The sequence below is a fragment of the Buteo buteo genome, chromosome 20 (genome assembly GCF_964188355.1).
Source record: "Buteo buteo chromosome 20, bButBut1.hap1.1, whole genome shotgun sequence".
NCBI classification, from domain to species: domain Eukaryota; kingdom Metazoa; phylum Chordata; class Aves; order Accipitriformes; family Accipitridae; genus Buteo; species Buteo buteo.
The window spans coordinates 5,414,782-5,957,205 of record NC_134190.1 but is presented as its reverse complement, the minus strand read 5'-3'; the positions used below and the strand labels follow the sequence as shown (position 1 = coordinate 5,957,205).

General features: G+C 41.2%; 2 protein-coding genes and 3 long non-coding RNA genes across 6 annotated transcripts; 4 read left to right on the top strand and 1 right to left on the bottom strand.

The window, feature by feature from the left end:
* The first annotated feature begins 3,658 nt into the window (after positions 1 to 3,658).
* On the top strand, positions 3,659 to 13,402 carry LOC142042361 (uncharacterized). Its single transcript, XR_012653725.1, has 3 exons — positions 3,659 to 4,089; positions 4,192 to 4,280; positions 13,020 to 13,402. It is a non-coding gene; the product is annotated as an uncharacterized LOC142042361 (long non-coding RNA).
* Positions 13,403 to 69,461: 56,059 nt separating this feature from the next.
* SOX4 (SRY-box transcription factor 4) lies at positions 69,462 to 73,735 on the top strand. The gene has a single exon (XM_075052094.1). It carries the CDS (start codon positions 69,597 to 69,599, stop codon positions 70,947 to 70,949), a length of 1,353 nt encoding a protein of 450 aa, XP_074908195.1. The 5' UTR covers positions 69,462 to 69,596; the 3' UTR covers positions 70,950 to 73,735.
* Positions 73,736 to 97,958: 24,223 nt separating this feature from the next.
* LOC142042374 (uncharacterized) lies at positions 97,959 to 367,843 on the top strand. Its single transcript, XR_012653734.1, has 7 exons — positions 97,959 to 98,214; positions 100,396 to 100,701; positions 178,491 to 178,570; positions 232,655 to 232,770; positions 259,397 to 259,466; positions 303,120 to 303,298; positions 355,543 to 367,843. It is a non-coding gene; the product is annotated as an uncharacterized LOC142042374 (long non-coding RNA).
* Positions 367,844 to 398,355: 30,512 nt separating this feature from the next.
* On the bottom strand, positions 398,356 to 404,414 carry PRL (prolactin). Its single transcript, XM_075052152.1, has 5 exons — positions 404,378 to 404,414; positions 402,663 to 402,844; positions 402,143 to 402,250; positions 400,497 to 400,676; positions 398,356 to 398,547 (listed from the first exon to the last, which is right to left on the bottom strand). Exons 1-5 carry the CDS (start codon positions 404,412 to 404,414, stop codon positions 398,356 to 398,358), a joined length of 699 nt encoding a protein of 232 aa, XP_074908253.1.
* A 73,098-nt stretch (positions 404,415 to 477,512) lies between these two features.
* LOC142042346 (uncharacterized) lies at positions 477,513 to 513,243 on the top strand. 2 transcript variants are annotated; one of them, XR_012653713.1, is made up of 7 exons: positions 477,513 to 477,639; positions 477,721 to 477,793; positions 479,507 to 479,645; positions 494,461 to 494,692; positions 499,644 to 499,775; positions 500,614 to 500,757; positions 512,322 to 513,243. It is a non-coding gene; the product is annotated as an uncharacterized LOC142042346 (long non-coding RNA). The 2 variants fall into 2 exon arrangements; XR_012653714.1 differs by having other exon boundaries at positions 499,644 to 500,516.
* Positions 513,244 to 542,424: the final 29,181 nt, after the last annotated feature.

Below are 542,424 nucleotides of genomic sequence, written 5' to 3'. Positions count from 1 at the left end.
ATATTACTACTTCTGCTTCATATTCCCTAGTGATTGAGTCACTAGATATTGATGATTGAATTCCTAGTGATTGATGTGGTAGAAAAAAAAAGCCCCCAACAAAATCCCACCAGCTGCCTGGAGATAGTGTGTTTTATTTCTATATGGAAAGTATCCCATGCTTTTAACTCACCTTGTAAATCCAGTTGTAACTTCTTGGGCACCCCAGTACACTATGGTAGCTGATGCTTTTGCTATTTTGCCATGCTGGCTCGGCATCATGCTGTGACCAAAACAGGTTCTTCAACAGCCATTTAAGAAAAATATTTTTACTGCTTACAGCTTCAAAGCAGAGGTAGTTAAATAAAATATTTTACTTGGGCATGTTAAGTTACTGTCAAAATGTGTGACTAACTCTCATGACATGGCTGATGTTTAATGAAGAATCTTCTCAATTTTTTGCTCTTATAAGAAATTTGTTCACTGAACATGCTCATGTTTAAGAGTTGAAGTATAAATAATGTCTTAGGCAGGGTCCAAACCTGCCCAGTAATGGTTGTACAATCTGGATTTCTCTTAGAGTCCTTGATTTCCAGTTTGGTCCAATAGAAACATAAATTATTCCTGGATTAGCATGTATGGACAACTACAACTAATAAGTGCATGCATGCATGTGTCAGATATATATCTTTTAGAGACATATATCAGAGACAAGCATGAGTTTGGATTTTTGGTGCTGGTAAGAGAAATGAGACTTCCCTAGTGAATCAGTTCCTTGGTGAAAGAAGTCTTTTTGTAGAAGGCATTTTAAGTGGGATTATTGCTGTCCTTTGTAAGGCTGATGAAATCCTCCCAGGAATTAGGTGACAATGTTTGTCAGTAAGAACACCCAAGTTGTGTCCAAGAGCTAAAGTGACTTTTGATCTCTCAGAATTATCTTCTGAGAGCCTTTCTTGATTACCTCTGCAAAACCAGATTTAACTTTATGTTCTGCCTCCAAAGTCCTCCCTACCTTCTGCTATATGAGTAAATAAAATGATTTTAGGTAGGCAAGTATCACTCTTTCATAAGAACAAAAAAAAAGTAGGCTGTTGTGTCTGACCCTCCTTTTAGTCTTTTTTCCATTTCTAAGTGAAGCAAACAAAACCATGTGAATCTCAAATACTCATGGGAGGTGAGAAAGAGGGAGAGGCTGTTGCTTCTTTTTTTTGGATCGAGTAGTGCCCAGAGACACTGAATAGAAAGAGGCTCCCATTGTGCACAAGCTGCACAGACGTGAAAGCAGCAGTCTGCTGTTTTAATACTACTGTAATAAATATGTGTATATATTTGGTAAGTCTGTAGTATGCTGCTGCAAAATTGTTTGTCTCCAAGTAGCCTTCCAGGAAATGGGTTAGTACATTTGCATCTCTTGTTCACATCGCTCAAGCTTAGAGCTGTTGCCTTATTAAGTAGAGGAGCATGAGGGTGAGTTTAGATTGTTTGGGAAGCTGGCTCCAATGTGTCTTCCTCCCGTTTCTCTGGTATCGGTTCTTGCTGACAGTGTTCTGCAAGGGAATTTCCCTTAGGAAGTAAGGTTTTTATTGGACTAGTGCTTCTCTAAAGTATGCATAGAGGAAAATAACACTGGTAACATCAGGCAGGAAAAAGTAACCCCTTCAGAGCTCCAGCAGGCCTCCCTAAATATTATCACATGCTGTATAATACAGGGAATAATAAAAATAAGTAGCGATTATAGAGAAACACATTTTATATATGTTTTTGTTATCCACAAAGCCAGTATTATATTTGAACAAAAGGCCCTCACATACAATGTCAATTTTACATTTGTAACTTTTATATGAGAGCACCAAATCTCATAGTTGTGTAATGCAGAAATATGGAAATCAGCTGATTAAATAATGAAAAGCTGTTGATAAAATGGTGAGCAGCGTTCAAATACTATATGGAAAGTAGCAGAAAATCTGCAGGAAATGTATAATTACACAATTTGTTAAGCCTTTGTATTTTGCATTGACAAGACATCATCTTGTGTATATATATGTTTGCAAACGAAATCAGATGTTCATCATTTGGTGCTTCATTTGCTAATTATAATGTGGGATCCAATACAGCAATAAGCATCTACAGTGAATAGAGGCTGACTGTAGCTCAAGAGTAAGCTTTTTCCGTGTTTGAATCTCACTTCTAGGTGGACATGATCCCGTTTTTCTTTATTCTCTCTCCAAAATTTTTGACTCCCTGTTACAGTTCCAGCTGTCTGCCCAGCAGTCATTCTTAACTCATGTTTGAAACTTACCCCATTAGGAGTGTCAGGCTCTGTCATAGCTGTTAAGCCACAGTCTATTTTAGTGAGATGTTGAGGGTCGATGTTGGAAGGGTACATCAGATCTCCTGCTTCAGATTTTGACTGATAGGGACAGGCAATAAGGAGAGAAATCTCCCTCTCACCTTCTATCTCTGCTCATATATTAGCTCTGTTTAAAACCTTTGGACTCCATGTACTTCCTTGGGCTGTCCATGACTTTTCCCTGTATTTCCTCTGAGGGGCTGTTCCCTCGGCCATCCTTAATGATGTATTTCAGTCCCTGAATTTAGAAAGGTCAGCAACCCGGATTGTTGTTTATCCTGTTAGCAGGGATGCATTTTTTCATTCTCTTACCTCCTTGAAAGTCCATTTAAAACTACATTTGTAATGTGGGAGTGCTATACTTTTTTTCTTCTTTCCCCAAGCAGCCTGTCATTTCCTCAGTAGCCTTTTAATGTAACAAGCCAGGAGATTTTTCTTCTTGTTTTCAGTGGGGAGGCTGCAGTACTCCAGGAAATGGAGGTACCCATGTTACTCAGAATGTGACTTTGAACAATTACCAGCACATCCAGATTTCTGGACTGCTGTGGAGGATTTGGTTCAACTTGTGCCTTCGTAAGCAAAAGTGCAGTTACTTTAGCTGGACAATCCAATGCAGGGGGGAGACTAGAGTGAGCTTTCTGTTATTTTATTAGCATGCTCTCAGTTTAGGTCATCAGGAAACCTCCGACCAGTATTTATTTGAAGATGTCTCTGTCCAAGACAATATTATGATTAGACTCAAAGGAAGCAGAAAAAAATAGGTTTTCTTGCTGAAACAAAGTGAAGGACACTTTTTATTTCCCCAGCCTAAAGAATCTCTGGAAGAGTAACCCAAGATAGGACTTGGCAAGTACACATTATGCCCTCTGCCAAATAATGGCTAGAGATCTAGCAAATCTAGTTATTAAATGAGCTGAGCAGGAAGAGCCTGTTTGAAACTGCTTAGAAATACTCACACTCTGCTCAGCAGAGGACAAAAGACGCGGGGATTGTGAACAGCAATCGCAGAGGCCTCATGTCAACTAAGAAAGGTCAGAGTCAACAGTGGACGGAGCGGTGCGGGAGAAGCAGGAGAGGGGAGACGAGTGTTGTTGAGGCTCATATGCTGCTCTTGGCACTCGACCTACTCTTGTTATTGTTACTCTGCTTGGCTTTTAGCTGATAAATAAAATATGGAGTAGTGTCTAGAAACACAGACAGAAGAGACTTCAACTACTGCCTAACTGCTGTGTGGTGCAGTTGCCGCGTAAGAGCTACCTTTTTGGGATTAAAATGGGAACCTGTGGCATTTTATGGACTGGGACTAGCAGTAATGCCTTACAGTAATAGGCTATGAATCTGGTGGTTGAGGGAAGTATAAAGGCTTTATTCCTAGACAAATCTAGGAATGGCATTTAGACAGTCCAGGGAGTCTGGTCTGTAGCTGAACTGAACTGGCACCAGTTGCTAGAGCAGATTGCATAAGTGACCCAAAAGGGATGGCAGAGAATAGCTTTCCAACTCCCAAGAGCAGAGGGATCCTATTCAGGGAAGCTGTCTCAGCTGTCAGGGCAGTTCTTCTTCCATGTCAGTGGACTGAAAAATATCTCTATTTTTCCCTTTGCAACAAAAAGCAAAAGCCAGCTTTTGAAAGACTATCTTAAAAGTAGAAAAGCTTCAGGCTTCTGAGGGCTTCGTCTTCCAAAATTTTAATGATGGCTCATAAAAGCTAGTATTCTGCAGAGAAACAGTACAATTTCTGTCTTGCATTCTTCTAAAAGGTGAGTGCTGTCTCAGGATGGAGGATAATTCACTCGCTGTTTTAAAGCTGGGGAAGGTGCAGCTTTGCTCAGTTCTGTAACTGTGTGATCTCTCTGTTTCAGTACTGGGGAGGAAGCGCTGCTGCTTCATACTGAAATCCTGACGAGTGGACAGAAAGTTTTCCAGGAGCAGCGTGGCTGTGTTTCTCCGGGTAGGTGTTCAGCAGCTTCTCCAGCAGGTCTTCCCAGGAGGACGTTCACTTTTTGGGAGCCTGTTTGCAAAGGGGGTGAGCCCTGAGTGACTGGGCTGTGCTGTGGCTCGAAGAAAACTGGGGAGAGCAGCAGCTTGTGTTCTTTAGGGTTTCTGGGGCAGTAGACCAGGAGGGGTCTCCCGTATCTTTTTGCAGCCTGCCTTCGCTTCCCTTTCTTGCCCGGTGAAGGAAGGCCTCCACATGCTTGGGGCTTGAATCCCAGCTCGGAGGCTGGGTTTGCGAATGGCTTGCAAACGTTAGCCAAAAATATTAGTCTGTGCATGTGTCTGTGGAGGCGTGGGGGAGGGAGCGTTGCTCCCTTGTGCAGTCGCACAGAACAAGCCACAATCTGGCGTGCTTTTGGTTATTAATAGCTAGAATATGGAAGTAGGGCAAATATCCATCCTGATTTATCCTGACCTGAATAATCCATATAGTCTTCAGGCCACAGACTAGCGATTCTGTCTCTAGCTGTCACATTCCTGAATTTTAGGAAGTGATATCTGTGACCATTTTGTGTCACGATGATCAGTGTCACATTAAAGGGAGATGCCTGCAGGCAGGCGTGCGAGCTGCGTGAGCGCCGCTTGATGAGGGGAGCGCTGGGCTGGGGATCCTGCTCGCTGTCACTCCGCGCTCTCAGGGACCACAAGACAAAAGATCCCGAGGGAAAGGTCGCCCTGGCCTGGGGCTGCTCTGCTGGGGAGGGGGGAGCATGAAAGATGCTCTGAGAGGCAGGCCACAGGCGGAGGAGAGGAGTCAGAGAGCCGTAGAGCAGCACTGAAGGAGGCAGGAGACACTTGATTCGGGAATGGGGAGGGAGGAGAGAAAGAGGGAGAGATGTGCAAAACCCCGTATCCCTATGGTTAACCACTCCTAGGCAGGATCGGGGTGTTCTGCGGGAGCGCAAACCGATCCAGTAATAATGGGGTGTTGAGATTCCAGGAATTAAAATTAAAATAAAGGAAGAGTGATGAGACTCAGGAAAGGCTCCGTGGTGTTACTGGAAGTTGGGCTTTTTTTCTCCTTTTTGTTTCTAAAAATGATGAATAAATCGAATCCCATATTTTTATTTTCCTCCCAGCTTGCAACATGGTGTTTTTCACACCTGTTTTTGAAATCACAGCAACTTTTTTGACCAAATGTGCAGATTCGCCATTGTGGCCTACTTACATTCCTAGCATGTGAAGAGAGACAAACAAAAGGACATTAACTGTGATAAATCCAGCAAAAAGATGCCTGGAACACAAATCAGAAGTCCTCATTTGGTCAGGTTTCCCGCTGACTTCCACGTGAACTGGCATGATTCTGGAGTAAAGCATGCAAGCTGGAAGAATAGGGTGCACATTTGCATCCTGTTATTGTTCTGAGTGTTATTCTGGTAACAATTTCTTTTTCTGGATAGGCATACAAAAAAGCAATAAATATTATTGCTGGTTGCGTTTTAGAAACTGCAGGCGTTAGTTGGAACGTAGGCCTATTTACTGGGGGTAGAATGAGTATGCAGGGAAACAAATCCTTGCCCAGAAGTTTTTAAAGCCTAATATTAAATCAAGATACAACGTAAGAAACAAGAGTAGCATGAAATGAAGACGGCTGTGCTAACAGTCTGCAGTTATTTAAGCCAGCTAATGAACAATTCGATAGCTTCAAATCATCTAGCATTTTGTGTGCGTTGTGATAAGTTTCTGTTCTGCTTTAATTCAGATGAGTAAATACAAGAATATTTTCTACTGGGCTAATTTCTGGAGTTGCAGTGTTTGAGTTATACCCAGGGCAGGTTAGCCCATTTGTAAATACTGCGTTTCAGTGTGTCAGTGCTTTTTGGGGGGACTTTAAAGGTCGGTATGGAACCTCGCAGGTAGCCCCCCCGTGCTGCAGAGTAGCCACGGTTGCCCTCCTCCTCCTCGTGCCTCCCTTCCCGAGCCACAGCAGCCGCGGCATCTCCCAACGCCAGCCACCGCCTCGGTCCTGCGGAAGGGGCTGGGACGGCACCTCGCGTTCCAAGAGAGCCGAAGCTGGGCAGGAGAGGCTGCCGGCAGGCGGGCGGGCCTTTTTTTGGGTATTCGTGATGGGAAGCGTGCACCAGCACTCTGGGCTGTCTGGCTTTTGGGCTTGTGGCGTTCGCGAGCCGAGTTTGTTAGCGGCAAGTTACTCCTGTCAGATTTCCAAGTAAACGGCAGACAGAGACTTACCCCTTTGAGCTGTTACAGTTTGCCAAGCAAACGGTCTGAACTTTGAAATTTCTCCTTTTATTTTCTGCCTTCCTGACCCTGCCTCCCCCAACGGCGGGTCCCTCTTCTCAGGGGAATGTCCTCCAGGCGCAACGCAGGGAAACGGAGGAGGGAAATTTTCACCTCCAGAAATCCTGTTTGGCAAGCCAAGGATGTCTGGGCCTGCGAGAGGGACCGCAGAGCAGGCGGCTCCGTGCAGCTACGACTCCTCGATGAGGCTTTCCCCGAGACCGAACAAGACCATTTCCCTGGAGAGAGGAGGCAGGGTAGGAGCGCGCACACAGTAACTCGGCTGACGGGTGATAGCTCATTAAGCTGTCCCAGCTCTATGGTAACAGCGTGTACGGCATCCGCATCGAAAGCAAACGCGCAAGGCTTTGATCAAGTTTGCTCTTATTCTACTAGTGGAGCTCAGCCCAGCCTGGGCTCCTCGGGAGCTGGGGACTTTGCAGCTTGCAGAATAAGCCCTGTCTCTTACGGAGACACCTTCATTAGGTTTCTCCTTGCTGTGCCCAGTCCCTATCCAGGGCTAATGCAGAGGGTCAGCGTCGCCGTCCTCTGAAACTCTGTGCAGGCAGCAGCCTGGGCTTTAGGTCGCCTTCTCTACCACGACCCCCTTGGTGAGGTTCTCGGAAGCCCTGCTCTACCACTGGGTGCACCTGAATGCGCAGGGCGGATTCTATGGTCTGTGGAAGGAGCGGGGTTTGAACAGCTTCTGTTGAGTTATTTTTGCGTGATTCATACATGCCTTGGGCATACATGGAGTCTGTTTATGACTGGGATGAAACATTAAAAATGCTAAAGTAGCTGGTACCTCTGCTTGTTTTCCTCTTCAAGATACAAAATAAATTGCATCAAGCTAATAGTCTGAATTCTGGAATAAAGAGCATTAGTCACACTCCAGAACATATCACCTTTTTGCTTTGTGAAATGAACAAGTCTGGAAATGGTGTTTGAAGACAGTTTTGTATCATGTGCTCAAGATGCCACAAGCAAAGTTTTTATTAATTACAAAATATAGTTGTTCAGTTTTGGTCTTTGGAAGGGGAGAGGACTTCAGGCCTTTAGGCATTTCTTTGGGGAAGCAATGACCCAGCTCTGCTGAATCAATGGGGTTCCTTCCATTGACTTTATACATTTTGGCTCATTTCCAATCTGACCTCCCTCAGCTGCTGTCTGGATGTTTGAACAGTTAGATCATCTTTGGCAGCTAGTAATATATTTTTGAATTTTTTTATACCAAAATGAATATCGATGTTCAGCAGGTTATCAAAACACAAGCTTACATTACTGCAAAGAAAGCATTGCTGTTTAGTTTTCAAAGCCCAGTCTTGAATTTCTTCTCGTCTTGGGGAAGAGCACAGTAAACGATGCAAGGGAACAGAGGCACGGTTCAAATACATCCTTACAGTGAGCAGGTCTGTAAATACCGATATTTTAGGAAAGAATCTTTGTGAAGGATCTGTTTCACATAGGCTTCCCAAATGTTGCAGGGGGTTGCATCTTTTGTACGCCACACAGGTCAAATCCTTAATAAAAGTGCCATTTTTCTTGTAACTTGTAAAACTTACAACTTTTTCCCCGAGCAAAGGCTTTCCCTTTTTCCTGCAACCCCCTTCGTCCAGGTGTGCGAGGTCTCCGTGGCGCAGAGGTCTTCTGCTCGTGGAGCTGTTCCTCCTGGCTCCGGGTTAGACGTCAGTTCTGGTGCTGTCCACCTCCTTCCCTTGTCCTTTTCCTTTGAAGATGACCATGCGAGGATGCCAGTCTGCAACTGCAGGTCCGTAAACGGTTCTTAGAGCTGCAGTTGCGGGCTTTGGTGTGGTTCATCGAAGTGGGACTCAACCAGCCTAAAGGGTGTGCTGAGCTGAGCACATCCCAGTTCCCTGTCATAACATATAGTGTCTACCATGCCGACGATCGTGTTTTTAGCATAGGTAATCACTGGTATGTTCTTTTAAGTGAGATTCATAGATGCTGATTACATTTACTGCATAAATTACTTCATTATTAAAATCAGGTCATTTGAGCCCCAAAACCATTAACATGCAAACTATTAGCATAATTTCATAAGCTAATAAATCAAGCACAGGAAAAGAATTAAGCGGTTCCTAGTGATAAGTGTTTCTTCAGAGATTAAGAAACACAATTTTCTTATGCATATATTAACATTTTAAAAGTGAATTCATGCAAAAGCAATTTTTCTGCATATATAAAACTTATGTTTAATAATCTTTATACTCAGCCTCCAGAGCTGTTTCAAAATTAATGTTTTTTTCTCAAATCACTGTACAGGAATTTGACGTTGAACCAGCTAGCCTGTTTTGATATACTCTACCTGTAAAATTCTTTATGCCTTTATTAAACAGTCCAAGTTAAGAAATAAAACAAGCCAAGATATGATTTAGAAGAAAAATAGCTTGGGTTCATCTTAAATAATGAACTGTTCATCCAAGGTAAATTTTGTATTCTTAGTCTTCAGCAGTACCAATGAAATTGTAATTATCTCCATAATTGCAATCTAGAACTGTGGTTGTCGTCTTATTAAAGTGGTGCATTAAAATTGATTTATTTCCTATTTCTGATGTAATAGAATGTAATATTGGCCAGAATAATGCAGAGATAGGCTTTTCTATTCACTTTACTGACTAGATTTAAAATAATACAGTAATACAACTGTAATTATTTGGATACACAAAAGTTGCAGGGAAACAAAGAAAATTCCAATGGAAATGAAACTGTAATAAGCAGCAGATGACAATGCCCAAGAATTTTACTATGTTAGGAGACGTCCATGATTTATTTATGTTTAGCTGGTTTTGTTTTCCAGCTCCTACCCTACTGTGTTGGTTTGTTTAGTATATTTCTTTTTCAATGTGAGGCACCCAACGACTTGCTCCAAGGAATAAGAGAATATACTGTTTTCAGAACGGCGCTCACCATACTGAGTATTTTGGGTCTTTTGCAATACCACAGCCTCTTTCTTTCCTAGCCCACATGTGAAAAAAACACTCAGCTAGGTTTCAGCAGTTGCTCGTGCTTGCTGCTGGTTCATGACCGACTTGGCTAAGACACCACCACGCTGAGAACCTCTTTGGGGAGGGTTGGCTTTTTACTGTCCATCTCCCTTGAAGAAGTTCACCCTGGGGCCAGCCGAGGACCACCGCTGGCCCCAGGGAGGTGGCGACGACACGCAAGAGGGGAATTGCGGGGACAGCCTTTATCACGGCGGCTGGTTGCTGCGTCAGCTTTGCTGCAACTTGGAGCCGCGGCCGCAGCCGCAGGAGAGCCGGCGCGTTGATCCGAGCGCGGCGGCAGCGCTCACCCAACTGCAACCGGGGTAGCACCGTCGGTGTGCAGCTTTCCGTGTCTGTTGTCCAAACCCTTCTTGTTCTGTGTTCCTTCCTCGCCTTTTTGCCCATCGGGAAGTACAGGGATGTTGTAAATCCCCCAAATGATTAGTGTTCTCCTTACCTTTCCCCCATTGGAGGATTCTCTGCCTCATTCCTCAGTTATGGTCTCTTTTACGTTCTTCGTTTCAAAGCAGATATTGAATTACTGCTGCTCCTGGCAGGTCTTTAGCTTGTTTGGAGGCTGTCTGCGCTATTGTATATGCGTAAATCATTTGTATCTGTTGAGGATTCTCCTGGGCTGTGTTTCAGGTATGTCTTCAGAAGAGTCTGTCAAAACTCCATTCCAGGTGATAAATTCATTTTTCAATGTTTGCTAATTAATTGCACAGAGGAGATGGTGTATCTAGCACAGGGCAGGTGACAACACCCATGTGAAATGGTATTTATGAGAATTTTCTAATCAAAATGTGAGTAATCACAGTTGAATGGTTATGGAGCATTTGGCAGTGTTGCTTTCTGTTTTGCTGAAGCTGAATATTAAAAAGGAGATTTGAAATCTCTTCTGGACAAATTGGCATGATTTGGGAGTTTTTACAACATAACAGTCCCACTTGAAGACAAATGGAGGCTACTGCGTAAATGCAAAACCTGACTTGATTGCTTTGCTCATATATAGTAGAATCCCATTGAAGTCAAAGGCAGATTACTCACCTGAATAAAAATTCCGTGTCAGGTTCCACATTTGCATGAATGAATATGTGTAAAAACAAGATTTTGAATTTCCAGGATTCTGTAATAATTATTCTCAGGTAATACTGCTATCTTCCCTTTTAAAACGCTAACGAATCTTTCTAATGTGGGACACCCAACCTGAAGTACTTTACTTAGCTAGGCAGCATCCTAATTTTCAGCAGTGGATGAAGAGGAAGGTTCCTCCAGGCAGTGTTCAGCACACCTACCCCAGGCTTCTGCTCTCACTGCCTCTCGCAGGACTCCGTTCCTCTCCACGTGCTGGAGGGGGAACCTCAGCAGACATTTAGCAGGTAAAATGAAGGCATCTCTGCCCAGGTTCAGTGAATATTCTCCCAAGAGAACAACAGAAAAACTCATTTGAACAACGGAATTTATGTTTCACTGTTGGCTTTTTTCACTGTTGTTGTTCATACTGGCATCTTTTCTCTTTCAGCTTATTTATCTGCTTTCTCTGTAAACTGTGACCGCCTGATGAAGTGGCAAATTCAGCTTGGAAGTAATTTCTAGTATAAACCAGTTTCTGGCATACCTGTTTATCAAGGCCCACTGAGCAATGGAAAAGGATATTTAAAAAGTCAGTCTTTGAATGATGGCTTATTACATTAAAGCTTATTCATTCACTAATCTGACCACTTCTAAACTACTACTAGCACATTATATGCACTTTTCAATTCATGAAGGAAGAAAATGGAGACAAAAGTGGACTATGTTGTCTGTGCTTGGCAACGACAGTGCACATCGGTGGCAGGAGGATGAGCAAAAGTTCAAATCCATCTCTAATGGATTCCCTTAATATGAAAAACTGCTTTATATGAAAGTACATATAGGGCTGCACTTTGCACACACAGTTCAGAGCCAGGAAGGCCAGGAAGAGCCCGGCTGAGGCATTCAGTTGTAATATACTCAGTTTTCCTCCTGCAGGTCTGCAGTGGCTGCCCTGCTCCTTCCTATCATGCCTGCAAGTGTATGGGAGGGAATATTCTCTGGTGTTTGGGGAAGAGTGCTAGGAAATCAGCATTCCTGCTCTGGGGTACTTATAACCATAATAAACCCAACAGCGTTCCTCCTTCTTTCCCAGGAATCCAAAATACTTATGGAAATCCTGAGCTACTGCAGATTTTTCTTCTAGGAAAATGATGTTGTCACCAAGATCTTTCTCATGGCAAGAATGGCTGCTGTTTGGGGTTTTTTGTTAGGTTTTTTTCTTTTTTTTTTAAAGGTCTCTGTCTACAATACAAAATGAATGCTGCTTTATTTTCCTCCAGCACAGAAAATTCTGGTGAGGAGGGAATGCTGTGTAAGAAGCAGTGCTATACTGCTCCCCTGAGATGTTCAAAAGTAGGCTTGTTCTTCAGAACTAGAATTGCAGTTTGCCTCTTTTTAAGATTATTATTCTCCCAGGTAACCACCACATACAGCATTTTGGTTGGAAGTAAGTAACTATATATGATTGAGGTGGAAACTGGACCATCCACCAGAGGTTCTTCCAGGAGAGGAGGCACTTCCAAAGTCCACTGGGACCTCCACGAAAATCCCTGTGGCCATTTCAGTGACTTGCTTTGTTACCAAATCCACTCATTTATTAAACTAGCTACCCAGCTGAACCATTGCTCCATTTCTGAATTAGCAAATATTTCTGTAGGAACAAAACAGATGTATAGAACCTGCTGCTTTAAAAAAAAATTATCCACAAATACCAAGATATGTGAAAGTGTTTGCTGAGGACCACAGCTTTTGTGTCAGAAAAGAGTTCAAGAAAACTAGGATACACAGAGTACTCTGGCTTTGCTATAGGGTCTCTGCTGCAAATTTGAAATTACAGTATTGAAGGTGACTGTGGAGTTTGCGTAGGTGCCTGCTGAACATCTCTGATGTGATGTAAATGGCCTTGGATTATTAAAATCTGATCCTCATGCATTGCGTTGACTCCATTTTCATTACTGGGAGTGTATGAACTGTGAACTGTTGAAGAATAAGAACCAGTAATGGTTCACACAAATGGTTCTCCCTTAGTTACACATCAGGAGTCATTTATCTTCTTCATTTTCTTATATAACCTTAAATGGGACAATAAACTTTAAATTTTTATAAATGTATTTGAACTTTTCAGTGGGGCGGCGTCTTAAATCTCAAGGTATCCAAAAAATTATGAGACTAAGAACACAGTTGGGTTTTTGAAGCTTAATTTTATTTAAATGGCATTCAGATGCTTACTTGAGACCTTAAGAATTTCTGTAAAAATTTATGCAAAACAATGTGATTCAGTATTTTTAAGGTATCATGATAATCTGCTTGTGCTTGATTTGCTGTTCTGTGAACCACTCACTGTGGCAGGTGGAAACCCTTTTTCCTTTTTATTGCAGATGACCTGTGGTTCCAGGTTCTTCCTCAAGAAAAATTCTAAGAAGTTATTAATCAGATTGGAAGATTTTATGGTAAACTGCAAAGGACAAAGAGAATTGCTCCACCAAGGCCAGAAATTGAGCCCGCAGGAATTAGCTGAATGGCTGTGATATATGTCCCATAGAAAACTGGCAGTGTTGGTTATTCTTCATTTTTATGTAATGTATGTTAGTTCACCTTTGTTTATCCATCCATCATGAACACTGTAGAGGAGAATTATGCATAATAATTTATATTTAGGATGTTCTGGAAGTATGATTTGCTTTCAGAAATGAGCCTCCAAAACTTATATGAAAATCTATCTGTGGCTTGTATTTCAAATAAACAGATCCTTTGAAATTAGTTGAACACTGCGGAGTGTTTATAAACTGACTGATGCTTACAATTAACTCATTTGTTAGCATGCCATCCTCTTGTTTCTGAGGATGCTCAGAATGCTCTCCAGGCATTTGGGACGCATTTTTGAAGCAAGGCACGTCCTGCTCGCTTTCCCAATACCCCTGGAATATTCCAGGAGTGTCACCCAGAGTAGAGAGACGGTCAGGTCTTGACACTGGCTCAGCTTGGGGCTGGCTGACCCTGGTCAGGGAACTGTTTCGGTGTGCTAAACCAGCAGGAATCTGACCCAGAAGAGAGAGACCTGGTGGTTTTCTGGTAGGCGACCGTGCCGAAATGTCTCGACAGCGGGTGTCGAAGGTGGTGCAAAGATGAAGGTGGGACAACTCTACCTGCGGGGAGAAGGGAGCTGGCTCGTCACTGAGCAGTTAAGTCACCTGAAGGGAGAGATGGAACTGCAACCTTGTAGGGGTAGCTGCTGTGTGGTTTTCCACACCCAGCTTAGATATGTAGTGCTGGTGACGTGAACTTCATGCTGTCTGTTGAGAAACCTGTTTATCAGCATGGGGTATCAGCTTTGAAAGATTTAATGCTTACATGAAAATATGTCTGTGCATATCATGACAGAGAAAGTCTTATCATGCACTATAGACAAATATTATGGCAACATAGAACTACGTTTTAGAAAATCTGAAGGGAAGGTAGGGTGACAAGCTTATTATAACTGACGTGTATTACATAGATTTTGTTAAAGTGGACCAGTATTGGCTAAGTTTGTTTACCAGTATGACATGTCCTTTCCTTCTCTTTAAGTCTTGCACATGGAGAACTGCAGCACTGAACATGAAATCTTTAATTCCAGGCACTTCTAAATAAGGACAGCCAAGAAGGTTAAGGCAAATCAAGTTAGGGATGTGAATCCAACTTCCATAAATTACAGTGCATTAAAAGGCTTCTCTGTGGTTTAGTTCCTTCAGGTGTAGTGCAGCTTTAGACTTGCTCAAGGACTGAGCTTTCTTCTTGTTATTGATTGCTCTTAAATTTAATGAACTTTAGAAAAACCCCAAGAGTGAGATAAAAAAGGTTGAAATGTGTGTCTATTCTAATTAAACACTTAAGGGAAGAGGAGAATGTCTTACCAAATGACTTACCTACATATAGTTTGAAAGTATACAACATTGCTGAAGTAGGGTCTCCTGCTGCAGTAGATGAAACTCCTAACAACAGTGACACATGCCTAAAAAGGATCTTGGGAGCTGTATTCAATGTGAAAACCGTGGACAAATCAGCCAAGATTCTTCTGAAATGCTTCCAAAGTAAGTAAACATATATTTTTAAAATATGTTATTAATGTTTTACTAATATTTATTAATATATTATCCTTGAGAAGAGAAGGCTTAGGGAGGATCTCATCCATGTGTATAAATACCTGATAGGAGGGAGCAAAGAAGACAGGGCCAGGCTCTTCTCACTGGTATCCAGGGAAGGGATAAGAGGCAATGGGCACAAACGGAAACAAAGGAAATGCCATTTAAACAGAAGAAGAAACTTTCTTCCCATGAGGTTGGTCAAACAGTGGAACAGGTTGCCCAGAGAGGTTGTGGAGTCTATGTCTTTGGAGAGAATTTGAAACGCAACTGCACGTGGCCCTGAGCAACCTTCTGCCTTGCGGACCCTGCTTTGAGCAGGGCGTTGGACCTGACGATCTCCAGAGGTCCCCTCCCACCTTAGCCTGCTGTGATTCTGTGTAGACAAGATGTTGTTAGCAATCTGCTAGTGAAGAGACATGAGCAAAATTTCAATCTCTAAAATTTCCTCTCACATCATCTTATTTACAGAACTGAATACGCTAAAATGGGGTTTTAATTGTTGAATTATTTTTTTCCGTAACATAGCGAAAAGGGATAATGCAAATGTAAGTGATCATTTTGAATAGCAATGGGAAATTAAAATGTTATGCCAGAAATTCCTTTGTGGAATTCAGGTTCAGTTGTCAGTGATGCAGGCATTGATTTTATCTTTGGTCTGCAAGAAACATTCTCTCCAGATCTTCACTGATTTTTCATTTTGCATATTTGTGACATATTCCTCTTGACAATACTTACTTATCTTCTTTTTTTCCCCTTGCTAGTTCCAGTATACTGCAATATGTTAAAAATAGAATATAACCGTAAATTACTTCAGCATTTTCAGTAGTCTTAGCATTTTGCCCAAACTGACTTGTCTGACATCTCTGTTCAAATGTTCTGAATTTGCTGTCTTGCTAAATAATCCAGATGTTCAAACACCAGTTGAAGAAGAACTGTATCCACTTAATGGAAGCATGCAAAGATCCAGAAGACTGTAAAGCAGCGGAACTTCTGCTAATTTTGTCTACTGTCCATATTTATCGCTGTCCATTCATCTCTGTGCCCTCCCTCCTACCCCAGCTGCCACCACGCAGATGGCATTCCCAGCAAAATAAACAGTTCGGATTCAGTACACTTTGTTGTCTGTCAGCAGATGACAGGGAGAGAGGAGGAAGAGGATGGCCAGCTCCACATTTTTTCAGGTCAAGTTTTGCCCTGCATTCTACTCAGTCACGACAGAGAGGTCCTGGGGATTACCGGGGGGAAAGGAGCAAGAAAGAGTTTGGATCTGTGCGTATAGTGACCTTTGACGCTTTCTGAGGCTTGCTGGATTTAAGTTTCCATACTATGCAGTTATTTACTTCTAACTCTATAACAGCTTTAATTTATTAAAGGGCTGAAAAAAATGGTTTTGTTTGCCCTAGAAACCAAGTGAAAACAATGAGGAAGAAGAAGGCATCCCTGCAAAGTTGTTACTATTAAACCCAGACACAAAGTGGAACATTTGCAGTGTCTATGAACAGATGTCTAGTGACAAGCAAACAAAACAGTTATTCTTAAGTCATGATTTATTTCTGGTTTATTTTTTAAATGCCTTTTATTCAGCCCTTTCATATTAGTCATTTCTATATGCTTTTAGTGTTGTAGGCTGGCCCGAGTGCTACTGAGAAAAAAATGATGGTCTGGGATTTGATACAAGAAAAGAGGAAGGGAGAGCAGGGTAACTTTTTAGACTGAAGGATAATGTAGCCACAGGTGTCCAGCATTTGCCTTCAGGAATTCAAATTTCAGATGCCATTAACTGCGCTCAACTTTCATTCTGGGGCCTGAAATCTCCAAAACTATTGTGTGCCTCAGAGTGAAAAGTTTCAGATAAAATCATTTTGCTGAACAAGGGTAAGGGAAAAGGTTGCTGGGTTTGGCATCTTAAAAATATTTTTGCAACTGTTTTGCTGAGGAGCTGTAGTACCTCCGTGTGTTGCAACAAGGACTTGATATTCGGCCCATCTGACAGCAGGAGATTTTTTGGCTGCCTTGTGAAAATTCATTCAAAATACCACTCAGAGTACAGGCTTCTGAAAAACACCCGTTCATAAACACACAGAAGAGTTCTTGATGCCCAGCTGCGGCAGGGTCACTAAGGCACCCAGTCTGAGAGCAGAGACAGATGTCCTTTTCAGCGACTCGAGCTGGAGCACTTTAAGCAGGTATTGGCCCATCTGCTCGGTACCGCTCCCATATCTCAGATGTCACGGCTCATTATCTGAACGCTCAAGCTCTATGTTTCTGTAAAAATTCAGGGAAGCGGTGCCATTCACTGACAATGCCATCTTAGCAGCCCCCAGCTGCTCATTCCCAGCCTGTGACCTCCTTCGGTTGTTCTTGTAAAATTGTTTATGGGGCCTTGCGACAACCCGGATCCAAACCCTGCCCCTCCACACCCCCAAAAAAAGCTCTGATTATTTTTAACCCGAACCCACTCTCACAACGACGCAGGGATAACCGCGGCTGGATTTGCTAGAGGACAGCTAACCGTCTGTGCCCTGCGATCAGGGAGATGGTCTTTTCCAGGCACTGGATTTTCCTCTTGCTTTTTTATGTGCGGGTGTCACAAGGACACCCAGCTGAGTTTGTACACGCTCTGCAGTCAGCAGAGCAGTGGGAGCAGCTGGGGGCTGGCATTGCCCCCCTGCAGAAGGCAGGCAGCTGCGGCTGGTAATCCCCTGAACTGCCACCGTAGGGTTTGATAAAGCTGCTCTGGCAGAGCGCTTCATGCTCTGTGCTTGCTTCCCTACCACCTTAAAAGGTAACTAAGTCTTAATAAGCCTTACGTATAAAGTCAAAGTCTCTGCTGATGCCGCAAGCACTTCATTACGCCCAAGAAATGTAGGAACATTTCTATTTTGTACCACCAAGCACAATTCTTTACTGAGCAGGAGGGAAATTTTCTCAAACTGGTTGGGTGAAATCCCCTCAACTAGAACCAGAAAACACAGGACTATGGGACTATATAATCAATCAGCTCTCTAATGATAGATGATACAAACACATGTCTGTGTGTGTAACTAGAAATTAGCTGAACTTGAAAAAGGTGGGTCTTTTGAAAGTGGTGTAAAGGTACTTCACAGTCTTTGTGCACTATAAAGAGTTTCTACGTGGAACAAGTTTGGAGCACCGGTGCTGGCGGTGCTTTCCACACGTAGTCCACGGATCGTGGAGGTCTGTGAGCTTTTTATAAGAGGTCTGTGAAAATTTACCTATGAAGAGTCAGGGAGCTTTGATTCACTACATAAAGCTCTGTGCTTCCACTGGGAAGAAAAAGAAAAGTAAGAGCCTGCAGACTGATAAAGACTGAAAGACGCTGATTTGGCAAAGTATACATTTGTGCTGTAAATGACTGCATGCTAATTTCCCATGCAGGCAAGCGTGTGTGTTTGTCCATGATGGTTTTACTCATCTCCTGGGTTCTCAGGTTGGTTTCTCTGTGACCTGAATTCTTGGGATGCCAACAAAACAAAATTCTAGATGAATTTAGGTAGTACATGACAAAGCTTGTAAGCAGTTGCAGAGCAATCGGTGGATTAGGTGAATATATGGGGTTTAAATAGACAAAGTGAAAAAAAATGGAATGACTATTAAAAAAAAAAAGCAAGCTCTGTTTCTTTCTCCTGTCTAATTAAATTTTAAGACCTCCCTTTTTAAACAGCATATGGGACACAGATTTCCTAGTCATCTGGTGATCAGATAGATACGTGTCTGTGTGTTACTCAAGTTCCATCTGATTAAGCTATTGCATATACCAGAAGTTTGTTGTGATATTTGTATGGACTACCATGGACAGCAAAGCTAGCTTGGAGCTTTTTGACAAAATTAATTTCATCCAAAAATGCCTTTATTTGTGTAAGCCAAAACTTTGTAGGAAATAGGTCAAATCAGATTTCAAGGCCCTGAAAAACTGAATTTGATAAAACAGGATTTTGACACTTCAAAGATTTTGGTTTTCTGTAAAATGGCTTTCAGTTACAAAACATAAGCAGATTATAGTGCAGTTGAAATGTTTTCAAAATCACCTAAATAAAATATTTCTATTGACATTGTTGACATTATTAGTACTTTTAGTTCATAAACTTTGACAAGGTTTTGAATTTTTTGTCATGGTTCAGGAAAGAAGCTTTCCACAAGATGGGAAAGAGTCCAAATCCAGTCCTAGTTCAGTCCATTATATTGTAGAGATCTGAAAGCAAAACTCAGTAGAAGAAAATTAAGGACAACCACATAAGCGTCCCCAGAAAAAAACAAATGAGGTATTGTTGTTCTACTTTCCCTTCGCATCTGCTCCCTATCCTTTAATCATTCATTAGCAGCTATAGTTCTGGTACGATTCTTATCAGGTATCTATTCCAACAAGTAAAGCATAATGGTAATGAATAATCAGGATCCATTATTTTAGCAACTGTTCCTGATTCTGTTTAATGACTAAATGAATACAAAATGTTTTCTCTTCCTTCTAGCAGGGCTATTTAATTTAGATGTACTATAGATAAATGCTTACAGAAGTCATTCCTTAAAACTTATAACAACAGGAAACATTTGCATGTTTACATATTGCTTTCATACAATAATGAAATACCTTTTGTATTTTTTTCAAGGTTACACAGAAAGCAACCTAGTATGTTAACTATGGTTCATTAGGGAATTGCATTACAATGGAAAAATTCTCTCTAGCTATATGTCCTGAAAAAAACATACTGGTTAACTACAAGTTATGATGTCTGCTAAATGACTACAATTCTGCTTCAGTGGTTGAAAACGCAAAAAATATTTGCATTTTATTTCAAAGCAAAACTTTTCCTATAAATTACAAAGTTTAAATAATTTTCTGCAGTTAGTTGACCTAGAAATTAGAGTAAGGGAAAATTTAGGTGGGCAACTGGAAGTGAGCTATTTAGGTCTCAAGGGTTTCACTGGGAAGAAATGTAGAAGCAGCATGTTTGTTCAGGGATATTTTGTTGAGTGTATGGGAAAAAGGGAACAGAAGGTTTCTGTCCTTCTTGGGAAGGAGCACTGTGAGAATTTTTGCTAGCCGAAGTTGAAAGAAACAGAAATATGGGGGCTGAGATTAACAAGATTACCGAATTTGGCCAAGGAGTTCATACAGAAGTTGCAAATTCTTGGATAAACTGAGAACGACAATTAGAGGATTAATTTCTTAGAGGGCTCTAAAATTGCGACGGGCCTGAGGTCTGGTGACTTCGAAGCAAGTGATGACTCTCATGAGAGCATCTCATGCATCTCCAGAGCATCACTGGAGCAGTTTGGCAGGTAGAAGAACCTCTGAAGGTACTTGAGAGGGAAAGTCACTGGACAGCAGCTCAGTCCTACCTTTGCTGTTGGCCGAGATAATTTTATGAGGACAGTCAGTTTAGAAAACATCCGGGTTTAACTGTGAATAAATCTCCCAGCATTTAAGGAGGGGGTTGGCAACTGGGCTTTACAATGTTCATTCACAGGTGCTGGTGGTGCGAGAGACTCCTCCTTTCCTAGCTTGGGTTCAGAGAGGCTTTGGGTTACTTCAGCCCCACGAACACCATACCGCTATCCACGAAGACGAAAGCTGCAGATCCCACATCTGCATTGGCTTACTTTATTGCTTTATTGTGGAGGTCTTAGGCAGCCCCCTCGGAGCAAGGGGCTGCAGGAAAGGGACACTGCAGGCTCTGTACCACTGCTTCTCTCTTCTTCCCTTCGGCCTGTAGAGGTTGGTTTACGAGAATCTCAGTAAATGGTCAGTTAACAGTCTCGCATGCAATGAGCTTGTTGAAAACTGCAATTTCCTCAAGGCTGGATTTATGACGTTGCTGTGTCAGCCAACATGGTACACGCTGGGCAGGTCCTCAGCTGTGTGACTTGTCATAGTTCTGTGGAAGTCAGTGAACCTTAGGCAATTCATATTATGTGAGGATTTCACTTATAGAACTTATATGAAATAATATTTTATATTCAATCATTTTTCATGACGGAGGACTGACATGACCAAGACCACTTTTATATGGCTTGTGTAGCTATGGGATTACATCAGTTAGTTAAAAAAAGAAGAAGGGTAATGGTAAGTTTCTATGATTTTTGCACTTCCGTATATTAATATATTCTTCATTTTCTATGCATACTTATTCACCCACTTGCAGAGCTCTTTTTAAAATTGTGTTGATACAGATTTGATCTGAGAATTAAGCTTCTTTCAGTTTAAGGACACATTGCAATTTTCTTGTCATTTCACCTGCTGGGAAGAAGAGAGTATTTTTTTCTTTTACAGGGATGAAGAATTATTTGCTGTCATCTCATGTGTGGTGCCACTTTTTACTTCAAGAGTTAAAGACTATAGGCAAGTGTACTTCTGCTTTATCTTTTCTTTACATTAGTTGCTGATCCTGCTCAATTAGTTACCTCCTCCTAGTATTTTCAGTCCTAATTCTGTTTGGAGTCCTTTATCTGACTCTTGTTGTTCAAGTTGACTCAAATGAATCCACAGAAGGCTTTCCACAAACTGCATGAGCTACTTAAAAGCAGGATGTAAGAAGGGCTGTCCCAGCTCAGACTAAAAAAGATCCATCTAGCCCAGTATCCTGGGCCATCACATCCAAAAGTGATGAAAAGTGGTGAAAAGTGGAGGATGTTTACTAAAGATTATTATAAAATGACAAGCATGTAGTGATAGCTACCTGCCTTATATTCCCAGCTTCTAGTGATATGACTTCCAAAGTCAGAGGCAGAGTCTTTCTATTTAATAGGTCCTGATGGATGAGTTTGTCCAAGAGATCTTTAACTCATGTCAAGTTCTGTAAACCACAACATTCTGTGGCAAGGAAATTCAAATTTACCAACATGCTATATGAGGAAACACTTCTGGTCTTATTTGTTTTGAATCACCTAATGATTTGATATATCCTTGTTCAGTGCCTTCATGATACAAAAACTTCCATTCCCTATTTGATCTGTCTTTGCAACTCATGATTTTAGAGAGCTTTCTTCTTTATCTTCCCTTTTCCATGCACACTAATCCTAGATTTGGTTGTTCTTTGAAATTGTTACTGCTTAGTTTCTCTATTTCTTAGAAACCTACTGAGATATATAATTTTCACTGAGCTCTCCAATTTATGCTATATAAAGAAGACTTCCAACAAGGGAACCTCCTTGAGTTTATAGCAAACAGGGATGCAAAGAATTCATGCAGTTCACTGCCATGGCCTTATCTCACCTGTGTGCTCCTTTTATATCTTAGCAATCTACTGCTCCTGCTAACTCTTTCACAGGTGTCCTGCTTGCTACAGAAAAGAATTAACTACAAGTTTCTGATGGCCATCAGTGTCTTTTTCGGCATATGATGTGTTTATATTTTACGTCCTATTTTCACCTTCAACTTCTCGAGGGATTTAATTGTTTTTTTAATAAACTTCCTCTGTTTAACCCTGGCAGCTTTTTCTGAAGTATTTACCCTGAGACTTCAAGCTGCTGGGAAGTATCTTCCTCTTGGGGTTGTCACTTTTGATGTGTCTTTTACAAGCTTCCACTTTCTTTTCCTTAAACTCGATCACTACCATAGTGGATTTCTTGTATGTTTGACTTTTTATTGCTCATGTATGCATAATAAGTCTAATTTAATTACAGTTACTGTTAACGTGGCTGTTTGATACAGAAAGACTCAAATGACAGGTCAGATGGCTTTCCTGCCCTGCTTCAAACACTATGGCTGTGGATGGTTTTTTGCCCAATTATTTTTCCTTTCATTTAAGATGATGTGATTGTCTATGTTTTTCAAGTTGTTCTGAACAAAGTTTAAAAATTGACTTTTTCTCTTCATGCGTTACCTTTGTTTATTGGTATAGTTCTTACAATTTACAATGTTTGTCTTTTTAAGGTAAGAGGAAGGTGTTCAAGTTCTTCCACACAGCTAGCAGCTGGCGAGTGTCAGTAACTGTCCCGGTTTCGGCTGGCATAGAGTTAATTTTCTTCCTAGTAGATGGTATCATGTGTTTTGTATTTAGTGTGAGAATAATGTTGGTAACACACCGATGTCGTAGTTGTCGCTAAGTAGCGCTTACCTTAAATTAAGGATTTTTCAGTTTCCCATGCTCTGCCAGCAAGCAGGTGTACAAGAAGCTGGGAGGAAGCATGGCCAGGACAGCTGACCCGAACTAGCCAAAGGGATATTCCATACCATAGAACGTCATGCTTGGTATATAAACTGGGGGGAGTTGGCCAGGAGGGACCGATTGCTGCTCAGGCATCAGTCAGCAGCTGGTGAGCAATTGCACTGTGCATCACTTGGCTTTTCTTGGGTCTAATTTCTCTCTTTTTGTTATATTACTTTCCGTTATAATTATTGTTATTATATTTGTTGTATTATTATTGTTATTATTTTATTTTATTTTAGTTATTAATCTGTTCTTACCTAAACCCACCAGGTTTACTTTTTTTTCCAATTCTCCTCCCCACCCCACCGGGAGGGGGGACGAGTAAGCGAGCGGCTGCATGGTGCTTAGTTGCTGGCTGGGATTAAATCACGACAATAATTTAACCCGCAGGGCAGGTCCTAGTGCATCACCTGGCGATGCCCCAGCAGTGGGACTACATTGCATGGGGTGCTCAGCCACCCACTGCGGGATCTTGGAGCAGGATTGTAGGAACACCAGCCTTCCAGGGAAGCCAAGGTTTACATTTTCCCTCTGACCAAGCTCTCTGGGACAAGTACCACCCAGAATTCCTTTGTGAAACTCTAATAATGACACAGAGGCATATGGGAACTGGGCAGGCTGTTGCGTGAGGCATGCTAACTGCAAAAAGCCAAATTCAGGGAAGTAATTTGTAAGAGTGCTGCCAAGCTGTATTTTTCATTTTAAAATATATTTCCCTAGTGCTTTTGCCCTTGATTAATGGATTTACCTTACCTGAAATGTACCCTGAAAGGCTCTGGCAGTTCGGCAGGCAAGCAAACTTCAGCCAAAAGATACGTACTTCTAGCTGTATCTGCGGTGATGAGAGCTAACCTGAAGGAGAGGAAAAGGCAGTGAATTATTATATGCTTCTGGAGGAAATTAAAACTTGAAAAAATACTTTTTTTTTTTTTCTAAATTCACATATTGCAGATGCCAGGTGAAATCTATTTAAAAGCAAGCTTGCATCCCTGATATAATCACAATATCACTAGTGTGGTTTTTGGGCTGGGCCCTGCTAACAAAATGCACCATCTATTTTGTCATCAGCTTTTACATCAAGCTGCTACAACAGCAGTAAGTAGGCAAAACACGGGAACTATCCCCATCTTCCTTGGAATGTGCCCTATACTATCAAATACAAGTAGAGGCCTATAAAGGAGCCGTTACGGTGTTCGCTGAATTGCCTAAGACAGGTTTAATAGATGGAAGGGCTCAGTTCTGTTTTGGGGCAGTGCAAGGTTATACTGTCCCCCTTACGAAACATACTGGGAAGGTCACAAGCACCATCAACCTCAGAGCATTTAAGACAGTAGCGTCATTACGGTAATGCACAAATGAATGAAACTCTTGTTTTAAAAGACTTCCTTGTCTTCCCCCATGCTCCGTTTTAGTGAAAGAGGCTTTACGTCTAGACAAGCAAAGACTTGAAACCTAGCTTTATCCTGATCAATTTGCTTGTCTTGCCCCTTGAGGACTTTAAGAAATCCTTGAAACCTTGAAGGAATCTAAACAAACTGTTGCAGAATCAAGATTTTTTTTTTTCCCTTGTAAGTCTTTAGTGCTGAGCTGTCCCAGAACATATGCAGAAATAATCCTCTGCCAAGGTGTGGGATCCAATACGCCTGTAACCACTCAGGCTTCAGGTTACCTGGAAATTGAGAAAGACATTCTTAAATGTTCTTAAGCATGATGAGAACACTCCTCCTGTTTCAGCAGAAATTAAAGCTTGCAGTCAGAGAGAGAGAGATGAAGAGAGAAGGTTCCCTGTAGACGTTTTGAATGGGATATTCTCGGTGTGGGAAGAGTATCTGGCTAAGCCTGGCGCTTTAGGTGACTGCTTTTTGTCTCTTAGAAATGCCAGTGCTCCTGTCTCCTGCCAGAGGCCATCCCTCCTCATTTGCTAAGGACTGGACCTAAGTCACCATCTGCTGATCCTTGTCCCATCTGCCTCATGAGATGAGGACCAAAGGCACGTGAGCGAGAGGCCAGTCTTTTGAGGTATTTTGTGTCTTTAACTTGCATCAGATGCAAATGCACCTATATATCTGCTTCGGTGTCTTCTTTAGGCCTTTAAAAGCAGTTCTTCAGCAGCACAGTCCAGAGCACCTGCAATAGTTCGTGTCAGTAAGTGACTTAAGTTGTATTTAATAGCCTAAACCAGCTTTATTGCAACATCGCAGTGATACCATCCAAACTGAGGTCTTTACAAAGTGCGGTATTGTTTGCCAGACTGATGTTAACATGCATGATTTAAATGATGACACAAGCAAAACTTCTGCTTTAAAATGGAAAAATTAAAGATACCAAAATATTGTCTTTCCTCTTGCCAATGAGAACAGCTGGCAGGATGGGTTTACCGAACAAAAACTTTGGCCAGCAGACATAGGTTATCATTTTCACAGGCTTTCCCTCTGAAATACAGGATTAACAAAACACGCTATTTTTTTATTTCAAAATTGGAGGGTTTGTGTCTTTCATCTGGTCAAATTTAGCGTAAAAGTGAAAATAATATCAAAGTTACAGGCACCATAGGGAGACTGTTAATGTGGTAACAAAGGGCATTTGGCCAGTTAAAATAATAAAAGACTATACAGCTTTCCCAGTGATGGCGGAAGCCCAATTAGTACTTTCCAAGTAGAGCCACAATATTCCTTTCCAGATTTTGCGGTTTGGCATGATTCAGAATGAGTAAACTTACTTTCCTACAAGGGGAAAATATAATTAACAGAAAAAACAAGGTCATGCTTTAAGTAAGCAATAATACACCATGGGGTGTACATTAAACAGTCAATATTCATACACCTTGGACAGGCTTAGGCAGAGGCAAAGCAATGGCTCAGCACACAAAAAGATACATATATTATCTTAATAAACCTATGTGCAAGAGTAAAATGCAAATGGATATTTTATTTCCTTACTAGATGATTTTAAGGGAATATATATTCAACGTTCATGTGTATAGCACTCACATGTACTACTTTAAAGTACCCTTTCTGTAAACTTTTTATACTTTTAAGAAATAAGTGGATTTGCTATTTTCTTTTTGTTTGAGCACCTGTTTTTTTGTGCTGCTACTAAAGGCAGAATGGTTTGGAAGATTCTTTTTTTTTTAACTAAACTGATTAAATTTGTTAAAAGGACTTTCAACCTGGATACTCACACTGAAAGCCTCTAAGACTCTATTCTTATTTATAGTAATCCACTTTCCAGGACTCTGGAAGTGACACAAAGCCTGCAAAGGCTCAACAAAGCTGAAAATAAAGTCACAGGATTGGAAAAAAAGAAAGACCAACTTCCAGTTTGGAGGTGAACTTGCAAGTGATTCGTAAGGGTAAGTTTTTTCTTCTCTCTTGTTTTTGCTAGTGTTTTTAAAATGAACAGACTGTTCAGCTGAAGCTCAGATAGAGAGGAAAACATGTAATGCAAAAGAAAGCGTGGTGACCCAGGGTAAGTATATACTATGGTAGCAAAATGAAAACAGCCCTGCTGAGACATCTGGTTAGTGCTCTACTAGTGACACCGTTCGTGAGAAAGCAAAGCAATATGCCAGGAGGAAGATGAAAAAAGAAGAAAAAGTAAAACTTCAAAACCCGGGGAACCACTCCCATCACCTGAAGCTTAGACCACCCACCTGAAAGGGAGTAACCCACATCCAGCTCGAGCGCAGAGTGCGAACAGCCTTATCTCCCTTTCAACTCCACCATTTCGCAGATGTCTCATATAAAGTGCTTGGAAGGGAGGAATTGATTATTTCTTTCCTGTTTCTGTAATAATTACAGTAACCTATGATATTATAGACCTTTATGAGCTGCAGCACCTCCCCGCAGTTCCTGCATTACTGCTGTTTGGCTCCCAGCTGGTACAGCCTCCTTCACTTCCCAGCTCCACCTGGGACTGCTTGCTCCGTGAAGATCCCAAACAGCCTCCTAAATCAGCCCTGCCCGTCGTGGTTCTGTGTGTGGAGAAGCAGGAGACGCGTGGGCAGGGGATACGGGAGCATGTTTGTGACCTGCTGTGTCCCTTCAATAGTCACGTACGTGCTCTGTGCGCAATATGCATACAGCCTTCTCTTAACCCACAAGTCAACAACTCATCACATACAACACTCTAGTCGCCTACACAAGTTAAGAAATGCCCTGAAACACCCAATTTTAAGGAGTTACTTGCAAGACAGAAAAAATCCTCACCAGCTATAGAGTCATGCTAAGTGTTAAACTCCTTGGAAGCAGAAAGAAGTTGCCAAAAGCCTTATGGTGTAAACTCTTATTATTATAAACCACTCCCTGAAGGGGAAGCCGAAGCCAGCGGTGGAACAAGGTGCCGGGGGGGGGTTGTCCCACCGCCTGCCGTGTGCCTGCGTTAGCCTGCGTGGCATGGCAGCATCCGTGCTGATGCGCGGCCCCGAATTCCCAGAGTGGAATTTTTACCGCTTTCACTCTTGAATCAACATGGCGCTCCTTGCAGCGTGATATCGATACTTGTCATATCCTTCTGCTCTTCTCCCACTGATGTTACGGTACTGAGGTATCTAATTAGGTCATCTAACAGATTTATGGGACTTGAGTCTATAAAGAAAAGGAAATAGTCTAAAAATATGGAGAAGACAACCCCAAATTTGTATGCCTAAACACAACTTTTTTCTCTATGTCTCTGTACTAATAAATCTTTGTGTAGGAAACAACAGATCTATTTCACCCTGAGTCAGAGCTCCAAGAAATCTATTGGAAAGGAACCCAACACAAGAAATGGAGAGAAAATAACTGAGAAAAAAAATTCTCTCCATTTTACATACAAAAGAATTTCTGAATGCTTCTTCATGTAGATGCCAAACAGTATTTTATATTAACTTATTGATGAGGACAGCTTCTCATAGAAACATAAATTTTCTTAGCTTGGAAAAAAAGTTGTTGATTTTAATTCTAAAATGGCACCAGAAGGTACTACACAAAAGGAAAAATAATGATTTTATATTAAGAGAATAATGCAAACATTTCCTATATAAATAACTGCTGAAGGGTGATTGCTTGCTCTTCACTGCCCCCCCAAACTATTTTAAAAAACTTAACAAATATTTTCTATCTAGAATCTGTATTAATGGCAAAATTATACTGTGTAAAAGAACATCTTGTCAAACAAGTATACCCTGTTTACCTGTAAAACCCACTATACTTGCATGCAGCAATTGTATTTTATTTCTCTTCTATATATGCTCTTGCAATGCTTTCATCACCTCTGCGGTTCTGTTTCCTCCAGCAGTATATTAAGCAACGCGACTGGTATCCATTATGTGTAGTTTAATTCTTTCTTAATTAGCCTCACACCTCTACCAGATTAAACTTGGTGGGATAGTATTACCATCCCCTACATGTTTTACTTTCTGTGACATGTTTCTTTCTGTAAGGTACTTTGCAAATCCCTTTCCTTTAGCAACACCGTAAGTCTATCATTGTCTAAAGAGAAGAAGCTAATGACTAGCTTTGTACTGGTTTGCCAAATACTTTTACTAACTACAACTAGCAAAAAAAAGAAAGAGGCGAGTTAGGGGAAAGAACTGCTTTAAAGTTAATCTTGTAATGTCGGAACGATCGTGTGGTTGCATCCTGCCGCAGCGGAGGCCTGCAAGTTTCTGATGTCTGAACATGTCTCAAGTATTTCTAAAAAGACAGTGAATTATGGGTCAAGAGAAATAAACTCTTCTGACAGAAATATCAGTTCATTTACTTTTTGAAGCCACTATTTGCATATGCTAAGTTTACTTAAGTCATAGATCCTGGGATTTATAAAATCAAAGCCTTCCAAGCTCAGCTTAACAAAATGAAAAATATCAAGACTTCTTCCTCCTTTGGTGAAAGTCAGTGTGTTAGCACTGAAAGGCGTTCAAAGCTTGCCTGCTTAGTATACCGGGCATTAGTCCACAGCTATCAGCTCCACAGGGATGCCCTAAACAGAATACAACATATTAAACATTACTAATAATGCACCAAAAAGTTAATTTGTTCACCACTTCAACATCAAAGAAGGTATTATATAGCAATAGTCAAAGGAGGGCACATTAAGTAAAACTACCTTTTAATAACTTAATAAAATAATCCTGAATAGATACAGATTGCCCTCCCAATAAGCAGATTCCCATCAAATTTGAAAGTGGCAAAAAGATTTTTCAAGAATTCTGTAAAGCTGCATGCCGTAGCAGATAACTCTTTTGAATAAATTTGCTCATTCCAGTGCTTTTATGCAAAACAAAAATAAAAAAAATCTATCACATGATTTTTATATAATCTTTCTCCCTCTAAAAACAATCCCTCAAAAACATAGTTCATCTTTCTAATAAATGATGAAGCTCTTGCTAGTAAGTGTGGGATTACACTAGTCTTCTGCTCTCTATGATTGTACAACTAAAGGTGTTTTATAAATTACTGGCTTCCACAACAAAGTAAGAACATTTCAGTCCTTTTCTGAAGGACTGAAGGTTTCCCAACTCCTAGCTAGTTGAGCTTGCAGTCCAAAATCATTAACATGCTTCTGAAAATGTCAATGTCTTCTAAAACCTAAAAGTTATATATTCTTCATTCCAACATGTATGGCTCTTAAATGGAACCTTTACAACCAGGTAGTATCAAAGCTTTTTTACTGTGAACAGCTCTAGAAGTACTGATGTAATAATCCTAATTATTTTGAAACACTCATGTAAAGAAATATTGCATTGCTACTTCAAACATACAGACTCTGTAAAGTCTCGAGTCTTTAATTGTTACGCCAACTTTAAAAAATAAGCAAAACCAAGTAAAAAGACAGATCTACAGTGGTGTGACTTCTAGGAAATGGCTTGTGAATACTACTACCACTACAGAGCACTCTAATACAGAGATTCTCCAACTTAATTTGCTTTAGATACCACCATCATCTTCTTTTCTATTACTGTGGTAGACGCCGTAGCTGCCAGCTGCGTGCTGAGCTTCAGGCACACACCAGAAAAGACATTTGGCTGCTTGGGCGGCAAATGCAACCCAGAAGCCTTTTCCCCCTGCTCCCTGGGAGGAGGTGGTGGGCTCCACGCTCCTTTCATGCCGTCTTGAAAGATTCCATAGGAGCCTTTGGGAGCTCCTGCTCTAATGCAGCCAACAAACTTTTTCCCCAACTAGAATGCAATATTCAAGCAGCTGTGAGTATACAAGACCAAAAAAGAATTTCCTAAGGAACTGCACACACCATAGCACACTCAAACTTTTATGTTCTACCATATTACTCTGAAGAACTTGTGAAAATTTCTTATTCCTGGTGCCGTCAGTGCCTGGTGCCTGGTGCTGTCAGTGTGGTGAGTACCTCCCTTTGTGTCCCAACATTATTCTTTTTCTATTATCTATTATCAATTTATCCAAAACGTGTTACCCTTGGAAAAAGCACATTAAAAACACACACTGCTAAATGCGCTCTTAAACGTGTAGTGTTGGCAGTGGATACACATAGCTGAGGATTAATAAGAAAATTTGCTATAAACTAGGAGTGTACCAACTGTAAACAACATAGGAGAAGGATCTAGGTATACATCTTAGCTGTCTGCAGGGTTATTAAGTTACCAGTGGGATATGACCATGAAAAAGCAAATGCCATCCAAGGATGAACCAGTTAAACTATCTCTTAGCAGAAAAAAGAAAAATCTCTGTGCCACTGTTTAAGGCACCTGAGAGATCTCACAGAGGTTTTTTACATCATGTTCATGGAAGATGAAACAGGTAAAGAAAAAATCTGCAGAGATTACCAGAGAGAAGTAATTTTAAGAGCAAGGCTGCAAAATTTTTGCTTGTTTAGTCTAGCAGAAACAAAAGCTGATACAGGAAATAATTATTCTCTAAAAACACAATAGGGTGGTAAACAGTAGGCAAGGAAAAGAACTATTTACTCTAGCAGACAATGTTGGCACAAGAACAAATGGGTGTAATTTGGCCATGAATAAATTTAGGCTGGAAATTAGAAGGTTTCTGACCATAAAAGTGGTGAGGTTCTAGAGTAGTTTTTTTAATACAAATAGTGGGGACAAAAAAATAACAACTCGAGCTATTTAATGATGAGGATTGTTAAGTTCATGGAAAATGCTACAGGCATAGTTCCCTGAGTAAGTAAAGGACTCCATTTTGATCATCCAGGAGCTTGTTTCCAGCATTATGTTTGCCTATTTTCTGGAAGCATGGGGTTAAAAAAAATTGAAATTAAATCATACTTATGCATACAGTGTTAGAAATATTGCTTAAGCAAATGCCATCCATATGTAAATGATCTCTGTAATTAAGTTTGTGCTTTGCAACAAGAAAACAATTTAACTTGATAAATAGGTATCACATTGTACTTCAGTGGTTGGAAGCTCATTCTTTTTAACAGAAAGATGCAATTTGTCACATGCTAATTTTCTTGTGTTTTATAATGTAACTTTCTACTACTTTTATTTTGCCTTGTTGTCTTCTTTTAGTCTTTAAAGTTCTAGACAACAGTTTTATCAGCGTGTGTGGACAGCAATGGGAGACAGCTGGAAAATAATGTCTGCCTATTTATTTATACCAATCTGGCCAAATTTGGCTCCTCAGAGTTCCTCAGATGAGCATTTGCTGTTAGTCTAAACAGTATTAGGAAAAAGAAAAAAAACCTGATGATTACCACAGAAAGATGGAATCTGAATATCAGAAAGAAAGAAGCAAACATAAACCAAACATATCTGAGTTAGAAGAATAACTTAAAATACAGGAAGGGTGTCCAAAGAAAATAAGGAAAATGTTATGAAACTAATTTCCACAAACACAGAAGGAATTTGCTGAGATTGCAGTCAGGAGTTTAGCCTAGAGACCCAACATTAAAGCACTTCTTAAGGTTTTCTTGTGCAGCCTCTGATGCCTGTAATAGTTTTACTATTAATAGCTAATAAATATGGTTCATCCAACACTGTAGTGGCTCTTGAAATTCAGATCTGTGGTATACCACTATGCCATCTGAAGAATTACAGTTATTTAAAAACTAATCTACATTCTTGCATCAGCAAACGCAAGCAGCAGAAAGAAAAACAAAACATTGCAAAGCCAAAGTAGAGGTATTCCCCTATCAGTGTCAAAATATAAACAAGGGACAGAACCCTGTTGAAAACAAAGTTAAATGGTTCCATATGCATAAAGTCATGTTAAAAATTATTGTTTGCGAGTGCATGGGTACACATATGTATATAATTATAAATGTATTTTTAATCATAAATTATTTATCACTTATATTGTCTCTAAGTGCACTTACAAAGGATTTATTATGGAAGAAACTGTATTAGTAACTGCAGTATGCATAACTATTAGCTTACAGTTGGTATTTGCTCATCAAATATTATGAAAGTATGTCAAAACATAACAATATATGGGAAATCACATAGATAAGTGTACTTGACCAGATACTGGAGGAGTCTGGCTGTACCACATAGAGGAAAAGGGCACATACAACCTCCCACCTTGCTCCTCAAGGAGAAGCACCATATGTGGGCTGGCTGTAACAGACCTCACTCCATTTGCTGAAAAAATAAAATAGTCCTAATGGCCACAGAAGCAAATTAGAGAAATTTAGATAAAGGGAGCCATTTCCATATTTTGCCAGTTTTGTTGCTGACCAAAATCAAGTTATGCAAAGATGTAGTAAAAATAATGCAAAATAATTAAAAGTATGAAACTCTATTTCTGGTTCACTTGAATTCACCTTTGCATGAACCTGGTTTTGTTCTTCTTCCTTTTTAACCCCTTCTTACTTATAGTTACTAGCTACTGTATTCAGTAGCTTTTGCAACTAACAGCTAACTGAAACTCCAAGCCTGAAGGCCTCAGTAAGTTTTTAAGAATAAAAGGAGCTCACATCATTAAGAAAGCAATTTCAAATTCTTTATGTCTGAAGTTGCCACTCAGCTACTAGCCGTGATGCTCATGAGACAGCTGCCAATTTTCACGGTTTTTTTTCTTTACATTTTCACTTCTGGTTAGGGAGTACAAATGAGTTTTTTGATAGTGTTATGGTCTGGATTAGAAGGACACATTTCTGATGAGGAAATGTTATTTCTCCTCATCAGTAGCTCCTAGGAGGACACCATGACTCGTCTGTTGAACAAGTGACACGGGACTGCTGAGGAACGCGTTCCCCCTCTGTGAAATTCCGTCTGCCCATCCCAGTAGCACCCAGTCAGCAGGTGGGACTTGGTAAAGTTTTACTATCGCTTGTAAATGAATAGCTCTTGATTTAGCTTTTGAAAGTGAAACTACAATTTCCAGAGCGGAGAAACAAAGAAAAAAGCACCAGGTTATTGTGTGTTTCTGAAGGTTGTGCACAATGAAAATGCAGCTGCAATATGGGAGGAAATTTAACACCTTGGGTACGATCAGCGCTCAGTAGAGCTCAGGTAAACGAAAGCAAAGGTGTCTCTCAGTTAAGTTTTACACCTTTGCTGATGGTGGAGAGGTCATGAGCAGAAACTAGAAGATCGGCAGGGATTCAAAGAGATGATTTGGCTTATACTAGGTAGAGTACCCTGCCAAGGATTATTCTTAAGAAGCAATGAAGATCAGATTTTAGTCCCATCCCTTCTAACTTCTGCCTCATGTCTCAATCCTGCACCCCATGCTCCATTCCTGGCGTTCTCTTTGCTGTAGTTAGATTTTATCTAAATTTTTAATCTCCAGGTTTTACTTTTGGCCTTTTCATGTCTCTGCTGTGATGCAAAGGGGCAGGCAAGATCCAAAGTTATGCTTCAAGAAGTTTTCCAGCCCTGAAAGGATTAATGATTTAACTAGCAAACTGAGCTTCAAAGAATGAAATGAGTAGCAAGGCTCTAGTGGTCATCAATGTTGAAAATATCATGAATAAGAGGCAATAACCCATGATTTCTGATTTATCTTTGTGTCAGAATAGTTTGAATTCCTACAGGTCCTTCTTCTGTCTCTGCCATTTGGATGTGCTGATTTTTGAAGTAAGTTTTCCCAATGGACTATGTTTTAATCCAACAGGAAAATTTAATATTTGGGAAGCTATTAAATACAGTTTCAATAGCCTCCATATTGTCTATATAGATTAATTGTCAGAAAACTGAATAAACCTATTTGGGAGTAGGGAAGAATATTAAATAAAAGTACTTGGCAAATGGCAGTATATCTTTAAAGATGAGGAAAAGCGTAAATGTATCATACTATTAAGAAACTTGGTGAAAGGCACTTCTAAAATAACTAGATATTTGTCCATCATCAATGAAAATTGCATTCCTAATTGTGCAAAAGCCACCATGTTCCTTCATCTAACTTCAGTTTCAGCCCACTCATTTAAATAGTTTTCTCATGCAGGTACAGCAATATTGACTAAACCAGCCCTGATGCAGTTCATAATCACCTTTTTCAAAAAACAAAACAAGAAAACAGCCCAGCTTTTACTGTTACAATCATTTATAATCCCAAGCACACATAACAGGAATATCCATGGATTCTTATGGTGTAAACTGTATGTCTGTCTAAACCAACAAGTTTCTCTACTTCTGATATTCCAGGATACATTAGTTTCTTTTCTAGATTCTCTTACTTTGAATCTGTCTCTTAAAAAGTGCAGAGTTCTGTCTGTAGGTAATGAAAATAAGCAACTTAGTGTGAGCTATTTAAATAAAAATCCAGAAACTTTTCTGTCAACATGGTAGGTTGTTACATGAATATGAAAGATCTGTTTGCATTATACTTAAGTGACCACTGACAATACAGAATATTGGCTACCTTATTTCTAGAAGTCACTCCAGCCCAGGCCTGATAAGTTCTTAAATCTTTGTAGAAGACACAAGGAGCTTTAAAAACTGGCACTGGCAGATGGGAGTCTGTTCAAGACTTATATGCAAATTAAATTACATTCTGCTACATATAAATTTATGAATGCTCCAAGAGTGATTGGTGGTGGTGGTGGTGGTGGTGGTTGTTGTTGTTATTATTATTATTATTAAAATCTTTACTTTTTCTAACACCTAATCAGTGCCTGAAACCACAGTTATTTTGGGGGGAAGGAGGGGGAGTCACCCTTTCTTTTAAATGCAATCATCAATTCATCACTACAAGTACATTTGCATTTTTGATAAAAATAGATAAGAGAATTGCAATGAGGTTGTTCAAAAACTGGATTGCATATATAATGTGAATCTTGCAGCTTATAGTTTATAGCTTTATTTTTTCTGTGTTTTCTAAAAATTATCTTCTCTGAATATCTCAAAATGGCACATTGCTTTCTCAAATGGTTAGTGACTGTTCTTCAGTCAGATAAAAATCAACTCCAAAGTGTAGATCTTTCGTTTTCCCTTCATACAGTGCTTTGCACAATGACATTGTTTTTTTCTTGATAGGTATTGTGGCTAAATATATAGCAATGCGAATATTTTCCAGGCAATTGTTAGGAATGCGCAGAAATTGTGGAAGTAAGTGGAGTACTCATCTACAAATAAGAGAAACTATCTGTTCAGAAGTATGTACCTGCCGAGAGTCCCTGGGCCACTGCTGTAGTGGAAGACGAGAGGAACTCTCCAAATCCAAGACAGTATGAAAGTTGGGAATTTTTCAGTCCCAAATTAAGACAGCATTTTCATGCTTTATAAATATACAAAAAGTTTTATTATGGTTAGGTATCCAGTCTTTTTCACACATTTATGATGCCCCTTGACATCTATATTTTATTTTTGCCCCGGCATCCCTAAAGTACCACTGAAACTTAAAATTCTTTGGGGTAGTCAATTTTATAACCTTTGTGCATTAGCTAGTGATCAAAATTCCCCCATGTTATGTATATATATTTCCCAAATACAGAATTAGGATGTTCTTATTGCTCTTAAAGAAAAGATACGCGTAATAAAGTCATTCTTTTCCCAGTTATATGAAAGTATACACATACAAATCTGTATGTGGCATAGGCATAGGAAGTATACGCAGTATACTCTGACTATGTTAAAGCTTCTCAGCACTTTTCATTTGCATCACCTTGTTCTCTGATGCTTACAGTCCTGCCAGATTTTAACCACTCAGCTGGTATTTTCCACACAGGGCATTTGCATCAGGAGATTTTTTTTTTCCCCTCCTTGTTTCTATTGTTGTCGTTGCTAATTATTGTTATTATTCAATTATTTGTAAGCTCTCGGCCTTACTCCTGTTTAAAAATACAGGAAATGTTCTTGTGCCTGTGTGCCTTGAAGAAGTCAGTAGAGATGGAGAACAAGGCAGGAGGCGTTCTCCCTGGGAGACGCACCTATTGCTCTCTCCCCAAAAATCAACCCACATTTGGGTGCTTGGTGCTGCCTATACTTTGAAGGCTAGACCAGAACAATAAAGAACCAGCCTGATGCCAAGCAACTGGAAACAAAAGCTCAACTGGAGGGCAGGAAGGGGTGTGAAAAGTGGGACGGCAAAAAAAAAAAAAGTCTATTTGAAGAGGATTAGGATTGAGGAGCCAAAGACTGGGACCTGGGGTGGGAAGTGGTGGGGATGCAGAGCTGTTAGGAAAGGAGTGGGAAGCCCCAGGAACGGTGCCTTAAGTGGGCAGAGAGATCGTGACAAGAAGGTTGCTTTCCAAAATGGGAAAATGCTGAGATAGACGGAAGAACCAACAGCAAGGGGCACAAAACTGACTCTGTGCTCAAGACAGACTCTCAGTGAGCAGCCATTCAGTCTTTTTGTCCTCATTTCCTGAAGAGCCTGCTGCTAATTTACCACAGACAGCACTGATGATGGGAGTGCTAATTTCCAGCAGGATTTTCCCCTAACACTTAACCTATTTGTCATCTGACTCACATTTGTTAATGAAATTGCTTTCATAAAGTGCCCTATACAGTGAAAGAATTGTGTTTAGAGAGACTTATTTACAAAAATAAAGACCCAGAGATTAAGGTCACAAGTATTGTCTAAATTAGGGCAAACAATCTGAAACACCTGAAAGCTACATTTTTTATTCCTTTACAGAGAATCCATCCTACGCATACCCCCATGGACTCCAGATACTGTTGTAAGAGCTCAGGAATTCAGCAAGTCACACACAACTGTTGGGCATTCGGAAGATGAAGCGCATATCATTAAAAAGTTTGGTTTAAGTAATTACCTAGCATCAAGTTCTGTGGCAGAGGAAAGGATGCAGTCCAACTCCTAAATATAATAAAACAAACACAGAACACCACAAAAGCAGAAACTGCAAGCAATTCATAACCAGATCAAGCCCATCAGCTTGCCAAGGACGGAGACTGGCCTTCATGAAAAGGTAGGGGATAAGTTTAGTACAGACAAGCTTTGAAGAAAATAATTCCTTTTTAGAAAAGGAATTGCAATAATCCATGCTAATTCTCTGCATCGTACAGGCCATGCTGTATCACTCAAAGGAAAGGCAAAAATGCCATTACCAAAACTGCCAATTTAAATGGGATATAGCTGCTTAAGCTAATATGAAATATATGGTCAACTCATAGATATTACAGGTGCAGTGGCATAGTTAGCTATATTAACATGCAAATAAAAAGGCCTTAAAGCTGTTTTTGAAGAGTAGCACTGGGCCTGTGTATATGTATGTAAGGAAACATTATTGTAGTGTATTGGGTTATGGAAACTTTTCCCTCAGTCACAATATTGATTGGCAAGTTAAATTTTCTGGGTGATCTGGAGTTTCAATACATGCTGCTCATGCTAGGTATAAATATGACAAGTTTACAGAAGAGCTGCCTGTGAAAACATAGAAACTTAAGATGTTCCTACTCCTCTTTAATTACTTAATAATGACATTTTTCCACTTGTGCTAGACTATAGGGTTCAGAAGTATGTAGCATATAGAGAGTCTCCCATCCTCAAGGCCCCTCTGCATACCTCCTCTCCCCCAGCCCCGCCAACCCGGGCATTGCCGTTAGGAGCAGAGGCTGCGGGATCTCCTCCGTTCCCCACCTTGGTGAAGCTTCTTACCATCACTTGCTGCCTGCGGGTCAGAGGGGCGGCCAGGTGCTGTGACTGCTGTGCCACTGGAAACGGTTTTTGAACGAACATAGGAGGCAGAAGAAACAGAAACGGGTGAGTATGAGAAAAGGCTTTTTTCTGTTGAACGTTTCACTTTGCATAATTTAACTGTACGTTCACTTATGCACAATCTCTGTGAAATACTGAGTATAAGTGAACAGTACAATGGCAATTCTACAGTCTATCAAATTTTTTTCCCCATTTTAACAGCATTTCCCAATTTAGCATTTTCCACAGGTGCTAATTCATTGTGTGTGCTTGGCTATGCATGACTAGCTACGAATGAGGTATATTATTGCAAATATGGTTTTGGATACAATTCCCTGGTAAACTTTGAGACAAGACCTGTGGCAGAAGGAGTATCAGATGTAGTTAGAGAAAAAAGCACAAGTTTTCAGGCACAAATGGGGACATATTTTGAATTCCCACTCATTTTTAACTTTGTGTTCATTAGGACAAATTCTAACACAATGAGGAGTTTAACCTAATCTAGAAAACCCACTACAAGAAGCTCTGTTGGCATGAGACCTGGGAAACCCACTGCCTCCGCTGCAATTCCCGTTTCAGAATTGATTTCCCCCTTTTGGTCAGTCAGAAATCTTTCAATTTTCAGAACTTTTGGTTACGTTACAGTTACGTAGCTAAAAGCATAGAGCAAGTATATGTTTATAGTTCATAAAGAAACTGAACTGATACTGTGAAACATGATGCAAATACTTTAAAAGCCAAATGTGGTTTTTGATTGTATCTATATAATATAAACTGAAATGGCAAAATTATTTACCTCTATCAAATCCTGCAGTTATCACATGGCAGCAAAAAGAGAGTAAGCTGCTTAGGTATTTTAATTGTATCTATGAACCCATTTGGATTTTCTTCTGTTTAACTCTGAATTTCCTGCGTCGAAATGGTTGGTTTGGAAATGCTGCTGTTATCCTTTCAAGTTCCTTCAGTCTTACTTTCCTCCTAACACTTTTGACTGGGAATAATGGTGTGAAATTCATAGCAGCCAGGGTGCGGAGGAATCTAGAGATATTTTATACATACTTATCAATAATGCATTTCTCTACATTCTTAGGGGATCGTATTTCCACAGGCAGTTGCAATTAATTCAAAGCAACTGTAAGGTGAAAAAACCCCAAACCCACAACAGACCCTCCTATCCTCAGGGCTCTTGTCCAAACAGATACAAGCATTACGGATCAGAACTTGTGTGTTTTATAGCAGCTGATAAGAATGCAGAATTGACAAGTGAGCAAGCACAAATATTATCAACAAAACTACAGGCAAGCAGGCCCCTTCAATTTGCAACTAAACCAATCCTGAGTTGCTGGTTTCAGTGTGTGTTTAGCTCAGGTCAGGTCATGTGTCCTGGTGAACAGAAAGCATCTTCTCTTCAACGTTGTGTCAACTATACCGGACTCTTACTATCAAGACAGAAAAAAACAGCAACAACTTTCACAGGAAGGCTGTAATGGAAGGCAATTAATTAATCCATCTTTTATGATGATGGCGCAGGGAGTCTTGCTATTAAATTCAGTGGTAGCAGGATGGGCTCCAGTAGGTTTTTCACATGTGCCACTGCATCATGGTCACTGCCTAGCTGCAGAGGAGGGCATGGGTCCACCAAACGCATAGAGGGAATTTTACTCAAGTGACTATTTGCATTTAGTTGGGAACTCATGTAAAGCAAGTGTTTTGGCCCTTACTTTGCCATGCAGATTCATTTATAGGCAAGTGTAGCGCAGTGAAAAACATAAGCACAAAACCAGACTGATACATCTTGTGATGTAATGAAGATTTACTGTTGAATCAATATTGCTAAAGTTAGTGGCTTTATGTTAGAAGTTTAGTATTGCACAGTCTGCCATTTATTTCGACACATACAATTATACATCTTAAACACTTCAGCTGTAGCTGTACCTGATTAGCTATAGCCATATCAGAAAATACATGGATGATACAGTTGACTATATTTTAATGCTTTTTATGAGGTAATATTGCTAATATTATTTCATGATCCTGTGGCTGAAAAGGTTTTAATGCTTTTTTCCCATTTGCATATGCAATCTATCCTCCTGGCAGACTGCAGTCCTGCCGCCTTTGAAACACACACCAGCCTAAAAGGCAGAGTTTACTTGCTGAGGCTTTCAAACTTTTTCGGAGTACTTCATGACAGTCTCACAGATAACCTCACCTCCTGAGGGCACTGTCATAGCATCCTCTGGCAACTTCTGCAGTGACTTACACTGAGAAACAGCGTTAGGCCTGACCTGCACTGCATATTTTGAAAGGTGAGGCCAGTATGGAGCAGTGGGAGAAAGCCAGTGGCACATTAAAAATTCAATAATACAAACACAGAGTAAGTTAGAGGACTCCAGCGTGGATCCCCAGAACGATTTAGATCAGGCCCTTAAATGAAGCCATCAACAGCATGTAAACTCTGTATTAGCTCTGCCCTGCAGTTGTTAATGAGGACACCTAGCACCCCATGACCAGCCACTCTCTACAGACTGTCACAGCAGATAAGACTGATAACAAAAAGCTGATTGCAAATACTCCATAGAATCAAAATGGTTAACAGACCACCATTTCAAAAGAGTATATGATACTAGTAGATTGTGGCAGTAATAACAATAATGTAAATGCCAGCAGGTGTTTGTATGGTGTTTTGCAAAACATTCACATTCCTGTTTGCATGATCCTTGCAGTATGGTAGTTATATCAGTATATGTTATTTTTGCATACACAAAAACATGAAATGCTCATCATAAAACAGTTAAACCAAAACACCTAGTTCTTTTCAGCAAAGTTGGGTCTGAATCTCTTGATTTTATTACCCCAGTAACACAATGTAGGTTTTACACTTTCACCAGAGTTTCAGTCTTTGCTCTGCACAAGGATTTTTCTTTGTTAAGTTTTGAATACTGTGTGAAAATGAAGAATATAAATATAGCAGTGAATGGACTAATTAAATCCAGATAGTGTAGTAACTTGAGAGTATGTTGTCTAAGAAAACCAGTTTGCTAAATCACATTACTGAATAATTTAAAATTCAAGATTTTTCTATAATCATATTTTGTGCCCTTTCAAATTCCTTTGTTATCACAGCTCAAGCTGTAAAACCTTCTGGCTCTTCTACCTCTAGAGAACAGGCTCCACTCCTATACAGAAAATTCAGAGGTACAGTAAATTGTGTTTTAAGAAGACAAAATATCTAAAATCCAAAGGTTTCAAGAACATTATTATTGAGTTAGAATAGGCTCTTATTTAATGACATTAGAGTCAAATCTGAATACAAACCCAGTCGTTAAATTCTTTTCAGCGTAGCATTTCTGCAACTGTATTTTGAATAAAAAGCCATATTTTAAATCTGCTTTCCTGTCCAGTTTTAACATGAACAAATACTGAAACCTTTAATTAGATGTCATGAGATCATGCTGTATTATGTAACTATGTGCTACAAACATGCATTTTCCCCCAAAGAAATACAACACAGTCATATGAATAAGAAGAAATACTGCTTACCTTCCTTCCTTAGAAAATATTCCCTGAAGGCTGAGTAAATCTGGTTATAAACCGAAAAACAAGCCTGAAGTGTACAACTCACACACATACAGGCAGCAGATACAGTTGTCTCCATGAAGAATGCCTGTTTCTAGCCTTCTGTACGTGTTTCTCACTTCTCCCCATTGTGGTTATGCTACAAGGACTCGAACTATGCTTAAAATACTAGTCTGTAGCGTAGCTATAGGCACCAACATATTGCATAAATGGTACTTACTGTTCCAGAAGTCATGCATCATCCTATAGGAAATTTACACCTCCAAACCAGGGATTTGTTACAACCCAGCAGATTGTGGCAAAACACTGCGCCTGGCTTGTCAGAAAAAGTTGTTACTTTCAGTGATCGGCACATATTCACAAAGCACAGTGTCTTTACATTTATGAATGTGCACGCGTACCTACAGACACACATCTACAGAAGGAGCCGCAGCCTGTCTCTCACGACCACATGCTAATTGCTGAATGGGGGGAAAAAAATCTTGTTAGTATTACACGCGATCGTTTTTCTTGACCATGGCTTTTGCATACATTTTTCACGTAGTACGACCAAGAGCGGTGATGCTAGAAAGCCTTTCTAACTCAGACCCGAGTAATTATTCACATAAGGCACCGAAGTCGGTTTGGCTTCCCCTGCGAGAGCGCTGCTACTGCAGCAGCAGTGCAGGGTCTCTCTGCTGGTACTCGTTTGCTGCAGCCTTTGTGCATGAGTATACGTTATAAACAAATTAGTAACACAATGGCATCCGATACCCAAGGACTAAAGAAAATCATGGAGAATCAATCAGATCCTACAGCAGGCATGTAGATTGGCTGTAAAAACATTTAACAGTAGATAGATTTTTCCTGTGCTGTCAAAGTTAAAGGTACCAGAAGGAAGCACACACTAAGGCATTTTTGTTCCACTGTGATATTGATCCAATGCCAGACGTAGTGAAACACAATGGGCACACAGTCAGCCTTGGTAAATTAGGTAAATTAGAGATCATTTGATGGTATTCTATTGTTGCTATTGTAATCACAGTAATTTTCACTGGTAATGGTGCTTCGTGATGAAGTGCGGTTCTCACAGGATAATTGTGAAAGGTATCGAAAGATTCAGGGTGTAGCATCTGGTTTTAAAAGCTCTTCAGATTCAAATTGGCATTTTACTTTATCTTGAAAATTTATTAGAGATTCAGATCATGCCGGTTTAAATGGAAAGGTGAAAGCAGGGTAATTTCAATCTATGAATTATTCAGATTCAGACTGGTGAAATTGCCATCCATGAACTGATTCTCTGACAGTCTCTTTTGCAGAGCCTCCATTACGCTTGTCATTTTTATTTCTTTATCTACCATCTCTTTCTCAGTTACTGAGCTCGTCCCTTAGGGCTGTGCTTCACAAACCAAGTATTTCAAATTGGCAATAACCTAAATGTGTTGCTGTCTCAAATCGCAGTCTCCACAGGCTGTCTTTTCCAAATCATTAAAAACCACATCCACGATGGTGTCTGCTAGGCTCTTCAATTAGATGAATTTTTAAAAAAAAAAAAAAAAAACAACAAACCAGCAAAGAGAAGAGACCAGGGCGTCATATCGAAGAGGAGTTATGTTCCTGTAACAGTCCAGCAAAGAAAGTGGTGCTTTGTGCTTGTTCCTTTGTTGTCAGTGTAACCCATTCTAGTTGCATAGCATCACGCAGAAAGAAACAACTGTTAAAGCAGGCTGACTTCGTGCCCTGATTTCCAGCAGGAGCAGATAAGGACTGCATTATAGGCAGACTAATCCACGCAAATGTACACTCAGAGACCAAGCACAATTAATAGCTTCTTACAGGCAAGAAAAACAGAAGTAGTAGTAGTTGTAGTAATTGTTGTATTAGAAGAAGGAGAAGCGACTGGATAACCGAAAGGGTTTCATTCTCTCAGACTCCAACCGATACAGATTGCAATCCCAGAGACTCTCCACTTGATGGCTGGTTGTGTCATTGCTAGTCGACTGCTGCCCTGTATCCAGAAGGACTGGGACTGATTTAGGTCAGAGAGTCTGGTTTCTTGTTTGAGCTTTGCTCTAACTGATGTAAGAAATTGCGGCAATCTGGATTACCAATCTATATGACCCTGGGACGCTGGCACGGCTTCGGCAGTGGAGTGCCTGCAAAGGCCCCAGTCAGACAAACAGTGACAAGTGCCATCTCCTTTGTCCTATTGCTGCAGGTATATCAGCGTGGCATAAAAAAACCCCCTCTTAGTACACCAAGTGGGAAACCAGGTGTTCTTCCTCAGAGGCAGTTTGGGTACAGAGCTCCGAGCAGTCCCTGCTCAGCTGAAAACGCTGCCAGGCTGAAGCCAACACATCCAGGCTGCGTGTCTGTTCCTATGCTAACACCAGGAAAATTTCCCTCGTATGAAAAAGGCAAGAATAAAAAAAACCTATGCTGCTTTGTGCCTGGTTCTATGCGTCTGCTTTGCCGCACTGCGACTAGAAAACTGCAGCAGTAAGAGCTCTGGCAGTTGCGATAATGTAGAAAGCAGCAGCTCTGTGACACAGCAGTCAGCTGACTCGCAGTGTTATCATTCAATGTCCTCTATAGAATAAGGCCAGTTTCTAAGGTAGCACCAGGAGGATGACCTTGCATACAAAAATTGGGCTAGAAGGAGCGGCGAGACTTGCGTACACCTGCAAGTGATTTTGGGGTGATGTATAGCGTTATCGTCGGGGGCGTGCGGGTCTTTAACGGTCTCTTTTCCCTTCCTTCTTTCCAAAACAGAACTTGTCATTTTTTGAGCAGTTTTCCTTTTATCATGAAATAGTCAATACGGTCATCTATAGCTGATGACAACAGTTACCGTTAATAACAGTGGTTAGGTAAACTATTTTAAAAGTATTGCTTGCAAGCCACATTTCTACAAGAAAACCTGGTGGGATTTGATTAACGTCCCCCCTCTCCGTGACTACGGACATGCTCCAGGAGAGAGCAAGTAATCGGGTGAAGACCCCTGAAAGGCAAGTCCTAATTGGCAAGAGCACGTTTCTGAGTTCTCGTTGAGGCATCTAACTACCTAGACTGATTTTCACGGCTCTCTGTAGCTCCCAGCTAAATTCACTGGGAACGTTTGGTCGCTCCTGCCTCTGGGAAATTGGAGGGGAGAACTTTAAAGTTACAGCTGGCAAATATGGGAACTGGTGAAAGTTTGGAGCCAAAAGGAGTCAAGTGCCCCACCGCTACCTGGGACTTTGAAAGTTCCCTTGGAGAACAGCAGGCATGCTCTTGAAAAACTTCATCATGTGTCTACCTGCTTAAATTCTACCTAAAGCTAGAGCAGCTCCATCAGAAATTGCCATAAATCAACTTGCCGATCACTTACTGAATTTATATTATATTGCGTTACCCTTGGCCTAGGACAGATCAGCTTCCTCAGTGGACAGGCTGTACTTGCTCAGGCCAGAACTAAATTGGCTCTCACAGTTACTACTGTAGACTGTGCATTTCAGTAAGACACATTATAAGTTCGTTGTAAAGTATTCAGAAAGTCTTAGCATGAAATTTAGCAACAGTCAAGTAAGGAAGCAAGCACTATACACCAAGGTGCTATTCCCTGCAGTAACTCCACTCACGCTAAATTACATCAGCATTAAAGCGGACATAATACAGAATTCTGTTATAACACAACAATTTGCACCAAAACCCAAACAAACTGTAATAAAGCCATAAAAGCAGTAAAAGCGGTGCTGTATCTTTAAGGTGCAGTTCTCTGAGACAACACAAAGAGCAGAGCACCCATGCAAAGACTGCATGTCCATCGCTATATTGCTTCAGGGGGAGAAATGTCTGTTCTCATGCGTAGCTAGTTAATGGACGAGTAATACAGTCACAGTCCTGTCTCTTCCTTAATCATTTTTTATTAAATGCCCCAAAGGCCACTATTTCTGCAATCGGCAAAATCAGCGCCGACGTCTAGTGGGGAGACGCCCGTGCTGTCCTCTTCCCCCTCACGACAAACCGGCCACACTCCTCGATGACAGGCTGTGCCTCCACAGCCCCATATGCTTGATATTCAAGAATATCTTTGTATTTGCTATTCTGGGATCTCTGATAGAAGCCAGGAAGAAGCACAAACTCTAGGCAAACTCCAGGAAGCCAAGGATGCCAGTTTTCCTGCCTTGCAGGATTTGCTGGATGGCCAGCGTTGTCCTGCCTGTGCTAACGAAGTCTCTTTTTTTGCTGAGCTCCTCTCCGTGGCCTCACTTTCTGGCCTCGAGATAACCCTGAATGGCTGTTCCCCCAACAGGGCTCTTTCAAGCAGCAGCTCTCCCTAAGCGAAAGACGCTCTGTAAATGGCAGAAGACGTGGTTCCACCAACCGTGGGAGAGGAGAGGGCAGGAGGAAGCACTCCCCTCCTCTTCCTCAGCCACCAACTCTTTGGGGCCAACTACAGCTGCAACAATCGCAAACCGCAAGTTTTTCCCAAGTTTTTTTTTCCCTGTAAGCCCGTTGTGTCTTTGGGGGTAGGCAGAGGCGGTTTATTCCCCCCAAGCCCTGCAAGGCTGGAGCACGTATCTTGCAACCTTTGCTGAGGAAAGGGTGAGGGAAGCCAGCTGGCTCTGACGGGGGTGCCCCGGGGGGGTCAACGATGTGTGAAATGCAGGATGGGGCATATTCACTGACAACAGTTCGGGAGCTCTCCTAAACCCCGCAGTAGGGTTCGGTTCCAAGATTGACTTTTCACTTGAGTTTTCTGGTGTTGATGAAGGCTAATGCAATTTCCTGAAACGTGCGCAGAGCTCCTTTTCTAGTCATTAACACAGACATCTCTCCCCACGAACAAGATCCTAATTTGGTTTTCTTAAAGTCTGTTGCAGAAGGTTCAACGTTGAGTGTTTTGATTAGTTCTTGGCTATGTATCCATGCGTGTACTATATTACACTGCATTATGTTATGTTATGTTTAGGGTAAGAAATCACACTTGGACAAATTTGGGAAAAGTGGCTAAAACATTGAAACTTTTACCTCATTTACCACTTAATAACTCCAGGAACAGAACAGGTTAAAATTTTGCCTCTTTTCTCCCCTTTTCTTTTATACTGAAACGAAAATTGCATCCAAGTCCATAAACTGGATGCCAAGTTTTAGCTGAACACAATTAGAAACAGCTTAAATATTAAACTGAAAGCTGAAGGGCCAATGACATTAAAGGGACGCTCTCTCACAGGCTCTTAACTGTAGTGCTGCTGACAGGATGCTGTATTAGAGCTGCATTTTTAAGGCATCGCCAAATATATCCCACGTATTATGTTAAATTACAAACTCAAAACGTTTTACAAGTCCTTTGGATGTTGTGTTCCCCCTTCCTAAACATGTGCAACACCATGTTCATTCAGCTGATGTTATTTTATAATCTGAGAGCATCGCTGCAAATTAATAAGGCTGGTTTATGTTCTATGCTTTTTCTCTGTTTCTTATGTTGGTTATAGTTTTTAGTCAACACATATACTTAAATGCTAGTTTTTTAATTGACTGATATTTATTTCAAATGCACCTTTTCAGTTTTTTCTTTTTACTTGTCAGATTTTAGTAAATCCAATTGCTTTGATTTTAATGATACTATCGTGTAACCAAGTAACAGGGAATACTTTGATATACAGGTTTTTCCTGTCCATTATTATCTGACCTAGCTTTTTATTCCTTCCCAATTTACAAACCTTGGGCCTTCAGGTATTTAGAATAATATATACATGTTGTATAAGATATTCCCAACAGCTGGTTCTCTTAAGATTTCAGTGAAGTAGCGTATTGACCACCACCCCCTGCTCCCTATACCTTCAATAAGCTTCATGTAAGTCAAGTCTACTGGGAGAAAAGAAAACCCCAAACTCTTGCATTTCTTCAACACAATATGCCAAGGAACTGACTTTTCCAAAAACCTGAAAACGCTTTCAGAATTGGTCCCTAAATACACATAAAAAATGGCCTTATCAAGTGGCACTCAGACTTGAGATAGAGAATTAAACTTTTACAAGCTGCCCTCAGAAGACTAACAGAGGCTAATTAAAAATATAACTCTTGTCACAGAAGTGAAAGAGAATCCTGTGTATTTCCCAATCCTGCTTCTGCAAATCCTTCCTGCTGAAACAGCTGAATCAGAACAAATTGCTTGTGTGCAAGTTACTTCAGCCATATGGTGAAAGAAAAAAGAGCTGTGTGCCTCCTCAGCTATGTAGTAAATAGGAACTACCTCCATGTGGTTTTACACATTTATAGCTAATGTGGAGACCTAAATGTGAAATCAGGGAAATGAAGTGAATTTGTGAGTCTCCCTCTGGGACTTAGGGCTTATAACCTATTAAAAAGATTATATTCAACCAGCTACAGATAAATATATATATATCTATATATTGCAATGCTGATTGATTATTCTGCTATGAACAACCTTTTTCATTCAAGTGATTAAAATACAAACAAAACTAACCGTGAAAAACAGAACAAAATGGCGGTATGCATAAACCACTAACAAGAACATGGAAATTTTTTGATCCAAAGCACGAGAGGATCACTGCACGAGGTTGGTGAATAGGATGCGACAGGAATGTCAGTAAAGGACAGGCACAAAAGAGACATCTTGTTGTCTGTGGCACATCATTGGTGTCAGTCACTAATGATCTCCTTGACATGTTGAGTACATAGCTCAGAATGTATCAACATTACTTCTTTTTTCTATCCTTATTAATGGAAGTCAGTTTAAACTTTCTGTGATAGAAACCAAGGCTTGTGCAAAGGGGTGGTTGCGTGTCTTGAGGAGATTACAATTACATGTTTGACCTTATTTGGATGTGGCATTTGATAAATCTGGGATAATTAATCATGGAATAATCTATGAGATTATCCATTTGGGGCCTCTTTTTTCAGCTTTTGTTTGTGCTTCAGTTGGTATTTCTGTTTGCTGAGAAAGACTGCAGTAGTGCCAGGGATGAATGAGGAAACAATCCTGGAGAGAAATAAAAAGCAAAAAATATGGCATAAAGTAGGGGAACCTCTATAAAAGGACAAAACTGAGTGAGTGAACTGAATGTATTGGCCAAATGCAGCAGTCTGCAGATAAAAAGCCATCAATCTGCTACAGCCCACCCAGAAACCTGAAATTCTCCCCAAACTTTCAGGACCCTAATCCTCTAATAAAAACAATTCACACCTACATCCAGAAGCCCAAGCTTTCATCAGTGTTTACATGGTTGTGTATTTTTATGTGTTTGATATATCATGATTTTATTTAAAATTGCCATGCTCCTAATAGATGCAGTTTTAACCATCACTATTGCTTGCAATTAGAAAAGAAATCAATTTGTTTATTTAAACCATTAAAATATGCCCAGCTAAAAATAAAAACTGAAATTAAAAATTGCAAATAGAAAAAAAAAAAACGTGCAGGGAAGTGCTAAAGTGAATGCAATCAGTTCCAGATTTAAAACAGCCTCCCCACACTCACATCCCCCCTTTCCACTACTGGGTGGTCACGGACTCATGGCTGTTACTAGTGGTTTTCTTTAGAGTCATTCCAGACTTCTATTTTCACTCACTTAAAAATGGGAAGAAACAGAGGTATTGACTTAATTTTCCACACTCTCTGCGCTGAGTTTCAAAATCTATCCCTAAGGAAGCAGGCTCCTGAAATGGTGGTGGAGTGTTCCTAATCAGTGGAACAGTGGGAGTCTGGAAGAGCCTTGCAGTCAGGAGAACTTGGGCTAAAAAAAAAAAACAAAAAACCCCTATTATCCCTCAGGATGGAACTTGCTAGGTTTCTGGAGGGCGGCATATGACATACAGGCTGTGACAGGCAAAGACTGGGCTCCAGGGCATTAACGAGGGATGCAGCCCACTAGCAGCTGAGTGATAGAGCAAAGCAGCCCAGCACCCGGTATTGGTCCTGAGTACATTTCTGGGGTTTACTCGGTACTAGCACCAGTCTGGCCCCACGGGAGCAGAGGGATGTTGGATGCGCTGTGGAGCACGTCTGCCAGGTCAGGGTAATCCAGAAGGAAGCCAGCGGGCGTGCGGCAAAGGGGCTCCGGTGTGAACATCAGCAGCGTAAATGGAAACAACTGAAAGGTGTGCTGCAAAAGTACCCTCTTGATCCAAGCTGAAGTGATGGTAGAGCCACAGACAAAGACTCCCTTCCCATCTTACGGCCAGCAGTAAAACTGAACTATTTCAGTGAAACAGTCGCTGGGGATCTGCCGTTCTGAACTCTACTTCCACGCCAGCCCTCATCCACAGTGTGGCCTCAGTCAGGCCCCGTGTGATACAAAACTGCTTAATGCTGTATCTAAGACCCAAAAGAATATCAGCATCTGGGGGTTCATGTAAAATAAAATTAAAAAAAAAACTGGGTAGGAATATTTGGGTAATATTACATGGGCTGGTGTAACATAACTAAATAATCAATTAACAGAGTTATTTAATTTTTTTCTGTTCCATTCAGTTACTAAATCAGCACTTAAAAAGCTGTTGTATTTCTTCTCATTGTAACTTGCATATTTCTTACCTTTCTCTTTCTCGTGCCACAACTCTGGCAGCCACATGGCCCGTTTCACTTTCCCGTTCTCAGGTGCAACTGCAACTTGGTGGGACCTCTCCTACCTAGAGGGGCAAGAGCTCAGCCCAGTGTCCCACTCATCCAGGTGCATTGATTTGGCAAGTCCCAGCTTGAACTTCTCCATGCATGCAGTGCGAGGTTCAGGGTCTAAATAGCCTCCCCTGCAGAGCATCCAAAGAAGCACCTAGCTGCAAGGCAGCAAGGAGCTAATCCGCATCTCCTCTGAGGAAGAGACCAAAGGGTCAAAGAAAAAAGTCCTGAGAGCCTGGCTTGGCTGCAGGCAAATCTGTTAGAGCCTCCTGCACAATCCTCCTCTCTGGATGCAGGGCTTCCCATACCCTGGATCTCAGCTTAGCTTTCCAAACACTAAAATACATATTTTTAATGAGTTTTAGCAAGCTTTCTCTGCAAATAATCTTTCTGACATTCTAGAACAAGTAGGGCAATAAATCACAATGTAATGCAGGTTTCATGTTTGGTCTGCTGGGATCTATGAAGCTGTGGCAATGCAGCCGCTTCGTTAGAATTAACCAAATCATCAGTTCATTCGCTAGCTTAATGGAAAACATTTCACATGCAGATTTGTAACTTGTTCTACTGTTGAACTGTAAGAGTACTTGCACTTGTACACCACTTTTATACTACATACAGCATAGTCCACTCTATTGAAGCGGTGAAGTTACCTGTAGAATAAAGTATTATTACTCAGAATTAATAAGATGATTAAAACTGGTTTCAATACAGCCGCTGAAGGCAACCGCTATGATTTAGTTCTAAATTGCATAAGCCTAAGAGAAGATGGTGTGCGTAAGCTCCTGTATAAAGGAATAAGCATTTCTTTTGTGCAGGCGCACCAGAAGGTGACATCCCGAGGACCATCTCCCATACACGTAGGTGGGTTTTTGATAGGCCCACCCCACGCGCGGTTCACGGGTAAGAGCTCACACCCGCAAACACGCTCAGACTTGAGCGCCCCGAGCGCCGGAGGCTGCTGTGCAAATAAGGACCCGATGGCCTTCGCTCTCTATTTCATCCTTCACCCAGGAGCTTTCCGCCTTTTTTGGTGGGGGTAAACCATGTTTACATTTCATATTAAGACATGGATGCAAGCAGGCAACTCGCCACTCTCCACGAAGACCAAGCAAACTGCCCATTGCTAGGTCTAGGGGGATGTATCTGGAAATACCACCCTAGACTTACCCGGTTTCCCGTGCTTTGATTTTTCATCGGCATCTGCTGTTGGGAAGCAGGAAAGCGTGCCTGACGGACTCTCACCCGCTCAGAGGAACTCTTAACACAATTATGTTAAGTACATAGCAAGCACACATCGCTCAGCAGATGTGCGTTTAATTCCACGGCTCTTTCACGAGCCGCGTGAAAGTGCTTCGCAGCCACACACAGCTTACAGACTTCTTTGCTTTGAATTTTCAATATCGTTCTATTTAATGATGTCTGTAGTTTTATATGGTTCTTGAAAATGACTTGTTTCTCCTTCTATCTGTAAATCAAATATAGCTCAATCAAAAAGAAAACAGAATTTAAATCTCTTTTTGGGGGAAATAAAAATGTGCAGTTCTCTCTTGAAACCTAAAAAGAATGATGGTGGTTATCTTTTCCCATTGACTTAACAGGGCCAGGATTTTATGTGCAGTAGTGCCTTTTCTCTGCAGTCTGAGGATGGGAATCGTGTTTCTGTGTGTCTTTGACACAGCACAAAATGCAGTGTATCTCTGATCTTATCTGAAACTATAAAGAGCTGTTATGCTAAACAACAATATAATGAATGATTTTTTTAAAAAATCAGCAAATGAAGCTCAACCTGTTCTTCTAGTTGAGCTATTAGATGCAATTAACATTCATCTTGAATTTATCCCCTTTTCCTTTCCAGAATAGCTTAAGAACTGAACTAAATGGCTTCAAAAGTAACAGAAGCCTTAATTCATAAATTAAAAAAAAAAATAATCATTGTAACATGTTTAAACATAGGCTTAAAATATATATCTTAAAACTCTTTTCTGGAAAGACGTTTCTCCGATCTCTGTTAACCCTTTTCCTGAAAGTTCATTCACATTTCTGCATCTTATTATTCATAAACCACACGATCTTGTTTCTGCTCTCAATGGACTAATTCCCCAATGACTGAAACACGACGGTTACAAGGGCGGCACCAGTCCCACGGGGGCTGCCCCGTCCGCATGGCCCCGGGGGTCCCGGAGAGGCAGGAGTTGCTGATGGAATACTTTGAACATCTGAAAATGGAATGGGCTTTTTGTTTTCCAGTTTGATCTTCTTAGCTCCATGGGCCTTGAGCAAGTTTTTGGTCGGTGAGTTTGCTGTCTAGTTATTATTTGTGTGGTAATAAGTTTAAGCAATTGAATATGCTGGATTAGAGACCGAAATTCTAGGTTTGAAATATAATGTGCATCTATGAAAGTGTAAACAAAATTGTGTATATTTACCATATTATGAAATTAATCATAATCCATATAAAAATGTGATACCAATGCTTCTGAATGGTATTATGAAATGAATCTTAATCTGCGTAAAAGTGATTCCAATACGTACAAAAGAACAACTCTTTTCTTACTGTGAGATACAGTTTTTCTTCATTTTATTGTTGCAAAACTGAAAACTACTTAGGCTGAAATGTTTCGTGGCACACATCTAGCCAAGGCTGGCATTTTATTGAAAAGTTTTGGTTAAGTCTGTTTTGATACTGTGACCAACGAAGAATATATCTTGTCCACATTAGCAGCACCACCACATTTTACAAGCAGCTCTGTTGGGAAGCTGCTTTGTTGAACTGAAAATCTGATAGCCCAAAGAACTTCATCGCCCTGAAAATTTGCCATAATGGGACCAAGTTATGAGTTTCTGAAATACTGAAGTTCACATGTGTTTGGGGTTTAGGGTCTGGCATTCAATGTTTTGGAAAATTAGGAGCTGCCCACCAGGCTCTGCTTGTTCCACCTCCGGAGTGACTGATGGTGTTTCATCCTCTTGCAGCTTTGGGTACGTGCATGACATGCCCAGGAAGCACAACCCATCCTGGGGCTACAGCATTTCCGTGTACTTGCACTTCTTGACCATTGAAGGCTGCTGCAATACCAAGAACACTGTCATACTGTCTGGCAAGAGAAAAATCTTTTTTCTTATACGTTAAAAATGTATATTTAAAGTAAATATGTGCAAAAAGAATTTTAAAGAATGCCAAGCTTAAGGTTAAAATAAAAGAAATGCTTTACTAATATAAAGACTTCTGGGCCAACATTTTAAATTGTGTTTCAAATAGCCCTGCTCTCTCCACATAATTCCATCACATGGAACTTTGGTTTTAATAATTACTTCTCAATTTGCTCATAGCTGTTTTATAGCCATTTAATCTTTAGATAACCCCATTCTTAGCTTAGCTGTTTTAAAGCCGTTTTCCCTATTTGCTGTTTATTTTAATTAGGCAGAAGTCCAAGCCCTTCTCCACCCTTAGTCTGCCAAAATAAAGAAGCCAATCTTTTTCAGCCTCCATACATACATCAGATTTCTCCACTCCCTTGGAGAGTGACTGTTCTCTAAACCTATACAAGTCTGAATTCATCTTTCCTGAAAATGGATGACAAGTATCCAAGGTTTTTCGCTAGAATCTTACCAGGGCCTTGTAGAACAGTATTAATGGTTTCCACAACCTCTGTTGAAAAAAACTTAAATTGATCTTAGAATCATTATGATTTATGAAATGATTAAATTTACAGCTTTCAGTGGCTGCTGCAGAACCTTGATAGATGATAATCTTGCTGTGACAGACTTGTATATCCAGACTGATCCATCTGCCATTGTCATTTATAACCACTGCTCACTTATCCCACGGTAACAGTGATTCCTGGTAATCTGTACCAGCTTGGATTTGCACTTTGTACTTCCTTATCCCGTTTCTCCTGCCCCATTCATACGGTAGTCCAGTTCTCCTTTTATGTTACCCCAATCCTCCTATTAGCAGTGCCTCTGTGTTATGAGCATATTTCCCTAATGTGCTCCCAAATCATTACTGAAAATACTAAATAAAAACAACTCCAAGACCAATCCTTGAATGACTTCACTACGAGCTTCCCTCCAGCCCAAACCTCCCATTTTCAGAGCTGATCGCCCTGACCCCATGCCTCACTAACCTCACAAATACTATGAAGTTCCCCATCTTCTCCAGTTTAATTAATAATTTCCTATGTGGCACCATATCAAATACTTTATCTGACATCTAAATACTTTTTTGTTTTCCTAGAGAATTTTTTATCTTACCTAGTGCAGCTTTTGAGTTACTCAGCCACAATACACCTTTTGTAAAGCCAAGAGTGTATTTGTCCCATCTAACCATTTACTTCCATCTGTGCATTATACTGCCTGAACTGATGAGGATCAAAGACATTTCTTTTTACCACTCTGATCTAATTTTGTTCAGAAAACTCTGTTATTATTAATAGTACCAAAGGTACCAAAGTTTTGATCGGTCCCTTCAGCGTGTCACAGGTTTAGACCTGTAAGGGCCAAAACCGAAGGTCATTTTCTGGCTCCAGTGGCTCATCTTGTCTTTCCCTGCCTATTTCCAGCAGAGGACTTTTGCTGACAGTATGAAGCGTGGAGCACAAAGGGAAGAGTCCCTGCTGTGGGATACCTGTGGGATTTGTTGTATTTTATGGACCAGCGAGAGCCAGCTTTTCTCTTAGACGCTACCTTGGGCAACAAACGGTGCGGAGTCAGGAGGAGCAGATTCTCTCGAACAGGTTTTGCCGTGAATGCGAAGTGAAGTTCCTGCATCCTTCAAGGGACAGCGCTCGCTTCCCTCAGCTGAGGCTAATGCTTAAGTTCATGCCCATTTACTTCAGAGGCAGCATCTGAGACTGGTAACGTTCTTTTTAAGGCTCAAAATCTAGGTGTCTCTTAATTAAGGAGGGAAAGATCTTCTCTTACCCCTCCTCATAAACCTCCCCGCCAAGCCAAGAGGCAGAAGGTTGCTTCTCAAATCTAGGTGCTGTACTTCAATGGAATAGTCCTTAATAGAAAATCATACTCCGTGAGGGTAAAAAAAAGGCAGTTGCGTTTACTTGCTCTGAAGTCTGTCAGAACACAGGTTTAGTAACGTATTCTGAGCTGGATATGCTCACCTGTAGACTGTCAGGAATAATTACTACTTGGGTGCCTGAACTGTCATTATTAAAATAATGGTGTGCTTAGTCGTTAAAAAGCAAAATTAATCCAATTCCATTTCAAGTTCTAAACTGGCAAATTTGCAGAAAGCCCTCAGACTGACTCGAGAAGATTACCAAATATAAGTAATGTAAGTTCTGAACTGATGAACTCCCAGGGCCAAAACACCCCTGTGTCCCTACAGTAAAAGGGCAAAAGTCAAAAGACTCATGGCACAGGAAAGCCAGGTGAGTTCAAGGTCACCACTGCTGCTACAATGGAGTATGGGCTTTGAGGACTGACTACACAATATTAGGAGTCAAACCATGCTCTGCACTACAAAAGGTAAAAACAAAATAGAACACTCCCTAGAGAATACATCAGGTAGGTTTCCTTATTATTTACCAAAAGAAAAAAATAACACACCCCACCTATGAAGTATTGTCTCACATAAGAAAGTTGCCCACATTTGAGCAGTAAAAGAGTAGACAGACATGAAGGGGATGATAAGCACTTTAGTACCTGGTGGTTTGTCCTGCAAGCAGCACGTCTCTCCAACGTTGCACCCATTTCAGCCGTGCGCTCACCTACGTTTCTGAAGAAAACTGTATGAAGCCTGCACTTCCTAAGACTACCTCTTCCTTCAGTGGATTACTTTCTACTAAGTCTTCAGACCGCTGCAGCCATAAATAATAATATAATAAGCAAATGCGTAGAATCCTGATGCGGAGAGAACTGTGATGGTGCCTGAAGCTCAGTGTTTGCTTGGCAAAAAACCAGAAGGTTCTCACCCTCCTTGCTTTGGGAGAAAAAGAAAAAAAAATTAGTGAAAACATGACCCGAGTGTTAAAAATGCTGAGATGCATGCCTCGGTCAGCAAGCAGATGTCACGAGAACCAGGAGACTCCAACTTCTTGCCCCGTCCCCCCGAGAAACGGTGAGTCTCCAGCGGGGAACAGCCTGGCTGGGAGCCATGGTGCTCCTGCACTCTTGCAGTTGGTTTTCCTTTGGTTCACGGCTGATGGAAACCTCCGGCGCCCCGAGCTTCTCCCTGGGGTCGGCCGCTCCACGGGCTGACCTGGGCAGGGAACAGCAGCGTTTGCCTAAACGTCCCCCTGCCACGGCACCGAAATGGGACACTGCTCCTCTGCTTCTCTCTGCTTTGCTTTGCTCAGCAGTAAAACCGTTTTTAGTATCAACACCGAAATCGCATCGATGGGCACTGCAGATAGAGCCGGAGAGAAGAAAAGCGCGTTCTAGCCCTCGCTGCTGATAAGAGCAGGATTCGCTAAAGAGAAGATTCAGGCTTTTTCCCCCAGCCTTTGAGAGTTTTCTTTAAAACCATCAGGACTAAACCCATTTTTCCCCCTTTGAATGAATAATACAGCCCCGTCCCCACTCCGCGGTGCAGACAGCGAGTGAACTCACTTAGTACGAAGTACGAAACGTTACAACAGGTAGACGTGCATACATGCATTAGGGACTTCTGCTTTAGGCTGGAATTAGCATGTGTAACCAAGCGTAAGCAGTCAACTATTCAAATATTCAGTCTCTGAAAGTTAAGTTCAGATTTAGCAAGTAAATCAGGTAAGGCAGAAGCTTCACCTTCCAACAACAAAAGCTCCCTAAGCTGGAAGCTTAAAAAATTCCTATTGTGGCCTCATTTGCCTAACTGTAAATTCATACGTTTTTACAATGTATTACTCAATCTGGATAATCCTGTCTCCCACTCCAGTGACAGAGTAACTGATGTAGATATATCTGGAAAGATTTTAGCCTTACCTGGAGGAGTCTTCCCACCTACGATAATATGATGAGCAATAAGAAGGGGCGTGAACACCAGAGCCTTCCAAGTCAGGCCAGTGGAGAAAAAAGGCCAGTTTGAGCAAAATCTTGGCATGCGTCCAGTCATTATTTATATCAAATTACAAAATGTTTTAAAGCCTTCCTCTTAGATTCTCAGTCTATGAAGAACTACTAACAGGCTTTTTAAACAAAGATCTTATTCTCAGTGTTTTATACAGCAGTGCAAATATAACGCTAGGATTAAGTATCAGACCAACAAAAATGTGTTAAAAAGTGACAACATAATTCAGAAGAAAAAGTCAGAGAGAATTGCAATCCACCTCAAAACAATGTGTGCAGAGAAGGGGGCTAATCTGAATAGGCAAATTATTCCCTGCAATTATTTGTTCAGGTCCATTAAATTCATACATTTAACAGTTGCCAATTACTATGCATATATGCTGCTCTGTGCCAATGATAAGACACTGCTGGTCATGCATTTTAAAACCATAACCAGGATCAAAATCTGAGATTCTTTTCTCTTTATTTCTCTTTTTTTGTCACTAACATGTGCAACTCCATTACTTTCAAGAATACCTGACTGACATGTGCTAATAGCTGTACTCTTTACTATTAAAAGTCCTTTTGTTGGGACGGAGATTTGAAGATACATGTAAGCAAAATATATATAAGCATGTGAGTTACAGAGGAATTATTACTGCATCACTCTTTATCTAACATAGAGTGGTCTTAATGTAAGTGAAAGCAAAAAAATGACATGACTGAGACTGTCACTTCATTACAAAAACTGGAAAAGACTCATTGGTAAGGACTAACTAAATACATTTATTTTAAACAGGCTCTTTAATTTTGTACTGGAATATGGAGAGCTTTGGAAGTTATGTGGTTGGTTTACTGCTCTCTCTCTATCTATCTATCATATCCAGAGTGTGAGCTATAAAGCTAAGAAGAAAATGTAATACTTTTTATGACCACTGTTTAAAATTCAGCTTATACAGATTGTGTTTGATTATTTGATTTGGAAGGGCTCATAGTGAATCCACCACATGACTTGATGGAACTAAAAAGGTAAAACTGAGCCCTCATCAATGATAAATCATTCTTTAAAAAAAAAAAAAAAACCAACCCAAATTTATACCTGACAAATAACTTGTGTTCTACTTTAGATTAGAAACCCATAGAGCAAACACATGGTTATAAAGTTTCTAAATCCCTAGAAAAAGAAGTGGATCAAATGAAAACAAAATGGAGTCTCTGAAAGACGTTTTCATTTTCTTCCTAAGTGACACAAACTAAATAACAAAAAAGCCACGCACACAAAAATTAAATGTAAATTCAACAGCTAGGACAGTTTACAAATCACTCTGTAGCCCCGAAGCAGGATAAAAGGAAATAAATATACTTCATGGTTGGTAACCTATTAACTGACACCAACTGTTGCAGCTGCGAATAAAACAAATGCATGATAAGATTAGATATGTTGATTGCACCTGGCCATCTGTAAATTGCTGCTTACCATAAGAATCACATGCTTTCTACTAGTCACTGTGATAAATGCAGAGTAACTGCTGGTGGTGGGGTGGGGTTTTTTTCCTTTGGTAAATAGTAGAGGAAATAATAAGGAAAAACTTGTATGCAGCAGATTTGTTTTTTGCGTTTGTGCAAAGTTTGCTCCGGTGTTTTCCTGCTTTAAAAGAGAGAAGGAGTAAGTTGAATAAATGAAACTGTATCTCACCAGCGTGGACAGAACAAGTCATCTGAACGTGTTCCTTTCCGATGGAGAGAGAGAAAGGAAAAGCACTCTCTAATGAAATTGCCTTCAGGACTGCAAAGGCCTTGCGAGACTTTCTATGGTTTTGAACAAAAATATAATATAAATATAAGTTAACATACCCTCATAAGTTGAGGGAGTCACCAACAGCTCCTGAGTAACAGCTCCCTTTATTTTTAGGCTAGAAAAACCACACACAAAAGAGGAGGCTCATTGCACGCGTGGCGTTCAGATGCCGCTTTGCCTAGTCAGGAGCGGGCGTCAAAACGCCGGGAAGCAGAGGGCGGCTGCGAAGAGCAGCGTGGGGCTGTCACACAGACCGAGGCGCGCAAAATTTCTGGCACCCCCCCAAAAAAAAAGCAGCCCCCCCCCTCCTCGAGCTGCTTTCCTGCTCCCCACATCGCTGCTGGGGTTGATGTCTCCCCAGGGAGGGCAGCTGAGCATCTTGCCGGGTAGCAAACCTGGTTTTTGCAGCTGAGCATCTTGCCGGGCAGCAAACCTGATTTTTGGGCGAGGGGTGGGCAGCACCCGGTTAGTTCCCCTCTGCTCTGCGGCAAGGCAGTGCCGTGAGCTGGTGGGCGACTGTCCCGGAGCGGGACAGCGGGGTACCGCTCCCCAAACCAGCGGGAACCTTTCCTGCTTTGTCGGGGGACGATGCTACTGAGCAGTGCTGGCGGAGAGGCGTCTGGAGGATCACCAGCCCTGGGCAGACTTTCCAAGTGTGCAACCGGACCGCATGCTCACAAGTCGATTTGAAGAATTGAAAACCAGAATGGTAAATAAGGAGCACTCTGAATATGCGGGTTTGGTTTTTTTTTACACCAGCTAGGTACTATCCTTTACTGTATTAACTAAACCTGAAAGGCTGCTCTACCATCTTGCTGAAAACGTACCTGTGCTGTAATTTGTCCTTGTTACAAATGACAGTAGGTGTCAGCTACGCAAGCCTCTCGTTTGAATAATGCCGTATCACAGGCAGCCAGTTTATGTACGCATGCAATATTACAGCCCTCGTTAAACGACAGATTCCACTGCTCCTGTCAGTGTGCGCTTAATATAGTGCTGTTGCCCTGCATTCCGAAAGAAGAACAATTGCAGGCAAAAAATTGTAAATACAGTCAAATGTCTGAGTTGAAGGCTCAGCATGGCTGTGAGATAGTCGGGTGTCAGATATCCTTTCATGGCTGGATTTGCTTAGAAATCTGTGAACAATCCAAAGAGCGGTCAGACACCACTTCTGCTCCCCTAGTTTGCAATAATTCTGGCATTACATGTTGAGCTTTTCTGAGAAGCAGCTTCAAGCCCGTTTAACACCAGGATGTACAGCAGCAAGCATCTTGAAATCTCAGTTACTGAATATAGATATGAAGTATATAAGATTACAAAATACATCAGCGTATATCTATGTAAGAACAGCAGAGCTTCTTCCATTTATAGCAGTAAAGATGGTATTATATTTCTAGGAGAAGAAAATGGAAAAACAAAAATAGATTACTTGAGATAGTTTAAATGAGGGATGATTTTTATCTTCATCAGTAGGTGGGCAATTTATCTGCTCACTTGCTCCATGTGATTCTGAAGATGAAATCAATAAACTTCCCATGGGGAAATTTTTGCAAGGTTGGACTGAATGTGAGTTATGTGCTGGGTGAACGCTGTTTAAATTGCCTTTACGTGATTAAAAGCAAATTAGCGCAGAAGTTGTATTACAGCAACGCCGAGGCTGAGAGCAGGGAAGCAGAAAGCTCGAGGCATGAAAAGCTGTGGGCTGGTGAAACTATGCAAAGGAGCCAAAAGGCTGCTGGCGCCTGCCTCGCAGAGCCTTCGTCCCCAAAAGGAGCTGGGAGCGGAGCTGCGCATGGGGGAGCAGCGGGACGAGAGCAGGGCAAGGCGTACCTGCACCACAGCCCATGCCCGGCCGCTGCAGAAATACCTTGGAGAACTGGAGCCACCCTTGAGTCACAGCTGGTGGGACACGTAAATCAAGGGTGAAAGCCGGAAAGCACCTGCAATTGTTTCTGGTACCTAAGACGGCTCATTGACAGCTAGCTCAGGTATTTTTACACTACGCCACAGTCTGCGGTGTACATCTATCCTGAAAAAGCAAGCGTCTCCAGTGTCTGTTTCTGTAGGAACTTGATATTCTTCTGTCTTTTTTAGCTCTGTAGTCTAAACACTGGCTTTTTCCCCAGTGGTCTGACTATTTGTTTCTCCCAGTGATTTTTTTTTTTCCCCCTTTTATATATACAGGGAGAAAAGATCATACACAGAAGTCTTCAGCACAATGCTTGTGCATATGCTTGTGCTCGTATCAGCAACATGCAGCGGTGCCTCAGAGACGTTCCCTGACAGTCACACCCCTCCGGAATGAACATTACTTAGCAGGTACAAGACACACAAGATGCAGTCTTGTATCCTGGTTACTTCCACCCCGCGCAAAACATCTACGCGGGGAACCCCAGAACTGCCGTCCCACGCCGGCGGAGGCACGAGGAGGCACTTTGTGTCACAGGGGTGAGAGCACGAGGAAAACCATAAGATCTGCATTGAGACAAAGTGCGTGCCTCAGCCCCCACCACCACCTCCTTGGGGCACACGTGTTTTTTCGAGCCCCGAGGTTAAAACAGTCGGTCTGTGGGTATGTTGCAGCAACCACCCACCCCCCCGGTACCGTTACCTTCCACCTCGGAGTCTCCACAAAGACCAGTTAGAGGACGAGTGCACGGAGGAGTGGGTCATCTCAGGCTCCTGGGGGAAACAGGTGCGATGAAGACTGGGCAAATTTGGTCTAAATGCCAACTTTCTGTGTTACCCGGGAGATACTTGGGTTGTAAGGCCATCTTAAAGCATCCTCTTTGGTATCTAATAGCATTGCTTATTAATACTTCTGAGCAGACTAGTAACTTGGGGAAATCATCCTGCAGCCAGGCGTTAAAATAAAGATTTTTTTTTTTCTTCAAATGAAATGGGAGTAAGAATAGACTAATTGGATGTGTATAGTCTTTCCTGAATACAGGGATGTTTTCTGATACATCAACAAGATTTAAGCCTCAAATTTCAAAGGTGGTCCTGATAAACCAAACTGAGGGCCGTTTAGCAGATAATCTTTCTACAGAAGAGCTTTGATTAGCGGGAGTGTGATATTTTTCAACTACTATATTTATAATCCACAAAATTACTGTACACTAGCATCCCCTTATACAATATTCGATAAATCAGTAGTTTTATAAGGCACAATTCAACAGTTCAGGTTTTTTAAATTCATTTCTGATACTTAGATAAGACACCAGACTTTGTGTATTGGTGAAACACGAACTGAGGATTAAAATTTTGGAATAGTGCATGGAAAATGCCTGATTCTTGTCCTATGAAACAGTGTATAATATTCTAGCTTCCTGAGGTTCCATACAGACAGTTTGTTACTTCTGAGAGCAACTAATCAAGCTTCAATATAGACTTTATAAAGCAATGCAAATTCAGACATCCTGCCTCACTTGAGCACACCTGCACATTGAGATTACTCATATATACGCTTCTTGAGTGTGACAGCTAGATCAGGATTACATGGCCTAGTGTAGAACTCTACCACCCTTTTCTGACATTCTGTTAAAAAAAGCTATAATTCTTAGAGAAAACAAGCTTTTGAAAATATACTTTTTTTTAAAAAATAAATATTCATATTTAATATTAAACCAGTAACCTTATTCTGCACAAGCAGCATAAGCAAGGTAGGTGACAGAGATTGTAGAACAGACCCTGGAAAGTACAGATTGGTATCACTTGAGCAATCTATTCAGAAAAGGATTCAAAAAACCCAACCAAACAAAAAAAACTTACTAATTGTCACACCACTACCATCATTAAGAACAATTATATGGAAGGAAACCAGGAAGAAAGCCAGACTTGTATTTGTCCTGAGCACAAAAGGAAAAAAAAAAAAAGGTAAGAAAACTACCTTTTTTTCTCATTTGATTTAGATTAAAATGTATTTTGCCTCTTCCCACCAGAACCTGCTTTTTTGACCTGTGCATCAGAAACACAAAATCAGAAAAATTAAGTTAGGTAAAAGTTTTTTGACAGAAATTTATCCGTTAAGTCTGAACACTACAGGGCTGAATGAAGGGTGTGAATTTTTGAGTACAAAGGCAATTTTATGATAAAAAACACTAAACGTTGTCTGAAGTTGAAATATCAGAAAATGATAGGCCACTCTTAAGACCAATCTTAATGGCTTGACATTGCTGGTGTTAGCCGCAGTAATTTCCATGCCTCAGGAGATCCTAAAATGAAAGACATTTAAAATAATCACAGTTATTACCTCCACCGTTCTGTTCTGAACAGTAAACAGCATTATTTGATGACGGGCTTTTCTGGAGTCTCTGCAGAAAGCCTCCAGAAAGCTTACACGCCAACCCTGGGTCTGCCTGAGTGACAGTTTTCTGGTGAGTCAAAAGCCAGATACTGCTCCAGGGTTTGTCTACCTCTGCCAGAACCACCTTAGAGCACGTGGATAACCCCAACTGGACGCGGGTTGCCGAAGGAATTTTCTTTACTTAGAGTTGGATCCTGCGGATAAATGTCCATGACTAACCCAGAGTTTACAAAAAAAACCAACAAAACCAACAGTTGTGATGAATCCTGTGCAAGATCTTTTTTATTGTTATTATTTAGTTACCTTGAATATATCGCTCAAGAAATGGTCTCGCAAGAAACAAGTTAAACGCTAAGACTTAAATTTTAGAAGAATTCTTTTTCCTATGTGCACAGGGATTACTCTTTCCCAGGAGTACTAGGTATGAGCAACATTTTGCTTCACACAAGAAGTCATTGGTACACTGAATTAAATAGCATGCACTAAATGATCTTTAAAAACAACCCGAATTCAATTCAATGCAGAGTGGTTTTGTAGCTCCGTCTTATCAACGATGCTGAAGCCTGGGTGACATCATGATGTTGTGGAAGCGGGCGGAAATATTACTTCATTCTCGGTACTATGTGGGCTTCTGCCGAACTGCCTTCTTGCAGCTGTGTGCTCGTTCGTGGCGATGGCAGGAAAAGATGAGCTGAACGTTAGGAGGGCGGTAACGACGAACTTGTAGGAGAAGGCAGGGGAAGGTGAGAGCAAGCAGGAAGGACCAGTACAGATGGCTGGGAGGGAGGGCGAGGGGCAGAACGGGGGAGCACGGTCAAAAAGCGCGGTGGTCCGAAGGAGCGGGGCGCTCCTTCCCTAATCCTCTTGCAGGGAGGAAGGCTCAGCCCTGCCAGCAGCGGCTGCTCCCCTCGGCTGGCTCTCCTCTTGGGCGACCCTTCGTGGGGTGGCCTTCAAGGCAGCTGCAGCTCATGAATATGCAATCTGCTGCTACATATGCAGCAGAGCGGTAATTCCTCTTCAACCTTGTGGCTACGGTGCTTTTCACTTTGCAGAAAAGGCTTGCCAAAAGAGCTTCTAAAACGAAGGAAAAGCTTTTCTCGTATGAAGCTGTAAAAAAAAAAGTTTACAAAATCTTACAGGATTGGGTAGGGGTTGCAATTCTCCTTTTAAGTAAATGCAAACAATGTGTTTTCCAAGTTTCTTTTTTATTTTTTTTTAAAACAGAGCTTTTTGAAGTTGTGTTATTCTTAGAGAACAAGTTTGAACTTAAAAAGTCACCAAAGTGGATAAAGCATAGAAGGCATTATCATATTTTCTTATTAAAAATCTCTGGAGAGGTGCTTCTGCCTTCCCAAACCAAACATTTCCATATAAGTGATTAGTATCTGAATTAATATACATATGTATACGCCAATGGCTTCTTACCTACTTATTGTAGTAAACGAGCTAGAAATGTCTCGGCGTTCTCGTAACGAGCACTAGGTATCTATGCGAAGGTTTGTATTCAAGTAAAATGTAAGGGAATATATTGTTTTGAAGGAAACACTACCATGCAACTTCAGGCAACAGATTTTCACTCCTAAGTAAACAATATCCTCTATAAAACACTTCCCAGTAATAAAAGTTCTTTTCCACAAAGCTATCGGGGAGAGTTCAAAGCATTCTTGAATCACGGCGAATAAAGGTACTCTGTGAATCAGAGTGATGCAATTGTACAGCGGAGTTTTCTTCTTGCGAACAGGACGAAGGAGGAGGGCCCACTTCCACGTCTCAGTTTACACCTCTGATCCTGAGGCACGCTCTTCTTTGATCGTGCGTGTTTGCTATCGTCGTGTTATTTCAAAAGCCAGGGCTTTTTTCCCTGTAACGGCAAGTATCTCATCAACTTCGTTCTCCTCAGATCAAAACAGGCAAGAGAAAGATGGTGGGGAAGGTGTTCTTCAGCAGCATCCCTCTGCTGTGGCCTTGCCGTTTGCAATTCAAGAAGGCTAAAATCACCCCAACATGCCTATTTAAAATGGGGCGCAGAATGTCAAGGCAAAATGTATGTTCCGGAGGTGAAGTTCGGTCGCAGGCAGAAAAACACTCTACAGTAATACAGGTTTGGGGGGGGGTATTTTTAAGGAAAAGTAAGATGTCCCAGGAATCACCTTAATTAGCCACACCAGTTCCTCACGGGTCACTAAATGACCCGCTGGCATCACTGCTCAGGACGTGCCCCGGGGCGGGGGGGGGGGGGGGGGGGCGTTTTTTTACCTGCAAGCAAACACGCCCCACGCGTGTTCAGTCCCGCGGGGACCCCGCAGCGGGTTTTCCGCGGAGGGGGGCGGCTCGGAGAGGCTCCCCCTGCTGCCAGGCACCCCCCCCCATCACCCCCCCGGCTGCGGGCGGTGCGGGTATCCCCTGCAAGGGGGGCTTGAGGGGGGGGAGCTGGCCAGAGCAGGGGTAAAAGGCGGCCGGTGGAGGTTCCCGGAGCTGGGGGTGCCGAGCCGGGCGTGCGGGGACACGCTGGGCGGGAGGGAGGGGTTCGCCTCCCGCAAAACTCAAGCCGGAGCCGGCTCCGAAGCAAGAGCTGGGGGGGGGGGGAGTGGAAAAAGATCGACCGCGAGGGCTGCAGCTGAATAAGACCGAGCGGTTGTAATCCTCGGCTTAAGGGGGAGAAGGGAGGGGGGAAGGAAAAACCAAAAAAAAAAAAAATAAAAAAAATAATCCGGTGCGGTGCTAAATCTGCGGGTTCTTAAGACTTTTTAACCGGACTGCGGTCTGATGGACACAGAAAAGCCTGAATGGGCGCTCGTAGCGCCCAGCGCTGCTGCAGGCTTGGGCAGGGGGTTTGTCTCGGAACGAGGTCTCCTGCCCCACGTGCGAGGGGAACTGGAGGTCCCAGTTCGCACCCAGTAAGTGTGAGCAGGGTGTTAGTAATGACCGTGCCCTTAAATCCCCCCGGGGAGGTTGGTGGCCAGTGGCAAAGTGTTTCGGCGGCGTACAGGGGAGTGTGTCTTTTACACAAACCTGCTGACTTTCGGTCCGAAACTTGCAGCGCTTTACTGCTCAGTAAAACCATGGGGGGGGAAAAAATAAGAATAGTAATTAAAAAAAAAAATCCCGGGTTCGAGAGCTCCGCGTTTTCCCACGTCTGGCAGACGAGGCTCAGCGCTGCCACCTCGCGTCCCTCTCCGCACCCCCGGCCTCACAAAGCCTGCAGGAGGGAGACTGAAGTTTCGAGGCTTTTTAAGTAGTAAAACGTGGAGAACCCTTGCCAAGGCTCTTAAAACTGCGCTTGAGATGGAAGCTGAACGCTCACGCTTTACACCTAGGCTTAAAAATTTGGGGAGCTGGAAAGCACTTTCAGTCCAGCACTGGAGGATTAGGGGTGGAAGCAATTAACTTCGAGGAAACAGCCAAGAAATTGTAGTAAAATGCTTTTATAGAGTTTCACATCGTGTTCTTACAATTGCTTTATTAAGCAGTTCTAAATTGCGCTTTTGTGAAGTTTTCATTCAGGAAATAATACTCTTCTGTCCATCCCACACACATGCTTTTTGAACCAAGATTAAATCGACGTGACTGCTTTCATCAAGATAACAACTCACCTGGAGTTAATTTTTATTCATGGCGGTCAAGACCTCGCGCACCGTAACACAACTGAGTGAAAAGCTTCCCTAAAGCTTTTTCTTCCTATGTCTCTGCCTATCGGTTTAGCTTTTATTTGTTCTGCTTTAACCTGCGTCTAGAAACGTGAGAATCTTTTACTTGCTTTGTAGTTTAAACAAACTGATATTTGTATGTAAAATATGGTAGTCGGGGGGGTGAAATCCTTTTGGATCCCGTGCTAACAGGTGGAGCAGCCAGAAGCTACTGGCTGCTCCCAGTCCCGGTTTTTCACACTGCAGCACATGAATACCGAGAGTGTAAATAAACCCCATACTTACTCCTGACACCAAAACCGCTGCCAGCCTCCGTTTCCATCCGTGCTGGTGGTATACGGTGGAACAGATTTGATGTTAGCTTTGGGGTTGCGGGGGGAAAAACAGCGAGTGATTTACTTCTCACAAAGTGTGAAAGGTGAGAAACTCCACTGATGTCACCGGGTGTCGTCAACCCAGCAGAAAGCAGTATTTTATCCCAAAGCTTACCGGAGGAAACAATCTATTATTTTTGCAAGCAGAGCAATAATTTACGTTGTATCTTGGTAAACACTCTCAGTAACGGAGGTGCCCTGCCTAGGGAGATACTGGGAATTCAGGGGTTTTTTTTCTCAGTACTTGAGTGTAATAGTTTGAGCCCAGTGTGGGATCTTAATATTCAAAGCTTGTTCTGAAACCCTGCTAAAGGATCCGACCATAAGTTTTCTTGCAAAAACGTGTAACTTATTTTTAGACCTCTTTCTTAGACACTTCAGCTGTTTCCAACCTTTTTTTTTTTCTTCCTGATTTAAAAAGTGTTTTGAACTGGTGGTGTGTGGAGCAAAAATTTTTACAGCTGTTTTGTCCAACAGCCTTTTCGGTCCCTGGCCTGATTGAATGAGGTGAGGAATCTTCGGGCAGTAACACTGGTTTTTTTCTCTCTCTCTCTTTTTTTTTTTTTTATGGCCTTACCATCCCCTTTTACCTGAGTATTATGGGCTTGGGCGGGGGGGGGGGAGGTTTGATGCCGCGGAGGCCTTCAGCGGCCGCCCCGTTTTTCTTCACTATCGCTCACGGCAGGGCGGAGGGGGTTGGAAAATGAGATGAAACACCAAATCCCCGCATTTTCTCTCGGGGTGCCCCCCCCCCCGGCGCCGCTCACCTCCAACTGCCTGGGGGAGGCGGGTCGTGCGTGACGGCAAAACCCTTCGCGGCCGCTTCTCGAGTGCTGACGCCCCCCTTCCGTCACACTCCGTCCCTTTTGTGCGGGCAGGTGTGTGTGTGTGTGTGTCCCCCCTTTTTTTTTTTTTTTTTTTTAATGATTTGTGTGACGATGATTTTTGCCGATTTCCTAATTTTTCCCCGGCAGGGAGGGAGGAGCGCGGTGAGGGGGTGGGTGAGGTGGGGTGGGGGGATGGGGGGGGGGGGTGCCTGCGCGGGCACGTGCGCGGCGGGGCGCGGGGCGGCGCGCGGGGCCTGCCCCTCGCTGCCCCTTTTAAAAAAAAAAGTTCGCCCCGCCGCCGGGAATGAGGTCAGCGCGGGCGCTTCTCATTGCACGCGGCCATTATTACCGGCGCCGAGGCGGCCGCCAATCGGGGCGCGGTGGGAGGGGCTTGGCACGGCGGAGGCGTTGGATACAGCGTCCCATTGGCCGCCGGGCGGGTTGGCGAAAGGATAAAAGGGGCGCGGGGCGGGCGCGGGGTCCGCTCTCAGCTGCAGCCGGCGGAGCGCGGCGGGCGGGGGGCAGCGCCCGGCGCCGGGGCGGCCGGGGGGGGGGGCGGCGGCGGCGGCGGCGGCGCGCGCTCCGCGGGGCTCCGCGGGCGCGGAGCAGCGGCAGCGGCACGACCGGCGGCCGAGGAGGAGGAGGAGAAGGAGGACGGGGCTGGGCGGCCGGCTCGCCGCTCTTCCTGCCGGGGACGTACACACTCGTTCATGCACGAGCGCTTTTCTTTTTTTTTTTTTTTTTTTTTCCCGGGGATTTTTTCCATCATTATTATTATTTTTTTCCTTCTTTTTCCTTTTTCCCTTTTTTTTTCCCCCACTCCGAGGGGTTTTCTTTTCGCTCGGTACCTCGCAACTGCCAAATCCTACCTGCACAAACTCCTGGCCGCCGACCCCGCCACCACGAGTCCTGGAGCCGGGGTTTTCGGGGTTTGGGGGGCGCGCCGCCTGCCCCCCCCCCCCCCACCCCTCGTCCCCCCGGTCCCTCCGCGGCCGTGCCCAGCGCTGAGAGACTCTCCTGAAACGCCGGAGGCAGGCGGAAAGCACTTGTGAACTGGACCAGCTGCTTCGGGGAGGGGGGAGACCCGAGGTGGTGGTGAGGAAAAAAAGCAGACCGACACCCCCCCGCCCCTCCAAAAAAAAAAAAAGAAAAAAAAAAAAAAAAGAAAGACAACCAACCAAACCAGCCCAAAACGCCCCGAGAGGAAAACAAAAAAAAAAAAACCACAAAAAAACCCCAAAAAGCCAAACTTGGACGGGCGGCTCGCGGCGCTGCTTTTGCAGAAACTCCGTCTGACCGCCGGCGGCCCCGCCGCCGCCGCCGCCTGGAGGGGGAGAGGACCGCGCCGCCGGGGACGAGGCGCCGGTGTGGAAGTACGAGCGGTGCGGGGAGCGGGGGCGCGGCCGCGGGGGGCTGCGCGACCCCGGTGCCGCTGTGAGAAGAAGAAGAAGAAGAGGAAGAAGTTGCGCTCCCTGCCCCGCGCCGGAGCGGCGCTGAGCCCCGGCGAGCCGCCCCCCCCCGCCGCGATGGTGCAGCAGACCAACACGGCGGAGAACACGGAGGCGCTGCTGGCCGCCGAGACCTCCGACTCCGGGGCCGGCATCGAGCTGGGCATCGCCTCCTCCCCGACGCCGGGTTCCACCGCCTCGACGGGGGGTAAGGCGGACGACCCCAGCTGGTGCAAGACGCCCAGCGGGCACATCAAGCGGCCCATGAACGCCTTCATGGTGTGGTCGCAGATCGAGCGGCGGAAGATCATGGAGCAGTCCCCCGACATGCACAACGCCGAGATCTCCAAGCGCCTGGGCAAGCGCTGGAAGCTGCTCAAGGACAGCGACAAGATCCCCTTCATCCGGGAGGCGGAGCGGCTGCGCCTCAAGCACATGGCGGACTACCCCGACTACAAGTACCGGCCCAGGAAGAAGGTGAAGTCGGGCAACAACAGCTCCGCCAAACCCGCCGACAAGGCGGACAAGGGCGCCGGGGGCGGGGGCGGCCCCGCCGGCTCCGCGGCCCCCGCCAAGCCCGCCCCGAAGAAGGGCGGCGGCGGCGGCGGCGGTTCCTCCAAGCCCTCCCCCGCGGCCGGCGGCGGCGGCGGTGCGGGCGGCAAACCCCACGGCAAGGCGGCGGCGGGGGCGGCGGCGGGGGGCGGCAAGGCCGCCCCCTTCCCCGGGGAACCGCCGGCCGCGCTGCTGCCGCCCGAGCACCAGGCGCTGTACAAGCCCCGGGGGGCGGCGGGCGCTCCCTCGGGGCCCGGCAAGGCGCTGGCCGAGAAGAAGCTGAAGCGGGTTTACATCTTCGGGAGCGGGCAGGCGGCCGCCGCCGCCGCCGCCTCCTCCTCCTCCGCTTCCCCCGGCGGCGGGGGCGCGGTGCCCGGCAGCCCCACGCTGAGCAGCTCGGCGGAGGCCGGCGACCCCTTGAGCCTGTACGAGGAAGGGGGCAGCGGCGGGGCGGGCCGGCCCGACGGGGACTGCGGCGGCGGGGCCGCCTGCCCTTCGCCCTCCGGCTCCGGCTCGGGTTCGCCCTCGGACCACCGCAGTTACACCAGCCTGCGCGCCTCCTCGCCGGCCCCCTCGACGGCGCATTCCTCCTCCGCGTCCTCCCACTCCTCCTCCTCCTCCTCTTCCTCCTCCGGCTCCTCTTCGTCGGACGACGAGTTCGAGGACGACCTCTTGGACCTCAACCCCAGCCCCGGCTTTGAGAGCATGTCCCTGGGTAGCTTCAGCTCCTCGGTTCTCGACCGGGACCTGGATTTTAACTTCGAGCCCGGCTCGGGCTCGCACTTTGAGTTCCCGGACTACTGCACGCCGGAGGTAAGTGAGATGATCTCGGGGGACTGGCTGGAGTCCAGCATCTCCAACCTGGTCTTCACTTACTGAGGCGAGAGCCGGGCCCCGCTGGAGGAGGCACAGAGACGCGGCAGGACTCGTCCCCCCCCCCCCGGGCGCTTTTCTTTCTGGGTTTGGGTTGGGGTTTTGGCGAGGAGGGGGGGGGGGGTGTTCTTTTTTTTTTTGTTCTTTGCTGGGAAGGGGCCGGTGAGACTGCTTCTTGCGCTCGGGGAGAGCGGCGGTGGGAGCGGGATCGCTCTCTCCTCGCAGAGGGGCCATCAGCCCCCCCACCTTCCTCCGGCTGGAGACGGACCCGCACCCCCCCCCCAGCCCAGAGACGAGCCTGAACGTTTGCTTTTTCAGAGACTGGCGGGAGCGAAACGCTGGCTTTTTCCTTTTCCCTTTTTCTTTTCCCGAAAAGAGAGACAGGAGGGGGGAAGGAGCGGGGGGGGGGGGCAACCGCACACACACACACCTCTGGGTTCTTTGTTGTTGCCCACTTTGTACGACTCGAGGAGGGGGAGCGATGCCTTGTGCTGAGCGCGCACTGGATGTCTTGAGCATTCGCCCTTTTCGTGTGAAAGAGCGATCAGAACTGCTTGGAGGAAAAAAAAAAAAAAAAGGAGAAAAAAACCAACCAAACAGGAAAAAAAAAAAATACCCACCCAAGCCCTTGCAAGGTTCACGTTTTGGGGGGAGGAATCCCGTCCCGGTTTCTTCTGCGGTGAGAGGAGGCGACGATGATGGGAGGAGGAGGAGGAGGCGGATGGAGCTGGACTGAGATCCTAGTTAAGAGGAGAAGAGCCAGACTTACACTTGGGAGCTGTCTTGGAAATACGGTGGGGGGAAGATAATAATAAACTGAAACGGATTTGCACGTACAGATGAGGTGGCGGCAGCGCTTTTCTCAGTCACCTTATGTCATATGTAGAGAAAAAAAAAATAAGGCCGAAACTTCAAGAACGCTGAAAACTTCTTTTTGCAACAGAGACGGAATGGGAACAGTTTCTGTCATGATGTGGTACAGGGGAAATGGAGGGCGATGGCTTTTGCAAAAAAAAACCCGAAAATACTAAAAAAAAAAAAAAAAAAAAAAAAAGTAGTTTTTTTCTTCTTACTCAGAATCGTGATGGTGTTGGATTATTTCACTGGTGGGGTTTAATATAGCATGTTATCCTGTCTATCTTTTTAAGATTTCTGTAAGACTGTTGAACAGTTTAAAAAAAATAGTGTTAGGATAATATAAAAGCAGATAGATGGCGCTATGTTTGATTCCTACAAAAAATATCACCAGCTTTTTTTCATTCTTAACTCTTTAAAGGATTCAAACGCAACTCAAATCTGTGCTGGACTTTAAAAAAAGAAAATTCAGGACCAAATTTTTTCTCAGAGTATGTATGTGTTTGTTCCTTATAGCTGTAAATGAAAAGACTGTTTTTTCTCACCGATGCTCCATCCTCGTATTGGGTTTTTTTGGTTTTTTTTCCTTGTAAATGTAATCGGATGCCATTTTATAAGTGGACGTATTTATACTGGCCAAACATTTTTGACTTGTATTCCTTTGTCCTTTTTTGGTAGTTCTCGTTGTTACCCGCACCATTTTTATGTCTCCTTCACTGAAGGGCTAGAGTTTTAACTTTTAATTTTTTATATTTAAATGTAGACTTTTGACACTTTTAAAAACAAAAAGAGAAGAGAGATGAAAACGTTTGATTATTTTCTCAGTGTATTTTTGTAAAAAATATATAAAGGGGGTGTAAATCGGTGTAAATCGCTGTTTGGATTTCCTGATTTTAACAGCAGGGCCGCTGGTTAGTATCTCCCACGCGTGTGCGCGCTCTCACGCTCACTCACACTCTCACCCACCCACGAATCAGCCCCTATTTTGTCCATGTTTACACTCCAATCTGCAGGCATCTTAAAGTGACAGCATCCCTCGCCGCCAGCGCCCGCTCCGCACCCCCCGCCTCGCCGGGGGAGGGGGCGGCAGGGGACGGGGGGACGGGGGGGGGCCCGAGGGGAAGGGGAAAGACTGAGGCGTATACACTGTATGCTACCGTTTTGGGGAGAAACCTGTCCCGAAATGAAGTAAAGCGACTGGTGCATTTACACAGAAGGGATCCTGTACCTTTAACTTGTAAACCACATCTTTTTGCACTTTTTTTAGAAGCAAAAACGTGCCGTTTAAACCACTGGATCTATCTAAATGCCGGTTTGAGTTCGCGACACTATGTACTGCGTTTTTCATTCTTGTATTTGACTATTTAATCCTTTCTACTTGTCGCTAAATATAATTGTTTTAGTCTCTTATGGCATGATGATAGCATATGTATTCAGGTTTATAGCTGTTGTGTTTAAGATGAAGAAAGTGAAAACATCTTTGTACATTTAAGTCTGTATTATAATAAGCAAAAAAGAAGATTGTGTGTTTATGTATGTTAATATAACATGACAGGCACTAGGACGTCTGCCTAATGAGGTGGTTCCGTTAAGGGTTTAACTTTTTTTGTTCTTTTTTGTTCTTTTTTTGGTCATCCATCCTGTGCAATATGCTGTGTAGAATTTTTTTTTTTTTTTTTTTTTTTTTTTTGTCTAACGATCACCCACAACGCAACGTTGGGAAAGGAGGGAAAAAAAAAAAAAAAAAAGATCATGCCAGCTAACCATGTCAAGTTCACTGCCTGTCAGATTGTTGATATACCTTCTGTAAATAACCTCTCTTTTTTTTTGTTTTGTTTTTTTGTTTTGTTTTGGTTTGGTTTTTTCTTTTTTTTTGGTTTTGTTTTGGTTTTTTTTTCTTCGGGAAGGAAATAAAATCAGCTGGAACTGAACCCTAACACTGGGCTGCTCTTGTCATCATTGCTTCGTCCCCGGTCCCCTCCGGGTGGGTTTTTGTCGCCCCCCCGGCAGCGCTGCCTTCAGCCCCCCCCCCGCGCCGGGAGGGGCGGCCGAACCGCCCCCCAGCCAAAATAAGTTTCTCCGGACACTGTAATGAATTCTTTCTAATGCAGAGCGTTTACATTAGCGGCCACTGGAGTCCGAGGGGGGGAGATCAAGGCCGGTGACCCCCCCCCCAGCCCCCCCGGGTTTTCGATTTCCCGGTTCCCCTCCTGCCTACGGATACGCATCCTCCCTTCGACGGTGGGGTTTTTTTGTTGGTTTTTTTTTTTTTTTGTAAACCGATTAAAGCAGCCCACCGACATAATGGTTTCACTTAGCTGTTAATTTACAGCTGGCTGCCGGCCAGAAACTCTTTTTCCGTGAAAAAAAAAAAAAGGAGCTGCAAACGAAAAGAGGCGTCGCACCGGCTCTTTTCCCAAAGCCACCCCCCCGGGAGGTTAATGTTCGCCCTCGCCTCGTCCCCACGAATTCCTCCCCTTTTATTTACCATGCCAAAAAAATCCCCCGGCGCCAGCTCCGCGCCCCCAAACCACCCCCCCCCCCCCCCTTGGCCCCGGGAGGTTTCGCCGTCCCTCTCCTTGTTTTTCCAAGGCCATTTACAAAGCAGATGGATGGGGACTCGGGGTATACCCCCCCACCGTGAAACACCCTGGGTGGTGTGGGGGGACCCCCCTATGCACCCAAATCCTCCCTCCTCGCCGTGCCCAGGTGCTGTACTTATCCATAAATGTGCTGTGGGGAGCGAGCACTGGTCAAACTGGGAGAGGGGGGGGTGATGGGGATGGGTGACACCATCAGACTGCAGCCGCTGGCTTTGGGGGCTGCCGGGCTCTTTTTGCCCGTTGGCTACAGTTAACTCGAGGGGTTTTATGGTTTCCTGCGCGCGTTGGGTTTGGTCTCGGTTATAATAAAGTCCTGGGTTGCCAAACGGGTTGTTTCTCTGGGGGGGGGGGGGCTCTTTGGGTGACGCGCAGGTTGTTTGCCTCCAGATAGCTAAGTGGAAGTCAGGCGAAAATAGAGAGATATTGGCACAACGTTACGTATGGGCGTAGGGACATAAATGGGAAATACTCGTGGGTTCCTTGCTGCCCGCGATATGGAGCAAGGCAAAGTGTCTTGCTAGAGGAAGTACCCAGAACTAAGCCACACAAGTCTATATCACCAAATGTACTTTTTTTTTTAATAGACCATATTGCTAATATGACTGTTTGGGCAGGAAAAGTAGTAGTCCTTTTTAGCAAACCTGAAAACTAACAAATATATTGCAAAGATTCTCTAATGAAGATCTATGTAAAAGAAAACTAGATTTTAGGAATCGCAACCGGTGTCTGGCCGTAGGTTTGCCTAACACCGGATCCTCTCCTGGAGGTGGGCCAGCGTGGCGGGTGCCTATAAAGAAGTGGATTTCCACAGCACGGTGAAATCTCTGACTCAGGAGTGCCGTAGCTCTCATTTTCTCCCGCTGCCCCAGCTGGCGTGAGAGGCCCCAACCCCGCTCCTGGAAGCTGTGACCATGCTGGAGCAAACAAGGCAAAGCAAAATTGCTCCTCTCCTGCTGTGCCTTCACTCCGGTAATCAGCATTTTAGAGACTTTCACAGCCACGCGTGGTCATTGTCACCAGTGAATCCCGCTCCACTCGTTTATTCTATCCTCCACCGCATCCCCTTCTTGCTTGTGGCCTCTGCAACATCTTGAGGTAATGCTGAGTGAATTCGTTTGTGTGCCGTGTGAAAAAATCAAGTTTCTATTTTCTATTTTAACTTTGGTGGAGATAATTTTGTCCATTCTTGCACTGTGACAATTTTGTCTCTTCTTTATCTTTTGCTAAACCTCTCATTTTTATAGCTCTTTGCCATTTCTCCATCAGTGCATCTCATAGTGCACAGAGGTACAGAAAAGACTTGAACTAGATTTAAATGAAAAATCACCGTAACAGACCACATATGTCTGTCGCTAAAATTTATTTTTAATAGACTGTGCTTCTTTGTAAATCATTAATTTACCTGCAAATTAGATGAAGACTGTTCACCTCAAGAGTGTATATATAATTTTCAGTAATCAGGTCTGCCTCCCCTGTGTATCATTTCATTTCCTTCCCTTCCTTGTAAAGCAGCGTGCGATGTGAGCGCCTGCACAGACCGTATTGTATTTTCTTTCTTTCCTGACACCAAAGTAGGGCTCCCCGGGAGTCCGCAACGCTGAGCACATTTGCAAGCCTTGTAGTCCCGGGTTACACTTCCAGCAGGATCGGCTTGACTGAGCAGAAAGGAGAAGATTGAGCTAGAGGCCTCCCCAGCCTCCCCGTTAGCTGTCGTGACATACGCTGACACGATACACGACGCAGTAGCAGCCATACGGGTCAGATTCTTCACGCTGGCCGGCCTCTCCTCTGCCACCTCTGCTTCCACAAGAAAGTGGAAAAAAGTAGCAGATTAGAGCTTAACCCTCTTCCCAAGGGTTCTTTGTTCTGTGTGTTGGATCTAGTTTTTGATTGTATGTATTAGGGTTAATTTTTCGTGTAGAATAACGCCATAAAGGTCTCTGAAAAGCTTTGAAGACATTAACAAGGTATAATAATGTGACCTCCTGCGTCTACACATGTTGTGATTGTCTTGATACGCCAGAGTTCAAAAATTATTATCCACCTCCCGCCATTTCAACCTCTCCTCTCCAGGTCCTCGAACAAGCTCTAAAATCAGCTATGATTTTTGTCACCAACATGAGGAAGATAAATGTGGTTGTCTCCAAGATGGGTATGCCGTGGCACAAAAGGTGACTTATTCAGGACTTAGTAATTAGCCGGTCAGTGACTGCTCCATTTTGTGCGTTGTACATAAACATCTCAAGGCAAGGAGTAACATTTACTGAACCTATAGTAACCGATGTATAGACCACCAACAGAATTAAATGCCGTGGAATGTGATTTAGGCATAACTCACAGGCACGGCTATGCAACATTTCCTAATACTACATCTCTGGCTAGATTATACTATCCTGAGTCACTTCCTATGCCTTTTTTCCTACCGATACACTAACTCCTAGTAGCCTTTCTCCCCCTGTACTAGCTCCTCGGTGTTTTTTTGCAAGCAAAGCTTAATTCTCCCACATGGCAGGAGAGCATCCCCAAACTCCACGTGGCTCCTGTTACATCTTCCCTTTTAAGTGAGTTTATCTGAAGCAAAGGACAACGTAACGGTGGCTGCTGGTGGGATGATGTTTGTGGGTTTGTGACAGAGGAGGTTAGCTCTCCGTAACCTGGCCTTGATGCCATTTGTTGACATCTAACAAATGCTGACCAGTCTCTTCGCGCACCCCTGTGTGTCCCGTCCTTATCCTAAGCAGCATGAGCTTGCTCGACCAGGAGGAGGAATAGGGCTTGCAGAACTAGGAGCAAGACTGGCAGGTCGGTTGCAAGGGGCCCATACGGGTCTTTCAAAATGATGAGGATTAGGTAGAAGTAGAAACTCAGACCTGGCAGAGGTATGAGCTTTGAGTCCTGCTTGGCACTGTTATGCCAGCAAAATACTAGATAAGATGTGTGTTATACTGGCAAAGCTGTGCTTTGTTGTGTTGGCAGTGGTCTTGTAACGTAGACCTGGAAGCAAAGGGAAAACATTTGCCTTGCCCTTCTTATCTTTCCTCTTTTGCTCTCCCAGTAATTCACTCGGTTTCTTCCCGGGCTTCCCTCCCCACTCTCCAGTTTACATTCCTTTCTCTGACCTCACTTCTTCCCGAATGTCTTCCTAATCTTCTTCAGGATGAGCTTTGCTTATACTATGTTAGAGATGTACATGCCCATTCAGTGGACCCAGAACATTATGTCTTTCCTGCTTCCCAGACCCCCTTTTTCTTCTGTTTCAGCGTTCATCGCCTTCCCTTGCAAAAGGCACATTGCCTAATGCGTGGCAGTAGAATGAAAAGAAATCTAATTTAAAATGTATCCAAGATGTACCCGTGCTATGTTATCATCCTGAGCTTAGTCCAAGGCTCTCAGATGAAGGTATATCTCTGCACATTGTCTGCCTCAAAAATAGCACCAAGCTGGGTTCATACTGTGACTGAGTGTCTGAAAGCTAAATGAAAACAGCTGGTATCTAACTGAATCATTTAAAAGGCTGTTGCTCAGGTTGACTGTTTTGAACGAGTGGGATTGCTATGAAGCCAGACAAGATCTCTCTGCGTGATCTCAGCACAGCGCACCGAAACCTGTACCCTCGGGTTAAAGCCCACCCACCTCTTCCAAATGGACCAACTCTTCGTGTGCCAGGGAAAACATCACAGAGGAGTGACTTTTTGCCTTAGCAGCCTGCCTGAAGTTTGCGACCGCATGCAGCTCACGGTTTGCCCCTCTCAAGAAAGTGAAGCAATAATCCGAATTTTTCCGGGCCCCCGGACCTGCTGAAGTTGTAATTGCTGTCGCAGTGGGATGGTTGCTAACGAGGGTATACGGACCCGACGCGAAGTGACCCGTGTGCTGACGACAGCGGGTTACGCAGGATGGTGGGGGACCTGGTGAGTGGCAAAGGGAATGGCAGTTTAAAGGAGAATCTGGGCATTTCTCCAGAGTCGAACACCTGGAACTTACTTCTCTAGAAACAAATTCCGATGTCTTCAGACTAGTCAGAATTTATGCTAGGGACTGGTATGATTCGGAAATCCTCCTGTGATGTTGTTGATTCAGATTTACTCAGGGTACCGAGAAAGGCAAAACAATTTAACGTTATGTGAGGCAGGTCGTGTTCGCATATAAGTACTTGTGTGCCCTAATTGTACATAACTTTAGGGCTTAATTTCCAGGGAGGGACATATTTTCTGTAAACATTCAGTTGTTCCAGAAAATAATTTTTTTCTATAATAAGGAAGCAACATTACTATTTTCTAATGAAAGAACATGTATAGTTCTAGCTCTAGCTGTAGGGAAGTGAGTGGTACAGTGGATAAAACAGGAGATCAGAAATGGGCATCATCAGATTAATTCCTGGTCTTCCTGCAAACTTTGACCAAGACTCAACATAATTTGGAAAATCTTGTTATGCTGCTTTCCTTTGGATCAGCTTCTCATGCTGTGAAAGATGAGCTATGGGTAAAAGCAGACATATGAAAAGTAGTTGTTTCACCATGTGTGAGGGATTTTTAATAAATAAATATGTATGATGTTTCTAGAAAGGAGAGCCATGGAACAGAATAAGAACAAACATTTACGTTCTCCTTCAGAAAAAGGAGGAAACCTGGGTATTTTAGAAATCTTTGCTTTTGTTCTCTTGGATCAGCTTTAGGGGTGAGGGGGGGAAAGTGTGAAAATATTCTTTGCTTGAGCTCTCTCCTCACTTTTAAGAACTTGGACATGAAGCCTTATAAACAGTCCTTTGATTCCCTATCTTGAACTGAAAATGCACACTAGTCCTCTGGACCTGGTTGCAAATGGAGGGTCATACATTCCAGCTCAGCTTATCTAAATGGTGTATTTCATGTAGTTCTAAAATACTGTATTATCACAGTGAAAGATATGCACTGTGAGTTAGACTTGGCTGACGTACTCACTGATAATTACATAGAAGAGGCTTCCTAATTCCATTAACAAATTGTTCCAGGCTTAGACAGAAATGAAATCATAGTGTCTTCTCCTCTTCTATTATATTATTATTGTTGTTATGTAGTTGTTGATGCCCTTAATCATAGATCAGCAGCTCATGTCCTTGGTGCACTGTAAGTACAGGACAAAAAAAGAAGACCCACTTCAGGTTGTTTATAGTTTGAATGTAGGACAGAAAAGCAGCCACGGACATGAGCAGAAAACAAAGTATTATTGCCATTTGGTTTGGCCGCACTGATCCAGCCCGAGCTAGCTCTTTGCAGGTATTGCAGATGAAGGCAGGCATTAACAAGGGATTTGGAAGAGAACACACATATATTTGCACCAGTGAACAGGGACCTCTTCCAAAGTATTTCGCACGATGAGAGAAAACACAAAACACAACAAGCAAACAGTTAAGAAGCTGGGATCACGAGGTGATCGTAGCCGACTCATTGCTGCTGCGTGGGAATAATAAGATACTTGATAAGTGTGTGGTGGTGCTGGAAAGGAACCCTGACATGGGCTTGCTTGTGAAAGAGGGCCAGGGGACAAGAGCACAGATCACGTTATCGTGGTCAAGCCCATGGGCCGCAAAAATGGTCATTGGATCACAAAGTCTGGATGTGTGGGAAGAAGGGGGGAAAAAACTACCGCAGCGGTTGGGAGCCAAGGTGATGTGAACTTCAGGAAGAGAAATTTAGGAAAAAGCAGTACTATTAAAGCATAGGCTGGAGAGTAAAGCAGAATTATTGCTGGTTACTGACAAGAAACTGGAGTCTTCTGGCAATAATTGAGAAAGAGGTAGGAGGAAGGCTTTAACAGCCTAGTGGAGATGGAGAATTGTATCTTTGTTTAATTTGGGCAGAGTACGCAATCTGGGTGGCTCGTTATCCACAGGCAGCATTAGAGACAAAGGCTGAGGTTTTAATGAGGTGAGGATGTCAGCAAATCATTGTGTGAGCCAACAGAACCTGGTTTCTACAGATCCCCATCTCAGGAGAGATCCATTGGGTGGATTCTGATGTCTAATTGGTACATTACTCCCTGCTGCAACCTATTTGGCAGGGTCTGGAGAGCACTAACTGTGTTCCCCCACCCAGCCCCATCTGGGACGCCCCCCAACCCCTCAGGAGCTCATTTAAGGTGATGCCTGGGCTTCCATCCTTTCTCCTGTGTATCTCCCTTTAGCAAAGTCCGTAGGAATCTAGTGTTTTGGGGATGTGAGCTTCCCTTCTTACAAATTTTGGACGGATGGATGAATAAATGAAGACACCTGTATGACACATCTTCAGGAAGGCAGGTTAAAAAGGCAAGTCCAAAGAGCCCTTTGCCTGCAGCCATCTGCAGGTGGTGAAATGGGCTGTGGAGGTGTTTGGGAGTTGTGCTTGTGCTGCTCTGGGTGACCTGAGCACTCGACGTAGGACCTGGTGTCCTGGGGCCTTGCAGATCAGATGTGATTTTTGAAGTCTTCTCTGAAGGATGCTGCATGCCAAGTGGCAGGTCTAAAGCTTTTGTGGCTCCGTTTGTGACTGGCAGGTCTGTTGACGATCTGAAACTTGGTTAATTCTACGTTGTCCTGTAATGATACTAATATTATGGAAGAATTGGAAATATTATCACTTGCAAAATAAAATTCACATTTAATAATATTTCTTGGTAAATAGAGTTGTGTCATAGGTATGCTAAGGTGTAGTTAGTGCTCTTCATGTCATAAATGAATTACAAACATGTAGAACAAAGTGTATTCATACAGAAATATCCACATGTGCACATTTACAAATAATTTTTTGATCAGGGTGCTCTGAGAACAATAGGGATGACAAACAAAACGGGCTGGTTTCACATCAGGGGGATTGATTTAGATCAAAGCCGTTTAAATTGCCAATTTTAATCATGATTTAAATTGTCAAGTTGGAAACCTTGATTTAAATAATTGATTTTCATCTTGTTTTGCATTTGTGCTTCCTAAGTATTTTTCTTAATAAAGGTTGATTCTCATTGGCTGGTGTAATTCAGTATTTCCTTTTGCTAACCATGAGGATTATGTACGTACTATGTCTGTATATATTTAAGTAATTTAACATATATTTACACAGATTCTTAATTTATACACTTCTATCTTGCCAGAAAAATAATTAACTAATATTTTCTGAATTTCTAAATTATGTTTATTTTTCCTTATGCATTGCTTCAAACTGTATTTGGATGGTAATTAGACTTTCATTAAAAATACATAAAATCTGGAGGGAAAGGAGGTGTTAGCTAAAATACGCTGGGTAGCTAAAATGTAGTTTTGTTAGAATGCATTTCTTTTAAAAAGCAAGGTCTAGATCTGCCATGGACTTGGTAAGTTATTTCAGTGGGGCACTAGGTGCCTGTGTTGCCCAGCCAGGTAGGGCTACATTGCTAAAACCTTCACAGACCTCTTTCGGAGTCCGAGGACCGCGTGATGAAGCTGAGGTCTGGGCCGGGAGAAAGAAGAAGAAGCCGCCAAGGACAGGAGCTCCTGCAAGGTCAATGGTGGCTTCTCTGTCCAAGCTGGTGTCACTGGAAAGTATGGGAAAGAAGAAAAGCCACTGGCCATGCTGACCCTCCAGGACAAGGACAAGGTTCAGAGCTTGCTGGAGGCAGCTCGTATCGGCGGTTTTGAGCGACGTGGGTTATTGCTACCCCTGCACCATCATGGGGTTTAGTGCCAAAGTGCTTCTGCAGAGTGTGTCCTAACTGACTGTTAGATTACCTGGCTGGTCTGTGGTTGGTAAGCTGTACTGTCGCTGTGTCTTCTGATACTTTAGAAACAGATTTCAGTGTCCCATAATGCATTTTAGCCTAATTGAACTGGAAAAAAATGGACCGTCCTACTTTTAATACCTGTTGTTTGCTTTGTGTGTCTGGTCACTACCGTGATGGTCTCCTGGAAGACCTAGTCCTTGGAGAAAGTTCTTGATTTGCTGTACCAGGAAGTATAATTTATTTCATTTTTGACACTGAAGAAGGCATTTATACTTATTAATCAGCAAAAGTGCAGCAAAGATTTGTGGTGCTTTCTTTTTCAGATTTAAATGCATTTCCAGGGTCTTTAACAGTCTTTTGGGTATGGAGTAATGGGGAACATGTAGTTCTTCCTTTGCTAACTGGGATATCCTGAACATATTGATTTAATCAACTAGACAATCAAGAAACTTAATTTTTTAACCTTTCACCTTGATGACAAAAGATTATCTGTGACTGTAGACTGTTTCACCATTGAGTGATCCTTTAGTGAAGTGAAGCTACTGTGACTGGAGGGAGTTTTGAATGAAAATATTTGGAAGGTCTGTGTGACCTTCAGTGTTACGCATAGATCTCTGTGTGATAAAACTAAACACAGCAACGGTGCCCTAAATATATTCCAAAACATGTAAAATGTATGTGGAGTAGATAGCTTGAATTCTGTAAGGACAAGCTTAAATAATAGATGTTTGAAGCTTTCCCTAAATTGTTGTTTCTAAAATCTCTTGGTCCTCTTATTCTGCTTGGCTAAGGTAGTTCTAGGTATGAAGAAGGTAACAAATTGCCAAAAAAACCTTTTTTTGTTGGTTTTTGTTGTTGTTGTTGTTGTTTGGGTTTTGGGGATTTGGGGGGGTGGGTTTTGGTTTTTTGGGTTTGTTTTTTTTTTGGTAAAAGACTCTTAACTCTACCTCTTGATTTCTGCTTAAGTAAGTCTGCTCTTTTTTTTTTATTAAAAATTTCATATGACAGTAAAACCTAGAAAAAGCAACAAAGTACTAATTAAGTCCTATCTAATCTCACTCTTATCTGGCCGTCCATGCTCATAATTAGTTTCTCAGGTTTAAAGGCACTAATCATTTAACAAAGCCAACTGTGTAAATTGAAATTAAGGAACTATTAATTCAGCACTTGCAGAACAAGCTACTAATTTCACATATTTATGTTAGCATTTCTGTCACTGTGGTTCCAAGCGTCTGGTCCTTATCTCTGTAAAGGCAGGGACACCTCATGCCTGACCCTTCAAACTCAAATATCATAGAATCATAGAATGGTTTGGGTTGGAAGGGACATTAAAGATCATCTAGTTCCAACCCCCCTGCCATGGGCAGGGACACCTTCCACTAGACCAGGTTGCTCCAAGCCCCATCCAACCTGGCCTTGAACGCGGCCAGGGGTGGGACATCCACAACCTCTCTGGGCAACCTCTTCCAGTGCCTCACCGCCCTCACAGTAAAGAACTTCTGCCTTCCATCTAATCTAAATCTACCCTATTTCAGTTTAAAACCATTGCCCCTTGTCCTGTCACTACAGGCCCTAGTGAAAAGTCTCCCTCTTTCTTGTAAGCCCCCTTTAGGTACTGGAAGGCTGCTATAAGGTCTCCCTGGAGCCTTCTCTTCTCCAGGCTGAACAACCCCAACTCTCTCAGCCTGTCTTCATAGGAGAGGTGCTCCAGCCCTCTGATCATCTTCGTGGCCCTCCTCTGGACCCGCTCCAACAGGTCCATGTCCTTCTGATGTTGGGGGCCCCAGAGCTGAAGGCAATACCCCAGGTGGGGTCTCACCAGAGGGGAGCAGAGGGGCAGAATCCCCTCCCTCGACCTGCTGGTTATGCCTTTTTTGATGCAGCCCAGGATACGGTTGGTGTTCTGGGCTGTGAGCGCACATTGCCGGGTCATGTTGAGCTTCTCATCAACCAACACCACCAAGTCCTTCTCCACAGGGCTGCTCTCAATCCACTCATCACCCAGCCTGTATTTGTGCTTGGGATTGCCCCCACCTATGTGCAGGATACAGTAGTGTGCAAATGTAGAAAGAAACACATGGAAAACAACCCAAGAAAACAAGTCAAAATTCCGCTTGATATTTATATGGTGGTGAAAATGATGTTAATGAGACTGTCTTGATGCGTCATAGCCATGACTAAGTCTCTCAAATTTGAGGATGGTGATTCTGTGCTTTTGATGTTTGGTGGCCTTAATACCAAATTTAAACTGGTTAGTTTTTTAAAAGATTTCTTAGTGTATGGGGGGTGGGGGGTGGGTGGTTGTTCTAATAAAGACATTGCATTATGTATCCATCACGCCTTACAAAGCTGGAAAATTACCTCCCTTCCTCCAGCAAAGCCCATTATTTTTATACTTCATAGAGGAATAAACATAGTCCTGTTTTACTTCAAAACATCCCTTTCCTCTGATCCTCAAATAGCTACTCTCAGAGAATTTCTTGCCTTTTTGCTCGAGATCTTGATTTATCTCCAGTCCTGCGTATCTTTGAGTGACACCTCAGAGCTCTCGCACTAACAGTGTTTCTTTTCCTCTCACTCTCTCTAGTTCAAAGTTGGCCCCAAATATTTTTCTGTAACAAATTAATGTACCCAGTGTTTATGAGTTGTAAGGATAGGATTTCATAAGAGCTTCTGTATAGGTGGAATATAAATTCCTCTAATATGTGCACAAATAGAAGATAGGAAATGTTTAAAATTCTGAAAGCGCCATGCTTGTAGGGTGAGTTCTGATTAACAACTGATAAACTGTACTCTAAGGTTTCCTGCCGTATGTAATATTATAGGAGATGAAAGAGGATATAAGTTGCTTTAGGCTTTGTCCATTTTACTGAATGTCATGTATTAGATTTAATTTGATCCTTTGTGCAAAGAATTTTTTTTAATAAAGTAGCCATTCAGATTAAAGGATAAATTAATATATTATTCTATAGTAATAAGTGTTAAATTGGATAATATGTTGTCTCTGATGGTATCACAGAAATTACTTACTGTGATAAAATGTTGCTTGTCATAGTTCAGTGGAATGTAAGTACGTCCTAGAAACTGCATTCCCAAAATAAAGGGGTTTTAGCTATTCAGATTGCTTATCACGGAAAGTAAACAAAATCATGCTGCCCTTAATTAAGAAGGAAAAGAGACTACTTTTGGTTCTGTTATAGAAGTCTTGTTGAATAAGTGAAACAAGGCAAATTTCTCAAATGCACACAAACCCAATCCAAACCTTTTGGATTTGATAGCAAAGGCAGCAGTGGAAAGAAAGACAACAAAAACCTCACAAGGCAGTGAAGTTTTGTATTCCAGCCCTGTCGTCTTATGCTGGGTTTGAGTTGACAGCGGCTTTTCGAAATGGCATAATTTATGAATAAAAAACCCTAATCCCCTGCTCCTGGCGGGGAGAGCGGCTTTGCCTCAAGAAGGCTGTGCAGGCTCAGGAGGAGCGAGGAGTGATCCCCGTCTCAGCTCTACCTTGTCCTTCCTGCAGACCTAAAGGGCTTTTTTTTTTTTTTTTTAATTTTCTCTCTGTTTGTTATATTCCGCACTTTAGCTGAGGCACCACGAGACCCTGAAATTACTTATATAGCACCAGCAGAGATGAGAAAATGAAGACTGGCTCACATGTTAATTAACCAGCTTTACCTTAGTATCCACAATGCACCCTAAGACTGTAAAAATATGCCTTGGTGTTTCAGCTTGGTTTTTAATCTTCCATACTTTTCTAATGAGAACACCTGAAGTAATGTTTTACAAAATTTGATGCAAAGTGCACTGAATCCAAATGGAAAAGGCACCAGCGATTTAAATCTGCTTTGGAATATGTCTGTAGCGGGAGCCAGAGTAACAACTTCTGCTCAGGTATTCCGTTTCTGAAATAATTCTCTTCCATTTCTGAACTTCACTACTTTTTTCAGTAGGCCTTGTTGATACGTGCATGTTCTGATTTTAAAGGTAATTTTTTTGTCAGTGAAAGCTGAGACAATTCTCTCCACAAATGATTGGAAAACTGAGGAATAATTTAATACAAGAAGAGCCTCCCAGAGGGCTTGCAGGATGTAATGTAAGCCACCTGACAGTTCCAGCTAGGGCTGCATGAGTCACTAGGGCAGAGGGTGATGTACATGCTAAAGCTTGGAAGTGCAGGAGTGTTCAGAAACGGCAATCTTTTTTTTTTTTTTTTTTTTTCTTTTTAATAGATCCTATTGCATAATTTAAGCCAGTGCTGTAGGTGGTTGTACCTCTGCCAGACCGGAGCAGGTCACAGTCCCATGACTCCAAGAATCCTAGTCGTTCCCTTTTAAAATCAAATACAATGAAGCATTATAGCAATCTGCAATAATACCCGGCTTCTGCCAGCCGATCGGTTCTGTGCACCCACGCACCGAATTACCGCGAACGCCGACCACGACGGTAGGCAGCGGTGCTGGGACCAGCCTGCAGGCTGGGGACATCCTACAGCATCAGCTGCAGGCTGTGACCGGCCACCGTCGTTCCTCCTTCTCCTCCTCGGTCATCTCTTCTCCTCGTGAGCGAAGAAGTCGTGTGAGCTCGGGGTGCCCATATGCTTGGCTGCCAAAAAGGATGGGCACGACGGGTTTCAGATGTTTGCCAATACATCCCATTTCTCTCACCTGTTGTCCTCAGAATGCTTCTCGCAGCGGGGAACCCTCCTCGAGGCCCCTAAAAGTAACAGCAGCTTTTCAAAAAAAAAAAAAAAATTTGGTTAAGGCAAATTAATCACAGCATCACTTCATGCTACTCTTTTGTCCCCTCTTAGTAGTTCTGTTTCTGAATTTGGAGATAATTTGAGAAGTTTGAGTTGTTTGGGTTACAGTTATGTCTAAATGCTTCTCTGCCTTGTAAGTTCTGATAACTCTTTATACAAAACTATGTCTATGTTTTGTGACTATCTGGTGTGCGTGCATGTAATGGTTTATATGCGGAGATCGGCACAGGCCTGGCTAAGGTTCTACTTTGTCTACAGCTTATTCGCTGTCTGTCATCTAACTGGGTGTTTAGTCTTATGCTGTTAAAAGTCTCCTGTTTCTGCTGTCTAGAAAGCCCTGTTGTCTGTGGCCACTTCAAAGGACATTTTCCTCATCAGATATTTTTATTATTAGTTTAAACCAACAATATTTTTTACTCTTGAATATTTAAAAATGTTATGACATTAGAACATTTGTTATTCTTTCCTTCATGATAAAGCAAGGAAAGTATCTCTTTCTGCACTGATTTTAACTTCAGATTTTAAATTTTTCTTAGATTTCTTTATTAGGACAATAACTTGATTTGTACTGGGTATATAAAACAGGTTGTTTGTGTGATTTTCAGAAAGAAATGTAGGAAGCAAACAATGTAACTAGGCATGTTTTGTAACTAAAATAGGTTAAAAAAAATAGTCTGGTGATCCTATGGTGGCTGGAAGCTCAGCAACAGTAGGGTAATAATTGCTCTGAAGCCTCTGATTGTGGTTAGCTATGGACATGATTTCTGAGAATTTCAGTTTTTTACAGCTAATTTTTAATTTTATGTGATTAAATATGAAGACCTAAACTTTTCATGTGCAGTTGTCTGTGAGCTTTTTTTTTTTTTTAAATGCCTTGGTTTCCCTGCAATTAATATTCTGAATTAGCAGAAACTTTTCTTCTGGAGTGGAACTTTCAATTTCTGTTTCTCAATGAAGATGGGAGAAATTGGGTTACATTGCCTTTTTTTTTTTTTTTTTAATCTGTGGCAACAGAAGTGCAAACCTCATGGACTGTGTTATTGATGTAACGGTAGATGATTTAAGAGCAAAGGAAATTTCCCAGAAGTCTGTCCCGTGCTTTTAAACTGACCTTTTCAGTACAGTATGCCTACTTGAAACAAACCACCACAAGAAATATTCTAAGTGGTTTTGGTATCTGTATCCAGGTGTTTCTGATATATGTATTAGAATATAAAATCTGCATATTCAGCCGTCACTAAAGCTGATAAGTAGCTGAAACAGCTCTCACATGCATATTGCTTACATAGGTGCCTTAGTGAATGAATAATGCAAACCAGAGGTTTCTAGAGTTTTCACTAAAGAAAAGAGGAATGAGGCTTCCTATCAATGTTTAGGGCCTGACTGTTCTTCAACTGAGATCTTCTGTGAACTTTTATATCTGTGTGAAGTAAGCTTAAGAATTAAAAAAAAAAAAAAAAAGCTTCGCTGGAATTTACATGGCTCAGGAGGCTGGTAATAGGATGAGTGTCTTTACTTCAGGTCACTGATTTAAATCCCAGTTAGAAATAGCCAGAAGTCATTACAATCTGATGGCGGGTTGGTGACCTATGAAATGAACTGGTGGCAGGAGCCACCAGTTGCCACCAGGACGTGGCTACGTATCGCACCAGTGAAGGAAATTTAGTAGCCTGCAATTAGAGAAAACAGAGTTTTTTCTTTTCCTTAAGGAATATCTTGTTTCTCACTGCCCAGCCTGCACTGAACAGTGCACAGTTGAGTTTTATCCATTAATAGGAGATTTTCTTAGAATTACAGTCTCGGTAGCTGATCCTTTAAATCTGCAGAGACAACCAGCTGCAGCCTTTAGGTAGTAATTTCTCCTCTGCCTGGCTTTTATCTAGTAAATATTTGCCTTTTTTAATGCATATGGTGATTTCTCCAGGCTTTTCCTGTCATCACTGAGGAAGCAGCCTCTCTTTACCCTCTCCCATGCTTTATTTCACTCTGTAAAAAAAAATTAAAAAAAAAAAAGGATCGCCGTCCCTGTGAATGTGTTATTGAAAATATTTATGTACGTATAGTTGGAGTCTAATATAAAATAGCTGTTGACTGATGGACCCCATAATTTACCCAGTGCCTGTGGAGGCAGAATCTGGAAACATAGTGTATTTATGTGTAATAAATACAGAACTTGTAATTTGACCTTACAGGCAGAGGTTACTGACAGATTATGGGTCTCTCTAATCTGATTCCAAAGTCACATATTATGGATGACATTTTCCTTTCATGACACCTCTGGCATTGTGTGAAGCACCAAATTTGAAGAGAATAAGCTTATTTGAGCTTTATTATTTTTTAATTTGACGCATTTTCTTAAAAATAACATCAGGCAGAGAAAAGATGGGGAAAAGAAAAAGAGGCTGTAGATAAGTTTTAATGTTTCAAGTTGTTGCCTTTGGAACTTGCCATGGCCTTGACTGGGACTCTCAAAATACAGCGTTCATGCAGTAGTCGGACACACATGCATAAAGTTGCTTCCATGGGAGATTGCAAAAGTGGGGCTGGAGAAAGCATGCTTTTCTTGATATACTAATTGCATATTATGTTTGGGTTTGCATGGGGGAGGGCATTATCAATATTGGTGTCAATGACATTTTTTCAGTCATTCTACTGACAGCTGGATTGAATCCCTACTTAGGAAACACGGGTTTAAGGAAAATGATCTACTGTTTTACCAATATTGACCAATATACACCTCAACATTCTTGAGGGAGCACAAGCAATATCTCACTGAGACCCTGTATGTATTCTATCTTCTTGCTCATTAAATACAGAGATAAATTCAACTTTTATCAGACTGACATCATTGTTACATGTATTTCATCCGTGCCACGTAACCTTATTCAAGACTGAGACCCCTTCGGATGCTGGTTTTCAGTGTGCAGTTTGTGTTTTAAGAAGTGCTTATCAAAACAAGGGTATGCTTTGAAAAATGTTAGCAGGGTGGGTTAATCATTTTGTGTAAACAGTGACAAAGGGAAAATAAATTGGTAAGACTGAGTAGCTACCCTTTTATGAATATGGATCTATTACAGAGAGAAAGCATTCTGTATTAGTCAAAGGTGTGATTTTTTTAATAAGTTGCAAACAGAATAGGCTTGTAATGTTCCAGACGAGGTTTCATTTGAAAAATTTGAGAGCAGTGGCAGCATTGAGACTGATAATCATATTGACCCAAAGGACCAAAAAGGCAATTATAGAGGTTATAGGCAAAGGAACAAAGAACAGTAATAGAGGTCACAGGCAAATGGAAAACCAGACAGTTAGTTTATCTCATGTCTTTATTTACTATGCTGGTTTTACCAGAGCTGGTATAGTATTTCTGTGCTTAGGGTGACCTTGATATTTCTTGCAAAACCAAATTATATTCCATCGCCCTTCACAATGGCAGGTATATGTCCGCATTTTTGCCATCCCTATTTCCATGCGAAAAGGGTCAAACTCATAAAACCTAAAGGTACAGGAGGTCAATACTCACAGAGTCCAAAATCAAAGCGAGGAGGCTGGGCTGGCTTGCTGGCTCTGTGGCCAGGTGAACGTGTTATTGCTCGGAGTGAAAAAACCACCCCGTTGTGCCGGCGGGGGCTGAATTTGCAGGGCAGCCCCGTGGTGGCCCTGGCAGCCTGGTGCTCGGAGGAGGCTTTGCCTGCTTGCGTGGCCTCTGACAGGACGGTGGAAAAAAGTCTGTCCTTCCTCCTCCTCCCTTTCCTCGGCTGTTCGCTCGCTCCCTCCTTCATCCAGTGCTTCCCAGCTGTCCCAGTAACAGCCGAGCCTCCCGTGCCCGGGTCCTTGCTGGCTCCTGGGGATGCCCAGAGCCAGGACAAGAGGAGCAGCTTTGCTCTCGCTGCGTTGGTTCTTTCGCCCGTCCCTTCGCGCATGCAGGGGAAGCGTGTGCCGTGTCGTAGACTGATTTTTTTTTCTTTTCTTTTTTTTTTTTTTTTTTTTTTTTTTTGAGGGCTGCAGACTGTGTAACCGCACCCATGCCACATGAAGCAGAAGTGCATGTTTTCGGAGGACTGCCTATGGCTGCGGAGGTGGGGAAGTCCCAGATTAGATTTTGGGCCAGCCGCAAAACCCCTGTCTATTATCTGTCCGTCTATCTATCCGGTCATATTCTGAAGGCACAAACATATATTATTAAGGTACAAACAGGTGTTTCATATGATAACAAGGTGCACAAAGCCCTGTTAAACCAGACCAAGGTTGTAAGTAGGACTCAAATCCTTTTCCTGGCGTTGTCCTGTATATTCTCTATATCAGGGAATTTAAGACAAGGATTTTACAGTCTTCGTGTTTCATGAGTATTCAGCTGACTGCTCAAACAGGTTTATGAACCAAAGAGATCATATTGACTATGATTCTAGTCCAGCGCCTTTGTCAGTACTGTGGGGTGATTTCTCAAAAGAAGTGATAAACTAGATAAGCTGTTGTTTTCAATATAAGCCAGAGAGGAGGATAATTAATTAAATCAGTTGGAAAGCAACTAGAAATAACTTGAACGTTGTCTGAAGGTGAGAAGAATGGATATTACCAAACAATATAGTCAGAACATTAGTCTTAAATGTTCAAGACAAACTGCCATATTTTTCTAACAATTTTGAAGGTATACATACGTTAGGTAATCTTTATACAGTATCTCGTTTTTGTAGCTATATTTAGAATTAATATGTCTCAAATAGGTCAAAATTTTGAGGAAGGAAGAAGCCCAAGTTAATGTTTCAACACTTTAAGGAAGAAGAAAGTAAGGCTGAAACCAGAACTCCCCAAACTTAGTCTTATTTTGACTATAATAATCTTCTATTTGAGTAGTACTCATAATTGTATATAGAGTAAATGGGAACAAGAATATGGAAACATAATCTGTATTGCCCCTGTCTATTAAGAATAATATAAAACGGGCCTGCTTGTTTGTTCAGCTTGCAATGGAGCTTTCATTCTTCATAATAAAAATACTCATTGAGAGGAATAGCAACTGCAATAGCAACCATCATATACGAACATAGCGCTGAACTAAACCCTTCTTTGGATTTGTTTGGGAAGTATCTATTTCTCTAGGGTTTCTTGTCCAAGATCTGTTAGAAGAACTATGGGCTCTGGAGGGAAAAGTGGCAGAAACAGTTAAAATAGAACCAGGTCTGTGTCGAGTTACTGATTTGCCAAATAAAAAGGGTGGGTTAAATAAGACCAAAAAAAAAAAAAAAGATATAAAGGGAGGTGATAAAGAGGCTCTGGTGTACATATCTAAAAAAAAAGAAGTTATGTTAATGGGGTCTCTGGGCTAAGACTTTCCTTGGCTTGATCAAGATGGACACTTGGTAGAAAAGAAGATCAGAGAGGATTTCACTACCCTTTTTCTGGCTTAGGGAAGAAGATAAGGAAAATGCACATAGTTGAGAATCCATTACAAATTGTGTCTTCTTTCTCTAGAGTACGGATGTTGTGAACAACCTTCAGGTGGTTCAAAAGAATGCAGTGCTGGAAAGCTCATGTTTTCCTACCCTTTTGGAATAATACCGGGTTTTGGTTTGGTTTGTTTTTTTGGTAAGCAAACTTTTCCAATATATGCATTTCTAAAATAATCTTCCTATAAGTTTGCTGAGTATGTGTCTCTAGAGAAGAATATATCCATGTCAAAACAATTCTTTCATTTGCAAGCTTGTCTGTCTTGGTCTTTAAGTTTACGGGAGTGGACTGACCTAATGATTTGATTCACACTTCTACAAAAGAGAGTAGTGGTGAAATCAGCCTCTGCGTATAGAAGAATAAAACAGAAGGAGAAGCAAAAACCTGCTAGGACAGCAAAACCCAGAAGGTGCCCTGAATTCTCTGCTAAAAGACCACCTTTTGCCGACCTGCTGCTGTATTGCCCATCTTCCTGTACATGGCAACATCCAAAAGCTCATAATCAAGTCAAAACCTTCAGGTGCTCTTGGAAGGTGAGTGGTAGTTCACTTCTCAGGGAAGCGGCGTCAAACGGCACCAAATAACGTTTTGTGCAGTCTTGTCTCACAGTAAAAGCAAAGACAGTTACTGTAGCTGGTGTGTGCTAACTTTTCTGTGAGTTCCCTCCTGAAGTTTGTCATCTCCTCTGGCATCTGTTAAAATAGAAAGAACTGAAACCAGTCCTCCTCTTCTGGGGCGCTCTGTGGTAGTTGGTTTAGTGGATCTTTGCATAGTCTGAATTTGTTCTACACAGCCAGGAACAAAGGTCAGAAGGGATCATGTGGGTCTTCAAATCCAGCCTCTTGAAAACTGCAGGTAATTGGCCACCGGCTCTTTAGTCTGGAGAAGTCCGCTGGTGATGTGCTTTTGGACCTCCCCAATTTCCAGCATAACAAACCTTATAGAGGAAGTCAAAAAGGCACATGTAGGGTGCAGAATGGGAGCGAGGCATAATCAGCACCCCAGCTCTCCGCTGCAGGCTGGGCTGCCCTTCGCGTTGATCTGCACAGTAGGTGCTTCCAGCATCCGCGCGGAATTCCGGGCTTTGGGGGTGCCGGTCTTCGCATCGCCGCAACGTCAGTGCTTCAAAATGACCGTTGCCATTAGTGTGGCAACCAAATGGTAAATGAGTGTCACAACCTCCAAAACCCGCCCAGCTGGTCAACTTCAAGCAATTGTGTGTTTTCTTAGTAAATGTAATGGAACCTAAACAAGTTAATGTAAGTAATCCCTCAAAGAGATTAAAACAATCCTGTAAGTGCATTATCTCTGCAGGAAGGTTTCCTGTCCTGTGCAGCCAGTCTTGCTTTCAGGCCCCCATTTATAAAATTAGCCGTATGCTAATTTAATATGGTGGCGAGACATAAAATAAATTAAAAGAAGTAACTAGAAGCTAAAGCCAAACGAATTTTGATTTAAAGTGAAGTACGGCTTTTGTTGTTCTTTTTAACAGCAAGGGTGATAGTTGACTTAGTTCTTAAGGGAAGTGGTTGACTGTGTATCACACAATGTTTCAGCAAAATGGCAAAACCTTTCTGGAAGTTAGACTTCAGAAGAATACGGGCAACTGGGATAAATGCAGGAGAAACTAAATTACATTCTCTGTCCAGTTTGACGTTTTAGATAATGTTTTAATGACTTTTCTGAGCTTAAAAGTCCTGAATTTATGTCTAGAGTGAATTTCACCAAAGCCTTTCCTCAAGGAGACTTGGGAAGCAGAATAAAAGTCATATGGAGACAGAAAGAGATCGGGTATTTGAGACTGAAAGAGTTAAGAAGAATGTGGTTGTGCAGCGGGGGAATCAAGGATTTAAAAACTAAACACAGGTAGTTTAGGCTACTTGTCCCCGTTATTTGGGAGCCAGAAGAGAGTAGGTCACTGCCATTTGGAAATGTTTAAATGTTGGTACTGTATGGGCAATTTCTTTGCTGTTGTGGCTTTCTTCAAACTAGGTGTCAGCTCATGGAGCTGCCGGTAGATCCGCACTTGGACCCCTCCTACAGCCACAGCGAAACCTGAATACAAAAGCAAAAAAAAGAATTAAAGACGAACGAAGGCTGCGTTAGAATCATTATTCTCATCCTCAGTTCTCCTTGAGTTTAATCCTGTGCGAGGCTTTCCACTATTTTTAAGGGATGAATGTCAGGCAAAATGGAGTATTGTAATCTGGGTCATTCTGTTTGCCCTTTTTTCATATTGGCACGACATTGGCAATAGATTCCCATAATTTTGATGACATTCCAGGATTTATTAGACTGAACATCACTGTGACATAAAGGGCCAAGTACTTCCTGTTGCTGGGGTGCAAGGCATCTGGGGCTAAGGATTTAATGTTTATTGGAGGTAGGTGTTGCCCAAGGACCAAAAAGCAGGTCATGATCTGTGTGCAATATTTATCTCTCCACTTACAGAACACAGGTATTGTTATTAGTATGTTTTGTATCACTAAAAATGTTACTGTGTCTCCTGACAGGCCTATGAGCATCGTTAGGAGATGCTTCATTCCCCACTTACTGTAAAATTACGTGAATTCCATCCGTTTTAGATGTGAATTTTTCTCTAATGTTTTTGACTTTTCCAAATAATTTTCTACACTATATGATTTCTATTTCATGTTAATTGTCATCAATTGCTCCCTTTTTCTTGCTTCTCATGTATTCCTTTTTACTGTTTCATGCTTGCCTTTACCTGGCCAATGAACCACAAAGGGATTTTAACCTAATTTTATTGTCTTGACTGCAGATGGCCTTTAATCCATCAAATAAACTCTTCTATAAGACACAGTAACTTTTGTTGAACTGTTTCTGATATTTGTGCCCTTTTGATCAATTTTTCTAATTTTTCTCATCCTCGCTCACCTCTTCAGCTACATATTATCAGCTGTGTCTTCTGTTTGTGTATGTTGAATGTAATCAGGTCACGATTATGGGACCCTAGGCAACTGGTGGCCTCTCGTCCAACAATTAGTTAATCTTTATCATTCATAATGAAGTAATAAGGTAGAGGCATACCTTGTTTAAATACAGTTTGTACTAGAGAATTACAACATATGATTTTTTTCTTTTTAGACACTTTTGGCCTCACACTTCCAAGGGCAGGAGGAGAAGTGGATGTGGGTGATCCTATTTACCTGCCCCACAAACTCCAACTCAGCCAGCAGGCCATGGGGCAAGTCACCATCCTCACAAATTCTCAGCAAGTGATACCTTTAGGCAACGTCTTGAATGTCCCCCAAAACCAAAATCCCATAAAAACAGGAGCTACTTGTACAATTTGTGCTTTTCCAGAAAATGCTGCCAAGAGTAATACTTTATAAGATGTTTGCTGGTTGTGCCACAATGCACGGCCTTCCACCAGATTTGGGGCCATCAGGGAATGAGACCTGGTGAAAAACTGCATATACATCAGCAGAAGAGTGCATTTTGGTTGGAAATCAATGTGCATTACTAAAAGACCGCATGTGGAAAGCAGAGAAAATAAGGGTGGCAGTAATGCAAGGGCTACGGTGCAGTCAATGTTCCTCTTCCCCCCCTGCAACTGAAGGATTAAGAAAACAGAAGTGGGGAGGTGGAAGAAGAAAGATGGATAAAACAACCATGGAAATAGTGTGGATGGAGAGAATAGAAATCTAGGATTGGTGAAAAAGTCAGAAATGGAGGGAGAGGAGGAACAGTCTGTAGGAAAGAAGTTAGGAGGAAATTGTAAGTGTTACAACAGCTGCTCCAGAGCACACAGTGCAGAAGGGCAGAAGAAGGTGAAAGGAATGGTAAAGAAGAAGGACCATAAGGAGGCATTTCACATACCTGGTGTTACACTATGTTACGTATTAGCATTTCACCTCAGAAACCTAAAATGAAAAAACAGCAGCAAAGTACTTCACAGCAGAACGTAGCAAGGCAACGTTTGAGAGCATCATCCATCACGTGCAGCGATGGAAGAGCTGGGGGCAGTTTCTCTGGGGCAGGAGGATAAAAAAAGGTTGATCCTGGGTGGGGAGTTATAAAACGTTTTGAAGAAGACAACTTGGAGGCTGATGGCCTTGGGTAGGAGGGAATAGTTTGAATGAGCCTCAAAACTAGGGGAGATGGGCAGGGGGGAAAGGAGCTGGAAGAAGGACAAGTTGGGTTGCTAGCCCGAAATCAGCACGAACTGAAGGGAAATAGGAAGGGACGGAGGTGAGCAGGGGCTGTAGGAGGTGTCGACAGGACACCGAAGGCGAAACAGCGTGCCCTTCCCATCCTGTTTTTCCTTCTGCTAAAAACCCCTGTACATCCCAGGATCACGCTCTGGTTTCTGACTTTGAAAACCAGCACAGACACACACAAAGGGCGGCAGAGCCGTGTCCTGTGTGTCCCCCCCCGACGTGAGGGTCCCTTTCCGGGCAGATCACCCCTTTTCCCACTGCCTTTCCCAAAACGCGGGGCCGTCCACGCTGGGTGGGCACCAAAAAGTCAGGACCCCCGGATTTTTTTTGGGGGGGCCGCTCTCCCCTCGCCTTTGTTCGGCGCCGGGGAGGGGACCCTCGGCGGGGCCCAGCCGGGTTCTCCCCCCACCCGCGTCCCGGCCCGTGGGGTGGGGGGGGCGAGGGGGTGGGAAGGAGGAGGAGGAGGGTTGAGGCGGAAGGTGTCTCTCCAGCCTCCCCTTCCCTCCCTCCCTTCCAAGGTGAGTCGCAGCTCAGCTCCGCGCTTCTTTTGTCTCGGGGCGAGAGACAAAAAGGGGGGGGGGGAGGCAAAAGGGGAGACCCCCCCCTCCTCCTCCTCGCCAAACTTTCGGGGGGGACCCCGGGGGGGGACGGGGGACACGGGTGCGGGGGCAGCCGCCGTTTCCACCCGGGGCCGCGCCGTGGTTCCCTGTGGGGGGGGGTGGCCGGAGGGCAGGTGAAGGGGCCGTGGGTGCCCCCCCCCCCCATGGTCCTCTTTCCCTTTTGGTTTCTTTGGGACCGATGCGGTCGGCCCCATCTTTGCGCTTTACGCAACAGGTAGGGATGGCAGGAGCTGGACGCAGCGGGGGTGGCAGGGAGCTTTTTTTTTTGGGGGGGGGGGCTTTTTTGTTGTTGTTACGGTCTCTGGAAAAGTGCGAAGGGGAGGAGAAGCAACAGTCTTCCCAAATTCCCCTTCAGTTGTTTATTTATGTACTTCCCGTGTCCATGCAAAAAGGGTTCGTTTCGCAACTCCGGAGGTTTTTCTTTTTTTTTTTCCCTTCTTTTTTTTTCTCTCCTTTTCTTTCTTTTAAACTTATTTTTCTTTACGTCCTGCGTTTGCCCGTTTCGTTCCGGGAGATCAAACTAACCGAAACCAGCTACCCAGAGCCTTGTCCTCACTGACAGTCGGGGGAATCCAAACAAAGAGGTGCATCTACCGGAAATAATGATTTGAGAGATGTTTCTCTCCCTTTCCACCCCCCCCCCCTTGCCTTGAATTAATTCCCCCCCCCCCCCTTTTTTTTTTTTTTTTTTTTTTTTTTTTTTCCCTGGGACGTTCCGTTCGAGGGAAGTTTTGCTCCGGAGCCGGGGTCCAGAAGGGATGGAGCAGACGGAAAGTTGCGGTGGGAGGAGGCGGAGGGGGGGGGGGGGGGTTGTGCGGGACCCCGGCTGCGCCCGGGCCGCGGGGGGAGCGGGGGAGCGGGGGACCTGCCGCCGCTGCCGGTTCTTTGTCTGCTCGGGCAAGTTGAACAAAAGGAAAAAAACTCGGATGAACTCTCCATCTCTCCTCTCCCGGGGTTAGCTCATCTTCGGCAACTTTATCCGGAGAGATTTATACAACTTTCTCCGAGCTCTCCGGCCGCTTAAAAGCGAACGGCCCCCGCTGGATGGAGGCTGGGGAGGAAATTCGGGTTTCGCAGTTTTAAAGAAAGGAGAAGGTACGTTTGGATTTGGGGTTTATTGTTCTTTCTCGGCTCCCTGCTCCCCCCCCCCCCCCCCCCCCCGCGCTCTGGGCTGGGAGCGGGCCGGGCCAGCTTTTTCTTTGTACTTTTGGGAGCACATGCAGGTATTTTTTGGGGAGGGTGAGGCAGTCATTCCGCCCTCGGTACGGTAATGCAGGCTTGGGGGGGGGCACTACTGGGTGTGGGGGGGGTGTCTTGCCTCCTCCTTGTGCCTGCTTTGTGTTTTGTTTGAGCGGTTTAATTTATTTCTTTGGTGGGGGGGGACACGAAGTGGGCTCGGAGAGCTCGCTGGGTCGGGCTGTGTTTTTAAAGAGTTGGGACAGAGGAAAGCTGAAGACGGGGGAAAAACTTTTTGGGACTCTAGGGAGTCCTGGGGGCCCTGGCTAAGGGGGGGGGGGGGGGGGCTGTGGGGCTGGGCAAGGGCCCAGCAAGGGCAGAGTGGGGGGGACACACACCACCGAGGGTGACACTTTGCTGCTGCGGGACCATCCCAGGGGAGCAAGGTGCGCAGAAGTGCCCGAGGGACAATTTTAGGAGGCGAAGGACCAGAGGGAGGACTTTGTTCTTCCAAATGCGTCGATCGTAGCGGAGGGGGCGAGCGGGAAGGGTCAGTCCAGGCTGGCCCTGCCTCGGCTGGTCTTCGCCCGCGCAGCGCAGTCCGCTTCGTCCCTTTGAGAAAGCCAGAGTCGCCTTGGGTTTTGTTCCATTCTTTCTGGTAGTCGCGCTTTCTAGAGCAAGCACTGCAACTTCAGAAAACTTACTCGTGTGCTTTTTGTACTTTTCTTAATTATCTTGCCTAATTTAGTGTCTTGTTATTTCCCCTTCCATTTTCCTACGCTATGTAACAACCACCGCTTTTCCTCTTTTTTCGTCCCAGTCCACTACTTTACCTTTCCCATGTTATTTTCTTCTCCTAATCTGCCAATTGTCCCTCTCCCTCCTTAGAGCTATCCGTTTCAGAATTTCTGAACTCTCTACTTTTCCACTTTGTATTGTCACTCATTCCCCTTCTTCCTGGTCCCTTTCCACCTATTATTCTACCTATATGCTTGCTTGCAATCCCCATGAAAAGCTTCTTTCACTAGGATCTTTCTTTTTATGCATGCATAGACACACTCAGGTTTCTCCTGATGTGAAGCAAACAAAAACTTCTTCTCGTTCCCTCTTCTAAAATTATTCTTCTGTGGGCCTGCCCTACATGCACGTTGCTCAGGTATGCAGACAGAGCTTCTAGTGAAAATTCTCGTGTGTCCACCAATATTCACCTTCTCCTTTCTTCTAGTCTTAATCTCTGTGCATATGTATCTTCCAGCCTCTAAAAGCTGCTCCTAGTTCCTCTCCCTTGTCCTTGGTGTGGAAGTTCGTTCTTTCCCCTTTCCCCCACTCCAGCTTGGCAGACCCGACGCTGTTCTTCACGTCATTATTCCCTCCTGTGCAGAGTACTCAAACTTTTCTCTCCATTCCTCATATTCCCCTTCCCAAACTAAGCAAAAATTTGCTGTTGGTACTTCTGAAGGAATGGCACAGCAGGACTCCCGGTGTAGACAGGCACGGGTTTGGCTGCTTTGGCTTGCTCCTTGCTGGCCCAAGAGTCAACGCTGGTGCTCGTTGGCCAAGCCCCGGCTGCAGTAGCACATCTGCTGGTGGAGGTGCCGTGGGGGGACACTGAGCTGTGGCTAAGGTGGGAGAAAACATCACCATTAAGTGCTCTCCTCTGCCATCCTGCTGTGTTTCCTTCAAAAGGGTTGATGAGTTTTATTTTTGCTACTTGGGGCTTTTTTATTGACGTACTCTTTTCATGAGTTTTGAAATACCTGCCGGGGCAGTTGAAGAGCCTTCATATTACCTTCTTTTCCTGTCACTTTGGTGCTTTCTGTAATGTAAGACTGTACAACATGTAGAGAAATATGAAAGCCTTTTTCGTAACGCATTGAAAGTACAAGGGTGACAGCATCCTGCTGTTACACTCCAGCCTGGTGATGTTTTTAAAGTGAAATGCCGTCACCAGGCTTTGGGTTTAGGATGTGTCTAAAACTGTGAAGAAATATGGGTTTGAAATTATTGAGAAGAATGTAAGTTTATATTTATATGTTAGTCCCTGAGTGGTGCGGCAGTGTCACTGTGCTGAACTAACACTTCTTCCTCTTATTTGAACAGGTCAAAACGTGCTCGTCGGGAAGATGGGATGGTTGCCAAAATGCCGGTCTGTGATGGGTGCCATATTGCATTATTCTTTGAGTGGTGGAATACAGCTTGGGATTCTTCAAGGGTGGTTAATGTGGTACAAACTGTACCGTACAGCTGCTGAAGGTCTTAACCGTTTGGATTCATATATAACTTAATGGCCTCCTGGAAGAAGTGGAAGAGCCTCTTGACGAAACTTGAGGATATTGTGGAAGATGCTGCTGAGACCCGTTTGGATTATGTCAGCATCTGACATCAAGGTCCTGCAGCTGGTGAAAGGTATGCTTCTCCCCCGTTGCAAAAATACGGTGTCTCATACATCAAAATACTAAGCACATCGTCTTTGTTTTAAACAAACTTGCTTTGTAACCTTTTATTGTTTTTGTCTTTGCCTTGCTGCTGACGCCTACCAATAGTTTTGAATGGTGTAATCTGACAGAAATGCCTTACTAATGGTTTGGCAATGTTTATATCTTAAATGTAGAAGGAAAAACTGAACTTGAAAATATTTTTCTTTTCAGAGTTAACTGATATTTTCAAGGTAATGACTTCATTGGGTCTAGGAGTGCTTACCAGCTCTAGAAAATCAGACTAGTTAACTTTACAAAAAATAAGTTAAAAACAATTTAAAGAAAGCATTTTCCACAATTACGATCTTCCAAATAGCCAACTTTGTTTAAAGACGTGTTACTATTTTGAGTTGAGCTCAAGAAAACAACCCTCTATTTTTTAACCTCTCTTCTTCCACATAGCAACAAAGATCTTATGGATGGCTTGTATCAGGGAGAGAGCAAATAGAAGTATTTCACTTAAAAATTCAAGGGATTCTTTTGTTTCACATGTTTTTAAAGTTTTGATTTAAGGCTTCTTGTGGAGCGTGTTTGCATCCTGAATGTCAAAGTACTGTGAAAGTCTATTGAATGCAGATGATGTTCAGTTTTCTTGTTACTGTGTGAGATAACCGATGTACAAAAATGAAATGAGAACTAGTGGAGAGAACAAGCTGTTCAAGAGTTATTAATGAATAACAAATTATTCTTGAATCGAGATTAAGTGTTAATCCAATGGTGGGGAAATCATTGAGCTCCTTAGTGAACTATGAAAATTGCAAAGCACATTTTACAACTATTTAAAATCTGATCCTTTTATAACTGTTTTGTGCACTTCTTATTTGTAGCTGAAAATGAATGACATGAAAATAGTTGGTTTTGCTGCATATTTCAGCTCATCTGATTGGTTCCAGCCTATACCATATGTAGGGCAGGCAAGTATTCATAATCTTAAGAAAAGTGCTGAGCTGGCTGCCCTACTTTAGAGCAAAGTAGAAATCTGAAAGAATAATCGCTTGTTATCCTTTCCAGTTGTAAACAGAGATACAAGAAGCAATACGGTCCTAATTTCCTGGCTCTTACTCTTTTTTTAATAAAGAACTACTCTTAGTTTTCTTGATTATTGAGGATAAGCTTTTTGTTACGTACTGAACGCAATTAATGTACGTTTAATTTCCATTGTTAGTATTGTTCTGCACTTATACTTTTTTGAACTTTGCATGACTTAAGTTAGCTATATGAAAGTCTTTATTTTGAAGTCTCAGAAAAGGAAAGTCTTAGGCTGTTTGTGGAAAGAGGAAAAAAAGAATAATAAATGGATTGTGCTGGATAAAAATATTTAGAGCTGCTATCTAGTGTCATCTTGGAAAAGAAGCCCAGTCATTACGTTTCTGCGTTTAAAGGAAACCAAAACTGCAATCCTTTTTCCTTTCTGTGCAGATTTTCTTCTTGTTCGGTTTCTTCTCAGGCACTTGCCACTCTTTAGGAAAACTAAACTGGGCAGAAAAGTCACACTTCATTTATTTGCCTGAAAGCCATTCATTTTCATCAACACTGAAAACTGAAGTGAATTTTTACTTAATGTAAATAGAAGCAACTCCTTATCTTGTCTTAATCTGAGAGTTTGTGTCATCATTGCCGTAGGAGTCAGGATATATTACGTAAATTATAGATATATATTTGTGTCTGTTTATACCTGGAACATTTCAACCCTTACTAACTTGGTGACAAAACCGTTAAGCTTTAAAGAGGGGGGAACGCGATTCATCTGTCTTCCAATTTATTTGGACTATTTCCAATAAAATGCAAAAAAGCATTCTCATGTTTGGAGATCAGATCTGCAGCGAGAGGAGAAGTCGGGCCAGCTAGGAAAAGTTTAGCGCAGCAGTTCCCAGCTGGTGGGCGTGCTGCGCCGTCGGAGGCGAGACCCTCGCGGGGTTCGCACGGAGACGGGCAAAACGCTTTTTTTCGGGCCCTGGCTGGGATGTCCCCGTACCTTTCTCCTGCCAGCAATCCCAGCAAAAAGGGGCAGGAACAGCAGGGGACGGAGGGAGGTTGTGGGGAAGGAGCAGCACTTGGGCACTGGGAGGGGTGATGGGGAACACCTGCCTTAACTGGGGCTGGAAGCAGCCCTGGTGCTTTCCGTGGGGGCTGGCTGGGAGGAATTTGGGAGCTGCTGCTCGAGAGGGAGGTTTCAGGTACGTGAGCCCTGACGCTGTGGCTCTAAAGCGTGCGAAAATGGTTGTTCCTGTGGTTTGGCTCTGGTTACGGTTGGGGCTATGGCTTGCTTTGCTTGTGACTGTCCTGGAAGGTGGTAGAAGTCCTCGTGGGTGTCCTGGGCAGTACGGGCTTGGGGGTGAGCTCTGAGCCCCCCCTCGCAAGCCTACCCTGGGGTGTGGGGTTGTTCAGCTGGCAGAACTTACGCCTAAACCAAATCCAGGCAGTCTGAGCAGCGGTTCCTCCTTTGAACTGTGCTCGCGGTGAAGAAGGTCTTCTAGCCAGCGTATTTTGTCGCATGAGAAAGCGTCTTGCTCCGCGTAACTGAGGTGAGAGTAACCCTGGGCTGGGCACGTCTCAGGGCAACGGAGCACAAGTGCAGAAGGGATTTAACAGGCTGCAAGAAGTGCTTTTACAGCAAGTTGGGGGTAAGTGAATTGTGGTGTTGGAGCGGTACGTTGTGAGGAACGGGCAGAGGAGAAAAGGGCAGGTTTGGCAACTTGTGGATTTTGAGGTAGCAGAGGGAAGGAGTGGTATATGGAGTAACTTCCTATCAACAAACTTCTAGGAAGCCAGAAAGGAAAATGCCATAAGGACTTTATTTCTTTTGTTGTTCCTTCCCTTTAGTCAAAGTGTTTTTTTTGGGGGAGGCATGAATTCCAGAATTCCCAAGTGAGGTAGATATTTCTGTAGACCTGCGTGTGCCCCGCCGGTTCCTGATACCAAGTGGAGCCGTGGTGCTCTCCTGAGGGTCTGCTGCCGTTCACCCCTCCGGTGGGACGCCCCGCTCCTGGCCGTGCAGGACAAAGGAGCTCTCTTCCGAGGCTTTACCAGAGCATCCTCCTTTGGGATGCAGAAATACAGTTTGGCTCTTGAGTAGAATTTTGGGAGAAAGCTTTTGGAAATACGATTGTTAATCCCTGAAAGGGCTCCCAAACAGTCCAAAGAGTATTGTGCAATTATGAGGAGTTTGGCGTGGAAAGTAGTGACTTTGCGCTCCTCGCTGGGAAGGTGAGGTAGAAGCTGTAGGACAGGGCATATTTCCAGAATGGAGCTGGCTTTGTAGCTTTGGTTCCATAGAAAATGGTATTGATACATGTCTGTGGGGGGTTTTTTTTGTTTGTTTTGGTTTTTTTTCCACTTTATTTTGCTCAATGCTGGTTGAATCTCATGTGCTTAATCATATAGCTTCATATAGTAGAAATCATAATAGCAAATAAGACATTGTCTTTTTTTTTTTATTTCTCTGCTTTCACTTATTTGTCACCTTATCAGGTAACTTGAGGTACAATACTCTCACAGAATCAGTATAAGCATTGGAGTGTGGTTTGTTTCTTTTTGGCTTGTGTGAGCAAATTTTGTGAGAGAGGTAAAAGCAAGTTGACCAAGGCTGGAAGGAAAGGAGCTGCCGCTTGAAATCTGGGAGTGGTGGTGGTGGGGCTTACACCCTCCCCATTCTATTACAGTTATGATTGAGAAATACTTGCATGAAAACTTATAATGAAAAGGAAGCTTCCAACATGTGAGCTGCTTTCTGTAGAATGCTATCAGTTATGTCAGGACAGAGGCATATGGTGTCTGGAACAGTGTTCTTTCTCTTGATTGGATTTATTTTATGTAGCAAGAAGCTTTCCAGCTCACTAATGAATTCAATTTTGAATTTTATTTTTCTTACTTGCATTGTCATAACATGAATTTTATCACAAACTATTTGTGAAGCCTGACGTAGGATGCTATTGTGCTCAATACCTTGACCTTTCCTTGATTAAAATGCATAGACGTATTTGGGTTTGGTAGGGGGAAATGGATAAGTTGGGGGGATTAGGAATATTTTAACACAAAATTAATTGTGTTCTTTGTGTGAGGACAGGGGCAGTACTTCCCCTGAAAGGTTATTAGACTGCTGCAAGTGTGGATTCTGTATTTGTATCTATGAATATTGTAGATTAGTAAGAACATAGTGCTTTTAGTTCTGTACAAAGAAGAAAAAAAGAGAAAAATGCTGGTACCTAATCGGAATGGGCATGCTCCTGCTAAAGCATTTTGTACATGAAATGAGTTGCCTTAAGTCCTGCACGGGGAGATGAGTGTGGTGTTGCTCTGGATGTCGGCATTACTTCTTCGGAGATAAGAGAGCAGTGAATTAGAACCACGAATGTTTGCATGGGATTCCTCGCAGGCAGGGTGGGCGTGCAGGGGGAAGGCATGGGGTTGTCGTAAAGCCTAGTAAGTGGGCAACGGGAGCGGGTATTCTGGGCTGATAAGGATGGAGTCTGGCGTGATTGTGAGCTGTGATGATGGGTGAGGAAAGGAAGTGGTGAGCTGTCTTGAAAATGAGGGCTAGTTGCTAGTGATTGATGCGATAGGGAAAGGAGAGGTGGATTTTGTGGGAACGGATGAGCAGCTGTTTGTCATAATTTATGTGTCTGGAGGCCTGTGCCATCAGAGCATTTCTAATGGGAAAATGCAGTGAAATCTTTAAATGGCCCTAGCGTAGGTTATAAATATCTCGGGGATCGGCAGTATTGGCTTCTCTTTGGTATATGACAATATTGTTTCTGTTTAATGCTGTACAAGGAAACAGTTAACTTTAGCTTTGCATGTTTTGAATTAAACTTGCTGCCAACATAACTGCAGCCTTCAGTGGAGGATACAAGTTAGCTGCTTCTGTTTGGCTTTGCAGTACTGCAAGGCAAAAATTCATTTAGGTAAGTGGTTCAGGAATTGCATATGTTGTTTTGAGATTATCTCGGAGGTGAGACTTTGTGTGGCTGCTTGTTTAAGTTATCTTTCAGAATTTGCAAATGGGGTTTTTGGTTGGTATCAATGTTGCTCTGTGCATATGTTCTGAAAATAATAAAGGTTGTGATGGCTCCAGAATACCTAAGAAGGTACCCTAGATTACGTAGCAAACACTGAGGTGTATCTAAGCAACTCGCTGCTTTTGTGCACGTTGGTGTAGTGCCACACAGGGCGTTAATTTAGACCTGTAAGCTACTTTAACTGTGTAATGGTGCTACTGGACTTGATCTGTTAATTGTTGCTGCTGAGCTTGCGTACGATGTGGCTTCAGCTCTGCTGGTGCTGGAGCTCGCCTGGGCTGGTGGGGCTCAGTTGTGCTTCGTAGAGAGGCTGTTTTTAAAGGCTTTAGGATTCAAGTGTTGGAAATTGTGAGGGTGTTGGAAGAGACGCTCTTCCCCTTACAGAAGGTGCGTAGCCTTGGTAAAAACCAGAAGATAAGGTGGATGATGAAAGGTGTGCTATCTCTGGGGCTTAAGTTTGCCATATTCAGAGTTTTATGATGCAATATAGGCTGTAGCTGTATTCATTTGAGCTCCTGGACTGGACCTGTGGAGCATGTTTAGGCATGGGTCCCTGCTGGAAAACAGACATGGTTTTGGTTCACAACTTCATGTTTTTGGTGCCTTGCTTTTTTTGCTTATTGAAATTCATTGCACTTGCAAAAGAATGAATGAAAGAAACATAATTCTAAACCCAGGAGCTTGTTCTTCATCATGTAGGTATCCTTCAGCTTCAGGATTTGTATACAGTATTTTTTATAGTCTTAAATCTATGCACTATGTAGCTTTATCTGTTTAAAGCTTTCCTTCTGTGTATGGTTAAAATCTGTGTCCTAGATCATGGCTTGGTTTATCAGATTTGGATTAACTGCGATTTCTTCCTTTCAAATAGCTTCTTTTCCCATGGTATCAACACCTGGTACTTGCATATTCATCACCCATCTTCAGGAGACTTTGATGTATGAGCATTTCTAGCCTAATTTAGTTGACTATTTCAATGCGTTGTGAAAAACTTTGTTTAAATTGAGAGAAAAGTTGAGCGATTATTGCTTTTAGAGCATAAATGGGAGCACAGCTTGCAAAAACAAATTAGCCGTCCCTGTAAAAAATCTATATTGTCAACTTAGTTACTCTCCATACATCAGCTATGGGAGTTAGCTAGAGAGGGTTTGATGTATATCTCCTGTGGGAATTCCAGCACTTGGGCAGTGGAGGAAGGGGGCTATTAACCTGGTATATGTTCATGACAGCAGTTCATCTAGTAATAGGACTGAAAAGGAAGTTTTAAAGGCACAATAAGACAAAGTTGCTCCCTCTCCCCAAAGAAATGAACAATTTGCTTAATGTCTGTTGAGATTGGTTTTGGACCATAGGATGCCTCTAGATGTGAGATTAATTAGGTGCTAGTTTATTTTAAATCTTTTCTTTAAACTCATACCTTCCTTGTATGCATTTTAGTGCATAGTAGCTTAAAACTAATACCTGAAATGTTTTCATCAGCCAATTTGAGTCACCCAGTGCACTTTTTTCCTGTTTAGCCACCAACATTTGAGCTGCTGTGTCTAAATCCAGTCATCCAGGTCAATTTTCAGCAGAGTGAAATAATAGTTGCTATTGACTTCAGTCATGATATGGACCACTGGGTTTTTTGGGAAAGCGAGTCAGACACCAGAGCCTCTGTGTGTGTGTGTGTATACAGGTACATTACATGCTTATGTTTTAGACACAAATATATACATACAGACATGTACACATGCACACGATACAGTCCAAAACCAAAGGTGTGGTACCTGAGGCAGCTTCATGAAGGGGACAAGTGGTTTTTCTCGTTTGAAACAGTGTCTAGTGCATTCCCAAACCTTGCTTCTCTTGCCTTATGTCGGTGGTCTTCTATGCTGTGTTCCCTTTTTGTTTTGTTTTTTAGCTACTCAAAATGAAAGACACTCCCTGTTCCAATTTACCAGTTTGTTTCTTAAAATACATCCTGCATGTAAATTGTGATCGGTCAAAAAATGTATAATTGAAAAGTGTCTATTGAATTAGTAGTGACCAGGCATATACTGAAAGAATTCACTGTAATCGGTTGTAAAACACTTTACCTCAATCTCGGGCATACTGCTCACTCCTCTTCCCCCCAAAAAGACACCACTGAAAAGCAGCAGGGCATATCTGAAGTGGAGCTACGACAAGCGCTAAAAAAAATATGATTTTTTTCAACTGGTAATCGACCTGGCTTACCTTTTTAATGTGTGTGTGTATATTGTATATATGTATGTACACACCCATGTTTGTTGGTTTGATGGAATTCATTGCTTTAATTTATGCACAGTGTAATAGTTGTAATACTTTTTTTTTTATATCTGGTTTTAACATCATCAGTAAGAATTGTTGTGAGTACCACTAAAACTATGTGTGGAATGTTACTTGTTGTGGACTTCATGCAGGGTAGATGTATTAATGGCTCTCTTTTGAGACAAGTGAAAGGATGTTTGCAAAGGAAGACCAGAACCATTTCCAGATTGATTTCTTTGCATTTGCAAATGCAAAGAAATCAATCAACTGCTTTGACCTTGGGTTGTGTGTTGCAGTTGAAATAGTTTTTGCCCTGAACGCTGTTGCAAAAGGCAGTAAGTTAAGATATGATGGATCAGAGCAAGAGTAGGACAGAAAAGAGGCAGAATAAGAATTCTTGTGTGTTTGAGATTTGTCACCCAGGGTTACGTATCTTGAGCCTTTTCTTAAAGTCTCGGTGCAGTCCTGTGACGCATAGTTGGGCTGTCCAATATCTGTGTAGGAGAGCATATTCTAGACATTGAAAAATGTCTACAGCATTATTAAAAATAAGCATTTGCAGACACACTATAGTCTGGTAGATAGTTTCTGAACATGAAGGGCAGGGGAGCTCTCTGGTTTGTTGCTCTGCTAGATCAGAAATGGTGTATCCGAGTGATTGTTGCTAAATTAAAGCAGTGTGTATTCTAGGCTTTTCATTGCTTAGTGTGACTAGTGCTGTGCAAACACCCCAGGAATTGCCAGGAGCCATTTTGCATGAAACATTTTCCCTTGTTTTCTACCGTAGGCAGTGGTTTATGGCCACGTATTTGTGTAAGAGGAGTAGAGTGTCTTTATTCTTATTTTTTTTTTATTTCGAATGCTTCTAGGCTGAAGAGAGCTATGAAGTAGTTGTTCTTTCAGGCCAGTGCCTGGATTAACTTCTTGGCAAAAACTTGTTATGGATCGTATACTGCCATCACCACAAACCACTGTAAGTGAAAGAGGGTATCTCTAGTTCTGCTTAGGTAAGATCAGTTTCATCTACAAAAAAACAAAAAGAGAATCTCTCTGGAGAGGCAGGGGTTGAATGTGGTATAATAACCACTTGCTAGAAAGATATGTGGTAGTAGTTAGCTTTTGAGGGAGATGCAGCCGCTTAGCCTGTCTCTATAAAGAGAACCAGGGTGCCCTCATTGGAAGAATATTGGTGTTATCTGTTGGACAACAAATGTTGTTGTATGTATTCTTAATGAATTTTGACTTAATCTACCTCTTGTCTTGGTGTTCAAAGATGAGAAACGCAGAGTCTGAGGAAGATTGCCATGAACAGTTGATGCCTGCATTTGGGTGTAGGGCAATACCTGCTGTATAACAGAGCTGGCAAAATCTATGGGCATTACTGGCTGTCTTATTTTTGTTTTTCCAAGTGGGAAGGGGAACAAACAATTCATTAAGCCTAATAGAATATTTAATTTTTCTTACAATTTTTGTATGGTTCTTGTCCTGTCTTGATTCTCTAATTCTTGGATTTAGAGTTGCTATGCTAGCTGCACATAGCTTATTAATTATGCTGAAATTGTAATAAGTAGAAATTGTATTTGAAAAAGTTCAGCATAAGAATTCTGAATAGGTTAATATTAATTTTAAAATGAAATCTCATACTTCAAGGGTCAGAGTCTTTTGTCTGAGGAGAATTATCAGTATAGAAGCTCTCTGTATCTTTAACTGAAATGGTCTCTAATTTATGCTTGATTCTTCTGCTAGGTTAATGTTAATTAGTTTAACATATCACTCCTAAAAAATGTCATAGTTGAGTCATTGTGTAGGTAACAAATCTTGCGCTGGCTAGCAATGAAGAAATATTACCTCTATTAAAATCCACACTTAAACCGTGGGAGTCAGTAAGGACTCATGACATTTTGCAGTCATCCAGCTTAATGCATTTTAATGCCTTCAGTGGTGTGAGGTTTTTTCTTGGGGGGCTGTGTGGGGGATAAGCAAGTGAGGCAGAGCTTTCAGATTATGCAGTGCAGTAGATAGTGTAACCCGTGCCAAGGGAGAAACCTGGTAGAAATGCTGGCTCAGGAGGAGGTTAGGGCTGGGTACTGTAACACTGATTTAACCTTAAAAAAAAAAATATAGATAGATATCTGTCTGGTGTTGGTTTACCTAAAGAAAGCATACATAAGCAGTAGTAAAAAAAGTTCAAATCTGCTTAGATTCAGAACCCAAGTAATTTGTTATTAACACTACAGCTAAACATTTACAAATATGCGTGCTTCTAATTAGCTTAGTAGTTTTGTCCATCTCTGCCCTGAGAGAAGCATTAGAACTGGGCCTGTACTGGAAGGCAAATTTCAGTCATAACTGTGGAGTGGTTAGTGTGACTCCTTAATCCTTTTTTTTTTTTTTTTTTTTTTCCCCCAAAATAATCCCCCAGCCTCCCAGAGGAGGTGATGGTGAGGTGCTGCCAAAACAGCTGTGAGCCTGTGCTGATTCCTGGCGTCCTGTTCTGCTGTTACGGGAATTCCAGGGTATGGGACTGGCAAGGCAAGTTAGTCTGATCAAACCTTTAACCAAAAGATGCTGCCCACATTTATTTATTTATTTAAACCATCAACATCTGAATGGTAACAAGCGATTAAATTGGTGTTTGAGAGTGCTGCTGCTTTCTCTGCCTGAGGAAGCCCGAGTGAGTGGAAGGTCTTGAGTCAGTGGAGTTTCACTTGAACAGCACAGCAGGCATGGTCAAGAGACAAGGACTTTGCATCAGAAATGTTAATTTGAAAATGTTTAAACCTCCTCTGTTGCTAAAGGCCGTAAGCACTTCCATGGCACAGGAGCAAGGCAGTCCCTCCAGTATGTGGCAGAGAATGTCTGAACCTCTGGAGGGCACCTACTAGTGCATCTCAGACATCATAAACTAACCAAACAGATGTATTTGCTTGCAAAGTGTGTGTTTGTTTCCCTGGGAAGCAGAAAACCATAGCTTTGTGGCCAGGTAAATGTGATGAGGTTGATCTGGAAAAAGAAGGGTTACCACGTTGTAATAAAATGCAAGCAAGCAGCCAACGTGTTCTATCATCTCACAGTCTGAACGTTGGAAGAAAGTAGGTTACCTCTCTAATCTTTGTAAGTATCCTGCTAAATTCAGTGTTTCGGATCAGAGAAATGGCTGCTTTGCAGCAGGTGGAGCTGGCAGAAGAACAGGAGAGTTCTTCTGCTTCCTTTCCAATTGTGGGAGCATTTAAGCTCCTTTGGACTATTTTTACTTCTGTCTCCCAGTAAAAAGCGGAGCTGGTGATTATTTGTTGTGGTATGACGATTCAGTGAAGTTTTGTTCATAAAAATGTACCTTTCTTGGACATCCTGCCTTACTGCTCATAGCGCTGGTGTATTTTTTGAGTGTCTCGGTGTAGTTAGGTGTGATATAAGACAACTCTCCCTTTGAAGTGGTTACAATCTTCCATGTGTCACACTGACCTGATAATGAGATACAAACACAATAGTGGGTAACTATGAACATTAGGTTTTCCTTTAACTGAAGGAGACCTCTTTCTATGAACAGGGTGCTCTTAAGGTGCCATTCTCCTGAGATGGTTTTACTTTTAGCTCCCTTAGCCATTTGCTCATTCATTTGCAATTATAAATTCTGGTTACCACAAGAGTTGAAAAATTGTAGCAAATGAGTGACTTCTTTCTGAATTTGCTTCTCACCTCGGATTTGCATTAAGCTTTCAGACTTCCTTTAATTTTAAGCATGAAAGCTGAATATATTACAGTAATTTTATTAACATCAAAAGGCTTCAAATTGTTCACGTGTAGCTCTTAAAATTTATAAAGCAGCAGTTTAAGACTTTGAAATTCTTAACAGATGCTCAGCTATGTTCTCAGTATTTGAGCTTAAAGCAGAAAGAATTTAACTCAATTATAGTAATGTAAACCTTTCCCCTTTGCTTTGCATAATTAAATATTTTAATTTACATAGCACAGAAGTTTAACATTCCAAACAGGGTAGATAAGCAGAAGAAAAAGGCATACAAAGATGCATCTTTGATGCATGCAGAGTAGTAATGCACTTGCTGGTAATCTTACTGCACTTATTATTAACAACTTTAACTAGAAATCCGTATGCAAATTCCTGTGAATATGGATTGTATTTAATGTGTGATTATTTTATTTTTTTTTTAATTGGGTCCATCTCCTGAAATAGTAAAGTACATTAGAACTGGGGCAGGAATACAGTAACCTTGATATCTTCTTTTACTCCTTGTTTTAACATATTAATTAGTGGAACAGGTCTGGGGAAAATTAATGTTTCCCTTTACTTGTTTGGCCAACTTATGTGGATGCAGGTGATGGCTTGAGTGTGCCTGTGTGGAAATCTGTGATCCTGTATGTCTCTGACTTACAACTGTTGTTGGAAAAACTATACTAGAGGAGGTTATTACGATCACCTTGAGTAATGCTGTGTATCAGATTCACCAGCCTGCTGTCGGAGTATTATCTCTGTGGTATAATGTGAAGCACCAGGTGTTTTGAGGGCTACAGAATAGACCCCAATTCTGCAAATAAACAGCTGCACTTCTTTAAACTACTGCTGTTTGTCATGTCCATATCAGCAAAATGTATCGGGCTGAAGTGAATCTTTGCTATGTTTCTGAAGAAATTTAGTGTGACTTTTGTTGGCTAGTTTAATGTCACACTTGAATCTTCTTGGAAGTGGGAGGATCAGTGATGTTCTCCTGTAATAAAATGGAACACTTCTGATTCTTATGTTTCTGAGTTCTTAAATTATGTAATACATCACAGATTACACCAAACATGTGATTAAATATAAGTGTGTAAAATAAGAGAAAAAAGCTTTTTTTTTTTTTTTGTAGTGCCTTTTTGTTTGCTTACCTGGTGAGGTTTGAGGGTATATGTCTTGGTTTGCTTGACTGTCATACATTGAAGCAGATTGGAGGTATTTTTTCTTTACATTTATTACATGCTTCAAATCTCAAATTCTTAGTGCCAGTATGTAGAATACATACAAAAATGCTATGCATTGGAATTAAGAGAGGATGGATTTTTAGACAAAACTAAGATTACTAGCACTATTTTCAGCATATGGATTTTATGGCATATATCAAAATACAAAATAAAGTGGAAATCCAAGCAAAAAGGAGAGCAACTGTATGCATTTATATGCGTATGCATGTGTTGCGGAAAGGAGGAACTTAAAGGAAGTCAGTGTGTTTATCTTTCACCTTTTATTCACATTTCCTGCAGGCATCCTTAATTGGTAAGCTTTGGGAAATTGTTTCAGTGGCACTTACCTTTCTGGGGTTTTCTGTCAATTGTCTGGGTTTCTTCCATTTGCACATAGATTTTTCTAGTGCACTATAGAAAGTTTTGTCATCTTTTTTAGCTTTTTTGATGGGAGTGAAGATAAGAGAGCAGGATGTAGGTGGAAAAGAATGAGAATTTAATTTCCAGTGTAGCAAAATTTCATGTCCTAAAGCTTCTTCTGATAGACAACCTTTTAATATAATGAGAGTGGCTGTTTGCTAAATACAATCCAAGAGTGTAGGTTACTTAAAGAACAATTGAAGTTACAAGGTTCTCATTAACTTTGATGTTCATATAATCCCAGAAGCCTGTAACAATGCCGCTACTCTTGTTTTCTTTTCTCTTGCCTCTAACATTGGTCATTGGGGAGCGCTTACATGTTCTCAAGAAGTCTTTGGGACCTCTGAGCACCTTAAAGATAACTTCTATTGGTAGAAATGCAACTGGAGACGGTGTGGTGTTCTCTTAGTTTTCATTATTGTTCTTTTTGCTTTAGCTGTTAGGTATTTTGCCAGTTCTCTGTTGCATTCTTGCTTTATTACACTTGCTTCACATATCTGAAGGGTCATGAGAAGTTTGCGTTATGAAGTAGCTACTTAGCTCAGGAAATTGTAGTATTCTCTAGATTTTTGAGATGTTTTGATGCTTAGGAGATAAATGGTGGTTTTTTGGTTCATAGCAAGTTAAGTGTAGCGAATGTATTGGAGAAGTGTCAGTATTGTAGTTAGATAAGTTACTTTTGTATATGAGGAGTAAACATGGTTCTGTGGGTTTGGTTTCCTAACTGGATGTCTTAGGCGTGTTTCCCTCCAGTTGGTTTTCTGTGTTATCATATTCTCTCTGGCTCTGTTTCTGTTCATTTACAACTGGATTTTACTATACTGAGGCCTCTGAGGTGAGATAGGGGATTGTTTCAGCATAGAGTTAGGCATTTATCTAACTCTCTATGTGTATGAGGTAGGATTTGGTTTCTTTTGGTGGTAAGAATCCAGTGCAGAGAACTGTATGTAGAAGATGGGGAAATACCTTCCTTGCTTACTGGATTTTGCTCACAATTAGCTTATGCTATGTGGCTTAACTTACTATAAAAGTAGTGTGTTGCTGCTTTACTAAGCCTTTCTCGCTCCCTTTTCCTATTCTTGACCTTGTCAAAGACTCTTGAAGTAATTGTGTGCCCGTTTCTCATTTAAAAACTAAACGAAAACCCCCATACCTGACATTCTGAAAATAATATTGGAATATTAGGCCTGGGAGTCCCTGGAGTACAAGCATTTATTTCTGTGGTATGTGCACTTTTTCTCAGGTTTGTTTTTGTCCAAAGGTTTGGGGAGCGTCTATGCACTTTCCACTTCCTGAGTCATTAATGATTTGTGGATGATTGGGTCCAAGTTTAACTATTTGCCTGTAATCTCTGGGGATTAGGATTCCTAGATGTTTTAATACCGGGGACTGCCGTTAGAAACTGCAGTGAATAAGCAGGTCCTGATTTATGTGCATTTAATTAATCCTAATGCCTGGGACTTGTTCCAGTACATTCACACATCTGGGCGAGTGCCGAGGGTTTTCAATGAATTCTTACAATTTGGGTATTGACCTTTGAGGGCTGGAGACTAGAATCAGGGTATCATCCACATAAAACATAGTTCTTCTGTGGGACCTATTTTAGTATTTGTTAACATCTCTCAGCCCATGGCTCTGATTATGTTGAAGAGGGGCAGGGCGAGTAGGCATTCTTGCTCTGATCTTGGTTGAGAAGTATGATTTTTCTTAATGCAGTTTGAAAACCAGACCCCTCCACAGCAGTTTAATCCAATTGAGAGACGGTCAGTGTATCTCATTTTCCTAAGGACTCTGATGGGATAATCCCAGGTAACCCCATCATAAGCTCTTTTCAGCATCTGGCGATACCACTTCTGAGTGCTGTGATACTGCAGGTGACTTGATTAGTTGCTTGAGGTTGCCTTGTCCAGGCCTGCATGTGATAAATCTAACCCAAAATATTTTAATAATTTTGAGTGCAAACTTATTCAACTTAAAAAGGGAGCAGCGGGGGGGAAAGCTTTGGCATGGAATCTCTCTGCCATGGGACTTCGGCTGCACGCTGGAGGAGTGAAGTATTACTGCAGCAGAGGAAGACCGTGTTAGGAAATAGTTAAACTGGACACACCAGTCCATGGGACTGTGACCCTTGTGATAATTAAAGTTGCAAATTATTTGAAACATGCTCAACTGATGGCACCTATCCCTGGCTAGGTTATAGTGCACATAGCTGGTTTTTTTTTCATGGCTGTAGGACATAGGCATCCTTTCCCTGAGCACATTGTGGGGGTGGTAAGAACGTTTGCTTTGCTTTCAGCACTGCCTAGGTTTTCCTGTGTTGCTTCTGTAGTTGGATCCTTTTTCCTCTGGGCTAAGAGATGTTTCTGAAATGCAGGGAGGACTCTCCCTCCCTCCACACCAGTTGTGTGAATTGGAATGTTAATGTCATTTGGGGCTCTGTCTCTGTGGAGTATTTGGGCAGAGTGTTACATCCCTCTTTGAGGTTTTTCTTTCCTATCTGTGTGGTGGGAATTTGATTTCTTCCTTCAGTTCTGATCATTTTTCTGTAAGAGGTTATAGACAGTCCTCTCTTGTATATAATTTCTGTGTGGGAGCTGTTTAATCATTATACCAGGAGTTTTAGTTTCAGGTTGGGTACTTTGGCAGGGTCTAGATCTCAACTTGTGTGCTCTTTGGTCAGGATTTCTGAGTGTTGTGTGTGGTGTGTTGTTTAGGGTTTTGTTTGTTTGTTTGTTAGGTTTTGATGTGTTGGGGGTTTGTGTGTGTGTGTGTGTGTGTTTGTTTGTTTTTCCTGTTTTGTAATATCATTGTTGGAACCGGAATCCTTGAAGGTCTCTGGTTTGCTGTGAATGAAATCCACAAAGTCAGTGCTTGGGAGGAATGAGGTATCAATTCTCCCTACCTTTCCCTGTCCTCTGGGAGAGGAAGTCTCAGTGAACATCTGCATTGGCTGGGGATTGCATTGTCTACTCTACAGTAACCTTTACATGTTTATTTGTACCTACAACTGCTCCGATGGTGTGAATATAAAAATGATATTTTTGCCTACCTGTAAAAGGAAGGATATACAGCATTGGTAAGGAGGGGGAAGAGCTCAGGGGCAGGAATGGTGATACTTGGTCAAACAAAGTTTTGTCTTTTGGGGGAAAAAAGGAATAACAAATGCATTAGAACTTTTTTTTTTAGTGGCATATCCGAGTGCAAGAGTATGCACAAAGACAATGACAATGTAATTGGTAGCTCAGGAGCTCTATTGTAGGGGGTATAAGTGGTTTGATTAAAGGCTGATATGCTCGAGATCCTCACTGAGCTGTTGTGGGTGCTTCAGGAAGAGCGTGAGAACGGGGCAAGTTTGTATTTATGCTTTCATGGTTTCCAGTGATTTATTGCTTGTGAGCCTTGGACTTGTCTGAGTGAAAGTGTCTTTGTAGTTAATGATCATCTGAGGATTTTTATTCCCATCACTTCCTGAACCAGTGGGGACTGGTAGTATTCACCGTACCCAGTGGCACTGAATCCCACAATGGACTTCACATGAAGAAATCTGCTTTCGTTTGGTTTGAACCTGCTACGAGCCGGGTTCCTCCAATGCCCCTCTGCCGTTGTAACAGAAGATGAAATTATTTCCTGCGTGCCTTCCCCTGCCAGCTAGAATCTTGCAGAACTCTGCATTGTCTCCCTCCGTGGCCTCTTTAAAGAGGTTATAAGGCTAAAGGAGCCACACATAGGAGCTGTCTCTTACCTTTGATTATTTCATCCTTTGTTCTGTGTTTTCTAGTTCTATTGTGTCCTGTTGAAAGAAGAAACCAGGTTTATGTAGTGATACAGCTTTTTTTGTTTTCTTCCTTATGTATGCCATAATAATAATAATCGATAGCTTTCTGTTTCCTTTTTTTCCTTCCTTTTGGACTGCTACAAAGAATTACACTATCTATTAAAGCAATCTATTGTTGCCCCAAAACTTTGTTCCTTACTGGTAGGACTCATGGCTGTCTATGTAAAGGAAATACTAGGTGTTCCCTGTCGTCCTCCCACTCCACATATGTTTTATTGGTTTTTATTCAATTTCATGTATAACTTGAATGCTGTAGTCACTGAAGATGTTGAAAACTTTTTTTTCTTCAGATGTTAAAGAAACACTCATCAGAGTAACGCTGAGAAGCTGTAACCCTTCCAGAGATGTCCCAGCTGACGGTGCAGGCCAAAGAAGAGCTAGAAGGGCTTGTTCCTCTGGGAGTCAGAGAGCAAGTACGAGAATCAGCAGAGTAGGGATAGTCTGTCCTCGCTGTAGGCTAAAAATACAGAAACTCCTTTTTATTTTTGTATCTAGTAGAACTAAATAAAAAGGAGTATTGTTTACTGCTTACAAAGAGATATTGGCGGAACAGAGGATCTTAAAGTAAATCTTCTGATTATTGAGTTGTTAATATTTTGACAAGTATTTGTACCAGCAACTTAGCACGTGGCTTTTTGCATGTTTGCTGTTACTTTTTTTTTTTTTAAGTTATTTCTCTGTCAGCCGTAGATTTACTTTTGGCTCCTGATAGTTTCACAAAAAAAAAAAAGGCAAAATAACTCTCATGATACAATCAACCTAATTCTTTCATATAGATTATATATCCTGAGGATGAGAAATAAAGCAAGCAACTAGGTGCTTCAAGTGCATTTTGGAAAAAGCTAGCGGTGCTGTCCTAAAACTGTGCCAAAGTCAATGAAAATACCTTATTCTTCTCTGTTAGCTGAGCAAGATATATAGGTACAGCACCATAAGATGGAGGCTGCTGTCACCGTGCCTGGATACAGACTCGACAGACAAGGAAGGGTTCAGGGATTAACGGGAACTGTGCTGTAGCAGCTGAGAGCATTCAGAACAGGGAACATCCCCTTGTGTAGTACAGATATTGGAAGTGTTTTTATTGTCAGCTTTCAGTGTATGATTTGCAAATTGCATACAGACCCAGGTGATATCTAGTGTTTTCTATGATTCATGACCAAATTTAAAAAACAAAAAAATGCCCCCAAACCTCATCAAGTTGTATGTTCTACTTTGTTTAAAAGAAAAACTAAAAATTGCACCTCGGGTTTGGTTAAATGTGGAATTCAATCACTAGAGCTACTTCAAAGAGTTACGCAGAGGACAGCCAGACAGTGTACTCCTATCCTGTATTACCAATTTAACTGTTTCCGTTCTAGGCAGGATTTTGATTAAAGGCATTTGAATTGTGATTCTTAAGATGTAAAACTTTTTGAAGAAGGTATATCACTTGGGATCAAAGAGGTAAGAGGAAAATCAGAGCTCTTCTAAACCGGTCCCAGAGGAATAGTGTGGCTGAAGAAGCTATTCAATCTTCTTGCGTATCCCAGAACTAAAACACAAATCATGCCAAAGAGCCCATCTTGGTGGTATAGGGAAAAACTGAACCTTTGAGCAAGGTAGGCATGAATTAGTTAAATTGGTCTTGTAAATTCAGTGAACTTGAGTTTCAGGCACTCTGGATTTAAAGACGTAATGACTAGCCTTCAGTAGCCACATCTAATGGGTTGGTGTATCAGTGTCAAAATTAGAAAGTACCTATTAAAAATGATGTGGAATCAAATTGATCTGTATTAGCCATGTCTTAGGTGTTTCCACTGCATGATGAAAATGATACTTTGGCTGTAAGTGGAAACTTGCAGACTATTTTGTTAGACACATGTATCAATTTAGGAAAACAAATCTAAATCCTGAAACAGAAGGAGAGAAAGAGCACTTGCTTGATTCAGCTATTTTGCCCAAGAAGGCCTTGGGGAATAATTACCAAATTGGGAAGGGAAATAGAGAGAACAAGTGGACGCCTGTTGTGTAGTACCAGTGATGCTGATCTCTTGTAGGAGATGCAGGGGTCTGCTTGCTGCACAGGGCACCTCAAAACTAAACACTGGTTATCCAGATAGAAGTACTGGAAGCTGCCTGCGAGTGATGATGGTTGAGTATTTGTGTTTGGCTTAAGAAGACTGACGTGGGGAACTATACCGACTCTGGCACGAACTTCTCAGACTTAGTTGTGTTTAATAGAGTACTGTGCCTGGTATTTCTTTTCTGTAAGCAGGTTCTTGAACGGCAAGCCCTTTGTCCTCTGTAGAACACCCTTGAGTTTGGGTGAGTGAGGTTGGAATGCCCCCCCAGGCATCATCCTCCAGCAGCTGCTTTGCTAATTCCACATGTGCAGTTTATTTGGCGTGAGCTGAAAAACTGGGCTTATTTGTAAAGAAATGTGTGGAGTACCAGGAATCATTCACACAGGTATTTAGTTTCTACGTTTTCTATTCACTGTTCTGTAGCCAGTAGCCTCAAATAAAAAGGGGCAGGACTCGGCAGGGGGAGAAAAATCTCTCTGCCACATGTTACACCGGGGTTTGGGTTGCTAGAAAAATGCCTCTGTTTTAAGTTGATGGATTTTGGAAGAACAACTCACCTATGCTTGTTGGGCTGCCTTTTTTTTTTTTTTTTTTTTTTTTTTAACTACTCTTCATTTTTTCCTCTCTGATGTCAAAATGGAAGAGCAAGTCACAAGCTCAGGGCCCTTTTGCCATAGCACTTGGCTCCGAGTGTAAATGGCATACTCCAGGCTATCTGTGTTGGGGGTCTGCCTGAGAGAACTGGCTGCATTCAGAATTCTCACTGGGGAGGTGATGGATGGCTTTGCTGCAAGCTGCCCTTTGCCCTTCAGAGTGAGCCTGGGAAGGAGAGGGCTTCTGAGGAGTTGTCAGCATTTGATAGCTGTACAGAAACCTCTGTGTGCTGGATCGCTGGAGCAATGCTGAGAGGAGAAAATGAAAATAATCTAGAGCCCTGCCTGTTCAGACAGTACCTACTAAACTTGCTGAAATGCAGGTAGTACCAAACACGTCTGATGAATAGAGTCTTGTTCATGGTATCAGACGGGAGTTGAATATTGCATAAATATCAGATTTATTAAAAGCTCTTTTCTTGTTCAGTAAATATTAAAGAATGATTCCTCTTCTGTTGAATAAAGGATAATCTGTTGATAACAGTCTTTTTGAATTCAAAGGTATTGGGACTGCATTTTGAAAGGTGGTGTTTCCTAAGAAACAGATCAGTTGAGAGAAGAATATTTTTTCTGATTTCTCTTCTGTGAAGAAATGCAGAGATATTAGTTGAGCATTTCTTAAGACGATATTTCTTGAGAGAGTCATAGTTCATTTCTCTGTCCAGTTAAAAGTACCTAGTGGAGATTTATGTAGGTGTTTAAAAAAAAAAAATTACGTACTTTTAAAGGAGTCCAAATCAGAAGTTTGTTTTTGATAGTCGTGACATACTGGCTAACTGGTGTGTTCTAGTCCAGTGCTTTAACACATGCATCACTGAGCTATCCCAGTAAGTGATCATACTTTCAAAACTAGCTCTGTTTTTTTTGTATTTGTACAATGCTTTATTCCTCAACTTTGTGGTTACCCTGCTAGATAATTTAAGCATTATTTCTACTTGTCATTCCTTTCCCTTGTCTGAGAAGAACAATATACTTTGCAAGCAACCCCATTTAAATTGAAATGAAGTCTGTCCGCTGTTTCCAGCACTAATCTATATCTAGGAGCCTTTACATATTGACATGTGTCTGAGATGAGAAATTATGATATGGTGTTATTAAGTTTACATCACTCCAGCTAGATCTCTGCACTTAAAGCAGAGATCTTTCTTCTTTGCCAGGTATGAAGAATAAAATAAATCCTCTGGTATATGGTAACCCTTAGGCAAAAAAAAAGTATTTCCGGGGGATTTAGAAATGCATTGATTTACTTGAGCTAATAAGAATGTAATTGCAAATAGGGGTCATTTAAGCTATTTAGAAGATGAGTCAGACCTCTGGTTCCAAGCGTTGTCTAACAAAATTACCTAGCTCAAACTGAGAAACTTCTTCTAAATTTAGCTGTCTTTATTGTATGTTCTTCTTGCATGATGGGAAAAATTCCTCAGTAGAAGGTGAAGAAATGTTTTAGCTCAGAGTTTGAAGGAGGAGTTAGTTCTTTTCTTAAAAACAGCTGTTCTTTTATGTGGTTTCCACATGCCACAGTAATCCTGCTGTCACCTACTGCTCTGCCATAAAAGGAGGAGGCTTATTTTTTTGAAAATCATGGTGTGATGACTTCAATATTGGTACAACTGGAAGATCTAACTGCTTTTTAATCAGGTTAGGTGTTTAAATCGGCACTGAGGGAGCTGGCTGGTGGTGGAGAGGAGGCCCCGTGCGGTGCAGGTGGGCCCTGTCCTGGGCACCATGGGGCCTTGTGGGTCGGTGCCGCCCCTGAGGCCGGCCCGTGCCAAGGCCCTACTCCTCTGCTCCGCGGTCGCCGTTTCGGACGCTCCCTAGTCTGTCCCTGAAGGCTTTCGTGCTGCTCTGCTCGCCTTTTGGGTACCACGGACCGCGCTCTACCGCGGGGTGCAGTACAAGGTCCGCCCGAGGCTGGTTTGGGGGACGTTAAAGATGGGCAACTGCCTCTGCCTGTACCGGCCGGAGAAGAACGGACCCCGCTCCACACCATCCGTTTCCTCACTGAAACATGAGCTGGGGGACCTGGAAAACAAACGCCCTTCTCATTCTTTCCATTTGGTGACTTTTATTTGTGCAGACCTTGAGATGAAAATCCTGCAGAGCAGCACGTGAAGCCTTTCCTTCTTCCCTTCCAGGCTGTTGTCCATGGCCCTTTGTGTGTTTGGTTTTTTTGGGGGGTTTGTCGTTTGTTTTCTTTTTATTTTTTTTTGTGTGATGGAATAACTGAAAGCCTGGTCTTACCATGTCTACAGACAAATAAGGATACATACACAATATACAATATCTGTAGTGAAAATGGTCCCAGTGGAGAATTTCAGTGTTAGAAGTGAAGTCAAGATATTATGTGTGTGTGTGCTGACATGGAGATAGGGTGGGATGGCATTACCTACCATGGGTTCACCTTCTGTAGTATATAAATGCAGCCAGTCTGCAGTTTTGTTACTTCCATTAGTTTTGTGTTTGGCTAGGTTTTTGTTTGCCGGTATAAAAACAGTGACATGACAGTTTTGTTTCAATTGCTGTCACTTTAGGAAAAAATTTCTGCATTTAAAAAAATGGGCTAAATTGGTGTAGGAGTAGGAAGAAATGTCAAGTAGGGAAGCAGGATGAGGGATTGTTGGTAACTCGGTTCCGAGGTTTGGGTGATTTTTGTGCAAAATGGTTGGGTAGGCTTCACTTCTTACTGTTTCCTTTCAAAATCCAAATGCACTAATAAAATCACAACAGTTGATTGTATGAACAGGGAGAGAAAAGCTGTAAAATATATACTTACACTTTTATTTGGAGATAAAAATAAAATCTACTCCTTACAAAGGCCCCTTTCTGGAAGACTGAGTTGATGAAAACATTTTTATTTTGAGAAAACATGTAATAGTTCAATATTTTCTTGAAATAACATTGAGTTTAAAACTGACTGGAGAGTGAGGCATGAGCTTATTTAGGCTTGAGGAAATTACAGTAAGTTAAAAAAAAACAACCAAATTGTAAATTTACTGTTGAACTTATAGAGAAATATCAACTTGCTGAGTGGTTGAAGGCTGCTGGGTTTATGCCTGAGGTGTAAGCATTTGACAAAGGCAGTCTGCTCATACAGGGGGAATATTTTCTTTCCATTTACTTCAATATAGTAGCTATTCCATTCAAAATTAACAGCAAATTGGAAGAGAAGACAGGAGAGCCTGTTTTTCATCTTCTGGCATAAGACAGAAGTGGGAGTAGTAGGTAAAGATCTTCTAAACACTGCGGGGCATGGTCGCCAACAGAGTCAGTCACATTCACTAAATGTAAATAGAATTTCTGGTGAAGTGCTGGAGTTATTGTGGGGATAATAATTAATTTCAAATGAAAATGTCTTCAAAGTCACTAATATGAGAATTATTTTTTTTTCCTGAGGAAAATAACTAAGCATAAAGCAAGCTGTTTTTTTTAGGTTGATACAAATGGTGATTAAAACCTGTTGTTTTTTTAAGTCTCTTGGTTTAAATAATCTTAATGCGATTAAGGTAAAAGTCTATGAAAGGTGTTTCCTTTTTATTTATTTTTATAAGTATGGAAAAAAAGACATAAGGCTATAGGTAAGCACTATTTCTTTCATTGTCTTTAGCTGCCTTTTATCCTCTCCCCCTTGAAGTTAGAGACCCATTTCAATAGGTTCAGAGATTACAAAATGTGTATTTTAAAGTCTGTATTTGGTAATTGCTCGTGGAAGCTTGTGAACTTAGTGGCATCAATAAAAGGGTAGGAGTTGAGGATCTGTACAAATATTTGAAAGATATGAACAAAACTTCTTTCTCTTTGCTTAGAAAGGAATTTTTCTTTGGGCAACACAGTGACGAGTCTGGCGTTCAAGTTTTCATCTGAAGAACGAACGCTTTCTCTGTGTGGGTTTTTTTCCCCTTCACTTCCACTTTACCAATAAAGAACTTTTTTTTGTTTAGCAGCATTTTATCCATGACTTTCAATTAATGGGGTGTTTTCTTTTGAGTGGCTGTTTTAATTTTCTGTGGTTCAAGAACAGAAACAGTAAATAGAAGACAACAGATTATAAGAAAACTTTTCTTTAAAAACAGAGCATTAAAACCTGGATTCTTCCAAGAAAACCCCTAGATGGTCTCTTTTTCTGTCTTCTACCTCGCTCTCTTTTCCTTCCCTTCACAACCTAAAAGGTCAAACAAAATCCCCCCCCCCAACAAGAAGAGGAAACCTATATGCCTTAATTTCTCAATCTATTGCCTTGCTGCATGCTGGTAGACCCATCCATGCAGTGGGGATAAGTATCAAGACCCTAATTTTAGCAAAGTATTTAAATCTATGGTTACATTAATTCCTACTAAGGCCAATACCGAGGTCTAGATCGTGTTCTGAATAAAAAGCACTTTCCCGAATTGGAGTATGGGATGCAAAGTATTTGGCGTTCGTCGTAGCTGGTAGATGAATGTGTACTCTGTCCGGAGATTGTATTTCTGATACTCTACTGACTGCAAGTGTGATTCTAACAGTTTGATGTATATTTAGGTATTCTGCACACCCCAAAGGAGGGAGCAAGGTAGCATTCAAAAGAAAAAGTACTGAAAATAATTTTGTTTTGAACAGAGAGACAGCAGCAAGTTTGAAGGCTGGTAAACCTAATGTTGTTAGTAATTAAACATATTCTTGTGTGAGTTTAGATACTGTTAAAAAGTTTCAATGCTGTTGAAATGATAAAAATATTTGTTGTTGGCAAGTTAAACTGAAAACATCAGGTTGCTTTGTAGGTGTCAAATTGTTTCTTGGTAGATTTCTCGTATCACAAAGAAGAAGTGAGAACCAGAGTAGGTTTAATGAAGCACATGATAATCCACCAGGCAATTCTGCTTCTTGCGCCTCTATTATATGGGTATGGCCTGTGATGAATATGGATTTAAAATGCAGTGCGGTGTCATACCCAGGGCCTGTGCTTTCTGTGTGGAAGGGTTTCCCCTCTGTATTAGCAAGGAAGATGACTGTATTTCGTAGTTACTAGTTATTGCTTTGGGCTCTTGGCAAAGTATCAGGATAGCTTCTGGTCGGGTGACGTTTGGATGTGTCTGTTTTGCAAGAAAATATTTTGGCACGTATTATGTGTGGTTCGGTCCAGCGGAAGAGTATGTGGGATGTGTAGTCTTCAAATGGAAATGTTGTAGGAGTATTTATTTTAATCAATTTTTAAACATGCATCATGGCATGGCTAAAAATACCTGCCTACTTCAGCAGAGTGAAGAAAAGTGCTGTAAATACAAACGTAGGTGGTGTGAATGGCTGAGAACTGGGTAACGTTTGCTGTAGGCTTCTAGGGGTTGTTTTTCTGAGAATAAAAGTCATGTGTGAACAACAGGCCGTAGAACTTATTTTTTATTGATATGTTTATGAACAGCTAGATTTGGAATGTAAAAAGATAACGAACCAACATTGTGTTTTATTCATTATCTTGGATAAGGTCAGGAGCAGTAACTGCACCATTCAGATCTGACTCACTCTGGCTGCCCTGAATGTGATGAAACTACAAAGGCAGTTTTAAAACACGTGGCTACAAATAACTTGTCAGTGTTTGGTGATGCAGAGTCCACATAAATCTCTACATCTGGAATGTGTGAACCCACGAGTATCTCCTGTTAATTATGCTGTTTGACATTTCCAAAGCTAAATAAGAATGATGGTTAGTTATGAATCATACCTTGCCATGCTGAAATGCTGAGCTTCATTTTATTGTGATAGAGATTAAGGCCGGCAGAGTAGTAGTTATTCTCAGCATCAGAATTTTTGCTACTGTCAAACTGCTGATGCAGCATTTGCTTAATATAAATGAACCTTTGCACCTTTATAAAGTGCTTTAAATCTAGAAAAAGTCATGCCTTATCAAAAGGTTAATCCTGATAAATTATTGTAAGTTATCTCCTGTCTGTGCAGTGCAGGTGCAGTGAAACTGATTCTCTGCCGTACAGTCCAGTGCCTATTTTGGAAGATTGGAGAGCATCGTCATAGGTGTTAGTGGCACTGGGGTGGTTGGCAGGAATAGCTGGGGGTTGATCTCGCAGTACTCTCGCTGGGTCAAGTCTTTGAGTACCAGTTATACAGGGGGTAACAAGCTTCATTTCTGCTGCTCGGCATTTTGGGTGGACTGCATACCAGCCTTTTTTCCAGTGATGTATGAAAAATATGTATTTAAATAACATCAAACTTCAGTGGTGTGGAAATGCTTCAGTGAATCAGGGCCTCAGGTTGTGGTGTGTGTGTGGTGGTTTTTTTTTGTTTTGTTTGTTTGGGTTTTTTTGTAGGATAGCATCCACTTTCTGTCTGGGGTGCTGCATTCTTAGTCCTACTGTTAATGCAGTGCATGTGGGGGGAAAAATACCTTCTCTGAAGTGGTGACTGCTGGGTAACCTTCCACCACCACAAAAAAATCCACTTCCAGGAATTTGAGCACTGTCTGCTTAATCAACCTCATAGCTCAGATGTAAGGAAGTTCATAAGCTCCAATACCTGTCACTTCCTTTTATTTCTGTTTTGACCGAGAAAAGTGAAGAAGCCTAACTGAAAACTACATTTTTAATCACAGTGTAAAGTCATGCAAAGCTGCAGGCTTGTACCTGTATATCTACTGCATCTGCACTAACATTTTGTAATTTCTATTCCAACATATAAAGTATTTGTGTAAGAACACGATGGGGTACATCACATTGAGGCAAACTTCTGAGAATTGTTGATTTTATGGTAGGTCCCACGCAGCCATAGGAGCATGCAAGCCTTCTGTGCAGGGTGCTGCGCTTCCTCCCTGTCGTGTAAGCAGCTGCTGGGCTCCTGGGCAATGAAATGGGTTAATAAGAGAATCACCTTCCACCTGGGCACTGTCCTGCCTCTGATGTTGATAAGCTTTAAATAACCCTTAAACAACGATACTCACTCAAGAGCATTGCAACAGAGGATTTTTGGTGTTATTCGTTAATAACATCCTTTGCAAGTGTGAGACCTGCTTGTTGTATCGCTCAGAAATGCAGGTATTCGCTGTCTGAGGACCGTCTTTCTCTCCTTTTTTCCTTCCTCTTTTTGAGGCAAGAAAGACGCATGTAAGAGGCAAGTGTGATGTGTTTTGCCAAAAGGTTTTTTTAAACATCTTTCAGTCAATAGGACCCAGAACGTGGCCAGCACAGGTCTGCAATACTGGACCACATAAACTGAGCCGTGGCCTCCGTTTTCCTCTAAAATAGGCCCTTTTGAAGTGAATGCTGGGTTCACTGCTCCCATTCACTACAGGAACAGTCAAGCTCCTATTTCCCACCTTCCTGGAGAGTGCCTTACCCATCCACACACGCGGTTTGGTCTTTTTTGGGGGGGTTGCTTTGCTGAGGTGGCGTCAGCCTGCAGGAGGGAGAACGAAGGGCAGCCCCTGCCATGGCACGGGTCTGGGTGTGCGGGGCCAAGGCTGTTGTGAATTCCTCCTCTCCTTACTCCAGCAACTGTTTATATATTTTTATTGAACAACTGTTTCAGCTCTTTGCTCTCTGCTGGTCTGACTGGTGATGTTTCCCTTCTCTTTTGCAGTACCTTTTCCTTCCCCCCTTCCTCTTGATTGAAGTCCTCTCTTTAACCTCCTATTGTATCTTCCCAATTCCATAAATTCTTCTTCTGAATTCCTATTCCTTCCCTACAAAAAGACCCTTATTCTCAGAGGGGGAGTGCGTTTTTGCCTGGCCTCTGGACAGCTGTTCTATTCAAAACCTCTCCCCCGGAGTAAGAGGCATCCCACAATTCATCGCTTTTTTCTTTGCCATGGTAAAAGCTAAAAGAATGTTTGACAAAGACCTACAACTTGTGAGGGGGGTGGGAAATGTGAGTGTAACTTAATAGTTTCAGAAAACTGCTGAATAATATAACTGCTGAATAATATGACCCTTTAAAAAACCTTTTTTGAAAGCTTTATCCTTGTTCATAACCAGCTGATAAAGCAATAAACTTGCAGAATTTGATACAAACATCTTGTACGGACCCCAGCGGTAAGTCATGTATTTTAATTATGTAATATTTCAAAGAATCCTTTTTTTTTTTTTTTTTTTTTGGCCAATGCAAGGTGGTGTGAAATTAAAGCACATATTACATGTTGAGGGTTGATAATGGGTAGGTGATTAATGGATTGTACTGTGTTTTGAAGATTTTGGAGTCAGTAATGTTATGCAAATGCAAATTGAGGGCAATTCCTTTGTAAAAAGTCCTTTTTTTTTTTTTTTTTTTAGTTGCATTTATCCCTTAAAGCCATTACTTTTTCTTTTAAGGATTTGTGCATGTTTGATAAACACTGTTTTGATCATGGGAAGCATTTGTGGTACGGATTTAGATCATAATCTGAACAAGTTTGTTACAGAATGGTGTGCTGAAATTGGCATTTTAAAGGAACACAATCAAGTGAAAATTACAGTTTTGCCTCTGTTTACATAACAAAACATTTTAACCTCCTCTTGCTTGCAGTGTAGCTCTTATCCCAAAGCAAGATGAAGAATAAAATACTTTGCTCTAATTTTTTTGCTAGCTTAATGGGTGCCTTTGACAGCTTTTCCTGCACGTTACGTCCTGCTGTGTTCTCACAGTGGTCACTTGCTTTGTCTTTTGTCCCAGAGGCCTTTTCATGGCGGCTGGGAGCCCGGTGGAAAAATGCTCCTGGTTTTGAACGTATTTAATTTCCAGCGCAAACTTTCCTTATTGCTGCTTTCGGGGTCACAAACATACGGGGGATGAGGCTGCCATTTTGAAATGTTAGTGTCGCTCAGCTCACGGTGGCGGCGTTTCCATCCCTTGCGTCGTGGCACACGCGTGTACAAATGCGTTTTAGTTGACGTGAAGGTGTTGGAGTGCTGCAGCTGCCCGGTCCCTTGCTCCCTGCCTTAGGCATCCGAAAAACCTGCTCCCTGCTTGACCAGATACGTCTCGCCCTCGCACGTGTACCCAGCCTCTTTGGGTCTTGCACAGATGCCTGGCCCGAACCTTATGGATGGTTTTAATATGATAGATGGCATCTCCAAAGGAGCGTTGAGCTGCGTTGCTTCAACCCTTGGACAAAAGATCTCCCCAGCTGGCCTGGGACTGGGCTGGCCCCAGTGGCCCCACTGTGAGCGCGGTCATATACATATGAAAGGGCCTTTAAATATGCATTTGCACTAACCGTTACTCTATTGTCACTGATTCGTGTAATGAAGAGTCCCTAGGTATTCATTAATGTGCGTCGTTTCATAAATATTTCTTGTGCAGAATTCTTAGCCGCCGCTACTTCCATGGAATAAACGATATACAGAGAATCATCCCTTTTTTAAAAAAAACAAACCAACCAGTTAACATATAGAAAAGCCTTAAGTCAGGGCAGGTGGAATCATGCAAAATATTCATTGAGAAGTTATGTGTACTTAAAACTGTCCTCTGGTGTTGTGGCAGTGATTATTTTTCCACTGGTGATGAAGCAAGCATTTCAATGAAAGCCAGACTTTTCTGGTCACGAGTCCTATTTGTTTTGCTGATCTCTGGTGTATTTGCAGGTACGTGGCTCACATCACATAATTTCTTTGAGTAAGCTTCTTCAGCGATTTTGCAAATCCAGTCCAAGGTATCTTGTTTTCTTATTGCAAGGTAGTATGAGAAACCACGTTTTAACATTTGCTACGGTTTTAAGTGCGTTACAGCTCTGTTCTGCGATGGTTACGCGGAGGCTGGCTTTGTGTCGGTTGTAGCTGGAGGAGCCACACCAGCAGCCCCTGTCTAGAGACTGAGAAGGAGCTTTGTGAAAGATGACATTTGACTACCAGATGCATTCAAAACCAGGGCTGCCGAGCATTACCCCATCTGCTTTGAGCAGAGCAGCAGGGGTTCTTAATGCCTACGTATTCATTGTACAAAGGGAGTGGCTACATGTTTAATACAGGTCCTCATTAATTTTGTGTAGTCCACTAGAGTTCTCTAGTGCAAGTATGAAGAAATAAAACTCATAATGATCTCTTCTGTTCCCTCAGCTTGCATCTCTTCCACAGGATCCTCACCGGGATTTTCTGTCGCCTTTTTTTCTTTCAGGCCCTCATAGGAAGGCTTTAGGAATCACATGAACATTACTGTACCTGTGTAACAAGGACCTGGATGTCAGGCAGGGGACTGGAGGCAGCAGGCAACTCGGTGAAATGATATTCTTGCTGTGTTTCGTGAGAGCGCGTGGCCAGCTGGTGCCAGGTGGGCTGCTGCTGGAGTAACAGGGGGATGTGAAAAATCAGACCTTGCTTTCTGTGGCAAGTATTTATCCTCCTGGGCTTGCAGTCTCCGCAGGGCAGCTGCCTCCTCTCCAGTGAATGCCAGATTTCCGTAGTTTGAAGGAGTAGCCAGCAATAAGTTCCTAGTACTCTTAGAAGGCTTTGGAAAAGTGTGTGAACAGCCCCCCAAAGACTTGATAGCAGCCTCTGACATGCAAATGCAATTCTCACCACCTCATTTTCCCATCAGTGCCAAAGTCTTTCAGGTCCCAGCATGTAGGCACTGGTTGTGCTTTAGTGTGGCATTCACATGCTTACAGTGTTAGTCGCTTCTAGTGTCACTGGAATGGAAGAAACAGCTGCAGAGCCTGATGCAAGAAGAGATGTGCTCGTGAATTTTCTAACATATTACAAATAGTAGTGAGAGTCTGAAACATAGCCAGACACTCTTTTCCATCTTTCCCTATCTTTAATTTTTTTTTCCTTTTGATTCAGAACTCCAGGGTGTATATCTCAAATATTGATTTAAAGTCCTAAATAATTTGTGTGATAGCTGAAAATCTTGTATCCATTTATCACAGAATTTTTTTCTTCTTTGCTCAGTGCCTGTGGAGATTGCTGTCACTGTGGCAGCAAAATTATTTCTGCTGTGAAAGAGCTGGAGTTTGAAGCCTTTGGGTAGGACACCAGAGTCAGGTTGTGAATTCTTGTTTCATCTTCATTCCTGATCTCTAATAGCAGCTGAGGAGGAGGAGGGGCGTGCTGGCTCTCGGAGCTCACAGGACCAAGACCCACTGAGTGCTTTCCTATAAGATGCTTACATACTCTCATCTCGTGCATCTCCTGGCTTGGATGTATGATGTTAGAAATACCAATGTTGCAAAACCCAGGTGTTAAAAAATTCTTGACTTATTTTCACCTCTCGCTTTGGGTAATACCTGCAGAAGAAAGACTGTTTTTCAGTAGCGTGCCTACTGGCACGTGCTCATTTATGAGTGTAGATTGGCAGGGCAAAAACTGTAGATTGCCAGCTTTTAAAGTAAGGTACAAAAAAAAGATGTTTTTATGAGCTGTTACATTAAAAATGCCATTGATAGTCATTATTTCCTGTAAGGTGAATCAGTATAAAATCCAGGGAATTATTATCTATCCTAGGACTTAGCATTATGGTGCCCTCATTGCTAGTTTAAATTAATATGCTGAGGGCGAACTGTGGCGAGGGTGGCAAGGACACGCGTTCTCTTCTGCCATCTCAGCTACGCAGATGGCAGTCCTTGGGCAGGAGTGGGATGGGAGAGGACGGTGTCCTACCCCCTGGCAGAAAACGGCTGCAGCTTCCTTGTCAAAGTCCTCGTTTACTGCTATAAACCTCTTCCTCTCCTCATTTATAGGGAGAGACAAGCTTTCGGGCTTCGTCTGCTGAATGATCCAACTGATTTTTTTACTAAGACAACTTATGTGAGTAGCGCTGGTTGTCTGCAGATGTCACAAAATATACGATGAAACTAAGAGAGGAAAAAATCCAGGGAAATAGCATGAGCTGAAGTCTATTTACACACAAGCAGTGTGCAAAGGTATTAAAGAAAATTGCACTGAAGCAACTTTAAAATGCTAGATAAATGGTGCAGGCTGTGATCTTTATCAGCCTTTATCAGGGGCTAACCTAAAAATTAGGCATAGTAGAAGCTTACCCTAAGGTGAGCCTTTTGATTTCTGTGCATACTGTGGAATGGGTATTTACATTCATCATTCCCTGGTTATTCCTTTGTTTACATTTACATTCCCTTGTTTTGTGAATATAGGTCACAACCATAGACTATTTTGCACTGCTTTTAATCATGAAAAATTCATGACAAACCTTGAGAAAAATGTCTCCCTGTGTGGTGAGTGTTATTGGTAATAAGTAAAAAAGCTAACTTCTCTGCCAGAAAAGGCATTGAAGCATCTCTCTAGGTTGGGAGAAAAATAGAGCATTAGGTGAATTTTAGAAGATCTTTATTGTGTCTGTCTTTAAATCTATGATGCTGGTTGGCTGGAGTGCAAGTCAGTCCATTAAAGAAATGTCAAGTGTAATTTTGGAAGAGATATGTTTTAAAACAATACATGCATAAAAAATAGCATAAGGAATTTGCCTCTGGGTTGCTGTGAGGGTGACACATTAATTGTCACAGATGAAGAAGTAGACCCCCCTTGGAGCTCATGATTTCACTGTTCATGATTTATTAGTCTTGCCACTCATTAGAGGGGTACACATGTGCTATTCTCATAGCATTTAAAAAATGGTCTGTCTTATCTAAATATTTTAGCAACAAACTTGAAACTTTCCAAGATCTACTGGTGCCCTTCATATTACTTCTCCCAAAACGTGCTTTCATTTGGTTTTTAATTGAGCAGCAAGTACAGCTTGGTTCTTGGTTCTCTCTCTTTTTTTTTTTTTAAGAGCTGTTGCTTTATGATAAATACTGATATTTTTTTCTCTCTTTGTCAGGATGTACTGAAATGCAGACAGTTAAACCAGTGGTTCTTGTATAGTACATAATAAATCATATCTTGTCTATTTTTTCCTTTATACTTCCTGTTCAGTTTATTCAATTCAGCTCTGTAGTGAGATCAGCTAGATGATGCTGTTGGAGCAGAAGCAAGACGGTGATGCTGTGGCAAGTACTCCCCCTCTCCCGCCCCAAGTGTTTATTGCAGCTCAGTTGGTTTCTCTGCCAGTATTCATCTTGGTCTGCGTGCTTTTTTTTTCTGTGCACAAGCATGCTTTGCCTTTTAGCTGAGAAATTCCACTCTTGTCCTGATGGTGACGATGACCCTCACCTGTGAGTTTAACTACAGGAAGAACAAGTGATGTTGTACAAGGAACAGAAATGAAGGTCTTTCACATGGCCCTTCTCTCCAAGCCTTGAAAATAACTGCCTGGAGATACTTCCCTGCCTCCTGTAGGCATTTCTGTCCAAATTCTACCATTATAGCAGAACGCATTGAATTTTAGATCTATAGGGTGCTAAGAAAACACAGCAGAAGAACATAAGCATAAAAATCTGTTACCCAGGCACGGCTTTGGTCATTGTGCTGCCTCCAAAACAAAACTTCCTGAGTTCTTGTTGCAATAAGATGTTCTTGTCTGGTAATGTGCTGAACAGGGATGTCACAAGACTTTTCACTCATAAGATCAGCTGTGATTGAAATGCTTCCGTAACTCTTTACAGTAATTCTTTTCCCCACACCATCAGACTTGGAGTCCCTCAAGATTGTGATAATTTTCCAGAAATTCCTGATCACTGAAAGACACGTCATGCTAACTTGGTTCCTTCTGAAGGCTCTGAAGTGCATGTGAAATATCCTTCTATATCATATATTGATTTTTATATGTGCTGAATGACAATGCAATTAATCAGATTCAGAAGCAGAGCCTGTAAGATTTTTATGAAAACAATTGTGCCACGGGTTCTATATACCATCACCTGGTTTACCTGGTGGTCTTGTGCCACTACAAAAGCATGAGCATCTCTGGGCTTGTATGGTTGCGCGTGTGGGAAATAACTCGTGAACGTGTTGCCCGGTTGACCTGTGACCAGCAGTGCAGAAGATGATGTTGAGGGCTCTGCCCAGACCACTCTTCTTCTGCCCTGCGCCTGGGAACAGCTGGTGAGCATCTGTAGAGGAGGGAGAAAGCCTGACTGGGGGATATGCCAAAGCCAAAATGAGGAGGGCTGAGATGAGATGATCTTGTGCTGTTGGGAGAGCAAGAATGGGGAGGACGTAGGGGAGCAGCATGTCTCTTAGAGCTTTGACTGCCTGTCCCTGGGAAAGATGTTCCCAGAGAATACTTCCTGGAGGTGCCACCTTTTTTTTTTTTTTTTTTTTTTTTTTAAGCCTGGAGGTATTTGTGTGTGTTTTCTGAAAAGTTCTTGGTCTTGCCTGTAAAGAGGGCTCATGGCCTGTAGTGTGGCCACAACAGGTGGAAGAGCAGGTCTATGCCAGAAGAAACTTGCCCAGCCCTGTCTCCCGATGGGTACCCTGCACATCCATCAGCCCCGAGAAGGGGGGGGGAAGGCGCTACAGGCTACATATTTGTTTTGGGGCTCCAGCTTTCCCCAGCAAACTCTGCCTTTTGTCTGTTTGTTAGTGATTTATTCCTTCTCATCAGTAGCCTTAATGCTGTGGGGATGTTTGTAGGGGGGTGTGTATGTTTATTTAATGTTTTGCCTGTGTAAACTTCTTGCCTCTTTGACATAGTCTAAAAAGGAAGAGTGCAACTTTTAATCAGTAATGCCTTCAAATAGTCAATATAAAAGCCACCAGGATTAAACTTTAAGAGTATTTCATATTTTTTGAGGCAGTACCTGGAGATCCAAACTTGCCTTGTCCTAGAAATTGCTTGCAAAACCACATTGTCTGTGTGTTATTTCTAGGAGATATTTCTTTTTATTTTACATGTTAGTTTTCTGAAACAGGAAGCCCATAACGTAACACATAGTTTTGTGCCTGGACGTGTGGAGAGTGTCGATGTAATCATGCATTTTCCTGACGGTGCAGCTTCCTGAGAAGGTGCTGAGTCTGACATGGGCATATTGCTTGTGACTGATCAGTGATCGATTTTAGTCCCTTCATTAATTTTCAAGGATTTTTAAGCATGAGTTTGTGCTTTCATCCTTCTTCCAGGTTTTTTTTTTCTTTCCTGCTAGTTGATTATGGTCATTCATATCTCATTATTTCAGTCACTCCTATTATTTTAGTGTAATGTATTTCCAGAAATTCTGACGTTCTGCATAAACTTGGCTTTATTTACCCCTTATCTTTGAAAGGCTGGTATATTCCAGGAGCTTTCAAAAGATACTGTAAGGCGATACTATTATTCTCCATTTCTAAAGCTGAAACCTTTTCCTTTTTGCAGTCCTTTTGCAATAGAGTGACTGGATGATGGACTTGGTGGCTTGTGTGTTTTGCTGTTTGAACTGGAGTTTCTTTTCTTCCATTTTCCAAGAATTTTTTTTTTCAGACATGATTTGAACATGATTACTACATTTCTTGCTGTAAATGAATTGGAAATGATTCAGTGTCACAAACACTGTCATTGCATAAGAATAGAAAAAATAACTCCAGAAAACACCAAAACCCATTTTAAACAGTGAATGTAACTGATTAGCATTCACTTAATTGACGTCAGAAAACTTTATTTCTCTCAAGCTGCTCTAAAATCCACACTATTAATCTGTTAAACCAGGCTGGATCATATTGACAATTTAGACAAGATTTTTTTCATTATCTCTGTCAGAAAAAGCAGAAATATTTGAAGACTATGAAAAAGGTGCCTCCAGTGTACAGAAAATTGAGATGTGCCTGCAAAATAGCTTAAAAACATGGAAACAAATGAATGAAACTGAATAAAAACATGGAACAAAGTCTAGGCAATTGTAGAAAAGATTTAATGGCCAGAAAAGCCAAGCTCTCTTCATAAGTGTATGAAATACATTAGATAACTAACTCTGCATCTAGCTAATGCTCTTACTACAGTTGCATATCAGGATGATACCACTTCAGTTTACCTTGATTTCTAAGACAACGTCACAAAATACAGCACTTTGTGGTATGTAAGTGCTTACGGTTTTTAATAAGTCTTGCTTGTATCGTCCATTAGGAGTTAAATTGAGTAAAACTTATTTTCTGTTACAAAGCATTTTCCAATCTAAATAAAACTCCTTAGTCCATGCCACATTTAGCATAGGGTGTTTTCTGAGTTTTTAAAACAAATCTAAAGTACTTGTTTATGCATGGATTTTATAGGTTGGGAGAATGCCTTAGTAGTATTGCACCTTCCTTTTGACCTTGGATTAATTACAAGGTGTAGTTTTCCCTATAAGTGGCAAAAGGTGGTGAATCCATAACAGTGGCAGAGATTGACACGAGCTCCAGGTTTGTTTCTGTCTTTTATGCCAGGTTAATGTAGTGATAACTGAACTGTTTAGGAAATCTTCTCTGGCCAAAGCGAGTAGGGCCCTGATCTTCGCTTTACATGCTTAATTTTAGTGCTACATGTGCTCAGTTTTACTTGCATGGGTATGTTCCGTTAGTGAACTTTAATCTTTAAATTGATAAGCCCAAACTTGTTTGTTATCTATAGGTATTGTTATTTATGGGCATTGGGAGTCTGTCATGGGCAGAGATACGGTTTTGCTAGAACTTTGCAAACTTAAAGGTAATTCTTGCCCCACAGAGTTTACAGTGTAAATATCATTGCTGTTTTTGCAACCGCTTGGGAGCTTGCCAGGAAGGGGTTATTTGTGTTTATGCAGAGGGGCTTCTCGGAGAGTCTAGCTTTCTGCAAATACCATACTCCACTCGCAAACGCTTCTGTGCACACCAATGGTACTGTAGCAGTGGCCCTCCCTCCCCCCTTTTTTTATTCCCCAGAAAGCAACCAGTACACAGTGAATAATGCCAAAACTTAATCAAAATTAGTGCCATTTTTTAATTTTCCGCTATGTATTTTTTTGCTAGCTTGTTTCTGTCTCTGTCTGTTTATTACAAAGCCCAGGAAATAGCTTGTCGTGAAACAGTGCCCTCAAAAATCTGCAAACAAGCATGCAGCCTTGCCGCCTGCCTCCTGAATTGGGGGACACCACAGTTTCCCACTTTGCAGCAGGGTGGCTGTACTGGCAAGGCAGCTATCCCTGCGGCCCATCATGGGGCTGGCTGGTATGGCTTATATGGAAAAAAAATTCCTTAGCCGTTCACGGTGCTTTCTCTGACTTAGAAGAGCCGTGGGGTTTGCGGTCCCTTGTCCTTTTGAGTTTCTAGTGCTGGTCTCTCTCTGCGGCTTCAGGAGGAGAGCGTCTCAGTTTCAGGCTCGGGGAGAGCCAGCAGAATTTTTCAGGGTGGCAGCAGCACAGGTTTTGCGTCTGTCAGGGTTGCTGCCATGGGGCACGTGTGTGGTGGGTATTTGTGACACCGTTAAGCTTCTGTCTTAAGCTAGAAATGGAGACCAAAATGCTAGTTTTCTTTCTAAAAGTACATGTAACTTATCTGTTCTACTTCTGGTCATCTGAGTGGGTGACACACAGTTACACAACTTTCATTTGAAAATATGACTATATTTCTAGCAGTAATATAAATATTATATATCCCTTTGGAGGGATTTGTGAACTATTTTCTCAAGGGGGTGGGAGAAGTCTTTGTGTTATAGGAACTCAACGCTAGTTCCAGTTCATTGGTAGCAGCTGCGCTCTTCATAGTGTTAGAGGATAACAGATAGTGTTCTGTGGAAACAATGCTTTTTTGTTTTTATCTTTAAAAATAGAGTAAGAGGATTTAAAGGGTGGGGAAAAAAGCGCCCTATATAAACAATGTGAAGTAGGCTGTGTTATCGCAAGGATGGGTATTTGTTTTAGAGCACTTGCTGTTACCCATTGTGTATTCTAGTTACTTGTTGAGAAAGACCTGCAGACTGAGGAGCTACATAATGGAAATGTTTTAAGCTTTGGCTGTTTGTTCAACTGTAAATTTCTCTTTCACAAAGGTAGAGAATATACTTCTTTTCATGAGACACAACTGCATCTTTAAACTGATCATCAGCCTTAGTAGGTAAATAAAGCCATGTATGTATGTAGCACATAGAGAAGAACAAATAGCATACAGAGTAAGATTAGTTTGATTTTGCCATTACTTTTCTTGCTGCTACCCAGCTTGTTTGTGACCCGTTTTTAAAGACTCTGCTGCTAGAATGATTATTACAAAAATGAGAACTTTACCTTTTTATACTGGAAGTATGATAAGAAAAGATTCACATGGCATAAAACACCTGTTACCTTCTGCATGGTTTTTAGAGACTATGCCCTAAAATATCAAGGTAATGGGGCCGGAGGAGACGATGTGAGAGAAATGAGGAAGCAAGATGAGGTGTGAACTTTTAAGGTGATAAGTTTCTGATCCAAGAAACCCTTCAGTCTAATGCGAAGGTGTGGAGGGGCCAGTACCTTTGTCTAATATGGGCTGTAAGTCCATATTTAATCTCTTTTTCTCTGAGGTTGAGTTCACTAAGACTCATATAAGAAGTATTTTAAAACTTTATTTTTCATTTTGTATCATAGGTGTTTTATGTACAGTAAGCGTGTTTTGAAAGCTCTCTCCTGCAGATGTGGAGGTGAGAGCTGAGGAACGAGCAGAGCTGACCCTGCCCGAGCATATTACGTTCCCATGGGGGTTTTGCATCCCTTGCTGCAGGCTTGGATCGGAACCGTTTTACCTGGAGAGTGGAAATTATATGGGTGGCATTTATTTTTGCGTTGAGACTTGGCTGTACTTTATTCAGCTTGTTTCCTACCGCTGCTCTTGATTTCTGGACCAAGCACAGCACCAGTGTTAACCAGTCTGAATTCTTATATATTCTGTTCCCCATTATAATTTCTGCCTTTCAAATCCCTTTGCTTCCTCTGCAAACTCAACTGGTGCAAAGCTGCTTTTACTGAAAAATAGTAATGATGCTCAACAGATAATATGGACTTACACTCCTGTGGTAGGCTGGACCTGTGGTACAAAGGCCTTCACAGATGACAATTTTTTTTTTTTTGCCAAACTTGCTTTTGTTTTCCTATTCTGTTTTGCCAAACAGTTGGCAGGAACTAAGGTAGTGTAAGATAAATCTTTAATTTCCAAATATTTGATGATGTTTCCATATCTTAACTGTGGTGTACTGCAGCCTTTCATATTGATGACTCACTGTTTTGTATAAATTAATGGGGGAAACGTACATAATTTGGCAACTCGGAAAAAGGTAAATTGTGTTTTGACAGTTGTAGAGACTTTGAAAGATACTTTGGAGTGTGGTGAATTTTAATGACTGAGATGGCTAAGGCGGCTCATACCTCAGCTGATTGCTTCAGACTCCATACCTGCAGCCCTAGGAATACAACTTTATTGGTTTGCAGTTATCTGTTATTTTAAAGTTGCCTCTGCAACTCTGAGTGCAATGTATAAACTGAGATTTTCTGCCTCGGGAAGTAGAAGTCACGGGATGTCAAAGTTGCTTGTATCACCCTAAAGTTAAATGAGTAACTTTTTGTGTGATTTTGTGGTCTTTCATGATTGTGAGTCTGCATGCATATTGTGTGTGTAATTGGAAGCATCAGAGTTACAGTCTTGTTTCTCTTCAGGTACACTAGTACTGTGGCAATTTTTATATTACCAATTTTAAAATCGGTATCTTGAAGTTTTGTTGTATTCAAGGAAAGGCAGTTGCCACATGGGGTTGACACATCTAGTGAGAATCTAGTGTATGGCCATCCTGCTGTTAACAGTCTGCTATTTTTATATTTTCCATATCTTACTGCTTAAAAAAGACACTAATTTATTACTTTTTTTTCCTCAGTACCATAAAGGAACATTTCCATTTTTCAAGGTCTAGTTAATGAAGGAAACACATTCTTTCCCACTAAAATAATTGCTAAAAATCCCTAATGTCCTAATACCATGTCGGGATGCTTAGTTGACTATAGGAGTAGGGGAGAACTTGTCACTCCTATTTGAAAATTTGAGTTTGAGCATCGGCAATAATCTCTGTGGAGGTACCAAAAGAAGCTGCTAAACTTTTTGTTTGCTAAACTTCTGTAGCCATATTGCACAGTGAGAGGTACTTAAGATTTCTTAAAAATAAATATGTAAGCCCGTAATATATGTGATTTCTAGTTAAAAAGAAAAAAAAAATCATATAATCTTCTAAGCCCCAAAGCAAAAAGTATTGCGTAGGCTGATGCTCCTAAATGTGGAAAATGAAGGCAGAGTGAAAATTAGACCAGCTCCCAATAGTTTGCTCATGCTTTTACCAACTCTTTTTTTTCACATCTTTAAATTCTAAGTGTGAACATATTTTATTTAACAACGTGTGACAGAAGGCATAGGCTTTTCTTTCCGTTTTCGAGCAACCCACACTTTTCATATGCTAGTGGATATTAGTATGAAGTGTGGTTTCCACTGTAGGAAAATAATTCCCAGCAGTGTTTGAGGGGAAGAGGGAAGCAAGGATCCAGATTTATTCATTCCATTTTAGTGCAAGTAATGAGTATTTAGTTTTCCTCCTTGCATTTGGCTAAAATGAGTGTAATTTTTTTCAGTTCATCAAAGGATCTTTGATTTATCCCATAACGATCCATAGCGGCTGCAGTGCTTTGCCGTCGAAATTCTAAGGTACAGTCATTCATTGCCATGTTCGAGTTTTGGTGTGGCTCAGGAGCTCAGTTCTGGAGTCCAGTCAGGGCACTGGGAGCCGGGGCTGATTGTGCCCACGTTGGTCCATGCTGTGGGGCAATCCTGAGAGCACAAACTGGATTCATTTCAGATAACGCCAAGCCAGAAGATTCACACCCAGAGTGCACTTGCAGCACTTCATCTCCCAGTCCCCCCTCCATCCTGGGGACATGTTGGAGCTGCTCTGAAGTAAAACTCCTGAAATGTACATCGTGCAAATGTTGAGTCCTTAATACCAACTGTGCTGCTTTTACTCATTGCTTCTTGTGGGCAGCCTGACATGATAACGTAGGTCAGGAGACCTTCGAGTGGCCTAGAAGGAGAGTAAGAGGAGCAGTATAGATTGGGATTTCTTCTCTAGCTTGGATGAACTCCCTGGAAAAGTTTTTTGTTTGCAGACACTTTATGGAGATTTTTGTCAAGTTGTATCAGTTCCTCACTTGGAATACTCCTTTGGTTTTGAGTAACAATATTTAAATTAAACAACACTTTTATTTTATTTGAAATCACTAGATTGTGAGGTTTCTGGAGCTCCTCTCAGTGAATTTTGGGAGTTGCCAGCTGGCTTCTCTTCTGTGACGTGCATGTAATGTGTTTTACTTCTGGCTTTTTTTTTTTTTTAAAGTTCATTACTAAATTGAGTAGTTTAAAATTTAACACCATAGCTGCTACAGTAATGCAGACAAAGTATCAAATATTTGTTATTATTAATAACCACTTAAGCATAGTTAGCTTTTCTCTTGCTTTGGTATCAGGGAAGGCTGTCATGCAAAGCCTGCTTCAAATACTTTCTTATATCAGCTGTTTCAAAACCTTCCAGTTATAAGCTTTGCTTTTTGTTGGTCTTGTGACTCCAGATACTATTATAAACAAGCGTACTTCTGTTGGGCTTGTGACCCCAGTCATAACTGCTGTGACCCTACTTGGGGTTGTGACCCCTTGTTTGGGACTTGCTGCATTAGGGCAATATGAAAGAGTTGTCTTATGCTAATGCATTAGGAGGCAAATGCAAATAACTGTCAAGAAAGCAGTGAAACAGATTAATCATGCAGAGGGCTGTTGTCTTCCAAAGTAAAACTGAAAAAAAATAGAGATAGCTTCTACATGTTCAGCGTCTCAGGAATAACTTCTGTTCCACTCCCCATTGATTATATACCTCTCATTTAAAAACAAAATACCAAGAATGCACGTGTCTTTAAACATATCTGTGAAAATACATAAAAATCAACCAGCATTAACTTAATGCAAATGTTTGTATTTCTTTGGAAAGTAAAATAAAGGCTTTAAAGTGAACATCATGTGAGAAACCATTCCCCCTCACTCTTGGCCAACTCCACTAGCCTTTCAAAGACAGAGATGTTATCTCACATTGAGAACTCGTGTCAAAGTTCAGCCTGGAAAGACTTGTTTTATAGTGCTTGGACAAGTGGTTTGTAATGAAGATAGTGATGACATTGCCTTTTTAATGTCACAAGTGTATTTCTTCTGTCTCTTTGAAGGAAGAAACTTGAGTATATTGTTCTAACATCTAACTTCCTTCATCATTTTCATACCACAGTAGGGATTCAGTAAGTCCAGCTCTCTTGGTCTGTGGGTGTAGTTTAGCCCTGTTCTGGATTAATTTATGCCATATGTGCTCAGTTTTTTTTAATTAATGAAGCTTCTTGAGGAAGGCGCCTGTGTCATTGTCTAGGGAAAAACTGTTGTTCTGAAACAGAAGAATTAACGCTACTTCAGGTTGGTGATGCTGCCTGTGTTATTTCATCTCTCCAGTCTTAAAAGTGGTTTGAGGCTTCTAACTAGTGAAACCTAGAAGTTAAGAATCACAAACTGTAATACTGAAAATACAAAGGGCCTTTTTAGGTCTTCATGACTCTAAATGCCTTACTGTGATGGCAGAACTTTTAAGGAGGCAAAGAACCTATATCTACCTCATACCTGACCATATAATATTTGCAAGCAGCCTACCATGGTGTCCTTTGCCCTTACTAATGGGAGTCCTTGTGATCTATGGACAAGCAGAATTCACACCATTCAGACATGACTTGGTTCATAGGAAATGTGGCTGAATCCCAGTCAACAGCAGTGTGTCCTGCACAGAGACACCTTCTAGGCACTCTGGATGGCAAACAAAATGCGGGATGGAGGTCTGCAGTTCTGCGAACACATCAGACTCCTGAGTTACGTGTTAGTGACACTGCTGGGCAGGCTTTGCTTTAGCTCTTACAGATGTGGATGAGGGATCGTGCTTCCTTTTCCAGAGGTGCAGGCAACTCTGTTCAGTCACCCTGCTCCTCACTGTAGCCTTGGACTGACAAAAAGTATCTTACAACTAAGTGCGAGGGGTGCACCCCCATCCTTGGTCATTACACCTGACAGCTTGGGTTCAGGTTGGTTGACTGCCACCAATAGTGCCTCAACACTGTTGAGCGAAGCGATGTAACCCATGAAGTCCATCCCACGAAAGCAAAAGAGGCTTTGTAAGAGGCAGTTCAGGATGGTGCTGGGAGACTCTGGTTCCAAAGATTTCTGACTGTATGTTGCACAGATGCAGGGGTAGCATCTTTTAACTCTCTTGAGGACCGCTCCTGTCAGTAACGTTTTGCATTGTTGTAGTTTCTGTTTGGTCTTTCATAATATTCAGTGATATTGGCATTCACCAAGGGTCTCCTTGGTGCTTGTTGCTCTGTTAAAAATATGATTCTCAGATGAGACCTCTTCTTCATCCTTTTATAACTTGGTAGTCTTCTCCAAGCCAGCTGTGGTAGTGTGCATGCCCTTTCGTGGCTGTAGTCTCACCACAGAGATCCACTGAGTGCCAGGCCCACTGCCTGGTGCTGGTTTGCTTTATACCTTTTCTCTAAAGACAAGATCAGGCTGAAGATGTCTTAAATTCCTTCTAGGGGTGACCTTAGGACCCACTCTGCTGCACGCAACTGCAAGGCCATCTTGCTTTCCCAAAAACAAAGTTCTTCAAGGTTTTTCCTGTTGCGCAGATTCCTGATCTGCTCTTTGATCTTGGTTATTAAGGAGTTTGAAAGCAAGGTGTAAATTGCAAGAGGAGGGAGAGAGACAGACCTGTGCTTTATTCTCTTGTGAAACAGGGTGAGGGAAGGTGGTTAGGCACACTGAAAGCAGGACCTAAACTTGTGCCACTTGGGAGCTGAATGTCCTGTCTGGGAAGTGACTGGCATTTGAGTTCAGAATTGAGACATTTCCCTTCGACAGCTCCAAATGTACATCAGGTTTACAGGACTCTGGAGTAGTTAAAATGTCTCCTAGGAAAAATATTAGCGCTTAAGGGCATGCGGTCTCGAGCACTACTAAGTAGCATCTGTGGCGCTCTGCATGAGGTGTAGGGTGCTGTTTCCTGAATGTCTTCACGGTTATTGAACACCTTGTCTTGGTGCTTGCTTGCTCTGTCAATGTCTGATTTTGAACGTGTTCTAGTTTAAATTTGATTTTGTTTGTTAGGCTGCCTTTGCAAACCTCTAACAATTTTCAGTGTTACCTGTTAAAATTAAAGGACTATTATAGCTGTGGGAAAAAAAAGAGCGCACATTATTATGACTGCCTATCTCATGATGTAATCCTGCTAATATATTAACTTCAGTGAAACTAAAGTAAGTACTTAGCTGTCAAATGCAGCTAACCACTGTTAGAAGAGAGGGAACAAACCTGCTGAGATGCAGCATCAGTCTTCCTGGCTTTGCCTTGGCTTTATGACGAAAAGTTAGTCTCAGAAGTGTAATTCTAATTTATCTTCTTTCATCAACAGAAAACAATTAGTCAACTATTCTTTTCTGCCTTGACAAGTGTTTTTATCATAGCCTCAAATATCTGTGCTTGGAGGCAAATAGCTTTTTGTATCCAAAGCCTCCATTCCAAGATAGATGTGCTAAAGAGGCAAAAGCTTCCTCGTGGAAGTCTCGTCACTACTTTGATACGTAACTGCACTGGCTTGTAGTGGGAGGTGTCTTTGGTAGAAGTTAAACAGAAACTGTAGTAAATCAGTACATTATGCTATTAAGAAATTAATGACGTTAGTTTCTTCCGTGTCTGGAAGACTGCAAACATTGCATCTTTGACACACTGAAATACAATGCCAATGTGTTGACAGGGAACAATGTAATTAGCATTTTCAATAGCTGATGAATGAACACTTGATTTTTACAAGGCTGTGGATAAGTTGACTGAACATGTTTGTTTTCTGACTTATTTTCCATGCACTCTCTAAAACTGTAAAGAATAGTATTTTCTCAATTTATTTAATTAAATGTCAGTTGAAGGCCTTAGTATTCTGAATTTGAGAAGAAACTGCATTTTGTTCTACTACCTGCCTGATTGGTAGGCAGTCATTTTCACTGTGCACTAAGCTTCTGAGTAGCCTTTTGGGGATTTAAAGATTGCAACATTCTGTGAAGGTATTTAAGAAACACTTTGCTTAGTCCAAGCTAGTTTGATCTTCTAACAGATATTCATGGTTGTTAGGTCTACAAAGCAATTTAAATAGGTAGCCCTCCTCTTGCAAATTTTAAGACCTTTAAATGTCCTTTGGCATTCATGTAGGTCTTCTGGAAGGAAAAAAAATATACAGTTTAATGGTTTTGTAGTTTCTGACAAATGATCTGTGTAGACAGTTATCAAAAAAGGTGCTGCTAATAGCCTAATGAAATTCTGAGTAACATTTACTTTCATTCACAAGGAAGATCAGAGTGTCTATCAAAAGGATTTTTATCTGAGGCTTTAATGACAACTTTGATCCATTAACTGAAATTGTCTAGGTGAGAGTATACACTGGTTACACAGCCTGCATGTGAATAGAGGATTGCTTTTCTTTATTAAGATGCAGCAGCAGAAACAAAATAATGGTATGTGTGGTGTTTATAAATATGCCAGTTAAATATAAAATTGCCTGTTGATGTTTCCTCTGTTGGCCTCTAAGTCTTTCCTGGCAGAGTATTAAGAGGATGAAAAAATTACTTTATGGACTTAAAGTTCATATTCTATCTTCTGAGAGCAATTAATTTCTTAGTAGTGAGAAATGAAGCATATGGCACTTAATTTTTGATAAAGGCATGTTCTTGTTTTAAGTAATTTTATTGGTGCTTATTTAAAGTAGAGAGCTGATATAACTTGAGATAGGCAGAAAACTTCCTCCTTTCTGCTGTCAGTTGTCTTGACAAAATAAAATCCCACAGTGATACTAAAATAATTAAAAATGGGCCTAGACATTTTTGCCTGTATTTCCAGAAAAGCTAGAAATGCAAGTGATAAATGTCCGTGAGCACTTTCCCTCTTCGCCTTGAGAATATATTAGGTTGTAAGACATGGGCTAGTCTGTGCCCAGTCAAGGCAATTGCATTTGTGTGTTATTATGCAAAAAGATAATGTCTTCCCAGAATCCGAAAATTAAATATAATAGGTAAGAGGCTCTGAGGACAGTCCATTGTGAAGCTCCTGTTTTCTAGTTCTAATTTTGTTTCTCTTTTTCAATGTTGCTGTGGGGAGCATCAAGTACTTGATGGCTGTCGTTACCTTCTGTGGCGATAGCTGCATTTTCCCAGGAGTACCTATGTGGCCCATGAATGGAAGGAGATTTTGATGTATTTAGAGCCAAACCTCTGGAAACCCCTGAAGGCTAAGACTGAGCTAGTCTGGGAGCCAGTGGAGCGTATGCTGCACCTACTGATGTGCTCTTTGTGGGGCTTCCCTCTCGGTGAGTGTTCACATGTAAACTGGAGCTTCTGCTGCTTTCACTCTGTCCCACACGATATCAACCCCCGTGGCACCTCATCCCCTGGCAAGCTGGAGACAGGAGAAACTTATTGTTGCCAGGACATCGTTAGTGCTGCCAGGAGCCCTAATCGAATAAGGTTCAAAGTTTCATACTGATGTGATGAATGCAGTACATGTGGCTTAGATTGAGGGGGAAGGTTGATTTTGGGACTTGGTTCTCCAAATGTTTCCTCTGTTCTTATCAGCGTGGCTTCTCTTGTGCCAGCTTCTTTCCATGTGGACACAGATCTCTTGCTGTTCTGTTGACATTTTCACGATGGGTTGGGTGTGCTCGCTAACAAGGGGAGATAAAGCTGGGTGGTGTGTGTTAGGATATTGCTACCAGATGTGACATCCAGCGGCTGCACAATAGCGTCCAGAAATATGAGGGTGGAGTAGAGTATCAAAGACTCCTCCTTCCCTCTGCCCTTCCTCTGCAAAGCAGCAACTGGTGGTGTTTGGTGGCTTGCGTGTGTATGGGTGTTTGGTTTTTTTGGTGTTTTGTTCCACCCCCCCCCCCCCCCCCCCTTCTTTTTCATTCCATTCTGGGATGCTGAGTCTCTGGAAATGCCTTCTCTTGCCTTCCTGATCAGCACCTGGCTAGCAAGCATTACTTTAACCCCTCAACTTCAGCTTGCCTTGATTTTTCCCCCACCCCCCACCCTATTCATTCTGGGATGTGGGATGGTTGGCAGCTATTCTGTGATTCTTATTCTTTCTCAAACTAGCTTGTTGGAGGCTGTGCTGGGCGAGTGTGGTTTTATTGGTGTCCATTTGAGGTAGCTAAGGTGTTGTGGTAGGAATGGGCAAGTGCTCAGGACCACAGGAATGAAAAGGAACAAAAAGCATGGAAAGGTTGATGTACTTATACCTCCAAACTGTCCTGTAAATTAAAGCACCAGAGGCCCTTATTTCAACTGACAGAGTTTTGGAAGTGTCACCCACAGTGATCTGTCCAAGTGACACTTCCTCAGGAACTCTTAAAACTTGATAAAATCTTTGTCATCCTTATGGTAGCAGAGATCCTGAATTTCTTTCCCTCTCCTTAAAATAAAAGGCCATCGATATGGCTTTGCTGGTCAAATTTAATCACAGTACTTGAATCAGCTTATGTGTGTTAATGTTGTTCATGATGTAAACATAGAGCAGATAAGTAAGGCACTGTTTTGTTCACTTGAGGCTTATAGACTGCAGAAGTTAGTGGTTGGTCCGTTTCCTTTAATAGCAAATTGGTTTTCTGTTGATTATCTGGGTTTAAAAATCATATTGCAGCATTAGCAAAGGAATAGCTATGCTTTTCATTTAAAAGCCATGCTCTTAGGTAAGGAAAAAAATTTTACTCTTCTGTTACAGCTGATTTGAATACTGTTGAATAATTAGTGTCATTAGTAGAGGGACATGCAAGGCCTTCTATAATGAGATGGAAAAAACAGTGCAAACTTGGAATGTTCTTATTGCCCGGCATGTGCAATGTGCGGCGTGGTGTCAAAGCAAGAGTCTGAACTGTAACAGTTAAGCCAGTGCAATGAAAAAAGAAATGATGGTCACTGTTCTCCTGCTAGCCATAGGAGTGCCATTCTGTATTCGGTGACATGTCTTCACAATTGGTTTATCCACTTGGGTTTCTGTGTATTAACTTAATGTAGTGTTTTGTTTTGCATTTTATACCCAGGATTGTTTTAAGATAAATGCTAATTGTTAAAAATGACCATACAACAATCCTCTCTTCACATTATAATTTTCCCCACATTAAGTAGTACAAACTCAGAAAATTGGATAGCAAGTCTGTACTTCTAAGGAAATGCAGACAAGTTTAAGTTTAAGAAAAAACCCACACCACAACACCCCAGAAGGAACAGCCTCTGTGCTACAGGAATGCACAAGAACTTAATTCTGGTCTGCAGTGACATCAGTGATCAATATGTGATGAATGCATTTCAGTATTCGTGCTACTCAGCTAAGCATTTTTTTCCTAACAAGTAATTATATGTATTTAGTTGCTGTAGCAGAGTGACTGTTGGTTTGGTGCATTCCTGCATTAAATTCAAATAGTGAGAAGTGATTTTTTTTTTTTGTATACTCTAGACTTTGGGAGCTACCGGATGAATGTGTTTTAGATGCGCTTAACAAGGTGGCAATGTCAACACACACTCTTTAAATGAGAAATGTATTGCAGAGTTGATTTTTTTTTTTAATTTACTAGTGGAAAGGACTTTCTAAATGACTGTTGATTCTATGCAGTAAGGGTTGCAAAGAGAATCAACAGTTAAGCATCACATTTTGCTGTGTTTCACCACATTCTTCCTGTCCCAACTTGAGGCAGCAGCTTGGGTGATGGTATCACACCTGGGAATGTCAACCAACTAATGCGGATTTAGAAGCTGCTAGGTGCTGCTGGTTGTTACTCCCCCCGGCCAGGGTCACTGCAGAAAGACCAGGGCTTGTGAATGCATCTGAACTGCTTCAGTGCAATGTCCAGCATCTTTAGCTTGCACGGCAGCTGGGGGTGATCCATACATGCAGCTGGGGGTGATCCATACATGCAGCTGCTTCCAGGGCTTGGCTTGCTGGTCTGGCAAATGGTAACAGGCAAGAAAGGAAGAGGAGGGTGGGAGAGATATTAAAGCCTTAAACCACTGCAGCTGTTTGAGTGCACGTCAAAAGCTCTCAGTTAAAAACACAGGCCACTGCGGTGGGGGGGGGGGGTGTATGCCTATGAGTTGGTAGCTCATCTTCCTCAAGTGCTGTGGGTTTCCCACGCTGAAACACCTCTTACTCTACAGGGATCGGTAGGAGCGTCCCCTGTATGGAGTGCTTCACGGGACCAGAGCTGGACGCCCAAAGTATCTGATGGGCAATGTGGCCACTCTGCCTCTTCTTTGTCACCGAAGACCACAGCCAGACATGGGCTGAATGTTAAAGGGGGTGACCAGAGGGGCTAAAGCAGGCAGAGCAAAGCTCATTTAGAAAGTGGGGTTGTAAATGCTCCTCAGCCCTCTCAAAACCACCGCTTGTGGTCACAAATTGCTAGATAGTTACGTCAGGGAGAAAGAAGAGTTTTGTGGTTCAGGCATCAGGCTGGTGTCAGGAGATCTGGTTTCAGTGCTGTAAAATTCCTGTTTGTCTCCATCTCCCGTGCTTCTGTGTTCCCTTCTGGAGCAGAGGTGACCGTGCTTCTCCCCTTCCTCGCCTGTTTTGCCAGCTCTCTAGGGCAGTGAGCACTCGTTACCCTGTCTGTAGGACAACAGGGCTCTTGTGGCCACTGTTGTATTCCCACCGGACAATGTGGGGCAAAAGCATGCTGTCCAGCAAAGCTGGCCAGCGAGGAGAGCGTTCACGTAAGAAAGGGCAGTGTCACCTCCAGTACGCGTACAGAAACACACGCAGCCTGGGAAACAAGCGGGAGCTAACACCCCATGTGCGGTAATGGCTGTGACTCTGCCGGAGTAACTGGAACGTGGTGGGACAGCGTGCAGGACAGGGTGCTATGGTGGGCAGGTGCAGGTTGTTCTTCTCCCATCTGTCATCTTCAGGACCGATGGGAAGGGAAGGCGAGGATTGAGGGAGTTTTCCTCTAAGTGAAGGAACAGTTCGAATGTATGGAGCTCTTCTGTGGGACAGATGACAGGCAGGTAGAGGGCTTGTGGGTCGTGATCTGGGATAGGCGAGTAAAGGGGATGTCATGATGGAAGTTTCTTGCAGATCACCTGATGACCATAAGGAAGTAGGCAAAGTCTTTAGACAATTTGAGGAAGTGTCCTGCTCACAGCCTGTGGTTCTCATGGGTAGCTTGAAGGTCTCTGACTTCTGCTGGAAGAGTGACATGGTTGGATGCAAATTAGCCAGGACATTTCTTGAGAGTATCAGGATTAAGTTCTTGACACAGGCCTAGTAGGGGGTCAAACAGGTGTGACACATGATTGCATCTGCTGTTTGCAAAGAAGGCAGAAGTGATTGTAAGAATGATAATGGCAACCTTGGCTGTAGTCACCATGAAATAGAGGAGTTCAAGAACTTTAGGGGAGTGAGAAATGCAGGTAGCAGGGTGACAGACCCTGGACTTCAGGCAACTGGTACCAGATAACACTGAAGCTCTAAACCACAAAAGAGCTCATGAAAGCTGGACAGGTCTTGGAGGACAAGCTTGTCCAAGTGCAGGAGCAGTCTTTACTTGGTAAAACAAGCAAATGTATTGGGAGACCAGACTGGCAGAAAGCACATGATGGAGCTCCAATGCAAAAAGGCCATATACAGGAGGAGGAGGAGGAAGCAGTGAAAGAAGAATTTAGAAACGTTGTCCAAGTGCGCAGGGCTGGGGTTACAAAAGCTCAACCGGTGTTGATGCGTGCAGGTGGTGTTAGGGGCCACAGGAAGAGCTTCTACCACTTACATTAGCAGGTTAAGGCTGAATGAGGGAAGTGTGGTCCTGCTGCTGAGGGGGGTGGGGGAATTAGTGGCAGTGGGCGCAGGTAAGGCTGATGTACTTGTGCCCCCTGCGCCTCCATTTTCACCAATGAGGCCTCATGGGCCTCTGTACTTGGTGAAGGGGTTCAAGGAGGACAATAAGTCTCACCAGGGGCCAAGGGCAGAGTCGTGGATTACTTGAGCGCTCAGCCTATGCGAGCCCAGGGAGACTGGGGCATCTCCACTCTTTGAGGTTTTCAAGACCCAACTGGGTAAAGACCTGAGCAAAACTGATCCCACGGCTGGCCCCGCTTTGGGCAGGAGGCTGAACCTGACCCCTGAGGGTCCCTTCCAGCCTGAACGGGTCTGTGGTCCTGCGTAGTGTATGTAGCCAGGAGGGTTGTCTGCAACCATGTTCCTCCCTTTTTAATTTTGAAGTGTATGTTGTAACTCTGTACGTACGGGATAAATTGCTTTGGCTATTTGTATAGGAGGAAAGCTAATTTTATAGGGCGTCATGATACGTGTTTGGCCTTGCCTTACAGAAGCTGTGTCAGTGTGTGAAGTCAAGCATAGTTGGAGTAATCTATCCTTCAGCGGGGTGTACACCTGGTCTCTCGAGTGGCATGGTCAGTTCAGTGGGAGGCTGTTCTCTGCGGTCATCACTGACTCCAAACCCCATTACGGTGATGAGGTGGGCTCCAGGTGGAGCCTTTCCACTCGTGCTTATGACCACTTGTCAAGAAAAGATTTCTTGAAGCTGCCAGCAGCAGTTAGTCTGCCCCAATCTTCTTGTCTGACGGGGTCGGTCCCAGCGTGAGGAGCGGAGTGCTCTTCCCCTGGTCTCTCCTTTGAATCTCACCTGCGTGATGCTGTAGTCATCTCGCTTCTTGTCCTGGACTTCTCTGAGCTGTTCCCCCACGTTGGTGAGAAGCTTCTGACTCTCGCCACAAAGGACTGCGTTTTGGTGATGAATGGGGTTTGTACTGATGGCTTGTAAAATGCTCTGGGAGTCTTCCCAGTGTGAGGCTCTGTATCAGGATGCGAGAAGCTGAAGTGTGAATCACTGCTCTGCCTTCTCTTGCCAAGCTTCCCGCGCTGAGGCTGCGGGGCTTAAATTCCAAATTGTTCCGTTTTTTTCTCAATGGGCTTGTGAAGAACTGCTGCTATTTTTCGTGCGAGTAGCTATGAAGAAGTTGCACATATCGGGCTATAGCTAAGGCGCTCTCCTGATTTCAGGACAGTTTTTAAAAGCTGTTTTAGAATTGCAAGGCCTTTAAAGACCTTTTGTAGGATCATGTAATACTGAGAAACCCTCCCCCCAGGGGAAGGATAGAAGAGGGAGAATGGGATCAGGTCTTCCTTGGGACTACAGCATTCCTGCCTGTATGCAGTCTGCAACGAAAAACTTAATTGGAAGTACATTTTCCTGGTGCCCCCTTTCTCCACATGCTTTTTTTTTTTTTTTTGAATGCTGTTCAGCTGTCTGTTACTTCTAACAGTGTTTCCTGATAAATTTGAAAGCATTGTATCTGTTAATATATTTTTAAATATTTCTTTCCTCATGTGTGTGATTATAGTCTTGGGAATTTTCTTCCAGTGTTCTGCCAATGTCTTTAACATTTGTTTTACTCTTAAAAAATATATAACGGATGTATTTCCTGGTTTTAAACTCTGTAATAGAAAGAAAGTAACCACAGTTTTCCCATCTCAGTGATAGCCTCAAGCAGGATGTGTGGCATACAACAGACTTTCACCAGGAGGAGGAAATTAACTGGCTACAAAGTAGGGAAAGTTCACCAGAAGTCGTTGCTCTTCATTTATTTTTAAGCTAAGCTTTGAATCTCTAGGCAAAAGGACAAATTATATAATAAATGGAGTCTGCCTGCATATTAATGTGCAGTGTCTAGATACCTGTGTTGATTGCAACTCTGGTAAGATCATGCAGCCTCCGATATTAACAGTGTTATCATTGAGCTGTCTCTTCTCCTTCCCTTTTCTTTTTAAGGAATGATGTTTTAATGCTATTAAATGAAGTACTGATGCATGTTTCCATGGCCAGATTCTGCTGTGTTTCCAAGTGGTGTGTGGTGGGAGTATACATAATTTATCCAGATATGTCCTGTCAGCTCTTTGGTCCTTATTCTTTTCGGTGCCTGGAAAAGTGAGATAAAGCAGCTTATCTTCTTTGAGACCTGTGCCGCATTCAAAGCTGCTTCAGGAAAGAAAAGGAACCTTCAACAATTTTTCTAAATTTAATATAGACTAATAGCAAAAAAACACAGTCAGAAGTGTTACTGTTAATGAGGCTTGAAATATGCATTACTCTGAAGAATCTGCAGACCAGTGGAGGGAGAGAAAAGGTGTAACCTCTAGAATAGCCTATATTTTGGAAAAAAACAAGTTTTCTTTTTAAGTAAACTTCAGTTGCAATGTTTCTTTTCCATAGTTTGCTGGTTCTGTAATGCTGAGTGCCTATAGGCAATGCATTGAAATCTGTATGGATGAAAAAATCTACTTCAGCTGTTATTTTTATATGAGAATATAGTAGGAAAGGAGCGAGGCTTCCTCACTGGGGGATGCCCCCCCTGACCTGAACCTCTGTGAAGTTTAGTTTAGCGTTGAATTCAGTGTAGCATTTCAGTGTAGAATGCTTATTTAACAGTGATTTCTTTTTAAAAAAAATATTTTATAGTCTGCAGCACAGAATTTATCCATGGGATCCTACAGGTAAAGATAATTAGCTTAGCTTGATGACATTTTTTCCGTGTTGCACTGAATTCGTTTTGATAAATGGCATGCTAGGAAGAGCTCCTCAAAAGTAGGAGATTCATATTTTAAAAACTGGTTTTGTCCATTTCCTGCTGCTTTTTATTTTTTGCTTCTTGTTCAGATTTCATTTAGGTTATGTTTTATGAGGCCTTCATCCTTTCTTGCAACTTGTTGTGCCTTAATTGCTCACTTGTAAAATGGTACTAGTATTTCCTCTTCCTTCCTTGATATCTTCCCTCCTTATTTTTCCTGTGCTACCTATTTTTGTATTGAAGACCCAATGTTGACCCCCTCAGATTAGAATTTTCATTGCTCATTTCCTAGGAATGCAGCAGGTGCTGTCCTGACAAGTTCTACTTAAATGATGGTTAAGTATTAATTTCAATATTTTTCTAAAAGCAGCAGAATTCTGACAAAGATATGTGAAGGGGAAGGGTTTGCAGTGAGAATGGCTCAGGAAACTCTTCTCAGTTCTGTTCAGCAAGTCTGTCCATGGTTTTTCTCAGTTCAGCTATATATCTAGAATTGGGTGATACTTCATGGCAATAGAGGTTTTTGTATAAATTACTATTTTGAAATATTTCAACTGTAAGACTCTAGCTATTCTTTCCAGCGATTCTAATAACAGTAAATTAATGGTGTAGAAATCTTAATATGTATATGGTTTACTAAAATTTCTGTGGTGTCCTGTTAGTAATATTAGGAAAAAGGTCATATTACTAGTGAGATATGGTCTCTAGAAATGTGTATAGGCAGAATAAAAGATTTCATGGAGATCTTGAATAAGATGAGTGAAAATATTTTTAACAGTAATACTTCTGTTTGAGGGTCTTGTTTGCCCTGTGTTTAGCATACATAAGTGAAAGGAGATTGGCTTTTTGAGTTTGTGTTCCCTCTCTGCCATGTATTATCAGGTACACACTTCTGCCATCTCCATGGGAAATTCTAGAGAGCAGCTGGGCGTGCCCTGAGGAAGCCAGTTGATGCTCCTATTGATTTATTTCCCAATATCTTACTCCTTTAAAAGTGAAGTACATACGATAAACGTGAGAGAATTCATTTGTGTAGCCATGTTGTCAGCTGGAAGGAACATTAGAAGAGTAAAATTTCAACAAATCTTTCACCTACAGAACTTGGCCCGTCAAAGATTATAAATGAGACGCACTGGGAAAGCTGTTGCCAAATTCATATTTGAATGCTTTCAGTCTGGGGTGTTGTAATTAATGTCTACAATTGTCTCAACTAGAGTAGTAAGCTGTTTTGGTCTTGGTTTTGTGATTATTACTTTTTTTTTTTTTGGTGGGGTGGTCGTGGTGTATCATTATAGTAAAATATGCAATCAAAATGTACTCTTACTACTTGACACAAGACTCGTTAATGAAAAACCTGAACTGTCAAAAAGTGTGGTTTTAAATATTTATAGGCACACACATTACAAATGTTTATATATATGTCATGGTTTAACCCCAGCCAGCAACTAAGGACCACGCAGCCGCTCACTCGCTTCCCCCCCACCCAGTGGGATGGGGGAGAAAATTGGGAAAAGAGGTAAAACTCATGGGTTGAGATAAGAACGGTTTAATAGAACAGAAAAGAAGAACTAATAATGATGACACTAATAAAATGACAATAATGATAATAAAAGGATTGGAATATACAAGTGATACACAATGCAGTTGCTCACCACCCGCCTATCGATGCCCAGTTAATCCCTGAGCAGTGATCCCCCCCACCCCCACTCTCCCCAGTTTATATACTGGGCGTGACGTCACATGGTATGGAATATTCCTTTGGCCACTTTGGGTCAGCTGCCCTGGCTGTGTCCTGTGCCAACTTCTTGTGTCCCTCCAGCTTTCTCGCTGGCTGGGCATGAGAAGCTGAAAAATCCTTGACTTAAGACTAAACACTACTTAGCAACAACTGAAAACATCAATGTGTTATCAACATTCTTATACCTAACTCAAAGACATAGCACTGTACCAGCTACTAGGAAGACAACTCTATCCCAGCTGAAACCAGGACTATATATATATATATATATATATATATATTTTTTTTTTTTTTTTAATTTGAGAACAGGATGCCACTGTTCATTGACTTCTAACCTTTGCTGTCTTATGGGCAACCGGGTGGAATAAATAACACACTGAGTAATATCACACTAATGCATGGCTTCATCTTTAACTCTTAACTTCCTGTGGCCCAACATAATGTGAGGATTTCACGTGAGACTTGTTTCCTACCAAACGTGGGTTGGCCATCACGGTGGTTGATTTTGAAATGGATATAAAGCTGCTAGGGTGCCAGTTTTACATTTAGCCCAGACACGCAGTGAAGAAGTACTTGTCCCAAGGGCTTTGTTCCTTCCCTCAGGTTAGTTTCAATATTTTTGCATTTAACCATCGCTGCATTAAAATCCATAAGCAGTTTGATAGTGGAAACCACATTGTCTTCCTCCCGGGGAGTGTCCTGACCTGATAAACCAGAGTGGTTTATCCTCTGGCTGAGTTAATCCTGGGTGCTAGTCCGTAAAATGGCACAATATCAAGAAGTGCTGCTCTGCTGTATTTCTGTGGGTCTGATGTCCCTCAGGGAGGGGAGGACTGTGGGGTTGAAAAGCTTCTGTGGCATCTCTGAACCACAGGCAGCCCCCGGCGCACACCCAGCCCTTCTCCCTGTCCGTGGGACTGTTTGTGTGGGGTTTTTTGTTTTTTATGTGTGGTGGCATGTTTTTGTTGTTTTGTTTTGGGGTTGTTTTTAATGAAAATGATTCAAGGTGCCGCCGTATTTTCCCTGAAGCTCCAGGTATGGCTCAACAGCAGGCGTTGAGCACTTTTTACAGCTTGCCCCTGACAAGGAGTTTCCATTTCCTCCCCATTGCTGCTCCTGCAGCTTCCTTTTGGCCGGCATTCTTCACGCCCTCTTCTAGCCGACTTGCGGCGTGAAATGTGCCTTTCTCCTCCCAGCAGCAGGCAGCAATGGGTCTGCGGCCGTGCCCGTGGTCAGTCCTCCTCTCCTCTCGGTGTGCGTTGAGTGGAAGTCAAGGGTGGAAGCGCGAGCGGCTGCGGGCTTCCAGGCACGGCGGGCGCCGGGTGGGAGGCACGTGGGACACGCGTCAGGCCTTGGGATTCTGCCCGAGCTCTGCTTGAGGTGCACGAACCCACCCTTTGGGGGTTTCCAAAGTGTTTTTCCAGTGCCCTGGCTTAAGAGGCTGGCGCAAAGCATTCGAGAAAACCTGTGGGTGGGAGAAAGAATTTGACTGTAGGCTTTCCTGAGTCTCGGAGGCGAATAACCAACGGCTAAGCCCTCCTTCCTCTCGAAATGTTTTTCTTTGATAAGAGCGTGAGCTCAGCGAGGCAGAGATGCCGAACAGACACAAAGGCCGTTTGTAGAGGGACAGCCGCGAAATGAGGAAGCGTGACTGGAAAGGATGCAAATACGCAAGCGACGGGGTCGAACCCTGACACATACTGCGCTCCCTTTGTTTTATGGTTATGACCTGTAGCAATGACTGGCCACTTTCAGGCCGTGCTAATTTGATTCCTTCCTTCCCCTGAGGCAGCTCACAACTTCTGGAAGAGCAAGAATAGGCACCTTTTGCCATTACTGCACTCTGCCACAATTCCCCGCTAATTTTTGCAGTGGGATGTGGTCAATGCCTGTGCTCTGTGCCATAGAGATGTGGAGTTCAGATCAAGGGAAGAAAGCAGCATGTCCAATCCAACCAAGAAAATATTGCTTTTCCTTCATGGCGTTAAGGCAAAGCAGACAAATCTTGCAACCTTCAAGCTTCTTTGTAACTGTTACATGAAGGCCTGCTTACTCAAAATTTTTATTTTATTTTTTTCTTTTTTCTCCCTCCCAGGGTTTAGCAGCCCTGTCGGGCTCTCTGGCTCTGCGTCAATATAGTGGCTTGTAGACACAAATGCTGTCAGGCTTTAGAGGTGCAGGAGACACAGTAGCATTAATGTAACACGGTTGTAAACACCAAAAGGGCTTTATCTGTGTCTTCTTTTAATGACTTTTGTTGAATATGGCTTGCTCTAAAACAGCAGTTCAGGTCTCCTGTGTGAGTTTTGATGCAGCTGGGCTCAGCTGAAGAAATATATTATCTTTCAACAGCATGGCTTTTGTAGAGCCTAAAATACCAGCAGAATAAATAATGGAGAAAGCAAACAAACAAAAAAATGGTGAAAGATGCAACCCAGGAAAAAAAGCGTGTTAAAAGGATAGGTAGGAGGGGAAAAACCAAAACAGTTCGACTCCTCAATAAATGCGTGGCTGCTCAGATTTGCCGTGTTTCTTCCTCTTCCTCCTCCCACCACGGTGTGCCTGTTGTCTTTCAACGTTAACCTTCAGCCCGGGCGTTGGGTGTTGCTGCTCCAGGAGTCCCGCTCCTGCCCTCGCGCCCCTGCTGTGCTCCCTGCTGAGCTCAGGGCTGGCAGCTGGGGGAAATTCCTTGTGATTCCGAGCTGTGAAGTGCTGTTTCAGCACATGGGAGATTAAGGTTTTTAGTAAATTTCTCTCTTACTTGGAGAGGGGAATTAGTGAGCTCCAAAATTCACTGGATTTATTGGAAATCTGTGCCCGCTGAACGTATTTATTCCCCCGTGTTGCTGGCTGTACTCTTGACAAGTGCTGAGAGGAGATTTATAGAACCAGCATATATTTGCTAGAGTGGCTGAAATATCTGAGGATTATTTAGATGTGACTGTTTATCATCATCTCTCTCAGTTCTAGTTCAATAATTTAATGCAGCGGCTTGAGTCTTTGGAAATTTTTAATCTACTTCTCTGTTGGATTTTATACAGGTTTCATGACTAAATCCTACTACCGATGGACTAGTGCAGGTCTGACCCATAGAACTTTGAGGGTAATGTTTTCCGGTTTTTAGTTTTGGTGAAGTAAAATTACGGGGCGAACAGAACGTGACTACAGATGGATGCTGCTCATCACAGTAGAAAAACTTGGGTTGTGTTCAGCTGACTGAAAGTAATCCTGAAAAAAACTCCTGAAGAAGAATTTCTGTGTTAGTTGTCCGGGCCATATTTCTGCAGGACTGCTTTCTGCAAAACTTTAATTTCTTCTTTTTTTTTTAAATATCTTTTTGTAGATAAGTTGTACATCACTAGCTTTTAGAGGAGGTACAAGAGGATGAGAAAACAAAAAGAAAACACTTAGATAATTCATTCTGGACATCCAGATGAATAATTGTAGAAGGAAGCAACAACAAAAGCAAACCATTAACCTTCTCTTAGGTTTCCAGTGAAATATATAGAAATCGATGTCAGCTTTGCAGTTATTTGACAGATTAACAAATACATGGTTGTATTTGCACATACTCTGATGCATCAAGCCTGGAAGAGAGGTCCAGAACTGGTGCCCTGTATGGAAAAGTCTGCTCCAATGTCACCTCCATGGTTGTGCTTGTCTTTTGGCAAGATCTTCCATCTTTATCACTGTTCCTGACACTAATTTTGACTGTGCAGGGAAGTAGGTGATTTCTGAGGTAGCAAAGTCCAGAACTGGTAAAAACCATCTTTGCAATTTGCCAGTGGTACTCAGCAGAGAACCAAGGCTGTTTGGGACTCTGTGCCAGCTGTCCTGTGTTTCTTAGCACAAGAACAACTGATTTTGCAGCTGTTTGGTCTTTCTTGCAGCCTGAGCAGGGCTAGAGTTTGTCAGAATCAAGTAGCTGAACTCAATTTGGTTAAGATGAAGATGATACAGGCTGACTCACAGGAAATTAGGCAGAGAAATGGCAACTTTCTTCCTATTTCTTCTGATTGTCATGCATCTTCTCCTCTTTGCGCCCCCAAAGTTTTCCATCTACAGGTGCGCCGCTTGGAGCGTTGTGCTGTGAAGTGCTTCAACAGCACAGGGCCTATTACTGTGTTTTTTCTAGTCCTTTCTTGGTGAAGAGGTTGAGCTAATTTTTCTTCTTTACAAGCCTTGATGCGGTTGTCAGCTCCTGCCATTTGATATTGCATTAATGCACTCTGTCTGGGGTTACTTACCATGATTGCCACAGGACCTGATGCTACTGTTAAAAGTGCTGTTTATTTATAAGCATATGTGGGTTTTTTTTTTTGACTGTCTACTTCTGAGTGCCATTCAAGGTAGATTTTAAAATTACTCTCCTTTTTCTCTATGTCTCTTAGTACAAGTTGGTTATGTTTGGTTTCAGTGTCTGAGAGCCCATTTCAGCTGGAGGTTGCATTGTTTTGGTGCATGTCCTGTTCTAGAATTTACTTTTTCTTAGGCTTGGGGAGAGTATAAATTTATTGACCGTCATGGCCTGTTGCAAAGCCCATTTCCTGGAGGGTGCAGAGTGTGTCTGAGGCTGGGAGCACCACTCATATTCGTTCAGTTGATGCATGGATGTGTTTTTGCAGTAATTTTTATACATACACTTAGTTATGGCAAGCATGCTCTTAGACCCTGAAGGAATGAAGTTCTGTAAATGAATGTCTTTTCAAAATGTTTTCAATAAACTGATAACAAAGTTGTTTTTCTAGGAAAATCTGAGAATATCAAATCCAAGCTGAAATTAATAAAATCAGATGTGATTTGATCAGAGGTCATGGACCTGGAAAGTTGACTTATACCCATAGCAACATTGGACTTTAATTTCAGTTTTGTATTCACATAAAAGCATTCAAATGCATTAAAGAAATGAGATGTATTCTTGTTTTGAATCAGGTTATTGCATTTCTCCTCTTTCCTTAGGCCTTCAAGTTCACCTACAGCTTCCATTTTAATCCTCAAAAAGCTTGAGTAGCCATACATAGTGAATATGCAAATGCACCTTTTTTTTTTTTTTTTTTTTTTTTTCAAAAAGGATATTCTATGTTAACTTCTGCCAGCTAGCAGTTGGACTTGTATTGTGCTCTGTGTCAGGTATTATTGGATAAGGATTACAGGAATGGTTTGGTTAGTAACAAGGAACTGTTCCTGACTTTAATTCTCAAAAACTGAATCAAAACTGTTTAAAATTAAGTTTGAGTAATTCTAATTTCTCATACTTGTGTGTTTTCTTAACATCATTAGAAACTAAAACAACAAAAAAAAAGCAAGCCCTCCCACCTGCAAGTTTGTAATCTAACTGCTAGACTGCTGGCTTTAGTCCCACATACCTTTAAAAAAAAAAAAAAAAAAGCAACACCCCCTGCCCCCAAAACCACCCCCCCCCCAAATCCCCAAAACAACACTCCCTCTCCCCCCCCATCACCCACTGCCCATATATATATATGTGCATATTTAGAGAGCCTGGTAAAGCAAAATCTTTCTATGAATTGTATTTCTGTACATGGATAGATGGATAGGTAGAGGATGAAATGAGCGTGTTTCTAAATCTTGGTTTGTCTAACAAACTATTAAGTTTTGGTTATGAAGGGAGTGAAGTGTAGAGATAAATATTATGGGTACTGCAACTATAATAAAATAGAGGATAGTAGAAGAAGCTATTGCTCCAAAGAGGCTTCTAGTGCGTTTTTGTTTCCCTTGTTTCACAGTAGTCTGTGAAGAAGAGAAGTTATGACTTATGTTTATGGAAAAATCTATCTAGAGTAACTTTCTCTGGGCCCGGTGGCCTCATGCTTGGCAGGAAACGCGTGGGAGAAGATGCAGCAGATTGTTTTGCTCGGAGGAGTAGCCAGAGCCCACTGCGAGCATCAGAAATACCCCGGCTCTCGCCACGCTGAGCCGGTGACCTGCTGAGGCTTTCAGCTTGACTGCCTCGGCCTGCGCCGTTCGTGCGATGATAGAAATGATTAAGCAGTGGTCGTCTTTCACCTTTTCCTCTCCGCTTCTAAAATAGCCTGTGTCATTCGCAGCACTTCAGCCCGCTTGACTGCTTAGCGCTGGGTGAAACGCTTCAGTCCCGTGCAACTGGACTTCCCTCCCCTTTCTCTTCACCTAACGGGAGCAAAACACACCTAGAGGATTTGCTTTAGTGGAATTAGTAGGCTGTGTAGATTTATATCTAAATTATTCCGGGCTGGGAGCGGCTGGGGAGGGGGTCCTGTCCCGTCCCCCCACCGCGGGTTGTGCTGCTCCCGTGCCTGGCTGCCGGCTCTCCCCAGGCACGGGAGTGAAATTCCAGAAGTCGCACTTTTACGCGTGGCAAACTCATTTTTGTTTGCCTGGGCCGGGTCCCCTTCAGCTGAGCTTCCGTCCTCTTTTACAGTTTAAACGCTTCTTAGCCCTGAGACATTGTCTTCTTTCCTAATTAATCTTTTCATTCTTTGTAGAGTCTGGACTTCCTCTCAATATCCTGTTTAAAGTGTTTATTCATCCGAGCAAGTCTCCAATCTTTCCTTACCATTTTTTCCCTCCTGCTTGGAATGGGAGCTCGAATAACATTTGTATTTTCCAAATGAGATATTTCAGTGTTTGAGATAAAGTGCTTGAGCACAACTTCACTAATTTCCTTGGTTTCTCAAAACTTACCATTCTGAGATCCTGAAGTCCCCATTGCATTTGCTTTTGTGTATTTGATTCTTCTCAAAATGAATTGTGACATATGCAGTAATTTTTGACAGTCAGCTCTTCTGCGCAATCTTTGCTTCTCACTAAGGCAATGGCTACAACAGATTAATCTCATGTCGTCTTGTTTATGAAAATAATCTCATCAATAATAGGGAAGAAAAAGCTCTCAGTCATTTTCTTGGGCACCATTTATCAATCAAGGTGAAAGAAGCAACATATTGTAGTGTCAGAAAGGGAAAAAGGTGTAATTACATTTATATGGGACAAATTCCTGTTCAGTGAAATTCTTTGCATTTCCGACCTGTGTGTATCCACTCTCCTCACTAGCCGCAGCAGGGCTGAACCCGCTCAGTATAAAAAGAGACTATAGGCTAGCCTAGACCTCTGTGCGCCCGCTGTACGGCCTTTTGGTGCATTATAGGGGTCTCCAAAAAAATTTCCATCAGGCTTTTGTGTTTGTAGCCTGCCTGAGGACCAGGGAATACTCTTGCCAATTCCTAGGCTGAAGAGTCGGAGGGAAAAGAGGAGCGAAATGGTATCACAGAAGAGATGTGTACTATGGAATAACTTTTGCACTTTCTTAGCGAGTAACTCCCTTTTTCTCATGTGGACAAAGGTTATCCATGCCTTAAATGCATTATTTTTCAGGAAAGCCAATATCCTGTATTTATTTGAACCCAATAATTTTAGGGCTAAGCTTAATATGCCGACACCGCTGGAAATAGGATGCATGTGGCTTGCATCTGGGGCATAGTGGCTTGTTAATAAAATTGTGACCATAAGCCGTGCCAACTTTTTCCCCATGTCTGTTTTCATTATCACTGCGTATGCATTCAAACCTGAGTGCACATTTCCTCAGTGAAGATGTCTGTTCTGTGCCAAGCGTGTAGACTTCTCTAAGCATAATAAAAGAGCGCAGTAAAGGCAGTATGTAAAATCGGTAAGATCAATACTACTAAGTGCACAAAGTTGGAAATGCAAAAAGGTTAAGACAGTTTAGAAATTTGGCCCACGGCATGCATCAGAAATCTCTTTGTGTGGGTTTTCTCCCCTTCCTTTCCTTGGAGATGTAAACGCCTGTGTGGAAAACCCTCCTCTTACTCCTTGCGTTTCATTTCTTTCCGCCACTGAAAGACATCCAAGTTCTCATAGTTAACATAAAATGGATTCAGTCCAGGGAGATCGTTGCCCTGCCCTCATTATTAATCTAGAAGGCTTCATACTTGCAGCGCGTTGCCGTGCCGTGAAGAATATGGAGAGGGCAGAGGCGTCTGCCTGGGGGATGGGGAAGAGGCGGGATGCCTCCCCCAAACGGAGCAGCCTTTTCAGCGGGGATTTCACGCTGATTTGAGCATGAGCTCGCGTCAAGCCAGGCCAGCCCACACCGTTCTCACGGGCCGGTGTGGGAAGGAGAGGTGCTGGGCTGCCTCCGCCGCGGGACCGTGGGCCGAGCTCTGCCCTTCGCATCCCTGATCCTGGCCTGGCTGCCGGCCGGGAATTGGCTACGAGACCTCCCCGCAGCGGAGTCACGCTGTATTTAAATTAAAAATAAATATTTAGGGCGTGTTTTTTCTTTAGGAGCCTCTTGCGTGAGACTTGCTAAATGTCAGTGTTTAACTGGAGTGCAAATACAGCTTTAATGGGAAAGGATGTTTTTGCTTAAAGCTGTACGCCGTCGCTGACTGGGGTTCGTAACTCCGTTATTAATGGCTTTTCCTAATGACCTGGTCTGAAGATTCCCAAACCACGATCCCATAGATCACTTCATGTCTGTGGGGAGCTGACACAGTGTGGCAGCTGCCGTTAGGCTTCTTGCCAGAGATCAAATCATGCAAAAAGCAGCTAAAAACACACTGAATGCTTTTTTTTTCTTTTTTCTTTTTTTCTTTTTTATTTCCAAGTAAGCTACTGTCTACTGCAGTCCTGCTACTTATTTGTGAGTGGGAGGGAGAATTCCTGAGGACATCAAGGCTGTGGAGAAGTGCTCCCTGGTAGCTCTTTCAGGAGGAGTCATTGCCACTCCTTTTCCTGTGCTTTTTTCTTTTAATAAATGATGATTTATGTCCTTTGGTGTTGGATGAATACTTACTGCTAACCCCCTGGTACTGACAGCTAGGTGACTTCTGGTGTAGAAATGAACATTTCTGGTGGTCAAAATACATGGGATGTTCCATATATGGTCTCTTTTTAATTCCCGCATGGGTATACAGAAGATGGATGGATTTTCCTTACAAAGAAGTTTACTATTTTATGATTCTCAAGTATGACAATTCGGTGGTGGTTGGTTTTTGTTGTTGTTGTTGTTTTGGTTTGTTTGTTTGTTTTTGTTTTTGTTTTTTTTCAATATCACAATGTTAAGTACCCCAGAAGACAAGTTCCAGCCAACTCCTATTTCATTGGAAATACCAAAGGCATACCTTTTTTTTTTGAGCTGCACATTTAATCTATATTAATTTTGTTGGTGTCTTATGAATTTTTCTTATTACTATCTTAGTCTCTGTGACTGGAGAACACTTTCTTGCAAATAAAAGGTTAATTCTTTTTCTGTGACTCAGGAAAAGAGAAGCTTTTTTCAAATTGTGAGAATATTTATTTTTATCATATTGACAAGGATGTTGGGATGAAACAAATGCTTTCTTTTTTTTTTTTTTTTTTTTTTTAAAGGCAGCAGCTGGTTCCAGCCTCCAGGTTTGAAGTATTTTCACTCTCATCTGCTTACAAGCAGCTGGAAGCAAGCCTATATGGGTTGCTTATTTAAGAGGTTGATGTACTTTCTATGGGGAATGCAGTACTGGATCTCACAGAAAGGAATATATTAATGTTGTCAGTGATGAGTTTTAATAAGTTGAGCTTGCACCAAGGGCCTTTGAAAAAAGTGCTTTACTCTGAAAGTTCTTTTGATCTTCTGCAAATAAAAGTAGCAAATATTTGACCATGGTCAGATTGCATTTTTAAATGGTAGTTCAGTTATTTTAGATTTGTTGGTTGATTTTAGTTATTTTAGATGAATTTGAAACCAAATATCTCAATAAAAGAAAATTTTCAGGTGAGGAAGATTACTTTTACATTCCAGTTACTGGTAAGGGAAGGAATGCCTTTAAATAGCCAAAACCTCACATAAGGGCTTTCTTATTCATGGTGTGTATATATATGATAATTTCCCCTACCCCATGCAAATGGTGTCTAGCACCATATAAGTCAGTAGCAGAAAAAGACTCAGTTTGAAAGCTGACCATCAAATACCTTCATTGAGATGATGTGCATTGATCAGCTGATGTGTTGCTTTACAGAAAATGTGTGGTGAGTTAAGAGGGATTATTTTCATTTGAACTGTTTGCGTGATGGAGGGAAGATGAGGCAGCAGCAAAGTGGGTCAGGCTGAATCCCGTGTTCTTTCTACAGTATTTAAAATTAAAATAGAGACTTAGTGAGAAATGGACAAGTTTAGCCCCTTTTTTCCTTGCTGTGTTCCCATTCTGTGTTTTCTGGTGTTAATAAAACTGGTAATTCTGTTGGGTATCTTTCTTAAATTCTCAGCAGTTAACATGTATTCAAGATGTTTCCTTTAGGGAAGTTTTTCCCTTTCCATATGCTAACTAGGGAGCTGTGAGCAGCACTGCCTTAAGGCGAGAGCAATGCCTGGTTCCAGGAGAATGGCAGTGGTAGACAGTGTAGGGGGAAAAAAAGATGACAGTAGTGTTTTCCTAGTACCGTGTCTGCTCACACAGTGAGGTACTTGCTGTGTGTTACAATGGCCTGTGTTTACAAAAATGTACTAATTCATTTTCCAAAAAAACCTAAGCATCATGAAGTAAAGTTCAAGATATGTTTATGCTTAAGATGCATACAAGCTGTATTTATTTTTCTAATAATTCTTTGAATATTATTGTTGAATAATTTCTATCAAGTGATCTGTAGCACTGAGTGATTGCAGTTGAGGATACAAAATGTTGTACCAGTTTGCCTTGTACCCTGCTGCAAACCTCGTTGCACCCCACAGAGAACTGTTCCTCGGGGTGGTATTTTGAGCTGAGCATGTACGAGTGGTATTTTGAGGTTAGCATGTACGAGGGGTCCGGGGTTTATTTTGCAGACGCACGCTTTCCTGCTGCCAGGGGACTCGGACTCTGGATCCTAATATTGTTGGCTACTTGAGTCAGGGCAGTGCAGCGCGCTTCCTACACGCAATTTCCTATCTTTGGCTCATTTAACATCCAGAACTTTCTTACCTGAAATACCACTGTTGTTCTTCTCGCGCTTTAAAGAAATGGCATGGGGCTGTCACTATGTATCTAATATTCATTGCCCTGATTTGCAGTACGTGTTCTTTGACTATAGGATTTCTGCACAGCTATTTCACGTCGCTACTTTATCCCACTCTTGATGTGACCTGTGTTATACGTGCGTATCATACCGTTTCACTGCAGGAATGGTATGTCTGACAGCCTATTTCTCCTCCTCTGTTCAAGAACCTTGGTTTTCCGTACCTTAAGAGACTATACGGACACTTCTGCAATTCTTTTGGGCTATATGCTGCCACTATAACTTCTGACGGGAGACATAGACCTGCTTTCACAGCAGACCTTTACTGCTTTTAGATACGTGAAAGACACTGCTTGTGTAGGTGAAGATCTAGTAGCAAGACTTGAGCAAAACATAGCAGGCAACTGAGCTCTCTCAACAGTAATGCTCTGCTTGCGACCTTTGGAGGACAGGATTAGCGTTTATCTCTGTAGCACATTTTTCTAAAAACACAAACAAAACCCCAGCCCTAGGATGCAGGTGCAGCAGTAAATAAATGGAGATCAAACGATTTCATATTGTGAAGAGATGCTATCAAATCGGAAGGTGTAGGAAAAGGAGAATGTTTTTTAAAAGGCCTCTGTCTAGGGTGTTTCCTCTCAGTGCGTGTCCTTCTTGAATTTTCTGAAAAGTTGTAGATCACTTAGAAGGAAAAATTCATGCCATGTCTTTCCTTTATTATATTGACAGTTTGTGAGCTGGGGAAGAGTGCTGTAGGTGGACCATAGAGTTCCATGTATCGATCTATTTTTCTGCTGTCATCTTTTTGAGGGTAATGGCAGAAACGTGTTTTGCAACTTTCATATGAATGTAAAGAAAAAACAAAGCTGCCAATATAAGATTGATATGTATCCATGTCTTGATGAGTGTTTCTTCCTGTTTTCTTTTATGAGAAAGCTTCAGCATGAGCATTATTTCAGTATCTCTGCATTTGCAGTTAATGATTGTAATTAATATTAAGCTGTTGTTGTTATGATACATCATAGTGGTGTACTTCTGAGTGTTCTAAAAATGCTGAAATACAGTTGTGGGATGATAAATGTTGATAAATGACTATAAGACGACTACATGTGAGATTTTGAAATATCTAAAAGTTACGGGTTGTGTTTAATAAGAAAAATCATGAAAGTATAATTTTTGTGTTTGAAGGATTTCCTAGGGTTGCATAACTTTGTAGTAAAAATAAATTAAACTGGAGTTACAGCCAGGTTTTATTTAGATGTAACCTGTATTGTACTTTAGGATCCTTTAGAATGAAAACTTCCTTGCAAACTAGAAATTAAAATGCTTACAGAAATGTGAATGGAGGGGAGGTAAATAGGGGCCGTGAAGTTGTATATCATGACCATGTGAGATAAATAGGAACCCATCATAGTATTGGGTCATCATAAGGAGGCAGCTAGTATCTTTTTAGCTGTACTGCTAAATCCATGCCTGATTTAGAGTGAAGATGTTTCAAGTTGTGGGGAGACGTACTCTGTTACAGGACAGAAGCATCCTTCTGGCATTGACTTGTCACCTGTACAGTGGCACTTGCTATACTGTTCCACTCGCACCAGAAACGGTGGCTGGGGTGAGAGGAGCTTCCCAAAAACATGTTTCTGGGATTCCAGAAGCTTTAGGCAGTGGCTCCTCGGTGCTTGGTCCTACTTCTCTGGGGTTCCAACACCCTGGCCCTGTATCCAGCAGGTAACAGGACTTGATTGTTCCTAGAAACAGCCGTGTCGGTCACAGGTTTGTACGTCTCCAGGGGATGCCCTTTTAGGAGAGGTGTCAAAACTAGGGTAGTATCGCCCGTTTATCTGAGATGTGTTGGCTTTGGAATTCTTGTCTAAACACTGAAGAAGGTTTTCAGCTTGTTTTGGTTTCGCTCTAAAATGATTAATATTGCTCGTTCTTCAAAGTTGATTAATAAAGATCTTAACATATTGTTTAGGTTAAAGCAGTTTTATATTTCATTGCAAAAATATTATGCAATGATTATATTTGGACCTCATCTTCTTTTTCTTTTCTCCTGCTAGTATTATTCTGTGGGGGCCTTCAAACAAGGGATCCTGTTAGATTCTCGCTGGGTGGCCAAAAAGCAGAAGATTGCAAGAGTTACAGATTCATGTTTGTTTTGGGTGGAGGCTTCAAAGGCTCACAGGCTTCCTTACACAAGGATGCAGTCAGGAAATGGGAAAGGCAGGAAAAAAAAAAATTCTGAATCTGTTTTATATAAAAAGGGGATCACAGAGCCACCATCCTTGCTTAGTTTCAATGGAAAGGCAGTGTAGTCATGGATTTCTTTGCACTGCATGTCTTTGATGTTTGTGTTAGTTGCCATCATTAAAGCTTCCTTTGTTTTCTTTACATGTACACTTTAGTAATGTAATATACAGTGATACATTCATAAGGCAAATTGTAAATAGTGTGCTAAAGCTTAGTGACTTAATGTGTACAGTTTGAGGTGCTGGATGATGGGATGTATTCCAGTCCATATGTTCGACAGATTCCAATTAGTAAGACCCTCCTGCTGCTATGTGGGATAAAGTGTGAGTTAGGATTTAAAGCTGTATATTTTTTTTGATAAGTTACTGAAGGAATTACCTCATCAGTTCCTTTCAGTACTAAAGATAACTCACTCATGTGGCTTGCCCAGGCTGGTCTGTATCTGGAGGGCTTGTGATTTCGTTGTATATCACCCATGTTAGTCATTTTATTAGATGATGTTAAGATATGGCTGTAAATCAGAATTCTAACATGATATTATGGATGTCTGCAGGAACACAGGTCTCTGTATACTATGTCAGACCATGGGCACTTAAAGAATTGTGCACTGATATGTACTAAGGATGAATGAAAAAAAAAAGGAAGAAAATATTTCTTGTCCCATTCAATTGACTCCTTTCATGAAGAAAGGAAGGAAACGTTTAGTATTAATATGCAATAGCTTATATATGGTGTTAGTTTTGTTATCTGTTACATTTGAAATACCTGGTGGTCTTGGTCAAGAAAAAAATCTTATCTCTGTGCTTTCTAGCTGTAATCTTTTTTTTTTCCCCTTCAGATTCCGCCCCCCCCCCCCCCCCCCCAGCTTTTCTTTTAAGAGGCTTCCAGTTAATGAAATTGCACACAGGAAGTGATTCAGATTGTAGAATGGACACAGGCAGCACACGTAGGCATAGGGAGATGCTGTGGGATAGTCAAGGCTTTCTTTCAAAGTCACCGTGGAGCAGAAATCCCACAGAGGAATGACTCAGGAGGACTTGGTGTACTTGAGTCACTTCTTTGAAATTGTTATCCTTTGTCAATATTTGCCTATAAAGGCATTATTGCTTGTGTTCTTCGTGTTCATTAATAGGTTGAACTTTACATCGCTTTTGTGGTGAAGGAGCTTTTTGTTTAAGCGGGGAACTGAAGTTACAGGCCACCCAAGCAGTGTCTCAGGTTGCCATCAGGGGCACGCTGCGGAGCACCCCAGTGCCCTAACCCTGTTAGGGGTGTTTTTGAGCTCCATCTGGGTCTGTGGAAACCAGGATGTACGCAAAAGACGGGGGTTTGTCCTGTCCTGGTGTTGGGATGTAGCTAGGGGCTCCTCTGGGTGAGGACATGACGTTCAGCTGAGCTCGGGAGTGGGACCTAGCCTAAAGCTGACTTGCCCAAGGCTGCTGGGCAGGCAGCTGAGATCTCACCCATGCTGCTGCTGGTTGGCCAAATCGCTACGTGACAGAAGCTGACCAATCTAGGAAACTTCATTTTAAATCATAACTTGTAGTCACTCGCCCACTGATTTAATGAAACTGAAACTGAGGAGCGGCAGCAGACACTGCAGTGTTACAAATGGGTCAGAACCCAGGCTGGTTAAGTGAACGTTAAACAGCACTACGTGGGAAAAATCAAGGAAACTTAGTTTTCTTGGCAATAGTTACCTTTGTTTTCCATTTTAGGAGGATCTAGGGCTCTGTGAAATATAACTAGAGATTGTCGTTACAAGTCCTACTCAAGTCAGCTTCCCAAGACCTCTTATGCTCTGCACTGACTCTTAAGTCAGCTCCAAAAACTCTGTAGATTACTAAAAATAGATAGTACAGTCTTTGATTGTTGGAAGATTAATGTTATGCATTCTATGGATGTGAATTACAGTTCCATTTGGGAAGGTTTGTTTGCCTAAATCCTACAGAAACACCTTCAAGCAAATATTAAAGGAAGGTGGGATTTTTTAAATTTGTTTTGGGTTTCTATTAGAGTGCTTGTTCCAAGAACTGACTTCGGTTGGGCTATAGTGGCAGAAAATGAAACCTGATATAATTTCCACTAAGGGATAAGATGATCAAAGGAGTTTTGGAAACCAAACCCAAACCTGAGAACTTTACCAAGTTTGTCAGTCTAAAGGTGTTCCATTAATTCAATGAGCATCCTTGCTGCTATACATTCAGAGATGAGAAGTCTTAAAAATGGAAGCTGTGGTGGCAATTACACTAGCAAAAATCAGTTTTGTCTCTGGAGCGGCAGGTGTTCAGTCAGCCTTTCTTCCCTGCTGCACTGCCTGAAAGTCACTGCTGTAAAACCAAGAAAGCTCTGATTATTATTTATGCTTAGGCATCCTTATGTTGCTGTGATGGTACCAAGGGACACTTATCTGATGATGCTTGCTATAGTATAAACTATGGCGATATGATAATGTTGTTGTTTCTAGTTCTTTGCTGAAGTAACTGATTTTTATCAGGTATTAGAATACTATCTTTTTTAAAAAAAGGCAACAATTCTCCCTTCTGAATTAGCTACCAGTATAATTTAATTAAGTATATATATTCTTAGTGTTCGTATGACTAAAATTTGGATTTCTGATTATGAAGGTATTTTCTTTGTTTTAGAAATACATCCTAAGCCTTTTAGAGAAGGTGGTTAAAAGCGAGTGACTGTCTAAAGATACACAGACAAAAAAATAATAAAAATTACTGTTTGGCATCTTATTTGTCATTTCTTGTGGTACCCTTTTAGGAACTTGAATATAATGTTTTCTTCCCTATCTGTTGTGTGCTTTTCCATTTATTTCTGTATCAAGACAATAGACTCCAAAAAAAAAAAAAAAAAGTGCAGTTGTAACTCCTGTGTTGTCAGGATCATGGGAATTTTCTCAAGTCTGGGTTCTTCAATAATTTTGTAGTGAATGTTGCAACATCACTGCATGGTTACAGTTATTCTCAGAAATTGTAACCCATAGAAAAAGTCAATGTTTGCATTGCAGCTATATTTTGGAGAAAAGATTTTTGGCAGTGTAGAATATGTATATGTAATAAACTCTGGAATGTTAAGTATAGTGAGAAGGCTGTAAGAGGAAAATGCCTGCATTTTTTATGAGCGTGACTCGCAAGGGATATGTTTTCTACGGTTCATATCCAGTGTTTTTTGCCTCCCTGAAATATAATGTCCCGCGTCTCTGCACAGAATTCCTTCAGTTGGCTGATCTTTGGCCTTGACTTGCTGTTGGTCGATGTCCACTGTCTTTAGTCAGAGGCAGTTGGATGTTCCTGGTGTATACCGAGGGTGAATGCTGCCTCAGTGCACTCGGGCCAGATTCCTTTGCTGGTTTACCTCTGCAGTGCACCATGCCATGTGGACGTGGATGCTCTTCAATCCCACCGCAGCCTATGGTTCTGGAACGAGCCGAAATCTGACTGATTCGGTACATGTCCCAGCAAGCGCACACAAGCTGTACTTGCTAATTGCATCATCAGTGATGACAGTCTTGCAGTACGGTCCCCAAGCTTGAGTGTTGGAGTCTTTGTGCAGTCCCACGGGATGCCGAGCTTAGATACTTTCCGAGCACTCAGCACCGAGGTGTGCAGGACCGCAGCACGGCATGCTTTCTGCTGGCTTGGATGGGCAGGTGTGCCCCAAACTGGGGTCTCGGGAGGAGGATGTGCCCCAAACTGGGGTCTTGGGAGGAGGACGTGCCCCAAACTGGGGTCTCGGGAGGAGGATGAGGAGGATGTGCCCCAAACTGGGGTCTTGGGAGGAGGAGGAATGTGAAAGTCTAAAAGGGGTTGGCTGGAACAACACAGGGAGCTCCCCCTTGCTTTCCTTGAAATGGATGTTAGTGTTGTTTAAAGGAAAAACCCCAACACAATAACAACAAAAACCTACCACCACCACCGCCCCCAGGTTTCAGCTCTGCCCCCCAGCACTAGGAGGTCTGCAGCTTCGTGGTGGCCTGTCAGCAAAAGGGAAAAGCTGGATGCTTTTGGGGAGTCCAACACGAAAAGAAAATGTGAAAGAAGCCTGCCATCTGAAGTGACTTTATTATTTTAGTGGAAGAATGCAGTAGATGCATATGTTCCTATTCTGCCTGTATGTGAGGTGCTGGTGTTGGTACTGGTATTATTTCCGTTCTGTGTCATCCCAGACATTTTCTAATATGCAAATGTCACTACTTGCTTTTAGTTTTCAGTAAGTTAAGTATAGAAGTAAAGCCATCTGGTAGTTCAGACAGAAAAGTTAGATAATTAGCTGTTCTTGTCAAGGGACTGTGATTAAAATAGGCCATCTTCATAACAGCGACTAGTTTGCAGGGACTTCCTGAAAGCCACCTGGGATAATGATAATGAAAAGAACAAAATTAAACAGGAGGGGGAGGTGGTGCCATTATAGCTCATGATGACTTTTGTAAGTGAATTAAGTCAGCTTTTAATCTGAAGACTGTTTGTTATTTTGGTACTTTGGAAAGAAACATAGATTGAGTTTTCTGGCTTTGTCTGGCAAAGTGACATAACTAGGTCAGCCAGGTTACTGCTGGGGATCCTTCATATTTCTCTGTAAAGTTCCGGTTTCATTGTTCATATCCTTATTAGCTTTGAGTACTGTTGGCATAGCTCATCTTCAAAGGCCATTCTAATCTGTGTAATCTGGTGGGTTCTGCTCAGGGAATTTGTTCCTTTTGGGGAATTAGCACTATTAAGAAAAACGCGATGAGGAAAAAATCAGAACGCCATTACTGTATTATCCTTTATCAGGTGATGATCGCAATATGCATAGCAATGTTAGTTTAATATGAATCGATATTGATACCTATCTCTTAAGGAATAAGCTGTTTAGCAAGTAGTGCTTAAAAGTAACCTGATTTTGTAGTAGGAGGACGGAGCTGCGTAGTTTTGGCAGCTCCAGCCCCCTTTCCAGCCCCACTGTGGAGGGGGCTGTGCTCCCTTTAGCCTTTCCTACCGAAATCTTGTCCTCCTCATCCAAGAAAACAGCAGCAGGGAAACCTCCAAAGGCTGAACAGTGCTTGCTCTTCCCTGCATATGGATTCTTTAGTGGATGCCCTATGCCAATGTGATGGAGTAATTTTAATCAGTGAAATCTGACCTGAATCATCTTCTAAGTTGGGTCTCTTTGGGAACACAGTGGTAAGGGCAGCTATGCTAAATGGACTAGTAGGATAAAATAAATGCATAGTGAAATGGCAAAGGGAGAGTGCTCCATCACTGGTATGATTTAATTAAATTTATTTTCACTTCAGATGGATAAAAATCCTAGATCTAAATGAGATTAATTGAAATTTATTTGGCTTTGGTTTTTTTTTTTTTGACAGTTTCTACTTATTTAACAATTCTAGTAAAGAGCTGCTCATGCTGTTTCAGATAGAGGTTTGTAAGAGTTCCAGTGTGGCTGTAATATTTCTCGTATAGAATGTGGTGCAAATAAATATCTTCTGAAAATGTAAGCAAGTTGAATTTTTAAAGTAAAATGCGGGCAAGAATTAAAAGTACTCTGGCTTTTCTGTGCTTATATTGTCCTTACAAAAACCCCCGCTTCTAAATTATTTTCATTTAATGAAGCTTTTATGTCCCTTTGTTCCTTGATTAGGAAAGCAATGATTTGAAAAATTCAAGATATTGAGGTCTCCAAAGTGTCAGGGATGCTCAGCTTTTAGAAAACATAAGTAAACATTTCGGTGCAATCTGCTCAAAATAAATTGCTGTGAATGTTTATGGATATACAAATATTTCTGATCAGTTTTATGGGTCAAACTTCCATATCATTAAAAAGGCAATAAATGTGCACACACAAGATCAAGTTAATATAGGTCTCTAAATGCATTCTGTGTAAAACAGCAATGTGATGCATCTAGTGAGTACTTATCTAAGGCTTGTTGTAAGAAGTGTTGAATCTGAACACCTCCTTAGGAATTTTTATTTTTTAATATTGAGAAAATTAAACCATTAAACTACTAAAAATTGCTTTTGAATTATTTCCTTAACAACCATCAAAAGTGGAAGATCCAGATTTTAGCTTCCAAGCGCAGGTTGTCACTCACGCTTTACGTTCTGCCTGCTCATGAGTCGTTTCAATATCCTTCTACACTCGGTGACCTGATGGCAACAGTTCTGCTTTGTATTATTTTTGTGCTTGTGGCAAACTTCTGCATTATGCCCAGACAATCTGACTTTCCAGCATTCTTCACATTTTTACAGTTATTTACTTACATGGGAGAAAATGGACTGAGAATTTGTCAACCAAGCCGAAGCAAGAACAGGCTTTTCACTTGGTACCGTTATAACTCGCTTTAGGTAAATCTTGCAAGTGAGCAAGGAAAGGTGTGAGATAATAGAAAGGCTGGGTGGCTGGGGTTGAGCACTGTTAAATTGGAGTGCTCTTTCGATGGCAGTTCATTAGAATTTAATTTAATCTGCTTTTACAATTCAAATTTATTTTAAGAACTAAAGCCTGTTTTGTGGTATGACAGACCTTTAGATTCCCAAACTATATTTTTCTAATGTCCCAGAGTTTTTTCACATCTGCTTTTTGATGAGGTGTCTGATTATATGTTTGGGTTTTGTCCTGTTCTTTGTGTGAGTTGGTGAAATTCAGATTTTCATGTAGATAAGCCTTTGGCCTTTCAGTTCTCCTGCCTTGCAAAGAAATTAATTCCTTCAAGCCAGTGAGTCTGCAGCTCCAGCTGTGACTGTAGATGAATGTTCTTGCGGGGTCATGTACTGTAGCTCTGAACCTAAATAAAAGGATTAACAATACTTCACTTGGAGGAAAAACGCTTAATGTCACCATAATAACTACAAGAATCCATAGGGAAAACCAATAAAGCTTTACTATTAAAATTGTTAACAAATGATTATTCCACCCTGACCCCCCTTCCTGCTGTTATTGTACTTTTGAAACAGTAACAAAGGATGGGATTGACCTAGTTCATGGTAGTCCTTCAGTCCCTTGCCTACAAATGATCTTTTTCTTGAAAAATAATTCCTAGCCTAGTCCTTTTAGGAGGCAGTGCTGGTATTTACGCAGGAAGCAATGTTTTCTGATGTGTTTCGTGCAGTCTTCTACCCCAAAACTTTGCTTGGTGCAAAGGAAGGAGGGGCATCGCGTAGATAGTTATGCTGGGACCAAGCCTGAGAGCCAGCAATGCCCAGATGGTGCATCTCACTGCTCCAGAAGAGCATGCACCTTTCCCACAACTAGCACAAACTGCTTTTAATGATTCCTGGCTTCCTCGCTCCGTACTATCTCCGTTGGTTGGGGTACGGCCCCTTTTTGCTCGAGCAAGCGGCATGAAGGGCCGAGCCGCTGCTCAGGGCAACGGTCTGATCCTTGAGGGCTCTCCTGTCTCCAATGGAGATGTGAGGAGAGGATGGAAGGAGTTTGATCATGGCGATCTTGGCTCTTTGCCCAGCGTTTTAGGACTGCCAGCCTCAGGCAGCACTGTTAGCTGAGTAGTCAAAGCAATACTTGTATCCATTTCCTTGGGAAGGAAAACAAGTAATTAAAATTGACTGATGTGACTGCCCTGCTTGGTTTTAAGAAATCAAACAGACACCAGTCATCTAATTTTAAAGGTTAAAGCTTGATACTAGCTTTGTCTTTTTGCTTCGTTTGGGCTTTGGAGGTGATCGGTGAGTGCTGGTTGGTAGGTTGGTGACCCTCTTGAACCCCGGGTTAGAAAATGCCACAGCGCCCAACTGGGTCGTCTGCCAAGAGCTCCTGGTGTGGAAGCCAAGGCGTACGAAGGTTGGTGGGTGAACAGGTCTCCCCGATAATGGTCCTAGGTGCTGCTTGAGCACACACTTAGCACCAAGAACTGGGAAGCATTTTGGGTTCTGTCATGTGCTTTTTGTTCCTAATTTTTACTTCAAAGTCTTTGCCCCTTTGAGACATATCTATGTGTCTAGTATATAATTGTAAAGAAATATAACTTGTGAAAGTATTCCTCAATCTTTCTTTCATCAAAAATTACCTAATACTTGCTTTCAGAGGAAAGAAGAACCTGTGGACAGCATTGTGCTGTGTTTCAACAATGGTTTTCATTTGTGACCAGATGAGAATCATAATAAACTTTGAATGTTGACCCACTCTTAATTTCTCTCCTGTTGTTTTCTTGCTTGCATGCCCAGGAATGTGATTTCAGTTTTTCCTCCTCATGATTATTTTGTGGACCACCTTCTGAAACTGTAGGGACCACCAGCAGTCCATAGGGACGGCTGAGGAGCCGCAGTCTGCATAGAATTCCACGTGAACTTTGGTTCTTTGCTAGACCCTTGCTCCAGCACTCTGAGTCAAATGTTTCTGACGGGCTCTTGTCTCTAAGCTACACGTGGGTAACAACTCCTTGCCCTGAAACCTTCCTCTCCATCACGCCTGGCTGTCCCACTGCAGGCTGAGCAGGTTGTGTGGATGTAAAGGTATGCACCAGTCCAGATGGGTTGTTGCTGCTACTATAATGTGAGAGTGGAGGGACCACAACTTGACTTTTTTTTTTTTTTAAAGGCTAGTTTGATCTGAGAGCTGATGAATTGATTTTTTTATTTATTGGATTTGTAAGTAGAGCAAATATGAGAGAGTCACCTGATTATGCCATTTTCTGTGTAGTAGGTGGGCAGGTTCTGTAGCCTTTTAAAACAGTTACGTAGAATTGGTGATGTGGAAGGATGAACATTAGAAAAATGATTGCAGAATTATTTTTCCTTGCATAAATTAACTTTAATTTTTATGAAAGCATTTATGTGCATATACTAGTATTAGATAAGCCATTTTAAATTCTGTAGATGGAGAGATGGATATGTGCACGTGGATTTTGTAAGCTTTGTCTGTAATAAGTGAAGTATAGTGAAACACAATTGTAGCCATATCCTGAGTGATGTTTTGCTAACCTTATTTACTGGAGTAGGCAGCTGAGCTGTCCATCAGAAATAACTGTAATGAAGCAGCAGAAACCAGAATGTTCTTCCATGTGTTACAGATTGCTAGAAATTGGGTGGGACCTACTGAGAGATTGTATCTTGCACCTTAGATTTGATTAAGATAATTTTATAATGTGTATAAGGGAGAAAATGTGTGATATAGGTGTAATTCACAATAAAACGTGGCGTCCTTCATAAAAGCAGACCTGATGGCATACTGTTCTGAAGAAGTACTTTTCCTGTGTCCTAGAAAGCGTGTTTTGCCCATGAAGCTTATGGTGATATGCTTGCAGACATGGGAGTTAATTGCAGTATGTGAAATCTGAAAGGTTAATTTGCCAGTTAGGTTTCTACTCTCTGTTAATCAAGCAGATGCGTGCAACATTAACAGTGCATGTTTTTTCCAATTTATTTTTTGATTTAGAAAGAGAAGACTTTTGCAGAGATACAGTATAACTAATGTAAGTTGCAGAGCCTTTTAATGTTCTTGTGTTGTGGCTATAGAGTCAAAATGCAGCTCTGAAGAATGCTGTGTCCAGAATTTTAAAGTATTCTTCATACCTGGACACTGAAGAAATATAGATCTTTCCAACTGAAATTGAAAATGAAAAATATTGAGAAAAGACACGTTTCACATTTAGCACAAGTCATTCTTTCTGTAAAATATAGCCATAATTTGGAAATGCTCTTTCTTTTCCTATGAAAACTGAAAAACTCCTCTGCATACAGTGTGAATTAATATCAACAAGTGAATATCTGGATACAGCATAGTTGCCAAATCATTAAACCAGCTAGGGATGACTGCTTCTCTTTTGATACTTCTATTTTTACATATGTTGATTTTCCATCTATAATTAGTCTTGTTTAGTAATTGCATTTCTTGTGGTTCTAGTTCTGTCTCAGATGAATGTACCACAACTTTGAATGCATGGACAAAATATCTAAATAAAAAATTAGATTAAAAAAAGAATAATCTGAACAACAACAACAAAATCCTTGCAAGTGCAGCATAAGAGTGAACTCTGAAGTATTATTGTTCTACTTGCTGTGGATTTGGTGACTTTTGTATTGTGTAACATGCTTATATTTCTTTTTAAACATTTAGGAGTTCACCAGATCTTTTTGTTACGTGATTGCTGAAGCATTATCCTGGGACAGTGGTAATGATTGATGAACACACTTCAGGTAAGAAATCAGATGTATGCCATTTGGTATGGTTGTTCATTAACTTTCCTCACATTGTCTTGGTTAAGCTTCAATAGTAGCAGTCTTCAATGTTACAGCATCAAAATTCCCTGAATATAAAATATCAATCTCTTCTTTACATGATTGTTTACATACGTCTCTCTGTAAATCACTGTGAGCAGGTATTTGGTTTTTCTCCTAGGTATGGTAACTCTGACAACAGATGACGTTGCATGTTAAATTGGGTTTTAATGATTGGAAGATTATTACAAAATATGGTCTGTCATTTCTAATTCTTCCATCAACCCACCTGCTCCTGCAAGAATTAGTTCCATCTAATTTAAGTTATACCAGACTGGAGCACCTATTCCAGAAGGCTTTACTTCTCTAAACCATACTTGGCCTGCTAAAAAATTTTTGAGGTTTGCCCCTTGGTAAACTTTTTACCAGTTAGTCTGCTAATACTTTGGTAAAAGTATCTCCGTGAAGAAGAAAACAAAACATTTTTTCATGTATTTGTAGTGAATTCCAGCCATATCCCACAGGGGAGATGCTGGCTCTCCAGTGTTTTCTGTTGTTCTGCCCCTTGTGATCCAACTCAATTTTGCACTTGGATCTGTTAGTGGTCACGACTAGTCTGATGCAGGTTTCAGTTGCGTCTCTGTTTTATAAAGACTTCATATGATTTATTTTTCTCTATAAATCCACTTCTATCAAAGATATGAATGTGATGGAAATACAATAAAGAGAATGTGTGCCAGCGCATGTGTGTTTCTTTGCACAAAGCAGCAAACGCTCTTCCTCAGTCGCCTTATGTACAAGAGTTATCTGATGTTGATAAACTGTAAGATTATTAGTGATACACAATTATCCTATGTAATTGACTAGAATGATGGGAACAAACAAGCTGCTGCTATTATAGTCTTTACCCTTGCCACTGTATAAAAGCATTTCCTTAACTTACTTTTGAATTTTATTTCACTTTAGCAGTCACAACTGTAGGCCTGAGTTTAAGGACAATTTCAGCATTTCTTGGGTGGTTTAAGTAACTTAACTTGTTCTTTGAGGCTGTGCCAATTCAGGATATAGTTGTCAAGTTGTTGATACCCTTGGAAGTTAACCCAAGCTTGTTAAAGCCTACACAAAGGCAAGCAAAGGTTGGTCTTGATTCAATTCTCACCCTGTCGCAAGCTTCCTGGGAAACCACGGACAAATTCTTTAGTCCCCATATCAGTGGGAGGTAAGTGCCTACATGCCTATGTGCTTGTGTTTCTGGTAGAGAAGATAGTGTGTCTCGAGTACTTTTCTTGCACAACTCTGATGTGCCCAGGGCTATGCTGAGCTTTCTGTGCATGTGAGGATCACCTTGTTGTGCTGATAAAGTAGAGCTGCGAGGCAGCCAGGGCTCAGAAGTAAAGGTGGTTACTGCCAAATGTACATTTCAGCTAAAGTAAAAGACTTGGGCTTATATGTAGGTGGTGTCTTACTACACACACTTGCTTTAGTATCTCTGGGCTTCCACTTGCCCTCTTCTTTTCTTCCTTTGCAAGAGTATTGTGAAGATAAATACGGTGAAGACTGCATCGTGTTCAGGTTGGAGCCAGATGTGTATCTTATACAGGCACCCTGTTAAAGAGGTGTCTTAAGGCAAGGGCACAAAATATACAAATGGATGACCCTGCAGTTTATTCTGCAGCTTGCAGGCTGTAAGAGCATAAACACAGAAAACGCATCAGAATGTTAATATCTGTCAGATCAAGGGACCAGGTTAAGCCTAGACCTTTGGGGAAGGCGTAGCAGCCTCCTGTCCCAGAGAGTGACTGGTAGCTGATGCCAAGAGAGGGGAGCAGAGCAAGCCCAGCATGTGGTCACTCCCCAGACCAACCTCTCATGATCTGCAGATGAAGGACCTCTGAGTCAGTGGTGGCTTCTGTGTTGAGTAGTCTTGGGTATGCTTTCCTCTTCTGTGAATTTGTCAAGTTATGGTTTGAAGCCAGGTGACTTTTTAGGCTTTGCAGCTTCGCACCGTTCAGGATTCCCCAGCTGGGAATGCCGGAGGGAGGGAGGGAGGGAGCACTCCCTGAGGTTAGTTTTGAACCTTCTACTTGCAAACTTCATTTAACCTGGGCACTAGGATGACATGCTGGGCGAGACGGGATTTGTACTGTGCCCTTTCTGGTCCAGTGGGGTGGTGAGAAAGGACAGTGGGTGCCAAGCTCTGCAGAAGGCATCTTTTTAAGTAGCTAGACTAAAATCCCCCTGAAGTGAAATGGAACTGCAGGACTTCTGTGGCTCTTCCATTGCTGGTGCCTTCCTGATGGGTAGGTTTGAGGCAGCTGCTCAGACCTGTCTTGCTTTTCTCTTTGAGCTCATTTCCCATTTTTTTTTACTAATAGTTTGGGGGTTGTGTGGCCTTTAAGTTGTGTACCTCCTTGAGTTCCAGAAAGCAACAGAGAAGATGCTCTGTCTCCTAAGCTGTGAGGCAGTTGTCCTGGCCATTTTTTTTCCCTGACAGAATTCAAGATTGTGTGGAAGAAACCATCATAAGTTTAAAATATCCTGGGGCGATGCACTCAATGGCTTAAGCCTCCCAGCAACACATTAAAATATAGGACCATTAATCAGAACTGAACTGTATTTTTTCTTGTTTTTCTTTTGTACATTTACAACATTGCTTTTGGGTTCACAGAAACTTTAGGTAGGTTAAAAAGAAAAAAGGAATTACCCAGTAGTGCTTTTGCAGCAAAATTATTGCACTGAGGACCTGACTGCACATATTCCAGCTAATGCATCAAGGCTATGGAAGTAAGTGTGAATACTGCATAGATCTACCTGACTTGCTTAGATGGAGTTACAGAAATACACGATGCAATATAGATGACATTAACTATTGTGGTAAGATTGCCGAACTGGAAAAGGCTATGGCTTTGCTGAAGGTGAGCCTCTCTGAAAAAGTAAAATTTGATACCATGAATGTGCTAAGTACAGAATACAGAGTACTACATTTTTAAGAGTAAAGGCTTTCAAAATTCTGTAAAAGCAAGCAGAACCAACACCAACTTTTAGCTAAAGTCTTAGAGCCAATTGAAGCAGAATAATTATGCTTATTCTCCTTGTGGGCAGAGAATGTTTGGGAGACAGAATTTATGTAGCTGGGTAAAGTTGGGTGTATTTTTGCTCTCCATTTTTGTTTTTCTTCAAAACACAGTGGAGATCTTGGACTTAATATCTGTTCCTGATTACAGAACCAACTTAATATTGTACACTTATTTCTACCCCATCTGCCCTCATTTTTCCCTTCTGTGCCTATATTTGGGGCAGAAGGTGATAAGGCAAGTCTTACAAAGGATTGCCTTGATGTGCAAGGCCTTCAGCTGAATCCTTATCAGATACAGGGCAAGTTGGATATGGCATATAATTTAAGGCTTTTTCAGTTGAAGGTGATTCTGCTGCATTTGTTCTGATGGCTCATGGAAAAGCACGTAAAAGACTGCCAAGCCAGCTTTATGCTTAGAGGAAACTGTTGGGTGCCTTGTTCCTCAAGTCCCCAGAAAATGGGCAAAAGTTTTCCCCTGAATCCCTTCTGGGAGGCTGATGGACACTGAATGTCTCTGTGGTACAGAATGACCAGCTATTTAATGGAGAACCAAGAGGAGGAACCTCAAATGAAAAAGCTTTGCAATATTAGAACTGTGGTTGAACTGTTTGCTCGCTGTTTTAAGCCTTCCAAAAGGGGTGGTGGTGGGGAGAAGAGCAAATCCGCTGCTTTGCTTGCCTGTACAGGAAGGAGTGGCTGAGAAAAATGTGCTGGGAGTGTTTGGAAGGGGAGAAAGTGAGCTGGCCAGTTTGATTAGGCTAAGGAGAATAAGGCTTATCCACAGATCATCTGGATGCATGTGAATATATGGAGGTGGATTGTTTCTTGCCAGAGACTTGTATAAAATTGAAAAAACAGAGCAGGCATTTTTTTTCTGTAGCAGGATATAACTAGATTGTAAACTTTGGCAGGACTCTTAACATCTGAATGCTTCTTGAAACTCTGACAATGTTTTTGTAAAACTGATTCTGGAACTGGAATAAATGAGAGTTTTCTATATTCTCCCTCATGTTAATTAGGTGAAACAGTAAGTTTTATATTTGTCCAGAAAGAGGTCAAAGCAAACAAGAAACGGAGAATGGAGGAGCCAAACAAGGAGAAGTAATGAGCCAATTTCTCAAACTGGCAACGACATACCACGAGTTTGGAAAAAGTACACTTGCAAGCTTCCTTTATTATTATAACCTCTTGAACAGAATAATCCAGTCCAAACAGCTATAAACGCTTTCCAATAGAGAAGTTTATGACCTAGTTTCTGACTGAAACACAGTATCACAGTGTGTGGAAAAACTTAAGTGAAGATGCTGGTGGCAGTGCCTCTAGAGTGTTGTATTAGAAACTCGGTGTATTCAGGCATTCCTGCCCTTTGCAAATACTTGCTAAGTGGAGTCAAGTGGAGTGAACTTGAAACATTGTTGGTTTTTTTGTTTGTTGTTTTTTTTTTTTTTTTTTGTTTTTTTTTTTTTCAGGAGATGTAGACATTTAAATGCCTGGGTTGGCATGCAGAATTTTCATAGGATGTCTGAATTTTTTTAACAGAGCACTGTTTGGAAAAATAATCGTTCTAGGATTATTTCAACAGGAATTCAGCAATTACAGGATGCCTTTCTAGATCCTGTGTTCCTTTAGAGCAGTGAAGGGGAAAAAAATGTATTTAGTCTGTTCATAATTATAAATCTGTTCTGGAGAGAGGCAGGGAAAACTTTGATTAAGCTTCATTCAATTCATGGCCCTCCTGTGAGGAGCAGAGCAAGGAGTTGAGGGAAGTGTGCTGGGAGGGGGTGGGGACAAAAATGTTGAACTTGTAATTTGAACAGCAAATTCTCTGAAGTTGGAGAAATATTGCTCTTTGCTTCTGTATACCCTTGCAGGAGGCATCAGAACAGGCCACATTTTAATTAACTGCTCTGGTGAGAGGCTGGCTGACATGGCACTTCTGTGAGGGGGAGGAAGTAACTCAGAAGTAAACTAGATGAGCTGTTACAAGTGGGGAGATTTTGGTTTTGCTCCTTTTTCTGGCTCTTCCTGTGACTCACTGATACCACTGAAAGCAAGGGAGCTGTGCTGATCTCCGTCAGCTGCCGCTGTGACCAACACCGTCTATCCCTTCCTTCTGCCTTTTCAGGGAGGTTGGGAGTGATCTCGAAAGCACAGACCATTCGTGCCTCAGCCAAGAAGTGTTTCTGAGTGCTGTTGAAACACATTAAATAATACTTGGTTGGCATAGCAAGAGCGACATTTAAAATTCTTGCAGTGTTTCAATTATAATTCCTTTATTATTCCAGTTGCTTATAACTTCCTGAAATGCTCATGTCTGAAGTCTGAAACTTTCCAGACTTGATCTTGGCCTGACAGTGACCTTTCTCCCCTTTTCTTCTTTGTTTCTCTTTTCTCTGTGGTGTTAAGTGAATATGGCTTGGGCATTTCATTTCTAATGAGAAGAAAATAGTAGAAAAATACACGTCGGCTATCACTTTAAAACTCTGAGACTGAATAGCTCAAGTGGTGCAGCTGTTAGAGAAATGGTGGTGAAAATCATCAGAAGTGCTTATTGAATCTTACCAGAATCTGTGGGAGGGGGCACTCGGGACTATCAACTTTAGGTCTTAAAATTTAACTTTCTCTCTCTCATGCCCATGCATTACACTTCTTCATAATTACCACATGCAGTTATTTTGGCCTGATCAGTGATCAGCTGAACGAAGCGGTAGTCCTTGGTGAAAGAGCAGATCTCTTTTTCACTGTTTGCCATGACCCTGGCGAGACAGGGCTTCTAATTCAGGAGCAGAGCAGCACAGCTGGCAAGTGCTGTGCTGGGACATGCAAGGGGGGAGCCTTCTGGGGCTCTCCTCCTGTCCCACAGTTCAGGTTGAAAATGTTGAAGTTTTCAGAAACTTTTCTCCCAGGAAAGCTGTTAAAAACCCCACAAATTTTAAATAAACTTTTTGACAAGCTCTACTCAAGTTGTAGGCTGCAGTAGTTTAAATCAGAACCCAGTTGTCTCAGAGGATGGGATTTATACCTGGGGTGGAAAGGGTAGAAATAAATTGTCAAGTGCTTTAATTTAGTGCCGTTATCACGTCTGCCTATTAACTTATGTAAAGACTACTGATGATGGTGGTGATGTCGCTAAACAGCAAATTGTGGGGTTTTACTTCTTGACTCACAAAATGTTTTTCAAGAAAAAAAAAGTCATGTGCTTGCCTGTTGGCTTGCACACAGGCACGCTTTGCCTTAAAGACTGTGGTTTTTGCCAAGGACAATCAGTGTGAGTGTTTCTATAAAACATTGTAAGAAACTTTTCATTTCTAGAATTGGCTTCTCTTGGTCTGTTCTGTTCCATGGGAAATATCAATCCATGCGCATTCATGAATCATCTTTGTTTCTATTGTTAAATGGATGTGTCTTCCCAGTGACGAAGACAAGTTCTGACTCTGAAAGCTGCAGGGCAGCAGCGGACAGAGGGTGAGAACAGAACTGCCAGCAGATCTGGCACGGGCTCCCGTTGTGCTCTCCTGCCCCTTAACATGTGTTTTAACTGAATTCCCTAGCTCTGAACCTCCTGTGTAACATCACAACTCTCTGATCTTGTAGAGAACCGCAGAAGCTTTCTTCATTGCCTGTCATAAACCTATTTTGGTCACCTGCAAGATCGTCCCTTGCAGGAGCTCCTGAGTGCTGCCCAGACACCGCTTCAGCAGCACTGCCAGCTCTTGGGGAACTGTAAGGGGCCTGTAGCATAAGCCCAGCTTCTCATATTGCTGGAGAATACTGATTTCTTGTTGGCGAATAGTACTATATACATGGTTTTCTTAATGTTTAAGGATCTTGGGATTTAAGATTAGGTCAAGAAGTACAGAAGTCCCATCACAACCACTTTCACCTCTAAAAACTAGTCGGAACGCATCTGCACCACAGAGTGGAACAACTATCTTAAAGTTGCATTGATCTGTCATAAAAAGCGAAGTCTAATACCAGAACTTGAAAGAAAATTGTTCCGTGTTGCCAGTTTATGTCTTCAGAACAGGAGGGACTGTTTTCTTTAAACTGGCCACCAGGTTTCAGTCTGACTTGCTGTTTTCTCAATGGGAATCTTGTCAAGTGGGGCATCCTTCTGACCTGTCCCCAAGCAAGTCAAACTTCATAGCTGTGTGAAAGACATCCGTTGATGAAAAATTTTGGGGCTTGTTTTCCAGGGAAAAACCCTGGATTCTGAATTCTTTCAGGCCTCCTGATACATGGGAAACTACTAATATGGAACTGCTTGGAACAGGTCCAGTAAACTTCAGGTTCAGAAGTTAAAATACAGCTTTACCCTTGAAGCCAGCCTTGCTCATCCTAATGGGAATGAGTAATGCATACGTTGGTATTGGCAGCAGGTAGCGAGTACCACTGCAAATGTTGTGGGCACGTGACAGTCAATGTGCAAAAAGTTTTAGGTGAAGTAATCAAAATTTCCTTGAAAATGACAAACCTCTGTTTCTGTGGTGCTTGCCTTGTCGTTTCAGTCTGTCACCGAAGCTACTGCTTTAGGTTTGCTCTCTTCCATGCTGTCTTTGGGCTTATACTTTCAGTTAAATTTTTAAAAGTCAAAACTTTGAAAGACAAGCATCTATTTCTATCACAGATATTTAAATGAAGACTTAATTACTGGAGTATCCAGAAATTCGTTGTTTTGAGACTTTTGGCCCAAGCTGCCCAAACTCTACACTTGGATGGGTGTGTTTTTGCAGGGTTACAGCTAGGTGTTGCTGCTTTTGTCAGCTGTAGGATATTCAGGGTGGATTTCCAACAGGAGCATGGAACTAATTTTATCATGTTGATTTTATCTTCAATTGTTTCTGCATTGGTCTTTCCTTTGTAATCTTCACTTTAACTACTGGCATAAGTATTCTGCCATCCAGATTGGGCTCTGGTGTTAGAAACTTTAGTAACAAAAGTCTTTTGTTCCTGGGGTATTTAAAAACTGACTGGTCATCCTTTAACCAGTTGAATCAAGTTTAATGGTGAGCGATTGTTTTAATTTACTCTGTTGGTTTTTTTTGTTTGTTTGTTTGGTTTTTTTTTCCCCAGTTATTTTATTAAATAGTCTATGGCGATGAGTACTTTGGAAAAATTCAACTTAGCTCCTGAAATGCTAATCTGCTAATCACCCTTGCTTTGTCACTTCCCTTGCCCCCCACGTGCCTCCTCTTATATACATGGTCTATGAGTTAATAAATGACACACCAGACACATAACCAAGTATAGGCAGAAAAAGCTCCCTGAGAGAGCTGAAGCAACTCCCACGCAGTAAATTCACGGCTTGCTGAACGCTGCTGCTGTTCTGTTGAAGGAGGGATCAGAAGAGCACGCTTTTCTTTTTTTTTTTTTTTTTTTTTTTGGTGCCTGGATAGTTGTGCGAATGTGCCCTGGGTGCCTGATTTCCCTCCCCCACCTTCCCAGGGCCCTCAAAAATAACCATAATCCTCCTGGCTCTTGTTTCCTCCACCAGAAAAACGCATCAGCTCTTAGCTTGGAAAACATCCTGCTTTGCAGATGTGCTCAGTCCCAGGGAGGACGGACGGCCCTCTCCCAGGCTGAACGCTCCCCGGGTCAGCTGCGTGACCATGTCTCGTCTTGGTCCTCTCAGAAATGATTAATTCTGGTTACGTTGCTGCTCTGTGTACAGTCGGGGCGGTCTCTTGTCTTATTTTGGGGATCAGTGTAGGAGGGCTGTGTTGCAGATTGCATACCATTGTCTTTGGACATTGGGTACATGCGGTGACTCATCAGTTTAGTTTATATGTCAACCGAAAATTCAACTTGAAACTTTAAACTTGTTTTAGGATGCTTACAACTCAAGGTTTTTAAATTGTTTTTTTGGGGTCACAATTAGCACGTAGAGTCTCCTGCAGGGAAAGGTTAAGATGAGGTGGAGATACTTGTATTTTGCAAGGAAGCGAAGAAGATGGTGGCTTATTGCTGCAGACAGCTGGGGCTCTGCTGGAGGAGAGGGAGGGGATGTACCCTTACCCACCACTGCCCTGAGTGGGCTGACTGGAAAACCTGAGCCTCTGCCACGTGCCCCAGCGCTGATAAGGGTTGTATTTAGCTGATCGGTGGAGTGAATTAGAAAACATTCAGTGTCTGTAAAAAAGCAACAGTCTTTGGCCATAAACTGGGAAAGGCAGCACGGGGCTGCCCAGTCAGGGAATCTTCAGGCACGGAGTCACCGGTGAGATGACCGACCTCGGAAAACCAGCAGCCTGGAAACCGAGAAGTGGGAATTCTGCCACGATCAAAGCAGGACCGAGCAGGAATATGGTCTCGCCAGCAGGTTGGCGTTGCCATTGTCTGACGGAGACGGTGCCTGCTCGGCTCCCGCCGGCGCCCAGCCCAGCCAACCTCGCGGTACTTTCCCAGGACAGAAGTATCGGCGTGAGAGTTTTCCACGTGCGATTCAATTGCTCTGGTCGGACCACCCTTGGGTAGGCAGATTACAGTCGGTCGAAGCTATGTTGGTGGCAGCGCTACGTCTTTGCCATCTGTAGGTTCAGATATGCCGGAGATTAGGCCTGTTTCAAGCTGTCTCTTTCATGACCATACCCTTCGTCTGATCCCAATCATTAAGAGATTAGGTTTCTTGAAATATCAGCATTTGTCGGCCCCCCTGGATGGAGCAAACCACTTAGCCCACAGATGCGGGAAGGCTTGAATAGGTTTTCAGTGTGAAAGAAATGCTGAGTTCCTAAGACGTATAATTTATACGGAAGAATAGTCTTTCACCTGCAGAGTGTGGGTAAATGCTGTTTTTTGTACTGCGGTCAAGGGCATGCACCGATAAGCTGGTGGAAGAAGGAATGCAGCGACGGTAGGTGTTTCTTCTAGGGAACGAATACAATAAAAATAGGAATATGCATGAGACGGAAAGCGCTGACTTATCAGAGCTTCCCAAATGCACACTGGTTTAAAACTTTATTCTTATTTTCTTTGGGGACTGTGTTGCAGGTTTTGAGCCTTGTATTTTTCAAAATAGAGCCTTTGTCATAAGAAAAAGTTGATTTATTAAAAATCCTCAAGTGGCAGGCAAAGTGGAGAGCTTTTGATTCACATGCTGTGCTTTCTGAGGAAGAGTCTGAAAATAAGTGAAAATGAGGGTTTTGATGTTCGGCAATCGAGGATTTGGCCAAAGCTTTGGAAAAGTAGTACAAAACATAGCGCACATGCCTTCGTTTGTTTGGAGGGACCGCTGCCCAGCTTGATTGCTTTGTATTGGCAAACACGGAATTTCAGTGCAGATAAACACTGTGATGTTTTGCCACCATAAAGAAAAAAGGCCGAGCTCTGGGTCCTGTATCTGAAACCAGTTCCCGGACTTATAGGTGCGGGTCGTTCCTGCAGTGCTGGTCTCCTGTCGTGGGGCTGGGAACTCCCCTGATTTTACGCTCCTAGCCGGAATCTAGACCTAGATGTGTCTGATCCTCTGCAGTAAAGCTGCAAGCGTTCATGACAAAGCCTGGAGTAGGCAGAATATGTGTGTGACTTGTTTATTAGGGAAATGTCTGATTATTTCAGTCTTGCTCTGAATAGCTTTCACATTCTGGTCAACCCTTTGTTTTCCCTGTTTTGTCACTTCTTACCGAAATCCGCCCCCCCGTCCCCCAATGGCATAAAATGTTCTTGTCTTTTTTTTTGTAGAGGCTGTTCATGAGGAGCACCATAATATGTACTCTGAGTACAAAGATGCATTCTTCTGTTTATTCATAGAATCGCAGAATGGTTTGGGTTGGAAGAGACCTTTAAAGATCATGTAGTCCAACCTCCCTGCTATGGGCAGGGACGTCTTTCACTGGATCGGCTTGCTCAAAGCCCTGTCCAACCTGAATTTGAACACTTCCAGGACAAAAACTCGGCTGGATTAGGTCCTTTGGATATTTTCTGCATTAAGGTAATAATAAAGTGATTCACATTATCACATACAATTCTGTTGAGTTTTATTGGAATGAAGAGAATATTTCCCATGTAAATGATGCTAGAATGGACATGAACATTTTATATATGTAGGTTGTCTTATTTTCACCAGTTAACATGCAAAAGCATATTTTACTCTTAGAAAAGAATTTTTGGCCAAGTTCTACTTGCTCAAGTCCGCAGAGGTGTAACAAACAGTTCTGTTGATTTCTCTGCAATGAGTTCAAATTTTTGCTTGTACAACTGAGGAGACTCTGACCCATAGCTATGCAAAAAATATACATTTTATTCTTATTTAAAATATCTCAAACTTTCAATACTCAAATTACTATTTTAAATACACTTCACTTTTTTATCTGCAATCCTCCCACATAATTTACTTTAAGTTTTAAGACAGCTGTGATTGCCTTCTCCTGCTTGCAGCTGTTCCCTTTTTCTTGAAATTTAGACTGACTGAAGCAGTTGGTCTAGACATTATTGGTTTAATTCAAGGGGAACTTGCTCACTGATCTTTCAGTGTTAACCATAGACAACGTGTATGTACACACATACCTACAGTATGCGATACATATGTTTAGAAGTGACTTCATCGTGTGGTTTGGTCTACAAAGCCAAGGAGGAGAACAAGGCTGTTTTTGCAGGAAGATCTCACCAAATGCGATTATCTAAAACTCCAGTTCCACTAACAGTTTGCATCTGGCTGCCTGGGGAGGGAACTCAGCAGTTAAGCCAAGCAAAGCAAGGAGTGGATTGCAGCAGTTTACATTTTTTTACACTTGAAATTCCCCCTGTTTAACTTTACAAGTGGACTGGAGACTTAAAACTTGCCCTGGAAGGGGTGATCTCCAAACCTTGTTGTCTGATATGGATTCTTGAACTTAAAGAATAACTGTTACTCTAAAATTCAACCCATAAAAAATAAGGGGGCTGGGAGTCTCTGGGGATGCTGGTACAGGGCTATGCTGTATGAACTGGGTTCTTGGCAGGATTGCTTTTTGTGCATTTGCACAGGAGGGATGGGGACGCAAGGAATCTAACCCCAAACAAATCAGTCTTTTTGAGACAAAATGTTTATTGCAGTTGGCTTTAATATAGGTGCCATAGCAGAAGTGCATTGGCTTGAATGCAGGGGTGTATAGCTTCTTTTACATCTGTAAGGTTGCTCTGGATATACTGTGCATTGCTGCAGCCAAGGTCAGATGCGGGTCATGGGGGGGTGTTTGTGTGTACAGACTATCTATAGCAGTATATAGCAGAAGCATCTGCGAGCTATAGAGCTTTGCCATTATCACTTAATGATTTGAAGCACGACTCTAGCTTAAAAAAAGCGCACACTTTCTCATCATGTTGGCTGTTCAAATGTGTAATGGATATTCTTAACTGCAACAGGAAAGCATATACAGTAATTAAAACACAGAACAGAAGAATTAGTCAAATTTGGCACAAATGCCTGAGAAAGCGTCTGCTTTTGCTGTAGATAGAAATGAAGCACTAGCCGAAATTACTTTCAAAGGTTTTAATTACATCTGTTTTAATTTAGGATGTGAAATACAGGATATTATTTTTTAATATAAATTTAATTCATGGTTAATCTGCAGATTGCAATATCCTTCCAGTAGGAGTGATGTACTTGGAGTGGGATAATTGAAAACTTCCCTTTTGAGCTGTTAGTCTGTCACAGGGCATGCTGTCCAGAACCGCGTGTTCTCTGTATACGTGCAACTGGTGGTGGTGGATCATTTAACAAAAAAAACCCCAACACTCTCTTGATGTTAGTAGAAGTGCATTATTATACAATAAGCTGTTTATTATACAATAAGCTGTTCATACTGTAGATATGTAAACCAGCCATCAAAACATAGTATCTTTTCCGTAGCCTTTTTTTTTTTCTTTCTGAAGTGAACACGGTAGGACTGGAGAGTAGTACTTCTCAAACTAGTCTAAAGCTGACTGCTTGTAAATGAGAAAAACAACGTGCTCGAGCTAGTCAATGTTTTTTCTCTAATTAACCTTTTCCAAATAAGAAAGGGACCTTGTGTGTGCGTGCATGTGTTATTTCACGTATTCTGCACTGTTTGATGGCTGTGGGAGTCATGCGCCAGTAAAGGGTGAGTTCAAAATGCTCCCAGGGAGAGAGTGCAAGGTCCAGGCGAGGGAAACACTGGCGATCTTGCAAACCTGGCTGCTCAGAGAAAGGGTTTTAAGTGTCATTTGAAAAATTAGAGCTGCTGTATAAATCAGTAGGTTCAAACGCTCGAGACCTGAAGGGTTTGGGAAGATTATCTGAATGAATTTCAAACACTACTGGGCCACTGTATTGGATGAGTTGTGAAATAAATAGCGAGTTGGGTGAGAGGAGCGAGAAGAAAAGGTCATCTGTTGTCCTCCACTCAAACAGGGAGAGGAAGGGCAACCGGGAACCGCTGCTCAGTGAGCCTTGGGTTTAGTCCTCATGTAAACACATACGCCAATGAATAAAGTAATAGATTTAAAAATAGAAACTGTGTGTACCTGAATAACAGAAACAGGAGCTAGAAACTATGTATCTGGGTAACAGAATCATGGGTCTTCAATAGTTTAGTTATGTAAACGTGGAAATTGGGCCAGAAAAAATGGAAAGCCTTTTTTTGGGTCAAAATTATAGTATTGGTAGTAGAGGAGACTGCAGTTCATATAATGTAACTTGATTTGGGGTGAGTAACATATAATATTTTCTTGTGAAATCTTACTTAAAATACCATTTTAATTGACTAGTCTGTGAAAGTTGGCACACTGACTGAAATTGAAAACTGGCTAAAATAAAAAGAAAAAACCCCTCTCAAACCCAGAAATGGATGGCAGTAACGATATACAAGGTTAGGGAGTGTTATCAAGCGGGCATTGTAATGCTTTTCCCATCTTATTTTAATGTATCTTAATGTAAGGATGTGGGATGTGGATACATAGTGACAAACTCTGAGCTCTCTTCCACTTCATAGTACTTTCTCCCCCACACAGAGGTAATCAGCTCTTCACAAACAACTTATCCTCTTGCTGTGAGCAGGTTCCGAGGCTATACGTTTTTAGCAGGGTATTGATTTTTGTCAGAGGAGTGGCTGCACCATTGGTTTCAGGATCGTGTCTCTGAGAAGAGTTTGATCCGTTTTGTGTGTGTGCATGTTAGGAGCATCACTTTTTAAATGCCTCCAGCAAAACTTTGGTCGATCGGTGATGCGGTACCGGAGATCTTTGTTGTAAGAACTCTTCTCCGCAAATAAGAGGCTCGGGAAAGCTGAGTTTCTCATGTAATTACTTCATGTGATTGCAGAGCTGGGAGTTTAAGTACATAAGAAAACCCCAACAAATACCAGGGGACTTCTGATAAAATCCTGAGCATGTGGCAGTGCTGTCCCTTGATGTAATTTTTGTCCCATGATGTATCTGTTAGAGTAGGAACAAGGTGTTAAGGATGATTTTGTTTGACTTGCACCTTCTTAGTATTTTAGTAGCTGCAGGTAGCATCACTGCGATAGCAGGCAATCATTGCTTTGCTCGGTCTTTAAAAACATTACTAAAAATGTAGCTGTGTTACCAGTAGATACTGTCTGCCGCAGTCGCCAAAACTCGGCACTTATTTCTGCTGTCTTTGCTTTGTGGACCACAAGAGAGAAGTTTACTGTCACTTACGTTCAGGCAAAGAGGAGACTTTGCTGTGCCGAAGGGAAGAACAGAGAAGATGCAGTGGATTTGGAGGTCCTGTCCCTTGTTTCTGAAGACACTTGGTCAAAATGGGGACCACTGATTTATTCTCCAGACTTGGTTTAATTATGAAACCAAGGAAATACTGAGTGCACGCTTCAATTTTTCTGTTGTATCTTGGGAACTTTGGGTTCACTTTTATTGGCTGATGGAGATTTAGAAACCTGGCAGCCTGTACTTCTTGGGAAGATGCTTTTTGGGAAAGAAAGATAGTCAGTGATGGTAGAAAAACAAGTTAGAATAACTCTTTTTGGCTGTCAAACACATCTTTGACTTAAAACTAGTTGCTAAGCCTAATAGCAATGAAAGACAGAGAAAAAGCCACCTGCCTTTCCTTATTCTAATGCCTAAGTCCTTAATAGACTGCCTTAGTCCAGCCCCTGGAAACTTAAAGCCATTGTAATACTATTACATCCTCAGGCAGAACCCTCAATAAGGCACAGCCTGGAGAAGAGAAAATACCTAGACCATCATTTTAAAGCCAGTTCCCTCCAAAAGCTGACAAACAAACCCCATGTTGTATTTGAAAGTAACTAGAAAAAAAAATATTGCCTACAGAAGACTCAAAGGAATCAACAAAGACCATTAAATAAACCCAAAGAAACACTCCTCCCAGATAAACACTCTGTGCAGTCAATGTCCCCCCAAAAGGGAAGAGACCAACAGATTTAAAGTAATAAGGGACATAGAAAAAAAATAATGTGCTGGCTAGAAGTTTTGACCTCTGCTAGTAAACTTGTAAGTACTTTGTGCTGCCTGCAAATGCCTGGAGGCTGGGCTGCCTGGTATGCAGGGAATAACCCTGCTGAAATGGGAAGGGGGGACTCCAGCCTGCGCCGTGCACGGGGTTGATGGCACAGGGATCCCGCCGGGTATGGCAAGCTCTTCACGGCAGACCAGAGATGGATTTTGGTTGTGGCCCTGGTGCATTCTCCTGTGGGCACCTGGATAGTGTACGCTTGTGCACGTGGCCTCAGAGTTAGCTGTTCCTGTGCTAGATGTTTGTTTCTCCCTCCTTTTCCACCTCTCGCCCCATACATCCCCTTCTAGAACAACGCAGGAAGTATTTGAGGATACTTCGTTGGTGTCTCTGTTGTCTATGAAGAAATCTACTGCATAATTTTTGGGCAAAGTGGGCGTTACTCCGGTTCTTGACTTCTCCTGTTCCCCCATGTCCTCTGCTTCCATCAGTTTTGCAACAGAGGGAAGGGAATGGGATGTCCTGAGACTTGACTACTTTTGAACAAGCAGCATGCAGTTCAATGCATTTAAATAGGCGAAAAGCTTATTAAAAATATCGTGCCTACTCAGACACTATTTTATTCTTACTGCAGTGGTCTGTAGATGTGCAAATTGAAGATCGGGGTCCCTTTTGTTCTATACTGTGTATGAAGCAAAACCACAGACCATGGACAAAGGAGCCTAAACTTCCAGTTGCCAAATATAGCATGTCGCTGGGTGAGATACTGAACTTTTTTCTATAATAGCATGCACTATGAATTTCCTGCATCCTTCTCATTTAAGAAGCCTTAGAACTTAAAAAGCCCTCACAGAATAAAACAAAATGTCACAAGCAATCCCCTTTCTTCTCATTCCTCTCTCCATTGCCTGGAAAGGGTGATCTGCCATTGCTGTGAAAGTATGATGAAAAATGTGGGATAATCTGTTGCACTACTGAAATATTTAATAGTAAATGCAAGTCAAAGGTCCTCACTCAAAGATTTAATTGCAGTGTTGTTTTTGTCTTTACCTTGCTTTACCAATTGTTGCATTATCACCTGCTGTACACCCCCCCCAACCCAACTCTAAGGCTTTTTTAGTAAAAGTAAGTAACTTCACGATGATTATCAGATGTGCTTTATGTTTATACTTATGTTGACTGTTCTATATATTTATTTAAAAATCACAGTCTCTTATCATAGTAATAGTCTTGTGGAAGAATGTGTTAGAATAGTTCCTGAGCACCCAAGAACTGCTGAAGCAATCTTGCCTGAATTTTTCATTTTTCAATTATCAGGATTTTCTGTTAGTGAAAAAGAAGTTGCTGCTGCTACCTAAGCTGAGAAGAGCTTGTAGATGTTAATGATCTTTTAGCGTGTAGACTATAAACAGAAAGAAATCTGAAATAGAAATCTTCTGACTGCATAATACAAGAAATAACCAACATCTAGTTACAATAACTGTTGAGGCTCCTATTTTAGGCCTCTTGTGGCTGTGGTGGTGTGTTGTTATTTTGCCTTAGTGTGTTATTTTAGAGATGCTTGTCTGCACCTCTGCAGAGGTGAGAGGCTGCTTTACGTAAGCCAACACAACTGCTTCATCGTCTATCGCTCTTGCTTGATTTTGGTCTTTGAACTTGTCTCGTTTCTTTTGCATTTAATACCAGCAAATGCAAAGGTGACAGGGGTGATGTCCAGCGTCAGGTAATTCTGTTGTTAGAGGAGGTAAAAAATCGAGGGTTGCAAGATGTGAGGGAGCTCTGAACTTCTGGATCTGAACGTCCCCAAAAGTGCAGGGAGATGTTGATGGTGTGGAGCAACGTTCAGTGGTGGTCATCTCTAACTGCTGCTTTCCTGCCTTTATCTTGTTGGATAAATAATGAGTTCAGATCATGGTTGACATAATTCCTGTTGCCTCCGTGTTGCCTTCTGCATGCTGTTACCGTTACAGTAAGCTCTACGTTTGCTGTGTCCCTCGTGTCAGCTCAGGATTGCAGCAGGGTTAAACTCAGGTGGCCGAAATGGTTAACTCCTGATGTTGTTAGCCCTTACCCTCCCCTGGGAAAACTTCCTTTTCAGCTGGACCCCCCCCCCATGAAACTTCTCCTTCATCACGGTAGGTCACAGCTCAGCCCAGCAAACCCCCACCAGTGTTTTTATGGTGAGAACAACCTTGTGTTCAGGCTAACCCAGCCTGCTGCTGGGTGGGCAGCCTCTGGAAGTGAGGATGAGCTGTGTCGAGGGACTATCCACGGCAGTCTTCTGCACTGGGACCGCCTGCCTTCGGCTGGGACCGCCTTCTGCATCTCCTCCCAGGAATCCAATGTCTTGAAACTTGTTAGTTGTCCCAAAAGAAGAAAACACAAACAAACCACAGCTGCACTGCATGTTTTGGAAGTCATGGAAATGCCAATGCTTTACAAGTAAAGTACGGTTGTTTGCATGCCATTTTTAATGCTTTTTGTAAAGATTCATAGAAAACACTGATTTAGGGATGAGCGAGCAGATTGGGCTGAAGGAAGAAGCAATCCATGCTTTTTCACATTTTTTGAACTGACTGAGATTTATGGTTTGGGGATTTGTTGTCTTTGAATGGTTAGGAAGAGACAGGAATTGAAATCATTGTCATTCTTTCTGCAATACTTCAGCATTTTCCTTTTATTTTTTATTTCTTAAGAGACAGTCTTGAGCTTGATAGTTTGCTCCAGTTTTCTAGTGTAGACAGAAGAACTTCAGACTGCTGTCCTGGTTTTGCTAACTAGTTTAGAAAGTTTTGTAAACTTTATAATTCCTTATTTGGTTTTAGATTAGGTTATTTTTGGTCAGTTAACACAATTCAGAAATGGATTATTAACACAAAGCATCCTATTGGAACCAGCATTTAATGCTCTGTTTAATCCAGTGCTTTTTATTTGCATAGGCAAAGCTTAAAATATTTTCTTTTTAGTTTCTTGTAGAAGGGAGAATGTATGTTATAATACTTCAATAGGTAGAATCACTAATCTAAAGTGATTTAAAGTGCTGTTAAGTCAAAAAGATATTGTTTAAGGAATGGAAAGAAGGGAAAAAGGATTTAGCTTTCCCTTATAGCATTCAGTAGGTCAGTTTTGGTTGTTTTCCTTGTATTTTGGGAATCACTCCCCCCCCCCCCCCCCCCCCCCAAACCTGTTTAATTGGTGGGATGGAGCATAATTTTTATAAAATTATCCTCTCTGCCTGTAAAGTTATACTCTGGCTTTGTTCCATTTAGGTTTTCTCATCTGTTGAGTCTGCTGAGCACAGACAAATACAGGCGAGACATGCAGCCTTTACTTGCAGTAACTCTGTCAGTGCAGGTTGCTTGCTTATTCCGTATTTATCTGTTCATTTCTCTTAGAGCTCATTAATCTGTCAGCATGACACAATCCTTCCAATGAGATTGTGCCAAATGTTACAGTAGCACACCAGCAGAAACCTGCGTGCCATTTATTTTTCCAGAGATTAAATAAGATCATTTTCCTGTCATCTAATATTTATGTCCAGTGCAGTCAAAATTCACCTTTTTTTTTTTTTTTTTTAAGAGGAAATAGCATAGCCGTTCAAGAGTATTGCCTGAAAACTTAGTTCAGGCCTTACATACTTACTGCCTGACCCTCTACCCTGCAACACTTTGCTTCGAAGCAGAAGGGTAATGGTGGAGAGAGCACGGGATAAGCCCGGCTGGGAGGGAGAGCCCAGCACTCAGGACTCCAGTGGTATTTAAGACTGAGCTTCAGAGCTGCTCAAGAATTACTGCTGCTTATGACTGTTTGGCCTGGCGGACTGTCAGAGCTATTAACTTCAGAATAACATCTCCTTAAAGAGAATGCAGTGGCTGGGGAGGAGGGGAAGGAAGGTTTTTTTTTTTTTCTTTTTATTGAAATAATGCCTCGTTAACTTATGGAAAGAGAAAAGGTTTCTGCCCAGAGTATGGGGCTTCCATAGTTCCGGGTGACGTATAAAAATAGCTGGGAATGTGAGGCATCCAGGAGAACCTCAGGGTCCAGTTTTGGCTTCTTGAAGCTTTCAAAGCCTTGTAATTCTGCAGATGGAGCTTGCTTTGTGCTGGCCTTTGCAGCCTGAATTCCTTCAGATCACTTACACTTTTTTCCCAATTCCAATGTATGTGTTGTTCTTTTTTTCATGTGCTGTTTATTAAAAACAAAACACCCCCCCCCTCTTCCTACACTGCTTAAAATATTATGCATACCTGTAAGCATCTGGAGCTTCAGTTTCATATGCTGTGTTTTTTGTGAGCATATGTTCAGAAAATGACTCATGCAGAGTATTTTGATTATTTGTGAATCTCTCCATCCTGCTTTGAAAGCACCCTAGCATTATTTAAATGGCCATTTTGGATGGTGGTGGCATTTCTTAACACAGAGTCTGAAACACAGGCAATGTTTTCTTGCAATTGAGACAGGCAGATTAAAACAGTCCTTTATTAATTTCAGGACTCACCCCAAAACAAGCAGCTGTTTGACTTCAGCTGAAAGTGCAAAATGTTTCGGTCACCTCTTTCCTGGCATTGACAGAATTTTTGGACTTTTGCCAGAGAAACAAAGAACAATTGAATGTATGAAGAAGGATACAGTAAAAAAAACAACCCAGCAAAACAAGCACCCGTAGTAGGCTTTTATGAGTCTGATTCTTTGCTCTTTATGCTGCCTGTCCTCTCCTTTTTGTCTAAGCGATGAGTTTGTCTTAGGTTTGTATTAAAAATATTTTTTCTTCCTTCTCTTTTCCAGTTCTTTGGTTTTGCCTCTTTGCTCTGCTTTCTCCTATGCTCTTGTGCACTTTTCCTGTTCTTCCATTAACATGGATTTTCTTTTCTACTCCTGCTCAGAGCTACAATTCCTTTCTCTCTTAAAATCCATTTTTTTCCCCTGTTTCTCCTCTCCTGCTATTTCTTACATTCTTCAAGCTGTATATTCATTTTTCTTTCTCTTCTTCCCTGTACATGTGCCTTGGTTAGGTATTCCTCTTCCCTATAGTATTCTAAAATAGTCAACCTGCTGAAAAAACCCAACCCCCAAATAACACCCAAACAATAAAAATCCCAAACCTGGGGCATCCTAGTACTTCAGGTTCTTGACAAATTGGGGATGGCTGCACACATGTAAAGCCTTTGACTTCCAACCTGAGTGAATACAATTACAGAAATCCTTTTTGTCAGGCTTCTAAAAGCACAAAATCTTAAGCTCCTAGGAATAGGTTAACAGGGGAGAATCAATATATTAGAGGAGTGTCACCTGTGCTGCTAGCTATAGCTGTTACTGTGTCAGCATTTCCATTATAAATTTTTGCTTTCAAGGGTTTATAACTCTGCCATTAAAATTCACTGCCGACTGAAACTTGGCATACAAGGACTAAGCCTGGAGCAAACTTTTCCCCCTGCTTTAAAATAACTTTTTAAGCCAAAGGAATGCAATGAAAACCATTAGTCTAACGATTAGAAAGGCAACATTATTGCAATCAAAAAACTACTTAATTTACTTATTTTATATGTTAGTCTTCAGTGTGGACTTATACTTTAGGTATTTTGGAACAGGAGATTGAATGGACTAGTAAAAAAAAAATTAAGAAAACAAAACACCTCCTTGATAACGCTTTCACGATACCTCTTGGAGTGGATTTCAGTAGGCCGTTTGTTGCGCAGCTCTACCGCTGCAAAACAAATGCCTTAAAAAATTGTATACCTTAAGCCAGCTGAATGTAGACCATCGTATGCCTTAAGAAAAGTAAAAGAACGTCGTATAGAAATCAGGAGACTGAATAGTCCAGGCTCTTGGGTGCAGGATGCTGAACGCTTCAAGCCGACTCCAGTCAGACCAAGCAGGACGGGGTGTCCCTGGGCGAGCCGCAGGCACGGGGGGCTCTGTCTGCTGTCCCCAAAACCGGTGTTTTCAGCTGGTGACCTGCACCAGCTGGACTGCCTTGCTTGTCTGTCATCGCCGGGGAGATGCCTCATTTCTGGGCAGATGAAGTTGAGACAAGCAGGATCCTGTTCTTAATGAGGTAATTTAGGTCACCCAGCAACCACCTGATGTGGGGCAAATTTCTCCTCATTGCCCGTGGGCAAGTATCTATCCACGGAGCCTGCTGCCAGAGCACTTGGTATTAATTGGCAGCTTTTCTTGTCCTCCTTGCAGGGAAGACTTAATGGGAAGATAACCCTTTCTTCCTTCTCAAAGGAGATGGCAGGATTCAGGCTGCTGCAGCGTTTGGGAGTGAACCGTGTGGCTGTTCTTGAGTAAGCCCGTATCTGTGTACCTCATCTTGCATATCTCACCAACTCTGATGCCATATGTGAAGTCAAAAATGTGAGCAGAAAAGAAGTTGGGAAGGAAAGAGATTTAAAAAAAAAAGTATTTACTGACTGAAGCAGGTCTTTTGATCTGTCACAGTAATTTGCCTTTAAAGATGTAGGAAATAACGCTCAATCTTGGAAGTCAGAGGGTCAAATATTTGACACCTGACATATGTAACTGTTGATTACAATAACAAAACAGGGATTTGAATGGGAACAGGGAGATAAACTGACCAGCAGAATCGCCAGTGTTTCCTCTTACAGGACTGAATAGTAACTAACATGTAACAGCAAATTCATATTTTGAGTCTGTTGAAGATGATTTTGGCTTATGAGAATGAACCGTGTGAGAGGTGTATCTGTCAACGGTTTGTCACTTGACCTTTTTTTTTTTTTTTTTTTTGTGGAAAGGGGCTTATGGGATGAAAAGCTAGTGCTTATTCTATCAGAAGCCAGCTGTGGGAATACCAGTCAAAGGAGCAGGGCCAGTCCCCGAGTCACTTATTCCACCGCCGCCAGGCTGAAGGCAGGGCGAGCTGGTGAGTCAGCCGGGGAGCGACGGGGAACTTGGGTGCCTCTGCCCTTGTCGGTCCGAACCCCAGGGGGAACGGTGGGAGAAAGGCTTCCTTCCTCCTCCGGAGCGTCTGCCCAAGCAACGCTGCTGCTTTTTGGGTGCCTTATCTGGCTGCCACGCGGTCAGGCTGGTAAGAATCCACGCGAGGAGTGTGTCGTCGCTGTTTTCTGGCAGAGGGATGCCAGAGCACGCGTGTGCTCCTGAACTTTTGGCGTGGTGGAGAGGTTCTGGCTGCTGGCTTGTCTCCAGGGGGGCTTGCCAGCGCTTGTGCAGTAGCTGTACTTCAGGGAGCAGTTATGAATAAACAGCTGGATAAATTGCTTGCCTTTTTTTTTTTTTTTTCCTGTCTCTGAATGCTGATACTGTAACGCGTGCCCTCAAGTTGCCCTAGCTAATATTAGAAAATGATTGGATAAAATGATGAGAAGATTTATTAACGCTTTTAACCGACCTCAGACATATTTTTATAAGAATTGGAATAGCCTTCCTATCTTTTGTATTGCTTTCTGGTTTAGAGTGGGTGTTTATGATATAACCCAGAACTACTTCTCTCGTGCAGTCTTGCCCTTCTTTCTCCTCCAACGCAGCAAGCATTTGGAGCTATGATCACTCCCCTCTTGCTGTGTTGGTGCCTTTGGGTGTGTGTTCATGTGAGAGGGGGAGAAAGCAGGCTTGCCGGCAGAATCTTATTTTATCACGTGTTTTAAATCAGAGGCGTTTTCAATAAAAGTTTAGAGAAGCTGGTTCAAATCACTATAAATAAAAGAACCGAGATTCTGCTCTGGTAGTATAACTTAAAATAATAATGACCGTGATTCTTTATTCTTTCCAGTGTCAGAGGAACTGCCCAGCCTTATGGCCAGGCTTCCTGTCTCTTCTGAAGGCTTGTTCAGGAAATGGCAAAATGCACAAAAAGGGTCTTTGTCATTGAAAAAGTTTGTTATTGTGCAGTTGAAGTACAGCTGTTACATATTTCCTTACTGAAATTCGGACCCTTCCTGAGGCTTTAGTCCTCTAATTATTCTACCCAGGTCACTGGTCTATAGTGTCTATATTTAGCATATTACAAAAGTTTTCTGGTCATCCAAAGACTGAAGAGCCTTTCTTTAAAACTCTGTTCCACCAATATTAACTACCAATTTTCTGTTGGAGAACATAATATGAAATGTGGAAACTGGAGGGTTTTACAGAGAAGTTTGAATGCATAAGCTACATCGCTATTTCCATTTTTTTGCAGGTTCTGAGAACTGTAGAGTGTGCTCGCGCTCTCAAAAACAGCAACAAAAAGAACCAAAATGCTCCCCCATGCCCAAGTCAGGCAAACCATGCCCTCTTTATTTGGGGTTGTCTTGTCAAATGGCTGTAGTGACTATATTAACCATGTTTCAGCTAGTGAAGTTTATTTCACCCTTAGATAACCATAGTCCAGATATTCTAGCCTTAATTTACTGGATGTATTTGTAATTCGTGAATGCTTCAACAGTTCTGGAAGAGACGTAAGTTAGGGGGATGAGTGCATTACTGTGGCTTTCTGGTGGAAGCTGTTCTGATCGGTAAGGCAGGGAATGATAAGTATGTTTATTTTTCTTCTTCTAAGGTCTTACCTTTCTGTTCCCCTCTAAGAGTTTTAACTACAACATTCTTGCTATTCACCTTTCGGGTAGTGGTGTTTGCAGATCACTTAACCCTAAGAAAATTCTGGACTGGGATATAATGATAGATTCTGTGAGGGATATTGCGTGATTTTATGTACCAACATTTATGAAGTACTGTAAAAAATGAAGACATATAAAACGTCGAGGTAAAAGGCATTGGCCTTGGGTTTTAAACTGTTTTTAGCCATAAGTGCATACTGAACACAGTTTGAGCACCGAAAATATTTTTTTTTCTCTTGTTTGTGAACAAACAAAAGCTGGATAATTATTGGCCAATAGTGGTCAATGACAAGCAAAACAATTTTTGCATTTTCATGGCTTGGTTTTAGATGCTGAGAACAAGAATAGACAGAATAGCACTATGAGTGTGGTGAAAATAGTATCTCTAGATGATTTCTCTAATTGATCTCATAAATCATCTTGATTGTTTAGGTTTAGCTCCTCCTTGTATGAGTGGACCTTGTTGCTGATGCATATTCCTGGAGATGAGCTGATGACTTCTGAGAAAGTAGCTGTATCCTTTGGAAGTAGAGCCCACGATGGAAAGCAGGCTTATGCTGTATTTCAGTGTGCCTCCTCATGGAGTTTAGACTCTAACTGTAAGCCTACCACCTGGCATGTATTTCCCCCCCCCCTCCCCCTCCTCTAGCTTCTTTTGCAAAAGTATTCTTATTTATTCTGTAATATGGTGCTGAGTGGTCATCTGAGTTGCAGACAGTTAGGTACAGTTTCTGTACCTTTATCCATGAATAGTTCCTACAAAGGATCTGCAGAGAAATCCCGGCAAGAGGCTGGAATTTCCCTTCCTGCAGCGTTAAAGCTATCTTGATGGGCTATATAATGCAGGCTCCTGGACTAGGAGAGAATGTCCTGGAGGAAAGAAGGCAAATACATCTCTGGCACTAATATATATATATTTTAATTATAACATGATGCTGTTCAGTTGTATTTGGTTATAATGTGGTGCTGCTTACATGTAATGAATATATGAATTATCATAGCTGGGGAATAGACATAGCTGAACAAAAAGTAGTTAAACGGCAGAGTCAGCTCACCAGCCTTTAGCTCTGAGCAATATAGTACAAGCAAAATGAGCTGGGTTTGATTAAGTGGCACCGGGATACAGTACTGGCCAATAAAAACTGTGTTTTTGCATTATACGTTCTGCCTTTTAAGTCAGCTCATTAGCTTCGTATTTATATCGCACCCTGTGCTCCTTTGAGCCATGTTAATTAGAAGGTGGTGCAAAACACAGTCAGAATGCTTATACATGGGTTTTGCATGAGCAGAGAAATGGTATGTTTCAAAGTACCTGGAGGAGATATATTTGAAGTCAGCTTTGGCCGTTTCTTTTTTTTCTTTTGAAAATTTGCTAAGTGAGAATGGGACATCAGTCCGAGAGGTGCCAGTTCACGTCAAGGCTGGTGTGTGGAACTTGGCCTCGTGTTTGCTTCCAGCCAAGGCTGCTGCATCAGAAACCCTGCTCTTGCGGTGAAGGGTTGAAAGTTGAAAAAGGAGCCTGTTTCGAGGCTTGCGTATACCTAGAGCGTGTGTGCGTGTCTATGCACGTGTCTTCGTACACACGTGCGCCTTAGGGCGGTCAGTTCATGGGTCGAAGGGTGTTTATGGGAAAGGATGGTGGCAGGCTGGTTTTGGTTTTTCTTGGCGCCATGAGAAGCTTCAACAATTTTTCGTTTGGAAACAACACTACTGCTGATCGGTGAAGAAAAATCTCCGCATCGCCCCCGCTATGCTGTTGGCTTTACCAGAGCAGCAAGCCGCCAACGGCCCAACCTTCAGCGATACCCAGCTGGGGCACGCGGAGGCTCTGATGGATACAGATGTGCAGGTTGCTTGCCCTTTGCTCTGCCCCCAGGGCCAGCTGTGGAAGCCTGGGTGCTGGCGTGGGAACCTGTAGCCTTTTGCCGTCTTGCCCGAACTGTTCACGCTGCACCGGTCTGGGATCGTGTGTTGTGTCAGTGAGCAATAGGCTTCGCTTCTTGCCTTAAAAAAAGCTCTTCCCCCCACAAAAGAAGACGTCAGAGGAGACAGTGATGTTGGAGGAAGAGGAACGGTACTTCACTTGTTCAGACTGTTTAAAATGCCTTAGATGGAAATAACAATTGCATTCGTTTTTTCAGTGACAACAAAAACCTTGACCCAGTGTTTGACCCTACAGGCTTTTTTCTCTTGTTTTTCCATCTTCCAGCCAAGGAAGAGCCGAGCTGAAGCTCTGGGCTGCCTACAGGTTTTCAGGAAGCAGTGACACGTACCTCCAGCCACTCTCCCCCCCTTTCCACATATTGTTTCTGGATTTGTCAGAGAACATGCTGAGATGAGAGGCTGCTATTTTTTATTTTATTTTATTTCTTTTTTGGTCAGGTCTGATGCTGAATGGAAGCAGCTGCTTTATTTAGAATATGATGGGGAAGAAAAACACAGCTTAGGGTTAACACCCTCCTGGTGTTTAGCCATAAATATGAAATAGTGCAAGAACACCAGATACATATGGAGCACTGTGATTGGCTGCTGCTGATGTCATACTGATGTCACTCTACCCAGATGAATGAACAGATCAGCTTTCCTTATTTGTTTGTACAAATTCTGTTTCACAGCAGCACATTTTTAGGGTTTTATTGCACTTCTCAGGTGATGGAGGACATCTAGGCCTCTTCATGAGTCTGGCAATATTTTGTCTTGCCATACATAAGTGCACCTGTGCCTGCCCTCTTGGCTTTTTTTTTTTTTCTTTTAACACTGGTGTGTGAGCAGATGACTTTTCTCTGAATTAAATGCTAATGAAATAGGTGGGAGATTCAAGCTAGCTTTCAAGCCTCACATGCTATGATTGCAAGTTTAGGGAACGAGAGTGTGTTTTTGGGGAGGATGGATAGCTGTGGATGAGCGGAATGGGGCAGGGGGGGAATAAAAGGTAGCTTTGTGGAAACGATCAGGTTTTCATCTACCTGTTCCTCTTAAATCTAGGTCAATGTGTGAGTACTACAGTGTTTTTGTACCCAGTGCTTGGTGTATTGTAAGATCATCAATGCATTTCAAGGTTATTTTGTTAATATACCAATAATCCATGACATGCATGTCAAATCAGTCAATGTTTCTAATGCTCTTAAGTGGAAATAGAAATTCTAAGAAGTGATAGTCTGCTCTTAATAAAGGATGAGAAGGGCACAAAAAAAGAAAACCACTTGAAGTTTGGGATTAGTTGGACTTTCTCACATTCTAAGGCTCTCACTCTAATCTAGCAATAACATTGTTTTTTTCTGAAAGTTGGGAAACATTATTTCCAAAGAAAGCCTTTAAGTAGAATGAATTTGCTCGTATAAATAGAAATGTATTGGAAAATGGTTATTGCAATATTTTTCTTCCATTTCTTTTTAATAAAAACTCCCTGTCTGTAATCCATCTCTCTCAGCTGACCAGAAGCTACTCTCAAACCGATGGGGTACGCCCTTGCATAGTTGTAGGAGCTGTATTTCCAAGGGACTAAAAAAATCATTGCTATCTCAATGGACATTACTTCTCAGGAGTATTTTGAATGCTCTGTTGTTGCGGATTCTTTTTAGCATTAGCAAAATTTTAAGCAAGCAGATTGACTGATGCCTTAGAAACTTTAGTGCTAGATCTCCTTTGCCTATATGCTTCTGAATTTCAAGTAGCCAGTGACCATAAATTTGCTGATTCAAAAGGAGGTGAAAAAGTCATTACAAAATGCAATGGGCTCTTAGGGGGCATTTCTGAGTTCCAGGCTAGATCCACGTCTCCGACAGGCTGTAATTCTGGGTGAGCTGCAACTAATGCTGATCCAAACATACGTAAGAATTTCACGCACAGATTTTTGCAGGTGGTGCCTTGGACAAGTCTAGCAACCTAAATCACTATTATTGCTTATTCTGTCCAGGCGGGAAGGCGCTGCTCTGCTGTTCCTTCTGCTGCTTTTTCTTCCTCCTCCTCCTCCTCCTGCTGATTGATCTGGTGAAAGCTGTTTCAGACTGAGCTAGCAAGGCTATCGCTCACTCTCGGGATACTTAATCCCACGCAGGTGCAGTTTGAGCAACTACAGAGGGCTTCAAGGTCATGCCGGCTGCAAAACTGGGCAGAGCTGGGCTTTTGCAGATGGCCCGGGTGGGAGGTGTGACAGTCAATAACGTTCCACATCTGGAGCTTCCATGCTCCTCTGTGCCATTTCCTCCTCCTCCTCGCTCCCTCCGCCCCTCCGTAGCCTTTCACAAGGCTTTCCTACAGCACTGCAGCAGTTCTGGGCAGCTGCAGAGGTGACTATTGCTTTGCAAGCAAGCCATTAGGTAAGGGTTGTTTATACTTTTTATGTAAAAAATGTAGGCAACTGAAAGGAAACCGTAGACAAGTAGACATCTTTTCTTTCATTGATGGTGGTCTAACCTTCAAGCCAGTTCTTTTATTTATTTCCTCTCTCTACCCTGTGATTTTAAGCCTACTTTAAAAAAAAAAAAAAAAAAAGGCAGGATATTGCCACTGGCTGCATCTCTGCTCCAAATCCAGCCCTTCCCCTTCTGAAGGGTTGAGTTTGCCAGACTCCTCCACCTCACTCCAATCCTGGCAATCCATTCTTGCCCCATCCTTGTGTTAAAAGCTATTTGTGTTTTTTTTCTCAGAGAGGTCCTTTCTATTATGGTGCTGTCACGGTTCTGTGAACTGTTTAAACAGCCATGTTTCCTTTACCCCCTTCCCCTGAAAAACACACCGGAGACAGCCTTCACAGGGATGTCTTAGGAGAAAAGACCTGAGAGAGAGAGAGCTTAGGAAGTGTTGGCAAGGGAAGCAAATGAACTGTGATTAAAGCAAATCTGGGCACTGAATAAAGGATCCTTAAAACCCTTTAAGTTTTAACTTAATACAAGTCTTCAAGAAAGTTGGATGGGGTTTCGGGGGAGGATTTCTAACCTCAGAGTCATTGCTGCTAAGAACTGCTGCTTCCCTTGTGGCTTCAGGCTGGATCATGGATTTCCACAATTATACTGTGAACAGGAGCACGAGCCTATATTTAGGATACAACACTTTGTGGTAAAAAGCTACATATGGCATATGAGCACCCACTTATGGGCTAAAAATACACATTGCAGCCCAGTTTGTCTTTGAATGAAGTCATGCTTAGGACTGCAGTGCTTAAGCATAGTTTGATTTCCCACCTCCCTTTCCACCCCCTTCCTATTATTATTACATTTTAAAAGGCTTTATTCAGTGAAAAATTCCCTGCTTGGATTTTCAGCATGTGGCTCCCTCCACACTAGGCCATATGCAACTTGTACATCAGTCTGGGAAGCTTTTATGTGAATTTTTTTATGGCAGGGTTTTTTTGTTTATTTTCAGGCCAAAGCTACGCCTTTTTTCTCCCCAATCTCCAAACTTCTTGTATGGTAAAAAAGGAGGGGGGAAAGCACTGTAGTACAGTGCTGTCCTTAAACAATTGTACGTGTTACGGGGGGTGGAGGAGGGTAATGCTTGCTGCACTTGCTAGTTTTCATTTAGTTTTGAAATGGTCCTCAGCTAGTGACAAAATTAAAAGAAATCCTAATATCTTTCATTTAAAGAGGAAGGAATACAGCCAGTGGTTTGGGTTATCATGTAAAATTTAATGAAAGGTCTTAAATTAGTCCCTTGGAAGGGGCTTTCATGCCTCTGCCACCCCTCCGCATGGTGGCATTGACAGGGTTTCCTCACCGGGGATGTCCTGGTTTTGGCTGGGATAGAGTTAATTTTCATTCTAGTAGCTGGCACAGTGTTGTGTTTTGGGTTCAGTATGAGAAGAATGTTGATAACACACTGATATTTTCAGTTGTTGCTAAGTGGTGTTCATACTACGTCAAGAACTTTTCAGCTTCTCCTGCCCAGCCAGCGAGAAGGCTGGAGGGGCACAAGAAGTTGGGAGGGGACACAGCCAGGGCAGCTGACCCAAACTGGCCAACGGGGTATTCCATACCATGGGATGTCATGTCCAGTATATAAACTGGGAGGAGCTGGCCTGGGGGTGTGGGTCACTGCTTGGGAACTAACTGGGCATTGGTTGGTGAGTGGTGAGCAACTGCATTGTGCATCACTTGTTTTGTATATTCCAATCCTTTTATTATTATTGTCAATTCATTATTGTTACTTTTATCATTATTAGTTTCTTCCCTTCTGTTCTGTTAAACTGTTCTTATCTCAACCCACGAGTTTTACGTCTTTTCTTCCAGATTTTCTCCCCCATCCCACTGGGTGGGGGGCAGTGAGTGGGCGGCTGCGTGGTGCTTAGTTGCTGACTGGGGTTAAACCACGACAGGGGGTCAGGACATGGTCAGATCTTCCACGGGGGCAGGTGGGGCATAGGAAAGAGTAAGATATAAATTAAACTTTCTGGTTACTGTGAAGTATTGTACATTGGTGTCTTGAAGTTGCGGTGTGAACATGTATTGCATACATTGAATCTTAATTTTTAATGTATTATTGGATACTGTTACCTTATTCTGCCAGCTCCTGCCCTTCAGAGATTTTTTTCCTTCAAGAACGCGGAAAGCAATCTCTTATATGCAGAACACTTAGGATATTAAATGAGCTATCTTACTACTTTCTTGCTTCAAAGCATCCTTGTTTAGATTCAGAGGGGGAATAATGGAATCTTAATTCCTTCAATTTGAAAATGGTAGGATTAAAAAAGAAGATACGCTGTTTGTTGGTGGTGTTCGTTCTTTCAGAGCTGCCGCCGGCAGCATCACTCCAGCTTGATCACTCTTCAAGAGAAAGCTGCAAATGAAATATCTGCAGGCTTTCCAAAATGAAGCTAGATTAAAGGAAGAAGGTGTTTTTCTTCTCTGTCTCTCTCCCTCTTTACCCATAAAGCAGAACGTTCTGCCTGTTCTTTGAAACACTTATTCCAGTGATAAGGACATAATTATATAGCTCCTCAGTGCTTATGTAAATGCATTCAGCAACAAATTTTGGAAACTGGACTTCTCCTCTGTCAGTCTTCATTGCCTCATGCATTTTGGTTAAACTAGAGATGTTTTTAACTTTGCTCTTCAAAAAGAGCAGGGGCGGAAAGCTTCTGTTTTTCACTAACAATATCACGTAATGATGACACTGATAGATTTCAAAAAATTTTTACTGGAGAGGCAGGGGAAAAGATCTACCAAAACACTGTGGCAATATCAGGGCAGAGGGCGCACTCAATTGTATATATGGATTTTTTGAGGTTAGAACAGAAGTTTCCAGGCACGCTCGGGGGGTGGATTTTGGGCGGTATAGGCAGGTGCATTTGTTCTGCTTTTTGCGAGGCTGGGTGAGCAGACCCATTCCTACGCAGACTGGGGCTGGTTGCATGCCCCCAGACCTGTACGTTGAGACATCAGCTCCTGGCTGTCTGCTGGAGATCAAAAGTGAAGTGAGGTTCTCGCTCTGCCTGTACGTTTGGAGTAGCTTTGTGTTTTGGGAATTTGTTGGTTAGAAGAAAACAGAGGAAGGGAAATATTTAAACTTTGAATTTGAATTCAATTTTTCCAGAGTTATCTGGTGCTTTTCCCCAGCATTTAGATACGTTGCAACTTTACAAAAGCTTTCTGTGTATCTCTTCCTGCTTTTGAGACCAGCTTTAAGTATCCATTCTGAGGCTACCGGGATCTCTTGGCATGGCTGTTTCCAGCTCGTCGTTTACTGCAGTGCCAAGTTATCCTCAGGTACCCCGTCTTGTTTGCTTGAATTGCACTTTGTTCATTTCTTTTCTGGATTCATATTCAGAGTGAGATGAAAATTCCCTACCCCAGTCAAATTTTGGCAGCTGATCATCTTATTTAAAGTGCTTCCATATTTCTGGAAGAGATGCCATTTTGTGGACAGTAAATTGTGGATACGTAATGCCAGAATACCTGTTTTGGAGAAGTGTATATCACCACATAGAAAAATAAACCTACTTCAGTTATGAACTTCAGGTTGCAACATAAGAAGGTTTTGCTAAGAAAAAACATCCCAACTTCTAATGCTGTTACAGTCAGTGTGAGTCAGCTTGCAGAATTATATGCTCTGTTATATGAATACATTCAAACTGTCCGTAGTACCACGGGGTCTAAAACGTCCTTTAAAGTTGAATTTAGATTTGAGTTTTTGTAACTTCTTGGAGGTTGTCAAAAACAATGGAAAAATCAATGTTCAGCTCATTGGTGAACTGAGTTGACAAAGGAGTTTGAAATCCGGTGCCATCTGTTTTACTAGATCCTGCCGTAAAACAACATCAACAGACTGTGCCAATCTCGAAGCGCTGCTTGATATATTTTTAGTTGCCACAGAACAATCCATTCTTGAATCCTTCTATCTGTATTTCCTGGGAAATACATTCTCATCCAAGACAAAGGAAAATGTTACACATGGAATAAAACTATGCTAGGATGTGATAGATCTTTGAATCTGAAAGCATAATATTTTTGGGGATGTGATAGTATATCAAAGAGAAAATTAATTATGTAGTGATTTTTCCTAACACCTGGAGCTCATGCTGTTGCTACTTCTGCTGCTGGCTAGCTGTTGTTTTTCATAAATCACTCTGTAGGAAAAAAATTAAATCCAGTGAAATGATGGAAAAAAGAAGTCATGGCTAGGAAGGAGGAAAGCAACATCTAAATGTTTAACTACCACCCAACAAGTTCAGAATCTTCAGGAATTTCCATTTTCCTTGGCTTGTTTCCTTGGCTTACAGCTTGGGAAAGAAACCTGCCTAGATATCTGGGGTTGAAAAACAATAATCTCGGCCTATGTTCTGGATACCTTAAAAAAAACCCACCACCCCCACCACCCCCCCAAAAAAAAAAAAATAAACCAACCCAAAAACCTGAAACCAAACCCAACCCAAAATAAAAAAAACCTCCAAAAACCTAATAAATGAATTAAACCAGAAATGTCTCCAATCACGTGCTTTATGATTTAATCTCTGACTTTAATGAAGGCCTTTTATCCATTCCAGGGACTTTCACTGATGCATGCAAATGAGGCCATTCAGCGAGGTCTGTGATCAGGGCATTCTCCTTCCACTATATTTTGGTCCTGCCAACTCTCATATTGGCATTTGGTTTGCACATACAGGTTCTGGGGAGCTACTGTTTGTAGCACCTTTTTGGAACAATGGGGGGGGATCAAAAAGGACAAGAGGGATCTTAATTCCTAAACAGATTCCTCTTTCAGCCAGATTCATGAGATGTGAAGTAAGTGGCAGCATTATTCTGTATAGATTTTATTTTTTTCCAACTCGGAGACCACAGAGTTTATGTGAGCAGGAGTGCTGTCAGCTTTTACACCCATAATAACCACTATTTACAAATGATTTTTGCATGCTGTGCTATTTGACTTCTGAAAGTGCTGAAGAATCAAGGTCTAAGAAAGTAACAAAATAAAGCTTCTAATACCATGTTTGTTTCTCTGCTTGGGTTTTTCAGCAGACATTGATTTATTTACTAGGATAGTAGTGGTGCCTCTAATGCGTTTTTGCTTCAATGCTGATTGGGAGATTACTTGTTCTTGTTTTCAAATATCTTTCAAGGAAAGTAAATGCAAACATCAAGGACCACGATAGCTTTTCTAAGAGGTTCCTCTGTTGTCATCTTTTCTGTGACATTTTTTGCAATTAGATGTATTATTTGACTTTGATCATTACCAAAGAATGTAAAGGATAATCCTTGATTTTACCATGTGCATTGTTGGTCCCTGGGAGAGTACCACTGTAAATGCATTCATTTATTTCAGTGATTTAAGCGTAGTCTTTGCCTGTATATAGAAAGAAAATGCTCTCAAATGTCTCTTGTACTGGAGCATGGGAGTTTTTTTAAATTTGTTATGCTTGAGAGTGAGGAGGGAATGTTATGATTGTCACTCCCTGCTGCTAGAATAAACACCTGGACTTATCGAAGCATTTGTTCTAATCAGCAGGAGATGTTTATCTATGAAAAAGTTCTCTTGTCTTATATATTGTCAATGAATTACATATCTCTACCATGTGTGTAGGAAACGCTGTTCTTTTCCACTGCCCGAGATGAATGCCCTGAGCTTCACCCCCAGGTTCCTGTGTAGGGATTATTCTGTGGTCATGTGGGAGACAAGTCAGAAAAAAGATATTAGTTTGGCGTTCCTTGTGGACTGACTCCTTTCCTTTCTGTCTTCATGTTGCATTAAATTTGTAACCTTATGCTAAACGGTGAAATTCTTCATCCTGGTATAAAACAGCATCCCTCCATCATTCTAATGTATTTCCTACCGATGGATGCTGTTCCATGAAGTTAGTTTTGTAGAAATGTTGAGATGAGGGAATTGGATTCTTTAGAGCAAGGCTAATGTAAGATGATATGAAACACAGTTAAGCTATATTAATGTAATTGCTGTCTTCATAAAACATGTATTAGGTGTGATTAGAAAAAACTAAATGAGTAAAATCTAATATATTACATTTCTATTTGCAGTCATTGCAGTTATATATTAGTTTCACTAATCGTAAACTGAGCGCTTTAATTTTTGACGGGAAACCCCCTCATCTTAAACCCTACAGCTTTCTGCTTTTCTTGCTCTTCTAATAGGAGATCCCCAGTGGTTACTTAGAATTGTCTTGAAATTTGTGTCAGCCTTCCTTACCTGCCTGCCCTCCTTACTCTTCACACGTTGTGTTCCCTGGTGCAATGTTGCTCATATGATCCTCCTGAGTCGTCTTTTCTCCAGGCTGAACAGTCCCAGCTCTGTTGGTGTCTCCTCATATGACGGAGCTGCCTGGGATTATTCCTGCCCAGGGGCAGGACTTGGCATTTCCCTTTGAACTGCATGAGACTCCTGTCACCCCATTCTCCAGCCTGCTGAGATCCCTCTGAAATCTTTTCCAGGATTACTTGTTCCGTCACCTTCCCAGGGATCGAAGTGGGGGCTGACTGACCTGTAGTTGCCCAGATCCTTCTTGCCCTTCTTGAAGTGGCATTTATTTCCTTCTGCTCCTTGAGAACCTCTCCCAGTTGTCGTGACCTTTCATAGATTATTGAGACAGCCTCAAAATGGCATTGATCACCTCCCTCACCACTTTTGGGTACATCTCATGGGCCCCAAGGGCTTGACTATGTAGAGTTTGTTTAAATCCCTAGTCTGTGCTCACGTGAAACTTAGCCTACTGGTGAGATGTGTGGTGCTGTCTTCTAAAACAGTTCCTGGGTGCGAGCTTCTCTTTGTGTGCATGCTCATATGCTTGCCTGGGGATTTCTTCTTCCTTTGTTATATATCTTTCAGCTTTCCTTCACTTATGCAACAGAGGACCATTATTTCCTTGGGAACTTCTTTAGCCCATTTAATAAAGGTGTGGATAAACTTCTATACCTGTTGGACTTTTCCAAAGAGGCTATGGCACCTCCTAAAAGGGTCTGTGGAAACTGTGTTAGAACATGCCCCAACTCTCTCTTGGTCTGAACACTTTGGATTTCCTTTCTGAACAAGCCAGGTCAGGCAGGTCTAAGGTTTGGGAAACTGATGCGTGTGTGGGGCTTGACCAGCCAGAGGGTTGGACTGCAGGCGCGGTGGGTGTGCAGACCCTGAAAATCAAATTGCTCTTGGTTCCCTGGTTTGGAGCTAAACTGTAATTAGAGGTTGCCCATCTACACTGTTATTCCCTTTTTTTTTTTTTTTTTTTGGGGGGGGCATTAGGTGTAGAGGGTCTAGGGGATGGTGCAAAAAATGCTTTAATACCTACAGGCAGTGGACCTTGATTATTGTGGAATGAAAACCACGTGCTGTTGTGTAGTGAAGTGCAATATGTTACTGTTTCTCCTGGAGCCTGAATTACCTCTTTCAAATTATACCAGCTTGATAAGCAGAGGCAGTGCCTCACGGGAGCTGGAAGTTTTTCCTGGGGAGTCTCCCTCTGAGGGGAGAAAGGACTTGAAAAGCCAAACTGCCATTTTTGTGAGGTTTGCCGTGAATGCTCTCGGCTTTTGAATGCTTTTTCTTACCAAGAAGATCCCACAGCGCTTCCTGCATACCAGAACGGTTTTGTTGGAAGCCCAATAGTCTGTTGTAAAATGGTTCAGGAGGGCAGCTCTTTTAAAAGCCTGCACCGGGCTCAACCTGCAGAAAGATGATGAAGAGTACTTCAGCCATGTGCCACAGATTATGTTGTGAGAAGGTATACTCCACTGAATTGGTTATTAAAGTGCACGGCATCAAGTGCTATCTACTCCTTACATAAGAGATTTTGTACATAGTTATTAGGCTTCATTACCTGGGTTTTAAGTAGATGTGTAGGGCGTTTGGATCAGTTGTCACCGTCTAAGAACAACTCTTAAATGAAGGCAAGCAATTTGTGCTTAATGTAGTAGAAAAAGGGGGAGCCAGTAGGAGGACTGGCAGGATGAAATAGGGGGAATGTGCTTGAGGCAGTAATCCAGAAAGATGATTTTTGCATTTGCATTTTGAATGGATTTCAGGGGGCAAGATTGCTTCTGTCACGGCCAGAAGGAAGGAGATTATCTCGCATCTCGGCAACAATAATGAGGGCCTAGATGAGCGTTTTGGTTTTATGAATAGAAAGGGAAGGCAAGGCACTAAAGATGTTAAAGCAGGCAGGATTTTTGAGCCGGTCCTGGGTGCGTGGAGGTGGGCAGAGGACAAAGCCAAAGGTGACACCCCGGCATCACAAGAAAAAGTGATTGAAAGAGGAGAAGGTCAAGGGCAGCTGCACGTTCCCCTTTTGGTTGACCTGCAGGAAGTTCCCTTGAGGAATTCAGCATTCACATGTCTCTAACTTGACATTGTTTGTAGTATTGTGTTATATTGTCATCTTAATTCTGCAGTATGTTTTCAAACTGAGATTTGCAACTTGCTGCAGCCGTGCCCCATGGGAGTGTAGCTCGCTCTTTCTTTGTAGAATAGGATGCTGATCAGAGTACACCTTTGGTGAAGCATTGTGTTTCATCCCCCGGTAAGGGAAATGGTGTGTATGAAAATCTAACATGCTAGAGTGGAGCCTATGCTGTGGAGAGGGAAAAAAAAAAAAAAAAAAAAAAAAAGGCTGCTACTTAATAAAAGCATGAGCTTCTAAATGCAAACATTTTGGGTTCTGGTTAAAATACTGTTTGTTTGGGGTTTTTTTTGATGTCTAAAAGAAAAACTGAAAATTTTCATAGAAAGCAAATGTATTTTGTGAAAAGCATTGCTTACAAAGCAGCTCAGTTTTCTGTTAAAGAGAGTAAAAGTCTTTTTCTGCCCATCCTCTTTTAATCTCTATTCCCTGTTTGTTTTCACCATTTGTACACTGGCAAGGAAGCTACTGGTGTCTTATGGATTTTCCACGCTACTATTTCTATTTCCGCTATGAGAAATCAGCCTTTAAAGCAGTGTAGCAAAAGATCTTTTTGCAGTGTTTTTGGTGGGCTGCAAAGAAGTTGGAACCAATAGAGAAAACAAAGATCAGAACAGCCATTTTTCTCATAAAGTTCATGACAAGTAGGAAATGGAATAGAAATTGTGTGTTATAGAAGGCTTTTCACTGTTGCAGTTATGATAAGCCCTGGACAAACACGTGGTAAAGATGATGCCTCTGAAGGAACATTTCCACTAAAGCTGGTTCTCATTTAGGAAGGATGCTTACATTGATATAGCTTTCTATCTTAAGATGTATGTTCATTATTAAATTTTTTTCCTGAAAATTCTTTTGGTTTATTAAAAGGAAATATTTTCAAGTAATATACTTAATCATTTTACCTGCTGTCTTACCTTTTCCCCGTCAGGCAGCTTGGATTAAGAAATTCAACTGGTTTTGCTTTATGGCTTTTTTTCCCGCCCTCACAGAACAGTGGTCTTTTGTTTGGGCTCTTAGCACTTCAGGTGAAAGATTTTAAATTCCTGCAAACCTGTCCTTCCACTTATTGAAGCGGTTTGTGAAAATATTACTTTTCACAGTAAGATTTTTATAATTACAGTGTATTTGCTTTCTCTGTTTTCTCCCTGCTTTCTCAAAGTACTCATTTCTTCTGTAGGGGAATACTTTCAGTGATAGATGTGCTGGGTTTTTTGTGTGGTAACAGGTCTTTGATCACCTTGACTATATGAGGAGCAGCTACAGCAGCACGTAGCCCAGGGCTGAAATCTGTATGTATCATGCCTGCTGTATTTTTTCCTGTTTTGAGCTTAGTTTGGGCCTGTGAACTAGCAGAAAATCTGGGTGCCATCTGGACTTGCTCTCTCTGCTCAGGCGAGGTCTGGGAGGCTGGGAATTCTGCATCACTCCTAGAGGGAGTGTTGGCTTGCCTTTTTTTTTTTTTTTTTTTAATTGCACTGTGGGACAACTCCAAGTTTTTCCCAGGATTGTGAAAGCACACAGTCTGCCTTTCCCAAATCTTTTGAGGTTGCCTTTTTTTCCTGAGGAAGGCCATGAAAATCACTGCATAATGAGCTTGGCTAAAACATTAATGTCAGATGTGACTTGAATAAACCCTGGAGGTAACCTCACATGAAGCCTACTTATTTACTTAAACTAAATGAATAATTAGTAAAATGATAAGTTGATTTCACTGAGGTTTTCTGATCAGTTGAAAATGTTTGTTTATTTCTGGAATGATAACGAATAATTGCAGAGAATAATTCTGATCACAAATACAAGGACAGAGCATATAGAAAAGAGACAGTGTCCAAGTATGTAATTACTGGGGGGGGAATTAAACAAACCCAATATTCACCTTTTCCTGAATGTTTGCTTTGGATTCAGGGTTGCAGTAGATCCTGTTGTATGTGTATGTCAAAGGATTCAGTGTCGCAAGCAGGAATATGCTAAATACTTGTCCTTGCTTTGCCCAATACAGCCGAGGACTTCACTTCCTTGAGAAAATGATGATAGAATTGTGTCCCTGTTCTATTGAAAGAAATCAGCATTTGTCATTTACATATGGAGATATTGTTATTCCAGACACTTTCAACCGTATCCATTTTCTGCAGAAGGCTGAGTAGCAGAGGTGAAATGCGTTGATTGAGAAAGCAGGACAGGGAAGACTCTGCCTTGCCTCTCCTTTCCCCTCCTCTCATCCCCTCCCTAAAGTACCACAAATTAATGAATGTGTATTGGTTATCTGCTTGCAGAAACAGCGTTGATATGAAGCACTTAGGTTTTACTGTAAGTTAAATTAAGTGTGGGTAGCAGTGGGTAAACTGTAGACTTCACTGTACTACCATATTACCATAGATGCTTTGTGTTCCATGGATTTACAGTGGATTTTTAACTGATGACCCCCTCGTGATAATCTGAATGACAAAAAAGCAAATTACATTTCTATTGCTAAAAACAAAGCGGGAGAATTCCTGCCTCACCCTGACTGAATATGGTTTGTTTTGCTTTCCCCTGAAGCTGGGGCATGGAGATGATCACAGCTTGGAGCAGCTGCCCTCTGGTCATGCCATTGCTGCTGCTTCTTACTCAAATTGGGAGCGAGGGTTGCAGGCCTAAATTTCCTATTTGATGAAAATTCAGCAAAAATAGTTTTGGAAATAACCCTATAGAAATCTTTAATGCGGTCAAGGTACTTACGCTAGCCTTTTGATACTACGTTTGACTCTTAGAACGTTCAAAATGTGGTAATTATGTCTGGTGCTAAATTTTAATGACATTAGAGGTCTGGAAGAGAACTGTTCAAGTGTCCACTTCCAGTGTGCTGGTGGAACACACTCAGTCTGGTATGATAATCTTATCGTATTGATGTGTCAAACTGATGGGTGAAGGTTTTCCTGTAATCTGAAGTGTTGTGTTTGGTTTTTTTTAATACATATTTTTAAGAGATTGCTCTATCTTTTCAAACATCTGACACTGTCTTTTAGCGGGACAGCACCGCTGGCTTCCTCTCCAGCAGAAAACCTTTGCACGTTGCCACCATTAACGTATTCCACTGAGCAAGGCAGCAAGCGTTAAGATGTGATCTGCTAATATGCTCAGGTAGAAGGCTCTTCCATACATAGAATACTAATTGTCAAAATGAAAGCCAGTGGTTTTTGCTTCCTATTTCTTAACACAATCTTTTGTGACCCTGACCGTGGAATTATATCCAAAGGAGAGATGTCTCAATTTGTCATTGAGGTAGCTTCGGCAATGGGGGTTGATGCAGCAGTCACGAGGGAAAAGCGAGCATGCTGTAGCATCAAAGTTCATTTGATAAGTTTTAAGTGATGACTTTTAGCGATCCACCAGCTTTTTACTAAGACTTGTAATGTTTTGCAATGTTGTAGTTTACACCAGCCTTCTTCCCTACTAAGACCTGAGGTGGAAGAGTTGTCTATTTGCCAATATCTTGTTTTCTTTGGAGACTCTTGCTTAAAATTGTGTTGGTTTTTGTTTTTTTTGGTTGGTTGGTTTTTGGTTTTTGTTTTTTTTTTTTTTTCTGGTGTGTCCCATCCCCCCCCCCCCCCCCCTTGCCGCAGGCCATGGAGGGGTACTAACGTTTTCAAGTATTCAAAGCTATTAATATGGGGTTGATGAGGCATTAATAAAGGTAAATATTGCTATCATCTGATGATAAGCTAGCAATATGATAAAAAGGAATAGATCAGCCAAGCTTCCTCTGGCTGCTATTTTTAGGACTTGAATTTTCATCTGCTTTAAAAACTTCTGTTGTTGCTCTGATTTTTTATTGTTTGACTTGCAAGTTTATGCTGTTGCCTGTTTAGCTCGCATGCCCATGAGTTATTTTCTCTTCCTTTACATTCTTCAGGTGCTTAAAGACGGAGTGAGTCAGTGTTTTGCAGGTGAAGGTTTAGACAAGTTATGGATAAAATAATAATAAAGTCTCTGTTGAGATTTTTATCTCAGCACAGCAGAGGCAGATGGTTGAAAGACAAAGATGAATCTGGGTGGTCTTGATGTCAGAGACTGCCATGAGGATGGATGTTCACAGCTGGGGGATAGGGAGAGAAAAAAGATCCTGACATTCTGAAATAAGTGTATTAGCCTTAGTTTTGCTGTGCAAGAAACCTACCTTATTTGAAAAGTAATCCAACTAGCTATTTTAGCATTGGTTATCTTAAAAGCAGCAGCAGGTAGCAGTAACGTAGGCAGGAGTACCTCGCTTACTGTGGGAGTAGAAAAACTGTGATGCAAGCGTAAAGACCTGCTGGAAGTTAAGCCATATCACCCCTCCTGTACATTTATTTGTTTTTAACAAATTGGGTCTTTAACAAATGAGATTTGGAGTATTGCAGTGATATGGAGAAGTTTATGGAAAAGTGCATTACTAGACCTGTAACTGAAGTGATTTCATAGTTTATTTTTAGGCACTTTGGATTGAAGCTTGGTAATTGAGGGCGGGGGTGGGAAGGGAAGGTTTGCTTGGAGTTGGGTTAAGCCAAGGTTATCTGTATTTGCCTCAAGCCTGGAAGAGTTGGCAGGAGAATTGACTAAACTTTGTGAACTTGCACAGGCCTGGCCCTTACACTCTCACACACACACGCACACACACATACACACGTCCTTGAACGCTTTCTCAGCCTTCCACTCCAGCCAACTTCTCTAACAAGCATACCGCAATCCTTATTAAATACTTTTTGGCCTAAAAATCCCGCTCCCTCCTCCTCTTTAACTTTCCCATCCACCCTCTGTATGCTCCCACTGCGGGGAAGGGTGAGTGCCGTTTTCTCTTATCTCCTTGGCTATGAGGGTAGTTTCACAACCACTCCGTGTTTCGGTTTTTCACCTACCACAGACTTAATGTATTAAAGTGGGCCAAATCTGGCACTCCTTATCCCAGACAAAGGTTTTATTGAAGTCTTTGGGAACTGTGCCTGGGACTTGGTGAGATTGCAGGCAGTGGTATTTAAAAGAGGTTTCCACAGTCACTTGATTTGATTGAAGTAACTTTTTATTTTTTCCAGTGGAGGTAGCTTAATCAAGACAGCGCTTTCAAGTCTGAAATAGTCTCTTATGAAGTTACCTGGGAAGAAGTTTGAAATATTTCACTTAATATTTTCATGTCGCGGCACATCGGATCCCAGCCATTTCCCCTCTTTGCCTTCTGTTTGAAGGCAAACCCAAACAGAGATGCCATTTATTTTACCTTCCCCATCCAAGGTTAGGCTGGACAGTCTCGGAAGGGATAGTGACAAGACAAACCGGTACCCTTCTGAAAGGAGAAGTTATGACAGCTTGTTATCGGGTACAACTGATTGTCTGCAAGCGATGTGATGTGATGAAAGAAACAGCCTGGCCGATACTCTGCTTTTGCAGCACTAATAAAAGACATAAGGGTGGGAGGGGGGGATTCAATCCCCCCTCGCATGCACACACATACACGTGGAATGTCTCGCTCTGTGATTGATAAAACAGTAGCAGGGTAAAAATTTTTTTTGGGGGGAGGGGTGAGTTTATATAGTTGCTGATCCACTGGAGGCAAAATAGTATCAGGATAAATTGCCAATGAAGAAGGAATTGGTCTGTGGAGTTAGCACCGATAGTCCTGCCTGGATTCGGGCAGGAAATATCTCCTGGCCATGGAGCATCAAGTCTGCTAGAAAACCCATAGCTGGGAGTCAACATATTACCTGTAGAGCTTTTCTATATTTATGGTAAAAAAAAGTGATAGATGTATTTCTCTTAAGACTTCAAAGGAAGAAAACGAAAGGGAAAAAGTTCAATGCTGTCAAAACCCACCAACATACCAACATGTCAGCTCCTGAGTAGGGTGTGCAGCGTGTCCCGCGCAGGGAGGTGCTGTTGTAACCAAACAAAATTTAGAGAATTGAGGTATAGCAGATACACTGGTTTCCCATTAAGCAGTTAAAAGAGAATATTAAAATAAAGCCTTCTCTAAGAGAGAAAGAAATTGGGAAATAGTGCCTCCGCTGACAAGACGCTCATTTCTGTCTGGGGCATCGTTCATTATAAGGTTATCGGAAAGGCCATGCTAGTGGCGTGTTCTTTTACCCTCTGCTTTTTCACTGATGCTGATGTGCCAAGTGTCTTTGTGAGAGCCTTGAGCTCAGGTCAGAGCTGCAGATCTGGCCCTCCGGATCTGTTCTGACTTGGGGATTGCAGCAGGAGATTTATTTATCTAGGGTGGGAGCTCCTTTTTTCTCAGCCTTGAAGGCAATCTAAAAATCTGGTGTACTACTTGTAGCTGGAGAGAAGCTGGAGAGCAAATTACTTCTTGTTGGACTGTGGTGAGGCCACGAGCTCGTCTAGCGTTTAGTGAAAGGATTTTGTGGTGGGAGGAGGTGGAGGCAGAAGCTGAGGATTCAGCCCAGCGAAGAGGCCACAACCTTGCAGCTGTGGCAGGTCGGTGTAATGGCTTCTGTAATTTACTGGTGCCGTATGCGTGTGTCTTTTCCACTGAGCTTAAAAAAGGTTTGCCTCTAACTACCGGGTCTCCCAGAAGAAACCACTTTAGTACTTCTTGTTGTTTTTTCCTGTGGAAACCTTGGTGAGCCTCACTGTCTTGTTTGCTGACTCCACCAGTCCTCTTGGCATCGCCGCCTGGTCTCCGGCTCCTCGGTCACTGGTTCCCGGTACCGCCTGGCCTCGCGACTCGTGCGATGGATGTATGACTAGAAGAGCGTTCTTGGCCACTGACGTGTGTCTTCAACTGAAGTTCATGAAGGTCCATTGAATGAAGTTACCAGAACTATACTATAAAAATGTGTTCTTTTATTTTGTTTTACATAGAGACATGTTTTAATTCTTGAGGCATGTCTGGACATAAGTGTTGGTTTGTTTGTTTATTTATTTATTTATTAATTTTTTTTAACTAATGGGTCTTTCCATAGTGTGTACATATAAGAAGGAGCTGGGGCAAATGCCTAATAGCACAATAAGGAAAAATAAACCTCTTGTGTTAGGATGAGCTATATTTTTTTGAAACAATCATATCTATGTCTTTTGGAGTTTAATCTGTGCCAAGACTTCTGTTTGTGGTTTCCTCGTGTACTTGCATTGTGCCATTTCATCTTCACAGAAGTTTTTTTTGCTGTGTCCAACTTTGTTTCAGTTCTGTTACATTCTTCCTTTTTTCCTACGTGAAAGCAAAGCTTCTGGTTTGCTTTCTTTTGTATTTTTTCAATGATGGAAATGGAGCTGAATGTGTTGGACTAGTGGTTGATTTTCTGTTGCTCAGCTCTTTTTTATGACATTCGTTTTTACAGTGTAATTTCTACAACAATTAACATTCCTCCAGGCTGAGAATAGCTCTAATGGAAGCCTGTCTGTGAGCTGAGAGAGCAGCAGAAGTGCTCTGGGAGTAGAAAGCTTAAACAGTGAGGTTAAACAGGTCAAATGAGAAGAAACAGTCAGTTGAAAGAAGTGAATAGTAGAGGGGATTAAAAGAAGGGATGAAGCTTAATGGCCAGGTTTTGCAGTGAGGTTGTTACTTACGTGTAGGTAAATTCTCTTTGCTTTGGCATCAATATTCAGAAGTTTGGATTTGTCTCCGAAGCTCAAAATGTTATTTTGTAGAAATACAAAAGTCTGATTTTTTTGCCTATTATCTTTCCCACATACCTCTGACTTGGTGAGACTCTACCATTCTCCATAGAGGTAGTTCTTTTCAAACTTCCGTTCATTGCAGAAGAAAATACCTTCAGTTGCGAAAGACGGGTAATGGTTTGCAATCTGCCTGTTGCTTTCTCACAGGTGCACACAAACTTGGTTTCAGTAGTAAGACACCACAAATGTTATCAGCTTGTTTTTCCTTTGCCATGTATGAGCAGAGTCCAAGATCAGATAGAGGAAACATCACGTTGACCTGTGGTTGTATCTGAAATATTTTTGACTCTTGACTTCATGGGTTAGTTGTCTTTATCTACTGAGGCAGATTTCTTGTCTGTAATGGTGAAACCAATTTTTCCATCATGCATTAGTACAAATGAACTCTATGGAAGATCCCTACGACTCTGAGAATTGTTCTGCTGTCCATGGCTTGAAAAAAATGGCAATAAGCAGTGGATTCCAGGAAAGACCAAAGTTGAAATGTGTATTACACTGATTTCTTTTATTCTTTGTAGGTGATTTCCCCATATGTAAATGTAACAGAGCAGACATAGTATAAATGTGTGCTGTGTGAGACAAGAGCAAGAACTGGAGGATGCAGGCTGGATGGGATTCTTTGGTTTCCCTCTGAGAGAAGCTCTGTTGGGTCCAGTGAAAGTTTGGCACAGGACGTCAGGGGTTGTTGCTACAGATCACCATCAGTGGGATGTAATGTTATTTCTTTTCTCTAGTGAACAGAAGCAAGAATCGGTTTCTTTTCTAAAATGTATTGAACTTTTGCTGATTTGTGATTCTATGCTAATGGTTTTCCATTTTGTGCAGAAACATCTTTCCCTGTCTTGTTATGGTTAATGATAATAAGTAATGAGGAAATGGCTTCATAGGTGATAAAGGACATTACGAAAGTCCTGCTGTGAGTTAACTGTAAGCTAAATTGTGTTCAAATCATCAGCTTTGTGCACAACTCTCCTGCTGTGTTTCATCCTTCCTTCCTCCATTCTCTGCTTTCTGATAGGCTTTGCAGCCCGGTCTTTGCCAAGAAAGCATAAAGCATTGGAAGGAAAATGGGAGTTAATTGTATTTAATGGCGGGTCAGGAAGGGGGGAAGGGAGATAAGGTTTTAATATCAAGAGCCAGCTTTGATTCTGAATACACACATGCTTTTAAGCTCGTTTCATTAAAATGATTTCAAAAGCAACTCCTTCAGAAATATTGGTCATCTTGGCAAAGTACCATGATGCTTTTTTTTTTTTCTTTTCTTTTTGAAGTGTGAACTCTGGAGGAGCTAACACTGGGCCCATTAAAAAAACCCTTTCTTTCCCCTTCCTTGTATCTCTCTTCTCCCTTCACCCTCTAAATAACCGACCGATAAGCAAAAACCTCAGAACTAGCTATTCCTGCCTTGGTGGTTGGAGTAGCTTTGCCTGCTGTCGTATATGTTAAGCTCCGCCTGCGCTGACTTCTGAGGAGGACATCTCTTGCGGATCTCCATCTCTCCTGGTGCCCAGGAGCAGTGATGCTCATCTGCTCCCTTGGCCTTTCGGCGAGGCCAGCGTGCTGCGGTCTGGCCCCCGTGCAGCGTCGGGACCACGGCGTGGGGCGTCTAAGCGGACTCGCGCTCCCAAACCACAGATACGTATATCTAGTGGCGTGGTGGGGTTTGCAAGGAAAGGTTTAGGGAGAATTTAGGACCAGTCTCCCCAGGACCTTCTTGCTTCAGAGCAAAATTCACGTCTGCAGCACCTTGCGTCTGGCAGACTGGGGGTGTCTGTCTCTAAAAGCCCCCGGTTGTGTTCTCCCCGGACTGGTTTGGGGAGCTGCCTGCTGCAGACCCAAGAGCTGATGCAGGTTTTCCAAGCCAGGGAGGTGAGGTCCCTCCTCGGCTTGCCAGGGAAGCTGGTGGGAACCAGACCATTAGGGTCTGTGTTTCCTCACCAGCAATTTGGATCCGTTATGTTTTCATGAAACATTTTTGTTCAGCTGACAAGGATTCTATTTTTTTTTTTTTGATGAACGAGGTTCTTGTCAGAAAATACCAGTCAGAGTTGGCAAAGGAGTTAAATAGAAATATATTGTTATAATAATACCAGAGAAAATTTCCAAGCATGATCTGAATGCAAGTCTTGATTTCTTTTGCTATGGGTCAGAGGAGTGTAAACTGCCCAGTTCATCTGTGTGGTGCTGGATTCTGAGACAGAAATGTTTGGTATTTAATATTTGGTATTTTATTTTAACTACTACTGTGCTGAGAAGTAATGCAGATCCAAATAGTGTCCATTTTTTTTTAATAATGTAGTGGCTGGTCCAGTCTCAGAATTTACAAGGCTCTTGGTGGTGAAGAGCTGCGAGCTTTTACCTCTGGCAACTGCTCTAGCTGTGCAACTTATAGCAGAAGGTGAGATTCAGGATGGCATAGGTTAAGTAGAATTTGATATATCAAGTAATGCAAGAGGCATTGTAGAGAATTTGTTTCAATTGTCATGATTTTCAATGAGAAGAAAATGAAATTTACTTAGATTTTAAGTCTACAGTGGGCAAGGCTGGAGTCTTAGTATCCTGAGATTTTACTGAATATTTTATATCAAATATTATAAATAAATGATCTACTAAATCAACATTGGATAAGAAGGTTGGAGTAATGCAGGGCAATTTCCTTAAAAGTGTCAAAATGTGGAACATATTCCTACTTGCATGTTGTCAAATTCTACCCCATGTAATAGGTTGGCTATGATAAAAGCTTATGCGTAAAACTCATGCTTTTCTGAAGCTAATGGTGTCTTTCTGAGTTCAAGACATCTTAATGATTTTTATTCTTTATAATTTAAAAGAATGATAGTTGAAGAATAGCCAGATTTATTCTTCTTCCTCAAATGAATGTGATTAAGCTCATCATTTTAGCTTATTTCTGAGTAGTTGCTAATTCTTTCTTTGAGGGCTATGTGTAAAAAAAATGTAGCTTGCAGTTCTGTCTTGCATTAAATATATGGACTCGTGTGTTGTCAGAGTTAATTGCACCTATAAGGAAAGTACATAGCTAAAAGGAAGCGGTGGAAGCATAGGAAGCTATTTCCTTATTGAAATCTGACCACTTGAAAGCACTGATAATGTCTGGAAACATGGAAGCTGATGGGCTGTAGCTTTGTTCCTATGGTCATTATATTTCTTGGTGCACATAATTAATATTTTTTTTTTTAAGAATGAAAACTGCAAAAGTATAATAGATTATTTTAATAATTTTTTCTTTGGTTTTCTTTCAGTGTTAAAAATTAATGTAAAAGACTAAATTATGCGTATTATAAACAAGGCTCCTTCTCTGAGCACCTTGGAGCAAGATGTTCTGCTAGCCTGTGCTCAGAGTCATGGTTCAGCTACAACCTGATAGAATAAAGGAGAATTCAAGTAATGTCAGTTTTGAGGCCATTTTTATACTTGGTGATCAGTGGAAGGATTTAAGAGTGTGGACATGCTTGGATGGGTTGTGCTATCATCAGCAAAGATAAAATAACATTTCCTTTATCATGTGCCTTGTTCATTGATAATCACTATTCAGATTATACCTAGCATATCTTATAAAGTATTTAAAAACAGAACAAAAACCACCACAGAACTTTAGCTGGCAAGTTGTGGAGGCTGTGCAACTCTTCCCCAGACACAGAGTTGCTAGTTTTTAATTTTGAAGGAATAAACTTCCAAGTTTTACTCCCAGATTTCTATTCCATTGGATTTAGTGACCTGCACTTGGTAAACTTTAATGAGAAGATATATTTAAAATATTTTTCAGTCTTTTTGTAATTTAGATGAAATTTCAGTTGGCAGGCTTGCTTCGCAGTTAACGACTACCTTTAGAGTTAATTTTGAGGGAGTGTGTGTGTTTTCATGTGTATTGTGGTTGTATTAAAAAGAAAGGAGTTTTTCATATCAAGAAGAAAACGAGCAAAAAGAAAATAGATCGCCTTTTTCCATTTTGAGTTGATTCTGATGCAAAGTTAATTAATGCAGTTTTTGCGTCTTAAGAGGTCGGATGGGCAGTTCAGGGCTGTGACCAGCAATTAAGTGGCAGATACCCCAAGTTATGGACTTACTTATATCTGCATAACAGGTCAACTTAAAAATAGTGAACTGCTGAGATTTCTTCAACCTACTGGGCACACATACCTTTCTTTCAACCTTAAGCTTCCCGTGGAGAAGCCCAGGAGAAGCAAAACTTTCTGTGCAGCCGTGGAGTTGAATAAGTGGGAGTGCAGCAGTGCTGGCCAGGAGGTCTGGGGGTCCCTGAGTGGGGTGGGGGGGGACCCCCTGGGTGGGATCATCTCAGGGCTGGGTTTCACATAAAGGTGTTTGCAAGCAGCGTACCTGCCTCAGCTCCTTTAGCAGCTGTGGCCCGTGTGCTGTGGGCTAGGTTAGGGTACAGCATGCATGTAGGAATGTGCTTCTGAAAGTTATGAAGTGTCATTGGAATACATATATTTTTTTCTTTTTCCCCCTTTGAAAATGGGTGTGGGGCGTAGGAGGGGGTAATGTTTTGGGATGCTGTGCTAAAAACCCGAGGCTAGTCAGGTGTAATGAAGTTTAGGATGTCTGCCTGAAGGTATTTGCAACCTACGGTGACAGCGGTGAGGGGCAAATTACAGCTTTCATCTTGCCTGCACGCAGGAGATGGGTTCGGTGGGAGATGAAGTCCTGCAGCCCTGACTCTCTTGCTGAGGCAGAGGTGAGCCCCCACTCTAGATGTGCCCCTGTGCTTTACCTTTCTCTCACCCCAAACCCTACCTCTAACCTGAACTTTGCACTGAGCCCTAGACCAGATGCCCCAACCGTGGCCCAGATGATTTTCTTGCAGCCCTGCTTTCTCGGCATCTTGCCGGGGACAGCCCCTATCCAGCCCCACTCCTTGTGGGCCCTTAGGCTTTCTCGTTCATCCTGAACCCTAATGTGATGTTAAGCTCTGAGCTAAGGGCATAAATAACGGGCATCTTCTCTTTGCTCCTATGGGAGGTGGCACAAGGAGGTAATCTTGATGCTACTTTGTCATAGGGGATGAAGGGATTCCTGCTGCTGCTGTTCCTCCTCCTCTTCCTCCCCGGTGGGGAGTGATAGGGGTCATAGCATGAAATAGGGCAGTGGGGGTGACTGTCATAGTGTATACGGGCTTTGGATTGATGTGACCCAGATCGGTACGGCTTGCCTCTTCCCCTATTGTGTTTCTTGATTGCGAGGTGAGAGGGGAGATTCAGACCATCTTCTCTCCTGAGGTGCCCGTGGCTCACATCACATATGGCCTTTATGAGGAAAGCAAGTCTGGAAACCTCCCTCCCTGTGCCCCCCAAACAAGCTGTGGCTGCATCGGATAGGATTGAAATAGGTATAAGCAAATATGAATTACTCTTCTAAGGTCCTGAGGCTCAATTTGCCATTTCTTTGATAATATCCTTGGAAGCAATAGAGCCAAACTCTAGGTCATATCAGCATTGTGTTGACAAAGCGATACGATTTTACTTGTTAAAATAACAGTCCAAAGATTGTTAGTTGTAGTGATGGTTGTGAAAGTAATCTTTCAGGAAACCTTCCGGTTGTGGGGACAGGCATAACACTTTCTGGAGGAGGGAAAGACATCAAGACTGATTTCTACAAGTACATTTGCATTTCCAGGAAAACCTCACAAACAGGTGATCTTCAACTTATATTATTTACCTTGGTGTGCACGTATTGCACATGGGTGCTTCTGCAAGAGTGCTGTGTTATAAAAACAATTGGTATTTACTGACTTTCTGTATCTGAAGCTGCTTCTTTTGGGCATTTGAACTGATTTTGTGCATCCTAGAGAACCTGGCCCTGACCCACCCTTACACACCAGCACCCTGCAGCTCTGCACGCCCAACGTGGTGCCATGGGAGGGGGGTCAGGATGGGGGTGCCCCAGTGCAGGGGCTCCCATCTCGCTCACGTGAAGCCAACCTGCGTGCTGCCTGTCGACTGCTTTCTGCCTTCAGCTGTGGGCCCAGGGTGGGCAGGATCCTTATTTTCTTTGGTTTGCTTGCATTAAAAGCAGGGGAAAAGGGGAATTTCACCATCCTGCCCGGCTAGCGGTGTGTTTGGTAGCCAAGCCTGTTTCGGCGGGGCTGGATCCCACCTCCTCAGAGGTGCACACCCGTGTGTGTGTACACACCGTCTTGGATGAACATTTTGTAAGAAGAGCCCATGGAGGAAGATCTATGCATTTAAGTGATGTGATTTACTCTGTTGTGTTTTATTTGATCGGTTTCTCTCCTCCTCTCTTCCCTCATGTTCTCCCAAATACTAGGAAGGTCCTGCATTTTTCTTCGCTATGCATGTTTGACAAATGTGTTTCAGATGACTTTGGCAGGCTTTTGAAAAGAAGGATTGAGCTTCTGTGACTATTCTAATTTTTTTCCCCCTTATAGATAAAAGTATTAAAAGGTACTTACTGTTGGTTGCCTGGATAGTAGAGCTTATGCAGAGAAGGGGATTTACTCTTCAGTATCTCAGCCATGTATCTTGGTTTAATTATTCAGTTGGCTCCTTCATGAAATATAAGCATGTGGTTGCATAAAAAAAATAATAAAGTGACGTATTCTATCTGACTGTCCTGAATCTTAAATAAAGATGGTATTGTTTTGAATGTGTTAAAAATAACAGAATTTTCTTTTCCTATTTGCAGAGATTATGATAAACCTTAAATCAGGTCATTCAGAATTAGACACCTGAAACCAGGCAGACTTTCAGCGCAAATTTCTTAGATAAATGGAAGATACATTGCAATTATCTATGTTCACCCTGGCTTGTAAAAGTATGTAAGGAAATGTAACACGGTTGATTTGTGTGTGCGGTCTTGCTTGCATGAAAATGGGGCAAATACCGTGGCCTGTAGTTTGCTGTTCGAATTTAGAGCCAACTCAATAAATCCAGGTACCCTTTGGTTTCAGTGGGTCCAAGCTTGAGAAGGAACCTTGAGGTCTGCCCATTAAATAACTCGTCTCTCTTTTGGTGCCCATCCATTTTTATTTTTAACTCTTGAGCAGCAAAGCATACATGTCAAGCGATTCTTCCAGAGCTATCTCAGACTTCTGGCTTTCCTTGTTCACACCAGCTGCTGGCAGATTTTAAGGTGTGTGTGTCTACGTGTTTGAAGATGTTATCATAGATGTTGGTGACAGCTGGGCTTTGAAATGTTCTCTGCAGCCAGCACAAAGTGTACGGGGAAAGCGTCATTACAAACATTTACAGACCATACTTGCTTTGTGTGTTAGTCTTCTAATAATGAGCCCTTCTCTTTGAGCCGGGGAAGCTAGAGGATATCCTTGTGGTCCACAAAAAAGTGATTCAGTCACTGAAGTCAAGGATCTGAGCAACATTTTTAGGATGCTAGGTTTGATTAATCAATCAAATTTAGGTTTCACCTTTTCTGTGGCTGCCAGAGGTTTCCAAACCCATGTGATTTCCACCCCCCAGAGGCTTCCATGGGTATCTTTCCTTTTGTGCAGTTTTAGTTGCTTAACTTAGACAACATGAGGCTGTACGTTTTGAAGGTAAGACTTTCCAATTATGAAGTTCGTTAATCTTTTCTCCATTCCTAGTTTAATGTGTAGTACATTCCTCAGCAAGGTAATTGAATGCAGCATTTTATGTTTAGTCACATGCAATCAGATAAGTTTGTAATAGGAAGAGATTTGTGTTCGTAGATGCCGTATCTGCTCCAGGTGTAAACTGAACCACCAGAAGTCTGTGAAGGCAAAGCTCTCCAAGCCCTGCGCAGTTATTCTGGACACGTTTCCAGCACGTGCGGAGAACGTTACACTGTAGATACATCATGATTATACAAAAACTGATTGCAAGTTCCTGAACCGGCTATTTGCATAAACCGCAAACTGCTGGATTGTCAAGCCAGTGACATCAGCTGTAACCCTTACAGCAATGTGTGTGGTGTGTAGCATGGGATTTTACAGCATTTTGACCGCTGTCATATATCAGAATCTGCTTTTGAGAGTGTTTCTTAGTATGTGCTACAGAACCTCTCCGCAGGAGCTGTGGCTGTGAAGCCTTAATCCAAAACTGAGTGTTTATCATGTGTCCGTAAGCCCCCCTTCCCTTTTATTTTTTTTACATGAAGGCTTGTAATTTCCTTTATTTTAACTCTTAATCTTTTAATTTGGACAAGGATCGTACTAGCTAGGTGGGTAAGACCTGAACTTTTCCTGACTTTGATCAACCCCAATGTGTTTTATTCATACTATTAAAAAAAAGCAAAGGTGCACTTAACGTTCTTAGATATTACAAAAGTTTATTGCTGACAAAATGTCCTTTCTTTTATCTTCCTCAGGATTTTCAGAATGTTTTGCAGAAGTGAACTTTTATTTGACTTTCTGAGCATTGGAAGACTCTCTAAAGCTGTTCACAGGGTTGAATCTCTGGATGCCACAACTCTGCCAGGCCTCAGTGTCTTTAGTTCATGCTGCCTGGTTCAGTGTTACAGATTGGTACTTAAAAACTTTGTGATTTCAGACTGGAATGCCTGCTTATGTTCATTTTCCTTCAAGGTTATAGAAGCGAATGCTACACACATGTGCGTGCATATGCACACACAAATGCACATAGTAAAACTGAGAAAACTGGTATTTATAATAATGCTATATGAAAATTAAGTATGAAAGTAGGAATAAGAAATAAATGGCATGAGAACGTTTTCATGAGAATATATTTGCACGAGTGAGTGCAAATATGGAGTTTTCTGTACTTCATCTTAACTCTTGCATTGGATCTTTTATTGCTGTTTACTTAGTAAGGCTTAAGTCTTGGTCTTACTGCAGCTGCCATTGCGCCGTAGCCTGTGTTTCCGAGAGGGGCAGGAATTATTGTGTGTGCCTTGGGTAGTGGCAGAAGGCACGATGTGAGGGCCATGCTGGAAGGCTGCCCGCAGGGTCCCACAGGTTTACAGGGACATCACACACTGCCGCTGCCCATCACCTTTGTCCTGCGTTTGGAGCTGATTTGGTAAAATAAATAAACAAAATAGCCACTGAAAGCTCAGGACTGCAAAGGCTGCAGAGAACAAGAAGATACGGTCCTGATGGTGGGTTTGTCTTCTGTTGACACACTTTGGCTTCCTTTTTGTAGCATGAACGTTCAATGGATTTTATTTCTCAAGGCTGTGTTTTAAGAGCTTGTTCCAGGTTGTGTTTCTGCTCAAGAAAGTTTTTAGTAAGGAAGCATTCTGACAGAAATTTTTTACTTCTTCCAGTAACTGAAAAGCTTGTGGTGCCTAACTGGGATTTATTGTAACTGAACAGGAAAAATCCTCAAATATGGGACTATGTAGTTGTACAAAAGCATTGTGTTTTCTGTCGCCTTAGTCATTTGACCTTGAATTAGAGCAGTGTCTTTGACTTGAGTGTCTGCAAGACATAATATAGTATGAACTAATTGTTTTAAAGCACCTATTATTATAGCTTTATTTTTTATTGGTGCATTACATAAAGTTACTAAGTGTTCCCATCCTGTTTTCTTTTCTTTTTCAGGCTTGAGTCACAGAGCAGAGTGAGGATTTACACTTCTGAAATAGGAGTGTGAATGGGATTGAAGGATTTACATGGAGGATTCTGAACTCCTCTCCTTCCTGCTCCAGGAAAGACAGGTAAGTGAATTATGGGATAATTTGTAATTAACTCAATCCTTATTTCAGAAGGTCTTTAGTCAAAACAGGAAGATACAATTCAGATGGCTGTATGTAAGAATGAAAGACATTTCGGATACTACAGATACACCTCTTAATTACAAACATCAGCCTTCAAAGTTTTCTGTTCCTGTTCAGTAATAAGAGGGTTTCCATAAAAAGCGGTGTGAGTTTTCTATACATCCCACCCCCCTTCCACCCTTCCAACTCTCTCTGATGTTGAACTTTTTTTATATTTGGAAGCTTTTCGCCCAATGTCAAAGAAATCTGAACCAACCAAATGACTTTAGCCTTTCTTGAAACAGTTCTGAGTAAGGCTGCCACTGGCGGGGAGCTCACGGTGGAGCTGTATTAGACCCCTGCAGGTATTCGTTAATGAAACGGGTCGGCATCAGACCAGTATGCCCATACTGCGCCTGGGCTGATGCGAAGTCTGTTGGAGCGGAGGTGATGTGTGAGTTGGTTCCAGCGGCTGCAAACCCACCTTGGGTATCTCCCTGCCTCCTTCCCTCGCTGCTTCCCTGCCCTCCGAGGGGAGGAGAGAAACCAGGGGCCAAACCCAGTAGGGAGGTAACTGGGAGTTCGCTTCAGGTGTTCTAGATACATGGGGCCATCATTAGAAAAGGGCACAGGATCTTTTTGTGGAAATTAAATCTTGACGTTCTTATTTCTTCCAACTTGGGGAGTACTTAGCATGTACCACCTTCGGGTACTGACCAGTGAATAAGATTTATGCTTGTTAGTCCGATCTGTTCAAAGTAAGCAGATCCAATTCCTGTTGGAAGAGCACAAAGTGTTGGAGTCCTGGCTTTTGGCAGGGGCTTCTCACTTCTGCATCTCTACAGGTCCCGTGTAGTTACCAACGCTGAGCAGTGCACAACAGGACGAGCTTTCGACGGCAGGTATTGCTGACCAGACAGCTCTTGCACCAAGCTGTGACACAAAGAGAAATAGTTAAGAACTAGTAAAAATGAGCTCTAACACTGGCAGAGTAGCAGTAGTATCTTTGTATTAATTTAAACCTTCTTCTAGCTTAGAGTCTTTTTGTCTATTTAAGCCATGTGCAGGGCTGAAAACGGAGGCTGCACCATCTAGGGTAGCTTGGGATTACCTCCTGAGTCTTCCCCTTATGCACATGGGGGCAGGCAATGCCAAAAAAAAGAAAAAAAGTGGATTTGGACAGGACTCTCTCAGCTTCAGAGGGCCAGAACTGAGACGATGCCATGCTGCCTACAACCCTGCAGCCCAAGGGAAGTGTCTCCGGCGGTGTGGGAAGAAAAGACGATGCCGTTATTGCGTTGAAGGTGTCGAGGAAGGGGAGGTAGGCGGTGAGGTGGAGCAAGCTGCAGCGAGGTACGAGGGTGTCCCGGCACTTGGAGGTGGAGAAGGGTGGGCAGCAGAGCAAAGCGGGCGTCAGTGGGGTGTCAGAGCATCTGGAGCTCCGTGGGTGAAGGAGGGGAAACAAATGGGAGCAGTAACTTGTGTGGCTTCTCCAGAACAAAGAGCGGGATGAAAGGATGCAGTGGAGAGTGAAGTGGGTGGGAATATTTCTGTTGAACTGTGTACACCAAGCATTTTTTTTCCTCCAGAGATGTTTCTTGGTGGGCTGTACTTGAGAGCGAGTATGAAAGAGTCTCCCCTGCAGTTGGTGAGAGAGAAAAGGTGAAGACAAAGTCGGGAAACCAGAAATAAGAACTTTCTGAATAAGAGGAAAGAACAAAGGGGTGAGAAATGTGCAGGCAATAATGAGAAAACAAGTGTTTTGAGGGGGAGTTTTGGAAGGTAATGGGAGAGCAGGGATCTGCATCAGGAAAGACACAGTGGTAAGATTCAATTTCCAGGTTTCTCATTTTTGTTCACCAGTATAATGTGAATGGCAGCTCTTATTGGAGGGAGGAAAAATCAAGTTTCCTCAGCAAGGAAATGAAAAAGCTCCCTAGATTTACTTGCATGCACAAAGAATGCTTTAATGTGAGTGTGGGAAAGCAATAGAAACATTTTGATAGTACTTTCTGATTTTTCTATTCTTCAAAGAGGGGGCTGCCTGTGGTCACACAATGGAGTAACCATGAGCCTACAAACCCACACCTGAATGTCTTGTGGTGCTTTCTAAAAATGTGCTCTGTTTTTTTCCTGTCTTTCGTATACTGGCTTGCTTAGAAAAAATAGTTTTAAAACTTTATTTTGAAGTTTGTCATAAGGAAGTCTAGTTGTAGGCTGGCCTGCATATTCACTGCTGAGGGTAAGGTTAAATGGTTGCGAATGTTTTAAAGATTCGGGCTTTACACGAGTAGCACTTGTCCTGTAGTGAGTAGGTGGGCTGTCACTTGGTGAGATGTGGCTCCTGCCTGAAACCAGAGCAGGTCTGAAGCTGCCCTAATAGCTCATAAACTGGCATAGTCTCTCAAAACAGCGATCAGCTTGGCAAGGTATGGACCACTCTGCTTGTGGCTGTATTCGGTTTTACCTTGTGCCCGCTTTTCCTTTGGCTGCAGCTGCGCTTGCTAAGTGTTTGGGGTATATTGGTTTTATCACGAGGAGACTGGAGGTGCCAAATACATGCCAGAAAAGTACTTGTTAGCCTGATCTGTCCTCCTGCAGTCCCTACGTGGTATCATATGGAGCTGGATGTCTCCGATTTTAACAATTGCTTAAATACATTGATAACATTTGCTTCCAGCGGGGCATTAAATTTTCCTGGACGTCTTGTCATCGTCGTCTTTCAACCTTGGTCTGGGTCAGTCTGAGGGCTTTGTGAACTCGTCCTGCTTTCCCAGGCACCTGGCAGTGGTAAAAGGGAGGTGCTGATGACTAAGCTGGAGTATGGGCAGTAGCATGGGATCCCCAGTGCCATGGGTAGGGCTTGTCCAGCTGTAGAGATCCCGACCTTTCAGGACCATCGCACTTAACCTCTTTGTGCTACCCGGTCGCCGTCCCCGCTGTACGGCAGGGCTGGTGCTTGCGAGGCCGACACCAAAGCGACGTGGCCGTCTGCAGCTTTCCGCTGCTAGAAGCAAGGATTGGAAACCTCACTTTATGCCTAGGGGCGTTTCCATTCCTGGATGTGCTAGCTAAGAAGCTTGTATTCCATATGGATTGCCTGGCCTTGTTGCTCTGTGCCTGGTTCTAACCCTGTACATTCATTAATTTTTATTTTTTTTCAAAATCTCTCAAAATATAGGTAGAGCAAGCGTTCCATTGTATCTGTAAAGATGCTGACCTAGCATCAAATGGAAGACTATGATGAAGTGATAAATGTTTCAAGCCCCTGGCCTTTTATCTCTGGTCCTTTTTTTTTTTTTTTTTTAAAATGCTTCTCAAACTTAAGTGATTGAAAAGCTTTCCAGATCTGATAACTGCAAAGATTTCAAGTGAAACTTTTGGCTCCTATCCCAGCATGAGATCATACAAAGTGATATTAGCTGAATTTGTACCAGAGTTTGAAAAGAAAATGAAAACACATTACTGTTAGTCTCTCTCAGCTATTTTTCAGTTCTGCTGGGCCAATGCTTTCTCATTGGTTAACTTCTGTGTACCATTTTAAAGGTTTCCAAATACATATGTGTGTATATATATATATATGCACATTTTCTCCACTAATATTGTATTTAATTTATACCCTTTTGATCTTTTAACCTTGCTAGCAGGACTCCTTAGATTTTCTTTTTCTTTTTTTCTCTTTTTTTTTTTTTTTTTTAATAAGAGGTTTTAAAATATAGTGTTGCTGAGGAAACTCACTATAAGAGAAAGGATGTATTGAAGCCCTGTTTCTATTCCAGAATTACCTTAAAACAAAATAGAGCTGGGGTATCTCTTCTTTAACCTATCTTTTTGTCTGGTTGCTGTGATGACCGTCAGTGAAAGCAATGGTCTTGTACATGTGTGTGTACCTAATAAGGTTAAAAGTGTCAGCTGCATGTTTTATGGGTTTCCTGTATAGAAGTAAAATAAGATAAATAATGCCTTAAGTTAGGCCTTTAGATTACTGTACAGGGCTGAACTTCAAGGTTGCAAAACCAAGCAATTGAAGGCTAGAAAAATTCTACAATTAAAGCTACTTGTTCATCCTCTTGGTAAATACTCATTTTGATTGCCTTTAATTAGAGGATTGCGTACTATTTTTTTTTTTTTTTCCACAAGGCCTGCATATTGTTCAGCGCACAGCATGGCTAATGCTTAATGAGTGGGTAGGTTGTTGATGTTTTGTTTCTCACCATTTCTTGTATGGCCTTATTTACTGTATGGTTGGCAGATGGTGCACGGAATACAGAACTACTCATTTCCTCTTGGAGTTTTTCATGGCGTTAACATCATAAAGAGTTACTTTACTGCATGTTTTTCAGGAATCTTAATCAGGAGTGCAAAATAAGTTATCCATGCGTATTTAACCAAACTCTGAGCCTTGACTGTTAATTTTCTGGGGGGAGATGGTTACAGTACAGTCTCCTTGATGGAGGTCTTTAGTGGAGGAACCAGCAGGTTGTACCGACTCTGTCCCCCACTCTTTTTCCTGTAGCAGCAGACAACAGTGGGTCAAAGCTCATGCTGGTGCACGAGGTATCTCCAAAACTGAAGGAATTTGGTGGAAATGTTTTAAAAAGCTATAGCTTCCCTCCACTCCACCAGCGTTTGCATCTTCCTGTCGTTGATTTTATGTAGGAACACAGACATGCCGTATTGGAAATCCTCTTCTGTAATCGAAGGTAACCACGCGGTAGATATTTTGTCCAGCAAGCTTAGAGTACTCACTCAGCAACGCTTTCTCCAGCATTCAGTGAATATTTAAGACCTGATGGAAACGAGCAAAGCTTCAAAACCTACAATAGGCTACAGGAAGAGAACACCCTTCATCTGGTTTCTGTCTTTGAGACTGTAAGCTCTTCAGGCTGGAGGCTGTGCCTTCCCACATGTCGATAAAGCATTTCAAGCACTACATTAGTATAAACACCAGTGGATGAGGTCATCATATATCAAACAACATAATTAAATCAGTGCTTTATTCACTGTCTGTGTCTCATTATGGCTGCCTCCTAGGTCACACTGCAGCCTTGAAGATCATGTAAGAACTCGAATGTTATAACAGCCCTCACAGAAACATTTGCTTTGAAGTTGGTGCTATTCATTTAGAAACCAATCTGCAGGAAAGTGTACTTTTGTAAAATGTGGTCCTATTTTGAAAAAGGCATGTAAAAGGGGAAACACTTATTATTGATTTTCGTCGCAAATTGCCATGCATGAATGTCAGCCCACAGCCACTGATCACATGATTGTGATGGGATTTCTCGATTGATTAGAGGTCTGAAAGCAATCAGGTGGATGATGTATTAGAAAGGACCCTGTTTCTCAGAAGGGAACACGAGCTTCAAGTGGTGCCTGCCAAGTAACCAGACTTTGGGCATTGGTATGAAACTCCGGCAGTTTTAGAATTTAGGTGCTGCTTAACTTTTGCCTGCTACTTTCAAGTGCCCTTTCTTTAAAACAATATAGGAAAATATTTTAAGCAAGATCCTCCTTCCCTCTTTCACAGTTCTTGTACCCACGCTTTAAAACTTGTGTTATATCAGCACCTATATGTGTTTTATAGCAATAGATCCTCATGTGCGTTTTACAGGGAAGTAGGCTACCAATTTTGTCTGAGCAATAAGGTACTTTGAAGTCTGAAGTCATAATCGCAGATATGCACGTAAGCCTCATGCCTCACCAAGTATGATGCCTTGGGCATGTGTTATTGCTTACCTATGCCATAATTACTGTACACATGTAGCTACAGGAATATGCCCATATGGTTTTCCTACTGTAAACTTTCAGGTGACTTGCTAATCTAGGCCAGTACTCAGAAACAAGGGCTGGTCTGAGATCTTAATAATTACAAAGCTGGCATACAAACTTTAGCATTAAGGCTCTCCCAGATCCACTTGAAATCAGGTTACATTCATATTCTGTCTTGTTTTTTGAATAGCAGCTCGACAGCATGCAAAGTTGTGATGTTGCTTGACCTGCTCTCTCCCGGTCTTGCTGGCAAAGGAAAAAGAGGGAAAGATATTTAGGGTTTATGGTCTCTTGGCTTTGCTATAAATGGAGGAGATTTTTATTCTCTCTCTCTTTTTTTTTTTTTTTTTCCTGGGGGTTTCCTGAATTAATTCACATTAACTGATGAATTTACTGGAGTAATATATGTTCCTCTTCCCTAATATTTATCTATTTGTCTCTAGTGCTTTTCCTCAGCACCAGTAACGATGGCACAGAATGATGAGTCGATGCCATGTGTTATGGGCTGCCACTTGCTAAATTTGAGCCTGAAGGCAGGAAAGTGAAGAGAAAGCAAAGGTGGCTCTTTAGTGTTCTGCAGGGCAGGCGGGCTCCAGAAATCAAACAGAAAAGCAAAGTTGTGCAGTTTACCCAAACAACCACATTGAGGGTTGAGGGCATCTGTCGGCTGGGGCTGCCTCTGGGACTAGTCTGCTCTCCACGAACCTGTTGCTGCAAATTTGGGAGGTGGAGGATGATGATGAGGAAGGACTTGCTGGGTCCTGCTGGAGGTTGGAGTCGGTAGTTCCTGCTAGGTAGCTCCCCTGCTGGGAAAAGCAGTCCTCCTGGGGGGGTAGGAAAGCTGTGGGAGGGCAGGGAAGGCTACTTTCCCCCAGGCTAGAGCTGGAAATCACCTGGCTCTTGCTCAGCTAGTGAAAAAACAGCAAGGAGAAGAGTCTGTTACCCTGCCTGAAGATGGGTGCCTTCATGTGGTTCTGGGGAGCTAGAGAGGAGTCAATTCTCCCATGCTTAGTCTGCTCTTGAGAACCCTGCTCTTCCTAGCTTTTTCTTGTTTTCCTCTTCAATTACAGCATCTGAGCAGGGGTTAAAAAAAAAGATCATTGGCAGACAGCAGAAGTATAGGATGCTCAATACTAAAATTTCCAGTGTCTTCAAAAAATGACTTTAATTTTATGATGTTGTCTTAGTAGCTTGATTGTTGACTGGTTAGGTGCTTGGTAAACCTCCTAATAAAAAGAATAGACACTTTTGTTGGTTTTACACCCTTTTTTTATGTCCCTGTTCACGTTCCGTTATTTTGCTGTGATTCTTTTTTAAAACAGCCAGAGTAAAACAAAAGTGGTAAACCCTAATTTAGAGGTGTTAGCAAGAGCTGGCTCACTCTGATAAGGGTCAGCCAGGCTTCACTGGTTCTTTATTATAATCCTCTACCCACTGTGGTTTATCCTCTCCGAATATTACTCTTCTGTTACACTTGCTATCATCTCTGTGCAGATGATAGCGTAATACTTGCAAATGGCCTAAATACGATGAACAGCAAGCCAGAAAAACTCTAAAAAAACATACGCCTATGAGAAGACAAGGGCAATACTGGCAAACTTGTTTTTCTTAGGACAAGTGTGAACAAGTGTTGGATGTTAAAAAAAAAACCAGACCAAAACCAACAAACCTCTCTCTCTCTCTTTTTTTTTTTTTTTCCCCCTTCCCCTTGCTACAGGGGCACAATTCTCATTTTGGTTTGCGGTCATCTAGGCAAGCTTAGGTGTGTTGAGTGGCAGGGCCTATTTGCTTGCGCGCAGCATACTGTGCCTATAATACAAAGCAATATAAAGCTTTCAACCTGGAGCCAGCTTGGAGCACAGGCAGAGCAAGCTCAGGTCTGTCTGTACCTGCCTCCATAGAGAGATCCTTAGAAGAAAGCAGAGACACCCATCTTCTCCTTATTACTGCATTACACCAGAGGCAAATGCTCTAATTAAAATTTGCAGTTAGCAGCGGTTTGTTATAACTGCTGTACATTCGGTCATGTTAAAACTTCCTGGTGGTGGGAGGAGAGGCACAGAGAAGCTGCTTAACGCAAACAAGGGCTCCCCTGTCTTCCGTACATTTTGTTAAGGCATCACCTATGGCACTTTGTACCAGGAAAATTGCTAAATAGCTTAAGAGAAAAAGTGATTAAGGCTGTATAGCGGAGGAGCTAAGATCTGTCTTGTATTGTAAGAGGTTCTAGTCACATCCTGCTTGACAACTGTCAAAACAGCCTTGCTGTTGCCTCTGCCCCGGTGCATTGCTTCCATCGGTCTGACGGAGTGGGAAAACTGGGAACTCAGATAACAGGGATGGTAAGATTAAGAAATAGGCATTTTAATAAAGGCTTTAGAGAATGGTTTTGTGTATCTTACAACTAGAGAAATAAAAACTTGGGAAACAAATAGTTTTCTGAACGGGTCCCAGTTTTTACCTTCTCAGTCACTGTGTTCATGTACTTTGGTTATCCTGATGGCTACTCAAGTGCTGTGCCAGGTTACTGTCTTCTGCTTGCTTTTATCAGCTGGACGGCTGAAAATGTCTTCCTTCCAAATATTTCTTTGCTATCCTACACTGTGCTGTTTCCACCACCCCATCGAGACCAAGGAAGAATGAATATTCAATTAATTTCCTTTCTGGGATGGGAGGACTTGATTGCATGGGAGCTACCAAAAGAGGTGCAGTCTGGTATGTAGCTACTGTTTCCCTTCTACAAGGGTGCTTTTCTCTTGGGCAGACCGGGCAGAAAGCTGCAGGTCTGGACGTGTTCTCTCTGTTGAGCATCGTTTAGCAGTCCGCGTTTGGGATGGAGGAGCAGAACGACACTGAGTTGACGGGGCTGTATTCGTGCGGAGCCCCTGCTTCCTCTTGCACTGTACTTGACCTGACATAAGCAGCTGACATAACATCACTGTGGGTGCCAGCGTTTTCTTCTTTCAGTATTAAATTTGAGGAGGGAAAAAAAAAAAGTTTTCTTTTTAAAAGGAAAGAAAAAACCCCAAAGGATCTTGGCTGGCTCTTTGTGCCCTATAGGTATGTCTGGTTGTTTTTGATGAGCAAGGTGCTGTCCTCCTGTTTACCTCTCTTAAAGGAAGTCTCTGTTGACATAGTCTGCGTTTCAATCATCTTTATTACACAGTGCTCTGGGAAGCCTTCCGGGCAAGTTGAGCCAGTCCTAAAAGCAGCTTCTTGGTCACAAAGAGAGACAAGCCCAACCAGACGCCCACAGTTCGTATGTCTTTATTTGCAGAGATCTGTGCCCCGATAACCTCGGACCCTGCAGCAGCTGAGATCGCCTTAATTTGGAGTGGTGTGAGAGGGGCAGCGGGCAGGTCTCCCAGTGGCCTCCATACCCACCCTTGCACCACAGCCAGTATGGACCACCAGTGCTGTCAGGGACCCGGCTTCGCTACCCAACCTGGCAGAAACTGGGGTTTTCCTGCAGCAGGAGTGCTGGGTGGGGGCTACCGGGCTCGGAGGCAGCTCGCAGGCATCCTTCTCCCTTCCCCTCCCTCCGTCCCATGCGTTTTCTGTGCGTGCTCTCGCCACGGGGTGCTGCTTAGCCTTTGTTGCCCTTAGCGTGGCTCAAACGTTCGCAAGACTTCGTGTGCCGTTACCCACGAGAGGCTCGTTCGCTGAACGGCGTCCAAAGCATTGCACAGTGAGGGTTTGTGTCTGGACGGTTGGTCCCTGCATTCATTAGAGAACTGCTGTCATTAATGATCAGCCGGGTCATCAAAGCTGTCTGTTAACGTTTGCATGAGGAGAGAGGTTTGCTTCAGGTTGAAGTTTGCACGTCAGGGCTGAACCGTTGTCGGTAAGCGAACTGTGGATGATTTGCATGGCATTATGGTAGTGTCTTGTATTATTGCGTGTAAGCTCTTGTAAGTCTTTCAAATAGGTGAAGTTAGCCTCGGTTTGCAATGGTGTGATATTTTCCTCTAGTGCTCAAGGATAAGTTCTAGATAGACGCTCAGGAAAATGATGCTATGTGAAGAGCATCCATCTTCTCGGTAAAAGGGAGAGCCCTGACCAGCTGTGATGTGCCCTCGAGGTCTCTTTCTCCAAATCTGTGCAGCTGCCTGGCACCTCTGAGGGGCTAAACCCATCCATCTTTCAAAAAAGGATTGACTTTATGCTGTGTTAATAAAGAGTGAGCTATAAACCTTCCCCTCTCAAGATGTCTGCAGTCCCAACGTGAAGCTTTATTTTATCTTTGGTAGTTCATACCTTAAGACAGTCGCAAGCTCCTATCAAAAATTGTTACCCAGGAAAGCTACAGGTGGTTAAGAAACAGGGTGCGAGTGACCTGGTTGTCAAGTGTAAGGCGCTTCTTGTAGGGCACGGGGAGCTGCCTAACAGTGAAATATTCAAATATCAATTAAAATAATTTGCAGAGTCATGCACTAATTATGAAAGCAGCTTGTGCCTTCGTTGTAGCCAAAGATTTCAAGGGCCAAATTTACTGCAAATATAAACAGTTGTGCCAATTATATGTTAGAGCCCAATTGTTCCCCTGCAGGCTATAAATAACTCCTATTTTAAGTCACTGGGGGTTATTTGTCTCCTGTGGGAGAGACTGTAGTCTATGGTGTAGCTGACCAGAAAATGGTTGTTAGTGATAAAGTGGTGCAATTTGCATTGATTTATTATTCATTGGCTGTACAGATCAAGTGCAGCTTACCCAGCGAGAGGGATTGACACCAAATTCTTTTGTCGCTTAAACAAATGTTCCTGCTGAGTATAACTGAGAGATGCTATTGTAACAGACTGTTACAAGTTTATCACACATCTTCTAGCTTGTAACTCTCTAAAATCTGAATCAGACTTCAGTAAGAGTTGACTCCAAACTTAATTTTGCTCTGTGTAAACCGGGGTTGATAAATATTAGTAGTAGATGTATATAAAGAAAAATAAAAGGCAATTCCTTGAATTTTTCTAAATTCCCTGCATCTGGTAACATGTGCGTCCTGCTTTAGAAGCTCTAGTGCTTGTGTCTAGCGTCCTGCATCCAAAACAATAGGCCTTTACTGGCTACAGAAAGGATGAATTTGTGTTTAGTGTGGGCAAAATTAAGTTAAAGATAGCCCAAGATCATTCTTCTAAGGTTTTCTTCTAAAACTGTTGACTTCAGAGCTTCCAGGTATTATGAGATGTATTATGATTGGCATGAGCGTGATATCATCAGTGCCTACTTTGGTGTACCTCTGAAAACTGCAGCTCTTGGAAGAAAACAACTGATAAAGACTGCTTGTTGGGTTTCTCTTCTCTTACTCCTCACCTTTTAAGTCAGCCTTCTATTTCTGCTGGTTGTGGAAGACAACCCGGAAATATGAACCAAAATGCTTCTTCAAACTCAAAAATGAGAAAGCAAAATAAAAAAGGAAGCCTATATCCTTTAAGTGTTATTTTTAAGTTAGTCTTGCGGGGAGGGAGGGTGTTTTATGTTCAGATTCGTTATTTTTAAGTGTGTGTGGCCACTGCTGCAGGTGTCGAACCATCCCACCCCTTCCCGGGCTATCGGCAGCACTGATTTCACACCGATGGCACTGGGCACTGCGAGCACAGGTACCGAACTTGGCCGTTTGACGGTGCGGCCACACTGGCTGCTCTTCAGCTTCTGCCATGGTCCTTGAGATGCTGTCGCGCCAGCCGGCTCCGGGTGAACCTGCTCGTGGACGTGCAGACCCGTGGGTGCTGGGTGGGCTCGCAGCCCTGGGGTGCGAGGGGTTCTGCCGGGACCCTCGCAGCCCCCTGTGACCCTGCTGGCGTGCGTCGTGTTTCGCAGACTATTCTGCAATTCCACTGGGAGTTTGGCCGCGAAAAAGAAAATGGGTGGTAACATGGGAGGGAAAGTAATGCTGGAGGAAATCCTTAGAGGCTTTCCGATGATTCGTTTTGCTTTGTACGTTGACTTAGCATCAGTCTCCCTCGATGAGTCCACAGCTACAATCTGCCTTTGAATAAATACTTTGTGTCCTGCCATGGGCCGTTGCTGTTCACAGCCTGGAATGAATTTGTGGAAAGGAGTGCTGTAACTATAAATTGCTCTTCTTGGGCCAAGTTTTCTGGCAAAATCTGAATAAAAATAATAATCTTAGAACTTAACTCTTCTCCTGAAAGGAGCATGTCCTACCCATTTAAAGCTGAACCATTTTGCAGCATATTCCTTCACCTTAACCTGCTAAAGGTTAACAAAATTGTTTAGACAGCTCTAGTGGCTGCACATCAATCTGCTATAACCAGCTGATTAATGTGACTGATTTCTGCAGCAAATTTCTCTAATCACTCCTTATTTACAAACTGGGGTTGTTTTATTTAAAGCAGCTATGCTGTGAGTGTTCATCCATCTTAAAAGTTCATTCCTTGAATGAAGTAAGTTTAGGAAACACAAGTCTAATGAACCTTTGTGACAAATGGTGCCCACAGAAGAAGAGGTCACATGCAAAGTCTCTGGTAGTGTTAATCCCTCTTGTCATCTCCTACAGAGGAAGTGGAAAAAAAAATTTTTTTCTTGAAGAAAAGAGAAAGGAAATCATAGTGAGTGTAGGCAAATAAGAGAGAAACCAGTGCTCCGAAGCCTGCAAGGACGTGTGGAGGAAGCCAGGAAGCTGTGGATTTCCATTATCCAGGCTATTGGCTGACAGCTGGTGATTTGCAATAATCTACGGCTATTATTTTGGAACATATTTAGACCTCATAGACTTACTCTACTGGGAAATGCAGAGGTTCCCTCTTTAGAAATAAGATAAAATTGTCTAGTCCTTCTTCAAGCGGAGTTAGGCACTGAGCCGATGTCTCTGCTGTGATACGTTGTGCTTCGGTACAGAGTGCAAGTGCGGAATCCTTCTGTGTGTTTATTCTGTTGGTAAATACCATTCTAACTGGTATTATGCAAACTGTTTCCAATGGTAAATATAAGAAATATTTAGCAGCTTTGTCCCTGTAGGGAACTCAGTTGGACAGGTGTCCACAGGTATTGGGATGCAGGAGTATAAGGGAAATCTGTGCACTTTATAGACAAGTCATTGTAACTATGTTGAATTGTAGCATGGCAGAAGTGAGTCTCCAAGGAAGTTTCAAATGGTCAGATCTGTTATGTAGGATGCCAGCAAAAGTTGTGGCATGCTAGGCAAGGTTGATGGCGGGAGGGGGGAATCATGTAAGTGGATATATGAATATTTCATTCAATATTTAAGGACCACTGAGTATCTGTTAGTCATCTTCAGCAGTTATCATGCTGCTTATTTTTAAAGCAGGTATATTTTCCCTACAGTTTTATGACTTCTTTGTTTCCTTCTAACACTCTTGTATGTCTGGGAGGATATACTACACGTGGCTTTCAGAGCAGGAGTAATTCTGCAAGTTTCCCTTTACTCTCTGTACCTTCTGTTCTGATGACTCAGATATGTTTGCACTTGAGTCCCGTCTGAGGAAAATATGTGATGTTTCCTAGTGGTGGTCTCACTATTTTTTTCTATACTTATGTTACAGATTGGAATTTTGGCGAATATCACCTTCAGTTTGACTTTTCTTTTAGCTTCTCTCACAAAAAGTTATCTGATGTTTTCAGACGCTTGTGCACTTCTGAAGAAAAGGCATTTCTCATCCATAGGTACTGCTAAAGCTTTTGCCCAGTGTCTCATCACCGAATGATTCTCTCTCTCTGCCTTGTTACTTTTTCTGCTTTTGGCATGTGTTCTCTTATCCTGTTAATATCCCTTTAGACTGCTCCTACAAAAGGTCTTCCAATCATATCACCTTTAACTCTATCCTTTTCTCTCTAGATTTCCCTTTGCTTTCCACTACCTTAAACAAAAATCAACTTTATTTTAAAAGCACCTAACAGTCTACCTCTCTTCTATCTGTAATTTGTGGTTTTTGGAGACTGACTCTTGATCTTCATCAGCCCATGGCACCTACCTCCCTCGCTTATTTGCTACATTTTAAAGTGGCACTTCAGTGCTTTTGCTCTTTCTTAGGACAAGCCCATTGGGATATGCACATCTCTTCCCAGTTCTACCTTTGCCATGATTTCTGCAGAAAATTTGGACTCTGGTGATCAGAATTCATCCAGTCCCTAGAGAAGGCCCATAGATGAGGCGAGCAGATGGGAGAAAAGCTTGGGCTGTGTTTCTACTCAAGAAAAGAGAATATTTCTGAAGGGACGGTCCCCATCACTGTGTGGGTTAGTGGTCTTTGATACTGAGTCTGTTACAGCAGTTGAATAAGTCAAGAAATTATGGGAAAAGGTCTGAAGAGGCTCATACAATATTCATGCCTGGCTTTAGTGTGCAGGAAGTGGAAAAAGGAGAAGATACAATAACGGATCATGGAAAGACAGCAAGAAAAAAAGAAAGTGATAAAAATGATAGGGTCGTTAATCGGATCAACAGGACAGTTAAAAGTTTTGTGCCTAACCTGACAAGGCAATCGGTTGCAGTCAGTTAGAAGCAAAGAAAAGGGTTGTACTTAAATATACCAGGTTTGTACTTAAATACCAGGTTAACAGGATAGAGGAATCTAGAATACCTGTGAAGGCAAATGTTGTAGAGGACAACAGATGCATAGCAGAATAATAATCTTGCTGGAAAAGTAGTACTTAGTTGCTGTGTTCAGGAAGAACAGAAAGAGAAGGTAGTAGGCTGTCCATGAGTGTTAACAATGTGAAAGATCCTTAAAAAAAATCCCCAAAATGCAACAGGAAAGGACATATTGAATAAAAAAGTATCTGTTCTGATTTTAGCAGCTAATGATGAGGTCATAGAAGAGCTAGACGTGGGAAGTAACTTCAGATTAAGTGATGAGGAATTGATTTAATTAAAATGAAGGGAGGATTAAAAGTATGTCCTTAATTAAAAACTCTCTTTGAAAGATAGCAAATGTGAGTTTGTCAAACTGCTAGCAAGGCAAGTCAGCTGCACTGGGGAGCTCAGGGACCTGAACAGTGCAGAAGTTGGGAGTTTTTGCAAGTACTCCAGCAGTCTGGATTTTGTGCTGCAAGGAAGGAGAAAAAGTTATCAGGAAAGAGTAAAAGTTAAGAGTTACCAGAATTCAGGCTGAATGGGAGCAAGCAAGTAATGTTTAGACATGTAGAAAAAGGACACTGAGCCATATAAATAACTTCCAAACAGCAGGAGGCCTACTATGTAATGGTGCTGCTTGTGCAGTGATTAAGCATAATTTAAATGTGGCCTCAGTGTAAAAAAAACCACAAAACAAACCCAACCCCACCACACACCCCCCCAAAGAAACCCTAGTGGTGACCATCAGGAGAGAAAAATCTGAATGTGATGGAAGCAAAGCTTGAATATCACAGTGCTCCTGAATTGCATAGAAATAGATAACCTTTATAACTGCTCGCTTGGAAATTAAGGGTATGACTGCAAGCATTTTTAGCAAATCCTTCAACACCCGCTGTCCACCTCTGGGCTCTATGCTTTGTGCTTAATTGTGTCAGCTATCTGGAACAGAAGTGGTTTTGTGTCGTCACACCGCTTGGCGTTGTGGTTCTTGAGGATCCATTATGTCAATTCAGGAAGGTTTAATGTATATAAACCTTAGGAAAAAGTTAGAGGAGGGTGTGAAAAGAACTTTAAATGTGATGCCTTGTTAGGAAACTACTTGAAAGGTTTATTTGGGGATTTTCTGACTGAACAGAGAAGGGCAGATGAGTTCAGCAGTTGTACTTTTTATGCCCTGGCAGAAGGCAGTGGCATTTTTGGGACACTCAAGGGGACAATGTTGTCAGACTGGTTAGGATGAAGTACAGCGTGAGAGATTTAAGCTGCTGAGACTGGAAGAAAGGGGCTGAAAGGGAACGGCTGGACTTGATACTCAGAAGGAGAGAAGAAAATGTCACAGGTGAGTTTGAATTTGCTGTTAAGCATTGAAATCCCAGCATTGGCATCAGCTGTAGAGAGGAGAGGAGGAAGTTTTGTAAGAAAGGCACTTAGTATTAGGGCAAGTTAATTTATGTTGGTGACAAAACATAAAACTTGAAAATTTGGGAGGTAGAATGAGGCATGTGTACAAGTGCAAAGGAGATGGCTTGGAAGGGGAAAAGATGTGTCTGACAACACGGTTTCGTGAGCTGCTCCATCTGATCTAAGTCTCCTGGCCTCTCCTGTCCCTTACCACGCATTCCTGCCATCGCCTTTGTGTCAGATCACCTCGGACTGCTTCGGCAATCTTGAAATGGCATCTGAACCATCAGTGCAGAGGTGAATGCTAAAGTCGTGAGCTAAAGAGATCACCTGAATGTGTTGAAGTGAGAATAAGAGCGTGCCAGTGGCAGAGCTTTCAGAAGTGCCTGTCGATACGGTGGGCTGCCCAGAACAGAGAATAACCGTTTACAGGAAAAATAGTGACTGACTTGAAACCTCAGGGAGGATGAGATGCCAGAGCAAGGATGATGATCAGCAGTGTCGAAAGAACCAGAAGGGCTAAGCAGGAGGGGCATAAAGGAAGGTCCTTGGGATTCGCCTGGGCAGAGATCATGAATGATCCTGGTGAGAGCACTTTCATTCAAAGGGAAGCAGCGGAAGCTGGGCTGGACGTGATCCAGTGTGGAGTTGGAAGGGAGGAAGCGAGTGCATTGGCTTCAGCCTACGCTTGCAACGAGTTTCTAGACAAGGGAAAGGAGGAAAGGAGTAACTGCTGAAATAGGTAGGGCTGTTGTCTTGTGGATAGCGGAAAGGGGGGACAGAGTGAGAAGATAGAGAGGTAAGTAGGGACCAAGCTTGGCTGAAACAGATATATGCAGCTGAAGACCAGTGGAAGAGTTTAAAGAATTTCAAATGAAGAAAGGTAAATAGTCTATAGGCTCTGTATGGTGATATATTAGCAAACTGGTTCTTTTTTTGGTAGGCGTTCGCAAAGACCGATAGAGAATTCAGTTGGAAAAAGCAGCTTCATGCTTAATGAAAAAGAAATCGGCCAAATGAACTTTTTTCCAGTTAGTTGTAACTGATTTGAAGCAGCAGCGTGCTGCTGCTTTCCTTTTCCTCTTTCCACCCCCCCAGACCACGGCAGCCAGCAGGGCACGGTGCCAACGTGTGCCGGTGTTACGGTGGCTGCTACGGAGTTCGCTTGGCTCTGGAAGGCGAGCGATGCATCCAGACTTCAGGGGCCGCACAACCTAATTGTCTGGCTGCGGTCCAGCTGCTGATTGACCCAATAAACTCTAATGAATCTGGATTCCTGCAGTCTGATTTGCTTCCTCTCCCCGTTATGTGCCTTTCTCAGTCCATGAAGGGCTGAAACCTGAGTGCTGGCTTTGACAAAGGGAGCGAGAGAGGGGGGAAGGAGGGGAAGAAAAGGCAGATAACAGCCGAATGTAATCAGTGTTTTATTACCATCCTCAGGAAGTGGGAATGGCTTTAAAAAGAAAAAAATAGTAGTAGGTCGGAGCAAGGAAAGTTAGTTATGGTGAGGTTATTTGACAGGAAATTACAAAATACAAACAGACAGAAGAAACACATTTTAAAACAGGCTAGGAAATCTCAAGTTACTTCACTGTGTATATTCAAAACCCCCAAAGCAAAGGCTGAAAATAGCAGTTTAAACAAAAGCTATCTTATCTGATAAAGGCATTTCAAGCACAAAAGGAAATTTATATATTGGGTTGACAATCTTAAAATAAACTGATTGTCTTGATAACACCATAGATTTAATTGTGGGAAAAAATTGGGTTCATGTGTATGACCTGCAGACACAGTAAATTCCCATGTAAATTCATTCCTTTTCTTTCTTTGTACATTTCTTGTCTCCTAAGCAGTGTTTATCGGTGTTTTCCAGAAATTGTAAAGGTAGATTTATGCATGTAGGACGAGGCTGATAAATATGTGCATATTTTAAAGACTTCTTTGCAGACCAGATACGATTCATTTCCTATGCTACTGTATGGAAGCGTACTGATGGTAATGTATTAATGGTACTTCACCGAGTACCGTTCAGATTCAGAAAGATTTTGGCAGAAATACATTGTTTTGGGATGAGGGTAGAATTTCCAGTACTAGTCATCAGCATCATTACTTGGTGTGTCTTTTCACTTTCTGTGTGGAAAGGAAACCATTCCGTTACTGCATCACCTTTATCCTGAGTCTGTAAAGCATTTGCTAGTGTGAGGAGAGCAGAACTCGCTTGCTAGCGTGGGTCTCTTGTAGCCCTGCTGTAGGTATCAAAGCTGCAAAGAACAGCAAGGAGGACCTTTCCAGTACCTGAACTGTCACCGAGTCTTTTGTTATGAACAAAGTTATCTTTAAAGAAAGGTGGTGGTTTTTTGTTTTTTGTTTTTTTGGGTTTTTTTTGGAAGCAAATGCTGCTCAATTGCCAGTATTTTCCTCACCATTTTTCTTTGAAGTTTACTGCTGAGATTTTGAATACACATTGCATCCATATAGATACTTGTCCTTCTAGTGAGATAGGATATGTGTCTTACAGGGTTGATACAATTTGATTTGCTGGGAGGGAGGGAGCAAGAAGGGGAGGAAATAACTCGGTTGTGCAAATGACAGATTACCTCTGTTCAGATCAAAGACTTAGAACACTGTGGGACAAATATCATGCTTTTGACTGAAGCAGTAACGAGAAGCATTAAGAGGTTTATAGGTACACCTGCCTGGCTGCTGTGACTTGGAACTTTGCGTTCCTCCCCTCTTCTTGCTCATCAGGCTGCGTCACGGTGTGTTAACGGTGCGGCAGGCGCATCTGCGACTTGGTGCCTCGTCATACCTGCTCAGTCCTTGGAGACATGTAAGTTTGGGTTTTTTCCCCCAGTTAATTTGTCCGCTGTGCCTGTGACTCCCTACTGCTAACACTGTTGAGCGTTCATAATCTGTGAATGCAGCAAAATAGTCTGGTAGGAGGGTGCTCGCTTACTGAGCGTTATACTGGAAGTTAGTGGTAGGCAATGGTTCTTCTTGGCTGAGGTGCAACACGGCATCTTTACGGCTAAGTTAGGTAAGTGGCTGTTTTCATCTGCACTCAAATGTTTCCCTTTTATAGGTGATCCAGGTGTGCCTGGAAATCTCTTGGAGACCAGAGTGCTCAGCATTATCTGACCTCATGAGGCTCAGAGTATCACTGAAGTGTAGCACAAAGTTGAGTTCATGTCAGCTTGTGTTGAGGAAGACAAGACTACCAGGCTCGGTAGTGTCCTGTTGCTGGAAAAGCTTGCTAGGAGTCCTGTAAAACTGTCAAGATCTGATGGGTCCATAAGGGTTTTTTGCTCTATTTAACAAAGAAAGATCAGTTGTCAACAGACCATGAGGATTGGGTTGCAATATAAATATTCTGAACTTGTGATTGCTGGGCTTTGCGCTCAAAAGAAATAGAAGTGACGCCTGTGCAGGAAAGAAGCTGATCTTTTCTCTATTGATTTATGTCTTATTTAAATGACCTCCTACTTTAACAGGCTTTCATAACTCAACTAGGGGAGTTCATGAGGGAAAGTTGTGGGAAGAAAGTAGCTTCCTGATTAAAAGGGGAGAGTGTTGGTGTCCGTATGAATCACTAATCTAAACCAGTGAGTATTTGAAAAAAAAAAAAAAAAAAATATGGAGCTAAAATGTCTTTCCCAAAAGCATGTATTGAGTCTATGGAAAAACTGAATAGAATAAATCATTCTTGACTGACTCAATTTTTGTCATTGGGTAGTTGTTCTTTTTTTCTGAAAACCTCTACAGTTCCTCCCTGATACAATTCTGAAATGTAGATGTGGTACTGTTGTGAAAGGAGATTAATAAAATGTAGTCTCCTATAGTCAGCTCTCCAGAATGCTGTTGCAAGTATTGGGAACTTGTGTTTCCCACTGTTTTCTCAGCAATGATCAATATAAACTGACATAGCTGATAGAAGATTTTCTTAGGGTTAAAGAGCATGCTTCAAAATTAGCATATCTGAAGAACCTCAAGATCACTTAAAAAAAAAAAAAGTTGGCTGTTACTATGAAGTATCTTTTATAATTGACTTTTTCTTTTTGAAATTGAGATGTGTATGAATGAGATTTAAGGATATGCCTTCATCATAGGTGATCATGGTGTACATAGTTTTGATTCTGTCTTATTACTGTTTTATAGCTATTATGTTACATATGCTGAAAATGGAAAATGAAGTTCTGGAGATGCAAAGTTACAGCCTTTATAACAATCCTTAAGACAGGCTAAGCCTGTGACTAGGTAGTAAGCATGTCCTTTGCTGAATATGCATTAATGTTAGCGTTAACTTCTTAGCTAAAATAAAAAGAATAGCTGAAGTTAGGACGCACAACCATTTTGAAAGTTTGCTTTAACACAGTTTAACTGGTTTTGCCTTCATAATGAGAATAAAATAGATGGACTCTTTTTTTTTTTTTTGAAAAAAGAAAACACTATTTTACATTAAACTGAAAAGTGGGGAGGCTACTTTGGGATAATTCTGTTTGCTGATTTTGAAAGGTGTATACATGAAGCTCATAGTGACTAGTGAGAGTAAATAAAGGCTAGGTCAAGAAATACAGAGTTAGTCTTGTCTCCTGGCTTTGGTTATACGAGTTACTTAAGCAAGTCTGTGCCACCAAGTGTGTTTTCCTGGTGAGAGAGCTGAGACTCTGTATGTAGGTGACTGACTTGAGATAAGAGCAAACTGCTGAGAACTCTGGTAAGGATCCAGCTCCCCTGACAGTGTTGTTCATGCCCAACCCACTGGTAAGTACTCCAACCAAGAAAGGTGCTACTGCGAGGCTGAAAGACCTACCAGTTGGATTTTGAGATTTTTTAGGTCTGTTCAGCATTCTAAAATACGGCTTACTTATTTAACTTGTGTCCCTGCATCTTAGAAACTCCACTGTGGGTAAAGTTTGAACTAATTAACCAGTAACAGATGTAAACCATGTTCATATCCAAACCATATGTTATGCTTGTAGTTTATCTGTACTTGTTTCCTTTGAAAAAAATGAAGGCTGAACGAATATTTTGCATGTATATGGTTTTAGTTTTGCAACATTTTATGGTTTCCAAATATAGACAGTAGTGCAGTTTGTTTCAAGGTGTTTTGAATACAGTACCTGGCACATTTCCAGCTTCGTTCTAATCAGCAACTGGCTGGCTTTTTTAAAAATTTAATTTAAATTTTGAAGTGAGTATTTTGCAGAATCACTTAATACAGCTTCAGTCTAGGACTGAAGTCTCTAGAGGTTGGGTGATATTTGTAATCATTGCTCCTGGAGAAGAAGAATTCTGTGAAATCTTCTTACTCTCTGTTACAAAAACCAAAGTTTCTTTTGAGTTTGGGGGAGGTTGGGGAAAAGGTTGACAATAAGATTGAATTTTATTTTGAAGCTTCAGGAGACAGGAGATTAAAAAAAAAAAGCATAAATGTATTTTTTCAAAATGCAAGATTTTCAGACCAATCTCATTCCTGTTTTGTTCGTGTGGCTAGAATGTTCGTGGATTAGCAGCGTTACCACACATTCACAATAACGAAAAGGTTCTTTTTTTCCAAGGGCTTACTCAGTAGGGCCACAGTCTTCCAACTTGTGATGGTACAGAGAGGTGTTTTTCTCTACGGTAGGACAATGGCAATTCATTTTATGTATTGTGCAAGGCAGACATACTTCTAAAAGTCTCCTTTTTATTCCCTTCCCCCCTTCAAGTGAAAGCTCTGCAGTTTGGCCTGAGGGAAATAGGCTACAAAAGAAGGTATCAAATTTTGCAGTCCTTCCTATAGCGTGTTGATGTTGCTCCTTGAACCCAGCCTGAGGGAGCCATTAGAGTGTTCTAGCAGCTGAAGGGGGGAAGGGGAAGAGTAAAGTTTCCGTAATGCTCTCAGTCTCTAATAGACGTGGGACCTGAGCTCCATGTTAAAACGCAGTTTCAGAATTATTGTATTCAACCTTAGTAACACTTAAGATTTTTGTTTACATAATATTACATAACAGTTTTCAAAGTAGTTTATTAAAAATCATGAGATATTACTTATAATATTTTAACTGCCTATAACTTTTTTTTCAATTAATAGCCTGGTATAGAAATTTTCTTATGGATCAGTTTACATGAAAAAGTAGAAAATAAATATTCTAATGTTTTTTTCAAATATAGATTTTTTTTAATTGAAGTAGATGCAAAGAAAATATCCTTTTTTTATTCCTATATTCTCCAGTTATCCCACTAAACACAAGCTGATTTGTGTTATAGTATAACATAAACCATATCCTAAACAACATAAGCATATAAAAATCATATTGAAGGAGAAAAAAAAATATATGTTTTAAATGGGATGAATGTTATCATCAGGGTAAGACTATGTTAGAAATTTAATTTTTTAATGCTGAATACCAGTGCATAGTAGAACAATGAACTATCCTCAGTATTTATAAAATTATAAATTATCCCAGTGTACCAGTTATTTGACTTCTTTTAAGCAATCTTCTTTTGCGTACAAATGTTGTGATGCAGGTGGTCATAAAGTAACAGCAAATGCAGATTTTGGCACAAATGCAAACAATTTTTACATGACTTATAGCTATCAAATGCTTGTGCTGCAGAGTTTCTGTCTGAATGTACTAAACCAGTTGGTGTTTCATAGACAGCTACAATGGAACTGGTATTTGCTAACGTGCTTTTTGTCCGTGCCCTTGTTTGTTCCAGTTAAAACTACCTACTGTCGACCCTTGAGTTATCAGCTTACACTCAGAGTCTAGAACTGCTTTACCTTTCTCTTATCTCTCAAGCCCAAGCACAAGCTTTGTCTTTGGGATCTTGGTCTTATCATAAACGCCTCAACTCATTTTTGCTACTTCAGCTTCCACATTGTTCTTCTGGGTGGGATATGCTCAGACCTGGGTTTCTTCCTGAGTTTGTTCACGGGTAATGCATCTCAATTTTACTCTGCTTCTGAAACAGTCAACCGTAAAAAGCAAATAGCGTTTGAAATATCCCCACCTAGGCTCCTAACGAGCCTAAAGCTTGTAGAGGGGTCAGACTTGTGTGTTATATTAAAATCAGGCTGAGCTGAATTTCTGGGATAAGTTTATTTCCCCAAGCAGATATTCTTTTTTTTTCGATCTACTTAAGCCAAAGCATGTCTTAGTTTAGCATAATGTGTAATGAGAAGAAACTGGGTAGAACATTGTATACAAAGACGCAGGTACTGTAAGTGATAGGAGCTATTACTTCTCAGATGTGAGCTGAAGTCCTGAGCGGAAAGGACCACGTGGGTGTTTCTCTTCCAGTCGGTCTCTTCTCCAGCAGGTTTGGCGTCAGTGTAATCTGATGGCTGGCCTTAAGCTCAACAGTGGTTTGCATTTTAAACCCAACCTCTTTAAAACCAGTGACTGATACAAATTGAAGCATCGGAGTCAAGCAAATGATAAGGAAACTAGGTCGTGTGCCTCCCACCTCAATTCCTTACAACCTCTTCTCCCAGGCATTCTGCCTACCCACAGGGGAAAACACCTCCTGCCAGACCTCGATTCAAGCTTATCTCATACATCCATCCACTGGTACTGTCAGCTGTATGACAAACACTCCAGGCCATTTCAAGAGTCTTTCTCAGAAAGCCACAAAACCAAAGTAGCCTGTTTCTAGGGTGGTAGCACCTTGGGAATGAGAAAGGATGCTTTACTCTTCTACTGCTGTTAGTGATGAACCCTGCTTTCCTGAATGTGAGTGCGGTGAGTCCTGCAAAGACCAGAGGAGCACCTGGGTTTGCAACCAACACAAGGGGATTCCTGAATTCAGAGGGTGTTTTTCCAGACTGCCTGGAAAGCCGTGAAGAAAAACTAGCATCAAGGAATGAAAGACACTGCAAGTCTAAGTATAGGACAGACCCGCTTGTCCTTGCTGTATAATTTGACTTGGGTTGCAGCAACTGAATCAGATTTTTGAGGGCATGGAGGAAGACATCTTCCAATAACATTTTCACAGTCTGTAAGAGACCTTTTGCAGAACTGGGAACAGATTCTGGGTCACTTCTGAAAAACAGATCAGTGTTGGACTGTAACGAGCAGCCTGTTTGGTTACAGCTGCCGAACACAACATGTGTGCTGCCCTGCACATGGTAAGCCTATATCCAGCTGTATTTCTCATGGAAATACCATGGATATTAGAATGGAAGCAGAAACCCCTTTATTTTTGTAGTACAGTAATTCTGAAAGGATTTTTTCCACTATAGCAGCTCTGTCTCCATGCCTGCCCGTTAGGAAAGTTTAACACAGTTTGGAACTGTTTTCACTTGTAGTCAAGAGAGGTAACCCTGTGTAAGGATGGCCATTTATTGGAAGGCTAAGTAAGATGCCAGATAGTCTAAGTAAGATGCCAGATAGTCTGCATGTATGATTTTGTCAGGTTTAGACACTGGGGAAAGGATCAAACTGTGGAAGAAGTTGTCATAATAGAAACTGTATAAATACATATGACTAGTACGCAGAGATTTAAAATTATTTTTAAATGAGGTCAGATGTATTTGAGTGAATGACATCTGACAGGCAAAGATTTTAAACCTGGTCCTCATTGCTTTAAATGCACACAGTCCCAAGCCTTTCTTCATCTCTGATGGCATGCTCTCTTGGCACACTCTTGGCTCTGTGGTGAGGAGGGTCCCTGCAGTATGCTTCCCTTCAGCCATCTACTGTTGCTTTCTGGTCTGCCCCTTCTGAGCTTCTGGGACCTCTCCCACTTGGATTGAGGTGTGAAACGAGCATGTGGTGTTATTTCTCCTTCCTTTCGCCACACCAACTCACCTAGCCAAGGAAGACGAGAGACATAAACCAAGAATTCTTAGTGGCGTACTAGTGGTGGAGACAGCAAATCATAGAATCGATTAGGTTGGAAAAGACCCTTAAGATCAAGTCCAACCGTTAACCTAACACTGTCAAGTCCACCACCAAACCATGTCCCTAAGTGCCACGTCTACTTGTCTTTTAAATACCCCCAGGGATGGTGACTCAACCACTTCCCTGGGCAGCCTGTTCCAGTGCTTGATGACCCTTTCCGTGAAGAAATTTTTCCTATATATCCAATCTAAACCTTCCCTGGTGCAACTTGAAGCTGTTTCCTCTTGTCCTATTACTTGTTACTTGGGAGAAGAGACTGATACCCACCCACATTGCTACAACCTCCTTTCAGGCAGTTGTAGAGAGCGATAAGGTCTCCCCTGAACTTCCTTTTCTCCAGGCTAAACAACCCTGGTTCCCTCAGCCACTGCTCATAAGACATGTGCCCCAGGCCCTTCACCAGCTTTGTTGTCCTTCTCTGGACACGCTCCAGCACCTCCATGTCTTTCCTGTAGTGAGGGGCCCAAAACTGAACACAGGACTCGAGGTGCGGCCTCACCAGTGCCCAGTACAGGGGGACAATCCCTTCCTTGCTCCTGCTGGCCACACTATTTCTGATAGAGGCCAGGATGCCGTTGGCCTTCTTGGCCACCTGGGCACACTGCTGGCTCATATTCAGCCGGCTGTCGACCAGCACCCCCAGGTCCTTTTCTGCCAGGCAGCTTTCCAGCCACTCTTCCCCAAGCCTGTAGCGTTGCATGGGGTTGGTGTGACCCAAGTGCAGGATCTGGCACTTGGGCTTGTTGAACCTCATACAATTTGCCTCGGCCCATCAATCCAGCCTGTCCAGATCCCTCTGTAGAGCCTTCCTACCCTCCAGCAGACCAACACTCCCGCCCAACTTGGTGTTGTCTGCAAACTTGCTGAGGGCGCACTCGATCCCCTCATCCAGATCATTGATAAAGATATTAAACAGAACCGGCCCCAATACTGAGCCCTGGGGAACACCACTTGTGACCACGCACCAACTGGATTTAACTCCATTCACCACAACTCTTTGGGCTTGGCCATCCAGCCAGTTTTTTACCAGTGAAGAGTAGGCCTGTCCAAGCCATGAGCAGCCAGTTTCTCCAGGAGAATGCTGTGGGAAATGGCGTCAAAGGCTTTACTAAAGTCCCAGTAGACAACACCCACAGCCTTTCCCTCATCCACTAAGAGGGTCACCTTGTCATAGAAGGAGATCAGGTTGGTCAAGCAGGACCTGCCTTTCACAAACCCACGCTGACTGGGCCTGATCACCTGGTTGTCCTGTACATGCCGTGTGATGGCACTCAAGATGACCTGCTCCATGACCTTCCCCAGCACCGAGGTCAGACTGACAGGCCTGTAGTTCCCCAGATCCTCCTTCCAGCCCTTCTTGTATTTGGGCATCACATTTGCTATCTTCCAGTCAACTGGGACCTCCCTGGTTAGCCAGGACTGCTGAGAAATGATGGAAAGGGACTTGGTGAGCACTCCCACCAGCTCCCTCAGTACCCTTGGGTGGATCCCATCTGGCCCTATAGACTCATGTGTGTCTAAGTGGTGTAGCAGGTCACTAACCATTTCCCCTTGGATTATGGTGGCTTCATTCTGCTCCCTGTCCCTGTCTTCCAGCTGAGGGGCTGGGTACCCGGAGAACAACTGGCCTTACTATTAAAGACTGAGGCAAAGAAGGCATTAAGTGCTTCAGCCTTTTCCTCATCCTTTGTCACTGTTTCCCCCCACATCCATTAAAGGATGGATGTTTTCTGAAATGTGGGTTCTCTGAAAGCAGCATGGCACAAATCCTTATTGTGCTTCAGTGCCTCTGCTGTTGTATCTGAGTCTTTGCCGTTAACCTTCTTTTACACCTCTGCATATAACTGTTTTTTCTGAAAATTCCTTTTCTTTCACTGTCAACATTTTTGTCTCATCACATCTTAATGTGTAATGTAGTTTAAAAGCAAAATGTTTTCAGGTGATCAGGGGATCATGATTGTACTCCTCATTTTCTAGGGCCCTGCCCTGAGACCCGTGGGTATGATCCGTGTGTGCTACTGAGGCTGACTCGAACGGTGTGACAAATGTAAGTATTTTGAAGAAACTTGGCCCTGCAAGCCTCCATGTATGCACTTGGAATTAACAGATGCTTTAGTATCCCTGTGTCACGCCCCCCCTTCTCTAATGTGCACACAATGATGATATTCACTTCAATGCACAAAGATGATGTGAAAATGAATCACTTAATGTTTGTAATGCATTCAGATGTTGTTGTGATGAGCACTGTAGGAAAACCCACAAGCAAATGAATAATTCATTGTTCAAATCAGGCTCTGAATAGTACACAGTAAACAAGACATGGGACTTCACACTGAATAGTAAGAGTAAGGCCAAATAATTAATGATCACTTGTTCAATTATCACTGTCCATTCAGAGTATTGAAAGGGAATGGGATCCTGTGGAAAGAGTGTGGTCATGTCCTGAGGGATGGTATGTTAGTGTATGATTGGAAAGGATAATAAAGATGAAATAGTTTCTTTTCTTCTTTCATTTTTTTCTTTCATTTTTCTTTCATTTTTTTTCTTTCTCCCAGTGACCTTCAGTATTAGTTACGATGTGTGTTTTGGAACAAAGATGAAGTGTGTTAGGCTTTCCAAATTGCTTGATTTTTAACTCTGTAGGTCTCTTCTTACAGTGGTGTGATAGTATTTGGGAATCCTAATCTCTTCTTTAATTCTGTTTTCATAGTTTCCTGCCACCCAGTGAATGCTTTTGGTTGTTGGTGCTTAAGCATCAAATGAAGGGTGTAACATCCTCTCTGATCACTGTGGAACAGTCTCTGGATATAGTTTTTTAGTTTGGATTTTATCTCTTGCTATGAAATGATCTTAAGAGAAGCTAATGGAAGAGGAAAGTTAAATGATCCCCTGCGTACTGGCTGCTAGATAAGAGTTTGGTTTTGATGGAATCACACGTACTGGAATAGCTTGTTACTGCGTTCAATCTTGTGACCTTCCTTTGGATGATAGCTCTGAATGTTTACATTTTGAGGGTGAAAAAGAAAACCGAGGGAGATATTTGAAGCTACGCTACACAAAAATATGTCAATAATTCAGGCTGACTGATAGCTCCTCTAGTAACCAAAGTCACCTGCAATTTTTTATAGTCCTAGAGCATAAGCCATCCGTAACATATAATCAGTTCCACTCTGCAGATGGAACTGATGGTTTTTTTCCCAGGCATCCCCTCCCTTCTCCCCTTAGCTGAATCTTTAAAAATCAATTCACGTAATTTGATCAATTTAAAATACTGAATACACTGAGGTAATTATACCAAACTTCTTGCATTTCACTGCTTCCAGTAACAATAAAGCTATTGACGGTGCAGCATTAAAGATAAACCAGCATTTCCATGAAAACAGTTGGTTTATATTTGCCATTTTTTAAACCTTTTAACTGTTTTTGAAGCAGCTTTTGCAGAATTGTGATTTATAGTTTAAAACTGAGGGCTTAATCTTTTTCTCTTGAAGTGAACAGTCTTCAGGCCATTTATCAGTCCCTGAAGATGAATTTTGTATTTAAAAACCACCAAGGTGCTGAGCTGTTGGTTTAATTTAGCAAAAGTGTGTGTCAGCTCAGCTTTCTGTTTATTTCCAGTAAGAATCTTGTTCCAGATTTTGAATGTACGTGTTTAACAGGAGGTGGTTAGTACTTACAGTGGTGATGAGTCCAAAATGTGATTTGGGTGGTCGCTGACATCCACTGGGTGCTTCCATAAAGCTGTTCATGATGACCAGTATCGAGACACTTAGGGAGAACTCTGTAATTGGGAGAAAGTCTCTTAGGGTCTAGTTTTTCCGAAATACTGAAGTCTAACCATGCCATAATGTCTTTGGACCATGCATAACACTTTTGGGGGCAGACTGAGTTTTATAGCTTTTTCTTGAGACTACTACCCCTTATGAATTTATTGGCATGCTCAATGAAGTTTGTAAATATATTCTAATTATTTCTGTTTTAAGGTATCCTTTCTATTTAGATAAGTATTAATGTGAGCTGCATGCCTATTTAAAACAATCTGGAATGATCATGTATTCAGGTGTAGTTGTGCTTTAAGAATGTTGTGTATTTGTGTGAAATTCATGAATCGGGAATCACTGTTGTAGAAGACCTCGCAAAAGACACAAAAGCAGATTGTTTTTCTTTTGTGGCTCCTGTCCCCATGCTCTTCCCCTGTTTGGCAAGACCATTAAGCACAAACACGTCCAAGAGACGGCCACAGCCCATGGTGATATGATACCGCTACTAAGTATGATAAATAGTAGTTATGGCACACCCATGTTTAAAAACAAAACCAACTCATGTTTGAAAAGCAATTCTGTATTTGACACTTTCAGAACAACTTAACAAAACACTGGTACTTCAGGATATGAGGGCAAATTTTGATGAAAAGCCCTGCAGAACAGCTGAGTGGATCCAATATAAAAGGATAAACCTGCATTTTAGGATTGTGGAGCAATATGAACCTTAAGGACATTAGCAAGCTGAGAAATGTAATGAAAGGAGGAGACTTTCCTTCCTAGATTCCAAAGCTGGCAAAGAACAGTAAACGCACCTTTAATTTTTTTTACTTTAGAGTATATAATCCTTTCTATTCTATATCAAATAGAAAACTTGCAAATGATGAACTCATCTTTTGCAAAGATGGGCCAAATTATTAGACCTGAAGGTTGATACATCCAGGGAGTTCTAAGTGTACTTTCACTGGCCTTCTACAAGAGATGAGTTTTGAATATTAACTGATACTTGCTTCTGTCTCTGTCAGCATTTTCTTAGGGCCCTGCATAATTTTTAATCTGAGTTCATAGTGGATCCAATACTTCATCAATCTCACAGCCAAAGGTGGATTTCAGAAGTTGGAGCCAAGAGTTTGGAGGTATTGGAAAGGACTGAACGATGAGATCTGAAACTCAGAGACAGACAGTAGTGAATTTAGGTGCCTGAAGTAGTGCGGGCACCTTTATCTTCTGATGCTAGTCAGGACCTGAGTTAGAAACTACCGACTTCATTCTTTGTGTTTTTTACCCAGGGATGTCAAAGCGTATTATAACTGATGAATTAACCTTGGCTGCAATGTGAAAGATGTATGTAAGCTACTATGTGCTTATTTTAGGCCTGTATGAACGGAAACATAGATCAACTTGGCTTGCACTGCATGCAGAAGTAGTGTCAGGAACAGAAACCAAAGGTTTCCTTTCTCCTCTTGCTTGGCTGACCCAAGAGTGTGAGAAAGCTCATTCACGCGCGCAGAATTCTGCTTGCTGTCAAAAGTACTTCTGTGCTCCGTCTTTAGCCTACTTCCCAAAGAAAACAAGACTTTTTTGCTTTTTTTTTTTTTTTTTTTCCCCTCCCTGCCTCCCCGGCCTCATCTCTTCACCCAATAACCTTTCATTGTCTTGGCCAATTACAGGAGGATGGGGCAGGGCTGGAAGTGGAAGCACTAAAAAAGTTATGAAATAGGGGACTGGCTAGAGGAGGAAGATAAATGACTCCTTTCTGAGAGATGTGTGAGCCTACTGGGTCTCTACTTTGGCCTGAGAGCTTGGCTGAACGGCTCGAGCCATGGCTCAGGACTTGCCATAGCAGGGGCTGCCCCTGTGTCCAGCCAGGAGTTAGCTGATGGGGAGGTGTGTGGGGAACAGTTTCGAAATGGTGTCACTGGGGTAAAGGGTGGCTGGGAATTATAATTGGCTATAAATTAGAATGAAACTTAGGTTTTATTGCTGGCACTGTTTACAGAAGAACTTGGAGCTATTCTTTCTGTCTGTAATAATACATTTAGCCTACTTGGGAATGTATTGTTACAATTTTCATCAGCTTGGCAATTAAAAAACCCCATTTTGTTTCCAACAAGAGTTGATAAAAGCAGAAACTTTTTTAAAATATTGAAGTCTAAGCCCCTTCAAGGGAGCATTTCTTTAAATAAATACATAACAGCATCACAAACTCTGAGAGGGTTGTGTTTTTTTTTTTTTTTAATCTTCTAAGTAAGTGTCCTTTGCAGTTATGTCTTTCATCTCATGGGAACTGCCTGCTCCTTGTTTTAATCCCAAAACATCATCAAAGTCAGTGGGAAAGCAGAAAAAAAAAAATATCTCCAAAATAAAAGCTCAGTGTATTATGATTGAGCTGGGCAAAATCCTATCCTGGTACTTTTACATTTTGTATAAGGAAAGATGGAATGTTAGAAGAAAAGAATTTTCAGGGTTGGAGATTTTAACTGCATTTGTATATGGTTCTAGAATTTTTGTTCTTTTCACCAAGGATCGCACGTGATTCGAGGAAAGTGCGGGGTGATGTCTAATTTTGCCCTCCATGGGAATACAACATTGTAGGTCTTTGGTATAGAAGGAAATCAGAAGTGCATATCAGAAATGTCTCCCTGGTCCGTTTGGAAAAGAAAAATCAAGACTCCTTGCACCCCCCAGGAAAATCTGCTAACTTGATGTTCTTTAGTCTGAGCGAGCTCTGAAGGTCATCAAAGTAATTTTTTTTTCAAAGCCTGTGGCCTTAGTATTCTTATAGGTAATAGCATCAGGCCCATCATCTCCTACTCCTCAATTTTCTTTTGGCTTCCTGCAATTTACATCCCCTTGTCCACTAATATTTTCTGAGTTCTTTTAAAATAAATCAAGTAACACTTCCTATGTTGGCTCTGGACTTAATAAAAATCAGACGTGCAGCATTTGGGACTCTTAAAATAACACGTTTTAATACAAAGATGTGAGATATCTTTTGAAATCTGTGGTGGATGTTTGTTTCCTGCTGGGCTTAATTTAGGAATCTAGTGCTAGCATTAAACCAAGGAGAAAAATGTTTGCTCTTTCATCTGTGTGCCACATCCCATCCAAAATCACAAACAGCTCCTTTAAATTTCTGATCTTTGTCCCCTGCTGGATGTGCATAATACACATGCCTGTCTGACACGAGACAGCCAGAGCCTTTAAAAAAAAAATAAAATTGCTAAGCCCTGCTTATGCTTCTTGTCTTAGGCCTCATAATTATCTGCAGTTTGAGAGAATGACAAGTGTCTGAATCTGTTTTGATTTAATAAAGATGCAGCTTTTTCTTTTTCTGAAGAAACCTTTCTTAACAAGTCAAAACTCCTGTTTTTATTGGTAAACAAAACACAGGTAAAAATGCTTGGGGAATAATTTCCTTCCCCATAGCAGGGGACTGTTTCGGTTATTTTCATACTGCCTTTGAATACAGAAGTAAGTATCACCTTAAATATGTCATCTTAAAATGAGAAAATTTACTAAGGTCAAACCCAAATGTGAATCTCAGTCTTTTAACACTTGGCCATGCAGCTCTCGTAAGCTGCACGGTATAACGTGCTGAAGGACTTCTGGTTTTGTGCAAGCTTGTATGAAACTATGTGGCTTCAGACGTTCTACTGCTTGGATCACATCAAACAGCTCGGATCAGAGTTTAAAGAAAGTTTCCACTTTTTGTTTGATAAAAGTCCATCTTTGAAAAATCGTCTTGGGCCCACTGTGCTATAATAGAGATTACACATGAAAAGCATATTTTAAAAGAATGTTATTAAATTGTAAAATGTAACACTGACAAGTTTGATGCTAGAATCAATATTAGTCCTGTAATCTCAGTTGGTACGTTGTATGTAGGCATTATGATACAGATTTTAGTTATATGCTTGCATCTTTTTTTTTCTCTGTAGTTTCTCTGCCTCATTTACATAAACATCCCTTCTCACCTCTCCCTCTCCTCAAACAGAAAGCACTCTTTAAACTGAAAAGTTATTTGATGTTTTGTTTTCTCTTTATGCAGCATATGAGCAACTTGCTCTAACCGTATGCTGTTCCAGCCCTGATATGAGGGCAAAATAATTAAATTTTTCCTGCAATTCTCTGTGGTACTTCACCAATTGAGGAGCAGAGAGATCCTGTATAACCTAACAGCAGCTTTTTAGTTGCAATTGCAAGGAAAGCCCTGTCGGCATAAACTTAGAGAATCTATGTCTTGAAATTTAAGTTATTTTTACAAGGTGTGTGTGCACAGCTTTTTATTTTCTACCAGGTAGAGAGATCTGGGAAAATTCTGAGTTTAAAGAAAAAAAAAAAAAAGGAAAGAAAAAGCAGGCATGTTCACAGCTGACAGACTTTTCATTGACATGTTGCCAGTTCCTGATCCAAAGCAAGTATGTCCTAAAGCTTCCCAAAGGAAAGGCCACCAGGATTTTATAATGTGTATTCCTCAATTCATTTGTTTGTGAAAACTAAAGTTTATGTTTATAGGAAAGGAAAATTTCAGCCCAAACAGTTTAATTTTGTTGGAGACTGGGTCTTTGCAACTAAAAATATCTGACCCACTTGGTAATTGGGGACGCTGTTTAGATAAAAGTATTGGTTTTGTACAAGGCTGAGAAAGTATGTTAAAACTTTGATTTTCTTCAAAATGGCATGTTGTTAGCGTGTTCAAAATGTTCTGCATGTAGTAGACAATAATCAGCTGTGCTGTCCTTTTAAGAGCACGCTGGCCACAAACATCAGGCGGGAGGGGGTAGAAGGAATGAGGCTGTGCCGTGTAAACCTGTTCTGGGTTGTGCTGGGTCCTGAGCTCTTCATCCTGGTGGGAGGATTTACAGATATGCCTTGGGTCTGACCAGCCTTCTGTATTTCGGATTCCTGTGTGTGCCTTATATAATCATGCTTTTCTTTGTTTCTGTTTCTGAACACCATAAAAAAACCCTAGAAATTACTCTGAAGCAGTGTGAGAGTTCATTTTTAAAATAAGATTGTTTACTCAGTGGCCTTCAAAGCTCGCCTCGTCAATAGGGATTTCAGGGTTTTTCAGAGCACTTTTCAAAGACCCTAAACTTTGGCTAACACTTAAGATCAAAAGAAGAAATCAAGCAGTATTTCTTTGGAGAAGATATTTCACTTTCTCGAGCTTTATCTGTCTTCCAAAGCCTTGGTATCAACCTAAAGCAAAGTGACAAAGCTTGAAAGGAGCGGATACAGCTCAGCCTCTGTTAGAAGGGACTGCTCCCAAGCATCTCCCCACCTGTAGTCTTAATAAAAAGTTGTTTTAACCATAGTACACTTCAGAAAATCCACTCACTTGGCCTCCTTTCTTTTTCCCCCATACTGGGCACATGTCATTACATGACTGAGAGGCGAGAGTATTTCCCATCTGCAAGAGGGAGGGTTGTCTTCTTGCAATCTCTTTGGTAAATTAAAAGAAAATGATAGAGCAGAGAGTTCAGTTGTGAGCACATGAGAAGATATAGGAGAAGAAACTCAGTGATTATCTCAGTGATGTGATATTGTATCCATCAAACCATTTTGCTGATCTCATTTTAGTATACTGTGTTCATCGCTTATGCGAAGTTGTGATTTCTTACAATGATACTAAATCCCATGTAGGCAATATTCTACTCATTCGGCAGTTCAAGTGGAAAGGTAACTGTCATGAAAGGGCTATGCAAGAACGAGCTGTCTGTCTTAACATGGCAGTAAGCTGTTACAAGGTTAAATTGTCCTGATGATGAGTTGTCATTAGTATATTAACTCCAATAGGGTCTGTATTTGATCAGCTACATCATCACTGGTACAATAATGCCTGAAAATGGTGCCAATGTGGCACACAGCACAGCTCAAAACAAGCAAAAAACCTGTTTATTTACAAAAACTACAAACTATTTTATGATAAAACAAACAACTGAACCCCCCATAATTTCTGTTAGTGTCTTTTTGATGTATTTGTTTGATAAAAGCACTCCTTTTGATTGTTTTTATGGGAAAATAAACCAGAAAGCAAAATTCTAGGCTGGGGGTAAAACTTTCAGAAATGACAAACTGATTAAAGACTTCTAGGGCCAATGTTTTATAAAAAGTTTTGTCACTGAAGGCTGCTTCACTGTCTTCCAGTGAGACAAATGCTTCTGAACTTGGTTCTGAAGGAGGGTCTTAAAAGCTGAAATGTTTTGGGAATTTTTAACGTGCTACCTTCAATCTTTATGTGCAGTAATGGAGCCAAATTTTAGGCAATAGGAACAAAGGAATGGAGTCCTAGCTGTGTGCACTCCTACTTTTAGTTTAGTTGGAGACCAGGAAACATGAATCCAAAGTGTGGGGAAAGCATAAAGCTTGTATTAAACACACAAAGCCAATACAGACATTTTCACATAGAACAGTCTTATCTTTGCTTTTTTCTTTTATCTTGAGAATTATCACAGTACGTAATATGAATTATGTATGGGATTATCATGTAGTTTATCTTCAGTGTCACATGTGTAGTTGAAAACGTGGGTGTCTGCATGGCTCTAGTGGTTATTTTTACTGTAGTATTTTCTACGCTTAGAATGGGAAATACGCAGGCAAATTTAGCTCCTGTAAGTGAAAAATATTTAGTTTTTAATGAGTGCTGTCTAGAATTCTGTTCATACCTGATATTTCTGGTTTTATCATACATTTTCTTAATCTAAAAAACCCGCCACCATGAATTCTTAGCTTCAGTTTCTCAAATGGTTGTATTTTTGTCCTAGTAAGTTAATTCTTTTCTTGTGCACTAGAAGTTGTTATGACATATCTCCTTTGTTCCAGGACTTCTCTGCTCATCGCTTTGATGTGTCTTACAAAAGTCGAAAGAGAGATGAGGACATACTTGACTCTGATATAATGATGTGTACAGCTAACTATAACCAAAACGAAACTGGGAACGGTTATGCTTCTGTATTTTACTGTGGTGTTTGCGTAACACTTTGGGGTACTGTGCTAACATTTCAGATATTTCAGTTTCTCCTCATCACCGATATCCTTAAAATTGTTTCTGTAGACAGCAGGCCAGCAAACAGGAGATGCAGCAAAGCTTTTTATGTAATCTATATAGCAGTGATCTTCTGGATTAGGTCTCTAAAGAAAAGGTATTTGGCTTTCAGCTCTGTACTTGCTTTAAATGAGCAAGTACAGCTCATGTTCATCTTTTGTCTATAATGAAATAGTCAATTCAAGTTTTACAGTTCATGTGCACAAACTGTCCATGTATGTCTCTCTGATATTTCATGGCTGGCTGGGCATAGGTTTGTGTTTGGTTGCTACCCAGATTGATAGAAATAAGGGAAGAGGCCCATAGTTAAGTATTGGCACTTCTGCAGCAGGGCAAAATAAATAATCCTGAATTGTACTATGCCGGAGGTTTCTGACTAAGCCCCACAGGACCAATGCGTGTTTTGAGATAATATATTTTATATTTTACCTACGAATGTGTGTAAATGTCTATAACTTATAAATGGCTTTTCATCTGGACAAAGTCCCACATAGTCAAAGAAAATCACCTGTAACTTGCATAAATTGGTAACTTATTTCTTTCCCACCCACCCCAGGTAAAAAGATAGTGCCTCTGAAATGGTTGTTGAGGAAGGATATGCAACTTCTACTCTGGTGTGCTAAAGGAGAAAAGGGTGGGAATCGGAAATGACTCTGCTTATCTAGGATAATTGAGTGCAATCCTCTTAACTACCCCTTAACTTGATTCAGCCGCTCCCATTCTTTTCTACATTAATGTCCTCTCATATTGGCCTTCAAGCAGTAGAAAAAACATATGTTCAACGAAACATTAAGTTATTAATTAATAACTGTATCTTTTTGCTTTTGACATGTTTTTGTCGACTAGATTTTTTCCAGATTTTTTTTTAAATATCTATCGCTAAATATAATTTGCATTAAAATTTTTGAGAAATCCAAATTCATGGCTAAATTTGTGATATTCCATGCTAAAAATTCCAGATGCTTTGGGTAGAATGTGCTACTAGATGTAGCAGTGTCTATGCTGGGTTTGGTGTGTGCTTTCTAGGATGTGACATTGGAAAACAAACAGAAGGCATCTTGAGGTGTGCAGAATTACTGTTGTGACCAAAGAAATTAAATCTGTAGATTTTGGGGCAACTTTTAGTCCTGTGTGTTGTTTGTCTGGTGCTCTCAAGCGTTTGCTTTGAAAATACAGAGGTTGCATATTTTGACTGAAAATTTTATGGGTTTCAGCTTAAATATGGTTTAATAGATGTTTGTTTTTCATTGCTGTAAGTCTACCTTGTCTTGATTTCCAAAGCGTCATTCATTCTTTGTGTTCTTTTTGCCTTTTCAGTGGAAAAATAGATTAAAAAAAAAGAAAAAAAAGAGAAAAGGTTGATTGCCACAAGAACACAAACAAAAAAAAGCTGAGGCATTTTTTGACCTACCTGTGTAAATAGTATTTGAAAAAGTACCATATAAATATAAAGTGAGTGAAGCTGGCTGCAACATATTTTTCAATGGATATGAGAAAGTCTTTAGGTTCAGTGTCATTAAACAGTTTCCTTAAATGGGGATGTGGTTTGGAATGGTTGTTTATAAATATGCAGATGTACTTAAGCCCAATAACTGTCAAACATTTGCATGTTAATGAAGTGTTACTGCACTAAGCAGTGGATAGCCAGCCGGAACTGTGGAGATAGGATTTATCCTGAGGATCTCAAGGAAAGTGCCATGCAATGTAAACAGAAGGTACAGCTCCTGTTGACTGGCAGGGATGTCGTTCACTGTCGACACTTATTTTCTTGTATTCTATCAGATGCACAGTAAAACTAAGTTCCTGCTGTCTCCAACCTTTCTGGTTTTTTGCCAAAATAAATCAATTTCGAGGACAGAAATGAATACCCTTCTTTCTCAGATAGACAGCAGAACTCATAAGGGAATAATTACAAGTCTAATTCAGCTCTTTTAATGACATCAGCCAAATGATTCTTGGATTCAAAGTCCCGGATGAGTTCCTAAGCTTTTTAACTCTAAGCTTCTAGGCTGAAATAGTATGACTTTTAAATTTTGTTTCATTGGAAGATCAAAGAAATTACTGCAGTATTAATTAACTGTGTGTATTTCTGTTTGCATTGCCTGCTGAAGGAAATCTGTGTATTTAATAGCATCCATTTGCTGGGTGAGATAAGGAAAGGGAAGAAGGCTGGTATGTTGGGCCTATAGGAGGAATTGTCTGCAGGGCTGACAAAAGCTTCTAGAAGTTGGTCATCCATGTATGTATTCTCTAGCAGATTTTTCTGTCAAATCTAATCTGATAATCCTGATGTGACCTTCCCTAATGGGCTGGATTCCAGATGGATTACTTGGTGTCACTGTTTTATCTCGTGCTGATTTTGAGCACGTGAGATTTTTTTATTTTGTACAAAAATGACAAATCTATAGTCAGGAATGTGGAGGGAACGGCATGTTTCTACATTGTTTTCTTTTTGGTAATGTAATAGCATCCATAGCTTCCCTTTGTGCAAGCAGACAATGAAGGAGAGCTGGTGCCCCGTTTGTATGATTAAAAGCTGCACGCCTGCGGTCAGGGCAGGCCAGCCATTCCTTCTACCTGTTCTTCACTATCAAATAGAAAACATGTAAAGGGTAAATATAGCAGGCACCCAGGACCAGTTTAGTTCTTGCCTTAATCCTTTATCTGTATTGAGGCTGCAAGTTTTGAATAGTTTGCTCTTTCAGTTATTTGTCCAACAGAAACATTGATTTTGTCCTTGAAAAGTCCTGGTTAATAAGGACTGCAAGTGACAGATGTGTTTTGAAACTATATCTGGGAAAGGCAGGGAGAGGAAATGGATATTGAATGTAAGAAGTAAGTGGATATCATGTGCTCTGAGTGGAATGTACCTATCCTTCACTTAAGACAAGTGCACGTGAGGAAAAACTGCAGGAGTCTGCAGCACATAAAATGCACAGGTCTGGTGCAGCTTCTCCAGGCTGAAGTTACAGCAGATGGGTTCATTGCAACAAAAGGCATGGTTGCAGGACATATGGATATATTTCATTTAGCAAGCACGGGTTCTCGTAGCAATACAGATGCATCGGCATGGGTTTTGGTGGTGCTGGTAAACCAGGCGTGCAGGGTTTCCAGGACCCTTGGGCTGTAAGGAAGGCTGCTGCGCCAGATCTCTGCCACGTGCCATTATTTGCTTTGTTATTTAATTGCTAATCCATTCAGAGGCGTGAATGTTGCAGAGTGTTTCTACACCTTAAGGTACCGTCTGCACCTGCGTACACAGGTGCTTCTGAAGGGGTGCCCTGACGGAAGGGAACCGAGTGGATGCTGAATTCTCGCTATGAGAAGGGATAACCAGTGCAATGACAAATTCTGGGCTTGTAGGCTGCTGCCGCCTTGGAAATTTAAGGCAAAGGAGAATGGCTTGATAAATCAGGGTGCCGCTAGTCCAGCTTTCTGCTGAAGGTAGGGACAACTATGGGATCAGGCCAGTTTGCTCAGGGCTTTATGCAGTTGGGTCTTGAACACCTGCAAGGATGGAGATGACACCAGATCTCTGGGCCCATGTTACGCTGCTTCCCTGCCCTCATGGGAAAACAGTTTCTCCATAGAGCCGGTCTGAAAACCTCTCCTTTCAACTTGTGCTCCTTGTCTCTTGTCCTCCGACTGCGCACTGCTATGAAGATCTTGGCTTGTAACCACCTTGTAGGCGCTGGGCGGCTGCTGTTACAGCCCTGAAGCTGTCTCCTCTCCAGGCTGAACAACTTCTCTTCACAGGGCAAGTGCTCCAGGCCCTGACCATCTCGGTGGCCCTCTGCTGCTGTCCTCCTGGTAACGTCTGTCTTGCTTTGGGGGACCCAAAACTGGGCACGGTATGTGAGTTAATAAGTAGAAGGGGGGTAATGGCTACCTTTGAGCTTCTGGCTGTGCTCCTGCTCGTACAGCATGATTTACCCTTGGTTGGTCCATGCTGACTGTTCCCAACCAGCTTCTCCACGTGCTCAGAGATGTGCTTCAAGAGGACGCCCTTCGTGTGCTTCCCACAAAGCGAAGTGAGGCTGACCAGCTGGCGATTCCCTGCATTGCCCTCTTGGCCTTTTCTGGAGGTGGGTGCAATGCTTGCCTTTCTCCAGACGTCTCTGCTGGTCTTTATGACTTTCTCCAAAGAGAAGAGAGAGCGGGTGCACTACGACAGCGACCACTTCTCTCGGCATCCACGGATGCAGCCCATCTCCAAAATCCTCCCAGCAGCTGAGTTGCTCCTGCGCCAAAGTGATGACGGCTTCTGCTACCCTGAGGTAGAGCAGAACTGAAGTGCTTGTTTGCCTGCTGTCAGAAAACATCCTTGGTTTCCTTTTCATTTCCTTTTCCTTGCTGTGCTGTAGGGGAAGGGAACCTCTGTGCCGATCATGTACTAAGATGGTACTTCTCGGTGCGGTTTGCTCAGAAATAGGAGAGAGGAGTTGCGCGAAGCAGCTGCCGCACGCTGGGGAGAGCGCGCCCTGATATTTTGCTGAGGAGGAGAAAAGTTAGAGGAAAGCGTACCCCTTTCTACTAGTTCTTTTTTTAATGCAAAGGTATTGTTTGTTATTTAAAAAAGTGGTAGATCTCTGCCTGCCTGTTGAAGGCAGCGTGCCGGTACGCTGGCTCTGGGTCAGGAGCCGGGCTCCAGGGAGAGCAGGCTATGCTTGCCTGCCAGCGGCCTCTGTGATCCTGTTTCTGCGGGAACAAGTGTTGGATCAGCAAATGGGATGTATGTGAGAATAATAACATGGAAATATTGATTTACTAGATACCCGAGCTACTTCTGCGGTTGCAAGCTGTCTGCCTTCAGCTGCATACCTTGCTTTGCACCCAAGACATAGCTCTCCTCCTCCGCCGCCTTCTGCTTTTTGTTTGCAGGGGATTAAGGAGTGCTTTAACGCCTGGCATGTGAGGGCGCGTACCCGTGGAGATGCTGTTCAACCAGAGCTTGGTCCAACCTCTTCCTTCCTCTACTGCTGGTGCCATGACTGTGCGGAGCGTTTGTTAACTCTGCAACCTCACGACAGTGCTACGATGCCGCGGCGTCTGGCATCTCCCAGAGGGGTGAGGAGGAGAAAGCAGAAGGCTGCTACAGAACTGGGGAGGGAGTTACTTTGTCATTTTCCTCTCCCTAGACCTTTCTTTCACCCTCTCTTAAAAAAAAAAAATAAAAAAAAAACCTACCCCTTCATAATTAGTGCCACGCAAAAGGCTGAATTCAGCCTGTCTCACTTTGGGCAAAAAGGGGGGTAAAACCTACTATGACAACAAAATTGTGTTCTGTGTATTTTTAGATGTCAGACTGAAAATCTGCTGATCAGGGATCATTTTCTAGCATAAGGCCAGGCCTACAATTAGAGTGGCAACTGTGCTTAAAAATCCAGACTACTGTCCCACAAATGTGGATTTAACTCTTATTACTATCTAGATAACACCAGAATTGTTGGTTTTGATCTTACTATATAAGATGCTAAGCAACAACCAGATTCTTTTGCATTGACCCCTTACTAGACTGACTTTTTTTTTAAACCTAGGCAGCTTTTTGTTTGCTATATCCCTAGATATACTTTTGCATTTTGTGGTTTAATTATATTATGAATAGAAAGGAATTTAACTTTCCAGGGGGAAGGGTTAAAACAGAGTTTGCATCTGAGAAAGGGAACTTCATGTTATGCCTATCAAGCAGCGATAGGATGAAAATCCCGGAGTGCCTGACAGTGATGTATTCTGTTGCCCTCGCTGTCCCATGAGGAAGCCTTTCCAGGGCTCAGTGAGCTCTCGAGAGCTGTGTTTGTTTGTGTAGTCATTCCTTCTGCCCTTCCTTCCCTTTCCTTTTCTTATTTGTATCTTATTAATTACTCTCTGGATCCTAAGGCTGTTAAATACAGCTCATCAAACTATAAGTATATGCCAGAGAAGCTTTTGGCTTCCGCAATTTGGCGAGCTTCATATTGCCCCCGTTGTCCAAACCTGCAGTCAGCTATTGATGTGGTGTGGGAAAGCCTCAGTGATGTGTGTCCTCTCCTCGTGAGCACGCCACAGGAACAACAAGTGTCGTGGAGACCTTTGGGCTGTTTCCACAAGCTAGAAGAGTCGCTTCTGCTGCCTGGCATCCCTCTATGGCTTGGTACCTTCTTGCGTTGCCCTCCAGTTTCCGCAACACTATTTTCCTGCAGTGTGCTACTGAAATAACTCTTGCTGGCAGACTTTGTTGCCTGTGTTTTTTGTTTTTTGGTTTTTTTTTTTTTAGGTTCCTGGGTGCTACCGAAACAGCTGTCAGACACTTGCTGTACTGAAAATCTCCTTGCAAACATCAAGAGATCTTGTGTCTTGGAGGAGTTCTTCAGTTTAAAAAAGTAAATGTGGTCTCTACTATAAACTTTTCTAGAAAATTAGGTTCTGACTTATTTCTACATTTACCAACTCAAGTCCCCTTCAGAGCAGTGGTAATGGCCAGAGCGTAATTTCTGTAGTCAGAGCATATTGCCATTGTAAGCAGAGAAGAATGCCTTAGTTTGAATTTGTGTAGTTTGAAAAAAATCTTGCCTTGACTCTTACTTCTTCTTGTCAATTATAATCATGTCCCCATACCAAACAGTGAGGGCTTCAGTTGTCTGCTTTACTTAAAAACCTGCTGTGTGTCAAAACTAAAGGAATCCTTTTTCCGCTCAGCACGCTGATACTTCCTGGCAATTGTGAGCAGGACACAAACTCATTAAAAGTCCCGAATTAGTTCTTAACCAATGTTTATACAATAGCTCAATACAAATTCTGTTTACACAATAGCATAATGCAAAACTGTGCTATTTTCATTGTAACAAATTTGTATATGCTGTGGAAACCAGAGGACTTGTGGGAGGAGGGGGATGCCTTGGAGAAGAATCCACTGTTAACTGGCCACGGTTATTGAGATGGTACAGAAACCTCGGGGTCAGATTGGCTTGCTTTGTTGCTCCAGGAGGGATGGGATGCTGAATGATGCGGATTGGCACCGGCCAGCAAACAAGCTTAAGTCAGCCCTAACTGGTAAAAAGCTTACCAAGCTTGGGCTAGCTCCTCGGGAGGCAAGTTGCCTCTTTCTTACAAACTGAAATGATGTGATACACCAAGGGCTGCTGTCCTGGATCAACCGAATGTGCTGGTACCCTGACACCCTTTGCAGACCTGAGGTATGTTTAGTACTTAGGGCATGTCTGCAAATCATACTGCTTTGCTTATCCTGAGCCTCCTGGAAACGGTATGTCTGTGACTCATGGGGCATTGAGCCCGAGCTAATCAGCTATGTTGACAGGCAGGGTATATTTTATCGGGCTTAATGCCACCTTAATGTGGTCGTGCAGTTTCCAGAATACTTTGTGTGGATATGCCCATCATCAGAGGAGCTTCAAGGGACTCTGAATTTGTTTCTGTCCGGTTCAGACTGCGTGACCTTTAAAGAGGCCATGAAGCAATATCTCTTCCTTTTTCCTCTGTGCCCCAAAGGCCAATCCAGGACAAGGAGGTTTTGGAAGGACACAAGAAAAGTAGAGCCAAAGTAAGCACCAGGAAAGAAAGAGGAAAGGAAGAAACAGAAATAGCAATGGAAATCTGTCAGGTACAGAGAAGGCCCTTTTTGACATACTCTATTTCTTATAGCACTTAGCATACGTTTATGTACAACAGTAAAAAGAGCCTTTCTGACCCCGAGAGATGTTATGTTTGCATTTGCAGTATGCTTCTGCTGGGAAGATTATATTCGGCATTTGAGCTATGGCAAACTGGAATTGTTTTGTAGGAACCGTATATTTTAACAGAGGTGGTTTTTAAACTCTGAAACGGCTTACTGCTTGTTCTCACCTAGGTTCAAGTATTTAATAAAAAAAAAAAAAAAAAGAAAAAAAAAGGCAGTGTGAGTGTGCTGCAGGTGTGCTACAGGGTTGCCTGGATGACTAACCCTCCCTATTTGGCTGGTTGCTTTCTGAGAGCATATTGAACACATGCTCTGGTGCTGTTCGAAGGCCCCGTGAGAGGCAGGAGCTGATTGAAAGCTCTCAGTTATGCTGAAGTGGGTGGCCAAAGTGCTGGAATTGAACAGCTGCTATAAACCTGCTGAACTTTGTTGTTTATAAATTATTTTGCATGCCATCTGGAACAAGAATGGTGTCACAGTTTACCAAAGCTGTAGCTGAGGTTCATGTCGAGCAGTGAGTGTGAAATATTATTAAGTGATTATCAGATTTTAAAGGCTTCTCTGAGTGGCTTAAAGACAGATTCTTAAGTTAGAGAGGTTTTAATTGAAACACATTGCCAGCTTTTCCTTCCTTGCAATGTGTTTATCTAAGTTACATTTAGGTCTCATATTAAGTCCTTACCGATATACCCAAGAATCATGCTGTGATTGAGCGTAGGACAAAACATCCGTTCGATATGAGGTTCATTCACTTCCTGGTGTCTTGGTTTAACCCCAGCCAGCAACCAAGCCCCACACAGCCGCTCGCTCACTCCTCCCTGGTGGGATGGGGGAGAGAATTGGGAGAGTAAAAATGAGAAAACTCGTGGGTTGAGATAAAGACAGTTTAATAGGTAAAGCAAAAGCCGTGCTCGCAAGCAAAGCAAAACAAGGAATCATTCCCCCCTTCCCATGGGGAATCTGACCAACAGATTATTTATGTTTCAGATGGAATAAAACTATTTAATACATGAGCCCATTTCTCAAATCTTGCTGAGGCAACCCAGCAACTCCTGTTGGGACAAGGGTGTGAGGACCATGCCACACGGCCAGGCTGGAACCTTCTGGCTGCCTCCTGCTTATTCGGCTTGCTTCATCTTTTATAGACCTTTCCCTTGGTAGCAGAATGGTATCCGTAGGTGTCACTGCAGCTGAACAAGTATGGGCTGGATGAGGAGACCTGGCCATTTTTGGCAAACTTGGAGAAGTGTATCTCCCACATAAAGCCATAATTTTGCTGTCCCCAGTGATGGCCTCACCTGGATCCACGAGACGGGGAATCTTTGAACTTTCAAACTCTCTGCTATGAGTGTGAGGGGGATTTTTGCCTCTTTTCTTAACAAATTCTTACTTAAAAGGCATAGGGCGCCTGTGGTGTGATGGTGATTCATACCTTTACTCCGTGAGCAAGCGGGGATGTAACTGAAATGGCTCAACATGTGGGTGCTCAACATATGCTAGCTGGGCATTTAATGGGAAATGTCACAGGAGAGAGACTAACCCACAAACATTTGCTATTTCTGTGTTTTGTGCATGGACCTGCTGGTGTGCTGACATATACCTTTTTAGTTAGGTGCATTGCAGCTTAAGCTTTTTCTGGAAAGTTGGTAGTGAAAGAAGGCGGGGGAATTGAAAGGCTCGTAGGTATTTGTCAGGTATAAAGCATGGATTGACAAATGGAGCAGACATTAATAACAAAAATAATACAATAAACTTGCATAGTTGTTGCAGGAGCACCGTTCTTTTCTGTTGAATGAAGTGGAAAGCTTATGTGCCTTGTTAATGTGAAGCAGGTGGCTCTCTCTGGAAAGCAGCAATAAAGGCGGCTTTCTGGTCAATTGTTTTATAATGCTGAACAGGCAGTTCTTCGATACAACCCTATACCTTGTTTTTTGGCATTATGTACAAGGAATTAAATATAACTTGCCTTGTGCTGGCCATTTAAAATGCAGCCTCAAAATATGATGCAGTTGCTTGGATTAATGGTGTTTGAGTGTGTGACAACTTCAATATGTTCTTGTTACAGCTTCAACATATTAACAGCCTATCAAAGGGTTGCCTAAGTATTATAGCTACTTTTCAGATGTGAGTTTGTACTTTCCTCTGAAAATTCAAATTTGTGTGCAGGGCTTTCTGTTCTGCATGAGATGCTAAGGAGAAGATGGGAACCTTAAACCCAGAACCATTAAAACTGGTGAAACCTGGGTTCCTGAGAACAGATGCTCATTGACACGTGAGTTCTGACTGCTACTTTTTCCCCTCACTTGGGGACCTACAAAACAGGGGGGGGTGTATCTGTTTGCTTTCTAGCCTCCTTGGCTATCTCTTGTTTCCCCCATATGGGTGTAGTTCTCAAGTGTCTAATGCTGTGGAGCTCGTTCTGCAGCCTTCTGCTCCATCAGGGCACTAAATAGGTCTCCCTTGCGTGTACCCAGCTGCATATTTTCACGAAATCTGTAGGAACTTACTAGCTTTAAGACTCTTAGTCCTCTGTCAAATGTGTCTGAATTTAGTCAACAGGTTCAAGAATTGCTGGGAATATGGGCGGACAGACTGTCTGTGTACATGTGTGCACAACAGGTAATGAAGCCATAAGCTTTGCAAGTGTAGGAGCACATGTACTAAGTACCGCATGTGCTTTTATTCTCTATACACCTGATGAAATTCCAGCAGGTCTGAAAATTAAATCCCACTTTAAGAAATAATTGATTTGCCTTTGGGTTTTTTCTAGACATGTTATTTGTTATTTAATTTGCTTCTCTCTAATCCATCCTCATAAGCGGTCTAAGAGAAATGCTGACACGCTCTTACCTCTGCTATCACCAGTGGGTGCTAGTCTAAAAGTACCTAATGATTTTAATGAATTTTGTGGCTGAAAGCTGGACACTGAAGCTGATTTGAAAGCATTCACCAGTGAAAAAAGGATAGGCCTTTATTGATAGCTAGTCAAAAGTGAAGACTTAGCTGTAATTATTTACAAATCAATTAATGGACCTTTCCTCTAACACCCTATCAGTCAAAGACTGACTAAGAGCAGAGGAGAGCATTGATAAGAATACACCATGAAACAAAATCAATTGTCTTTTGTCATTCTGACAGAAGTGAGCTCTACACGTGGATTAACCCAGAATGCAATAGGAAAATGTCCACGGGCTGGAAGATAACCCAATTTTGTAAAATCAAGGTTGTCATAAGAATCTTTCATAATTGATGGCGAGATTAGAACTTATCTAGCATCCCGGTGGTAAGAATCAAAACAGCTTCTGGTGCAGCATTGCAACTCTTTAAAGCTAGATTAGTTTTCTCAGAGCTGGAATCCGTCCTTAATGTCAGCTAATTTAAAGAAACTACATATGTAGCATGTACTTTGAGGTCATACTTTTATGATTGAGGTCATATGTTTATGATTGTAGCTGGCAGTTGCGCTGTTAGCCATTATGCGGTTCTTGGAAAGTATTCGTGCAAGTGTGTTTCTGATGCCGTAGGAAAGCTGTCAATATTTTTTCTCTTATCTTTTTGAAGGAAGTCTTTTTAATTAGTATGTTTTTGTGCACAAAATCTTTGGCTCAGATTTGTTTGTCTGAATGGGAAGTTGTGATGATATTCAGATCGTAATCTGAATGATGACTCTGCAAAAGGACAATAGAAAAAAATCTTAACATTTCCTCAAATTTTTTCCCTTGAAAAAAGTCTGAAATGTTTCTGTAATTATCAGTAGAGCCCTAAGATACTATTGGGGTAACTTATCAGTGACAAAATTTAAGACTACCATTTAGCAATGCAAGAATTTAGCAAATATTAGTTCTTTGTGTGATTGCGCGACGTGAAATTCTCAAGAAATTTTCAGAATCGCACCTAGGTTTTTTCTCTTTGCGCTCAAATCAGTAAGAGCAATGCTCTGATTTCTGCTTCCAGCTGGGCAGTACATATTTCACAGCCTTACGATAAGCATAACTCCGTTCTACTCGAGCATTCCTCGTCAGTGCGTGCCGGCTTCAGCTCCCCAAACTGGGCCTTCCCCAAGCTGCTTTTGGGAAATCCTAACGAAAGAGACCACTACGTACACTCTTCTCCCTTCTCTCTGTCACCCCGACGTGTTTTGTTGATCCTAGCTGTAACGTACTTCTCTGCGTTTCTGCAGGTTATTTTGTAAATCAGCCGAGGAGCATAGCTGTTGCTCTGCTTGTCTACTCAATTCATTTTTCAGCCTAAGATAACTCTAAAGAACGTATCTCCTCTGAGATTTAGTGCAATAGCTCTTCCTCACCAAACAGTACAAATAGGCACTGGTGAGTACAAGAGCACGAACACCTCAGAATTATTCAAATAAGCAGCAGGCCAAACCTAAAACCAAAACCCAAACAAAAAATATTAATCAAAATGAGGATTATCAGTAATGTTTTGTGACTGAGACCAAAGGTCAGTACTATAGCCTTTCAGTAATGCGTTGTGCAGTCATGCAAAAGACCTGGTTTCTGTTCCCAGGCTTGGTCTGAACAAACTCGCGTGGTTTGCTTAACCTCCACGGGGAGAAAGCTTTGCATTGCTCCTTGATTTCAAGGGTGACTGTACAGATGGAAGTATGTGCCCTTCGGTCAGATGTTTGGGTCCTGAAGTGGGATGATTCTTGAGAAAGCAAGTTTCCTAGGGACTTTCAAATGGCTAGAAGTATGCAGTGAATGTTAGAAAGAAAGATACAGAGTTCCAGCTTTTAAAACATTTTAACATTGTAAACCCGCGAGAGGGTAAAAGCGTATGCAGTGAGTCTGACAACTCCATGCTGAACATAAGGGATTCCCAAAGAAGCCTGCTGTGCTCCAGGGTGCTCTGTCTGTACCGACAGAGATGCTTAAGATTTTGAGCTATTAAAAAGAAAAGAATTTTCAGTGCAAAAATAAATATATTAAAAGAACAAAACTTAGGGGACCTGCGGTTGCCCTGGTAACCATAACTCTACTATTAATTAGTATGTCAGGTGGTTTTAGCTCCTGACCTGTTAATGTTTCCCTCTACTTATTTGCTGTAATAATTTTTCAATTTTATGTTCTTTGTTTCTACTTCATTTCATATTTATTTATCTTTGGTAGTTTTGTCCCCACCCTCGCTGGGTTGTTCAAAGACAACCTTTTTCTCTTCTTTTCCCCACACACTCCTCTCCCCTCAAGTGGGGCAGAGTGAAAGGCGCAGGTGAGGAATTGCAGAACTGAAGTCAACATCCTAGCGCCTTCCCCGAAATAAATTCTTTCTAAGAAAATCATTGTCTTGTCTGCAAGAAACAGAACTCTGCATTTAAACTTATTATACTTCTCATATATCAAAATGACACAATGATGTGACAATGATGTAGACAAGTAGTAACATGAGAAAAATAAAATAACTGTTGTTTTCAGCACGTTTGACACAAACTATTTTTTTTAAATATCAGAAGAACTTTACGTATGTTTTCTGACGTATGTCATAACCTTGGCATTGGTTCAGGAGCACATTGACATTAGTTGGATTGTGAGATGCTTTCTGTTCTTTCTCCTTCTGATTTGGCTCATGGTCATGGACTGACATGCCCTTTTTAAAGCTTTTTACAATATGTTTTCTAGGCAAGAACGAATTTTCTTCCGGGCAAATTTGACTTTGGGAGAAAACAAGGTGAGTAGAGGCAAAGGAGGTGAAAGTACAAAGTTAGCTTCAAATCGCTGCCTGCCACCATCTTGAACTATTTCTTTTTTTTTTGCTTATCGTTGGGAGAGGAACATTTGGAAATAGCAGCAGTAATCAGCAATGACTATCTTGTATAGTAGAATTTTCCTTGGAGGTATACATGTTCTAGTTGATTTACTTCTTACAGCTTAAAACCATGTTATTCTTCAAATATTTAATCTTCTTTTGCCTGTTGCTCCATAGTAAATATTGTGGAAAAAACCTTGAGTCTCTGCAAAACAGGTTTTTGAAGTATGTTTTTAAGTCTTACCACTTAAATAGTGTTCCTCTGTTTTCTAGTGACTTCTAAAACGCAAAACACTGTGAAGGTTACTCTTACTGGCTACATTAAGTATTAGATGTAGCTGTTATTTCTGAAGTCCAAATTTAAAATCCTGTCACTGAAGAAAGGTTGGTGTCTCAAGTTTTAACTGAGGTTAAAATAGCCCCAAAATAAATGGTATAAATACTTAAGAATGAATCCCACTAAAAGCAATTTCAAAGTACTAAAAGGCAGTCCCCTGAATGTATACATACGGAATAGAGTGGTATTTAGGTAAGTGCTACAGCCTTCCTTCTTCTGAAGGAAATCCTATTTACTGATGATTTTATTTAATTTTTTTCTGATTTATATCTGTTTTGTGATTAAGATCTTCTATTTACACTGCCCTTATACAGAATTGTAGAGCCATAGAACAGCCCAGGTTGGAAGGGACCTTCAAAGGTCATCTGTTCCAACCCAGATGAGATTCTCTAGCACCCTGTTTACTTGTGTCTTGAAAACCTCCAGCAATGGGGACTTCACCATGTCGCTGGGGAGGTTGTTCAAGTGAATGATTGTTCTTACTGCAAAAAAGCTTATTTCTTACATCTAGGAGCAATACGCTGTTTGATAGCTAATGTTGACTTGTGTTTTGGGAAGAGGGGAATTACATGAGCTTTGTGTGTATAAGAGAGAGAGGGAGGAATTTCAGTGGAGGTAGGTAGATGCATTTGAGCAAAGTTTTGTTAAGGGGTCTTTATTCTTTTTTTGGGTGGAAAAAACCCCAACCTGAAGATCAATTCCAGATCTAGCTTTGATGCTTCAGAAATAGCTGGACTGAGAAAATTTTGCTTTGGCTTCACTCTTTGTGAAATTAATTCTTAAGCTTTCCGCACAAAGCGTTACATAGTTAGTTTGACATCAAAAGTATGTGTATATGGGGGACATTTAGATCTGCTTCACATCGGTATCCTTCTGATGCATCAAGCTAAGCAGACTAATAATATCACAGCATATCATGACAACATGAAACCTAGTTGACCAGATGGTTCTCTGTGGCTCCAAGAAGTACATTTGGCATCTGCAAGAGCACAATGGTTTTTTTAATCATTATTTTCCCAGGCATTTCCCCAAAATTACTAACAGAGTATAAAACTTCCAAACAAACTCTTAAAAGCTTCTCTGCCAACAACCATCTTACTCCTTATTTGAATACCTAGTTAAAATATTTTGGTATCCAAATTTGCAGATAAAGTCAATGTTTTTACATTTCCGTGCATTTCAGATGCAGAGGATACTGGGAACCCAGACACGGTTATTGATCTGTTTAGTTTGCTGTTCGTGCAGCACACCACCCTTTGACAGACTTCTAGTTTTGTGGTTTTAGATCTGTGCTTGCTCAAACCCCTTGATTTGTCAAAAACATTAAGCATTTTTATAAATAACGGTATTTCACATGGAATGCCCTGGAGACCCAGCGTCTTGCTTTAACAGCCCAAGGAAGAACTATTGCTGGCAGTGGATCAGGAAATGGAAATATAAACTTGCATCTTAAATTGCATACAAGTGCAAACTGGTGTTAGGTGATGTAACACCTTACCTTTTCTAGTAAATGAAGTAAGGAGGAAAAATGATAACTATTATACAGCTAAAAAAAAGTGACACATATGATTAAGAATAGCGCTTTTTTAATGAATTCTCTTTGAAATTGTATTATGTTTAACATCTCTATGTTCACGTAAAAGCAGATCGAGTGTAAGGATGGCTTCTAACAAAGGAAACCAACTTTTTTTTTCTTCCAACAAAATTCCCTAAGTGTGTGTATATTCTATACAATGTTGCTATTAGTAATAGAAAAACTGTTTTGCTTTATCTGAAATCCACGTGGACGATGTTAGCTCTAAATCTTAACTCCATCTTGACTGCTCAGCCTGCTCAGTAAGAGACACACTAATACAGGTGTGGGAGATGGGAACAGAGCACAAGTTTCTGAAAAAAGAACAAAAATACTATGGGAAGAAAAAAAGAAAAGTAGAAAGTGAAGACAAAGTAGAAAGTAAACAGGGATTATGGAAAAGGTGCATGAAGAAATAAAGGAAAAGGCAAAAATTAAATTTAAAATTTCTCATATATGCCGTAGGCTGCACTACCTTTGTCATTTCGGGTAAGAAGAATGTTTCTGTTGCTTATATATGGACTAATAGGCAATCTTACGATCTCGCATATTTCAAAAAGTTGACTCAAATGGAGAAATGTAGAATAGATATTAATCTTTGGGTTCAGGAAAGTGTTACAAGCTACGGAGATGTATATAAATGTCACCTCACAGAGTTTGTATAGCAACCCCAGTTGTCAATATTACAGGTTTATTTATTGTTGGCTTAAACTTTAGGGAGCAACCTCATTGAGCAAGGGCGGTGTGCTTTTACTGTCGCTCATTGTCGCCTTGCAGCAGGGTAAGGATGCCGGCAGACCTCTGTGTGGTTAGTGCAATGGTGGTATCTGTTATGTAGGATTATTCTGTGTTGTTGCGCTGTCAAAATATAAGGTGGCAAATGTGACAAAGTTTCCCTACAGCTGTGCGATGTGTTTTCAACCCACAGGACAAATATGAACAGGTGAAAGGACATGAATGTTAAAATAACACAAGGTAAGGAGCCGGCCCAGCTCTGCTACCCATAACTGTGGCTGTGGGTACACCAAACAAATTACTGTGGGGTGAGTTCATTGTAAATTCATAGCGTTGGTTACCGCCTCAGTACATGCTTTTGACCTATGGTTAAGGTGAAGTAGCGTGAGGTAGTTCCCGTGCGCCAGAAGTGTGTATCGGGGCAATTCCCCAGAGTACCTGCTGGGCTGTGAATTCACACGCTCCCCTACCTTGTGCGTGTGCTCTTATCGTGGCAGAGAGTGTAACGAACCTGGCATCCTAATATGTTGCATGAATTGGATGAGCAGATACACTTCAAATTATGTTTAACCTGGTAAAGACACAGTTCTGTCATGACTGCACAGTTTTATTTTTTTAAATCAGGAATCACTACTAAATTTCAAATGCAAAATAGAAAATAAGGTTGGTTGGTGTATACTCAGCTGTCAAAAACTGGTTACGCTGGCTTTGGTCAAGCTCTTATTTTGTACGCAGAAGTAACTTTGTAGACGTAAATTAAAGCATGCAAATACCTGCTTGATCTGAGGCTGCAGTAGACAATTACGTATCTTCTCTAGAAAAAACTTTATCGGTAACTATTTCCTTGAGCAGAGGAATAAAAGAAGGAGAGGGGTTTAGAAAGTAAGCAGTTAATGTTTTATGTTATACTATGACATCGTGCCAGTGCAAGTAGTTCTACGATCAATCCCTTCATTCCGGAAAATGATTCACGTTGGTAACTAGCTGCACCTGCACAAGAGGTGTGATTTTCGTCCCTGCACAAGTAGATAATGTTGCCTCATGACTTTCAGGGTTTTGTGTCCTGTCTGTCAGTTTACCTAGGGATTCCTAGGGAAGAGTAGAGATATCACCGGTAGTGTGATCTAGTTACCTAAAGCAAATGAAAAGGTCTTAAATGCAATCATTGTAAGTTTTTGACAAATGTCATTATTTAAATATAAATGCACGAAGGAATAAATTTTCAAAGCATTGCCTGGAGGATTGGGTGTATTTCTTTCTTTGTAGCGAGAGGAGTAGTACATTTTAGACTTTGTCCTGTATTTGAAAGAGCTCAGTAGATGAGATCTGAGGGCCTGTGAGTTTAGAAAACTTTGCTTTAGGAGGTCCAGATTGAACCTTAAAAGCGGTGTATAGGCCTCAAAGCCTGGCCTGCATATTCACTTTCCTTGTCATTTCAAGGTGAGGAGAACGTTGTTTGCTTGTAGGCTTTTCATTAAAGTTGAAGGGAAATCACGAGAACAATCAGCTCTCATGATGGTTTGAATTTCTTTTTGCAACAATTCATGTAAATAGGTGTGCATGTGCAAGCTAGACATAGCTTTAGGGCTGCTGTTAAATTGCCAGTGTATATGCCAGTTGCATTAAAATCGGACAGCGCTGGCTTATGGGCAGCACTTTTAGCTGTAGGAGTAACATTTAGAAATGCCACTTACTCTTTGTGGAAGCAAGGGCTAGATGCCAAGTAGATGGACTACAAGTTTGGATTTGGGGTGGGGGGAGTTGTGGAAGCCGTAGAAAACCAATCCTCTTTTTTTCCTTATGAACTGTTTTCACCTGGGGATTGCTCTTAAATTATTATGCAAACAAGTAAGCAATGTCTTTTAGCTAGCTGCGTTAGCCATTCTCTTTGAAGCGGGTGTGCCGTGCGAGTGTGTCAGCACTTTCAGACACCAGCGAGCTCTCTCGGTGTGCCTTCGATTAGGAGTGATGCTTCCTACTGCCTCTTTTCATTCCGTTTAAAGCAGAGCTACTATAATGCAGGTCCTTTTTATTTGCAAAGACAGAAATACAAAATAAGCTGAGCCCTGTTTACCTGAATATGGGGGACTGGAATAAAACAGGGTAGTTCTCCACCCGAAACACCAAGTGCAAAAATCCTTAAAGGGATCAAGGGCTTTCCAGGTGAATGTTGTTGGGTATTTAGGAATCTCTGGTGAGTGGCCATGACTGATGAGATAAAAGTTTCAACTTTATTTGATCACTGTTAGCGACGAGTGACTGACCACAGACATCCCGTGTAATGTGGTTACCCAGCTCTGAGTCCGGCTGAGCTGGCTCCGTACCTACTCTGCTTGCCGGTGCCCAGTGCAATGAACTGTGTTGATTTTGCTGCGGTTTTGGCTGGCAGCGGATGAAGTGACAAGTTCAGCTAGAAACTTGGTTTCTAATGGCAAGAATGCTTTGTTCATGGTGACAACTGGGGCTGCTGGGGCATTGCATCTAAGGAACCGGTAGCATGGGAGCACCAGCTTTCTGTCAAGCCCTGAGGCAGGCACTGCTGTTACTGGGACGGTTGAGCTGCTGTAAAATCACAGTGCCGGAGTTCCAGAGGTCAGTGGTAGCTGGGGCACGGGGAAATCTTGGCCATGGATCCTTTCCACCACAAGGCGCTGGTGGCACAATGTAAGGAGCCCTACCTGTAGGTAGATGTCCACAGTGCACATCCAGCATGGAGAAACTGCTATTGGAATGAGGTGGTGAAAAACACCTATGGCTTGCACAAAATGAACGTTTTTAAGCAGCAGTCAGGGTCATTTGTCCCTGTTTACCATGATGATCTTTACAGCAGAAGTGTAAATTTCACAGCATTTTAAGAAAAGAAGGGAAGACCCCCCCACACCTCCTGCTTGTATTGATGCATTTAAATTATTTTAAAGGTAACGCGTGTGTGTGGAATAACATGGGCCCGTTACAAGCACCTAAGATTGGGGTAGGAAACAGACCCGACGCAGCAGGCTGGGGGCGAGTGGAGAGTCAGCATCGTTCCCGGGGAGGGGAAAGGGAGCTCGTTCGTGATGGTTGGGAGCAAGTGCTGCTGGGAGAGGACAGGATGGTGACAGAGGGCATGGAAAGGGATGAGGAGGCAGGGACTCCTCCCCAGGGGTCTTAGGAGGGGAGGAAAGGTCGGCACGGAGGCAGGAGCGAGAGCTGCAGCGGTCGGGAGGAGGAAGGGATCCTGTGCAAGCTGGAGGGAGGAAAGAAGCAAAACGGGATGCAAAGAAGTGGTGGGATAGGGTCCCCTGCCCAAAGGAGGGGGCATGAAGGTATGCAGATATGTCCTGGGCAAACATGGGAGCCCTAGTGAGGAGTTGCATCGTGCTCTAAAACGAGCAGAATCTCAACAAAATGTAAAACCTTGTAAATAAATACCCTGGGCTGAACGTGTGTTATTTAGTGTCAGTACTGACCTGAGAGGCTGTTGCAGCTCACCGTTTTCAGCGATCACAGTGGTGTAACTCAGGAAAACGGTGGCCAAACTATTCACGCCAAGCCTTTGCCTTCTCCTAATGTTTTCGGGGCCATTTGTTTTTTGCTTCCAGCAGCAATCAGTGCACCGCCGTGTAGCTTCGAGCTACACAGAAGCGCAGTTCGATTTGTTTGCTGCGGCTAGAAGTCGGCGACCCCCGCGGTGCGAGTGCTGCGTGGGACGGGGGTACTCGCTCCCTCCCAGGAAAGGCTGTGAGGAGGTTGGTTCTGCGTGGAAGAAGTGGGGTAGATGTTTCTGCTGGGGAGCGAGATGGGTGAAGCTGGTGTGTACAGTCAGTACGCTTGGTTTTTGTGCCGGTGAAACGTGTAATGCTACAGAGGAGTCCTTTGGCTGTTGTTTCAAGGTGTGGATAGTAGGATTTTAAGAAAACATGAATTGAAAAAGGTCCTTTGACACTGCTTTCAAATGCATAAGGTCTTTGCACTTACCTGCTGAAACATCTGTGTTAGAGACTCAGGGTAGAAGAGGTGTTGAAATCCTTGGGAGTAAACAAATAAAAGACTGTCTAGGCGCATGTAGTCTTGTGTGTAAATCAGAGGTTGTTTACTGTGAGGCTACATCCTCAAAGCAGCTGTTCACAATAGCTTGTTGTACCAGTTCTACAAGATTTTCTGAAAGAAAATCAAGATAGGAAGCTTGCTGTTTGCTTGCCAACATTTGTTTCACACAAGAGTCCTGCATCTTTGCACCCTGTGCTAGGAGTTCTTTTGCTTTGAGAAGGAGCTCTCTTTCTCACTCTTGATCAGGAATAAATCCAGCTCAAGTCCAAAATAAAGGGGGGGGGGGGGGAGACAGCAACGAATCTTTCTTTCCATTTTTGTTTTCCTTTCAGAAGCTGGGAGTTAGAAGGAAGGGAGAAATGCTAGAAATTGAGAGATGTTAAAGAGTGGGCTTTAAAGCACATATTTAGCTATAATCGTTCTTATACACCCATGCGTCTCTCTTCTTTTATTACCAGTCCTCCATGAAATGTGGAGATTAGCACTAGTCATGCGGAAGTGTTTAAAAATTCAAGCAGTGACAATAGGAAGTGTCAGACAGTAATGGAATAAGTATGGCAAAATTACAAAGACAGCAGCTATTCATTAATAAATTAGAACCTTGTAGGTTTTTTTTTTCAAAACTGAAGGCGTCTAACTTGGGAAGGATATTCTTCTGGATGCAACTTTATAATTTCCCTTTCACCCCGTTTGGGGAAAAAAAAATAATCCCTTTTTAATCATAGACCAAATCATGTGTTAATACTCCCCAGTGCACATTCAGAAGTAAATTTAGTATGAGGAATTAGAGCCAGAGCCGCCTCCAAGGGACAGGTGGGGGAAGCTGCGAGGTGTAACCCCGGACACGGAGCTACGAAGACGGGGCGAGAAAGGGGGTGTAGAGAAAACCCCGGCGCACAGCACCTTTCTCATGGTCTCTGCTTACTGAAAACCCTGGTGGTGTATGTGAGATAGCCAAAACATGATGTAAGAAAGGTCTAGCTAAAGCGTATGTTACGCTCGGGTAATTTCGGTGGTGTTACCGGGAGGTTTGGGGTGGTGTTCCCCTGAGCCCAGCTCAGCTCTGCACCTCGGTGTCGGGTGCTCGGCGTGGGATTCCCTGCCACGGGGCTGTGACTCAGTGTTTGGCAGAGGGCAACCCCACCACCCCCTCCTTTCCAGGCCACCGCACTCTGCGCTCATGTTTTCCATTTAAAAGCATTCAGGGTGGCTGAAGCGAAGGGCCACCCAGCGCTTCGAGAGAGCAGCTGCAGTAGTGGGGCTCGTATTGGCCGAGCGGAGCATGTTCTCGCTTAGCCGCATTAAATATGGGTGGCCACGGGTCCCTCGGGAAAGCGCGTTTTCTCACTATCTGGAGGTGGCAACGACCGTCTGCCTTGCCAGCTTTGCTGCTCAAAATAGTTTTCTTCTGCTTCCTGCATCTGCAGGGTTGTGTGTGTTCAATGGTCTCGAAAAACATCACATGGGAGAGAACCTTTGAATCTGCTGCTCTGGTATAGAGGGACCAGCTTAATGAGAAACTCTTCTCTTGCAAATTTTTTATTAAATAAAATCCCTTGTTCCTTTCTCCATCCCCTGCCCCTTTTGCTCCCTCCTCTTTCCTAGCTGAGGACCATAGGTGACTTTTGCATGTAATATATTTTTCTGATCAGCCCTCCGAAGGCTAAGTCCCTGATCTTCTGTACAAAAATGCCATTTCTTATTAATTTTTTATGAACTGAGCTTATTAACCTGCCTTTCATTTTGTGTAAACTGTAATTAAAATGTATGAAGAATTTGACTTCAGTGCGCCTTTCTGGATCTGTTGTTGGGTCTGCCTTAGCAGCATGCATCAAGAGCGCACCGAAACATTGATTTTAATTTTTTTAAAGGAAGACTCGGGTCATTTCACAGAGGGCAATCGGAGCCTTTGAATGAGCAACCCAGGAATGCCTTTTCCTTTGAGGAAGATTTGTGCAGTCATGGCAGGTACCAGTGTAGTCCTCTGGCTGGAAATGCAAAGAATGAGCTCAGATCACAGTGAGCTCTAGCAAAGTCAATGCATTCCTGGTCTCCAGATAGGTGTTTTATTAGGTCATGTCTTAAATTTACTTCCCCTCTTTTTTTGGGCATATTGGTGAAGAAGGTAGGGAGGAGTGACATCATTTGTGACCCTACTTGAAACGTTACTAGAGCAAAGTGAAAATTGTTGTTGTCATTCTGTGTAACCCATGAAGACAAATTTGGTGGGAGCCCAGGCAGCCTTGACAATTTGAACATTTCTTTCTGTTGTTCTTAGGTCAATATAGTTATGGTAATAGTTGAGAGTGATTGTAGATAAAGCTATGATAAAAGCCTTTTTCTGCCTTTATACGTGTCCAAAGGCACAACTGTCATCAGAGAGTCACTACTCAGCTTACTGGCATCCCCCTCCCCCCCCCCCCCCCCCCCAAAAAAAAAACTTGTACCAGGATGACCAACTTGTAAATGATAATTTGTCCGCAGTATTTGCAGGGGGCTTTACTTGTGTGGTATGTTTGGGTTTTTTTGTTGTTTGTTTTTGGGTATGTTTTGGGGTTTTTTTGCTGGGTGGCCTTATTTATTTTTAAATTTCAAGCTATGTTTCTGGTACAATATGATCACCTATGACTCTTAGCTTTTTTTTTTTTTTTTGGTACCAACTTTCTAGCCATTTTGGGGGGAGGAAAATACCAACAGTACAATCTGCGTGTATTATATGGCCGAACCGTCCTCCACTGCAAATAAGGAGCTGAGAGAATTATTTTAAACACCACAGTTTTTAAGCAAGCTTGATTGTTGATAGATGTGACTGTGATACAGACAGATCGGAAGATGAAAATTTCCACTATTTTAATTCAGTCATTCAGAGGTAGGGGGGTTTTTTCTTTTTTTTTTTTTTTTGTGACGTATCTGATTATCTCTGCTTCTGCCTTTTTACACTGCATTGCCCACAGTCTGCTTTTTGCAGCCCAGAGTTCATAAACTGAATGGTAAGGCTCAGTGTAGTTGCCCTCGTAATCTCCCCATTGCCCTACTTTAATCTCCCCGTTCCCAAGGTTTTAAAAGCACGGCTGATGCTTTGTTGATTAGGGGGTGGAGGAGGATATAGGGATGTATATACGTATGTATATATGTATGATAGTCTCCAGCATGGCCTGTCCATACATGCAAAGTGCTAATTCACTCATTTTTGGGGGGTCAGAGGAGGGCTGGGTGGGGGCTGATTTCTTACTGACATCCTTTGGTCTTTGCTCCGCTCTGTGGCTGAGGGTATGATGAGGCAATGCAAAGTTTAATGGGAGAAGAGACCCACTTTTTTCCACAGCAGACCAGATGTGGCTTTTCACAATGCCCGTGTTTTCCCAAATGGGACCAAACAGAGTCTGGTGAGGGGCTCTGGACCAGCCTGTCGTTTCAGTCGAGTTGTATCTTTACAGTCAAATTGCTTGTGGTATGTGCCTTAATTAATTAAATAGTATCATCTGTCCAAAGAAACCTCCTCCTCTTTCCTCAGCTAGTGGCTTGCTCTGATGATTTCCCATTGAAAAACCCCAGTAAGACTGTTTCTTTTGATGCTATTCTCTTTCTTTCCCTTGTGCAGGGGTAAGCCAGCTTCATTATAAAGGCAGTGGAGCTGGGCAGTTTCTTAGCTGTGGATAAATAGCGGGACCTTTGAGCTGAGCCATTCCAGATGACCTAGGATGAATCAGGCTGCATTCCTAGCGAGGGCACCCCTTTTTCTAAACAGATGAAAAGCCGCCTTTTAAGCACACCCGCATATAACTTGTTTGGGGGCAGATGTTTTTCAGTGTTGCTTTTTGCTTTCCTGAGAATATAGCGTAAGGTTAGCAAAATATTTAAACTGTAACATAGTCACAGGCTGAGCTTATTTAAGGTTTATTTAAGGGAGGAGAGTGCTATTTATGGAAAGCATGTGGTTTACTCCCCCCCCCCCCCAAAGTGGGAATATTTCTTTGGGGTTTGGCATGCTCTTCCATACAGTATGTGAAAGGAAGAGAGAAAGGGTTTTTGGAAACTTTCCATACATTCATGTCCACTTCCTCATCCCAGGTGTGAAAGTTTAATGATTATTGTATTTTGTGCATTCATATTTTACCTGCTGGGCTTTAAGCAGTATTTTTAATCTTTTCTTTTACAATCAAATGATGCAATTTTCTCTCTTTTATGGTTGCGGTATGTTGATAATCTGAATTAAGTGCAAATTATGGGTGCCGATTAGGAGCAAAATGAGAAAAAGACATTAAAGCTCTTGCAAATGCTTCATTATACTAAACTGCCAATTTTAAAGTTCATTTCATTGCGTTTAAAGTGAAATGTTTAAAGGAAGTGTGGATAGCTGGAAAGGTTGCCACACTGCTTAAAAGAAGATTATATGATGATATGAGATACTTGGTTGTCATTGTGTCAATCATGGCTCGTCAGGCAACATTAGTCTTTGTCTGGCATTTGTGGAAGACAGTTATATGAGAGTGCTAAAAAGCCCTGGAAAGTATGTTTGTTAGTTGCGGGGTTGAGTAAGATATTCAGCTCTGGCAAAGGGTCTTTCCAGTCCAATATTGGCAAGATGGATAAAAGTTTTTATGACTCAAGAAAAAGTTGTATCAATTCTTTGCCTGATCCTGGGGGAGTCTGCAACGGGCAATCCAAAAATAGGACTTAAAGAATGGCAACTTGCTCTGCGGCGTAGGGGATCACAACGTTTTGCTGCCTGCCCTAAATTTAGAAACCCGTGCTTGTCTCCAAGGGATGTCTCAAGCCCCGTGGAAAGCAGCCGTGCCTCCTCACCCATCTGAGGAGCGTGGCTGGCTCTGGGCAGGAGTGAGGCAGGACGGTGGTGGAGCTGAGGGATGTCCTGTGCAACATGGGTTTTCTGTCCTTCCATGAGCTTAGGAAACAATTAGCTATCAGATGGTACACCCATGCTGGAGGTTTGAAACCCTTAGATTTTTCGTTCAAACCATTAAGCGCTTTCATCTAATGAAAATTGCTTTCTTTTAAAAAGGAAAACATTAAAACAAATAATAACTATTTTTTTCCTAATGATTTTTTTGATGTAAGAGCTTTCAGAGTGCTTAGTCTTGCAAGTTCAGATTTATTTTTTTTTAAATTGCTTTACAAAATCACAGGATGTTTCTGTGGTGAACATACATCTGTGCTGGCTTTCGCTGAGCTTTGGAAATAGGTCAGGAATTAAAGCTCCGGCTTTGTGGTTCTGAGGAAAGCCCTTAAGAAACTCTCTCAGACATAAGAGGGTAAAGAGGGGTCACTGGAAATACTGTTTGACCATATATAGATGGTGAGGTCTCTCTTGTCTGCATGTATGTACAGCTATATACACCCACATATATGTATAAGCTGTTGAAACTGGTGCTCTTCAATGCTTGCTTAGAAAGGACAGATTGCTGCAGGGTAAAAAAAGATGTAGTCATGGGAAAACACGAAGAGAAATGTTCTCCCTTTACATGGCGGTGGTAACTCCTTATGCGCCTTAAGCTTAGCTATATGTCCTAAGCTTAGCTCTATTGTTTCGTGTACCTCTGCAAAAAAAAAAAAACAACCCTATGCGAGGCATGCATTTGCTGTGTGGTTGCATTGCCATGGAAACCGGCACCAAACCTCGTTCACATATTGTGCCGGGCTACGGACGGATAGAGGTCGCGCGCCGGCATCTGCCCTGTGCTGCCCTCGGGTCTTTTGCAAGCTTTCCTAAGAGGGACGTAGCAAGAAAAGGGATGGTGGCTTACAGGAGAAGGGAAGAGAAAACAAATCACACCGGGAGAGAAAATGGCCAATAAAAGGTGAAAAAAATCAACCGTTTTGCCCCGCTCCCAAATATTACTGTTTTGCTGTAGTTTGATAATTTTGCTTTTTTGATCTCAGAATAACAGTGGAAATGAATAATTGCTGCAGTATTAGTGGGAGGCGCTTGGGTCATTTCGTATTCCCTCGCCGTGGGTCTCAGTAGGGCGGTATGGAGGAGCTCTGGGTGAGGGAGGCGAGCACCGAAGGAGCAGGGTGTGAAGCACAGGGGTGGAGAGCTTTGGCATGGGGATTAAACCTGGACGTGATTTCTGTCGTTTTCCCTGCAACAGTTATTAAAGAAAAAAAAAAAAGTTCAAAGCCTTAGGGAAGAAAAAAATCAACCTAAAGAGAAATGAAATAAAACAAAATCCAGCCTTTGGGGTAAATGGAATTCCCCTATACTTGTCCTTCCTTTCCTGCTAGGAATCTTATAGCAGGATTACTGAATGTGAGGCTTTTTCTTTGCAGCAGAATAGGAGGGCAAAAGGAAAATAGGATGGGAGGAGAGAGCTTTTTTTTTCTTCTCCAAAACACATTTTTCCTTTCCGTTGGCATAAGCAACTTCTTCCATCTCTCCCTAAGTCCCTTATTTATTAGACCTGCGGTTGGCCTTTAGACAACCTCATAACAGTGTGGCCTTTTGCTATCCTAAAACATTAATTTCCAGGCATGCTGTGTAGGCAGCCTGCCTTCACGGTGTGCACAATTGTTCATTTCTTCTGTGCCCAGGTTAGGGAGAGCGGCTACTGCTTTCCGACCCCCTCTTCCTCCCCTCTGCCCCCTCCCAGAGCCCTCTGTGTGTGCTGAGGATGCAGCGTAGCTGGGAGAACCCCCCCAGCCCCCGAATACTACCTTCAGATGAAGGAAGCAAATCCCATTTACAGCCGCTGTAAAAGAGGACCGCTTTCTTTGTCGTGGACGTTGCTGAGTTTAACTAGCAAAAGGTTAGCGTGGCTAAAGGACTAGAAATCTGAGCATGGTACAAACCGTGGATAATGCACCAAATCAGTGCAGCTGTAAACCTACTCCTCCATCTCTGTACCTCCCACTATCTCTTTCCTGAAGTTGCTGAATCAAACCAAACTATCTGGTAGGTAAGATGGACATATTAGCAAAATCTTTGCTACACATTTGTTTCTCTTCCTTCTGCTTTCCAAGCAACCTGTGGGGCCTGTGGGCAGCGTGCCATGGTGTCAAAATATTTTAAGCATTAAGCCATTTCTTTGGGAGCTGGTATTTATCTGAAACTATATGCACTTAATCTCAAAGTGCTGTAAATTTAAGATACCTTTTATTACATATAAATACTTTCAGATCTGGAACCTGCCTTCCATAAATGTGCAATAACACACTTAGCCTTGGCCCCTGAGAGGGGCTGCCTGTAGTCAGGCAGTTGTTTAACAACTTGCCCGCTTTTTTCCCCCAGAGACCCCGCTCCGTGCCTCTTCCCGCGGTGGACGTGTCGAAGGACAGGGGCCACGGAGGCAGAAATGGGGGAAGCAGTGAAGCTTGGGCTGTTCCTCAGCAAAGCAAACTGGCGTTTTCAGGAGGCTTTGCGCTTGGTCGGTTTGAAGTCGGGTGCGAGGTGCTCGTGGTCGTGCTCACCACTGGGATGCCGGGCAGCTTTGTTTCAAATCCTGTACTTCTGCGAGAAACCAGGCGAAGGTAACGCCTTTATCTCGGCATCCTCTGGCACTGCTCGTACGGGTGCAGCTCAGACATGTCTCGAGCCGTGGCCGCTTCGCACCTTGCTGTACCCCTCGGTGTCTCCTCTGGTTGCCCTCAGTTGTGTCAGCAATGGTAATAGCAGGGTGATGACAGAACTGCAAGATTCCCGATGGTGCGTGTGTGCCAGAGCCGACCACAATTATCCGTCCCCCCCTCCATGATCCCAGGCAGCGGGGTGAGATCATTGCCATGAAATCACTGCGCTGCAATACCGTGTGGGTCCAGCTCCAGCGTATTCAAGCCGCGCATGGCTTATTGTCACGTACGTGTGTAATTGCTAACTGGGTCTTCACGTGGTGGTGCCCTGAAAATGAGTTGCTGTTATTTTCTCTTTGATTAGTGTTCTCTCTAATTGAAAAGAGGTCTTCCCTTGAGGGAGGTTTTTCTTCCTGTATTTTGTTAGTGTGTATTTTTTTTCTGAATTATAAACTTACTTTCCTGTATAGGTCCTAGAAAAAAGAAATGGACTGACAAAGATTAAATATTCCCTCTAAACATGAGGCTGACAACATTCAAGTTTAAAAGAAAAAAATTTTAAAAAAATAATCTGAAAGTCAACCTTGTTTCTGGTCTTTTCTTGCAGCTTTTAAAATGTCACTGCCAAGAGAAATGACCGCAGTGGTGAATGAAGCTATGGAAAAAACAGAGCTGAATCTCTTTTTTCATGTTGTTGTTGTTATAATATCTAGTCCTTTCTTTTGAAAATGTAAGTCAGGGAAATGTGTGCACTGAAGTTCAGAAATAAACACCTGAATTCCTTTTAGCATTAAAGTACTTGGAATAGAAAAAGATTACCTTGATAGACATGCTTTGTTCACGAAATGATTCGGTGAAATTTGGCATGCTTCTTAAAGAGGCCTTTTGCCAGTCTCTCCCCATATTCTTAGCTCATGCCTTTGCATAATGATGTGATCCATGGTGGGCAGGAATAATTCAGCCTAACGATGAATAATGGTAGCATTTGTGGTCAACTGGTCATGACATTCTCACTTGAGCATTTCTCTTTGGGAACTGCGACTTTGAGTCATGAGACTTGCAGTAATGTCAAGAGCGAGAGCAGCACAGGAACAGACTGGGTGAGGGAGAAAGGGGACGCTTGTTTTACAGGGTCCACTGCAGGAAAAAAAAAAGGAAACAAAAAAAGTCTTGCTTGAAATACTGGTATCTTTACAATCATCTCTTTGTGACACTCCTTCCACCCCCGAGTACTTCTGTGTTTAAATCAACGTACGTCTGCAGCCCTGTGCGCAAAACCCACTAGAGTCTCAGCGAGGGAAAAACAACCCGTAAGACGGGAGGTGAGGTGAGTGGAGAAGGACAGGGAAAGCATCAAGGCAGGAGGCATTTATCTGTGGCCTGAAACAAGCAAACACAAGAAAGAGCAGATGCTTTTAAATGTGCTGGAATTAGACATGCTACCCCAGATTTGGATCCCCCTGGGCAGAGGAAGAAGGGGAGCATGTTAAACCTGGGCATCGTGTTTAAATGGGGACATGACGTAAACACTGTCATGCCAGAATGAGCTATTTCCATCATGCCTCATCTGTGTCTGTTGTTTCTAAGTCTTAGGTATTAGGTATCTTTGAAAGTTACATTTATAGAGATAAATTATTCATTGCTAAGTAGAAAGGGATGTGTGAAAAATGCAGGCTTCTCCACTGCAACTTAAAAAGGCAAAGAAGCTCCTGTGGGTACATACTTGTGGTAGCTGCATATAGGAATAGTTTGGACACTATAGTTTCGATTAAAGGCGGGTTTGAAGTACTGTGGTCATGCTGATTAGATGTGTAGGATGTAACTGCTTTGCGTTGAAGCAAAAAGTGTGTTTACAGGAAGATGAATAAATGGGAAAGGAGTATCTGTGGTTCAAGGGAGAAGAATTATTAATGTTCCGATGACTTTCGCAAACTGAAAGTCTGGGAAGTTGGTTGTGGGCTAAGAAAACCACAAGTACTCAGGCTTGGTTTAAATTCAGTGTCTCAAAATTTGTTTGAATGTGTGAGTAGGAATCCAAATATTGTGGTGATAGAAGAGCTGACACTCTTTCCATCCTTCAGATGTCATTTACAGGGCACTGGAGATGGTTGAATAACCAGAAAGCTACACAGTTCCTCTGTAGTGTAAAATACTACTGAAAATTATCAAGAAGAAGAAGAAACTGGATTGAAGGTTTTGCATAAAGTGACACTGAGAGAACATGCGCCACCTTGTCACATGTTACTTAAGAGATTCTGCCAGTGTGCCCAAAGAAACTCCATCCTCAAAAAGGACGAAAGAAAATCATGTTCAATACGATAGTCTTCTGATGTCTCCTATTGTGAATTTCTACGAGTATTTTTCAAACACAAAATAAATTGTTCTAAACAGTAATGGCCTTATTCAAGATTTCACAATTAAGGTAACACAAAGCATGTCAAAATTGTACAGTTTGTGCTGAGGTCTGACTAATCTACAGCTGAAAGTGTTGAAGCCAACCTTGTACATCAGAGGTATGTTAAAAATTATTAGCAATAGCAGCTCCAGAATTTGACCCACCGTTTTCGGAACAGTTTGGAAAAGTATTTTCACACAGTACGTGCCCAAACTTTTTTTTTAAACTATCCTTTGCATTTTATCTAAGTCTTGTAAGAATTTGAAACCAGAGACTATAGACCAATTACCCATCCAAAGTAAGCAGGAACGTTAGCTGGAGCAGAAGAAACAATAACCAGCTTAAACTGGTAAAACATTTTCTTTCATTTGTATGACAACGCTATATAGAAGTTCCAGCTGAAAGTGGGGGCCCATGTTGTTTGATATTGTACAAAAGCAGAGTGCAGTGTATGGAGAGAGAGCACGGTGAGTGCCCGCAATAAAAATCTGCCCTGGGAAAGTTGTGTGAAGAGTTTTGGGAAGAAGGAGTAGGAATAGTGATGTTAAATGGATTTTGCTACAGTTTAAGCAAACCTCCATATGATTTTATTTTATTTCCTCTGATTTTGCTTTTTATTCAAGGAAAGGGGTGTGAGAAGATTGATTTTTAAGCTGGAGTAACCTAAAGGAGCTGCGTTATTTCAAGATTCTTTTACTTTAAGGCACTGTAATACAGTAGTCTATGACAAGAGAAGAATTTCGCTCAATCACAGCCTAGAAATAGCAAATGTTCCCTTGACATACACCACAGAAGTCTTTTTGACACCATGAAGCAGTCTCTTCTTAAGCAGACAGTTGAGCTTAGAATAATATCTGTAATGTTGCACAGTAATAGTTACATGCACAAAATGAGTAATTAATTGAACACTTAAGATGAATTCAGAGCTGCTGTAGTGGGTTTAACTTCTTTGAAGTCAAATGATTTACACATGCCTGCGTCATGGCCGAGTGTGATCTCTTCACCTTTTCAAAGTTAGATTGTTGAAGATACCAAGGTGACTGTTTTGGAAATGTATTTCCTAATCGTAGCATTCCTTTTCCACTAAGGATGTGGCTTGGATCAATTATTTACTTACCCATCCTCAAACGGATCTACACTTTTTCAAAAACTTTCTTTGTCCAGTTTGTACCCAAGCCACACGTCCTTGGTATCAGCTTCTGCAGAAAGTCTGAGGCAAGCGATGGCTGCGATTACATACAGCTCCGAAAGATGAAACAACATGAAGGAAACAATCACGATGGCTGAATTTTTTATCTCCTTTTATTATGTGAATGCTCACTGCATTAGAATATCCTCACCAGCAACCCCTCTGCAGTTATCAAGTGTCTCAGCTTTGTTTCAGTGCTTAACCGGCTGTAAAAGACATTTTATTGCCTTGTATATTCTTCCACCATAAAACTTATCATTTAAGTAAATCACTTCAGTATTAGTTTATAGGTGACTCTAAAATGGAGAGTTTTTTCTACAACGGATTGCGACTACTGGCCAGGTAGGCACAATACACTGGGAGCAAGCAGCAACCCGTACTGCAGTATTTTGGGGAGGGAGGGTTCCTCCAGGAGGAATGCAGTTTTCTGCCCTGCTGCAGAAGACCAGCTGGCTGCTGTGTGCTACCAGAGCTGCTTCCAGCAGGCACGGCTCATTAGGAGCCTAGCTGCAGGATATAACATCTTTGCAGTCAATTACCAATGCCGCTCTTTAAAAAGGTCCAGATCCTTCCCGATTCAGCAAAGCAACGTTCAAAGTTAAATGCTTGATTAAAGTTTTGTGTCATAAAGATGTGAGGTCTTGTGCTTGAGGTTAAACAGGTAAGCGCGTTTCCAAATCAGGGCCTGACATGTTACAGTTCTTAGAGGTTTCTAGGAATCTTGAATGTCCTGAAATACTGACTTTGCTGATTTCCAAGCTGAGTATAACGTACAACTGAAAACCAAAACCAAACCACATTACTGTGAAGTGTGCAGGAAAGCCTTCTAAAATCCGTTTCCTGGTCATCACTGATGCTTGTCTAGTCAAAGAAATTCTAGCAGACTGTTTACATTTTGTAACCTTAAAATAAATAAATAAATAAAAAGAAATTACACAAGCCTAATTTTCTGGAAATGGAGTAAAAGAAAAAAAAAAGAAATATTTGGTAAAATGAATTTACTCTTTGTAAAAAGAAGCAATAAGAGCAATTGAGTTGTTATATGCCTCCTGACGGTAATATTTCTCACTGTACAAGGTGGTATTTGGTAGCCTGCCTCCTGTGGCCATGTAAAGAAGTGAGTATTAGGAGAACCAAAATCCAAGTTTTTGCCCTAGTATTTTGTGTAACAATGTGCACCACTTTCCCACACTTATTTTCTGGTGTATAACATCCACTTATTGTAATACCCTACTGATAAATCATTACAGCATTTATTAGGAAAATGTCTTTGCTCCAGTTCAGTGGGTTAACAGCAGAATCAAAGTGATTGTCTCAGCGATTGCAAGTTACTTATAAACGTAACCATCGTGTTGCTTGTAGACTTGGTTTAAACACCTTACTATGAGATCTAAACTTGGCATTTTCTGTAATAGTACATTCATTTGTCACAGCTCACTCCATCTTCTACAATGTCTGATCTCCTTACATTCCCACTGATATGGTGCAAAGCTCCAGCTGGCTCCAGTGAGTGTAGACTCAAGCCCCAAATAATTTTTTTAATGCAGTTTCTTGTAAGTGATTAATTGGACATGCATGCTATGAATGTGGACTCTGTTTCATTCTTCCTCTTTCTTACTTTGTTCTGTTAGAGAACAAATTGAAATAAGTTTTCTGGTGTGTGTGATGCCTCGCTTGTATGTTTTCAACTTTTGTTTTCAGTCTGAATTGGGCTGGAGTGGTATTTTGTTTTTAATTTATTATTTGGACCTGAAACTTAAAACCAGATAGCCAAACCAAGCATGTTTCCTGTACAGAGACTGCCTAGAAGTAGCTGGAACGTGGTCACAGCCTGCAAGGTGGGCTCAGCACCTCTTGTCAAGGCGCTGGGACGTCCCTCTGTCAGCCCACATGGTAAGGCAGGAGTCAGATCCCAGGGGAAACTGTTTCCAGTTTCCACTCGCAGATTCACTGGATTTGGTCGGGGTAAGGCTCCGAGGCTTCGCCGGTTGCCATGTTTCGGATATGTTGGGGAAACGTTGGGTTTAGTTGGTGTGATGCTTGAACGCACCGGAGGTGCAGGTTCTGGAAGCGATAAAATCCAGGGAGCTGGGGCAAACTCTGCTACAAGACCAGCCCCCCAAATCCACATCCATCACAGCCCACTAGAAATCCGCATGAAAGTTCAGCGAGAGCCCTGCTTTTCTTTGCCTTGCCCCAAATTTCCATGTATTTCAAGATGAAGCATTTTGGGTTCAATGATGCAAGCCTCTTTAGATGAAAGCATTCGCAGCAAAATGTCAAGTCTCTCCCAGACGCAGGGGTGAGCCGGTACTGGCAGGCTGCATCAGAAAATGGACAAACTTTGGAAAAGTTTGGACAGCGTGTGAACTTTGCCACTGATCAAATATAAATAATCCTGCTCAGACCCTAGCAGCTGAGTTGAAGCAGAGCTTTTGAAAAGATTGAACTTGGATCACAGTTTTATGGCTATCTCTAAAATATTTTATTGCTGTTTTATGACACCAGAGTGTAAATTGTGGGGCTGTAAAGACTCGCGGTGTGAAGGTTTTATCCTTTGCTTATCTACAAAACATAAATAGCAGTCTTTTGTTTTTAGGGAAATATGTTTATATATATGTTTTTAAAAGTACAGCTTAGGAAGCCCTGTGTATTAGTAAGAAGATGACCTTACTCAATTTATTTTTAAGTGTGGGTACTTTATTTTTATTATTTGGTAGTGTATAATTATTTTCAATCCATTGATGTAGGTCAAACAATAAAAAAAAAAAGGAGGAGGGAGCAAGTGTGTGTTGTGTGTATGTAAATACTACTAGAGTGCAAGTGGTGTGTGTAACTCTACAAGGATCAGAGAGGAAATGTCTTTTATCAAATGAACTAATGGAGAAAAATATCTTTTGCAAGCACAAGCCCTTTCTCAGGTCTGAAACAGACCTTATATAGTTTGCGTGTAAATATAATGAATCAGCTTATACTATGTGTGTACATGTACGTATGTGCAAATGCAGTTATATAGGTGCAACAACAGTTACAATATTGACTTAGTTGTATTAAAATTGCATGGCCATGTTCTCCGTTTTTAGAATAGGAATTGTAACAAATGAAAAAGTTTAGTCTCCTAGCTAACATGAAACTATGTAATTCAAGAAATGTGTTATAGTTCAGAGTCAAGAGGATTAAAGATTGATCCCCTTTGGGTGTGACTTCATTGGGATTCATCAGTAGCTTACCCTGGCCTTTATCTCTTGGGCTTTGTGTCCACTATTCCTTCAGATTTTGCTCCATCCCATGTTGAGATGACTCACCAACATTTCCTTCCACTATCTCATGCTGAGTGACCACGGGCAGAAAAATTGTTTTCATCTGCTCCTTTTAGCTAATGTTCTTGTTCTAGTAGACTCACTCAGATAAATTTCTTCACAAGTTGTGAAACGGTTATTTGATATCTGTGAACTCCGTGTTGTTATCCTGCCCCCAGCCTTGGCACCAGCGTCCTTTCCAGTCTCTGGGAAAAATGCTGGTTTATGCTAATTGGGATGAAACTGAGGTGTTAAGTGTGGTGGTTCTGTTCTCCAAGACTGGAAGGACTGGGATGGGACATGAGTGGCTATAGTGGTGTGAAACACATGTTTTTAGTGCTCCTAAATTATTATTGTTCAAATTTCTTACAGGTAATGTCTTTATTCTGCTAGGAGATGCAGATGCATCACTCTTTACCAGCTGTCAAGGCAAATATTGCTGTATGGTCCTTGCTCTCAGCAACATCCTCCGTGTCCTGGTGAGGGGGTGCCTTCAAAGGAATGTGCAGAACGAGCTTCCTACTACCTCTGCGCGTCAGGTTCTCTGTGCTGTAAGTACACTGTATAATGTTGTGGCTACCCCTTGGCATTTCCAAGTTGGCTAGCTTGGAGTGTTTTGTCTTCACATCCGGAAAACTTATTGTGATTTTGATGGTTTTTATGCTTTTTAGGTGGATAAAACTTTGTATCTGACTCAAATAAATATGAAAGGTGCTTTTATATTGATTTGTTAGTCCCTATAATCAGCAGAAGTTTCCGTGATTGTTAAAGAAATTGGTATTTTTCCTGTAGTGCATTACAAGCATGCTGTAAACAGCACAAAGGCTGTAATCGACAGGCAGCATCTGATAAAATCCATTCTTTTGCTGCTGTGCCTAACGAGAAAGGGAGGAGATGCTTTTGGTTATTTTGAAGACATATTCCCTAGGACCTATAATATGTCTAGTGGTATCTCTGAATATATATAATAGAGAGGGATGTTGAAACAGTGTTATGTATAGAGTTGTACGTTTTCCAGCTGTAAGAAAGATGTGTCTGCAACCTAACTGCACTCATTTTAGCCGAAATAAACACTTTTGGGAAGAATTTAGCTGAATGGTTATTTTTGGTCTGGCAAAGGGGAAACTGACTGAGTGACTGTCATTACTCTGATGCCGATTACTGGAATTGACCAGCTTAAGGGCAATTTGCTAACTTTGTTTAAAAACAAAACTGGTCTTTCTGGGTCCAACTGTGATTTAGAAAGGGAGGAGCTCTAAACCACTTCTTTTTTTTTGTTGTTGTTTTTCTTTCTTTTTTAAAATAAATATAAATTATTAAAAAAAAAAAAGAGTTTCCTAGCCGAAAACATTATCCAAACCCCACATGCTGTGGGATTTAGGGAATTAACAGGATGATTCAGACATACAATCCTTGCATTCATTCCCACTCCTTAGAATTTTCCTTAAGGAATAAAACTGCTTTCCTACACTGGGTCAGAAACAAAACCAAACCAAACCCTCTCCTCCTTTTTTTTTTCTTTTTTTTTTTTTTTGACTGGAAAGTAAGACAACTAATAAACCTAACATTAAGCTCTGGCGCACGCTGTAGTCCAGTATAACCTCAGGATGTGAGCGGTGTGACTGTAGCAGGCGTTTGCAGCACTCCTCCCTCCCTGGGAGCTCTTGACTGATAACGTTGTCCGATCGCTTCTTCATTTTCCTCTCCCCAGCTCCGTGCGGAGATTTGTGCCAGCGGGGGCTAAAGCGTGGTTCAAAGTGTTCCCTTTTTCTTTTTTTTTCTTAGGGAATGGGACAGGAGGCACTGAGAGCACTGCCATGTGCATTGGGTTTTGCATCGGTTTCACACTCTTTCCCCTTTTGTTGCTTCTTATCAAAACCAAACAAACTCAAACAAAATATATCCTTTCATTTAGGCAGGAAATAAAGCAAGTTAGTAAGACTTGGTGCTTGTCCATACTGCAGTTTAAATGCCCACATGCACAGGTATTTTTCTTGCTTTCTCCTTCTTAGGAGTGCTTTCCTTGGTCCTCCTCCTGCCAATTTGATTTAAAGATTCCGCTGACATCATCTTTAACATTTTTAAATTTATAGTCTGATTATTGCCCCCCCTGCCCCCCGCCTTGGTCTTTCTTTGTCAGTTCCCAGGAACTTCTTCATCCATTCCCTTGGTCCCCCTTTTGTTCCTGGAATCGGAAAAGTCTCTTGGCTTGCTCTTGTATTATCTGGTCCCTACTTGAACCAAGTAGTACCAAGCTATCTGGGGATTTTTTTATTTTCTTTTTTTTATATATATATACACATTTATTTCCCCCCTGACTTTTTTCTTCCATTATTTTTATTGCTGGTCTTCCCTGCCAGATTCAGGCCATGTTGGTCCATCTGTCTGACCTGTCTCTCCTCCATCTTAGTTCATAGGGTCTTTATGGGCTTCTTTTAAAATTCACCTGAGTTCATTTGATTGTTTCAAGTTTGTCTGCTGTTCCAGTCCTATTTCACAGCTGCTTTTCTTACTGTGTCTTCAGTTTGGGGGGTAATCCCAAAACAGAGCAAGTTTACTAAATACCTTGCGGGATTTTCCCTTTCACTGGCACAGTTCTTGGCAACTAGACCCACAGCTGCATTGCTTACTGCATTTTAAAGACAAATCCAACCTGATAGGAGGATCAGAGGGGCTGCCTGCAGTACGTTGCCTTTCACCGCATTCCCGATTCCGATTTTGCTACAGCAGATGCTGCCAACACCCTTGTCTCTTAGGCGCTTCTGTAGTCCTATGTCTCTCCTCCCTTTCCTCTAGCTGATGTTTCGCCGGTGTTTAAATCCACATCCAGTTGTGGTTTTGTTACACACAGAGATGGAAACTCTGCCCAATGATTCCTTTTTGTTCTCCACCTTCCTTTTGTTTTGTCTTAAATATATTCAAGGAGGAAACAGGAGGAGGGATGGAAAAGGAAGGGTTCGGTCTAGACTTCCAAAGCAATTTCCTTTTCCCTGCGGAGCACAGCTCATTTCCTTCCAGAGCAGTGTGACTGGGAAGTTGCACATTTCTTCTCAGCACTGACTTTCCTGAATTTGTTGAGTCAAAGCACAGCTACTAGGAGTGGTCCAGAGGACTGTAAACATGAGTGTGTGAGTGTTCTTCCCTCTCTCACTGCCAAGCAGAAGAATAAACAGAGATTAATGTGGAAAGGAGAGGGCGGTCTAGATAAGCAGGGTGGAAATGTTGAAAGAAAATAGACAAATATCCATAGACACACCTGCACTTGGGTGTTTCTGCATCATGGGGCCTCACAGGGCTTATTTTTGCCATAAATGTCTCAAGGACAGAAAACCGAGCAATGTGGAGGTTGATGATTTGCCTGAGGGTTAATTACAAGGTTTTGCTTTTGCAAAAAAAAAGTTTATGGTTGTAACTTTAACTCTCCATGCATTTAGCCAAAAACAGGAGAGGGCTTTTTTTTCTTTAAAATCCATTTACGTTTGCTGTTTTTGAATAGTATCCCATTTAGTACTGTTGCATCTACTCGTACCAGGTTTCTGTGTTTGCTTTAAATCAAATTAATAAATCGCTTTAAGTCAAATTAAAACCAGTGCAAGAGAGTAATGTAGTCATGACTGTGAGTACTCTTCCTCCTGTGAGTTCAAGATACTCTCTGCTTAAATTTTTCAGGTGAATTAAATTCAGTTTGGAAAGGAAATGCTTCCCCTCCGCCACCTCCCCAGAGGAAAAAAAAGTGATGAGATCATAATCTGTCAACTCCATGGAGTTTCTAATTTAGTTGGTGCCTTTATGTGTGTGTTTACTTAAGAGATGAGATTTCTTCTGTGTTGAGAGTGTGTGGAGACATGAATAGGAAGATGAGCTGGAATCTGACTGTGTGCTTGATTTAAGATAATTATTTCATCCATTCTGTTTGGCTTTTGCTTAGCAAGACAAAGTTACATGGTGTTTATTGTCCTGCCGCCAGTAACTGCAGATTTGTGTCTGAATAACTGATACTTATTTTTGAGTCTGAAAAAGCTCGTAACTGATTTCTTGTGTTGCTTGTCCAAAAATGCGCAACGTAACTTGAGAGGAGAACTTCCAAACTACTAGGTATTGCAGTTACGCAGGTATTTGAGTTGGTTGATCTTTTTTTTTTAGTAGAGGAATAGATGAAGAAACTGCCTTTACATTTCATCTTAAAAATGGAAGTTCAGCAAACTCTATAGGCAGAGGAGCTTTAAAGGATCTCCTGCTTCCCAGACCCTTTGCCTTGAATTCCCAGCTACAGAAAACCCTTCTGCTATTAGCCACAAGGTAAAACACCACAGCATTTGCTCCTCTCCAGCTTGGTGACATTTTTTTTTTTGTGTGAAGGAAAACATCTGGCTTAGGAAGAGGTTGTGTATGGGTAGGCATGCTGGTGGGGAGTGGTTACTACTTCCACTTGATCATCCTACACTGGATAGTGCCAAGCTAACGGGGCCTCAAAATTTGGGAGTTGGTATCTGGCATGGGAGACTTTCTGGGGACAGGAAAAAGACATTATGATATGTAATGTAACGTAAAGACCCTTTTACGGAGCTCATGTTGCAAATTACAGACTTTTTTTGTGAGGGTAAGGGATGCTGCTTCTTGCTCGCTTCAGCCAGATTGCAGGTGGCCAGACTGGTACGGGGAGGTACAGCTTGCCCATTTGCAGAGGTACATCTGGAGTGAATAGATGTGTAGCTGGTAGCTGAAGGTGCTTGAGTTAGTTACAACCTTATTATCATCCATCCAGCCGTGTTGGACTGGTTGGCTTAAGTTTTTGACAGCTGTGGCTGGCAGGAAAATCTCCGCTCTGTTAAAGGGAGTTCTGGCAGTGCCAGGTATTCAAGATGAAAACGGAGGTGGGGGGAAAAAAAGATAGCTATGACATTTCTACTGATATCATCTGCCACTGAGTGATCACTGTGAGCTTTTTCTCTTCCTGAAATGTGTAACTCTATGTAGTTTGGATTTTTTTTTTTTATTTTTTTTTTTTTGGCCTGTTTGCTGCCTGTAGTAGGTACTAAGGCTGCATTTAGTAGACCAGGTGAGGGTGAGAGGTAAAGGTGCTGCTTTCTAAGAGGGAGAATGAATACACAGCAAATACAAATGATTTAGAAAATGCTACTTTTGTAGCTGTGATCAGGGCATTACTAGGGGCTTTTAATACTCAAAGCAATGTCAATGCACTCTGACCAAGAGGAGAAACTGCAGTAGCAGGTAACATTTTTTAGCCTGCCAGGAAAAGACAGGCCAGTGTCTCATGTTTTCAAGTAATTTTTCATCTAATTTTTCCAAAAATGCTCTCTAATGGTACTTGGGGGGGCAGGGGGAGACTGACCTTTCTGGTGCAAATTGAGGTTGTGAGCGGTTTTGTACATGTAGTTGCTCAGTCTTGCAGGTAGCAGGGCAGTTCCAGAGAACAAACCAGTTGTGTTCCTGGAAAGCCAGGATTTGAAGCTGTGCTATGCTGAATGAGGCAGATCAAAACATACAGAGGCATAGGTGGAAATTAAAAGAAGGAAAAATACCAAGGTATCTAGTTTTGTTGCCTGCCATCTGGTAGGACTGCAGAGGCTGAGCTGTGTCCCAGGGTCAGTCAATGTTGTATGGCCTTAAGAAAGTAACTGCATCTCAAAGTTCCTGAGGTCTTGTATTTGTGAAATGGGGACAATCAGCAAGGTGCCTTGAGTTCCAGGGATAAAAAGGTGATCTATAAAAATTGAGTTTTATCGCTGTTAATAATAACAAGATTATTGATTTATTCTCACTGTAATTTTTACATCAGACATGATTACTGTTTTTCTGTGAAGAGTGTAAGATGCACAAAGGTACAAAAATATTATAATTTCTCTGAAGGTATTGCTTGGAGGCAACCTGTAAAGATTTAGAGTTCTTTGATTTGTCCTGGTATGTAACATAGCCCGTAGCAGTAAAGTCTTTTCAGATCAATGTATTTCAGCAGAATTGTTTAGTACTTTCCCAGTAAATGATCAACAAATAAAACTCACTTGAAAAGGAAACCAGCATTTACTTTCTATTTTTGAAGTTGTCTCGTATTTTGCAAAACAAGACGGAGGAGGCTAGATCTCATATAGCATCCACATCTAAAGAACAGTGTGTCTTACGCTTAACTGATATTGGTAGAAGAAAATAGATAAGAAGAGTTACGTTTCTTATTCTTACCATTGCATCTCGATTACTGTTGTTGTAGCCGACTCTTATGCAGAAGGCGCATAAGAATGCGTGGCCATCTCTTTGCATCAGGAGTGGCAGTGTACAGGTCTTATCTCTAGACTAGTAATTCCTTTCCCATCTCCTTTTCAGTTTCATTGGCTCAAATAAAATAAAGTGCATTTACACTGAAAAACTTAAGCATGCTCTTAGCAGTCTCTGAATTTGGAAAAAACTGGTAGCTGGCTTGTTTAGTGAACAACCCTTGATTGCAATTTCTAATCTCAGAACTGGTTGCTGAGCTCGCCTGCCTTCTTTCAGTGCTGCTGCTGAGCTCAAAGGGGCCAGACTCAGGCAGATAACTGTGACACTGAGTCGAACTGGAAATGTGTATGTAGATGTTAATTTTGGCTAGCAATTTTTTTTTTCTTCCCCCTTCTTTGGTACAAACGTGATGAAGAATCACTGTCACTAAATTGGTTGGAAGCAGGTGGAATAACACCTTACACCATGGACAGAAGGTGTTTTCAATGTGAAAGATGTCTTGGAGTTTCCTAAATACTTGCAGGAGGAATACTTTCTCCCTGAAACTTCAAGAGGTGGATGAAGACTTACTGGGCTGTGTATCCCTTGACTCTTGCTAACTTTACCTAAGCATTTAATAGGTGCTACAGAAATAACTGTGACCAGAGAACCATAACGCTTCTCAGAAAGTAGTTTTTTGAGATGTGGCACTGTCCATTTTGTGCCACCCTGGTAGCCCTGCTAAAGCAGCTCAGAGCGAATCCCTCCATCACAAATGCATAAAATGGGTCCAGGATGGATTATAAAGGTACGTCTCCCTCCCACATCACTGAATTATTTTCCTCTTTCCTAACCACTGCCCTTTATATCAGAAACATTACTGGATATACATCTGGGAAATTAGCAGAATGTTTGTTTTACTTCTTTTCAAAGTGTTTTCATGGGTTTAGGTGAGTGTTTGACTTATGTTCATTGGCCCTTGCACAAGAGACTGTGAAAGCTATTTCCTTTTTCCTTAATTAGAGCATGTAGAATATCAGGTTTCTGAGCAGTGAATTTCCTCTCAGGAGATAGGTGAGCATATGTGGTAAAAGTGGTTGTTTTTGCAGACTTGAGAAGTTGGTCCTTCTGTACTTTCCAGATACTTTCTCTAAGCCAAACTTGTACTTTTCATACAGACAGAAGTGTGGTCTTTTTTCTCAACCTCCACCCCCCTCCCCCCTTTTTTTTTTCTTTTTGGAGTTAAATAGACAAGTGGAGAGTTAGAAATATCTGAGGAAATTTCTAGGAGGGTGGTAATGGCAGTGTGGTAGCAAACATAGTGAAGGCAATAGGCCAACCTAGTTTGTGTGCGTAACGATTTGAGTTAGCGGAGCTCTCCTAGAGGTAAAGCCAGCCCTCTGCTTTTATGCTGGTATTTTCGTGCATGACTTATTTGCGGTGCTGGGGAGAAAGGGAAGAAAAAAAGAAAAAGGGAGAGACGTTTTCCTCTCTTTGCTCGTGTCCTGGTTTTTAAGGTCACGCGTTTTTGTATCTGCCGGTTTGTCTGTGTGGGTGGGCAGGTATGAGTCTTGGTCTGTCTTCTCCTGGTGCAATGTCAGGGGGAAGTTCAGGTCGGTGCTGCCGGGGCCAGCCCACATCCTTCGCCCACGCAGCCCCGCGAAGCTGTTGCACACATCAATCAGGGAAAACCCTCAGCTCTCCGTGCCGTTGGAGCAGGTGCGTGAGCTCGCGGTGACATCAGATGACTGTCACGCTGCCGCGGGGCGGCCACCGGCGCCTGGCGCGTGTTTTGCGTACGACAGGTCTGCCTCCCGAAATAAATGATAGGCACTGATGCAAAACGTACAGCTCCAACGCTCAGACCACCGATACCCATCCTTTCCTCTCACGGATGCTCTGGGGTGGAGCGGAGGGAAAGAAGAGCGAGGAGAGTGATTTTGCAAAAAAAATTGCAGATCTCTTGACAAAACCCCCTGCCTGGTGCCATGCTCTTAAAATTGTCAACCGGTTACAAGCATTGCAGAGGGAAGAAGGGAAGACCAAGGAGGCATCCAGCCAAAAGAGAAGCCGGCTAGATCAGTCGTGACCCAAGGATCGGAGAGTTCTTGAAGCACAGACAGATGTTGTGCTGTGGGGAAAAGTTCTTGCAAAGCTACTGCTTTCATGTCCAGTTAGTGTTGGATTTGGTTTTTTTTAAGCACCAATACTGCACCTTGGTTTTTTTCCCTGACAGATGAACCCAAAGTAAACGCACACTCACCCTACCTGACCCTCTTCATTTTGGTGTCTCACAATTTGTAGTATACCAACACCTAGCTGTAAATAAATTAACTGTATGAAGTGAAAATACTCTGTGCTTCCCCAAGTGGAGCTGTGGGCTTTTTCCAAGTCCTGTCTACTCGGACCACTTCTGTTATGGAGTGTGAGGCAAAGTCGGTCCCTCTGTGCCTCGGTAAGTGTGGAAGGGCATCACTGGCTTAATTTGCCCCTGGGAATTCAGCAAAGTGGCTCTGGGTTGTAGGAGTACATACGAGAGAGGAATTTGGTGTCAGCTTCTGGCACTTCAAGTAGGATACCTGTGTCCATAGCCTTTATTTTGCTAAATGAATGTAGTATATAGAAACAAGTTATCCTTGGGACATATGCCAGTAGGCAGAGGAGGAAATCCAAGGAGCGCTGAGATGGTGGGTGCCTCCAGTCCAGGGCATGCTCTTAGTTAGCAGAGAGATGTCTCTACTATGTGGGGGTGGGGTTTCAAAAGTTTAATATCTCCAGAAATGGAGTTTAGGGTATCTTTCAATCTGCCTGTAGCACTCTACCCTCTCAGTGCCTTGGGGACAGGACACATCTGTACTATCCTTCCAGTTGCAGTCCAAACCTTGCTTATGAACAAGGGTATGAGGGAACTCAGAGAATTTAACTTCTAAATGAAATGGCTTATCCAGTTATTTTTTCTTTACATGGAAGCAAGAGAAAACAAGATTTTAAGAAATATTGGTATTAATCATTGTAGAAATCTTTTCTAAGGAAAAAAAAAAGGCACTTTTTCATCTGTTAAAATATTGAAGCCTTCCTGATTCAGCGTATCCACAAACATCTAAAAATTAGAGAGTAAGAGCCTAGTTGGGAAAAAATTCCCCTCATATTGCCATGCCAACAGTGTTCATGCTGCTCCATTTCACCTACAGATAATAATAGACCCAGGTGCCTAGATGCAGGAAAGGAGGCGGCTTCAGTTCTACTGTGCACAGTTCTTAGTTACAGTAGAGCAATTCTGACTCCTACAAGATATTTCCAGCTTTGAAACACTGTTTTGTTTGGTGATGAAAGGTAATGACTTAGCAAGTGTATAATTGAATATTGCTGTGAGTGTTGGTTTACATAGATAATGAGACCATCTTCAGCTACAATAACTTTTTGTTGGTGCGACTTCTGTGAAAGGGATCTGAGTCTTTCTGCTTTAGGATGTGAACTCACCACCACCGAACCATTGAGAAGAATCTTCCTGTAGGGAGCAGTCTCCTCTCCCCCCACCCCACCCCTTTGTTTTTCTTTTCTGCCACAGTGCTACCTCTTCTTGTTTTTCTGCCAATAGCCTCTCTTAAAAACAACTGCTGGACCAGTTGCTTCAGCGTTACCTCTTTTTGCCTTTCCTACAGAAGCTGGTCCCTGCTTGTTTCACACTCAGAAGCCACACGGGTAGTGGTGGCCCTGCGTTAAGGTGTAGGAACTGTTTTCCATGCACTTGGATGACATGGCGTGGATGCTGACCCAGGGGCTGAAGCACAAGAGAATAACCATGCGATGGTCACGGAAGGGTCACAGCATGCTGGGCTTTACCAGCTCTGTTTTGCTACTTTATCCTATAAATGAGCTTGCTCTCCTAATCGGGTTCTCACATAGTGAGGGTGGAACAGGCTGGTACAGATGGCGGGAGAACTGAAGGGGGGGTGGGGAGAGAGGGAGAAAAGGGAAAAAAAGAAGAAAAATATTTGTCAGGCTTGATAGTGTTAATGAAAACATAAAGAAAGAAAGGAGGAGAGCAATGTTTGGAGAGCAAAGAGTGACCTGACAAATGTGACCTCTGTTTTTCCCAAGGGCTTCTGACTTTGAAACCAAAGCTGGCTTTAATGTTCACCAGGTGCCATTGGGGTGTTTTGATTGCCTTTAAGGAAGGGAATTAGCCTTATAGTTTCAGCATCTGCACTTCAGTGAACTTCAGTGACAGGGTGTATTCTTGTTCAGATCATAACCCTCGAGGTTCAAAGGCCGTAAGTGGCTCAATAATTAATTCTGTTACTTCCAAAGGAGGCAATGAACACGGACCTGTACTTCACACAGGTTTTGCCACAGGAACCTTTCCAGTCCTGTCCCTGCTCGAACAGGGTCCGCCTGAGCATCTCCGAACAGCCGGCCGGAAAGCCAGGCAGACGCAGCACAGAAGCAACGCTGGCAGTAAGATTATTCCTCACGCTAAAATAATACTTTAAAGTTCATATTTTGTCAGCTGAGATTATAGTTCAATTTCTTGGAAGAAGTGAGACGGTATTTTGCTCAAGATATATGGCTCTTTGTCCCCTGTTGTTATATAAGCAAATTGTAGTTACTTATCATCCTCTTTCTGGCTGCTCCCTCTCCGTATGTAATTGTGCCTCTGATATTACCCAGATATCTCAGCCCTGCTTGTGACCCGAGTGTCGCATATAGATTCTAGCTCTTCAGGTGATTGCCTTGTCCCGCAGAAGATGGATTTATAGGAATATTGCATATTGTCAACCAGAGGAAACGACAGACCGCTCGGTGGGGTCTTTGCTTCCCCCCCACCCCTTTGCTCTGAGAGGCCCAAGAGCCAACCGTTCCCGGAGGGCTCCCCCTCCCCTTGTGAGGCTCAGGAAATTTAAGCAGCTCATCTAATCCCCTGGCACAGAGGCTGTGTTGCAGCAGGGAGGATGGTAGGGTAGGCAACGTGTCCTTGACAGAGGTTTTTTTGGGGGGCAGAGGACCTAGGGCTATCCAAGGGCCAGCTCAAGGTCATGGAATTGCTGGTCACTGGAGTAGTGGGGTGGGCAAGGTGGTCTTGAGGGGCCACGTCCAACGATGACTCTGCAATATCTGTAGTTCTCTCAGCCTCAGTACCGTAGCAATGGATGCTTTAGGAACAGAACGTAATAGTATCTCTAACACCTCTAGTTGTACTGCAGGACCTCATGGCTCTAGAAGTGAAACAGGATGACGTCTCCTTCTGCTCGTCAGTAGGGTCAACTCCTGCACCCGGTATCTGTTCTACCATCACCTCCTGCACCCAATTATCTGTTCTACAGTCCCTTAATTTAAAAGTGTAGGACCAGAGCAATTTCAACAAGAGATTTGGGATGCTGTTGTGCACCTAAGATCCAAGACTGCTAGCGTTCGCTGAACTGAACACGATGATGATGTTATTACGAATAATTGCATTTCATATTGTGGCACAAAATGCTGCTTGTCTTTGTGTAGAACTGTTCAGTTTGTACTGTAGTAGTGCTTCTTATTTAAAGTGGAAAATGACTGCATAAAGTATTTCCATCCAGAGGGAGTATTTTATTAATTAGTAAATAATGACATGATGAAATTGAAGCATACTGCCTTTACTTTTTCAGTCTTACTTTGAGGAGTACATCCTATAAGAAGTTGTTCCTATGTCCTAAAAACTTAGGCAGACATGTTGCAGTACAATTTAATTTTAATAACAACGACAGTTTAGAAAGGCAATGCTGTCCAAAGATAGACAAGGAGTATAGCAATAATAATGTAATTTCATGAGTTTAAAATAGAATATTAGAAGCATATTCCTATAAACTGGAGTCAATATATCTTGTTAGCATTAAACTATGTTTGGAAATTGTCTTGAAAATTTCCAACCCAGGCACAAAATCTAGTACCTGTTCTTTTTATTTCATGTTAGGATAAAAAACTTGCAGCTGGTGAGTGGGATTTAGCAATGCTACAGGCATTGCTGTGGGTTTTGGGGCTGATTATAATCACTAGGGAGATTGCAGTGTACTGAAAACGAGAAAATCTCAACAAGCCTTTTAAATGAATTGCTGAAGTCTTTTAAGAGGATTTTGGAATAACGGTATCTGAATGGATTCACACGTGTGGGGAAACCTGAGTGCGTATGGGCATTCCTGGCCATTCTTGGGTCTAATTTCATGCAATATTACCATGAACTAAGCCTGTGTTACTGTAAAGTGCGTGTTGACTTGGATAGTGCCTTCCGAATCAATCCAGAGCCCTTATTAGTATAAAGACACTTCTGCTGGAGAATGTGGACCTTCTTCAATTGCACTGAGTGATTTTTTAAGGATGCTTCAACGTTGGGGACTGGGTAATAGAGCTTGGAGGAGAATGTTTCAAAGTTGATTTGAATGGATAATAACAACCGTCTTGGAAATAATATTGACATGATTTTTCATATTTAAGTTGTTTTTCATGTAGTTGAAAATAGTATTTTAGTATTTCTGAAGTCTTCTCTAGTTTGTGTTCAGCAGCAAATTCTGGAAAGTTCATGAGCAGCTGCAAAAATAATAGAAGAGTAGTAATTCAAGAGGAAGCTGCCTCAATATTCACAGCTGAAAGATTCTCCTGCTGCATTCCCAAATATAACCTTCAGCTTTGCTTCCCCATAGTGTAGTACTGATTATATTGTGTAATGAACAACATCTGATATAATCTTTACTACTTTTCTTTCTTTTTGCACAAAGAAAAGAATTTTGTTATTATGGTAGAAGGAAGAAAATATTCTGAAGTGTTTTCACTAAGGCACAGCTAGAAAAAAATAGAAGGTAGAAAACAATTTTCATTATCTGTATTAAGTGTCAAATAATTCAAATATACACACAGGGAAAATTTTTTCTGAAACTTCAGCTGTGCTTCTAGTTATCAGTTGTACCAGTTACTGGCGATGAATCTGTTTGTATGAGCAAACAGAGGAATGCTCACACTGAGATGTCCTGAAGTTGGTGTTCTGGATGTATTTTGCCTGGTTGTGGTTACGTTTACTTTACTACTCTTGCAAATCACAGTAGTTGCAAATCGGCCTGCAAGTTTATGAAGACATAAGTAAGCCAACGAGTTCATGCGTTTGAAATATTGCACCCATAGTTTTCTACATGATTTTTTTCCATGTCATAAAATGGATATGAATTGCCAGTGAGTGCTACAGTAGGTCAAGTTTGCATGATCAATTATTTTGTGTCTTCGAGTTATTTTGAATATCATCTATATTTAATATGTAGATATAAATATATTTGAAGAGGTCTGTGGTGGTTTTCTGTGCACATATCTGTTATGAAAACTTTGTTTACAAACAACAGCTTTCTCTTGTGTAGCTATCCACAAATAAAGAGCAAAATGGGAGAGAGTGCTAATCATTATTATTTATGAAATTCAGCATGTTTACTGCATGTGCCTATTTGTTCACGTTAACAATTCACTACTAGTGACAACCTGCTCCCTGAGCAGTAATTCCACCTACAGCGTTAAATGTGAAAAAGAAGATACTGGGCTAGATGTAATTAAACTTCAAAATCTGGAACAGTTGTTCATTTTAGTGACTGCTTCCTTTGAACATTGCTTTAAGATTAGTGGGACGTTAAGACCCACAGAGGTGAAAATGCATTTGATGACCCCAGGGACAAGAGAAGATGGTCATGGTACTGCCGTGGTTACAGCAGAGATGGGTGATGTGGGAGATGACAAAGCTCTTGGGGAGATATCGAAGCCACAATTGCTGTGTGCCAGGTGCAGCAGCTTAAAAAAATAAATCTGAAACGCCTTTGGATCATTTCTTAAATAAAAAGAAGATTATGGTGATGAAGCCCAGAGTGATTTTTTTTTTTTTTTTTTTTTTTTAACTCGGCTATTGACCTGTGAGTTCCTAAAGGAGGGGTGTTGGAGGAAGGAGGTCAGATAGTGAAATGCCAGCATACCTTTGTCTAGAGTGTGCTGATGGGTGTACATATAATAATGTTGTAGCGTGCTGTATAAAGAAGAGGTAGAGTAGATGGGTACATCTGCTGACAATCTTTCTTTTTAATTTGGAGCCACCTGAAGGCAGTAAGTAGCTGAATAATAACCTGATCCCCATATGGCTTCCGTTCTTTCAGAGTAATAGTGTGCAGGGAGGGAAAAAGAAAAAAAAAAAGAAGTCTACTTTTAGCTCTGGCTTCTGTTTGCCTCTTTGTGAGCCTGAGAACATTTCCTGTCTGCTTGGTGATGGGAAATGTAACCAAAACGGACGTTGGTGAGTGACATTTCTCATGGCTGGCTTTCTGTGTTGTGTTTTCTGTACCACCTTAGAGATGTTGCAACATGCGTGAAGGGGGAAGGAAGCCAAATCTTTAGCATGCTTTGCAGCTAACTCGCTGTAATATTTTACCTTGTTGGCTTCTCAGCATATATTGTATCATATCTAAAATATATTTCCCAATTACAGTTCCTTACAGTCCAGTATTGCAAAGAGCAGGTGAATATTGCCCTTTAAAAAACGTGTAGTTTTGCGAGTGGCATTTTTTGAAATAAGGAGTTTTGCTTTGGTCTAGAATTTATACATAGATTCCCTACCTATAGTTTTCTTATTTTTTGCTTCTGTATCTCCCCATACTTTCCTTCCTGTCTGTGTTCTCTTATTTCCTCTCTAAATTATAGATATGAGGGAACAACCATTTTTGTTGAAAAGGGCTTTGCTTTTGGGGATAATCTCTGGCCGTTTTAAGAAAGGTCAGCAGTTCACAAGGGTGTTGCCGAACATGAGATTATATGAAATGCGGCTTTAGGAAAAACAAAACAAAATGAGCAGTCCTCAGCACCCTGCAATCTGGAGATGGATAGTTCTAGGAAGAAGTGCCCATCCTGCCTGTTTTTCTAAGAAGGTTTTGTGCCAGATTATAGCCCTCGCCCTGTCTCTGTCAAAATAAGTCTTGTGATACAAATTCACCTGCCATGTGAAGGGCAAGGTGAGAAAAGGAGGATGAGTGAGTGCAGAAAGGAACAACAGAGAATTTATACTTTGGCTGTGTTTAGTATTGATGCTGCACTAAATCATTGTAAACACAGGTTAGTGTTGTAGATGGGGAAGCAATGTCAATATTGGCATCTTTAATAGTATCTGTTGCCCTATTGAATTGTTTAATTGCTTTAATGAGAGAATATGAAGGTATGCAACTCTTGAGGAAGAATTTGGGAAGGAGATGGTCAAGTCACCTCCTTTTTTGGCCTGTGCAAACAGATACCCATATATTTATTGGAGATGAGAATTCAAAGTTATGGATTTGAAGGCACACAGGCATAGAGCAGTTAGAGTTGGATTTCTGTGAGAAATTGTACCCATTTTTTTCTACTTGGAAAAATGTGAAATCCTGAAACATACTTCCCTGTCCATCTCTCACTCCTTTTGCTTACCTCTAGAAAATAAAGTCCAGGCTTCTCTTTGTTGACTTTCTGTAATTTCTGTCTCCGCTTCGCTGTGTCTGTCTTCTGGTTCAGCAGCACACAGGAGACGTAGTCGTGCAGTAGAACTCCAGCTTCTCCTCATCTGGGCGTCGTCAGGAGAAAAGTGCACCGTGGGTGAACAGGTTCCAGAAATCCCAATCCCAACATGAAAGCAGCTGGGAACTCCATCCTCTGGAAGCTGTTTTAGGACCTTAAAAATTAATCTTCCTTTCTCCCAGTGGGAGTTTAGGCCCTGCAGAAGTCCGTTACGTGTCCCTACATATAGGCATGAACAACAACTCAGAAGTTTCTACAGTGTTGTGAGTGCTAAGGTGTTTAAGTTGCATGTATGCATATATGCTTATCTATGGATAATAATTTTTAAATAAGAGGGACATAGACTTGTTATTGTGCATTTGACATCTTTGTATTCCTCTACATGTTGTTTCCAGGGTCAGTTTTGCTGTTAATACTTCATCTTTTGAGAATGTTGGGTAAGGAATACTTTGGTTATCTACATATTTTTCAGTTGGGTGTTCCTCACAGGGCTGGAAGATGGAGCGAAGACATAGTTTGTTTCATCTGGTAGGGAAAGTTGTGAAATTATAGTCAGAAATAACGATACTATGATGTTATTCTATGTTTGAGAGAGATCTGGTACCTGTATTAAACCAGAGGTCTGCTTTGACAGTGGACAGAAAGGTTGTGTCCGTACTGAGAAGTTAAATGTGCCTGGGAGTATCCTTTGGCACTGAGAACATGGACAGCCCATGGCCATATCATACAACTCTTACTCTCCAAAAGAAGGTGGCCGCATCCAAACTGTCTTATGGGATTTATCCCTGGGCTGTGTTTCTCCCCTGTGCTGCCAGGAGAGTGCTGGCAAGCCTGTGCCAAACCTGTGCCAAGGACTTGTCTAATAACTGAACCGCAGAGACAATTAAAGTCTACTGTCTGGGATTGCTTGTTGGTACTCTTTAATTTACTGATGTAGGAGTCGCCAAAGAGGAATGTTTGGCTGCTTATCTCTGGTTATCCTGTTTATTGAGATGCACTCCAACCAATGCATCTCATGCATTTGGGAACTCGTTTTGTCTTATCAGTGCTGAAGACTTTGTTACGGTTTTGCTTTAAAATGACACCCATGCTACTTCTGCACATCTCTTGGGGGAAAAAAAAAAGGAAGGAAGAAGCCCTAAGCAAGTGTAACACTGGCCACAATACATGAGGCTCTGTGATGGATGGGACTGAAAGAGCTTGCCCTTTCCCTGAGGTCTTTTTTGCCCTTCCTTTAAGATTTCAGGGGATGATAGTGATTTCTTTTCACCATAATATATAGTGCCTTTCTGCTGTGTGCTTCAAGTGCGTGCCTGGTGTGTGTATATATGCATAGACACATACACATGCATTGCCCGTTTATAGTGGAGATCTGTAGTATCTGTGTATGATTTTTGGTGGTTGGTATTAAGTGATAGTGACAGGTCACGTGAAGGCTGAGGCTCGGACCCAGCAGGAGGTGGTGCATATGCATCTTCAGCATTAACACAATCGACATCCGCTCAACAGAAGGGTGGCCGGGCCTTTCCTTAGGAAACATATGCCAAAACTATTACCAGAGACTACGTCATGGCCTGCGGCAAACTGGACAGGATGTTAATGAGGAGGGAATTGTGGAAGGAATCCGAGTGCATCCCATATTATCAAAACAGAATGCTGAATAAACAGATTATTTCCATTACCGTGCCCTGTCAGCAATCTTGGTATTTTGATCTTTATCAGGTTTATGCTGAAAAAGGTTTATTTTTCGTTACTTAGTTGATACAGGTTTGGGGGTGTTTTAAGTGCAATAAATAAATAAATAAATGCAAACATCTGGGAGGCTATAAAAGACAGTGTGGACCCAGGACAGCTCATTATTTCTCCTTGACAAAGAAATCTCTGGTGCATCCTGTGATGTCTGTGACAGTGTGTAATGAGGCACTCCACTATGTCAAGCCCAGAGTCGTAATTCTGTCTTATCTGCTGCAATAATGAGACTTTTTGAACTACTGAACTCAGCAGAAGTTATAGGTGTAAAGAAAATGGTTTATGTTTTGCAGCTATTTACAACAGTGGTGGAGAGCAGCGAATTTGAATTGGTCATTTTTTCATTCATGGACCGTATATCAGAACCCGAATTTAGAATCTAAAAGTTGTGTTGATGATTCCAACAGTGTCTGGCACTAATTAACTTTGGCAATTTTCTTCTGTATTCCTGCATTGGAGGTTTGATATTTTATTGCTTACTTTGTTTCTAGTTGTTTTTTCCTTTATCTTTTTCTTCCTGTCCCTCTCCCCCTCCCCGAAGGTTTGCCTGAGTAGCAAGAGTGAGATAGCTAAAATAAATACCTTTAGGGATAGCAGCTGTCCATTTAAAGTAATTTTTGGGGTGTGTTTTAGAAAGCAAAATACCAAAGCAATATCAAACCCTTTATTTTTTTCCAAAATGCCAACTGCTAAGAGGTTGCATTTTTATGGATTCATCAGAAGTTCAACATTAACATTAGTTCGATGTCCCTTGAAATGTTAGGCTGGTTCTTCTGTTTATTCATAAAATTAATTAAATATGGCCAACGTCATAGCGAGTTCGTCTTATCATTAATTTTCAGCTGCCTTGTCTTCACCAGACAATGAGTGTATTTTTTCCTACATCTCAGCTAACGTGCAGTAACTAACATGAGGTAAGCTGTAGTTGTAATATGAGTTATCAGGATGACGTGGCTCTTGGCAAAGTATTCACAAACTCCCTTGTCTGTGTTACGGTTTTACCAAATGTCAGCTAATATGTGCTAAGAATAGGTCTTGCTGCCTGCTGCCCTGACAGGAACGACCTCAGCCCTGACCTGGAGCTTCTCCGTCTCGGGGTGCAGAGACGGCTCGTGTGCCAGAACCGTTCCAGCCTTGGCCCCTCAGCCCCCTGAGGTGCAAATCCGTGCTCCGGTCTGCTAGAAACGAGATGTTTGGTGTTGCAAAACCCATCGAACAGCTCTCGACCGGCAGTCGCTGTTGCTCTTTATTAACCTGAGCTTGATTTGAGGAACCAGGTATTGGTAAAGGGCCATCTAAACCACTTGCTTGTTCTTAAACTTCTCTTTGCAGGGAAAATGCCTCTAAATATCAGGTACTCAAGAAAAGGAGAACTTAGATCTTATCTTATTTGTTTATGTACCGTACCATCATTCCAGGTGACCTAGTTTAGGATTGTGATGAGCTCTGAAGAGCAGAGTATTGAAAATGTTGTTTTTGAGAGCCCATGCACCAGAACAATATGGGGTAAAATCACCTTAATGAGATGCTAGATCATCTGCGGAATGTGTCTCTCGGTAAATACAGTGGATTTATTTTCCTTAAGAGGAATGCAATGAGCCTCTCACAGGAATACACTTTCAAAAGGCTGAAAGAAAATAAGTAGCGGTTTTGGTTCTTCTAAAGCTTGAGCAGAAGCAATTTTCTGCAGTCCCCCACAGTTGCAGCCATCGAGATTAAACAGTTGTTATTGCCAGCCTGCTCTAGTTTCACGCACAGTGATGGGACGTTGAACAAAAAACTACTGTTGTACTCCAGAAATAAAATAACTGTGCTTAGTCTGTTTGGCAAAATAAGCATGGAGATGTTGTTTTGTTATTGTAAACCAAGATCCAGAACCTGAGAGTCCAAAATAGTACTGTAGCTTCCAGCTAAAAATCAAGGCCTGTCAGGTGGTATCACATCCACTCCCTTTTCAGCTTTATTTGACCCAAGAGGAAATTTGTTGAAATGCTTGCTAACCTTTACTGAACAAGAGGAGTCACTTAATAAACATGATTTTCCCCTGGGGAGTTTTACTGTCTGGCCTAGGCTTAGGCAAGGCTTCCCCCTTGACATTTTTCTACCCATGTTCTGAGTCTTCCATGGAACACAGCAGTAGCTCTCGAGGAGACACGTTGCATTGGTGTTCCCCTGGAGGAAGCATATTTGTCGACCAAAGCCTTAGCAAAAAAAAAAAAAAAATTACATATAAGCCAATAAGAAAGGCAGGTCTTTACTGTTCTGAATTTGCGAGGGGAATCTCGTAAACCTTATGAGTTTTCATTAGCTCACTTTATAGGAAAAAGGTAAAGTTATGGACAATGGCTAGGAAACAGAATGTATTTTGCTTTTCCTTAATGCATCCTGCTAGTAAACTTGTACTGACTGCAGCTTATGTTATAAAATGAATAAATAAAAGATGAATGAGTAAAGGCTATTTACAGAAGGGAAGTTGCCTTACTGTATGTTTTCCCATCCTGATTCTGGTTGATGACATCCTCTAGTTAATTGGTTAAGTTCGGTGACTAAAACTCATAATAACCTGTTACTGTTATTCAAAATGCTAAAAAAAAAAAAAAAAAAAATCCAGGTTTTCTCACTTTTCTGTCCTTGCTCAGCGCGAAATCCACATTGCTCAGACTGAATACCTGCAAGACTGTTGATTTTTCTCCTCTTGGTCTACATCCATCAATGAGAATAAATTCCATATTGAAATAATAAATGTGCCTTCCCACCCAGAAAATGGCATTGCATTCCTTTTCACTTCCAGACATGAAGAATTATTTGTGCTTTTTTGCTGCATCAGCACTGAAGAACATGTTAGCATTTCTTTGCAACTCATGGGCCACCAAAAACGCTCTTTTCTTGATAGAAGTCCTGCACTTTTTAATTGTCCTACTACTGTCTGAGTCACTGTAAACGAACATCTCACTCCAAGGGTATATACTAGAAATGCAACTCATAGTTTATTTAATAGACTTGCAGGCTATAAGTAAATAACCCAGCTGCATCAATAGGAGGCGAGAATTCAGCCACAATTTTAAAGTTGTATTGGTCTGGCTGCTGGTAACATTTTTCTTGTTTTTAAAACCAGTGTTTTCAAACACTTACATAGAAGTATGTATGTGTATGCATATGTAACAGAAAAGAATTCTTTTTGATTGGTTGGATAACTAATTCTCTACAGAAAACAACGGTGATGAACATAAAGCTGTTATTTGTCAGATCATTTTAGCTTAGTTTTGTATTATACATACCTGGATATAACTCTGCTCTGTATTCTTATGTGTACAGCACATTATTTTACTCATTACTGCTTAACTGTCATGCAAGTAGTACCCATCCATGTACCATTATTGGACAGGAAATTTATAGAGCACAGGTCATTGTTATCCAAATAAGCTCATTGTTGTGATTTTAATACAGGAAAATGAAATATGGTTAATATGTGATGTTTTAGTCTTTTTAAAATTATTCCTTTGGCTTTCAAAGTGCATAGTTCACTTCTGGGCCAAATGAAGAATGATGTTACTTCATTCTTAATACTTCATATTTGATTTTTTAAAAGAGTTATCAAACTGCGGAAAGAGTTCTGTAGGTTTTCTTGTCCTACTGTACTTTAGCTTCAAATATAGGATTGAAGGGGTTCCCCCCCCCCCCTTATTTTTTCTGGATAGGATTACTTTACAGATAATGGGAGCATTGTAGCTTAAGTCAACACAGCATGGGGTGATGCCTCACTGCTTTAACTCTGATGTAAATAAAATTGGGGATTCTAGCTGATCATTTGGATAAATAGTACTTAATTTAACTTTCTCCTCCATAGCTTTTTCTAGCTGATAACTTGAAGGTGGACACAGAAAAAACCTTCAGTTATCAAGTTCTGACTCATGCATTTTAGAATTCTGGTTTGCATCACCCAGTGTACATCATCTTATCTTGATTAAGATTTATTTCCCACCATGCTACATTTTGATCAGCTTAAGATGCATTGAAGTATACATGTACGGCCATAAAAGACTTAGCATATGTGTTAGCTAAGACATGTTAACAGCTCAGTTTTAAATCTTAGTCTAGACAAAGCCTATGGCACTATTCCACATCGACTTGTGTACAAATAAGGGAAGACCTTTAACTCTGTCCTTGGATGCTCAGCTTGCCATTGGCACAACAACCTGTCTTTTTCATGATTCATAGTCTAATGAATAATTTTGTTCCCCACGTGTCAACCAGGAGAAGAACTGAGTCTGTTCTTTTAGAGCTGTGTTGGTAAGTGGAAAGTCATAAAACTGAGGCTTAGGCAGGTGAATTACCGCTGTAAATGTACTGACTGAGGCTTAAATCAAAAAATGAATTTGCTTGCCTGCAAAAGATACAGTTACAAAATTTTCCTGGAAAATTGTTGTGTGCCTATTGTGTCTTGGTAGCCGTACTATTCACAGTCTGTTTTCATTAATTATACATACCTAGCATGAGCATTATATTTTTTGTGGAACAGCCTACTACTATACGTACTACACACAGATTTTGTGTTCTTGCCAAAATTGACATGGTAATAATGTATTCTTCAGTATTTTGTGGCAGTTTTACATCAGTGGAAAATACTGCTACTTCAGCCTGGAATTTATTTCTTACAGAGGATGTTTCTGTCCCCCTCCCTGTTCCTTTGAATGATACCTAAAGGCCTTTCTAATTATGTGGGGATACAAAACAGACATTAGAAGAGAAAATGAAGCAGGAGATGACACTGGTTCTTACCAAGGGCTGATTATGCTTCTGAGAGCTGGATCTTGGCAGTAAAACACCTTAAGCCCCAAGGGGAGTTTCATAACTGTTGTTGATTTATAATATTTGATATACTGAAAAGAAGGAATCCTGCCTAGTATAGTGTATGTCATGCTGATAGCCCTTTACAAATCAAAATGTAATGTATGTTAAGATCTGAGAATTGGGATATTTTGATCAATACCAGTGCAAATAGATTGTTGTTGAATAGCAGTAACAACCAATGAAACAAGAACAAGAGCAGCTGAAGAAATATGTCTCTTTTTCCCCCCAAAGAACACTATTTGAATACACTTGCTGCTCATAGAGCATTATTGACATGACTTTTATTAACAGTGAAAATCACATCCTGCTCTGGTCCTAGAAGACCATGTTTTTAATAGCCATGTCCCCTCCCGGATTCCTGAAGTAGGAAGGGATTCATAAGTGATATGCGACACTAGGAAAGTTCTGTTTTCGAGGGCTGAACCAGATAACCTGTAAAACTGAGTGAGTAAGAGATGCTGGTCAGTTAAATTGCTTTTGGCTTTTCCATCATGCTGAGTTAATCAGTTAATCTTAGGAGAGAAAAGAAATGAGATACAAATGTAACAAGCAGCGAGTAAGTAAAAGACTTACTTAGTCTGCTGTGACTGGAGGGTATTATAGAAATTGTGAGGTGGAAGGACTTAGGGGTTTTCCATTGAACAATGTACTCAAAATCTTATAGGAGCAAAACCAAAGGATATACGAGTCAATGACAGACCATATGGTTACCTGTACGTCTGAGAAACTGTCCTGTCCCTGGAGGAGATCCAGTAATTTGAGCTGAGCCCAAGTACCTAATAACAATATATTTTTAAGTGGCTGGTCAGTGCTCTGAGAAAAAGCAGGATACAGATGTGTATATGTGTCGCAGCAAGAGAAAATAAGGCAGTAAACCTATATAATATTCTTAAGCCTTCAGATAAGTTTTGCATCAAATGTTCCATTCCCTCATGTTCTGCTGTCTATAACCAGGCTTGGCTTATTTCTTTACTTTTATTATTGTATTGACAGGATTAAGGAATAAATTTTTACTTGTTTTTTTTACACATATTTTGAAATAAGTGTAATTAAACATTTAAGTAAAAACACTGAGGAAACGTTTTGTATGCACTTAAGAAAAGACACAAAATAGAGCTTATTCCCGCACTCCTCTGTCATGCAACTGAACACATCTTGAGATTATCTTCCATTATTGAGAGTCACCCTAAAACCTTTGAGCAATGCAACCCATGGAAGTCTGAGAATGCTGGAATTAAGGCTGGGCCAATGTGTCTTACTGCAAAAAGAGAAAGACAAATCAGCATTCTGATAAAAGATAGGTGGAGGTGGGCGAAGATGGTTGGAGGAACCCTTGCCTTCCTCCGTTTTCTTTCTCTCCAGCCTGTGATGTGATTGTGCTACAGCTATAGAGCTGGAGCTGTTTGTGAGCAGGACTCCGTGTCCGACCAAATAGCATAAACATGTAAATAAAGTAGCAGTCCTCACTTAATTTGGAGTAGAGCTAGGGAAGATAATGCGCCTTCCTACTAAATTTTATTGCCAAAGTACGTTTTATTGGTTGGAAGGAACATCTTTTACTAGCTGATGTTGTGCTGACTGGAGCTGTGAGTGCAAGGTTTATGCTGGGTATCATGGCTCTTTGATTTGTATCTATTTCAACTTGCTAATAAAGGAAAGTGGGCTTGAAACACCTGGATCATTAGGCCTTCTAAAACTAGCATGAAAGAAAAGATTTCACCCTCTGTTGACAGCGTTATTTTGTACTTGTTGCAGCCCATGTTGGTATTATAATCAGGAAAGGTAAGCTTGGTTTTTGTGGAAGTCAAGCACTGCCTGGAATAAGGATGGATTTTAATGCATGCTTAAGTGTGTGTCAAGGTGCACAGCTGAATGAAGCCTGTAATTTAAAAATTGTTTTATAATATATTTACATGAGTTCATTAAGCACATAAAACTGGAGCAATTTCTGAAGTTATTGGTAAAACAAAAAAATTTATAAATAGGTTAAAATACACCATAGTAAATGAAGAGTGGAAAAATAATCTTAACTTTAAAGTAATCTTAAACTGAATGTGGTACTCCTATGTAGAAACCTAGGAACTGTAAGTTAAATATCTAACCAATGTATCTCTTCTCAACTTTCAGTTAAAATTAAAAACCTTGCCTCACTCTCCATTATTTTTAAATTGCAGATTAATGAGCTGAAACAGAGGGAAACAGTTGCAAAGCAACTGAAAACTTTGCTGTGATGTAAAGCAAAGAAAATCTCACTTCTTGACAACCTGCAGGCCATATCTGTAGAGTTCAGTGTTTGATACTTCGGGAAAAGTTTTTGTGCCCCTAAGCTCCTTTGTTTTGGGTTTTTTACTCTCACATAACTTTGTCAGTTGGTGAAAGATATTACCACCTGATTAGGTGCTCAGTTAATCTCAGTCACAACAGCACGGTATCTGTAATCTTTTGAAATTCACATGCTGGTAACTGCAGAGCCCTATTAACAATGCTATGTATTATTATTTATTTATACCATAAACTTTATCTTGTTCAAGGAAAGTGTTTTAGGGTTTGTTTTTTTTTTCTCCTCCCCACTTTGAACTGGATGTTGGTGTCCTTAGTAGTCAAGACCCTGCAACCTGGAGGGAAGACCTCAGGACTGGAGTTCCAGCACGTGTTTCTCTGTTGCAAATCTGTCCCTAATGTTGTCCCCAGCAGGGAGTTTGCAGAATTTACTCTCCTTTCCGATATTTGCCCTGTTTATTACAATAATAACCCCTTGATATCTTCATTGGCACCTTCAAGTGAATTCCCTCAGTACTCTGGAAGATTACTTTAAATATTGATGGCAGGTACACACTACACTCTGTTGGCAGTCCAATAGGCCCAATAACACGTCGTTTAAAATTGAGGGCATTGTGCTCTGTCTTGCATAGTATTTTCCCGTAGGCTTTTTTTCAAGCCACAACCAAAGTGTTTGTTGTTTCTAAAAACAATTTGCGACTGCTCATATTAACAAATAAAAAAAAAAGCGAGAGACGAGTGCTTACAAGATTCCTTTCTTGGCCACACTAATTAGTCATCTGCAGACACTCAGTTTTGCAATGACCTTACTGGACAGCTAGAAGGCCAGAGAGTAAATTTTCAAAAGCAAATACATGCTGTTGGATGACAGGTATCAAAATTAAAGTCGATGGAATTGAGTAGCTTTAGAAATAGGACTTCAGGTTCTTTTGACAGTTTCACCTTTAATCTTCAACAAGGCTGAAAACTTGGGTGCAGTTTAGTATGGCTGAGACTTGGTTTTGGATACAGCTATTTAATTTTATCGGGCTAGCCTGGGGAACTTTATAGTTCTTGGCTTCACGAAGGATGATGATCTGCTGGGGAATGACTGTTTGAAAAGTGAAAAGGCAAAAGTGGCTGTAGTTCTCTTTGTCTGTCCAGTCTCCTTTAAATCTTCGGTCCTGTGGGTAATGCATTATCGGACCGATTCCAGTTTCCTGTTTATATAGGGTCTGGCTTTGATGCGAGTACAACAGATTAAGAAGCAGAAGCAGAGTTCCTGTTTTAGTAATTTCTCATTAAGATGTATATAAGTCCAATGACACTGTGCTGACAATTATTAAAAACATCAGACTAGAGAGCACATACTTCTACATCAGCACCAAAAATTTAAAGGCACCACCTCAGTAGCAGCCCCACTACTTCACCTTTGATCAAAGCTACAGATTAGAAAGAAATTTTGCATGTTGTTTTACACGTGTTTAAAGCTAAGGAAGATCATTCTGAAGAGGCTGACTTGTCTATACAAGAGAATTTAAGTAAATAATTCCTGTATTAAATTAAATCCCACAGTTTTCACCTGAAGTTCATTTATCAACCAAAGTAATCTGGAAACTGTTGATAGGCTTTTCTGGCAATTTGTTAGTTGCATTTTAGGTTAAGAAGTCATGCTTTGCTCGCAGTTTCAATGTCTTTAGCAAAGTTTCTTGCCATTATCTCTACCTATGCCTTTGCCTGATAAATTATAGTTCTCCTCAGTACAGAGCTCCTTCTCCCTGGGATTGGGGTGCAGTAACCTGTTGCCCTGGCTCTTGCCATAGTGCTAATGATTTGTTTGGCAGCCCCAAATTTTTGTTTTGATGTGGAATTCTGTTATTCCTTGTGTAAAGTAACGTTCTGTCGATGTGTCGCCTGGTACAGCAATATACCTGCACCAGAGTGGTCTGCAAACCACATGCTCTTCTTGTTCAAAGACAGACAATAGAGAACCACTAATGTCAAAATAAAACAAAAAAAAATGCATTTCAATATAATACTTTGTGTTTTTAACTAGACTCAAATGTCCTAAGTTAAGTGATAAGTGTTAAGCCTATTGCTGCAAAAGAAGTATAGTAATTCAGAGTAAACTTGTGACAAACTCAACGAGAAGGTGAACTCTAGACAGAATCCCAGCTACTTGGAAGTTCATGCGGGCAGGCCAGGACACTTTTCCCCTCAGTCTGCAGCTTCTTGTGGAAAAGGGTTTGCGATGACCCTGCTCCACATTACTTTTTCCTGAGGTAACTTTCCAAGCCGATTAGCGACACTAAAATGTGTGTTGTAATAGGACTTGCCTGTAGTAAGTACCCATCCCAGGTAACCCTGGAAAACTGCCCCAGTTCTTTATCCCAGCAACACTGGCTGTGAAAATTGGAGCAATGCAAGGTGTTTAGGAAACTCTTTTCAAGCCGTGTTTTGTATTAGCAAGTTTGCTAGTCTTACAGTTTAATTGGTATGTGAACTTCACACACCAATTTCTCTTTACGAGTTGTTGATGCATTACAAACCCCTGTTATTTTCTCTTTGCCTTTTTTGGGAGTTTCATCAAGAAATGATAAATATGCCTATGCATACAAATTCCATTATATGCGATATAATTCCAGTAACAGTATCTATGATAACTGTAGCATGATATCAATAATAGAAAGCTTATACTTAACAGCTATTTGAATAATCACTTCACTGCCTATTTACATTTGAAGTATAGAACTGGCTAGATTTAATTTCTGCTCTGGTGTATGTTTATCCTGTAACTGACTGTTTGTTCCTTTCTGCTACTTATGGTTGTGTAATTTACATTTACTTAATGATCCAGAATGTTTTGAAAATAGAAAAAGGATCATCTGCTATAAAAGTACTCCCGTCAAGAGGGTTAGTTGTCAAATGTTAAAACTAAATAAGATCCAACTGGGCATAACTAAACCAGGACTTGCACTTAATAAGGTGCATACATGCATATTGGAACTACTGAATTCAGAGGTGGACTGGGTTATTCTTGTATTAGTTTTGAAGTTATTAGCTCTTGAAAAAAGAACTTAAAATGAAGATAGTTTATTAAGTTCAGCTCTGCTATCTTTAGTGAGACGCCATGAGACTTCTTCCTTGGAAGCTTCCTTCTCCCCTCCCACCCCCAGTAAAATCAGGGCAATTTAGCTTTCTTTAGAAAGGGCCCCCAACAGATTTTTTTAAAATCACATTTACTGCATATGCTTGTGGAACAATAGACGTTGAATAGGCTTTTTTGTAGGTATGTGCTGTGAAAGCAGAGCTCACCGTATTAAATTCAGTTGAAATTTTATGTCTGTTTATATAATCTCCCTACCAATAGAGTATTCAGTATGTCTAAGGAATCTCTGTGAACACAGCAGATTGTTGTGGTGTTCATGTGTTATCAATCGATAGGCCTGAGAAAACAATATATTGGTCACTATAATTCCTGAATTTATTATTGCTAAAATACCAGGATTTTGATTTTACTCTTCTTTGGATGTCACATTGCTAAACTGATATGTAGGGAACTTGCAAGGTGACTGAAGAACTAAATGCTTCCTGAGACAAATCCTTATATCTTCCATGCATTGCACAAGTATATTCATGGGGATAAATTCCTTAGAGGGGCTTTAAACTGTGTAAGGGAACCTAATAGGATTTAAAAGCTGTAAAGTTGGTTAGCACAGTTTATAGCCTACTTGGATGGGTATGGTCTATATATTTTTTCAGGCGAAGGTCAATAGTATAAATGGTGTTGTAAAAACTGCCTGTGAATAACTGCAAAAGATACCTGCTGACTGAGGCAAGACACTTTCAACAGCCGTTTGTGTTTGTAAAGTAAGTTTTTAGAGCTGGGGCAGAAAAGTGGAAGACAACTTTTGCCAGAGCTCTTGAGTTTGGGCTGATTATTTTTTTTTAATTGCTTTCTCATGACATCACTTTTTCAAGATTTTTTTTTTTTTTTTTTCCCCTGTCTGGGACCTATAGTTGGTGATGAAAAGAGGACATTTACTTTCCTGGATTGTTCGGGCTGGTGTCTCTGGGTGCAAATGGGACTTCTTTTTCTGAAGTGGATTGTACAAAAATTTCTACTTGCAGCCACTTGCTGCCATAGTCATGAGGCCGCTTAACAGATATGAGAGCACTTAACACAGTCTGTGACCAACTGGTTTTGAAAGGAATGGAAATGTCACGAGCCAATTATTCCCATGTATAAATGACATATTGAGACAAGACCATACCTGCGTTCCATGAGTGTAGCGAGGTGGGGGCTTGCATTTTGAAACCCTGTGGTTACCTTGCTTAGTTACCTGTTGTCCATCTTCCGCAAGAGGAGCCGTGGGGCTCGGCTGGTCCTTGTGGGATGCCTGCAGGCAGCTGCTGGCAGCAGGCACTGCCTGCACATTGCTGCCAGTCTTTAGAAATTGTTGTCCTGCCACTTGGGACTGGGTAAACCGAGTCTACAGTTATGTATGCGAACACTGCAGCCATTTAACCCTGCTTCTTAGGTCCTCTCTATCCTCTTCACACAAGTGCACGTTGAATTTCAGTCAGCCAAGAAATGTAGACCTGTGAGGCTGGGGCTGCGCCAAGGCTCGTTTGGCATGTGTAGGGTCGGGCTGTTACAGGGGTGCCCTCAGCCGACGGCGAGTGGCTGAAATGGTAAACCCGTGCGCCTTGGTTAAATATAGTCAGCATATAGGTAACGTTTAAACCTAGTTTGATTTATTCCAATATTTATTTCCACTGGGACAATGTTTTATTCTGCTTTAAATGCAACACGGAAGAGATTCGGCATGTCTAAAGAGGTAGGCCCATGTGTCTGCTGTGCAACTGGCATGTCTTTGTTGACACTAGATATATAAAGTGCTCAAGAAGACAGAAAAATTGTAGCTTTGCTCGTATCTGCACTTCTGGTCTGGGTGTGACGTTGGAAGCAAAGCTGAGTCTGTACAATTAAGCAGAATGACTCCGAAGTCCTCAGTGGAGGAGCTGCACAGCAACTGCCCAACCTGCCTTTTGCCCTGCGGGGTGATGTTTGTATCCCAACATGGTCTCCGCAGAGTGTCCAATATTACTTTCTTCTCCCTAACAGCTGTGAGAGACTTCCTAAAGAGAAGGTGGCGGTCCCCAGGCTGATGTGCTATCAGAGTCCTCGCGAGGGGTGGTTAGTACGGCTGCCTTTCCCTTACCAGCGATGAATTTCTGCTCCTAACTCATGGCCATGTACCAGGTTTACCGTGCTCCCTCTTTTCATGCAGCATTTAAATATCATGGCAACGTGCATGTAAGAAAACTGGAAGATCACTGAATAGTTCATGTGGCATTAAATACACAGAAATATAGCAACCGGCAGCTAGGAACCATAACTAAGTCAGCAACAGGTCTACTACTACCATCACTACCAGTACTTAAACTGGATGCTCCAGGTCTACCTAGCTGCTGTTGCCTGAATGGATTTAGCAGCACGTAACACATGCTCTTCCTGCACCAATCAGGCATTGTATCTTGAGCACAACAACAGAAAAATAAATAAAGTAACAATTTAAAAAGCCCAACCACAACGACATACTGCCTCTGTTTTTAACAGTGAGATAGCAAAAGCTTACAATGATGCTTTCCTAGTTGGCTGTTGCAGTTACTCAAGAATAGTTTCAAGAAACTGCAATTTTACTGTTTCAGGCAGGAGAAAAAAAACCCAAACAAAACAGTCCAACCAAACTGCTCATAGAAGAAGACAAAAAATAATTTCAAGTTTAAAATAGCATTTTAAAAAGAGAAAAATCCTAAGGCTTATCATTCCCTTGCAAAATATCTCTAGGCAGAGCTAAGGCCCTTTTTTCCCCACATAGGCCTCTTTCCAAGCAGAGAGGGCTGGAGTGGCAGGCAGAGTTTTGCAAACTATCCCGTTACTTTGGAGCATATTTAGCCCTCAGTTTTGTATGCATCATGGGCAGCTTCAGTTTTAAGCTTTGAGCTCTTGTATATGTAACTGGTATTTCAGAAATATATATGACAAATAGGAGAAATTTTACTGGTGATAGTTACTGGAGTTTGTTACTGTGCGAAGGTATAGATGTAGAGATACAGTTTTCCTTACTATTAAATATTCAAAGCCTGAGTTACATGGGATAGCTGGCACATAAAGCAGGGCTTTTTTTTTTTTTTTCTTTGCTGGCTTTTACTGTAGGCCAGTGAAAGAACTTGGCAGTGTTTGTTTATCGTTTCTGGAATGTGTCAAAACTTCCTAACGTGCATGTTTTCCAGATGCTAAAATGAAGACGCCTAGGGCTTGGGGGCTTTATTTTTATCCAGCATTGATGGCCTTGGAGCAAGTGACATTCAATCAATAACCTACTTTTTCTTTTTTTTGAAGGTAGCTGTAAGAGTATGATATAGAGAATAGAACTGCAACTGTGTGAGCCGCAGTTCATACGAGAAATTATTGTCACAGGTCCTAATGCCAAGTGCACTGCCCTGGAATAAGGAGAGCTGGAACGAAATAGAAATTAAGAAAAAAAGTTGACTCCGTGCCTTTAATCAGTAAACAAGTACTGTGACCCCTGTAAGTATGAAATAACTCATAAAAGAGCTCATGTTGAAACAACTGTTTGGAAAACTACATGGAATTAGGGTATCTGCATCTCTCAAGAGGCTGTTCATTTATAAGATGTATGTTTTGCTCTGCTTGGAGGCATATGTGCTGTCTTCAGCTGAGTGTTGTTGTGCTGCATGATATTTGTCCTGTTTTGTTGGGAAAGTTTAATTTAGCAAGTTTTGACCACGGGCAAATATCAAATGTATTCTGTGATTAAGCACTGGGTTTGTCTTAGATACCAGTATTTTAAGTTCTAGACATAAAACTATGTAAAGCTCTCTAATGGCTCTTAAAGGAAACCACAAACTGTTTCTTGAGTTGGTTATACAAGGAGCCGCTCCAAGGGACTGGGTCCTGCCGCCCTCGAAGCCAAGAGCCGAGCTCCCACAGATTTTTGCGGTGCAGGCACAGCGCGCTCTGCCTCGCGCGGGAGCCAGCTGAGATCAGCCCTCGCGCTCCGGCAGACAGTTCAAAGCTAGCAAAGCTGTCATCATCGCTGGCAAGCCCGAGGGGTAAAGCGAGGACAAGGCGAGGCTGCCAGAGCAATTCCCGGCGCTGAACTCTCCCAGGTCACTCCTCCGGGACTCGCTCCGCTCCGGTGCAGGCACGGCCAGGATGAGCGCCCGGCCGGTCGGTGGGCTCAGGACAGCACGTGGCCACGTGGGCTGCGAGCTGTGGCTTGTGTTTCCGAAGGCCGGCTTCTCTTAGGTGCGTGTGTTTCATCTGAAATTTGGAAATTTCAGGGGAGTCCGTAAGTGGAGACGCCGCCGCAGGCGGTGCAAGCCTGCAGATCTGTTGCTGGCCGCAGTGCTCGTGTGTACAGATGCGGGGACCGAAATTGTAAGACAATTTCTGCGAGGTCTTGGACCCGCGTTTGAAGCGAGAGCTCACGCACGTGCTCTGTGCGCGCACGCAGGCTCAAAAGAAGCCCCGCTGAAATTTTTTCTTTGCTGCAGTCACACAGTGACTAAAAACCCAGCACATGCATTTTCAGTTAAATATAATCTTTCTAGCCCATGTATTATTCAAAGGAAGCTTATCTTACGGAGAGTGCTATTATTCAACTGCTTGCATTAAGTGTTGATATAAACCTTTAAGTAAAAGTAGTAGTTACTCTCCTCCACCATGTCTGTGCTATTTGATCATGTATGTAAAAACAAGTGTGTGTGTGCACGTGCACACGTGGGTATATGTGATCTCATGGCCCACGTTAAATCTTGAAGCATTCACTAGTGGTTCCGTTATAGGTAGGCTCACTCAGGATGTGCTTTTTCTTTGACAGTGCCATGTAGCAGTGCCTTGATTAATATTATTACTCTAAGGAATATAACAAAAAAAGATCCAGCGGAGCAAGAAAATTATTGTTACAATAAAAGCCATTCAAATGAACATGCTTATTAACATGCCTCTCAATTGCACAGAGACTAAAAGACGGAGAGTGCGTTCTCCTCTTCCACGTTGCTCTGCATATTTTGTCATTATGCTGGAGAGCTGTCGCGACTGCTGTCTCCTGGTTGTGATTTTCAAATCCCAGTTGATGATTAATACCTTTTGGCTCAGACAATTGTAAGAGGCCGGTGCTGTAGCTGCATACATTTTCGCACTGCTCTGGCAGTAGTGATGTGTATTGCAATGTGGAGGGGCATGGAGGGTGGAAGGGAGCTGAGACAGAAGAAAGAGGGTGTTATGCAAGGAATAATTTTTTCCGTATGTTTTCCCCATTTGTCAGGTCAGCACTCGGACGGGTTTGACTAGAAAGCACATTGCGTGAATGCCTTGCATTTCTGCAGCACCTTTTACTTACAAGCATCCTAAAGTCTCCCACGAGGGGATCAAAAATCTAGGATTCGTGGATAAAGTTTGTCCTCAGGTAAAGAGGAAGAGTGGGCAAGGTTTTCCTGGAAACTCTACCTTTGCCAGGGGAAGAGTGTCCATGGGGCGACTGTGTAGGGTCACACAGAAGCTTAGAGGGAAGGCAGCAGGTACACTTCATGGCAATGACAAAGTTAAATCCACAAAACTACTGATGTACGCTCAAGGTAAGTAAGTGTAACCACGAGCAGATAATGAATGAGAAATTCATGAAGATACTATGGGATCCCTGATATTCCTCGGTTTGTTTTCTAGGACTGCTCTGGCTATCTCTTCTTTCTCCCATCTTCACCTGCTCTCTGCCTATTCACCTTTCCTTCTGATATTTTCTGTTCCACCGTACCATCCACCCATCCCTTCTCAAGTTCCCTTTCCTCTCAGTCCCAGTGCCTCTCGCCCGGCTATTTGGACCCCTCTCTCAAAGGCAGGCAAAAGCATTTGCAAAGTTTTAGTGCATAGACCATCATCCAAAACAAGTCTAATGCAGACAAAAATTAGTTTGGAGAACCCGTATACGCACTGGTGCGCAGCGTGAGGTATACTGGTGCGCGTGCAATCCCCGGCGCTCGCGTTATTTATTGTTATTTACGACGTAAATTTATCTGTCTGTGGAAAATACAAAGTCAGCCTCTTTCGGACTGGGATGCTGAGTGAGCTGGATATTTGTGAACAATACCGTTATGAGTCGTACCCTTCCCCTTTGCCACTGAGGATGTTTGCTCAGATTGCGGTATTGTTTTTGTTTTGGCAGAGGCCGAAAGCTGGGAGCAGGAAGCGGCTGCACCCTGACGGCTGTCGTTTCCCCCGCGCGCGACTCCTGTTTACGGCCAGCTGCTTTCTTACGGACACATCGCCCGGGCTTTGATACGAGCGGGCCCGTCGCTGACTCAGAGCTAGTAAACTTTCTGCAGCGATCTGCTTGTTTGTGCTGTTCTTCGCAAATGATAAGGTCAGCCTAGGGGAAAAAAAAAAAAAAAAAAAAAAATTAAAAAAATTAATAATCGTAGGATCTTTCGCAATCCTCTCGTCGGATTAGGGTACGCGTGTTCCCGCTGAGTCAGTAAATGACAACGGCCGGGAAGGTCTTAAGCGGACGGTGGGGAGCTGGGCAGACCTCTGATGCAGAAGCTGCTTTTCCAGCAGGATGCGGAGGAGATCCTGGTAGACAGATGGCCGGCTGCCCGGTTTGCAATGTGTCCTCTCAGGCCTCAGTCTGAATTCCTCCCCCCGTAAAAACTTCCATTACGTTTTGTCACTTGATACATTAGTTTGTTTTAATGCACTGGAACCCCACGTACGTTTAGCAGCCTCTTCTGCTTGTTTTATGGGGCTCTGCTGTGTTTGGAAATGAATTAAAGCATCTGAAAGGCTTGGCAGTTTCATTAGAGAAGGGCAGTCCAATCCAAATTAGTGTAACTCACTTAAAATTGAAGTAAAATGTTTTAAGGAGAGTGATCTGATAAATATTGGCTTAAACTAATTGGATTTTCAATAGACAAATTACTGCATTTTTCTCATTACTTAGTGCTCTGTAAGGCTTTCGCGTTGTACGGGAGAGTACAGTTCCCTGCTGTGGAGCTGAGGATGAGCGAAATCACTGACTGAAGATGCTTTTTGAGTCTTTGGCTGCTGGGGAGGGAGGCTGGCTCAGGGATGCTGTGCAGCTCGGCCCTCTGGGCTGCGTGGCTTGCTGTCGAAGGGGTCTTGCCATTTCCCAGCGCAGATTTGCTAATCCTCATGCTCTTTGCATGGGCGAGGTGATGGGCAGGCTGCCACTGACCTCTCCGAAAGAAGGCACTCACCAGGATAAGCACAGCGTAAAGCCTCTCGTGTTACACGTAGGGTAGCCCCCCCTTTTTTTTTTTAATAAGCAAAAGCAATGCTTATGTGCAGTTAAGGGGGACAGGAACCCGGGGTGCATTTATTTGATTCCTGCTGCTCGTTTGAGAATTCCCCTTTCGTAGATGTCAAAGCAGGTGTCCTACGGAGAAAGGAGCTGCTCCTCCAAAATGTTTTCAATAAGACACAAGAGCATGTGGCCTGAGAGGTGGTGTGGAGAAGTGAAACAGCTTCTTGTTCATTAGTACCGAAATGTTTGTACGAGCAGCGATAGTAACAGTGTATTTTAGTGTCTGTGCAGTACGAAATTGCATGCGGATGCGATTCGATAATATTGACAGTCGCAATGGTGAGTATGCAAATAATACCATGAGATTCTTCCATCTAACTTCCTGTGTAGGGAAAAGTAGAGATGGAAAATGGAGTGGTGCTGTGAAGAGTTACCGAGCCATTTATTTTTCTAATGCAAAATACCCTAAAGCAAGTTTTGTTGGGGGGTTGTTTGTTCTCTAAGTTTAGGAGAGTCAGTAGTCGACTGCATGGCTGAGGCACGTAGGTATGTATTTTTTCAGGGCAAATTCGGTGTGTGTCATGTGCAAGCTTGACCATCCCAAGGTCCAGTAACCGGGCTGAAAACAGTTTCAGTCAGTGCACTGCATTTCCATGTGATTATGCTGGTGTGCTTATTTTTTTGTTACCTTTTGAATAGATAATTTAAAATTGCTCTCTATAGGGATGTTCTCTGCGTCTGTCTGCCTATCAATCTTTCTATCTGAATGCAGAAGTATTTGATTAGTGTATTTAAAGTAATAAAGATGTCAACAGTAGTGTCACATTGATTGATGCTAATTATAAGTCTTTAATGGCTCCTCTGGTTTGGCCACTCTCCTTGCAGATTGTGATTTTATGGTTAAAATAATGCCCTGCTGTCCGCAGACTCAGTCATAAATTGTGGTCTATCTTTCTTTAATGACTCCACATGCAGTGGTATAATCCCAATAACATACATTATCTTTGGTAAAAGGAAGGCAGTGACTTCCATAGAGGTGATGGATGGATTTATAAGGACTAGCTAACAGACTGGCTGGGATCACACTAGAGGCGAGGCTGATTGTTCTGCTTGTGCATTGCCATAAGCAGAAACATTAGGCAGGCAGTCTTGGATAACTGATGATTTTCATTCAATCCCTCTCTTTCCGCTCCATACCATTAGCAAAAGTTAAAGAAAATGCTCAGGTGCAGATCAAAGCCTCCTATCAAAAGGCTAACCACTTAGTAAGATGTAAAAAGTCTTCCGTAGGCATCTGTCAGCTATACTGAACAAAAAGCAATGGAGATTCTTGCTCTGTGGGCATTCTCTTTAAAGCGCATAACGAATCGTCAATGAACGCGTGTTCACCTTGCAAAAGCGCATTGCTACCATGAGGAAAATGCTACAGCTCTGAGAGAGGTCTCACCATTTCTGGAGCAGTTGAATCATTTTACCTGTATGTGAAAAAGAAATTTCAGGGGACCAGGCAGGAATGCGTGCAGGGATGCCTGCGTACGTATGGATGCGTATCAAGTTACACGGGTCCATTTTTAAGTAGAATCGCTATAGCGATTCTGAAACACCACCGTATTGCTTCTATATTCATAACTGGCACTGCGGAGCTCTGGCACAGAGCGGTCTGTGCCCTACAGGGCCTGTAATATCACTAATGAACCTGGCTAAAAAGCAGGATCTGTTTCCTTTGCCTAAAAATTTAGGAATAAAAGTTAATTTGGAAAAGATACAGTTACAAAAAATAACTTGTTGGCATTGTAATCCAGGCCTTTAGTGCTTGGTAGCTTGCTGTAGTTGTACTATGGTGTGTGATCGTCAGCGATGAAGTCCAAAGAAATTACTACTGGGGGGTGTTTTGTGAGGGTTTTTTGTTTGTTTTTGTTGGTTTTGATGGAGTAAGATGGGACTCATAAAATTAATTCTGAGCAGAACTGTAACACAGGCAATGGTAAAAATATATCACAAAAGTTCCAAGCATTTGGATCCCATTGTAAACTGTCAGTTCCAGTACTGCTTTCTGTGAGTACATGTCTTATACAGCTACTGCTGGTCTGGTTACTATCTAAATAAACCCAATTAGTGTTTGTTTATTAAGCTAGAAAGCTGTGTCACTTTTTCACAGAACAATATGGATATGCTTAAACGTAGCAAGAAAGCCAACAAATGAAAAAAATTCCCCCAAACGCAAGGCAAAGCAGGATTTGCATAAAGGGCTTTTAGTCACTCGCTACCAAATTTTACTAGTATTAATTTTTCTGACTCTGACGAAGCGGCAGTATTCCTTTGCCATGTTGTGAAGTGTATGCTTCCAGAAGTCCCATCAGCTGGACAGCATCTGGCTGGCTGATGGGCTCGGCAGGCAGTCGTACTTGCAGATTTGGAGTTACTTCTGGTTCTGTCATCAGAGACCCTGCTGATGGGGTGTCTGGAGTGTGAATGGTTTGGGTTAGTTTTGTTTTGGGATGGTGTCATGTTTGAATTTGGTTTTGTTTCTTTTTTTTTTTTTTCATTATTTAATTTAATCTTTAATTGAGCAGATTTTTTTCCTCTTCTGACACGTGTGCTGGAATTGGGCTGTGCATCCCCGTGAAGCTCGAAGGGCAGAGTTCCCCTTGTCCCAGCCCCTGCCTCTTCATCCCGTTCTTGTTCCACACTCTTCTCATACGCAGCACTGGCGACTTTCTGAGATTGGAGACGAATGTGCCATGCCCTGGGGAGTTTTCAGAGACATTATGCTTCGTGGAAGCATGTCCTTTGCTCTCCAAGCGGAGGAGCCCCTCAGGTAGCACGTGTGCCTGTGCCCAGAGATCAGACTCCACACGGAAACTCACGCTGACTAGAAGAGGTGGCAGCAGGGTTGTTTCTTCTCTCTCAATTTGATAATTTCTCTTTTTTGTTTGTGATAAATTAGCACTAGCTCATGTGTTAGAGATGAAATGGGAAAAAATAAAAAAAAACACACACAAAAAAACCCAAAACAAAAGACCAGCCCTAAGGCTTCTGTTTAAAAATGCAGGTTAATCCTCCGCGGCTTTCAGAAGCATTTCTGTAGCATGCTACTAATTAAGATAAGGTTATCATTTTAAGTTATACCAGGAATGCAATTAGAGCTCTTACTAAGAACTGTAGCAATCAATTTTATACAAATTATTCAGACCTGGTAAGGTAGAATGCAGTTTTAATAGGACAAGAGGACACACTGTGGTTTTATTAAATATAATATAGATTTAAATTAGAGCTGAATGCTGTACTGCTGCTCATTCAGCAGGAATCCATGTATCCCTTTATAAATCTTTTCTTAGGTAGGATTAATTCAAGCTTTTTTTTTTTTTCTCTGCTTTTTCATGTACAGTTTCAACTGATTTTTGATCTTGAAAAAGAGCCCATTTAAACCAGAAATGAATGTAGAAAAGTATTTGGTAGGCTTACCAAATAATACAAATTTTGTACATGCAAATGGGTATGAGTTGATGCCAGATGCCAATTTAGGAACTATGTAGCTTGTGGATGTATGTATTTTCTGCAGATACCGTAGACAGGGGATCAAATTCAGCCCCTGTTTAGTTAAGTGAAGAAAGCAGAGTGGGCTGTACTCTCACTGGCCCCCCGTGTACCCAACAGGCTGGGATGTTTCCATATCTTTGAACTTTGACCAAACCTCAAAATAGAAAAAAACCCAAAGGATCGTGTGTTAGTGGAAGAACTATACCGACCCACTTTCACATTTGTTTGTTTATTCGTTAAGATACACCCTTTTCTGAGAAATAGTGTGCGCCGTAGACATGTAAACTACAAGTACGCTGTCGTGGAAGGGTTTCGCTGTCTCGTGCATACCATGTGGTATTTTTATCTCTGCATAGTGTCCTCCTGGCTCTATTTTCCAAGCAGAGAATGCTTGTCCTTTAGGTTTTCCTGAACAGTTGTCTTTAACATAATCACTTCTTGTTATCTTGCTCTGGTTGCCTCTTTCTTTTGGAGCTGTGCAAACTTGTATTCCCGACTTACGCTCATGTTTTACAGGTGCCCTTTCCTACATTCTTAAAAGTGGATGGCGTTAAACATCTTGAGTGTGCGTGTGGGCTTAATCAATAATTTAAAAGTTGAAACATTAGAACAGCGACTACCCTGCAAGTGTCATTAAAACCTCAGCAAATTCAGAAGAAAATCTTTATCTGAAAGGAAACAAAATGTGAAATGTGGGTGAATGCACACTCTGCCAACTTTAATTCTCCAGTGTAACAACTTGGTGATCAGTGAATAAAATGGTCTGTAAGTACAGATTAGAAGAAAATGATTTATAAAAATGCATTAGATTATTTCTTATTTTACCTTTTTTCAAAGAGATGTTAAGGTGGTTTAGTTTTCTATTTCAGATGTCTCTTATAAAAGAAATTTTTTGATAGGATTTGTAACCTTGTTTCTCTTGAAATGCATGCTAGAAGTGTTTTGGTGAGAATTATAGTCTTCTGCAGGGTGGGAAGTCTCTAATTTCTGCCTCCAGTATGTTTGCACCACACTGTCCATTTTAAAAGAGCAGTGTCTAATTAACTCTTTGCTAAAATGTTCAATATGTGGGCCAATAGGAAACATACTCAGCTATCTGTGTTTATCCGCGTCACAGTGCTGTGCTTCCCAGAGCCCCTGTTATCTACATTTTTTTATTATCTGGGCTGTACTTACCAGCCCCACTGACCTTGAGGTAAGGTATTGCTGTACTGCATTTTAGTAAGGGTGATGCAGATGGCACTCTTCTCTGTTGGGGCTGGTTTTTCTTTCATTAAACAACTGTAATCCAGGGGAATAAAAATTGTTAGTTAATCAGGAATCTTGTTAGGTTTGAAGGAATACTGTATGAAAAGACCGGTCATCATGTTTTTGCAGTTAATTTGATTATTGGTGTGTGATGTTAAGAGAGCAATAGCGAATGGTTCTGTGGATACAAGTCGCTCCTTTCTATCGGCTGGAGAAGTTCCAGCTTGTGCTGGAAAAGGGGGTATGTGGTATTGCTACTCGTTTTATGAGGAAAACTTTGCTTTCAATTTGCTAGCATGGGCAGCTGGGACAGGAAGGTAGAGCTCTTTTGGACTGAAAAGGTGTCTCTGGTCAATCAAAGGACACTGAAGCAGCACAGGTTACCTGCATGCATATGCATATATGTATATATCTGACAGTGAGTGGTTGCGGCTTATGCCCAGGCTCTCTGTAACTGAAGTACTCATTTTAAATTGGTTATCCTAACAAAAGGAGTCGGCATTAGGATGCTATGGTCCAGCTGAGAGCTGATCTGCAGAACGGCTGTTGTAGGCACAGTGAATGCAAGAGTGTATCTCATTCTCCCCATTTGTTTAAAAAAAAAAAAAAAAAGTGGGTTTCTTTTTGTTTTGTTTTCTGTTTGTTTGTTTTAGGGGAGTGTAAAAGTGCTTTTAAAAAAGTAATTCTAGGAAAGAAAAGAATGTATCATTGTTACTCATTTTGAGACAAGTCTGTCTCCTCTCAGACTGGTACCTCTGACAAGAATTTCATGTTTGGAAAATATTTTCGTGTTGCAGGCAAATGCCCCTTCATTTCCCAAAAGTTGGGAAAGAGGGTGATATTTTTCACTTAAAAGAAATCAAGTTTGGACACAGTGCAACAGCAGCCTAGTGGTTGCTTTCAGTATAAGCAAAAAGGCTCTGACATTACACATATCCAGATGTTTTCATACCATATGTGAAATTCATAGAATCATAGAATGGTTTGGGTTGGAAGGGACATTAAAGATCATCTAGTTCCAAAACCCCTCCCATGGGCAGGGACACCTTCCACTAGACCGGGTTGCTCCAAGCCCCATCCAACCTGGCCTGAACACTTCCAGGGATGGGGCAGCCACAACCTCTCTGGGCAACCTGTTCCTGTGCCTCACCACCCTCACAGTGAAGAACTTCTTCCTTACATCTAACCTAAATCTACCCTATTTCAGTTTAAAACCGTTACCCCTTGTCCTATCACTACATGCCCTTGTAAAAAGTCCCTCCACTTTCTTGTAGGCCCCCTTTAGGTACAGGAAGGCTGCTATAGGGTCTCCCTGGAGCCTTCTCTTCTCCAGGCTGAACAACCCCAACTCTCAGCCTGTCTTCATAGGAGAGGTGCTCCAGCCCTCTGATCATCTTCATGGCCTTCCTCTGGACCCACTCCAACAGGTCCATGTCCTTCTGATGTTGGGGGCTCCAGAGCTGAAGGCAATACCCCGGGTGGGGTCTCACCAGAGGGGAGCAGAGGGGCAGAATCCCCTCCCTTGACCTGCTGGTCACACTTCTTTTGATGCAGCCCAGGATGCCGTTGGTGTTCTGGGCTGTGAGTGCACATTGCTGGCTCATGTTGAGCTTCTCGTCAACCAACACTCCAAGTCTTTCTCCACAGAGCTGCTCTCAATCCACTCATCCCGCAGCCTGTATTTGTGCTTGGGATTGCCCCGACCCAGGTGCAGGACCTTGCACTTGGCCTTGTTGAACCTGATGAGGTTTGCACGGGCCCACCTCTCAAGCCTGTCAAGGTCCTTCTGGACGGGGAGGTTGCTGCGGGTGCACTCAATCCCACTGTCCATGTCACCAACAGAGATGTTAGCGCCGGTCCCAATACCAACCCCTGAGGAACGCCACTCATCACTGGTCTCCATTTGGACATCGAGCCGTTGACCGCAACACTTTGAGTGCAACCATCCAGCCAATTCCTTATGCGCTGAGTGGTACATCCGTCAAATCCATGTCTCTCTAATTTAGAGACAAGGATGTCATGCGGGACAGTATCAAATGCTCTGCACAAGTCCAGGTACCTGACATCCGTTGCTCTTCCTTTATCCACCAGTGCTGTAACTGCATCGTGGAAGGCCACCAAATTTGTCAGGTACGATTTGCCCTTAGTGAAGCCATGTTGGCTGTCACCAACCACCTCATTTTCCATGTGCCTTAGCATAGTTTCCAGGAGGATCTTGCCAGGCACAGATGTGAGACTGACTGACCTGTAGTTCCCCAGGTTTTCCTTTATTCCTTTTTTAAAAATGGGGGTTATGTTTCCCCTTTTCCAGTCGGTGGGAACTTCACTGGACTACAACGACTTCTCAGATATGATGGGTAGTGGCTTAGCCACTTCATCTGTCAGTTCCCTCAGGACCCGACGATGCATCTCATTAGGTCCCATGGACTTGTGCACCTTCAGGTTCCTTAGATTGTCTCATACCTGATCTTCTCCTATGGTGGGTGCTTCTTCATTCTCCCAGTCCCTGCCTTTGCCTTCTATGTCTTGGGCGGTGTGGCTGGGGCACTTGCCAGTGAAGACAGGCAGAAAAGTCGTTGAGTATCTCTGCCTTCTCCATGTCCCAGGTAACCAGGTCTCCCGTTTCCTTCTGGAGAGGGCCCATATTTTCCCCAGTCTTCCTTTTATCGCTGATGTACCTACAGAAACTTTTCTTGTTGCCCTTGATGTCCCTGGCCAGATTTAATTCTATCAGGGCTTTAGCTTTCCTAACCTGATCCCTGGCTGATTGGACAATTTCTCTGTATTCTTCCTAGGCTATTTGTTCTTGCTTCTACCCTCTGTAGGCTTCCTTTTTGTGTTTTACTTTGTCCAGGAGCTCCTTGTTCACCCACGCAGGCCTCCTGGTGTTTTTGCCAGACTTCCTCTATGTTGGGATGCATCGCTCCTGAGCTTGGAGGAGGTGACCCTTGAGTATTAACCAGCTTTCTTGGGCCCCTCTTCCCTCCAGGGCTGTATCCCATGGTTCTCTACCAAGCAGATCCCTGGAGAGGCCAAAGTCCGCTCTCCTGAAGTCCAAGGTGGTCATCTTGCTGTGTGCCCTCCTTGCTGCCCTAAGGATCTTGAACTCCACCATTTCATGGTCACTGCAGCCAAGGCTGCCCTTGAGCTTCATATTCCCCACCAGCCCCTCCTTGTTGGTGAGAACAAGGTCCAGCATATCACCTCTCCTTGTTGGCTCCTCTGTCACTTGGAGGTGGAAGTTATCATCAATGCATTCCAAGAACCTCCATTTAAGTCTGAAGAAGGTTTTTGCTGGTTTAAGGAGGGCAAAGGCAATAGGTATCTTGACTATGCTTTGTTGGAAAAGTACATCCATAAATAAGGTGCTTTTTTTATTTAGGTAATGTGAATATAGTTGGATTAAGAAGGCATAGTTTAGGGAAAAAACCTAACCCTGCTTTCATGGAGATCATTCTCTATAGTTTGAGGGTAGAAAGACGTAATTTAGGACTTGTGGTAATTAGATAATTATTGCCACTAGTAACGTATAACACAAAGGACACACTACAGGTGCTTTATATTCAAAGAGTGAAATGAGAACAGGAATTTTTATATTGTTCTCATTTCATTCTTACAGGAATTTACTTTTTGTTTGCTTTCAAACAAAGTTATGAGTAGGATTAAGTTTTGGGACGTATGTTGTTGGGGGTAACCACTGCAGAGCAGAAGCCACCACTGCTCAGTGCGACCAGGCTGTCACAAGAAGCCTGTGGCTGTTGAAAGCTTTCTCATCTGCCCTGTTATTTATACAGATACTCTAGTCTACAAGGCTTGTTCAGGCTTATCAAGAGAAGGTTCATTAGCAGTGGTCACAGGCCTCATTATTGTGACTAGGCTTATAGGTGAAGGTTATTTTGTCATACACAGAGGTAAAGAGACTTTGTGTTATGGAAGGAATTCCTCTGTGCTAAATCTGGACAGTTGGCCTTCATTAGCAATTAAAAAGGTATGTGGACTGACAGCACGCGTGGGTATCAGCTTCGTTTACTGTTAAACTTACAGTAAAGGTTAGCTTGGTGAAAATGTCTTTTAATAATGCCTTATACTATGTAATATTGTAAGTACTTAACAATATCAGTGGAGCACAGCCTTTTTATTGGGTCCAGACCTGATAAATAGCAAGTTTTTCTAGTCTCATTTACAGAGTGGTGGGTTATGTTTTCATATATCATATTTCGCTATCGTAATTCGGAAGGTTTTGTTTTGAGATGTTTCAAAATGCTTAAAAACACAGGATGGGATGCTAATGGTGAGCAAAACCAAATATTCCAAAGCCGAATCTAGTTATGGATGTCAGAGTCAGAGGAACTGAATCAACTCTTAAATAGCAATTGAGTGCAGAAGACATTTTCACATGATTGCTTGATGCTGGATGTATGACCAGGGAACATTCATCCCGTTGGCCATAATTTTTTTAGAGCTCCTCAAAGTTTTTCACGGTTTGGTTACAATTAAACATATCTGCAGTTCACAAATTAATAACATGCACCTGAGGCTTTTATGTTGCTCAGCCAGTATAACATCTGTACTCTGGATGCTGTAGTCCTGATTCAGAAAACGGTCTTTACCAGCAAAGACCAGTTAAGTATTGGGGTATGTGCTTCTGTCGTACTGAAGACGGTAGAATGTAAGCAAGTGCTTAGTAAATGAGCTTAAATAGATCTAATTTTAGGGCTTTTGAATAAATTTGAGATGTTGCTTGCCTTTTTCAGTTTGTTCTTCTGCCTTTGTTCTCATTCCTGATAATACTCAGTCTTCTAACCTTTCTTAAGCTCTGCTGTTACTTTGCTTATAATCCTGCCCCATCCCCTCCCAGAGGCTGTAGTTTTGTGATGAATACTGCTTCGTTAGTACAGTAGCAGATGAGGTGGACTGCCATTAGGAAGCATTTGTTAAAGTAGTTGAAAGATCAAGGTTTATAGTTCAACAGAAATATGCACCCTGTTACTTCGCGTGGCACGAATAATGACCTAAAGTACACCATTTATGACATTACACACACAGGTAAGTTAGAAGAACGTTTATAAGGGTTTGGGCACAAATATTTAAACACGAGGAAGCACCAGCAGTAAAATTGTCCCTCAGTAATGTATACGTTTGTACATGACTGTTCACTCTGTATGCCTGACCATATATGCTTTCTTTTCCTAGAAGTTCCCATTTCTTTCCCTAAGCAGGATGGATATAGCAAATCGTTGTACACCCTCCCCTTTGTTTTTAGTCTTTCTGCTTACTGTGCTCCGAGATCTCTGCTCCGAAGAGAGATGTGTTTTGTCATCAGCTAACGTGTGCATTATCTTACTGATCCACAGTCTGATTAATCTTTTGTCACATCCCCGTGAGATGAAGGGCTGATGCTATCCCTGTTTTACAGACACAAAGCTGAACCCTAGACGCAGCAGTGCAGAGTCTCCACCAGTTTAGGGTATTCAGTTTGGGATGCGCCGTGTTGTACTACCACCACACAACTTCTACTGACTTCAGTTGTGGTCGTAAATATTCCTCTGCAGAACCTCAGCTTGGGGGCCTGGAGGGGAAAATGCACATATAGAACTTGTGTATAGTTAGGTAATCTTATAAGCTTCACGCAAGGGCAGAAAGGGGTGAATTCTGTTCACTAAAATAATATTCAGCTTTCCAAAAAAGGTTTACATGTAAAAAAAACAACAACAAAAAGTTACAACATTGGCAAATTTGGGTTTATATCTGAGGAGCAGCAAAAAGTAACACTGTGATGAGCAACATATGTTTATAAAACTATACATTCTGGCTACAGCTCTTGGAAGTGCTAATGCTTCACAAACAAAATATCAAGAGAGATGTTACTGTTTGGGGAGAAGGACACTTCTGAGAAATGTCTAATGTTATTTCACTGTAAGTTTACAAAGTGAGGTAAAATAAAACCAAACAGAGGTGGGACTGAGGTTTGACAGATAAAAGCAACTGTTAAAAAGTGAGTGGGAGGCAATGTTAATAATAAGTGATGCTACTGGCTCTTCTCCCTACCTGTTCACTCACCATTTCAGCCAGAAAGGTACAGTTCATATATATAGATACAGATAAAAGTATGTGTAAGTATATATAAGTATACATATATATAAGTATATATATTTGTATAGATATATGTATAAAAAAAAAAGTATGCAAGGTTGTATTTGCATGTGTTCGTTGCGCTGCCCAAACAACTGAGCAATGAGAACATCAAACAGGGTTTAAATGTGTGGTTTTTCTCACTTCAGTGTTGTGCCTTCGGTTTCTGGAAGCAGTCTGTCGCTCTTGCAGTTTGGTCCTTGACCTTCTGTCACTTTTGGAGATGTGCCATACAATCTTTGTTTACAGTAACAAGCATGGAAAAACTGACTTCCTGACAGTAATGCTGAAGTCTAAGTTGAAACCACTCACAGGTGAAAAAACATAGTTCTTCCACTTTGAACTTGTAATGTGTTTCATGTAAAATACCCATCTAAAACTGGGCAGCCAACAAAAGGAAACCAGTCCTTTGCCCAAGACCAAATATTAACTGCTTTGTCAGCAGTTTCACTAAGGAGTTGTTTGTAATGTTTTTCTGTATGTTTTTCCTTGCTTAGCATATAATTTATAGTCTAAAAAAAACCAAAACCAAACCCAAACCATTGGTTATTTAATTTTTATATAGGTATGATATTAACTGACTGAGCAGTTCAGGCCCATTCATGGACTTTTAGCTATTGCATGTGCAGCTCTGATCTCCACGTAACCTCTTCTTCACACAGCTTTCTTACGGGCTGGTAAAACACATTAGGATTTCTAGACTGGTTTGTATGAAAAACCGAGAGATTGCCCAACTTCCTCGTTTTCTGGCATTCTCATCACTTTTCCTAGTGTTCTGTGTTCATCAACCCAATACTAACGGCTGTAAGACTTTTTAAGGAAATTAGGGTATTCGCATGAGGAATTTGTGTGTGCAGACTAGAATCTCTTCTTGAAGTGCAGGTTTACTAAACAAAGCAACATTTGAGTTTTGGAGTCAAAATCAAAGTTGTGATGCAAAACGAATGCAAATCTAATGGAAAATTTGTGGCCCGGTCCAGTAGTCATGTTTTTGGTGATGTAAGTTAGGTGATGTGTTTTGTAGTAATTAAATATTCCATAATTATGTCAGAAGAGTGGTATTTTACACTTTCAGGAAATTAGAGGGGAATGATAAGAAGAGTGGCCTAATGAAGCGTTCCTATTTTCCTGCAAGTTGTGTGTTCAAGCGATATGTGTTTTAATGCACACTTCCAAATCCTCTGTACAAATTTTATTTTCTTTTTACATCATTAGAATAATTACAGTACTCTACATTAAGTTATGGCCTGACCCCTTTCACACTGGCATATACATCAGGTCAGTTGCTTTTGAACCATGAGAAGAGTTTGGCCCCAGGGCTAACTTAACTGGAGGAAACAGTTTTTAGTAAGTCAGAATAATAGTGGGTATATTAACCTTAGGAAGCTTCTGCAAATGCAGAGAAAATTATGTATTTTTTCAGTGTTGATTATCATTTGGTTGCATTTTCATCGATGTATCACGTTCTGCTCTGTTGAATTCCCCTGTTTCTGCTCCCCTCCAGGACTGCTGCTGAAGTCTTCTTTCTTCCACAGTTTGCAGGGATCCAGCAGCACAGGGCTTAAGATATGTAGACTCAGTCCTTTGAAGTGTATAGGCATTTTCTAGCATACAATGGTCAACCGTGGGTGAATATTGAGAAAACATTACTCAAATTTTAAACATAGCACTTGTGCTCACACTGGAAACAGAATCTCGAATATTATTATTAAAGAGCTGGCAAATACAAACCTATGTGGTTGGTGCTATCAGCTGGAATAGCTGAAACTTTGGGAGGCTAATTGCAATAAACTGTCCATCGTGCATCTGTAGAACATAGAATTAATGTGGGAAATTTTTCAAAGAGTAGTACTGAATAATCAGTGAATGCAAATGAATTGATCTAGTTCCAGATGACTGCAAGAGAAAAGTGCAGAACTGTGCTTCACCAGTTTCTTGTGATGAAGGTCTCTGTGCTAAAAATGCAGAAGCAGCATTTCCCTATTTTTTTTACATGCCTTCACTAAGATAGTCTAGACAGATTCTGGCATATTCTACTGAAAATTACCAAAAGGTGGAATCGTGGCTATTTTTTAACTGGATGGACAACCAAAGCATACCTTCTGTATGAGACAGTGCTTAGATCTTCACCCCTTACAGGATATTTTACCCTACTGAAGAGCTCTGTACACTGTAGAGAAACTGCTTCTGGGACATGAACTCTCAGATAAAGTTGACCTGAGTGTCTCAAAACCGTGGCAGTGTGTGTCTAGACATACCCCGTGGTCACTAAACATCTACTGGTATTTTGTGCGAAGCGCAGGGCACTTCATGCCTTGGCCACTAGCCAGCACAGCTCGGTACTTAGACCGATGTGCAGCTCTGCGGTTTTTGTTCACTGACATATGTTTGTTTTGGTTTGAGTCCATAAGGTTTGCACGCTTGAGGTTCACTTTGAGGTTTCGAGTTCAGTGAAACATTAAGTTTTGCCTGGCTTTTGGGTTGAAACCTCAAGCCTAAAGATAATGCTTTCTCTATCTGCAGATAACAAAGGGAAAGGTCATTGAAAAACAAATCCCAAAGCCTGATACTTGCTGAGAATCATCAAGCATTAAATGGACCACTCCTTGCAGAATTTAGCAATTGTACGTTTCTGTCAAAACTAGCAACTCCGCATTTTACTGATATGCACAAGTGTATTGGTGGCATTCTGCTTCAATTGAAACTATAGCATTTCTCCAAGTTTCTGCTGTTGTTCAGTTCCTACTTCCCAGGTGGCACCATTTAGCGCTATGTAGGGGTGGCAGTTTTGGGCTGTAATAAATAAAAAGTTAAATTTATGTTAAACCGTTGGCCAGATACTTCTTTGGCTTAAGTTCAGTTACTTCTGTCCGGGTTCTGCAGGGCCCATGCTATGCTTAACCAATGTGAAGTTCTGCTTCCTTTGACTTCAGGAAGTAAGACCCAAAAAGGGATGTTTCCCAAAAGGAAAAGCTTGGTGCCCTAATGGCGGTTGGGTAGCTTTCCTCTTTTGAGTCCTGACACTCATCTGGTGGTGAAAGGAATTTAGGTCTTGTTCTCTGTAACAGTGTGACTCTGTCAGAGCTGGGATCCAAAGTTTCATTTTCAGTGCCGTTCAATGAATCTTAGACTCGCATGGATCCATGTTGTAGCAGAGTACTGTACCAAGCAGATAATTAGCCATACAAAGAAGTATACTGAATCTGGTTGAAAAGCACCTGCGAATCACTCCACAAAATTCAATAGCCTTTAAGCAGTCATGAATTACGCTTATTTTGAGCTCTCTGTACATTGCTCTAATTCTACATGTTGATCTAGACTCTACTCCACTGCTGAATCTTTTGCTCCGAAGCCTGTCCCCTGTGGACAGTTAAATCCAAGGTAGCTAGTGTATCCCTAAGGCAGCATGAAGCTGCACTAATATGGAGCAGGATTTATGATCAAATGTTTGAGAACAGATCTTCAAATGCTGGCACCAAATTGGTGTTGGGAAAATTTCTATTGGTGACCTGTCAAGGCAGCATCCAAAATAAGCCCAGTTCTTTCCGCATCTTCCAATCTGAAAGCTGTCATGTGAACTCAGGCAGTGATGATGTCAACCAGAAATTCCTACCTGTACCCACAGCTGTTCTGTTTGGACAACTTCCTACTTCTCCATTCACTGTATGGGGGGGGAGAAAATGTGCTGTGACTGAGAAAGTCATTTTAGACAGGTAATTTTAGAGTCTGCCAGTGAACTACTTTGAGAGTTAACGGTATCTAACAGAGCAGAGTAGCGATGTTAGAGATTTAGAGAGGGAAGAAAGAGTTAGTTACCCATGCTGTTATCAAAGAATTTAGTGGGGAGGTTATCTGAAGGGATCTCAGTGTAAGAATTAGATTTTTAAGCTCTATGTGCCTGTCTCTCACAAGGCGCTTTTCTTCATCTAAGTCTTTTACATTTCTGAAGAAATTATGACTGGTCTTTCTCTTTGTAATTCTTGTCTCTTCCCCTTTCTCCCCCTTCATTTGCATCTAATGTGACTGTGCATCTCTGGGTCACGTTTAAAGGTACATACATCATGTACCTGCATAGGAGGTTTTTCACAAGCTTGTGAATATATCTATAAGCACGGTAGGGTCCCATTTTCAGGTCTGTTTGAAAAATGTGTCCTATATTGCATATTCTGAATAAACCGGTATCCTCCAGGTACCATGTTGGTTCAGCCCTAATTCTGCCTTCTGAGAGTAGTTCAGGTTTCGCACGCATCGAGTCTTTGGTTTTTCTCCTTTTTCTCATGCGTAACACATGGCAGAACACTGGAATTGTTATCAGGGTGTTCACTGGGGTTTTAGTGGTTTGGTTAATAGTTGAACTGGAAGCATCTAGATATCAAAAGGATCATCAGATGGCGGCAATTTGGAGGCGCTACTGATTTGAGCTGAACTTGGTTAAATGAGTATGAAAAGTCTCTTCATTCCTTGACTTGTTCTCTGGTTTTAGTGTTAGGTCGAGGAAGATGCATGCAATTCAGTATTTCCCACTAGCAGTGCAGTGAAGGCTGTGTATGTAAACAATAGAGAAAGAACATTTATTTTCTGCACATTTATTTTCTCAGGGAGGGAGGTGCAGCACTGGAAGAGGTTACCCAAAGAGGTTATGGAATCTCCATCTCCGAGGGCTTTCAGGATGAAGTTGCAGCTGACCTGATGTAATGTTGATGATAGCCAGGGGGTTTGCTTACCAGAGGACCCTTCCGACCAACATATCTGTGATTCTAAGTCAGAACAGATAAGTGAGCTCCTGGTGTCAAGTGGGAAAGATCATCAGCTCACAGAGTCAAGAACTCCTGCAGCTCTGTCTTAGAAACTGATTAGAATGGACAAGAAGCCATTGTGAGCCATGCTATTATAATTGTTGTAGGTTAAGAACAATGAGCTTGGTCACCAGGACAGCTCCTGTTATCTTGTAATCCAAAGCCCTGAAGATACTTATTTTGCTGCACTGAGTCCCTGCCTCAGGTACGTTTATCTTTTGGACTGAGAAAAAGTCATCCGTAGCCGTTATTCTCCATATGAGCTGACACTGCGTCTGAAAATACAGTATCATATCTATTAGCTACAGTCTGAGTTTGGGTGTCCCAGTATCGTTTTCCAGCAAAGACTTGCCAATGCTGCAATTATTAACCCCACAGGTGAACACGCCCTCAGATGACTGTGGTAATCTTGTGATTTCTGTACGTGCAGTTCTGTGGCTCTCCTGAACACTAACTGCACGCTGAGGGTGAATGCTACAACTGGATTTTACATGGAATTTAGGCAACTCCTAGGTGCAGCCCATTGCAAAACCCCTTTCTGATAGGAGCCAATGAGAACAAGCTACAACTGCCTTGTGCAAATTTTTGCAATCTGCTATTGCGTGAACAGTTGGGAAGGTTGAAATCGGCACGGAAGAGCACTCGGGTTTTGCTCCGATTGCACGTCCCCGTGTGAGCGCTAGGCATCTCTCTTCTGGGGAATCCTGTGCTTGATCTCCATCACATAACTTTGGAGCTTGCAATGGGATGCTGTGCAAAACAGCTGTGCGGATTCACGGCAGCTATCTTCTTACATTTCCCCGACACTGTGTACGGTTTCAGTGTAAAGAGCCAGAGAGCGCAGCGTTGCGAGGTGGTGCCCGGCTTTTGCAAACAAAGGGGATGGAGGACACTGTGCCACCTGCTCTGTCACTTGAGCAAATGTTAGGAGTAAAACAAGCTACAAACCGCTAACTGTTTGTTGGATGATAACTTTATGCAGCAGCAATTCCATCGATCATCAAGGTCAGCTTTTTTGCTTTTGTTTCTCAAGCGAACCAGTCCCTCGGTTCCATGCTCCTATAGGCAAGATGGTAAAACAGCCAAGGATGTTAACTGCTTGGTGCCCTGACAGTGAACAGCATCGCGGAGCAGCACGCTCTTATTCAGGGACTGCCAGGGGTGTCCAGATGTTTCTGCGTTAAACAGTGTGGCACAACACCTCTGCTGGAATTGGCAGGCAAGAGTGTTTGCTTCTTGACTTGGATTGAAAGCTTTTGAGTCGGCAATGTCAGGAAAACGTTGCCACCGTCTGCAAACCAGAGAGCCCTGTCGTGTCCATACGTGAGGAAAAAACCCTTCTGCTCATTTTTTCCTGATTATTTTGTGGGATAGTGCATTTACTAAAATTACCAGTTACGAAAACGGTGAATGCCCCTCTGTTTCTTGCTGTAGTCGCTCATGAGTGTGGGGCTGAGTGGGAAAAGGAGTGGTCTTGGCAAACAGCTTATTAGTCTCAAATAAATTATTCAGAACACAGGTTTGGATACAGATTGCAGGGAACGATAATGGAGTTGGTTTTCTGAGCCTGTTCATGTTATGAAGACATGGAGTATGCTTTTCAGGAATTCACTTAAGTGGAATCAGCGTTGAATAACGTAGTCTGGAAGTAATATTGCTGCCATCCAGCTAGTGTCTGTGGAACAGCATTCTCCTGCCTCCTGAAGCATTGGTGTTGAAGATGGATAGATAGGGAGATATTTATTTTTTGGCCTTTTTTTTTTTTTTTTTTTTTTAAAGGGAAATTCTTTCTAATCACTAGAGAGGGGCATGTTTTGGTCGAGATTTTCCCCCCCCGAGTGAAATAGTGGACCACATCAGCATCCGATTTGGGTGCGTCATGTGGTTTCTCATGTGATGCTGGTCTCACTGCGCTTTGGAGAGTGAGCCTTTGTGACTCCGCACTCTTGGACAGTAGCATCCAGCAACACAGGAGACTTTGGGGAAGGAGAGGAGAAGAGACACCCCCTCAGAAAACCCCCAAAGCCCAGAAAAATAAAGTTACAATAATTTCTTATAGTTATTGTTTCTTCTTAAGTGTTTTGGCTTTTATTTTTAATTCTGGGTCTTCCCTTTTCTCCGTTCCTGCAGGCATAAAGCTGCACCGTTCGGAAGAAGCGAGATTGACTTTCCTTACAGCTACGACGCTGCACCGCTCTCAACACAGCCTGCTTTTCCCCCCAGTTACCTGGGCGGCTGCTGCTGTTTCTGCTGCTGCTGGGGCTGCTGCAGTCTCACCGCCTGTGCTTCACCCGGGCTGGGCTGACTCGAAACTCACTCGTCTGCACATTGCTAAGGAAGAAGAGCGATGGAGCCGCGTTTTTTCTGTTGGTTCTGGAAGCAAAGGGTTGCGATATGTGATGGTTTTGGGGTTTTCTTTAGGGGGGGGGGGAGCGTAAAGGAGAAAGGAGGGGTGTTAATCTAGGATGGGGTGGGTGAAAGCTTAAAGAAATATCATGTAAAGTGATCCAGTGCTCGACAAGGGCATCAGCAGCAAGAATCCAGCCTCTGCTGCTCCAGAGGATTAACATGGGGAAGCCACAGTGCTGCAGTCGGGTTTCACCTCAGCGTTGTGCTGGAGATGGATAAATAAGGTATCGGTTGTGTCTGCCCGTTAAGGCAAAGCCATGGGAGAAGGAGCGAGCGAGCGAATGCAAATGCAAAGGAAGAAGAAATGCTACGTGCCGTTTGTCTGATTCTGTGCATTCTCATTGCAGAGAGGACGGCTTGATTAACAAAGCAGCGTATGGACGGAGGGACTGTAAATTGTAGCTGGAACACTCCTGATGCTGTCAGGGAGGGAACTGATGAGCTAGGTGGCTGCAGCGATATCCCCAGGGAAAACAGCAGCCACGCACTCTGTGTGTATAGATATGTGTGTGCGTGCTTTTGTGTGTGCGTGAGCATGTATAAACATGAAAGACAGACATTTCTGACCAATTTACAGAGGAAGTTTGTCACTTGGCTGGGTCAGGCTTGATTGCAGCTTGTATTTTCAGCTATAGCTCTACACCCATTTCCTGACCGAGGCGGCACTTTGCGAAAGCAGATGTAGGCAGAATTCTGTTAAGAAATGTGAAAGCAGATCCTTTCCGCTTAACACCTTGAAGCACTGAATCTTCTGCACTGTGCTGAGGGAAACTGTGGGGTTTCGTTTTCTCCATCTTAAAATCTTTATAAACACAGCTGTATTCAGTATGGTGAAAAATTCTATACTGTAAATAGAAATGTGATCAATCTAATCAAAATAAATGCATCCCAGATGACTTCTAGACCAGCTGGCTACCACAGCCATCAGATGGCTAAATGCTCAACTGAGCATTTATATTCAGCGTTATATTTACGTCTTTTTGTTTGTTTGTTTTAGAATCTCAAATTCAGCTTCTAATGAAAAAGGATTCTTCATCTATTGAGGAAAGACAATGCTCGCATTTGGCAATAGATTTCTCTAAGATGTACCTGGGTGTATTTTTTTATTGCCAAACATGCAGGGGGAGACTGCGTTTTTAGAGCAGGTAGACTTGTCCCAGGACAGGCAGATTTAGTTTGGTAGGCAGCTTGGCTTGGCCATGTCTGAACAATGCAGAGATAGGGGAAACAAGCGCTGCACTCCGCTAGCAGGGCTTGGCATGGCTTCTAGCAGCTGCCTACTGAGAAAGAGGGAGGGGGGGTGGTTCTTCCTTTTTTTTTTTCCTTTTATACAAATCCATAGACCATAATGTCATCCTAAAACGTGTACAAGGGGATTTCCCAATAGTCATGGTGAGCTACCCTGCAAGACGCCTGTCTGGCCCTTCCACTATTTGTTACCCAGCCTACAAAGGCAGCCCTGTGTGTTGGATTATATTTAGCCAGCTGTTGGATAACATTCTTGTGCTGGGGGCAAAGGAGTCTTATTACTCCCAAACTGTAGTTTTCTGTTTGCTTAAAGAAAAATAACCTTGGCAATACAGCAGGCTCTGCAAGGAGTTCATGCCACTCCTATACCTCTCTGAAACTGTGGTGCGCTTCTAACTCAGGCAGTTTAAAGCAAGCAAGGAGGAGGAAGAGAGACTCTTAACTCACAGCTTCAAAGCTGCAGAGACGAGCAAAATGTCAGCAGCTTGTAATTAGGAGTCCACGGTTACGTCAGTGACTGTATCTCTCCAAGAATAGCTATGTGATGTGTGCCACAAAGCAAAGGAAGACAGTCATAACCTGGTTATCAAGCCTGGTTCAAACAAGAATGAGCAAAATGGATTAATGAATCTGCTGTGTTCCTAAATCAAATGTGGATGCACTTCATGTACAAGGCTTGCTGAATCCTGCAGCAGTGAAGACCGAATTATCAGTTTGTCAGAGGGCACGCATTCACTGAGTGAAAGTGTGAATCCTTCAGGAAAAAAATGCAGAGGAACCGTCTATCCTAGAAAATGTCTTTCCCAGCTCCATCCCATCCAGGCAGCTGCGTGACACGGAGGCACGCTCTGAAAGGAGAGACCGGCGAGCCGCGCGGAGGTGTTTAAAAGGAAGGGTGTAATTAAACACAAAGCAAGCGCGCTGAAATTCTGTTCTGGCATTACAGATTTGATACCGAAATACCACCCCAGAGAAGAGTCGCTAGGGTCTGGTGTGGTTTATATTAAGGTTTCTCTGGTTAAGAGTAAAGGGGGGGGTGGAAAGGGCTTCGTGCAGCATCTTGCAGCCACACCGAAGTCCCCAGGGCTGCGTGGGGGAGAGGGATGCGTGCGGCTATGAGCTCTTAAAGGCACATGCCCGGACCCCGCCAGGAGCTTTCCGACCTCCGTGATTTATTTTTTTTTTTTGGTCTGTGCAGGCAACTGGGCAGCGTTTAAGCAGCGAGATTGCGGGGGGGGAGGCTTAATCTGCTCCGGCTGGCCTTTCTCTGCGTTGTGGCTGGAAGATGTTTACAGGGCTTTTATCAATACCCCTTCACAATATCCAGTTTGCGTGTCTGTCGCTGCTCACGCCGCCCCATTGCTAAGAAGCCTGGCGCGGTTCCCTGCTCCCAGCAGAAGCCGGTTGTAGTTCAACTCTGTTTATGTCGCTTTTTAATTTACCAGGATAGGTAGATTGCATTATGCAAACAGTGGGGTGGTTTTGTTTTTTTTTTTTTCCCCTTGGACTGTGAACACAAACTTGTAGGAGGAGATGACTCTGTATATTAAACCAATAGCTCTTTGAATTGTGTGTAGTATAATTTAAATATACTTACTTTAATTAATAGAAGGTTACAAAAGCTGGCATTGTCTGGGGCTGTTTAATTTACATCTTAGGCTTAGTCAATGAGCATAACCTGCCTGATTAGAATAGTGTATTCTGCGTAGCCAACAGGGTGGAAGACATTATTTTGTTTGTGTTAGTTCAAACAGCTGGTCATTAATGCAGGCCCCATCTCCAGAGTGAAGTGCTAGTGGACATGAATGGCTGCCTGATTAATGCTGCCCCTCGACGGGTCCTTCATCCAGCAGCGATGCTCGCAGCAGAATAATGCAGCGTGATTTGATTGCGCTCTAACAGGGTAGTATGTCATTGTGTCACCGAGCAATCGAGGTTATTATGGGGCAGGGCAGACAGACGGGACAGTGGGGTTACTAGACCGTGGCATTTTTAGAAATGCAGGCCTGACCTACTTAGAGTTATTCTTGCTGGCTGGCAGCTGCCTGGTGCAGGGCTCCCCCTGATAGGCTGCGGCTGTTGCTAGGGGGAATTAGCATGAATTTTTCCACATACAGACTCGGTGATTGAATGATAAAAGCTGACTGGAATTAAAGAGATTCGGTTCAGTATTATGCAGATTTATCTCCCTTTTTTTTTTTTTCCCTCTCTCAAATGCATAAAAAGGAGCAGAAGACAGTTTGTTTCCATTTATTTTTGACCTATTTTTTTTTTTCCAGGGGAGGGCAGAAGTGTTGTGAATTTTTGATCATCATTTACTATTTAAGGCCTTGAAATGATATGACAGTGGGCATGCATCTTTAATGTATGGGAGATTCAAACGGTGTCTCTTCGGAAGGGAATGAAATGAATACATTTTGTGTTCTGGTCAGACTGCTGCCTCTTTCTGTTTGAAGCTATGTCAGATTCCCTTGTCTGGAAAGGGGAAACATATACCAGGTTTTATTGCATAACATTACTCTCGGCTATTTTTAGCTATCTGTACTGCACAAAATTAGTCCTATGTTTATGTTGGTGGATGAAATTAATCCCCAGACTATGTCTCCTATATGCAGAGACAGACGCCAAGGGTATGCTGCAGTGTTGTGTGTCATGTTCATCTGAAAAGGTGTTTACATACTACAGACATATCAGCACTGCATACCTAGGAGAGAACTGATGCCTGGCCTGTAATCAGACCAATTAGAGAACCTCTTCTGGATTTTGGAGTATTTTTCAGGCTTTGGTTTGAAGATGGATTCTCTAGATACCCTTTTTTATTTATCTACATCTGCCTAAAATAGTGTTATCTTTTCAGAGAGTTCTGTGCTCCCTCAGGAAGCAAATAAAAACAATACTCAGTGAAGAATCCTTCAATGTAATTATGAATATTTCCTTTGTTATTATCACTAATTATAGAAGATCTTTGTTTAAACCGCAATTCCCTTCTGTGTGATCCTTTACCATGCAAAGAAGTTACAATATAGTGCTTATAATTTTAAATTAATTTTCATGGCGACGCATCACGACATCAGATTTGAAGAATTGGGAATTTTCAAAGTAAGAGGCAGTTGGGGATGGGGGAGAGGGACCCAAAAGTCTTCCGAATTGCAAAATAAAAAATGTGACCGGGTGCTGAAAAGTAGAGAGCTCATTTGTGTCTGAAAGGATTTCATTTGAAATACTTGGACGAAGGAGATAACCTTTCGGAGGGGGGTGAGCAGCCTGCACGTCTGCCTGGACAGCCAGCAGCCTCCGCGGATGCAGAGCTCCCCTGCCTTGGCCCCTGGAGTTTCTCGGGAAGGTATGAAGAGGAAGCAACTGGAAATGGAGACACGCATTTGAATGCGTTTTGTGGCCAAGGCAAAGCATTCAGTTCCTACAGATTTGAATTTCCTGTGTCTCTTTCCTGGCCTTGGTTCATTACTGAAACTCACACCACTTCCTTCGCTGCTCCTTCCTGACGGTCCCATGGAGTGACGGGTTTTTAGAGAAGTGAAAGTGAAGAGAGGCACTGTTTGATACCCGCTAATTGTGTTCTCCTTGGCTGTCCCTAGAGGCGACTCCAGAAAGCGAAACTGCAGTTTTGGTCCCACTTCCCTCAGCAATATTCTCTTCATCAAAGCCTGACATCTTGACCTGCTTTCCTGTGGGATGCTGTCAGTGGCTGTGGCTTCCCACCTGGGCTGTGGTTTTCATGTTGGTCTTCCAAACTTATCTCTGTGTTGTGTTGTCTTCTGAGCTTCTCCCCAGTTGCTTTCCCAGTGACGAACCAGTTCAGGTGATCAGAGAAAAGGGCTGGAGCATGGCCAGGTTCAGCCCGTCCCAGTGCCATCCCAGTACAGTGGCTCGTACCCAGGTGGGCAGCCTCTTTGCTAACAGAAGGGACGTACTGGCATGGAATTCAGTTCCTTATGGGAGAAAAAGCCAACTTTGCTTTCAGGAGGCTGGGCAACAGCCAGCCTTTGTGTCCAGTTGTCTGTTGAGGTTCTTGCCCTTGTTGGTTGTAGCCAGTTGTAGTTGCATCCAGTTCACCTGGGATATTAGCTAACTTGGACTTCAGCAAATCAAAATGAGTGTGCAATGTTATATTAATTTCAGCAGAAACCTATTTGCTAGAAAAATTATTTGACTGTCATCTTATTTAAGTATATTCCTGCTAAAAAAGAGGGAGTCCAAAGAAAAGCAGCAAACAATATGAAGCGTATACTCTGTGGAAAAGAATTGTATCCTTGATGTTTGTTTAGGATTTCAACGCAGTGAACTTCTATAACAAACATCAAATCAGACAGCTTAACAAACCATTAAGTGACATATTAAATATAGAAAATGCAGTGCACTAGAAATTGTATTCAACATTAGGTTACTCTTCTGAAAGTATCTTTAATGGGAATTATTCCAAATAAATGATTGTGTGAATAATCTGATCATAATGCTTTGGGTAATTACAAGTAGCAGAAATATGGAGTTAATGAAACAAAACCAAAATCTGAGCTCTGTGTGTGTATAAAGCATAAGAATCAGGACGCCAGAGGAGTTTGAAATAGATGTCTGTGTTGAAAATATTGTCAATTGTGCACATTCCTTTGAAAAAACATGTTAATCATTTTCTGATGAGCTCCTCTGAGATTTCTGTTGTTGCAACAACTTACACCTCCTACCTTGAAGTTGCTTACCTACAAAAGATTGTGTTGTATTGTTCAACATTCTTGTACCATGACCTCTCCTGTGAGCTATGAAAGATCTATTATGCTGAGTTTCATGCTCTAGGGTGGCTAAGCGAGTGCTGATTTACTGGCAGCATATGCAGGCCATAGTTTTTATTTTTTTTCCAGTAAAAGACCTAGAATCCAGCCTCCATTTACAGCTGTGAGATGGCTGTGCTGCTTGGTGTATTCCTGACCTCGAAATCTTGGCTGGTCTTGGATTTGTTGTGCATTTTGTGATGTCATTGCGACTTTCTGTTCTTCTGAAAATGACCAGAGGATACAGGATATAGAGCAACACATCTAGATTCCCATGAAGGGATTACAGCCACAAGGAGCGAGTGGACTCCCAGCCTTCACCTCCTGCCAGGGCCATAAAGATCAGTTCTTCTGAAGCAAATGTGTTTCAGTTCCGATTTCAAACCAAAAGTACGAGGCATTGTATCACATTTCTTAAAAGACTGGCAGTTGGCACATTCCTTTTATTGCAATACAGTAGGGAATACAAATGTTTTACAAATTAAAATAATCCTTACAAGATTTTTTTTCTGTGATCCATTAACATGGAAACAAATTCTGTAACATCCTACCATCAGCCAGGAGCAGCGTTATTGTGGCTCCCACATTCATGCTTTTCCTGCATCCGTGGATGTGTGTGCCTCTACACTCAGAAATGCTGTATACATGTAGTGCGTGTGAATGTGTACACAAGACACAAGCATAACTTACACAAATACAACACTGGCGCACATAATATGTAATCACAGTTGTCTTAGGGTGGTACCAAAATCTGTGCCTCTAGATGTACGATGCTGGTTTGTGTATGATGAAAAGTGGCTTGTCATAAAATTCATGCAATTCTGGAGCGTAGCATAACCATTACGTTAATGCTGTCATCCCATTCACCACGAGCAACAACAACAAAAATCATGATACTGTGTAATACAAAGATAACAAAAAGGATACTGTGGTGAAAAGTAGGGTGTACGTAGATAGACGGCTTTCATAAGCACTCGTGCCCTTTTTGTAGTCAATGGCAATGTAAAATGAAACGCATGATGGGCTGTTTAAGAGGGAGAGATATATTTTATTTTATCGTTAATTCTTCCCTCCTGCTCTTAGGCCACACCTACTTCAAAAGTGAATCCAGACTCAGATCTTGACAGAGATCGTGACCCTGTTGAAACCAATGGCTGTTTTATCCTGGAATTCAGTGGGGCCAGGCTTTCATCTCTGGTATTTTCCCCTGAACATGTCTTTTTTTGTGCTTTTGCTCCAAAGTGTGGTGTTTCTATTTCTACTTTTTTTTTCCCCTCTGTTCCTCTGAAAATGCTTTGAAAGCTTACTTTTTCTGAGCGATATCTATAAATTTGCTCTTGAGTATGAGAAAATGTGGAGAAATACCACTTCACTGCCGAGCAGATAAGGTTGAGTTGTGGTTAGTCTCCATAGTTACGTTTTCCCGTATACTTCTGCTTTCATCATAAACTGTCTTTAGTTTTGATGAAATGGAACAACAAGTGAAAAAACAAATACGCCAAAGAGAATCCAGTCTCTAACAGGTTGCAGAAACTCAGGTAATGAGATGGCTTGTGTCTCGACCCACAATGCTAGGGCTTGTAGAAATGTAGAAGGAGGCAGAACACAACAATCTTTAAAAAGAAATGCCTTCTAGCTCTCTAGCAACTTGTGCTGTTACTATCATCGAAATTAATGGTGGATTCCTTTTTTCTTTTTTTTTTGACACTTCAGTGTTGCATAAACAGTACTTACACGAATAGTCAACGAAGTTACTCGTTTGGAGGTAGGTATACCACAGTTGTGTCTCGGTTTGCCATGTTCTTCTTTGTTACATACAGACACAGTAATTAGGCTTTTCTGACGTCAAATTTTGGGGGGTATTTCAAGGTTGAGGCAATTGAAGTAACGGCAGTTAGTAGAGGACATTGGTGATAGATTTTGTGCAGAGTTTGTACCATTAAGAAAACATGCGGAATGGACGAGATGGTGCATTGTGCTGCATGCTTCGTTTGGTTACAGTTGAAACAAATGGCTGATGAATCTTAGTTTAAATCTCCTGTTCATTATCTCTGGTGATGGCAATGTATTGTAGATCTCACCTGCAGTTCCTGTGTTTATGCACAGGTACAGGTATGCACCATTTTAGCTGAGCTAAAATTCCTAGTGAAGTCATGTCCAACAGCTCTTCGTATTACTCCTTTGAAACTCAAACCTACAGTCGTCTACAACTTACAGATGAGACCATGAGTTCTGTTCTTTTTTTTTCTTTTTCCCTTTCCAATGGTTGATAAGATTATGTCCCTTTGTGAGTTTTATGGATACGTCCTTTTAATAAAGGAGCAGAAATTCCAGTGCATTTCAGTGCCCTGTTTGCTCTGTCACAGCCAGTTGATCTTGTTTCCATCAAGTGTTTTCTGTTAACAGTCAGGGAGTAGCACACTTGTCTTCTCATTGGACCTTGATTTCTTGGCATTATATTCACTGTTCCCAATGTTTTCATGGTTGTGAAGAGATAGTTGCAAACATGAAAAATAGTGTTCTCTGGTGCCTATATTTGTAGTGTCAGTTCACATTTGATACGAGTTTAGCTGAACATGAAATATGAAGATTAAGCACTGCCCTCCAACATGTTTTCCCTTGTTTTATGAGAGTAATCTCATTTCTTTTGGAAGAAGCAAGTGAATAGCAGGCCAAGGAGCCCAAGCAGACAGATGATGTTTGATTTTGCGAACCAGGTATTCACATTATGATACATTCCTAAGAAGCAGGACAGGCAACTAATGCTGTGCAGATCAACTCGGTTGTGTGTTTTCGAACAGTAGATCACCTGAAATCAGAGCTACGAGACCGAGTGAAAGCCTGGCACCGGTGGAGCTGTTGGAGAGCTGGGCTGACTGGGGCCCAGTGCCTGCTTGCACAACTCTCCAGGGATTCTCCAAAGTTTCAAGTGCTGCCAACAGTAGGTTGCCGCCTTTGCTCAGCTCAACTGAAGCTGTTTTCAGTTTGGTGGTGATTGTAAGGAGAGGTAATACCCTTTATTTAAACCACCTCTCTCTCATAAACCTTGGCTTCTTGATAGCCTTAGGTAGTCCTGGCTGCCTCCTATTAGTGTTGACTTTAATAGGAATTTGGAGCATGCAAAAAAATCGGAAGGCGGCCAAGTTTTTGGAACAGCAGTGCGCTGTAGTTGAAGATTTCTAGATGGGTTGGTCATTTCAGTTGCAGAAAAAGTTAGAAGAAGTGCAAGGCAGTGAAGGTTTGGCTGTACTCCAGTGCTGCATAATGATGGACACCAACAAATTCAGTTAAAGCTCTAGGTTTACTGCAATCACTTGCTTGCAACACTGCAAATCACATCAGGAGGAGAGCAAAATAGAAAAAAAAAAAAAGCACTGTTTTCTCAGGGAGAAAAATCTTTTTAATAAATATAGTTTTATGGGTTTTGTTTCACCCTTGATGAGTCAGCAAAATGCTCCTGTTTGTGTTTACAATGTACACAACAGGAACTCAGCATATATTCACTGGTCTTTATTTTAATGTTTTATATTACCAAAACATTTTTTTAACCTCAAACTTTATATTGTAGGCTGAAAAGCAGACATAAGCAATCTGAACACCGAACATACAATTTCTCCTGAAAAATATTTGTATTTAAAGACATGCCAGCATACTTTGACATAAAGGCAGATCTGAAAAACTTTAGGAGAAAATAACATCATCTGACATTAATTCACAAAGAACTCATGTATTATTGAAGAAAAATCATTCCATAATGTGACTTTTTTTTTTTTAACGTTATTTTGGTGGTTACAGTTGCTTAGGTTGAATGAAAAGGACTGAGCATTGTCATAAATGCAAATTCAGTAATAAATGTCCCTGTGGAACGTTGAAGTACCACAAAAACAGTTTCTTGGTTATTTCCCAGAGTGAAAGGATAAGTTTTTTTCAAATAGAATTCTGTTACTCTTTGTAAAAGTTCTGGTTTTGTATGTAAAAGTTGTTCTTTTGGTGGAAAGTGTGTATTTTTGTGATATTGCTTTTTAGGATGAAGTTGCATGGTCAGAATTTAGAAGCTGGCAAGTAATTCCCATATGAACAAGAAACTGGTGATAGAAGTGAAATGTATTTTTGGGGTAGTTTTGTGGCAATGTGCTTTATTCACAGACCATGTATGTAATTTTACTTCCCTAAACATAGGCAAAAAACATCAGAGAGCTCTTTTCCAGAAATACCCCAAATGGGCATTGCTACAAGTGGTGTTCAAAAGAAACTCCATCTTTCCAATGTCACCTTCTTCATTGCTCTCGCATGCCCTTTGCTTGCTTTGTCTGAGATTATCTTACTCCATGGGTCTACAACCAGAAAAAAAAAATCCCCTCTGTTTATCCACTAGATTCAGTTCTGCACAGGCCCCAAGCAGTTTACATCTTGGGTTGTCATGCCTATCATGTGCAAATGTTTTAAAACATTTGGTTCCCCTTGTCTTTGAGCCACAAGGACTTAACATACGTGCTGGCTTTTATGAGGTCTGTGATTATTTCTAGATTCTAGGTGCTACCCACGCCTTCCTGATAGCCACTAGAATATAGATCATATTCAAGCATGCACATAGACATTTTTTTAGAAAGGATGAAGTGGCTTTTTGTCACTCCTTAATCCTATGTCAAAGGGTAGAAAGTGCCTTTTTTTTTTTTTTTTTTCTCTGTGAGCTGGATGGACTTCAGAGATTACCCTCTTTCTTTGGGTCCCACAACCCTGCTTTGAAATGTCTTTTAAAGAGATGAAAAGGGTGTAGTTGTAGCTTTAAAACCATGAACTTTGCACATTACTGAAATAAATGGTTCTTCTTTTTATCCTGGGGTCCAGGTTGAGATAATACACAAAAGTGAAAAAATATGGATGTCTTCTATTTTATTGTCTCCTGACTTTTCCTCCCCCTTCTAATTTATTTTTGGGGTCTGGAAAGAAGCACGTGCCGAAAAGGCCCAGTGTATTGATGTGTGAAATTGAAGGAGTTGCTCATTCGTATGATCCAGACACTCTGCCCTTTGACAGGGTTAACATAAAAAGAAACATACTGGAAAACACACACCTAAGTATGAAAAATTCCTTAAATTCAGGGTGTGTTCATACAAAGTGAAATTTCTACAGTGTGGAAAGCATTAAACCTGATCCAGAAAAAATGCGAGGTGCCCCAGCCATTGAGATGTGAATCTCTTTAATCCGCACAAGCATTAGAAAAATCTGAAACATGTGAAAGTTCAAAAGCTGCAAAGCCATTACATGACTTCTTATTCATTTCTCAAATATTGTAACTTTCTATTGAACTGTGAAAAGGCTTTTTCTTGTATTTTTCTTTCTTTTCATAAGCAATAGATCAGTCACTCACTAATATGTTATTGCACATTGTGAAGCTGAAAGTGAGTTTCACTTGGTTATATCTACTTGGTTATAAATTCTTGATTTATTTTAGAGCATTTATGTAGCATTTCAATAGTTGGTAACTTGCACCTTTTCAGCAGTTGCTGTTAGAGAGGGGGAAAGGGCAAGATTGTGTACAATTTTTATTTTTTTTTTTAAGATCCCAAGCAATTTCACAGTGAGTTTAGAGGTAATTTTAATGACTAACTCTAACTTTGCATGAGGGCTTTTTAACTGTATGTGTGCTAATTAAAAAAAAAAACCAAACCAAAAAAACCCAAACTAAGAAAACCAAAGCAACACAAAGTACCTTTTTTCAGCTTAACTTTACAGCTCTGAAGTACACCAAGGGGACTTTCAAATTTGGTGAAAACTCGCTTCAGAGAAAATGGCAAGTTACTGTTTGTAAAAGGACAGACCCGGTTGGTAACAGAAATGCTCAGCCCAAGGATTTCCCACTATCAGCAACCGTCTAAAGTGTATATATGCTTAACTCTAAGGGCCAGAGCCTCCATGTCTGGCCCCAGGCTGTTCTTGTGCTGCCACAGCAGCCAAACCTCCCGCGGAGGCTTGGGCAGCCTGGCAGATCTGGCTTTCCCTCTACGGGAGTATTAATTTGTTTTGCATCTGCAATTGTAGTCTTGGGCTTATTTTTGATACCTTTGCCCTTGCTGTGGTCAGCTATAGCAGCCCTCAAGTTTTCAAATAGTTGTCTCTCACTGGGGTATGAGTCATGCTTTAGGCTGTTTGCTTAAATGAAGTACTTGTTGAGATAAAGTTGCTGGGGAGGGGGAGTCCCATGTGTCTAATGGTTTTGTTCTAGGAGCTGCCAGGGATGTAGTGTTACACTGCAATGTCTGAAACAGTACTAGATCTTAATATATGGGGTAACAGGCTTTCTTAAGGGCAGGAAGACTAGAAAGTTTCATATTGATTTGCCATTTGAAAATCAGCCACAAATTTTTGTCAGTAAAACTCCTGCGAGGAGATGGAATAGTGACAAAAAACAGTTGGAGTTGGTTTTTAAAATGACAGGCAACTGCAGAATCTGACAAAGAGACTTTTCGAGTCCCCTCTCCACAAAAAATGTCTTCTGCACTTAAAAAGATAGGGAGAGGCCTGTTCTCCACACAAAAATAGTTGGCAACCTGACTTTCATTGACCTGCCAAAAGATGTAGCAGAAGAGCTGAGGTAATCCACTAATTCCTGAGGTGGTGAAGCAGAAAAGTCAAGTCTTTTCTGTGGGCTAGAGTTGGGGGTGACTGCTGGAGCAGAGGGGAACATCAGCCGAGAACTTGGATCTCTGGAGGAGACCACGTTCTCAAGCAATGCTCACCATTTAGAGTTATAAAACCTAAACAAAACAAATGTCTCGAACCTGTGCCAAGACCCAAAGAGTTTAAAGGTAAACATTAGATAAGGATTAGCTGTAGTCATTCAATCCTCTGCTGCCAAGGACTCACAGCGCAACAAAGGACTGTTGATCAAAAAGGTCATGTAGAAGAGGGCCGGGTTTGAAGAAACTGAATCTGAAAAAAAAAAAAAAAAGCCCAAACGAGACAAATGCAAAAATAGTAACTCAGAGATGAATGGAGTTCTGTACGTTATGGTTTTCTCACATACATTCTTTTATTTGTCTGTGTGGATACAGCAAATATCTGTAATCCTCTTGTTTTGTACAGTGACATCTCCCTGTAGTCTCCAGAGCTTGAAATGGTAAGTAATTACATGTGTCCCTGTAAATAAAGAGGAAAAGGTGGCAAAAGAAAACATGGTGCTGTGCTTGGGTTTTCCACTTGATGCTGTTCTATTCTACATGTCTTGCAGGGATGCTTAAGGCCGCTCACATGCATGATGGTGGCCAGTGGCTACTGACTTATTACTGTAGTATATAGGCCTTCACATGGTAGCAGCAGCTGCTAAGGGATATGATATGAACAACAACCTGCTGTTATCTTGATCTTCTTGACCAAAATGTTCTCCCCTGCCGGAGGTTATGTGGGAAAGGGGAATAATTCTTTGTAGCTGGGATCCGCAAGTTTTCAGCCTCTTGTATCCTGAAAAATATTAATAAAGGGCAATTTACTCATATGAGGCTGCTGTAAAAAGATTCTAAAATACAGAGATTCTAGTGTCATCTGCAGACGACAATCTGCTAAGTGTGTTTGTATTTTGGGGGCAAGCGGAAAAAGAGCATTCCCTGTGAATGACAAGTGCCAATCTCATAATGTCATATTACCATTACGGATGAATAAAGAAAAAGGCCCATTATGTTATAACTAACTAGAAAGAAATCTAACAAAGAAATACACTGTGTTGTTAGGGAGAGGAAGGATAGACTTGTGGTTAGGGCACAGGAGATGTTGGTTCAAATTTCTGGCTCTGCAAGAGGCTTCCTCTTGTGACCTTGGGCGACGCGCGTACTGCCACGTTTCAAAACGGCTGTAGCACCCAGACTGGGAGAGAGATTTCCTAGAGAGGTAAGTTCCCATTTAGGCACTCAAATGGGTGCTTAAGTGGCCAGATCTTCAAGATGGGCAGAAAGGTCTTTTGAAAATCTACAATAAAAGGAGGAACTACAGGGCTTGGAGACTTTTTTTCTCTTCTTTTATTTTTTTTTTTTCCTTTTCTTTATTTTCTTCTCTTTTTCCTATGAAAGTCTGGCTCTGATGCTGGTTATTGAGCATTTGAGAATCTGATCCTTGACCTCCCTTGGGATTCTGAGTCTTAGTCATTTTAAGGCATGGTTTCCCAGCTGAAAATGGGGATAACAATGCGTCCTTTATCTTACTGTCTGCCAATTTTGTCTGTTTAGACATCGAGGCTTTGGGGGAAGGGACTGCCTTCTACTATGTACAGGTATTTGACCTTAATCTTTGAGAGGTATTGGGAGAAACAGGGACTTTTTACATCAGCGTCATGAAAAGGAACACATAAATGATGCTAAAAGCAGTGATTTTGAATAAGTGGTGAACTCAGCTCAGTAGTATTAAAACTAGCTTTGCTTGTTATAGAAAGAGAAAACAATTTGGGTCAGAGTCAGGATTTCTTCAAGACTTGGGAACGTTGAGATCCAGACTTGTGGGTTAAATACATCTCTACCCAGAGTTAGATTAGAGTCTGTGTTGAAGTATGTTTTCAATTATATTCTGTTAGAAAAGTAAAGCTGAAATTTATCTTAAGTTGTCACAGTGCTTCAAAGCATGGGCTTTTCCTCTCTCTAAGTCCTTGAACAAACGCAGGATGTGTTGAGGCAAAACTGTTTCCAATTAAGTTGATGCATTCTCTTCTTTAATGTTTCAGGACTTCAAGTTTAAGTTAAAGAAAAATCCTGTAGCCAGAGTTCAGAAGGATGATTCAGATAAAATTGCCTGGAAAGCAGTCATTTGCCTGAATTTCTGTGGCTGCACCGTGTCGGGTCCTCAGACAGCACAGGGTGACACATAGCCATGAACTTCACTGAAACTCTGCTGACTAACATCGACTAGGGACCCAGCTCTTCTCTGTGTCAGGTCACTGAATATGTAAGAAGGGCTGGAAGCATATGGGATAAGGGAAGTAAAAGTGATTCCAGCAAATTTCTCTGTTGCTTGTATCCAATGTAAATTTTTGCCGTAGTAAGTGTGCCTTGTTCACCAGGACAAGTTTTTGGAGTTCCAAGGGTTTTTCCCTGCCTAACTGAAGCATTCCTGTTCATCACCCATCATTTTGTGGAGTGCTATCCTGAAAACTTCTGTCATGTTGAAGATTAAAAAGGGATTAAGAGCGAGTAATGGCTTTTTCAGGTAAATTTATGTACACACACAACACATTAATAGTTCAGGTTTAGTTCTCCAACTCAAGACAAATACTTCCATGTTTACATTGGACACCCTTATTTGTCAATTCTTGGAGCTGCTGCTGCAGGGATCCCTGAACAAACTGCCTTAGCAGGCTTCTGTATGTTCTTTCGTATACGTGCCACCTCCATCCCTGCTCCCCCTGCACAGACTTCCCTGCTGAGCCCCAGCCAGCAAGGTTATGCCAGAACTTAATTTGACTCGCTGATGTTGACTGCTTTGCAATGCCAGGCCTGCTCAATTTTGTTTTCCCTCAAGGACAAATTTAAGACTACTCAGAACGCATGCTCGAGCTGGCTTTGGCAAAGGTAAATATACGTGGAAATGATGATAAAAATAAATCCTTGCATTTTCATGATACTAAATAAAGAACAAAAATCACATGACATATGAACAAATGGCCAGTTTCGCACTTTGGCCAATATCCTGTTGCAAGAGAATGTGTGATTGGTGGTCAGTGCTGAATGTGTTTTAGGTTTCCTAAACTTTGAAAAAAAAAATTATTTTTTTTTTAATTTTTAAGAGTGACATTTATTGTGGATAAAGGTGTTACTGAAGGAATCCTCCTAACTTTGTCCACTTAGTTGGTAGAAGTTTGTGCAGATATTCAGTAATGCATTAACCATCTGTAGGGAGCTATAAGGAAAAAATCTTCATAAATTACTGAGTAGCTTTGCTGAAGATCAAAAGGTTTCTTCAACTTCTCTTCACAAAAAGAAGACTGTGGGACCCTGGATAGTCTTTTTGCCATTAATGCAAACAGTCGTGCATTGTGTGTGGGACTGTGCGGTGACAGGGGTTGTAAGAAGAGAAAAGCTTGGATTTCAGTTTCCTCCTTGGTTTTAGTGTGTTTAATACACATGTTAAACAATTAGGTCATTTAGAAGTTGAAATATCAAGTTAGGTTATGGATCTAAGTTACCTAGTTGGCCGTAACAGAGAAGCTACTTATACTTGGTTCTCTTAAAACTAGGTACAACTTACTTTGGTACTCTTAAAAGATCACTTTGAAATCTGGCCCCTGAAAACATAAGAAAATATCTAACATAACATTAAACCACACTGTAATTCAGAGTGGCATCCTTCTTTAGGCTTTTTCTTGATGAGTCATGTCAAGCCTCTCTTCCATCTAAGCTTTTAAAATTTTTTAATTCCAAGGTGTCTTAAATAAATTTCCCAGACTCAGAAGCTACTGGAATTTTGATGTATTTTGATGTATGCACCATGGGATAATTGTTCTATTTCAGGATGATATTTGGTTGTATTATCCATGAAAAGTAGGCTGTTTCCCTTGTCTGTGTTTGTAATCTTAGCAGTATGTTCTGCTCTTAGTATAAATAAGAAAACCCAAGAAAAATAACCACAGTGCGATATGGGTCCCCTTAGAGCTGGGGATAATATTATGAATGCCCTCTTAATGAGGGATTAAAAAAGACATTTATTTTGCTTTCGAAAAATGTGGAATATTAGCTCTCATTCTGGAAATCTGGGCTATGACTACTTCCTGCCTAGCAGGGTGCAAATTTTACGTTCTGTGTAGAACTGTATCCTGGTCACCACTTTGAATTAATTATTAACTGGCTGAGTGAGTGCTGTCCACTTTCTAAACCATAGCAGAAATATATTTCAGTGAGATGTCAAACTGAGGCTATTCAAATGAGCAGATTTTTAAAAAGAAAAAAAAGTTTAAACATATTTTTAATGACAGAGCAGCGAAATAATTTGCTATAAATGAACGGGTGCTCGCCTTAAAAAGAACGAAGAAATCTTCCAAACCAATGAGTCTACGACATATTTATTTAAAGTCTAACATATATTCAAGAGTTTAATTGACATGCCATATTATTTACTCTGCGAATCTATTCTGAAATTATTGTGTTGCTCTTGTAAATGTACTAGCTTCCTCCAGGCGAAGGACTAAATGACTTTCACAACAAACTATATGCATTGCCCGATTGATGCTTCACAGAAGAATGCAACATGTTTATATTGTCCTTTTCTTTCTACAGTCCTTAAAACTTATTTAGACGAGAAATCACAGCTGCTTTTTTCCGAAGAGCATCAGTGTTTTATGACTGGCAAATACGACTGGCGATGTGACTCAGCTTTAATGACAGTGACCTAGATCTTGCGGTAATGGACATTATCTCAGTAGTCACAGTGGAGACATTTGAATGCTTCAGTTTTGCATAAGTGAGACTGTATGCAGACAGATTATACCGTAGCAAGCAGACCCCTAATAGTCAGAACTGCTGTGCTGTATTGACATATGGTTTGAGAGAGACAGTTTAAATATTATCAGAAGCTTTGAGTAAATAGGGCATATCAGTAAGTGGTATAGATGAGATAGTGAAGTTATGGATTTTACAATGGCTTAAGTTAAATGAGACTTTCCAGCAACAACTGATACATGTGTATAATAGGACAAAAGACAGGTAGGACATTACAGAGGCATTGCCCGGTCTGTCTTTGGACAGAAGGATAGCATTTTGAACCATCCCTAGTTGACTGGCAGCGTACACTTTTACCTGCCTGCTGATTGGCGCTCATGGTATTGATTTAATCTCAAACTTATTTTGACAGAAAAGTGTGTCTGTTGTTACAAAAGCACCCTTGCACAAGGTAATTGTGGCCAACACATGAATAGTATGAGTGTGGGGCCCAACTCCGAAGATTACCTGATGACTCTGGCTTTAGCCAGCAAACACCGAACTGCATGTGTTACCTCAGTGAGCTATTCAGGTTCCTAAAGTTACACATGCACTAGAAAAACTTTGATGGGTCAGGGATTAAATTACTTTCCTTCCTCTTTTTCATCCTTCCTTTCTTCTCTTCACTTCCCCTCCCCACCGTCTGTCTAGCTTTCCAAAGAATTTATATTGATTTTTGGTCCTAAATTATCACTGAGACAATGATGAACAGAGAATTTCAATGTGGCGTTGTTGTGCACTGGTCAGATTTTTATATACTTTTTCTGACAAATAACACTGCTGCTGTGAGGTTTTGATTATTTAAGCTAAAGACACTCAGGGATAACACCTTAACATTTTAAGGTGCTCAAATAGTTGCATTAATTTAACAATATACGAGTGATTATATATTGCATCAAAAAATGCCCACCTTTTAACTGAGTTAGGACAGCATCTAAAGCACTAAAAATAGATCCATCAGTGCCTAAGGGCTTTAAGTCAAGTCTCTACATGAATTCATGGATGAGTTTACTTGGAAAACATTGACTTGCACTGGAAAACAGAGGCTGGACAAAATTAACAGCAAATCCTCTCAGCAAAGTAGATCTGTTGACTGTCAGCTGCCCTAGATTTTCGAGTGCAAAACCGCTCGGATGGTTTCTGAACATCAGTGGCTCAGGGAGTTGGGGAAATTAGCCTCTGGTTGTGAGAATAATTGGATTCCATTTGGGGAACTTTCAAACTTCTAATATTTTAAATATTTGAGTGAAAGAAAAGTGGTTTGTTTTCATTAGTGTATTTGAAGGGCTGGAGGGTATTTTCTTTCTCTGGTTTTAATGTGGAATTCTCCTCAGAGGATCTTAGCATACATGCTGCTTTATAAAGGCCACCTTTTGTTGTCCTTACTGAAGCACCTATCTCCTGCGTCCCCTTCCCCCCACCCCAGAACGCCCTGTAAGTGGGTGAATAAAAGCTGGCACAGTGAGAGCAATGGCTCCAAATGGACAAACGGGTATCACCTCCAAACATCCGAAAAGCACATGTCCCACTTCAACAGCCCTCCCTTTCATCATAGGTAAGGCTTCAGTGAGGCTTGATAGTATCAGAAAAGTAAAACCAGGATTGTTAAAAAAACCCTAACAAAAAAATGTCATCAGGGGTTGGTGTTGTGACTGCTGCTGTTTAACACCTTTGTCGGTGACATGGACAGTGGGATTGAGTGCATCCTCACCAAGTTTGGTGATAAGACCAAGCTGTGTGATGTGCTCGACACACTGGAGGGAAGGGATGCCGTCCAGAGGGACCTTGACAGGCTTGAGAGGTGGGGCTGTGCGAACCTCATCAGGTTCAACAAGGCCAAGTGCAAGGTCCTGCACCTGGGTGGGGGCAATCCCAACCACAAATACAGGCTGGGGGGTGAGTGGATTGAGAGCAGCCCTGTGGAGAAGGACTTGGGGTGTTGGTTGATGAGAAGCTCAACATGAGCCAGCAATGTGCGCTCACAGCCCAGAACACCAACGGCATCCTGGGCTGCATCAAAAAAGGCATAACCAGCAGGTCGAGGGAGGGGATTCTGCCCCTCTGCTCCCCTCTGGTGAGACCCCACCTGGGGTATTGCCTTCAGCTCTGGGGCCCCCAACATCAGAAGGACATGGACCTGTTGGAGCGGGTCCAGAGGAGGGCCACAGAGATGGTTGGGGACTGGAACACCTCTCCTATGAAGACAGGCTGAGAGAGTTGGTGTTGTTCAGCCTGGAGAAGAGAATACTCCAGGGAGACCCTATAGCAGCCTTCCAGTACCTAAAGGGGGCCTACAAGAAAGTGAAGAGGGACTTTTTGTAAGGGCATGTAATGATAGCACAAGGGGTAACGGCTTTAAACTGAAAGAGGGTAGATTTAGATTAGATGTTAGGAGGAAGTTCGTTACTGTGAGGGTGGTGAGGCACTAGAACATGTTGCCCCAAGAGGCTGTGGATGCCCCATCCATGGAAGCATTCAATGGGGCTTTCAGCAACTCAGCCTAGTGGAAGGTGTCCCTGCCCATGGGAGGGGTTTTGGAACTAGATGATCTTTAATGTCCCTTCCAACCCAAACCATTCTATGACTATGATTCTATGATAAAAAACTTCTACTACTTCCTCTTGAGGATCTTTAATGTTTCCTGCATGTCTGTAGAGGGGCTGTATTTGCTGCAGTAAGTCAATTTTTTTCTCAGATATAGTGCTAAACAAAAGGATTTTTTTTTCCCTTTTATCTTTCTAAACTGAGTTTATTGGAGGTCTTACTTTTTTTCCTCAACCCCAAACCAATACAGATTATAATTTATATCCCCTTTGATTGCTCTTTCCAGTACTTCATGAATCACTGTTAATCTTAGTGATCCTTCAATCCTATATTTGTATGGACCACTACCCCATTCCCCATGTACTCTGGAGGATGTGTATCAGGGCGTACATATTAATTAGGCAGAATTGTGTAAGCAGTTTTTTCCAAAATGACTAGGGCCATGTAGTCATCCAGACATTGCATAATAGAAGTTCATAAGTTGAAAAGAAGGTTCTCAACCATTTATGCTCAGAAAAAGAGAGGTTTTAAAGGTACAAATGGAAATTAGATTTCCTGACATTTAGAACTGAAGCATTCCCCTTTGAAGTAACACAAATTACTGCAACTAATAATTTAACTGAAAAGGCTCATATACATGTGGATGTACATGCATGTGTATGCATCTTTATTTATCTCTGTATTTCCTAGAAGTTGGTTTAGGAATTTAGACTGGAACAAACCTGTCTGCTAGAGAGACCTCCCCTGCATTTAGTTGAGGCATCGCATGGCCACAAATGCTAATCAGCACAGCTAAGATAACATCAACACTTCATTGACTACAAAAAAATTCAGTTTTGATGTGAGATGTGGAGATAGAAGAACTGCATCCATTTGGGTGTCAGCGAGGCTATAAAATCCAGAGCATAATGCACTGCAAGGGAGAAGGGATGAAAAACCACTTGCAGACGCAATGTTCACAAGGACAAAGTAAGGGATCCAGAAGGAAATATGAAGGAGAGAACTATGGAAAATGCTTATGGCCCTGAAAAAGAGTCTAAGTGGATGTTCAGAAGAATGCATTTTTCTACTTATCTAATATAAACAATAGAGGGAATTTTGAAAACTGGGTCCTAGGTATGTGGAAACTTGGTCAGTTATTCCTGATTACCTTGATATAACTCATGCTATGTGGCTTAATTGAGGCAGCTTGTGTCAGAAAGAGAACATTTAATTGTGTGACTGATTAAAAGCTACTGCATTGTAAGAATGAAAATAACTAAAATATCAGTTTAAAAAATATATTGAGTAATTTTAAGCTGCTGAAGATGTCAGGGTTCATTATTTGAATTTAAGGTCAAACTCCAAGTGCACTCCATCATTCATCTTCCCCTTTTATGGAGAGTTCATTGAAGAAAAGCTGGGGGGAGGAAAGTTGAGGGGAAAAAGTAGTGCTTTCAGCAGATCCCATGAAATTGTGCACTTTTTCTCAAAGATTGAGCTTAATCTTTTGTAGTTGTACTTGAACTTAATCTGCCCTGAATTATAAAAGGTATTAAATTTTCTTTTCTGAACTTATCCCTGTACTTCCAGTATAAAATTTTACATTCAGTGTTCTCTCCAGACCTGGGTAATTTAATTTCCCTTTATCCATCTCCATGCATAGAATAAGCAGCAATGGTTAGACTGACAGAGCATCACTGTTTTCTCAGCAACAACACCCATTCACCTCAACCCTTCCTTTGCAAAGTTGGAAACCGTTGCGTTACGTACTTCTGCTTTCTATCGTCTTCCCTCTTGTACAGGGTAATGCCACTTCCTAAAAAGCAAGTAAGTTCTGTAAAGAATTTTGAATAGAGTTTTGCTTCAATTCAGTCAAAATTCTTTTTCTTTGGAAGAAAAGGTGAAGATTCCGCTCATAGAAGTTTGTGAGGCAGATTGACTTTATGGCGAAACTGCTAATGTCATAGAAAAAGTGCCTGTTGGCAGAAATGCACCAAAGCATTTCTTTCAAAAGCCTACAGTCACCTTAACTTCTGTAGATAAAACCAAGCTTCTCCAATGTTACTGGATTTAAAAGAAGTGAGGTGATTTTTTTCCTTTTTGGCCAAATAAATATACTTATTTCTTGAAGCTACGTGTCAGTAATAAAATATGAGAATGAAATATGCTCTTACACATACCTTATTGAAGGTAAGTTGGTGTTTTTAGCAAAGATTTTACTGATATTAGTAGAATCCTATAGGAGAATTTGTGCTATTTGTAACATTGAGACAAATTCCTTTCTGACTGTTCCCTTGAATAATTTTTAGTGCTTTTGCACCTCATTCCCAATTCCTGATTGCTATCAGGTAGACAGTTCCTCCTTTCTTCTTCACCATCTTTAACTCTTAGGAACACAAATTAAAACCCTTTTTAGGAGGCTTTTTTCTGATCCTTCCAGCCAAGGAAGGATCTAAAGCAAACAAAAAGAAATCATTGTCACACAAGAAGTTGTGGAACTCACTGCAGCTGGCAGTTTTGGAAAACAAAAGTTTAAGCATTTTAAAGTAAAAATATCCATGTTAGTGAAGAACAGGCCCACAGTAATGTTCAATGTGATGGTTGCATCCAATATCCACTTCAGAAGGTCCATCACCTCCTGCCTACAGAGGACCTGAGGATACGAGAGCTACCTGTCTCTGATGGTCTTTTCATGAACACCTCCCACTTGCCATTGTTAGAAACATGATGATGGACCAGATAGTTCTTTAGAGCGAAGCAATACTTCAGTTCCTTTGTAAAGCGTTCCTTCTCCCCTCAAGGCCCAAATTTGCCTGCTCAAATACATATTTGAACTGCATTGCCAGTGTTCAGTTTAGACTGAAAATGCTTCAGGGCAGAGGCGATATCTTCCTTTAACGACTGCTCTGTTTGTAAAGTCAAGGGCATAAATAATCATAATGCTATGTACAAGGAAAAGTCCAGCTCTGCCCTCATATAAGTGAGAAGTAGGATGCATTCTCTGACATAGACTTCTTTGTTTATGATTTACATCAGTGGTTGTCTATGATAAATATTTTCATAGTGATTTCTAATTTTTCTCATGGCTAACTGAAATGGAGGGTCGTTTTGTGATAGTCTGAGATTCTTTTCTTATATAGTTGACTTTTCCAAGTCTAATGGTTAATTCTTGAATGGGAAGCAGATTCTGCAGATTTGATAATACCAAATGGAAGTTGGGTGATGTTTTTGCATTTAACATATGTTTAGATGGGTATCTGTAGGACAGTATCTCAAGAATGGAGAGGAAACAAAGGATCTATCATGAACAAACTCAAGGACTGAAGCCTAGAAAATTCTTTGGTTTTTAATGTGTTCCATTGATAAGGGAATGTCTTACCAGTAGAGAGCAAAACCAGAATGATCAGCCCTTGTTTAACTGGAATACTTTTTAATAAACAAGTCTAGTGGTAATTTATCCAAACATTAGTTATTAAATGTTTGCACAGATCTTAGAGTTTGTATGCATTTCAGTATGACCACTCATGGATGTTATCTTAGGGGCTGGCAGGGTAATACTGCAGAGTGACTGGAACCTTTTGAACTCATCCGCATGACATCAGCAAGTAAAACCTCTGCAGGGCTCTGACCTGAGAATGTTTTCATTGTTGTTGAAACTCAGTGTACAAAACTGGCTTTGGGTCTAGGTGGAAGAGAATGAGAACTTGGTAAACTGCACATTAGGCAACCTATATCTTATATACAGAAGAGGGCAACCGTGCAGGTAAACAATAAAATGTATTGCTGAAATTAGCCTTCTAACAGGGGCCCCTTAAATGTGAGGGGAAGTTTTGGAGACTGGTGTTATTGGTATTAATATAGTATGTTCAACTGTCTGCAGTTTATGAGGACAATATCTGGCTCTTACCTTGTGGAAAACGACTCTGCCACCTGTGTGCTTGAGTAGGTATCTTGCTAGTGTAATACTGTGCAACACAGGGTCAGGAATTGCTGACAAGGTGCCAGAGTTTGCCCGTGCTTGTAGCACAGTGACTTGCAACATGCCAAACTACCACTCTTTTGTAAGTGAGAAGCATCATCAGATGCGGTGAGCTAATTTTCCTCCTATAGATCCTTGGGACAGCAGCTACAAATCCTGTTCTTGGGCGGCCTGGGTGTGCAAAGGGGAATGATGCTCTTTAAGACCAAATGTATCCATGCTTACTGAAGGCTATATAAAGGTTTCTTTTTTGACTTAGAAGTTATTGCAGAATTTCAACCTGGATTACTTGAAATAACAGAGCTGTCAGTAAAACGACATTTTTTAAAAAGTGGGTGCAAATTACACCCTTTTGCAAGAGCCTGCTGGCTAATAGCAGAAACAAAACAATAGAAATGAGGCAGACCAGTGAGAGGAAGCAAACATAAATCTAAGATGCTGAATCCTAGGGAGACAAGAGTAGCTTCCATTATGAATAATTCCATGTCTCTTAATTTATTTCCTGTCTACATCCCCCAGCACTTCTATTATTCTATAGGGCAGCCTATTACTGATTTAGACCGATAGTAGACTTCCCAAGATGTTTGTTCTTCAATCAGTTTTACATGCAGAACAGTTGAGAGGTTGTGGACACTAAAGGGAAACAAACGGCAATGTTAATTTCAGTATTTCTTCATTTGTAAATCAAACTTTGTTTTGCATGAGTCTCTTTATATTTGTTTTTTTGCCAACACAATAACATACTATTTAAACGTGCATTTTAAGTGACTATGATTTGAGTGCAAATGTTGTCCCAATGAGTTCTGGATATAAAGTGGAGAGCTAAATGATAGAGCCTCATTTTGGAAAGTCTATTGTATTTAGTTCTGGCTTAGTAAATGAAGCAATAGCTCACAAAGTGTTCACAAGCTTTAGAAAAACGGATCTGTATGTAGCTAGTAGGATTACTGATAGGTTTTCAGACAATGTTATGGGTCATAATACAACTGTTTCAAAGTCCAGGTTTGATTTTTGCTGCTTAGACTAATTTTGAAAAAAGGGTGCTGTTAGGAATACTTGTTGTACAGGAGTCCTGAAGTAACATAATCTCATCCCTTCTGAATGTCATAGAAAATTGGTTCCTGTCTTTTTTCTTCCCTAAATAACTTTTGGTTTCCTGGTAACTCTTAGGCTTATTCTTTTAATCACTTCACAGCATGTAGAGCTGATGGGTAGGGGTCTAGAATATTTCCCCACAGGCATTTTCACAGGGCAGCTGTTGATCATGTGAACATATTCATGTTTCCTTCACAGCTGACACCCTGCAAATGTCTGACGTGCCTGGAGATGGTAAACATGTAGGAGATTTCTTCTTATAGGGATGGCATGTCAATTTTCTAAGAGGAGAGGGAATTTGAAGTGAAAATAAGTTTCTAAAATTGCATTAAGACAATGCAGACTATCAATGAATGAGAAGAAAGTGTGTCATGCTGGAGTATGGATCTAGGAATCCAGATATCAGAAAAACAAATAAATTTCTTTATTTCTATTCCCTTACAAGTAAAGGCTTTCAGAGCAAAAAAGCTAAACGTTTCCACAGATTTTAGATTTTTAGCTTGTCTCCCCTCACTTTTTTGTAAGAGATTTTCCTTAGCTGCCTCTTTAAAACTCTCTTTTGCTGTGAAGTTTATTAAAATTTTGACAGCTGTCAGACTAGGGATGTGCTGAGAATGCTGCCTATCACACTGACCAACTGTGTCACTGCTTCTTTGTTCTTCCATCTGACTGTCTTTTTCCGTTTATCATTTTTTATCCCACTCTTATACTATAAGTGCCTTTGACACAAGTAACGTTTTTGCAAGGTGTCTCGTATAGCGTTTAGACAATTGCTCCTGGTGTATGTCATCCACTTGTGTTTTGTTCTGTTTATTTGGTTCCCTTTTCTAGCTGAAAAACTCCTACCAGGTGAAAAAAGATCAACTCCCTGTTATACCAAATGCAGGAAATCTCATATGAATGCAATTATTATTTTGACAAGAGTCTAAAATGTTTAAAGAAGAATCTCCAAGGCATTAACTTCTGTCAGTGCTTGCTTCTACACTAAAGCAGAACTCATGCCTTTATGCAAGGATTGAATAACCCAGTCAACTAATTAACTATACCTTCTGTCATTTTTTTGAACCCTTTTATTTGAGAGTGCATGAATGTTTCCCTCTGTAACCTAGTGAACCTAATATAAGACAGTGAATTGTCATTTGAGCTAATCTAACCGTATTCTTTTCTCTGTTTAAGGAAATAATAAGGCTACAAGGACACATTTATTGCATATCAAATTATTCAGTCTTTTGTGTTCAGTGAAGCTCATTTAAACAAAAATCTGATAAAGGGATAAATATGTAATGATGAGTAAAATAATGCATACTGGGTATAGATGACATATCTAATTCTAATGTTAATGGACTTAGTACCAGAAGATAGACATTTATGCTTCTGTATTCTACATTGCATAAATCACCTGACTGAGTATGTTAGGCTTATATGCCAGCAAAGTGCGCAGCTGTGTTTAAGGTTAACCCTTAGAACACATATTTGTTCCCACAATCTTCTTTTCTTCTGGTAGTGCATGCTCCATAACTACCTCTGAAGTGCTGATCTTTCTCAATTTTTTTTTCAACTGGAAGGACCCAGTCTACTGTTGGCTTTCTGCTTGCCTACCACCTTGCTGAAGTCCATCCTTCTTGGTACTTCTCACACCAGTCCTCTCCAGCTGCTCCAGGCTGTGAGCCAACAGACTGCTTTGTAATCACACCATCTACCTCCTTGGATCGTGAAGATACCCCATCTTTCATACTACTGCTCTGTGGATGAATCCTTATCCTGTCCTAATGAGGTTATTAAAGATGAGGCGAGCATTAATATCTGGGAAAAGTAGTTTCTGGAGTTGTAACAAGGCACAAAGATACATGGACAGATGGATTGCCTCTCCAGTGGATGTCTTGTCCTCAGAGCTATTGTCTTGGAAATATCAATTACTTGATATTTCAAGTAATATTTCCCAATTTCCTAGATATATTCTATTTGTCAGACATAGCCCAGCTACAGAATGGCCAGTTTCTAAGCACTCAGCTATGCTGTAGGCCTCTCAATCTGTAGGGAAATGGATTTTCACCATTTGCAAAAGTTCATATTTTGCTAAATTATTTAAAAACCAAAACAAACCCACAAACAAACACCACCACCAGCACTCCCAGTTCCCACCACCTTTCAGTATTAGAAACAAAGCAAAACTCTTCTCTTATACCATGACAGATTTTACATTTCTTTCTTGCAGGTTGCATTTTTAAAGAGGGAGGGAAAGGAATGGAAGAGAGGTGTCAGTCTCTGAATAACACGTCCTTTTTTTCCTATGTAATAGTTCTTCAAGAATGAACAGATAAATTTTATCAAGTCACTATGAAGCAGAAAGAAAAACTGCGAAGTAGCTCTGTGGAATATTAATAGTGATTGTATTTGTTCATTTTGTTTTGTTTTTTTTAAATAACAGCATGTTAGAAGTAAAAAAAAAAAAAAAGACTTAAGTCTACTGTAAATACTAACATGTTTGGACTGATCTGTCTGTTGCTTGGCAGAGTGTTAAAATCTACTACAGGAACAATTACTCCCAGTATAATTTGGTGCTTCACTGTGAAACAGGTACATATCTTATATATTTTTATAAGAAAATACATATTTATTTAAGAAAACATATTTGTACCTCCTTATATATATTTTAAGGCATGAGACCTAGTCTTACTCACATAAACCCTTGTTTGTGTGTCCAATCCCATCTTTCTTAAATCATGTCATAGCATTGAGAGAAAAACTATGTGTATATGACTGAGAGTTTGGAGGCTTGGTCAAGTTAGCAAGAATAAGACAGTTTAACATTGTGCATTAATGAAATAGAATGAAAATAAATGTCAGCTGAAAGCAAGTCCCACCCACACACCAGTGCAGCAAAGTGAATAAAGCAGAGAGGACAGCAGTGACTACAATGACATCCAGCAAGACATTAAGGGTTCACACACATTCTGTCTCCAGGCAGTCATTTGATAACACTGTGATCCAGGAACATAGCCATTCCTTTCTGTACATTACCATAGCATGATCTAGTAAGCTTTAAAAGCAGTTCTTTTGTGATTATTTTTGTCCACTTCTTACTTTGTGTTCTATTTTGTGTCAACAAGGATAGCACATTTTATACAGATTCATCAGGGAAAAGATTTTTTTTTTTTTTTTTTTTTTTGGTTGTTCAGGACTTTTTCTGTTCACAGTAACAGGACTTCTAGGTTTGTGTCTGCATGAGATGAACTGCATTTTGCATCATTGTCTTCACCTTCATATTTGGGGTTGTTACCTTCACCTTCCCCTGTTACTAGCCCCAAGGCACACGTTATCTCATATCCACACGCATTCTGTCATGTCTCATTCTTTGACTGAATAAAACCCATGTTTGGAAGATGGGAAATGAAGGGCTGGATTGAATTCTGTAGATATGCATGGAGGAGGCACTCTTCATGCAGATTTCCCCCTTCCTGTATCCAGGTGGTTGTTGCAGAAAGTAGCTGCCTTGATTTTTTCCATCTTTCTTTTGTGGAAACCATATGGGGCTTTGTGCAAGTCTGTGTTAATACATCACCTCTTGTATGTAATACCATATTCAGCTCCAACTTTATGGGAGCAGGTTATATCTACCACAGCAGGCATGGCGTGGATTCAGCAACAGGACACTACAAAGCAGCTTGGATGGACTTCGGTTGGGTACTCCAAAATCAGCAACGCTGTAAGAGGTGGGACTTTGGCTCCAAAACTTCTCTGTCTTCCCTCTGGGGATACTGTGGTGAGAATTCGCTGCACTCTGGAAGAATTTGTATGAATCTTAGTGCATAGTGCTTTTCTTTACTTGTCTTCTATTTGGAAAAGGCCACGAAACCCTTCTAATGAAATGAGTGCGTATCAGTATTTTCACAAAAAGGCATTTCTAGAAGAGGTGTGTTTATCATTGGAACTACTGGTTAGGAAACCTTTTCAATATCTATTAGCAAGGATACAGACAGATTTAGACTCAAGAACTGAATTTTCACAATTTGAACCTTGAGTATGTTGATTAAAATTTATTTCAATATAAAAGATCTCTGTAGGGACCTACCCTCAAGGACTGTGTTTTTCAAGGCGTGATTTGCATATCATCTAAAACTGTCTTTGCTGGCTTTTACTTGAAAGAATGAGTATCTTTGCACTGTAGTTTCATACTTCCTGGCAATTTTATAAACTGCTCTTCTATGGCAAGTTAATGTCATTACCACTAGCCCAAAGGAGTTCCACGAGGTGAATGAGGCTAATCCTATATTAGCATCTAGTCTGAGTATCAAGATGGAGGATGATCTCAGTGCAGAACCTGATATAGGTAATATGTTCAGTCCTAGTGAAGCACATACAACAGATTTCTTTGTGACTTTGCTGTGAACCTTCAGTGAAGCCAGACAATCTTTCGGTTATCTGTAGAGTGCATTGAGAGATAGAATATTAATTATTCTGAGGGGGGAATTCTGCTCCGCACTTTACTCAATTCTGCACTGACAAAGTATATATGGCTTTCCTTTCATGAATCACCTACTCTGTATTATGCCAATTTTCACTTAGCAGATGGTGGTCTGGTCTCTACTTTATGCTGAATCCTGTGACCCAGTTAGCTGATACAAGGCAACTGGGGATGCAAAGAGCAAAACTTTCCTTATTTCTGTTTTCAGGTAAGTCAGGTCAGTGCTACTGCCAATAATATTCCCTTCGGTATTTTTTATACACATGAATATCATGTACCTATGTTGGTGTTCTTTGGGGATTAAAATATAGTATTGATTGTTTATACCATATTGCATTAGCCATTTCACTGAAGTCAATAGGAGTATCCACACAAGGAAGGAATGTAGGTCTGAGCCTTTGATTCCTGTAGCATGCTTCTTTAACCAAACAAAAATATTACTCTGTGTTTGGATTATGTTCAGTTGCAGCTGAGAGATGATTGTTTGTCTTTCAGATTCCACTCACATGACTATCTTTTCATAACTGATATATGATAATTTATACTACATGCTCTCAGGACTATGTCATGTGAAAAGTAATATTTAGATAGCCAAATATCTGACACAAAAAGTATATGTCTATCACACACACACATGCTTAAAAGTCCAAGAAATCACATCTCCCAAGTTGCTCATATCTTTCGCTTTCACTGTTTGTGTTGGTTTTCTTTCAGTAAATACAACTGCAGATCTTTGGCCTGTGCCACATGTCAAATAAGGATAAGAACCCTCTATATGGAAGTCAGTTTTCAAATGTAAATGGAGCAGATATGTAAATCTCAACGGTTTCCCTATATAATATAGATCTTTAAACTGCCAGATTACGCAGGTGTATGTGCAAGGGGTAACTTGTACATGCAAGAACCCATTTATGGTGATTAAACAATTTGTATGTGGAAAATAAAATATGTTTAGAGCATGCACTTTGGCATGTACACACTTTGCCGGAATAATTGATGGAATGAATATTGAATACCTCATCTAAGGACATGAAAACACAGAACTGCCTAAAGTCACTAAAAAAGGAGCAGAGAACAAAGGATTTCTGTATTTTTTCCCCTTACAATATTTTCTAGATTCTGAGTATCTTATTCTGTGTGCTGTCTTGCTTAAACCCAATGTAATGATAGGAAAGCTTGAGTATTCTTTTTTTTTTTTTTTTTTATTACTTTGCAATTGCTGGGGAAATTGTAAGTAGCTAGAGTTTAGATTTGGAAGTATTTAACCACTCCATTTCCATCTGAATTAACATATAATACAATCTTTAATTCTGTATTTATCACAGGAAATTTTTTGCTTGAAAGATAGACGTCTGGGAATATGTTGATTGTCCTGTGCCATAATATCACTTCTGAAAGGAGTATTAGAGTTCAGTGGGACTGTTTTTAATCTTTGCTATAATAGTAAATACTGAATGTCAGATCTTTTCAAAGATCCAAATTGGAAATGTGTTTTATCTTGCTAAAATGAGTGGAAGCTCCACACATGTATGTACGAAAGTGGGGAATTGTTACCCAAATATACATTGCAATGATAATTGGAAAGGATTAATTTACTTCATGTGGCTTTGAGGGAGATGAATAGTCTGCTGTGTTCCCAGGAAACAGAGAGTTCGGAATTCTTTACTTTTGCTGGTGAAGAATTGTCTGCAAAGTCATGCAATAGAATTTCTTTCAAGTGTCAAAGTGGAATAGGTTATACATGTGTATGTTTATGTGTTTATATATACACCAGGATTTAGAAGACTGTGTCAATAGCATTATCCCCTTTTAGGGTTGGTTTAGAAGTGTGATAGCAGGTACAGTTTGAGGCAGAGAAGCTCTGACTGAGAGGCTTTTTTCAGTCCTGGGTGGGAAGCTGGTTAATCAAGCTCTTGTACTACTCATCTGCTCCCATAGTTTTACCTGAGTTGCATTTTCCTTGCTTAGCCTCCCCCTTCTTATGCAGTCTCTGGCTCAGCAGTCTAACTTTGACCTCTTTGACCTTGCCCGTTTCCTTTCTGCTGCATGGCGGTTCAATAAAGGTACTGTGCAAGCAATCTCCTTTCTAGCATATTACCAGCTGCGCAGAAGCTGACATGAACCTTCTAGGAAAGCTGAGATGTGGTATAATATCCAAATTCACCTGCAGTCAGCAATTTTAAGGTGTTATCTCTGAAAAGCAGAGGGGATTGAGTGGATGTGCCATGAAATAATTAATGGAATATCCACTTTAATGCTCTCCTAAGAATGAAGTCATGTTCTGCAGAAATCCAGTCCAGCATGTGTGCTAACACAGCAGCATTTGGGTCAGCTGGACCTCCCATGATGTGAGACTCTGCAGTCTCTGTGGTCTGCTGTAGGTGTCTCTGGGCTAGTCCCCCCTCAACAAAGAGGTTCTCTAGAAACAAAATCTCCAGGAGCTGTATTTAGACATATAGCTTCAAGGGGGAATGAGTCCCAGTATCCCATTAGGAAACTGTTCAGCTCTACGGTTGCAAGAGTATCCAATGGTGTGGGAACATCTGCTGCACCAGTTGGTAGTAAGGTACCAGCATTCAACTTTTACAGATGCAGATCAGAAGTCTGTGTTTCTCCCTTCATCACAGCTGCATGGAAAGCTGCTTGAATGTAGAGAGTAGGTTGCTTGTCAGCTGGTATGGTGAGCCATAGAGTCAGACTCAGCTGCAGACTCAAGAAACTGTGAAACAGATGAGTTTTATAAGGTATATAATTTTGTAAAGCGTAAAAAACCACTGACAGCTACCCAAGAGTGGCTATAGGGCTGTAGAAGAAAGTCTTTCCACCTATGAAACACCTATAAAACATCAGTAGGTAATTTATAATATTCTTCAGTGGGAAAAGATAGTTGGGATAGGACCTACAATGCTTAATGCTGTCATATAAAAGATAGTCTGTTTTAGTTGTGCAGATGTCATCTTAGTCAATGGATCTGTGTATTGCAAGTCAATGGTCTTGAGCTCAAAGCTCAAGAATCAAAAAAATTGTATCTTTTCACTCATTTGAACACAGAAGGTTAGACAGCTAATTTTGAGGAAATACAGGTAACTTTGTGCAGAAAACCTTAGGTGACACAAAGCCTACACTTGTTCACAAAAATGGTTTCACGGAGGATGAGAAACGCTTCAGATCCTCAGAAATCAAATTTACCAAGCGCTAGTCAGATGCCAGGCCTGTGTTTTACTGTGCCATCAGCAAGTCAGACTATTTATTCTGTGGAAAACTGACTGCTGCCTCTTGTTCAAAGCAGGGGCTGTACCCGTTCCTTCGCTCCTGTGGCAGCTCCCAGTCTTCTCCTCCGAGCGCCGCTTTCTGAGTCTGGACCTCCTACATTTCCATGTTTGTCAGCAACGCGCATGACTAAAATGGTATTTTCATATTTCAGTGCAGTCGAGGCCCCTTAAAGCAGAGGGTTGCAAGTGTGAAAGAGAGATATGTTGTTCCCTAATGGCTTATTACCATGCCATTTGCAATTCAGATCAGTTCTAAATTGACTGAAATTTTTAAACACATAGCAGGCAGTTTAAACTAATGATTGTCTGGAGGTTCACATCTGACATGAACTAAGCTTCTGTTCAAAACAAATTGCAAATAATTCCTCCCTTAGAGTCAAAATGTCACTTTTTACACTGCGCGTTGTTGCCAGATTTTGTCAGTTACATCAAAAAAAAAAAAAAACCACCCCACACCAAAAACCACAAAAAACCTGCTACCCGCTGGAAGTTCTGAATTAGAAAGCGGAATGACACCGTGGTTGTTCCCCCCCTCCTTATTTACAATATATATGCATGCCTGGCTCTCTGTAGCCTGATGAAAAATCCTTTCCCCCCGCCCCGCTCCCCGAAACCCCTCAGTCTGCACTCAAGGCCCCATGGCAGTGGTAGGCCCGAGTTGCCTAGCAACCCCCAGCAGGCAGTGGGGCCTAATCGCTAAACCCCCTTCAAATCGGGTATTTTGCCTTTTTCCCCCCTTCCCTGTCGCTGGCGTGGCAGGGGAACCTGCACAACCGTGGTCCTGACAGTCAGGGTGTCACGGGTGGCTGTGGCGTGTCGGAGGGATGGTGAGCACCACGCAGGTTAGGCGCCGTGGGCCCTGACGCGCCATGTTGGGCCTTGCCGAGTGTTGTGCTCTTCGGTGAACGATGGCCGCTGCTGGCGCAGAGCTGCCTTTTCTTCTGGTTGTGGAGGTGTAGTAAAATGGGCTTATTGCTTCATCGTTTCCATTTTTCAGCACCCTGTCTTGTAACGGCTGCTTAAAGAAGTAATTCAGAGTTTGGGTTCAATTCTGTCAGGATTTCAAAGTCCATAGGTTTGATAAAAAGGGAAGCTCTTTAAAAATATCCAGTGGGGTGGAAAGGGTGTGTTTGATATGTGATTGAAATTGGGTTTGCCTTGAAAGGAATAACCCATCTGAGGGAACTCGCTGGAGAAATCTTGATAACTTAGAACCACTGATAACTAATTGTGAATAGGGAGGTATTTGCTAATTTCTAAAGGGAATGAGCTTATGTAAAGAGAAAATAAATGAGTTTCCTTTGATGTAATCCTTGCATATTTCTGCTTTGTAGGTGCTGGCCACAAGGATAAGGTTTGGGATGGCCTCTCCTTTTTACCCACGGTGTTATTGGATCAGATATCTTTGTTAGATGTTACTTGAAGGAGCGTGTTACTTAACTGACTGATGGCTATCTCTGGACTCAAAAAAAGATTATTTTTCAAAAATTATCACAAAGAACCCTCTTATGTTCATCAAGCTACTTGTTCAGTTGCTATTTATGTTTACATCTTGAACTGTGTATTGACATACTTCATACAACATTGCATTTCTCAAAAGCTTTTGCATAGCACACTGTCATACTTACTGGTTTTTTTTACATTTCTTAAGCTGTTCCTAACTTTGTGATCTTTTGGGGAATATCTACTTGCTTGTAAATAAGTCTAGGAAAGATGTGCATATATATTACATTTTCCTTATGCCTTCAATATGTACAACTGAAACGTGACATACTTTGTATTTTACAAAAAACAACAACAAAAGCCTCAGCTTACTGATTATGGATATGGATTAATATAAAATAAGTTCCTGCTTTCAAAGCAGTGTTATGAGTGCCACCTCTTTCCACTATATAAATATATTATGTTGAAGACTAAGTTTAAATAGTTTGCCCTGGCTACAATTAAATATACATAAAAGCAGTCTTCCTGATTGATTTTAAGGTTAGAAGTCAATCAAAACCATCTTTCATCTGTGAAAGATGAAAAACTATTTTTCATCTTTTGATTTACTGGAGGGAAGGGATGCTGTCCAGAGGGACCTTGACAGGCTTGAGGAATGGGCCTATGCCAACCTCATGAGGTTCAACAAGACCAAGTGCAAGGTCCTGCACCTGGGTCAGGGTAATCCCCAGCATCCATCCAGACTGGGGGATGAATGGATTGAGGGCAGCCCTGCAAAGAAGGACTTGGGGATACTGGTGGTTGAAAAATTGGATGTGGGCTGGACTTGCAGCCCAGAAAACCAATCACACACTCTCCACAAACACCATAGCTATCTGTATCCTGGGCCACATAAAAAGAAACGTGACCAGCAGGTCGAGGAAGGTAATTCTGCCCCTCTACTCTGCTCTCGTGAGACCCCACCTGAAGTACTATGTCCAGTTCTGGGGTGTCCAGCACAAGAAAGACACGGACCTGTTAGAGCAGGTCCAGAGGAGGGCCACAAAAATGATCGGAGGGCTGGAATGAAGACAGGCTGAGAGACTTGGGGCTGTTCAGCCTGGAGAAGAGAAGGCTCCAGGGACACTTATTGCAGCCTTTCAGTATGTAAAGGGGAAGTCTTGTCCTGTAGTGACAAGGAGCAACAGTTTTAAACTGAAAGAGGGTAGATTTAGACTGGACAAAAGGAAGAAATTTTTTACAATGAGGGTGGTGAGATACTGGAACAGGTTGCCCAGAGAAGTTGTGGATGCCCCATCATCACAAGCATTCAAGGTCAGGTTGGACAGGGCTTTGATCAACCTAATCTAGTGAATGATGTCCCAGCCCATTGCAGGGAGGTTGGACTAGATGATATTTAAAGGTCCCTTCCAACCTAAACCGTTCTATGGTTCTATGATTCAGTGCATGCTTTGGAGGAGAGCATGTGGTGTTTCTTGACCATTTCTCTGAAATGTGTTGTGCATGTTCGTGTCTGTAGCACTATCATTCTACAGCTTCTGTCTGCTGTTCTGCTCCCAGTCAGATTTATGCCAAGACAATAGATATATAATATTACCCTTAATTTAGGCTAAGACAGAATTCATAAATTCAATTCATATTCTTTGATAAAGAGGCTATACCAGGAAGAGGCTATACCAGGTATGTCATGCTTTGATACTAAGGTGATGTTCATGATAAAAATAATTACACAGGTAATTTTCCCTCTTACAGCAGTAGTGAACCTTTTTTTTTTCTCTTTTTTTTTTGTTATGACATGCATAAGGAGGGTTTTCTAGGGTGCAGAAAACAACTTTTGCAGAACAGTGGTACTATCTACCACTGTATTAAAAGCTTCAAGATTTGTTTTTGTATGAGTCTTTCTGTCTTATATTCACCTAAACCTTACTTTCACTTAGATGAAATCTCAAGTGAAAATAAAAATAAATGGGTATTCTCAACTTCTTGCAAACCATTTCTGATGCTTTTGCTTTACATTTTTCATGGTGCCATCCATCAGAAACTAATCTCTCAATAAACTCAGGCTGTGCATTGCACTTTCTTCTTTCACATGGCCCTTGAGAGACCCTGAGAGAATTTTCTAATACGATGAAGTATTTTCTAGTACAAGATGATAAAGAACAGAATCTTTTTTGTTTTCTCACTTTGATGCAACAGGGACACAGAAGAACAGATTCCTTGCAAATAATACAAAAGCCACTTTAAAGAATTACTGAGCTGCTTATTGCATTAGCTTCGCCATGAGGACCCATGGTCTCTATTGCATGGGTCTTATGAAGATACCATGCAAATCAAATTAATTCAGGTAGCTTTTGTCATATTAAATTATATTACATGTGCTGTAGGTCCAGGATGTTGGAACATCCAAAAGGCTCTGAGGCTTTAGTTAGGCTTGGATAATCATCAAAAGGCTTGGAAACTTTTCTGAGTTATATGAACTATTTTTGTCTGTGAAATCAGGCTGGAAATCTCCCAAGAATGGCTCCTGGGGAAGATTATTGTTATTTCAATCATCTGGCTAAAGAAAGGGCCTATTGTCACGTATGATTATTGGCCTAATCCTGCAAACCACGCACAGTGCTTTCAAACATGACGTCAGTAAAGGTAAGCACAATAATGTCTATATATGTTTCAGGAATTATTTCTACCTTAGCAATAGAGTGAAAAGAATGACACAGAGACCAGCTATGTTATATATCATGCCTTGCATTCTTCTGATTCCTACTTGTTTGAATTACAAGTAAACAGAGCGGGACCTTGCTGCGAAGGGACCCTTTTTTTTGTTCTGTGTTAGTGTACAGTAATGGCGACTTGGTTGATGAGTGTGGGTCTAGTAATTCTGATAATACTGTAAAAAATATAATATTCTTCATTAACTTCTGACTTATCTGACTCTGAAAGCTGGAGGTTGGTTGTCAGCTTGATAGTGAAAGAAACACCATCAGTAAATGGGAGTATTTTTAGAGTTAGTCATTTAGTGCACAAACTAATTCCTATTCATTGAGTGCACATGCAAGTTATGTATTTTGTATTCTGCAAACTCCTTTGCAACATGTGGTATATGGTAAAAATGATACGACTTTTATAGCTTCTCTGATATGCTAGAGTGAGTGCTCTTAGCATTTTTGATGACTCACACTGTCACTCATGTGAGTTAATAAGTGATTTGAACTCTTCAGTGTAATGAACCCTGTAATTTATTAAAAAGGGAAAAGTGTTCCCATAATTTGTGTGGTGATGTTGACAGAAAAAGTGAATTTTTGAGGGACTACTACTATTAAATACTGTTGGTAAATACTATTCATTCTTACGCTTGGCAAAGCACTTTCTGGTGGCAGACTGGATAAAATGTAAAGAGGTGCTTGTTGTAGAAGTATTCTTTAACTAATTTTGACTAGTGTCTATGCCATCATTTTTTAAATGGTTGTGAAATATAGGAATTCCCAGTAAAGGCCTCTGTCCAAGACACATCCTTAGGACTTTTAGTGAGGCTTAGTGTCCATAGTAAATAGGAAATGAACAGTCATCTATCTATACATCAGTACTTCTTGAGCCAGAGACCAAGTGTTTCTGTGATCTGTAAGTTCTTTCTATAACCTCCTTTCACTTAGTTTGTTACCACTCGCACTGTGTACTGAGGAAGAAAAATATGATGTGGACTGACCAATGCTGATATAAAATGTTACCACTCAATGAAAGAACTTGAGAACTCCTTCATGAGGAAAGGAACAAAAAGTGGTTATATCCTGCAATTCTCTTTTGGATGCATGAATTAGAAGGCAGTATGCCATGACAACTTTTCTTCTCCAACACCCAGAATGTTAGCATGAGATTCTAGTGCTTCTTGGATGATTAAAAGAGCATAAACATAGTGGTATGAAAGAGAATTAGTAACAAAGTAAGCAACAGGGTTTGTTTTTTCCCTCAATGCACAATAAAATTATAGATTGAAAGGTGGGTTCTGTGTTTTCCTTTAAATTGGCATTGGGTTTTCTTTGTGTTCCACAGAATCTGTCCATGGGACCTTAAAAAACAAACAAACAAACAAACAAAAAAATCAAAGAAAATGGGAGAAGTCTCTGAACCTTTTTTTCACCAAAGATCAGGAGAGTTTGTACTGTTTTCACCTGCATGGAAAAAAGATATCATCCAGAGGACAAGGCACCATTACTCATCTGTTTTCATTTCCTCTCATAGTTGAACACATGAAAGGAAATGAAAAATCACTATGGGAAACTGTACATTTTTTAAATGTTCAATTATGGGGGGGATATATCTAAATATAGCCTTAAATTCCCAATGATAGTAGATATTGTTGAAAGGTTATCTGATAGTCGTTGAGTTGTTTGGGGGAAAAAAGTTGGAAAACCACAGCTGACATTCCTACTGTTTTCCAAGACTGACTTTCATTTGAATTTAGCTTCATTCCTAAAGATGGATACAAGCATAAGGCACTTAAAAATGTATCATTATGTTTTAAAACTAGTTCTTAATCTCTTTTTAACATTTAATATAAACCTATGGATAGTCAGTTTTAAATTTCAATTGAACTGAACTTTGAGGCTCAGCTTTAGTCTTCAAGATTTACCGAAGTAATTTGCAGGCACAAGTTGTTAAGACCTTGAGCTAGAAATAGTCATATATGTAAATAGCTTTACAGATCAGTAAACCCAGTAATTTCAGTGGGAATGTGTATGCCTGTGATGTTATTCCCATGCATGATTGTAGTATTTGATTTCTATAGTGTATGGATATATACATAAGTATGATTGTTGAGTTTACATCTCTGACATAATTTGTTGTTTGTATACATTTCCTTTATAATAAGCAGACTCAGTTTAAAATGTAGCCCTCAGATAATTTCTGTTGTTCAGAAATTAAACTTAGAAGATACATGTGGTTTCTACACTGTATCCCTTGTTATTAGAATTGTGGATTGCCTTTGAAAGAATATTGTGAAGGTAAACTGTATTGTACAGATAACTTGGCAAGTCATAGTCTTTTTTTTTTTTTTTTTTTTTCCTGCTAGAAGTTAAACCATTGGAGGCTTTTTGTAGGATCTCAAAAGAAAAGAAAAAAAAAAGGATAGTAGAGAGATTATCACATTACTATTTAAGCAGCTGATTCCAAATTACATACACTGTAAGTAAAATCTTCCCTTATTGGCTTTAAAATCATCCTCAGAATTATTTCTGTTTGCTCCTGGTTGGATATAGTCCTAGAGTGTAGACACAAGTCATGAATAGCAAGTTAGATTCTTATTTTGCATATCTCTATTACTCTGTTTTGTTCAGAGATAAATGCTTTTAGTGATAAATTGGTTTGAACGTCATGCCATTTAGATTTTGTGTCACAAGGTCTTATCTTAAATTTAGTTCCATCTATGGAAGAGTGAATATTATTTTCAAAGGGAGTAGAACAGAGCCTATATTTCAGCCATGTGGACCTTTCCTTTGCATTCCTGTCACTAAGCAATCTTAAACGAACAGAAGCAGAGAAACCAGCAGAGATTTCAATATGGCCAATTTGCGTATTGAATAAATAATTAGAAAACTAGCCATTTTGAATACTGGAAACCTGAAGCAGCCCCAAGTTAATACACTTGGAAAAAAACTCTTATTAATATCAGTTTCTTTCATTTAGAAAGAACATGCTTGTTCTAAATACAGTTTCGTATAAAACCAGAGATTGGCTATGTAACTTTTTATTGGACAAAAGACAATAGTTGCTCAGGTCTTATGAACATGCACTTATTAACAAAATATTAGTGAGGTAAGAATGTATTGTTCCTATTAGAAACTGAAAAAAGGAGAATTGCCAATTGGCCTATATTGTGGCTTGAACATTCAGAGTCTGAAGGCATTGTTGGTGCCAGGGCACTTGACAATGAAGGTGTAGCTTTGAATGTGCTCATGAGCTTTGACGTCTTTCTGTCTCTGTGACAGCTGTGATGACTCAGAATATTAACCAGATCACTTTTAAATACCTCTTTAGCTAAACAGCTGCAAACCAGATAGCTTTTCAGTTGTTTAGAATCTTTTTTTGTCATTCTCTTCTATCTTTCTTTATGAAATTAAAAACTCATAATTGTACTAAAACAGGCTATAATAAAGCCAGAGCATGCAAGTTTTAAACAATTGTTTTAGCACTGTAATTTCTAAGCAGTTACTGAAAGTCATTGTTTTAGATCTAGTCATGTAAGTGTAAAATTATGAATGTCTGCCCTATTAATCAAGTTGCTTTTGAATTCTAAAGAGATTTTGAGGTAGGAGTTTACTCAGCTAGACATAATCGTTTTTCCAGCTCAATACAGAGCAGTCCCATTATTCATGTTTTCTTTTGAATAAGAACTCACACTGTAATTCTAAGCACTTGTGATAATTACAAAGGATATTTTTTCTTTTTTCCCTTTAAAATGGTTTTTTTCCCATTGGCATTATAACAGAAAATAGAATATTATGATCAGATTAAATTCTAGTCTAGGCACTTGCATTTTGCCTGGCAAATTTTACCCATTTTCTTTCTTGACTGTGGTGTTGTGCAGCTGTGTGTTGTTAAACCGCTGTTGCATATGCCCCATGTTTTGTGCATTTCAGAGCTTATGAAAGATGTCAGTTATGACTGCCTAAAAAGGAATTTGTTTGCTCTACAGGTGATTATATATATATATATATTGAAAATGGGCTTAGTATATACTTATCCAGATAAAGCTTGAGGCAATCAATAATTGAAAACATGAAGAGATTAAAAGGCCATTATATATATACATAATTAGAAATGCAACTATCATTACATCCTTATAGAGATGGCTAAAATGAGACCTTTCTAGCAGTTGGTATTATCTAATCTCTTACATAAATACCTATTATGGCTGTGCTTGTTCTGTTATGGTAATGAGAGGCTTAAGCCCTCAAACCCATCTTCTCTGGTGCTTCACTCTTCCTCCAAGCTGGCTCAACTCTGGAGCAATGCAGCAGGCTTGTCTAGTGGGATGCCAAAACCATGAGGAGCCAATTTGAATTTAAGCTCCTTTTTGCTGAAGCTGTGTGATGAAGCCAAGGCCAAGTTTGTTTATGGCTTACAAAGACAGTATATAGATACGGTCAATGGCTCCAGCAGCTATTTGGCTTCTGACTTGCTGTGTGACTGTAAGCCAGATTTTTTCAAAAGTAGTCAATTGTTTTGGTCTCTCCAATTTTCCAATGTTTAACTGTAGTGTTCTGAAATGAGTGCCCTAAGAACTTTGACTGTGACTAAACCCAAAGTGAATGGAGACATTTTGGGTTTAGGATAGCAGACACCTTAGCTTGGCTAGTGCCTTTTTATAGCTTGAAAGTTTTCTAAGCAACTGCAACCACCACATCACTTATGAGGAATGTGAAAGGTAGGTGGATATGATATGGATCCCCAGCATTTCCTATTGGGACCTACTGAAATTTATTGGTTCCTTTGCCCTCAGACAGTCACCTCAAACATAATGAACCTTCCTTTGGAAATGCCTCTTCTCCAAATAGTCAGTAGAGATGTAGATATACCTGGATCTCTGTCCTTAAAATTCCTGATGTGTTTTCTCTCTCCATGGACTGCATGGGGAATCAATGGCTATGTTAGCCAGGATGGATTTCATACCTTTCTCTCCCCTACTCAGACAGTTTTTGTACAGAGTAAAAGCATCAATCCAAGTAAATTGGATTTCAGAGCATACTTTTAGTTTAGGGTAGTTTAGTGTAATAGGTGGTTAATCTGCTTTTTGACGTCCTTACTTCCCCCCCCCCCCTTTTTTTTTTTGGAGGGGCGTTAAAGAGTAATGGAAGTAAAATATCCTGTCATCAGTAACTGGAGACTGAGGTTCAAAAAGAGATACTACTGCTAAAGGTATAAATCATACCAGCTATTTTTCATTCACTGATACCACTCAGTGTTATGTGCTATTTGATTTAATAACATTTTTATTTGTATCTGCATGATCTGGTTATCACTGAAATGCTACTAGATGAGGAGATTAGACAGAAAAGTGTATTATTGTCATACAAGTAATTTATAACATATTAAAACACCAAGATAAATGGTGCTAATAGTTGCAGCCAGAATTCACACAAACATGCCTGAAAGTTACTGATGATTCTGATACTGTACAGTGTGACTTTTCATAATGCTTTCAATGAGAAGTGGCAAAGCAACAAGAACACCATGATGAATGATTTCAGTAACTGCTTAGGCCCACGAGTACTTAACAATTGCTATCGTGGATTAGGCGGCATTTCAGAAGCTTGAGATAGTTGTCAATTTTGTGGGAATCTCGGCGGAGGCAATGCAGCAGGTTGTAAAAGGCAAAGAGTCTGGAGTCCTCGTCAGCAAGTCGCAGGGATGGAAGGCCTTCCCACTGAGAGTAAATTTCATTTCCGATCTCACCAGAATGAACCTAAAGTTACAAAATGATACTGTAGTAAATGATAGTGAATCTGACTGGATGTAGAACAGAGCATTGAAAATACTGGCCTTGAGGAATGCTGGTTGCTTGTGTATGGCTTGTAAGGTGTTTCCTGTTATGGTTCCCACTATTTTGTATAATGTTCTATATCTTCATGCAGATTTTGAATGGATTTGTCAGATTTTTCAGTTTATTTCCCTAAAATATGTAAAAAGCTTAACTGTGTCAGTAGTGTTTTAAGAGAACTGGTGTGTTAACCAATGTCCAGTGGAATCTGACTTTGCAGAGAAATCAAATCTTCCTTCATGAATGGACTCATCAGTGACATCTCTTTTCGGTTCCCTCCACCTTGAAATCTTTGTTAGCACTTGTTCCTAGAACTTCTTTTTGTGTATCTCCACCTTTGTCTCTGCCCATCTCTTAGGTGATGTCTCTGATACAGGCAACTTCAAGACCATATTACCAGACAAATCTCTCAACAGTATATCTTCAGATGTATTGTACCTCAGATTCCATATAAAAAAAAAAAAATAAAAAAAATGCTGAGTGATACAGTGACCTCTAATGTTAGAAAGCTACACGTAGGAACTGAAGTAGTGAGTTGGTGTCTGAGGTGAAGATTGGTTTAGGTCTCCTTGTTTGAAAGAGGCAATCATTAATTTTCTTATATCACAGAAATCTACCTTTCATAGCTGGAAGTCTGTGCCTATTGGTGCTTGTGCATCTTCCTTATTTCCCACCATTTGTACTTTGTAAAAGCACATAGGAGAGTATCTGTGGAGCCTCTATCACTCAGTTTAAGTAACAGGCAAAAAAAAGATAGACCTACTATCACTCAGAAACGTCATTTGACTCTAATGAATTTGTCAGTCTTGTCTTCAACCTCCTTCTGTAAATAATGTGAATGAAAAGGTGGAGACAGGGTAACTGTAGCAGCACCTGACTTCTACTGTTATCTTGGATTCTTGCCTGCACCCCTTTTTACATGTGGATATGGGATAGAGTTGTATTTGATTACACCAATAAATGCATTTGTGGCCTGGATGGGCTAAGGTTTCTGAGTAAAGAGACACCTAACTGAAAGAAAGACCATGAGTGACCCCATGGAAGATGGTAGGTACAGTGATGGTGGCACTCTTAATGCTGTTCAACTGTTCAGAGCCTAAGAAAGCCAGTAAAATCAGAACCTCTTTTTAACATCTAGCTCACTGACAGAATGATATATTCAGGGACTAACAGAGGCCCCTTTAAAAATAAACAAGCTAGAGCTGATTTTATTCAGGAAAGCTTTCAATCAATTACTGATAAAAAGAGGTATTCGAGTATGGGTTTTGTCAGGCAACAGCCTTGTTGTCTAACCTTACAAGTGTGGGGGGAACCAAGTCAGAGCCAGAGTTCAGAGGAACCAGTAAGGTGCGAAAAGAGTGAAAGATACCATGATTACTTTGCTGTATGCCACATCATTGCAATAGCCCAGACTTCCAGAGCAGTTTTGAACACAGTATCTGTTTCTGAAAACTATACACAATACCTGTATGTATACAGATGTGTATAAACTTGCTAAACCATACATACAAATATGTGCATGGGAAAAAACAGATACATCCTTAAAAAATCAGGCTTGCAAATTCAGAATACCCAAAGGTAGAATGACAGTTACCAGTTCTGATGATTACACCTTCCCTCGAAGCAGGACTGGGAGTAGGCTGGATTATGCTATGCTAGTCATATTACATTGTCTTTAGAAATTGCAAGATAGCAGAAGAAAAGAAAGCTGAAAGAAGAAAACTGAAAAGTTCTCAGATTCAGCTGTTTTGGCTCCCATTTTTCCTTCACATCTACCGTTTCCTTTCCTATTCCAGGTAGGGAGGGCCTGTCACTGTATGCGTCTTCCTTACAGCAACAGGCTGGAAGGATGTTAAGGACCTAATACTACTTACCCGCCCAACTATTTTCTCCATTCCTTCTAGAAGCCGCTTGTTTTGTTCTTCAATCTCTACAGCCTTCCAGAGGATGGTGTCTGGAGCTTCTTTGATTCTTTGTACTTCAGAGGCCAGATGGATGAGGGGATCATTCCAGGAGCGCAGCACTCCCAGTATTAAATTCAGTAGGTCTTCATGCTGCTCACCCACATTAAGAAAAGGCAGTTAAAATAGGAAGGCTAAATGCTGGCAGCATTAGGAGACCTTTAGAGCAATAACCTCAGACATAGTGATTTGGGAACTTACTCCAGGACCTACCACTGAATGTGCCCTATAGCCCTGTCTTAGATACCTCTGTGCAATTGCATTTTTGAAGTTTGTCATTGTTGTCATCATGTTTTACAATATTAGCACAAGCAGTTACAGTATTGTAATGGAAAATATCATTAAACCTTCTCCACATTAAAAACTAGCAAGCATAACTGTGTTTCATCTCTGTGAAAAAAACAGAACTCCTTATATGATTTTTTGATTACCATTTTAAAATCCAATGTGGTTTTTTTTTTTAAAGTTTAGTATTGAATGGAAGGTGCACATTATGGTAAACCACTAAATAGCTTTTATTGCCTCTACGTAACTCATCTGTTCTCCCCTTTGAACAATGGTTCTTCCAGCAACAGCTCTCTGGTTTTAAAAATTGTCCTTTCTTGTGGGCAATAAAAATTCATAAAGTTTATGGTTATGGTAGTATTCAACCATTTCTTCTTTGCTAGATGCACTGGATCTGAACACAACCAGACTTGTTATGTACCCAGGGCTGTGAACTCTATTGCTCCCAATAGAGGTTCTGAATGACATACTGAGAAGATGGAGATACTGGGATTGCAAGGATATCAACAGCATGAACCTGATAAAGATTTCTCCCTGGCAACTCACCATTCATACACCTGTGCTTATTTTTTTCTCCAGAGTATTTTCAAATTGTATCTGTGAGCATAGGCTGAACAAGACTGTCTTCATCTTCCCTTAAGTTTATAATTATTAAATCGACATATGTAGCATGTTTCTCTTTACAAGTATTTTACAGTATTTTGCACTAGAGTCTTTGTATTTGGATAATGATGTGACCACTTTTGCCTACTGGTAATAGCAAGAATATCTATTCAGCATTTGTTTAGTAATGTCAGTGTTTTCAGGTACTGGAAAACTATTTACCTCTGCTGACATACGGTATTGACTATATAGCCAATGTATTTTTATGTTTGTTAATCTAATAATTGTCTATAAGGTGTTTTAAGATAATGTTCAGAGGCTGTAGTATTCTCGGTGCTGTACAAGCATGGTTACTGGCATTGCTCCATGAGGTTATATTGCAATTGGAAATAAGATGAATTGGAAATAAGCAATGACTGAATGTAACATACAGGAAAAGGAAGGGAAGATGAAAGCTTCTGGTACTTATATATTCTGTATAGTCTGTAACTTAGTATCAGCAAATGTAAAATCAACTTTTCTTGGTTTTTTGGTGCTTTCCTCTTCCTGGATTTTTAATTCCGATGGAGCTGATTTCTCTCTCTGCCTGCTGCCTCTATTCCTTAGTGCTCCCTCTTCCCCCCCTCCCCCTGCTCTATCTCACACTGAATGACATTAGAAATGGGACTTACATGAATCTGCTGAGCTTGCTCCTTATCTTCAGGAGTGGTTAAGGAGGAAGTGTGGCAGCCATTAACAGCTTTTGGAATAAAACCCCGGCCCTGAGCATAGCGTTCATCCTGCAGATCACCAAGGGCAGGCATTATTGAAATGGGTAAGTGAAGAAGAGCTTCAATTCAAATACTGTATTAACTAATTGTTGTTCCATTGCTTTTATCACTGCTTTTATGCTGTAAAGGTCTAAAGTTTCTAGTGAGTCTTTAGAGTGAAACTGGCACCCAGCAAGCACTAACTTGTTCTACAGATAAAGAATGATGGGAAAATGATTTCTTTTAATAGAAGCTTTGGGGATCTTAGCAATGGTCGGCACTATACACAGATTGGGTCACCATTGGGACTATCACTGTCCGCGCAGCAGTCATTTTTGTTTACTTATTGAAGGACTTCATATGTTAACATATGTTTGTGCTTAAAAAGTATTAAATTGCATTTTTGTATTTTCTCGCTCTCAGCAAAAGGCAGGTTACTTACAAATTCATTGAATATTTCTGAAGAGAGGAAGTGGATGTAGTGTGAAAGTTTAACTGCTCGGTCAAAAAGTTCCCCAAGGGAAACTTGGCAATTGACAGATCCATTGGGGCAGATTGGCAAGGAGGTCACTCCTTCCTTTGTCAGGAGCATGTTGGACACCAGAAGGACCACCAGCAACAAACCTGTTCAGGTTTAAAAAAAAAAGGCAAAATGGAATCACTTTGACTTGTCTGTGCATTTAGAAGTAGCTGTCAGAGCCAGCTGCTGGACGATTTTGACTGTGCTGTCACATGGCTCAGAGTATCCCCTGTACTGGCTGCCGAAAATCAATGGAGGAGGGAAGCACTGTAATTCTGTTATCCTTGCTCCCCTCCGCCATCCTGACTGTATAGCGGAGCTTGCTACAGAGTTTGAGGAGACAAGGTAATCTGTGCTGCAGTGTACACTGTATTCTGAAGTCTCTTACTATTGTGCCTGACTTTATTACATAGTGATAAATGGACAAAAAAAATCAAACTTCTTCACAGTGCAAATATAGATACATAATTATATTTGCACAGATATATAAGTTTAGAAAATAGATTGGTCTTTTATTTTTTTTCTTTTTCTTTCTCCTCCTCGTCCCAGAGGTCCTTTTCTTCTTTGCAAACATTTGGAGTTTAAATTAATTTTGTGGGAGAGTAGTTAGGTCACTCTCTTAAGGTTTTGATTGTCCTGGGAGTTCCTTCAGAAGATTTCCAGCAGCTGTGCTGCTTTGCTGTTTAGAGTTTAACCCTAAACTGCCTACTGCTAAGAAATCAGAGAGAACTTTTGTCTTTTCTCCTGAGTTTCTGAAACTGATATAGAAGACTTCTCATTATCTAAACCACAAACCCTCATCTGTTTAAAACTTTTAATATTAACTTAAGAGAGTCAAGTTTTCTATTCAGTGAAATGAACAAAAATATGCACAGAAAAACAATGGAAAAAATTCAATGCAAATATTTGGTAAATGAACGTACTTATTCAAAGAACACTGTTCTGTGCTCTGAGAGTTTTAGTTCTAGAAATTGGCCTGCTACCTGTATTGGTTCACTAGACTTATTTTAAATGCTAAATTTAAGTGTACCCCATAAATCAGCAGAGCTGTCCCTAATGTTATCATGTGATAAGTTTCTTTCTAGCTCTAAATTCAAGAAAAGTGTATATATACAATAGTGAAGTAAGTCTTCCTCCTCCCCCATGAACACAGTACGTGCCCCATGCTGTGGTTGGGAAAGTACTCTGGGGAATAATTCTATGAATAAGAAAACCTGAGACTTGTTGGCTTGGAAAGTTGAAGATAGTTATGAAAACACTTCAAAATTACTACATCACTTCTAGACTTGTGGATAATGACTTTTAGTCATTGCCTTTGGAGTGGTGTAGTAAAGCAGTCTGGATCCAGTGGTTCATGTACAGGTGTCACATCCCTCAAGCCAATTTTCTGTGACACTGCCCAATGCAAAGGTAGTGTTAGGAGACAAAAGACTGAATAAAAAAGGGATCAAGCTGCCTTCTAATTCCAAGCTTTGGACACTAAACATTTGAGGTGGATGCAGGTTTCACCATTATTGGAAGACCAGGTGGCTGGAAGACCTCAGTTTCTAGAGCTGTTACATTTCAGTTACTTCCTAATTCAATCTACATTTAAAGAAATATAAAAGTTATCAGCACGTGAATGGCAAAAGTCTTACCTTTCAGTGAAGCCCCCTTCTTGCTTATGGTAGGCATCCTGTATGATGACTTGCCCTACCAGAAAGAAGTCTGAATACTTGCTCGTATTCTCTCCACATGCCACTTTTATATACACCATCCAGGGTCCGTTTTGCATACATTCAGCAGGTCATGGAGTTTACCTCGATAATTACAAACATCAAATTGCCTTTCTTCCACATTCATATTCAGTATTTTTTGGTATTTTATTTTTAACTGTGAGAGGGAATTTCATTAACAAGTTCAGCTGTGGGATCCTAAGTATGGTTGGATGAGGAGAGTACCAAAATTTTGCCCTGAATGAGGTGCGAATGCCATTGATCCTAGAAAGCTCCAGTTGCCATTTCTAAGACAGGTATTCTCAGTGTTTCTAGCCTGCTGTCCCCACTCCCCACAACTGTCTTCTCATCCTTCCTTGTTTCTTCAGCCATCCAAGCTTGCTTATGTTAAAATTCTGGCTATTTGTGGGAGGCAAACAATATTTTATGATGTTCACGGTGAGAGAAACAGCATAAATTGTCCAGAGAAAGGGGAGGGAGGCTTCTGGAAAGACAGGTTGCTATCTGTAAATTTATAGATATGACAAAAGATAATACACAACACAAACCATGATATAACTGATCCTCAGTCTGAGAGATGTTTAGAGAAATGGGGGGCAGTTCTTATATTAAAAAAGTAATAATTTGCAACAATCAAAGAGGAAGAGGTTGTATGTTTACTGTTTAATCACAAATGTTTCATGAATAAGTCAGCATTATTTAAAAAAAACCACCCCTCTACAAACCCATGAGATTGTTTTCTATACTTGAAAACTCTCTGCGTAAAAGATGGGCATTTCCGTCATATTCAAAATATATGCTGTTGTAATCAGTGGGATTTGTTTCCAGATCTGATGCGTCTGGGGTAATACACAAACCAGCCTCAGCAGGTTGTCCCTGTTTTCTTGTTGTGTGAGGCTCATCTGTCTGAATATGTTAGCAAATGTGTAATCTCTCATCTGTTTCTCAGGTCCATTTACCCATGAAGACTTTCCAAATTAGATGATTATAATGAATAAGGTATACGGTGTTAATGAATTTTCTTGCCTTTAGACAACTTGTTCCGTACTTGTGGAACACGTATGTATGTCACCCTGAATCCTTCATTATTTCATAATTATGGACATGATTCTTGAAGCAATGATAAACAAGGGAGAAGAAACGTAGAGCGTTTTGGGGGTAAACCATGGAAGGCATCCCTTGGGAAGCAATAAAAGGAGATGCTTCAGCAATAAACCAGAACCGGTAGCAAGTGGTCTACATCTGCTAAGTTCTAGGACAGTTGCTAGAACAGTTTGTTCTGCTTAGAGGCTGGATCTTCTTTGGAAATTGAGGCCCTGCTGAGTAAATGAAGCAGGTGTTGTCTGCAGCAGGGAAAAGTGGCAATCTGATGAAGGCAGTAAAATAAAAATAGGGCCACAGCCAAAACTCTAGAATGGATGGTAGAAAGATAGCTGTCTTCTAAACCACAGGCACAGAGCTTATGATCTTGATTTAATTCAGCTTTATTTGAAAATCTTCCCCAATAAAATTACGTGAGCTTGAAAAATCCTGGTATCTCATATTAGAAGAGCCCTGTGAATAAAAGGAGTGAACACTTCTTAACCCACCATTTGCTCTTTCATTTACTAGTCTGCTTTTCTTGACATTTTGAGGGGTTGGTAGTGATGCCAAAATAAGGCACATGGTTAATTAATATTAGGGACTAGATAACAAAGGAAGATACTCACAAAGGCAGCAGGTAAACTCCTTAGGCTCCCTCTACCATTATTGGAGAGGGAAGATCCTCTCAGGCCTGACAGCATCAGCTAAAGTCAGGATCCTTATATGACTTGACTTACCTTCAAGAAGAGCCTGTCTCTTGCTGTGTAAGGGTAGACAAGTGCCTTAAACATAGATCATAGGAAAGAGTGGTTTATTTGAAACCATTTAATGATGTTTTAATTAAAGCATTCTACCACAAAAAAATATACTTTGCTTTTCTCTTGCACCTGTCATCCTGAAAACCTCAAATATTTTACAAATATGAATGGATTAAAATTTTCACCAATTAAGAATCATAGGCAGAAGGAGAGAAGAAACTCTCTGTAAAGTAAATAAATATAAAGGTAAAGTTCTTTTTTCAGATGTGAGAACTGACGTAGAGTTCAAGATGTTTATTTGTGGCTGCACAGGAAGTCTTTGGGAAAAAAAACCCCAAATTCCTGATTCCCAGACCTGCACTTTAAGTGAACCATCATTTCTTACTAGTACCAAAAAGAAAACAAAGGTGAGAGAAGAGAAAGAGGAAAAGTTGCAATAACCAGAAATAAATAGGTATAAATGTTAATTTCTTTTATAACTGAGGGATTGGGTTCTATTTAAAAGTTGAAAAAAACTTGAAAGTAGCTGAAAATGATCCCCTTTGCCTTTTGAAAGTGGCCTGGGTTTATATCCTCCAAAGAAGTAATATGGAACTTGGCATCCCATCTTCTCTGACTGTTCCCTGAACCTTGGTAAAGGAGACTGATCCTAGCCCCTAATACCCTCCTAATTCTGACAGTAGCTCAGGACAGCACTGTAAATAGCTGGGGAGTCATGAGTACTGAAAGCACAGCTGTGATTAGCAGTATGTTTCCACCCTTTGTCTTTCGCTTTTGCCTTAGGAATTTAATTGAATTAACTTTTTTTTTTTTTAATTATCACATTCCTTTTATCTTCAAGGGCTTTTCTGGAAGTAAAATTAGTAGGTTGTTACTACCCACTGTAAACAGTACGCCAAAAGAAGGGCTTGCTATATGCAGACTTTATTATATAGCTGTTAGCTCATTACTTGTGCTTCATAGGCATTACATGTGGCGTATCAATATTACAGATAACAGCATTTAGTGCTCATTTCTCAATAATCTTATCTTTCCCCCTCATATCAGGTTGCAGACCATGAGTTAGACTGTCACATTTTGATTAAGAGCTATTGATCAGTACTGGAAGATTGAATATTCCTATTCCATTTTATTTTATATAAAGTTTTTGAGATATGCAAAGTGTTGTGTCTGATTGATAGCTACCACAGAGGAATGAAAAATCTTTTTCTAAGAGAATAGTTCTTTGCAGAATACTTATTTTAAGTAGGTGAATCGAAGACTAGGTAATATCACTTGATTTTGTCTTTTACTTACCTGGAAGTATCTGTATTTAATAACAGAATGCTAGTTAATGCAGAAGTTTGAAACACCAAATTTTTGGCTATGTTTTTAAAAGATAATCCCCAAGTTATGTATGCAGATGATTGAGCATGCAAAACTGAATGTGCAGAAAAATATTCCTATATGTGATCTGATTGTCTGACTCTTCCAATGCATGATGAAACAAAAGGTTTTGTGTTCCTGTTTTGCATATGTCAGTTGGAACCTATTACTGAAACTATACTTGCTCTTGTCTTCCTTTTATAGAATAGTTTACAAAGTTATCTAGTCAACTTCATTTAACGGTTGGCTTTGGAAAGATACAAAACTATTTAATCTGGATCAAAACCAAATCCTCAGACCACTTTAATTTTTCAAACATATGGAAAATAAATTTTGAGGAGGAATAAAAACGAATATTTTTTGAATCTAGATAGTTTCAAATGACAAATATTTTGTCTTTTCCAATTACTCCCTATAATCTCCATAAAACTTTTGTGCAAAATTCAAGTGAGTTTCTAGGATTCTCTCCATCTTCATATAGGAGAATTTAAAAAGCATCCTCTCCAAATGTTTGTCTCAGCAAAACTAGCAAAATGGGGACTGAGTACTTTCTTAGTGTGATCTCTGCATGAAGGCTGGTAAAAAATAGATAAGAACATAAGGGAAAATGATTCCATATGGAGAAAAAAAAAAAAGTGGAAATCTTTGGGAGATTTTCAGTTTACTTTTAATTTAAGTTTAAGTACCAGTCTGGTTTCATACAATTTCAGAAGTAGACATAAAAATAAAGTGGCAGAACTTGTTTCAAAAATAATTTATCAGCATTGCCACTGTGATGACATACGTGCAAGTGCACCATGAAATATTAAGTGTGAATCCCAAGTAGAATTCCAGCTAACGACAGCAAAAAGACCAAGGGTATTTGCACAGAACAGAGAAAAATCTAGCTAGTATATATTGGTCCTAATACTTGAAGTTGTTTGAAGCCTGTGGCTCCATGTTAGCTAGTGCTGTATCTGTGTATTATCAAATAACCTAGCAGTATAAATTTGATCTGGATCACACATAACTGCATTATGGCAATTCAGCTGAATTATCAAGAGACCAAGTTATGGTACTTATCCTGGCTTGATACTTGATACCAGATTTATCTGCCTGGTGGAGGTTGGATGGTAATGATCTGACATCTGCTAGGACAAAGATACCCTACAAAACTTTTTGTATAAATGTGAAGTGGCAGAGTAAGCCTGTGCTGGTTCAGCATTTCATGTCATGTGGCTGCAATATTATTTATCCTATACCTTAAATCCAATCTTCCTTTTTCAGAGCTTGAAAACTAGTGATTTTAAAAGCAAAGACAACTAAGGAGAATCTCCACCCTCCAAAAGATCTTTAGAATAGATTTCTGGGAGCATTGCTGTAGAGTTTAGGATTTGAGCAGTTGTGACAGCTTCTTCTGTCTATCTAGTTTGAGTCTTACTCTACTTCTGGGATGGTGGAATTACATACTGGGCCATAGTTGGCCTGATTTCCAAAGCTGTAAGTTACAGTCCAGTCCAAATGGAGAAGTATTACAAGCATGTAAGTATTTGCACACTTTGACTTATAAGATACAATTACTGCTATAAAAATATCACTGAAATGCTCTGTTTTAGCTGCAGGAAAAAGTATGCTTGATTCTGAGGCATATTGAACATCATAACTCCAAAGACTGAAGACCTAGTGATTTAAAAAATCTGTATGGTTTTTGCTTATTTTTCCCATACATTTGCTTTTATCTCTGATTTATTTCCCTTGACCATGTTCTGCTACAATCAGTAAGTTATTCTCCATAAAATCCTGATTTCAGCTGATCATTCTTCAGGATAAAGTAGAATGAGTTTCAAGAACTTGCTTAGGGTAGGCATGCCACAGTGGAACTTACTAGTGGTCTGGGTAATTACTGGTATTGGTTTAAGTGTTATATCTGTGTAACACACTTATTAATAAAAGGTAGTAAACAGTAAAATTGCCATCAGAAGGCTGCAATTTTCCTGCTAACAAGTGGGGAATAGGAGAAATAGGAACCTGGTTTAAATATTTGCATATTTTTAATTCTATGGATAAATGCATCACTGGAAAAACATTTTCCTCAAGTGCTTTGTGGAACTAGAATCTGTAAAAGTAGGAGGAATTTTTTTATTATTTTATTTTTTAAAATTACAAATACACTGAAAAGAGCAGAGAAGTGTGCACAGAGAGTTGAGCACATTTCAATAGCTGGGTATCTCCAAGGGTTGTGGTAAATATGCTTCTGTTTTAGCATGCAGTGTTTGATTTTACTAATGGGTAGTATCCCAAAATGGCAAATGGAGATTCTGTCCAGTGCTTCAGAAAATGTGCATCTTCCTGAAGATGCATTTTTCCTCCTTACGTGAGATACTTTTTGGTCAGATAATTTCTGATATGTACATAAGGATTGAATGGAGAGGAAAAGGTGAGTAGAAAATCTTTTTTGGGGTGTGGAATTAGCTGAAAGCCAAATAGCAGGCAGAGATCAGTGCTGACATTCTTGTTTCTTTGGGAGGATCTGACTTTGAGTTGTGCGCTTATCAGAGGGAGGAATGCATATTGCTGCTCAAAATTCTCCATTTCGTAATGGGATAGAAGTGATACTGAAACAATGTGACCTTTACTTAATTGTCTTTAAGGAAGCATTCAATGTCAGAGGCTTCTCTTACTGGTTCCAAAACCTAACACATTTTCTTCTCTTCGTTTGTTTGTTACTGTCTCTAAACCTAATACATAAATAAAAATAAATATTTAAAAATACTGAAGAGATGAGGTGTATGTGTATTGGGCATCTCCTGACCCATGGGAAACTTTGAACCTCAAATCTTGTTTCATATCTCATTAGAACTATTTTTTCCAATCTACTACATTTTGTAGATATTTTAATTAAGCTTGTCACATTTATTGAATCCAGGCTAGAAATTAACATTGACATAGATTTTTGGAAGACTTGTGAAATTGCTTTAGTAAAATGCATTCACCTCCTTCCTAAAGCTAAAATGTTTTCTTTGGGGAAAAAATGTGAAAGGAGTTACTCTGTGACTATACATTCTGTGCTATTAAAAAGAAACGTATGTTAAAAAGAAATGTATGTTACAAGGTGAAAAATGCATACAGATATATATACAGCAGGCACTGCCCATGGTATGTTCTGTGCAGAGGTTGTAAGCTATCCTCAGGGTTTCTGGTAAGATTCTCTTGTACCTCAAATACTTACAAATGATAGCTATATTGGACATCCAGTAACATAAGCAAAGAAGAAATAAATGATTGTTAATAAAAAATAAAACAGCTGAAGAGTTTGAAGTAAACTTTATTAAACAGAAATAGAAAAAGCTGTAGTCAAGAAAACTTTTCAGTAGCAAACATTGCTAACCACTCCTTGAAAGGTCAAATACATTAAATTGCACACCTGCACAACATTTGTATGTTTAAAAATTCATTAAAAAAATATTGAGGGTGCATTTCTGTTCAATCTCTTCTGTAATGAATATATTTGCATGTAATCACAGCTTTTCTCCTTTAGAGCTTTCTTACTCATTTCCTAAGTCCTCAATCTGTAACCCAACCTTGTGGGATTTCCAAAGCTGAGGCCAAAGTCATCATGGAAATGTCACGACGTTGCCATTATCGGCAGTGCCTAGTCATTATAAATGGCTGACACGGTATCGCTTCGTGACTGAGGAAGAGCAGTAACGTCAGATACACTGTGCCACTTGTAACATTAGCCATAGATTTTGGGTAGACAGGAAGAGGTAGGGCAACGGTTGCCTGTTTTTCTCCAGACCCTTCATTAGTGCCATCCAGTGCAGTGTGTTCATAAAATGTGAAGACATGGGAGACTCTGCACTGCTCGGCAGCTTACACATAACCATCCCCAATGTCTTTGTGCTTTTTCATTGTGATCTATGTATTTTACTTTAGTTTTTTGATGCGTGATTATAAAATTATTATTTGAGCTACTTCAAACACAGCTCTTCCCAGGGGATGAAGGCTTCAATATTGTTAAAATGTTCCTTGGGAAGAAAAAAGACAAAACCAAAACCACCACAACAAACCAACAGGAGGGAGTGGAGTGCACCACAATCTTTGCATCACTTTCTCCTTATAGCGTTTCTGTTTTGGCTCTGGTTTCAAAGCTTGGGGCCAATATTCCCTGTGGAACATATTTCAAGAGTGTTTGGATTTATACCTGTGAAACATATCAACACCATCCTATCTTGTAGACACCAGAAAAGATCAATTGTTCATAGTGAATAAAATTAACTAGTTTGCATCCTTCATAAAAATGAAGGAGGTAGTTAAATAGAGGTAGTTAAATTTTTTATATATTATATACTAAAAGTAATTCTTTTTAAAGGACTGAAGTTTTACTCAGATTATGACATTCTTTCCTTTTAAAAAACCTCAGCAACCTGCCACAAATTTTCTACAAAAATTCTGCTTTTCTGAGCATGTATCCTGTCAATCTCCTTAACCTTACGAGTCTTTAAATCAATGTTTAAAAAATGGAGGAGACCTATGTAACAAAAGTAATATGGTTTTACATTCATATTTGTTGTGAGGGATGCAATCATAACGTTAACGATTTCTAATCTGTAATATTTCTCTAAATCTTATAATAAAAAATATTTAGTATATGGGTGGGAGAAAGAGAGCCAGGTTACAATTAAAGGTGATCGTAGAACAGAAGCTCTCAGGTTTTTAATATTTCTTTCTTGCCTTTATAACAGTGGAGCAAAAAGGTATTGCATGTTGTCTTGCAAAATTTTGTGAGAGAAACAGTGTTGTATCAGATTGCAGCACATTTTGGCATTATGGCTCTTGAGTTCATGTGTAGACAGATCCTGCAGCTGGATCCATTGTTTGCAGGTGGCTGTGAGATGAGGATTCCAAATGATTGAAACAGGCTGACCAGGTAGCAAAAGTTTTTTTCAGTTTACACCAGACTTGTTTTGGAGATAAATCAGCTTTAGGTAGATCAGATAATGTAATCTCCAAAATTCTTCCTGTGGTAGTCAGTTTATCTTCCACAAAATCTTCTTTCCTGCATGGTTGGATGCATGCCAGAAATCTGTGGCTGTTAAAAAACCCAAACAAACAAATTTCATTTTAAAGAGTGTCAGTAGAAATAAATCCATTTCCTTATTAGAAGTAGTGATGATCACAAGAATGGAAATGTAAAGTGGCCAGTCATTTTTGCTGTGCTCCAATTTTACTCTCTACCGTGTATGGAAAAGCGTGAAGGATTTGTAGCTACATTGGCAATAACAGAAACTGCAGGTATTTGGTTTAATAAAGGTTTTGTTAATCCTATAAAACCTTAGTGTGAGGTAGAGCTGCTGTTAACCATTCTCACTGAGCTAGATAGGAAGAATCTTCAAAGCCTGTAAACTTGCCAGCAGTAACTGACTATTCTTGCACATTCCCTCCAGCCACCTTCCACTTCACAAAGGTTTTTAATTTAGATACCTCATATCTTTTAAAGTTTAAAAAAAAAAAAAAAAAAATCTCTCTTATTTTTGTTTCTATTTTCTCCTATTCAGAACATGAATCTGGGAGGGGAAAAAAGACAACAAAAATCCTTGACATCTGGAGAGAATTTCAAATTGCCTTCTGAAGTGAAATCTGCAGGTTTTTAAAAAAAGAATAAAAGGATCAATCAGCAAGAGATACAGCTAACTTATCTGACAGGCCCATGACACTGTTCGCCGCTCTCCACTGAAGATTTTGTGGAGGCATATGATTAGTCTGAAGGTTTTTTCCGAAGAACATCAGGTCAGAAAGGCCTGCTAGCCTCTGAATACAAGCAGACACAATGGCTCTCACATTGTCCATGACTGCATTACACATACATGCATTAAAATGACAGTGCAAGAAAAAAGTCCACCGTTAGTATAAATCCCTTCAGAAAAATGTACCACTAGTGTTTCTATTTGTTGTGTTTTCTGTTGGGAGATGGCCCTAATATTTCTGTTTTGTGATAAATCTAAGGGATTGTGGAACTAGTTCTAGAGGTTTGGGTTAAAATCAATAGTGCATATGTCTATTTCTGCAGGAAGAGTTTTAACATTGTATCTTCTAATACCTTTGGAAATGGGACTATTTCTGTAACCTTAATGATTTTCCTATATCCAAAGGCATAGGTCATGTGCATGAACTCTGCACATAAAACATATGCTCCATTCTAAATCTCTATTTTAAGTCCTGCAGAATCATCCACAGATCATACAACCATATTTCATTTGTGCTGGCTTTGGTTTTCCTTTCTCAACTCTATATAACTTCTGTTCTTCCCCTACTGAAACACCACATGAGAAGCACACTATCTGCTACAAGACCAAGATTGTTTACCCTCCCAAAATCCATTAGTCTGCCACCTGTGTTCATGTACCTAGATGTAATAATGCATATACTTGCATGCAACTCACACACATATCTCATTTGCTTCTGGACGCATGGTATAGATCAGTCCAGAAATTTGTTGCACAGACACATCTCGCTACATGCATAGCTAGAAACCTCCCACACAAGCATGTGTACATGCAAACCCAATTCAGAGGCTTACTCCACATAACTGCTGTCAGGCTCAGTTAAAGGTACAGGAAAAATTAGTCGGCTACTTCATGTTGATTTGTAATGCTTTTGACAGAGTAAGGTTCTACACAAACAATGAAATGAGTCATCTAGCTGCTCTAGGACTCTTGTTGCTTTCATACTGTATTTTGTGTTAATGGAAGACCAGCTAATCTTAGCACACTGTCAAGTGAACTTGGACCAGGTTTTTCAGTAGGTCATGATACACTTAGGATACATGATCCTATGGCCAGTGTTAGAAAAATGCTATGGTCTTTCTAGGAGAGTCTTGATACGATACTGAATTAGTAGAATCTGTGGGATGCAGCTTGGTACAGCTCCCCTTCTAAAGCGTACTCCTGTAGATTTAGGAAAGAACCAACTTTCAGATGCTTACTTTGAAATGGTAGTGAAACCTACTGTTCTGAACAACACTCATAGGGTTTGGCAAAGAAATGATAGAGAGAATTATAGGGTCATAAGTATTTTTTGCCACATTTATAATCTTGGTGCTAATGAATGTTGCCTGCATAAACATGGCAGGTAATAGGGAAATCATTTACCTGTCACTTCAATCCACCATTTGAGAACCTGAAATATACTTGTTTCTCTGGCAAAACCTTCTTAACTCATTTTAATTTGTGATTTTAGTTCAGAATTTTAACTATTGGAAGTATTACATTGCCTTATCCTGTTCTTTTAATCTTGGCAAAATCAACATAGGGATCTAGCAAAACAGAATTATCTATCTCGCAGTTATCTATCTCACTGCTAATAACTCTGAAAAATGCTATCAAACTTGTTAATAATTGTATTGTTAATAACATATATATTTTCTTGGCAGGATGAGAATTGCATGTCACATTCCCTTGAAACTGTTTGCTACAAGCTACTCTGATTTTGGAACTGGCTTCGTAAAAAAGAAGAGGCATGCATCATTCCCTCAGGGTGTCAGCTCTCGAGGTTGCTGGATGACTCTGGAAACAATGAGTCCCATATCCCAGCCTAGTCCCACCAAGATCCAGCCTGCATTCTGTCAGGTCTGAGATCCTGCTTGGATGTTTTATCACAGCATATGGTGGAATGAGAAGGGACTCTTCATATATATGTGACTACACAAGTCTATTTAAGGCTGAAAAGATAAGGACTAGGTATTTTCATATACTGAAAAGAAATAGTCGATGCAAACTGTTGGTGTGATGTTCTGCCCAGAGGACACTCTAGCTTGAGAGCTGGCTTGCTGCAGCCGGAGCCCAAGAATATTTTTCAGATAGTCTTAAGGACAATCTGGGCTAGAGGTATTTAAGTTACTAGCACACCCATGGAGCCCTACTGCCAAATCCAGATCTGGCAGTCACTTTGGAATTTGGCCAGTCAAAGAAAGAGAAAGAAAAAATTTTATCTGACAGTTGCTTTTAACTGTGTGTGAGTAATAATGAACCTAGAGAAATCTGATGGTCAGGCATCACTATGAAAGCTGGAACATGAGTTCTGTTACTGAGGAGTCCATGGTTTCAACTCATTCATGATAGTGTTGCCTTCTGCTTGTGCACCCCAAATCACCTTTGTTTAGCCTGAGAGCTGTTCCCCAACAAGGTCCATAATTCTCAGTGATACAGGATCAAGACAGCAATACTGTAAGACTCCTGAATTAAGGGAAGACCGGATCCAGGTTTTGTAGGAGCTATGGTAGCAAAGAATAGCTGCTTTGTCATGCTGACCACTATGCTGGAAGATTTTAGATGCCGCGTTTGCCATTGCTAACTAACTAGCTTTAGGCCTGTTGTATACCAATTGTCTACTCTCCTGTTTCTTTTCCTGCAGTTCGACAGAATCAGAGCTAGCTCTAGAGAGCGAGTGAGGAGAGATGGAATCTCTTTATTGCTTTGATGGCTGTAGACAGCAAATAGTTGCAGTTTTTCAATTTTATACCCATCAACTGTCACCTAATTTAGTGGATACTCATTGATCTCCAGCAGAGAATTTTGAAATTATAATCAATATGAAGATGCCACAGAGGAATAATAACAAACATCTTAGGAGCTGGAAATACATTTAATGAATCAGGAGGTTGAGTAAATAATACCACATGTATGTGGTGGGAGCTGTCTGGATAACTGTAGTTACAGCTCCAAATAGCTCCTAAATAGCCTACAAAATAAAAGAAAAGGAGATTTAGTCATTAGTATTGGAGGGTCTGCTCATGGGACTATATCAAATGCAGTTACAACAGCATAAAACATGAGAAACATGAAAGCTCTTCTTGTTTCCCTTTAAAAAACAAAGTGATCATTTTATTTGATTTTTGTTTGATTTTCTGGCAAAGCATGTATATTTTTGTATATGTGAGATGGATAAAGACGTGGGATGAAAGTGGGCAAAAGAAAGGTCCAACAAAAAGCAAGAGACACTTATTCCAGAGGAAAGAGCGTTACCTAGCTGAAGGATTGGCAACCAATGCTTGGGTGACACTTGCCGGTATCTAAACCACTGCTTCACGCCGCTTCATGTATCTGGGCCAGTGCCATACCTCATCAGGCCACAGAGGCGGGTAGCTGAGTAAGATGAACAACAGAAGGGGCTGGAGCACTTAGAGCAAGCCTGAGCTGTGTAATCCCATCTCTGATACCGATCTAGGCTTCCTGTGTGGCCTTGGTCACATTCCACAACATTTTTGCCTCATTAGCTTCATCAGTAAAAGTGGCTGATATTTATCTGAGGGCTTCATAGGAATGTTATTATTAACTAAGTCATGTTTAAGGGGATGCAATGCACTTTCTGTACTGAATCTGACTGGACAACACCCTCACCCATCAAGTGGCTGGGGATTTAATAACCTACCCTCACCCAGACCTGCAACATTGCTGTTGAGCAGGTGTGTGTGATCAGTCGCTACCAAGTGGTGTGTGGGTCTCTGCCTTGGGTGCTCTTTCTGAAGAGGAGAGGTGGTAATGGGCTGATGATTCCCATCTGTCTGGCTTAGGTAAAGCAAGGGAGTTAGTGGTTCCACAGCTGTTTTGGCAACCTTCGCCCCACGCTGCCTTTCTGCGGGAGAATGCGTGGAGCAGAGGGAGCAGACTGCTGTCAGGGGTTTGACTAGGTGACCTCTGAGGTCCTTCCAACCCGAATGACTTTGTGATTGTGTGATTTGAGGCATCTGTGAAAGTCCGCCGGTTTTAGAGGTGTAATTAGGAAACAGAGAAAGAGCCAGAAGTCTATGACCATTTCTTCCATCCTTGCTGCTTTGTTTTCTGACAGTTCCAGAAGATTAGAGGACCATGTGCATGCATATGTCTTGATGAGAGAGTAGCATCTAAATGACCAGCATCCAGCCTTTTTGGCTGACTTCGGAGCAGGATGGCGTATGGTAGCGCTGCTCTTCTCGCATCACAGAAACTACAGCAGGTTTGGCGCTCCCTGGAAGCGTACTGCTCCCGTGCTCCGCTGTATACGTGCACAGGTAAAGCCCTACACGCTCCTGCAAACAGAACAGCTACCGGCAGGTTCTGGCTGCAAGAAGAGCTCATGCTATGCCCGACAGCTGCCTTTCTCAGTGGCAATTCACATACGGCAGAAGCAAAGGTGCAGGGCAGGTGATTTGCTGTGCTTACAGCAGAAGTTTATTCCCAGCTGCCATCTTTCCTGAAGACGCCTCGGTCTGCGTCAAAGGCCACCGGTGTTTCATCCGACCCCAAGCCCCTTGCCTGCGCCTGGCAGTCTCCCAAACTACCCCACGGGACAGATGAATTACCCCGCTGGACTGTATGTGGCCCACGGGCTGTAGATTGAGGAGACCGATGGCTATTCTGCCTCGATTATTATTACTATTACTATTTTAAAGGCCCAAGCGGTGGGCAGAACGGATTCACTGAACGCTTGAACTCTTCGCACGCTTTTGAGCTATGCGACAGGCAGTGTTTAAAAATAGAAACCGCGGCTCCCCCGTGCAGCCCCTTTCCCAGCAATTCCTCCCGGCGGATGAAGTCATGCCCGCTGCCCCGCGAGCGGGCTGCCTGTCTCCGGCAGCGTCAGCAGGAGCCGGCACGGCGAGCTTAAAAGGCTGTCAGGGGTTGGCAGGTCATCTGCCCAAAGGCAGGAAAGAAAGGAGGGGGAGGGAGAAAAATTGAAAAATAACCACAAAGAAAACAAGCTCTTTTTTGAAATTGGAAACTTTAAAGAAAAGATTTATGAACCTTTGGGTTTATGAAACCACCTGGTGCTTTGGAGTTTGCTGCTGGTTAAATTTGGCGGTTCAAAGCTTGGTGGTTGTTTCCCTCCATTAAAAAAAAAAAGGACTAGAATAGTCTAATTCCACATGTGCATTGATCTTTTAAAACTCACGCTCCCTTAACTTTGAGCTCAACTTGTAAAAAACAAAGATTTAGGGGAAAAAGCCTGTTACTTTTAAAGGGTGGCTTTACCATTTGCGGCGTGCATTAAGAAGTACAGCCCCTGAACTCCACCTCTGCTGTCTGCTTAGTTTCCTCGCTGGCGCGCGGTGTGACTTGTGCTGTGTTTTGACAGTTGGTGACTTCTGACCCCCAGTTTCATATAATGTTTAGGCTGAGGGCTCCCGAGAGGAGCTCTCGGGCATGATGGTTGGGGGCTCTTTTGAGACAGGCCCATCATCTTTTCCCGCAGCCCATATAGAGCAGTGGCGTTTAGCCTGTAGGTTTTGCTTGGGCAGCAATTTGGGTCAGAATAAACCCACGCTTCTGGTTCTGGGTTTCCAATGAGAGGAGGGGAGAATAAGCGCCTCGCTCTGCCTTTAAGGTTAAAAGATAATTGAGCCGTGTGGGTCTCAGCCATGACGCATGGCAGCAAAATGCAGTTTAAACTCTGCTCTTGCAGGGGCATCTGCAGCTAGGGAGGGTTTCCAGAGAGTTATGAAGTCTGTCCTTCGGTACTGAAACTGCAGTAATAGTACTTTGTTTTTCTCTGGCTCGTTTCTTTCTGGTGTTTTATACCAGCTGATTATGCCTTATGACAATATTTGTAGAGACAGATAGTTATTAGATCTGGATGAATCATTCAGAACGAACAATTTATTCAGCACGTTGCTTATTTTTCCCTTCATAAGTTTGCAATTAAAAACTGTGTTACTCTTAAATGCATTCATTATTTCAAAATTAGTTGTTGGTTACATGAGTGAATATTCTTGTTCTAAGTTAATTTGCAGTCATTTGCCTGAAAAATATTTGTAATTTCCACTGCTCTGGCTAGCTTCAGGAGTCAGGTGAGGCCATCTCCGTTCCCTTGTTGGTGATGCAAGTATTTAACAAGCAATAATGCTATTCTGGAACTGTTTGTTTGACTCTCAAAATCAAATTCAGGTCATTAAGGCTTAATTGTATACTTGAAAACATGCTATAGAAGTGTTTATACATAACCAGGTATCAGCTGAAAGTCACTCTCTTCCCAAGCTTTCACTAAAGTGTTTATAGAAAGTGAAGGATGCTGGCCTAAAAGGACAGCTTATAATTTAAGAATGCATATGAATGAGTGAAAGCCTCAGTTTTATGACTGATAAAACATAGCATCTATTTCTTCTTTCTTCTGTTAATTCTCCTTTGACATGGCCAACCTTGTAGCATAAATCAGAGCTTTCTTATCACAGCCTAATGTCTGTCTACAGCAGGAGCTGAAGCAGTCATTATAGCTTAAGCAAAACTGAAGATTTTTTTCACTTCCAGACAGAAACGAGTAGAGCAGGTAGAGCTCACTCCTGTCGCCTGGCAAGAAAGCTTAAAGAGCCAGTATGTTTCTAGATTTGCCCTGTGACTTCTGGCCCTCCTGTCAAAGGTCACGCTTGGCAGTGTTAGCTTGTCCTTTGGCTTATTAACTCCTACCATCACCTCATATACCTTGCTCTGCACAGTTTGAATTTCACTGGTTTGTAACTTACTAACTCAGTCCCTAATTGCCAAGATCTATATGTAAGAAACAAAAATGTGCCTTGTGAAAAAAAGCTTTAAATGGTATGGGATTATTTGTTTTAGTACAGTGATAGTATTAATTCACATGCTAATTCTGCATTTTTGCTCTTCACTTGGCAGCTTACAGCTCTTGAAAGGGAGTATTATGTGCTCTGCCCTTTTTCAGAATAAATGGGAGTTTTGCTGCTCGTTCTGTCTTATGCCAAAAGTCTGTGATAGAGATAAAAGTTATTTCTCCGTAGAAACATGTTCCATGGTGAAAGAACTGAACTGATTTACTGGAGATCTAGGTTAATTTCCTGACTCTTCCACAAACTTATTTATGTTCCTACACAGGTTACTTAACAAGTTTCTGCTACAGTTCTCTGTCTGCAGAGAAATTGATCTTATGGCTCTTCCCTGTCACCCTTTATATTGCCAAGCAAACTGTAAAATATTTAGTTTGAGGATCACACCCACTGTATGCTGGTGTAGTGCTTAGCACACAAAGATTATGACCTTGTTTGGGGTCACGCTCTTAATATTCCTAGGAAGCGGACAGAATTACCCCTATTTTTCTGGTGGGGAAGTTGAGGAAAAGGAAAGGTAAGAGATCATTAGACATAAGGAGGTAAAAGGTAGAAAGAGATCTGGGTATATCATCTTCCAGTTCTTTGCTTTACTTGCATCTCAGGCACAGATGCAAGTGCATCTTTAGGCACAGGCAAAAAGTGGGCGCTCATCTTGGTTTGCGTAAGAACAAAGCTACCCTTCTCAGAAAAGTACATATTCCCTGTGGGCACAGATTTCTTGTGAGACAAAAGTTAGGTGGTTGTACCTTTTCACATTCACTTCCAGGACAGAATTGAATATGCCGTTGCTTGGAAACATTGGAAGTATTTTGTGGATCCTTTTGGTGTAATATTTTCGCATATAAAACTTGGTGCTACAGAAGGACATACTTCTGCCCTATTCGATGCTGAGCAATGTAGTGGAAGAAAACTGAGAAAAGTGAAAGGGGAAAAACTGATCACTGCTGGAGGAACTGCTCACAGCTGCTCTGCTGTCCTGGAAGCCTAAACTAAAATTTCTGGCTATTTGGAGTCAATGAGAGGTTTGCCATTCAGTTCCATGGGCCCGAGATACCATCCTCTGTTTATTCAATTTCAATCTCCTTGTGTAAGATTATCAGGAGCCAACTGTGGAAACAAATCTCTCAGCTGCTGGAGCTATCAAGTAATCAAGATATTACTCAAGAGGCTAAAGCTCTTTTGACTTTCAGCCTGGGGTCTGTGAGACTAGTGTGAAAGGATACTTGCCCCACCTGTGGCTAATTAACAATGCCAAAGTGAAACAGAACCCAAGACCTGTAATAATTTATTTCCATTGCAAAAGGATGCCCCCCCCATCCTCCCCCTACCCCTCCCCCCAAAAAAAAGAGGGGAAAAAAAAAGAAAAAAGAAATGCACCAGGCAATACCTTTGTTGGGGAACACAGTCACATTGTGGCATACAGTACAAATTCCCCCCACACTGCTGGAGGCTCAGGTCAGAAGTGCAAGCATATGTGAAGAGTGGTGGGAGGAGAGGTCTGGAATGAAAAAACGTGTGCATCCTGCCTCAATGTTAAGATCTGTGTGTTTCTGTTACTCCCTCAAAGGCTACTCCTGGGTGGTTCCTGGGACAACTATGTGCCCCAGGCCCCTGACGGGATTCTCTTTGAGATCTAGAAGTCTTTTAGATATACCCTACAGGCAGAAAAATATGTACCATGTAGCTATAACATATTACAGGAGTAATGCAACAAGAATATAAAGGAAAATATTTTTATATTATTATTTATTTAATTACCTCTATAGTTTCTGTTACCTTGCTTTATAGAAGCAAGTACTCCTTCAATGTTTACAAACCAAAATTAGGATATTGCAAACCATTTGACAACACAATTCAAGTTTAGTGTGCTATATGTACATACACAACAGATACAATAATACGGATTCTAAAACTGCGTATGGTTTTACTTTGTGCACATATACATACCCACAGATACATGTCAAAATGATTCAAAGTGCTTTGCTCAGTATGATTCTGGTATATGGACCTAGTAAAGATCTTAAAAAATTGTAATTGATAAGTTAGAAGACACAGATTTTGTTGTCTCTTGGTATAATAGAGAAGGAGAATGATGTGAAACTGTACCAAGAACACTGAACTATGGACTAAACAAATTATGATGGGTATCTAGGAGAATTTCCCCAGTGAATCTTATCTCTTTCTCACAGCTATGCTGATTACCATCAGTTTGTCTGAATTATTTGCCTTTTAAAATTATTTTCATTGAGGCTCAGCTAGTCCCTTCCCCTTCTGGTCCCTTCACCTAATGCTTACACCACCCATCAGGGGCTGTTTCGTGGAATCTTTGAAGTTGAGCTCATGGTATATGACCTTGAGAAATATGACTTCTCTTTTATTTCCAGTACTGATATCTCCTAGAAATTTGCTCTACCTGTTTTTTAATATAGTGCACAGTGTCTGGGTTTTGGTTTTGTTGCTCTTTGTGCATATGGGTGCCTGTGGCTGATGCAAATTACATATATGTTTACCTACAGTAAATGAAGCATGGCTTTCAATGTGCACTGGTTAATAAAAAGGAACGTTTATGAACACATATTGCAGTGGGACAACTAAACACAAATCAAACCATTACTTTTTTCCTTTTGAGAATAACGTTTGTTAAACAGAGAGAAGAATCATTTATCTCTGACTTCACAGTCCCTATAACACCTAGCTTGGCCACAGTAAGAAAGCAATAAACTCTTGGCCAAACCATTTTCTAGGATGAGCAAGTGCAACTCATATTCAAGACAGCTGAGCTTTGTGCAGTACATGATAGGAACATGACACTTTCATTTGGCTTTGTTCTCAGATTTGCCAAATTGAGAAAAATAGCGTATTTTCTTATAGCAGGTACATTTGGAATGTCCTTGAAAAACTATACAGAGAAAACCAGTATCTGTATAGGTGGTACTTAGGGGATCATGAAGATTTATGCCTATACATCTTGACTCAACAAGGAACTGATCATATATGCCATTATGTTCTTGAATAAATGGCAGAGGGTCCACGTAACAAATGGGAACTACTCTTTCATTTAAAAACATCCTCTTGCATGATAATTGGTTTCTTTTGATCAGTTCAGAAGTCTTTTTACCCCACAGATACCTACTAATAAAAAGAGCCAGTAAAATTTAACAGTGACTGGTATAAGCAAATAGTTATGTCCTATAAATCCTAATGCAGTCATGGTAAATATACGATTTGCCATCTGCTTTTGTTTATATCAGGTAAGAAGAGCTGAAATTTTCAAACTGTGATTTGTGGCTGAAGGAGAAATGTTTAGTCACATCATGCTGGTTCTTGTTCTGTTTCTTACTGAGAGAACCTGTGTGGAAGGGGTAGGTGAAGTCTAGAGTAAAATTAGGCCACCTCAATCCTTTGAAAAAAAGACAAAGTATTTAACTCAAAATTAAAAAAAAAAGAACACCAAAACTTCCTCAAAACATCAACAAATGCATACATGCTTTCCAATCAACAATTCTCTGTGAAAACAGTTGCTGTAAACTGCAAGTGTATTGCTGTTTTATGTGGTATTATAAAAGAGAGATGTGTTTGTGACAAGAGTTTGTCAGAGTGATAGTGAACAGTGTTTGCAAACCATTTCTCCAGAAGAATCCATTCTGTTAAAAGTTTTGAAAGGTCCTGAGCTGATCGATTTGAGCAACACGGAATCTCTGTTAGAGTGGTTTTTCTCCTAAAGTTTTGTTCTGACTACAAGGCTTTGGGAACTAATGGTACATCACTGCAATTAACTGTGGCTTAGCCAGTCCCCATTAGGACTGCTGAGACTGGACTGGTTACCGCTGAATTGGCTGTGGCTGGACTGAACAAGGACCTGGTGTTTTCTACGAGCCATGGTATGGCAACAGAACATAAGCTTTCATTGCGTAACAGCAACAACAGTAAACTTTGTGGAGTAGACATGATGTGCTCCATCGGGAAATGATGACTGCTTCCTATTCTATTCATTCAAAGCAGCCAGGGTCTGAAATTGCCTTTGCGCAGACAAGCAAGGATTATTTCCTCTCTGAGATGATGCAATCTAAGATACAAAGCATCAAGTCCCTTTCTCTGTTTTAGTGTAGCAACCAAATTTTCTTATTTCACCATGGAATAAAGTATAACGCATCTTAGAATGATACAAATCTTTCCTAGTTCCCACTGAGAAAAAGGACAGATTTTTGTTTTCTTTCACAGCCTGACCTGTTACTTTCCCTGTAATCTTCTTCTGTGTAAATTCAGCAGTGTAGTCTGTAAACTGATTACATTTCCTCATGATCTGTTGGGGAATAAGTGCTACTAAATCTGCGTGGTTGGGCTCAGAATAACTTCATCTGATTTCAGGAAAGTTGTCCCTGATTTGCATCATTTCAATTGAGAATATAATGAGAATGTCTGAGTAATGATGCAATTTAAATATTTCTCAAATTAGTTACCAGTATTTGAAAACTGTGAATAGCTGGAGTTGATGTAAGAGTTTCTAATCTATTATCTATACAAAAAGACAGCTGATCACCTGCTGAACGTGGTCTTTTCTCCCCCTCCCGCCTTTTTTTTCCTCTGTGTTCTCTGGAGGAGTATGCTAAGTAGCCTTTGTAGCTGATTATATTGTTTCATCAAATTTATAAAGAGATAATAATGAATATTGCTCATTCACTTACCTCTGAAGTACTCATGCAAACCTGTTATTAGGAAACTTATGTTATTATGATGCTACTTGCACTTATTTCTGAATACAAATTATTGACCCACAACTGCTTAAAGGAAACAAAATCCTAATCACTTACAAAAATGCAGAAGTCTGCTCTTAAATTAGAGGATTAACTGGCTAGGATTGACTTTGCATATGGAATGGCAGGAGGAAAAGGGCAGCCTGAGTCATGTAACTGGCCTTGTTTATCTCAGTAAGAGAGAGAGGAAAATTTAATTTAGTGCACGCAATTTAGCATGCAAAAGGTCAAACTGGTGCATGCCTGCAGGTAGTTAATCAGAAAACTGCTATAATTCCCAACCCAAACAATGTTAAGCAATAGAAATGCAAACATTGGCCCTTGCTCTGTGAGGCTGATTTCAGCTGATACTCATAAACCCCTCTTGCTTCTGTCCTGACTATTTTACATGATACAAATTATTTTAATTAAAAAAGAGGGTGTCTTTCCACCCTCAGTTCTTTTATTGTCTCCAGTAGGGTTGGAACACAGTGTACATCAAAGCAGAGGTGCAGCTGGGGCAGGATGCCTCTTGGGTGGACTCAAGTTTGTTTTAATTGAGACTAAAAAAAAAATAATTATCTGACACATGGCATGTGCCATCTGATGGTGGACAAAAAGCCTCAGATCGGTGACAACTGAGATGGAAGAAAGACCATGGCTGGATCAGCTGAAAGCAGCTCTTAGGCTAGGTGAGGGAAGCGTGTGTATGCAGCAGTTACGGGGAGGTCTTTTGTAACAGAACAATTCCTTCCTCTGTCCTCACTTTTTCCCTTCTCCCCTGTATTTTACAATCTCTAACACTTTAAAGTTCCACTCGGCTCTTTCATCCCAGTGCAGACCATCGTGGAGTAGTGTAGTTTCTGAGTTCGTTATTGTGCCTGCTTTTGGTTTCATAGGCTAGTAACCTGGGAAACACATTGCTTTGTTTTTTTCAGATGCTGAACATCTTTTAGTTCTTTTCAATTTCCCAGATGTATGTTGCAATTAGCCAAAAGACACCATTCTTCTGTCCCATTTTTCCTTTTGTAAATATACACTGAGTGGCTTCACCCCCTCCACCCCCCCGCCCCAGTCTTGTAGGAAAACTACTTTCTTTCTAATCCTAATCTACCTATATATTTCTATTCATCTTGTAGGTCAGCTCTCTGATATTCAGTTGCATCCTTTTCAAAATAGTAAAGCCCAATCCCCAAATAAATTGGATTCAAATCAAGTATAGCTGTTGAATCTCAGATCTGATTGGGACCCTATATGTGGCAAGCTGGGAATTCACATTTCCCTCCCAGATGTCAGAAAATGGTGTCTGCCTGCAAAACCCGAAAGTCTTAGAGCTGGTTCTACGAATGCAGCTGCTTTCTTATTTAGTGGAGCTAGTCACAGGCAGCATATTATTCTCATTTTCCAAAGTCTGTCCTGGCTTACAGAATTGCTTCAGGGCATAAAGCATTGATTTTGATCTGTAAACTCATGTGTGGTTTAGGTGCTGACTGTCTATGGGCATCATCCTTTCACATATTGAGTACCTTGTGGGAGGTGCAGAGTTCCTTCAGCTCACATTGTATTTAAGGTAAGCGCGCGGTAAATGGAAAGAGGCAGCAGAGACCTTGAGAAAGCCTCCCTTCTCTATGCAGCATCGTAATATACTTGAGCTTTGCAGGCGCTTGTAGTCTCCAAACGTTTGGCAGCTGAACTAGTCAGACATAATCTAATGTAAACCTCATTTATTCCTGTTCCCAGAAGGAAACAGATGAGGAGGCTGGAGTAGTTTTAATGATCTTGAACTGTGTATGGATGTCAAGGAGACAATACCATTGTTCGCTGTGGCACGTGTTTTAATTTTTAAATGATGAAGATACACCCGGACAGGGCACGTTCAGGTCTGCTTCATGACTGTAGCGTGCTATGGCTGGTAAAGGGCCAGCACAAGGGCTGTTCCTCTGCTCCTTTCTCTCACCCTGTGCCAGTGGCAGGGCTGAGCAGACGAAGTCTTATATCTCGGCTGAGCTGTGGGGCAGAAGCACGCTGCCCAAGGGAGCTCTGCAGTGACTCAGGCTGATGAGTGGGAGCCCTGGCTGCGAAACGCAGCTGGCTGTTTCCTGCCTGACTGGTTGATTTTGCTTACTGGCATATGAAGCAGAGCGCGCTGTACACCCACCTCTTCCTCTGCCTTTCCTGTATTTTCCTACTGGTGAAGTAACCGGTAGAAAAAAAAAAAGGAGGAAAAGAAAATATTGGGAGGGAGGGAGATGGACAAATGCAAGTTTCCATTTCCTTTTTATAAAGCTAGAGGGAATCCACTGGATTTGACTCAAAAGGTCTAGCAAGTATTGACTCTATTTTCTGTACCCTGCTTAGTCAAAAAATTTAATTTAATTTAATTGAAAATACAAGTGCAGTTACTTGATGGCATTTCCACTGTTGTTGTTGTCTAGGTATCTACCATCCCATAAACAAATAAAGGCTCTGGTCCAGCATCAGAGAAGGTCCGCTCCAAATTCCATAGAGTGGGAATGGAATAGAGGGATGGGAATAGAGGATGACAGCAGAGCCCTGGACTGAGGAAGGGAGAAGCTGGAAAGGTAAAGTGGCAGTGGTAGGCTCATATTTAGTCCTGTAAATAGTCAAGCGCTTAAACTTAAGACCACAAATAGCTGCTTTGATTTAACTTAGATGAAGAAACTTCAATGAGAAAGTTGGTATGTGTAAAATTAACCACATACATAAGTCTGCAGAACGAGGGCTTAAGACACACTCAGTAGGCTGTCATGATATTTTAGTTACTTTTTTTGGTGCCACTTTCTGTAGGCTTAAAGGCAGACTATGAACTCTGAATAAGAAAATGGTAACTTTGTCTAGTGTTTCTCAATTTACTTTTTTTTAATGCTGTAGGTTTCATAAACAGGAGAGACCTCTTGAAGGTTCTAACAAGTTACATCGGTGAAAGCAGATTTCAGTCCACACAGCCAAATTTCCTCATGAAGGTGCTCATTGTTTTCCTAAATCCATAGCTCTCATAATAGGCTTGAGTCATTCTGCCCAAGAAAGAAAAGGAGAATTGTGAGTCACTGGCAAAGAGGTTATGAAGTCTTGATCTGTGAAGCACAGAATTGTCACCTTCCCCTTAAGAGAGTCAGAGTTGAGGGCGCACTGTGCCGCTTAGGTTCTAGATGATCAAGCAAAGCTATGACTGTTGGAGGACGCTGTAACAGAACACATGAATAGGTCAAAAGATTAACACACTTAGGAAACAATTTTTGAGCAAGCATCCTTTTCCTGGTATTTCTCATCTTTCCCAGGAATGGTCAGTTGCATAGGGAGCAGCACTAAGGTAGAGTGCAAGGTGGGGTTTTGGTTCTGTTTGTGGAAAATTGCAAAAGAGAGTGGTGGATTCATTCACAAAACCTTTCTGTTCCTAGGAATACTAAGGAGCAAACCCAAAAAACACACCCCGCCCCCCCCCCCAAGCAAAGCACCAAGGATGTCGTCTTCTTGCTGCTAGCTTGTCACTAAGGCCTGACAAAATTCACATACACACACACAAAACCTGCATGTGGACTGTTTAAATCTGACTCCAACTGTCATTTTGATGACTGAATTACAGGGTTAAATATGTCAGCAGTGAAGGCTGGAAAACCAGACTGAGTAGTGGGAAGTTGTATGGTGGGGAATAAGGAAGACGCTCTCCCCTGCAGGCCTGGGGAATGCTTCCAGGTGCCTGGAACTGCTTTAGGTACTGGAATGGCCAGGGACAGCATTTAGACTCTTACCTAAGGTAGCAGTGCACGTATCAAATTCAACCTTCTCATGGATGTTTGCGTGGGTGGTGTGGTGGGAAGACCCACGCAGCTGCGGATCCCCAGCTTTGTACCTTTCAAATGAATCGTGACCATGTCTGCCTCTGATACAGCCCAGTGCCAAAAGTAATCCCAACGAGACCTTTAAAGACTTGGGAAGCGTGAGAGATTCATGTGGATTTGCTCATCAGGGCAAATTCTCCTTTAAAATGTGCGCTACTGGATTCCTAAGGAGCTGCTCTTCTAGTATGTGTTTGCCTCGGTACTGCCAGTGAAAGAAACACACACCTAGAGAGAAAAGACAGCAGGAGTTGATTAATATTGTGTGGCTGTGCTGGAGTGGCCTTGCCTAACGTGCTTTTGCCAGATTTACAATACCAAGCTTCCCAGATTGAAGCCCTCGCTAATTATAACAAATAGATCAGTAGCCTTTAACCAGGCTCAAGGCAAATGGTCCCCTACCTATTACTCAGGCCTGTGCTATGGCTAATGGGCATAAAAATGCCAAAAGCGTTTCATCTTAGTTTTTTGAAACAGAATGCATTACTCTGTAGTTTGACGGATTGATCAAAGAGATGTGTATAAAATAGGCAGCCTGCTTACCATCATTCTGATTATATTGTCAGTCATTTGACCAAATGCCTGGAAATCTTAGTGACTTGGAAAAATGCTAAGCAAATTGGTCTTTTGATCAAATTATTAGAACATTTTAGTTTCTTATTGGTTTAGTTTTTATTAGTGCTGTATATGCAGATAGTGCTTTGCACTCTCTGTCTCTACTGTAGGAAGATAAGAGTTTTGATTCATTTGACATTATGACTCATTGACCTGTGCTGCATATACTAGGATTAAAAATTGCTGAGCAGAAGGGCACAGAATTTGTGTGCCTTTACTGGCCTTTGGCATATTTTCTTTAGAAAATACTTTGTCTTTAGTAATAACAGAAAACCGTAGTAAAACTGTGGAAAATAGATTAATCAATTAAGACGTCTGACACAAAAACAGTTCACCAAAGGAGCTTCAGGAAAGGAAACAAAACAATGCATTGTGGAACAAACAGGATGCTACCAAAACTACGCAGTATACTTGGGACAAACTGTCAACAGAAAGCAGATAGGCCCAGGTGTTGCTTGAGTGGTGCGTCCTGCTTCTTTTGAAGTTTTTGTTTTTCCTGGTTATATAGTGAAAGAACTGTAAACCCTGGGTACTGCAGGTCTAAAGCCAGGATTTTGGGAGTTACTCACAGGAGTTACTGCTCCCACAGCAGTATTGACACCAGTGTTTGCTGCGTATTTGTTATGTGCTGTATTTGAACAGACAATGCACATGTCTTACTACAGAACACTTGACTCCATGGAATATCAAGGGGGCTCAGACTGAATTTTGTAGGTGGAACTGCTTCTAAGCATGATATATAGGGAGCAGGCATGTTTTGCAAGTTATTGAAGATGGTTGAAATCAATCTGTTAATCATAGCAGGTTTCTGTGGTTTTAAATATTACAGGAATGCTGGTAAAATACGGGTGCTCTGCAGTTTAAACTCCAACTTCATCTTGGTGAGCCTTGAAGCAAAAATCCAAATCCTGTCCTAAGCCTAATCTAGAAGTAGATCCTGATGTAAATTGAGTTTACATCGCTGAGCTAAGGTCAGTCAAAAACAAAGAGGAAAACACAAACATAAACTCTCCCTGGAAGACAGAGAGAATGTGGTGGGTGTGCTCATGGAGCCATTCTGATATGAAAATAATGGAAATTGATGAAGGATTAAGTCTATTATGTTCTCAGTTTTTGTTGTTAAGCTTGTTGCTAATGCCAGTGGGAGATTCTTCTTTTTAATTCTGGAAGAACTTGAAGGATTTGGTCTATAAACAAGAACAGGGAATTAGAAATAGGGTACAGCCTGAATTTAGGAGATGATAGAGCATTTCTCAAGAATCTGAGGCTGCAATGTGATCATAAGAAATGAAGAAGGGATTTTATTAGTCTGAGGTAGAAGTAAGCTACACCTAACTGAAAAATAATGTTAATAATTCCACAAAAGAATAAACATTTGAATTAGAATCCAGACATCAGTTGACTCTTAGCCAGTATTAAATGGAAACACATGCTTTGTACTAGGAGCTAGATCAGGGTGGGAGGAGGAGGTGGCAAGAAGCCCCAAACTCCTTTTCATTTCAGGGTTATACTCAATCATGGCCACTGCCAAAATAGCCCATAAAGTTGAGCCAATTCAAAACCATTCAGTTCAAGGCTGAAACGTCTCTCTCTCCCTCCCTAACTTTGTTCATAAACATGCTTCAGTCAGGTGTTAATTACAATCCCCAGTAAAGCCTCAGAGCTGTGCAGATTCTCCTGGGGAAAATGACTGGACTCAGCACTTTGCAGATCTGTTTATTTTACTTTACTGCACTTTAGTTACCCCAGCTGGCTTGCTACATAGCGAGAAGAGAGGGGAAAGCCCAGCATACAGAAGAGTCCAGGGAAAGGAAAGAGTATCGCTCTTCCAAACTGAACAGCTTACATGAGAATTGCTTGCCCGTAGTGTGTTGATTGGGTGTTGAAGTGTCCTTTCTCTGGGGAACTGACCTTTCACTATCCTGAAAAGTCTGCTTCTTGCCAGGTCATTCCAAGCCATCTTCTCTCGTGCCATGCTTCGCAGGCAAAAAGCAAGTGTGAGAACATCTTGCCGCATATTATTTATTATTGTTAATAGTAAGAATTACTTGCTAATCTCTGATGACGTGATCGGCACTGAACAAGACACAGATAAGCACAGAGCATACCCTGAGGAGTTTATAATTTCGAAGACAAACATAGATGAGACAACATGCACTTGGAAGACCCTGAAGTGGATGTTGACCTACTAAGAATTTAGAATGAACAAACTGGGAGTGGGAGATGATTTCTTTCTGATGCAGTCTGTTTTAAAGAACAGACTTTTTAACTTGGGCTCTAGCAACAAAGTGTTGTCGTGAAAAGCATGCAAGTCTTACCTTACTATGACCTCTGGGAAATAAATAGGGCCGTACTCTTACTTATCTAAATTGGCAGACTGTTGTTGAAGCAGATGCAACTCTGTTAAGTTACATCAGCTGGGCATCTGACCACAGAGGTACACAGGCACCCGCATGTTTTAAGGTATGCCAACAAGCTAATTGTTCTGAGCTCACAAAGGACTGAGTATGAATTTGAGATCTTGTGTGCCAACTGGCTTGCTAATTCTTGGAATGTGCACTTTCCTTAAGCAAAGAAATACTCCTGTACAAGCAAAGAGAAATTCCAGATATTTTTATATTGCCTAAAGTGTGCAAACCAGAACTATTGATTCTTAAGAAAAACTTGTTTAGATGGCAAATTAACTTCACTTCTATATGTGTACCTATCTAGGTACACATATAACAACAAAAATATACTTTTTAATTAAGGGAAGCAATACTTTCTTTTCGGTAACCTTTATTCCTGTCGAGATTTTACAGAAACTCGACTGTTTTAACTGTTGGCCATTGCTTTCTGGAAATCAGGCAAATTCACAACGCAAAGGTTTGTCTATACAGCTAAATTACCAGCAGTAACCTAAGATGTGGAATGACTTTCCATTAGCTGCTCTGGGCTAACCCCCCCTATGGACATTGAGAGTGCACACTAAGAGTTCCTTTGTATGAAGTGGCTTCCTCAACTGTGTGTAAAAGTACACATGCAGGGAGCAGCCAGCATGGTGTAAATTCACACTGTAGCTTGTAAATTCACACCCTACTTTCCTTATATAAGCAAACCCATAGTCAAGGCCTTGCATTCATTCCGCTGGCATAAACCTGAATGAATAGATGAACCTTACACCTTGCCCTGAAGGTAAACACGTTTGGGCTAACATGATGCGTAATGGAGGGAATGCTGTCAGGAGCCGTAGATAATCTTGGGAGAGTTAGTGAGAGTACTTCAGAAGTTCTCAATGGCCATGAGGGAGAGAGGACATTCTCAATGTCAGAGGGAGATCCCCTAGCAATCCTGAAGAACATGAGCATGACCTGAAGTACAGCTACAGACTTCTTGCCCTATGTGTCATTCCTCAGCTTTTGAAGGGAATCTCATTGTTGAATAGTAGATTTCTCTACCATTTTAGGCAGAACGAATATTATTTATTTATTATCTTTGGCAGTGAAAGTTATAGGAGTGCAGCTGAGCTCAGACCTGCCAAATCTCATGTAGCTGAAAAGGAGACTTTCCCACAGCAATCTCTGAACCTTTCCTGAAAGTCTCCCTCTCTAATGAGTATTCCTCAAGGTGTTTCAATGAGACATTTAAAATCTTTTTCAAGTACTTTGAACTATCCTTCCAAACTGCCACTACTTGACAGCCCTGTAAGACAGAGTCATCCAAGGTTGAGCGGATTCCCATCTGCAGTAGAGTAGCAAGGGTGATCTCGTCTACTCAGGTTTCACCGAAGGTCAAAAGCAGTCTAAAGATCGGGGGGGGCCCTCCCTGAAAGGAATGAGCATCTCCCTTTCCTCCTACCACTGTTACTTTTGCAGGCATATACAGAGCTGCCTTTCACATTTTATTAGATTCTTATGTGAAAAGAGTATCTTTGTCCAAACATGCATGAGCCATCAGGCTGTTTTTCCAACCTCTGTTATTTGATGGCCTCAGGAACCCATTTGCAGAATGTGATTTTACCTAAATGTACATATTTTACTGGGAAATATTTATCTTTGATTAACAGTCTAAGAAATTGCACATGCTCAAAAATCTACTCAAGTGTCAACAACCGGGGCTACAGCAGTTTTGTTAAAAATACTCGCTTGTGTTTGACCATAAAGCTTAAGAAAACTGTGAAAAAAAGCATAGTGACTAAAACCTTCTCCCTGCATCCCTGAACATATACTTACAAAGTGAAGTGGTGTTGATTGCAGAGTGGGGAGGTGAAAAGCATGAACTAACTACTACGGTAATGGAGTCAGAGTGCTACTCTAGGCTTCAAAATGGGCAAAGAACAAGAGCTTCTGAAACCTGTATAGATGGTTACTAGCTCATGCCAAAGGCCACGTCTTCAATGCTATAGTTAGCCAAGCGAGGCAGAGTAATTCTTGCACAAATGTATGCTTTTCTATCTTGTAATCACAGCTTCATTTTGCTGTCTACCCATTCATTTTTTCAACCTTGGAATTGGATGTCTCAACTGAGGAAGTTTTAGGTATCTTCTGTAGTGCTCATGAGGCACACCCAGGGCACAATGCATCCTACTTGTCTCAGACATCTGTCATGGTGGGTTGAGTTCTGTGGAGTTTTCTCTTTCTTACTCCCTTCCTCTGATAGAAGTGTATCTTGGATAACTAGCTTGAACTGAATGGCTAGCTCTTAGCAGGTCAATTTTAGAAGAGATAAAACCTGGCCCAGAGAGTGAGCATAGACTGTACGATCACGTACCTGCTAAACTTGGCATGCAAGAAATAACCATGGACTGCCATACCTACTCATTATGGGGCTGAATTCTGCTCATTTTATGTACCTGGAAATTTATTGTTACTATTGGGCTCTGACCTGTGTGCTATATAGTGAAAAGCCGCACCATTTTAGTAGATGCTAAATAAAGCAGTCATAGTGGTGATGGCTTGCCAGAACTGAAATGCCTCCCTGATCCCTAGGTTAGCCTCTTGAGCCTCTAGTGCCACCTGCTCCAGAGGTGTGTTTTATATCTTTCAAAGAAGAGCCTAGGCAATATGACAGTATTTATCAATGTATGCTGGGAATAAACTCAGAGTAATGTAAGTTTGGAGTACTGACCCCCTGAGGGCTGCCATTCAGTTATGCCCCCAGCACAGGATGTTAGAATTTATGACTGGCTGCAGAGATGCTTCTCCACAAAGGATCTGCCAACAAAGCTGAACTAGTGTGTGAACAGTGCAGACCAAAAAGTGCTTTGGTCTTAGTAAGTGTACGATCTGTGACAATTTCTGTTCTAACCATTTATGCCTTATCTCATGCTGCCAAACTCATGAAACTATCCTGAAAAAAATAAGGAAATGCAGTAGCCACCTTGTGAAAGTGCTTTGTTTTGACTAGACATGCAGGATACCGCAGTCCAAGCTTAGGTTCTCCTCTTGGGACTTCACTTCTCAATTGCTTAAGCACTGCCTATGTTTCACAGCAACCCGCAGCCCTGCTCTTCTCACTGTCCTTCTATTGCGTGCTTGTATCGTGGAGTTCTGAGGTTGTTTTAAATCAGCGCACAAGCGGCACGAAACTGCGTTGTCTGTTCTGTTTTGACATCTGGCAGAAGTGAGCTTCTGGTGGCGATGCAGAGTGTGCCGTGGTCAGCCTTTAATATGACGCCACAGTTCAAGGGAACTCCAGGGACCCTTGCAACCACTTCTCTGCTCTGAACTTTGTGAGTGAGCAGGTTGCGCCTGATGGTTACATTAACAAAGCATTTAAGCTAGGACTTTGCATTCCAGGTTAATTTTAGGTAATTCCTACTACCTATCCTAAATTTCTTCAGTTCTGTTAAATATTGTTGTTTAATTGCTCAATACGTGAATAAGTCAATAAAATAATTCACTACATCAGATCACAACAGACAGAGGTCGGCATAGCATGGTTCAGCACCTGGCCAAAGCCACTGGGACACGTTGTACTGAGAAAGGAAGTATTTGGCTGAAATGCCAGCATTATTCCATCCTCTTTCTATAAATACCACAGGATCTGTAACTGGTAGCTGCCTGGCCACGGGTTACCTGAGAAGGGATGTCGGTTTTAGCATGTCAGGTGTTCGTGCTCCCTGAACGTTGTGCTGTTAAACTCCTTGGGTAGAGCAGCAAAGTGCTGACATACTGAACTCATTAGTTACATGCAAATGGTTTGAACAGAAAATAGCCCACGTTAGTATTATTTTTAAGGAAAGATGAAGTAATGTAATGCAATTATAAGAGCCTGAAATATGGCTGATTTATTGAGAGACACCATATTTGGCTTCAGTGGCACAGCTGAAAAAACCTTGGAAGTAAGAAACATAACAGGGACACTTTTAGTTTAAAAAATACTTAATGTGAAATGCAGGTTTTGGAAATATTGACACAAATTCTGTTTTCATTCAAACATATGTGACTTAGTTAATTATCTATGGGCAGAATCTGGCCCTCTTATTTATTTCTCTTATTTTTTTCAGCCTAGGGCACAGTTCTCAATTATACTGCTGGAACTTTGAGTAAAGTGGGAGTCCCCATATTTGTCTAAAGCTTAAATTGACCCTGATGGAAAGAGTTGAAAAGAGGCGGTTTGTTCTGCATCTTTTGTTCTCTTGAGCACTCTGGATTCTAACTGAAAAAGAAATGGAAAAGGTGTAATGTGACCTGAAAGAAAAGCTGCTCCTGTGACACCTACAGACCACAAAGGTTTAGGCCATGTTTTTGGAGTACTTTTGCAAACTCACACTGTGTTGTGTGCAGTCTGCTGCTCCACAGATTTTTAAAGTCACTGAGAAATGACTACAATGAACTAGTCGGTCCTTGGGCATATTAGCATCCTTCTGATTTGTCCAATTTTTCCTGTGTTAAGCTTATACCTTTCAACTAAACTTTTGTATATGTTTAAAAATTACTACTAGAAGCCTAGCTTTTCATTTTGCTTCTAAGCATTTTTAATAACAGTAAAAGGCTTCCTAACCAAAGACGAGATGGCATTTTCATTTCTTCTCCTCTGAAGTCCAGGGGTTAAGAAAGCAAGTTGTATTGTGGAGGTTTGGGTTCAGGTCCCTTCTGCCACTGGTGGAGAATGTGAGTTTGAAGGAGGGACTCTCCTGTAAGAGTACCTTGGTGATAAAGCTGAAAGATATGGCTGTATTACTGTGTTAAAATTCCTTTAGAGGATAATATAATGTGGGTGCTCAGCTGGAAGGTGTGATCCCCTTGCTGGTTAGTATTTTAATGGCTATTTTAAAAAGTCCCTTCAGAATGCCTTGTGACACAGTATTTAGGGTGGTCTGGTGGGGATTGGGGGTTTAGGAGTGAGGAACTGAATTTAGATCTTTTGTTTCTCTGGAGAGTATTTTAACATTTAGGAAAAATAGGTACATGTCATCACACCATCTGTTCACTAAATTTTTTTTTTTTTCCATCAGCTAAAACCTTTAAGCAAATTAACTAGGCAGCTTCAATCAAATTTTTCTTCTTTTGCTTAAAAGCCTGAAAATATAGTAGGGATGTTTTAGATTTATCTTTTTATCTTATTTTACATCCCTACACTGGGAAAATGGATTTCTGGGTAGAATAAAGGAGGGGGTTTGAGAGTTGATCTTGTATAAATCCTGTGAGCTCCCTATGCAGTCTGATGTCAGATAAATAAATACTCAAGACAGTTATAAAGTTTTATGATATGTCTGCAGTGCAATCAGAGAGAAGAGCAGGTATTCAGGGTACTTTCTGAAATGGCTGCTGTGAACTGAAATCCATGCCACCGATAGTCTGTCCTGCCTGTGATAACTGATCCAGAAGTCCCCCTGTCTGCTATGACAGGGTCATGCCTTCCTAGGCTGAAATGCATCAGGTTAATTGCAAGATTTGCTAAGTATTTACTGGATATCTTTTAAACCTACTACTTACTTCCTTCTTAAGGAGTCTTGTGTCGACTAAATACATTTACTAAATTCTCTGGCTGGATCACCCCTATTTCTTTCTATCCCCACCCCTATTTTTTTCTATCCCCTAAGTTCAGCTAAGACACTGTGTTAAAAGCCCAGGCGCTCTGGGCTCTTTCTTTATTTTCTATATTTTCTGGGCTCTTTCTATGGTTTCTATATTTGGTGGAGAGTGATATCTGAGCCCGTCTAAGAGTGGTAACAGAGGATGGCTCCTAGCTTAGGTGCCATCGTTCCTTGTCTAAGACTAAGTAGGGTGACTCCGAGGCTCCTTGAGTTGCTGTAAATAACACAGCACCGACGCACAGTCTCTCAGTACGGTCTGTTTAGATGCTTCTCACACAAAAAGTGCAGTCCAAGTGCCAACAGCTACAACCTGCCCTTCGGTTGAAGGGTGTAAGTGGGGCAGAATGGAGGGTGTGGAGACAGTGGGTTTTAAAACATCGTCATACCTCTTGCTGCAAAAATCTGCACCTGCCTGTAGGACTTGTAGTCCCCTTTTATTCTGCCTGCTAATTATTTTTCTTCTCTCTACCCACCTATTTCCTTTTTTGTCATTTCTTTAAAAAACCCCAAGGTGTCTAAGCAACACCAATTTCTGGCTGACAAAATCTGTGAGCAGAACTTCTCTGCTGCATTGCCCCCTTCCTAATGGCTGTTTTTCCACAATACCATACGAAATCCTGATACTTGAAAAAGGTAGAAGAAAAGAGAAAAAGAAAGCATGTGTGCGGAGGATATATCCAGAAATCAGAACCATGCCATGTAAAATTGTTACAGCTGTTTCTGTTTTTATTGACTGTTTCTTTTGGATTCATTTCTCCGACAACTGCTGCTCATGTGAGCAGGAAGGCATGCGGCATGACATTGCTGTGGGCCAGGGGGTCCCAGGGCCAGGAGGAGGTGGAGAGCGGAGGGAAAGGAAGAGGGTGTGGTGGTGAGGACATTTATGTGGGACACATCAAAGCACATCCTTGTAATATGTTACAGTAACCCAGGAAATTCAGTGCAGATGCACGGAATAACCTCGTGGCGATCCAGGGTTTGCAATACTGTTACGGCAGCAGCTGTCAGAGTACTTGATTTTTCGGATTTCAGTGAGCGACTTCTCCCCCTGCTCTCTCCTACAAATCCTTTCCCTTTATTTCACTTTTCTCTTCTGAGCAGTCTTGTTACGCAGTATGTCATGCGAACAAAAGTAAGTGTGCTACAAATGAGTTAAGCTGTGCCTCTTCTAAGCTGGGAAGGATTAAAAAGTGATTGTTATGGTCTTTTTTGACTTGCTTGGATATGATATTAAAGGGGCTGTTCAAACATGGAAATAGTGAATTAGGTAATTCTGTACATGGAGGGAAATACCAAGAGAGAAATTTTTCCATGTGAGTAGATATTAATCTTTTTTTTGGACAATATGAAGTATCTGCCTCCTTTGATAAAAACACTAGGTGGAAGCTGAAAGATAGGAAATGTGATTTCAGATGCTCAACTCAGTTCACTGACCAAAGAGTGAAAAATCTAGAAAGAAGTCTGAAAAGCACAGTTGGCTTTTTTTTCCTGCTCTCTCTTTATCCCTTGGAGTTGCTCCATTATAATCAGGCCCCTTAAGTAAACGGCCAGTCTGAAGGACATAGATCTTGATATTTTTTGTTCCATGTGCAAAATGCACATACGTTCATATAAATGGTTTGGAATGTGCACACACCCTTCATGTATGTTACTCGACTACTATGACATGATTTCTCATGGATGCATAAGTTGGTGACTTAGGTGAACAATAAGGCTGTCTTTTTTAAAAAAAAACAACACAACAATGTTAAGTTTTTATTTTGCTAACCAATGTAAAGAAACAAAACTGTAAATTAAGAGAAAACTATAAAATGCATCTTGTGATGTATATTCACTTGAGATGAAAATTAAAAAAAATAGTATTATAGATAAATGCATTGTATTTTATTAAGCATTACTTCTTGCTCAGCAATTTGTACTGGAACTCCTTCTCCCATCTGTCCCTGGTTTTCATCCATATGTGGAGCCTCAGTGTGTCCCTGATATTTGTCAATGTGTCAAAACTTTGGCACAAGGAGGAGGAAAATAGACCAAAAACTAGAATCTTCAGTCAGAACACACTGAAGTCATGTGGATTGGATTCAAATCCCAGAGCCAGTCATACCTCTTCAGCTTTTGATTAGAAGTTAAACTCAAAACTGAAGGGCACATAGCTCTAAGGTTCACCGCAACTTTAGCTAAAATGAGGACCAGAACCATAGACCTGCTTTGAAAGAAGCCATACTTGATCCAAATGTGAAGAATTGACATAAGTCACCATTAACAAAAACAGCATCTAAATACAAAGATCAGGTAAGTTCATTCACACTGTGAGGACACCAGTTCAAAGCGGTACAAAACCCCATGGTTTTGACATGCAGGTCATGGCAATTTTGCTTTAACTAGGCACTGACTTTTCTAACTGGGGTCTATGTGCATAATGCTAGCTTTTCTTTCAAATGCTAGCCTTTCTTTGCATCTGTTTGCATGTAGAAATTATGTTTCTACCTAGCAAAATACCCCATAATATGCAGTTATCTGCTTTTACCTCTGTCTGTTTACCTGCGGTTTTTACCTGTGACTTTTATTTGTGGTGGGTTTGTAACTAATGAGTCAATATGAAAAACTGGTGCTTTATAAGCAACAGAGACACAGGGTGAGATGCCTGTGAGTCCCCGTACTCTACATTAATGCCCAGAGCAAACCATTAAGGAAACATGGGAATTCTTTTAAAAACTGGGAGCAGAACTAAGCTGTAAAAGCAACTAGTGATGTGTCTTTTGTGACTATGCATTTCCAGGCCATTGCCTTATCTGTTGGATGTTCTCCATACAGTTGATTGAAAAAAGTAGGTGGGGTGTAATTGGAGAAATATACTTTTAAAATGAGATTTCTAGCAATTTTTGGCTATGGATGAATCAGAAATACTAGTATAATAGGGATTTTTGCAGAATTTTGGGATGTTAGTTATAGGTCACAGAGAAATGTTTGAATAAACAAGTGAAAAGTTTGAATAAACAAATCAAATCCCCACCAGACATGAAATAACTGCATCTTCTGAAGTTCAAAACTGCTTGACAGTCATTGAGGTAACTTTGAAGTTACCTTTATATAAACTGAATTTGATTGTTCATTCCTAGCAATAAATGCCTGCAGCTCTGGAGATCCTCACAATGATAAGATAAAACTATTAGAATTGTGAGGATAAAATATAAATGAGTATATATAAGAATCCTCTGCCTTTCCTTTATTCTTTCATGGACTTATTGGGACAGAACACTTTCCCATACACTCTGCAAATCCAAAGCCCAGACTGCTACAAGCATACTACCACTGGCATACAAGCACTCATGTTGTTTTCTGTTGATCAGCAAAAATCTTTCGCTGGATTCTCTTCTTGTCTGGTTTTTGAATAAGACAAATGTCCAAAAGTGATAAAGAACTTAAAAGATATTGTTTTGGTTTTTTGCTCAAAAAAATTTTCAAAATAAAAAAGCCTTTGATCACTAAAGGATGCTGGGGCTCCTTTTGTTCCTAACAGGGTTATGTCATACTCTCCACTTGCTCTCTTTTCATTCTCTGACTCTTCATTTCTACCTGCTCAGAATATAACTTCCTTCTGAGCAGGAAAATAATTTCTGCTGTGCTTACAAATTCTGGAATTTTAATAATTTAGCCAAAGATTTTTCTTTTCTGACTGATTTTTCAGTATTTCCTCTCAGATTGTTATGACTTTAGCTTTTGGTCTTCAAAATACTGTTATTTCCTCGCCTGCTGTTTTTTTCCTAAGTTCCTTATGTTTCTAACTTGCAATGAATTACAATCTCTGCCTAGCCTCAGCTGAGTCACTTGAAATTTTACTATTTGGGTCTTTGCTGCTGATTAGTATGTGAAAATTTTATTCCATTGGTGTAAATTACAAAATTAACTAAACCAACCTTGTGTTTAGTAAACTAGGAATGAGGCTATTACAAAGTGAGCGAGCATCTCTGAGAGTCTCATTTTAATAGAAATAAAATTCACATGCCCAAATACCTTGGAAAATCTGAGGCATAAGCCTCAGCTTCCACCTATTAGTTATTCTCTTCTCAAATTGCTTGTCCTGGTTTCGTCTGGGATAGAGTTAATTTTTTCCTAGTAGCTGGTATAGTGTTGTGTTTTGGATTCAGTACGAGAATAATGTTGATAACACACTGATGTTTTCAGTTGTTGCTAAGTAGTGTTTATACTAACTCAAGGATTTTTCAGCTTCTCCTGCCCAGCCAGCAAGAAGGCTGGAGGGACACAAGAAGTTGGGAGGGGAGACAGCCAGGACAGCTGACCCAAACTGGCCAACGGGGTATTCCATACCGTGTGATGTCATGTCCAGTATATAAACTGGGGGGAAGGCTGGCTGGGCACTGCTGCTTGGGAACTGACTGGGCATCAGTTGGCGAGTGGTGAGCAATTGCATTGTGCATCACTTGTTTTGTATATTCTAATTCTTTTTTTATTATTATTATTACCATTACTATTATTTTCTTCCTTTTCTGTCCTATTAAGCTGTCTTTATCTCAACCCATGAGTTTTACCTTTCTTTTCCTGATTTTGTCCCCCATCCCACTGGGTGGGGGGGAAGTGAGTGAGCAGCTGCGTGGTGCTTATTTGCCGGCTGGGGTTAAACCACGACATCATGTACTGCAGGTCAAAAAAAGACTTGCTGAGAAAGAGAACAATCTTATCTTTGCTCCCTTCTGGGTCAGACAGAGTTTTAAGGGAAATAAGCTAGCTTAATGGGCACTTAACAACAGCCATTGTGGGTAGGGAACAATGGCAGGAGCCTGGTAGGATTATATCAAAGATTGTGGGAAGAGCCAAGCGGAAGATGTCAAATAGACAGGTTGTGTTGGACCTGGGAAACACTGAAGCAGGATTTTGGGGGCACTAAAGCCCGTCACTGTACTGAAATGATGTGGATGCCTGTTGGTGAAAGAAGTTGGCATCGCCTGTCACGTAGGGGGAAAGTCATGGACTAGCGAGGGCAGGGACTGACTCTGCACGTGGCAGGCTGGTTTCTTTGATCACCTAAATTGGTATCTCTAGTGCATAAACCTCTAAGTCATATCCACTTGATGATTTCTTTATTGAATCAAAACAAAGTACTGAATATGGGGCAAAATGTTTCTCAGTGCCTAATATTTAAATGTTCCTGATTTGCCCTGACACATGGATACCTACATTGAAATGCTACTTTTTGGTCAAAGCCTGTTCCCAACTGTACATTCTTTTCCACGGGAAAGGGGGAAAACTGGAGACCAATCCACAAATTGTCATACATTTTCACAAACCCTGGAAGCTGTTACTTTCTTGCTGCTTATTATTTTGAAGAGTCTTGCCCACAGGAATCTGCTGTCTCTGATATAAAGTCAGAATGTCTGTATTTTGGGATTGCCTCAACAGTAACCCTAGCTACCTCCTGCTTCACTAGTCCTGTGCAGTCACTGCAATTGTGACTAGACTGGACAAGGTTAACCATAAACCTGACCTTGAGCAGATTTGTGCTTTACTTTCTTAAAACTTCACTGCCAGGAAAATTGCCTAGCAACTCTTGGGTGAAAATTGCAAACAGGAAATATATTAGATCTGGTCAGTTCTCTGTGTCAGAAAAAAAAAAGAAAAAAAATTAGTTTGTCTGGGGGTTTTTTTACAGTTCAAACAATATAACTAATATTATGGCTGTGGACTAGTCTTGTGGGCTAAACATTTAAAAATTGGCTTCAGATTAGCTGAGGGATAAACACGATTGTTTTGATGAAAAGAACACTTTGATCAAGCCAGTGCACAGAAGGTATAAACTGCAAAGAGAAGCAGAGAGAATTGTGACTGAAGCTCATCAATCAATAAAGGATACATTTGGGATGAAATAAACTAAGCAGAGTTAGGAATAATAAAGTAAAGGTGTAGTTTAATTAGAATAACATACTGATATTCTGGAATGGAAGGAGGTCAGTTTTCTTTCAAGGCCTCTGTAAGTTTGTGTTTCTACTATATAGTGGTTTATTTATTTTTTACTCCCTTCTAAGTGCTAGTCTCCTTTTGAACAGAGTTGCATCTTCTACTGCTGCCTTTTATAGTGTGTTCCACAAGTTAACCCTTTCAAAACACATCTTTTTTCAGCCAACCTCAGGGTACAACAAAACCTCAAAGCTATAGTGGAATTCTTCTAACCAGAAAGGCTTAAAACCTCTCTAACAAATTAGGAACAAGAAGCCTGACATTTCACTTATTAAAGTAGGGGGTGGGGAAAGGAATAATGATTTATGTTCCTTTTTTTTTTCCAGTTTGTTAATATAATGCAATTTCTAGAATTGAATTAATTTCTGGCACTCCCCCCACTCATGTATTCAACAATATCACAGCCAGACAATGACAGGAGGATAAAATAATCCAGATGTCTTCAGTTCATGCAGAAAAGAGTGAATGTTCTCTTTCACGTTTGCAACTAACTGTATATAAATAAGATTTTCTTTAAAAATAATATCTGTGTGCTTTTTAGTTAAGGCTGTTTTTTAAAATCTGAAGATAAAGAGATGAGCTTTAACAATATCTTTAAGTATGCCAGTAAGTGGGTAGCACAGACATAAAGATCAGCATTTTTCTTCCCTTTTAATCAATACCCATACATTTCTCCAGACTTCTTGCAAACAAAATTATTTCCCTCTATTTATTGATGCATCTATTCTAATGTGTTTTACATGAAACAGCTCGTTTCTTTCTTCTAGTGTTCCTCATTAGCATTAGTATCCAAAAAGACAAAGCTGAGTGTGGAACTTAGTTGAAGATTATTTTTTTTTTTTCCCCCAAGGGTTTGTTTGGTTGGTTTTGTTTGCCTGTTTTTCTTGTTTGCAGGTCTCAAAACGAGTGTTTGCTCTTTTCTGGTTGCCTTCAGAGAAGCAAGAGGCTCAAGGCCCCTCTCTCAGCTTGCTGTGGCCTCCTGTGCAGGGAGATGCTGATGAATGCAGTGCAGAGGTGCCTCTTTTGGCTGCGCACGGTAAGCCCATTTCTTGAATTTAGGCTGGAGCTGGGACTGGTGTTGCTGGTGTGTTTCTTTGTGCTCTTAGAAGCCGCCTTAGCCCAAATATTCTACTGATGTCTTCTCCACTGTGAGGCGATTATGAACACTGCTCTGCTACAGATTGAAAACAATTCTACGAGTCTACCTTATTTAGCATGTGAGCAACATATGAATTCGAGTATTTTGACTTATTCAACATATATGACACAGCACACCAACTAGCCAATATAGCAATCTGCTCTCATTGCTGTTCCTGGTGCACAGAACACTGTCCATCACACCCCTGGATCAGCAGTTGTTTATCAGCCTCTGTGGTGCTAGAAGGACCAGTGGGTTTTGCTGATTTATTATAGCTGTCTGAAGCAGCTCTCATAAGCACTTTTTCTATGTTCGTGTGCGTGTGTAAGAGAAGCAGGCATAGGAGGGAGAGGTGACTTTAGTCATCTTATGCCCATTCGTGGAGGAATGGGATGTTTCCTGACAGCTCCTGTTACTGTCTGAATCAGGTTTATTCTTGCTGCTAGACTTGCAATATACTGTTTTATGCAGAAAACATATTGCTCTGCATTTCTAAACCAGGTTGCAGGCGTGATGTAAAATTCTCTTGGGGGCATTTTAAGGTAATAGTGTTTCTTTTTGTTGCGAGACTCACAGTGAAAAAATGGGTAATCATACCACAGGAATAGCTGCATTACAGAATTCCTTCATGACATTACACTCTACTGAGCTCCAAGTCATAACTTATATCACACCTAAAGTCGTTAAGTGTAGAGACAAATTGCTTCATAGAGGCAAATCTTTTGTTACTGGATTTTTTGTCTTTCATGCTAGTATTCTCCTTGCCATATGTGGTCTGTGGAATAATATCTAGGATTGCTATGTGAAAATGATTCAGTTGGCTTGGTTTGAGAAACCTCCACTCTCATCTGTTGTAACCAAATTTCTGAAGTAAATTATAGCCCTGTGGAGCTACAAGTGGAGAAAACAGCAGCCTTCAGATGACATTTTGATAGTTAAAGGGCCTGTTGCTGTTGTATTACTTGCACCACTGATTATTTCTGTTTCTTTATTTACAACTATAAAATTGTTAGCTTTGCAAAGAAGAACCTGCCTCAGGTGGAAAATAATGATTCTTAGTTAAGGCTGGACCCAGAGGGAGTGAGAATTTCTCAGAGGAAACATAACCACATTTTGTGCTGTACTTCAGTGCCCCACAGATCCAATCTAGCATGCAGACAAATGGAGCTAAATACAGTGCTTAAATGTGCATATTAAACCCTTGCCAGAAGCTACAGTTATTAAATAATACCAGGATCTCCCCCAGTCTTCTACTAAAACAGTTGGAGCTGACTGCCAGGCTCATGTTTTCTGGGCAGATTATTTCAATCCTTTGGGAAAAGGAGAGCCATTCTAAGAAGTTAATACCTCTGGGGCAGTATATTGGAAAGCTTCATTTGATCTTCTCTGACATATATGACAGTATCTCATTTTCAAGCTGAAAAAGTCCCATCCATGGGTTATGCCACCACCAACATGCATAAATAAGGCTCCAAGTAGAAAAGGGAGTGATGGGATATTGGAATGAGTGGCAAATGTTATCTGAAGCTCTTATTAGAATCCCACTATTAAAAACCACGCTGACAAAGCTGTCTGGGATAACTGCAGTATGTTGCTGGCTTATTCATGCTGTTTGGCTGAGTGGATGGTAGTTGTCAGCGCAGGGATGGTGTCAGTAATCAGAGAGTACTAGTGTTTTAAACCTCACTGGCCAGCTCTGTAAAAGGACAGCTCACTGACACCATAGTCCTCTCCATCGATTAACCATGTCTCACAATTCACCAGCGTGAATGGCACTAATTTTGTTGTGGTCAAATGTATGGAAAATAAACAGTGTCCTCCGAGAACCCCTGAGCAAGTTGTTGTTGTATAAGCCTAGTGATAGACAAAAAAAAAGGATGGAGATGTAGAAAGAAAGAAGCTCCTTCCACAGTCCGTATCAGCTGTTAAGAGGCTTTACTAAAAATTGTTGCAGATCTCCTCTGGGTGCTAGAGCTATGCTAGAGAATGGCTGCTGCACAATAAGTTAGGCAAATTGAGATACAGAGGCAGATGGGGGCAATTTCTTGCAAATCCTTGACTGTCTTGGACATCTGGTCCTCCTGGAGAAGGATATTCCACACATGTTTTTTATCAGTGAGACAGAATTGCTGGACTAGACTGTTGATTCCAATTACAACACTGTGTTTGAAAAAGCCTTTAAAAGCAGCACCTACTTCTCCCTGTTTCTTCAGCTCTCTAAATCTTTCTGATACTGTTGGCTCTGAAATAGGTTGAATGGGACAATGGGAAATAGCATTTCAAAATCCTTCGTTGTGCAAGGTTTTCTGTGCTTTATTTATTTTTTTTTTCTTCCTACTGCAATAAACAGCTATGTGATTCTGCCCTCTTGGCAGTGCAATAGCTGATTCAAACTGAAATGAGAAAATTGGGACCATTAGGGCAAAAGTCAACAAACATTTGCAATCCATGATGCAGAGCTCTTATCAGTAGTGGGGACAAGATATTCCTGGCCTATTCTTCACTGAAACAAATACAGTTCCAAGATGGACATTGTTTCTAAGGGCTGGTGTTCTTTCCTAATCCTTAATCCGTAGAAAGGTCCCTGTTTCTAGGATCAACACTGTTTTCTTACCTTTCCTTGGCAGTATCAGAAGAAATTTCTGTGTTTAAAGACTAGAAATTGGGGGTTTTGCCAGCTCTGTTATGGCCTCTTGGACTTTGGGAAAACCATTTTTCCTCAGTTATCCCTTTGTGAAATAGAAGCAATAGTACATCTGCTTTCCATGCCTCTTGGGAGACTTGATTGATGACTATAATGGGCTTGTAGTTTCTCAACTGGAAGGCAAGGAAGAACAGCAGTGTAGTACAGTGGTACCAGTTCAGGGGGCAGTGAGTAACCTCTTCTTCCAGACTGAAGGACAGATCAACTGCTATAACTTAGACCTTATCTGACCAGTATGATCCCTGTATGCTGATTTAAACTGTGCAGGCCTTTCTTCATTAGAAAGGAGCAGAATTTACAACTGTTCATGACAAAATTCTCTCTGTAGAATAGATTTTAAAAGGTACTAATCACTGGCTTTCAGTTTCTCCCTAGGAAGGGGAGGGTTGACAGAGCTACTGATATGAACTGGCAAAGCTCCACTACAGCCAATGGTGCAAGGGGAAATGTGGTGAAACTTGGCCCAAAGCTTTCAAGGCTTGTATGTCAAAATCAAGTCAGAAAGAGAGAATTAGAAAAACTTATTTAAAAAAATAAAATGAAAAGGCCCCCCAAAAGCTACATGCCTGTATTTGATAATATTAGTACACAGTTACATTGTTCACATAATAACAAATCAATGAAAGGAACATTAAATATTTTAAAAAATGAATAATGTAGTAACATAGCATGTAGCTTTAAAGTGTATTGACCTGGATATATCAAGCCTAAGCAATCATTTCTTGGCTCTTGTGAGATCATTGCTTGACTCTGAAATTAGAATCATTTCATGAGTGTGTGGAAACAAGAATGAGGTCACCTCCATCTTAATTAGAAAAGGATAGATCAAATATCCCAGGCATACTTTCTTGTTTGCTGTTGACTGACTTAGATTGGTGTGATATAGTCCTGGGTCAGATTTTTATGATAGCCTATTTGCTGCCGTATGTATTGTACTTCTTCTTGCCTTTCTTTCTGATGGTAGTATAGGGTTAATCATGCTTAAAAACCTGTTACTTTCACTCTGTTTCTATGTGAAAAAAAGGAACGAGGTGAGCAAAACATTCAGATGAGTAACATTTAATGCAGTCTTTATATAAGCCAGAGGTCTCAATAAAATTTTAAATCCTTTTAGTCAGCTATTCTTCTAATTACTTTTTATTTCTCCTCTGCTGGAAGTGCTTTCAGGCTGTGTACAATGAACATGTGGGTCTTTATTTCACATTAATGTGTTCAATAAAATGATACAGTTGAGTAATATGGATCACAAATTAATTTATATAAACATTGATTGTTTCAGAGTGCTGGGGAACTTCTTTGTCTCAGTCTGTATGACTGCATTTCAGTAATCCTGAAATATACTCAGGTTTTGTGACCAGTTTTTTTTTCATTTTTAAAAACCCTGATATGGAAGACATTGATTGACAATTGGTTCTGCAGTGTTCCTCCTTCCTAGACTAATGAAATAATAGCCTCAAAATGAGATACGTGACTGCTATCTTTCCTGTTTTGTTCACCGAGTGCCTGAGTCAGTACTCTGAAATCTAGCGATGATCTTTCAGTGACAACAGTATTGTATGAGTAATTTTGGGGTTAAAAATGTGTAGAAATACTTCTAAATTCACCAAAAAAAAGAGAGTATTCTTTATATTAAGCATGGGGCTGGGTCTTTGCACTTTGATGCTTGTTATGAACCCATAAGACATACTGAACTGTCGTGCCTCTATATCACCCTGTCGTGGTTTAACCCCAGTCAGCAACTACGCACCACGCAGCCGCTCACTTACTTCCCCCCCACCCAGTGGGATGGGGGACAAAATCAGGAAAAGATGGAAAACTCGTGGGTTGAGATAAGAACTGTTTAACAGAACAGAAAAAAAGAGGAAACTAATAATGATAATGATAACACTAATAAAATGACAAGAGTAATAATAAAAGGATTAGAATATACAAGTGATGCACAATGCAATTGCTCACCACCCACAGATCGACACCCAGTGAGTCCCCAAGCGGTGATCCCCCTGCCCCCACTCCCCCCAGTTTATATACTGGGCGTGACATCACATGGTATGGAATACCCCGTTGGCCAGTTTGGGTCGGCTGCCCTGGCTGTGTCCTGTGCCAACTTCTCGTGCCCCTCCAGCTTTCTTGCTGGCTGGGCATCAGAAGCTGAAAAATCCTTGGCTTTAGACTAAACACTACTTAACAACAACTGAAAATATCAGTGTTATCAACATTCTTCTCATACCTAACTCAAAAACATAGCACTGTACCAGCTACTAGGAAGACAGTTAACTCTATCCCAACTGAAAGCAGGACACACCCTAAAATATAAAGTAAAGTGAGACCAAAAAACTGTGGTTTCAATTTTGCCATTGATGTCAGTGTGGCCAGGGTTTCTTGATGATTACTAATCAGTGGAATCTGAGTTGTACTTAGATTGGCACTTGGGTCATCTGTCTTCAAAGATATGCGCACATCTGGGTTTTCAGCTTTATTTAGAGATGGTCATTAGAAACCTTAATCCTAGGCCACAGAACATGCAACTCTATCAGAATATTTAGCCCCCAAGTTTCCAAGTGTTGTATATTAGTCTGACAATAGGCCAACATTGAAATTTAGTAGTCTGTGCAGAGCTATGATGAGAGCACAACAACTATTTGGTCCAGAATCATAGGCAGGCTCATCTCCCTAATAACAATAATTCAATATGGTCACTGTCTCTGTTAAGCTAGAGCCCAGTCAGACATTCAGTTAAAAAAATTTCCTGCTGCATGGAAAATATACTGTATGATAGCAAGACCCTTATCATCCACAAGCAGTAATTCTACCAGGTGAGGTATTGTGAGAGGAAATCTTGCAGGTGCTAGGGTAAGCTTCTCTTGGCTGGGAGCTGCTCCAACCTTTTGTTGCTGAATGCTGCGCCAGCCAACCCGCTTAGATTTATCCAAGTGCACATGAAGTTGCTTATAAATCCAGCAGGAGACACTTCCAGTGTGCTTCCCGGTGTTTGTGATTTTTAATGCTCACAGGTATAAGACAAAAAGAACAGAAGGCTCAGATGGAATCTCAGTTACGCAGGCAACACTAAACTGTTTATAAAAGGGTGTCTTGAAGAGGAGAACAAATATATTTCATGTTATGCATTTACACCAATAGAGAGCTTGATTTTAGTGAATGGCCCAGACGAGCACCTCTTTGTGAAGCACGGTCTGAGTTCTCACCAAGCTGGGTATCTGCACCTTACGGTTAGAAACACAGAAAGGCAGCAGTAAGTAAACTCTGCGAATGGCTGCAGGCTGGATAGCAGATAGAAGAGAGGGAAAAAATCTGAACCCAGTCTTTGGAAGTGTGGATTTTTGCTTTGGAATATGCTGCATCAGGTCCATCACTAATTAGTTCCTGTGGGAAATACAGAACTTGACTGGAAGGAAGATACCTGTAACAATAAGGGAGCTGTTTTGGTGGGTTTTTCTGTTGTTTTTTGGGGGGTGGGGGTGGCGAGGGAGGCATTGCCTTGAGTGTGGGTGCACAGATCTTATATGATTTGTGTGAGTAGATTCCATGTGGTGTTTCTCTCATTTAAATGGCATAAAATGGCAAGACTCATAGGGCGTAAGTATGAAGAGAAAATGAAAGCTTTTATATAGCTTTCTGGGAACATAAATTGCCCTGAAATGGAGTTTAATATTTGATTCAGACATGCAGTCACTTGGAATAGTAAACTGGATTGCAGAAATGTACTTAAGAATCTTACAGGCTGGAGGGATGTCTTAGGAAAGTGTTGAAACATAAATCAGGTAAAGAATGATTCTAGGAAAGGGAGATCTGGGCTGAGCAAATCTAAACTTGCACAAACCTGTCAAAAATGTGTTTTATTGTCCCATGTATTATCCTCCTATGATTAATGTGAATTGGAAATACGTTATGGTGTGCGATATGTATGCATGCTGCAAATCCATTAAGAACAAGCCTTATATGATTTTCTTGTATTAATGTCATATTAAATGCTAAAAATAGAGTTGATGTTAAAGTGCAGGTGCAATCCAATAAAAACAAGGACAATTTGAGTTAGGACAGCCTTACATCAATTTTACTCACTCCCAGCAGATTAGTAACGTAGAACCTACGCTGTGAACAACCCTAGGTGTATGAGCCTGTTTTTCAAGTGTGCACCCAGAGTAGGAACACTTTGGTATGGCAAAGTTTTCAGAGACTTTAGCTTCTTGCAAATACACATTCAGAAATTAAATCACATTTGCCCCCTTCTTTCTTTCTTTTGTTTAATCCGTGTATTTATGCAGACCACAACACAGATTTGAAACACTGGATTTTTAAAGCTGGCTTGAAACCCTTCTAAAATGTGTCTTAACAGTTGAGCATGTAAAATCACTTGTTTATGCAACATGTACTGCATTCCCAAGGGACCAAGCCTATGCTTTCATACTGAGCCTTCTTTTTAGATAACTAGCAAAACAAGGCAAAAGAAAAAGGCTGTTCCGAAAGCATCATGCAAATACTGATGAATTTGTTCTCACAAATCCCCTGAGAAGTATTACTGTCATTTCAGGCATTATATTAAAGTCATATATGGGCCACACTGTATTTTTAAAGCTCCTTTTGGGTGGGATCTGACAAAATCTGTGCAGCGACTACTTTTTGTGTGATGATCCTTGTTCATTTTAAAAGTCATTTTTTTGTTCCTGTGATAGAGGAAAATGACCTTTTTTTCTGTGAATCCTGGAGACAGAATCAAGTCTGTTGAAGGACTATATGAAAGTCTCAACTAAAAGAGAAGCTAGAAAAGAGGGTATTAAATTAGCTGATAGCTGCACAAGGAGTACAGGCTGTAATACAACAAATTAAAAAGGTTTGTGCTTAAGCCAAGATGTAAAATCATTACTAAGCACTTTTGCTAAGCAGTTTAATTTATGAGGGAACATAACTTTGCAAAGCCACTACTCTGTAAGACTCAAAATATGACAGCAGTTTTAGAATGAACAAAAGAGGTACTAAACCGGTAAATCCCCAGCCCAAAATATTCTGAATCCCACAGCAATATGGTTCTAGTGTGGCATCTCTGTGACTTGTAGTGTATGATTAAAATCCTTTGGAATAAATTGACATTGACTGCTGTAACATCTTAAAGCTATTCAGGCAGCACATACAAATTGAGAAACTAAATTACAGCCTGTGTCCAAGATTTCACCCAATATATTTTTTTAAGTGAAGTATCTCCTTGGAGATAGTGAATTCAATTCTTTTCGGACAAGATTTAGGGGCACATTGAAAAGATTGAACCTTTTTCTTTGAAAATAATTCAGATTATCTATAGGATCTATCTGTGGCAGCTCAGTCACTATAAACACCTTTAAATTGGACCTAGATATCTTTTTAGCTCAAGAGTGCTAGACGTAGGAGTTGCTCACTGAAGTTTTATGGGCAGAAGGTCAGCCTAAATGACAATAATAACCCATGAGGTGTATTAGAGAGCAATGCAGGTCCCTAAAAGTAGGGCCTAATGCCATTTTAGATTTCTTGTCCAGCCTCTGGCTGCCTGGTCATGAGGGTAGGGACTCCTGTGCTTTATCTGCCAGATCTCTACAAGTGTCTTAGATACTCAATGCCACACAAGTGGCATTAGATGCCTGTGTTTCGGCTGCTGAATACCAACCTTAGATGAGCAGGTTTCTACAGGGTTGAGGCCAGTCTGCAAAAAGGCAGTCACGGTAATTAACTCTGGGCAAAAATATTGGTGGAGCCAGAGCTTCAGGTGCTACTCACTGTCAGGCACCAAGCGTGCTTGCTGCAGATGCTGTTGGGTCGCTGTGATTTTACTATTCAGTATATGTCCATGTATTCAGTTACTTGTAGCAAACTCTTAATTATCAATGGTGGCTTTATATGGGATATGTCTTATTTGGCCCATATATGGAGTACCCATTCAAAAATGACAGGAGCAGCACTGGAGGTGAGAGGGAGGTGGAGAGTTGGCTGTGGTCTGCTTTCCTGACTGTGAAAGTGCCAATTCTGAATGCAGCCAGTATGTCCACAGCGCTCTGAGTCATATCGTTTGCCATTGCCTGCAGAAAGGTGTTCGTTTCTTAGGCCATAATACACTTTCAACCTGAACTTATGATAAAAGAGGTCTTGGTATAGTGAATTCCTCGTATACTGAGATCATGGTCTTCCAATGACACAAAACCCCTCAAGATTTGGAATATTTCAAAGGAGAGGACTAATAAATTGTTGTAGTTTAATGAAAGCAAAGGAAAAGCTGAGAGAAAAAAAAAATTTCCAAAAAAGAACACACCAAAACACAATAATCTTGTATCAAAAGAGAAACAAACAGCTCAGGAACGAGTTTACTTTAGTTTTATTCATGCAGTAATGCTTCGTAATGTCCCGAGGCCTCTTGCATGCATCTTGCCCTGAAACTGATGACTAAGGCTTTCAGAATCTCTCAGGCAGTAACACATTTGTAACTTCAAATTCAAGGAAAGCTTCTGCTGACTGCATTTGTACAGAGTCAATTTGGCGTTTGCCACTTCCGACAAGAAGGCTGTTTACTTGCTACCTCTCAGGAATAACCAAGGTCTTTGGCTGCTAAACGTCACACGCTCCTGTTGTGCAAAAGAATAACGTGCGTGTTGCGGTTTGACCAGCTAGAAAATTTCTGCCTGGCTATTTCTGCCAGGCAGCCTCGCCACTACTCTAGCGCAAAAAGGGCTTGTCCTGGATGTAACTAACTGGTGTATTATGGCTTCAAGCAGCAGGGAACTCCTTCCCCTCTTACAAACACAGCAAACCCAACCTTTGCAGCAGAGAGGGTGCAAACCAGAGCCATGCTCTGCCAGACCACCATTGCTGTAAAGTCCAGCTTGTTGTATAAATGGCAGTAAACACCGGGCTGCTCCAACCGTCTTTGAGGCTGTTTTGGGTTTGTGTGGTGGGTTTTGGTAGCAGAGGAGGCGGCTGCAGCGGCGGCTCCTGAGAGAACCTGCTAGAAGCTTCCTGGCCTCCAAGTCGGACCTACCTCTGGCCAAGGCTGAGCCCATCAGCGATGGTGGTAGCGCCTGTGGGAGAACGTAAGAGGGGGAACCTGCAGTGAGTGAGGGGATTGGGATGTGAGAGGAACGCCGCTGCGGGTTCGAGGGAAGGAGGTTGATGCCCCCGCAGCCCGCGGTGAGGCGGCAGGCTGTGTCCCCCCCAGCCCATGGAGGGGAGCAGATGCCCACCTGCAGCCCGGGGAGAGAGGAGCCCACGCCGGAGCAGGTGGGTGCCCACCAAGATGGCTGCCACTCCCTGGGAAAACCTGCGCTGGAGCAGGCTGTGCCTGAAGGACTGCAGCCCGTGGAAAGGACCCACGCTGGAGAAGTTCGTGAAGGACTGTCTCCCGTGGGAGGGACCCCACGGTGGAGCAGAGGATGAGTGAGGAGTCCTCCCCCTGAGGAGGAAGGAGCGGCAGAGACAAGGTGAGACGGACTGACCCCAGCCCCCATTCCCCGTCCCCCTGCACCGCTGGGGGGAGGAGGGAGAGAAAATGGGGAGTGAAGCTGTACCTGGGAAGAAGGGAGGGGTGGGGAGAAGGTGTTCTAAGGTTTGGTTTTACTCCCCATTATCCTTGTTTTGATTTGCTTTGTAGTAAATTAAATTGACTTTGTTTCTTCCCCAAGTTGAGCCTGTCTTTTGCCCGTGACCATGAGTGGTGAGTGAACCCTCCCTGTCCTTCTCTTGACCCACGAGCATTTCTTTATATTTTCTCCTCCCCATCCCACCAGGGCCAGGGCGGGCAGTAAGCGAGCGGCCGCGCGGTGCTCTGTTGCCGGCTGGGCTGAAACCACCACGGAGGCTGTGCTAGTTCAGGATCTAGCTACAGACAACCCTTCCCTTTCCCACCCCTTTGGTCACCGAGGAGAGCCAGGCTGAGGATTGATCTGTCTTTGTTTGGGCACGTACACAGTTGAAATTAATGTTTGCTTGGAAATAACATGCAGTTTTTAACTGAAACATACTGCTTAAAATACAGAAAGCTTACTGTGTGCAGGAAAGCCGCTGGGGAATGGGGTCTGGTTTTCGGTTTGGAAAGGAACAAGTGAGCTGCCCTGCTCTGATCACATCCTTTAACCAGAAAGTGCGGGAGTGTGCTCCTCCCTCTCCCTCTCCCTCCTCTGTATTATATTTTTATTTTATTTTATTTTATTTTATTCCAATTCTGACAAGGTGTTAACTGATCTGATTCACCCACACTGCTGGACTCTGCTTCAGGTCACAAGTGGGCCACAGGATTTTTGGGAGCACTTCTCATACAGTTGGGGGCGTTCCAAAATCATCCTGTGCCAAGTGGAAAATGAAGCTGTCATCAGTCCAGGGTCAGCTCAGCATAAGGGCAGAGGAGCTCCTTCCTCTAGCTTTATTTCCTTTTAGTCTGTGGTCCATTTTTATTGCTGGAGAATGTTTTCAAGGGTAGTGAAACCCTTATGCAGCACCTCTTGGCTTTGGATCTCAAATCTATAAAGGAAACTTCTTATATTTGTGTGCTTGGCTTGAATTTAGTCCTCCAAGGGAAAGACAGTTATTAACTTCTTGGTGGTGATTTCACCTACACAAATTCTCTTGTGTTCATAGAGCTTTTATAGCAGAATATTAGTGATATAAGCCTCCAGCTAATGTGGGGCTATGTTGGGAGATCCAGCCTTTAACTAAAGAGCTGTTGTGCAAAGCTGCCTTAGTCTTCCTTGCTTTTATTTTATTCAAAGACCACATTGGAGTAGGATGTGGTAGTCACTAGTCAGACATCAATTGTGTTGCCTTTATTTTCTAATTAGTAGTCCAGCTGTGCAAATAATTGACTTTTGGTTTTTTGTTTTGCTGGTTTAATCAAGGGTGTGGGGGACTGTTCCAGGTTAAACATTTGGTTTCATTTTAATTTGTTGTTGAATAAAAAGTAAAATGTTTTAAAAACCTTTTGAGACTAGAGTCTTAATATTCTGTTTTGAAAATCTTGAAATGAAATGTTTTGGCTTTTAGAGGATGTTTTTGGCTGTGAGAATCTGATGAGCTTGATGTGTATTAGTGATAAGTTTGGGTAATCCAAATTTATATTTTGTTGGCAGGCAACAGCCAGCTGAAATGCCTTCTTCAGCTCTAATTGCTATTTTACATTGTACAATATATTCACACAAATCCATTGCCCGTTGTCCTCTCTAAGAAATTGTATCAAATTTATACCTGCAACAGAATGTTTGTTAAAGCTTTACTCCCCCCTGCCCTCCTTTTTTTTCGGTTGAACTATTTGAAAATACATCTGCTAATATTTTTCAGGTTGGTACTAAAGCTGAAACAGCTGGCTAGAAACACCCTGCTTGTTTTCGTGTTCATCCCTGCACTCTGTTACACAAGGCAGCTTGAGCAGCCAGTAGCTGAAAACCCGACCACTTGCTGAGATCCATCTTTCATTTATTTTATCTCCTTGCCCGCGTTTACGTCTGGTGACGCGCTAGGCTGAAGAAAGAAAGTTGAGAAGGTCAGTCTATTGTGTTGCCTCTGGAGCCTGTGTATTTGCCCTTCCTGAGTCTGTTTATTCTCTGAAACATTTGACATGCTGCACGTTCTGCGCTGACCTTCAGCCTATTGCTGACTTCATTGCCCCGCCTGAAGGCCGTGATTCTGCAATATAAGAAACAAACTCTAGGGTGTCTCATCCCGGATTGAAATCCCCACAACTCAAAGTTTTGGTCCAGTTTAATCTCACGTTGCTGAATCAAAGTTGCTCAAAACAATTTTCCAGCTAATCTGCATTCTGGCAAACTTCATGGTCCTCTCGCCTTGTGCTCCTACCAGCACCTGATTAAACCTCAACCAGTTACCGCAGTGGAAAATCTGACAAGGCAGGCACCTACGGCTGTGGCCAGTTCTGCTCAGAGCTGAACCTGGTAAAGATGGGCACAGCCCACTGCCCCCCTGGGTTGCACATCAAGCCCCAGCTGAACTGTTACCTCCATTCCCTTTTCAAATCGTCCCAAACAGCATAGTCTCCTTAGAAAAATTCCAGGGAACGTACAATATGACTGTGGAGGCTGAGCATTGTAGCCAAGGTTATGTGTATTGACATAGCCCTTTAAGGTTTTTTTGGGGGTCTCTTTCAGATGTTACATTCGATATCAGAGGTCTGGAGTAGAGAAATGAATGTTGCTGGCAGATAGATGAAACAAATCACTTCGCTACCCTGTATAATTTGATTTACTAATTCTTAGAAATGAAACAGCACTGTTTCATAATAGCCTAAAATGCTGCGCTAACACTACTGTAGAAAGCTTAGAAAGCTGTTGTATGGAGCTTTTATTGTAGAATGATTTTTTATTTTTTTTTAAAATGGGGCAACCCTGTGAAGCAAGCATTTCCACACAACAGGTGGAAAAAAGAAAAACTCTCCCTGTTCATTATCTGGCCCTATTTGCTTGCATGAAAAGCCTTTACTAGAGTTAGACACCTTAGTCTTTTACATTGGGTAGATTTTGTTCACTCCTGTGTTTTTCTTGCCTAGTAATGTGTGTTTCAATAGTGCCTACTCTCTGTAATTACTGTGTGGGAGTTGGCTCTGCTAGATATTACACAGAAAAACCCCAAAGATACTCTTCATGTGCCTTCTGAAAACTGGGAAAAGTGGCAAGGATCGAATGATAACCCCAGGCACCTATTCTATGCGATCAACCTTATAGCCTGAAGACTGCATTGAATTATGCGGTGCCTTATCAAGATAAGTGAAATAAATGTATCTGAAAGGGAAAAGAAGTATAAAGATGTTGAAACCAGAAATATTTGTAAATGGACAAGTGCTGGTTTCTCACAAATCTGTCCTGTCCTAGGATCGTAGGGCTGTTTTTTCATCTACCAAAGGGTACCTGCAAAAATGTAAGCCAATATTTAAAAGAAATACTTAGAAGAACATTAGCAAGCAGAGCAAATAAATCATGTTGTCTTTCGATTCCAAACCAGGCTTTGATTTTGCACGTATATGTCATACTTTGCTATGTATTCCTTTTATATTTCCAACTGGAAATGAACCTAAATGCCACAGGCTTCCAGTAAGTGTGTGGGATTTCAGGCTTGCTAGAATCTGGACGTTCAGGAGCCTCTCCTTGCAGGTTTGCTTGTTCCTGTGCCATGCTCCATGCACTGCTCCTGAGGTGCCTCTCCTCTGATGCAGAGAGTAAGTGGTGTGGGAACCCGCCTGAACTCGTGCCATTTTTATTACGGGGTAGAGAGAGCTTCTCCCCAGGCAGCTGGCAGGAGGAGTGCTGTGGCAGTGCCATCTGTTTCAGCCCTGCCTGCTAGAATTCTCCCCTTGCTTGATGTGCCGTCACTGTCTAATCAAGACATGGAAGTGGTTAATGTTAGAGGGGCTGTCATGAGAAATACTCTTTCTAGCCTGAAGAGCTGTCAGAAGCTGTAGCCATGACTATTCTTCAGCTGCTGGCCCTCTTGGTGGTTTTTTCCACACCTCCTTTCTGAAAGACTTTGTTGTCTTGCTGATCTATGAACCACTGTGTGTAACTAGAGATCCATACGCTCAGAGAAACTGTTGTGTGACACTTTAGATAGACCCTGAAAGCATAAGATAATCTCTTCTTAATTTTTTTAAGCCTTGTAACAGCTTCCTGAGGTATACACAGGAACTGATTACCTCATGCAAGGCAAATGTGTAATCCCTCCCCCCATCTCCCATAAATAATTTTCCACACAACTGTAGACACCGACATAGTTATCTGTGGGCCACAAAGGCTGAGGTCTTTGGCTGCAGCAGTGAGGAGTGAAAAACTGGAGAAAAAAAAAAGATGCAAAGTTCCTTTCTGTCTCTTCCCCAGTTTACAGGGATTCATCTGGCTGCAGGCCACTAAATGATGCCGAGTATGCCCTCCAGGCAATTTGTTTTTTCATACAAGTGAACTACAAACAGTCACATTTGGGCACATGGTAAATTCATTATCTTACTGTCTTCTCCAGGTTATAGGGGCCCCAGTTTGTGTATTTGACAGCTAGTTTAATCAAGAAGTGTGCTACAGAAAAGCTTATCAGGGAGAGCAGAAAGGTGTAAGCCAGGGGATTCCTTTGGCCTTCAGGATAGGAAACAGACTACATGGCAAAGTAGGGATGGTTGTCATCCGATGACCTGGATGTGGGGTTGAAAGTCAGCCTTTCCAACAGACCGGTTCTTTGGACTTTCTGCCAGGACGTGAGAAGATGGTATCACCTGCAAAATCAACAACACTGATGAGGAATGTGTTTTTTACAGCCTCACATCCTGAAGAAATTGGAATATATCCATTATTGGGAGTGCAGTATCTGTGAATTCTTATTACATTAATGACTTAAGATAATATGTCTCCAATTGCGCTTATCGCCGAACAGCTTAGGTGGGATCTTCTATGTGACAGTGTAGCATAACGTGATATGAGCATGGCAAAGTGGCTGCCATTGGCTAGTCACTGCTTTATAATCACTAGCAACCATCAGGTGAAAAATACAAATTTAAAAAATGTAGCTTCCTTTCTAAGGATTAAAACAAAGAGCAGGCCACTTGCTCTACTGAAGTTTTGAAAAGAAACTGGAAACTTTTTAAGCATAAGGTTTTAGTACTGTCAGAACCTCATCACATCCTTTTCACAACATTAAGCCTTTTCCCAAGATGCCAAGTGGGACACCATCTGAGATAAAATTCACTAGTTTGCTGTAACCCTTCTGATTTTCTAAAAAAACCTCAGCAATGTACCAAATGAACCCAACATATTTTTTTTTAACTGTCTTGCTGACCTGCCTGCAACTCTTGTTTTCAACTTTTTACTGTTGCAACCTTAAATGTAGACTTCCTGCAGCCTTTCATGGATCTGGGCAGCAGGTGGCCAGGAAGTCATCACTGAGTAATGGGAAACAGAAGGATTAGGAAACAGCCAAGGTCTACTCAGGCGTGATGTTAAAGGCAGCTACAAGTGCTCCCTAAAGTGAGAGGAACTTGTATCTCAGTGGGATCACCTGGGCAATGTCATGGCAGTTAGAGTGCTGTGCAATCAGGCTGAGTCACCAGGAAAGTGTATTCTGCAACTAGGGAAATCTTCGATAATCATCACATTTTGCCAACGGTTATCTGCCAGTGAGCCACGCGCATTTGTCACAAGGCAGATCAAAGTGGAAAGGAGGGTACTTTATGGTGGTGGAGAAATCTGAGGATGCAGGGTGAGGATTCTGAGAGCTGTTGCTACAGATTGCAGGAGTTAAATTTGATCTACTCTTGATGTCACAGGGTCGTCATTATGAAATGCAGCAAACCAATTCTGATAACAATTTTCTTTCGTGCTTAACATCAATCCAATTGCAGTAGAAACCTTCTAGAGAAAAAGGTCTTGGTCCTTCTATGCTTCTGTTTTTTGTAAACAGAGTCACTTTTCTGTTGCTTTCAAGCTACTGTACCAAGTGATTTGAGTATAGTTCAAAGTTGCTTGCGCGTAACATACTACTAAATGCCAGAGAGTTAAAAGCATTGTAGCATCATCTAGAGGCCAGACACAAACTACAGTGCATTGTTGGCTTTGAGTTGAGTAAAGCACACAGATGGATGTCAAAAGATATGATTACAAGCAGGGTTTTCCAAAGAATATAAATACCAGAAAATAGATGTTTCACAATGAATTCCTTACCAGCAGTTACAGGGCATAAACACATATACCATGTATTAGGACAAATTTGCATTTCCCCCCCGACATGTGTAAATGAATGATCAAAGATGGTAGAATAATTTATAATCTGAGTTCCATCTATTTACAAATTTGATGGACAGCTGACAACTTGGATGAAAAGACAAGTACATATGCCCCGTTGTGCAGTTGCAGCATGTGACAGGTTCGATTTGTGTAGAAGCTATGTGACCCAAGATTCTCATTTTATTTAATATATGAAGAATAAACTTCCTTGTTTCCATTTGCCAGTTGGAAACTTTGTCTTTTTCTAAATGTATTTAATAGCCAGAGTACAAATGGCCTGTTTGAGAGTTTTATGAGGAATGTCTTGCCAGCAAAGCGCAGAGGCTTGAGAAGTTTATCAGAAGCGTGTGCATATGTGTGGGCAGGAAAAGTGACTTCAACAAAAATGCCTGAAGGATTTAGGTGTTCAACTTCCACTGCCATGCAATGGGATTTGGAAGATTTTCCTGAGGCTCATTTGAAATTTGTTTAAAATAAAATTTTAAAGCCAGCCTCTCTTCATTCAAGTAATTGAGAGTGCCTTACAAATGTCGGAAAGTTATGTCATTTTCCACTTTGCAGAACTGGAAACTGAGCAGTTTGCTGATTTAGTCAAACTGATTTGCTCAAATTGATACAGTGAACGGGCAACACTGAGAGTGAAGATAGTTCCCTTGTGTCTTATACCTGTGTACTGAGTGAGGCCTGCTGGCCCCTCTAAGAGAAAGGTTGATGGGGCTGACCAAATTAATTGTCTACAGATGTATATGAGACTAGAAATACAGATGCAGGAGTACTGGACTGTTGTACAGATTTACTGCCCTTTAAAGCGAATGTTTCTTTCTGGGACATAATGTCTGGCTCAAAGCAGAAAATCTCATGAGAAGTCAACGCTGCAGATTGTTACATTGCACTGGCAATCTCCTGAGAAGATGGGCTTTTCCTTTTTCAGGCTGAACAAACAAAATAGGCCAGTTGAGATAGCAACCAATGAGCAATTACCAGATACGAGGAACTAGGGAGAAAAGAGGCAGACTAGCTGAAGTACTCTCCTAAGCACTTTTTGCTTTGTGTGCTATTGTAATTTTGGTGAATACCTCTGACAGGGTCAGTGGCAGGGGAGGTTCTTCTGCCTAACCCTCAGCAGTCACTAGGCATGTCAGTGCAGGAATAGGATTCGGGTTCTTTTGGAAGCCAAAGACCTGTCTCTGAAGTATTCTCCTCTCTAAATGCACAGTTTTCTTCAAAACAAATCTCATCAGCTGACACTATGTCTGCATCTCCCCAAAATGCAAGGTCCTGGGTTCAGATTTCAGATGCAAAAACTTTTATTTGAGACTTATTTCCCAGCAGGGATCTGTGCTTATGCCGGTATGCACGTTTGTTGAGCAACAGAGATTTGCTTTGTATCTTGTGTGATGTTAGTTTGCCTAAAACTATCCTGTTTCAAGTAATAATATAAAATCTCTGAAAGCACTAGAATCCAGCAAAGTGAGATTATTAAACAAATAGCCATAGTTAAACTGAAGAGTTCGGAAACCTGAGTTTATGAAAGATTAAGAGAATTGGAGCTTGTTACATATAATTACATCTATTTATAATTAAAATGATACATGCAAGTCTTTAGATATTCATGTTTAATCAGGTGTGTAAATATATTAAATAAAAGCTTACTTAGGGTTCTTGTTTAACACATGCTCTGTTTTGCTATATGTGGAGTGGCATTCAGAACAGTAAAAGCATGTGTTTATTTTAGAGATGTTTCTCCATATGTAGTGTTAATATGTAAGTACCTTATAAAGAAAAATTAGAAGTAGAAATTAGATTCTAAAATTAACATTTCACTGATTTTATCCCATGTCTTTTTCTTTCCTTGGGACATTCCCTTGGAAAATTCGATAATTAACCCTTTGCCATTTGAAATTAGATTTTGTACTAAAAAGCACAATATTAAATTAGAACAATTAAAGTGATCAAGCTTATCCAATAACACTTCCTAGACTAAGAATAGTAAAAGAAAGATAATGCAGAGAAGCTAGGCAATTAAAAATGTATATGCATTGGAAGTAAAGTAGTAAGAAGTACAGAGAGAACTGAAATAGCTGTTGCTGTTTCAAAAATACATGCATATAAATTATGACTTTCAAACTTCGGTGAGATCTATTGGTTTGAAATCGTTAACCCTCCAGTATGAAACCTCTATGTGGAAACAATAGGATGGTCCAATTTCATGTCCCATTTTGTACTTCCTCTATCACTTTTCTATTAGAGATGGACTGTGATTAGATTCTGGAGTAAAATTCAGATATTTGTCTGTGATGGCAGTTTGAGCCTGTTTTTATGATGGCCTTAATCCCACTGTGAAGCAATCAGCTTGACCTTCGTGGAAATTATTGATTTGTAGCTTAAATTTCTGCCTTGACAGTTTTGAGAAGATGGATGCAGGATTTTGGTCTCAGCGTTCAGACTTCTGTGAAGAAGGATGCTGAAAACCCATTGGCAATTGGTTTTAACCACAAACTTTACAATTGCCACTGTATGTTACTGAGATGAGTGAGAGTTTCAGAAGTGCCTGAAGCACTGCTCAGGTTCAAGGGTTTCTTCTTGTTGGTTCCCTCTTGTGGGTTTCCTCATTAGCAGCTCCATGAATGAGTCATTAGCAGCGTCTAAAAATTTGGTCTCAGCACCAGGCCCTGATGTGACTTTTCCTCAATCTACACAGGCATTGGTGAAGTCTCCTAATATTATTTTTTTCTGCCACTCCAATTTATCTTATATCTATCAAAGTCAGTAACGTCAGCCTAGTGGATGGTCACAAGGCTACTCACCTATTCGGAGCTAAAAGTTAGACGAAAAATACAATGATGTGCAAATATTTTCATTGTTTTAAAAATAAATGAGGAAAGGAAAGAAGCACGCACATTCACGCACAAGCACATGTGTATGTATATATCCATACATGCCCACACATGTACAAAGTAAATCACAAGGTTATACATTCTGTACCTAACAGTGCAGCTTTCGTAGGCGTACCGTACTGGGGTACATTCTTAGAAAAGAACTGACTTCACATCCAGTGAATGTGACTTCACTGAAAATTGCTTCTCTTTCAGAAATGAGACTCTAATCAGCTGGTGTCTTTACTTAGTCTTTTCTGATTTTATTTTAAAATATCAGCTCCAGAAATTGTCATTGGGTACGATGTAACACATTGCTGATACAAGCAAGTACTACCAGACCCAAGGACACTAGCCTTCCAGAATAGAAATGCAGTGTAAACTCTCTGTCCCAGTTCCTGCTGGCTTAACTGACTATAACACTTTTATTTGCCTACTCTAATATTTTTGGCCATCTCATTTTTGAATTCTATGGAATCTTTCTTCTCTACCATCTCCTAGGGTGTTTCTTTTTGCAGAAATTACATTCCTTAGTTTTACCACTTCAAATCCTACATCAGTTTAGCTAGACTGAGACTTCCTGGAAACTTGAATAATACTGGGAGGTCCTTGAATAGGTATGTATTTGTGGTGATTTTTTTTTTTTTTTTTTTTTAATATTAGTGTAAAAGGTAGCTCTGAAACATTCTTTAGGACCTCATTACCCAACAGGCTAGAACTGTAGGACATGTAAATATATATGTTAGTTAAGAACAAACTTTCCAATGTTGTTAAAACAATTAGATTAATATAGAACAACTGTAACATTGATGTGTTGAATGGCATTGATTCAAAAATGTTGTGCCAGACCTTAGATGGTTATAAATAATATTCCCTTCTATACACACACACATACACAGAAAGAAAAAAAAAAATAGAAGCAGTTCCAATCATTGGAGTATTTGGTTAAACAGCACAGACATATGCTACTGTACTTAGGGTGTTCAAAACTCAAAGGACACATAAAACATTTTCTAGTCTTGGGAACATTTTCAGAAAAAAGTGAATTACTTCAAATTGAGAGTGTAGCATTTCTCTGTTTTCATCTTATTTTCTAGACATTTTATTTTTAGAAGTCCCTGCTTCCCTCTTAACGTAACTCTGCCGTCTCCAGCTAAATATAATACTTACGCAAGAAATGACTGTCCTGCTATCTGAAGTCCCTGTGCAACAAGTTCAGTATAAATATTTCTCTTGCTGTGCTTTAAGAGCTGTAAAACTTGGCTGATGAGGCCATAAGCCAATCTTTAACTAGAATACATTTTCCCTTTGGGCACAGTTGCTTACTGGTAGCTGCTAACAAATGGCCAAAAAGATACATGCAGCTGAGTCTAAGTGAATTTGAAATAGGAAACTTTTTAAAATTTTCCTGGTTCTTTCCCTCCTCTTTTTATTTCTGGACTTTTGAGCACTGCGTGGCCTGTGTGTAACAGGCTTGGGCATTGGTAACACTCCACCTCGTGTACCATTCATGGTGTCTCTAGCAAATAGACAGAAGCAAATACGATACAGTGTATGTAGGTTATTTTAATGAATGTGGTTTTGAAGCTTTGCACCGGATGGAGGAGTTACTTGTGTTAAAATGTGCTTGATGGTTATAGTCAATATTTGCAGGTATTGTCTTAAATGAGACTGCTCATATGCTTAAGCAGACCGTGTGTTTGGGCCTCTTAAGAAAAAAAGTTAAAATGTTAGGAATCACAAAGAAAGTTTTAGGTATGGGTGTTGCATAGGGACGTGTCTTCCATGCCTTGATACCTGGTTTTGTGACACTGAAGTCAACAGCACTATTATCCATGAGAGCAGAAGTGGAATGTTTTAGTGTAGTAGCATAGTATCACAGAGCAAGACTAGTACTGTGAAGGATCCATCCCCTGTTACTCCTTAAAAATCTTAAACAGTATCTGTGAATAGGTGGTGTAGCTGTTTAAATGATACCTATAATTGAGATAAATGGATGGATTGATACATTCCATTAAATACCAGTAATGTGTAATAAAGTAAACAAAATCAATATCTCAAGTTACTTCCATTACTTTATGACTAATGCTGAGTTAATAGAAAGTGTAGTAGCACAGGAAAACTGGTTTGTGCCTTGTGGGAGAATAACATCACCTGAAGAATTACGCTTAAACTCTGATTTTTATAAGTTGTTAGACTTGACTAATGCTATGTTTTGCAATATCTAGAGAATTAAATAGAGGCCTCTTAACAATTAAGATAAAATACATCTATTACAAAAATTCTTCAGCTGAATATTTTAAGAGAAAAATAAAATTGGAAGAGAATGGAACCAAAACTGTTTTAAATACATGAGCTGGATCATGCAATGGAAAACTACATAAAAATGGGGTCTTATTGCTACATATCATTCCAAACATATGCTTTTTCCATTTCTGAGATTCGTGTAATAAAATATTAATGGGGAATGAAGTGACTCCTTGAGGGAAAGGAAGGACGTTCCGTATGAGAACTAACTTTACAATGCTCTGAGACCTTGGGGGCAGTTTTGCCCCTGACTTCACATGAGTAGGTCATGGACAAAGCCTCTCTGAGGGCTGCTGAGCTCAGGAATCTGTTTTGCATGAAGCAAACTACAAGATCACGAACCTTCCCTAGAAAAATGAGGAACAAAGTCTGCTGAGGTTTATACGCATCAAGAGAGGCATAGGCTCTTTTTCTCCTAGATCCTGTAACAATGTATACCAGTATAATTTGTATCTTAGTACTATAACCCCTTGATCTTTTATTTGCCTGGGTTATTCCACCCATGGATTTGGAAGCAGCTTCTGTTGTCAGTGTTCTTCGTGCAATTGCTAGTGTGTAATGAAGGCACTCACTGCAGAACACCAGCAAGCTTCGAGCTGTATCAGCATTCTCTGACCGAAGCCTGCAGCTCCACAGTGAGATAGCTGGCCATGAATACTTACATATTGGAGCATTCTGAAAAAGAAAAAATTCCCTATTCCTCTGGAATGCCATGTTTTTACCTGGGGATTAAAGATCTCCCATTTTTTTTTAATTTTAGATTCATGTGAATATCTTCATTGAGATCTGTTTAATCAGAAGATGGTACTAGACGCTTTCAGATTTTAGTGACTGCATGTTGCTATGCCTTCTCTCTGCTGTAAAAAAAAAAAAAAAAAAAATCAAGACAGTTCCCATGGGAAATAAGATGTAAATTAGCAAGAGTGAACCATTGGACCAGATTATACAAATTTACCATCTTTCAGAATTCCTAATATGTTCCTAAAAGATAAAAAGTCTATGGAGATAACTCTAGTTCTAGTCAGTTGATCATAATTGTCTCATTATCATAATATTCCCTACGAGGCCCTACAGTAGTCATAACCTGCGCTTTCTGTAATACAAAACTTGCATCCCTCAATGAGTAACTTCTGTGTAGAGGTGGCACCATATCTAATCCTTCATCTCAGTGCATTCAGCATTGGAGGATGCTCCCAGATCTGCAGTATAATGTGGAAAAACTTTGAGGTCTGAAAATACTGTTATCAAACTTTTAAGTAGGAAAAGACATTCAGTATTCTAAATTCTTGAGTTGTGCATTCTCATTATAGGAAGTAGGTATATGAATTGTACTTAACTCAGTGATTATTGTTTTAAAGAGATTATTTCTTCAGTAATGGTGCCCTAAAAGTAATTTCTTAGGCTGGTTTTAACAACAGTAGGTATAAATAGTAATCTAATTATACTTAGGAGAGATTTATAGCTCTGATTACTATCACTTTAAAATTTCAAAGGGACTGACATGAGCAATCAACACATCCCATACTGTGAATTCATCTTGCTATTGTAAAAACTACCTGCCAATTGCTTGTCTGCAGAATGATATGCCATGCTGCACATATTATTTCAGGAATTAGTGATACATGTGCCTAATGTATGCATTTTGTTCAATGCTAAAGCATAAAACCTGAATACTATGTAATAGAAGAGCTTATATTTCCAGTCCTATAGTTGTTTCTTTTGTTTTGTTTCTTCAGATTTTTTTTGGTCTCCTTCTGGATTTGTCAACTAACTTAATATGCAGGGCTTGGTGTCCCTATATGAATTACACAATGCACAGACAAATGATGCTAAAAGCACATTATTGAAGTTTCAAATACAAGTGCATTTATTTGGAAACACCAGATCTGAAGATGCTGCCCTATGTATACATGATGATGGTTTTTATTTACATAACACAAACTTTTTGCATGGAGTTCTAGTCTTATTTGCTACACTTATTCTACTAAATGAAACTGTGAAAGTATATGAGCTTAAGTATGGGATTACGGGTCTCCATACTGTGTAATTTTTAGCATGACCCCCTTGGTGTGGGTTTTTTTTTTTTTTTCAGACAGCAGAACATCTGCACAGTCAATGCCTGAACACAAGCTGGGGACCCAGGTAACTTCCTAAAAGATATTTTAGATGCAGCTAGTCTGTTTTGGGAGTGAGGGGAAGAGTTTAGCCACATAGATCTGTACTGTGCTGTCACTCACTCTCAACCAAAGAACAGTGCCTGGCTTATTTTTTTCAGTAGCATAGGCACAGGTGCACACATTATTTTGGGGAATTAACAAGGACTCTTACAGGAAAAGGTGTTTGTTCATAGAATTCTGCCTCTCCTCCTCTGCATTTGCTGCAAGAGTAGAAAGTGAACAGAAAAAAAAGGACAGAACAGTCAACTGCAGGAAACAAGAAATCCAGGAAAAACCCAAAATATTGAAGAGTAGTGTATTAGTTCAGAACTGATGCGTCCTGATTCTGGATTAAGATAAAGGCAGTCTGCAAACAGTATATGTTTGTCCTAATGCATCTGCATGAGAAGCTTATACAAGACAGATATAGCCTTGATTCTAACATTTACTAAGTGTTTGACTTTGCAAATTTAGCAGTACTCACTGAGTATTCTTTGTGTACATGTATCATTTGTCCTTGTTTTGAAAATGAGAGCAATGGTCTTCTAGAGTGGTTAATCGTAATGTTTTAGGTGAACTGCTCAGATTTCTGCTGCTTGAGTTAAGGAATAATTGATTGTAAGGTGTTGTCCTGTGTGAATGGTCATCACTAGATGAGCATAAGGTATTTTGATAATGTCATTTGTAATGGTCAAACAAAGTGGGATGTTGTGTTTCATGTCAGGCTCTGCAGGAGCACATTCTCTGCTGGGCACAAACTTTTCTACTGTTCCTTTCCAGCTTGATCCTTTTTTCTCTTTCTCCTCTAAACTACTTCTGTCATGTCTCGATTTTGCTAGGCATCTTCTCCAGACTCAAGCTCTCTTAGCTCATGTGAGTAATTTTCTCCATCTTTTGCTTCCCCACATTCTCCCAGTTCGTAATATATTTGCCTAGACATATCTTTATGCCTGTTTTTCTTGTGCCCCACTCCCCTGGTTTTACAACTCAGTTTTTCCTCTTATCCTTCCTGCATTAGTATGAGATGGTTTCCTGCCATATACTGCTAGCGGGGGGATTAGTGGGAGGGGTGGAGAGACAGGTTCTTGGTCACAGTTCCAGCCATTACAGTGAAATTCTGGCTCTGCCAGCCACAGCAGCCTTGGGCTGGAGCGTATCCGTTCGGGTTGCACATGTGCAGCCTGACGAGCCTGGGGAGCTCTGAGGGAATGGAACATACTCACTCACCCTCAGGGGGAGGCACATTTGCAGCCTAGGAAGCAGTCGCTACTGGGAACGGTGAGAGCCTCAAGCACATTTAATGCAGAGAAGATCTTCAGGGATTTTTAGCTGAGAGAATCTAAAGTTTCTAACGACCCCGTGTAAGCTGGGGTTTTTCTTCTCCCTCCATCCCTGGGCTTGTATCTTTGTTGAAGCAACAACAGAGGGCATAGCACTATTCCAGTGAGTGGGGCCCTTTTAAAAAAAAACTGTATCCCCAGGATTTTTTAATATTGCAAATAAATTTCTTCATTGCTGGAAGCAGCTAAATATTTTTAGGGTAAGTTCCCATTCCCTCCTTCCTGCAAGTAATATGGCTGGCCTTTGCTGCATTCCATTTGGGGAAAAATTTATTTCCTGGCCTTGTCAGACCAACTCATAAACTTTTAAAGGGATTTAATTAAGTAACTTTGTTCTTATAATAAAATTACCTAACTTCCTTCATGTCCTCCCATCTAACTTCAGTGTGCTCTCAGATTTCTTGTGTGCTGCCACTCTTTGGGCTGTGTGGTCATTAGGAGAGGTGATGTATTGGTATGATTAAGTGAAATGCACATAGTTGATTAGCTTTTCATTGGGCAGCCACCCAGAGCACTGAAACTATAGAGTGGGAATGTAATACTGAGGAAAACTTTGCCTAGATATTCCAAAACGGAGAAAAGGAGCTGCCAAGTGTAAATGAAAACCATTTGGTCTGAATATTGGGGATAATTGTCTCCTTCATTCACCAGGTTTAGATAGAGTCTGCATTGCTTGGATGTTTATTTTGTATCATATTCTGGTTCCACCATTAGGCTATTATGTGCAAGTCTCATTGAGCATTCTTGTTGAATAGTCTTACTCACCCTTGTGGAACAAATCTTCAGATCAATAGTTTTTCATATATTACTATAATCATACAAAGATTTGTTTTTCTCGTCAAGTCAGTTTTCTACTGCTGTCATTTTGTTGCATTCAGTGCCACATGTAGATGTAAATGAGACAAGAACTATGCCAACTGCCTTTTCAAAAAAAACGCCTCTTCACATTTACATTTGTACCTCTCTGAACCTGCGGTACTTTGGGAGAGAAAGGTGGGCAAGAATACCAGCATTAAAGCATCCCTGGATACCAGCCATCCTACATGCTCCAACCCTTTATACTATTGAGGCTCAATGGAGGGAAATCTTTGTTAAATGTTTTTAAAACTAAATTTCAGATAGTTAAGGACACCACATTCACACGGGAACGTGTATAAACACAGGCTTGTACATGTACACGCATGCATGTATGAAGGTATGTACGTGCTCACACAGAAAGTTATGTGAGTGCACACACACACACACACACACTCAGTCAAAGACTGGGAGAAGCTGCCTGTCTGCCAGTTTTTATGTTAGCTTCTTCTATGATTAACAGAGGAGCTCTTCTACAGCCCATCTGACAAAGGATGCAGAGGACAATTCTGTTCTCATAGACTCAGAGACACAACAGCAGAAAGAGACCATAAGATCTTACTTGTTTATCCCAAATCCTAAGGAAGGATCTTACAGTGTTCTCACCCTTCTTTCTGTAACTTTTTTTTTTTTTTAACACCTTATTATTAGAAACATTTTCCTAATGTTTATTCTGCATCTTCGCAACTGGAGTTCAAACCTCTTATTTTTGTCCTAGCCCTGGTGGATAAAGAGAACAGCCAGTTCTTTTTGTGGTAATTTTTACCATACTTTAAGACGATCACGTTTCTTCATAAGGCCCTCTTCTCCAGACTGAAGAATCCCCTTCTTCCTTTACAGTGCATGTTGTTCTCCTCTGGACACTCGGTGGCTGCTGTCCTGCTAGAACAGTGCTCCTACAGCTGACACTGGGACTTGAAAAAGTGAGAGGATTCCTTAGGTTGCCTTTCTTATAATGCTCCTATTTTTACATCTTTAACTGGTGTATGGTATGTTTTTGAAATGGCCTGACTCAGCTGACTCATACGCAGTTTGGAATCCCCCAGATCCTTTTCTGCAAAGCTTCTGATCAGCCGGATTTTCCCCCTATTGTATTTATAGAGTTGTTAATTCTGATTTAAGTACAGGAGTTTGCACTACTCCTTTCTGACCTTGTCTGTATTTCAGAGTATTGCTCCAGTGGACAAAGATCTTTTCCATTCTAGTCTTATTTTCAGAAGCGCCTGTTACCCACCCTGTTTGATGCTGTTTTCAAAGGTGACAAAGGTTTTCTTTACTCCATTTGTTAATGAAACTATATAATACAATGGACTTCAGGAGGTCATATTTAATAAATATGTCCTGTTTGACTGTGAATGCTGATGACCACATTTTAAATATAGCTTTCAGCCAACTGTGCACCCATCGCAGACTAATTTCATCTAGGCTGTATTCCCTAGTGCACTTGAAGGAGTTTAGTAAGAGATTGACCAAGGTCTTACCAAAGGCGAGATCTGTGGCTTTTCACAGGCATTTGCTGAGACAGTGTCTGTTGCCTGTCCCAGTCCATCAGACCCCATCGATCAGTTTGTCACCAAAGGGTGGGTGCATTACAGAAGACTTACATTATTGATAGGGGTACTTTAATAGCCTCATTGCCAAAACTGGAAAAAACAGTTTCAGTGTTTATGCGATATCTGTGTCTGTTAATAGAACCAACCTTGAGGTCTCAGTATATGAATGCATGTGTTCTTTCACATTACAAACACTGTTGGGCATTGAGAATACTTTTGTTGGCATTCTGTTAGCAACACTAAATTGACAAACACCTAGCTTTGAAATCATGGCTGGATTTGATCCAGTCACTCATGGAGCACCAGCATCGTAGAGTGGTCTAATTCTTGCTCTCTCTTCAAAAATTCTTGGTAGGGTTAGAGATGTAAATACATCAGAGCGTCACACGAGGAACTCCTGCTGGTGTCACTGACCAGCCTGTCTATGGAGAACTCTCAGGGAAGGGCCTTTTACTTGATAAGTCAATTAAGAAGACTTCAGTTAGGGTATACTAAAAATAGTCAAAAATTCACATTACTAGAGCGGGAGAGAAAGAGTATTCTGCCCATGCTTAATGTCTCCTTTTTTCTCTTTGAATTAACAACTGAAAAACTTAAGATACTTAGAGGGGCCTATGAAAGTACAAAATGTAAGTACTAGATATTGCAGAATTGTGGGTTGTTTTTTTTTCACATGATGAGGCTTGGGGTTCACGAGTTTTTTTCACATTGAAGTTCATTGCTAAATTATGTAATAAACATTCTTCTATGCTGATATTAATGATTGCAGGTGGCAGTGAAACTTCTCTGGCTTCAATTTCTTATGCAGGTATAAGTGAGAAAAGAATGAGACAGATTACTTTTTTTTTTTTTAAAGCACTCACTTTTGCTGCTGGGCTTATGAAATGCAGGCCTTTTATACTTACATATACAAGTAACACCTGACACTTTATGCTACAGATAACAGAAACCTCTTGTTTGTACTTCAAGCTCATTTGCTGTCAACTGGGAAGTCTGGTTCAGCAAACTGAGACCTTGATTTGGTGAAGTGCTTTAATTTGTGCATCATTTAAAGTCTGTGAATAGGCCAATTTTCCCCAGTGGGGTTATTTGTATTTTTAAAGGATGTTAAGTATGTGTTCCTTCATGCGCTGTGCTGAGGTGAACTATTGTTCTTCTCAAATGAGGAAAGATGTGATCGAAATTAGCCATGTTGTTTATAAAGAAGACATTTGATCGTAGAAGTATTCTCATATTCTTGATCACTTTGAAGTTTGTGTCTCCACTGGCAAAAGGCCAGTTCTTTTTGACAAAATGTGCTCTGGAGGATAATGATGGGATAATTTTCAGTCCTTTGTTTTCTGATCCTCAAATTCTTTGAGTTGGTGCAAAGCCCTTTCTTGGTTAGTTCTGTGGAGGCGTAATCTCTAGTGGGGAGGCTTAGTTTTCACATGCTTTACTGTATGTCCTCACTTTGCAACTTACTGTATACCGAGCCCGTCACATGGCTGGTGGAACAGTTTGTTTACATTTGTTGGTTCCTGGGACTGAATTTCAGCGTGACTCAAAAACGCTTTGTCTGCGGACTTTGAGTCATGGATACTTTTTCTTTATGTCTGGCACAACGTTAAATTCCATTCTTGACTGCTGGCTCAGTATTTTTGGAGAGCTAGAGATCAAGCACCAGACATAAATTTTAAATGATCTAGAGATTTGGGATGCAAGGCCTAGTAGTATACTTCCCGCTATTCATAAGATTAACGTGTGCATATGGATGATGTCAGTATTTTAAATCTCCTTGACTGTATTCCCTCATTTCATGGAAGGACTACTGAACTGGTGGGATTTTTAGCTGCTGAGCTTTCCTTCTTCCTCGGTGTGCTGTATTCATAGAACCAAAGAATAGTTTGGGTTGGAAAGGACCTTTAGAGGTCATCTAGTCCAATCCCCCTGCAATGAGCGGGGACATCTTTGACTAGATCAGGTTGCTCAGAGCCCCGTCCAACCTGGCCTTGAGTGTTTCCAGGGATGGGGCATCTACCACCTCTCTGGGCAACCTGTTCCAGTGTTTTGCCACCCTCAGAGTAAAAAATTTCTTCCTTATATCTAGTCTAAATCTACCCTCTTTTAGTTTAAAATCATTACCCCTTCTCCTTTTGCAATAGGCCCTACTAAAAAGTTTGTCCCCATCTTTCTTATAAGTGCCTTTTAAGTATTGAAAGGCTGCTATAAGGTCTCCCCGGACCTTTTCTCAGAGGAGAGGTGTTCCATCCTTCTGATCATTTTTGTGGCCCTCCTCTGGACCCACTCCAACAGGTCTATGTCCTTCTGATGTTGGGGGTCCCAGAGCTGAAGGCAGTACTGCAGGTGGGGTCTCACCAGAGGGGAGCAGAGGGGCAGAATCCCCTCCTTCGACCTGCTGGTCACGCTTCTTTTGATGCAGCCCAGGATACGGTTATCTTTCTGGGCTGTGAGTGCACATTGTCAGCTCATGTCCAGCTTTTCATCCACCAGTACCCTCAAGTCCTTCTCCACAGGGCTGCCCTCAATCCCTTCATCCCCAGCCTGTACTGATACCCAGGAGTGCCCCAGCCCAGGTGCAGGACCTTGCACTTGGCCTTGTTGAACCTCATGAGGTTCACGTGGGCCCACTTCTCGAGTTTGTGGGATTATTTCATTGCTTCTCACACCTGAAATAAATTAACCTCAGAAAAACCAATATATTTTTGTATTGTTTGGAACAAATGGAACAAACCATTTTTCTATCATAAAGAGGGATGACTACTGGTTTCCTAGTGATAGCTGAAAATTCTTCATCTTACTGGAAGCACTGGCTACAGTGAGCAGCTGGGACCTCTTCTAGGGAACTCAGTGGCAGCCTTCATCAAGTTTTCTTCTGAAATTCAGTCAGCCATTAAAGGCTCTTAGTGTTCTTGTTCTATGTTGTTTCTAAATAGAAATTCTTGCCTTGTTACAGCCTTTCAGCTTCTATTCCAAAACTGTTTAAAGATGAAAGGTGTTGCCACTCCTGTCGGTGCAAATTTGTCTTTTGCAGTGCTCTTCTAGTCTCCTTAGAACCCCAAGCTGCTGACAGTGTCAAAAATGCCCTAAAATCTAGCAAGCATATGATGAAGTTTCTGTTTTCTTCTTGTTTTCACCTGAAAAATGAAAGACTTGTCCTCATTCAGCTTGCTGAAATTGTTTTATTTTCATATTTGGACCTAAAGTTATTAAGAAGAGAAACTGAAAGATCTGCTCAAATGGATATCAGATGCACTACAGCCCCAAGTGGTATTAAAAAAAGGACTGGTCCTTTTGGTAGTGTTGAACCAGGCATATGGAAGACTCATTTGGTTCATGAGATCAGTTGAAAGTAAAACCTGTGAACTGCATACAAGGTAGAGGTGTCAGCAGTGACAGCTTCAATTGATTATCTACTCTGTCATATCACTTGCTAACTTATAGCTGATGACTGGTGCTTTCTTGTTCTTGGAAGCTCTTCTTTTGTTGATTAAATCATGATATTACCCTGATACCTCTGAGAACCAATAATGTTCTAACAGCCACCATCTTTTCCTAATAGCCAAGTACAACATACTTTAGCAAGTCCAAATTATTTGAGGCTGCTTACATGTATCAAAAATGCTTCCAACAAGGATCACACAAGGCATAAAGTGTGAGTTAGCTTTAGCCACTGTCAGTTAAATCTATTAAATTTTCAGGTGCTCAAATCAACTTTGTCAGGATTATATTGGAGACTCTTCTTTAATCTTGTATTCTTGTCATTCCCTTTGGTCTCAGTTGATTGATCTCTTTGAGGATTCTTCATGAAGTTCTTAAATAGTTCATTATTCATGGGGGTCAGACAGGCTTCTTCAAACCAGAGAGACCCTGATTCCACAACAGATGATGCATACAAGCATTTTTAAGTGGTACAGTAGTGGTTTTTTGTGTGCTGGAAATTAAACACCATTTTATAAGACACTGCTGTAAATGCTTTGCCCTGTTTTAATCATGAAAGATGACGATGGCATGCTTTCTACATTTGAGTTATAACAAGATGACTGTTACATGTCTGGACTAGGTAGTATACAGGACAGAACTGGAGCTTATAAATTTGTGATAGGGCTCACACTGTGCTGGGGTTTAGGCAGGAGGATGTGTATCTAAAGTAGAACAGTCATACAGCTTTCAAAGAAGAAGGAACTGGCTGCCCTACTTATGACCCTTCCCTGTTGGCTGGGTGAGAAGGAAAAGTAACTTATAAAGTCTACCTTCCTAACTTCAAAGTAGAAAGGAACTGGGAAAAGGACAGAAGAAGGAAAAAGAATACAGGAATTAAGGGGAGCACCCAAATATATTCAAAGTGCTGATCCCCGCCTTCGGGAACTTGTTTTACTGCTTTGGTTAGCTGAATCATGAGGTTGTTTTTATATATTCCCCCAAGACATGCAAGCTCTTAAAAATTCTTGGCAGAATGCCAGTTATTCTCCAGAAATCTTTTCCACTCTGCCTCTAAGATTTCAGCATGGGATTTGCTGTCAGATTTTTAGGGCCTGATTCATAACAAATTTTCACATTCCTTACATAGGACACTTTAAGAATTTACCCAGAGAGAGAGTGGATATATGTAGGGTAGCAGCAGGAGACAGACATTTCTCAACTTCGTTTAGAGGAGAGAGGGACAGGGAATATTCATAAGAAATCATTTCTCTAATGACTCCATGTATTGACTTCTGTACTGCTCAATACCTGTGCAAGTCCTCACCGCACAGTGAGTGTGCAGTGCCTTAATTGCCTTGTTAGAGAAGAGAGGAATCTCTCCACAGCTGAAAAGCATGAAGTCTTGCAAGCATCTCATACTGTATTAAAGGTATTGGATACCTTAGTACTGTAATTATTTGCCTTGCCTGCTTGAAGGCTCACTAATAGGTTTTTCTTAGATAACTCAATCATTCTGTACTTTAAACCTCACATCAAGTTCTGACATGGATGGTCTGAACTTGCAGTCAAACATCTGCCCTGGAAAGCCATCAGTCTCACTCTCAAGTATCTTAGCTGTAGGTTCCTCTGTCTTGTCAGAGTTCAAAGGAGCACCACGTTGGTTTTTTCCCCTTCTTGCTCTTGCCTCACCTAAAACCCATTCCTTGTAATTCTACTTGAATTTTTGACTCTCTGACAGAGGCTCCTGATCTTGTCATCACAGTCTTTCTCTCTACTGTATTTCCCAAAATAAATGAGAAAAAGGAACCTGGAGGTATTAATCTAAAAAAAATTCCAAACTAGCTGTCTCTGTGACTCCAGACTACTGAATTTCATAAATGTTGACAGAAATACATAATAAAGCTTAACTGAACATTTGCACCTGCAATTCTATGCTGAATGCCTTTTTTTGGTTCAGTGTAACTGTGTTGTTTTTTTTTTTCTTTCCCAGTGACTGCTTTTGGAGGAACAATATCCTATATGAAGCACACAGATAGACACAGTGAAAATGTGTCTCTGCATGTAAACCCCAAGCAAGAATAAAAAAGTGAAGAAGTAGTCTGGATTTTATATTAGAGCGTAAGCTCATTCTCTGAGGACAGCATTGCCTCAGCTTTGGGGAAAACATTCTTATAAAGTCATTGTTTCTTCACTTTCTAGGGTCTTTTATAGCTACCTGGTGAAGTATCTCCAGAGTTTTCTTTGACATGCATAGAGAAAATTCTAAGATAAGGTAAGTAGAAGTTGTGTCACACATTTCATCATCACTGTCCTTAATAGACAGTGGTGGTATGTTGTTTATTTTACAAACAGGGAAGTTATACAGATCTCTCTCCACACACTGTTCCCATGTCCACACCTACACAAAATCTGCTGTTTTGTTTTGACCGGGAAATGTCAATTATCCAGTGGTTTGGGGCTGGCAGTTCATTTGAGTTGTCAGTAAATTACAGACCACTAGTATACTACCAGCATAGATCCTTGCCAATCCCCATCACAAACCACACACCCCATCACACCAAGCATGCAGAAATTAGGGGATAGGTGAGGGGTCACTGTTAGTGTTAACCAACATGCATCAAATTTCTACAGTTAAAAAAAAAACAATCAATTGCTTAGTCAGAGGTATCTACTATGGTTTGAATTACCCTAAAGTTTCCTACCTGGCTCACAGCCAGGCTGTTGTAGATTTCTTTCAGCTCCTGTGCAATATCTGCTATTCCTATCTGGATGTCTTAAACACCCTAGGACATCTTAAATGTTCTAAGCACTATATGCCATGTGTGGACAATTGGAGCAGGTCCTCGGTGTTCAGATTTCTGAAAATATGAGAAATAATTTATTTAATGTCTTACAGGCTTAATATTATGTGTTAGTGTATAAGATATATCACTCTGTAGGCTTTCAAACCCTTCTGGGAGTCAGTGTACTTTGTAGCCAGCTCAGACTGAAACGTGTAAAGGCGTCAGGTGCCATCTGAGGCATCCTAGGACCTGAAACTTTCCCATGGGGCTGACAGGCGAGATGTCAGACCTACAAGAGACCCCTGCCCCCCAACACACACACGTTTTCTGGTTTGGCAGTGGGATGCCCTTGGGCATCTAAAAGGACACCGTGTTTAGGCAGCCGGATCCCACCGCACAGCTTAACCTCAGGAGAATTCGGGTCCCTGAACTGGGAGTCATCCGGAGGATCCCGACCGTGGCTGTGTCGTTCAAAGGATGGTACGGTGCGAGTAGTACCTCATGCCCCTGGGGTGCCCTCCATCTCAGCACCCTCAAGGAAATGCTCTGTCTTCCTCGATTTCTAAGAAACTACCCTGGCGAGGACACAGAAAGGAATTTCTGGGTCAACGGCTCTGGTCCCCTGCTCACCTGAGAGCACAGCGTTGCAATCCCTTTCCCAAAGCTGTGCGGTCCTTTTCGTGGACCAGAGGAAGAATTCCTCATCTCTTCCCGCTGCCCCGTTCAACTGTGGCCCACTCTTTATCTTCCCACTCCACTCGGCTTCCTGGACTCCTGCCCCAAGACATTTCCCCCCGGTCTCTTTAGCAGTCGAAGTCAGAAGAAGGTCAGCTCGCAGTGTAAATGTTTACACAATAAACTTTGCTCTTTCTGTACTTAAAGATAACTCTCCATGTTTTTAACCTCCCAGTGAACCTCTCAATAGCACTAAGAAGTCTGTCTTCTCAGTGAGGCCTAGAAAAAAAGAAGAGGAATATGTATGTAGGTCAGGCTGTTTTAGAGAGCCTGTGAGCTCAGGCAAACAACTACCTCAGGCATCAGTGTAAGACAGACCATTTTCCAATTCTCCTGCACTAGAAAATCTGATTATTTGCATCATGAGGTTTGTGGTATTTGATGCCTTTGTTAAAGTTTTCCCTCCTGGAGTCCTGTGATGTTGCTTTTCATTGAAAAATAAATTAACTTCTTAGCTTTTATTATAGAATGGGAAAGCTGGAAGACATGAAACTCAGAGGTTCAAGATTTTGAAAGGAGATTAAAGATATAACCTATTTGTTAGTATTTTGTGAAGGGTGGAGAAAAGACGGAGAAGATTGAGTCAAGATTTTTGAAAGCAACAAGGTAACTCTGTTCCCCATACTTTTCTACTAAGCCCACCCAACAACTTTTTTTAAATAGAAATAGCCTTTATATATTTTAAACATTTCTGTGTTCCATTTGCTGGCCTTTTATTTTCCTGTCTCTGAAATTGTCTTGCTTTTGTTTTTTTTTCTTTTGTTTTGTTTTTGCTTTGCACATCATAGCACAGAATATGTTCAAGGTGAGATTTGAAAACAGATAATGCGTAAGTGCTGTTGGTGTTGACAGGAAGTCTCTTATATGTGAAGGGCAGCATAAGATAAAACTGTTGTTTTTTCAGTTTCCAAACAAGTGGCTGATAGAGGCTAGTCTCTCATACTGAAAGGAAGTAGAAGTTGACATGATTTTAAAACAAAGATGGGGGATTTGGGGCTCAAGATGGAAAGCTATGTTTTAAGCACTCCGAGATCCAGTATAGCTATTTACTGACTGGGAAATGTGAGAGGGAAAGCTCAAGAAAAGAAGAGAAGATCCGGGTTTCCCCCAGAAGACTAATCTAAGTTAACAGCAATCAAAAATTGCTATCAGAACAGAATAGCCAGTTGGCCTGGTTTTGCATCTGGAGGCAAGCGTGTGAGCAGCTACCCTTGCAATGGTCTCTGGGTGGTTGGGAGAGGGCTTGGGGCGAGCAGGGGGTCAGTCTGTTAGTTCATCGAGCTCATTCTGCAAAGGAACGGTTATGGAAGTCTCTGTTCTCTTGACTGTGTAGATAATATCGGGATTTGAGCTTCCAAGTCTGCCCTTCCATCGCTTCCCATGAACGGTGTTTTCATGCAGAAACAGGTGAAGAAAAGACAAAGAAGCGCATGCACATGTGTATTTGCTTATGGGTAAAGCTATTTTGAGTTAGTTGTTTTTCATGGGTAAGCAGGATATCCAAGTTAGTTTTCTATGATTTATAGTGGGATTTTTATATAAAAAGCCACACTATTTCTGTAAAGTATTATACATTTCCTTTAGGGAAGGCTAAATCACCCATATTAATTCAACTAAATTCAGACTTCTGTGATAAATGAGGGAAATATGGTTTAGATAGTCATAGGAAATCTGTCCAGCAGTGTTATGATAGTCAAATGGACAAATAAAAAAAAATTGGTTGAAGCTGAATAATAGACAGTCTGTCACAGCAGTATAATATAGTGGCAAACAAGGAAAACAAATGTGTTTATTTTGAGACGTTACTATAAATCACCAGTAGACCTAGAAATATTTCTCTGAAGAGGGCACTGAAAGAAGTAAGGTTGTATGAAAACATATGCATAACAGGTTGAAGCAAATCAAAGGCTTTGAACCAAAAAGGAGGAGCTCTAGCAAAGCCCCAGGGAATTGTTACCCTACTCTACTCTCAGTTGTTTCTTGGACCATATGGTTTTTTACTAAGGCTTCGCTTCTGTATGTGCTAATGCAAAACCTAAAAGAAAATTTGAAGCTTCTATTTTTGAACACATGACAGCTCAGACGTATGAATATGAAAGCTCAGCACGGGAAGGAACACCAGTGTAAAACTACTACAATATACTCACTGATAACTACTGATATAAGAATGTCTATTTTTTGTTGTTACCAAATTTCAGTTTGCTTCATTACATGTAAAAACATGTATAATTGTCAGAAAGCTGATACAGTTGATACATTGACATGTGTGAAATAATCTTCTGTCCTTTCTCACCCCTTTCGTCCAGCTGAACACCTTACTAAGATGAAACTGAAGTTTGTTAAATGGAGCTTTTATTGTTTGCACCAATCTCCAAAATACAATTTTACCACAGTTATTTTTTTAGTATCCTCTGTGTTGCAACTGCAGTTAACAATGACACACTCATGTTACGAATCTACAGTGGTTTGTCATTTCTACAGCAGCAGGCTTTGGTAAAAACCTATTTGTGGTGTTTACAAGAATTACAACAGCACCAGGGATTTGGACATATTAACCAGAGGCAGATAGAGTTTCTTAGACCGGCTGGAATTTAATTTCAAATAACGAACAAAAACATTTGGTGTTTTTAATGGGTTGAATTTAGCAAAGAGTGTTTTGAAGAAGCTTGCATCAGCTTAAAAGAATAGCCACTGCAATCTTCCTGATGCAGTTTTGCTATGGTATACCAACAATCCAGCATGGTATATGGAGTTATAGGATAAAAGCGGAACTGGAACACTGAAACCAAAAATGGTGCCAAAATGCAAGAGCTCGGTGTCTGTGGCAGTGCCCCTGGCAGCAGTGTGGGCTCCCCAGGCTCCATTCTCATTGGAATTTCCCTTTGCTACCAGGTGGCTCTGTTCTGCAATCCTGTGATGGATATTATGGGTTCACTAGTGGAGATACTGGGGGAATATGGTTGTATAACACAAGGGCGGTGGGCTATACCAATCCTGGGCTGCTAAAGTGCCTTAAAATTGTTTTATTCTAGTTCTTTGCATTTTCTGCAAGTGAAGTCGTGAGGCTCTAGTCCCTGAGTGTGCCATAGCCCATCAGAAAAGGAAGCTTGCCTGTTCTTTCACCTGCGGACACCAGGTATGTTTCTAGAAGCACTCTAGAATAAGCTGACCTTGTTCTCCTTCCGTGGAAGCACAAGTTAGATCCATTTCTTCTGTTTCTATCCCTTCCATTTTATTAATCTCTCTCAAAGAAAAAAAGTATAAAACAGTGGTGACACATCTCTTTGGCTTTCCTGGAAGTACTCAGACACAGGATGTCAGGACCTGCCGTGTGGCTGTCCCGTTACTGGGTGCCACCACACGACCAGTTGAAGCGTATCAGGTTGTGTGATGGGAGTGTTCATACACGTGAAATCATGTCTAGAGGCTGCTCGAATGTACTGTCGTAACAAAATACAGGGGGTGAGTGAGATTAATGCCTTTTACGTGATGTGCCATGCTCATATACTTGGCTGCATATATGTACACAGCCTTGATAGAAAACAGCAAATGCCTGCCTTTTGGTCACTGCGACGGTAGAGAGGACACGGGGCTTTTGGGACAGAAAGTGCCAGGCGGTGTGTCAAAGACTAGTTGCATAATTTTGGCAGGCAGGCTTTGGCCTGCAGGTTAAGCGCTCCTGGTGAAAAACGTAGTGGAGAACTGCAAGATTTAGAAATGGGAGGTTTCTAGGTAAAGTCTGAAAATGGAAGTTAAATGAGAGCAAAAGAGCAAGTTATAGAACTGGGGAGCTAGAACAACACGAGAGGTACAGTTTCTAAATGTTGCTTCTGGAGACAATATTTATTACAAATTAAACCCCAGTCTCTTGGTACTGAATTTTGGTCAAGCAGGGGTGGCTGATAGCTATAAATCCTAAAGCTGGTAAATATTTTAAATTGGTAATCTGCACATTTTTCAAACTTCAGAAATTTCCTTGTTGCACTTTGAAATTTTAAATGACGCTGTAGGCTAGAAAAAAAAGCAGTGTGTAGGATGTTGCCTCAGCTGTAAGTCCCCACTCTGAGTGAAGCAGAGCTGGCATTTGCAATGAGATGCTCCAGATAACTTCCCTGAGCAGCCTGTGAATAGCTGCTCTCACTGTGTGCAATGGTCTCCTTTACTTTGAGCAGATGCATTGTACATAGCTGAAAAGGTGTGGTCCATTCCCACGGAAAGTTTTGGTTCTGATGAATAGAAATTATCCCCACAAAAAGTAATCAAGGAAAAAAAAAAACCACCAGAAAGCATTTCCTGAGACTTTTCCCAACTGCCTCTGTGGAGTAGTTTTAATTTCAACAGCCCCCAAAACTATTTTTAATTTGTGCCACCCAAGAAGGAGCACAGGAGGAAGAAAATAGCAATGGCTCTGTGTGATGCATGTTAATAGCTAGAACGTCCTGGGCTTAAATGTGGAGTCTGAACAATGTGAGTATGGATCAAGGATATAAAAAGCTGGTTGTTATGTGCTGTATATTGATGGCATTAAATCAGCCATAAGAAAAAGAGTTAGAAGCTGACAGCAGTTAGGGAAGGTTTGTGTTTGCTGTGTGAGAAGGTGAGAACTTTCCACACAAATTGAACATGATGCAATAACATGCGATATACCTCTACGTACTTGGACTTTGCCCTATTTCATTTCTAGGGGTAAAGCTTATGTTTTCCTTCTGAATGCCCAAATATTTTGAGAAGAATGAAGATTAATTGCAGAAAAATGTTTTTGGAAAGAGACATTGTGGCTGAAATTCCACTCCCTTGGCCTAATGCAGTTTCTTTGCATGCCTAACACAGCTTGCAGGGAGGTGAGATGTCTCATAAGTGTGCCCATCTCTTCAAACCGTGATTGCAGGTACTTGTTTGGTGGCAGGATACCCTGGTCACTAGGTTCTCATATATCCTTTTGGCTCCCCACAGACCTACTGCTGTTGAGGGTCTCTGTAGACCCAGCATGTGCTGGGACCTTTGCTGTAGCTGTGTCCCAGTAATCGCTGGACTGGCCTTCACCACTGCAGTGGAGGGGGAAGTGAAAGTCCCTCGCAGTCGGCACAGCTACGCATGGTGTTTGAAAAGTGTTAGTGTTACCAAGTCTCATGATTTCTTAGCTCAAATCCACTTGGAAAAAAAAGTGAGTCTGTAGCCTTGGTGTTTGTGAAGGAAAGCTTCAAAAACATGACCTGAACTCACCCTGCATTAAAAGGCAAATAAACCACACAAATGTATTTATTTATTTTTCAGTAACTCATGTTACAGCTAATCTCATGATGTTTTGTGGCTTGACTCACGATTTTCAAAAGCTTGAGGTTGGCAATAGTGAGTAATACATAGAATGTCACATACAAAGCAAAACCAGCTTGTATTTAACTTTTTTTTTCCCTTTTTTTTAATTCAAGGGTTATATAATGCCAAAACCAGATTCTGCTGTGGGCTCTAGCCTGCTGCCGTAGGATCTGTGTTTGACAGTCCAGGCCTCCGCCTTTAGTAAGAAGAGCTTGAATCTTAACAACTGCATCCTATCCTTAAGTAAACAGTTCTGTAAGCCATGAAACTAGTGAGCTCTGTTTCCTTATGGATTTTTGTCTTCATCTTTGAGGACATCATCTTCATCATCTTTGAGGCTTCCCTTCAGGTCTCACTGAAATTGCCTAATAATTTAAAAACACATGGGAGAGATGCTGGGGGCATATACATCTCATTTTATTTGGAAATGTCATAGTTTAACCCCAGCCAGCAACTAAGCACCACACAGCCGCTCATTCATGTCCCTCACAGTGGGATGGGGGAATCAGAAGGGTAAAAGTGAGAAAACTCATGGGTTGAGATAAAGACAGTTTAATAGGCAAAGCAAAAGTCATGTGTGCAAGCAAAGCAAAGCAAACCAAGGAATCCATTCCCCACTTCCCATGGGCAGGCAGGTGTTCAGCCATCTCCAGGACAGCAGGGCTCCAGCACGCCAAGTAACGGTGACTTGGGAAGACAAACACCATCACATCAAACATCCCCCCTTCCTTCTTCTTCCCCCAGCTTTACATGCTGAGCATGATGTCCTATGGTCTGGAATATTCCTTTGGGATCAGCTGTCCTGGCTGTGTCCACTCGCAACTCCTTGTGCCCCCCCAGCCTCCTCGCTCGTGGGGTAGGGGGGAGAAGCAGAAAAGCCCTTGGCTCTGGGTAAGCACTGCTCAGCAGGAACCAAAATATTCCAGCATTATCAACCCCATTTGTAGCACAAATCCAAAACGTAGCCCCATACCAGCTACTATGAAGAAAATTAACTCTATCCCAGCCAAAACCAGCACAGGAAATTAGACTAAAAATAAAAGCTTCTCTATATAATATAGGTGAAGTCGTCAAAACCAGGCAAAGGATAAAAAGTTGAAGCCATTAATTAATTAATTAATTAATTCTGTTGCTTGTCTCTTGAGGTATATTTCAACTATTGTTTGTTTCTGTTTTGCCTTTTGTATTTGCTGCTTTTGCACTGGGATTTTATATGGGAAGAAGGGCAGACAAATATAGTCTGAAAGGAATTCTGAAGTATTTAATAATTACTCATTTTCCAGATCACCTATTATGATTTCATTAAATCCATGGCTCACTTTTTATAGCACAAAGAAAGGCTTTCAGCATACAACAATGATGAAAGAGTGAATTAATTTTCTTAGCAGCCATTATGATTCACTTAGTAGTACTAATTTTGATTTTCTGCAAAAGGATGCATTAACACTATGTTATTATCACTACTAGAGGATTCTCAATCTGGACGTACAGAGATGTAAAACATTACTGTATTGCCACTGGTTATTGCAGTGTGTTGCCACTGATCATTTCCAAATTATTTACCCCGTGGGAGCATAGCACCTTTTGTGAATCCCCATCTGTGCAGCCAGAGAAGGGCCGGTTATCTCACGCTGCATGCAGGGAGCATAATTGTCTCTCGGCCTATTTGCAGGGATTAATCCCCAGCCTGTATCTATAACTGGTGAGATAATTAACTCTTTAATTATTGATTCACACTTTGTGCCATGCACACATACAATAATTACCTTCATGTTTTCTTCTATTCTGTTGTCGCAGATTGGAGCTGCTTTTAGCTAGCCAGTGTCTTTCCCAGCCCTTCAAGAGAATGGGCTCTGCATACTGAGATGTCTGTCCCCCGTGAGCCCTACTGATGTAAAAATCAGCTCCTTTTTTGCTCCTATCAGTAAACATGGAACATCAGGTTGGTGAAAAAGGCTGATTATGCAAAATTTCATTACAGTTGCAAAGCAAAGCAAAGCAAAAAAAAAAAAAAAAATTAGTATACTGTTGGGAAAGTCCTTCCTTCAGCCAAAATATGACATTGAAAAAAATATGTTCATGCTTTTGTTATTAAATATTTAGAATTTTCTGCATTTTTGCTACTAAGAATAAAATTCTGATGCATTTTTTATTTTTAAAAATCTAACTAAGCTCTACTGCTAATTAATGTTATCAAAAGACATAGCCAGATTATTCTGGTGTCTTTTTATCTCTGCATGATAAGTACCTTCAAATATCCTCCCTTCTCCCATTAACAGTTGGATGTCATTTGAAAACTGGGTAATAACAGTAACTATTCTCAGCAGAACTGTTGAAGCCCTCCCTCTGGAGGCTGCTATACAATAAAATATGCATTCCACATTTCAACTGTAGAGGTATACATGGCTAGAATTTTTTTTCCACAGTAATTGAAAAGCTAGGGATTTGCAGGCAAAGGTAGCTGCAGGATGTCTTCTCAGGTTGAAGAGGTTGCAAAGGTTGGTCGGAGGTCAAGATCTCATGGACCTTTCCATACTGATTTCTTAATGTATCAATAGGAGATTTATCTTGTATAAGTTCTGTGTCCCGTCACGTCCCTGTCCCCTCCCAAAGCATTAAATCTTAAATTTCTTGTTTTGGTATCTGATCACAACTCCCCCTCCTTCCCCACCTCATCTTTTTTTTTCCTGGTAGCGATAATGATACACTCTGCATATTTCATTTTTGCAGTGTAAATGTAAAGTAAGAAACCTACTTGTATTTGCAACAAGGTAGGTCTGTACTCTTTATTAGGTTGCTTGTCTATTATTGCTAATATAGTCTACATGTCAGTGGTTGACTTGATTGCGGCTTTTCTCACACTCACACAAGACGTATGTTGCACATCATTACGCATTTAACCGTAAGTCTTCATGCTTCTAATGGAAGAAGTTAATATCAATTTCACATGTTAGTTTGACTTTTTGAGTATGATTTTAGTGGATAATCAGATGCCAGCTGTGGGAATTCTGGCTTTGTTCTTCTTTTTGCGAGAATTTTGGATAGAATGTATTATAAGGAGCCCATGTACTTTAGTAATTGTTCTGTAAGGCTCGGCTTGAGATTTCTAATTCACCATCCCTGTGGACACCTATGTTAAGTAGCCAACTTCCCACCGTTGCATTTGCACAAGATCTCTTGTTGATTTCAATGGAAGGAGTATCAGATCTTTCTATTTTTAGTGCTATAGGAGGCTTTTAATAATCCAGCTTGACAATATCCATGGTAGTTTATACAATTAGCAGAAAAACATTTTCAAACAGTCATTTTCCCAGTTGTCTGCTTTCAGCTAAAATTTTTGTTATTGCTGAATGCACAGCCCTTGTACTTGTTAGGTAATTTACAGTAAACACTCGTCCTCTTAATTACATCATAGTAGCTTAAACAGATTTGTAGAGCCATTAAAAAATCAATACTTAGCTTTTAGGTGATGAATTAATTAATGGAGTGTGAATGCTGAAAGTTTGCTTTATCCAGCATGCACTATGTCTTTTCATAGCTTCAGCATCAATAGGGGGAAGTGCAAAATTGCATGAAGTTAATACGTTGAAAATGCTTAGGAAAATGTATCACTTTCTGTCTGGCCTAGTGACAATTCCTGTACACCTTTGTGTTAGTCCAGAAAACTGGCGCAAATTATTTTATGTATAAATATATGTATAATGTACATACAAATCTATTGCCCCTTGCTTTAAGGCCTGTGTTTTTAATTTTCTCTTTGTGTTAAACCCCAGTTGAAGTCAAGGTGAGTTTTACATGAGGACTTGGTTTGGAAGGGTAACTTGATCAGCTTTGCAGCAAGAAAACACAAACTTAAAGCAAACTTAAAAGGTATATCTAATACAAGTTCAAATACGTAAGAACACAAACAAAGTGAAAAAAGAAACGTTTTCATTCTTTTTTTCCAGTCTTCTTGTGTTACAGCTAGGTCTAGAAGCAAAAAAGCCAAATGTTGGGAAGAATAAGTGTGTTCTCATATTGTTTCTAGGCTGATTATGGATTGATTTCAAACAGCACTTTAAAAGCATTTCATAGGATCATTTATAAGTTTGTAATTGATTCTTTGTTCTAAACTAGGATGAGATGATAGAAAATGCTGAGACTGGTAATTACCTTTTTTTCCCTAAAACTATTCAGCATTGGTTAAAATTAGTAGGCTACAAGACTGTATGAAATAAAAGCTATACAGCTGGCATTACACTGACTAGCTTGTAATTCTCAGGAGTCTAAGTAAGTCTACATATTCAAAGTCCTACATATGTGATAAAATCCTTGCCTATCAAAATACCTATTCCTGACTTCTGTTACTGTCCTGTATTTATGCAGTGAAGTCCCTTTAGAATTTTTTTTTTTTTTTTTTTTTTTTTTTGGTAAATGCAACTTCATTTTCATGTCCTTGATCTGTCGTGACACAGGAGAAGAAGCAGAAGTGAGATTGTTCATTGTAAGGAGAGTGTTGAACTGATCCAAGTAATGTGTTAAATGGTTACACCAGGAAAAAGCTGGAAATCCAGAAGCATGAAGTATTTCTAATTTATGCTGCTGAATTAGTTCAAAATTTAGTTTTGATTCTGCACCAAGAAAATTCCACACTACCCAAATACACAGAATGGCTGAAGATGAAATAGCAGCTGACAGTAGTAGCTACTTCAGCACAGTCACTAAGATTCATTTGAATTTTATTATCTGGGATTTATAAACTGTCTAGCTATTTAAATGCATGTCCTTGATACACAGCATATCTGCTCTTCAAAACAGTTTAATTGTTTAATTATTAACTGCAGTCTTCATTCTGTGTGTGTGGGGAGTGTTAACATAAATATGGAGTTAATTTAAAGGATTACTAAAAAGAGTGTTCTGTTGTACCACTTGGTTATATTTTGATAATACATTTAGCATATTCATACCTGTGTCAGAATTTCAACAAGGAACTTAAAAGAACCCCAACAGGTGTGTCTTTCGTGCTGGGCTTCTTATCACTTGAAGTCCCTTGAGCAGAAGTAGGTCAACTGTGCTGTAAAAGGGGATTTTTCACTTAGCTTTCAGGTGTGGGAACAAAACATGCCAGCTTTGAAGTGTTCAGGCTTTCATTTGTCTCTTGGAAGGCAGACCACTCTTTCCTCATTTGGCTGGAATTTGTGCTTCTACTGTATATACAAATAAAATAGAAAATATCTGAACCGATATTTTATAAGAAGTGGTGGCAGACCTGGAGATGGGGCAGCATTATTTGATTTTAAAGCTGTGCTGGTGATTGGCATACTACATTGCATTTGAAGTCTCTTCTCTGTACTACTGGCTGTGGTGCATATATGGTTCCTGTTGTTTTACTCCTAGTTCACTCTTCTGTTTTGTGTTTAGAGAGATTCTTCAGGAATAGGCAAACCTGCTCAGATAAAATATGAACTGCCACATCCTGAGAATAGCATCTTCTGACATTCAAGCTTAGTGTTAAATACTTTTTTTTTTCATATTTGGGATCAAATAGGAAGAAGGGCACAAAAGAAAAAAATATTTTGAGATATTTATTTCTGCATACAAACGAGGAAATCCTAAAAACACACTTTTTTTTTTCTTTGTGGATGTTCAGTGCAATTTTTCACACTCAAAGATTCAGCTAAGATTTTGTTAAAAACTAGGCTTTAGAGTGCTTGTGGAAACATAACTGAACTGAACCAGATTAAATATTCAGTATGTGAACAGTGTTTCATATTTCAAAGGACTGTAACTTATTTTATCTCTTCTTGCTTCTCATTGAGCAAAGATAGTGGAATAAACTCTCTTGCTCCTTCCATCAATTTCTTCTGTCTTTGCCTTCTCTTTACACCAGTTTTTAATGTCGTGTGACAGCTAAGGTCTTGTACAACTGAGCCATAGCCATCATCTCCAGGGTACTTTCTATACGAGGATCAGAAAAGAGAAGCCAACATGATTAAAGCTTCATATCTGTGTCTATAACTAGGTGTCATCTGACAGCTAATACTTGCTATAGAGAAACTTCCTATATTTTTAATTTGCAGTGTTTGCCTGCATCTACATGCTAATCTTTCTCTTTTCGTTGCATCAATATTAATCTAGCTTGTTTCTTCCCCTCTGCAAATTTGCTTTTACCTGCAGCTCTTACCTTCCTGCCTTCTTTTATACTGTCCTCTGTTTTCAGTGACCCATCTGCCCTCCCACAGTACAGCTTGCCAATAACTCCTCTGCTTTGGTATTCCTCCTGTAGGTTCAAGTCTTTACAAACACCTTTTCAGTCCCACTTTCACTCCAGTCAATCCCATTTTCACTCCTGTGTTTTATAGAAGGAAGATAAAAGAATATTTCAATTCTCAGCTTCTCTCACTAATACCTCTGAAAAAATAACCAGTATATTGTGTCTTTTACATCAAAGTTCATTTACATCACTCCTTAACAGAAAAGTATTGCTCTCAGCAGAAGTAATAATAGCAGTGATCTTTCTAACCTGTGTTTTTGGAGTATCCTTCCATATTCTGTGAAGCATTTGTCTTCCTAAAAATGTAGTAACATCTCTAGGAATGTAAAAATCTTAAGAACAATCACTCAAAACTTAAATATAATACAGTACATAGCATTTGTTTCTCCAGCTCCCTTGATTCTGCTGTGAATGGGGGAAACAGCGAGAGGCCCATCTCCATGTAGGGAATTCCAGGATCATGAGACCGCACTCTCCAAAGCAGCAAAGGGTGATGTATGCACCACCGCATTAAAAGATAAATTCCTTTAGTTGAGACTCTGTTGTTGTGGGCCCACATTTTTCTAAGACAGGAGTTTTCCTTTCTGATGACTGGTTCATCCTTTCTCAGAAATCTGCAACGTACTTTTTTTTTTTTTAAGGTATCAGTAAAATTTGTGATAGTAATAACCAAATTCCTATATTTCTGTGGTATAACTGTTTACAGGCATTTAATTAAGTTAAAAATAATAATAACCCAGATAATAATACTTCTATGTGACTCCTGTATTATTCTTAAGCAGTAATATTGGTTTACTGTTGAAATGTTAGTCATTTTTGCAAGGCAGCTTTCAAGATGTGTCATCAACTTCTATTGGGAAGACTGGAATATGTTCTGACACAGTTCTGTTCTGATGGTACTGAAAGGATGAATTAAAAGATGAAGCCACTTCCAGCTCTCCAAATAGAGTTTGCAGTTAGCTGGTTGACTAGTAAAGCAATCATTTGGTAGTAGTTTTCAAAACTCGTGTCATGTATACTTATACATTCTTTCAATGTGCAGGAACCATTTCATGCTCAATGTGGAAATTAATGAAAACTGTTATTGCGTATTTCACATTCACATACAGGAGGGGAGTCTCCAGTTTGGGGTGGTTTTTTTGTTTGTTTGTAGTCGTCCCCCCCCCCCCCCCCAGTGTGTAGTCATGATGCAGAGGGAAGAGTTTCAGTGTAAACTTCTTTTAAAAAGCCCTATAATTTTCATTTTATGCCTCTTTTTCACTGTGAGCACATGGCTTCCTATTTATTTTTCAACTTCAGACTTACTAGCAAATGCTTCCTCAAAGCCAGTGTAAAACTGGAGTCTTAAAAGAACTGGTGAGGTTGGGATCCATGTCCCTGAATTCAGTGACACCAATGTCAACAAATGCCAGGTTCTCAGCAGACTGGCTATGTGCTATAATGGAAGCATTTTTTCCACTGAATGTCTGGCAAATTTATCTGTTGAAGAGAAACACGTCTCATGATTGAAACTGTAGCCTCACAGCAGGCTGAGCAGGACTTCAGAATAAATCGAGCTGCTGAACACGCATTTATTTTTATGCTCTGTGTGATTAAGTTGCTCCTAAATAAAGCACACAGCAATTAATCTGACAGAAAGGAAACAATTTACAGTACCTTTTTCTAATAGTTACACATGTACGCAGCTACCCACGACAAATTGTCCCCTTGGAAGGACAGGTGACAGGGAAGAAGCAGACCTTGACCCTGACATCCTCTGCTTGAACTTTTCCTAACATGTACTGCAGACTTCAGCACAGAACCATTTCCCATCCATCTTGTTTGCTCTTCAGCTGCCACCTCATTGCTGTTTCAGCTGCAGAGAAGGCAGAGCCGGCAGCTGATGCTGTTTCTGCCGTTCGCTGGGGCAGGCGGGTGACACTGTGTGCCTCGCAGGTTGGTGAAGAATTGCTAGCAGTTTCTCTAAATTGATAGCAGGAACCAAGTAAGAGAGGGCTAGAGAATTTATAGTTTGAAGAAAAGAAACAAAGAGAGAGGAGTAGAATCTGTTACTGGTATTATTTTTTTCTTTTTTTCTCCCCCTCCCCACCATTGATCTAGTAAAGCTTATATTTTAGTGTCAGAAGAAAGGGCTCTTCTTTCTCTGATGTTTTTCCACTGACATGTGACCGTGGGCATTGCTTTCTATGTTTCACATGGCTAAACAATTTGGTTTAGAAAATGAAAATTGTGATTGTCCTAGCTGGATTAAAGCCCAGACTGAAACTTGCTTATTGTTTAGAAAATAGGAGAATCCGTTAAAGATTCCCTGCCAGAGAGCCATGGGGATGGTATATCCACAGTGTTTTGTCTAGGCTTGAGTTGGGTGCTCCAGGGAGAGCCGTTTGGCTTACCTGACTTTCCCACTGATGGAGGGATCGATGTTGAGGAATAGCCAAAAGAAGGTTTTTGTGACTACCAGCTCTCTTGGGCTCTCTATAAGACAGGGTTGTCTGGCCTGGAGTGAGCATGACTGGCATACAAATAATGATGCACAGCACTCCCTATATATGGATCTACTAGGATGACAACAGCCTGGAGTGGGGAAAAACAAAACTGGTTGAGGATGCCTGTTTCTAATATTTAACAGTCCCTGAAGTTTAATGCAGTAACCTATGGGAAGCAAAATGGTATTCCAGTTCCACTTCTGCTCCCCGTACATAATGGCAGGACTGCTTTTTTATAGTGCCAAAACTTGTTTGTTTATGCTAAACAATTTTTATGTAGGTGAAAATACAGAAAGTGTCTTATCTCCCCTGTTGGGTGTTTGCAACTTTAATTGTGCAAGAGGCTCTCAATGTTACATCTTTATACTTTATTACAACCCTTTCTTTCATGACACACCTTAATGTTTCCGTTTCTTCTGTAGTTTTGAAGTAAAATAATGTCTTTGACACCGCTGGGTGCCATTGCTTTGCAGCTTTGGTCAATACCAATTTTATGTCCCTGTGGTTAGTTAGCTTGTAGCTCTTTTCACATCTTCTTTTCCTGCTTTGGTGGCTGTTGCTTTCTGATCCCCTCTGTACTCTGCTTTGATCTAAGTTAGTTGCTGTCAGATATGTGCATAACAGTTTTAAGAACAATGGCAAGCTCGATTTTTCTACTTGCATTTCATCACATATGGCCCATTTGCTGGTCTCTGTGTTCTGATTAAGAGCAGTAGAAAAAAAATACCCCTAAAACTATTGAATATTACTAAATTAGTGGACCTCAAGATCTACTTTATGCTGCAATCTCCTCTGGCCACATAGTGTCCTAGTGATTGCATAGCATAGTAGTAAAATAAAACATATATTTTTCAGGTGGCCCATAAAGACACACTTCCTGGGAAAACATTTAGTATTTTTATTTGAAATAGAAATTTTAAACTTCTGTTCTTTCTTTGTTGTTGTTGGGTTTTTGTTGTTCTTTCTTTTCCTCAGCATTTCTCCCTCTTCCTCTGCTGTTCCTCTATTTTGAATTTGTTGATTCCTTTGTCTACAACCTGAGCCAGAGTAAGCACGGCTGGGCTGGAGCTCCAGCTGATGCGGAAAGACTTGTGTCAGAACACAGAGTGGGAAAGTCTCCTTTAGTAGGTTTTAATATTTTGTAGCTGCCAAGATGGGTGTAGTAGCAGAAATAACAACAAAAATTGCTCTGCTCATCCTGCTATTTCCCCAGCTCACTGTTCAGGTAGTGCTTTCTTCGCAGGACATCTGTAAAGCTGGATCTGAGCGGTGTCATCGTTCCCACCCTGTTCTCTACCTGCCCATCTACCCTACTTTTCCCCTTTGAGACTACCTTGCATTTTTAATCAATGTCAATTGTTTCCAGATTAAATGTGGCTGTGATGCTCAAGATAAACAAGCAGTTAAAGGTGAACCGTCTGTGTTTGAGCTTTCTGTATGGGTTTCACTGTCACAATCACTTGAAACAAGGACCATTGGATTCTTACCTGAAAAATAAGACTCTGGAAACAAACTTGGAAAGAACTGTGGTGAGAAACGGATCATCTGATGAATTAAATATCCAGTTGCTTGATGAATTAGAACCACAGTTGCACCAGGTAATGAATGGCATTTTCTATGTTGAGAGACTCATAAAGAGTTTTGCTTATCAGCCGGTCATTTGTGAAAGGAAACAAAGAACTAAGTCATATGGTCAGAACCCTCTTTAATAGTTTTACATCACTTCATGAATTACCATGTCTAGCCTTTGTGAAACATTTTATGTGTAAATGCCTTTGCTTTAGTGGCAGACAAATTCATATCTCATACTTTTTTTTTATGATACAACTCACAGGCCATGAAACGTGAAAAATTTACTTTGAAACAAGACTTCATATTCAATCCTAAGTTTGGTATGATGTGGGTTGTCATGCCAGCAGTATCTCAAACTCTATTTTAAAGGAAATATTATGTTATGTATTTATACAGCCCTTTCGTCTAATTTTGTGGCAGTGTTTGATGATATTCTCAGAACTCAGAGCTATCTTCACTTCCATCACAGGAGTGGCAAGTCTGAAATCCTAATATTTCCATTCATCTCTTCTGATGAACAGCCAGAGTCAGATACTGTTGCACTGACTTTAATAGCACATTTTTTCTGTAAAATACTTTTTACACGGAGTAATACTTTTGCAGTGCGGGTCACCAGTTCTTCAGCTTGTGTTGTCTGTGATTCTGGTACAAACAAAACTTCGGTTTGTAAGGGTAGCTTTTATGTATTTTTATATATTGGCCTAGCAAAACCATGGGGAAGTGGCATAAAATCTCTCTCTGCTATCTTCTGTGTGAGTAGTAGCCTATGTCTTTTTCCACTGCTTTTATACTGCACCCTGACCTTCTACAGATACTGTTGATGAGCGGTCTTTCATCTCTGCTGCACCTTGGAGTTTATATTTATCATCTCTGCACATAAACATATCCTGTTCCTTGCCATCCTTGAACACCCACCACAAACTTCCTCTGTCTTTGTCACTGCCAAGTTCCTTCAAACAACCACTAGCTATTTTAGACACTTATAAAACTTATTTTTGCACAACCTGACAGTGCTCCTGCTTGGTCTATTTCTCATTAAAATGTTCCCACAGGGTTGGTTTGATTTTTTTTTTTTTCTTTTTTTTTAAATTCTGATACTCGATGAAGCAAATCCTGCCTGTTCTTTTTGTTCTTCTCCCCCTGCTCCATTGACATGGCATGCAAGTGTGGTACTGCCTTGGTGTAGATGTGTCCCCCCAGTTCTCCAGAGGGATACTAGAGTTACGGACATAGAGTAGAATGGCAATGCGTAGGAAAAGCTAGGAGATGCCTGGTGCTACTACAGGTATATGAAAGTATTCAGACATCCAACAGACAAACCACAGAAGCACATCCTATCCTTCTATGTTGAGGAGCTGGTAGCTGTGATATGAAGACTTAATTCTATGTCCTATCCCCCACAGTCTGGAGGACACAGTTTTGGTAAAGGTCAGAAGGTAGAAAACTCATAATCTTACTCTGTGTTTATTGTTTGCTGTTGTGATCTACTTCTGTGGAGCATTTAGAACATCTGACATTATCACAGGACTCTTTCAGATGAATACCTATTTCCTTAGAAGGGCTGTCCAGTGCACTTCTGCATAAACTTCAGTATAGTTTAGATGAGTAGCTACATTCAACTGCACTGCTTAACCAAGATCTGAAGATAGGAAGAGTAACAGAGCACTTGGGTTTTCAGAAGTTTTGTCTGGGAGTGAGGGAGTTGATATAAGGTAGGATTTTTTTCTTTTAATTTGTCCATGCTTTTTTTTATATATACTACCTTAACGAGATGCCAGGTCCTTGCAGTGCTAGCATCACTAAAAGTTATCTGAGTGGCCCAAGTAGTTCACCTTTTTTCTTAGAAGCTATTTCATCTCATGTTTTACCACTCTCCTGAGTTTCCCAAATGTCATGTTATTCAGCTTTTTTCACACCCCTGGCCAACTCATCAGCACAGTCATTATCCAACCTCTTGAGCTGATCTACTTAACACCTCATTAAAAAAAATATGTTCAGCTCATCTCCTCTCACTGCTCTTCACTTGTCAACAAGTCCTGTTTTTTCCCCTTTTACATGTAGTCCTTTTGGTGCTTAATATTTGTCAATCATTAGTTTTTACCCTCTGGTGCAGTTTTCTCAGGCTGCTCTTACTAATCATCTCATCTATATTATATGCCACTGCCTTTTTAGCTTACAGTTTATATTTATATATGGAATTTTTGGTCTTGTTTATCCTTAAGCTTGAATGCTAAAACCAAGGCATTAATAGCATATTCAAATATATCCTCTGCCATTGTTTCTTAAAAAAAAAGTATATTTTATAAAAATGCTGCTATCGCTTTGTTGTAGTTGTTAGAAACTTTTTGGTTGAACTTTTCTGTAGAAATAGTTTTCTTACTTGGCTGGATGATTCAGTATTTCTTTAAAGAATCCATAATTATTTCTGAAGGAAACTTGTTAAAAGTAAGCTCACAAATAAAGCTACAGACTGGGTTTTTTTTGTTTTGGTGTTTTTTGGTTTTTTTTTGTTTTTTTTTTACTGTGAAGCAGTTAAAATCAGAAAGTTAGCAGACAATTTTTCCAATTTTTTCCTCAACAGAAAATAATTAGGATTCAATGATATGGAACATGCCATCCTTGTAATTTATTTTACATATGTAAGTAGCTTTTTTAGCTGTATCTGTGCTCTTTACTGCATTTCACTATGACTTTACTATACTATGCAAAGAGATGTGTAACCTGGACAGTTCTTGAAACTGATGATAAGTTAGTCTCGTGATGGAAGTAGGCACTTAATGATGTTTTTGGCCATTGGGGAATGATGGGCAAGTGAATAAAAAGTGACTTTAAAAATATTTAACAGTCACATGATTTCTTCTGTACCACAACTGTTTGATTTTTTTTTTCCCCTATACATAAAACAGTGACTGTAGTTTTGGGAAACCCCAGTGTGTGTTAACTACAGGTAAATGCTGACTTTGTGAAGCTGACCATTGTGTATTTGAGTAGCCAGAAAAATAGTGGTGATGTTTGTGCTGTCATGTGAACATAAGACCAATAAGTTTTCTGAGAAATTGGAATTTCTTGGTACCTGAAAATGTTCAGTGGGTATTGACAACAATTTATCTTACCACTAGCAGCTGGAAACCTGAAGATATTACTCCCCATCCCCCAAATATCAATGCTAGTTTTTGAAGATTACAAGCGAACAAAACTGAGCATCGTAGGGCTAGATAAGAAAAATCATAAAACCCCCAAAATATTTCAAAGCATTTTCAAAGAGATCCAGGGCTTCAGTAAGCTTGGTATTCTGGTGGTTTCTTTGGCTCCTCCAATACTTGGTATAGTGAAGTATTTTCATGCAGGCAGCTTGCTTTTCAAGGAGATACCTTAAATGTTTCTGCATTTAGTGCACTGAAATGTTAAAGCTGTGAGATTCTAAACAGACTGCAGTCCTGGATCAAACTGCTGAATTCTTAGGAAAAGTTTCCTGTGGAATCAGCTTAGCCGAGTTCAGTTATGACTGGAGTACAGTGTTCTCATGCTGATGTTGCTATGAACCTCAATTTTAAGTTCAGGTCTGTATTACCTCCATTAGCCTAAGCAAGACAAAGCTGCTTTCAAGTATACATAGGAATGAGAAATGAGGAGGAAGAAATACCATAGTACACTCTATACCCCTGCTACAACCTTTTCTTTTTTCTCTCTGAATTTTTGGCTAGAACTGAAAATCTGGTCTTCATTTTGAATACACTGCACAGAAAATCTAACTTCAAGGAAAGTGTTCTTTCATTATTTTCCATCTCATAGGCTGTTATCTGTACAGGTCCTGAGCAGAAAAACATCTAGTTAGGGAGGAAGTCCCCAGGCAGAGGGTGCTTGGAGGAAAAAAAAAAAAAAATCTCACCATAGTCAAACCAACATTGGAACCTGCTATGAAATCCGCACAATGCCTGAAAGCGGAATATGATAATTTGATTATGATAACATGAGTGTGCCTTTAAATAATTCCCTGTCATAGTTAAAAAGTGAAGAATAATGAAAAAGGTGAATGGGAATGATGGAGGACAATACTCTGACTACATCCATCACCTCTTAGCTGTACCTGTCTGTTTATGCACGCCATCAATGTTGTAACAGCAACTGTCTTCAGAGAAGCTGTGCCTAATGAATCCTTTAGGTTTACGATCTATGAAGGTAACTTTGTTTCTCTTTCTTGTTGTTTTTTTTTTTTTTTTTTTAAATGCGCTTAAGGTGGCTGATGACTCGACTCTTATGCTTAGGGGACTGTTAGCTGCACCAGCATAAATAGTTCATTACTATAACTATGCTGGGGCTATGAAAAAGAAGAGGAAAAAATATCAGCACAGCAAATGTCTTGAGGGCTGAATTATTTTTTGCTTCCCTGCCTTGCTCATGAGTGGGAGCTACAAAGTACTATATTGCTACCGTTGCCATCACCTCACTGAAATAGCTACCATTATTCATAGGAGGGCAGCTGAGGTCAATTCTATGCGCTTTGTGCAAGGATCCCTACTATTCATCCCTTACAGTCCTCTAGACTGTGAGCTGTAGCAAATGGATTAGGGAAACAGTCTATTCCATCTCCATAAGGTATAGATTTGAGTTTGAGTAGTCCTTGTGTTTCCCAGTGCAATCTTATGTATATCATGAGCAAGACTTTTGAGCAGCCTTAAAAGCATAAGATGAAACAGCTTTTTTTTTTTTTTCATCAGATTAAAAAAAAATAAATAAAAAAAGGAAGACCAAACATCTGCTTGATTGTGGAAAGCTTCAAACGCATTTGTAGATGACTAAAGCCTAAGGGCTTTCACTGAAATTGCAATGTAGTTTATTCTTAGCAATTAGATGGAAACTGGCCATGCTTCAAATATGACATAAAAATGAAATGTCCTCCACATCAAACTGACATCGCAGTCTTGGAATACCTGGTGGATTATGTGCAGTATTGTTCTCTTTTCTCTGTCTTTTCAGCCTCAATACTCTGATCAATAAATGCATACCTAGGCAGCCATGGTGACAAAGAATGATGTCTTTCCTTCAGATATTTGACGCTGAATAGAATGCATGAAACATCAACTAAATTTGTGCATCTTCCATTCAGTGGTGGGTACTCTTGAGCTCTGTCTTTCCTTAGCTTCAGCTTAATAAAGGATTTGCAGGGCAGATGCAGAGAATGCTTTGTACACCAAAGGGAATGTCCCTGAACTACAATTAATCTGTTTAGTTATGGAAAAGTTAGGGAGATCTTGGGCTCCTTAATTGAAAAGCTGTAATAACTTGATTTTACCATGTATAGAATCGAGGGTTTGCTGTGATCTTTTTTGATGGGGTCATCTGGAATACTTCATGAATGAAGTGAAACTATAAACAAGATGTGTTGGGTTTTGTTTTGGTTGGGTTTTTTTTGTTTGGTTTTTTTTTTTTTTCAGGACTGCAAAACATCTCATTCAGTCAACAAAGTGAAATGGCTGATAGAGAACATGCAAGCATATTTCGACGGTAACAACAAGGGAGAGAATTTCATAGTACTTACTAAAGCTTGCTGAACTGTTAGTTTTCCTAGAGCTGTTTTAAGTTCCACAGGGGCACTGCTTCTTTTGCTTTGGCCACATCTACTTGGCTTTTCAGCAGCAATGCACTATCCTGTATCCATTACACCTACCTACATTATGCTCTACCCTTGCATTGCATTAAAACCCATATGAAATATTCATTAGAAGAACGTGGAAAACAGACACAGGCACTTCTTAAAGCAAATGGAATTCTACTACCTCATCTGGAATATATGGTCATATTAATCCTTTACTCCTTCAGTTATGTCCCTGCATCTCACTGAATCTGAAGGTATAGGAGGATTACCCTTCACTTTTAAAATGTAATAAATAATTTGTCTTTGAAACAATTGATTATTAAATTTATTCTTAAAATGCATTTTTCCTAGGGAAAAAGAAGAAAAAGTCTTAGGCTGGAAATCCACACTATCCAGAGAGAGAATGTCCAAAAGGTGGATTAGCACTCTGACACTGTGAATATTTTAGAAAGGTGGAAGTATTACAGAGGGAACTATCAGAAGTTAAAATGCCAGGTATGGTTGCTCCTGTGTGATTTTGTTCATGTAAGAAGTTGTGATGTGTTACCTTTCAAAATGTAAGTCTTGTTTCCACTCTCTGTCTTGGTAGTGGAAACTTTCTTTTAAAAGTAAGTATCATTTACTCTTGAACTAAGCTCCCTCCACCTGGTTCTTTCACCGTGGAGGTAGTATAAGGGGCCTTGCAGCCTCTATATTATTTGACTAAGCACAATGTTAAGATCTTTCCTTTAGTGGCGATCCAGACCCGTGTATTCATTTGGTATTGCTGAGCAGCTGTACAGGTTCACCAGCGTGAGTCCGGGACCAGTATTCATTATTTTCAAGTCTGTCAATTTTATTCCTTGTCCTGTCTAATCTGCATTAGTGTCCCTGCAGCAACACCTCTAAGAGTTCAGGCTCTGGATTTAATGCAGGTGGAAGTGACTTGGTGTTGGCTGTTTCCATGGTGTACATATAATTTGTATTGTCCTTGGTATATAGGACAATTCAGATCAAATACTTCACCTGACTAGGTGTGCGGTGTTGTATTTAGTGGTAGAGCAGATGGCATTTCCCTTCCTGAGCTGTGCAGCAATTACTGTATACCTTTGCCTTTGAGAATTTTGTCACTTAAGGCTAAGACTTTCCCGTGCAGTGCTGGATGTACTTTAAGTCCCTCAGTAACTGGCTGGGTGTGCATGTGGCTAATTTGCTTTCGGCAGTGCAGTGGAAAACCATGTTTGTCATTTTCTTATAAAACCATGGACAAGTTCATGTAGCACGTTTCTTCTTGTCAAGTTATTTACAATATGTGAGTTAAATGATACCTTTTGCATTTCGAGAAAGAAATGCAGTAAGTGCTGCTCACACCAGGAGTAGTTGGGCTTATTAGAAATCTTCCCATAGTGAGGAAGAAGGATAACGTATACACTTGCTATTAGGAAGTATTAGTATGTTAAAAGAAGTAAATGCCGCTGTCCACTGAAGTATCCATTGAACTAATGGATAGATTTTTATCATTATCTTACTATTAGATTGCAAAACTGATGTTTAATGACACATAATTGTTTATTTGGTTGCATTAATAGACCTTATTCTTATATATAAGCAACATTCAACACAATGTATCACATTAACCTGTGATCACTGATACAAGAACTTGTCCACGTGTGGAAATCTACAAAATAGCTGCTCTGAAATAAATGCTGCAAAGAGGTGTTAAGATTTTCTTTTCTTTTTCCAGGGGTGTAAGTGTGGGTTGTATAAACCCTCTGTGCTGATATTCTTATTCCAGAAATAGGTGTTCACACAGGCACTTGTTCTAAAAGAAGACACTACTAATTCTACTTACTTCAATGGGCAGCAGGAGTCAGGTTATTGCTTCTTTCTTCATATATAGTTTTTAAAATCTTCCTTACTATCTGTGGTCACATATCAGCTCATTGCTTTGTTACAGAGCCTGGGAATTTATGTCATCTGTTAATTCAAATCTCGATTCAGAAAACAGGAAACACGAGGGTCACGCTAGTGGCTCTCAACAGCCATGTCATATACAGTCACATTAATGAATAGCTTTTGTACCACGAGAAAATTGAAGTACATGCACACGCACACACAGAGGTTGTACAGCATTCACTTGCACCTAGCAATGAATTATAAAATGTCCTGTCCCAGCAGTGATGTTACGGGATGGTTTTGGATGTTAAAATAAACTTCTGTGATTGTCTATTGGTTTATAGATAATTCTATAATACATGCTACTCTATTTGCTTTATGACCTGGTCCCTAGCAATATCTAATTAAATATTGTAAAATTACTAACTTGTCTCATGAAAATGGACAATTTTTGTCTCCCCCTGTGTCACAGCTTCTCGGGCTTACCACTGCAAATTGTACTGGATGCTTAGCATTCAACACTTAATTGAAATTGATAAAAAATCATTAGCTTCAACATGCAGTGTTACCATATTCATGGCCTGCTCTTCTGCCTCTGAGTCTTAACTTGGAGACAATGCCTGCTCCCTGAGTGCTTCATTCTTAGAAATGTGTCAGCCACAGTAGTAGATGCAAATCGCAAATTTGTTTTAACTCCAGGAATTTTACATGAGTGAGGTCATCAGATTTAACTTTAAAACACTAAGTGGTACTTTTATACATAAATCCTCTGCTAACAGAATCCCAGAGTAAAGCTGGAAAAGAGTCAACACTTCCATGTCTTACTGAGAGAAGTAGTTTGCTCAGTATTAAAGCTTGCTCAGTATTTAATTTTGCAGGTGACAGTAATAGTAGTAGTGTACAACGTTTGTTCCTCACTGACACGAGTATCATATGTTTTAATGATTGACTTGTTTCGGAAGATGTTTTCTCCATATGCAAGCTGGATAAAGCAATTTGCAAAGCAAAGTGAAGGAATCGTGATGTCCTTCCTATTGGTCAGTGGAAAGGTTTGACTCCTTCAGATCCTTCTGAAGGCTATAGAAATAGCTTTGGTGACCTCTCAGTTTACTTGTTTGTGACACAGAGAGCATGATAAATTTCCTGCTGGAACATGAAATCGTCTGGCAGAGACATCTACAGGAATGTAATTGCAAGATATGTTTATCAGTGCTTTCCCTGGGCTCCTGAGCTGCAAGTCTTTTACTTTTTCTTTCTTTTTAAAATAGAAATATCATTTTTCTGGTTGGAATAATAAATCCAGCTTTGACACTTCCTTATCTACACTACTGGTTTTAGTGCTCAGGCAGGTGATTTGCCTGGGGTACGAGCCCTAGATAATCTCGAAACACTTTTGTGTTTGATATCATGAACACTTCTGCATAGGATGTAGCTGATCTGCGTGCTGAAGGTTAAGTGATACTAAATTAAGTGGCCTGTAGAGCTGAATACCCTACTGAGTTTAATCCTATAGTTAATGACCTCCCCAACACAGAATCATGGAATGGTTTGGGTTGCAAAGAACCTTAAAGATCATCTAGTTCCAACCCCCCTGTTGTTGGCGGGGACACCTTCCACTAGACTGCATTGCTCCAAGCCCCATCCAACCTGGCCTTGGACATGCCAGGGATGGGGCAGCCACAACATCCTGGGGCAATTTGTTCCAGTGCCTCACTGCCCTCACAGTAAAGAATTTCTTCCTAATATATAATCTCAATCTACTCTTTTTCAGTTTAAAACTGTTACCCCCTTGTCCTATCACTGCACTCCCCGATAAAGAGTCCCTCCCCATCTTTCCTGTAGGCCCCCTTTAGGTACTGGAAGGCTGCTATAGGGTCTCCCTGGAGCCTTCTCTTCTCCAGGCTGAACAACCCCAACTCTCTCAGCCTGTCCTCATAGGGGAGGTTCTCCAGCCCTCTGATCATCTTCACGGCCCTCCTCTGGACCTGCTTGAGCAGGTCCATGTCCTTCTGATGTTGGGGGCCCCAGAGCTGAACGCAGTACTGCAGGTGGGATCTCACAAGAGTGGAGTAGAGGGGGACAATCACCTCCCTTGACTTTCTGGCCACGCTTCTTTTGATGCAGCCCAGGATACGGTTGACTTTCTGGGCTGTGAGTGCACGTTGCTGGCTCGTATTCAGTTTTTCATCCACTAATATCCCCAAGTCCTTCTCCTCAGGGCTGCTCTCAATCCACTCACCCCCCAGCCTGTATTTGTGCTTGGGATTGCCCCCACCCAGGTGCAGGACCTTGCACTTGGCCTTGTTGAACCTGATGAGGTTCGCACAGGCCCACCTCTCAAACCTGTCAAGGTCCCTCTGGACAGCATCCCCTCCCTCCAGTGTGTCGAGCACATCACACAGCTTGGTGTCATCAGCAAACTTGGTGAGGATGCACTCAATCCCACTGTCCACATCGCTGACAAAGATGTTAAACAGTGCCAGTCACAGTACCAACCCCTGAGGAACACCACTCGTCACTGGTCTTCACTCGGACATCGACCTGTTGACTGCAACTCGTTGAGTGCGACCATCCAGCCAATTCCTTATCCACCAAGTGGTCCATCTGTCAAAGCCATCTCTCTCCAATTTAGAGATGACGATGTTGTGCAGAACAGTATCAAAAAACTGTCCCTCAAAGAACCTTCCAAACCTGTGGAGAGAAAGCCTGATGAATACAGCAGGGGACAGACATATTGTGATAATGTTTATGTTGCTTTCTGAGTCTGGTGAGACCCTGTCTGAGGAGGTGGAAGCATAGAGGTTTGGGAAATCCAAGTACCTGGAAACAGCAATGCCTTGTTGTAGAGGGTGAACCTGTCCTGCTATAAGCTCGTACTTCAGCTAGCTCCTCATACCTTGGTTCTGATCGGGCTGGAGCTGTGGGCGACAAAATGCTACAACAAGTCTGAGACATTCAGCAGTGTAGCTTAAGTTATCCTCCCGGGCACCCTGCCTACCTCACTCCCTGCAGCTGGTCCTCCTTGCCTCAACCCACCCTCTTGTCCTCCTGGACAGGGACAGAGCAAGTGGCCTTGAGCCAGCGATGCCTTTCTCACGCTCTCTGCAATTACCTGATGCCAGGGGAATCCCGGCAGGTCTCAGCAGCTTTGTCCACGGAATGATCCTGAGCCTGATATTATTTTGTATAGCTAGAACTACTCATTATTCAAATTGTTATACTTTAAAAAAGTAAATAACCAAATCAGACAGGGAAAATGCTCTTAATTGCATGCATACAGGGCTCAGGGAGTAAGCAACACATGGGTGTTAATAAATGACACTGGAGAATCTTTTCATAAGATGTGATTCTTCTAGAAGCCTGGTACTCCCTAAGACATCTTGGGCCAGCAATTGCTGTCCAGAAGAAAGTTTATCGGTTTTGCTGATCTCATGAAAAACGATGAGGGTATGAACCTTAACATCTCATCTCCTCTGTGCAAAAAAAATCTTGTTTTACCTTAGAAGTAGATGCTTCTCGCAACAAATGGGACTATTGCAGTGTCTTACAATTGTAGGACATCAACTGATAAACTGACCCTAGGAAGGGCAGGCTTTCTATTAACTACTGAAACTCCAAACTTCAAAGGTACAGCACTGGGTATAGTTATGCTGAAGGGACCACAAATAATTTGTGAGCCAACGTACGCTGCTTGTGCTATCTGTAGGATGACTGAAAGCATTAAAGATACATGATCTTTTATCAAGGAGTTACAGCAGTAACAACATCAAGCTCCAGAATCAGCAAGCAGTAGTTTACAGGTTAGTGCTTTGAAATATTTATTTTGTCTGATTTTAAAATGTTTAGTCTGGAACATTTTAAATTATACTTTCCCACTGTATATATTTGGCTTGTGGAGCCTGTCTCTCTGACTCTGGACAAGTATGGACTAGGAGTTACTGTATTTTATTGTTTAGAAAACCAGTCTGTGGTTGAAGCCTAATGTAAAAAGCCAAGTGTCCTTTTGAGAATGCCAGGGTCAAAGTGCAAGGCCAAAAAAAGGGAAAATGAGATAATAGGAATCTTGTGAGATTTCTCTGGTGGGAATAGAGACCTCTGAAGCCCAAACACAGTGGAAATTTATAAAATAGTGCCCGAATGCATGTGCTAACAATAGTAAAGCTTCTGAAAAGTATCATGATTGAGTTCTAAATTGAATAAAATAGAATAATAAAATAGTAATCTCTTAATTGCTTAACTGACTTGGCCTCTGTTGTGACCAATGGGACTTTAAAAGTCACTTTTCAATATTTTAGTGAGGATTTGTTGTTTCAAAAAATGTGTCCCAATTCGCAAGGAGATTGAGGCAACAGGCATATAAGTTTATCTTAAAATCCCAAGCTGAGTCAAATAGCTGATTTAGGACAGAACTATTAACTCAGTTTGAATTCACATTTACAGGTTAACTGCTATCAAACGTTTGCTCTCACCTTCCTTTAATACTACACTTTGGCTACACTTTGACTCCCACCACCCATATTCCCTTCTGACAGGTTGTTGCTGGAGAGGAAGGAATTGGGATGCCTTATGGAAAGTGTTTCTGTTGTTGGCCAGTTTTGAAAACCTAGCAAAGAAACTAGATTGCAGAAATGTCCAGAACCAAGTTAAAATGAACATAGAAATGACACAGTAAAATACGTGGAAATTGAGCAATTACAGCTGACTGCTTTGATTAGGACTGGATGTATGGTTATATACATGAGGTATAAATATATACATTGATGTATATACTTGACAACCGGATAGTGAGTCATATGGGATGGGAATGAAATGTTTCAATATATGGGGACAGGTTCTTCATTCAATCACAGTTAAGTCAGTAGGAATGGGGGAAACTTCCTGATTAGGCATCATCAGCTGGAGAAAAAATAAGACAAGTTTTTCTGTGGCCCACTTTTCCCTTTCATACTTTCCTTAGCTGCTTGCTTTTCTCCAAACTTTTTTGCTGTCCTTTCTTTTCCTGTAAGAGCCAACTCTGTTTTCACTTATAAGCGAAAGGTACATCTGTTGGAGTGAGAGCAGAGATTGGCTCTGTTCTCAAGGGGTAAGTTATAGTTATGCCTCTAGTGGTATTTTCGCTTGCGGCAATAACAAGTGATGTGGCCAGTGTTCCACACAGAGGGGTTTTTTTAGCTGGATTTAAAAATCTTTTACTGTTTTTCTACTGAAGATCCTAATGCAAACTCTCCAGGGTACATCACAATAAAACTTACACTGATGGCAGACCTGCTTTAGTTCAAACTGTGTCCAGCTACAACCAGTTCTCATGCATATTTGTTTTTCAAAATTAAGATGGCCTTCACCAGTATTTTTGGTACTCTTGAGACATGATGACATTTAATCATGAAAAAAGCTTTAGACACAGCATGGGAAAGTGCTTTATTTTCTCTCACCATTTCCCTTCAATTATGATATAAGTGAAACCAGATAGAATGCAAAATAAAATCCACTCGACTGAAATATTTGCAGCCTTCATATACACACATTCTCCCACATTCTGGTAAAAGCCTCTTTCTCTCTATTCTCTCCCAAATTTAACACGACCTTTAGAGCTAATCATATCTCTGAAAGCTTTTCTTTATTATTTCTTTGCGGGCAAATAGATAAGTAACTGCATTATTTAAAACAACTTAAAATGCTCATTAGGGAGTGTCTAGTCTGACAAAGAAGGGAATGAGTGGATACTGTGCTCGAACTGGAAAAACATATCTATGGTTTGGTGATCAGTTTCTGACAGTCTGTCTGGACTAAGAGATGCAGTAAAAGTTTGGGTTGTACCCCCGCAGTAGTGCTTTTGCAGTTTCCCAGCGTAGGGAACCTGCCATGTTCCCTGTTGTGTCCGTGCAGAGAGTCCCAGGTCACACCAGGAGTGCTTGGCCAGAAGACCTGGATATCCTTCACGTTCGCAGCTGAAAGAAAAGAGAAACAGGTTGCATGGGAATGCTTCAGGGCCTCTCTCTAAAGAAAACAAGGCCCTGATTAAAGAAATCACTCAGGGCTGTGTATTTACACAATCCACTAACCATGGCAGTAAATGGAGCTTATTCATGAATTTAAAGATGGGATATTCTTTCTGAAGAAGCTTAGTGCCCCAAAACAGGCTCTCTTGACTTGCAGTTGGGGTCCTGGCTAGCTGTAGCCCCATAAATCCACCAGTGCAACTGTGATCAAGGCTTACCATGTTGTTTAAGTATACAAATACATATTTAGTTATAAACAAGTTAGGACATTGTAACGAATGTGGCTAAAAGCTGTACTATGGAGAAGAATGAAGGTTTCTGATATGTGTGTTCTTTTCCCCCAGCTTCCACGTCTGAACTACATTAGGAAGTCTTAAAATAGATGGGGAAACATGGACCCACATTTTATTGCCTACAATGTATATGGATAAGAGATTTGGGTTTTTTTTATAGATCAGAAATGCCATTATGTATTTATGTATTTTATTAGTGAAAGAACAAGCTGGCAGGAGGTGTATTTGTGACAAGAGGACTGTATTTCTTTTATAATGGGGATACTTTGGCTTCTCTCATCAAGTATTGTGCAACCTCTTCGAGGTATATAGTTATCCACTACAGAACTGAACCCTTTTGTGTTGTTTCTTCCTAGCTACATACTTCGTCTGATGTACTACTTGTTTTTTTCCTGATACAAAACATTTTTAGTTGCACCAGATCAGACTGGGGATAGTTTTTAATGGAAACACAGCAGACAGAATGGGGATATTAACTGTGGGGATAAATGTTATCATGACAACAGGACTCTTTGTAGCCATAAGAAAGAAACTAAGACCTGCCCATAAAGTAGGTGAGCAGTATAGGACCTGTGAAGGAAAACTGAATATTGGGGTAGACACATGGAAGGCACTGAGATGCTCAAGAGTCGTAAATAGATTAGGCTACATAGAATGGTGCGACTAATGTGGTTAGTTGAGTTAGTTAGCTGACCTAAGTTCATTGCACCAAGACGGGTGACTGTCTGAGGGCAGAAGCTGAAGAGCTCACTGGAAAAAGCAGGAGTAGCAGCATCAGAAAGAGAAATGTCAGATAGTCTTTAGTCTTCAGCATTTTGGCGAGTCATGCTGGAGAGAAGGTAATTGGTGGTAGCTGTGCTTTATTTAGTTACTTAGATACTGTATGGAAACCACCACTTGTTTGTATTAAGAACATGTTGTTTAAGTGGGATTAAGAATTTAAAAGAAAGCTGCCTGGGCAGCCAGCCAAACAGGAGATATCCATTTATAGTTTAGCAATGATGAGCCAACATCGGGAATTACTAGGCCAAGTTCCTCCACGATGTAAACTAATATAAGCAAGCCTGAGGCCCTGGTGCATGAAACGAGGCTATGTTTCCCCAAAATGTAACAGACACAAAAAAAGCTCCTTGTTGTCAGCTTGTAGAGGTTCAGTATTAGCATAAGAAGTAAGTGAATTCTGGCTGGATAGACATTTGCTTGCTGAAAACGAGGTTCATACCAGGAAGGAAAGCTGCCAAGGAGATTGTTTTGTGGTGCTTAGAAAATGAGAACTTGCTAAAAACATGAAGCTCTGCACTGTGAGAAAAGGCAGGGAAATATCCCCTGCTCTCCCATGTTACTGAGCTCAACAGGGAAGGGACTTGATTTTGAACATTTGTTACTTTTTTTAAAATCATGAATCAGCTGGATGTCACTGGATGAAGCTATGCATTACGAAAAATACCTACAACAGAAAAAGTTTTAACATAGAAAAATGTAAATAACTCTTTCCCTCCATTCTCCTCACAGTTGATTCCCAGACTTAAATATTTAAATAGCTTCACTAACTTATTTTATATGAAGGCATTTGCTTCACATGTTGCCTCATCCAAAATTAGCTTTAGCTTTTTGCCCACTGATTCCCCAGTATCCTTTTCTCAAGCAAATGAATGTAATAAAAAAGCCATGCAATATTGTTTTTCTCACCATATAAATACAATATGATATCATAACACACTCAACAAATATGATGGTTCCTTTCTCGGCTCTGAGTTTACTATATTATCCTGAACTAATTAATTTTCTGAAAGCTTGAAAGCTCTGCTGTGGATTGCCTAAAATTGTGTAAATGGTCCCAGACACTGGCTGCCAACTGTCTGGTGTTCCTACCAGTGGGAAGATGATTTAAGTGCATAAAGTTCTGGACTGCTCTCACTTTAAAGGAGTTTCAAAGACCTCTGTGGTCTCTGGGGACAGAGTTGCATCCTTGTGACTTGATACACCAGCTGAAGAAAAATTGATATAGCATGGAAATGTATTGTCAAGGGCTTATCCATTATTTACTGTTGATCGATGCTGAAAGTTGAAGTTTGAAAGTTGAGGTCAGCAGTTCTTTGTCTCAGATATTTAACAGAAAACAATCAGAAGAGTTGGAGCTGGGAGGACAAGGGGTCCATTTGATGAAACACCAATTGATCACCCGAAGACTTCTCCCTTTGGGAGTGGCTGTGTGACAGAAGTTTGATTCATCATCTGTCCTGTACAGACAGGGAGTAGTGAATGCTTTGTTGTTGTGTTCACCTTTATTTGATTAAGCACTGGGGACTGTTAGGTCATATGGAAGGAGCAGACAGGAGTGTAAACAATTGAGAAGATGCATGGCAGCGTGGCAACTCTCTCTCAGATGCGCCTGAATATTTAGCTCTAAATCTGATTACATAGGATTTAATGCAATATCATGAGCTGAATAATCCCTGTGTGTGAAAGACAGGGTACTCTCTGTATTGTGGGGAATGCGCTGGCAGGAAAAGCAACAGGTGACTTACCATTCTCTGAATGAATCCCAGCTTCCATAATAGCCTCATGCACTGGGAATGTTGTGTTTTGCAGTTTGCTGACCTACTTTCCATAAATTACTTAACTTCTTGAAATGTAAAGTGGTTCTGTCAGGACAAGTGAAAGAACTGAGCCCAGAATGTCTAATGCCATGAAAAAAAGGGCATCTGTGATTACGGTGTGCTTGTAATGCAAGTCTTTGGGAAATGAAGCGTGTGCAAAACTTGAGCTAGATCGTGGAGAACATGTATTTCAAGAGCAGACAGGAGTCATGAACCTATTTGGCAGTGCCTTTTGGAGAGAGTGAGAGATGGTAACTGCTAGGAAACACATGCGGCTGGGTAGCTACTAGGTACCTGAGAGCTCTGCTGGCTCGCTGGAGCGTTGTCCTGCTGTGCGCAGCACGCACTTCGTTTGCCAGCTGCTGGAGTAATAGCAAGAAACACTCAATGAGGCAGCAAAGCAAAAATCTGGCAAAAATGCTAGGAACAGTGTAGTTTTCTATTTTCCACGGTCTTGATGATATCTTAAGTCTAAAGGTTAATTAAATGGCTGGAATTATAGGAGCGAAGGGAAACCTTTAATGGCATTTTTTACAATTGCATTCTGCGCAACAGAGACTGTGTATTTTTTAAACTTTTGTATTAGAGATTTGAGCATCAGTAGGAATTCTGCAGTGTCTGAAGGCACACTGTTATGTTTAAAGAAGATCCATTTGAGGTGAGATAGTTCTTTTTCAGATAACTTGCCTTAGAATATAGGAAATGTGGCTGAAAATTTGGCATTTTAAGCCATTTTCCGTTTGATTGCTGTCTTCAATCCCACAAGGATATTGGTGTAAAAATGCATGAGATTCTGGGTGCTTCTTAGGCCAATCTGGCCCTGCACATGAAATCATAAACAAAATGGTACTCTGAATACTATAATAACCTATACTCTTGTGCTTGCTAATTTTTGCAAAATTATGCCCTTGAGAAAGAGTGAAGTTAATCGTATTTAGTTTAAGGGACAACAGAAATTCATGGCTGCTACTGGAATTATTAATGATGTCTAATTAATGTACCCATTAAAAGTTTGCAAGATTAATCTAACAAGTAAATTGTAACCAAGTTTAAATTGGAATTTTCTCTAAAATTGGTTTTCCAGACTTTTAGGAAGGATTTTAAACAGAAGTGCTGTAGTTAATAAGAAATCCCAGGCAGCATTATTTATATGAAGTAGCAGGCCGAGGGATTGGTAACAGGATACTAAATCTTTTTTCTTTACCTTACCACTGTGACTGTAATCCTTAGTGATTTTAATGAATAATTCTTACAATCTGTTGACTGTTTGCTAAAATACATTAAATTACTAGGTCCTGGATTTGTTCAGCTGGGCAGCTGGCCACGCTGCAGAAAGAGCTGATGTTATCTGACACGGATCGCTCATGGAAGGAATGCCAGCCTCCCCAGAAGGTCGCGGAGGAGAGAGCGAGGATTGAAGGGAAGGAGAACAAAGAAGATCACCAAGATTGTGCCCGAGCTACTCAATAAAAACCAAAGCCACGTGGCATTGACTGGGTTGTATGCGCCCTGTTTGGGGATAACTCCCTGTAGAGTTACGTAGCATTTTGTTTTGTCTCTCTTTTGGGCATCATAGGGTGCCCTCCTGGCCTCATGACATCACTAGTATTTTTCTGTGTCATTTTCTTCTGTTCAAAGATTCTGAAAAAACTGGGAGGGCTTTGCTGCTGCCAGTTACCAAAATGTTTCTGTAGCATGAAATTGAAAGTATGTGTTACATGTATGGACGTGGCTTGTGGGCACACAGGAGTGTTTCGGGGAGCAACACCCATAAAGACTTGGGATACCCTGTTCACGAATACATATGGTAATCCAGACATCAAGATTCTTTGTAGAGTGAACAGCGAGTCTGTTTTGTGTCTAGGCCTGGCATGAAGGAGAGGCTGCTTAAAGCCAGAAAGAAACACTGAGGATAGAGGTGGGGTTTTTTTCAGATTTAGACATTTTCTTGGAGGGGGGGGTGGTGCTGAGCCAGGCATGTTGATGGGATTTTCAGATTGAAAGAGCTTTTTGGACTGAATTACTCAATTTACTTCTTTGAGTATGAACCCCTGATTCACTTTTTTTCCTCCAACTACTGAGTAGTTAGTTTCACCTGACTGATAAAAATGAGAATTACAAATTAAAATGCTCTTTTGTACATAAAGACAGCACAAGACTAATTTGTGAGGTTCCAGGCATGTGAAGGAGATGGGTTGCAAGACTTGCAGCTTGGCCAGAACGGCTTGTGGGCACGCACAAAGTGATGTGATTTACTCTGGTGGCTACAGCGCAAAAGCCTGAAGCCTCTCAAGTGTTCAGCTGGACTACCAAGGGAATGCTTATTTGTGCTTAAGTACCAAATTGGGTTTATGTTGGGTTTTTTTGGCAAATGTAAATTTTGTGTACGTGGCCCCATGTGATGTGTTTACAGTTGCACAGAGTGTCTGTCACAGAGACCTGAATGCCTTCCTAGAGGCGTAATTACTGGGCTGTATCTGATTAATCTCTAAACCCACCGAAATCATGTGAATCTCTTTTTGTGTTAGACAATTTTGTGTTAGACAATTACAAGCAACTAAGTCACTGTGGTTTAAGCAGTTATTGCACCTTCTGCTGAATGTTATTAATTCTTAAGTGAAAAAGCTGGTACAACGGGCACATTCAGAGTCTAAGGAAAGGAGCTCGCGACATGTCATTGCAGCATTTTTACTTGTCGTTGGTTTGGACTGGCAATGCAGGCCCACATCGCAGCTGAAAGAGTGGTAACATGCAGTTGTCAGCAGGAACAATTTCTTCACATGCTGTAGCTCAGCTGCTTGAAATGGTCTTTACAATACATGAAGGTGAAGTTAGAAACATTTAAAGTTATCTTGCCAAAATTACCACATTACAAAATTTCAGAAAACTTCTCAATTTGTAGATGTACAAATGGGTGAAATAAAATACAATGAAATCCTATGAAGATACTCATATTTTTTATAAGACTATTTTATTAGCTAGGTGCTGGCAAGGTGTAATAGGTTAGAAGTGGACCTTTTTGTAAATGCAGAATTCCCCAGGTATTTAGGGAAGATTACCACGACTTCTAACGACCTATATTTTCTCTTACTCAGGTCACCACTAACACAGGCATTTTGTTTCAAGCAGTGCACCCTCCATGTCACATGTTGGTAAAATTGGATGTAGGGCTGCATTTACAAAATTCCAGCTTTTCAGCTATTATGTTACGCTGTAACAGTATCTGGGACAGAAAGTGATTCATGCTTAGGGAAATAGTCTTTTTTTACCTACATGTCTCCAAATTTCCCTGGAAAATCTGGAAAGAATTTGCTTTGAGCATGTACAGTTCTCCTTCAACACTGTATTTTTAAATCTCTGTGTACCTAGAGACCTCTGTTATATCATCATTATTAATGATGATACTACTGAATGGGTTTTTTAGAATTAGTTAAAAAACAAGAGGAATTAGAAAGGAAGGAAAAAAAAAACCTCTGCAGAGAGACATTCTTTGTGTAGTATAATTCTGTAATTTAAAACTATTGGCCAAATTTTGTTTTACAGTGATTGAAAACTGGACTATATCCATGGATTTTGGAAATAATTTTTTTGTAAAATCTTAAGTCAGTGGTCATTAATCTCAATCTAAAGACTTCAGTGTGAATTATTTGGAGGCATTGCAAAAATTGATGTGTTGCACCTGTTTTTCTTTTCATTGTTTTAGTATAACTTATTTAATACTAATTTAAAGGTGGGAGATGGAAGGTAAAAGGTAGGGGGTATTAGAGATTTTCAGAAGTTGTTGGCTGATTTTTTTTTAACAGCAGCTGCCTCAGTGAATATAAAACACTCTGTGATCTATATTGTACCTGAACATCGATTACATCATGTCAAATTGGGTTTATTTTATTAGGGAAGATGACAAAAGTAAGTAACTATGTTCTTCTCATATAAACCCTAATCAAACATTTCCTCGTAATTGCAATGTATCTGACACAGGTCTAAGTGGAAGGAAAGATAATAATTTGCATATTTTAATCTGGAGGTTAGGGACCCCTGTCAGAGTAACAGCCTGGTCCGGGTCAGCCAGGAGAAATAGAGAGGAGAAAAATAATTGAAAAAGCAGTTCACAACAAAATGAAATTTATCTCATTGTCACTTAAGGTTGTCTTCATGTCTGTCTGTAAGAGAGAGGTCAGCCTGGAAGTGAAGGAGGGAAGGGAACAAATACATCTCACTAAGGACCAAAAGACAATTTTCTTTTCCTTAGTAACAGGAGAAATTGTAATATATATTTATGAAGAGGACTAGGGAAGAGCCCACATGGCACATACCCATTACAAAACACCAGGTGTCCTTTTACTAGCAGCGCTGCAGACAGCAGGTATATCTAAAGGTTGTCCTCAAAGACAAGCTCTGTGCTGAGCGTGAGGAGTACTTAATGAAATAACTCACTACAACATATTGATTTTGAAGGCAAGAGGGCAGGAAAGGATTTTCAGCAAAATTAAGATTTCTCAGTTGAAACAGCTGCAGTGGTGGGGCTCATAGAAGCTCTTTGTCAGGATCAAGGGCAAGCTGTAAGTTTTTTCCTTTCCTGAGCTTACTAGGATGTCAAATGTAAAACTGCAATGTGAACTTTTGTGCCCGGACCAGCTATAAATTCCACCGTCCCACAATATTGCTGAGGGGACAGTAACCTCTCGGAAGACCTCCGCATTAAGTGTGGTTACTGCGCGTACATGTGTGTGTTTAAAGTCTTCTCAGTACCTTGTGTTTTCAGTGGAGTTTTGCATTAACCAGACCATGGCAACAGCAAGAGATGAGGGCAGGGGAATGTTAGTTTAAACTGAGTAGGTTTTAGTGAAGATTATTATCTTGGCCCATCACCTCTCACAGGAAACAGAACTCCTGTTTTCTGCACGAACAGGTCGTGGAGGCAGCCTCTGAGTGTTGCAGGATCCTGCCTCTGAAAAAGATTGGAGTGATAAGCCTCTCTTCAGAAAGGATTTGCTTCCCCTCTTGACACCCCTGCTAGTCATAGAAGCAGAGTGTCTTTGCTTGCGTAGCCTATTTCTGTGGAAGTGCAGGCCATTCAAGGGACACCCCCCCCCCCCCTTCTGCTAGACCCTCATTTAGGTCTTTTCATGAGCAATGAGGCAGAGCAAAAATTAGCAAATGTATCAGTGTGTGGTCTTCTAATCACAAAGGCTCCTGAATTATTATAAAATGCACTATGTTTTAGGGTCTCCACTCATTCTTGTACTCACAGAAGGACTTTCTGACCGTATTGTACCACTGATTGGTTTGAAAAGATGGAGTGGATCCTCAAAAGTTGTGTGTCTAAACAGCAGTATTAGCAGGGCAAGCAGTTTCTGCCTTCCTTTCCACATTAACTAATGAAATCACTTTACATCAGCACAGAAGATTGAAAGACAAACTCTTGACTGAATATGCTGAACTGGGAAAATATTCTGGAAAAAGGCAGGAAGGCAGGCCTTGAATTCCATAGAACAGCAATGTGGAAGTGTTGTTATTTTGGAAAATTTTCTTTTGGACATGTAATTGCACAAAAATGTCTGGTGAAAAGAGAGCATGGCAGCTGAGCGTCCAGCTCTCCTGTGAGATGTATTTCATTGTATATATGAGTCACTTCTGGGAAGCAGAACTCCATTTGCCTCAAAAAAGGGTGCTGTTAGAGTAAAAGGAACAATAATACGTTCTGTGGCAGAACGAGACAGGTGAGATCAGGGTGCCATTGTGTCAACCATGGCAGAATTACAGAGCATTGGGTCTGGCCCCAAATGCCTATGACTGAAATATGATTGATTACACACTAAGTTAGCAGTGTATCTTTAACAGTTTAACCTATCTGTATGTACAAGCAGCTGACTATTTTTACTCTTCCTTTCCTTCCCCTGGTAAAGGGGGGAAGTTTTATTCTCACGGTCTTCACCCATACCCAATTAATGCCCTTCGAGAGATCAGAAGTCGGTGGCAAAGCAGGAACTGTAGCCTTGGTCTCCAAGGGATAGTGCCTTACCTTCCTCTGTGTGTATGTGCCCATTTACAGCTTAGGATTGGAGCAAAACTGATAGGATTCATCCCTGGACAACATGAACTGATCAAACGAGCTGAAAAGCAGGATCCTAGTCAGCAGAAACGGCATGAGGATGCACATAGTGCGCTCTGTTTTGCTCTTGCAGTAACATAAATCAGTATCGAGAAGAGAATTGTATTGCTGATGAAGTTATCGCCTTCCCTTTTCCCTCTCCCCCAAACCCTTGCTCCATTTTGTCCCGCCACAGATAAATAGGGGACTGGCTCACAGGATTAGCAATGGAATGCTCAGTTTAGGCAGGCTGCTCTGTTTCAGTTTTACTTAGTGGAACTGGAAGATGTTGTTTTCTGCTGTCTTGTTCATCAGCCTGTTGCAAAACGAGTTTGCATCATTCTCAGTGCACAGAGTTCCACGTTGCAAAGATCATCCCTGGTAAGTGCTGGGGTAGATTATGTGCACCCATGAATCACCAAACGTCTCCCGTATGTATCTAATATCTTCCTGTCTTGCTAAGCTGCACTTGTGTTTAGTTCCATTTCAGGACAAGTCTGTACTAGGTCCGAATAGTTATATCAGTATGTTATGATGGCAAATGCCTTCACGTTTGCAGTGCTTTTACACAGGCAAAGCTGCAGCACTGCCAAGACTTATTCAAGCTTCCCCAGCACTCCCCTGAGTATATGCAGTTGTGCTAGCCAAAGCATGCTTTTAATAGCGTATCTTCATAAGAACTTTTTCTTGTACAGTTTTGTTGGTAATAGTATGAAGAGGAGAAACCTTTGACCAACTGATCTATGCCAGCAAAATATGTACTGTAAATCTGCCTTTATCTACAGGAATCATAAATTAAAAGTAACTTTTGGGATATAGAGTAGATAATGGCTTGTGTAGGTTTTTAAAAGAGTGGCAAGGCATTTACTGTATTCATGTAAGTGTTACTGTGGTGCACAAAGCATACCTCTGTTTTTAAATTTCTCCAGTTTCAAAATATAGGCCTTTAGTTTCGTTTCATTGCTTTACCCCTCTGCTCCAGCAAAACCAATACCAAGCCTCACACTTCCAAATAAGCAAATACAAATCCAGGGGAAAGCCCTCAACAAACTGCCTTTTCAGATTTTTGTCTTAGGCAAAGACTGCAGGTTTTCAGTGATGGCAACCTTCACTCTAGAAGATGGGCTAAGCAAACAAGTGAATTCCGGTTTGACCATAATGCCATGAATCTGCTGGAAACCCAGAGAGGTTAGCTTACATTTAACCAAAGCTGCTATCAGCAGGAGGCAGCATTCTAAGGCATTTATGCCTTATTTATTTACGAACCAAATGTTTATATTGCACAACTTTCTTCAACTAAAAATGTGGCTAGTGACGCTCAACTTCAGAATATTTATGTCCAATGAATGATGTGGCAATAGAGCAGTCTCCTGGCATTTCACCACTTCAGATGACGTATTTATAAATGGGAGTGATACGGTTCAAAGAAAATGTGTTACAATAGCATAAGACCTAACATATGTTCTAAGATGGAAATTAAAAAAATGCCTTCATGCAGGGAGTTGCAAGAGATTTGCTCACTTGTTTATAGCAGAATGTTGCTTCAGGGTTAAAATTTCCGCATTACACATTGCCTTGTTGGCTATACTTCTTCTGGTAGGAATTTCTAGCTCAGCTGCAAATTCCTGCCCACCTCCCCACCTCCCTCTGCCAGTAACAGTGCAATTAATACCATTTGTGTGATTTTGGTAAAAATAAGTATCTGACCTGTTTGTTTTCATGCTATACTGTTAGGATATCCCATCTATAAGGCTCCCCTGTGAGGGACTTTACGGTAGGCATGCGTACATCTAAGGGATGCAGAATCTGGTGAGAGTGAGTTCTTGGAATGGAAGACTGGAATTAAGCACTGGGAAGAGCAGCTCGTGCTACCCTGCGTGCAGGGATTATCCAGCAGGTGAGGGTGGAAACCAGTTTATTCTGAAGGCATGAACTAAAGGCTGGAGAGACTGGTTGGGTGGTAATTGGTGAAGTTCAAGTCTTTTTGTTATTTTGGTTCTTATGTATTTCAATAAGCAGAGCACTTAAGAAGTTAACAGTGCTTTTAATAAAGACACTAGAACAGCTCAGCACATTCAGGTGATACCTGGCTCAGTATCTGCCCAAGCTAAGGCTACAGAAAGATAATCTACTGGAGCAAATTGGAAATTCTTTGTGACAGAATGGTTTTCATTAGAAAAAGGCCAGCTAGTCACAAACAAAAACTGTACCTCCCCCTCTTCCCCTAGTAATGTGTCAGTTTTAATATAAAACTTCACTGCTTGGCTACAGGGTATAATTTTGGCCCAAAATAACAGGCCTGGGGTGAAAAACCTTATGGTTGGTAGATTTTCTGGTTTCATGCCTCATGAACTGAATCTCGAAACTCTTTATTAGCTGATTCTGTTTTCCACTCCACAACAAATGAGTGGGAGCCGGTTTTTCTATAAGAGAGGGAGTAAACAGTTTCTTGTATTCAGATACCCTAAGTGGAATGCAATCTCATGGTAGTCTATGGCATTCAAATGCAAAGGAAAATTAACTCTGTGGTTTGAAAAACCAAAGCACTCCCTGGGTAATGCACTTTATAGAGGCAGATCCCCAGAAAAGCCATATGACCCCACTTACCATATTTGTGGTGAAGACCAGGATCTAAGATGATGAGATGGACAGAACATATATAAAGGCAGATGAAGGTAATAATCTCTCCATATGGTTTTTTTTTCATTTTCTCTGTAACATGCAATACTACTTCCCCTAACATCTTCATAGAAAATGAAGGTAGTATGGGCTATGAGATGAGGAAAATGAAGGAAATGGGTTGAAAACTGGTTGAACTGATGGGCTCAGAGGTTTGTGATCAGTAACACAGTTCAGCTGGAGGCCAGTCACTAGGGCTGTATCCCAGAAATCAATCCTGCAGCCAGTATTTCATATCTTCATTAATGACTTGGGTGATGGGACAGAGCATTCCCTCAGCAAGGTTGCAGATGACAAAAAACCTGGAAGGACTAGCTGATACACCTGATGGTTGTGCTGCCATCCAAAGGGATGTAAACAGGCTAGTGAAATGGGTGACAGGAACCTCATGAAGTTCAAGAAAGGGAACCGTCAAGTCCTGCCCCTGGGGAGGAAGAACCCCATGAACCAGGCCAGGCTGGGGCCAACTGATTGGAAATTAGCCTGGCAAAAAAGGCGCTGCGGGACTTGGAAAGCACCAAATTGACCATGAGCCAGCGATGTGCTCTCACAGCAAAGAAAGCCAACAGTGTCCTGGACTGCATTGGGAAGAGCATTGCCAGCAGGTCAAGTGAGGTGATCCTTTCCCTCTATGTTGCCCTGATAAGATGCATCTGGAGTGCTGGGTCCAGATCTGGGATCCCCGGTGCAAGAGAGATAGGGGCACACTGCAGTGGGTCCAGTGAAATGCCACAAGGGTGATTAAGGCCTTGGAGCATCTGACATGTGAGGAGAGGCTGAGAGTTGGGAGCGTTCAGCCCAGAGGAGAGAAGGGTCTGGGAGATCTTATCAATGTGTATAAATACCTGACTGGGAGGACTAAAGAAATGGAGACAGACTTCTCATAGTGGTGCCCAGTGACAGGAAGAGGGGCAATGGGCACAAACTGAAGTAAAGGAAATTCCATGTAAACCTTAAAAAAACCCCAACCTTTTTTTAGCAGTGACGATGGTCAAACACTGGAACAGGTTGCCCGGAAATGTTGTGGAGTCTCCATCCATGACGACATTCAAAACCAGACAATGTCCTGAGCAACCTGCTCTTGCTGACAACCATCGGGTGTATCAACCACTCCTCCCAGTTGTGTCATCCGCGATCTTGCTCAAAGCGGGGGGTTGGACTAGGGTTCCCTTCTCTCTCACCTCAGCCATTCTGTGATTCTATGCCAAAACTCTCCACTGACACTGCCAGCCATTAATTTCCTAACTGTAGTTAGGAGATAAGTAAGGAACTGTGGCAGAGACAGTTTTTGAGAAGGCAAGAAATCTTGTCTTTCACAGAAATGATTTGCACTTACTGTTCTTCTATTCGGTACCAGTTCCCCCTCCTACCCTGTATGCACCTACACGTGCCCACATATGCATGCACACACACTCCTTCCCTCTCCTCTTACACAGAGAAATACACAGTGGAAGAGATGTGTGTTTGTGTGTGTTCAGTGTGGTCTATCTAGACGTACAGGTCTTGGTTTTTTTTTTTACTGTAAGGAAAATAAACCGAGAGGGTGGTGGTTTTCCTCTCTCATGGCCAATTCAATGGCACTCTACACTGCTGGCAGTTTAATGTGAGAGTGGAGCAGACAATAGTTGTAAGGAGAAATGGAATTACATTTTGCTCCCCTTTAGTTTAAGCAAATTTTCAAAATTAGGCGTTAAAATGCAAAAACACTGTAAGAATGAATTAAAATGCAGAAATTGCCACTCACAGGAAGCCTGCACAATTCTAATTCTAAACATCCTTAGAAAAAAAAATAACATTCTGTGTCTAACGATCTTTTTTCAGAGAGGGGGGTGGAATGGTTAATTTGAATTACAAAAAAGCCTTGATAACCCCCCACACATCAATTTACCTGTGAACAAAAAGATTCACACAGAGAAAATGGGACTTGGGACTATTTGATAAATTACTGCAGACTGCTTGAATATTCCATTAGCAAAATAATAGCTCGTTATGGAACCCAGAAGAATGTGGTATAATTATGATAGTACCATCCCCCACACACACTATGGGGTAAGAGGAATGCAAATGTTAGAAATGATAGCTACTTAACCACAGCTTGGAGATAGGCCTGAAAACAAATGGAAGGGTTACATGATCTCAGGCATTCATAAGGATTTCTCCAATGTCAATGCCTTAAATTGCTGAATACATTCCAGCTAGCTGAAGGTCATATTATTAATAGTCATCTTTATTGTGGTAGAGTACAAGAACCCACAAAGAAGGAGGAGGCCCTTTTGCAGATGAGATGTAAACAAAGAGCAATTGAGAGCCTCTGCCCCAAAGTTCTTCCAAACTAGAGCTAAACAAACAAGGCAAAACAAAGGGCTGCTGCAGTGACACAAAATAGCATTTTAGTCCCACATCTGGTTTTGTTTGTTCGGGGCTTGGGGGGTCACTTTGGAGGTAAATGGAATGGGAAACCAACCAGACAGAATGAGAGACCACAGAGGGGAGCAGGGTGAGGGGGTAATCCGTGATGAATAAAAATCATTTCGGGTTTAGAAACTTCTCTGAATCTTAATTACTTTTGCGCTTGTGCCAATGGCCAGAGCTCCTGGCATATGTAGGCAAACATGGTGTACTGCTATTGCCCCGTGCCCAGAGTGCAGGCTGCTTGGCGTATGGTGTAAAGAATGAAAGGGGGTCTCTGTATAATTTACTCAGAGTTTGACCTTGCTGCTCCCAGCTTTGTAGTTTGAGCTCCTCCAGCCGGCAAGCTCCATGCAGTGCCCTCACCCCTGTGCTCTGTTGTGATGCAGATATAGCCCCTCCTCTGTGGGCATTTATATGCGTATGTGAATGCAAAGTGGGAGAAATACAAGATTTGTTTTTTTAAGACCAGGTGCCTCTGAATTCAAAGATATGATTATAAAAATTGACTGAACAGAGCTCACATCAGCTCTGTCTGCACATGAACACCTTTCAGTTGTTATGCAGGACCTCAGTCTTGGCATAGGGTTAAATCTGTGTTCGACCTTTACCTCTTACTGTATTCTACTATTAGCAGTTCGAGTCTACATAATCTCTTCTCTCTTTCTTCAGAGTAAGTAGCTGGTGGGTCATCTTTGTGTTTTCTTGGAGGTAGAAAGCACGTGAAAAGAAATCTTGTAACATTTTCTAAAGAGTCCTTAAAACATTAGAATCTGGAAAGGTGTTGAAGAACATGGATTCAATTGATCTAAACTGATGGTTTTTTTGAAAGCACTTTCAGCTAGCTAGTTAGCTACCCATGTTAGTTCTAGACTTTAAGGGTAGGAGGAAGAAGAGAGAAAGCTGTTTGCAAGCTCTTAAACCCACAGCCTGTGTGTTAAGGCTAAGGCTGTTTTTTATTTCACAGCAATCCCACACCAGCCTTCTGGCTTTAGATACTGGTCCAATGCAAACATAGGGATGGCCATCATCTGATGGTTGGCTCAAGATTCAGTTGAGTAGAGAGCTTAATGATTTGGGTGTTAGGAAATTTTAAAGCACCAAACTTGGCGCTATCTTAACCAGTCACTAATGGAGCAGAGAGCAAAGATCTCTTATCGTGAATTATTGATTGTCTCATGAGCATAGGTAGAGCAGTATCAGCTGCACCAAAATGAAGAATTAAGTGTTCTTTATCCACTAAAGAACTGTGTGCTTCATTGCATTCTTTTCTATATGCTTCCAAGAAGGTAGAAGGGTTAGAAAAATCATGTGAGAATATTCTGTTGACTCCAAGGTTTCCACAAATGTCTGTAGCCCTCCCAGTCACTGTTTTTATGAATAAATTTCCAGGAGGCATTTCCAAAAGAACTAAGTATCAACATTTATAAATAAAATACAGTCTAGGACAGGCTGTGTGTTTGTGAGAGTGTGTTAAAGAATAAATAGAAATGTCCAATGTGATGTGTTCATAAATATGTAACAACTGCCCTTCTCTTGCTCTCTGGGAAAAAAATAGTCATATTTCTTCAAGGCTGCAAGAATTTAGCTTCATCCGTGAGGTGCCAGAATGTTAAATGTGACATTCAATAAACCACCTAGGAAAAACTAAACAGTGCTAATCAAGCCATTTAATCTTTTAGAGTTAAGAGCTGCAGTAGGAGAATAAAAGGTATAATTAATAACTCCAGCTGGGAAAGTAAGGCAGAGTAAAAACAGGAGCTAAGGCAAACATCTGGTCTTTGTTTCATGAAATATTTACCATGAAATCAAAACTTTTTTCCACCCTTGTGAAATGTGCAAAATTTCCTGAGTTGTAAGCCTCAACACTGGAAAAAGTTTGCACCTGCAAATAAAACTGAGCTTTTCACATGCACCTGAACTTGCACGTGCAAATAAATGCATGGATGTGTGTGTGTGTGTGTGTGTGTCTGTCCCTCTGTCTCTCCGAGTCTGTCCTAATGTAAACTCTCAAATGATATCACTTTTTGAAATTCTTACAAGGGTATCACCTGTTTACTAATTCATAGTGCATCTGCCCTCATGAACAATCGAAGTTTAATGTGCAACAAGACATTTAGCAAACTGGTTTAGCTGCCTTGTGCTTAGCTACTTTTCTTGCCTGGTTTGTCCAGCTGTTAGTATGGTGGCTTCTGAGTGCCTTGCTCTGTGTTGGGTAGGTAACTTCACAGAACTTTCTTATAAAATAGGAATGTGCTGACCCCTTTTTGTAGATGGGGATCTGCAGTAAGGCTAAAACAAAATATCTTGTCAAAGGTCACAGAGGAAATCTTAGTTGAGAGAAGGATGAAGCACACTTTAGGAATCTGACACATGATTTATGGGGCATTAAAACCCTAATGAAAGACTAGAAGGTGAGTTACACAGTCTTACAGCTGGAACAGGCTGAGCTGATACCCGTACAGTTACCAGTGGTAACTGGTGATAGCTGGTTGCGCAGTCACCACCTGGCTAGTTGTGCCATTTGAGCACCCTATGCACCGGATTATCCTTCCTTCTCATCACTGCTATCATATGAAATCTTGCTGATTAAATAGTTCAGTGGCATAAAGTCCTGCCCATCGACACAGTATTTCTAATATTTGTAGCTCCCATCTTTGAAATTTTTGCTGATTGTATATAGACTGCCAGAATTCAGTGCCCACTCGAGCCTACAACTGCATGCCTTCTCAGGAAATTCTGTGGTCAGCAGAGCCCCAGAATTTATGCAAATGCTGAACATGCCTTTCTTACTCTTTCAGTTTGTTGAGAAAGCTGTCTGTATGTTTGTCACACTTGCACAGCAGGGAACGATATTTTAATGCTCCCTGTATGGGCTCTGCATATTCTTCTGTGAAGAAGAAATGTAGCATTTCCACTGTAGTTTGGGCTTTGCCTGTCTGGGAAACTGTGGGGTGTGACAGAAAAAACAACATGCATGACAGTGGTTGTGGAAAGATGAAAGTCCAAGGGCATCTGTGTTCTCACAGCCACATGTTGTACATCTGACGGACAGTGCAGGATAGGTTTTATAATTACATCTCTGGGCAGAAGATGGAATCTAGACTCTGGTCAAATTAATGAAAACAAAAACTTTTGTATTTTAATAGGGGAAACGTGGGATATATTTCTGTGACATGTATTAAGAATCCAGTGATTTCAGAACTCTAAAGATAGCCACAGTTTGTGTTCCCATCCTAGAAGTCCGATTGCAAACTGGGATGAGATGTAGCGGGAGGAAGGGAATGAGTATCCAGAGTGAAAAAGCACTGTGGTCATCATTAAGATCTGCATGGGGTAATCTCTTGAAAGAATCTTTATTAAATTCCTGAAAGGATGCAAAAATCAGAAATGTATCAGAAATGGTGTGGCCAGCAGGAGCAGGGAGGTGATTGTCCCCCTGTACTGGGCACTGGTGAGGCCGCACCTCGAGTCCTGTGTTCAGTTTTGGGCCCCTCACTACAGGAAAGACTTTGAGGTGCTGGAGCGTGTCCAGAGAAGGGCAACGAAGCTGGTGAGGGGCCTGGAGCACAAGTCTTATGAGGAGCGGCTGAGGGAACTGGGGTTGTTTAGCCTGGAGAAAAGGAGGCTGAGGGGAGACTTATCACTCTCTGCAACTACCTGAAAGGAGGTTGTAGTGAGGTGGGTGCTGGTCTCTTCTGTCAAGTAACTAGTGATAGGATGAGAGGAAATGGCCTCAAGTTGTGCCAGGGGAGGTTTAGGTTGGATAATAGGAAAAATTTCTTCACCGAAAGGGTTGTCAGGTATTGGAACAGGCTGCCCAGGGAAGTGGTTGAGTCACCATCCCTGGGGGTATTTAAAAGACGTGTAGATGTGGTGCTTGGGGACATGGTTTAGTGGTGGACTTGGCAGTGTTAGGTATACAGCTGGACTCAATGATCTTAAAGGTATTTTCCAACCTAAATGATTCTATGATTCTGTTAAAAGCACAGTGAATTGATCAGAGGAATCAAGAAAGCTCAGTGGTACCCGGGTTTTTCAATTTGTTGTGTTTCTCAAGTTTATTTTCCTCTGTAACAGGATAAGACCAGAAGTATCAACAACCTTTTAAATTTAAAATTCTTAAAACAATTAATTTAGGGTTTCATGGCACATTAAGTTACAAAAACCCCTTAAAAATCAAAATGTTACTTTGTTGTTTTGTTTTGTAATGTAGAAACTACAAATAAAAATTAATTTCAAGAGAGCAAAATGAAACAGGCCATTCTGAACAGGTTGGATTGGAACATTTTGACCTTATCAGAAGCTTTAAAAACACTTTTTTCCTTTGGAAAGAATCTTTCTCAAAGACAAAATATGTCATTTTAGGTGATCCTATGCTAGAAAGACATTTTGCTGGTTTTTTTTCTAACCAGCTCTACTTTGAGTTTCAGAACAAAATAACTCAGTCAAAATTCTTGCTGTTTTCCAAGGAAGCTTACCAAGCAATGAAGTCGGATATCTTTGGATTGGTAGAATTCCTTCTGCCTGGGTAGCCTTTATAGGCCTATGCATCCATTAGGGCAATTCGCTCTCTTTGCACTCCCACCTCCTCCATGGCCTAAAACGTACAGATGGTGGGAACTTCAAGACAGAGACAAGAACACCAGTCTTGCCAACAGAGGCTGAGTCCATTCCCTGGTCCTTACCCCTTCAGTCACATGGACAAGAAGCAGTGCGCTCAGCATCCCAGGGGGATACCCGCTGTCTTCAAAAGAAGGTGATCCCCAAACGACCTCTGACTTCATGTGCCTTCCACAGAGTTCCTCCACTCTGAGTCCAGACCAGTCTTGGAAATGTCTTGGTGTGTCCTTCACTGACAATAAGGCAGAGAAGGAGACGGACTGGCTGTCCCATCATGTCTGCTGTCTTGGGAGGTGGGGAAGCAACTGTGGAAGGGACGGTAGCTGGGGCCTGTTGAACATTGGCAGTTATCATGCGTTGGATGGATAACTGTGATCCCACATCACTGGCATGTCCAGAGTCAGCTACCGTAGACAAGCAGATTGAGTGAAGTCCTGCAGGGTTATAGGATAAGGTGAGTATGAAATTCCCCCTAAAATACAATACAGGCTTCCATATACCAGTGACCCCTCTACTCCATCTCCTTCTTTCCTCAGTCCTGTGGGATCCAACTCCAGTTTCACAGCCAAGGTTTTCCCACTATACCTCCCAAGGCCTTCCCTTTTCCACCCAAGAACAGGATCTGATGGTGTCCCAGAACTGAGTTTTGTCCTCTTTTGGGGCCACATACTTCAATTTTCCTTACACTGCTGAGATGCCTTAAGATGGCTCTGTTATTAGTGCCTTTTTTTGCATTTGTCCTTGGGTTGCTTGATCGTCTTGTTATATTATACCAGTACTCAGTTTTTGTAAAACAGTCCAGGCACTGATGAACATAATTTCTGCAGATATTCGTGGTCTGGAAAAAACAAAAGTCTATCTTCCCTAATTAGTTAGATAGCAAATTATCAGGGGTAGGTATCAGCCTCAAAACTGGTATTACCGTGAATTCATGAATGACAATGATCCAAGAAGAGTTTAGTTTACAATAAAAATGATTCAGGAGAGCAAGTTAGACAGAAAGTGATTCAGAATCAAGTCATCTCCACTGATCATTAATTGTTCATCCTCCAGTGATACAGGAGAATAAAGGCAGAAAGTGCCTGCTCCATGAAAGTCCTGACTTTGTTTTTGCAAGCTTTGGATTGGATCCAAATACTCAGTCTCGGCTGGATTCGTCTGTGTGATTCTTTTACATTACTTAGTTATTCCTACTCTGAATGAAATAGGATGATTTGCTTTGTTTCTCAGGACTCCCAGCAAACACTCAAAAAACCACGGACAGCCTCAGTTGCCATACTTATTTTTGTAGTCATATTTCACAATGAATGGGAAGATTGGGTGTATAGGAAAATAAGTTGTTACTTTTAGCTTTACAGAACTATTTGTGATAAAGCAAGATCAGATTCACTTGAGTGAAGCCTGTCCTTCCCTTGACTCCAGCAGACATGGAGTTTGCCCAGCTGAGCAGGACTGCGTGCCTCTGAGGTTCACTTCGATCGGCACAGAAGGGCTGAAATACTGCAGTGAACCTCTCCATATATCCACGCAGCCAGGATACCCTGCTGCTTTTTTATTCCTCCTTGCCTAGTCAAAATTATTCCTCATTGTCTTTGAAGGGTATCTACATGAGGATTTTTGTCTGGCTGAAGTCTACCCTCTAGAAGTGAATCTCCAGATTGTACCCTTGTAGTTCTTGTGCTGTGCTTTCCATTGCACAGAGGTCTCAGGCTCCATAACTGGATTATGTTTAAATTAAACTAAACCAAAAGATGTATTCGATGAGCACAGACAACTAACTTCCTTCCATCACTAGTGGGAGTTCAATCCACAAGAGGAGTAAGTATTCGAGATAAAACTCCTTGAAATATGTATACTGTGGGTTCTCAGCACAGACTGTTGCTGTGATCTCCTACTGGTCCGCACTAAATCCAAATATAGACATAGCTTGTAGACATGGCTGAGAAACAAGTACCCTGCAAGCACTGCCAATATCAAGATTACCATTTTCATTAGCAGATTTGGAGAACTTCTAATTTCCCCTGTGATTGCTGGGAATTTTCATAATTTTCATTTATAAAACTCACGGGACATTAGTTTCATTCAACAGCTGCAAGTTCCAGGGAGTTTTCATTTATGGAAGATTGTATTAATTTTGATGCCTTTCAAAGCAAAACTAGATCATGAAAAAAGAGATGCCTTTTTTCCCCGTGTACTAGCCATACTGCTTTTTTGGCAAGCTAACTGTTTTTCGGTTTGGGATCTGCAACTTGAGGTAGAGCCATTTTTCTCCTCTCTTCTAAGTAAAGAGCACCCATACATTGTGAACAGCATAGTATGGAAATGTCGCTGTTTTCCTTGGGGTACAAGAGCTTTTATAATTTTCCAATTTGCCGTAGCTTGGGAATCTTTAAAGGGAAGGGACAGGGAGTCTTACTTTGAGTCCTGGTAGAATATGCAACGCTGATGGAGCTGAAGGGGTTTTTGTCACCAATAGAAAAGTCTTTTCATACTTTATGTTTGAAGAACAGATCAAAACCTCCTATGTTTTCCATAATAATTCCCGAGTGTGACATACTGAGCAAGTCTTGCATGGGCAAAGTCTGTCCTTTTTCCTCAGGCTAGGATATATCCGCTTAATACAGCTGGGGTATAGCCCTGCAGGCTGGAAGGTTGTCTCTTCTCTGTATCCATTAAATCCTTAGCTTCTTTGTTGCCAACACAAATGCTGATTAGTTTTAATCATTATGATAGTGGCCCCCATTTCTTTACATAGACACTTTGTTGAGTGGGTCACTGACCCTTTTTTTTAAGGTTGCAAAAGATCCAGAGGTCTGAAAGCTTTTGTTCTTACCAACCCAAGGTCATCAGTGGGACCTTTATATTGACAGAGGGGGCCCTCATTTCTTCCATATGTCTTTTACTGTTCTATTCCTTGGATTGTCTCTCAATAGTGGGGAGGTAGTTAAATACCGGGATGTAAAATGAGCCGTCCTGCCTAATACTTAAAGGCCTCTGTCTAAAAGTGATCGAAAGAGGAATACTTCAAATGCCCCTATCTTGTTTCTAAAGACTTGTGAGGATGGTGCTATACAGCAACTTTTTAGTGACCCTTGGCTTCTCTGGGATGTCAGTACCTCATGTAATCTCAAGGGAAGAGAAATACATTCTGTTAATTTTGCGTCTGGGCAAAACATCCACAAATCTACCTGACTGCTAGTTCTTTAAGATTGTGCTTACTTTGTGCTTTCTTCTAGAACATATGCCAACGGTCCTGGCTCAGAACAAACTCCACCAGCAGTGACCTTGTGCTTTCACTCCTGCTTATAGTTATCAAAGCCTCTTGAGTTATAGGGCAAAGTCTACACAGAAAGAAACTTTGTGGGTTTTTGGGGGGGAGCAAGGGGAGGGATTTTTCTGAAGTGCTTAGATCCTGCCAGATCTTTGCAAGAAGCACTGGACTGGACTGAACTGCTGCCAGGCTGCAAGAGATCTCTCAAGAGCTGCCTCCCTTCTCATCTATCTTGGACTCACGATGAGTGAGGTGAACCACCTGCTCCACACACTTGCCTTGTTGTGCCACGGTCTGAGACGTGCCAAAGTATTGCACTGAAGTCTTGCTGTGGAGGTTGGAAGAAACCTAGATTCCTTTAATCTCTTTGTCAGGCCAAAGTAGTTCTGGTAAAACAACACGTCATGTAGTCCTCTAGCCTGCCTCTGTGGCTCCAGCCTTTCTCGGAGAAAACTGTGCTCTGCGTCAGACACAATTTTGAGAATGCCCTGGGTATTTTACAGTGGCAGCTTTTTTATGGCAGGAGCTTTTGCTCACAAGCGTATATCTCCCCTAAAAGAGAATGATATGGCATTCATTCAGTGGCGAGCTGTTCTTCTTGTACTGGCTGTTCATTTGTGCAATGGAAAAACGCCCCTCTCTCCCAGCTTTACAGAACTACAGCATTTTAGATGGCATGTATGGCATATAAATTTTCCTGAATATTTGCACCACTTATGGGGTTTTATGTCATCCAGAAAATAATATAAGTTGCTATTACATTTGGAGAGGAAAATCCATAGAAGATCTTGGGATGGTCACTGCCAGCATCACTTACTGCTGGCAGAGGTAAAGAAAAGAACCAGGCTGGGCTCTCTCCTTTAAGCCGAAAGAGAGATGATAGCTGTGTGGCAAATCCTTTCTTACAGAGATAAAGCTCACTGCAGCTATAGAAACAGTCTTTGGCTGCCATTTTGTGTTTGCTGTCCTTTTAGGCAGTACCTGCTCCTTGGTGTCATCTCCCTACACTCTCACTGCCTGTGAGTAAAGAATGATGTGGCCAAAAAAAGGTATTTCTTAGCAGAATTTCCCCCCTGCTCCAGTTCACTGTGCAGTTATATAGCTTCCCTTTTAGTGGTTTCTCTTGTGTCAGGTGTTACACATAGATACAATAACCAATATTATAATTTGCATTATTTTGATTATTGGTAAGTAGTGTCTCTCCTAATGAGGATTTAGAGCAATATTTAATTCTTAGGCTGTTGATTAGGGAGCTCAGTGAGTGTAGACTGTAGTTGGCTATGGCTATTTGTTATTTCAGGGTAGTGTTTCAGGCTGTTTGGTTCTGCTTGGACAGCCCATTTCCTTAGGGTGTTTTTTTTAATTATTTAGGTACCTGAAGCTGTGACTTTCAGTGTGGGCCCTTCACTGGCATAAATCTGGATATTGTATCCAAGGGGAACATGGGTAGCTTCAGGAGACTTTTTGCTACCTTTTTCTCCTTCATTTTCCCTCTCTTACATACTCATATATTGTTTATAAGATAATGAACAGCAACATCTGTTATATGTTTTCCAGGAATAGATTCTATGTTTGAAACGCTCGACCTGATAAAGACTATCAAGCAGCAGATGTTTCAGAAGACTTTAATCCCTCATTTTAAAAGTTCACAGAGGTCCTTTGGTCCAAATTTTCAAGGTTTCCTCGGATTCTTTCTTGTTTATTTTTATTGGATGGCAGTTTATTAAGGAGCGGAACCAAAACTACAGCTTTTCAAAAAACTAAGATAATTACCTCCCCCTTTATTATTAATTTTTAAGCTAAGCCCAATATTAACACAAAACCAACAATATGTCAAAGCTGAAAACCCTTAGATGCTAGCTAACGCACTCTGTTATAAAACAAAAAAAAGAAGCCTTGATTTTATTATGGATATTGTTGTACTGTCTGCCTGAGGTGTGCAGTGAGGCAGAAGTTTGTGAATTTCTTTGGTGGATGAACTGAAGGTAATTAGAGAGTCACTTTTAATCTCACCTCAGTTTTTCATGAGAGCAGTTCCCTTGACTGACACGTGCTTGTATTATGTCGCTGTGGATAGGTGCTGCCTGCCTGCCCAAAGCACCATTAAATGACTGTGCTTGTAACTGAGAAGCAGAGCTGGACCTAAGACAAAATCCCAAAGTGTCCCTGAAAGTGTAGGAAGCTTAAATCTTCAACCTGGCCTATTTCTTCATAATGACTTCAGTCCAACCCCCTGATCCAAACACTGCTGAACTTTGGGAATGTTTGGATGTGGTTCCAAAGTCTGTAGCTTGAATCCAGCTATATCTAGGAGGACAGATTTGTAAAACAGATGTTTTCCCACTGGAAGTGTGTACATGAGCCCTATTAGCAAAACAAAAGGGTTTGTCCTGCAAAACATGTCTGAAACATTCCCTAATGCACTCAGCGAATAGAAGAGGAACGTTTATTCTCCGGGCAGTAAGCTAATGTCTCACTCGGAGTCAATTTGAAAAGCTTCCAGTATGGCTGGCATCTGTCACCACGTTGAAACAAAAACAGTGGCTTTGAGGAGTATCATAGAAATACATTATGTCCTATTTGACTTGAGGGAATGGTTAGGAACCGAGTGAAGTATTGAGTGGTTATTCTCTCATCTAGAGATGAAATCCAACCCCTACTGAAATTTGTGGAATAAATCCCATTTATTTCAGTAGGGTTAGGATTTCATGCCAAGTCTTCAACACTGCAAAAGGACTTACCTATTTCATCCTACAGAAGACCTGGAAAAATCTGCATGCATACGAACGGGACAGTGTTTCTTGAAGAAGGTAACTTTATGCACCTGTTACAGCTGAAAGCTGTATGGTACAAAAGGTATTTACTAAAAACTAAGGGAAGGAGTTAGTACGTCACCACAGTTGTGATCTTTACTGATAGAAATGCACTGCTACTTTGAGTTTCTGACTGTTGGTAAAATGTCAAAGAACAATTTAATATTACCAGGCTAGGTCTTTGAGTCTGTGTTTTAGCTTCCATTTTTTGTATTTTTTAATGGCCCAGAACCAAGTAATTACGTATCTAAATGTGATCCTTCATTTATTTTGGCAATGGATCTTCATCTGTCATCATTTTAATCCATCTACTGAGGGAAACGATAGAGACTGCCATACCTGAGAAAGAAAGAATGCTATCTCAGATTTCTCTGTGCTTGAAGTATTTCAACAGATGCCATTTTGTGTCGTGCCTCAGAACAGCCTCTTTATCTGAACTCTGAATACTGCTGTTTGTCTCATAAATATTTTCTAGTATTTAACCACTGTGTATTTGACTTTTTGAATGACAGACTGTAATTCCTATTGAGCCATGGTAGCCTATCAAGTTGACGTGTATTTCAATTTTACACTGTGTTTCTTTTATCACTCCTTTCAGGATTTGTGGGGTTACAGTCTGATATATTTAGTGCATTAAAGAAAACAATTATTTTGCAGTTACATGAAATAATGCAAAAATTCTTCAAGTTACAGTGACAGATGCTCTGAGCAGTGTTACCATTAAAGGACTCCCCTGTACTAGGCATGAGAAAAGAAACAGATGAAAGTGCACAATAAGGGACAGTCCCTCCATAAACTCTCTAGTAGCCACTACGAGATGGGAGAGGGAAAGCAAAGAGATGAACATGAAAAAAGGAGTCGTCCCTCGTTACCCCATGGGTTTGCAATAAAATCGGGGCTAGAACCCAGACCCATTATTTTGAGTGCCTTTCCCCTATCGGTTGAACAAGAATTTCCTTGTGACAGGTAGATATTAAACGCCTTTCCAGTACTATCCAAGCAGACAAGCGCTCTTCTTATTCATTCTGGAGGTGGGAGATCTGAGCTACTGGGAGGTGAAGCTATGTGGAGGAGATTGACACTGAGAAAGGTTGGAGTCTTTTTAATAAGAACTTGAGGTCCTGTCCATGTGCTGAGTCCTGCTGGGTGTAGTCCCTTTTCAGCTATGCTGTAGAGCATGGAGCAGCTGTCAGTCATGAAGCCACTCTGAACACCTTAGTATTCAATTTTGCAACCATAGTACACACCATGCAAAAAAGTTTAACATAGTCTCTGGTGTTTCCATTCGAATGAACAAGGGAAAAAAAAAAAGTGTTATCTTGGCAGTCTTAACTTTTACATTAACATGTAATATTGGGTATATCCACAGGCAGCTGCCTGAATACTATTTAAGCTGGGTGCTGAACTAGGTGCATGCAATGACAGGCAGTAGTTAAGCTGCTCTTATCTTTTTTTCTTCATGTCATTGATAATGATACTCTAATTCTTTTCAAACTGTGTTCCTTTGGCTATGTTTTGACAGCATGGTTGTTATTCCAGTGGTCTATGTTATTCTCTGACAGTGTCATTTCTGCTAGAGAATTTTCCCTTAAATTTCATTTTTGAGCACTTTTACAAAAAATTGTTTTTCTTCGTATTTTCTAAGAATCATTATTGCTCTAAACCACAAGGCTGTCCTGAAGCACAGTGGTGTAAATCAGTGTAGCACTTTTGGAGTTCATGAGAATGTTTGCAGCTTAAACCATCTGAAAAACTGCTTTTCCATTGTAGCATTCGCTACATATCAAGGTGCCACGCTTAGATCACTGGTCGGCCCGGACCAGGGAAAGAGACAGATAACACACACAGTGTGAGCGCCAACTTCCGGCTTTTATTGCGCAGTTAATTCCTTTTATACTAACAAGGGGAGGTGGGGTTACAGGTACATCACAAAGCTGCGACTAACCCTCTAACTTTCCGTGACAACGCGAGATCTTCCGAACGCCGACCCCTACATTCCATTACTTGTAATATGAGATGATAGATTTTTTTTTTTCTGTTACAAAGTGGGAATTTTATTCTTTTAGCAGAAATGAAAGAACTTTTCAAAATGTTCTGCAGGATAATATCTAACCTGAATTTGAAAGCACTTTTTTTTTTTTTAATCTATAGTAACTTAAATCAAATCCAGAAATTCTTGCTTTATTCAAAAATTTCACTGTATTCTTGTCAAATTCGCATAGCAGGCAAACCTCTTGTAAATTGTGGATGACTAAAGGTGCCTCATGTATGCTGATATATCTGAAGAATGGTCTACAGGATTAGATTTTGATAATGTTATGCAGTATCTTCCTTTGCAACTTTCAGTGAGAGCACTCCTGAAGTAAGACAATATGAAGTGTAAGAAAATGAAAATCTATTTCAAAAGCAGTAACTAAGTTTTTTTTTTTAAAAAAACCCAACAAACAACAAAACATCCAAACCACTTGCTCTTTGAACTTTATACTTTGCTAAAGAAAATGCCATTGTTAAAACCACACAGGTATTTTACCAAGAAAATCTTTATTTTTCCAACCTGTATTCTTCATTTGTATGGAACTGCCCAATTATCTAGGTGTCACCGATGGTGCCCACAAAGGCATTCTTGAAGTAATGGTATTCTCTATATGTCACCCATTTGGTGACAAGAACATTTGGACTGTAGACAACTGTTTCTTAAACCCAATGAAAAAAAAATAATCCATGGATAATAGTCACCAAAGTATAGTGGCTTCATCCCCAAAAAGCCTAATGTGAAGGAAATGAGGCACCTCTATGCGTTGGAGGAGTCACTTAAAATGTGAAGATTGGTCCAAATTTGGCAAGGAGTTCAGTCTAAAGAATTACAATTTCAACAAGTTTGGCAGAAATTTGGTTTTCCTTAGGTGCTTTATAGTCTGCAATTGCCCTTGCACCTTCAAGGCTATAGGAGCAGGGAGTAAAGAATAGAGCAGGATGGGACAGAGATTGGACTCACGCCAGTAAGGATGACTATGGATAGTATAGATGTTAGGGAGACAGGGATGTGGAGAGCCATGGGAGGGAACAGCAGGAAGCTTTCTACACTGTACTTTCATGGATTTGGAAAAGAACATGAGGTTCCTGAACTGGAACATTACTTCAAGCTGTGAAGCAGGTAGTTATGAAATAGACTGTCAAGCTTTGTCCTCATCCCATTGCTAAGGGCAGATTACTGAAGATAACACCTTCCTGCTTCCCATTGCTCTTGGTTACTCAGTTTAATCAGTAGAAGACAATGTGGGGGAGGCAGAGATTGCGGTCCCATTATGGTTCCACTTGATGCAGTTTTATGTATTCCTTTTGAACATAATGTTCTTGTATTTTTGTTTGCTTTTAATTTAGGTTGCATGATCATGTCGTCAAAAGTCAGGGATATCAGCCCTCAAGTTGTCAACACAATTTGAATTTGCATCCTTTTACAGGTTTGTGTTGCTTATGCATGTGCTCATGAGTTTTCTTAGGTTGCTTCTGTGTCATTCAATAGGACTGAATAAACCTGCTCAAGGAACAAGTCAACATTGACTTGTGTGCAGTGGGTGAGGCAAGATGGCAGGAAGAGATTGCAAGACTTTGTGGCAAAGGCAGCATAATACTTGCCATCAAAACGCAATTCTACCCTTCTTAGTAGTGTACAATTTCTGCACAATTCTGGGAAATCCATGGAAATGAACATGCATTTAGGTGGCTGTTCGTCTGTGTCCCATTTTTCTGCAGTGTGAGTTTCAGGCACCCAGTGGCAACTTTGCAAGGTGTTAAGTACTTACAGATGAATTTTAATTTTTTCTGAAGCTCTCAATCTATAGAATGATATAACAAGTGAAGGAACCTGAAAAATTAGATCTTAGGTTTTTCAACTCAGGAATGAAGGACTCCTCCCCTGAACTACTGTATGTGCTTTGCCTCTTAATTTATTAAATGGGTAAATTTCTATGCTCTCCTCCCATAGAGAGGTTTGAAAGGTTGAACCATTAATAGCTGGGAACAACAAAAATATTAAAATGCTGGGCATCAATGAAGAAATTGATATCTTTGTGTGTAGAACAAGATTTGTGTGCTGTCTTCTGCTCCAGGGTTATTGGATGGGGCACTATGGACAGAATATTGATTTCCATTGTGGAAGTGGTTTTTTTCCTGTACTCTGGGTGTGGTAGGGAGCATGAAGAAAATAGGATGTGACTAAGTGGTTAAATACACACAACTGGGCTCAGTTAAATATTCACAGGCTTGACTTTGTGGCCTAAATTTTCTAATGCACTTGATATTTTGGAACAATAACGGTCTAGACATTTTCTTCTGCAGTGGCTATAACCCTGTGAAACATGTATTACTCATGCCTGTAGTATGGTTTTAACAGCTATTAGTCAAATATTAACATTTAATAAGCCCTCTGTAAGTGGGTCCTTAAGGTGACATGCTGTGTGAGAATACCTGTCTAATTTTCTTCAACCAAACCTTGCATTCCCAGGGATTTCTCAAGCCCAATAATAGTATTTAGCAGCTTCTAGTCTCAAAACACAGGCAGTGTTGCATATATTATAAGAATTACAATGTGCTGAAGGCAGCTTTGGCATCATTCATCCAAATGGTCAAAAGTCACTTCCAAGTCTCTTTGCTCATTTCCAGGTTCAGAAAAGTTCATCCCATGGGAATGAATTTCCTGACCTTTTTTTGCTGTGAATAGCTAGCACACCCACTCAAAGCCACATCCAGCCAATCAATGATGAGGCAGAGCCTCCCAAAATAATCCGAACAATCTTAAATTAGTAGTCTTTATTTATACAGAAAACAGAAATGACATACTGTTTTTCCTTTCCTTTCTTTTCTCAAGATAAACTGAATATCTTCTGTGAGTTTCACACTTCAGCTACTTTCAGAATCCCAGGCTGAGTCTCTTGACCTGTGGTATCTGAAACCCACTCTAGCTAAGCTTTCCAAGCCAGCACTTCATTAATTACTATATTAGGGAGATGGGGTTTCTCAGAACTGCAAGAAATAACTATCCAAGTAAAACCAGCAATCAGATTCGATGTTAAGATTTTTTTTTAAAGTATGTAAGACTTGTTACCACTGTACTCTGCCTGGCTAAAAATCTTCCTTTAAGTCAGTGCTTCGTAATTTATGTCTCAGCCTCCATAATATTAGTGAGATATTAATATATGCATGAAGAGCAGCAGTCAGTGTAATTACAGTGGCACAGTGATAAATGTATAGCCATTTTGCCTGGTAATACTGTGTATTTAACAGGTTTATTTGTTCAACAGTTCTCACTTTAATTATATTTTGCCATTTGGGAATTTTAGGCATATAACAATCATAGCTCTTCCATGAATATTATTCTTAAAATAAGTGTTCGTGCATTATTAAAATGCACGTGTGTTTGCTTACTTATTTACAGTGATTTTTTTTCCTCTTTAAAAAAAAAAAACCACTGAATTTTTTGTTTTTCTAATAGACTTGGAAAGAAAAAAACCCAACTCATCTGTTGGAAGGAAGGATATAAGGCAGGTTTCTTGCTGTGGACGAGCTCTAATTAGGATTTATGCCATATTTTATGATACAGGAGCTAGGGCTAGATGTCACTCTTTGAAGGCATGGCCCCAGAACCTTCCATGGGTCCTGTGAATGTACAAAAATAGTGAAAGAAAATAAACAAGAAATTTGTATGGCAATGAATGGACAGACACAAAAGGGCAATGTTAAAAACAACAGTTGATCTTACTCCTGTTGGGCTCAGTTGTGACAAAATACTCCCTTGGAATATTTGCACATTCCAACAGTGAAGTTTTGGGTTAAACCTATCTGGGATGCAATTCACCAAACATACAGAGAGCTATAATGCAGACTGTACAAACCTGAATACACTTTTACCTCCTTGTACTGAGTACTGGAGTATACTCTGATTCCTGAGTTGTCGGGGTATATGCACTGTTGAAATTAGACACAAAACTAGATTCTCAGTTGATTTAAGCTGATATAGCTCAACAGAGCAATTAAACTTGTGTGCGTTAGAAAGTTCTCATTTGGACTGTGACCTTTATAGAGTGAGCTTTTGTGATTTTTGTTATGAAGTCTCAAACTATGTTTTCTAAATCTCCATCTCTCTGAGTCACAAGATTTCAAAGGAATTGAACCCTTTGCTCAAGGAACTGGAAATCAAGATTCTGGCCTTGATAGTCAAAAAGCTTCAAAACACATATCTTAATGATTTAAAGTAGAGAGGACAAAAATAGCAATAACATTGCACCCCCCAAAAATGTTATGATTTTTAACTATATCTTCTTATTTCTGGAACCTGACTTGTTATTTTTGAATGGTGATGGCTGGAAATATGGTCATCCTTGGCTTTTTCAGTTGGTAGCTTTAGTGCCGGAGACATTTCCTTTGAGCTCAGCAGATCGAGTTTCAGAAAGTTTCCTCCCTGAAATCTGGCGGGTGGGAAGGCAACGAGCTTCAGACTGACGGTGATGAGGGCTTGTTTGCTGGAGCTCAAATCCTTAGTGAACAGTCCACTCCAGGTCTAATTATAAAAACATTACAGTTCTAACAGTTGCCTGGCCATGAATTATTCTGACAATATTTAACCTGCAGATAAGAAACCACTATCAACCTGTCACATTTCCCCCACTAACGAGTTCAGCATCAGTTTAAAAGGAAGTGCAACTCATGAAGCAATGCCTCCATGTCATAAATTATAGGTATCCGGCATGCATTACAAGGACAGAAATAGTAAAATAGCATGGGACTCTTTACTATACACTCTGACAGTGATGGAAAAACAGGACTCCACAGTGTTTAATCTACCATAGCTTGTTTATTCCCTTTCACACCCATGCCAGTTTCGACACACTTGGTGGTGTATTCTACTGCTATCTGCAATTAGGACAAGTTTTTATTTAAAGCTCAAAGGGAGAGAAAGAGGTTGTCTTTGACAAAAGGCACTGGATGCTCTAATCACTCAGAGAGTGGAAAACGGTGCTGTCACAGAAGACTTACTCTCATTTATTTCTTTGTGTGTGTGTATATATGTGTGTGTGTTACTCTAGGTGAGTTTCTTGTTTTGTTTTAATGAAGTACACCGTCCCCTTTTGAGACAAAAATCTTGTAAGGAGATCTGTGTTATTGAAAAAGCCATGGGGTACACACTCAGGAAAAAAAACCAAAACCTAAACTGAAACAAACAAACAAAAAGACTGTGATAATACCTTGATGAAATTCCTAATGAAATGAAGAAGAGCTTTACACTATAAAAAGGAGGGATGCTTTCACAAATAGTTGCAGCTGCACAAAGTGGATGAATCATGTTTGCTGGTACGAATGAGCGTGATACAGTGGCAGGAACATAGAAGAATATTCTTAAAAACTTTCCCCAGTTCTGTCATTATTGTTGGGCTTGTCCTTCATCTCTCCATTCCCTCTTTTGGAAACTAGCTAAGTAAAAAACGTGTATAGCTTTATCATAGTAGTGTTGAACACCTAATTACATAGAGTTAGATTATTATTTTTGTCTTGCAAATTTGCATAAAAAGATGAAGGAAAGGAGAGTCTTCTGCCAATGGGACAGCTGAAAGTAGGATAAGAAGCTAGCTGTGCAAAGAGACCAGACCACAGAAAGAGAGGATATGTCAATGGATATGAAGAAATGCTGAAGTATGAGAAGATATTCATCGTCTCATACTTCAGGAAGGAGAGGAAGGAATTGCAACCTGGTATCTCTTTCCTGGATCATGGTCTTAGTCACCGAGCAGCAGGGTAAAAAAGAAAGCCCCTCTCTCTCTTCAGTAGTTTTGTGATTCTAACCCTTGACTCCTTGAACGAAACCTTTCAATTTGTATTCAAACTGGAAAAGGGAAAAAAACCTACAAAGCCTAAAACCTGCTCTTCTTCTTGTGTTCTAATGAGGAAAACCACAGCAACACATCTTCACTCACTCAGAATTGGACTCTTCTTTCCTCAGGCTTTACCTCAGTTTGGCATCTGAACAGAAACACTAGCTATTTACACCCATGTACTCTGCATCGTTGTGAATAATTGCCCTTACTCTGGTTGTAGGCATTCCCCACTGGGTCAGTAGAGCTTCGTCCTTGTGCAAAGACTCAAGGTGTGAGGAATCACAGAGTCGAGGCTTTGGGGTGCTTATCTGATCATCATGTGTTGCCAGACTTTTGGCAGGTAACCCAATTTCTCCAGCACTCATAACCAACGGCACGGGCCAAAATTCCTTTAAACCAAAAAGCCGGAGGGATTGCTGTGGAGATTTGGTCTTGGAAAGTGTTCCTTGTGGCTTGGAGAAACAGGAGGTATATATTAGGTGGAGAGATTTAAACTTTGTCAGCAGAATCAAAAGCCTGAATATTGCTGCAGTAATCCTGCCTAAATTTGCTACGATTGCAGGAAATGTTTAGATGGCTTCATGATGTTCAAAATGTTTCTTCCAGGCAGACATTGAGATCTTTTAGGGAAAAACATATATATTATTAGTAGACTATTAAACATACACAATACTTTGTATCTTGGTCTTTTAGATTATTTATAAAGAAGGAAAACCAATTTTCTTTCCAAGTATTTTTATTTTTCTGTCTTTAAGAAAAATATAATGTACAAAGGTAAGAGTAGAATTTTGGTTTTGTTATGGCTCTAAGGAGTGGTTAAGTTGATATAAAGGGTGGAAGAAGAAGTTTCAAGCATGACAGTAATTTTTTACTAAGTTGGGAATATTTCTGATTTTTACCTGGATGGTCCCATTAATTTCCTATTTTGTACTTTCAGCTATGAAGGACTGGATACACTACCCTGGAGTGGTAGAGCAGCTGCTTGTCCTTGGTCTTTTTTTTGTACACTAAGGAATAATAATATTATGAACATTTTCAGCCCCTTGCTTCCATAGTACTTGAACTGCAGCTAACTTGCGTCTTGAATAATCAGACCTTTTAACCTCTTCCTTAGCCTTATTCCAGCTTGTCTTACTGTTCTCATTTTTGGCTTTTCTGTTTGATTCCCCTCTGGCACTTTACTGAATAGATTCAAGACTGCCACTTGAGAATCCAGTGGTCTCCATAGAAAGGAGTTAATCAATTCCCCAAAATATTGTGAAGGCGTATCGTAAAAATATGAGAGTCCAGTGCCTAACATTGGCAGAAGAGGGTCAGCAGAGGGCTGTTTGTCTTCCCTTTGTTAAAAGCAGAGTATCTGCAGGCATCACTGAGTAAAAATCATCCCGACTTGCCTCTTACTGGCCTTGTCAGTTAACACAAGAGAAGGAACAGCTTCTCTTAAGGAGTGTATCTGCAGCAACACCCAGTTCTTTCCTACGTTCTTAAGCTTCTCTCCAGTGTCGGTGACAAATCCTGCTTCCAGGGCTGATAAGGACTCTCTGCCTTCCACCTCCCCTCCAGCTGTGTCTGTACTGCCCACACCTGACAGATGTGTGACACTGTTGAAACGCTCGTATTGTGGGTGCATCCATGTCAGCA

Coding starts and splice junctions, on each gene's coding strand:
- SOX4 (XM_075052094.1), top strand. CDS start 69,597: ATGGTGCAGCAGACCAACACGGCGGAGAACACGGAGGCGCTGCTGGCC.
- PRL (XM_075052152.1), bottom strand. CDS start 404,414: ATGCCTACCATAAGCAAGAAGGGGGCTTCACTGAAAG. Junction 402,251..402,662: donor CAGAAATATTCAATGAATTT/GTAAGTAACCTG, acceptor GGTGATCTGCAG/GATGAACGCTATGCTCAGGG. Junction 398,548..400,496: donor TGGAGAAAATAGTTGGGCGG/GTAAGTAGTATT, acceptor TTGTAACTTTAG/GTTCATTCTGGTGAGATCGG.